General features: G+C 42.4%; 3 protein-coding genes and 1 long non-coding RNA gene across 13 annotated transcripts; 1 reads left to right on the forward strand and 3 right to left on the reverse strand.

Moving 5' to 3' along the window:
• Positions 1-5,797: 5,797 nt before the first annotated feature.
• Positions 5,798-38,608, reverse strand: LOC309607182 (uncharacterized protein; the record flags this gene model as incomplete). 8 transcript variants are annotated; one of them, XM_082345459.1, is made up of 5 exons in its annotated part: positions 5,798-14,896; positions 16,244-16,325; positions 25,207-25,586; positions 28,140-28,338; positions 38,361-38,608. In XM_082345459.1, 3 exons carry the CDS (start codon positions 38,606-38,608, stop codon positions 25,449-25,451), a joined length of 585 nt encoding a protein of 194 aa, XP_082201585.1. In that variant the 3' UTR covers positions 5,798-14,896; positions 16,244-16,325; positions 25,207-25,448. The 8 variants fall into 8 exon arrangements, 3 of the variants coding, with proteins under 3 accessions (XP_082201585.1, XP_082201586.1, XP_082201587.1); XR_014232299.1 differs by lacking the exons at positions 16,244-16,325; positions 25,207-25,586 and having other exon boundaries at positions 5,798-10,991; positions 14,724-14,896; positions 28,140-28,361; positions 38,361-38,501; XM_082345460.1 differs by lacking the exon at positions 25,207-25,586.
• Positions 38,609-38,673: 65 nt separating this feature from the next.
• Positions 38,674-470,772, forward strand: ATXN1 (ataxin 1). 3 transcript variants are annotated; one of them, XM_082345422.1, is made up of 12 exons: positions 38,674-38,811; positions 39,658-39,807; positions 48,104-48,218; positions 134,671-134,797; positions 137,054-137,175; positions 192,113-192,241; positions 246,095-246,152; positions 285,367-285,495; positions 410,794-412,849; positions 427,042-427,564; positions 433,703-433,804; positions 470,169-470,772. In XM_082345422.1, exons 9-12 carry the CDS (start codon positions 410,954-410,956, stop codon positions 470,231-470,233), a joined length of 2,586 nt encoding a protein of 861 aa, XP_082201548.1. In that variant the 5' UTR covers positions 38,674-38,811; positions 39,658-39,807; positions 48,104-48,218; positions 134,671-134,797; positions 137,054-137,175; positions 192,113-192,241; positions 246,095-246,152; positions 285,367-285,495; positions 410,794-410,953; the 3' UTR covers positions 470,234-470,772. The 3 variants fall into 3 exon arrangements, with proteins under 3 accessions (XP_082201548.1, XP_082201549.1, XP_082201550.1); XM_082345423.1 differs by lacking the exons at positions 134,671-134,797; positions 470,169-470,772 and having other exon boundaries at positions 433,703-434,736; XM_082345424.1 differs by lacking the exons at positions 134,671-134,797; positions 433,703-433,804; positions 470,169-470,772 and having other exon boundaries at positions 427,042-431,989.
• Positions 294,111-333,804, reverse strand: LOC309607735. The gene is made up of 2 exons (XR_014232517.1): positions 314,710-333,804; positions 294,111-314,381 (listed from the first exon to the last, which is right to left on the reverse strand). It is a non-coding gene; the product is annotated as an uncharacterized lncRNA (long non-coding RNA).
• GMPR (guanosine monophosphate reductase) lies at positions 437,595-480,022 on the reverse strand. Its single transcript, XM_082345436.1, has 9 exons — positions 479,777-480,022; positions 473,073-473,192; positions 470,781-470,864; positions 467,576-467,749; positions 458,126-458,207; positions 453,850-453,956; positions 445,613-445,655; positions 443,260-443,419; positions 437,595-438,026 (listed from the first exon to the last, which is right to left on the reverse strand). The coding sequence occupies exons 1-9, from the start codon at positions 479,861-479,863 to the stop codon at positions 437,846-437,848; spliced, it is 1,038 nt and encodes a 345-aa protein (XP_082201562.1). The 5' UTR covers positions 479,864-480,022; the 3' UTR covers positions 437,595-437,845.
• Between the last annotated feature and the right edge of the window lie 26,129 nt (positions 480,023-506,151).

A 506,151-nucleotide genomic window follows, 5' to 3' on the forward strand; every position in this document is an offset into this window, starting at 1 on the left:
TGGAGGGGAGGATCAAACCCTAGGCTGAGAATAGCCTTTTGGATTCAGGAATAGAGCCAAGTGCTGAGAAAGAGACAAGAATCTGCAATGGAAGACAGAGTTAGGAGGCCACGTGTCTGTTTGTGTCCTAACCTGGAAAGCAGTCATAATGATGGAGACAGGGCTCTGTAGGCAGCTTAACCAGATGGAATGGAGAAGGCTAATGTGATTGGGTAGATATGTTCCTATTTTTTTCCCAAAAGAACAATAAAGTGGCTTCTGTTTTAGTTTTACAGTCCAAGTAAAATATTGCAAGCTTTGTGATGTTGTTGTTCGTTGTTAACTAATATTCATTAACTTATTAAACACCTGGATGCACGTGGTGCTGTGTGATGTGTCACTCCAAAGAGTTTGGCAGCCCTAAAGGAATCTGTAGAAGCAAACCAAAAGCGAAGGCTGTTCACTGGAGTGCCACATCTTCCTCCTCCTTTCCCCCGTGAAGTTTTGTAAATGTTTCTATTTAGAACAGCTGTTTTAGCTTTCACTAGATTAGCCACAAGAATCATGAATATAAAGAGGAAGAGAAGAAGGGTAAGGAAGGGGTGAAGGCTTGGACCCCAGGACAAACCGTGGGATGCTTGAGCATCTCACATAGTGTACCCATCCTATGTGCCGGTGAAGAGACCACCCACCTACTGCTGAAAACTCCTTAGCTTCTATTTTCCTTCTGTCCTGAAGTTTTTCAAAATTTTGAGGAAAGATGATGGGGCCAGAGGTTTGCAGACGGCCTGCTGCAGTCCCCTCTGGGGTCCAGGCTGTTTGGCCTGCTCGCTGACTCTACCCTCCACCCCATCCTACACATCACCTATTTAAAGAACCACACCGAACTGAGTGATAGTAAAAGGAAATCTTGTAAGACAGATATAAAAGGAAAAAATTGTCATTGAAGATCATAGTGATTGGATAAGAGCAGGACTTGGGAAGGAACATCACATCAGCTCTAGGGGAAGGCTTCAATTCAGATGAAAACACTGTGATTAGGAAGAAACTGATTCTCACTGAATATCTGGGGTGCAAATTTTGTGAAGCCTTCCAAAGAAATAGACGAACAGACTGGAAGCATGTTTGGGGAAATGACTGTGATTAGATTTTGCTTTATCATCTTCTGTACAGGGAAGCTCATTAGTAAGCAGACAATGTTATCGTTGTTAAATTTTCCCTGGGTTGTACAAGAACAATATCTCCTGATACGGAGCTCGCAGGAATATGCATAAGGGCAGGTAGGAATCTATACCCAGTGCATAGAAATAAGAAAAACACAGTGGTGCAAGGTCTCATTCACAAAGAGAAGCAGGTAATAGTGTACAAATATCAATTCATGCTTGGTAGGGACTTCACATTTGCTGGTAACAGAGCTATGGTTTAGCGAGGAATTCTCTTTAGTTCCGTGATTGTCAATGGGGAGAACCGATCTATACGTTACAAATATCTAAACGGCATCATCGTGGGAAGGATGTTCATTTCATCTGGGAGAGAATAAAAAATAAACGTTAAGCCTGGTCACCAGGTACCAGAGCTGCAAGAAAGTGATTTTCCTCTTTTGATTCTATGCTGAGTTCTGCTGGCACCCTCCATCAAGATGAAATTAACAACACACTACTCAGAGGGAACTTAGCATCTAAAAAAAGCTCACATTGTGCTTTAAACCTTCTATTACAAAATAATAGAAGTCATGAGGTTCAAGTTTGTTTCTGCAGTTTTCTCTGAAACATCTGTGTGACTTTTATATGGGGGATGAATGTGTATTCCACGTGGATCTTTGTCAACTGAAAATGCGGTTGAAGAGCTAGCGGTTTAATACTTAAGGCTCACTCCCCACTCCTCCAGCCCTATCACACATACATGCTTTCCTCCTTGCAAGCCCTCCAGAAATGTTCTTTAAAAATAAGAAACCCCTTTTATGTTCACATTCATTGTCATTATTATTATTTACTGTGTCTGAACAGTGTGACTCATTCCAGCTAAAAGCCCCCAGGAGAATAGAGGAGGAAGGCTAAGAAGCAAATTCCATTCAATAAATTACTATTGAGTTCTTACTATATTTGGCGTTATGAGGCCAGGATCCCTGAAGAGCATGCAATCCAGCAGACTACGTAGGGCAGATATACTAATAACTGTAAATCGGCAGAGCAGGGGAAGTGTCTTACCAAAGTTGCTAAAAACCTGGAGGAGTGGGTAGATCGCCATTTGAAAAGGCTCGGCAGAGGTTTCGGAGGGAAGGTGGTAAAGGGGGGAAAAGGCTGTGTAAGCCAGATGCCAGCTGGGACTTCCGTGCCGTTAAGCTCTAGGTTGGACAGGCCTGAATCCCCACTCCAGGCCTCCTGGAAAATCCAGCCCTTGCACCCCCCATGTGCCCATTGTCTGCTCCACTGGGAATCATTCACCATTCATTCATTCCCTCCACCGAAACCCCACCTCTTTTCTTGATTTCCACTAAAAACCACTTACACAAGCCTTTCTGAGATGCCATTGTTACTGAAGGGTTTGGAGAGACAGGTTACAGCCCAATGATGCATACATCTTAACAGTGAACATTAGTCATCCCTGTTTTTAAAAATCCTTCAGGAGCCCTGCCATGTTGCTCATTCATTCTCCCTTTTGCTGCCTCTCTTTTGCTGGGGTGGGGGGGAGCAAAAAAATCCAAATTCCATTCATTTTCTTAAACACAGAATTTCATCCTATATTGTAGGTTACACTCTTCCTTTACCCTGGGAACTGGAACCTACTTTTCCTAACAAATGACCCACTGACGTATTATTTTCTTAAAGACTGTTTTGCTCCAAGATAAATTCTGGTTGGTATCACTTTATTTTTAACATGCGACAATGATCATTTTTCAAGGCAGTGCTGGAAGATGAGGATATTTCATAGGGTCATAGATTAGAAGACCTAGATGAATTCCTAGAGATTTTTCAAATACCCATTCCTCATTTTACAAATAAGAAAACTGAGACTCAGCCCTGCTCAAGCCCGTGGACTTATTGGAGGAGAACTCTGCCAGTTTAGTGCTTTTTCCCCGATAGTGAAGACTTCCGGATGAAGCTATACGGTTGGAAAACAAGGCATTTATTATAGCAGGTGTTGCTAGGAATGTTGCTGGGTGGCAGAAGTACTCAGTCTTCACTAAGATGTGAATATAGTAAAAGTAGCTTTTTGATTTCCTTGTAAGTGACCTCGCAAGCCACCTACCCTACCCACACCCCCCACACCCCCCCGGCCAATAGGAACAACCTAGACTTTTCAAATAACAATATCTCCCTTAAGGTCATAACAGTATTTTTGATTGGTTTGGAGCCTGGAATTTTTTTTTTTTTTAATTTTACTTATTTATTTATTTATGGCTGTGTTGGGTCTTCGTTTCTGTGCGAGGGCTTTCTCTAGTTGCGGAAAGTGGGGGCCACTCTTCATTGCGGTGCACGGGGCCTCTCACGATCGCGGCCTCTCTTGTTGCGGAGCACAGGCTCCAGATGCGCAGGCTCAGCAATTGTGGCTCACAGGCCTAGTTGCTCCGCGGCATGTGGGATCCTCCCAGACCAGGGCACGAACCCGTGTCCCCTGCATTGGCAGGCAGGTTCTCAACCATTGCGCCACCAGGGAAGCCCTGGAGCCTGGAATATTGAGCCAAATTGCTAGGTTAAAAATCTCACCTCTGGCATGTATTCTCTAGGTAACCTTGGCAAGTTTCTTTATGCCTCAGTTATGTCATCTGTAAAATGGGGGATAATAATAGAGCTGCTTCCTATGGTTATACAGAGGCTAATATCTAAAAGTGATTACAGTAGTGCTTTGGGCATAATACATGCTACATAAATATAAGCTACTTAATATTATTCAATGAATTTTTCTTTTTAGTACTTTTCCTATGTGAAGAACTCACTGTAATTATTATAAATGAATATGTTAAAATTGTGCTTTCAAATGTCAAGAGTAAAAGCATGACCTCTAAATAGAAGGACATTTCAATGTACTTCTCAGGAGTTAAATAAAAGATACTAAAAAACATAAACAAACAAACAAGCAAAAAACAATATCTCAGTCTCTTCCAGTTTGGTTGCCTTGAAGTTTAAACACTGTCAGTTCAAATTTCAACTCCCCATCAGTGTGGGCTGACTAGACACTACAAGCAAATACTCAGTCTTAGGAAAGGCCTGTCAGGTTCTTATGGCAGAAGAGGAGGGTCCTTTGGACTGTTGCTCTTCTGGAACATGGTAAAACTGAGCTGACCACAAAGGTGCGGCTAGTTCAGTCTGGCCTTCTGAGGGTGATATGCTGGCACCTACCCTCTAGAGCACATGGCCCTTGGCTGAAAACTTCAGCCATGTGGCCTCTTTGTCCCAAACTTAGGCCTTTGAGACCTTTGAGACATTCAGATAATATGGTGAATACAAAGGTCCGTGGGATCAAGGGCTGTTTCCCTGGAGCAGAGTGTCAAGATTACTGCAGGTCTTGAAGAGAACTCCAGCCTTGGACTCAGAGCCCTGTACCATTTGGATAACAGTGATAGCTTGGAGGCAGTGGCAGAGGGTGTGTAAGAGATGAATCCCAGGCAGAACTTCTGGCTCTACCCCAAGTCCAGCCATAGACATGGTGATTCAGTTATCTGTTGGAGTGATCTACCCGCTATCTAACTTTTAAAACTATTTTCATTTTGAGATAACTGTAGATTCACATGCAATTGTAAGAAATAATGCAGAGATCTTATGTCACCTTCACCCAATTCACTCCTATAGTAACATCTTGCAAAGGAGCAGCACACTGCTACAGTCAAGGTACAGGATATTCCCATCAGCACAAGGATGGCTCATGCTGGCCTTTTATAGCCACACCAGCTTCTCTCCTACCTCCATTCCCTGCTCAACCCCGCAACCACTAATCAGTTCTCCATTTCTGTAATTTTGTCATTTAAAATATATCATACAAATGGAATCATACAGTACGTAAACTTTTGGAATTGACTCTTTTAACTCAGCATAATTCTTTGGACATTCATCCAGGTCACTGCCTATATCAATAGTTTGTTCTTATTATTGCTGAGCAGTATTCCATGATACGGATGTAGTGTGGTTTGTTTAACCATTCACCCATTCAAGGACAGTCAAGTTGTTTCCAGGTTTTGGCTATTGCAAATAAAGTTATTATAAACATTCATGGACAGAGTTTGGTGTGCGCATAAGTTTTCATTTCTCTGGAATGAATGCTGAAGTGCGCAGTGTCTGGGTCATACGGTAGTTGCACATTTATTTTTTAAAGCAACTGCAAACTTTTCCAGCATGGCTGCACTATTTGGGGTTACCAAATGTAGGAGTGATCCAATTTCTCTACGTCTTCACCAGCATTTGGTGGTGTCACTATTTTTTATTTTAGTCATTCTGATGTGTAGTGATATCTCATGGCTTTTATTTGCATTTGCCTAATGGCTAATGATGTTGAACATATTTTTCATGTGCTTATTTGCCATCTGTATGGCCTCTTTGATGAAATGTCTTTACCCATTTTCTAATTGGATTATTTGTTATTTTTACTGTTGAGTTTTCCAAGTTCTTTATATATTCTAGATACGAGTCCTTTGCTGGATATGTGGTTTGCAAATATTTTCTCACAAGTCTGTATCATGTTTTTTTATCCTTCTAACAGGGTCTTTCCAAACTTTTAAATTTTGATGAAGTCTAATTTATCAGTTTTTCCTTTTATGAGTCATACTTTGGCATCAAGTCTAAGAGTTATTTGTCTAGCCCTGGATTCCAAAGATATTCTCCTGTTTGTTTTTGTTTTTGTTTTTTCTGAAAGTATATAGGTTTCTGTTTTATTTGGTTATATTGTATTTTCATTTTGAGTTAATTATTGTGTAAGGTCAAGGTTCAATTTATTTGTCTATAAATGTCCAGCCATTCTAGCACTATTTATTGTAAAAGTCATGGAGGTTCCTGCAGAGTTGGAATCTAAACTGTATAGCACTTAGTGAAGTGATTACATCTAAGGACCTCCAGAAGCATGGAACATCTGGGTGTGCCCTGTGTCCAAACATGTGTGCACACAGTTCTTCTTTGCATATGAGGATGGTTAGGTAGGCGATGCCAGCGTTAATACTCAGGACCCCGAGATACAGAAGGAAATCATGCATGTGATCAGAACTCAGGTTTACACAAACTGAGGGGGCCCCAGCCCCTATGACATCCCCCACTCTCCAGGATCCATCTACCCTCATAAAAGGGCTCAGGAACAGCAGGTGAGGCTACCCCAAGAAATCAAGGATCCATTACCAAGGGGCAGGAAAATGATAGAAGAGGCGGCCTCCATGGTGGATATTGACCCAGGAACCACTCCACATTTGGACGGCCCAGATTGACTCCCCACCCCTGATTTTCCCAGTTGACTTAACCCTGTTTGTAAATAAAACAATAAAACTACTTTATGTTCTTTAGTTGTGGGGCAGCAAGAAAAAATGGAAAAGAGAAGTGGCTTCTCAGGACAGCTTCACCAAAGTGCCAGTGAATCCAATCCAACTGTTTGGAGTGAGAAAAATAATTCATCAAGTAGTTAAGCATCCTTTCCAAAGTCTTGCAGAAACCTTGCACTTTTCTGCTCTTGGCACTTACCAACATTCCAGTTTCTTAACCCTGGAGTCTCGGTCTTCTCCTCTCCTTTCTCCTCCTCCCCTTCTTCTTCTTCCTTTTATTCCTTCTCCTTCTTCATCTTTCCTCCACTGACTCACTTTTGTACCACTGTAAAAACTCAATTGGGCAAGTGTGTGCATCTATCTCTAGGTTTTCTGGCCTACTGATACAGTGGATTATATTGATTAATTCCCAAATATTCATTGAATAAGACTTGCATCCCTGGACTAAACTCTACTTAGCTATGGTGTATAATTCTTTGTCTATACTGTTGAATTCTATTTGCTAATATTTTGTTAAATATTTTTGTGTCATTATTCACAAGAAATATTGGTCTGCAGTTTTCTTACTTTGTACCATCTTTGTTTGGTATGAGGATAATATTAGCTTCATAAAATGAGCTGCAAGTGATCTCTCCTTTTCTTTTCCTCTAAGAGATTGTGTAGAATTGGTATTAACTCTTCCTTAAATGTTTTGCAGAATTATTCCAGTAAAACCCTCTGGGCTAGGAGATCTCTTTTGGAGGAATTTTTAAAAATTACAAATTCAGTTTCCTTAATGGAAAAGGAAATTATCTGTTTCATATTTGGTGAGTCGTTGTAGCTTGTGCTTTTGAAGAATTGGTCCATTTCATCTGTGTTGTCAAATTTATGTAAGTTTTTTTTTATAGTATTCCCTTATTATCTTTTTGATGTTTGTAGTGATATCTTTTATTTCATTCCTGATATTGGTCATTTGTGTCTTCTTTTTCTTTGTCAGTCTTGGTAGAAGTCTGTCAATTTTATCGATCTTTTTGAAGAGCCAGGGTTTGTGTCATTGATTTTCTCTATTGTCTTTCCTGTTTTCATTTTCATTGATTTCTGCTCTCGTCCTCATTGTTTCCTTTCTTCTGCTTGCTTTGGGTTTATTTGCTCCTCTTTTTCTACGTTATTGTGGTGGGATCTTAGATTATTGATTTAGGACTTTGCCCCTTTTCTAATGTATGCCTTTGGTGCTACAAATGTCCCTCTCAGCCCTACTTTTAACAGCATCCACAATTTTGCTATCCTGAATTTTAATTTTCATTCAGTTTGATGTATTAATTTCTCTTGAGATTTTTTCTTTGGCCCTTGAATTATTTAGAACTATGATGTTTAGTTTGCAAATGCTGGGAGATTTTTTTCGATTATCTTTCAATTATCAAGTTCTAGTTTAATTCCACTGTGGTTAAAGAACATATACTGTATGATTTCAATTCTTTTAAACTTGCTGAAGGTTTTTTTTTTTTCATGGCCCAGGATATGGTTTATGTTGACATGCATTCAATGGACACTTGAAAAGAATGTGTATTCTATCGTTGTTGGATGCAGTGTTCAGTAAATGCTAGTTAGATCTTATTATTTGATGGTATTGTTGAGTTCTTATATATCCTTGCTGATTTTCTGCCTGCCTGTTTTACCAGTTGTTGAGAAAAGGGTTTGAAGTCTCCAAATATAATTGTGGATAAGTCTAAATATCTTTTCGTTTATACCCAATTTTGCTTGGTACATAGACATTTTGGATTCCTATATAATGTCCCTCTCTGTCTCTGGTAGTTTTCTGTGTTCTAAAGTATGCATTATCCGATGTTAATATACCATCCCTGCTTTCTTTTGATTAACATTTCCATGATATATCTTTTCTGCTCACTTTACTTTCAACCCGCCTAGAGTTATGTTTGAAGTGAACTTATCTCATAGACAGCATATAATCAGGTCATTTAAAAAGATCCTCTCTTCCAATCTCTATTTAGACCATTTACATTTAATGTAATTATTGATATATTCAGACTTAAGTCTGCCATTTCATTTTTGTTTTCTATTTGTTCTCTTTATTTCTTTTTTTTTTTTAAATGTTGAGTTTCTTTAGGAGTTTTTGTTTAAATTCCTGTACTTTTTTAAAAAAAATTATTTATTTATTATTTATGGCTGTGTTGGGTCTTTGTTTCTGTGCGAGGGCTTTCTCTAGTTGTGGTAAGTGGGGGGCCACTCTTCATCGCGGTGCGCGGGCCTCTCATTATCGCGGCCTCTCTTGTTGCGGAGCACAGGCTCCAGACGCGCAGGCTCAGTAATTGTGGCTCACGGGCCTAGTTGCTCTGCGGCATATGGGATCTTCCCAGACCAGGGCTCGAACCCGTGTCCCCTGCACTGGCAGACAGATTCTCAACCACTGTGCCACCAGGGAAGCCCTTGTTTTCTTTTTTCTGCCTTCCTGTTGGTTATTTTAGAATTCCATTTTGATTTACTTATAGTGTTTTTGAAGCTTGCTGTATAGCTTTTTAAGTGGTTGTTCTAGGTATTATGCTATATATACATAACTTATTACAGTCTATTGGTGTCATCATTTTGCCAGTTCCAAGTAAAGTATAGAAACCTTACCTCCCTTTACATCCCTTTACTCTCCCCCTTTAAAAATATAATTTTCTGGCACTTCCCTGGTGGTCCAGTGGTTATGACTCTGCGCTGCCACTGCAGGGGGCGTCAGTTCGATCCCTGGTTGGGGAACTAAGATCCCACGTGCCGTGCAGCGCAGCGGAAAGATAAAAAAACAACAACAAGAACAAATATATATCTATATAGAACAAGTTGGGAAGAAATATTTATAACATATATAATAAAAGTTAAAAAAATATATATATAAAATTTTATTTCCTCTACACATATTTAGAACCAGACAATATTATAACTTTTGCTTCTCCGATCAAACATAATTCAGAAAACTCAAGAGTAGAAGGAAAATCTATTATATTTACCCATATTTTTGCTTACTGGCTCGCTCTTTCTTCCTGATGTTTAGAGAACTTCCTTTAGCCATTCTTTCAGGATTGGTCTGCTGGTGACAAATTCTTTTAGTTTTCCTTCATCTGAGAGTGTCTTGATTTCACCTTCATGCCTGAAGGATACTTCTCCTGGATATAGGATTTTTTCTTTTGGCACTTAAAAATATTGTGATACATGATTTCTGATGAGAAATCCACTGTCATTTGAATTGTTTTTCCCCTATAGGTATGGTGTTTCTCTTTTGCTGTTTTTCAAGATTTTTTTCTTCGTCTTTTGTTTTTAGGAGTTTGACTATCATGTGCCTTAGGGTGGATTACTTTGGATTTATCCTGTTTGGGATTCGCTTAGCTTTTTGAATCTATAGGTTTATATCTTTTATCAAACTTGGGAAGTTTTCAGCCATTATTTTTGGTAGTACTTTCTTCAGTCCTCCCTCTCCTCTCCTGTCTTTCCAGAGACATTCTGATGACATGGATGTTAAACCTTTTATTATATAGAACAGGTCCCTGAGGCTCTGTTCATTTTTTATTTCAGCATGTTTTCTTTCTGTTATTTAGATTGGTAATTTCTATTCTATCTTCCAGTTTACTGATTCTTTCCTCTGCCCTCTCTACTCTTCAGCTCATCTACTGAGTCTTTTGCTTTGGTTATTATATCTTTCTCTTCTAAAATTTCCATTTGTTTCTTCCTATATCTTCTTTTTGTTTGCTGAGATTTTCTTTTTTTAATGTGTTTTTGTAATTTCTCATATAAGCATTTTTATCATGCTTTAAAATCTTTGTCAAATAATTCTAACGTATCTCCCACGTAGCTGTTGCCATCTTTTGATTGTTTTCTTTCATTCAGTTTGAGACCGTCCTGGTTCTTGGCATGACGGTGTAGTGGGTTGAATAATGTTCCCCATAAATTCATTTTCACCTGGAACCTCAGAATGTAACCTTATGTGGAAATAGGGTCTTTGCAGATGTAATTAGTTAAGGTGAGGTCATAGTGTATTAGGGTGGGCCCTAAATTCAATGACTAGTGTCCTTATAAGAAGAGAACACACAGACACACACATAAGGAAAATAGCCATGTGATGAGAGAGGCAGAGATTGAAGTGATGCAGCTACAAGGAATGGAAGGGGCCATCAGAAACTAGAAAAGGGCAAGGAAGGATTCTTCGCTGGAGACTTCAGAGGGAACATGTTCTTGCTGACATCCTGATTTCTGGCTTCTAGCTTCCAGAACTGTGAGTGAATAAATTTCTGTTGTTTAAGCTATCGAATTTGTGATTCTTTGTTATGGCAGTCCTAGGGACCTAATACAGTTGGTATGACAAGTAATTTTTATTGAAACCTGGATATTTGGGATATATGTTTTGAGACTTTGGATCTTATTTCAACCTTCTGTTTTAGCTGGCTTCCTCTGACACTGCTCTTGCTGGGGATGGAGCGGTAGACACTGCTTCATTACTGCCAGGTGAGGGTAGAAGTTCAGGTCCCACTTGGCCTCTGTTGACAGTCAAGGGAGGATGCTCTTCATTACTCCTAGGCGTTCTCTGACACCACCCCAGTGGAGAGAGGGAAGAATGCCTTGTTACTTCAGGGTGAGAGTATTAGTCTGTGCTCCCTATCTGGTCTCAACTAATACCGGAGCTAGAGAGTAGGGGTGTCAGGAGGAGGAACTACCACCCAGCAAGGATGAAATTCCAGCAAAGGGGTTAGGATGTCTTGTTACAGCCTGGTGATTGTGGAAGTCTAGGCCCCCAATTCAGCCTTTGCTGGTGAAGGTGGGGTCGGTTTTTTTTCTGTAATGTTTGATGCTGGTAAAGCTCTTATTGTCTAAAAGTTTTCTATCTTTCTAGACTGCCTTTTTCCTGTCCTTAGAGAAAGCAGACCTTTGTTGGGGCCCTTTTTGTCTGTGTTTGTGGATTGCCACCTTCTTCCACTCTGAGTCTGCAATATATGAGGCGAAAGGAAAACCCAGGGAACTCACCACTGTGTCATCTCCCCACTCTCAAGATTCCTAGCTGGTCTGCTTTCTTTGCTTCACCTTTCAGTCTTTCTACATTTGTTTTGTATATAACATCCAGGATTTTTTACTTATATGTAGCAGGAAGAATGGGGAAAATATGTCTACTCCATATCCCTAGAAGTAGAAATCCTCTGAGCTCCTAACTTTTTATTTCCTTGACCTCCTCAACTTCCTTCCCATTGTCCTTCATTCTCATTCACTGGCAAAACCCAAACTTTGTAACAGCCTAATTCTCGGCCTCCTTCTATGTTTAGGCAGCTAAGTATGAAGAAGAAAAATTGCACAGTGGAGGGAATTGGTGCACCAAAATTCCATGGTATAAAATTTCCAATTGCCCCCATGCTGCCAGCCATGCCTACTGTGTTTATCGTCAGCCCTCTGTTTCTCTCTCCCATTCCTCACACAAGTAACTGAAGCCACCTCCTCCATCCCCTTTCCTAACATCTCACCACCTACCTCACTCTCACCTGCTACCTCATGAAGAAAATGGAAGCCATCAGGTAGGACTGACTCTGCACCTACAATCTTGCACACATCTGCATTCATTCTTACTTCTCTCCCATGATGGAGGATGAAGCCCCTCCTTCTAAAGCCAGTCTCGGCATCTGAGCTATGTAGCCCATCATGGCCTGCACACTCAGTAACCTTGCTCATCAATTATTGCCTCTCTTCTAGTATGTCCTCAACGTCATCCCTCCTAAAAAGCTTATCTTATATCATTAAAATAATCCCCCTTGCTTCCTTCCCTTCTCATTACCTATCCACTTCTCTTCCCCATTTCAAAGCAAGCATTCTTAAATGTGCTTTCTATACTAGCTGTCTATACTTCCTGACATCTCGTTCTCTCCTCAATCAACTGTGGTATCATATCTGCCCTCACAATGTTGAAACAATTCTTGCCAATGTCTCCAAAGGCATTTATCACTGAAGCCAGCGGATACCTTTCAACCTTACCTTACTTGACATCTTTATAATATTTGCACAATTGAACATTATCTTTTTTTTAAAAAAAAAACCTCCCTTCTCTTGGCCTCTTCTGTTTTCCCTTAATCTCTCTGGCTACTCTCTTTGGTCTCTACCAAGTTTCCCCTTTCTCTGCCAGTGTTCCCTTTCTTAGGCTTCTCTCTTTACACAGTAAGTCTGGACACTCATCCGACCCTTGGCACCTCACTATCCTTATTCCCTACATCTAATACATCACCGCATCCTTCATTCAACTTCCTTTGTGTATTACTCAGCTTGGGCTGCCATAACAAAATACCACAGACCGGCTAGCTTAAACACAGAAATTTATTTTCCCACAGTTCTGAAGGTTAGAAGTCCAAAATCAAAGCATGTTCAGTTTCTGGTGAGGACTCTCTTCCAGGCTTGTAGAGGACTGCCTTCTTAATTTGCCCTCACATGGTGAAGAGAGAATGCAAGCTTTCTGGTGTTTCTTCTTATAAGGGCACTAATCCCATCATGGAGGGGGGCACCCTCATGACCTCATCTAAACCTAATTATCTCCCAAAGTCCCCATCTCCAAATACCATCACATTGGGCTTTAGGGGAAGAGGGGTACACAAGTCAGTCCATAGCACATTGCTCTTAAATTCTTTTGCCTTTTCCATCTCTACTGCCATTTTTTCTTACCTAGATTATTTCAATAGTTTCCCAGCTGGACTCTCTGCCTACATTATCCCACTCAAAGCTGTTCCCCATTCTGTAGCTGGACTGTTATATCTGAGGCAGAAATCAGGCCTCATAAGTCCCCTGCAAAAAATACTTCAGTCATTTTTGATAGACTTTCTATAAAGTCTACACATCTTACTATAGCATGGAAATCCCTCCATGTTTGGGCTCCTGCTTATCTATCTGACCCGTCTCTCTTCCCACCCCCTTGTACTCAGTGATACCTCCATAGTACAATACTTAGGGTTTGCTAGACACACCATGATTATTAACATTTCCTCATTCTCGGGACTCAACTCAGATGTCACCTCCTCTAACAAGCCCTCCATGACCCTTAGGCTGGATGAGGTGCTTTATCTAAGTAGCTCACTGTGATTCTTTCTTTCATAGCACTTAGCCCACTTCGTTATAGTTGTGTTTTACTTGTCGGTCTCCCCCACTTGGCTATAAGCTCCTTGAGGGCAGTAGCTGGTCCTAACTCCTCACTCTATTCCAAGTACAGGTGCAATTCTGAGCACAAGTAGATGTTTCATGTTTGCTTCTTAGGTGCAACTTCTGTTTTTATTGATGAAAAAACTAACAAGAGAACACATAAGCTATCACTCCACCAAAGCCAAGCTAGCAAGAAGCCCAGAAACCAAGGAATGTCACTATCAATGAGTCAGCTGTCAGAGTCTCCAGGCCTAGCACTGATACTATAGAAAAAGGTGACCTTAATCAAATTATTTCGCTTCTTTGGGCCTTCATCTGTAAAATGAAAGGGTTGGGCTAAATCACCTCCTAAGTTTCCTTCTAATGCTAATGTTTTATAATTCCATGTAAGGAGACCATAAGTGTCTGGTTGGAATGTCTCAGAAATCACCAACCTGGGATATTTCTTACTCTACCGTAAAGAAATCTGAGGATAGCCTGGGTTTATAAAGAACCCAGGCAATCAGGGTTTCTCTTCACTACCCATTCATTTCTTTTATTAATTCAACATTTATTGAGCACCTAATCTGTACCAAGCATATAATGCTTTTCAGTTTAGAAATTTCATAAGTGCTGATAAACAATAGAGTAAAAAGGACAGAATTCTCTGTGAGGACAATTTGACATATAATTTTCCAAATTTCAGACAGAAACACAGTGACTTCGTAGGGGAAAACACTACAGAAGGTTCTATAAGAACTCCATTCAATTGCATTTAGAAATGGTTATGTAACTGTTACATTGAACAAGTGTGACTCATAGGATGTAATCAATCATAAAGCAACACTTCAAATTTATTCCACAGAGTTAGCACTTTCTCTGCTTTTGGGTGAAATTTAGATCAAATTTTCATTCTTCTAGTCACTTCCAGGCAGTATATCCTTTGGTCAGTAATTAACGTGTCTGGATTCATATCACAGTAAAAACGTCAACAGGTTTCTCCCATCCCCATCTCAGCCTCCTACAAAGAGCTACAACTGGGTTAGGAGAGCAACCCATGTGCCCTTTCTTTTCTGATCCCTGCCCCTTGCAGTTCTCAGAAGGTGACTGCACACTTCTCTGCAGTTAGAATACTGGGAGGAAGATGAGGAGAGGGGAGCAAGAAAGTTCTTACTTGCCTGGTAGGGGTGTGAAGAGCTAGTATCAGAGTTCTTTGCCTGGTGGTGGTGTGAAGAGCTAGTATCAGAGTTCTCTGGCCTTGACAGATATACCAAGTTGCCTCTCTTGTTGGTTTGTATGAGTTTTCTGGAGATGCTCCAGGGTAGGGCTTCTCTCACCTGGATTTCCCTGCAGATGAATGGATACATCTTAATATGGCTGATCACTTACTCTTTCCTGGGACCCCAGGAATCTGGTACCAGCTCCATATTTTTGTTCATCTGGTTATCCATCCAAATGACCCTCTTAGAAAGGATGCAAGATAACCCCATGTCTGCTTTCTCTTGTGAGTGGCCCACATCTGATTCAACGGAACCACTCACATTTTATTTGCCCCCAGAGATTTAGAAAGGTTGGCTGGGGGGAGGACACCCAGCACACAGACTACTCTATACAAAACAACCCTCACCTCGAATCTCTAGTTTTCATTTTTAATGTGCTTTGTATTTATTATACGTAAAGGGTTGAAAAGCCATGTAATCAGATTTTGACAACCTGTGTTGCAAATTTTGCAAAATGGAGGTCTTATACCTCACTTTAAAATGTGAAATCAGTGTCTTAGTGGTTTACCTGAAACTTTCATTCTTTTACAGTTCTACCTGCCTTGTGATGCCAGAATGACCAGTTTCTAATCCCATCTTTGGTCTACACTTGCCATGTCACCGTGACAAGTAGCCTTTTCCTCCCCTAGTTTCATCATCTAAGGGAAAGTTAATAGCAAGTCTTTATGTAATTTAAAGTACTTACTTGCATAATCTGGAGATTCCTAGGGCTGCCACAACAAAATACCGTACACTGGGTGGTTTAAACAAGTGAAATTTATATCTGACAGTTCTAGAGGCTAGAAGTCCAAAATCAAAGTGTCAGCAAGGCTACATCCCCCCAAAGGCTCTGAGATTAGAATCTGTACTGAGCCTCTCTCCTAGCTTCTGATGGTTACTGGCAATCTTTGGCTTACAGCTGCATCACTCCAGTTTCTCCGTCTTCATTTGATGATCTTCCTGTACATCCATGTCTCTGTAGGACTTTCTTATAAGAACACCAGTCATTGGATTTAGGGCCCACCCTAATCCAATATGACATCATCTTAATTTGACTACATCTGCAAAGACCCTATTTCCAAATAAGGTCATATTCGCAGGTTCTGAGTGATCATGGATCTGGGGGGGGGGGGACGGGGGTAACACTATACAACCCAGTACAGGTACTGGATATTTTCTATAGAAAGGCTTAATATCAGTGCAAATATGATGTTGCATGTTTTTTTTTCCCCCCCCAAATAATGTTTTTAAAACTAGGGAGATTACATCAATTTTGGAAAGGCCTATGGAAATGGGTACCTCTGGGTTGCACTGGAGTACACTGCATAGCGGTAGTCATAATCATAGAGGAATATGACAAAGGAGGCAAACAAACAGCTTAATAAGCATGGGTATGTATCGTATGAGAGAATCAAAGCAAGCTAATAATAGCTACCCTAGAGATGAGCTAGCAGATGCTTTTTCCACAGCTGAATCCTCAGAGGGATGATGTAGTATTTGTTGATTTTGCCATGTGACTTGTAAAAACAAAAGAGATACAAAGAAGACAAATGACATTGTAATTTTGAGTGGTTTGACCATAACTGCACATACTAAAGTTATCATAGCACTGGTAATGATGTGTTGTTCTATATACTCATCACTTTTTAAGCCTCTGCAACATTTTAGACAGTTTTCCTGAGAGTATTTTCCCCTGGTATCAGGTTTCCACTTTTCCAAAAGTTTGAATGGTTTGTTGGAACCCTGTTCAAATAATGACATAACATCAGGCATAAAACTGAAAGCAACTAAAGGAGAGTTTTCATGTTATCCATCAAAATTGGGGTTTTTATACTAACTTCAAATACAGTTTCTTCATAATTTATCAATAAAGTCTATCCTGAGAAAATCTGGACCTTCAGAAAAGTGCAATGAATAGGTCTATTTCCTATCCATATCTCTTGCTAATCTTGAGTAACTTCTCCCTGGACCTTTGATTTTGCTTGGCCAAGACTGCTTTTTGGAAAATCATATATTTACCCATCTCTGCTCATTCAATGAGGATTGTCATGCAACTTTGGAAACTTGGAGTGACTTCATTAAATAGCATGTATTTCTTATTCAAAACGATTTGAGACATTTTTAATTACTACTTTTCCTTCTACTTTACATGGAACTTCTTTTCTGACTGTGGCAAATGCCACCACGTGCCTACCTTTGTATGTACAAACAGAGTCAGTGGATACTTATCCATTCTTTCGCTGCAGACGATTGGTGCCAAATTTAAATCTTCCTTTGGGTAATTGTTTTCTCTGTGTCTTACTGTGTTATCACCTCTTTACTGCAATTTGTATTTTCTTTTGTAAGACATTTGGATTCTTATGAAAGTGTTACGTATGTAAATAACGGAAACAACACCCACACCATTACTTAGTTCCTGTGGGCGCTGCCACACTTTTTTGTTTTCTTTCTTCTTTTTCGTCTTCTTCTTCTTTTTTCTTTTTTTAATCTATTCTTTTAAGAATAGTTCTTCGGAATAGAAATGATGCAACAGTCTAAAAGATATAGTCAGTGGTCTATTAATTAGTGGAGAGTAATGTTTATATAAAAATTGGCCTCTATAACTGACGGCCAACCTGATTGTTGTGAATGTCATACCATTTTGTGCTGGCTTAAAACACGGTAGCAGATGTGATAGAGTTTGTATAATGTTCCACCATAAATTGAGCATGGCAGGACGTATAACACCATCAGTCAAAGTGAAATGGTTATATGGTAACCAGAGAAATTATTGAGCTTCTATATGGATTGGCCTGTTTTGATAAAGTAAGTCAGGCCACAGAGATTTTTCTCCACCTTGGAAAAAGGACCGAAAAGTACCAGTTATGCAAAACCACTGGGCCTGTTTGTAGTCAGTAGTCGTCAAGGACTTTTAGGATATCTTTTACCTGAAGGGCTCCAAGGGCAATGCTTGGAATCTCAAGGTCTACACACAAGCAGTGCCATGAAGTCCCAGTGTTACAGAAGTTAAGAGAGAGAAGGGGCTGAGGCCTGCTTCCCTCATTCTCTGCTGGCCTCCTTCTCTTTTGTAGGAGACATTTGTGTGCAAGGCAGGTTGGGACCACATCAGCTCAGGCCATGGGAAGGGGGAAGAAGCCAAGATCCAGTGTGACAGAGGGGACAGAGCGTTTGTCTTCAGAAGCTGGCCCATCCCCAGGAGGCAGTAAGGCAGACCAGTGTGCAGCGGTCAAAGGGCATGACTAACACAGATTGAGCCAGACTATTAGGAGATCTGAGTGCATCCTCTCTGCCAGCAGTTCTGGAAGAAGTCCTGGTGACAATAGTCAAAATCAGGCTCAGTTCCAGGTGATTGGTCCAGTCACAGCAGGTCCCCAGCAGAAGCTGAGAAGGGAGTAGAAAAGCACATCCTGCTTCCCAGAGGAATGGGCAGAGCAAGAATTTGGCAAAGCACGAGGACCCGAGCTGAGGAAGCTGGGGTCTAGGGCCAGGATCCAATCCCTGCTGAGAACTGGCATGCGTAGCAGAGAAACTGAGGCCAACTGGAGTCCCAAGGCTTTGGCCAAAGTGGTAAGAGAACTCTGAGACTCAGCATCTACAGGAGGAACCAGATTTCCAGGTCTCCAGGCAACCAAACCAGTTTTGTCTATTAATAGGTCTAAGGCTGATGACACCAATCAGGACTGGCTCAGACTGGTTGGGGGCGACTAAGAGCTTCTGGAACTGTAATGTGCATAAGAATTACCTGGGGATCTTGTTAAAATGAAGATTCTGATTGGGTGAATCTGAATGGGGCCAATATTCTGAATTTCTAATAAGATCCCAAGTGATGCTGCTGGTTTTCTAGAAAAGCAAAACTCAGAGAATCCACACTTGCTGTCATGTGCTCCCCCCACCACCCCTACTGGTCTCCACCCATTTCACCTGCCCAATCAGCCGTCCCTCCTCCCCAGCCCTCTTCCTAGTCATATCTGGCCATCTTCTTTTCCTTTTCTTTTCCCCGTCTTCCCAACCCCTTTGTCCTGCTGCACTTCTCTGTCAAGACCATCAACAGAAAAAGAGTTCCTGTTTAGATACTAGAAGGGGCAAAATAGCAAAAGCCAGAAACATTTTCCCCATTGTCAGCACACAACTAAATGCTTTTATGTTTGATAGAAATAATTAGTCCAGATTAATCTCTTTTTCAGTCTCATAAAGAGCATGAAGAATATGTGACCTTTCCCTCCTAATATAATCCAACAGTTAAGAAATTTCTTCTAAATGCTCGCTTTGACAACGCATATACTAAAGTTGGAACAGTGCAGAGAAGATGATCACAGCCCCTGTGCAAAAATGACGCACAAATTTCTGAAGCTTTCCATATTTAAAAAAAGACATTAAAATAGACATAAATTAATGGAGAAATATACTGTGTTTGTGAAAGAGAGGAACCAATATAGTAAAATCTTCAATTCTACTCAAATTAATCTATAAAAAGAATGCAAATCCAATAAAAATCCCAACAGAGTTTTAGTAAAACCTAATTCTTAAATTCAAATAAAAGAGCAAATGGCCAAGAATAGCTCAGAAAAATTTGAAGATAAAGAATAGAGTGGGGAAAAGAAAGAAAACTACAGGCCAATATCACTGATGAACATAGATGCAAAAATCCTCAACAAAATACTAGCAAACAGACTCTAACAGCACATTAAAAGGATCATAGACCATGATCAAGTGGGGTTTATCCCAGGAATGCAAGGATTCTTCAATAAACGCAAATCAATCAGTGTGGTAAACCATATTAACAAATTGAAGGAGAAAAACCATATGATCATCTCAATAGATGCAGAAAAAGCTTTCGACAAAATTCAACACCCATTTATGATAAAAACCCTCCAGAAAGTAGGCAAAGAGGGAACTTAACTCAACATAATAAAGACCATATACGACAAACCCACAGCCAACATCGTTCTCAATGGTGAAAAACTGAAACCATTTCCTCTAAGACCAGGAACAAGACAAGGTTGTCCACTCTCACCACTATTATTCAACATAGTTTCGGAAGTTATAGCCACAGCAATCAGAGAAGAAAAAGAAATAAGATGAATCCAAACTGGAAAAGAAGTAAAGCTGTAACTGTTTGCAGATGACATGATACTCTACACAGAGAATGCTAAAGATGCTACCATAAAACTACTAGAGCTAACCAATGAATTTGGTAAAGTAGCAGGATACAAAATTAATGCACAGAAATCTCTTGCATTCCTATACACTAATGATGACAAATCTGAAAGAGAAATTAAGGAAACACTCTCATTTACCATTGCAACCAAAAGAATAAAATACCTAGGAATAAACCTACCTAAGGAGACCAAAGACCTGTATGCAGAAAACTGTAAGACACTGATGAAAGAAATTAAAGGTGATACAAACAGATGGAGAGATATACCATGTTCTTGGATTGGAAGAATCAACATTGTGAAAATGACTATACTACCCAAAGCAATCTACAGATTCAGTGCAATCCCTATCAAACTACCAATGGCATCTTTCACAGAACTAGAACAAAAAATTTTACAATTTGTATGGAAACACAAAAGACCCCGAATAGCCAAAGCAATCTTGAGAAAGAAAAACGGAGCCGGAGGAATCAGGCTTCCTGACTTCAGACTACACTACAAAGCTACAGTAATCAAGACAGTATGGTACTGGCACAAAAACAGAAATATAGATCAATGGAACAGGATAGAAAGCCCAGAGAGAAACCCATGCACATATGGTTACCTTATTTTTGATAAAGGTGGCAAGAATATACAATGGAGAAAAGACAGCCTCTTCAATAAGTGGTGCTGGGAAAACTGGACAGCTGCATGTAAAAGAATGAAATTAGAACACTCCCTAACACCATACACAAAAATAAACTCAAAATGGATTAAAGACCTAAATGTAAGGCCAGACACTATAAAACTCTTAGAGGAAACATAGGCAGAACACTCTATGACATAAATCACAGCAAGATCCTTTTTGACCCACCTCCTAGAGAAATGGAAATAAAAACAAAGATAAACAAATGGGACCTAATGAAACTTAAAAGCTTTTGCACAGCAAAGGAAACCATAAACAAGACGAAAAGACAACCCTCAGAATGGGAGAAAATATTTGTAAATGAAGCAACTGATAAAGGATTAATCTCCAAAATTTACAAGCAGCTCATGCAGCTCAATATCTAAAAAACAAACAACCCGATCCTCAAATGGGCAGAAGACCTAAATAGACATTTCTCCAGAGAAGATATACAGATTGCCAACAAACACATGAAAGTATGCTCAACATCACTAATCATTAGAGAAATGCAAATCAAAACTACAATGAGGTATCACCTCATACCAGTAAGATGGCCATCATCAAAAACTCTAGAAACAGTAAATGCTGGAGAGGGTGTAGAGAAAAGGGAACCTTCTTGCACTGTTGTTGGGAATGTAATTTGATGCAGCCACTATGGAGAACAGTATGGAAGTTCCTTAAAAAACTAAAAATAGAACTACCATACGACCCAGCAATCCCACTACTGGGCATATACCCTGAGAAAACCATAATTCAAAAAGAGTCATGTACCACAATATTCATTGCAGCTCTATATTCAGGACATGGAAGCAACCTAAGTGTCCATCAACAGTTGAATGGATAAAGAAGATGTGGCACACATATACAATGGAATATTACTCAGTCATAGAAAGAAATGAAATTGAGTTATTTGTAGTGAGGTGGATGGACCTAGAGTCTGTCATACAGAGTGAAGTAAGTCAGAAGGAGAAAAACAAATACCGTATGCTAACACATATATATGGCATCTAAAAAAAAAAAAAAAAAAGGTTCTGAAGAACCTAGGGGCAGGACAGGAATAAAGATGCAGACGTAGAGAATGGATTTGAGGACACGGGGAGTGGGAAGGGTAAGCTGGGACGAGGAGAGTGGCATGGACATATATACACTACCAAATGTAAAATAGATAGCTAGTGGGAAGCAGCTGCATAGCACAGGGAGATCAGCTCGGTGCTTTGTGACCACCTAGAGGGGTGGGATAGGGAGGGTGGGAAGGAGATGTAAGACGTAGGGGATATGGGGATATATGTCTACATATAGCTGATTCACTTTGTTATACAGCAAAACCCAACACAACATTTTAAAGCAATTGTACTCCAATAAAGATGTTAAAAAAAGAAAAAAAAAGAATAGAGTGGGGAAAAAAGAAAAAGAGTAGACTGTGGGAGGGGAGTTCTCACTCTAGAAAAGCTCAAGACTTAATATGTAGTCAGAGTTATTAAAATGGTGTAACAGGGCTTCCCTGGTGGCGCAGTGGTTGAGAATCTGCCTGCCAATGCAGGGGACACGGGTTTGAGCCCTGGTCTGGGAAGATCCCACATGCCGCGGAGCAACTGGGCCCGTGAGCCACAACTACTGAGCCTGAGCGTCTGGAGCCTCTGCTCCGCAACAAGAGAGGCCGCGATAGTGAGAGGCCCACGCACCGCGATGAAGAGTGGCCCCCACTCGCCACAACTGGAGAAAGCCCTCACACAGAAACGAAGACCCAACACAGCCAAAAATAAAAATAATAAATAAATAATAAATTAAAAATTAAAAAAAAAAGGTGTAACAATAGATATTCTATTTAATGTGATCATAAGTGATTTTGATTTTCTTATTTGTGCTTTTTTCCTACACCAAATATGTGCTAGTTTTGTGATTAAAAAAAATAAACCTTAAAAAATAAATGCTTTGAAAAAAGGGAAATATCTTCTGAAAGATAAAAAATCAGAATGGTGTCACATATTTATTTTATGTCCCTACTCCCTAAAAATATATCTATACAAAATATAGATATATATATATATCCGTATGTGGTATACACTGAATGTGTTTCCACTTGCAGCCCTAAGGGGTCGCCAGTTCCTGGCTTACACTAAAAAATAATCATATAATGTGAGGCTAGTTACTTAAACCCTCTCAGAAGTTTTCTGATCTATAAAGCGGTGATATTAATAGCTCCCCCAGTTCAACTCGGAGGATTTGTTGTTGGAATTGTATGAAATATGTGAAACTGCTTAATGAGATATTAAACAAGATACAAATGCAAACTGCTATTACTAGTAAGTATTTGAAATTAAGCAGTTGTAGATTTTAGAGTTTTGAACCATCTTGTGTTGGTTTGACTGGACTCTTTGAAGCCATTTGTGTTCCAACAGGTGAAATAAGTGAGTTGGGAAAGCATAGTTTAAATCACAACTCCTCTCCCCACGCCACATCTCATTTCACAACTGTTTTTCATCCATTCAATGACTATATTTATTGGGTGCCAATATGTACTAGAGACTGGAGTCACGATGGTGAAACAGACACTGTCCTTGCATGCATGAAGCTTACAGATTAGCAGAGTATTTGTGGACAAGAAAATAGGCACTTTCAAAATAAGGTGTGACCAGTGCTGTGATGTGGTAAGTCCAGGGTGCCATGGGGCTCTCGTGGGGTCACCGCCCAGGCTTGGATGGTCATAGAAGGTTTCTTCAACCATGTCATGATGAAGAGGATGAAATATGCAGATGATTTAAAAGGTAAAAACAGTGGAGGATGCTTGCTGATAGGGCGAGGGGGAAGGGCAGCATGTTCCAGGCAGAGGGAAGAAAACTTTACTGCCCCCAGGGCAAGAAAAGCAAAAGAACTACTTTCTGGTTTTTAAAAAAGCACCCTGATCATTTTTTGATCGATTTCAATACTTTATAATGTTTCCTAGGCCAGGCGCAGCATGACGAGTAATAGAATACATTTTAGGGTGACCCCCTCCTCCCGCCAAGCCTCCGGACCACTCCCCTACTAGCCTTTCCCCTCATTGCCTGGCCTTTCCTTTTGAAAAGATAGCACTGAAGAGGTGGAGAGAGGCTTTTCTCTTTTGAAGCAGCAGCATTGTTAACAGAGAAGGAAAAGTCTCCCATGAGCTATGGCAAAATCCTGCAGATTGGTTTATGAATCACTGTAGCTTAGGTTAAAGCCACCTAATTTCCTGAAAGCCACCCCATGGCTTTAGCCTTCCAGAGGGGCATAAAGCTTGTATGATATTTACTTTTAGTTAAACTTAAACGGGAATTGAAAAAACAAAAAACAAAAAACCCAAAGAGTTTCTTCTGGGAGATCCTATTATTAAAGAAAAAAAATTAAAGGCTACAAAGCAATGTGGATAAGATGTATATATTGCATTAAAGAAGGTCTGGGAATATACATATCAAGGTGTTAAAGTGATAACTATCTCTGAGTAATTGGATTTCATGCGATTTTTATACCCTTTTTATTGTGAAATATGACACATGTTAGGGAAAGTGCATGGTATATAAAAGTATAATTTAATAAATTTTTATTAAGTGAACCCTCGCTTAACCACTACTCAGATCAATACACAGAATATGGCCCAGGGGCCCTCCATCTGCCCCTTCCCACTCACAACCCACTCTCTCCCCGCTGCCCTTACTTTTATAATAACCTCTTTTTTTTTCTTTTCTTTAGTTTTACCACCTAAGTGTATATTGATGCTTATATGTATTTATCTTTTCCTGTTTTTTGAACTTTAAGTAAATGGGAACATAATGATTTTTTAATCTCTATCTTTGAACATTAGCTTTCGGTCTTTTAACATTAGGTTTCTAAGTTTCATCCATGCTAAGGGTATTGTGGTTCATTCATTTTCAATGCTGTATGGTATTCCAAGGTTAGATATTCCACACTTTATCCACTGTACTGCTGATGGACAGTTTGGCTTGTTTTCGGTTTGGGGCTATCATGAATAGAGTTGCTATTCTTTTGGTGCTCACATGCACATATTTCTATTGGATATATACCCAGGAGTGGGAATCTGGGTTACCAGATATGCATATCTTTAATAGATAATGCCAGAGAGTTAACCAAACACTGCAGTAGCAATGAACACTTCCTATAACAGTGTAGGAGTGTCCCCATTGCCCTACACTGAAGTTTTGCGCATATTTTTCTCTAGCTCATCTGAATTTTCTATTTTTCTCTGTAATAAATATCCATTGGTTTAATTAGGCAAAATGCTTTTCTAATATTTCTTAAATTTGTCTTTCCCAATAGGGATATTATTTTTAAACTTTTAAATTGAAGTAAATCATTCTTACAGAAAAAAGGCACAGATCACAGATGTATGGCTTAATGGATTATCACAAAGAGAACCCACCTCTGTATCCACCACCCAGGTCAAGAAATAGAATTTTCTGGCACCCTAGAAGCCATCTTCATGCCCCCTTCTGGCACAATCCTTTCCCTCCTCATCAAAGGTAAACTATATATTTAGTTCTAACACAATAGATTACTCTTGTGTGGTTTTGAAATTTATAGAAATGGAACGATACAGCATACCTTATTTTGTGTGTAGCCTCTTTTATTTTCCAATATTGTGAGATTCATCTGCGTTGGTATGCGTAGCAGTAATTCGTTCATTTTTTTCTTTTCTTGCCGCAAGGAAGAAATACTGACCTAAGAGAGCTGACCTACTCAGCACTTTTTCAACTCATGGACTGTATTGACCCATGCCACATGTGGATTAGAACACTTTACAGTCATTTGTATTTTTGTTTCTGCACAAATAATAAGCTTTTGGGTTAGAGATGCTGCAGGGAGAATGAATGTGGTACCGACGCCCCGCCCCCGACCCAGCTGCCCTCTGATTTCCGTAAAAATGGCTCCACTTGGAATTGTCTCTCATTGATAATGGATGTTTTCTTTGCCTTCTTCTCCATCTAAAACACAAAACAGTATCACATCCCCAGGCTGCGTACTTTTATGTAAAACAGAGCTGTCACAGGATTTTACTGGAAAGTTGATTTATTTCTGAGGATCATGAGAGTCCAAGGATAAAACTGGCATCTGGCCACAGGGAGAGCCCTTGACCTAGAAGCAGAGACAGCTTCAAAGCTGTGTTGGTATATAATGGAACAGGGCACTTTTAACATGAATCACAGCCTCAAAACTTTCTAGGGGAAAAAGAAATCCTAAAACTGTCCTCCAAAAGGAAAGGTAAAATCAATAGCTTAGATTTTTTACTCTTTCAGATAAGCAATGCTAAACCCTTCTACACAAAACAGTTGTTGAAATCTAGCTTTTTTTTTTTTTTTTTTAAAGAACAAAGAGTCAACTGAGTTTGAACTCTTAAAGCAGAATCTTGATATCAATCTATTTTCTTAAAGCAGCCAAACAGGCTTTCAGATGGTAACTCTCTGAAAGGCTGCATGTGAACGTGTAGTAAATGTAATTTTTCTTCTTCTTTTTTTTTTCTTTAGGCCTTGAGATGTAATTATTAAAGCTGCAAATGTCCCTAGTGATATTAGCTAGATAATCAAATTTGGATCACAGGAATGAAATAACCTAATGTGTGCCTTCATTACTGCTCTCCTCCAAAGAATTCACTTAATTCTACCCACCCCCACCCACAAATCTGTAACTAGACAATGGAGATAGTAAAATTAGCCAGAGGAGTCAAAATGGTCAAATTGATTCTCAAAGCAAAGAATGCCATGTTTAAACACAACAGGTAAAAATTTCTCCACCACAAAAATAGAGAAGAACATTGATGAAATCACAAGCAGAAACAACAAATCAAAATGCTGAACAGAACTGCCAAAGTTAGGAGACCTTATTGCTAAAGTAGCTATGAAGCTTACCGATTAACTTTCTTAAAAAAAAAAAAAAAAAAACAGGAAAAAATAACATTTCTTAAATAGCTGATTGAGAATAGTTTTTATTAGTAAACATATGTACCCACTGGAAAAATTATCTATGAATGTATAGGTCATTTGAACAAGAATATAATCAGTCTTGTAGAAACTTAAACTAAGCAAATCAAGATTTTATCAAACTGAGCAGTTCTTAAGTGTTTTTGTACCCTTTCTTTCACTAAAAAGATAAAAATCCCCTTTCGTTCCCACCCACCCTTCTCTTGAATCGAGGCTAGGAGAAATTCTTCAACTAGAAAGGCTCAGGGTAGGAAGTTATTGCATAAGACTCCCTGTTCTCTTTTGCCAATGCTTTTTAATCCCTATGTACCAATCTTCCCTGCTATTTCATGACAGGAGGATCCCAGCTGTGCCAGATTGTGTGATAGCTATATAATCTAGACACAATCCACAGGGGTTTAGAACAGAAATTAACAAATATAGTTAAGCTTGAAACCTTAGCTATAAAGAATATCTACCAGTTTCCCAAACATTCATAGACCAGTCAGAGATTCCATCATCTTGCTTTATAAAAACCCAAGAGTGAAGATTACTATGAGAAAGGTCTTCTAGAATTGGATCTTGCTTATCACAGAAATGTCCACCTTCTGTGGGTGCTAAAGCAGAACAAACATTGAACTGAGAAATAGATGTCTTGGGTTCCAGTACTGAATCTGCCATCAACCAGTTGTATAAACTCTGCCAATTTCCTGCAACTCTTTGGCGGAGATTCCTGTCTATAAAATGAAAAAAAAAAAAAAAAAAAAAAAAAAAAAAGAACTAGATTCTGTAAGGATCCTTCCAGGTCTAGTAGTTGCGTAAGTGATATTTCTAGACCACAATTAAGTAACAGACCACCCTCTCCCCATTATTCCACATCCACTTGGATTCATCAACACTTTTTCTTTCTTGCTGATGCACTGGGAGACGGTGTTGGGACTGGGAACCTAACTCATCTCCTGGTACCCATCTCAGGTCACGTCTTAGATGCGGAGTCAACTGAATATGCTTTAGCATCCTATCTCCTTAGGTTCCTCTTAGAGCAATCCATTATCATATTTGGTCCTTTTTCTGGCATTGGAATTCCCATGATATTCTATGGAAACATTATGCCAAAATGAAAAGTATGAGAATGGCTAAGTATAGAGCTCCAGGCTGCCATATATGTTTGTGATGCTCCCTGGAAAATTTAGAATCCATAAATAAATGGATCACACTCCTTTTAACCTTTGAGAGTTACCACGTGGATCATGTCAACGTTTAATACTTGTAACTAGAGCTCGGAGGACAATTTGAAATAGTACGTTTTAAGACATCATCAATGAGACCTGACATGTGAGAGAATCTTCCTGCACTAAGAACTACAGCGGATGCCACATGGAGGAGCTGCAAACTGGGAGCAAATCCACTCCATCCTACTATGAGCCCTTCCTGTTTTGTCAGCCAGCACGGTTTCCTAAATCTCAAATTGCAGCCGAACTGTTCTGCAATTCCATGGCTAGCTATTTTGGGAGCCTAACACAGCAGGACAAATGTGTACAAGTCCACACAGTATGACAGAAGAATTAAAAATGTATTTACCATCTGTTGGTAGTTTCCTTGTGGGGCTCTTTTCTTTTCCTCTCCTGAAGCCACGAATCGGGTCTTCTTACTTCCTGCTGTCTTCAGAGAGCAGAGTTCTGTCTTCAGATCTTTGGAAATGCAGGGCTTTTTTTCCCCCTCCTTTAAATTTCCCAGACTGTTGAACTCTTGAAGTATTTCCACTTCCAGGATCGTTTCCCTCAAATATAAAGTGGAGTGAGTCTGTGAAGAGGTGGTAGTGTTTTATACTTTTTTGTGTGGCCAGGTTACTTTCAGATCCTACACCTGAGTTCTGGTCACAGTGGCCTCTGGGAAGTTCAAGGGTGGAACAAGAGAAGTCAAACACAGGTCAACTGAAAGGAAATTAAGTCCTTCAGTTAGGCATGGGAATTCATGTGGGCCCTTTACAATCTATTTAGACCTTACTATGATGGGACGTGCCAGATTTGAGTCACAATTTCTAATAGGAAAGGGTCCTCGGAATGTGACCATGGACTTCAAGTGAGAGTCATTCCAGCCATGTAGCAGTGTGGATAAAAAATCATAAGCTGGAGTATAGTTTTGTTAGTTGGGTAACCAGTTAGGTTGCTCTGAAGCCCCTTGGTTTATGTAGGAATATTCAATCCTCAATAAGAATCACTAGCTTTAATTTCTGGGATACATGTATTATTCACTCAAAAATAAAATCTAATAGAGATTAGTATTAAAAATGTTGCTTTAGGGGCTTCCCTGGTGGCGCAGTGGTTGAGAATCTGCTTGCCAATGCAGGGGACACGGGTTCGAGCCCTGGTCTGGGAAGATCCCACATGCCGCGGAGCAAGTAGGCCCGTGAGCCACAATTACTGAGCCTGCGCGTCTGGAGCCTGTGCTCCGCAACAAGAGAGGCCGCGACAGTGAGAGGCCCGCGCACCGCAATGAAGAGTGGCCCCTGCTCACTGCAACCAGAGAAAGCCCTCGCACGGAAACGAAGACCCAACACAGCCATAAATAAATAAGTAAATAAATAAATAATTGGGAAAAAAAAAAGTTGCTTTAGCCAAAATATTACAATGCAGTGTTATGACTCCACCTGGCCTATTTCATTCAGGTAATGACTTGTTAAAAATTCTCAGGCTACGTAGGTGGATAACTTCACCTTGAAACCAGTGCTGGGTGACCTTGGACCTTGGGCAGGTCCTTTAAACTCCAAGCCTCAGTTTGACCATCTAAGAAATGGGAAGCATGATCTTCACCTCACTGGATTGTGGTGGGGATTTAGATGAAACGACATCTGCAAAACCCTTACCACGCTGCCTGGCATAGAATAAGAGCTTGATAAATGGTAGCTTTTAAAAGTTATGATTATTGGAAGCTGTAGCTGTGCTACTTTCTGTTTGTTCTCAAACCTTGCTGTCACGTTTGTACATGATTTTCAATTCTGGTTTCAAATTTTGTTTTTACAAGTTCTTCACAAATCTGAGTCTGAATGTGAAATTCAGCTCATTCCAACTCAGTCTTAATAGGTATACCAGATATAATTAAGTCAAAGATCAAGTAAATAGAATATATACCATAGTGTGGACAAGATGCATTGGTTTTGGATTAGCTTCTAATGAGGGAATTGTTGTGTGGGAGCTTCAGGCTTTGCACATAGTAGGTCCTGAAAAGTATTACTGATTCATTAATTCATGTAATGGTTGATGAATCTTTAGTGGGTATCTGTCATGTGCCAAGGACTGTTCTAGATGTTTGGGGTTTATCAGTGAATAAGACAGACACAACCTCTGCTCTCCTGACAATAAACAAACTAAAGGAAATGACTCTGAATGTTCTGCTGATGGAATAATAGAGCAGAGCCAGGTGGATCAGGAAAGTCAGGGGGTACAGTTTTAAGTAGGGTGGTCAGAGCAGGCTTCACTGGGAGGTTTTTTGTTTGTTTGTTTGTTTTTTAAGAAAAAAAGACTGAAGAAGGCCGAGGGAGTGAGCCATGTGGATATTCAGGGAGAAGCATTCCAAGTGAGGGATCAGCAAGTAGAAAGGCCCTGAGGCAAGGAAGCACCTGGCTTGTTTGGGGCTGGAGCTGTAGGAGGGAGGGGAGAGAGGACGGACATGGCATCTGGAAGACAGAGGGCATCTGGAAGACAGAGGGCACCTTGACTGTGTGGGGCCTTGCAGGCCATGGGAGGATTTTGATTTTGACTCCAAGTCGAAGAGAGACATCAGATGCTTTGGAGCAGAGCTGTGGCATCACCTCATGCAGATGCTCAACTATGGCCTGAGCCGGACACGGTGGAAGCAGAGAGATGAGTTAGGAGGTCAGTGCAATCATCCTGATGAAGGGTGGTGGTGGTTCATCTCCAGCGGTAGCAGCCCAAAAGGTGAGAAATGGTCAGATTCTGGATACAGAAGGGAGAGCCAACTGGATTTTGGGGCAGATTGGATGTGGGGTGTGAAAGACAGAGAGGAGTCCAGATGCTTTTTGGCCTGAGCGGTTGGAAGGATGGAGCTGCCATTTCCTGAGACGTGTGTGCAAGAACCGTATGGTCCGTCTCTCGGTGACTGTTAGAGAAGAGATACCTCGGGATTCTGGGCTTAAATGTAAGGCCTCCCTCCACCTGCTGGGGAAAACCTCGTAAAACCAATGAGCTTCCAGTTTTGCTTTTGAAAGATGAGACTCAGAAAGACTGAGGTATTCACAAGCAGTTTTTATAAGACTCGAATGAACAGTTTAAAAAAAAAAGCAGCAGTTTTTTGCGTTGTATTTCCTCCTCCGTGCCAAACAATTGATTTGGCTTTTTTAGTCTTTTTCTCACCCCACTCCACACATTGAAATGCCACTTCTGAAGAGGAGAGCTGCAGGTGCATGCTGGCACCAGTAGAAGGAGCCGAGGAGCCCTGGGAAGACCTTTGAGCTGAGGCCCAGTCTGGGAGGACACCACCCTCTCTCAGACCTGCAGCAACGTCTGTGCCTCTGGGCCAGAGGCCAGATGTTTCTGGGAGGATGGGGAGGTGGTTCTAGAACTCTCTTGACAACTTTCCTATTCCACTGAAACTTTTGTATGTTGGTACTGTCATGGCTAACATGACTCCAGGCCTCACGTGGAGAACTGACCAGTGGGGGGAGCCACAGAAATGGAGCAAGAAAAGGAAAACAGTTACATGGGAAATCGTAAGTGGAGGTCAAATGGGTTTGGGAGTAACAGGAAATATTAGATAAGAGACGCTCTCTCTTAGGATAATCTCCATCTGTGCTTATGGCCCTGATTTTTTTCTGTCAGAGTTAAAAAATATATATTGTATAAATAAAAAGAATAAGAAAATAGCACTTCTGTGACTCACACATTGGGCAGAGCTGCAAACTCTTGTGATAATCAGGGAAGACTTCGCAGAAGTGTTGGTGCTTGAGCTGGATCCGGGAAGGTGGGGAAAGATCCCCATGCAAAGAAGGGCTTCCCAGGTAGAGAGAAAGTATATGCAAAAGCACAGTGTTATCTAGGTGATCCACTACTCTTTACCGTCTTAAGTAGGGTGAAAAGTCTCTAAAAGCAAGGCCCCGATTGTCTACTTAATCTGTATTACTCAGAAACGGTATTAAAGAAATGAAGGGGCAAGAATGTTTCTGGTTTTAATATTAAATGCACAAATCAGCACACAGTAACCTGAAAGAACATTAGGAGCATCTCTAAGGCGGAGTTCATTCTTGGACACATTTGCCAAAGCACAAATACGGAAACCCCACCCTCAGCCAGATCTGAAGAAATCAAAAGGCTGATGTGGTATAAATTCCTCTGCCCTGATTGCATAAAGGAGATCTGCCAACATTTTTGTCTCTGATATATTCCTTTCTGCACAAAGAGCTGAACTGGGTTCTTAAAAACCTGATCGTGAACTGCGATAGGCAATTCTGAATCCCTACCAGCATCTAGGAAAATTAACTCCTCACTGATCTTCCTAGATAAGCACCCAAGCTCCCCACTTCTGAGATCTGCATCGGGATCTGCCTAGGTTTCTGTCACAGAGCAACTCCCTTTTTTGGCATAAGAATGTACAGGGTGCCTGTAAAGTTCACACTGGGTCATCTAAGCCTCTTTAAATGCAGGATGATTCATTGCTGGGGGTGGGGGAGAGAGGAGAGTGAGGGGGAAGGAAGTGCTGAGCGGAGAGGCGGAGCAAAGTCATTATGAAATTGACTGCAGAAAAGCTCCGGCTGGGAGTGCTGGGGTCACATGTTCTTACTATTGGTATTTCAGCTACAACTTTTAAACCAGAGATGGGGGAGGGGTTGGAAGGCATCACCTTGTAACTTGATTGGCTTTCAGAGGAGATGCAGCCGATGATACCTGGCACATTGATTAGAATTACAATGGAGGATTAATTTCTCTTTTTATCTGACAAAGAAGAAAAGCTCTCCCATGACAGTACGGTTAGCAGCATAAGAATCTGGCTGTAGTGGTATGAGTGAACAATTTGTCTTCTCCTACTTGATTTACTCACATTCTAGCTGACAGGGTCTTCCATTCTGTGCATTCATTTTGTACTTAAAAAGGGATTGTTTGTAATTTACAGTTGAAGTCTGAGTGCTATTATTCTGCTCTGTCAGAAAGCATCTGTGACAGGAGCTATCACTTCATGTCTGTGCCACGGCACAAAGCAAATCCGGATCTTCAGTCATCAGTCTTGAGAGCTCCCCAAAGTTGCCCAGCAGTTATACTGTGGAGAGGCCTGACGGACAGGGGTTCTGCAAATACCAAACTGCCTGACAACCCCTGCTGAAATCCCGACACGGACAGTCTCCTCTAGTTGTTTATGTCAAAAAGCGAAGTTTGCCAATGCATTTTTCTCTGACTCTTCCTCTTTGGGGTAAACTTGGTAAATTCCTCATAAAACAGTTTTCTTAAACCCTGACCCTCATTTGGATCAGCTTTTCCTAGCCGATATTGACTCACGAAAAATAAAGTAACTGTGAGAGCTTATAGCTATGTATTTTAATGTCATGAAGTTAGAATAACGATTTGATGGGGTTTTTTAGCCTGTTGTTGCCCCTGATCTTAGTTTGAAGGCACCCTAAGCTTTACCCTCACAACCCATCAACTGCCACTATCTTAAGTGTAAACAATGGTGGCTTTGGGCTTTGCTTTTAATTTGGAAAATGTATTTCTTTTGAGGAAACAAAATGCCAAGTTGTTAATGAAATGCTTTTAATAGATTTCCAAATGCTCCTGGCCAACACCAAGCAAAGTTCAACTCACTCATTCCAAGCCTTAAAATGTTGTTCATTTTCTTTTCATGTAAGAAGAACTATGTTCTATAGATGATTAAGACCATAAACTCTTGTTATTTCATAGGTTATTGCATTACATTCAATGTCGGACATAGTTACATTCGTGAAAATGTGTCTAGGTCTTGCTTGCAAAATAACAGCGGTTAAAAATCATCTTGTTTCCTTTTGATGTGTCCTGTTATACTAAATATATTAGAAACTGTTTAACAAAAAAACAGATTTCCTTTTGGTGGCTTTGATTTGTTTTCTAGTGAAGTAGCAATAGTATACTTTGCATTATCCATGCCCAAAGCCATCTGTCATTAAAAGGTATCACCCCCAACCATTCAGCCATAACCAGCTGTAACTTCAGAAGGCTTGTGCTTTCTAAAACAGAGAGCAAGTTTTCCATTAGCTTTCCAGGGTGGCAAAGTATTTGAGGACTCCCCCACCCCACCTCGAGAGACTGAATCTAACAAAGTTTTAGTCTTACAGATAAGCCTAACAGATTTTCGTTTTCCAGGCCCACATCAGGTCTACCAAGGAGATTATGCCTTCACCAATAGCTTACTCTCAGAGATCATTTTAACAGGGGGTAAGGTCCATGTTCTATACTGCAAGGCGGAAACCTCAGGAAGGTAGAAAAGTAACTAAGTTACTACTACACTATTGCAAAGAGCCATGCCTAAGGTCTCCAATTATGGGTTCTTAGAACTAATTCCTTCACCTTCTCAGCCCCATTGTCTATACCAGTGCTGTCCATTAGAAATATAATGGACACATGTCATTTTAAATTTTATAGTAGCCACATTAAAAAGTAAAAAGAAACAGGTAAATTAATTTTAACAAGATTTTTATTTAACCTAATATATGCAGAATATTTTCATTTTAATATTTAATATATATATATATATGTGCATATGTATGTGTGTGTGTGTGTGTGTGTGTGTGTGTGTGTATGTTCTAAGTCTTTAGAATCCAAGGTATATTTTACAATTACAACCCATCTCAAGTGCTTAATAGCCATATTGGACAGTACAGACCTATACTAAAGCATTTGTTTTTGTTTTAATTGTAGACAGAATCTTATTTAAAATTGCCTAATGTGTGTACTGTTAAGTCATAAACTGTTGGCAGATGTTTAAATGCAATGATTTTAATTTCACTCTTGACTATTGGTGATGTCACTTTCATTACCCAGAAGCCTGGGCTGCCTACAGTTCGGTGGAGGGTCAAGAAAGCTGATTCAGAAGGATTAAAGGATTCCTTAAAGGATTCATGTCCTTTAAGAGTCTCTGTGCCTCGAACAGAGCCCAGTGACTTCAGTTTGGGTGTGGCGAGCTGACCTCAGAGTCTATTGTGTGAGTGGTTTTCACTTCTGTTTTTAGTTTATTTTGCTTTTCTGGTCTCTCCAGCTTTATTTGGAAGTACAATCTAAGGAAAGTATATTGGTTTTGCAGGCACACTATGATTTGCTCAGATTTTTAAATGACATATGTGGGCTAACACCCTCCTTATAATACCATGGTTAAAGGTCTGTCAGTGTTTGCTTTAAAAATTCAACTTTGGGGTATTTATTACACAGCCATAACAAATTGCTCCAGGCCAAAATTTGGCAAATCTTTCTTTGGCATAGGAGGAAATTCTTTTTAACAATTTTTTAAGAAGATATAAAATTAAATGTTTACCATTTAAATTTACTCACGTGATTTTTTGGGGGGGGATAGACAAGGCATTCAGACAAAACATGTTGTAACTTTACATTTTGTTTGTTTTACAAATTTGCAGTATTAATATTAGCTTTATAAATAAATTTTGCTGATGATTTACACAGTTGCCCTCCCACCACCCAAATTTTTAATGATCCTAATATTTGATTCTCATATTTGGAAGTCTGATCAATATACTGATTCTGAGAGGTACTGGATCAATCAACTATGAATCTTTAAGTTTCATCATGGTAAAAACAGACATTTTTCAAAAGGTAAGATTTGTTTTGCTGTGAACTCACTGCAGATGGAAATGTCTTACTCATCTTTATATTCTCAGGGCCTAGTTATTGTAAATGCACAATGAATGGCTGGTGGTAAATAAGTGATAAACACATAAAAAACATAGCTCAAGAATGAAGACTGTCTCTATTCATAAGTCTCATTTAAATATTCACTTATTAAATACTCACTATCTAATAACTTGGAAAAATCTTTGAAACTGTAAAGAACATGCCACTGGATCTTTAACCTCTATGATTTCCCTCATTTCTGAACAACTCAATGGATTATTGTTATTATTGAATGACCCAATGCTATGCAGGCACGAGCCAGTTCCAAAACTTTTTTGAGGCTGAGCTTTATCCTGTCTTATCCACCTCCCAGGAGCATTTGAAGATGCAGTGTGGAAGGACTGTAAAAAGTATGAAAAGCTACATAGGTACAATTGAAATGTAAATCCTCCCCACTGCAAACATGAAAGATAAACCCCTAAAATTACTGTGAAAGTAAACATGGTGAGAAGTACCTATACTTTTACCAACGTATTTGACTCCAAATGAAGTGAACTTATCTGATGTAGTATTGGGTTAACTGACCCCAAGGTTTTTAGATAAACAGGAGTGACTCTCACTTGCCTTACTCTGTGTTGTGTTTCTTTATTTTTCATTGCAGAAAAGCTAAGGCATCTTTTTCAAGTATGACTACTGAGGTCCACTTTCTTTTAAGAATTCAAGCCTAAAACTCTAAATAATTGTATCTATATTCTATTTAACTTCCAATCCATTCAGTCATTTAGTTGTTACAAGCTGCTGAGCCTTTGTCTTTGCTTGTCTTTGTTTTGCTTTGAACTCTGTAAGAGGCTACTTCCAATGAAGACATATACTACATTTAAAAAGCCCTTACAATTTGGAGGGCCCGTACACTTGCTTTATTAAGTACTCTTGTGCTCCCTCTGCTGCCATGAAGAAAAGTTTCATGTTCAAGACCCTGGTATATTCCTTACAGAGTGTTCTCTTGGCAATGATGATGCAGATTTGTGCATAAATCCGGGCCCTTCTGAAATGCAGTACTATTTGACCAAACCGTAAAATGTAATAATTTTTCATTTTAAAAGTGCAAATTAATAAAAGGGGAAGGGAATAAAAAAGAATAAATAGAAGAATTAAGTTCTGCATCTGTGGCCAAATTCATCTAGACAGAGCCCTGTAGTATAGACAGTGTTCTTCCTACTATAATGCACTCAGGAATCACTGGAGGGTGCGGGGGGCGGGGGGGGGTGGTGGTGGTAGGGAGCTGGTTGAAAGACACATCGGGATTCCGTAGGTCTGGGGTGGAACTCTCATTCTGAATGTCTAAAAAGCTTCCAGATGCTGCTGGTGCTGCTTTGAAGACCACGCTTTTAGAAGCAAGATGTGATATGTAATTGTATGATGTAAAATATACTTGATAGGCCATTTTAAACCTTCAAAAGTAGACATTACCAAAACAGTGAAATAGATATAAGAGTGTTTAAGCAATGCAGAACCCAGATTAGGAGGATGGCTCAGCCGGCCTTATTTCTCAATTTCCTTTAATTTCAAAGTTCGACTTACACTTGCCTGAATACAGTATCAGGTTTATGACCAGGAGCATAGTACTACATCTTTGCTTACTGGCTTCTTGAAAACCCTGCTCTTCTTTCATTGAGTTGTTTGGGGTTTTTTTGCATGAGAAAGTATTGTTTTTAAAGAATCAGGGCCAGTTATTTGTGACTGTACATTTAAAGTTTTGCCATCTGAAACTACAACATTTCAGTACTAAAGGTAATGAAACTGTATCATAAGTATTATGTTTATGTTGGACCTTGCAGGAAGAAATAGTTACAAATTTTAATGGCAGTTTCTGCCTTTAACCTTAATGGCTAAGTAAGTAAATGACACAGTTCTTATTAATTGTTCTTACTGTTTGGGTAATAAACGTATTTAGCTTCCTTGAGGGAACATTTAAATTAATTGACTAACTCTAATCTGAGTTATGTGTTTTAATGTGTTGAAGGTTGTTAAAATAAATTAACTGCATCAGTTTAATAATGAAAATATTGCTCTTTTTTTTAACCCCAAATTCTCTAAATGTAAAATGTCTAAAAATAGGGTGGAGGTGGATGGGACAGTCTGCAGATTAGGAGTTGGAATGAAAACATCTCAGTTAAGCCAAAAACATGGCAACCAGTATTTTCTGTTATAAAAATATTTTAGATGAATTAATTTTTTTATGAAAGCTGTCTGAAACTGAAATGAAGAGCAGAAGTTCTCTGTTTATTCACAGGCCAGTAATAATAATACCTGCCTCAAAAAGCATACGTCTTTCTCGTGCAGAGCTAGCAGCTCCTGCTCCTTTCAGAAACCGGCACTGCCAAGGGGGGAAAGATGTATTACTACCCGGTTACGTTCTGAGATATTAACCTTCACCTTGATAATGCTCGTCAACGAACACTACGCCAGGCAGAGCCTTTTCAGGAAACTGATTTTAATTGTCCACTAGAGGCTGTAATGAGACCAACAATGTCACTTTAGACCAACCTGGGGCTTAAACTGTAACCATCATTGATTTTTAAGTGAAAAAAAAAAAAAAAAGTTGTAGAAACGAGTAAACAGTAGTAGTAGTTCTTTAAAAATAGCTATGTATATGTGCATGGTATTTCAAAATATGAGAAAAAAAATGATTTCCGGGGCTCTACACCTTCCTAGCTAGGGTGCTGATTTTTATTTCTGCAGCACCTTGGCTCTACAATACAGTTGTTTAAAAGCTGACACATTTCTCTTGGTGATTCTGTATCCTGCTTCAGTTGGTGACTAACCGTTAAGTCATAAGTAAATTCAGCCAAAAGGTTTCTCAAATACAGCTTCCAGTCAAATGGAGGCTTCCAGAGAAAAACTTACATTGGAAGGATCGTATTTCTAGACAGTTGGTTCCAAGCACCTGAAAGAGGTCAAATGCTGCCCCGACACCTACCGGTCTTCCAGAATTATCTGCAGCCAGGAGAACGCCGCACTGAGCTCCCTGTAGCATGGCTGTGCCTTCTCTTCCTCCAGGTGCCACACCTGTTGGCCAGGTACCACCCCTCCAAAGAAGAGTCCTTCCCTTCCAGCTAACGCCTGGCGGTGGTACCCACGGAGGGACGGGGTGGCGAGGAGTAGAGAACCGCACTTAAATTTGAGTCCAGAGGAAGTTCTCCAGCGCGGATTCACGAGAACTGCCATCTGATGCTCGGTTTGCTTTCTCTATCTCCTACACTGGTTGCCTCATTTCCGATGAAATTAATGATCCCGAATTAGCGGCGAGAGGAGTGCGCGGATCGTCTACCCAGGGTAAAGCTGGGTAGTTCCATACCCAAAGCAGATTTCCGGACCTGCAGAAAGAGAAAGGAGAGCAGGGAGGTCACCAGCTTTCGTAGGCAGGAAAGGTGAGGGTGCACGTGCAGACAGGGGGACCCTTAAAACTTTCCTGAGTTGCACGCCAAGGCAATCCCCGCGGCTCGGTGGGCTGGCTTCCGGAACGCTGGGGCTAAACCGGTTTGAGGGTTAACATGCGTGAAGATCGGAGTCAGCCCTCTTAGACGCTTGTCGGCGCGCCCAGGACGAAGGGGACGTCGGGATCAGAATTGGCCCACCTCCTCTCCCACTTGGGGTATTTCATGGGCTCCGACTTGCAGCTCGACAGCCCTCGGAGAGTCCTCCAGGGTCCCTGAGTTGCACCCTGCTGTCGCTCTGTCCCCTCCAACTAGATGCAGGGACCCGGGAAGGCGCGCGAGGACCTACCGGTCACCGCTAAAATTACCTCATCGCTTCAGCTCCCCGCCCCTTTCCCAAACCTGAAAGCACTGTCCCCTCCAGCCCCGGTCACCCCTCCCGCCCCGCGGCCCTCGATCCCGAGCCGGTCTTGGGGAAACGCGCCCGCCTCCCCGGGGGCCTCCGAGCCCGGGCTGCGCGCACCGAAGGGTTAAGGGCGCGGACCGGCCGCCGCGCTGTGCGCTCGCTGTGCTCAGAGCTGCTCGCCCCGCCGCCCGCCGGAGGGTGCCCCCCCCCGCCCCCCCGAAGTCGGATCCCAGAGCTGCGGCGGCGGCAGCCAACTGCTCCATATTTGGCTTCTATTACACATTTACATACTGGAGCGAGCTAGCGAGCGAGCGCGAGAGAGCGCGAGGGAGGGCGGGCGGAGGGAGGAGGGAGGGGAGAGGAGCGGGGGGAGGAGGAGGAGGAGGAGGAGGAGGAGAGAGCAGAGTATACCGCAGACATCATTTCTACTACAGTGGCGGAGCCGTACAGGACCTGTTTCACTGCAGGGGGATCCAAAACAAGCCCCGTGGAGCAGCAGCCAGAGCTACAGCAGCCGCAAGACACTGTTTCTCTCCCTCTGCCCCCCCTTCCCCACGCAACCCCAGATCCATTTACACTTTACAGTAAGTGGCTATTTTTTTTTCTCCTCCGATTCTTTCTCTCCCCCCTCCCCCATCTCCTTCTCCCATGATTTAGATTGAGATCCCCCCCTACCCCCGCTCTCCCTAGAGGGGCAAAAGCAACAACCAGCAAACAAACCCCAAACCCCATTCGGCGGCACGGAAAACAGCTGGAAGAGGAGCGAAGGAAATCGACGCGTTGTGTTGTGGTGTGGTGTGTGTTTGTGTGTGTGTGTGTGTACATACACCCTTCCCCGGCTCCAGCTTCCCGGGCCGACATCCCCGCTCTGGGAGCAGGGACAACTAGCAGGAGGGCTGCAGGGGCTGGGTGGGCGCCCGCCAGGCGAGGGGGCGCGCCCGGGCTGGGGGCACGGGCGGGCGGGGAGAGCGGCGGCGGCGCCCCGCTACGGCGGCTGCCGGTCCGGCCGCGAGTGCGGAGAGCCATGTCCTCCTCCCTGGAGGTGGCGCAGGGGGAGGCGGAGGCCGGGGGTCGCGCTGCCCCCTTCTCCCGCCGCCCCCTTCTCATTCCTCTCCCCGAAGAGGGCGGCGAGAGTGAGCGGGTCTGGAGAAGGGCTGGGCTTGCCCGCGGGGGCCGCCTGGCCTCGGAGCCCCGTGGTGGGGGGTCTCCCCGCGGAGGCCGGCCTGGCCGGGCGTGCGGCTGCGGACCGGGAAGGGTCTGCGCCCGCGGCCGCGCCGGGACTTCGCGCGCGTGGCCGGCCGCAGAGCGGTGGGAGAGCGGGGGACGCTGAGGGGTGGGTGCTGGGGGAGCGGGTGTGCGGTGCCGGGAGCGCGGCCGGAGTGGCGGTGGCGGCCCTGGCTGCAGCTGCCGCCGCCGCCGCCGCCGCCCTGTTGGTACGGCAGCTTCCTGATCATGTGCAGCCGTCGCAGCGGCCCGGAGCCGGGAGCCCGCGAGCGCCCCAGCCCGGGCCGGCGCCCCCGCCAGCGCCCGCGGCCGGAGCCGAGGAGCCGTGGCAGGCGCTGCCCTGCCCGCGCCGGAGTGAACGGCTGTACGGCTGCTGGGAGGGTGAATGAAGCCGGGAGGAGGGGAAGGAGGAGGAGGTGGCGGCGGCGGCGGAGGCGCTGCGGGGACTGGGATGCGCCCTGGAGCCCCGCTGCTTGCTCACTCTGGGCCGGGCCGGGCCGGAGGCTCCGCCACTCCTGCCACCGCAGCCGCCACCTCCTACGTGGTTCCAGCGCTGCGCGCAGGCCGGTCCCGCAGGGGGCGGGGCGGGGCAGGGGGCCGGCCGGGCTGAGCAAGAGGTGAGGCGGTGGCGGAGCGCGGCGCGAGTGTGAGTGAGTGCGTGCGATTGTGAGTGTGTGCGCGCGCGCGCGCGGGGGAGGGGGCGGCCGAGGCCGTCGCGGTGGGGAGGGGGCCCCCTCTGTGGCCACTTGGCTGACTCCGCACCGCCCCGACCCCTTCTCGGCCACCCCCCCGCCTTCAGGCCGCCTTCCTGAACTCCGCGGCTGCTGCTTTCATTTTATTTCAGACCACGTAGGGGGCTGACTGGAAGCGATGAAACAATTCAGGTTTTCGAGGCAGATTGAGCAAGAACCTTAGCGGGGGGTGGAAGTAGGGTGGGGGTGGAGATCCTGCCAGAAAACAAACAAAAAAATCAGTTTCCAAGGACTGTGGGGTTTGGTTCAATCCCGTGGCTGCTCTGTTTTGTTTTGCTTTCTTAGTATATAATCCTACAGATAAGAGGGTAATATAAATACTTCGGGAGATTGGGAAATTGCTGAAGAGTAGTAAGGGGGGAAAAAAAAAAAGTCAGTCGGAAGCTGGTTATATAATGCGCGATGTGGCTAACGAGAACGGCAAGCTATTTTTATTTTGTTTACCGTATGCTGTGCAGTAGGGACTCCTACAAACTGGTTCTGTCCCCGAAGAGATTCTTAGTTTCCCTGTGAGATCCACAGGATACAATTAGCAAAATGAGAAGACCCTATTAAACCCACAGAATAAAAATTAATGGCTTAGAGTGGCATACTCCGTGCACATCCTGGTGCATGCACGGGAATGTGTGTATGCAAATAAGTTCTTTGCCCATCTTGTAGTCACATCTCATTGACATTTGTGTTTTATAATGCAGGCTGTTCTTAATATTTAAACATCATCGTTACATAGCGCTCACAGCAGTGGGTAGTTACTTGATGGTTATTTTTAGGCACAGCTAGTTACTTTTTCGACAGTGTTAGCTAAGCTATTTCTTTTGGGTTTCTGAGGAGCCCTGCAGTTCCTAGAAGCCCCTGTCTTAAGCCCACCGGGTGGTTTATTTGGTGGGTGAAGGTAGTTTGACACTAAAGCTTTTTTTGTAATGCAGTGTTTGCCTGAAGAAACCACCAGAGAGAAGGATGAGAAAATCCTGCAAATGAACTCTTGGAAAGGGACTGCACCATAACGGTTAATGCTTTGGCATTTAATCTCCTCTGATTGCCCTCTGTGCCTGCATCAGTCAATATTTTAGCAGCTCCACAGATAACCGGGCTTGAGTGCCACCTTCTACATAAAGCAGAGGTTGAAGGACTCCCCTGAACCTTCTGCCTGCCTGCCTTTCTCATCTCGTAGATACCTGTCAGCGGGTGTAGGTTTTCGGTGTACTTACTCCAACTCTGATCACTCATGTAATTAGATCAGGCTGCCATGGCAACAGACAGTGTTCCTCCGTCCATTCAGGTGGGTTTGTCTTGTGCCTGGACTACTCCCAAGTGTTTCATGCACAGTATTTGTGCTGCCCCAGCCAGATGAGAGACTTTACTATTTCAGCTGCACCTTCTTTCTGTCATTTTTGGACGGGAGACACTGAATGATGCTTCTAGTTACTCAACTTTTATAAAGGAGACCAACAAGCTGTGCTTACTGGGTGCAGTATGTAAATGCATCTCCCCAGACAGTGAGAGGAGCCTGACCGTCCTGCTGGTGTTTATTGTGAACAGATCAACAAGTATTTGGTACTTGTTAGAAACCTTTCAGAGCTGACTAAAGCAACATTTCTTTTGCAGGCTGTCTGGTGCCTTTGGCCTTGCAGGCACTTAACCCTTTCAAGTGCAGAAGAAGTCATCCTTTAGAACTCAAGTTGCCAGTAGTCACAACTGGGTTTTCTTTTTTTTTTTTTTCAAATTTTTATTTATTTATTTATTTAAATTTTATTTATTTATTTATGGCTTGTGTTGGGTCTTCGTTTCTGTGCGAGGGCTTTCTCTAGTTGCGGCAAGTGGGGGCCACTCCTCATCGCGGTGCGCGGGCCTCTCACCATCGCGGCCTCTCCTGTTGCGGAGCACAGGCTCCAGACGTGCAGGCTCAGCAATGGTGGCTCACGGGCCCAGTCGCTCCGCGGCATGTGGGATCCTCCCAGACCGGGGCTCGAACCCGTGTTCCCTGCATTGGCAGGCAGATTCTCAACCACTGCGCCACCAGGGAAGCCCACAACTGGGTTTTCTAAAGGATTTATTCAGCGGAAGTAATTTATTCCAGAAGGATATCCCCATTGTCAGATTTGAAAACTGGACGGCCGTCATAATAGCAAAAAAATGCTACTGACAGTAGGCAGTCATTCTGAATGTATTCATTCTTAACTTGGATTTCTTGGCCATGATCCTTACCTTTGTGGTAGTAGGTTAAAAGGTTTTTGTCTAAGGTAAGGGATGATGCAGGCCTATAGCTGGTAGAAATGTATGGTGCTTTTGCACAATAACTTGTACTCTATTTGGGAATATAATTTCATGGGCATTTAATAATTTAGAGAGCAGCATTCTGCTGTTTGCATTAGGGGACCACCTTATTAAGCCTGCTGAGCAAAGAAAAATAACACTGTTCGGAAACAAAAAAGGAAAGAAAAGTAGCTTTGGTTGCTGAAGCTCTGTGTTGCTCAGGCAATTCAAATAAGGGAGAGTATTTTAATAACTCTGATATTTGAAAGAAAAAATAATTGAGAATAATGACGTCTTGATGTCATTGTGACCCTGCCAGTCAGTTTACAGTTTTACAGCCCCATAGCTAAATTGGTAAATCCTTTTTTTTCCCTCTGGGGCTAAGATTGAGAGGGCTACTCAGTGCTCCTCACAGGGGGTTTATGAATTTCTACCATTCTGTGAGTTTATGCAGTTGGTAACGTGATTGTGACCTGCTCAGATCAAGCGTTGCTGTGTTTAAAACGGGCCATTATTTCTAGGAGGTAAATAGATGGGGGAGGCAAGGATATAAAATAAAGCGCAGAAGTTTAAGTTTTACACAACACCTTGGAGGTCCTGGATTACCTTTTACAATGTACAGAAAATCGCTTCACTTGCAGCCAAACGTGAACATGTATTTTTCAGTGTACAAATAAATTCATCCTAAAATAAGTATGAAAAATGTGCTTGATTGGGAACTGTGAAAGTCAATATTTTCCCTTCTGGATTTCGTTTGAAGAGGGTTTGGTAAACAGAAGTGATACTTCATTAGAAATATTATATCTAGGCTTTCCGGCCTCTGAATTGCCCTATACTCTTGGAGAAGAATTCAAGGACAACTCTTTAGTCATCAAATTATACATGAAATGTCTGTAACTGGCCTTACGTTTCAACAGACCTAACTCAGTTGTCTGGGAGTCCCGGGAAAGGCCAGCCTTAAGAGATTATTAAAATATCAATAAGCATGTTTCTGTGACTCCTGGTTTTGTTGTCATTACAGAGTTTGATTCACATTCCTTTTGTATAAATGTGCCTTTATTTTTTTTCCATTCTGAAATGTCAAGTGGATTTTCTGTTTGCACTTACCTTGAATGACAGTTTTTGATGACTAACGCATGGTAACACTGGCTCATTTTGTTTCCTATAAGAAGTTAGTCAATAAACATGTTTTTACTAAAAGCCTGAAATTTAGTGAAGGTAGGAGTGAATGTTAATTCTTTCATTTATAGTTGTCTGCAAGTAACACATAGTTTAGACTATGAAAAGCTTAAATACTTGTGTAAGATGACATAGTACAGCAAGGCAGAATATTATTTTTATAGGGGAGACATGATTTGATTTCCATTGCTTTATATCTTTTGATATGTGCAGCTTAACTGCTTCAAACAACAGATTTAGTTCTGCTCATACTTCCAAGCTTATCAGAAGCAGGCTCTCCTTATTTTGTGAAAAGCACTGAAAATAAGAAATCATAGAAATCCCAATAGAGATAATAATTTCTGTTCTAGGGCATTCCACACAGGACTGCCCCTTTTTAAAGAATTTTGTAGTCCTCAATTATGCTGTTCAAATTTTAGTTTCATTCAATTCAGTTTAATAAAATACGCATTCAGAATTTAAGAGGTGGTGTAATAATGAGTATACTCCATGCCAGTGTTGGAGAATATTTTCGGATGTTGGCCGAAAGAGTTGTAATTGGATCAAGGTTTTAAAAATATGTAAATACTTAAAATTGCAGGAGTAATAAAAAGGTTTAGGTAACTAATCTTTATTGGTGGAAATAGTTTTCAGAAATCTCTTTCCTGTTTTATAATTTATGTATCTTTGTCTTTATCAGTGTAGTAATATATTTTATAATCCTTATAAATCTGAAGTTTTCAGGCCAATGTACTATAAATATGTGTACTACCTATTACCATTTCAAATGTACTAAAACACATTTTAGAACTATTAAAGACAAAAAAGCAACAAGCATTATATTCTCTTTGACATATTTGATGTGAGCAGAACTGATTCATTGATTTTTTTATAGCTTTTAATGCATCCCATTTGTGGAGTAATGAAAATGCAATGGTAATGGCAATAATGTAAGCAAAAATTGTATCCTAAACCTGAAAATTACTTTTCAGAAAATTCATTGTAGTGTAATCACAGTTTGAGGCTTTCGGGGGGGAGAGGTTCCCCTGATGATGGTGTTTGGATTCAGGCTAAGAGGAACTCCTTTTTTTCTATTTATGTGCTCTTTAATGGACACGTTTTGAATGAGTTATTTAGCAGAAGTTTTTAGTGATCATTGTCATAGCTGCTAACCTGTAAACATTTATGCTTCTAACATTCAAAGAAAATGTATTTTTTCTGTCACCGCGTATGGCAAATTTTCTTTTATTGCACCCTTAACTTTGGCCTACTCTCCCCGAAGTATTTATATTATATCCTGTATCCTTATTATTTATATATTATCACCTCTTTACTGACTGTCACATCAGTATTACTTAGGCCATCTTTCTGTCTTCCACCATTAATAGTATTGTGTTATGTTGCCCTGCTGTGCTTTTTAAATATTAAGGGTTCCATTTTTAGCAGATACATAAAACAGTCTATAGGCTATTTTCTGGTATGTTGTTTGTATGTTTTTGCAATACAGAGTCCACTCTGCCTTGCTTTATCCTTGTGTTTCTTCCCTCCAGTGGAACACAGCAAGTTATGTTAACTCTTTGAGTTAGTCTAACTGGTGTAGCTTTTGAAATAAGTAGGCATACCAACGTGAGAGTAAATTAATATTTTACAGCATTTGCATCATGTTTGACTGTTCTCTGCACTTCAGCAGAATAGAAGGAGACTGTAATTTGGACTCTATAAAAGCTTATCTGCCAGGTGATAGGTAAATAGGATGGTGTGCACATACATCAATACACAAGGCAACACTCTCAACTGTTAGCTCATAAAGCAAGCACTTTGCAAATCCCCGGTACCTGCACCTTGTTTGAAAATGATGATCAAGTATTTTGATGCTTCATTTGAAATGTTACTAGATAAAATCAAGATTACTACCCCCTCCCGGGCCCTTAAAACAAGTACTGTGTAAGAATAAATAGAATATTGTGAGCTTCTATTTAACTTGGCCACTATTTATATTTGTAACTCAGCAAGCTTCTTAGTGAAGGACAGTGTCTTCCAAGGACTTCAGAGACGTTACAGTCTAGAACAGCTTGCTTCTTTCTCTGTCTACACTTACTGATTACATGTGGGGAAACCAAGGCCTAGAAAACTTCCTTCTTCTGCATATCAGTCCCAGGCATGCAATAGATGCTTAAATAAATACTTGGTGAATGGATTAGCTAGAAGTAAGAATACTTTGGCTATTATTCATTACTTCGCAAAGTGTTGGAAAGCAATCGAAATTATTTTCCTTTCCAGCTGGGCTGTGCTCTTAAAAATAGTGAGTGTGTATGGATGAAAATAATCATGAGATGTGTTGCCATGTACCCAAGGATAATTGGCTCACTTACCTGTTTACAGATTATTCACATTGGAGATCATATTCATAGCTCCAGAATAGTTTTTTTTCTGACACCCAATATAATCCTGGGCCTTCTCCTTCCTACTGTTACCTGGCGTGGGCTTAGGAAACCCAAACTAAATTTAAAACCAGCCTAAACAAATATGCAGATCAGCTCCAGGAATCAAAGGCTGAAAAAAATCAGTCCAGCAATGACTAGTTTGGGGATTAGTTTATAATAACTGTGCTACTGATTTTATTTAATGTGGAGAGTTGGGAACTACCAGTATTTAAAAACATGATTTAAATAGATAGTGCTGGAAACTATGTTAGCAGATCGAGCCCTCAACTTCTTCCATTTCTATGCATAGGTCTTTACCTCACAAAACCTACTACAAGCACCAGTCTCCCTGGTGGAAAGGTATATGGAAGATTCATTCATTCTCTCTTTCATTCATCCATTCACACATTCACTCATTCATCATACAGTGGGTAATTTTTACTTAAACATGCTCAAGATATTGTGGCAGAATAAAAATCAAGTAGACATACATTCAGTAATTAAATCATTTAAAGTTTAGTGGAAAAGAAAGTCTAGTGAGTATATGCATACTTAAAATTTTTTTTTTCTGCATTTGATTCTTTCTTCTATCCCATTAGACTGGTATGCTAATAACTGCTCTGTTTCATGATTGTGCCTCAAAGTTGCATGTTGATAGTAAGATATGCCTCGTGAAAGTTAGACTCTGGCTCAATTACTATTCAGTCCATGCCCATTTTCACCTGATAGTCCTGTGATTACCAGCATGTGTTTATGAGGAAATTGGCTAGAATCATTAGAGAAAAGAATGACAGTAGCTGTCTCAAATGGGGAGACCAAGCTCTTAATTTGATTGAAGGGATGACCTTTCTGTGTGTTGGCCTCCCTCTGAGCCCTGTTGAATAAAACCAGACCTGCCTTTTGAGCTGGCTGGTGGTAGCTGTGTAATTCTCATAAAACAATGCAAAATTTGATGTTCTTAAAGTTTAGATTTCAGTGCATGGGCACTTTCAGGTGGAATTATGTTTTAAAGCCGTTCGTTCTGTTTCTCATTTTGGATTTCCTCTTCTGCACCCCCTGGACCATTGCAGGAGGATCGTGCAGCAGATCACCAGGGTGGTCCATTCAAGCTGCAGATTTGTCTGTCATCTTCGGACAGCAGGCTCGTCCTCCACAGCCACTGCAGGAGAGTGCGTCACCCATCAGGTGAGAGTTTTGCGATGCTCTCTAGTTTCCATCTGAGGATAAAGTCTGACCTGGGAAAATCGCCTACTAGCCGTACTTTAGCACTTTGTAGACTGTTCAAGATAATTGTTCTTTGCAAACTGTATTGTGTGGGAAATTGAGAAATCGCCAAGAGAGGTTTCTTTAAAGCTCGGATTAGAGTATTTCTCTTTTTGATTTATTTGGTTTATGAAGTAGTCTACCTCTGACTTTGTGGATGGTCGATTATCGTGTGTGTTGGGCTGGAACCTGCTCATTTTAATTGTCACCTGTTCTTCAAGCTGGTGAGAATGTTTTGCTACCAAATGGTTGTCTTAAGTCACGTTTTAGGTTATTGTGGTGGTATGACCCTTGTGTAGGGAGACGGGGTCGTTTGTTCGGTAGCAACCCATATTTGTTGGATCTCGAATTTCTCTGTGTCTGTTTGGATTTTACAACTTCCTGATTTCTGTACAGTAAATTTTTCTCATCTGGAGAGTCATGCAGACCCAGGGTGGATGCAGGATTGATGACTCATGGTTCTCTGTTAAAGGGAAGACAAGAGGAGAGTGCCTACATGAAATCAGGAGACCATGGAAGTTAGTTAGAAGTTGGGGCAATAAGGGCTTGGGAACACTGGTATTCGCAACCGGAGGAGATTGTGAAATAGATCCCTTCTCTCTGTTTGCCTTGGGAGTAGTCCTGCTCCAAGCTGTGGAAATAGACTAGTTCAGAGGTTCCCGAGCCTGGCTGGGCACCAGAATCACCGGGACAGGTTAAAAAAAATAGAATAGGGGCTCCACCCTAGATCTACTGAATCAAAATGAACCTTAATGGTCTCTTGGAGTCATACTGATGTTCCACAGCTTTGGCAAAGGCTGGATCAGGTGGTCTCTGGGCAGCTCTTCCTGAGTCATGTTGGATTTCCTTCCTTGGTGAGATGCACAGTCCACTTTTACCAAACCTCACATACAAAACTCTGGATTTTCAGCTGATGTTTAAGAGGTGAATACTTGCTTTATCAAAATGTTCATTTTGAAACTGATTCAGTAGATTTCTTTAAATAAAGAACCGCCCCCCACCAACCCCGGGCTTCTAAGATCCAGTTTTTAACTTCCATATAAATTCCATGGTATTTGAGATAAGAGCGCAGGGCTCTGGAACCAGCCTGTCTGAATTTAAAATCTAGAGCTGCCACTGTGAACTTGGGCAGCCCTGTAACCTTCCTATTCCTCAGTTTCTTCTGTGTAAGATGGAGATAATGTTAGACGTTTCTCTAGGGCTGCTGTGAGGATGGAATGCCGTAATATTTGTACACTGGGCAGAATAGTACCTGGTATATGGTTTATGATCCATGAACCTGTGCTGTCACTGTGAACCTGTGACTTGTCTTGACAGGGTGATTGTAATGTTCTTATTTGGTTATGGTTGCTTCTCAACTATACATGACTCGGAATAAGTAAATATCCCTGTACCTTGGTCTTTGGACCAACATTGTAGATATTTGCAGCCCTGCAAAGCCAACGGGCCTTTTATTTATTTTTCTGAACTTTGTGTTAGTCTACCTTGATTCCTGATGCAGGTTGCCTATGTATTGTTTTTATACTGTAGGATGAACTGCTGAGTTGCAGGCATAAGTGACGTCACTTGTGGTCTGAGTAAAAACACACACATACCTGAATGCCGGAAGTACTGTGCCTCAGAAAGGGGGGTCAGTAAAGTCCTACTGGGGGGCAAGGCAGGGGAGAGAGGAAGTTATCATACACATTCTATCCTTGTGAAATATGGAACTGAGTACTTTACATTTTATGGGCTGTGGGTTGGGGAAAGCGTCTTTCAAAGGAGATAGAACAACTCTAGAATTCTGTGCAGAGTTAAGTCTCATAAGGCCTACAAGTGTCAGCTCCGTTGAAAGGGGTGCGATGTCTTATTGCTAATTTCTCTGTTAGGGGTATTATCCATTTTAGGCAGAAAATCCTCACCTTGAAGTTTTGGGGGAAGTGGCTTAATTGCATATGTGGTTAACACATATGCAATTTTTTTTAACCTGTGGTGTTTAAAGAGAATCATGTGTTAAAACAGGAATGTCTCAAGAATTTATTGTGAAAAAAACGGGCAGCAAACAGTCCTATCTCTTGGTCAGTATGTGTAGCTTATTGAGAAGAGATCCAGGTTTTTATAGTACATAGTACAGTATATTAAGTGTCATAGGAATACTCATATTACTGACAAAGCAGTGCAGAGTCACCTTGAGTTTTAAGCAGCTGACATTTCCTAGGATCGCATTTAAAGGAAGCTTATAAGCATTAGCTAAATGTTTTGCATAAATAATGGCCTCATTACAGTCCTCACAATTGATGGCTAAATGTAAGCAAGGAAACAGTATCATTCATGTTGTACTCTGGTATACTCATTAAGGTTTTTTCTTTTTTAAGAAAAATAAAACCTAGATTACAGTTATTTCTGGTTCTAGCTATTTTATTAATACAATACAGCTATAGCAGTTTATGACCTACCTCATTTACAGGCACGGTCTATGTAAAGAAATGATTCATTCATTTATTCACTGTGTATTTTTTTTTTTTTTTACTACTGCACAGAGTGAGTAAGAGCTACTAGGAGGAGGTTATATTCTTCGTGGTCAAGTAGGGGGAAGAAGAAATGCTCTGAAATAACTAATGCAAGGCAGAATGGGGTGGGTTGTACTTACTGGGGCAGGTTCTAACACAGAAGGAATTCAGAATGATGCTGAGTAGGATGATGGGGAAAGACCTGGAGGAGGAGGGACAATTTGAGTTGAACTCTGAAGACTGGTTAGCATTTCTGTGGGAAGAGATGGATAGAGTGTGAGGATGACTGTTTCAGTGCCAGGGCCATAACAAGCAAGTGCATGGTATGTAATTGATGAGGTCATCGTGGCAGAAGCCCAGGTGCTGGTGGACATCTGAGTTGCTGGGGTCCGGCAGACAGTAGAGTGTGGGAATAAGATTACTGAGAGATCTGGTCTGGAGATAAATTTGGAGGAGCCGTTGGCATGAAAGTGATCCTCGAGATTGGGCTTTGGGTTCTTGTGCCTGGCAGGAAGTTTGACAGGCAGGCGGGATGAGTATATTTCAGTGATGACGTCAGCCAGAGTGGAATATGTAGAGGGAAGTAAGAGACAGTGGAGGCAGCAGAAATGGAGCATTGCTGTGGCACAGCCTTTGTATGTTTCCTGTTTAAGACCTGGGGTGAAGGGAGGGAGGATGGAGAAATTGGGATGATGCACAGGGTGGGTAATGGGGGGGGGGGCGTCTTCCCTAGACACTCAGGCACCTTGGAAACTCAGGGCTGAGCTTTAGCTCAATGAAATCTTATTGAAACCTTTATTCTTTAAGACCTTTAAAAAAATAAAAACTTGAGCTAATTTTAGCCAGATCTAACGTGTGTGTATGAAAATGAATGCTGCTTTTGAAATTCAGCGCATGCAGTATCTCTTTTCATTTAAACAAATGATCCCTCTATTTTCCTCTAAACAGTTTTATTAAGAAGATTTTCAGTGAAGCCCTGGACACACTGACAACGATTCCAGCTTTGCCTTTGATCTTTTCCACCGTGGATTTATTTATCTCATGTGATATGCGTAAATCACATTGTGCCACCTACTTGACTCTGGAGCAATTGTTCATTTGTGGCAATTCATTTATTGTACTTTGATAAATCACATTAATATGGGCGTGTTTCATAACTTTAGTGTGGACTCCTAAATGTTATTTGAGTGTGTGTGTGTTTGTGTGTATATGTGTGTGTGTATATATACATATATATATATTTCCAGCTACTAGTCACAGCTTTCTGGACAATTTGGCTTTTCATTTATACTTTATAGAAAATGTAGAGTTAGTGAGCCCTGGCTCTGGGGAGAAAGACTGCATAGCTCAAAGCGAAGGAGAAAGCTGGACATTATCTGGTTATATTGCCATTATTGGGGAGTCAGTCTTAATATAATGAAGGAATATTTGAGGATTATTTAAGATTTTTTTTTAACCTGAGTTATTTTGATGGGCTGTCTGTAGTCCCCTAAATGGCCCAGAATGAGGCTGTGACTTACCTACCTTTCATAAAAGACAAGAAGGTTAGGACAGGAGTGACAGGAATGGAGAAAACAACTCAACAACTCCAGGGGGCAGACCATGCTGTCTGCAAAGATTCAGTGAGCATATAATATGTGAGAGGCATTATGCCAACAAGACCCTAAAGGAAATATGGAGATGATCAGATGATCAATAGTCCACACTTTCTGTGTATTAACTCTTTTAATCCTCACTGCAATCCTTTGGGGTAGGCACTGCTATTATCTGCATTTCACAGGTGAGGAAACTGAAGCACAGAGAGGTTAAATCACTTGCCCAAGACTGCTCAGCTGTTAAGTGGTAGAGTCATGCTGGGACCCCAGCCTGTATTCTTTTTTTTTTTTTTTTAATTTATTTAATTTATTTATTTTTTATTTTTGGCTGCGTTGGGTCTTCGTTGCTGTGCGCGGGCTTTCTCTAGTTGTGGCGAGCGGGGGCTACTCTTCGTTGTGGTGTGCGGGCTTCTCATCGCGGTGGCTTCTCTTGTTGTGGAGCATGGGCTCTAGGCGTGCAGGCTTCGGTAGTTGTGGCACGTGGGCTCAGTAGTTGTGGCACGCGGGCTTCAGTAGTTGTGGCACACGGGCTTAGTTGCTCCGTGGCACGTGGAATCTTACTGGACCAGGGCTCAAAGCCGTGTTCCTGGCATTGGCAGGCGGATTCTTAACCACTGCGCCACCAGGGAAGCCCCCCGCCTTTTAAAAAATTTTATTTATTTATTTTTGGCTGCGTTGGCTCTTCATTGCTGCACGTGGGCTTTCTCTAGTTGCGGCGAGCGGGGGCTACTCTTCGTTGCGGTGCGTGGGCTTCTCATTGTGATGGCTTCTCTTGTTGCGGAGCACGGGCTGTAGGTGCACCGGCTTCAGTAGTTGTGGCTCGCAGGCTTAGTTACTCTGCGGCATGTGGGATCTTCCCGGACCAAGGCTCGAACCCGTGTCCCCTGCATTGACATGCGGATTCTTAACCACTGTGCCATCAGGGAATCCCCCAGTCTGTATTCTTTTTTTTTTTTTTTTTTTTCAATCTGTATTCTTAACTGCTGCCATGCATTGTCTCTCAAGCCCTCAGCTCCTTCTGTAAGGCAAGGTGTGCCCAGGAGTAGTATTTAAGGACCCACAGCAGAGGTGCGGCCGGCTCTCAGAGGTCAGGATCAGAGAAGGTTCATGGACGATGAGCCCTCCTTTTCCAGGCGCGCCTGTCTGTTCAGGGTCACATACAGGCTGTCTTTGCTGTGTTGTTTCCCTTTCTTTCACTCTTTGTCCTCCTCCCTGAGATTCCTACGTACTTTCAATAATTATTAATTGAAGAAAATGATGACCATGGCATATGCTTATCTGTGTTTCAGGGGATTGGCTTAAGTTGGGCTCCAAATGTTTGGTGTCCAGTGATGAACTTTTGACTCTTGAAAGCGAGGTGATGAACTTTTGACTCTTGAAAGCGTTTTACTGGGTCAGTGCTCAGTTTGCAAGGTTTGGCAGATAGGAACTATTTCTCTCTGCAGTTTGATAGATGGTGGGTGGCACCCAATCCAACTCAAAGAACAAAACATGGGGTGAAAGGAGGTCACACTTAAGTCAGGGAGGCCATCGGGAAGCTCAGAGCTTGTATCCCCTCCCCTCCTCCCCCCCCCCCACCTCTGCCCCTCCTGTCCCTTCACCTCTGGTCCCTGCCCCTCCCAGGCTCATTTTCTCACCTTCACTGGACCAGTGATGAGTCTTGACCAACTCATGTCAAAAGGATAGAGAAGAAAGATCACTTTTCTCTTAGGCTGCCCAGGGAGAACTAAGAGTTTCTTTCTTACAGTTGAAGAATGTAAGTGATGATCATTTTGTAACGTGTAGAACCATCAAATCACTCTGTTGTGCCCTTGGATCTAACAGAGTGTTGTAGGTCAATTATACTTCCATAAAAGAAAGAAAATTACCAAGGATGTTTTTTAAAAAAATGTCTTCAGAGGCAAATCTTGCTTTATAGACACACAGAACAAGAGGATTTGGGATTTACCCTCTGTGCACACGTGGATGGCAGCCCCAGCCTTCATCCGAGCTGTGATCATATGTGATGCATTTTATTTACAGATTAGGAGGCTCTGACTCTGACATATGACTAACGGGGAAGCTCCTCCCTTGCAGCAGTTGTATGTCATCTGCTTCAGAGAACTAATTGCTTGGCAATTCCCCTTTGGTAATTCCCTCTTTATTTTCTGATGAGTTACTTAACAGTGACGGGCTTGTTGAGCGGAGCGTTGAGTTTAATGTGTGCTCCAGAAACTCCACTGTAGGCCTGGGGGATATGTTTTTCGAATTCTGTTTAGCTTTACTGAAGGAACACTGAAACCATTATATGGCCTGTTAATATTTCACTCAATACGAGGTTAAACGCTGAGCGGTGTGCAATTTTCCAAAAGAAATCAAATCCAGGCTTCTTTTTTTCAGTGTGCCCCTGTGCATTCGAAAATTATTAAAAAGGAATTTAATATTCATAGAATGTTTAATCCTTTTTTTCAAAATAAGATTTCAAATGGAGTAGCTTTCCAGGACACCACAGCGTGAGTGGGGTGTGGTAGAAAGCTGTTGGGCGGGTTTTGGGGAGACCGAGTTTCTTTTAACTGCCTTGCTGCAAGGTGAGGTGGACCACCCGCTCTACCTTGCTGGGCCTCAGTTTCTCCATTTACAGGAAAGAAAGCGGGTGAAAGAAGTGATCACTCAGGCCTCTTCTATCTCTAACACGGCACAGTTCCGTGAATAGATTTTATTGTAATTCTTCCTCTCGGTTCCCCCCACCCTCCCCCAGAGACCTTTGCTCTGTCAAACATCATTTGCTGTTGTTTGACTTGGTTCGGTTTTGTATTTAATTAGAATTTACATTTTCAGCTATTATTGTGTCATTATTTATAAAGTAAGTCATCAGGGGTGCCTAAAATCATTTATCACCCCATCTCTATTAGTTCCGTACCTTACCGCTTCCTCAGCTCCTTTTTCCTCTTCTTGCTACCATGCCCCAAACAACATCCATTTCTGGAGTGGCTGTGTTATCACTGGAAGGAATCTTTCTGCTAATTATGGAATAATTTTTTGTAAGGAGAGTGCAGAAGCTCTGCTCTTTGCAGTAGCATCGAGGGTCACATTCTGCTTTTAATTTACAAGTAGAAATTCTTTGGATGTCGTTTGGTTTTACCTGCAGGTGCAGATTTGAGGCTCGAGGTAATTCCTTTTTTCTTCCGCATCAACTTTCCCAGTTGGTGTGCATAGCATTACTTTGTCCTTTTGGTTCATTTGTAAACCGTTCTGTAAACCGTTCATACTGATGTCTCTTGACTCATTGAGTACTGTTTTTCGGCAGCCAGTGCAAATAGAAGAGGTGATGTTTAAGCGTGTTTCGTTTTGTTGTTTTGTTTGTTTCATAGGCAGAGAGGAAGGGAGGAGGCAATAGGGGTGTTAAAAGTGAGGGCTTTGAAGACAGGGAGGTTAAGGTTTGAATTCTGGCCCTGGCTCCTTAGTTGTGTGTCCCAGGCCACATTTCTTAAATCTGTGATCCTCAGTTTTCTCATCTGTAAAATGGGGATGGTGACAAGGTCTATCTTACAGGATTGCTGGAAGGATCAAATGAGCATTCACTGTATATTGCCTGTGGTAGGATCTCAGTACATAATTTAAAGAAAAGAAAGGAGAGGAAAGTATAGAATTTAAGGGCTGGAAAAAAAAAACAAGAACTAAGGAAAGAGTTGTATCTTTGGGGGTACTCAGGGTAGGAGGAGCCCTTCACAGCCCTTTGTGGGCAGGTTTGAATTCCAGACGGACCATTGAAACTTGGGAGAGCCTGGACCGCCTTCCCTGTTCTGGGTGTGATGTTCTACTGAAGGTCGACCTGCTCCACAGAAGAGGGTGTTAGTTGCTGTGCAATGGATAGAAATATTACATTTTAAACATCTTTTGTCTATTCTTTACTACAATAAGAGAAAACCAATGAAAGCAAAAGTTCCCTTTGATTCCACCATCCCAGTCCATAAGTTACTATTAGGTGTTGTGTTTTAGTTCTTGACAATTTAACATATATTTTCACTTTTGCTTTTTCCATTTAGCATAAACATTCTGATTTGCAACCTAGACTGTACAGTTATCCTTTGCAAGGATTATATAATATACCATCAAGTTGTTTTCTCTTAATTTAGGTTTTGTATTATTTGTGGACATTGGAGTTGGTTCTAATTGTTTACTATTATAAAACTGCAGTGATTACCTTTGTACACTTAAGTATTTTCTTAGGATACAATCACATCAGAAGGCTTATTCCTAGATGGAGGGGCCTTGCTCTGAACTGCTTTCTAAAAGACAACATTTACATTGTTACTGATGATATATGACTATGTCTTGCTTCAACCTGATTAATTGCGGGACTTACTCTTTTTTGGCTAATTTAATAGGCTTCTTGGTTTTAAAATTTGCATTCCTTTGATCCCTCTCAGTCGCAGAACATTTCCATCTGTGTTTACTTACTGATTTTCTTTTATACAATTAGCAAGCGGGAGTCTTGATAATTTCTCATCTGTGCCTATGAGCTCTTTGTGTGCTCTAGAAATTGATCTTTCTTAAAGTCATATGTACTGCAGCTGTTTCCCCAGTCCGATTGTTTTTTATTTGGATTCTCTGACTTTTTGTTGTATGCAAGTCCAAGATTTTCGATGATGTCTCTTTTCTTCTGTGATCATACCCAGGGCCAGCCTGGAAGGAAGAAGGGAGATGACTGCAGCTCACATTCTGCACCCGGCCGGCCAGCGGCTCGGCTTGGCTGGAATACTTCTCATTCTCAACTGCTCACCGCTCCCTGTTGAAACCCTAGTGCTTTTCTACTGCCCGAGGGCCCCTTTCTACGCTCCTTCCCACCTGCTCCGCACTCCTGGACCTTGATCCATCCTGGGCCAGTCTCCTAGATGTCTCGTCTCCTCTGCCCACCTTTGGGGCTCTCCGCCCTGTGTTGCTGACCCCGTTTCTCTCGGGGAGCCCTGCCGTGGGGGCCGTCCTGGGGGCCTGGCAGCCTCCCTCACGTGGGCCTGGAGAGATCAGTCAGCAGTTCCAGGCTTGGCGAGGTTGAACCCTTCTTCGAGGATCCTGGGTTGGGCTCTTCACACCTTCCGCTCACTTAGTCCGACAGGCCACCTGCTGAGGAGTGAGCTTCGCGGGTTTGATTTTCGTGCAGGTTAGACTGAGGGGCCCACTGCTGCCCGGCTTCCCTTGCTATTGTAGCTCTTCCCTGGAGAGAGCTCTGCGGGCAGGAGGGCGGGAGCACTTTCCCGGGTATGGAGCTCTGGGGGAGTCTGGTCTCCAGGCCTGAACTGGGACCAGTGGCCCCGCTGGGTTGCAGTGATTTAGGGTGTGCTGTCCCTCCTCAGTGGCCTTTCTCAATGGGCACTTGTTCTGGTCCAACCCGTTTTCCTCTCTGAGGCCAAAATGAACATTTCTTACTCTTAGACATCTGTCTGCATCTCTGTTTCACCTCCTTGGTTTTTCATTGAAGTTCTGAATCCTTAACCTGGCCCAGCAGCTTTGGGGTCCCTTGCTTATCTCCCCGGCACTGTCACTCATCTGTTGCCCCTTCTTTGCTTCAGTCATTTAGCATTTCCTCCTTCGAAGTGCCCTGTCCTTTCTTATTATGTTCCAGCTTTTGGTCGTGCTGTTTCCCCTTCCTTGACATCCAACTACCCACCTCTATCTGTGTGGCTAACTTTGCCGCATCCTTAGAATCTTGGTTTAGAGTCCTTTGCTCAGGCAGCCGAGGAACTAGTCATGTGCTGCCTGTCGGGGATTCCCAGAGCCCCCTGCTGTTCTTCTCGGCGGTGGGGGGGGGGGTTGTAACATTTTGTACCTCTTTCCCCAGCTCAGTGACAGCAGGGACAGCAAGGACTGTTTCCCCCACCCCCACCCCCAACCATTCTTGGCATTTGGCATCCAGTAGGGCTGCAATAAATGTAAGCATTTCCCCTACAATGTGGGTTTGTATGATGCAGATTGGATGCAATTTCATCTCTTTATATAGACGATGACTTACAGGATTGGAGCCAGCCCTGGGGCCTAGTGGACCACAGTGGTGGAAAAAGCTGTGGCATCTGTTGAATACCTTTGTGCATCAAAGAATGGGTGATAAAGGTGTGGCCAAAATTTATAAGAGGGCTCTCTGCTCAGGAGAAAGAAACGCCTAGTGATGAATTTTCTGGAACAAAAGCTATATGGAATAGATTGCTGGATTTGCTCAGTGATATTTAAATTTTATAGTACTACACTTATAACCACACCAAACACTATCATCATTGAGCTTCAACACAGGAAAAAAATGTCTAAAACTGTCTTTCTTTGCAATGAAAAAATTCCTGTTGTATTTCGATGATGTGAGAGGATTCTTAGAAACACCGCTAACCTGTGGGATGAATGAGTGGATTTGAGGTTCACCTCCTTAACACCTGTCCTCTGCTTTGATCAGTCTCCCTTACATGCTCTTGTGACCCTGCTCTCCGATTCAGGTGAAAGTTCTTGGTGGGATAATTTTCCCAAGGAGATCATTTTATCTGGAAGAGAGTAGTTCTGGAGTCTTAAGCAAGGTTGGTCAAGTGGAGGTAAAGCACGCCATGGACCAGGGAGCCCTGAAACCCTCCTCTGCGTGACCCCACCCAGGAGGAATGGGGCTGGTGGGGTCTGACCGTGGTGTCCCTGCCCCTTTGAGTTGGCGGGGACAACCTCCTGTCTCTTGCACATGAGTTCGTCTAGAAGTTGCCCTGTTGGTGGTGGGTGAAAATACCTTTTCCAGGGGGAGGGTGTCCATTGGTGATCACTGATGTGAGGGTCTGCATGCTTCTGATGGAGGTTCTGACAGGTATGGAAAAGGGTCTGACATTAGAACCGAGGCCTGGGCCCATCGTCCACTGCAGCGCCCCAAAGCCCTTTCTACCTTGCTCTGTTCTGGCAAGTTCCAAATGGGGGCAGAAAGGACTCTGGATGAATTTTGTTTTGATTGTTCTTCCCCTTTTCAAGGCTCCATGCTGTAATCCAGACCATTGAGAAGTATGACACCAAGTTGTAGCTTTTTTGGGGAGACAAGCTTTTTATAAGGAGCTGGGAAAAGAATGTTTCCCTTTGGCTGCTGACTCTGGTGCCTGATCTGACACTTTTCATAAGATTAGCAGTTTTGTTCCTTTTGTAAGTGGTTGTAGGCCCATAAGACAAGTTGTCTATTATTTGTTGACAGGAGAAAAGATTATCTAGTTTTTATTTAGAAATCTTCTTCCATAAAACCTTGTTTTCTGTTGCATTTGAAAGAAATACAGTGATAGCATCTAAGCCCAAATTTTGATGTTTTACTTTGGCTTTTCCTGTTCTGCTGAAGCCTCTGTAACCCTTTGTACCGCTCTCTACTCTTCAGAAGGAACAGGTTATATATTTTTTTCCATCTCAGAGTCATCCAAATGAACAGGACTGTTTTAATAGTTTGTGTAAACAGATGCAAAAAAAGGGGGAAGACTACTTTCTTTCTTTTTTTTTTTCCCCTCCCAGCAAGATTTAGATCCATTTTGGTCATCCTAGAGATTAGAATAGGCCAATGTGAGTAAGAAGCAATGTGAAATGAAAAAAAATATTTTTGCATGTGTCCTTGAAACATGTGTCTTACCCAGGAGTATTGAGCCTTCTCCAAACAAAACTCTGGAAGTCACAGTTCATAGCATCTTTAAGCCCTGGAGAGAGGGTTATTAATCTATGAAAATGAACAAACACTAGCTGTTTGCTATTCTGCTGTGCAGAGAACATTCAGTGACCTGACTAATCTGAGTTTCTTTCTCTAAGTGCTGCACTTTTTACTCTTTACCCTGAAGTCTCAGGAAACAATTTCCTTAAAAAAATTTTTTTAAACTTTTCCATTTTAAATGTGCAGGGTCTTCAAAGACTTCACTGGGATGAAAGTCCTGTGTTTTCCTGTTGCTCTTATAGGACTAGTCACAACTACCCTTTTCTCTTGGTGGTGTTTTGCAGTCTGGGCCTCTGATTTAGTAAACATAGCCCTAAGGACCACAGTCATCTGGACCATGTGCAGTGGCTAGTGTGTCATGGGTCCATCTCAGCTGATAATAGCATATCACAGGAGTCAGAGTGCCTTGTATGACTGGTTGCCCTAGGCAGTCCTAATGATCCCTAGAGCAGAGAATATCCTCTTCCTTTTCTAGAGGAGGAAACAAAACCTAAGAGGTTGACAGATTTGCTAGGTTTCAGGGCTAAAACACACATGGCTTGTGCTGTCACCCGGGCCTTCCGACTTGCATGAAGTTCAGTGCTTTCTCCATCACCTTGTGAAGCCAAGATCCCCCAGGCCTTATGCAGTTGTGTCTCTGAAGCTGTAGACTGAAAAGACAGAACTTTGCTTCATCGAAGGGGCCTAATAGAGCAGTTTTGAGATGGAGCTGGAAAGATGGAGAAAGACAAGAGTACAGCCCCTTGAATGTACACCATCCCCTCTTACCTCTTATAAATTTTGACGTTAGTTTTTGTAGTGCCTAAGCTTGAACTTGACGGATAGGTAGAGAGTGTTTTTTCTTCTGCAGCCACTACACCTTTAAAGTTAAGCTTCTCGAGCTATATATATTTCCTTTAATGCATCAGTGTCAGCAAAGTTAAAAACATCAGGAAATTGTATTGATCTCATCCATGGAATCTTGAAAACTGATGCCATCTTCTCTGGGAAGTTCTTTCCTATGTGGGTGGGAAGGCATTACAGTCAGGTCACTTGCATATTGGTAGGTCCCTCCTGTCTTTCTGCTGGATGCTACAGAAGAGGGTAGAGGAAGCTCACGCAGCCCCCCGTGAATCAGATGTATGCCTCCTGGTCTGGAGAGAGCCAGTGCGAGACACTGAGTTGCTTTCATGATGGGTATCTGCTGTCCTAGGACATCTAGCAGTTAATCTTTTAGTAAAAATCACCATCCATCTCTTGATGCCAGAAGCATGTATAGTAAGTGTTATGAAGCCTTTTCTGTCTTTGCAGAAGTAATTGGTGCTGACAGCCGTGCTGTTGGTTTCAGAAATACTTGGAATCTGATTCTCTTTGAGACTCACAGAAGCTAGATTTTATATGTGGAATCCTCCTCAGTGATTCTGCAAACCAGACAAAGGCCATCTCTCTTGTAGGCCTCCTCCCCGCAATCTCTTTACAGCTTTTTCCTAGGAGTCAAGGCGCTATAGCCTGGCTGGGGAGTTTTGCTTGGTGACGGAGTAGCTAAGAATGTTTCTCTCTAACAGGTCACAGAGAGTGCTGGTGGACATCTCTCCTTGCCCCAAGATCTTCGGTGGAAGTCCACGGGACTTGGTGTCTGTGCCGTTCAAAGTATATATGAACTCTCCAGGAGGCATAATGCGTCACCATTTAATTCTGGGCCACCCTAAAGGATGACACCCAGCTTCAGAGACCACTTCTTGGACATCATCCCTGAGATCCAGTGTTTTAGCTCCCCATTGTCTGAAATCCGTTTCTGACCGAGTTTGAGCTGCCTTATAGGCTTAGGCATTCAATGGCCAGGACCATGTTGCAGCTACACACCTTTTGTCCCTTTCAGAGCAGCAGCTCGCTCTGAAGCTCTTGTTGAGTCTTTTACACAGATATGCTAGAAAACAGGCACCAACCCATTCTTTCCATCTTGGCATTTGCCCACAAGCCTGGTCCTGGGATGACCTGGAGCAGAGAGGCAGTGGAGGATAAATTCATCTTGTACAGACTTGTTCCTGCTAGTTCTAGCCTGTCTCTCGCCACAGATCTAGCTTTTAAATCCTCAAGTGATTGGTTTTGCGTAGGAATGTGTGGATTGTTGGATCGCAGTAATTTTCTCCCTGGATTTCTAGTGTTTATATAAGCAGATGTATATAAAAAAGGTTCTATCATTGGTGTAAACAGCAGGGCCTATTTTTAATAGTTACAGGTGCTTAAAGGTGGTGCAAAATAAAAATGTAAGTTTTTTTTTTTTTTTTTTTTTATTGCAAGTTGCAACACAACCAAAAGTCTATATTAATGTTTTGCCAGGAAAGGGTCAACACGGAAAATTTGCAACAAAGACAAACTAGAATAGAACCAGTGCAAACAGAAGCTGACAAATATATGCCCCATGTTGGGAGTTCAGCCCCTGGAATGTTATGTAGGACAAAAGGAATGGAAGAGGTATTTCAGTAACATTTTGTTCTGTGTCAAAAACCTTGTGAAATATAAATCTGCTGTGTATTGGAGAATGGATACAGCAGTTGATTCAGGTTGAATAGCTTTCATTTAACTAGAGTATCCCACAGAAAGCCGTTCTTGTTCTGACAACCATAGTTTTGTTTTTCTTGACTTAAAGAAAATTGAATTCATGTTTACATATTTTATAGGATTGTTTTATGGACAGAGACCCAGGTCAAATCCCATCCCAGCACAGTGGCTGTTGTTATAGCAAATAGAAACATTTCTAAATGAAATAAAAACCATTTCTAAGCCATGGCCTGTGGCCCATAGTAATCATACTACATTGGTGTTATGAAACCGTTTGCAACTATCAGTAATTCAGTCGTAGATGTGCTTTTTTTCTAATTCTGTTTTTTAAAAAATATTCTAGTCTCTTGCCAACACACATACCCATGCATATACTTCACTGATTTGCATAGTAGAGAAGGAAGAATATGAATATGTATAATAGGAGTCAACTTTATTTTGGACTTTCTGGAACAGATCACTTTTTTTTCCTCCACATGATGGCTCCCTGAATTGCTTCCAATTATTGAACTTTCATAATTGCCCACAACTCTGTCTGTGTCCTTCTAAGGGTCTTGCCATGTCAACCAACCCAGCCAAAAGCTAGTAGCCAGTGATAGGGGTTTAAGAAGCTGAACTTCAGAATACCCCTGCAAAGGGTATTCTGTTATTCTCCATTTCTACACTTCTCAAGAAGAAATTAGGTGCTTGTTGTTTAGTTTTTTCAGTTTCCAGATCATTCTGGCATTGATCTTGGACTCATTTGCAAACTATTACTCCTGAAACATTTTGGCTCTCTGTGGCCTATGGTTCAGTAGAATCTGAGGTTTTCCAGGTACATCAAAGACTTAAATTTTAGGGAAATTGATCAAAAGAAAACTTCTCTAGGAATAAATGTCTTTTAGGTTTTAGCCCTATACTACCTTCAAGGTTCTTAACTGGATGCCTTATATTTTATTTCCCTTCTGTATTTATACTAATTTGCTACTTGGGTTTACTGTTTTCTGTTTGGAAACAGCTTTTGAAAAGTAACACAGAGCTTAAAAATATAAAACAGTTCCAACCTGCTCCATTCTTACCTTGACTCTCTTTTCTGCCTTATTGCTAGACCACTGCTTCTCTTTCTACTTCTCTTCTGGGATTTTATCTTGCTCAGCGATTCTAGTGTGTGATTCTGAATTCTATGGTTTGAGTTTCCTGACCAACTTCTCCTTGCATCTGAGTCTATTTCCTGTGCGTAAAGCTTTGGCATTCCATTCTCCGATCCCAGTCAAAAGTGAAACTTTTAGTGCTAATAAGATTAGTCCTTGTGACACTATTAATTCTTTACTCTCCATTTCTCACTCCATTGTTATTTCTCAAAGACCAACATTTCTTTGTCATTAAGAACGTCATTAGGAGATGGTAACTACACTTAATGTGATCATTTCACAGTGTGTACAAATCTTGAACCGTGATGTTGTACACCTGAAACTAATGTAATGTTTTATGTCAGTGATACCTCAATTTAAAAAAAAAAAGAGGAGAAAGAAAAAAAAAGAACTTCATTTTGGTGTCACTTCCTTAAGACCTCCTGGATTTTCGTTTTACTGATACACTCCACAGCTTCAAACTGCAGGAACCATCAACAGGTCTTTGACAAATTAGTTGTCCCTACACATGGTTTACAATATTACACTTGCTGTTTAAAAATAATTAAGCTTCTCTCAGTGTTCTTTGCTGTGGGTCAGGAACTTTACTTGCTTTGCCATCCAACACAGAAGTTAATCACAAATGGGTCCTCTGAACCAAATAATTAAAAATAGAGCAAAGTTTCTGAACCAGGCGGTTGGCAGAAAAGTCTGTACTTCCATCTGTGCATGGTTAGGAAAATATTTCATGATACTGAAATAGCATCAAGCCTTGCTCTCTTTTGTGTGAGAGTGTATCTGTGTGACTGCATGTCATTCAGTGCTCTGAATGTTTGTTTGACAGTTAGCTAATCTTATATATATATATGTCACTGGCAAAGAAACAGGAAAGCAAATCCAGGTGTTCTGTGCATACATTCTTTATTTGCTGGTTTCTGTGAAGGGAGAATGGTCTTGCTTTTGCTTTTCTGTTTAGTGAAAGTTTTCTCTAAGCACGTGCTTCAGAAACTTAAACAGCATTACATTTTGACTTGAAAATCTTTATGTCTTTTGATTCTCTGTCTATGAATAACCTTTGCTAATAACTTTTAGGAGCTGTTCTTAGGTGAAATGCTGATGGATCTATTTCAGTTTGGAATGTGGACGATTAGGAGTTTCTGCTCTCCGGAAGGAGACGTATGCCTGGAATATATATCAAACTCATAAACACTGTATGACAGAGGTACAGACATGCAAGTGACTGATTTTGAGAGAAATTTAATCCTTCAATTTGGATTTTCCTTTGTTTTCACCAGTAATCAGTAACTTATCAAATATGTTCAGTTTTGGCCAGTTCTAAACCTATGCAATGACTTTAAAAGTATATTTTCTATTTATAAGGTTCTAATTGCTATATAAAATAAAGATTATTCCCCTCTGGTATTTCTCTATTGCAACTATCTCTCTTTATCCCTGGAAAAGTCTTAGTTTTTGGTTGATTTTCTTTCTCCCAGGAGAGCCACTGTATTAAATAACAACTAATGCTCAATAAATACACCAAAGGGAGATTAAGGAATTACTAAGAGAAAAAAAAAAAAGGAAATGTCTTAATTTTCTTCCTTTGGCTCTGAAACATACGTATTTCTCAGAGTCACCAGTTTCTTTATGCTTCCGGACACTTAGAGCCTAGGCATACTCTTAATACTGTGATAATAGAATTAAATACTGAAATTAAGAGCTGTGGATGGACCATGCTCACATAAATTGAAATTAAGGAAGGAGGAATATCTTCAATAAATGTCATTATTAATGTAGCAGCTAATTCTTGAGTTCAGCTATGAAGATCAACTAAAGTTGATGATAGTCTGATTATTTAGGCAGTTTGTCATTTATGAAATTTAAAACTTCATAGTTTGATTATTGAGGTACTTTGTCATTCATGAAACTCAAAATTTAATAGTTTGATCATTTGGGCAGTTTGTCATTCATGATGTTTAAGAGACCCTACACATCTTTCTGTCCAACCTCCTGAATTTACATTCAACTTAATTTTGTTCATTTCTTGCAAACCTACTATGTGCAAGGCACAATGCCCAGAGGGAACACTGAAGCTGAATAAATTGTGGCCGGTGGCTTCAAACAAATCAATCTTTGATTTCCTTTTCAATATTATTGGGGGAATAGCTTTTATTTATTTTTATTTATTTATTTTTAAATTTTATTTTTGGCTGTGTTGGGTCTTCATTGCCGTGCGCAGGCTTTCCTTAGTTGCAGCGAGCGGGGGCTGCTCTTCGTTGCGGTGCGTGGGCTTCTCACTGTGGTGGCCTCTCTTGTTGTGGCTCACGGGCCCTAGAGCGCGGGCTCAGTAGTTGTGGCGCACGGGCTTAGCTGCTCCGTGGCATGTGGGGTCTTCCCGGACCAGGGCTCGAACCCGTGTCCCCTGCATTGGCAGACGGATTCTTAACCACTGCGCCACCAAGGAAGCCCGGGATAGCTTTTAAAAAGAGACACATGGATTTTGCTAATTGTTATTATTTGCTAATGTAAGATATTAGGATTTAACTTATTTTCTGCACTCTGAATACTCATAAGGGCGAACGGTAGATGTCCTATTTTTTTTTTTTTTTTGGCCGTACTGTGTGGCATGAGGGATCTTAGTTCCCCGACCAGGGATCGAACCCCTGCCCCCTGCACTGGGAGCATGGAGTCTTAACCACTGGACCGCCAGGGAAGTCCTGAATGGTAGATGTCTTTAGACTTTAAAGTTAGTGCTGGATTGATCTTCTCTTATACGAGACAGCTGACATTGCTGATATTAATTAGACTCCCCGGAAAGGGTGCCTGGGTACTCAAGTTCTTCACACTTTGCTTGTGGGAGTGTTAAATTTGTTTCTCTCATTCATTTCGGCATCTTCTGGACAACAGTATATGGCCTTTCAGTTTAAAAAACTGCATTTGATTGTTGATATCTTTATTCAATAAATCATTTGGTTGGCGAATATTGATTTACCAGATTCATGATCCAAAACACGAGAAACAGCGCACGCACTAAAGAAAGGTCATTGTGCAGAGAACCTATCGTTTTAATAATAGTAACGGCTAGCTGGCATGTTGAGGATTTAGGGTATGTCAGTGGCTGTGCTGATCACTTAATCTTCACAGTAAACCTAGTTGGTAGTTATTATCTCCACTCAACAGATAAGGTAACTGGGTTAGTAGCTTGCCCAAGGTCACACAACTCATACGTGGGAGGACTGGGATTCAACTCATACCATTTTCACTTCACACCCTATGCTCTTAACTAATTATACTTTATCGCTTACCACCCATGCCATCATGAGACTTGCAAAATTGCTTTCATGAATGTGAGGTATATACAAAAGCATAGTTGCAAACCAAGATAAACTATAAAGAATAAGGATTCAGTGAGCGCTCAACTAACTCTCCACCCAGATTTCATAATGACCATGAATTCGATGTCCTCTCTGTGGGGTCCTCCCCCATCACGTCACCCTTCTTCCCACCTCAGAAGTAGCCACTAAAGAAAAATGATGTTTGAAAACATCTTTAACACAAGTGCACAAAAACGTATCCCCAGCCAGATGCTTATTTTGTTTTCCCTCGTTTTTCTCGTCTCTCCTCGCTGCTCGGTCATCTCTCTGACTTCTTCCTTCTTTTTCTCGCCATTGTGGGGCATGAAGAGGAACTGAGTCAGATCTGCATAAAAAGGTTAGGGAGAGTGTCCTCTGCTGTGATGTGCAGGCCAAAGTGCCATGACTAGGATGGGGGATTTTGTGGTGGGGTGATAGTTTCTTTCTCTCAAAGGACGCATCCGCTCCCAAGCAAAGCGTGCTCTGGAGGGATGCTAACAGACAGATCTGAGGGGGTGATTTAATGTGGCTGGGCTGACACATCTCTAAAAAGCTTGTCGGGTTATAAGTCACAAATATTAGCCATACAGACATGTGGTTCCTGAATAGTGTGACTCTTAAAATAGCGATACGTTTTTGGTAACCAATGTGAGGGCACTTCATAACACAATCAAAAGCCATTGAGTAGAACATGTTAAGATAGTGTAACCTTGTTGTCCCCTAATGCTTGAATGCTGTCTTTCAGCAAGTAGTAATACCTTGTACAATATGTAAAAATCAAAATGGGTTCGGGCCTGGTGGGAATAATATAATTCTTTCATCAGTTGGAAAGTACATTCTAATAATTAACTACATTAAAAAAATAAGCAAAGGAGGTTTTTGGTTTTTGTTTGTAAATCGTACTCTGTTGCATGAAATTTTTTCCAAGGGTCATACAATTCTGTAGGAGAAGGTGGCAATTTAATGCACTCTTAGCTATTAAGGGCTTAGAGCTAGGTTACTTATAAGTTACTCCCATGTCATTACAAAAATATGTAATGAATTTAAAAGATTAAAAATAATCACATCTAGTTGAACATAAAAGTGCTTATAAAGGCATATGTGTGTATCTGTATGTAGTCATTTGCACATACACATTTATATATGTATGTCTTGTATTAATATTTTTCTGGTGTTGCATGCGTTTGTAGGTATAGATATAGCATGCTCTCTTTACAGAACTAATGTTAGGGGACCCTTTTATGAACCAACTATATGATTTGGAGCTTTATCAAATGTGATTTTTTCAAAGGTCACAATTTTGGCCTGTAATGAAAAGCAGTATAGTATTGAGGTTAAAGTGTGTGTATGTGTCTGTCTGTCTATATCTTCTCCCTCTCATCTTTTTGCTTAGAGAAAAATCTATGCTCAAAGATACCAATGTGCCTACTAATAACTTCAAATATGAAAAAAAGAGCTACATATGACACTTCTTTGCAGTTTTGTACATTGTCTCAAAAACATGCTGTAAAAATATGGAAACTAGAAAAATCTTGGCAAATGTAGCCTAAGAGTGTAGCTGATTTAAAAGCTGCATTTGAGTATTCTAAGTACGGTTCTGTGACAGCTATTACTATAGGAATTGGCACAGCTAAGAAAATTTACACTTTAATACTTTAGAGCAAATAATTGCTTAGGATGCTTTAAATAGCACAGGAAATGTGTAGAGTGTTTACTTGACATTTGTTATATTGAACACTAATACTGAAACAGATTCTTTGACCACAGAGAATGCCAGTGTAGGTGGGATGGGGGTAGACGGGAGAGAGAGACAGACAAAAAACAGCCAGCATGATTAGATAAAAATAAAATGGCAAATGAGCTTTTTCATGATAGAGCTATAGCAGAAAAATAAAATGCCCATTTGTTCGATCAAGTTGTCTTGGAGTGTGGTAGCAGAAAGCAAAGTAAACAACTCCCTGGGGTTAGGTTTCTCCTGGTTTTAAGGTCCTGAAGTATGCTCAAGGCTCTCTTCAAAGCCTTCCAGCCCTTGGCTACTCTGGTTTAATTTTTAAGGTCCTGAAAGCGAGAGGAATGACCTCCCTTTTTATAAAACAGAAAGAAAAAAAAAATCCCTCTTGTTATCTGTTTAATCTGCACACGCTTGTGAGTGTTTTTTTACGATAGCTCTGGCGCCCTCATTTCTCAGTGCAGCTCAGTACTTGTGATGTTTTTCCCCCCCGAATGCATCTTGCACTCCCAGAGCCTTCTTTTCACCCTTGCCAGGCACAGTTCATGCGATTCTTACCCTAGGACGGGGTCTAGTGCAGTTGAGTGCTGCCCTAAATGCAGAGCATTTCTTTTCGTACCAACTGCATACCATGCAGTGTGATTCAGCTGCATTTAATGGGAAGAAAATAGGATATACTTTAGGCTGCTAAATCCTGTCCCATTCATATATATTTGAGTCAATTGTACAGTGTCTTAAAGGGAGTTTTAAATGCCTATGTTAAAAACGAATTGGTATGTGTGATAGGTCCAAGAATGTGAAATTGTGCAATGTTAATGAAATTTGTTAAAAGCTGCTTCCTTCTAGCTTGTCAACATGAGCCGCTGTAAAATACCCCAAGGGAATTTTGAAAACGGCAATCAAGAGTCAAAACTTCACAGTGCAGTGTGGCCCGGCACCCAGAACACTCTGTGGTGGAGAGGCTGTATTTATGGCTTTTCCACTGACTGGAGAGTTGACCTTGAATAAATCATGTTTAACTTCTCTGTGCTTCAGTTAGCTTTTGAAAGACATGTGTGGTTGTGTACAGCCAGTGGGAAGGCAATAACTGAAGTTCCCAACAAAAGGAGAACTTGAAGGAAAATTTTATTATAAAAGAGCCGTGGGCACGAATGCAGGCCTTATGTAGGGTACTATAAATAAGTCTTGGTACACATGGCTCCTAAGAAATGTAGAGTGTTTTATTCTAATACTTTTCCTGTATTTTGTAGAATTAAAAAAAAAAAAATATATATATATATATTGTTTTACCTTTTAATTTCAGAAAGCTTTGTGTTCAGACATTTTTTTTCTATAAGTGCCACCTTATATAAACGGATTTTTTTTTCTTTAGAATGTTACAATTTCAATTGTAATCGAGCAGTAACAAATTTCATTTAATATACAAAGACATTTATTTTTATTTTTAAAAGGGCATTCCAAGTTGTTATTTATTTTAAAAAGTTTATTTCTTTTTAGTCTGTTGCTACCCCTGCAGTGATCTCAGTGGTTTTTCATTCATCCGGGGAGTAAGGAAGAAGAATGTCCAACATTTAATACGCCTGAAACACTAGCAAGCACAAAACACTTAAGTACCCATGTGACTTATGGTCAGTGGGCCTGCTTCCCCTTCCTAGTGTGTCAGCAGTCAGCTGGAAGGACTGGAATCCATAGGCGAAAGTAAGATACAACCATGGGGATTGAGACTCAAAGGAGGGCTTTTTAGTTTGTGGTGCCCAGAGCCGCACATCATTGTAGGAAGTTGTCGGGTCTCAGTAAACCAGTGGCTGATAGGTCCCCCTAACCCACATCTCCCTGGTCAAGCCCTGGCAGTTAATTGCCTCATTTAAGTTACATTGTTGTAAAAGGGACATAAGTACTGCAGGTCTAGATGCTGCAATTTGAACAAAAGGTTATGAGCTTTCCATGTTACTGAGAGCCTAACTCTGGAGTCTCAGGTGGAGTTGTGCTGTGTGTAAATATAAGCCTCCAGCTCTGAGCTTAAAGAAAACATTTCAGAGAAAGCCAGAGAAAAAGCTTATAGATTTAGCACCATATCCATGACTCACTTTCTCTTTGCTCTTTCCGTACAGCTGTTACTCATTTTACCTCGAACCCCACAAGAAGGCTCCTTGTGATGTTTTCCCTTTGACTGCTTTGCCAAAAATATAAATACATGCCTTGGGAGAATAAGGGTGAGAGAGAGAAGAGACAGAGGTCACAATTTTTTAAAAAATTTATTTTATTTTTGGCTGCGTTGGGTCTTCGTTGCTGCGCGCGGGCTTCAGTAGTTGTGGCTCGCAGAGCACAGGCTCAGTAGTTGTGGCGCACGGGCTTAGTTGCCCCGCGGCACGTGGGATCTTCCTGGACCAGGGCTCAAACCCGTGTCCCCTGCATTGGCAGGCGGATTCTTAACCACTGCGCCACCAGGGAAGCCCAAGGTCACAATTTTTAATCCTGGTTCTGCTGATAACAAGCTCCATGACCAGATACTTTGTACAAAAAAGGAGGATGGTTTTGAAATTTGTTCTCAGTTGCCAGATGGCAGCCATCTCTCTGTAGAAGGGCTTGCCTCAGATGTCCACTGTGTTTGGATTGCTGAGGTACCACTTGGATCAGCTCTCCTGGGCTTTTGGAAGTAGCCCTGGAGGTGGTGACAGCAGCCTTAAGAATCCTTAGCAATTGGGACTGAATTACCAGGAGAACAGGAAGGGATAAAGGCTATGTGGTAGGGAACAGGGTGCCAAGCTCTTCTGAAGCTGCTATTGAAACTTGGCCTGTTATGCCTGTGTGTTCAGTTATCGTTGGATATCCCAGGATTTTCTATCTCCTGTGATACGAATACCAGCCCTGCCATTTACTAGCTTGGTCAAGTCACTTAATGCCCCCGTTTCTTCATCTGAAAAGTGGGGATTATAATGAACACGAGGATTAAATAAATCAATATATGTAAGACACTCAGAAGAGCACTTGGTACCTGGGAAATGCTGTTGATGTGTACTGTTGTCATGTTATTGTTCTCCTTTGGGGTTTTCTAATTTATCTGTGTAGTGTTTAGGGCAGAGCGCCAGGCATGTGGGAGGTGGTGGTGGTGGGGTTGGTGAGAGGGTGACCGAGCGTGGTAGAGAGTGTGGACATCATCTGGTGTCCACCCCAGGTCTCAGCCTTTGCCTGGGCATATCATGTTTATTTCTGACCACCAGGCTTGGCTCAGATTCTTCCCTCACCCCTCTGCCTTCACGCCCACATTCTGCCCCGCCGTGAACGTCCAGCATGAGCCTCCCCTCCTCCAGGACGGAAAGGTTTCCCCAGCTGTTTCAGCCTAAACCAGTCTCCTTCCCCACTTCCCTCAGTTCCTGTGTACTTGTCTGCACAGCTCGTTTTATCATGTCATTATTGCTTCATTCCGTTTCTTAGAGGTCTTGCTTCTCAGTCAGCCTCCATGTGACTGGGGGCTCTTGCCGCCTCTCAGGGTCCAGGGCAGTGAGGCAGAAAGAGCAAGGATCAGGGAGGAAAGGAACCTGCTTCCCTCTCTCTCATAAACTCAGCATGCTCACAGCATTTGATCTCTCTAATCCTCAGAGCTTTGCAGGTAAAATGAGGGTCTGGACTAAGTGACCTGTGAATTTTCCCTTGCGGCTTCATCGTTTGAGAGTACTGCAGATGTGCATAAATCTGTGTGGAAGGAGTGAACGAATGTCCACTCTCCAGTTGCTCAGGACAGCTTTAGTTATTTTTGTGCCCAGTAGCATCTCTGCTTGGTGAATGGAAGAAACGGTCTGTGTGATGAAGGTTTCACTTTCATTGGACAGAAATTTTGTTCGTTTTGATCCTTTCATGGTCTGAATTCGTGTCCACATCTGAGTTTATATTAGTAATTTGCCAGTGAAAAAAGATTTTCTGTGCTAAAAAGTAATACAAATTATATCACAGACAAAATGTTGAGTACATTAGAAAGGAAAAGAGTACACAAGAAAGCACTTTAGAAGTCCCTGTTTGCATGCATTGCTATTTTATCTATTATAATATAAATATAAAGCTCTCATAGTGTATTCACTTAATAATTTATTGCTCATTTTGAAGTTTTTCTGTAAGTACTTAAGAGATTTAAAACTTTTTTTTTATTGAAGTTTAGTTAATGTACAGTATTATATGTTACAGGTGTACAATATAGTGATTTCACAATTTTTAAAGGTTATACTCTATTTATAGTTATTATAAAATATTGGCTGTATTTCCCGTGTTGTGCAATATATCCTTATAGCTTATTTTATAAATAATAGTTTGTACCTCTTAAACCCCTACTCCTATATTGCCCCTTCCCCCGTCCTCCTCCCCACTGTTAACCACTAGTTTGTTTTCTCTATCTGTGAGTCTGCTTCTTTGAAACTATATCTCTTTTTCAAAGTTTATAATTTGGGCTTATTTTCTTATTCATGTTAGGCATCTTATCTGAATGCAATTTACCGAGCACGTATTATTATTTTTGGTATGTTAGGAGAATTGATATATATATATATATATATATATATACACACACACACACACACAGTAGCTGAAATTTCTAGCATCAAGTCTTAATAGTTTGGAATTATTTATGCATTTCATTTATTCCTCTTCCCTAATCATCTACATCTGGATCAAAAATTGATTGTTCCTTTATCATATTTAAGGCATCTGTTTACTTTATGATTTTATGAATATTTGAAAATTTTGAACTTACTGATCTTAATTTACTAGGGCAAGAGAGAGGGAGGGAGAGATAAAAAGAGACGGAATGGAATTTGGCCGTTTATTTATGGCTGTAACCGTCTTTGTACATGAGAGAAGTGACTTCATAATTGAGGAGCCTTTTGGTCATAAATCACTATGTTTTCAAATGAATTACTCTCTGGAAAAAAATAGCCTTTGAAATATTATGTCATACAAGTTCAGACCAAGGAGGGAGTAAGCTGACTATCTAATTAGGCTCCATATGGCTTGAACTCTTGGGAGAGCCACCTGAAACAGGACCCTGTTAAGAAATTATTCTGTGTCATACATAATCGTGATCAAGAGGTCTTGGTAATTTGCATTGAAAAATGATATTTGGCATCATCCTCAAAGATGAGTTCTGTGACCTTAGATGTTTTCTGATTCAGCTTAGCAGTGACACTAAGATTTATACTGAAACCTCTTCGAATATTACTGGGAACACCCCACCCCCAACTTTTTATAGTTCACTGAGTGTGAGGAGCTCCTTCCTAGTATTTCATCTTAATCCAGTGATTGGCTTCCATGTTATAACCGAAAGGAAAATGTCTCTGGGTGTGGTGGGGAAGGGGAACTTGCAGGGCACGGGGTCAAGAGGGTAGAGAAATGTCAGCTGCTTTTATTTAGCAAATATTTACCAATCATTCCTGCCCCCTGTGCATTTGCTCCTTGTGCACTGGGGTCTGAATTGATCCAAAAGGTCTGCATTTAAGGAGTCTTTCCTCATAGAAATGCTTAGGCTTCCCTTGGATGCTTTGTCCTCTTTTTTTAAAAATGGTGCAGAAGAATGCTGGCCTGAGTGTAGTCCGTTTGTATGGAGATGACTCTCTCCCTTATCTGGGCATACGTTTTGTTGGAGGAGAGAAGGTGGGAGTAGGTAGTAACCAAATATGTACCCTGAGTGCAAGTGATAATTGACCTCACTGATTAGAGAGAGGAGGGAAACATAGTTTATAAGTCTTCTTCATAGGATATTTCAAGTTAGATGTTTTTCTGAATTTGGTTTCTGATTTGAAAACTGGACCGAGCTGTTTTTTGTTTCATCCGAACAAGTTTACCGTGAATTGAGGGGTAGAGTGTTTCTTAAGCCTCAGATCTTTAGGCAGCGAGTCATTTCCATGTTGTTGAGACATTTTCTAGCCTTTATTGCCGCGTGTAGCTCATGCTTTTCTCTGGATGTTTTGACTCCTTAAGAAACTCGCAATAACAAATTAACAATCACACTCCTCTGGAATGAAAACACGCAGTAGTGGAGTAATAAATAGCAGTTCTGGAAACCTGAGTAAACAGAAAACTCTGCTTTCTTGCTTAAGAAGGCTCTAGAGAAGGCGTCCAGCGTCCAACAGATACAAAGCAAGATACACCATGTAAAGCAAAAAGACATGAATGTGCTTTTCATTTTAATTGTCCAAGGGATTGTGGGGTGGAAACCGTAGATGCACTTTCATTCTTTAAAACTTACTAAGTAAATTATTTTCAGTCTTCTGACCTTCCTTCCCTCAAATGGATCATAACTGATCAACAGGTTTGACTTGTTAAAATGAGCTGTATTTGTTTGGGAACCCCACGGTGGCCTGGGGCTTCTCCACCTCCTGTCTTTCTCTGGTATAACTGGGAATAGCCCTGGGCCTTGACCTTGGTGGGAAAGATGTGAATCAGCACAGTGCTAAGACGGAATGCTGCCCAGGTACTGCTCGGCCATGTACAACCCTGGTCTGTCTCATCGAGTGGCCCATCGGAATTTTTCTATCACAGTGAGATTATAGTCAGCTCCAGGGGCTATTTCCATCCACCCTCTTCATGGAGTTGCTTGCTCTGGTGGTGGTGGATGGAGTAAAAGTATACCCTCCCAAGGATCATTACTGACCAGGGTTCTTGGCCTTCCCTATCAACAGGAGTTGATAAGAGGCCAGACAAGAAATTCAGGTGAGGCTTTTCTGGGGCCTCTGCTGCAGTAGAAGGGAGCAAAAACAAGTAACAGGTTCCCTTGCTCACTCCCCAAGGAGGGGTGAGCTGGTTCCTTCTATGGGGTGAGGGTAGGGATGGGTCCAGGGGTCAGGCTGGAGGGGTAGCTTAGGTGGTTTGCTTGCCCCTTTGGTGGTGCTGTGTGCAGGGGGCATGCCCAGTACCCTGCTTTTGCTCCCAATACCCTGCTTTTGCTCCCGGCTCCTCAGAAGTGGCAGTTGGCTTTTTGTATCTTGTTGTCTGTAATTTGCCCCAACTGCACACGCACAGAGCTATTTTTAGTCCTATATAGTTTCTTTGTATTTTGTTGCTCAAGGAGAGGTTAGTCCAGGTGCAAACACTGCAACAAAGGGTTCCAGGTCCCAGGTCTTAGCCTATCTCAGGGTGAACACTTGATTTGATTAGAGGCCATTGGCATGGAAGATGTTACAGCTCCTTTATGACCATAAGTGCTTGGAGGAGAACATTGATGCCCACAGAATCTGAATGTCTGGGGACTTTGGATTTCCCATTAATCAAAAAGACACCTTAAAGAACCTGCTCAGATTTCATGAATTTTCTCTAGATTCCTGCTGAGGAATTGGAGGTAAGTTTTTGTGGTTTTTTTTCCTCCTTGCCTGTTTCAGTGTGTCATGAAACGTGCCCATATTTAGCCTGTCCAGTTGAAAAATGGAATGCCATCCACTTTGTACTTAGGACAGTGAAGTTCTTCCCACACCTGGCTGGAGAAGCTGATTTGGCTCACCTTCCAGTCTGAGGCATGTGAGTCAGACAGAGGCAAAGATTTAAATGTTATTAACATGAGAAAAATCTTTTGAATGTGAAGTCATCATGGTTGAGGTTACTTTGAACATTCCTCATCGTCTCTTTTATGATTTGTACCGAAATCAACACGCTTTAGTTTTATGCTAAAAAACACTGTGGATGGAGTGAAAATGGACATGAATTTGAAATTACATGATAGCCAGAAACTTTCATATTATAGAAATATTACACTGTGATAAATATTTTGTTAAGTTCCTTGGCTCACGGGCTATTTTTTAATGGCTTTGGCGTTCAGGAATTTTGAAAGTCAGATTCTTTGTAATTTAAATTTCCTTCTAAGCAAGGAAGTACACTATGTTATTAATTTTTAAAAAATATATACTTAGAAGTTCAGATTGTGTAATTATCTTAATGCTCCATAGCCCCTTTTCTGACTAAACATTGGAACTTATGCTGTTGAATGCAGGGAATTTGTCCAGAAAAGCTTAAGGAAATTTAGCCTACACAGGGAAATCTGCTAGATTTATAAATAAAAGGTTTAACTAAAGGGATGATACATAACAATTTTTATCTCATCTATAAAAGATTGCATTTGAGTTTTGTCTCTTAGCCCTTCTTTTAGGATTAGGTAATAATCGTAGCTTGTTTTTTGGTAGTTGATTTATAGTAATAAGTTTTGTGCAATCCGACTGGGGGTAATTGAACTCATTTTAAGTGCGTAAGGATAGACTGCCTTTTAAAGGATCACAAAAAGGCGTCTTTTTTATAAAGTGAAAATGTCCCCAGAGATGGCCCACCTGAGATCTTGAAGTATGAAAGAAAGATAATAATAGTATGTCACTCTGTCTCTTGAAGGAATGGCCTCTTCTATTGGAAAATAACTTTAAAGAATTCAAAGTTTAGAATTTTTAGTTGAAATGATTTATAAATCATGGCACTGGCTTTTAATCCTTGGTAGAATTCTTCTTTATTTCTAAGAAGCCTGCATAAATGTTTATATGAACATAACCTTAAGTATTTAAAATGTAGCATACCGACCTTATTTAAAGACAACTTTATGCATGACAGTGCACATTTAAAGTTCCTGGATAAAAATTCTTTGTACCTTTTTTGGAAGAAAAATCTTACATAGTTTAAAATTTTTTTTTTCCTTTTAACTCTTAACTGTAACTAAGCTTTTGAGCAGAGTAGGAAACTAGTATTGTTACTCACACTTATTGCCATATTGTTGCTCACACTTACTGCTAGTGTTGTTACTCACAGAGCAGGGGAAGCAACACTATATGTTCAACTCTAGCAAGTTAGATGCATTAACTTACTCATTTAAAGAACTTGAGTGACAAAACCTTAATTTTAGAAAATATTAAACCTAAATTATAGAAAATATTAATAGTGCTTAGCAAAGCTGGTATAGAATCAGGTTTGGTTACTATAATGACTCACATGCTTTATAATTTGACATATTTTCTCTGTTTAAGCTTAAGTTTTTTCCTATTATTTTGGATTTTTAAAATTATTATTTACTGTGGGTTTGGCACTCATACAAGGGGAGAGAAATACAGGTGGGTGATCAGGGGAGGAGGCTGGGCGAGGCGCCCGTGGGCTGACACTGCAGTGAGATGGTGGGGAGTCTGCATTTCTGGTCACTGGACTTTCTCAGAACACCCCACGGCTCCCCAGTAACTGTATTTACATGATGTTATACGAATATGTGTTTTTCTGGGGCGAGGGTTGTAGCTTTCACCAGATCCTCAAAGAATTCTCTGTCCCTCCAAAGTTCTATAAGAACCACTAATGTAAAATTGAAAGGTCCGGATATCTTCGAGGGTAAGATGTTAAGTATGAGTTACGGAAAAAAGCAAGCCATGGGTTACCTTTTTTACACAATTAAAAATGACCATGACAACCATAAATTTGTTTTCTGTGTCTGTGAGTAGATAAAATAGATGAACAGCAAGGACCTACTGTATAGCACAGGGAACTATAGTCAATATCTTGTAATAACCTATAATGGAAAAGAATCTGAAAAAGAATATATATATGTATGTATCACTTTGCTGTACACCTGAAACTAACCTAACATTGTAAATCAACTACACTTTAATTAAAAAAATGACCGTGACATGGCCACGAATGAACTACGTTAGGTTGGCATTGCAAACCCACCTGGTACATGTTTAAAACACAGTGTGTTTATTTTGAGATAATGAAAAAATAACATCTTGTGGTTTGTTGCATCCCCATTTTGAGATGACGAGGTGCTGTAACCTTGTTCATGGTAGCTCCTGATTTTTTTCCGTGTTAGAAATTGCTCAGTGGGGGACAAATGAGGCGCCTTTGGGAAAGGTGCGAGTGATTGAGTGAAGAGGGTAGTCACTATCTTTCGAGACCTGTCTTCTGGTTTATGTTTGTGTTAAGAAGTATGCAGAGCAGGAGGCCTTGAACAGTTTGGAAGTGGGGAGCTGGTTACATTGGAGTGTCCCGCACACATGGCGCCCCCCTTTACATTTGCACAGTTTACAGTTTACAAAACTGTACACTTGGCTCTGCGCTTGATAAGGGCAGACATTCCTTGTCTGGGTCTGGCTGTGTCACCATGCTGGCGCAACATCTGGCCTGCACAGTATCCGAAGAAATATTTTGTTGAATAAATGACCTCAGTTGGTTCTCAGGGCCGTCCTGTGGGTACAGACACAGCAAGTTTCAGCATTCCATTCTCTAGGCTCAAAGAGGGCAATTATTTACCTAAGGTCACATGGCTGGTAGCTGAAGGATCTAGGCCTCTCCTTTATGCTGTGCTTGATCTTGACTCTAGTAATAAAAGTGGAAAAGCCACACTTCATCAACTGCGTTTTGATAGAAGAGAGTGGGTGAGTGGTTGTAACCCTCAGAGAGTCTCAAAAATCATGGTAGCCTGTTGGACTTGTAACAGAGAGAAAATCTTAAGTATCTCTTGATGGTGCTATCAAGTCAGGTTTTTAATTTAGCCGAAGAAAAGAAAAATAATTTATTCCTTTTTATGCAACTAGATATTTATTGACCGTTTCCTCTGTGCCAAGCATAATGTGTGCACTGGGTATATAACCGAACAAATGCAGTGTGAGCCCCTGCCCTTGGAGAGCTTACCTTCTTGTAGGGGACACAGATTACTAGTAAATCCGTAAGCGTACTCTGTATTTCAGACAAAAATCAGAGCAGGGTACGTTAGGGGAAAGAGAGTGATGGTGGCTGCAAGAGGATGATTTTATTTGGGGAAGTCAGGGAAAGCCTTTCATAAGATGTGACATTTGTGCAGAGACCTCAGTGATGTGTAGGAGTGCTGGGGGGTGAGATGGAAATCAGCAGAAGAGCACTGCAGGTGGAGAGAATGGCTCAGCAAACGCCCTGAGGTCAGGAAGAGCCTTTAAGTCTGGAGTGAAAGGCAAGAGGACTTACATTTTATTCTACATGTGATAGGAGACTGAATTAGTTTCCTAGGGCTGCCCTAGCAAATTACCACAAACTTGATGGCTTAAAACAACAGAAATTTGTTGTCTCACAATTCTAGAGGGCAGAAGTCTGAAATCAAGCTGTCACACACTGTCTCTCTGAAGGCGCCAGGGGAGAATCTTTCCTTGTATCTTCCAACTTCTGGTGACCAGACATTCCTTGGCTTGTGGCAGTATCACTCCAGTCTCTGCCTCTGTGTTCACATGACCTTCTCCTCTGTGTCTGTGTCTTGTCCTCTTCTGTCGCTTGTAAGGACACTGGTCGTTGGTTTTAGGGCCCACACAGGTAATCAAGGATGATCTCATCTCGAGATCCTTAAGTACGTCTGCAGAAACCCTTTTTCCACAAAAGGTCATAGTCGCAGGCTCTGGGACATGAACACATCTTTTGGGGGCCCACCGTTCAACCCATTACAGGAACCACGGATGACATTTAAGCAGAGGGAGTGATGGCATCTCTGTTGTTTTAAAAAGATGGCTCGGGTGCTGTGGGAGAATGGTTGTAGGTGGATGAAGAATCAACTAGGGAGACGGGTGAGGGGGCTATTGCAGAGGCCCAGATGAGATAGGGTAGCGGGGGAGATGGAGAGCAATGGGTGGATTTCAGTTCTGCATCACAGGGGAGCAGAGGGGACTTGCTTGATGGATTAGAAGTAACGAGGAAAGAAAAGAGAAAATCCAGGATGATGGTGCCCTTCACGGAGAAGGGGAAGACTGGTTCAGGAAGAGGCTGGGGCAGTGGTGGTGCCCTCCAGAGTTCTGTTTTGGGTACGTAAACCGTGAGAGGTGGAGATGCTGGGCGTTTGTTAACTTACATGTATGGGTCTGCAGCTCAATACAGCTATACGTTTGAGCTTTGTCGGTCTATAGATGGGTATTATTGAAGGACACCCCTCTCCAGGAGGAGGATTGTCATGGAGTGGAGACCATGATTGAGTCCACTAGGATGAAGATCTCTGAGCTGATGACCACCAGTTTCAATCTCTCAGCCCAGCTCCCGGCATTTATGTCAGTGTCTGAGGGAGGGAGGGCAAGTCGGGTGCGGGTCATCAGGAGAGCCTGGCTCAGTTATCCTAGGCTGTCACAAAGGCTGTTGTGTGCTTAAGTTTTTTTCATTATTATCATCATTTTTTTTGAATTCTTTCATTCTAAGCCCGACAAGCCTGACTGGCAGATGCACTGTCTGATTTTTCTAGTTTTAGATTATATGCTTTTTCTTCAAGCCATCTTCGTCTGTTAACCTACATTCATTTTTAATTTTAATGCTCCAATCAATAATTATTTCGCTTGACAGTTTTTGACAGTCTGCTGCTCCGTTTAGCTGTTCAGCATGAATTTAAAAGGTGATTTCTCAATCTGCACAAGTGAAGTAAACTTGCTCTTTCATCCTCTACTTTGGGGGGTATATAGAAAGATACGCATGTTCACTCTGCCCTGGGGAGTTTTTAATATAGAAATACTTAATAGTTTTCTGTATAAAAAGAATGAGGACTACAGAGCATTAACATTTTCTGTTATGTAGCGTTTTGCTTATGTTATAAAGTTACTTGAAAGGCCGGATTTCTGTTAATTGGAATTGATATTGTGAGGTCAGCCCTGCAACTGTTTTTTGAATACTCATTTTGTGCAAGGCACTATGTTAAATGTGAAGGGAAATTAATACACTGTCCCCAGGAAGTACAATGGTCAGGGAAAGAAAGCCACTTCCAAAATTTTGATGGGTAGAAATACTTAGAAAATGCCAATTTTATCTTGCTGCATAGCTGCGCTTAGGCTAAGTGGCATTCCTACTTGGAAATTCCAAGTGAAAAGCTAGGCTCCAGAGTTCATGGTCATCTTTGTGTCTACATTATACACACACATAGGTGAGCATGTTGTAGTCAAGGGCAAATGTAGCTGAAGACCAAACAGAGGGAGGGAGTGTTCTTTCCTACTAGAATCACAGTGTTCAAATTCTTGGCAGCTCAGGTGGTGTCCGCTATAGCTGTTAGTTTACATTTTGATAATTTACCAACAAGCATATAATATTTAATTCTTACTTGGATTGTGCCTCTGAACACAGCATTGCCAGTGAAACACACTGCAAATGTGAAAGTAAGAGTTTTCCTTGGGAACTCACTTATTCCATCGGCTCTTCTGTGAGTGTGAGCATGACCTGTAGGTTAGAAGTTCTGGAACAGAAGGAGGAAACTGGATCATGTCACAGTGAACAGGAAAGGAGGTGCTTAATACTCCTGCGCCTTTGCAGTGAGCTCTGATTTTCCTCCTTGGTCTGGGGCCGTTTGGCCTCGCATATCCTGGCATGATTTAGGGAAGCAGGCCCTGACCTTCTGGTGCCCTCTGTTTCATTTTACTCCAGGCATATTACTAGGCAAAATTCATTGTCATATTTTTGTGGCTAAAACTTTTCCGACTTCAGTACTGAGCCTTTGTTTTTCAGCTTAGCGCAGGGCACAAGAGCTAGCATTTTCTGGACATCACTGACCCTTTACCACAATTGAGATTTTTAAATAAACCTTACATAAACTTCATCACACTTTATGGTGACAGCTGTGCCAGTCACTGATTAGGACCGTGAGTACTGGGCTGTTGCTTGTTTTGACTGAGCTCCGGTTTTTAGATTATTTACTTAGATCTGCTGCCGATTTTCATTGTTCACGTACATAGGGATGCAGACATAAACTCTGCCCTGAAGCAGCCAGTGCTTTGGCTTTAGTGTCCCATAAGGACTGCAGAAACCAGTTGAAAGTGGGCAGAGCTGGAAGTGGTATGTCAGCCAGGGCGTCAGAGAGGGCTGGCTGGATCCCCACACGCTTGCCACCCTTAGCCCCTCAGCCCAGAGGTGGCTTCAGGTCTGTGTCCGGGGCTTGCTGGCATGGTAATTCACAGTGAAACACATCACAAATGTACCCTCAGGTCCCCACGACCAGCGCATGCTCTGTGTCAAGCTACCGTGGAATGTAAATCATAGTTGGGAGCTACTCTATTGATTCACCTTGAGAAATTGCTGCTCTCTCTCGATGGCAGGTAGCAGTAGGGGTTATACTACTGCTACCTGCATCTCCCACGTCTCCTCAAGAAACGTTTTATAGGGAGTTAGGTATAATTGCTTGGTGAGCAAGGAATAGAACAAGGAAGTGGGTTCAGTAGCACCAGTCTAACATAGTCTACTTCTCTGTTCATCTCAGGAGAAGGATATTTTTCTAGTGGGACCAAAAACCCTTCAGTCGTTGGCTGTAGTCATCTCACTAGGGTGGTCTAGCCAGTGAAGCCACTTTCTTCCCCCCAACAGCCTTGACACTGCCCACGTTTGCTTTAGGGACTATATTTCCCTGGCCGAGCCAGCCCATGCCCCCTCCTGAAGACACAATCTTTTCTTAAATATATGAATGTAATTCACAGGTACTGGCTGGGGCAGGGGGCAGTGGTGGTGGTATGTTGCTTTCTTCATTGACTTTGTATGTGCATATTCTAAGCCATTAAGTCTAGTTCTTACCATAAACCTTTGACTTGGCCATCTCTTTTCCCTGTTTCCAAGTTCCTGGGGGGGAGTGGTGGTGTATATCTTGTTATACTCCTTGTGGTATTCATTATAAGACCCTCGGAGACGTTGCAATAAAACATCCCATGAATTATATCTTCAGATCAAGCACTGGGAACTTCACAGCAACATGGAGGCATCTGCCCAGTGCAGGAGTAGGCAAACTATGGCCTGTGGCCCATATCTGGCCTGCTGCCTGTTTTTGTAAAGTTTTATTGGAACACAGCCATGTCCATTCATTTATCTAATGTCTGCGGGTGGTTTTGCAGTATAACTACAGACCTGAGTTGAGTAGCTATGAAAGGGATGGTAAGCCAACACAAAGCCTGAAATATTTACTATTGGGTGCACTTCTGAAAATGTTTGCCAACCTTGATCTGTAGAATTTGCAAGTCACAGAATTGCAACAGGGGAGAACTAGAAGTCCCACTCCTCCCACCCAAATTCGGTGAACAAATGGAGGCTTAGAGAAAGAATGAGACTTGCGCAAAGGTCACAGAGCTTCTTAGTGGGAGAGCCAGAAACTGAACTCAGATTTTCCAATTCCTAGTGTGAGTACTCGCCTCCTACTTTTGGAGGTGGAACATCGGGAGTTTTACGGTTTACAGATGGTCAACCCTTGCAACACACTGAAATAGAGCTTCTTTAGTGGCAGGAGCTACTTGCCAAACTGATTTCCCCAGGTAAAATCACCAGCCAGGCTGGCATCGATATTCATTTAACAGCACCTACCCGATGCTAAGAGTGGAGGGAAGGGCTAAGGAAACCGATGAATAAATGCCATCCTTACCCTCCGGAAATTTGGATGAGAGGAAGACTCAGATTTTTTTTTTTTTTTTTTTAACATCTTTATTGGGGTGTAAGTGCTTTACAATGGTGTGTTAGTTTCTGCTGTATAACAAAGTCAATCAGCTATACGTATGCATATATCCCCATATCCCCTCCCTCTTGTGTCTCCCTCCCACCCTGTCTATGCCACCTCTCTAGGTGGTCACAGAGCACTGAGCTGATCTCCCTGTGCTATGCGGCTGCTTCCCACTAGCTACCTATTTTACATTTGGTAGTGTATATATGTCCATGCCACTCTCTCACTTCGTCCCAGCTTACCCTTCCCACTCCCCGTGTCCTCAAGTCCATTCTCTATGTCTGCGTCTTTATTCCTGTCCTGCCCCTAGGTTCGTATGGAGGTTCCTTAAAAAACTAAAAGTAGAACTACCATATGACCCGATATACCCTGAGAAAACCATAATTCAGTCATGTACCATAATGTTCATTGCAGCACTATTTACAAGAGTCAGATATTTGCACATCCTTTTATTTGCAGTGTGTTTAAATGTCATCATGGGGCTGTGATCACGTAAAAGGAAAGATGTGTTAATTCGGCCTTGGCGGGGTGTGGGTAAGGGTGTTGGCAGAGGTGGCTCCACAGAGTTGGAGAAGTTTGAGCTGTGTCTCAAAAGAGAGTTCTTCAGGCAGAGGCTTGCAATGGATGTGGCTTGAGGGCCTCAAGGTGTGCAGTCCAATAGTGTGGGACACACTTGTCTGCCACAGCCAGAGGTAGGGTGTAAGGGTATGTGGCGAGGCGGGGACAGGAAACAGAGTTGGAAATGTAGGTTGGGCCCAAATAGTGGAGCCCATGGCATTTCATGATGAAGACTTTAGTTTACATTCTGGGGGTTTCTAACCTGTAGATTTCAGAACACATGGGAGACCACGGTTCTTATAAAAGAGAGCCTACCCATCCATATGCGCAATAAGCATTGTGTGTAGATTTAGTAATTAATATCACTAACAGAAATCAGAGCTTCGTCCCAAATATATGTAGCTGGCTGATGTGATGATTCATCAACCCAAAATTCATTTAAAGTGTTACTAAATTAATAGTATCTTTTTGATTGCTGTGTATTTCTTGATTAACAGATATTAAGAGTTAAATATCTATTGCTCAAAGTATGCAAAATTTTGGATTAAAAAATAATATTGGGAACTACTGCTGTTGATGATAGAGAGACATGCAATTTTTTGAGTTAACAAATGAATGGTATAGGTTCTGGAGACATGCTGCTCTAAAGCTTATTAGCTGTGTGACTTGGACCAAGTTATTTAACCTCTCCAAGCCTTGGAGTCCTAATCTCTAATAGTAGCATGATAACGTTTGCCTCTTACAGTTGTCATAAAGATATAACAATGTATGAAAAGCGTGTAGCATAGCGTCAATCCCATGAGATGCGCCCAGTATCGTCACCTATTTTTATTATTTTTGGTGGTATATGCAGTGTGTCTTAGATCTGACCCAGTGTGGAGGATGAGTTCAAAGGGGAGAGTTGTAAGACCTTTTGTTACCCAAGTGAGTAATAATGGGGGCCTGGAATGGGCAGAGTGTGGGCGTATGGAGAGTATGGGAGAGTGTATGTCCACTGCAGGTAATAATGTTGAAAATGAAAGAACCCAACTTCCGTTCACGCCCAAAGCGGTGGACTAGGTAGAGACTGCAGTTTAGTGAAACCTGTTCCTGTGATTTCCTGGCACTGTGTGGTGTGAATTATCTGGCAAGTTCCATGGCTCTTAATTCCTGGAATTGATCTAGGTAAGAATTCACCTAGGATAAATTTTTTTATTAGTTTAATGCCTTAATAACCCCTCTTTGAAACATGTTAAAACTAGAATTAGAATATAAGTATTCTGTTTCATGATTATGTAGTATATAACTCTGCAGTTTAGCCTATACCCATCATAGAGCTTTCAAAGAAATGTATACAAGACAGTATGTGACATAATCCAAATTTTTAAAAAATTAAGTAATACTTACATATTATTAATTATTGGTATGTCTGTGCTTAGGAAAAAATCAGGATAAATATTAAGTGTCGTCTGAGAGATTTGTATTTCCTTCTTTGTCATTTCTGTATATTCCAAAGTAAATATAGGTATTTAAAAAAATTTTTATTTTATTTTAGAGTACAGTTGATTAACAGTGTTGTGTTAGTTTCAGGCGTACAGCAAAGTGATTCAGTTGTACATATACATGTATCTGTTGTTTTTCAAATCCTTTCCCCTTTAGGTTATTACAGAATATTGAGCAGAGTTCCCTGGGCTATACAATAGGTCCTTGTTGGTTATCTATTTTATACGTAGCAGTATGTACATGTCAATATGTATTTTTAAAAAGTACTAAAAAGGAAAACTTTAAAAAGAACTGGATCAGAAAGGCTGAAGGGAATTTGCCATCCCCCTCTTTTTGGGAAGCTGTTTACAAATGTTGGTGGTAGTGGGTGCCCTCCCAAGTGTGTTTCATTTCAGTCAGATGGTGTTCTTCTAAATCTGGTGATATGGGGGCCAGCTCATAAAGGTGGGTGGAAGTGAGAAATTAGAGTAGCAGTAGTGCGTGCTGATGGGGCCAGTCAGAATTTGACTGTTACACTTTACTGAATTATTTTTAATATTAGAGTCCGGGCTAAGACATGGGATTCCTGTTATTTACCATCCTTATCCTTTCTCAATGTGCAAATTCTCACACACATGGGTGCTGGCACACGTGCGTGGGCATGCAGTGTAGGGGTGCCAGGCCCTCAGCAGGGGCAGCAAGAACACTGATCTAGAGATCAGGAAATGGGGCGCTCTGGTCTCAGCTCTGGTACTTAGTTTGTAATAGACTTAAGGCATTAACCTCCCCGAGCCCAGCCTTTTCATCTGGGAATGAGGGATAATCATAACAGTTTTGACTACCTCACAGGGTTCTTTTGGAAATGCATTTTGAACAGATTATAAACCCCCGTACGCACGAGAGTTGTTTTTAATGCTGGCTTGGCCACTCTTCAACATTGTGGTCACGGGCAAGTGACCTAAGCTCTCTGGACCCCGGTACTGCAAAACTAGGGCAATTGAATCTAACTTTTTGTCCATCTGACACAGCGGAGAGATAGGGGGTTCAGAAACAGTGGGTCAGAGGAGCATACCCTGGGGCAGTGGTTCTTAAACTGAACTGGCATCAGAATTACCTGGAGGGCTTGTGAAACCACAGATTCCTGGGCCCCAAGGTTTCTGATTTAATCTGTTGAGGCCTGAGAATATGCATTTCTAACAAATTCCATACTGATGCTGTGGTCCTAGGGACCACCCTTTAAGGGTGAGGGCGGGTAGTAGGATGGTGGGAGAACTGTATGCATTATGAAAAAGCAACCAATTGAATTTAATATTTAATCCCACCCTCCATACATACACACCCAAATCGCCTAAACTAGATGTTTTCTGAGATTCTTTCCTTCTCCTGAATATTTGGTTCTCTCTTGATACCTCAGCCAGTAGAAACAAGAAGAGACTTCGGGATTAAGCAGGTCTCACACAAGCAGCCTAAATAACATTGACAAATCGTTATTCTGTGGCATCAGCTCGAATCCAGAGATGCTTATTCACATATGTATGCGTACCAGAGGCCAGTGATGTCTTTTGGCTCTGTTCTCCTTTTTAAAAATTCAGTGAGTAAGCTGATTTTGTAGGAAAGTCTCAGAAAGCAATTCCTGTAAAGCCAGCATTGGTAAATTGAAATTGAGGAAGCAGTGCTGATTAATGCAATCTTATTGAAGCTTAATCGTGTAGAGGTCCCCCTAGATTCAGAGTTTGGACAGAAACCCTCCTACTCGTCCCTTATAGCTCCGCGGTATGGTAAAGTTCAGTTTGCTCACATGGTGTCTCCTTTTTCAGCCAGGGTTAATTCTTTTACTGGAGGGGATGAGTAAGAGAGAGAGTTGGCATTAATTGCTTCATCAACTGCTCTTGTGAGTCATCTCCTGCTTGTCTTATTAATTCAACTGGAAGGAGGAGAAATGTTATCTCTGGTTCCAAGGCCAGCTTCAGTTAACTAGGATACTCCCTCAGAGGGACTCGTGCTCGTAGTTTCATTCACTTATTAAAGGAATGAATAGATTGTGAATCTCATTATCCTAGCATGTGTATATGTAAATATATAAATAGGAACATGTGACCTCTTGATGTTTATCAGTGATCAGATGCCACAGGCAGGATGTTAGCCGTGGATTATATTGAAGGTAATTGATTTAAAAAAAGAAAAGAAAGGGATGTGTTCAGGTTCATACCTTCCCCGAATTCCCCTCTCCTTGTTTCCCATTTGATTAACAGAGGTGTTGAGGGAAGAAGGGGACAATTTCTAAATAAAATTGCCTTTAGTTCTTTTTGGAGTTAAACACAGTAGCTGGATTATTTTGCAACACAATTGTATGTCTGTTATTTTCTACTACTTACGTTCAGCTCACTCGTGTCTTCCTGTTTGGCTTGTACCTCCCCCTTCTGACTCAGTCTTGATTTCTCTTCTCACTCGACCAGACCACTGTTCTTCCTCTGCCTTTGGCTTTTTCTTACTTGGTCTCCCTTGCACGGCCTTTTTCACTGAAGCATGTCTCATTTCGCTTTTCCCTGATGAAGAATATGTTTTATTCCCAGGCAGACACTCTAGATGGAAAGCACATCTTTCTCTTAACTAATAAATTCATTTTTATTCAGGAAGAGTTTACATACAGTGAAATGCACACATCTTAAATGTACATTTCAATGAATTTTGATAACCGGATACGTCTGTGTATCCAGCACCCTACTTGAGATGTAGGGCATGTCCATCACCCCAGAGAGAGTCTTTATTTCTCCTGCCTGTTAATTCCCATCCCCCCATACTCAACCACTACTCTGATTTCTTTCACCATGGATGCGTTTGGCCTGTTCTTGAACTTCATACAAACGGAATCATTCAGTAGGTACTTTTTTGTATCTGCCTCCTTTTGTTTAACTATCCTTTTTGAGATTCACCCAGCTGTTGCATGTATCAGTTCACTGTTTTAAAAAAAAATCTGACTAGTAGTCCACTGTGTGTGTGTCTGTACTACAGTTTATTCATTTACTTGTTCATGGACATTTGGGTTGTTTCCACGTTTTGACCATTATGAAGAAAGCAGCTGTAAATACTCTTGTTCAAGTCTTTTTGTGGACATATATTTTCATTTCTCTTTGGAGTGGAATTGCTGGGACATAGGGTAGGTGTGTAACTTTATAAGAACCTGACTGTTTTCTAAAGTGGTTGTAGCATTTTATGCTCCCTCCACGAGTGTATGAAAGTTCCAGTTACTCCACATCCTCACCAGCATTTGGTCCCCTCATTCTTTTTAATTTTAGCTGTTCTAGTGGTTCAGTGAAGTAGTATCACATGGTTTTAATTGCATTTCCTGATGGCTAATGATGTCGCGCATCTTTTCATGTGCTTTTTGGCCATTTGTATATCTTCTTCTTTGTAGTTTCTGTTCAAGTTCCTTGACAATTTTTAAAATTGGGCTGGTTGCCTTTTTTTGATGTATGAGATCTTTCTATATTCTGAAATAGAAGTTTTTTGCCAGATATATGTATTACAACATTTTTTCCCCCAGTGTTTTGGCTTATCTTTTTATTTTTTTTTTTAACTGTGTTTTTGGGTAAGCAGTTTTTAATTCTAATGAAAGTCTAACTTATTTTTTTAAAATAAATATTTTTTTCTGTGTCTTTATGGAGCTTTTGCTTACCCTCTGGTTACTGAGATGTTCTCCTAAGTTTTCTCCCAGAAGCTTTTTAGGTTAGCCTTAATATTTAAATCTTTGACCCATCTCAAATTAGTTTTAATATATGGTGTGAGGTAGAGGTCAAGGTTCAATTTTTTTCATAGATTTATTGAAATCTATGAAATAATGATTGAAAAGATTTTCTTCCCTCATCAGATTGCCTTAGTGTATTTGTCAAAAATCAGTTGACTATATTTATTCTGTTTCAAGACTCTGTTTTATTCCATTGGTCTGCATGCTAAACTTATGTCAATGCCATACTGACTCGATTAAAATAGCTTCATGGTAAGTCAGGTGTTGTGAGTTCTCTAACTTTATTCTTCTTTTTCAAGATTGTTTTGGGTGTTCCAGATCCTTTAGAGCTCCATACACATTTTAGAATTGACTTGTAATTCTTTAAAAAGCCTTTTAGAAGTTTGTTTGTATTGCACTGAATTATGAGGGATCAATTTAAGGAAAATAAATATATTAACAATATTGAGACTTCCAGTTCAAAAACATAGTGTATCTCTCTGTCCTTTTGTTTATTAATTTGTTTCAGTAATGGCTCCCTACTTTTGGTGCAGAGGCATTGCATGTCTTTTGTAAAATGTAACTGTATTTTATGGGGTTTTTTTGATACTGCCATACATTTAATTTTTTAGAACTTCGTTTTCAAGTTGTTTGATGTTTAGATAAGGAAATACAATTGATTTTTGTGTATTGACCTTGTCTGTGGACTGCTAACTTCACTTATTAGTGAGGGTAGATAACCATGCCTTGTCCCTTACCTTATGGGGAAAGAATTCACTCTTTTACCGTTAAGTATGATGTTAACTATAACTTTTTCATAGTTGCTCTTTATTGGATTGGGGAAGTTTCCTTCTATTTCTAGTTTTCTTAGAGATGTTTGTTTGTTTTTATCAGCAATGGATTTTGAATTTTGTACAGTTCTCTTTCTGCCTCTAATAGATATCATATAGTTTTCTTCCTCTATCTGGTAAATTACATTGATTGATTTTAAACTTTAAAGCAACCTTGAGTTCCTGGGGTAAAAACAAGTTATCATTATGTATTATTCTTTTTACCTATTACTGAATTTTTTTTTTTTTTGCTGATATTTTATTAAGTATTTTTACAACTATGCCCATTAAGAATTGTCTTTAATTTTCTTCCCTTGTGTAGTATCTGCTGGCTTTTGGTATTGGCGTTATGCTGCTCTTACAAAATGTGTGACGGAGTGTTCCTGTTTGTACAATTTTCTGAAAGAACTTATGTAAAATATTATTTCTTTTAAAAATAATTGGTGAAATTCAATAGTTGAAAACATTTGGGCCTGGAGTTTTCTTTGTGCAAAGATTCTAAAAGTATTTAATCTAATTAAAAAATATCATACAGCAAAATGTTCTTTTTTGGTTACTTTTCTAAGTTTTAACACGTGTGTAGCATTGCATAACTGTCACCATAATCAGGATACAGAACAGTTCTATCACTGTGTGCAGAGGATTTTGCTAATGAATTCAATTTTTCTTAACAGATAGACTATTCAGATTTTTTTGTTTATTTTTGGTTATGTTTTGGTAAATTATGTTTCCATTTTTTTAAGGAATTGTTCATTTCATCTAAGATGCCAAAGTTATTGGCATATAGTTGTTTGTAATATTTATTATCTGTTTATTATCTGTAGGATCTGTAGCAATATCCCCTTTTCCATTTTTAATATTATTATTTTGTTTTCTCTTCTTGTTTTTGTGATTAGTCTTGCTATGAGTTAAAGAACAAACTGTTGCTGATTTTCTGTTTCACTGATTTCTGCTCTTATGTTTATTCTTTCTTTCTTAGTTCTTACTTTGGGTATAATTTGCTCTCCTTTTTATAGATCATTGATTTGAAATTTTTATTCTTTTCTTTTCCTAGGTGCACAGGTGCATACATTTCTAGGATTATATCTTCCTAATGAATTATATCTTCGTAATGAATACCCTTTAATTTTTATGAAATTGTTCTTTAACTCTGGTAATTCTCCTTGTCTACAAGTCTGTGATATGGGTATGGCCATAACAGCTGTAACCTATTCAGACTGCAGCCAAGGATTTGGGGTGAATCCTCATGTTTCAGCTGCACCACACAGATTTTGATATATAATACTTTTATTGTTACTTAACTCAGTATTTGGTTATTTCTATTTTATTTCCTCCCCAGGTTGTTTAATAGTTAAGTATTTTAATTCCCAGAAATATGGGGGATTTTTAAGCTTTCCTTTTTTTCTTGATTGCTAAATACATTTTTGATTTACCTGTTTTTTGCCATAGTTGTTGCCTTAAAATTTTGAGGCCATTTTGTTACATGCATATATTTTCATGATCATAAAATCTTTATTGATTTTTCCTTTTGCTGGTATATAATATCCCTCATGGTCATTTGTAATGCTTTTACCTTATATTCCATTTGTCTGATATTAAAAGTACTATCCTAGATTTTGTTTTTATTTTCTTTTTTATAATCCCTTATTTTAATTTGTTTTATACTTTCACTTTTAAATGGGTTGCTGTTTTTTTCCCCCTACGTATTGTGTATAGTTTAAATACAATACTAGTCTCTGCTATTTAGTTAGTGACTTTACACCCAATTTTACTTATTTTAAGTATTTTTATTAAGACTTTTCAGTCCTGCTTAATGTTTTCTAATGCCATTTCTTTTTGCTTCTTTTTTTTAAAACTGCTTTCCTTCCTTTGGATAGATTGAATTTTCTTTTGCTGGTTTTAGAAGAATACATTTTATTTTATTCTTATAGCGTCTAGCTCTATCTTAACGTAAACTTAGTTTTCTCTAAGACTTATCAATAACTTCCCTGTTCCCCAGATCACTCCCTACTTTATAACCATTAGATCTTTCCTGTCTCAGTCTGCTATTTTCCCCCTCCTGAGACTTAACTACCTTCTTTCCTCCAAGAGTTTCCCTAAATACTTAGGTTAGTTAACGGGCATAACGCTGAGATGATTCAACCTCCAGCCCGTGCAACTTCCCCATCTTGTTTGGAACCGGAAGTAACTGACACTTTCAGAAAGTTCATTGTTCTGGCAAAGTGGAGGATTGAATTGAAGGGGGTGACACTGGAGACAGAGATACCCCCTGGGGTCTACTGCACTAGTCCCGGAGAGTTTCAGAGGTTGCAAGTGAAGACAGTGGCCGTCAGAGTGGGAGGATTGTGGAACAGTCAGTAGGTCTTGACACATATGAGAGAAAGAGAAGGTGATGGTGCTAAGCGTGAATGGCAGATATATTAAATTACTTTATTTTTTTTTTTACCCTATCACCTTCTTGAATTCTAGTTGCATGATTTTTTTATCAGGGTTTTGTTGGCGGGGTTAAATGAGGCAAAACCTAAAAGACAAGGCATATATCCTGGTATAGAAGTGATAATTTAGAAAAAAATTGAAGAATTTAAAAAATGCTAACTTCCACATTTCTGTCTAAGATGACCGACTGTATGAATGGGCATAGGGAGGCTCAGGTGACCTAGAAGGAACAAGTGTTTTGCTTTTTTGGTTTGGGTTTTTGCTCTTTTTTTTTTTTTTTTTCCTGCAGGGGGAAATGTAATTATGTTATTTCTTGTTATTTTAAATTTGGGTCACCAATGGGACATCTGGGTAGCAGATAATTGACTATATAAGCCTAGAGCTGATACGAGAGAGGGATTTGAGAGTAGTCAGTAGAACTATAGGGGATTGGGCTTCCCTGGTGGCGCAGTGGTTGAGAATCTGCCTGCCAATGCAGGGGACACGTGTTCGAGCCCTGGTCTGGGAAGACCCCACATGCCGCGGAGCAACTAGGCCCATGAGCCACAATTACTGAGCCTGCGTGTCTGGAGCCTGTGCTCCGCAACAAGAGAGGCCGCGATAATGAGAGGCCCGTGCACCGCGATGAAGAGTGGCCCCCGCTTGCCGCAACTAGAGAAAGCCCTCGCACAGAAACGAAGACCCAACACAGCCATAAATAAATAAACAAACAAATAAATAAATACATACATACATACTAACATCAACATCATTTAAAAAAAAAAAAAAACTATAGGGGATCTTCCAGGAGGAGGTGATAGGGTCGGAAAGAGTAGAGATCCTTGAAAAAAAAACATTGATAGCATGGCTTTGGAGGATGGAAGATCCATCAGAGAAAATCAGGGGGACTGCGTTCTTAACCCAGTTCTGACACTAACTCTTTACTTAACCTTTTGAAAAGCACTTAATCCTTTCAGGGGCTTCTCTTTCTTTTGAGCCCTTTCCTCTCTCTCCCTCCCTCCCCTCCATTCTTCATTAATTCAACAAATATTTCTTGAATCCCTATTATATGTCAAATTCTGCTCTAGGTCCTGAGGTTAAAGCATCAGATAAGATATGGGCTTTGGCCTCTGGTGCTGAGAGCAGGCAACAAATTCAACGATTTTTCTATGTTAAGCATTGTGATGCATGTATGTTACAGAACCACAGAGAAGGGACATCTAAATCAGATTCAGGGGGGGAAAGAGGGAGTCCGAGAAGGCTTTCGGGACACGTGTCCATCAAACTAAGCTTTTCAGAATGCGAAGTAGTTTAGACAAGTAACCTAGACAGCATGTACAAAAAGGGACAAAAAAGTGCAGAATGGTATACAGGTGGGCTGAAGGAGCAGCTGAAGCGAGGCTGGCCTGACAGCATTGGAGAGGTTCAAGGTCTAGAGCAGGAGGGGACCTGGTGTGCCAAACCCAAGAGATTTGGGTTTTATCTGGAATGGAATGCAGACCCACCGAAAGACTTGAAACAGGGATGTGAAAAATCAGGTGTGTGTTTTAGAAATCCCATTCTTCTCGTGCTGGGCATTTGGTGTGATAAGGGACCAGGTGGTGAGCAGGGAGCCCAGAGGAGAAATAGTTATAGAAACTCAGGTGACAGAGGAATGTTTACTCAACAACCATGAAGCACCTGCTCCAAGGTCATCCCTGGCCTGTGTGCTGGGGATCCCGCCTGGACCTGGGCAGACAGGTCCCTGGTTCTCAGGGAGCTTGTAGTGACGATGGAAAGAGTGGGCAGATTGGAGAGGCGGCGGCATCCAGAGGATTTGGTGACTCATGAGACGTTGGAGGTGAGAGAGGGCGGAGCTTCTGGTTGGAATAACTGGATGGATTACCACTCTCTCCGGTGGGGGACCCAGCAGAGCTCAGCAGGGCCTCCAGGTAAACGTGTCCGGCACATAGTTGTATAAACAGGTCTAGACCTCCAGAGGGGCCTCTGCAGCTTACTTGGTTACTAAATGAAAGATGTGAACTAGGTGTTTAACATACTTGATTTTGTTCGGTTCCATGATTCAATTTCAGTCTGTCTATTACAGTTGCTTCACTAAGAACCAGACTTCTTTACATATCTCCCGTAACTTAGTATGGGGCTGGGCAAAACGGAAGGTTTCTTAGTTGCTTTAGGTAGATCTGGGATCCAGTACCATTGATTTCATTACTCACCCTTCTGTCCCTTTACCTTTCTAGTCCTGGAGTGAGCTCACTACCTCGATTTTGGCTTGTTATGTAAATTGCTGTGGGCAGTGGTCATGATATTCATGAGTGCTCCAGCTTGTAGGGATTTGAGGATGATTTGGTCTAATCTGTGCATTTGACAGACAAGAGAAGAAGAAGCCTGGGGAGGTTGCGAGGCTTCCAAAGTACGAGTAGGGCTGGGATTAGGTCTCTTAATTCACTGGTCTCTTTGGCATTGCCTGCTCCCCCTGCCCCCTTTTCTTAGTTCACACTGGAGTGCTTACAGAGCAAGGCAGAAATGTTTTTAGGTGTATATTTGTGCAGAAGTTTGGAAATGACTAAGCCTGTGTATGTAACTTTGAGACTTTTGTAAAGCTTGTCAAGAAGAACTGGATTACTCTAGCTCTGATGCAGGGAGACGGTGTCCTCGGGTGTCACCCTTGGATTCAAGCAGCTCTCTTTGCCTGCTCGCCTGCTTTGGGGTGTCCTCCAAAGGCTCCCTGTAAGGCATCGTTTGACCCCAGGTAGAGAATCACATTGCACCGCCACTTCAAAGAAAAAGTAAAAAAGTGCAGAAACTACCGCCCTGAGTGTGGGAAGCACTTCTTGTTGGTAAGAGTTTCAAGTGTTAGAGAAGGGATGTGTTGAAAGGACATTTACTTTCATCAGCTCAGAGCATCTGTTTTTTATTCTTTAAAAAGAAGCAACACCTCAAATTATGGCAGTCCCTAGGCAAGTAAGCACTTGAGATTTTGATCTGTACCGATTCTTCGATGGAGTGCCTTGCAGAAGCTTGAAGTAGTGATTTGTAGCACTTGACTGATTCTGTAGAATGACAGCCAGTTTTGGTGGGGAAGGGGAGAGAGAGGCAGAGATGGCTAAGCAACTGCTCTGTAAAACGGCAAATAAGCCATTTCTCTCAGACGTGGGTAGAAGTGGAAACTGGGCTTAGCAGACCCTGGATACCAAATTAAAGGAGATAGGAAATGAAAATTCAACTCCGTGTTTTTTTATTTTTAACTCAGTGCCCACCTCCAAAACATTCATGCAGTGTAGGCTCCATTGTAATTTTTCCCCTTTTTTATACAGATTTATATTTTTTTATTGAGGCAAAACATACATAGCATAAAACTTGCCATGTTAACCATTTTTAATGTGCAGAATTCAGTGACATCAAGTGCATGCACAATGTTGTATGTCACCCCTATCCTATCGTTGTAATTTTTATTTTAGGCTAAAGTTTCCCAAATGAAGCAGATTGAGAAGTAGGGAAGCATCACCCTTAACCCCACGGTGCAGCATAACCACTGTTAGAATTAAGATGTTCATCTCCGCCTCTTTTTTTCTCATTCATATGGTTTTGTTCAAGCTTAGTTGCAATTTTGTTCGTAGAGGGTATAAAGAGAATTTTAGAGTTGTTAGGAAATTTAAAGATGGTTCACTCAATTCCCCCCATTTTTTTTAGTTAGGAAACGAGTGGCTACAGAGGACAATGGCTTGCCTAGCTGGGCAGTGGCCGAGCTGGGTCTGGTGTCCAGGTGCTCTGTCCCCTGAATCCCCTGCCTTGGCCTGGTTTGTCTTTAGTTTCAAAATTATTATAAAAAATTCATTTGTGGTTTATTTTTAGGGTAATCTTTCTCTCTCTCTCTCTCTCCTTTCTTTGTGTGGTTTCTGTGTCTGGATTTTTTTTAAATGGCGTCTTCAAACAGGAATTTGTTTTAAACAAGAAAATCACAACATTCATGCCATTCCCAGGGCTTATCACCCATGACCGAGACACTGACATCCACTCCCTTCTTGCCTCTGTTCAGAAATCGCTGTATCCAGGATGTTACCTCCTTTTTTGTTTTTTCCCCATTTTGTTTTGCTGATTGCAGTAAAATCAAAGTTTAAAGGTGATAGTCATTTTCCCAAGCTGAGATTTTTTTTAGCCGGTTTCTTTTCCTTATTAAGATCTGTTTTCCACTTTGAATTGGGTGAAAACTCGGGAAGCAGAGCCTTGCAGCTAAAAACAGAGTGTCTGCTGACCACTTTACCCCCTCAGGGCTGGCCTGCCTGTATGATCCCTTTCAATCCTCTCCAACTTCTAAATTCCTATCAGGGAGTAGTTTGGGCCTCCTCCTGCCCACGTTGGAGGTCTGTGGGAGGTGGTTAGGGAGCTGGAGGAGAGAAGCTGGGGTATATTGTTTGGGTCGGCCATGGCAACCGCAGCAGTAAAAGGAACAGGACTAGTTTTGTGCTGCTCTGTAAATGGCCAGGATTCAGCCATTATCTCTCGACTTCTGCTTGGCACCAGACAATCTGATCTCCTGGTAAGCTTAAACTTGGCTCTCCTCTCCTGCCCTTCTTTGATCACATCCTCAGCCAGGAATGGACGTGGGGAGGGAGTCCAGAACACGGTGAGATGTGTACCCAGCAGAAACATAATGACCACAGAGGCAGAACAGGGAGTGTTTTCTCGTCTGTACCCCAGATACAGAGAAGTCCATTCCCAGAGCCTTGCCAGCACTTCCTCTTAAAGGGTGGGGCACCTCCAAAGAGCCTGTGCAAATTCCCAGCTGGACCAGCAGGAGGGAGCAGCCATAGGGAAAGTCAGGGGAGACCCCAGCATGTGTATAGTTAGGGAAGCCGAAATGCACGACCTGCCTGCCACATGTGTTTCATGAACATGTAATTGGAGAAAAGAGTGAGAATCACAGAGTAAGTCTGCATCGCTTAATAATAGCTTATTTTTCCTTGACTCAGAATAGCTTTTCTTTTCATTCAGCAGATCATTTTAGGTGTCATTCAGTGTATTTTAAGCAGTGTGTTTCATCCTGAGCAGATGAAGAATTTTTACTTTTTTTCAACTCCATACCGTGTTGCTTCCTCTTCCTCGGAAGTGTACACGTGTATGTTTTTTAACGCTGATGAGCAAAATCTAGGTGGTCAAGTCCTAAAGTCTGAATGTGTTTCTGCTAAGGGGCACCCTGGATTCTTATTCAAAATCAGGCAAGTCTGACATTTCACTTGGGGAAGTCTAAGGAAGTTGGTGAGGGCTTCTGTTAATAAAAACAAGTGTCTCTTTTTCTGCTTATCACCTTTCAGTATCTGTTCGGCTGGCTCACGCAGTGTGGTCTGGCTTAGCTCTCCCTGGAAGTCACATTGTGTTTTAGAGCTCTCTTTTACTATGACCCACAAACAGTCTTCAGACTTCACTCTAAGGAGCCAAAGGTAAAAACCATGAATAAACAGTGCAACAACATCTCCCGTTTCTGACTTCAGCCCTCCCTGAAAGCCACTTGGAATCTGCCTCTGAATTCACTTAGATGTGTTCGTTTTTCTTCTGCTTTCCTATCCTCACCTACTCCTAACCTACTGTGTTCCACTCCCCTTTTATTTTTATTCATTTCATAGTCTCTGACAGGGAAGTAGTTACTCAATTTGTCAAAGGCTGGGTGGTGAGGTCACAGCTTCTGAGATTAGCCTGTAATTTGTAACAGTTTCAGATGGTTGACAGCAAGATTTTGCTTGCTTATTTCTGCACTGTTTTTTTTTTGGTCTTTTCAATGCAGTTTAGGAGTAATAGAGAAGTTTCTTTCTGCCGGGGAGCTACTGAACCCTGGGACACAACAGATCAGCAAACACAGATGAACTTCAGCAGGCTCGTAACATTTCTTGTCCAGTGGTGAACTGAACATTGCACAGAAGAGAACGAAAATGGGGCTTTTTCTGGAAGTCAAGATCAGATATTAATTTCTGGACAGACTTGGTTTGCATGGGTTAAATTTTTAAAAATTCTTATCTGGTTGTGTTTTCTTGACCTATCTGAGCTTCTCTGCCTTTTAAAAACCTTTAGCTTCATTGAAAAGGCAGGCCATGTTAAACACTGTATTTTATTTTACTGAATTGGAAGGACAGTCATAGAATCAGAATTTTAGGGCTGAAAGGGCCTTATCCTAACCTCATGTTCTGATTTCACAGATGAGAAATCTGAGGCGTAGTGAGGTTAAATGACCAACCCTATAACACACAGCTTGTGTGTATTTAAACTGGGACTGAAAAAACCAGCTCTCCAGAGACACCTAGATGAGTGTTTTTTCTTCATTGGGCACAGTTTTTTAGCTTCAGTTAGGATTTTTTTTTTTTAATTGAGATTAGTTTTAAAATGGGTTGGCCTTGAATATTTATTATTTTAACTTAATTGAAATATATGTACTTACCATATAATGGGGAAAGTGTATATACATATGTTGAACAGGTTTTAATGATTGCAGGTGTGCCATAGCTACTAGGTGTTTTAATCCTCTCTAGAAAAAGGTTTATTTGTTTAAGAAAAGCCCAGTATAGACTTGGAACACTGAAGCATCACCTCCTAGGTACTGGGAGTGAGAGTGGGAGGGGTAGTGAGTGGTGGTCCTGTAGGCAGCTCAAACACATTTTTGTTCTAGCCTCCCACATGTTAGCACAGTAATTTATCCGTGAAGTCCTTCTTCAGTGGGACTCACTAAGGATAGAGTGACGTGTTGAAACTTGAAGGTTCTAGGCGCTGCTTGAAGAAATAATGAACATAGTCAATTTGCAGTGCAGGTGAAAAGTTAATCACTGAGAGGTGGAACTGGTTGCCACTTTTTTGTTTGCTGGTTGGTTTTTTTCTCTTTCATCATTCTTTAAAATTTTTTAAATTGAGGTATAGTTGATGTACAATATTGTATAATTTTCAGGTGTACAACATAGTGAATTTTTAAAGGTTGTACTCCAAAAGGTTATACTTTTTTTCCCCCCTCGTTACCTCTGTGGCATCATCTCTTGCTGTGCCTTTGGAATGGATGATTGGGATGGGCAAGTCCGCTCTCCTGGTGCTCCTGGCAATCGAGAAGCATTGTGGGTGAGATGTGCGTGCAGGGTGGCCCTCCAAACTCAGGAAGGGACCTCATTCTCTTCCTTGGGCAAAGCTTCCCAGGGCCTGGTGGGTTGCTTCCTAGTGGGTGGGGCTGTTTGGTGAGAACGGTACCCATTGGCTATCAGGACTTGATTATTATTTATTTGTACTTAGGTGTTGTGAGGAGACTTAGTTTATGTTGTTTAATCCATGCTTAGCTTTGTTAGAGGTGGGTTAAAAATTCAGAAGGAAGCAATGTTTGGTCCCTTTGGGGAGGCACAGGTTGGTCGTTTCTCTAGAGAGGGCAGCACCACATGAGTAAATTAAAAACATTTGAAGCTGACTAAACAATCTGGTGTCACAGGACCACTAGCCTACAGATCATGTGGCCAAGGTCCCAACAAAAAGTGAGGTACAGAAGAAAACAAATCAGTCCTAGGCTCATTCCTTTACTAACTGAAAAACCTATAGCGAATTATGGAATATTTTGGAACCTCAGTTTTCTTCACCTGTAAAATGGGTATAATAATTCCTGACTCATTTGTGCCTTGTGAGGATGAAATCTGCTGACATCTGTGAACACCTACACAGTATCTGTACTATCAGTGGTGGAGATCTGTAAATACAGGGTTTTTTCCCCACTCTTTTTACTTACTATCTCTCTACCTTGGTTCATCAACTGTAAAAAGAAGATGCTTCATTAGATGATAATTAGGCTCTATTTTGGCTCTTAAAAAAAAATAAAAAGCCAGTAAATTATCCTCTTGATAACAACCAGAAAAAAAAAAAAAAAAAAAAAGAGGATTAAGCCCAGTGACAGTTTTGTCTCTTTTATGAGGGATTTGGGGAGTGGTGGGCAACTACAGGGAAAAAAATTATAGAAAAAAAGAATTTTAAACTAATATATAGCACAGGGAACTCTACTCAATACTCTGTAATGGCCTATATGGGAATAGACTCGAAAAAAGAGTGGATATATGTATACCAGATTCACTTTGCTGTATACCTGAAACTAACACAACATTGTAAATCAACTATACCCCAATAAAAATTTAAAAAAATAAAGAATTTTAAAAAGGGAAAAAAAATTAGGCTTAGCTTTCCAGAGATCACCGCCCCCCCCAAATTTAAGTGCAAAGAAGCAGCTAATAAAAGCTCTAAAGTGCTTTTAGTACAGAAACAGAATGGAAGAAGTGTTGTGAAAGAGATGAATAAACAGCTGTATTCTAAATAACATCTCAATAACTGGGATTTGAAGGGAATAGAAGGCCTGAGAAGGATCTTCAAGGAGTCCAAGGGTGAAAAAGTAAACATATTTAAGGAAGTGGAGATTGTAACAATTTGGTAATAATGGATTTACTTGCTCTTAGAATTACTTTGTGCTTAATACTTAATAATACAGTCTTCCCTTGGGGGATTGGTTCCAGGACCCCTCAAGAGTACCAAAATCTGAGGATGCTCAAATCCTATCAATCTGCTATTGCTTGAATCCGTGGATATGGAACCGGTGGATACGGAGGCTTGGACCATACGCTAATAATATGCTAAGGAATTCTCCTGATTTATAACCTAAAGTAAAATTATCTAATGTATGTGCTGCAATTGAAATCCACTTAAAATGCATCGGCAGGTGTAATGGCTCTCCATTCTCCACCCTGCTGGGGTGTTTCCACTTGAAAATGGTGGTGTTGGCACTATTTAAGTGCAGGGCAGCGTCCTAGAGGATTAAAGAAGCCTTGCCAGAATTTTCCTAAAACTCTTACTGATGGAAGTATCATACCCACATAACAAGGATGTTTAAGAGAGAGATGAGCTGAGAAAGTACTGCACTAAAAGTGTCCCTAGTTTTTTCCTCTCTTTAGCTTTTAGAGTCAAAACTACCTTTTTCTTGAAAATGAGAAGGGGAGAAAACCCTTTCTCCATTATTCCTGTGAGAGATGTTTCAAAACTCTCTGGGTCCACCTAAACCTAGGGGCTTTATGACAGCTGGACCTCTGACCAATATAGGTCCGAAAGTAAATTTATTTCTTTCCTTCAAATGTTCCTCTCCACAAGAGAAGGCAAGCCTATTACTTCTTTAGAGTTTCTTAATGATTATTCACTTTTGTTCTTACTTCATATTTCTCTAGTAAAGATTTAAATATTTAATTTTGTGTACTCCTGGAATTAACTGCTTTCAGATAGACTATTGACTCAGAATATTTAAATACATCAAGTGCTGACTTTGTTAGAAGGAAAAAAAAAAAAAAAACCTCAACATTTTCGGGCAGAAATCAAGGTGAAATGCAGAAGTTTCCTAAATAGAGTACAGTAGAATGAACAGTATTTAACTTTTTTTCTTAGAGATTTATTGTCATTTCTCTGAAGTTATTACACTGATAAAGTAGAGTCATGCATGAGGCCCTGGAAGCTCATAATTCTTCTTGATGCCGTGGCCTCTGTCTTATCCACTTTTCTTGGTTGTCATGTCTTAAAGTTCCTTTCATTTGCCTATATCTGATCTGTTGTAAACTTAAGGGAAACCAGATAAGAAAGCTTATAAAATTACTGGGCTGGATTGTATACCCTAATCCTAACCCCTGACTCTTTCCAGCTATTCAGTTTGGCCCAAGGCAGTCCTGGCCACGTTCTGGGTGGTACAGGCTGTTAGTGTGCATGACATTTAAAAAAATTAGCTACAGCCCAAATGGGCATTGGATAAAATAATAAAAATAAATACAGTCACTTCTCTTGCTTAAGCCATTTACGATTCAAGACAAAGCTACTATTAAGACATCTTATAGGACTTCACCGTGTACTGCAAGGTATACAGGGAGGCCTGTTAGGTATAGACCAGGAGCTTCAGAAGCAATCTCAGTGCCAGCGGGGCCCAGAGCTCTGGATTTGTCCCACATGCCTGGCTGGGCATGGGGTACGTAGGTAAACACCTGAGAAACTGGTGACTTAGAGAAACCCACGGCATTTCTCTCCAGCCCCTGTGATCCCAGGAAGCAGAGGAGAGGTGGTGATCTGAATAGTATGAGTTTGCTAGCACTGCCACTTCTGCTTCTAGTCAGCTCCTTTTAGCTGCGGGAGGAGCAGCTGTGGATCTTTATGTACACACCAACATACTTACTCGGCTCATAAGATAGGTAAGAAGACACAGTGATAATTTATACCTTGTGGGGTTTTTCTTAGGCGTATTTTCCCCATAAGTAAAAACAGTAGTTTATAAATGGATCCTTTTCAGAAAGATTATAAGTCTGACTTTTGGAACTCAGAATATATCTCTCGTAGAAACGGTGTATGTGATAGCTGGGTCCCAGGTGAGTCCACAGAGTCCCATGATGGCCCTAGGACCAGGGCCGTCACAGTCTCCACGGAGCCGTGGTGCCTAGGAGCCCCTTCAGCTGGCGGTACGTGGTTATAAAGAGTGGCCATCATGGTTTGTAGGACAACAGTGAAAAGGGTGAGTAGAAGCAGGTCATTATTTAGCTGATAAAATGAGTGAAACTAGCAGAGGGCGTGAGGGGAAGTGAACTCACTTACTGAAGTGGGTCCAGAGGGCCCAACTAAGAACAGGAAGGAAGTTAAAGGTAAGGAGAGTTGGACTCCACTTGGGGAATAACGTTCTAACATCAGGACTGCCTGAAAGTAGAACAAGCTGATTGAAGAGGTAATGAGACCTCCATCAGTGGAGATGTTCAAGCAGAGATGGGAGGACCTCCGTAATTCTCCAGAATCCTCCAGAAGGGAGCCATCTGTTGAACAGAGGGTTTTAATGGATGACTATTCCTTTTTCTCCTAACGCTGAAATACAGTATTTAAGATACATTTGTGTCCCAATTTTTAATTGGAAAAGATAACAGCATTGAAGTTACTTTAACAAAGGCAAATAGCCATACCCCGATACAGTATAACTTTTTGTTTTGTACGTTATGTTCCTCGTTAGCATACACATAATTTCCGTAAAACGGGACAAAATGAACAAACAAAATGTTATTTTCCTACTCTGAGGAGCGTAATATTCATTATGACTCATCTGTTTTTACACTTCTAAGTACTGAGAATACTGAGATATTTAATGGTATATTTTTATGTTATTCCTTGTTCAGATGTTTAAATTCCTTATTAACAAAGCCAAAATTATATTCGAAACATGGGAATCTTACATAGTTTATAAATTTTTCATTGTTTCAAGATTTCGACTTCAATATTTCTGCACATTAGTGGTCCTTGAGGGTTATGCAGGGCAAAGTTCTTTTGACTTGTATAATTATCATGCTGGATTCCTGGTTTTTCTTAGGTCAGGGTGGGGTGTATTTTAGAGTAAACTCTGATAAAGGGTTATTGGGGGTTGGATGGTGAGCAGAGACTTCCAGTGAGCAGAGAACCTGTGACTTACTCTCTGTGCTTTTCCTAGCTCATCAATTTTCAAAGAATTTGAATATAATTAAATACATTTCATAATGAAGTAGGCTGAACATAATTTAATCTTTCCCTGAAGGTACTTCAGAGTCTTGGAGTGCTCTGGGGTCATGGTGAACATCAATTACCTTCTCACGGTGGGTGTGCAGGAGACAGTTAATAGAGTTCCGTTTGATCGAGTCCTGAATGACCAGGACATTTGTTCTATTATTATAGGGAGTCCAGTGTGAAGACTTTGGAACTAGTGCTTAATGTTAAATTCTCAGGCAGGAGAGAATGTGATAAAGATGACCTCTTTGGTTTTGAGAGGCTGAAAGTTGATAATAATAATTCACATGGAGCAGGAAAGAATGTGATAAAGATGACCTCTTTGGTTTTGAGAGGCTGAAAGTTGATAATTCACATGGACGTGGTAGTATAGAGCACTTTCTCGTTTCCTTTAAAGCACTGTCACATACCTTGTCGTTCATTAATTGTTTTATTTATTTATTTATTCATTCATTCATTTATTCATGGCTGTGTGGGGTCTTCGTTTCTGTGCGAGGGCTTTCTCCAGTTTCGGCAAGTGGGGGCCACTCTTCATCGCGGTGCGCGGGCCTCTCATTATCGCGGCCTCTCCTGTTGCGGAGCACAGGCTCCAGACGTGCAGGCTCAGTAATTGTGGCTCATGGGCCTAGTTGCTCCGCGGCATGTGGATCTTCCCAGACCAGGGCTCGAACCCGTGCCCCCTGCATTCGCAGGCAGATTCTCAACCACTGCACCACCAGGGAAGCCCCCATTAGTTGTTTTTTATGACAGATGAAGCGCAGAAGGTTTAAGTGACTTGGGAAAGGTCACATGGTGTATATATATAGGTGGCTGAGACCACTTGACTCCAAATTCAGTGTTCTTTTTAGCATTCCCAACGATACTAAACCTTGGCACGCACTGAGTCTTGAGTCCTTACCGTGTTCTCTGCGCTGCATGTGAATTACCTCATTTAATCCTCACAACAGCCCTAAGAGCTGGTAGATAACAGTTCTTTTGGTACTGCTGTGATTCCCATGTTTAGAGATGAGGACACAGAGGCACAGAGGGGTCAGGGAGTAGAGCTAGTGCGTGGCAGAGCTGAAATGTGAACCCAGGAGCTTGGGTCCAAAGCCTAGCTCTCAGCATCATGCCCCCCCGACTGCTCAGTGTACAGATACACCGCCATTGAGTAAATCAAGAGCAATGCATCTAGAGGTATCTTCCTATCTATAAAGACCTATGCTGGCTCTGGGATCATTATGACTGAGGTTTTGAACCCAAATCTGCCACGTTATTTAGCCTCTGAGTCTCCGTTTCCTCAACTCTAAAGCAAAAATGTAGAATAGTCACTGTCTTTGAAAGAATGGGATGAGATATATGTAAAGCACCCACTGTAGTGCTTACTTAATAGCTTTTATTTTTTAAAGTGGTGCTGCTTTTGTTACTATTATTATTGTGCATTCATAATGGCTAAAATCGTATTAAAATTTTTTAAAGAATAAGCTATTTGTTTTTACTTCCCATTGTGTGAACGTGTGTGTATTAATTGTATCTAATTGTCTTTCTCGAATTCTTAAAAATAGGCAAATCTTGTAATTACATTTGTTAATATTATTATACCTACCTATACTTAATTTATAAGTTTATTTCATTAGAGAGCTAGCAAGTTGTCTGAGGACCCAAAGTAATTGTCCAAATTATTTGTCAGATAGTTTATTTGTGGCTGTGATAGAGCTGCTAAAGTACAGGTTCGAATTTAAAAGCAGAGAGAAATGTTGATTTCAGTGGTTGCAAACAGGTCAATTATATAAATATATAGAGCTCATTAGAAAATACACAATGATCATCTTTATTCTGTCTGAACACCCAGTGCCTAAAGCTTCTATTTCTACTCTATTTCAACTACATTTGCATGTTTGTTTGTTTTTTTTAATTATTTGTTCAGGGTATCTTCTCAGTGAATGTTTATTTACCACCCTTTAATTAACGTGTTTTCTTGGTGTTGTGCTTCGGGCTGTAAACTCTTTATAACACAGCAACCGTGTTGGCTTAACTAATGGTACCTACTTAATAAATGGAAGTGATGGTAACTGCTTCATAGGTGCTTTACATTTTTAACTTTTTATAAATACCAAAAAAATCCTATCTTTTCAGATTTGTTTACATTTCAAATAGGTGTTTTTTCATTTTTCCTTAGAGAAAATGATAATACTGCATATGCATTTCCAAACTATGCACATTTCTTCTTCTTTCCTCTTAGGAGTTTCTATTCATTCTTTCAGTAAATTTTACAGAGTACTTGCTCTGGGCTGCGTATTCCCGAGGTTCAGGGAGTATAGTAGTGAACAAGACAGACCAGGTCCCTACCCTCAGGAGCTTTGCCATGAGACCTAGTGATGACTGTGATGAAAGGAGCAAGTCATGATTTGGGACCTTGTTCCAAAGGAATATTTCTGTGACACATTCCATGAGATCCTGGCCAGAAATCGTCCTCGTCACTACAGACTGCCTGAAGCTTGTAGCACATTATTTCATCATGCACTTAAATGCAAGGAAAGGCACAAGTGGTATTTGCAAGCACTGAAATAAGTTGTCTTTTGGCTCTTTTCTTATTGTCTCTCTTCTCATCTCCCCCTTTTGCTTCGTCTCATTCTCCATTTTCAGAGCTTAGTCATTATCTCCTAGTCCTTTCCTAAAATGTAATCAGGTGACCTCAGGGCAGGAGGCATGGGTTGTCTAAACGGCACCGGCATGATTTATGAAGGGGCTTGGATGGGAAAGAGTTTGTCACGCTGCGTAATCAGGTCTGACTTTAGGCAGCGCTAACCTAATTTGTGTCCAGTAGAATATGTCTGGGCAAGCCACTCTCCCTCTTGGTACCTCCATTTTCTTGTTATTAGTGTAAGAAGTCGCAGTAGAGTGATTTTCTGAGGTCCCTGCCAATGCTGCAATTCTGTGATTCAGATATTCCTGAAAAGTTGAGTGTACTTTTTTTTCAATAAGTGGAAATATATTTTCCAACGAGCCTGGAAATCTATTTTGCAATTATCCTCTCCCCGGGTTTATAACTTATTATCAATGTGTTGTGGCTTACACAGTGTGTAACGCTGTGACTGCTCTACGCCCATCAAGAGGTTAATTACCTGTAAAGAATAAGGAGCTGCTGAAGACCTGTCAGACATTCAGGAGAACTTTGGCGTTAATCTCTTCGGTAATGTGAATAAATAAATGTCCTTCATGTATCTAGTTTCCACGTGAAGGCATAAGAGCAGTGGGCCGTATAGACTGGAGAAGGTCAAGTTCCTGATGGCGTTGAGTACTGAAGGTCATGATCTATCGGGATTGTCTCTTCTTCCGAGAGCCTCTCCAATCAGAGCACAAATAATACTTCCAAAAAACAACTTATTCTCCGTGGACCTGAATAGTACCATTAAAAAATTTTTTTTTAATTTTTAATTTTTTAATTTTTAATTTTTAAAGTAGAAGTATAGTTGATTTGCAGTATTTCAGGTGTACAGCAAAGTGATTCAGTTATATGTAAATATATAGTTATATATATTCTTTTTCAGATTCTTTTTCATTGTAGGTTATTACAAGATATTGAATATAGTTCCCTGTGCTATACAGTAGGTCTTAAATAGTACCATTTTTGATTTTTTGTTTCGTCGTGTTCTCCTATAATGACTAAAAACTCCAAATGAGGAAACAAATGAGAACATTTGTTGAAAAACATTCTAATGGCCAACACAGTTCATCTTCTTTCCCATTCTTTTCTGTCTGGAATAGAACAGCCCCAGGCCTTTAAACTTGCTTTCCTATGACTTAAGCAGACTCAAGCATTTTAGCCCCATAATACTGCCTGACTCACAGGCTCTGTCCTGAAGAGTATTGTCTTGATTTGCTCTAAAATATACCAGACAGGAAATTCCTGCTGCATATAGGAAAGGTCATGTGTTTACAGACACACACACACACACACCACCAAGTATATTGCCATGCTTCCGTTCAGTAAAACACGGAGAGAAAGGAAAGAGCTTTCTAACCAGCTTTTGATGTTTGTCAGGAATATCATTAGTGGGAATCTCAAGATATTAAATTTAATTTTATGAAATAGTTTATTGGTAGTTCTAGAATGGCGCTGCTTTTTAGGTAGCACCGTTTGTCATTGCACAGGACACCAAGTGTCACTGAGAATATTCTGTGGAAAGTGGGCATATAAGGAATTCCCTTTTCCCTCCATTACCCTTATTATATTTTTCAGTTTGCTATATTATGTTGAGTGAGGATGGCTGTATTACGTCAACAGCATGTTACAACTTGTCAAAAGTTACTCAGCCTTCAATGTTAACCTGCTTCAGTGTTAAGCAGGTACTTACTTAACCATTTATGAATTTCCTTGGTGCCCTATGGAGAAGGCCTAAGTTAGAAGTTTTGCCTGTCACTGAGACAGAGGCCTCAAACAGGGAAGCCTTGAACTCTTAACTGAATTGGTATTCTAGTACTGTACCAACTTACCTCTGGAGTTAAGCTTAGAGCCCTCTTTACACTTATTCTTTCTGCGACTTCAGAGCTATTTCAAGAATTTTTTCTTTATTCACTTGTACCAAGTGTGTTTTCTCAGTTTATAGGGAGGGATGGACTCCCAAGAGACAGACATTGCGTTAGTCCATTTTTTTTTTTAAGCAAGAAGGTTTTTTAAGTAAAGCCACTAAATGATATGTCTCATGTTCATGGAAATTCATCAAAATTGTTTTGACCTAGTGTCCACTATCTGACTGCTTTTTACTTTAGGTAATCATTGTGATGGAGTGTACACAAATCCCTGGAGTTTGAAAATAAACTTAAGAGCTAATGTTATTAGTAAGTTCTCAACTCTTAGTGATATAGGAACTCAGTGACATATAATCCACAAGAGGTCCCTGGAGGAAGTGAGTTTTCATGGGAATGTCACATACCTTTGCTATCTGAAGCATGATGGTGTTAAAGGTGGCCAAATGAAAGGACAATTTCTCTATGCCTTATATTGTGTTTGGTGAGGATTTCTGGCAGAGGATTTTTTTTTTTTTTTTTAGCCTCCTGGTTGCTATGGCAATACTGATTTTATAGAGCTTTGGTGACCTCTACAAGTACCAAATAAAGTTAGGTATGATAAAGGAAGCCATATGTGTCCTAAATACAGATATAGAGATTGAATTTCTATGCATCTTTTCCTTCATTACCCATGGTACTTGTTATCTCTGTGTGTGTGTGTGTGTGTGTGTGTGTGTGTGTGTTTGTGTGTGTGTGTGTGTGTTTCTTCTTTTATCCAGGCTGCTTGGGGGAAAAAAAAAAAAAATGCTGATTCATAGTATCATTGTCTTTTGTTTTCCCAGGGAAATTCTGGGTTTGTTTCTAAGTTCATTTTTCTACAACCCTGAGTTTAATATCTCCAGATAAATCTTTTTTTTTCCCTCTTACAGACACCAGGCACTTTGCTTTGTTTATGTTAATAGATGTCAGGTTCCTCTCAAAGAATTAGAAGAAATGCCAGTAATTTCATAGGGCTCTTGAGTATGATTTTTTTCCTTGTTTCTTTATATATTGCACTTTGTGGACTTCACCTTTCAGGTGTCTGAAGGTGATATGAGAAGACTCTAAGATTTTACTGGTAGTATCAGATAATCTTGTCACCACTGATATATACTAACATATCTGTGAAGTAAACTCTTGTGGTTATTTCCTTATCACAAAAGTAGAAAGTTTAATTTTGGAGATGAAGCAGTTTTTCAGATGTATTAAATAGATTTTGTTACAGTGAGGTGAGAGGTACTTTCAGTGGAACATTTCTCATGTACTAGCCAGTAGATGGCTTGGCTTCCTGGTTGTAATTACATGCCAAAGGTCTGGTGGTTATTATTTTAGAAGCTGAGTTCATCGTGGATTCCCCCGAGCACGTAGAGTAACGCACCCTGATTGTCCACATTAAGATTGTAATTCCATCCAAGGTTTATAGTGTCATCATAGAAACTAGATGGAATTACAACCCCAGGAACATTTTGGAAGACTGCATTATTTATTGACATACTTTAGAAAGTTAAATAATTTTGTAAATATCCTGAAAGGTAATGGGACTTAGAAACATAATCCTGGCCACATAGAAGATTCTCAGTAAATATTTGTTGTTTATTTGATTGACTTCATTTACATCTTTAAATAAACTGTGTTTTTTAAAAAAAAAGGCTGGGGAGGTTGTCCTTAAGTATTTGTAGGGCTTAAAAAGAAATCTTGCCTTAAAAGTCTCATAAGGTTTTCTGCTTGTTATTGATAGAAAAATTGGCTCCCCATATGAATTTATATTATTTAATCTTTTTTGTTTCTAGCCTGGAGTGTAATACTGAGTGGGTCTAGTGGCAGAGAATCTTTATTTCGGGCAAGTTTGGCTATCCTAAGTAATTCTTCCTCAATAAACATCTCTTTCCAGCATAATCCTCAAAAACCTGTGTGTCTCATACCTTTGAGGTGGACCCCTATGAGGGGAATAATTACACAATCAGAAACTCTGGTTGTCTGTTGGAATATTGAATGGGTGCCTTTCTGATTGGTCTTAATTAGGGCAAGAACTATGAAGATAATTCACTAATTCATGGTGTGTTACCAGATTGGAAATGGCCTCTGTTTTTCATGCTTCTGGATATACTACTTCAGAAGAATATATGGTTGGAAGTTCAGAAGGACACATTAAGTATTTCAGAATCTGTTATGGTTTTTAAGTTTTAGACTCTGTGTTGTTTACTGTAGGATGATTATATATAATCTCTGTAACAAGGTATTACTGGAAACATTATTGCCTGCGCCATCATGCCCTGCAAGATACAGTATCAAGAAGCTAAAAGTCAATATGTTTTGAGTAATTTTTTTGAATTTGCATTTTTGTGAATTTGCAGGCATGTATGGAAGAGTCTTCAAAAATACAGAAATTTCAATTAAGGAAATTTGGTATTATGCTATTCTTTTAATTATCCAAAATATTTAGAATTTGTATACAATTAATCACCTGTTACTTAAAATTTTTGTTCCTGGAGCTATTCCATTTTTAAAAGTTTGCATATAGAACAGAGAAATATTTAGAAATAAATATACAGGTAGAGCTAAAGTCACTATCTCTGCTCTCAAAAGAATTTATTGAAAAAGAAAATATCTCACTTTGTGAAATTATATTTTTGTTTAAGGGCTTGGTAACACTTGGAGAGTGTTTCAGCTTTTAACAATTTAAAGATTGAGCAATGACTGGTTTCTCTGTTTTCCTGATTTGTTGCCATGTAGTAAACTGTAACTTCTTTTTTATCACCGGTAAGCATTTTGTCAGCTGTTTAAGTTAGAGGCCGATTTAACTAAGTCTGACTCCTTGATGCATCTCACCACTGGCAAAAAGCAGTATTCTCTTCTTCAGCTTGTAACAGGGAGAACTGCTGGGTTTTCTATAAGAAGTCGACTTTAAAAGTGGTGGTTTTTTGGCATGTGGTGTGGGTGCAGCAGCAGTCCTGTGCCTGCCTTTCAGAATGTGCAGAGATGCGTCCGGGTCTGTGGGTGGGGGAACCACCTCTGTGCCCTCACTCGTTACTCATTCAATTGTTCCTCACCAGTAAAGGGAAAACCCAGAGCCCGTACCCGACTCGTTCTGAATAACGGGGGTGGGGAATGGTGGGCCGGAGACGCCACGGTCATTTGGCAAAAGCCTTCATTTTAGAATAGCTTAGCAAAATGCAGCTTTATTACTTTACTCTCAGTACGTATTCCAAGCTAATATGTAAACGGCACTAGTGATCAGAATGGAGTACCATAGTGAACAAAATTTCCCATGCTCTTACAAGTTCACCTGATATGACAGTGAAAGCTTTTAACTTTTTTCCCGCATAAAAAGAATTCCTGGAGCCAGAAGCTGAAGGGTGTGTGTGTGTGTGTGTGTGTGTGGTGTGGTGTGTGTGTGTGTGTGTGTGTGTGTGTGTGTGTGTGTTGTTTGTAGAAGTTAGCAAATATGTTAGTCCCTTGACCGTTTCCTCGGTTTTCTGAAAGAAAGTTTCATTCACCGTGCTTCTGATTTCTTCCCCGTGAAGTCTCTATCACCTTTAGACTATGAAGGTGAATTAATGAAGAATCCTTTATTCTTTTAGAAAACACTCCTAAGAAGGTGACACTTAACTTGCATATAAGACTCTAAAAATGTAGAGGTTATGTAATAAATTCAAAGAAATTGAATTATGTATTCATTAAGAAGACATTATCCTTATTAGCAGAGACTAAATGATTACGGTTTTACAGAATACTAAATACTTAGGAAGTACAGGAAAAGAATGTCATTGGCCTGGCACACCAGGGACTAGGTTGGAGTCTCAGGCCTGTCATTAACCGTTGTGTGGCCTTTGTCAAATACCCTAGCCTCTCTGGGCCTTAGGAAAATGAGGAAGTTGGATTACATCAGTGGTTTTCAAATGTGGCTTCAGAAACCCCTGGAGAGTTCTAGGCCTCCCACCAGCCTCTACTGAATGAGCTAAAGACTTGGGGGCGGGGGGCAGGTTGAGGCCCAGGGATCTCTGTATTATAATAGAGTTTCAGTTCATGAAACCACGAAATCAAATGATCTTTAAGACCACCTCCAGCTCTTATGTTTCAATGCCTATAAAAAGTAGCCCTTGATCAGTTGGCCATGATCCAATAAGGAATTGAGCCTCCAATAAGGGAAACTTTAAAATGGGAAGGGGGGATGGATTTGATCATTTCTGAGGGCTACTGCTTTCCCACTGTCAGGAGAGTCTAAGATCGTCCCAAAGGAATAGAGATGAGAGCTGAGAAAGGTGATTTCTCCTTACCATCTCCCCAGTGAAGAGAAACTCGGAGATAAGAGAGAAATAAGTCCCTGGAGTTGAAGATACTCCTAGATGTCCCCGTGCCTTCAAGCCGTCAACCATGGACTAATTTGTCGGCCCTGTGGTCAGCATCTGAGCTAACAGACACATGATGAAAAAGTGGCCATATTCTGTCATCGTGCCAGACCAAGGAGGGGCCAGGAGAAGAAGTGTGGCACGAACCAGGCCCCTGCCAGGGGCGCTGACAGCTCCTTGGCCCCCAGAGGCACAGCCTCTGCCCCTGCAGCCTGGGCACAGATAACATCTCTGGGAGATGGGAACGGGGAGCAGGGGAGGAAAGGAAAGTCGCAGGGATCCTGAAGTGGTAGTATCCATAGTGGCGGCAGAACAGTTTGCCAAGAAGAAAACTCTGGCACTAAGTGCCAAGCATGTTTGTACTAGAACGGGGTTCAGACATTCAAACAGAACTCTGTCTGTTTGCAAGGACTCATGTGAAAGGTTTGTTTGTCCTGAGCTGAAAGCCAGGAGTCTGTCATAAGCGCTCTCAGGTCGTCTTCAAGCCCCTCAAATCTAATCTCCAAAAAAGGGGAGACAGAGGGCTCGGGTCTTCAGTTCTCTAAGGAGGAGTGAGACATTTTTCTTCCGGACGTCTCTGCCTGTGAGTATTAAGGAGAGCTCTGTGTCCAAAGTTCCTGCAGGAGGGTTAACAGAGGCGGGAAGTTGAAATAACCTTAAAGGCAGTGAAGCTGAGAAACTGCCCTCTTCATCCTCACAGCCACGGTTAGTTTTGGAAGGCTGTCCGTGGAGAGACTCAGGGCCGTTCATTTAGAATACAGCTGTGTTGGAGGCCTCTGGAGTGTTGGCCCATTGGGTACCGTATCTCTTCCACACCTTGTCCCGGTCCCAGGTGAAGAAAGCTGCATCTTGCTTGAAGCTAGACCGACGAATGGATATCTAGATTTGCACTCTGAACACACGAGCAAGTGGTTGGTGACATTACAAAAGGAGTCCTTTTTGGTAAATAACCTGAGTTTTTTTTTTTTTTTTTTTTTGAAAAGGCCAGATGGAAGAAAGCAAAGGTTGCCTTTTCTTTTCGCTTATGTTTTGGAAACCTGGATCTCATCAACTTTCTGATTGGTTTTGGCTGTCAAGGCTCCTTATGCCAGAGCCACTGCAAGCCAGGTTTCTGAGGTTCCTCCTGACCCATGTTGGCAGCCTCTTAAAAATGTCATTCCAAGTTCAGCTAAAATATATAACTCAACCAATAAATACATATAAAGTATATGAATAGAAGGAGGAAAGTGTGGATTAACGGACTAAAAAGTATTAGTCTTGCCATGAAAAATACTATAAAACACTCTTAGGAAGGTTCTTCCTTATGTTTTTACTTGTCCAGCAAATGTAGAGGCGCTGACCCACTTCTCGTGGTCCATAGTTTCCCGTTTCTCTGCCGGGAGGTTGCAAATTTTCTTGGAAAAGACTCCACTCATGTTTGTCGTCAGTTTATCCTAGGCAGTGCGTGTGGAAGCGATTCAGCATCCTGATAAAATAAATTAAGTGCTCCTTTTACATGCTCCTTTCTTTTTCTTCCATGAGCGTTCTCTGTTGCTTTGGATGAGAAATCCTCGAATATCAAATTACATAATTTTTGCTGATGTTGAAAATAAAAAGTGAGAACAAATAGTCGAAAGGAGGAGGGAAATGCTTCACGTGAGACTCGATATTCACTGTGTTTGGATACAGATTTGGGCAGGTGTGGGGGGCACTCTGAAGGGGAACCAGCTGCTTCCAAGAATGAGGTCAAGACTCAGTAGTTCTGTGCCTTTGGTGGCCGCATTACATCAAGGCTCTTGCGGACGTTACCGCAAAGGGGGACAGGTGACATCGAGTACCATTTTCTGGGACTTGTTTGTTGTACAGGGAGCTCTCATTTTCAGGTCTCGGCTGTGTTCAGAAGAGTAAACGTCGGAACTTTCATCATGCATCTTTTTTTCTCCCAGCTTTTGTTATCTGCCACGTGTATATTTCATTTGGCCTTGAAGTGCACGGTTCTTAAAATTGCTGACAAATAATCTCCATTTCACATTTTGCTGGCACCGTGGTCTCACTGTAAATGCTCCTGGTATGTTCTTGGGAAGTTGCATAATTGCAGCTACTCGAGTTGACTGTGCAATATGCTCAATGACTAATGGCCTAATCAGGACTTGAAAAATATATAAACAGTTCAACAGAAGCCATTGATTCACTGAGCTCTTTTCAGCCAGACAAGGGTGAGCTAATGGGAATGGGAAAGATAGAGGTGTGCAGCCGAGTCTCGGGGTATTGAAGTCAGAGCGTGCCCGCAAATCCCACAAATCCCATGCAGCGTTGCTCATTGGTGACTCATCCTTGTTCACATGCATGAGTCTGGAGGGCCCCAGGGTCGTTCTGATTGCCTCTTATGTGGTGTTCCTTAGTGTGCATGTTATACCTGCAACAACTTTGTGCCTTTTCTCTAAATACTGCTGACTGTGGCAGCTCTGGAGAGGCTGCCGGTCTCACGTGTCGTCTGTGGCATCACCCTGGGATTCTTAGGATAGAATTACAGTGGAGACTGTTCAAGCCTGACTGCCGGGCTTACCTGAGCACATGGTTGATTGACATGTTCTGTCATCCTCAGTGGCACCTTTCCTTCCAAAATGTGCAGCTGAGATGCACAGAGATAAGAGACTTTCAAAGGGACTGAGTAGCCCCCCAAAAGGATCCCCAGGTCTCTACTTGGAGCACAGAAAAGTCCAGGAGGAGTAATAACAGTCATCACTGTCACGTCCCCTTTCCTTCAGAATTTATTAGCTAGCCCCTAAATTCTGTGCCTCCCCCCAGCATAACCTTTTCCCATACAAAATTTTCTCTTAGCTCCACCACTAATTTAATTTTTCAGTTTTTTGATGACATCCTTCAATCTCTAGAAGCTAGTCTCTCACTGATGTAATAATTCAAATCATTCCTAATTTTTTTTGATGGAATTTTGTGTTTTCTGAAATAATGGACTGTTTCCTTAAGCACACGCTGGTTAATTCATAAAGGGGAAAAAAAAAAAAAAAAAAAAAGAGCCCTTTCACACTTCCCGTGTCCCACATTCATGGTAATGCTTGCCCTTCTTTCTGGCTGTTTAAGAATTAAATGGCCAGTGGGCTTCTTTATGTGTAATAGTGAATAACACTCATCAGTAGTGAATAACACTCATAATGTTTTACTTGAAAGTTTTAAAGCTGCTGGAGTGTAGGTACAATGGATGAGAATTTATTTTGGAGTTCAGGACATTGTAGATTTGGGAACGAAAAGGAAGAAAGGGAAGGGGTAAAACAAGATGTCTGGGGACTAAGGGGCCTTCCTGGGGCTCCTAAAAGCAGTAGCCTTGTCCCAAGGCTGCCTGCAGCTCTGCCCGCTCACCCTCCTCACAGGTCAGTTCTGGGGCTGCTGTCTCACCACAAATCCGGGGTACAGAACCAGGAAGCAGGACAGCATCCCCACTTACTTAAGTCCTACACATTCTGTTAGAGTTTTATTATCTGTACCGGATGTGGGAGACCAGGGGTAAAATACTCCAAAAGAGTGGAGAAGCAAGGGAAAAAAAAAAGAGGTATGAAGGGATTTGGAAAACGTTCGGCACTTATTTGGCTATGTGTTTAATTTTTTAAAATAGCAACCAGATTAAATATTTTTTGAAGAAATCACTTTTAAAGTTACTCTTCATACCACCATGTTAAGAACTCAAGATGTGAAGCCACAGTTTTTTAAACTACAACAATAAATTTATTAATAGGCGTTAGAGTTTTAAAAGAAGCTTCCTATTACAACAGAATGAATTAAAACCTGCTGGAAAGCACTACCAGTTTAGCATGCTTCAGCTAAACCTTCCATTTCACTCTAGGGATGTAATACTTATATTAAGAGAGGAATGGTTTGAATGTTCAGACATTATTGTGTGACCCTCCAATGAGTCTAACTCAGCGATTCCCAGACTTTGTATACGTGAAGGTTGCTGTCAAGAGTTGTCTACACAAAATCATGTTTGTAGTGTCTTATGGGAAAGTTAAGGGATTTTCAAAGTGAATTTGAATGATATATGACCTTTGTTTAATGTTTGAACTTAACCACTGACATAAAAACTCACTCTACTATTTTTTTCCTCCCTCCCTCCTTTCCTTACCTCCCTTCCTTACTTTTTTCTTTCTTTTCTTTTTCCCTCCCCTTTCGGTAGATTAAATTCCACAGATTTTTTTTCTGTGAAATTAAAATAGTGGTGTCAATTTATATTCAAATCAGAATATTACTAGCATGCTGAATATTCAGATCTCTTAGAGAAAATAAATGATGAAAATATGCTGTAAAAGTCTATCTGAATTCCCCATCTTTTGTTCCTACTCAGCTTTCTGTCTTCAGTTTCTCATTTTTAGCTGGAAAAGTGTACCAGCCAAAAGACAGCCAGGTCCTTTGTGCAGCAAAGCATATCAAACCATCTGCAGATTAAAAAAAGTAACATTTTGGTGTAAAAACCACCTTCTGATGTAAGACAGAATGAAAATGATAGTGATTGATATACTAGAGTACATGGCATTGTTATTCAGAATTTGAAAATAAGATTTTCCTATAAATAACTCAAGGTATTCCATAGTTGGTTAAGACTTATGTGCTACAAACATGTGCATTTTCTCAAAAATCAAGAGAAATTAAAGTAGTACCCAAGAAGTTAGATTTTGAAGTAAAAATGTCAGGGAAAATCCTGAAAGTAATTTAAACATTGGCATTGTACGGATTTCACTTATATCTGTCATAGAAGAGTAATTTACCCTGCATTTTTGCCATGTGACATCAACCCCATTAATTTATTTCTGTCATTTCTGACTGGCAAAATTAAAGTAATTCAGTCCTATAAAGAAGCCTTTTTTTCTGCCGTTGTTAAAATTAAGTGGCACAAATGAAAGCTACATCTGATTGATTGCCAGAATTTAGAAAAAAACCAAACAAACAACATTTTGGCTGGAGCAGGTCTTTTAGGCAAACAGCCATGGATGAAAGTTGCACGAAAAAGAAAAAAAACAACCTCACATAAGTTCATCATGTGCCAGACACTTTCAGACAACCACCGATTTTTTTAAAATTTCATAGACAATTTGAAGTGCATGGTAGATACAGAAAACAGGGTGTGATGGTTGAGGAAAACAATGAATTAAGAGCAGTAATAGAAAATTGTAAACAATTTTATCTGAATTTCATCAATTGCCTTTTGCCTGCATTCACACTTTGTTATCTAGTGGAAAAACGAATGTAGGTGAACATTTAGCTTCTTAAAAAAAGGAATTAGCTGCTTGAAAGGACAAATGTCCATGTTGAGTTTTACCTGAAGGGTAGCCCTCAAAACACTCCTTTGAAAACATATCAGCCTTCACTGGTATGAATGAAGCAGGATGCAAGTAAAATGGGTAGAATAAACAGGATTTGGAGAAAAATCCTAGTATACAGGGTTAAAAAAAATTGTTTTTTAGTGTAATTAACTTGACCATTCTAGTACTGTTTAGACATTTAAAGAAAATACATCAAAAATAAGTTTGTGATAAAGCATTGTTATAGTAAAATCTTCTTCACATGTTAGATCCTAGTCCTAGGACGGATTTGTCTAGAAGCTGCACTGCACTATGAATAAACACATTTTGTGGCTTTTGATCTTACGTATTGCAAAATAATCTCCAGGTAGTATATAAAAAATTTTCCCCCCAATATTGTTTTTTCCCCATAGCTAGCCATCTGTGAAAAAGCTACTAGAAACCACTCCAGACCTAATGATGAGGGTATAGAGGGAAAATAAGCCAAGAGCTGAGAAATAATTTCATCTCAAATGTTATAATCAAACATCTCAAATATTATATGACTTTTAAAAATAAGTGTTGTGGGCTAAGCGTTTTGTGACTCCCTGTCTTCTTACCTAGGTGGGGTTTTCAAATAGCGCTTATTCTGGGGAGGGGGATTTAAAAATAGAAGACTCCTTCCCCCAGTCCGCATATAAAACCTGTGTTCCAACTTGGAGCCCTTCACTTGCCAAGTTCATCGCTTGTCATCTCCCAGGGCTCATCCACAGTCTCCTGATTCACGCCTTATTATTTGTTTACAGGTTTGTCTCCTGGACTAAGGTTGGGGAGCTTTTTTAGGACAAGGGCAAACTCCTGTTCCTTTGTACATTTCCCGTGGTGCTTTATTACCTGTGGCCACTCAGACATTATTCATTGATTTAAAAAAAAATTGTTAGCTAATAAGTGAAAATAAAATAAAAGAGCCAAATGAGTTAAAAGCTCAGATCTGAAAAGTTAACAAAATCGTGTAGGGGGTACAGCAAACACGGGATAAAATGAACATGCTATGCTAGATCTTGTGGTGGAATAGAAGAAAATCAGTGATTGATGCTGGTGTAAAACTTGTCTTTGTCAGCTGAACATTCCAGAGTAGAGGCCAGTGTTGTAGTTAAATCTGTTCCAGAGAGGTTTCCAACCAAAAAGAATCATACTGAAATTCTTTGGTCATCATGAGCCATCCACAACAGAAAATATAATTTGTGAGTTGGGAATTAGGGTAGGAAACCCAAGTTTATATCCTTTTTTATAAGAAAAAAATATCCATTCTGCCGCTTGTACTGCTTTCTTCTTTTATGGCTCTGGCACACTCCTTGCCATTGTTTATTATTATTTGTTATTATTGATTGTTTTATTATCCCACCACTACATGGAGAGTGCAAGGACCATATTTTATTCATACATGTCCTTGGGGCCTAGCACAAAGTAGGCGCTCAGCAAATGCTGAATGTAGAAATAAGATGTTTCAATTTCCCTAGCAGCAAAAAAGATATATAAAACCAGTGCTAAGACTAACAAGAGTTGGTTTCACATGCTGGTAATTGTGGGTTTAGAAATGAGGAGCTACTTTATACATTATTTTTATAAAAGTGTGTTGTAAACCTGAGTAACTTTCAAAGTAAAAATTACAGTTATGAGGTATTAAATCTGGCAGGGACTAAAATCCTGTAACTCAGTCCTTTTAAGAGCATTGCCCTGCTCTTCTCCACAAGCCAGATAAAAGTGGTGAGTATAGGTTAGTAAATATTCTTTTAGAAATCTTAGCTTGTCTGTATTTTCACCAGATTGCAAACTCACCCAGCCTTCCTACTTTAGTTCCAAAGGTGGTGTCACTGCCAGCCTGATGAGGGTAGCTAGGTTGGAGACACAGTCTCCGTGCTGTTACCTGTCTTGATGTTTTCATTCATAATGCAATACTTTGGAATTTGGTATTTGGGAGACAATATGTAATGGTGTCCAAGTTTCTTTCCTCCCCACCCCACCCTGTCATCGTCTTCCCTGGCAGTGCCCTGCACCCAATTTTATTTAATTAATTAATGTATTTATTTATTTAATTTTTAATTAAAATTTAAAAATTTTTATATTATAGTTGGTTAACAACATTGTGTTAGTTTCAGGTTTACAGCAAAATGATTCAGTTATACATATGCATGTACCTATTCTTCTTCTAATTCTTTTCCCATTTAGGTTATTACAGAGTATTGAGCAGAGTTCTCTGGACTATACAGTAGGCCCTTGTTGGTTATCTGTTTTAAATATAGCAGTGTGTACATGTCAATCCCAAACTCCCATAGCATAGAAGATTCATCTTCACCTCCCCCTGAAAACTCTTTCCTTTCCCTTTCCCCCTTCAGGTGTCATAAATGCTTGAATTGCAAATCTTCAAAACAAATTGAAAATGTGTAACACTTTCCAAAAAGGTAAAAGAGAAAATTTGAGTCTGTGGCTGGCAGTGTTGACTGCCAAAAGGCCAGTATCGTTACCTAAAATGAGGAGAATCCAAAAGGAGCATGGTGTTTGGTTCAGGACCTTGGCCCTTAGTTCTTCAGGGTAATGTGATATTGTTTTCAGACTTTATAAGAATATTGTTCACTTGGAGAAAGGCCATTGAGAGAAAAATGTAAAATTCTAAAGTCTTAGAATTAATTAATATGGCAATAGTTATGGAGGGTTAACGTACAGAGGTTGCAGTTAAGTTGATCTGTTAAAATGCTACTGGTTATTTGTAGGTACCAAGGATCTATATGCTAATATTCCCTGGAAGAGCATTCTGTAAAGTCACCAATCTCTGCAATTCGGATCCCCGCCTCCATCTAGACTAGACTGATGGTGATCCTATGAATTTAATATCCAATCTTCGAAGCTGTATATTTTTGTTTAAGATTTCAGTAAGAATAGGAGCTGTGTTTTCCATTTATGGTTTTGCTATTTTGAAATTGATGTGGAAAGTCTGAGCGGAGTTACGAACTACATAAGACAGGATCTTTTAACATCTTGGTTTAAGTCATTTTCTTAGAGAGAACTTGTTGAGGAAATTCTCTATTTCTCTAGTGGACTGATATTCTTTTTCTGAGATGGTGGCTATTTCCTGGGGTCTGATTCCCAAACATCTGTTCTGTCATCAGAGTCAAGCTAAGTCAGTCATCTGCATATTTGATTTATACTGTGTTAAACCTTGTGATTGAAAGGATTTTTATTAATCGTGCCGAGGTAATAAATTGCAGAGAGCTTTAGAGAGTTCTTTTTAACAGTGAAATAGCAAGCATTGGCCTTTATAGCGGCGGAATGGATTGTGAGCTCATTGGCAGGCTTGGGTTGTGGGTCATTGTGGACCGGCCATGTTTCCATGGCCTTTGGCCGGGAGTAAGTGTAGTGGGGCCATTAAAAGAGGCCTGTGGTTGAGTTTTGACTTAGCGCTGCTTTACAGTGCCAAACAGACTGAATTCATGGGAAACTTTAGTTTGAATGAGACTAGCTGCCATGTAAGTGAAATATATGCACATGATGGAGGCTTCCCCTTGCATGGGAGAAACTGATGGAGAGGAGGAGAGAGCACAGAGCACCAGCTAAACTGACATATGCCTTAGACCAGTGGGTATCAGCCTGGGACCATTTTCAGCCCCCAGGGGACACTTGGCAGGGTCTGGAGACATGTTTGATTGTCATAACTGGGAGGGGGGGTAGTTTCTGCTGGCGTCTAGTGGATAGAGGCCCGGGCTGCTGCTGAGTGTCCTACAATGCATAGAACAGTGCCCACAACAAAAGAATTCTCTGGCCCTAAATGTCAGTAGTGCTGGAGTTGAGAAACCCTGACTTAGAGCCTCTCCTTTTTGTAATTTCCAAGGTGATAAGCCAGGCTGTCTTTGTGGAAGGTGAGCAGATAGGTTGCAGGTCTGAGTGGGAAGAGCAAGATAAGGAGAGAGATGGTAAGAGAAGTGGCAGTGTTGTTGGAAACTCTTTGGGCCATATCTCATTTGTCTGCAAATGAACGTTTGGGATTCTGTCTTTTTACCTGTTTGGGAAGGCTGAAAAGGATGTGGGCCACTGTACTGTGGCCTTTGTGTTAGAGGTAATCCGAGTGTTTATTTCCTTTTCTTCAAAGAACCTGTATGAGTTTTCTAGGGCTGCTGTAACAAATGACCACAAACTTGGGGACTTAAAACAACACAGATTTATTATCTCCTAGTTCTATAGGTCAGGCATCCAACCCAGGTCTCACGAGGCTGAAATCAAGGTGTCAGCAGGGCTCCAGGGAGAATCCACATCCTTGCCTTTTCTAGTTCCTAGAGGCGCTTGTGGGCCCTCCCTCCCTTCTCAAAGCCAGCAACAGTGCTTCTCCCTGTCCCCTTCCCCTGCAGTCACCTCTCCCTTGACTCACTTCTGCCAGCCTTTTCTACTCTTAAGGACCCTTTGGTTACATTGGGCCCCCCTGTATAATCCAGGAGACCCTCCTCGTCTCAAGGTTCTTAATTGAATCACTTCCGTGAAATCCCTTTTTCCGTGGAAGGTAACATTCACAGGTTGTAGGGATTAGGATGGGGACATCTTTGGGGGTGGGGGGTGCATTATTCTGCCTACACAGAACCCAAAGCATCTACCAGTGCCACTTTTGCTGACTTGAGCTAGACATTGAGAAAGAAGGTTTATAAAAATGGTTTGAAATAATCCTCTTTTCAGGGGTATAATTTCAGTGTTTTAGAAGCAATTTTTCTTTCATTTGGTGTGGTGTGACTACACTCCACTGGAAGGCATTTGCAGAATGTTGAAAGTAATTATTTAAAGTGGCAAAGATACATTCCAATAGAAGAGAAACCAAGAGGGAAACAGGCAGCGGAGGAAACTCCAGACAAAGGGTTTGAAAACTTGAATGTGCAGCTAATACTCACTTGGGGGTAAGGGGCGGACTTGTTGAAAATTCAGATTCCTGGGCCCTAAGAGCCTGGCTAAGTGGGTTAGGGGTGGGGCCCCGGGGACTGTATTTTTAATGTGCACTCTCCTGTGATACATTTAACATAAAAGGTTCTTGGATCACACTTTGAGAAACGAAATGTAAATAACTATTTTAAAACAAATATATATCTTAATAATTTAGTGTAAAATGAAACTATTGCATAGTACTGATATTGAAAGAATAAATAAGTATGTTAAGTATATGAAATTCTTGACATTCTTGTCATTTCAGTTACATTTGTGGGAATGAGATTTGTTTCTGGCATATTCGAATCCTTATTGTATCAAGCCATATTTATATTCAAAGTATATAATGATTTTGACCCTTGATTGTTCTTGTTAAGACTGTCATCTTCTCTGTGTGATTAATTGTTGTGTTGATATAAGTATGATTTTGGCTTACTAATATTCGAGAACTAATGACTCGGGAATTCACTGACTCCATCCTATATGTAATAGTTGTATATCTATCCTATATATACTAGTTTGCATCTGCTCATCCCAAACTCCCAATCCTCCCCTCCCGCACCCCACCCCCTTGGCAACCACAGTCTGTTCTCTATGCCTGTGAGTCTGTTTCTGTTTTGTAGATATGTTCATTTGTGTTATATATTAGACTCCACATATAAGTGATATCATATGGTATTTGTCTTTCTCTTTCTGACTTGCTTTGCTTAGCGTGATAATCTCTAGGTCCATGCATGTTGCTGCAAATGGCATTATTTTGTTCTTTTTTATGGCTGAGTAATATTCCATTGTGTATATATATCACATCTTTAGCCATTCATCTGTTGATGGACATTTAGGTTGTTTCCATGTCTTGGCTATTGTAAATAGTGCTGCTATAAATATAGGAGTGCATGTAACATTTATGAAATTCTTAACAGAATAGTTGCTCAATAAATGCTAACTCTAGCAACAAATTGATTAGAAGCTTTTTCTAGGACTTTCCATTTTAGGAGAAGAAACTTAAGAGTTCAGAATTCCTATCCATTCAGTCCTTAAGGCCCACCTTTGCTATGGCGTCTTCCCTGATACCTCTCCTACATAAAGTGATTTCCTTTCTGAAGTTCCATGGCTCTCCTCTTATTCTCTCACTTTATTGCAAAGAGGTTGTGCCATTTGTGTACATACTTCTCTTCCCAGACGGAGACTAATCTTCCCAAGGGCATGATCCATCGTATCAAATACTTTATACTCCAGACAAGCACCTGGCAGAATTTCTTTCCAAAGCACATATTTAATGCATATGTTGGTGAATTGACTACGATTTAGACAATCTATGGCATCACCTTACAATTTGTCAGGTATTGTCTCTCACTTGTTTAGAAATTGAAAACGTGGTGATGACTTCTGTAAAATCAAATTTGAGAATAGTATTTGCTAAGCTTTGTATGTGAATGATGTCACAATCTCAAAAATTAGCTAGAGTAAGTCTATTTTAATGAAGATGGTTTGTTATCTAGATGACATATTCCACATGTAACATCCAAATGAACTGTAGCATTGAGCCGTTGGCATGTGATTTTGGTGAGCAGAAGCAGTTATTATACATCACTTGGTAAGATTCATATTCATATCTTGTCAGTTTACAGTGAGCCAGAGATTGAAAATAACATTTGTTTCTGTTTTAGTAACTGCTTTAAAAAATATCTCAAATCACTTTATTTTCTTTAGTTTGACTGCTAGTAGTGTTTTTAATATGTGGCCTTTCAAGAAGTAATGAAATGCATCAATGCAACTTGGCAATGCATAACAGGACATCCTTCTAGGATTATTTTTAATGATTAAAAGTCAAGTTGAATTTTTTTTTAAAGACCCAAAATACAGATGAGCCAAGTAAACCCAGAAAGAAATATGTGAATGAAATGTTGGTTCTTGGCCCTTTGCATATTCTCCACATCTATTTTCTCCAGATCCCTTCTTTCTTGCCCATTCACAACAAAAGGGGAAGGGTGATGGGAATCTCAGAGTATGTTCTATTGATGTATTTTTTTGCATTCCCCTTTCTCTTCACTGATAGTTTGAAGAGTACTGTAGTTGTCCATGGTTTGAGGGGGTACAGCCATTAGATCTGTGTTTTCTAGAGGCAGCTTTTGTGGCAGTCTGGAAAGTTGACTGGAGGACCATGAGAGCAGTTGGAAATCTTGGTGGGCGGGCAGGAGGGGTGGGTGAGAGCAGAGGAAGCAATGCTGGAGGGACAGAAGGGGAAGGATTCAAGTAGTGTAACCAGGAAGTAGAATGGTTAGAATTTGGTACAGCTCACTTGAGGAATAAGGGGGAAGGCAGAGGTATGGATGCTGGTTGTTCCTAGTTTGGGCAACTCAGTGATGTCGAGGTACTAGGAATAGGCTTAATGGATCCATAAAAGTGATGGGTCCCCAGACTCTCTCCTATCACCCAACATTGCTTGCCTGCTTTTCTTCATGACCCTTTAGCTTACCTCTTCTTGGTTGGGGACCATGGCTAATGGCATCTTCAGCTTCCCTTGGGTGGTCTGGGGTATTGGGTGCTTAGAAGTGAGAACAGGTGGATGTGGGCACCACTGATGTAAATGTGGAGGTGAAAGAGCAGTATTAATCTAGAGCTGTCCTAGTGTCTAGTATGAAAGGCAGGACAAAAATGTTTGCCAAACTAAGAATACTCACTTCAGATTTCAATGGAAGAAGTTTGGTATTTACCAGGTATGAACGTTAGCCCTTCACTAAGTAATGCCTGATTCAGAGAACTTTCTTTTGTGGTACAGCACACTGAAGGGGTTCTACCAAGATAGAAAAAAGAGAACAGTGCTTCCTAAACTATAATCACTTAAATGTTGCCATAAGTAAATATTTTAAATATACGAAAATGGCAACATCAGGAAATATGACTAAGAAGTCAAGATGTGACACACCCTTTTGCCCGCACCTTTGTAGCTGTTGAAAATTTCCACCAAGAATGATATATGCAAAGAAGGTTAAGGTCAGGCTGTGAAGTTTCAGAGGGAGGCCAACATTTTCATGGCCTTTAATTTTACAAAATTAAAATCTAGTGATGGAGCTTACAGATGGGAATCCAGTATTTAAGTTAGGTAATCTGTCATCGTAATTAGATAAGAGCAGTTACACGGTGGCTTTCCTTTCTTAACTTCTGTACAGAAGTTTGGCATGGCAACAAAACAAAACAAAACAAAACAGGTCTGCTCCTAACCACGTTGCTTGCAAATACATAAGCCTTGAACTTATTTGGTTTGTCTGAGAGAAAGAGGAGTTTGGGAGGAGAATGAAATATCTCATGAGTTGGACATAGTTTTGAAGGACTTTTGTTCTTATCACTTGATATTAGATTGTGTCATTTTATACAAAGTTATGTAGCATAATTTTAAAGAGTACAATGCCAAGAGAATGAGCTGGATTCTTCTGTATCGTGTAGTCTTTGATCCACAGACTTTTTAATATTAAAATAAATATTTTAATATTCATTAAAAAGCTCCATGGCAGTTTGTGGCACTCATATTGAAAACAGAGATATACAGCACACTTCAGTGAGGCATGGGACTACCAGGTAGGGTGTCATTAAGAATGGCTGAGCATTTAGAAAGCACAGACACAGTCAGTGGTTTTCTAGGTTGTACCCCAAATCCATCCTTTTAAATTTTTTTTAATTTTTTTTTTTTTGCCAAGGGTTAGTATATACTGTCTTACTTTCTTCTAAAATCAATTCACATTAGGATGGAATGTCACAGATAAACTGGCATGGAGCTTCTCAGTGAATGCCATTGATTGTATTGTACTATAGACTATTACTCTCTTTCAACATATCTAAAACTTCTGGTTGAATGACACTGCTAATTTGTTTAATTGTGGGACTGAAGAGAAATATGTTTAAAAATAAAATTGACATAAAAATACATCCTTATGTTCTTCAGTGTTCATCCAAGTGAAGAAAAACAGGAGCAAACATAATATTTTGTGTTCAGCGATGTGGGAAGTGTTGTAGGAGATTCTCCAGAAGGTCTCGAGAACACTCACTCACCAGCTCCCATTAGTTGTTAAAGATGAGACTCACACAGATAAAGCCATGTCACCCACAGTCAGCGAGTGCACAGGAGACCCGTATTGATGGGGGTCCCTGCCAGAGGCACTTTGAGGAAAGGAAGAGCTGGACTAGTTCTGGGAGGAGAGATGTCTTGAGCTGGGCCTTGGAAGATGATTAAGACTAACCTAGGAAGGTATTCAGTATGTTCTGAATGATTCTGGGTTAGCAGAAGAAAGGCCATTGATGTGAGAGAAATAATGGGCAGAGACATATAGTGACCCGAGGGAACTAAGGGTTTAGAAAGCATTTGAAAAGGATAATCCTACCTCCCTTGCCTTACTTGGCTGCCTTAGAGATGACAGGCATTTCATTGCCCGTGTTTAATAAATGTGCTTTCAGAGGAATGGAGAGGGAATATGAGCTGAGTGTATCTTGGGTTTTGTTTACAGAATGTCATTAGCAGTGCTCCATCCTCATGACCTTTTAAGCATCAAAAGATTGGACTTGACATCATCTTGCATATGCGGCTTTTGAGTGAGACTTCATTTTCCATGGATGATCGTTCTGCTTTGGGAGGCAGAAGAATCTTGCTGCTTTGTACATTTATCGGGGTGGGCTCTGAGCCGATTCATCGAGCACCTGTTCGCTTTGCAACAGGAAACGGATGAGAGTGATGCATGATTTGGGGGATAACTGCCAGAGGAAGAATCTGGATTACTGAAGTTCAGTAAACGGTTAATTGGAAATGAAGCAGCATAGTGAGGGCTTAAGAGAGACAGACCCTTTGGTGTCAGACAGATAGAAGTTGAAGTCCTGAACCTGTCACTTAGTTGTTTAGCCCTTTGAATACGTTATTTAGCCCCATTCAACTTCATTTCTTCGTTTATTAAAAATAGGAAAGTGTCAGCCATCTAGGACGGTTGTAAGGCTTAAAGAGATAATTTGAAAGCTAAACACTGAAATATTAGCTATTATTATTATTACATGTGTACATTGACACCCAAAGATAACCAGTGTTGTACAGTAGTTCTTTTTAGGTGTTAAAGAGATAATGGTTCATCACTACATAGTTACTTCATTAACTGATTTCATGAAACAGGCCTTTCTGAATCCCTTTCAGGGTACTTTAAAAAGTTCATTGTCTTCAGTTAAGACAAATCCTTCCTAGATTATTAAGGCCTAGGTTGGAAGAAAGTGTTTGCCAAAGAAGTCTAAAATGTACACCTTTCACAGATTCCTACCTGGGAGAATCCAAGTAACCAAATCTTTTCTTCACTGCTAATCCTGTCCTACGTATCCCTTCATGGTTTCTGTCATGGCCGTGGCCAGCCTGGGTTAACAGGCCTTGTTGAGGCTCACAGAAGCCAAGGGCAGCAAGGAAACGAAGTTCTGTGCTTTTCTGCTGGGAGGGATCTGCAGAGCTTAGACGGTCACCTTAGTCAGCAGTTCTCACTTTGAGAACCTCCAAGACCTTTTTGGGTGGGCAAGAGGGAGGACACCTACAAGGTCAAAACTATTTTTATAGTAGTACTGGGTATTCATTTCTGTTCTCTCACAAGTGTATGGTGGGGCTTTTCAGACACTGCGTGTTGTGTGACGATGTTGTATAATGAACATGGGTCGAAAATCTGCGTTAAGTCAGTGGTCACTTCCAGTGACCAGTGTTTGATGTTACAAAATCACGCATGGGAGAAGATCCATCCAGAATTCAAGTCAAACCAATGAATTTTAATAGAACAGAACACAGAGAGTTCATTGATAAGTTTCAGATTCCGCTTTGCTACCACCCTTTAAGAAACTAGCCCTTGTCGAGTTTTGGTGTAGCATGAAAGAAGAATTTCCACCATTAGCTGAAAATGAAGCCCAGCTTTTCTCCCTGTGCTGCAGCCAAACAACATATCGCAGCAAATTGAATTCAGAGGCACATTTGAGAATTTAACTGTTTTCTGTTAAGTCAGACATTAAAGAGATGTGCAGAAACGTAAATCAGTGCCACTCTTCTCATTAACTTTTTGTTCTGAAAAAAATATGGTTATTTTGCTATTTTATGTAACATGCAATGGGTATATTGTTACTTAAGCTAAGTGAATTAATACATATTTTCAAATTCAGTTTTCATTTCTAATATAACTATCATTAAATGTAATCTATGTAATTGAAAGGGCTTTGGGGTCCTCAGTGCATTTTAGGAGTGTAAAGGGAACTTTGGGACTAAAAACTTAGAGAACCACTGGCCTAGTGTATTGTTCACCAGGGTGTATACTGGTCAGTGCATGTCTACGGATCGCTTATTTCTTCTGGAAAAAGGTATTCTGTGTTCAAATGTATTTTGAGCCAAGCTGCATGCTTTCTCCCCTCTTAGAGATTTACCATACATATTAATACACCAAAGTCCCTCAATTTGGGTGTTTCCCAAATTTATTCCAACCTTTTTTTCTCCTTTTTATTTTTAGGGTAACATAATGCTCCACAATGGCATCTATCAGCCCATTAAACCACACTGGCTAATATATGATATATGTTACCTTCTCCCCATTTTTCAAAAATAAAAAGCAATTTTTATCAGGTACTTTCCTTGAAATTCATACTTTATTTAGAGGAAGGCCCATGGAAATTTACCACCTCATGTGATTGCCTCTCTTTTCCTCTCTTTTTAAAAAGAAAACTACTCATACTTTGTTGTATTGTACTATTTTGCTTATAATCTTTGAAGCTGTTTTTAACTTCTGTTTCCAAACTCATATGTTTTAAAACTCTATTTTAAACATTTTTCTGTGTTAATTAGGACACATCTGTTCCTTGTGTCCTAAGACAAAGTAATCTCATCCGCACACAAATTGTCCAAATTGCACGTTAAGTCCCAGCAGCCTAGCTGTGGAGCTATTACTACTGTTTGGTATTTTTAAATGGCAAAGGATACCTTTGGTGATGCACCACATGCCTTTATAAAACACAGTCAGTTTTTGTAACAGAAAGATTTGTAAATGGCAGTGGGTTTTGTATTTTTTTTTTATGACTCTTCCTTTCCAGTTCTTTGGCTTCCATTGGTTTTGGGCACAATCCTAACAGTTAAAACAAAAGAAAAATATTCCATAGTGTGGTTGGGGAACATGTTGCTGGCTGCTACTTGATGGGCGTTTCCCTCCTAAAAAATAAGAATGATGGATTAACCAGCAACAGCCCTTTCCGACGACAGTGCCATTCTAAATTTGCATTGAAGCAGACGTGCAGAGATCATTTCTTTCTCTTTCTGTATTTCACATGTCTGTGTCAGGGTAAGAATGGAAAAGTCTTAATTTGTTATAATAATTAAAGGGACAACAGCCTTTGTATTTTATACAGTTCAAGAGCTTTTGTTTTTTTATATTCCGGTCTTGCCAGTTCCTACTTAAAAACTTAATATTGTTGGCATCCTTAGTGACTTTCTGTTGTGAACTGAAAATTGATTTTCCCTTATTATTTAAAAAATTCAAGCAGAATTTACTGTGACTGTCTTATTCAGTATCTTGTTTGTTTCCCCACCACTTAGTAGTTTGAGGGAGAACTCTTTACACGTGCAAAAGAACCACATTCAGTCTATAGGAATATATTAGAGCGTTAGCAAACTGTGCTGGAAATGCTTTGATAATTAAATCAGCCAGGTTAACCAGACAAATTAACCAGACTGAGGTTACTCTTCACACAGCAAGAGGCTGCTTTTCCGTCTTCTTTGACAGTTGAGTATGGATTGTAGTGTATTTGGGATATCAAAAATTGAAGAATTGTAAAACTATGGGGCAGCTTAAGAAATGTGGTAAAAATGCATATGGGCCATTGATTGTATGAACTAAGTTGTGTTAGCACTTTTTGCAGTAGAAAGTCAAATATCAGGTATGCACATTCAAAGTAGGAGAATAGGTTATTCTAGAAGGGTCTTTTTAAAAAATTTTTTTATACATCTTTATTGGAGTATAATTGCTTTACAATGGTGTGTTAGTTTCTGCTTTATAACAAAGTGAATCAGCTATACATATACATATATCCCCATATCCCCTCCCTCTTGCGTCTCCCTCCCACCCTCCCTATCCCACCCCTCTAGGTGGTCACAAAGCACCGAGCTGATCTCCCTGTGCTATGCGGCTGCTTCCCATTAGCTATCTGTTGTACTCTAGACGGGTCTTGACATGCGGTCATTAAGAGCTGAAGCGCTGGAGTCAGATGATCTGAGTTTGTTTCTTACCTCCATCCCATACGTGTGGTGTTGGGCAAGTGATGTAACTTCTGTGTGACTCAGTTTCTCCAACTGTAAAAAGTCATCTAAAATTTCTAGACAGTGCCTTGCACATCGTAACTGTATTAGTTATCTATTGCTATGTAACAAATTACCCTAAAACTTGGTGACTTAAAACAGCAAATACTTACGATCTCACCATGAGTAAGAATCAGGGCACCCCTTAGATGGGCATCTCTGGCTCAAGGCCTTTCGTGAGGTTACGGTCAAGCCGTTAGCCCAGGCTACAGTCTCATCTGAAGGATGGGGGCAGGGTGTGTGCACTTGGGATCTGCTTCCAAGTTCACTTACACAGATGGCAGCAGGCCACGTGGGCCCCTTCGCAGGATGGCATCACAGTCTGGCAGTTGTCTTCCCCCAGAGTGAGTGATCCAGGAGAGAATGCGAGAGGTCACGATGGAAGCCATAGTCTTTTTGGAGCATTTCATCTTGGAAATGATGTTCCATTACCTCTGCCCCACTCTGTTTGCTAGAAGCACTCAATCCAGTCCATACTCATGGGGAGAGGATTATACAAGGGCATGAATATCAAGAGGTAGGATCACAGGGAACCATCTTGGAGGCTGCCTATAACAGTAACTCATGCTTTCACTTGTATCTTCTATCCACATGTCAGTGAATTCCAGTGTATCCATCCACGGGTCTACCTGATACCTCACGAGGATGTCTAATAGGCATCTTAAGCTTAATATGGAGAAATGGGCCTCCCCAACACCTGCTTTTCCCAGTTTTTTCCATCTTGGTGAATGGCAGCTCCATTCTTAGAGATGATTGGGTCAAAAATTTGGAAAGATCCTTTACTCTTTTCTTTCTCTTATACCATGTGTCAACTTGACCTTCAAAATAAATCCAGAATCTCACCAGTTCTCATAACCTCCTCCCCCAGTATCACCACGTTGGTCCATGTATTGTCTCACCTGAATTTTTGCAGTAGCCTAAGTGGGCTCTGTTTTCAACCTTGTCCCATTATAATCTATTCTTTTTTTTTTTTTTTTTTTTTTTTAATTAATTTTATTTTTGGCTGTGTTGGGTCTTCGTTTCTGTGCGGGGGCTTTCTCCAGTTGTGGCAAGTGGGGGCCACTCTTCATCGCGGTGCGCGGGCCTCTCACTGTCACGGCCTCTCTTGCCGTGGAGCACAGGCTCCAGATGCGCAAGCTCAGTAGGTGTGGCTCACGGGCCTAGTTGCTCCGCAGCATGTGGGATCTTCCCAGACCAGGGCTCGAACCCGTGTCCCCTGCATTGGCAGGCGGACTCCCAACCACTGCGCCACCAGGGAAGCCCATAATCTATTCTTCACACAACAGACAGAAAGATCCCTTAAAACATAAGGCAGGGCTTCCCTGGTGGCGCAGTGGTTGAGAATCTGCCTGCCAATGCAGGGGACACGGGTTCGAGCCCTGGTCTGGGAAGATCCCACATGCCGCGGAGCAACTAGGCCCGTGAGCCACAACTACTGAGCCTGCGCGTCTGGAGCCTGTGCTCTGCCACAAGAGAGGCCGCGATAATGAGAGGCCCGCGCACCGCGATGAAGAGTGGCCCCCGCTTGCCGCAACTAGAGAAAGCCCTCGCACAGAAACGAAGACCCAACACAGCCATAAATAAATAAATAAATAAATAAACCCAAAGTTTAAAAAATCAAAACAAACGAACAAAATAAGGCAGATCATTATCTTGCTCATTCAGGATTCTCTAGTGTCTTCCCATTTTACTTAAAGTAGAAAGCCAAAGTCTTTACAATGGCCTACAAGGCCTTTTGTGGTTATAACATTATTTTTTTGTATCTTATTGTATAAAATGATATAAATATGTATAATAAATGCTGTATAAATGTATGTCTGTGTAAACACATATTAATATGTTTAATTTATCTAGAATTTATTTTCTGAATGGTGTAGGGGAGGGATCTGACTCTTTCCACATGGAAAGCTAACTTGCCCAGCACTATTTATGGATTAGAACACTAATTCCCCACTGAGGGGTTATTCCACCATGAACCCATTACTCTCTTTCTATGCAATCTGTGTCTAATTGTTGGATTTTAGGATAAAAATGAATTTTAATAAATCATATAAGATAAAATTGTGTTTGTAGAGATTTTATTTGATATGGTATACTCAGTTGCATATAAAACCAACTTGAATTATCACTGAGAATTCATTATGGAGAATACTTACTTATGTCCCTTTATTTGATAGATAAGGAACTAATTCTACTTAGGAGATTGTGACTTAAATTTAAAAATCCACTTAGCTGCAAAACTAAGATTAAAAAAAAAAAAATCTCACGGCTTTTAGACCACAGCTTTTGATTTACATTGATATAGTGTACTTTGCTGCTGCTTCTGCTTATAACTGTTCAGAAAATTATCACAAAAATACTTATCAAATTTTAAAATCCTGTACAGATGTCATCTGGAGTGAAATCCTTGTTTACGTAGCCAACTTTTAGTGTTCCGGCATATCAATGAATGCTCTAGGCCTCTGGCATTCTCTTCTCCTTTCTGGACTTTTGGTCTTATCTCTGTTTTAACTTCAGCTGGCAAACAAGAATGTGCAGGCAAAGGAGATTAAACTCAAGCCAGTTTGTTTGGTGGGCGATTAGCATCACTGCTGAAAAGTTTGCCGAAGGAGGGAAATATACTGCAGTTCTTGCTTAAAAGGAGGTGTGTAGAATTTTCAGTGGTTTTCTTTTGATAAAAATTGTTTCATGCCTGTTGCACTATGTGTAATTGAGGGTCAGCTATAAATCACAAAATGAATCACTTTCACATTCTTCACATCTACAGAGGTAAGAATGGAGAATCTTGTCACTTAGATGAGTCCTTTTTTTTTTCTCCTCTGCAAATAGTCTAAGCCTTACTCCTCTGGACACCTGTCTTTGGCAGCCAGTAAAGGGCCCTGAGCTAATAATAGAGGCATTCTGCTTCTCCCAGATCAATTGGCTCTACTTGGTGACCAGAATATAGTCCAGAAATAAATTTCTTTCTTTAGGGCAAGAATAAAACAGAAAAAGAGAGAAAGAGTACCATGAGAAAGTATTGTGCTTTTGGTAAACCTTTCAAACCAACACATAACATTACATTCCATGACATTATGCCCGTTAAGAGTCGGTGGGCATGAGTGATTAAACCCAGAGTCTAGTCAAGGCACAGATTAACTCGCTCTGTGATTTTAAGAGGTTCCTCACCCTCTCTGGGCCAGCAGCTTTATTTGCAGAAGAATCTTGGACTAGGTGACAAAGACATTTCCAATTCTAAAATACCAGGACATAAAGCTGGAAACAAATAAGAGAATTGCAGCAGTTTATTTTTAGTAAAAGAAGATTGATACCAGCCAGTAACTCTCAGTGGGCTGGCTTAAATCCTTCTCTCTCCAAATTCTGTTTTTACCAAAATGGTAAGCTAACGACAGTTTGTCATGCTTTGAACTTCCTGGCTCAGTGTTGATTTGTATCAATATGTTACTGTTACACATTTGAGTGGGAGCTGAGTTACATTTCATGAAAACTGCTCAGAAAACTAATAAAATCGTTAGAACCTCACTTTCGGTGGGTATTGATAGCATCAAGAAAATAAAAAAGCCTTTGCCATTTTCAGGCAGTCGCTCTTCCAGCTAGACTGAAAATATAACGGCCTTACACTCAACTCACTTGTTTAAACATTAACCAAGAGCGGCTTTCTTCTCCTCAAAATCTCTAAGTGCCTACGTGAATTTAACCAGTAATACACAACCCCCCCCCCAAAAAAAGTCCTTTTAAAAAACGTTGTGTATTCTATAAAGTAATAGCTTCAGAAGGCTTTCAAGGAATTGATTATTCACACAGCAACCTAGTGAGGCACAGAAAGTATATCCTCTCTCTTACAATTGGGTCATTTGATGATGAGCTCTTTGGCGATTGCCTCGGGACCTTTGGAGAGTCATAGAGGGTTTACAGTTACAAGTAGGATGCAGTCACCATAGTTAGAGAACTGGGTGACAACCTTCCAATGGGCTTTCCGAATAGATGCGGAAGAGCTCAGAAAAGGCTCAAAGAGGATGCAAACGTCTTTTGAAGACCGTTTCCAGGCTCTCAAATGGCCATTGTCAAAGAACAAACAGTGGGGTGGATTTGACTAAGCATCAGAAGAGGCTAGAACAACACCCTGTGACAAGTGAGCCTTGGAAGCTCACAGGGCAGAAGAGAACTTTTCAGAGCGACCTTGTCACACACAGTTCTAATGTGTGGGCTTTATCAGCTGCTCTGAGTGGGGGTAAAGAGGCATGCATATTTTACCCATTCATTTCATATTCAGTGTGTAAAGTAAATGCCGCTTTCCAGCTTGGGTGGAGAAGGTATTTATCAAGATATGTCAAGAGTCAGAATGAAAACCCATCAATTACCTATTTGTAGTGCAAAATGGAAAATGTCCTGTCTCTCTCTCACACTTTGCCTTTTCTGTTCAATCCTAGTAGCCTTCATTTAAAAATATTACTGTTAGCTCATTCAGTCTGAGTCTTTCATGGGCAGAATTAGATGAATTTTAATTTGAAACATAACTTTCTCCACTTTCTGCCCTCGAGAACTGCACATCAGTATCTCTGTTTTAACGTAATGAATCCTTCTTTATTTACTTATTTCAGTTAGTAAACTTGAAACTTTGCAAGCACATTACCAGTGGTAGATGTCATAAAATGCAGCGCCTATCGAGCAGGCGCTTTGTTCTTTTTTCTTCCTCCCTCCCTCCCCATCACCAGTATTTTAGGGCTCCATATGGAGATCAATTGTGCGATAGCTTCATTCTGCTAATTAACATGCTTGTTTGAGGTTATAAAATATACATCTGAGAAAGGCCAGGGATTTCCCCCTGAATATCAACGAATTGCTTGAAGTGGCATTTATTTTTCATTCTGACTTGGTGTTGTGTTTTGTTTTACTGCAGCATTCTGGAGCAAAATGAAAGAGTTTATTTTGAGGCCTCCAAAGTAGTGCTGCTACACACCATGAACAAGAAAGAGAAGACCTCAGCCTGCACGAATGGTCTTGAAATGCGAATGGTCTTGGGTAAGTCATCCGAAGGACTTGGCATTCATTAGCTGTAAATTTCATCCATCATCATTTATTTGGTGTCCCAGGCCATCTTATTCAAGTTCATGGTTATTTCTCTACAACCCAAGCAACAGGATGTTGAGGAAATGTTGACCCAGTGCTGCAGAGCCAAGAGAGCAATGACACTGACTTAGTGTGTTCCTTTCTGAAATTTGCAGAATAGCAGGATTTGAGCAGAATGCATTTGTAGTTAGGAAAGACCAAAAAGAAAAAAAAAAACTCAAACAACTAAACAAACAACAAACTTTATCTTCCATATATTCCATTTCAGTGGAGAGCATAAGGAATTAATCATACAAGAGATAGTAGATTCAATCTAGTGGCATGTTTGTTATCCTATAAGTGAAGTATTGGGATAAGCAAGGTGAGAGGCATGGGGAGTTTCCAGATCCTGTTCAACAGGGTCTGTTGAGAACCTTTTAACTAAACATGGTACCCTGAATGACAATCTTGGGGGTGGAATGCAAATGCTCCGAACTATAAATAAATAGTAAATAAATTCCAAACTCTACAGCAAAATAATGTGGACTTCCAAGGAAGTTTCATCAGTCTAGTTCAATGTATTTCTTGGAAACAAGAGACCTCAGATGGAAGCCCAGTTCTGCTCACATATCCTGGTGACCTTGGACAATGTATCCACCCTCTTGAAATGAGTCACCTGTAAAAACACCACTACCTTAATGATGTCCGAGGTTGCTTGCAAATTTAAAATTCCACAGCTCACTCTAGTGAAGTTAATTAAATAATACTACCCTTTGATTCTTGCTCATCTGAATTTATTGTGTGCCCTTGGCAAGTCATCATTCGCAGGGGGCTCCCCGGACCAGCCAGTGTGAAGAAAAGGTGGCAGGCACCTGGGGTCCTCCTTCCTTCTGGCACTGATCTTGTGAGTCAGCCCTTTGGTCAAGCAGGCCTTGCAGTATCTGGTTCATAAATTATTCCCTTGCAGCATTACAGAAAACATGGCGCAGTGTTCTATGAATGTAATATTCGAATAAACGAGATAGGTTTCTTTTGAATTATTGTCTTCTATTTCTCTGTTGGGGATCTCACTTCTTGTTTCTCTGTGCTTGCAGTCACTGTGTTATGGGTTATCTGCCAGTCCTTTAACCCTGTGGAGCCCCAAACTTTGTTTTACGTTGAACGGAATTTATTATTTCCCTTTCTTACTGAATGTCCCCTTTCTGAAGCAGAGCTGCAAATGACACTTTAAATGATGCTCAGATGTCACTCTTGTTAGCAGCTGGCTGTCTGCCTCAGAGCAGTGCATTATTTGGGTTTCATAACAGCATTTTTTTTCTCTTAACAAATGTTAAATTACGAAGTGCAGGAAACCACATGAATGCGGCAGGATGAAAATGCACACGGTGTTATCTGGAGATGCCAGTTTTATGATTCTCCTGGTGACAGTCTCTTCCCTGCAATCAACATAGGAAGCCTCTCTACCTGTTTGGTGACAGCGTTGTAGCTCCTGTCTCCATCTGCCTTCTTGCCATGTCCTGCTGAATTGGGAGTTTGGGTTAAGACGACTGCATGGGACTGTCTCTTTCTATCCAAGTCCTGCCTGACCACCAAGCCCAGCTCACGTTCACAAAGTCTGCCCTGAACGCTCAGGACTTACTGACTGGCCTCTCCTTATGAGCTCCTATAACAATTAGAGCCTGCATCTTAAAAAAAACAAAAAACAAAACAAACCAGAAAACCAAACTCTATGGCTGTGCATTGCTTTGTGAGTTGCAGGCTTGAGGGCAGGAGTCAGATCATAGCCTAGTGGTTCTCAAAGGTGGTCTAAGCCCCAGCACCTCCCCCATCAGAATCACCTGGACGTGTGTATTAAAGCTGCAGATTTAGCAACCCCAGGCTCGATGAGTCAGAATTTCTGGGGATGCTGAGCCCAAGAAACTCACTACAGATAGCTCTTGCGCACTGAGGTTTGTGAGCAAGTGTCTCAGGCTACTTCTTCATCCTCCTCTTTGCCTCGTTGCCCGCAGCAGAGGGTCCAGATCTGAGCACATAGTAGGTGCCCAGGAAATGTTTGCTTGTTGATCTATGCAGCATCAAACCATGATAGTTGTAATATCTCTTCAATCTCCTGACCTTTTCGGATATGAAGTCAGCATATTCTCTGAACCCTGAGAAACCCCTTTTTGTCTAAATGTGTGAAGCGTTCCTCTAGGTCAGAGGCTCCTTTGGAAACCTTTTTATGTCTCTATCTCTGTCACCAGTTGACTCTTGACTGTCCCTGGTAATGGCAGTAACCCTAAGGCTAGTAGAGCAGGAATATCAGCTGTGGGAGCTGGGCTTGATGGAGCCCACGGGACGGGCAAAGGCTCTGAGGATGGGCGCGGTGCTGTGCTAACCTAGATGCTCTATCCTGGGCTCCCAAAGCCACACCTGCTGCCCTTGGCAGTTCGTTTTGAATGGTGTTTCTTTCAGCTGTTAGGGCTAGCAGGTTGTCAGTTTGGGTGGCAGGAGAGCGGTCCCATTGCTGGAAGGGATAAAGTTAAGCTGCAGTGGACACACATCAAAGCACCCACAGTGGCGGCAGCGGATTCAGGATTTGAATCTAATGTTCACAGGTAACCATGGTGACACTTGGCTGCCTCCTTCCCTCCTCCACTTGCTTGAGCAAGGGCTTGCCTGGGCTTGGATGATCCAGAAGAGATGTACAGGGTGGTGTTTGCTTCTGGTGCAACTCCTGAAGGGCCTTGCTGGAGGATCTCGAACTGGTAGAACGTCTGACAGTTCGAGTTGGAAACCAAACAGAAGAACTCACAACCAGCCTACGAGGGAACAAGTAGGGGAATCAGGAAATTTATTAGCTGCTAGGATAACCACTACCAAATGCATTAAACCCTTTTTTTGCAGCTTGTTTTGACTCTTGCTTTGCCACAGTTTTTCTTAGCAAAGTTGTACCAAAGCTGAATAAAGTGTGTGTTCCCAGGTACATTCAAGCACAGTGACGGGAAAGCATCTTCTTGTCGGTCTCTGTCTAATCTCGACTACGGGAGGTGTGGTTAGCAGAAAGGTATACCAGAGTGGATTGGGATTGGGCTTTTTCTCAGATTCTCAGCTAAGGGAGGAAGAAAAAAACATGGGTTTCCAAAGCAACGTTAAGGGCAAAAGAGGCATTTTAATATGTGCTTCATGGAGAGCTGACTAGATTTTCATCTGCTTGGCTTCTTCCAGATATAAGTTGTTGATGTAAGTATCTTCGAGCCCTTGTTAAAGGCTTTCAGGTGAAGGAATAACTAGGGAGAAGAAAATTAAAGGCATGAGAAAGCATGTGATTTTCGCAAAATACCAGATGCTGGCATTGCTGTTTGGGAGGTCTTTATTTCCTTTTAAGTAGCCATCCGTGGTTGGAAAAGAGAAAAACTGTTTTTAAAAGAGCATTTGTCTAGTTAGAAACGATGTCACTTGTGTTGTTTACCGTGAGGCAGCCTTGAGAATTGCGGGGTTTCCAAACGGCCACCTGAATCATGGGCCCTGCTTTTGGAAGGCAGGTAGAAGAAAAGGGCCAGCCTAGTACCCTCCTTGAATGCCATCGTCGGAAAGCTCTTTAAATGCTTTCTAGCTCAGAGGAGTTAGGTACCCTTCACGTCCCTGAGCCACTGTTCTGTAAAGCAGTACCAAGCATGCCTTCTGTGAAATGTGTTATAACTCACTCTTCTCCTGATACCATCACGGGCTAATAATTACATCAGTCCTTCAGAGCAGCTGTGTGGTTTGGTATAACTGTGAGTGAAACCACACCGGTTCAGGAAATGCAGTGAATTGTCTTCTAATAGACATCATCAAAGCCGATGTTGATTGACTTGGAAGGTACCCTTCCTTGGTGAGAATTTGAGAGCTTCGAAGGGAGGTGTTTGCACTGCCTCAAAAGAAAGTAGAATTAAACGGCCATATTTACACACTGTTGGAGTGAAAACGGAAACTCGCCCGCGTTCATTCCTGCACACGCTCTCCCTGAAGGCATCATCCCCTCGTGGCATCATTACCAGCTCTGCTCGAATGACTCACGTTGCTCTCCCTTCCTCCTCAGAGTTTAAGGTCATTGGCTTCCAACTTCCTCCCCGACGGCTCCAATTTGAATATTCCAAAGGTGTCTTCAACTTGAGTCTAAACCTGTACTTGTCACTCTCCTGTCTCCCTTTATGGATTCTTTGTTTAGAGAAACAGGATCACCAACCAGCTAGTCACTGATGCTGGTCACCTCCTCCTCTTCCTGTACTTCATCCCTTGACCACATACTGCGGTTTTGCCTCTTAAATCTGGTACAGTCTACCCCTTCTCCCCGTCTCCTCGCCCTTGTTCTCTTTCAGGCTGTTGGCATCATTTGCCTGGACCATTGCAGCCACTTCCAAAAGAGTATTCTTATCTTAAATCTTTCCTTTCTGTGTTGCATTCATCCTACTATTTTAAGAATTACCTTCTTAAAGAAAGGATCTGATTGAATTATTCCTGAAAAACCCTGACAGTATGCAGAAGTATGGAAGAGTGTTTCTAATACACTATTAAGTATAAAATTCATAATTCAAAATTGTCTAGACACATTGGTTACAAAGTAATGGTGAAAATGGGTGCCTGTCAACAAAGACTAGGAGTAAATAAAGCAAAAATGAAGATGTTTACAGTATGAGGGCGATTGGTACTTCTTCTTTTAAAAATGATACTCTTGGTGTTTTCCGGAGTAATGAATGAATATGATGAAATGAAAGGAAACATTTAAAGGATTTTGTTAGCTTTTCCTTCCCTTTAAGATAAAATGTGAATTTTGTTGCATAACATTCGCGACCTCCTAGGAACTCATTATCAGCTTAGCGTTTAAATCTCATCTGCCATCCCTCCCATCTCTCCACACAACGCTTCCTTCAGTTCTGAACATACTATGTATTTTAATAATCATGCCTTTCTTCATGTTGATTCTTCTGCATGAAATTCTGTTTCTCTACCCAGTGGACTCCTCATTCATTGAGGCCTAATGGAAATGTCCCCTCTTCCTCTACATGTGCTAGAAGTCTTTGTTTCTGTACTGTCTCTGTGGATGGCTCATGAGGGTGGAGATTGGTTTATTTTAAACCTTGTATTCCAAGTCTTAAACTCATTCCTGCATATAGTATAGCTTAATACATATTTATGGAAGGTGAACAGAAAGGAAAGACTTCATTTATAGATATACAAGCAATCCTTCAGGTGAGATGTAACATTTTTCAGATAAGCTCGGTGCTAATTAGCTTGTTGTAAAAATTATAAAAAGTACATGTTTTTGGTTAAATAATTTTTACAAAAGTCATTGAATTCAGCATCAGACCATTTTCGCTAAACTGCTAGGGTGGATCTTTGGTGTTTGAAAATTCGAACATCAGGGAAGATCACGTCAGCTTCTCAGTAGCCATATTTGTGAAGTTACTAGAAATTGCTTTTTTTAACTGTTTTATGTCATGAAAAATCATATCGGCCAAATCAGAAATCCAAAGAAATAACACATCCAGTGCTGGCAACATCATATGAATATGTGGTATTTTTTTCCTAAGGGACTTTAAAAAGCCAAGACTGGATAACAGGAAGGGATTGATGTAACATTTTCAATTCCGAAAGTCTATTCTACTCTAGAAATACACTTGTTACTATTTTTTCATTTCTAAGAATTCTATTTGGTTAAAATATCAAAGGAGAAAAAAATATCTTGGCTTAAATAAAATGAAAAGTCAACTTCAAAATTAATTTGGCATCCCTGAAAGTTCCTTTTCAAAGGGTGGAGTAGGATGGTTTTTTAGTATCACATGTTAAAAATGCCACTAAAAATCATCATTCGCACTTGTTTGCAAGGAATTCAGAATGGGATTTGATGGGGATGAATGTATGAGGCGTGTTACACATCTTTTTAAAGAATATTTTGTCCTCAGGGTAAGATTGTTTAATACTGTATATTATTTTATAACATTATGTATAATTTTTCCTATTAATGTTAGATGATAGATGATATAATTGCATAAAAGTGCAAGAGGATCTATAGACAAATGGTTAGAACTAATGAGTTATTCAGCAAGATTGAGGTTTGGCAGTTTTTTTGCATGATATTCTTACCCAATTTTCAGTTTTCTTGCCTATAAAATTATGCCAAAAGTTGAGCCATCATTAGATGACCAGATTAAGAAATTGGTCAGTCAACAACATTGAGCACTGACGAGATGTGTTATATACCACATCACTTCTCAGCCTTTCATGTTAGTTGATCCTTGTCTGTTTGCCACAGTGAAGAACATTTGCCAAATGTTCTTCTTTTCCTGTCCTGAGCATTGCATTCATGTAAAAGCCCAACCCTTCGGCTGTCTAGAAGATGTGTCCAGTAATAGACCAGGGCTTGCGTGAATGCATGCAGACTCGCCATTCACTGTTAGTTATTCTCTGGTGCACCGTCCACGGGGCTGCAGCGTTGCCCTGTGACTGCTGCAGTTCATTTACCAGGAGGTACCGACTGTCGAATTGCCCATTTGTGAGAGCCAGTACTCGAAAGCATCCTAAATACCTGGTGACAAAAACTCCAGCAGGCAGTAGACCACTGCAGTTTTCATTACAGCTTCAGGTGCTACCCAGGGTAGTAGGTGCTTATGTTGAACTGCCCTCTGCAGACCATGTATATGGGTCCATATACTGGGTCCATATGGGGTGATACTGTGGCTGTAGTTTCCTGAGGTTGTTTAGCATTGGCGAGCACAGGCAGATGTGTCTGTAAGCTATAGTAGCCTCAATTAGGAAGTCTCTTCCTGAGACTTTAAGGATCTACAGAACAGGATGCCTTGATGGATCTGAAGTTTTAAAATCCAGCCCCGAAAGAACTGATTACAGTCATCAAATTTTTTTTTAAAGCATTTAACTGTATTACCCACAAATTCATATTTATTTCACACTCCATAAATTAGTTAACAGTGTGTCCATAGACTTTTTTTTCTTTCTTTTTTTGGCTGCACCTTGCAGCTTGTGGGATCCTAGTCCCCGACCAGGGATTGAACCCGCCCCCCCTGCATTTGAATCACAGAGTCTTAACCACTGGACTGCCAGGGAAGTCTCATAGATTTTTAAAAATAGTACATAATAAATTGCTACAATGCTGTTGGGAAACAATGTAATGCAGTGTAAGAGTGTAGGTTCTTGAGGCAAACTTCCTGGGTTTGCATACACATCTGCCCCTTACTAGCTGTGTAATGTTCAGCAAGTAACTTAACCTCTTGGGTCTTGGTTTATCCATCCATGGAATAGGGAAAATAAAGCAGCGTCTTTCAGAGTTGTGAGAACAAAATGAGTTAATGCACATAAAGCTGTAACAAAATGTTAGCTGTTATTATCATGTCACTTTCATGGTATTCACTTAGAGGGTTCCTGAGTTTGTAATAAAATTTTTCCAGCCTTCGCCTTCCTTCAAACTGAGTTTATGAATTTACGCTCAATTAGGGAAGGGGAAACTGTGCGTGAGCCCAGTTAGGGAAGGTGAGGAAACGCCGTGGGAACACAGAGGAGTGAGAGACTTGGTCTCGTTGGGGGTGGTGAGGACCTGTAGGAGGCGTTTTGGGCTAGACGTGGAAGCGAGGCTAGGGTCCCAAATGGCAGAGGCGGGGAGCGGGGCGTTCCAGACAGGATGGAGAGTGACAGAGGTGAGAAGGGAGGGGCTGTGTGTGCTGGAGGAACCCTGGGGACTGGTTTGGTCCAGTGTAAGGTGTGTGAGGTGGAATAATGAGAGCTTGGGAGGAAAGACATTGATTTAATAATGATGAGGATAATAATAATTAATGTGAATTACTAATTGAATAGCCAGCTACCTCACACCAGCTTCTGAGATTGGTGCTTTACATAAATTAGCTCTGATTGCAATTCACCGCAATGTAGTTATCCCCATTTTACAGATGAACAATTGAATTAATCTCATATAAAGGGTTGGAATTTTTTCTTAATTGGTGGAGAGCCATTGAAGGTTTTGGCACAGAAAAGGGTCGTGATCAGACTTAGCAGTGATTTACTTATCTGCTGTTAGACTCTTAAGTTCCCCGAAATTAAAGACCCATCTTACACATCCCTGTGTTCCCCACGAGCAATAATAACACTAGACCTTCAACCTGGTGGATAGTCCGTAAATACTGGTGGAGTCTCTTTTAAAAGCTTCCTCGACAAAACTTGGGGGACACTTTTTATACATTTTACCTTTTAAAGAGAAAACGAATTTAAGAATACTTAATAAATCAGTTTCTTTGTGTCTGTACCTGTTTCATCTCATCTGATCCTCACCAAAAATTTTAAAGACAATGAGTATGACTTTTCCATTCAAGTTGTATGTCATTATAATGCGTGAGGTTATTGGTGCTGAAGAGTATCACACAGCTTGTAGGAATAAAGCTAGGATTCAAACCCTGGACTCTCCCACACCCCTTGCCTGTACTCTGCCATCACCCCCTCCCTCTGTCGAGCCACTTATGATTTCCAGTCTCTACTAGGTTTGTCTCTTCCACTGCTTTAAAGGGCACTTTGTTAGCACTCTGCTGCTTTCAGAGAAACTAAAGCCCTACAAGAACCTAATCTATTTTGTTGGAGTTGATGGGAAAGAAATTATTTTCAACTGTCCTCAGAACCAGTATCCTTCTAAATGACACTGCTGGCAGCTGGTCATTTCTAGGAGCCCATCAAATTAGCCACTTGTGTAAGAGCCTGGTGTCCTGTGTTGGGTTAGTGTGTAGAGTGAACTTGTCCTTCACAGTAAAATAGAGTTTGGGAGTGAGTACATTGCAAGAGCCTTAAATGCTTTGCTTCTTCCACCTGATTGAAACCAAATTTATGATACTAAAAACACTTAGCAACTGGCCCAGAGCAGCGTTTGCTTCCAAATGCTGCCTGGAATTTGGAGTGACATTTAGTGAAAGGGAAAGTTCAATTCCGACTATCAAAGGTAATGGCCAGTGAACCTACAAGCACATATTATGCAAATTCAACCTAAATCTGTATTTATTAACTTGACAAATTTTGGAGCGGTTATCTGCTCTATGAAATTGAGTAAGATCCTGCAAAATATCAGATCATCTGCTTAATGCATTTAAATCAGGACTTCTGAACGTTTGGCACCCATGCTGGTGCCGACGTTCAGAGGTTTAAGCTCAGCTGCAGCTGTACCCCCTTTGCAGGAGTGGACGTCTATTTCCTGGTGAGCATCCACACTGGTCTCACCCCTTTCCTTGCCTGTACTACTCTCATCCACTTGCGAGAGTCAGTGAACCAGCACTACTCTGTCTTGGGGACCCAGCCATCAATCCAGCACGTGTCCTGAATTTTATTTTTAAATATATATATATGTATATATTTAATTGCAGTAAGTATATATAGCGTAAAATTGGCCACTTTAAACAATTTTAAGTGTACAATTCAGTGGTATTAAGTACATTCACAATATTATGCAACTATCACCACTGTCCATTTCCAGAGCTTTCTCATCTTCCCAAACAGAAACTCTGTACCTGTTAACCACTAACCCCCTGTTCCTCCCTCTCCCCAGGTCCTAGTAACCTCTACTCTACTTTCTACCTCTGTGAGTTTGCCTACTTTGGGTACCACTTATATCTGGAATCATACAATATTTGTCCCTTTGTGTCTGACCCTTAATTTGATTTTTAGCACAGTGTTTCAGATATTCTTTTTGTGTGTATTTATTTTCAATGCTATATTGTATCAATAATCATCAATAAGATATAATTATTCTAATTTCAGAAACTAGATCCTATAAGAATATGGGTAAATAGAAAATATGGAAAAAATGTTTTTCTCATTAGTAACTGAAGAAAATAACATCTCTAAGACAAAAATCAAACTCCTGTTAGTTTCACATTCCCTCTTTGGCACAGATTCTTCCTCACGTTGGTTTTAGACCCTCTTGGGCCCGAATCCTTTGCAGAATTTCTGCAGGCAGGCTTGCATTTCCGTAATGCCTACTAAGAAGAGTTCAGAATGTTTTAGATTCCATCTTTTGACTGACTTGCCTTTTCTTCTTCTTTTGGGCGATTTTTAAATTACTCATTCTGTCTACCTGCCTCTGTCCAACAACAGGCAGAAACACGTGACGGCTACTCTTGGAAAAATCGGTGAATCGTAGCCCTCTACTTGCGGTGATATTACGCAAAGCAGAAGTATTCCTTTCTGCATAGAAGCAGAACCAGTGTCATTTTACTGCAGCAATGAAATTGTAGTAGAGATGAACATAATTCATCTTCTATTTACATCTTTAATGAGCCACAATTAAAAGTAGTGAGTTGACGTGTCAGAGCGATTGGTTTATTTTCAGATTTCTATTCTAGCCGCGGCTGCTGATCTAAGCGGTACTCCACTGGCACCCTGGAGCTCGGAGAGCCTTAAGAAAGAAAGCCCGGAAGGGGCTAATCCACTTCCTGAAAGTTAATGAAACAATAATGACTTTCTGCTGGCCTAAGGTATACATTTGCTTCTAATCCCAGAGGCCTGTGATTCTCGAATCTTCTTTCAGGGTACATCTTTTTCTTCTGGTGCAGGGGCTCTGTGGATTGATTTCAAGTTGAGGTGCTCAGAGATTTTTCTCTCTTCTCATTTTCTCCGGCCGTAAGTAAGATACAGTGGAGGGCTCTCCCTGCACTGGGTTCCTGGCGCGCGGCAGCGCGTGTTGTAAGCGGCCCTTTCACCAGCCGTGCCTGAGCCCAAGCCTAAGCTCATTGATTTCAGGGGCACCGTTCCTCCCCGTGTCATCCACATTTCATTGTAACCACTGAGTTTAGTTACATGGTGACACTGATCTGAGATACCCTCTCAGGAACCTTTAGATGGGTTTCCAGAGAATAGGCATCACTGCATAATCAATTACTGTGGATGACAGGTTTTCCTGCCACGGTAGTAAAGACACATACTGGAATGCTCATCTAAAACATACTGTTTAAACATTTCTGCTGTGGCCACCTGAACTCAGCAAAAATGTGTGCAGAAGTATTTATGATACACTTGATGTTGAAGAGGACTGTAATGAACTATGTAGAGCCTGGCCATTTACAAGTGTCCCCACCCTTGTGATGGTCGCATATACGCCGAGTGTATTACGGACCAGGCACAGTGGTCTTGAAGCTAATGCCACTTCAGCTTCAAAGCCTCTCACTTGTACAGGCCCCTTCTAAGGCCCGGTATCTAATTTTATGAACTGTTTTTTTAAAGACCCATTCCTCCCCCTATTCACCCCTCCATCCCTTGCCTAACTTTATAAGCTTCAGACCCCGCAAACTAGATCCACCTCTGATTAGGAATATATATAAATGTGCTTATGTGTATATTAAATATATTCATTTCTCCTTCATACTAATGTATGAAATTCCTCTGAATCTGTCAGTCCACAAAATAGGAAAATTAAGAGGCTGGGCATAGCCTTTCAAACCTTCACCAGTTGTTTCCTAGGAAATTTATATCTTGGACACTTAGCGAATAATGATATGTTTAACTGATAGGAACTGTTTCCTAAATTCCCCAAACTGATGACTAACAATTATGATTCACATATTCCTGGGAATCTCTCTTCCCCTGGCTTGCCATTTGCCTGGAGCATGTACAGTGTATCAGAGTTTCTTAGGAGTTTAGTAAAATTGAACTATATCGCTTTTTTCTTGTTCCCCACGCCACCTAAAGAAAAATTAACTTAATGGCTATTTTGTGAAACATTTTTTCCTAGCTTGACACGGTTACTTGAAGGTAAATTATTTTCCCTATTAAGCAGTTACTTGTTCCAGGTAACTTTGATTGGAGAAGCAGCTGTTGATTTCTAATGTGCTAAATTAGTTTCTTCCTTTTCCAAAGAGTTCTTTTATTGTTCCCAGTCTGTTGTTAGGAGTAAAAGCTAATTTACTTTAGATTATTTTTGTAATGCACCTGGCATTCAAGGTATGACATTGCCTGCTGAATTAGCACTGTTATGACCTGGGGAGGAAAAGACCCCAAGAAAATATACCCATTTTTTAAAAAAAGAATAAAGTATCTGTCTATAAAAAGGGTTTTAAATTAATCGTGATATTATTTATTAGCCATTTAACTTTCTTATTAGTCAAGAATCTTAGGGAGATATGGTGTCATAGACTATTAAGGGTGACTGACAGTTGGTGTGGGCAGAAGGTCGCTATGTGTGATACGGAGCAAAGTGACCGCAGAGTAGAAAGAGCCAAGTATATTTTGTCCTCCCAGAGCAGGGAGGCCTGTTCCAATGGCCTGCTTGACAACAAAACTTACCTTGATGACTTAGCAGCCACAGTGAAGGGCTGGGAAGGGGGAGAAGCAAGCAGGCAGGATGCTGCAGAGTTGGAAACTAGATTGCTTTGGGAGGAGGGGACTGGTCACACAATCCAGGTCTCAGTTCCTGCAATGCCACTACTTTTGTGACCTTTGGAAAATTACTAACCTCTCCAGAACAGTTTCCTCTTCTATAAGAGGAGGGCAGTAGTAGCCTGGATAATCCTTGGAAGTTCCCTTTGCCTGGGACATTCTGTATCTGAAGATTAAGAGACATCTGACTTACAGGGGAAATGAAAATGGTAAGAACGGAAGTGGAACAGGTGGAAGGAAGGCAGGAGTGTAGAGGTGGTCTAGAACACAGGTTGGAAATACCCCCGGTGTAAATTCAGGGGGATGTCTCTCTCCATGGGCAGGTGGCTTTTATTGGGTGAACTGAGCACTGCCCGAGGTTAGAGTTGAGACCTGGGGTAACTAACTTGCACCTGAAAACACCCTTCAAGGAACCGTATTTTCCTTGCATGGCCTGAGCTCCTTGCCCTTCCCCCAGCCCAGGAGGCTTAGGTTTGTCTTAGTGCTCAGTGCTGGGCTGTCTTCCTTGCTATCTTCTCACCTTTTCTTCAGTCACATCTTCAAGATGCTTCTGGAGATGTTCATAGGCCACAGTAGATTTTCTTTCTTGTTCTGAAGCCCTCTTACAATTCATTTCTCTGCAGGTTCAGACGTATTTATTTATCTTACCACTTTCCTGCTTAAAGAATCAGATACAATTGTATTTGCTTTTGCCTGAACTCACACATATGAATGAGCTTTTGTAATCAGCAGTGTAGGTTGAGTCTGAAATACCTGAGTCCTCGCCAAGTTGCTTCATAGTTGTTTAGTTAACACTTACTGAACTTCTGTCACATCCTTAGTTTCAGGGCCCTGTGTAAGAATAGCTCCTTCTGTCAAGAGTTTAGTAATCAAGTGATGGAGACCAATACAAATGTAAGCACCAGTAACAGAGTAACAGTAATAATAGTCATGCTGTTGAAAGCAGTAGACATTTTCTGAGTACTTACCACGTACCGGAATACTGAATACTGTGCTAAGCTCTTTGCGTGCCCTAAGTGCGTATGTCCACGTACACACACACACATTAAAAATAAATGTTTAATTCTCACAGCATAGGGATTCTTGTTATCTGCCTTCTACAGATGAGGAAACTGAGGCCCAGAAAGGAGAAGTAACTTGCCCAAAGTTACACATTAGTCATGAGTTGGATTAACATTATCACTATAGAGACATCTCTGTCAATGGGAAATAAGAGCTAAGTCTACTGTTTGCGTGGATGCCAGAACTACACAGGGTTCGCTTGGATGGGATTAAGGGAGAAGATGGTTTAAACTGTGTTTTATAGGAAGAAAGAGTCATGGTGGTGTGAAGTGGAGGACAAAGGGGCATTTCAAGCTGGAGATGATTGCTCGTGAGGATTGGACCTACAGAAGCTGGGCAACAAATAGGTTTGCTTAGTTGGAGTGAAGAACATCCTTCCCTGTGATGGCAGCTGGGTGATCAGAATCCAATGAGTGAAGAGTTATTTTGTGAGCTGTGGTGTAGGCACTGCCGGAATTAGTAGCAGGTCAACACCTTATAAAGTCTCTCCAGAGAGTAAAGACATGTTTCTAACCGAAATGTGTTAGTCTGCAAAGCGAAGTGCAAGCATTAATGTCCTACCCTTAGGAGATTTCTCCTGGGGTTCTCTGTACCAGATGACATGAGCTTCACACCCTGGCTTTGAGCTGTCACCATTTTTGCTTCAGTTTCCATTGATTAGCTCCGAGTCTTAGGTCTAATCGCTTGAAGCTGCTCAGGATACTTGCTCCAACCCCCCGGACAGCGTGGGACATTTGCCTTTTCCGACATGTCCGTCTCGCCCTGGCAGCCGCGTTACACACTCTAGTGAGGCAGGTGCCTCTCGGGGAAGGGTGTGTCACAGCATCTGTTGGCAAACACAGAACACATTGGCAACCCCTTGAGGGCTCCGGATGGTAGGCATCGGGTAAGGGATTTAAACTTGGGTGACCTGGATTTGTGGGTGCTTGGGGAAAAAAATTAAAATGAGGAATTGTAGGTGTAGTAGGTCCTGTTTGTTTCCAAGGTTTTTCCCTCCAAAACTGGAAAAAGAGAGAAAAAAAAAAAAAACATTGGGAGGGATTTCCTCAGGCTTGTCAATGGCTGGTTTGTTTGTCTAATTAATTAATTAACTAATTACTTTGTTTATAATCTTCCTTGTTTGGAAAAGGTTTATGGCAGTGCCTTAAATCTCTAAATCTATCAAACAAGAAAATCTTATGAAGTGGCCAAGTTAGCTAGCCATGCCTCTTTTTAAATGTTTCTTTATAACAAAATGACCGTCTATCAATGAGAGATTCTAAAAATGAGTACTTAATGTACTGACAATTCTCATCTATTTTCCACTTTTAAAAAAATATGCTTTTCCTTTAGCCTTCAGATTGTCTAGCAATTTCACATCTTCTGGTTTCTGTAGAGGTTGGTGTTTGTGAAACTCTAGTGCTGACCTGGTAACTCTCGGTTTTTGTTTTTCTTAAAGCCCCTCCCGCCTTTCGGAGCGCTGTGAGTGCAGCGCTGGTGGGAGACACCACCTCTGACTGTGGGACTCTTACTGCCTCCCCAGCCCCCCAGCCCCGGGCTTCATTATCTAGTCTTGGTCTGCTTTGTTGCTTGGTTCCCTGGAAGCTTAAGTGGTTCTGGGTCATTGACAAAAATCTTGCCCGTAGGAATTCAGTTCAGAAGAAATTCAGGAGAGCAGAGACTCAGTGTCTTCCTCCTGCCCACCAATCTCATGGAAATAATAGTGTAACCTAGCATTTACCTCCTGCCTTAACTTATCAGGCGTGTTGCCACGTGCATCCTCTTAACAGCTGTCTGTGTGCCTGTGGCAGTATTCACAGAGGAGCAAATTTTGCAGGCCACCCTTACGGGGGGTGACAGGACCGACTCAATCCCTCCCCCACTGCCCAGGAGGGATGTCTTCAGCCTGTGGGACACAGGCCAGGGGCCGGGGCTTATGTGAGGAGGCAGTGGGGGAAGAACAGTGATTAGGGGAAGTACACTCTTGGGCGACCAAAGAAAGCAGAAAAGGAAGGAACTTTACCCTTTCCTGGGCACCCCACTAGGAGCATTACCTATAACCTCCTATTTAAACCTCAAAACCACCCCAGGAGATGAGCGTTACTGCTTTTGTTTTACAGATGTTTCAAGACAAAGGTTAAGTAATAAGATTAATCGCTACTGTGTGAGATATACAACAAGGATTTGAAACCAGCTCTGTCTGACGTTAGACTCACACTCTATTTTCAAGCATTAGAGGTTTTCATCTCTTCCTCTTTCCTCCTGATGTCAATTTTTAGTTATTTGATGGCGAATTCCTCAAAGGATGTATAGGGGAAATGAGTAAAGGTAGCTGAAACAAAACTGTTATTGATTGACCATTCTAATGAAGGTGTATGGCTGAGATGGGAGTTTTACAATCAATCACCTTGGGATTTCGGAGCACTGATTTTAATAATTGAGAACTAAGGAAGGGAGAGTCCTATAAAAATGTGGATCATGAAACCAAGAATCTGACTGAGGAGTGGTGAGGAGGGAATCCAGTTGACTTCAGAGATTGATGGAAGGTCCAGTGAGACCTCCAGGGTAGATGTAGGACAGATGATTTAGCTTTGGACTGATTTGGGATTTCGACTTGTGACACCGGTGTGATTTGAATACTTTGCACCATTTCAAGAGCTGGCCAGAGTGTGGCACCGATATCCAGGGGTCTCAGGTGGCAAATGTGGGTGCCACTGAGTGGGAGCAGATAGTGATATTTACACACAGGGGTGGCCAGATGTACCCATCTTTCCAGACCCATCTCTACCTACACAGGCGCTGTATACCTTCTGAAGCATTATGGTCATGATACTGCCAGAGTTTGGACCATTTGATGTTCAGGGCGGTGGAAAGAAGCATGGGCTTGGGGTCCATGAGGGGGACGAGAATTCAAATCCAGCCTCCATTTGTTAATAACCATGAGACCCCGGGGCAAGCGACTTCATTCTCTCAACAATGAACCTGGGATAATAATCATGCCTCATAGGACTTCTACATGTAAAGTAGTCAACACATAAATGTGTCTAATTATTATTATCATCTAAGAGTATATATTATTATTATCTAAGAGCAACTAAGGGCACAGGTGGTCTTTTTTATTGAGATCGTAAAAGCTATGGTATACCAATGAAAGGGTCCCTCATAATTCAGTGAGAGAAATCCTTGACATTTCTGCTACTGCAAAAATGCAAATGACTGCTTGGGGCATTTCAGGCGGACATATAAGTCATTGCCATTAATTGCCATTTACATAATGAAACCTCTCTAATGTTATTTCTATTAAAAGCCATACTTCTAAGTATCAGTCTGACCGTTTTGTATTTAGAATCATTCTATGAACAGATCCCTTTTATTGGCTTGTCTTCTTAATATCTTCTGACATGTATCATGTCCTTACTTCCTATTCTAGTGTTTCTGATTTCATAAACTATTAGAATGTTAGTTTTCTACCTAAGAAGCTCATTTTTAATAATGCATTATTTTAATGTCAGAACTTGGGAGGTATGATCATTGCTTATTTTCTCTGGTGCAGATTAACAGATGAGCATATAGTGCTCTGCTCAGCATGGTACTTGGAGATATAGGCTCTCTATACCTTTATGCATTGAAGGTGATTGCTTCTATCAGCTTTTCTCTAACAAATCCCCTGTGAGTCAACCTATACAGTACTTCATCATATGTTTGTGTGTACATTTAGCCCACACTGTCCTGTACTCACTTAGGCCCTTGGATTTCTTTATCTGTATGTGAGATATATTGTTAAGTGATAACACTGATTCTTTAAATCGTCCTCACAACTTCAGCTTAACGACAGAATGGCTTGTGTCCTCCTTTGGGAAGAACTCCTCTTGGGGGCATATGTGGTTTTCTCCTGTTTGCCTCTGACCCCCAGCAGGAGAGTCACAAAATACAGAGGGGCCCAAATGCTTACTGAAGGAATGAATGAGTGAGAGAGACCTGGTGTTTGCCCGTAGTTGGAAGGAAGTTGCCCCAGTAAGAGGAGTTCTAAGACCCAGTCTAGGTCCGTGATTCTATCAGTATGGACACGTCTTATCGGACAGGAACATGGAAGACACCCTCCCAGGAAACATTCTCACCCTCACCTTGATAATATCTAATAAATGGTCAGGATTTTTTAAAAAATCGCTTTTTCCACTAGAGGTTATAGAGGCTCTAAGCAGGCAACATTGATAAACATTTTTTAAAAACTGGGTTTTTATTTTAAAGAAAATCTTCCTGCTTGTCTGTTTTTGAAATATGGCTTTACTAATTAGTACTCTTTTTATTGCCTCATCAGAGGCAGCTTCAGAGAAACAGGGATTTTGATAAGAACATGAGGGTGTCTCATGGACTCTAGCAAAGGGTGGGGCAGCTGGGCCTTAGGTACTGGAAGACAAAACAAAACAAAGAAGCCAAAACCCAAAATCAACAACCCATGGTGTATCTGGGGTTTGAATCATATAGTATGAACAGGACTGCTCCCACCTGGGTGTTTAGGCAATTTCCAGAAAAACAGATGCTGAACAGACAAGTCCAGTGTGTGTCTGTACTGAGGCTGTACCAAGGGTGTGTGATTGTGTCTTTATCTTTACTTGTACTGCTGTTGAAGATTTTGTGATCATTAGTGCCAATGTTGCTGGAGGAGAAAAATCATTTAAGATGTCTGTCGTTCTGTTGTGGTAATTTCTGTTTGCAGGGCTCATTAACATCTTCGCTCAGAATGATCAGTTCTTTTCTGGTTAGAATATGCTAACATCACCCTATGTGTGGAGCCATTCGTCAGCCTTTTCTTGTTTCTTCTTCACCTCTCTTCAGCTTGCTTCCACGAGTTGATCTTCCCCAGATGCTGGGTGGTCCAGTGGAGCTGAGTGGCAGTGTCTGTCCCTTTTGTGATAGGAGATTTGCTGGGAGAGGATCTTGTACTTGGATGTTGGGTGATGTTGATGCAGTGGTTCAAGAAGCAGATGGAAAGTGATCGAAGAGCCTCCTGTACTGGCTGAATGTCATGAAGGAAAAGTAGACACACCTCCCTGTGGTTTCTGGCATATCCTAGAAGGCTGCCTTGAGTTCATCACACGGCTTCATACAGTTCTAGGTCACCAAAACTTAGAGCTTGTGTGATCTCAACTGCTACCTTAAAAGGAGGAAACAGACCTGAAGAAGGAAAATGGCTTGACCGAGAGTTCAGACTGGAACCAGAAATGTGTAGATGGGCTCCTGGTTCCCGTCCTAGCACTCTCTTTCTGCTACTTCACATTGTCTTTCCAAAATGACTGTTTACAGGGCAATAGCTCTGTCCCTAGCAGGTACTCGGCATCTCTAATCGTCTGCCAGGGCTGCCATAACAAAGTACCACAGACTGGGTGGCTTAAACAACAGACATTTATTTTCTCACAGTTCTAGAGGCTGGAAGTTCGAGATCAAGGTTTCAGCAGGGTTGTTTTTCCTGAGGCCTCTCTCCTTGGCCTGTAGATGGCCATCTTCTCCCTGTGTCTTCCCATGGTTTTCCCTCCCTGTCTGTGTGTTCTAATCTCCTCTAATGACACCAATTATATTGGACTAGGACCCCACCCATGTGACCTCATTTTGCCTTAATTATCTCTTTAAAGGCCCTCTCTCCAAATACAGTCCCATTCTGAGGAACTGGGAGTTAGGACTTAAACCTAGCAAATTGGCGGTGAGGGGTGGGAGGGTTGGGGGGCAGGGGGGTGCACGACACAGTTCAGCCCGTAACGGTATCTGTAAATGGACTTGATTTATTCCTTGAATTCATAATGGATTGATTATGGGTTATATTCATCACCCAGTCTTTAAATGACCATTTCAACAGGCTTTTCAGAGGTCAATTTTACCATAATATGCAGCCAGCGAATTTAAAATGCTAATGTCATAAATGTTTTTAATTACTCACTCTGCACCAGGCATTGTGCACACAAGACTCGCTCCCTGCCTTTTTTGAGGTTAGGGTCTGTCAGGGAAGGCAGATTGCATTCAAATCTTCCCTGGGGACGAGTTTGTGTTAGGGTCGGCTGGTCATTTGCCTTTCAGTGGGTATTGGAGAATTCGTGTGTCTGGGTCGCTAGTTCTAAGAAGGAAAGCATCAGGAGGTATCACTGTGTTCATTCCAAATATGTTTTCGTGGCCAGAATGCTCACTCAGTAACTGGATTACTTCTGTGTGCTCAGTGCATTTTTTTTTTTTTTGGAGAGGGAAAAGCTGCTATTTTTACCACCTAGTAGTGTTCTGAAGGCTCCATGATAAAACGGTTCTACACTGAACCCCATCTGTCTCTCTCCTGGGCCACGTCTTAGTCATATTTTTGTCCTGAATGTCTGGTAGAATGCCTGGCATTTAGTAGGTCTTCAGTAACTATTTGCTGAATAAATGTGTATAAATTGAAAAATCGCCTACTATTACTAGCTTTCTGCACGTGACACATGCCTTGCCTCTCCAGAAAGATTGTGGGCTTCTGAGCAGGAACACCGTGAGTCACACACTGTTTGTCTGACTCAGTGCCTTGTAATTGACAGGTAGGCTATGGTAAATCCTGAAGCCCCTTGAGAGTGGCTAGTCATCCCTGCGTCAGGGACCATGGAAGATTCTTAGAGCAAAGATGGAAAAAACGGATACACGTTACTGCACAGACATACATTAAAAATATAATCTGTGCAAGATAGACTGACAGACATAGAAAACAAACCTACAGTTACCAAAGGGGAAAGCGGGGTAAGGAATAAATTTGGAATTTGGGATTGACAGATACACACTACTATATATATAAAAGAGATAAACAAGGACTTACTGTATAGCACAGGGAACTATAGTGAATATCTTGTAATAACCTATAATGGAAAAGAATCTGAAAAAGAATATATATAATATATATATATATAATATATATAACTGAATACATATATGTATAACTGAATCGCTTTGCTATACACCTGAAACATTGTAAATCAACTATATACTTCAATAAAAAAATTAAAATTTAATTAAAAAATCATCTCAAGGAAAAAAAATGTAATCTCTGCAATTTATGCTCTTTTAGATTTATGGACAGAAATTAACACTCATTCCTTGCCCCCTGGGGGTAGACAGGATTCTCTTCTCCACTTCTGCTGTTATCACAGCTGTCTTCATTATAGAATCCCAGAGAAGTGAATTAAGGTGAACTTTGAAAGAAGGAAGAGATGTAGCTCACTTGATGGATGTGGGAGTGGGAGTGGGAGTGGGAAGGTTGTTCTAGGCATAAAGATGGCATCAAAAAAGGCTGGGCTGTTTTTCCATTTCCAGTCATCGTTGACAGTTTTTATCGTTTAACATTTTTCAAAGTGTCCTCTGAACCTCAGTGCTGTTCAAAAACAAGTATTGCATGGTAGAGATTATGTCAGACAATAAGAGATGCATTATATGATCAGTGGCAGAAACAAAGGTTGAAGCTGCAGTGTGATGAGAATTTAAACATACAGAAAGTCAAAAAATTCAGGAGTTAAACTGCAGGCATGACTCAGTCCCCTCGGGCATATGGTAGTAGCATTTTCTGAATCGTGGCGTATTTTGTTAAATTTAAGCCCTTGTTTTTGCAAAGTTGTCGTGTCAAGGTTGTAATGTGAGCAGTAACTTTAGACTCGATTTTTTTAAACCTTCTTCTTACCCACAGTATATGCTGCTGTACATTTGTGCACTGGAATTTGGTATTGCGTATGAAAATAAAAAAAGTGATGCAGTGCTCAATCTGTGGTGCACAATCTCTGTGACTTTATGCAAAAAGAACTCATATCTTTGCTTGAACATGACCTGATACTGAAACAAACACAGCCACCTCCACTTCTGAGATATATATATATATATATATATATATATATATATATATATGGTAAAATACACACAACATAAAATTTACCATCTTAACCATTTTAGAGTGTAAAGTTCATTGGCATAAAGTACGTTCACAGTGTTGTGCAACCATCACCACCATCCATCTCCAGAACTCTTTCCGTTTTGCAAAACCGAAACTCTGTACCCTTTAAACAATAACTCCCTATTCCCTCCTCCCCCAGCCCCTGGCAACCACCATTCTACTTCCTGTCTCTATGAACTTGACTGCTCTAGGTACCTCATATAAGTGGAATCATACAGTATTTGTCCTTTTGTGACTGGCTTATTTCACGTAGCTGATACACTTTTAGCAACAGCTTTATTAAGATATAATTCACATGCCATAAATTCATCCCTTAATTCTATGGCTTTTAGTGTATTCATAACTGATATATTTTTGAAGAGAGTAAATTCAATACTTTTTTCCTTAAGGCACACATGTTTTTTGTCTGGCAAGTCCAGTTATAAAAATGCCATGAAATAAAGGCAACTTTCTTTAATAAAGGGTTAGCAACAAATATCTAGATTATGCTTAGTTTGGTTCAGATTAATTCAGATACCCAAAATATTTTTGTAAGCATGTTGGCGTTAATTGAAACATCTTCATTTTGCATCTTGGCGCCAGCAATATGTGATTATTTATTATTGTTCTTGTGGGGATATTGTTTGCTTGCAAAGTTGATTGTGATGAGTTAGCCAGAAATTCAACAGAACTGAAATTTCTTTAAGTCTGGATTTGTTCAAAGACCAGTTTTGAATTGACTGAGGCTATAGATGGAACTGGCACTTGAGTTATTTGAGGTCTGGAATCCCCTGTGGCAAAGAGGATATTTTGGTCTAAGTTAGAAAAATGACATTTCATGCTTATCTACTTCTGGTGGGAGTGTTAATTGGTACAAACATTTAGGAAAACAGTTAAGCATTATCCAGTAAAGATGAGTATATATACCCGATGACTAGGCTGTTTTCAGTTTTAAATCTCTTCCCTAGGAAATCTTCTGTATACATGTACCAGAAAACGTGTATGCTGTCCATCACAGGTTTTCTGATATTAATAATGGTTTACAGAATAAACCCAAACCACCCAAATGTTCATCAAAGTAGAATCGATAAGTAAATTATAATATAATCAAATAATAGAATAGAATAGAATAATAGAATACCGTGCAGCAGGGAAAATGAAATGATCTAAAACTTGGTGGAGCAATACAAATAAATCTCGACAACCTGATATTAAGCAAAAAAAAAAAAAAAAGTTAGGTTGCAGAAAAATTCTTACAATTTGAGTGAATCTGTTTGTAAAGTTTCAAAAATATCCATAACTAAACAAGTAAAGTAGAATTTCATCCTGAGACAGTTGAGAAAAAGCTAAAAGCCTAGAAAGACATGTATTAAAACTCTTTCCCTCTGTCAGAGAGTATATGTGGAAATGAAAGCTAGCAGCATTTTCTGCCATTTAAATGCTCCTACGAAATTTCTAAGTACCCTGCATGGTAACTCTTTAAAATACCACATACACGCTACACTAGCAGACTAAAAACCCAACAGGAAGATGGCTGGGTAAAAAACAAATCATGCATAAAGAATATTTTTATTTAAAAAATTTTACATTCCTGAAATAGAATTTTCAGAGAGAAGCTTTTCTAGAATGAAGTCAGATTAAAGGATAGAAGTAAAAATAGAGCTGCAATTTTTAATAACTGAATATTAGTCTAGATTCTAATCAGTACTTCCCGTGTTCAATACTAATTTTGTCACTCTATTCCTTTAGTTAACATGGGCTGAGCCTGTTCTCACATCCCTTGTACTCTGTTGTTGGGTTATCGTTATGATCGTCACCATCATCACCACCATCACCATCGTCACCGTCATCGCTATCATCATCACCATCATCATCTGCAGCACATGCTTTTTTGAGCCCTGAGCTAAAAAGCTTCTTACAAATATCCCATTGAATGCAAGGTTCTTCCTGCCTCAGGGTCTTTGCCTTACTGGTCCCTCTACTTGATTTCTTCCCCCTCCTGATGACTCACTCTCTCTCTCTTGACTGAGGTGTCTGCTCAGGTGTCACTTTAACTGAAGTTACACCCCCATCACCTTCCATCCCTGTAGCTGCGTTAATTTTTCCTTATTGCACTTACATATATTTCTTTGATTCTCTTCTTCCACTAAAATCTAAGAAAGACTTAGAGTCTATATAAGTGGAGGCTATGGCTGTTTCTCACACTCTTGTCGCTCTAGCATTTGGCACTGGGCCTGGCACATCTAGAAGCTCAATAATTATGCACTGAGTGAGTGAATGACTGAATCATTTCAGTAATTCTTTGAGATAGATATTGCTACTACCATTCTCCAGATTTAAAAAAGTGGAGGTTCAGACAGCTTAAACTTCCTGCCCCTATTCATTCAGCTGGTGAGCGGTGAGGGCTGGAATTTAAAGCCAGAGTGTCTGACACCAGAGCCAGTTCTAACGGCTCCACTCTTCCGCCTTCTGTCATCTGTCACTGATTCTGATGTGACTTTTTTTTTGCATAGAGCATCTTTCCTTCTTTTCAGATGAATGACCCTGAATGCATCTTCATAACAAATAATTATGTCCCCTTTTAGGACTATTTTTGTTTTGCATGTGCAAAGATCCCCCCCTCCCCATTTTCAGCCAATTTTGGGTTTTTTTTGGTCGTCTTGCCTTCTCCAGCTAACATCCTATGCCCCGTTCAGCACCATTGTCTAGGCTCAGTGACCACAGTGGTTGTGTGAGAGCAGTAGATGAGACTTCGAGTGGGAATGATTCATAGATAACCCAGTGAGCTGTGTTATCTCCCAAATGCATGTGTCATTAGACCGTTTCTGATGGCATCTAATGACCTTGTCTTGAACATGTGCTGCCTTGTAATCTGCACTCATTTGTCACTTTTCTACCCCTGCTAGATTTACTGAAATAACACAGATGGAGAAAGCGAAATAAATATTATGGACGCCTGGAATGCTTTATTTATTCTTTTAATTTTCTTTGGCTTGTTTTGGGATACAGGAGCCGGCTTTGAAGTTACGAATAAAACAACTAATGTTCGACGGTGTCACCCTTTTTAATAGAACCCCAGATCTTGATGGGCGCTCCGGAGAGTCCTCATTTGGTCACTGAGGAGAATGTGCGGTCCTAGAACCTAGGTTGGTGGGGGTCCTAGAACCTGGGTGTCCCGACTCCATGTCTGGGGCTCCTTCCCCAGTGCTTTACTCACCCAGCTGTAAAGCCATGTGTGCCACGGAACAATAAAAGCCTTTTCTTGGATCACATGTTGGCCAGTTGGCTATCAACAGCTTCTGTTCTCCTAGGGTATCTGGCTTCTTTATCAAAGCCATCTCTTTCTGACCTTGGTTGACCATAGTGGCCTGTTGGCAGAGCTCAAATGATCTCCATTAAGGCTGCATATTAGTTGTTGCCCAAAACTTCTCAGGATTCTAGGACATGAGGACCTTAATCTTGGGGTGTGTGTGTGTATGTGTGTGTGTGTGTTTGAGAGAGAGAGAGGGAGAGAGAGAAAAGGGGAAAGGGAGTAAATATGAATATTTAACAATTTGGAGACTATACAACCTTTGAAGACTTCTAGTTTTCCCCTGGCGTAGGAATAAATTCAAAGTTTCTTCTATTGTAAAAGTGTTTTTGAAGGGGGGGAGTGTGTAATTGTTGTTCTAAAACCAAAATAACATTGGGTTGGCCAAAAAGTGCCTTCGGTTTTTAAGTAAAAATAAAAGACACATTTTTCATTTTCACCGAGAACTTTATTGAACAACGTATTCACCGTTTTGTTCCACTACCTTCTGCCATTTTTCAGGCAACTTCATAATTCCATCTTCCCAAAACTTTTAATATTTCTGAGCAAGGGACTGTTCCAGGTGCCTTTTACAGTCTTCCAGGGAATTGAAATTTTTTCCATTAAGAGAATTTTGTAAAGACCGAAATAAATGGAAATTCGAAGGTGCAGTGTCTGGTGAATACAGCGGATGAATCAGAACTTCCCAGCCAAGCTCTAACAGTTTTTGCCTGGTCATCAAAGAAACGTGCAGTCTTGTGTTATCCTGATGGAAGATTATGCATTTTCTGTTTTCTATTTCTGGACGCTTTTCTTCAAGTGCTGCTTTCAGTTGGTCTAATTGGGAGCAGTACTTGTTGGAATTAATCGTTTGGTTTTCCAAATGGAGCTCATAATAGAGGACTCCCTTCCAATCCCACCATGTACACAACATCACCTTCTTTGGATGAAGACTGGCCTTTGGTGTGGTTGGTGGTGGTTCATTTCGCCTGCCCCACAGTCTCTTCCGTTCCACCTTGTTGTACAGTATCCACTTTTCATCACCCATCATAATTGTTTTAAAAACTGAACGTTTTCATTACGTTTAAGTAGAGAATCGCATGCGGAAATACAGTCAAGAAGGTTTTTTTGGCTTAGCTTATGTGGAACCCAAACATCAAAGCGATGAACATAAAACCAAGCTGGTGCAAATGATTTTCAGCACTTGATTTGGATATTCTGAGTATGTCGGCTATCTCCTGCGTGGTATAACATTGATTGTTCTCAGTTAATGTCTTGATTTGATCGCTATTGGCTTACTTGTCTACCTGACCGTGGAGCATCGTCCAGTGAGAAATATCCAGCATGAAACTTCGAAAACCACTTTTGACACTTTCTATCAGTCACAGCACCTTCTCCATACACTACACAAAGCTTTTTTCGCATTTCGGTTGCATTTTTACCTTTCTTGAAATAATAAAGCGTAATATGCCGAAAATGTTGCTTTTTTTCCTGCCATCTTCAATATTAAAATGGCTACACAAAAATTCGAAATTTTGATATATCTTTTTTTAAGTGCACGCTGATATGACAGCTGTCAGATACAATCTAACAAAATGGTTTTGAATGAAGTTAAAGACAACTAAGTGCTACTAGAGCCATCTTATGGAAGAAAACGAATGAACCTTTTGGCCAACCCAATACTAATATTCATTGAGCATTTATTATGTTCCAGATACTGTACTAAGTGGGCTATGGACACTGCTCCATCTCTTGTTCCCCTGATCACAGAAGTGAAGTATATTCATTTAGAAAGAAAAAAGACTGGAAATACAGAAGAGAATGAAGGGCAAATCACCCACAAGATAACCATGGACATTTTTAGTGTTTCTAGACATTATACATTTTTCAACAAAGGGATCACACTGATTGGACTGTTTGTGAGCCATCTTTATCACTGGTCCATATATTATGAACATGTTGCATTGCCATTTCAATCCCACATAGCATGATTTTGTTGGCTGTATCATTTCATATTTCTTATAGATACTGTAATTTACATAAGTAACCTAATGTGCTGAACATTTAATTCTCCAGATTTTTTGCTATTGTTAGTAAGGCTGTGCTGGATTTTCTTGAACGTCTATCTTTTTTGGACATTTCTGATTGTTTCCTTAGGATTCCTTTCTAGAACTAGGACTGTTGGCCCAAACAGTAAGAGTCTTTATACAATTTTTGATATATATTATTCAAGTACTGTATTGTAGCATTCAACAACCGGGAAAAAGAGTGTCCATGTGTCTGCACTCTTGGACGACACTAAGTATTATCATTAAAAAACAGAAACAAAGAAAAACCTTGCCGGGCGCTCTCATCTTCTGAGATCGCCCACACTCTGTCTGTGGAGTGTGTTTCTCTCTAAATAAATCCACTTCTTACCTAAAAAAAAAAAAAGAAAAACCTTGCCAATTTGATAAGTTAAAAATTACATCTTGGTTTTTTTTACTATTTGATATCATTGATTTTTTTTTAAAAATTGGGGTATAGTTGCTTTACAATGTTGTGTTAGTTTTTGCTGTACAACAAAGTGAATCAGCTATATGTATACATATATCCCCTCCCTCTTGGACCTCCCTCCCTGCCCCCATCCCAACCACCTAGGTCACCACTGAGCACCGAGCTGAGCTCCCTGCGCTATACAGCAGGTTCCCACTAGCTATCTATTTTACACCTGGTAGTGTATATATGTCAATCCCAGTCTCCCAGTTCATCCCCCCCTTCCCACGCCCCGTGTCCACACATCCGTTCTCTACGTCTGCGCCTCTATTCCTGCCCTGCAAATAGGTTCATCTGTACCATTTTTCTAGATTCCACATATATGCGTTAATATATGATATTTGTTTTTCTCTTTCTGACTTACTTCACTCTGTATGACAGACTCTAGGTCCATCCACATCTCTACAAATGAGCCAATTTCATTCCTTTCTATGGCTGAGTAATACTCCATTGTATAAATGTACCACATCTTCTTTATCCATTTGTCTGTCGATGGACATTTAGGTTGCTTCCATGTCCTGGCTATTGTAAATAGTGCTGCAGTGAACATTGGGGTGCATGTGTCTTTTTGAATTATGGTTTTCTCAGGGTACATGCCCAGTAGTGGGATTGCTGGATCGTATGGTAGTTCTATTTTTAGTTTTTTAAGGAACCTTCATACTGGTCTCCATAGTGGCTGTATCAATTTACATTCCCACCAACAGTGCAGGAGGGTTCCCTTTTCTCCACACCCTCTCCAGCATTTATTGTTTGTAGATGTTTTGATGATGCCCATTCTGACCCGTGTGAGGTGATACCTCATTGTAGTTTTGATCTGCATTTCTCTAATAATTAGTGATGTTGAACACCTTTTCATGTGCCTCTTGTTTTAATTTGCTTTTCTTTTTTTTTTTTTTTTGGTGTGGTTTTGAATGAGGTTGGACATTTATTCTTATGTTTTCTGTTTTTTATATTTCTTTTTAAACTATGTTCTTTGCTTATTTTTGTGTTAGGACATATATCTTGAACTCATTATATGTATGCTCATTTTATATATATATAAAATGTGTATATGTATATATATACATTTTGTATTAAGGCTATTAACTCTTCCTCAATGATGTTACAAGTATTTTCTCACTTTGATATTTTCCTTTGAATTTTATTTATGGTGATTTTGATGTACAAATATTCAAAATGTTTGTGTAGTGAAATGTGTTAATGATTTTTTTTTGGCTTTTATACCTTAGAAAAGCATTCCATTCACTAGGATCAGATAAATAATCATCTATAATTTCTTCTAGTCTTTTATTTCCCCATAGTTTATATTTAGAGTTTACTTTGATGTGTGATCTCAGACATGAGAATCAAATGAACTTGTGTCAAATAATTTATCAGTTCTTCTCATGCCATTTATTTCATACTCTTTTCCCCACTGATAGGAAACGCCACCTTTATCATGTACTAAATACTTTTATAAACTTGAGTATATTTTTGAGCTTTATATTCTGTTCTCTTGATCTTTGTGATTTTGCACATTAGGTATGGTTCTATAGTTTTAATAGTTTTTAACATAAGCAATCTTAGATTCTTCCATATAATTTTTTTGCCCAAAATAAATCTCTCAGCTATTTTTAGACTATTCATTTATTCTTCCATGTGAACATAAGACTAATTTGGTCAGATTTTAAAACATTTTTTCAAAATAAATTTTAGTTGTCATAGATTACATGTTAAACTGGAGAGAAATCAAGTCTTTACACCCCTACTACTTTTGATCCATGTATTTACATAGTCTTATTCAAGACTTTCATTGTCCCTTCGTTTACATTCCTGTTTTCATAGGATATGAGTTCTTAAGTTTTCCTTAGAGATTTTACAGTGTTGGTTATAATTGTGCATTTGATCTTTTATTTCCCTTATATTTTTAGCTTATTGCTGGTTTATAGAAAAACTGTGTGTGTGTGTGTGTGTGTGTGTGTGTATGTCTGCATGCATGCACACATGTGAATCTTCTAATAACTGGCCATCTTATTGACCTCACTAAGTTCTAGAAGTCTTGCGGCTAACTCCCTTAGATGTTCTGATTAGGCAATAATAGCATTTCTAATAATGAAAATATTGTCTCCTACATTTTAATGCTTTTAGCTTTCATTTCTTCTAAAACATTCTAATGCCATGTCAAAGATTTTAATTTTTCTAGAAAATCTGCCACTTCTATATTTAAAATTTTATTAACAGAGAGTCAGATGTTACACATTCTTAAAATTGAAAATATCCTCAATATTTTTAGTTTTATCCTACTTCTCATTTTTTAATTTGGTTTCATTGTTCTTTCTTTGGAGCAGTCGTTTAGTTAACAGTAAATCTGTTTTACTTAGGGATATTTTTAAGGACCGTCTTTTGAAATCTGTTCTGTTTAAAATTTTGAACTTGTTTCTGTCATTATTTTTGTGTTTTTTACCTTCATTTTGCTTTCCCTAGGTTCATTTCCCTTTTCTAATTTCTTGAGTTGATTGTTCTTTTATTTTGAGCTTTTTTTCTTTTTTAAAAATTTTTAAAGTCTTTGTTGAACTTGTTACAATATTGCTTCTGCTTTGGCTTTTTGGCCACGAGGCATGTGGGATCTTAGCTCCCAGGATGGAACCCGCACCCCCTGCATTGGAAGGTGAAGTCTCAACCACTGGACCACCAAGGAAGTCCCAAGTTTTTCTTCATGATGAAAATATTTCAAGTCTTTGCCTCTGAGCATTGGTTGCCTACACTTTGATACATCATGTTCTCTTTATCTTTATTGTCTCAATTTGCAATTACATAATTTAGTGTTTCTCAGACTCTAAACCTCTTTAGAAGAATATTTTTTAAATGTATATGTTTATTTGAATTGTTTATGCTTTTGTTTATTACTGTGGAGTTTTTTACTGCATTGTGGTCACAGAATATCAAGACGTTGTAAAGTTTCTTTGACGTCCTGACACGTGCTTAGTTTTTGTTAGTGTTCCATGAGTCCCAGTACAGAAGGTGCATGCTCTAATTACCAGGTTTATCTAGTCATCAGATGAGCCTTATTTATTATTTTACCCTACTTCTCTGTATCTTTATTAAATTTTCATCTGCTTACTTTTCCAAGGACTAAAAGCAGTGGGGTAGTTCAACAACTCTACTGCGTGTCTTTCACTCTCTGCTTATTTTCCTTTATATAGTTCCAAGCTATGTTATCTTGGCACATACAATTTTAACTTTTCTTTAGAATGTACCCCTTGTCAGGAAAAATGACATTCCTGTTTAACGCTTTCAATGTTTATTCTGATTTTATATTAACATTGTAACTCTTGCTATTTTTATTTTTATTTTTTTAAATAAATTTTATTTATTTATTTATTTATTTTTGGCTCTGTTGGGTCTTCGTTGCTGCGCGTGGGCTTTCTCTAGTTGGGGCGAGCAGGGGGCTATTCTTTGTTGCAGTGTGCGGGCTTCTCATTGTGGTGGATTCTCTTGTTGTGGAGCACAGGCCCTAGGTGTGCAGGCTTCAGTAGTTGTGGCTCGTGGGCTCAGTAGCTGTGGCTCACAAGCTCTAGAGCACAGGCTCAGTAGTTGTGGCACACGGGCTTAGTTGCTCTGTGGCATGTGGGATCTTCCCGGACCAGGGCTCGAACCCATGTCCCCTGCATTGGCAGGCGGATTCTTAACCACTGTGCTACCAAGGAAGCCCAGTAACTCTCTCTTTTAAATGTTCAAGTTTCCTGGTATTCCTTTGCCCCAGTCCTTTTTCTTTTAACTTTTTTTTGGCCGTGCCACCCAGCATGTGGGATCTTATTTCCCCGACCAGGGATCAAACCCATGCCCCCTGCAATAGAAGCATGGAGTCTTAACCACTGGACGGCCAGGAAAGTCCCTTGGTGCTTTCTGTTGCTTTTTTTTTAGAAATATTTATTTATTATTTATTTTATTCATTTATTTTGGCTGCACTGGGTTTTAGTTGCAGCACACGGACTTCTTAGTTGCAGCATATGGGCTTCTTAGATGCGGCATGTGGACTTCTTAGTTGTGGCATGCATGTGGGATCTAGTTCTCTGACCAGGGATCGAACCTGGGCCCCCTGCATCGGGAGTGAGGAGTCTTACCCACTGGACCACTGGGGAAGTCCCTCTTTTAACTTTCATAGGTTTCTTGCAGACAGCATAGAGGTCATACTTAATTTATGACTCTACCTGAGATTTTTAAAAGGAGAATTAAAACCTATCTTCCATGTTGATATACTTGTTTGAATTTTTGTCATCTTTTTATTATTTTTGCTTTTATGATTCCTTGATGTCTCCATCATTTTCCACTTTGTGTGATATGGTTTATTCTCTAACAATTTTCAAGTTATACACTGTTTAACTTACTAGGTATTTTCTTAAATTTGAAAATATAACCTATATTTCTGAATGAACAATGTCAAGAAGTTTGCTGACCATACCTCCTCCTTGTGTAAGATGAGATTAACACATTTTCATTCGCCTTTGTGATTCTCCTTTCCTTTTCCATGATAGATAGATATATATTTGATGCATTTTATTATTTTGAAATATTATGCAGATTTTCTTATAAGAATTATCTAGATCACCTACGATCTGTTTTCTAGCTGTATTTAGTGTTTGTAGTTTATATGGTTTGGTTACATATCATAAACTATTTCAAAGCACCTTTTGCTTTATTTTTTTTTAATTAAATTTCTTGGTTGACTAGAAACTTCTTCAAATAATGTTTTTATGAAGTACATTTTCTTATTAATCCTTTACATCCCAGAATGCCTTGTTCATGTTTTAGCTCTCACACCTCAACAGAAAACTTTAGTTTAGAATTCTTGTATCAAATCCCTTTTCCATCAGAACTGTACAGTTGTTGTTTTATTTCTTCCATTGTCAAACAGAAGTCTGAAGTGAGCCTTATTTTTCTCAGTGACCTGGGTACTTCTATTTTTTCCCTTCCTCATTTGATACGATCTTACTTTGACTTCAAAATTCAAAAGTTTCACCAGAAGGTAAACAGAGGACAGTTTTCATTAATTTATGTATGTATATATATGTGTGTAAATGTCAGTTTTCATTAATTTTTTTTCTTGTACAGAGTGAGGTTTTTTTTTTTTTGGTCTGTGAATTTCTTTAGGTCAGTTCAGAAAAGTTTTCTTACATCTTTAATGATTGCTTCTGTGGTGTTTGCTCTGATTCCTTCAGGAACCACAGATACCTGTAGCCTGGCTTCCTACTCTGTCTTCAGTATCCGTTACCATTTATCTTATTTTGTTATCCTTTTTGTCTTTTTGCTGTCCATTTTGGTATAGTGTTTTTAAGTTTGTTCTTCACTGATATGATTTTCCAGAGTGTTGTCTTTCCTTTCCATTAGTCCTAATGTACTTTTAAATTATACTTTTGAAAAATGAGCATTGAAGAAATTCCTAATTTTTTTGTAATTCACTTTCTTTTTGGTTTCGTCCACTTGTCTTATCCTTCATGTCTTGTTACAGAGTCTGTATTTTCTTCTTCTTCCCCTTCTTCCTCCTCTTCTTCTTCTTTTTGCCAGCACAAATCAGATCTTCTCTGAAACTTATTTTCTATTTCCAGTAGTAAATCTTTTTCAAAATTATCTTCTTCCTTCATTTCTTGGATTTTTAAAAAAAATTCTTGGATATTTTGTCACCAAGTTTCCTTTTTGTTGTTGGGGGGGCGGGCATGCCTTGTGGCTTGCAGGATCTTAGTTTCCCAACCAGGGATTGAACCTGGGCCCCCTGCAGGGAAGCACGGAGTCCTAACCACGGGACTGCCAGGGAGTTTCCGCCAAGTCTTTATAGGCCTGAGGTTGCCTATTCCTGGTATACTCATCATTGAATTGTGAAAGGTCTAGCCCAGCCTGGAATTTGTTCTTAAATGATCTCTGTACCTTCTGGAAAAGAATAGATTCCTTCTCTCCATCTGAAGCTGGAGGCTTGGTTCTTTTCCATTTACCAGGCCTGGTGTGTGTTCCAGCAGCTGTACAGATGGGGAGGGAGCTGGAGCTGTGGCAGTGTCTCTTGGGGTTCCTCTTTGCATGGTTTGTGCTTTGTGTTGGGTGAAACCACTGTACATGAGACAGTTTTCTAATCCTGGATTTCTCCCTGACCCTGACTTCACTCCAAGCCCCCTGTGTAATGGTGAATGATTCCTTCTCATGTCAGAGCCCTGCTGTATAGGGAGACATCTCACAATACACTGGATAACCACAGGCATGGCGGTGCTTATGCCTGGTTCTCCTATACCCTTGTGCCTTCTGAGTGCCAGTGACCTGGAGCCCAGAGAGTATCTTTATTTCCTAGCCAGCCCTCACCTCCTGCTTTCCCTCATCCAGTTTAGCACTAGTACTCACTATTTTTCCATCAGGATCTCTTGTTTTCTTCTCATGACACTACACCACTGTTTCAAGAAGGAGAATCACAAGTCGCACCTCTGGATCAGCCATTTATGTTATGCGTTCTGTGGTCTATCTAGCAAAAATGTCTGAATGGTGATGGCTTATGTCTGATGCCCTTCTCTGTTTTCCAGCACTGGGCATATTTCCCCCTATATTTGCATTCTTTTGTTACTAATATTGAGATTGATGATGTGCTCTAAAGGCAGAGAGAGTGGGGTGGACAGGGGGAGATTTCTTGAAGAAAATCTGATATTCAGAGGTCTAAATTTCCAAAGCACAAATGGAGATGACTGAATTTTACCAAACATTGATGGGGTTCTTTGAAATAATGAACTCCCTCAGGACACTCAGCGCATACAGTAAGGTCTAAAAGTTAGGCTTACACGTAAGTACATCGTCAGACATGCAGTCTTTGTGTATACTAAGCTACACCTGTATCCTTTATCCTGTAATGGTCCTCACGAGGCTCAGGCCGCGTGGTCCAATTAGATGCAGAACACCTGAGTAGCAACCGTCACTTCATCTTCAGTGATGCTGATGATTCCAAGAGGTGCCCGTTTCACCTTGTGCACTTTTCCTGGCAGGGAGTGGCAGCTGGGTTCTGTTTTTTCAGCCGAGCAGATGATTGCTTCACCCCAGAAGCTTCAGTGATCCTTGAAGTCCCTCTCCTAGAAGGAAGAGCAAGAATGCCAACGTGTTATAAAGAAACAACAATAGTGACACGTCTTTGAATAAGAGTGAAAAAAATAGTTTTCTCCACATCTGAACCACAATATAGTCAGAAGCAACAAAAGTGAAGTGAAGTACACACGGGCAGAGGATGGGCCGGGGCTTAATGGATCCAGAGGAGCCTTATTTATTGGCTTGGGTTTTCTCGCCTTTCGCTGGTCCAGCTTCAGTTATTGGCAACAGAGGTGACTCAGGAAAGAAAAACCCTGGAGAGAGAGAGAGTGTGTGAGAGAGAGAAGACAGAGGTAGAGCTGGTTTGCTTGCTTGCTTGCCAGAACATCTAGGTCACAGACAGTTCTAGAACAGAGGGAACGCACTATTGCTGGGAGTGTGGGAACAGACCTGGACTAATGTTCAGGCAGCAGACAGAATCAGAGGCTTCTACTGAAATGTCACTGTGCATGTAGCAGTGTCAGCTGGGGATTTGTTGATAGCGTAAGACACAGACTCCTGACTTTTTTCCCTGAGACTTTAATCTCTCATTTACTGATAGAATTTTATGTGGGGAGGAGACGTGATAAGAAGACAGACGTAGAATCTTGTGGGCTCACCATGGGTTGAGGGGCCTTTCTCTGTAGACGGGGCAGTGCCTTACTCTTCTGCAGCCTTGACGTTTCAGACCAGTTCATGGATCCCCAGAAGGACATGTTGTGAGCTGCCTTCCTGTAGTTAACCACGTTAAGATGTGTGATCGATTTTTTAGAGGACTTTCAATGTGAAAATGAGCAAGGATTCCCATCAGGGCTCAAGAAGGCATAATTTGGGGATACCCTTAAACTGTGGTATCTTTGTTTTCTGCAAGGACATTTTAATGGAAAGCAAGAGGAGGTTCCTGATGATTGATCAAGGTTGCCTGTGTTTTGACATTTCACATGCCAGATGGAAACAGACTTGGCTTTTGCAACTCTCCTTCGAGTTTCCATGCTGACATTCTAGTTTGAAGTTATCCATGAATATAACACTGACACTTCGGAACAAGCTTTACAAGGTTATCTGTGAAATAACATATACCTGGCCTTGGTCATCCAGTTACCCACCCAGTATGTTCAAAGGTGAGACTTTCTTAGTGGCACCAGGCAAGGAGACTATAGTAAAGAAATACTGATAGAATGTTGAATATTGATTGAGCACATGTGCTGTGCTAGATGTTCTTAATATATAGTTTCATCTAATCTCACAACTCTTTGAATAAGTACCATTATTGCCCATTTTATGGCTGGGGGAATATAGGCTTGGAAAGTTTCTATAACTTGTCCTTGACCACACAGCTAGTAAGCTTTGCGGCTCATCCTGGGGTCTTTGACTGGATAACCTACGTTTTTCCTGCTGTCCCACGCTGACTCTCCTCTTGATTTTCTTAACAGAGAGAGACTGTAAATTCTTCTAACGATCACATCATCCAGAAGTGTCTTAACTGAAAGCTCCAACATCTCTATTCTGAGCTTATCCCATTCCCCCAAGCATCCTACCTCTTTTCCAAGCTCCTTTGAATAATTCTGAATTGTGAGCAAATGGTGTTGCAGAATGTGGGGAAAGGGATTGTGTCCCTGCCGTGTTGTCCAGGTGCACAGCATTTTAAGGATAGCCCTGGAGCGGGGCAGGGATCACGAGAAGCTCTTGTATCCCCTGCTCTAAGCAAGTCCTCCTGTGGCCTTGGGAAAGCCATACCCTCTCTAAGCCCCGGCTGCTTCATCTCCGTTTCATCTTAAAAGAAAGGGTTAGAGTCAGGGATGTCCCTAAGGTTCATTCCAGCTCCCAGAAGCTGCAGTTACATGCATCAAAAAATCGGAAGCCTGAGCATATAAAACAGAATTTAGTATTGTCATAAAATGTAACTTACACAAGTGAGTTGATCGAGTACACAGTTCATGATACATTTCACTGATATTGTGCTGCATGGTCACTGGGCATTAGTGGAAGCAGTTCACGTACATGACTCTAATCTGTATTACTTTTACACAATTAAAATAATATTGATCATTTTTCACTCCTTGATTTGCTTTCTGATGTCTATAATTAGTGCAGTTTTCTTTCTCCAGATACAGTATATAATATGATACGTACATGTGCATGGATGTAATCCACCTGGTATCACATATACCCGTCCTGGGTCCCACCTGTAACAGCTGGGCCTCCCCGTATCCACCTCTTCCCAAACCCAAGGGTGCAGCATTTTCTTGACCCTGCTCTTCTTTCTCTCTTTATTGAGGGGTCCTTGGGAAGCGCTTGCAACTGCTCCCCATTGTCTTCTTGCCATGTTCAGACCTGGTCAAAGGGCCTTGACCAGTCTCCCTTCTGCAAGGTCTTATCCCAGCAGAGGACCAGACAAGGAGACCCCTGGTTTGTGGATTCGGCTTCCGTAGCCCTTCCCACCAGGTCCTGCTGCTCCTAAATGAGACTGTGCTTCCAGACGCTGAGCTGGAAAACCCTTGCAGAGACGCATCCCTCTTGCCGCCGACGTGGTGACTGAGACTGAGAGCTCCCGGGGTGCTTCCTCCTAGCATCTGCTGCATTGCCTTCCGTGAATCTCGCCTTGGGGTGCCCTCCCTGCCCCGACCTCTGCCCCCGTCCGGTTATTTCTCTCCCTTCACTGCAGCTTCCAGGCCAGTCTCTGCCCGGCGGCCTGTTTGCCCTACTCAGCGTCCATGCCTCCCCTGTTTCTGGTCGAAGCCTCCCGGTTCTTTTGTGGTTTCGTCCTCTCCTGACTCTCCAAACCTCGCCAAAATGGTGATATTTGATTTGTAAAATTTAGCTCAGACCTCCTCAAGAAGCCTGAGCCAAACCCAGTGCTTTGCAGGCCCCCCCCCGCCCCGACTCCCATTCACGGTGCTGGGGCCTCTCTCTCGGCTGGGTCATCACCTCATCTCGAAACGTGCCTTTCCTCGTGGGGAATTTGTTTTAAATCAGGCTCTGGCTGCCAGGGGCTCAAGGCTGTGTGAACTCAACTGGGGGGGCTCTTGGAGGTCTCCCCATGAAAAATCCATTACAGGCAGACCTCAGAGATTCTGCGGGTTCGGTCCCAGACTTCCCCAATAAAGCGAGTATTGCAGTAAAGCCAGTCACACGAATTTTTGGGTTTCCCAGTGCGTGTTGAATTTATGTCTACACTGCTACAGGGTAGAGGGTGGGGACTGGGAAGGGGGTGGTACAGTGAGGAATGGCACGGTATCTCGAGGCTTCCGGGACCAGGGGGATGGGGAGGAGAGCAGTGGGAAAGGGCTGAGATGCTCTCAGGCAGGAAAAGAGCCCGATAAAAGAACAGTAGCAGAGAAGGACTAACCCCAGGCCTGCCTTTAGGGGGCGCCCGGCTCCATGGCCTGAGGCCAGAAGCTTTGAGAAACCGGTAAGAATCAGGCTCCTGAGTTCCCAGGGATTCTGGCCCTTAGCAGATGTGGCTGGATCAACCCGGGGCTGCATTTAGCTGCACTTGGGAACCACTGTGTCCTTTCCGAGGATAGTTTAGCCTTTAGGATAGCAATGTGCCAGCTACTTTATATTCATTGACTCATAATTGTTATTATATTCTGTGATAATAATTCCTATTTTATACATGAGTAACTGAGGCTGAGTTACAGAGTTTTTGCCCACGGTCAGAGTGGCGTATGAACCCCGCCTGCGATTTCAGTGGATTTCCATCTTTACGGCAGGCCTGCACATGAAACAAAATAAGCTTTTAAAAATAGGGGAGTTACCTTATCCTGTCTCCCAGTTCAGAAGGTTGGCTGCTAGCTGATGCTGGAATTTAAAGGCAAGTAAAGCTTTTGATTCCTCAATTTAAAAATGAAAAGGTTTAAACGAATATTTTTTAGGAGGCAAAACAACGAATGACGTATATTCGTATTGAAACAATACGACGTCTCACTGGTGTTACCGTCCACAGTGTCGGCAGTGTCGGGGTGGAAAAGGGGCGGAAAAGGCTACGGACAGAGCAGAAACCCCTGGGGCCTAAGGGGAGGCACCTTAGGGGAAGAGAGGGGATGGATCCTGTGACAGACTTTACCTAGTTTACGATTTGAGTCTGTTTCACCTTCCTCTGGGATCAGAAAAATAGATACTGGGGCACGTGCTTTGCTGCTTATGCTTAGCTCACCAAGGATAGCTTAGCATGGGGGTAATATTCATTCCCTTGGCATGAATTTTGAAAACTTCAAGATTTACGATTTGAGAACCCTCCCTCTGAAATGCATGAGAATTTTCTCATAGAAACAGATTCTGCTTGCCAAATAGATTCCACTTGCAAAAAATCTTGTTACATTTCTCCTCTGAGTTATTGAAACAAATAGATTTTAAGTGTATAGCTGGCTCACGGATTGCATCCTGTTACCAGGTCAGAATGGAAAAAAGATGGGTGTTACCAATGTTCCTGGAAGAATAAACTTGAAGCCCCCTGGGGAAACTCCAGGTTCCACCTCTCCTCCAGTATCCTGCAGGCTCATTTTTTTCTCACTCTTGGTATAGTATCAATTCTAGCACTGAGTAATTTACTCTAGGTGTCTCATTAGAGTGAAGACATTAATATTAAGAATTTCCTCTTTAATTTTAGCGTTTTGATGGGGCTTTTCCTTTTTGTGTGTGTGTGACTACCTGTAATAATTTCAGGAACAAGCCCGGCTTTGTTATGCTTCCTTCACGTTACCTCACCTGGCCTAGATAACATGCATTCCCAATTGTATTAAGAGTTTGCAGTGAGGCAGCTAAGCAACAGGCCCTAACAGCTGGGTCATTTTCTAAGAATCAAAGGACATGAGTTCGGTTTCCAGGTCTGGCTTTGGCCTGGTTGGTGAGAGCCAACATTTAACCTGTCTCAGCCTGTGCGCTTGGGGATGATTAAAATTGCTTTGCCTGATTCATAACTTAGAGGCGATTAAACTTGTATTTTGAGGCCTTTTCTCTTTCACTCATTTATTCAAACAAGCATTTATCATTGGATGAATGGTGACTTTGACTTAAAAACACTATACAGACATAAAACACTGGCAGCTTGTAGATAGGTTTTTTTATTTGCTCTCCTAAAGGAATTTCATTACCAAATCCTCGTGCATCTTGAACCTCAAGAAGAATAATCCTTGCCTTTGTTGGAGTTTTAAATTTAGACTAATCAGACAATCGTGAAGCATTCTGTTCAAAGCATTCCTTTTAGTCTACCCACTTATTATACTCTGCTCTTAAGAAGAGATGAATGTGATTAGCGTCGAACGTTCAGTTGGTGTTTTTGCATATCTAATACCAGGGAGAAATTTTCAAAAAGTTGTGCCTGCTGTTTAATATTATTCTATAGTCAACTTTTAATTATCTCTGCTGATGGAATGTAATCAGTGATGTGTATACTCCAAAATCATTTCCTTTGGCTTTGGGAAGCACTGTATGTATGAAGCTTTTATTTACCTTCCATAATGGTTTTGCTCAACTAGTATTAAAATGATGCCAGATTCTTTGCGCACACAACTCATCAAAGGATGGAGGGAGGGAATGGTCCAAAAGTATATTGGGGGTTAGGGAAAGGTTAACTGGAATTTTCACATTTGTAATAGATAATACACAGAATGAATCAACCCAGAGTTATTCATCTTGATTATTAGATAGAAAATAATGGCCAATAATTCACTACAGTTGCATAAAGAAAAACACAATAAACCACTTAACAAGATTTCCATGCACGTATATTGTTGTTTCCCACTTCTATATTTTGAAATTTTCTAAAAGTGAATCTGCTGAAGTCACACTCCAGTAACCACTACAGCAGTAAACACTGTCAGTTTAGTGACCTCTAAAATGTGGACTGCAGATTACCAATTCTCCAAGGAGGCCTTTTGGGGAAACAGAAGGGCTGGTATCCTGACCTATTAATGTTTCTAAATAATGTCCCTGTTACTTGTATTAGCTGTTACTGTTTATTGTTAAAAATCCCTCTCTCCTTCTTATTTGTTCAGGTTAAGCTTATTTTTATGGGAAGCAATTATAGAAGGAAATTTGGGGAAGGTTTATCTTCTGCGTAGCAGCATTTTAGATTTCGAAACTCTTCTCAGCCTAAAAATATACTTCTGCCTCAGCCCGCTCTAGAGCCCCTCCCCTCCTACCATTTTTAGCCCTCTCTGTTTGGTCCATTCACCTGAGAGACTGGTGAGATTGCTTGGCTCATGCCTTGGAAGTCAAGGATGGCTGGTTCTCCAGGGTGAGCCAAGGGGTGATCCCTAAGTGTGGAGATACTGATGCCTAGGAAAAGAAAACCATCTCTGGCTACACACTTTGGTTTGGGGCCTGTCCTCGGTAAGTTGGTAGGAAAGTCTCCAGCCCCATTGACCTGGCCTGTGGGTCAGTGGGGTCTGATTGACATCATTGGGCTTCAGCAAGTTGGAAGCTACATTTAATCTCTGCTGCTGGCTTGCCTGCCTGCCACCCGCTCATAGCTTCACCTAACCCACGCCCTTGCAGGTGACCCTGTAGGACAGCTGTTCAGATGTTCCCCAATGCTTCCTTTCCCCAGCTGGACACCAAGCATGGGAGAGCCTTGGGAGGGGCTAGGCATGGCTCTTTGGCGAAGGCCAGTTGCTAAGTTCACAGCTTGCCAGCCCGTCTACATTGCAGATAAATGTCAGCCTGCAGCCACCGTGTGCTCTTGAGCAGAAGCTGATCTCAGCACATTTGTGAAACAGATTCTGTCACTGGGTCCCAGGTGGCCCTTTCTCCTACCACCCCCATCTCCATCTCTGCTGTCCTCCTCATCATTTCCACATTAGGAAGCCAGCGTCCTCATGTTGTCCTCACTTGTTCCCCTATTATGACCTCTTCTGTAAAAAAGCAGAGGAAAACTAGTGTCTGAATGTCTGCTATGAGTGGGCCACATACTTTTATGTCCATAATTGAACTTCAACTTTGCACCAACCTTCTGAGACAGGTGTTTGTCTCATTTCACAGCTGATGAACTTGAGAGTCAAGCCAATAAATAACTTCCCCACAGTTACAGAGCTGGAAAGTGGTAAAGCTCAGCTTTAATTCAAAACCTGTTCTCCTTCCATATATGTTTGTGTGTGTGTTTCTTTTTTTGGATGTCTGGATATTCCACTTCCAAGACAGCATATTATTCTGAAATTTAAAGAGAGAGAGAGAGGGAATCTTTAAACCAAAGGAAAGACTCTAATTATGGAATTTCAGGTATCCATGACTTTTTGGAGGGCTGTGATTTTAAAGCCACACCCCTCTGGCAACCAGCCCCTGCAAGGTGTGACAAGCTCTGTAACATGCATCAAAGCATCGTTCTTAATTGACTGCTGCTTTTAGTTAATCCTAGACTGCTCCCTTGCTTCTATTTCCAGCACAGTTTAGAACTCAACTGTTTCTCTTTGCTGTCCCTTGGCCAGGGATGTGTGCTTTCCTGGTTTTCTAATAAAACTTTAACCCATGTTGGGAGCAAAATAGTTTACTTCCAGCCGCCTCTCTCAAAATGAATTTGGCAACACTGCATTTAGGAATATGCTTTGCCTACATTGAAAATAGCTTTATGTTGCTTATCTGGGGGCCCACAGTGACCTTGAACATGAGAGACATTCTTCCCCAAGGAATGTTTTCCTGCCCTGCTGCCTTGGTTGTAACTAACAGAAGGGGCGGTACACAATGCCAGCAGGGTTAAGGGGCTTGGGTGAGCACATCTGTCTTCTACCGTGGAGACACTCACCGCTGACGAAGCTCCCTTACAAAGCCCAAAGGCATTTTCCTCCTTCCACCGGAGGTGTTTATAACCTCTAATTTGCTCTCCATGGCTCTTGTAGAAAGGAGTAGGAGCTCAAACCGCTGCCACGGAGCCGCCATGGGCTGGTGTCCCAGGGCGATGGCACTCCCCTGTGGGTGCTGGGATGCGGATGGGGAGGAGGAAGGACTGGGGTTGGAGCAGCAGCCCCTGGGTCCCGCCCTCCGCCCTGCTCCCTGGAGGTGTGTGCCTGGGTCAAGGGGACAGCCAATCAGGGAGCTGGAAGGGGCCGCTTGGCAGTAAGTGGAGGAGAGGAGATGAACTCGTGGGCGGGTGGTCCAGCGTCAGAACAGGTCCTTTGCAAGATCTTATACTAAAAGCTTAGCTTTTTTGTTCTCCGTGCCTGCCAGTGAAGAACATAGCCCTGGCGGAAGATTTGTCCTCATACCTGTTTTGCCTTGGGAAAGCGCTGCCCTTTGTGCTGCTGTAGTGTTTGATGCGACCTCCACCTGGTGCTTTGAGCATGACCTCATTCCCCATAGGAATTTAAAGGGCCTGGGGGGGGGGGGGGCGGACGACGACGACGGACTGGACTAATTAGTCCCTCCTTAAGCACTTACAACGAAGTACAATAATTCTCCTGAAAAGATCATCTAGTCGTTGAATAGAAAGCCAGACACACTTTGAAGGTAACATCGGAATACAAAGTCATTTTAAATAAAAGCTTTTTGTAGTTGTGGCAGAGGACTGTGTTTTAATAGGATCTTTACATATCAGTGTTACAAAGGGATTCTGTAAAATGTGATGATTTTAGTACCTTTTTTTTTTAGACTTTTTTTTTTTGATGTGGACCATTTCGAAATTCTCTATTCAATGTGTTAACAATATTGCTTCTGTTTTATGTTTTGGTTTTTTGGCCACGAGGCATGTGGGATCTTAGCTCCCCCACCAGGGATGGAGCCCACACCCCCCTGCATTGGAAGGTGGTCTTAACCACTGGACCGCCAGGGAAGTCCCTGATTTTAGTATTTTTGCCGCTATTGAAAGCTGCTCATAATCTGGAATTGCACCTGAGGTTACGGACACATTTTGTTTTCCTCATCCTATTTGTGGGCATCTAGCACCAGATACTAAATATCAAAACTTTGTTTACCCCGCTCTTAGTAGAAAGTCAATGGGAGAGGAAGGAAGGAAGGGCTGATCAAGAAGGAAAGGCTGTTCTCTGAACACTACCTGGCTAGGTTCCAGATCTCTGGCCTAAACAAAGAGGGTATGACTGGTATGATTAAAATAAGGCCCCTTGGCCCTGCTTAATTAAAACAGTGTGGGAGTCTAATGAGAAGCATAATACCTCACTGATAGACAAGAAAAAATCTCAAATCGGTGACTTAAGGCATTAATACCATTTGCTTGTTTGTTTGACTTTTTATCACATCTAGATGTTCAGAGACACCCATTGTATAGGTGAAGGTGCCCAACGCCACCTTCTCCCCTCACTGTCTGCTTTTCACAGGTCTGTCTGCTTTTCGGGGTTAACCAGTAAGAAAGAGACCAGAGTGGAGAAGGGATGCAAAAACATGGTCAAGATAATTTAAAATTCAGAGAGTGGTTGCTACCAATAATAAATGGCCGTGGGGAAGAAAGGTGAAACTGTTGACAACAGTATTGGGTGAAGCTGACCGGGTTTCACAGACTGTTGCCCTGTTCTGTTAACAGGAACAGAACACAGACTCTGTTCCTGTCAGTGTTGCCCTGTTCTGTTAACAGGAACAGAACACAGACTCTGTTCCTGTCAGTCAAGAAGGCAGACTAGTTACCGTTACTCTCCTGATTAACTTCAGGGTCTGCTCTGGTGCCGTCCTGCCCTTGTTACCATTGTACCAGGAAGAGGTTCTGTTCATTGTATTCTTTGCCCCTTCTCATGCCCTTTGTTTGCTAAATCTACACTCAGACCCAGCCAGGTCTGTAGATACCTGGGGGAAAGATGTAGAACTGGATGATTTGGACCTCACACTTGCAGAACAGTAGCCTCCAGCTTTGACCTTGATCTTTTGGGAGGGAAGAAGCCTTTTTCCTCTAAACCTAAGCCTGGCAAAACCTAATTACAAAGGTTTTAAAAAATTTTTTGCTGTTTTAAAATAAAAGCTCATAAAGCTTTTCTTCATCTACTTCAGTTATTTATCCCTCTGTTTCTCTCTTTTTTTTTCTTCCACGTCTTTATTGGAGTCTAAATGCTTTACAATGTTGTGTTAGTTTCTGGTGTACAATAAAGTGAATCAGCTATATGTATACATATATCCCCATATCCCCTCCCTCTTGTGTCTCCCTCCCACCCTCCCTATCCCACCCCTCTAGGTGGTCACAAAGCACCAAGCTGATCTCCCTGTGCTATATAGCTGCTTCCCACTAGCCATCCATTTTACATTTGGTAGTGTATATGCCAGTGCTGCTCTCTCACTTCATCCCAGCTTTCCCTTCCCCCTTCCCGTGCCCTGAAGTCTGTTCTCCATGTCTACGTCTTTATTCCTGTCCTGCCACTAGGTTCATCAGTACCACTTTTTAAAATTCCATATATATGCATTAGCATACGGTATTCGTTTTTCTCTTTCTGACTTACTTCACTCTGTGTGACAGATTCTAGGTCCATCCACCTCACTACAAATAACCCAATTTCGTTCCTTCTTATGGCTGAGTAATATTCCATTGTATATATGTGCCACATCTTTATCCATTCATCTGTCAGTGGACACTTAGGTTGCTTCGATGTCCTGGCTATTGTAAATAGTGCTGCAGTGAACATTGTGGTACATGGCTCTTTTTGAATTATGGTTTTCTCAGGGTATATGCCCAGTAGTGGGATTGCTGGGTCATATGGTAATTCTATTTTTAGTTTTTTAAGGAACCTCTGTACTGTTCTCCATAGTGGCTGTATCAATTTACATTCCCACCAACAGTGTAGGAGGGTTCCCTTTTCTCCACACCCTCTCCGGCATTTATTGTTTGTAGATTTTTTTGATGATGGCCCTTCTGACCGGTGTGAGGTGATAACCTCATTGTGGTTTTTATTTGCATTTCTCTAATGATTAGTGATGTTGAGCATCTTTTCATTCATTTGTTGGCCATCTGTGTATCTTCTTTGGAGAAATGTCTATTTAGGTCTTCTGCCCATTTTTGGATTGGGTTGTTTGTTTTTGTGATATTGAGCTGCATGAGCTGCAGTATTTTGAGATTAATCCTTTGTCAGTTGCATCATTTGCAAATATTTTCTCCCATTCTGAGGGTTGTCTTTTCGTCTTATTTATGGTTTCCTTTGCTGTGTAAAAGCTTTGAAGTTTCATTAGGTCCCATTTGTTTATTTTTGTTTTTATTTCCCTTACTCTAGGAGGTGGGTCAAAAAGTATCTTGCTGTGACTTATGCCATAGAGTGTTCTGCCTATGTTATCCTCTAAGGGTTTTATAGTATCCGGCCTTACATTTAGGTCTTTAATCCGTTTTGAGTTTATTTTTGTGTATGGTGTTAGGGTGTGTTCTAATTTCATTCTTCTGCATGTAGCTGTCCATTTTTCCCAGCACCACTTATTGAAGAGGACTTCTCTTCTCCAGTGTATATTCTTGTGTCCTTTGTCAAAGATAAGGTGACCATATGTGCGTGGGTTTATCTCTGGGCTTTCTATCTTGTTCCATTGATCTGTATTTCTGTTTTTGTGCCAGTACCATACTGTCTTGATTACTGTAGCTTTGTAGTGTAGTCTGAAGTCATGGAGCCTGATTCCTCCAGCTCTGTTTTTCTTTCCCAAGATTGCTTTTGCTACTCGGGGTCTTTTGTATTTCTATACAAATTGTAAAATTTCTTGTTCTGGTTCTGTGAAAAATGCCATTGGTTATTTGATACAGATTGCATTGAACCTGTAGATTGCTTTGGGTAGTATAGTAATTTTCGCAATATTGATTCTTCCAATCCAGGAGCATGGTATATCTCTTTATCTGTTTATGCTATCTTTGTTTTCTTTCATCAGTGTTTTATAGTTTTCTGAGTACAGATCCTCTGTTTCTCTCTTAATATTGAAGGAAACTAAAGAATTCTCTCAATTTGCCATACTTTTGTGTAGCTTAAGTTTGTACATGACTTCCTGTTCCAAGTGGGCAGTTTTGGTCCCTGGGACCCTTAGTATTCTAGATCATTCTTTGACACCTTTGGTAGCCGCCTTGCTTAAGAATTGAATGATTGGGGGCTTCCCTGGTGGCGCAGTCATTGAGAATCCACCTGCCAATGCAGGGGACATGGGTTCGAGCCCTGGTCTGGGAAGATCCCACATGCCACGGAGCAACTGGGCCCGTGAGCCACAACTACTGAGCCTGCGCGTCCGGAGCCTGTGCTCGGCAACAAGATGGGCCACGACAGTGAGAGGCCCGCGCACCGTGATGAAGAGTGACCCCCACTTGCCGCAACTAGAGAAAGCCCTCGCACAGAAACGAAGACCCAACACAGCCAAAAATAAATAAATAACTAAATTAATTTAAAAAAAAAGAATTGAATGATTGGGAAATAAAGCCATGTGGAGCCTTCAAATCATTCATCCTCAGTCTAGTCTAAGTGACTAGTTAATGCCCCATTTGAAGGTGGAAAAGTAAACATATCTTAGGAAGTAGTTCTCATTTGCTTTGTTTAGTGAGGAACAAAATATAAACTCACCAGTGTGAGAGAGAGGTATATGATGTTTATTTCTTTATGAATATTCATAACTTGGGCCAATAAAATAAGAACACCAGCTTTAGATCACCATAGCTCTCCTTGATTTTAAAATGTCTTCACAGTTTAAAAAATGATGGGGTGTACTGCTGGTAGGAGTGTAGATTGGCATAGCCATTTTGGAAAACAATATGGCAGCATTGTGTAAGAGTGAATATTCATATACCATGACCCAGTCAATCCATTCCTAGGCAGTACCCCAGAGAAACTTTGCTTATGTGTATTGTTTCTACTGGAAACAGCATTGTTTCTAGTAAAATAATTAAATAAAATGAACACTAGAAACTAAAAATTTTAAAAATCCATTAGCAGAACACTGAAAAATTCACACATAAAAATTTTAAAAATCCATTAGCAGAACACTGAAAATTTCACACATAAAAATTTTAAAAATCCATTAGCAGAATACTGAAAAATTCACACAAGGAATATTATACAGCAGTGAAAATGAACAACCCACAGCTGCTACCAACAGCATAGTTAAATCTTAGAAGCAACATTGTGTGCAAAAAAACTAGCCACAGAAGTCTACATATAATAAGATAGAATTATTTATAAAGTTCAGAATCAAGCAAAATTAAATGATATATTTTAGGGAATGATACAAAGTTCAGGATTGTGGTTAGTGCTGGAGAAGAGGTGGGGGAGAGCTTAGGGAAGTAGCAGACAGGTATATGCATCGTTACTGGTAATGTCTTAAATGAGATGGTACGTTTATGGGTGTTCATTTTATTGCTATGCTTCATAGATTATATACCTGTTGGGTGCATCCTTTTGTAGATTTCAAATTTTGCATAATACAAAAAATATTTTTGGGTTAAAAATTTTTTTCCAGCTTTATTGAGGTACATTCAGCTCTACGGAAGTTTAGGGTGTACAGCATAATGATTTGACTTTACATGTATTGTGAAATGATTACCACAATGTTTAGTTAACATTCATCATTTCGTATACATACAAAAAAGAAAAAGAAAGAATTATTTTTTCCTTGTGATGAAAACTCTTAGGATTTACTCTCTTAAAAACTTTCATCTATATCATACAGTTGTGTTAAGTATAGTCATCATGTTGTACATTATTACATTTGTAAAATACAAATATTTTAAGGTGATAGTATAAACCAGAATTTCCCCTTGTTGCTCCCATATTCTACCTATTTCCTATCATAGTCCCTTTTTTTAAAAAGTAATTTTATTTATTTATTTATTTATTTTTTTTAAATTTATTTATTTATTTATTTTTGGCTGTGTTGGGTCTTCGTTTCTGTGCGAGGGCTTTCTCTAGTTGTGGCAAGCGGGGGCCACTCTTCATCGCGGTGCGCGGGCCTCTCACTATCGTGGCCTCTCCTGTTGCGGAGCACAGGCTCCAGACGCGCAGGCTCAGTAATTGTGGCTCACGGGCCCAGTTGCTCTGCGGCATGTGGGATCTTCCCAGACCAGGGCTCGAACCCGTGTCCCCTGCATTGGCAGGCAGATTCTCAACCACTGCGCCACCAGGGAAGCCCTATTTTATTAATTAATTTATTTTTTGGCTGTGTTGGGTCTTCGTTGCTGCGCGCGGGCTTTCTCTAGTTGTGGCGACCGGGGGCTGCTCTTCGTTGCGGTGCGTGGGCTTCTCATTGCGGTGGCTGCTCTTGTTGCGGAGCCTGGGCTTTTCACACGTGGGCTTCAGTGGTTGTGGAGTGCGGGCTCAGTAGTTGTGGCTCGCAGTCTCTAAAGCGCAGGATCAGTAGTTGTGGTGCACGGGCTTAGTTGCTCTGCGGCACGTGGGATCTTCCTGGACCAGGGTTCTAACCCGTGTCCCCTGCATTGGCAGGTGGATTCTCAACCAGTGCACCACCAGGGAAGTCCCTATAGTCCCTTTTCATAGTCCCCAGTGTCTTGACATTACACACGAGTGTTTAAAAGATGTGGTACGACAGGGAAATCCTTGGGGTCCTTTGGGTGGCTGAGGATATAGGATGAAGCTGACAATAACCCCGAAGTGGGATGAGATAGGAGACACAGAAGCCCTCTACTCCTCTTCCTACGTAATGCCTAGAGAATCTTGGGTCATGGAGAAAAGAGAGCCCATTAAGTAAGGTTTGGCGTGATCTTCTGGAAACTCCATATTTATTGTCCCAATGGTGATGAACAGTTCCGAATGTGGACGATCAGCTTGGATAGCTTATTAGGAGAAACTTGTTCTTTTGCTGCCCACTGTTCTTTTCTGAGCAGAACGTGGCCTTGAGTGAGGAGGGATTTGGCATGTGTATAATGATGTCATAGGTGACACAGCCAGGCAAATTATCACAGAGGCTCAGTCTTGAAAAATTAAAAGGCGATATGTGAGAGATTGGTCCATGCGGGAATAAGAATGACAATGAAAGTGGAAAACGTGTGCCAGGACTGGTGTGGTGTTCCTCTGGGTACCAAAGTTCTTTCCTGCTCAGATGCATCGTCACTAAAGTGCTGGCCGGTCTTGGAAGGGGAGGGCAGACGTCTCCAGGGGGTCCTCGGCTTACTCTTGAGCAACTGCATAGAGTAATGTGTGGCGTGTGGTGGAGGTTGAGTCTTCCTCTGGATTTCTATTGAAGGAGTGTGTGGAATCAATACCCAACTGCACGTTTGTCCTGAGAACACCCAGAGGCCACTGTGTGGCTTGGTATTTTTCAGACTAATTCTCCAAGAGGAAAATGTGCAGAATGTCTGTTTTCTAAAATAGTTTCAACATCTTTTATGCAATGCTGATGCATCTGGAAGTGAAAATGCTAAGAGTTTCATTTCACTAAAAATGGATTTTTTTTCTTTAACCTTTAACTTTAGATCACAAGTAGCAACATTTTCACCATAGTCTTAAGGGTATCAAAATGTGTGTGTTCGTTGACACATCGAACCAGTCTTTACTAAGAATATTAATGTGCAAAGGAATGTGCAGTTTGTTATGAAAAATGCAGAGACCTGATAATGACTCTTAGGATCTCACAGTGTAGAGAGGGAAATGGGTCATTCATTACATGACAGGACAAATAACAGTATATGTGGAAGCATGTCACAGAGGAGGTGACATCTGAGCTGAATCTTAAAGGAAGAGTAACATTTGAATTAGTAAGAAGGGCATTCCCAGTTGAGGGACCAGCATAAATAAAGAGGAATTTTGCCTTGTAAATTTCTAAGATTTCACCAGATTTTATGACACAAACACAAGAATCATGATAATGAAATTAATAGGAAATTCAGAGAAATATTATCTAAGTAAATTAAAACTTTTTTTTTTTTTTTTGCTAAATTTGTTTGTCCTACGTTTTCATCTTAATTATGTTGCAAAGCACAATAGATTTGCATTATGTTAAACTGGTTAATAGTTGTGCCCAATGAATAGAATTATAATTCAGTTTAAAAGTAGTTTAATATCCTACTGGTAAAACAGTTAAGAATTTAGCATTTAAGTAAATATAGATAATTTAGAGTTTAGATAAATTTAGATAAAATAGAAGTTTGGGGTTAACAGATACACACTACTATATATAAAACAGGTAAACAACAAGGACCTACTGTATAGCCCAGGGAACTATATTTAATATCTTGTAATAACCTATAATGGAAAAGAATCTGAAAAAGAATATATATATACGCACACACATATGTATACGTATAGATGAATCACTTTTCTGTATACCTGAAACTAACACAACATTGTAAATCCATTATGCTTCAATAAAAAAAAGAAAAAAAGAAGTTAGCATTTTTATATTTCCCCTTTGTAACTCTATTACTTCTCAGAAAATGGTTAAGCCCCAATTAGAAATCTAACTTGCTTTGGGTTTTATCATTTATCACAGAGATAAAGATGAATTGAGAATAGAAATCTCAAAATGCAATAATGATAGTACCTTATATTTCAGTAGCACACAGTATATATAAAATTGTTCAGTATTTGTTATTTAAATTCAGCAAGTGTGCAACAGAAAGAGCAATATAAGACTAAATTATAAGTTTGCTTTGCAGAATAAACTATTGCCAGTATATTCTGCTCAACTGTGTAATGGTGGCATTTGTAAACAGTTCATTCTTACATTATTTTTCCTAAAAAACCTGTTGCAGAATTATCTTGCTTCTTTCCCCCTCTTTACAGAGTCTGTTAAATTTTAGCAATTCTAAATCAGAATAGCATCTAATAGACAACACGTGGAATGTGTTGGCTGATAATTCAAACGTTTTTATGGCATATTCATTAGACAAATACATAATATTTATATTTATAAAGTCTGTCCAGTAATTAAAAGAAATGGATGAATATGTATCACTATCTTGTTTTTTTATCAAAAGAAATTCACAATAAGTGTTTCTAATTATTTCAGCTAAACGTTTATAGCGCTTGAATGATAATATTTGTTGTTTCTATCGTTTAGATTTTATAGATAATTTTTGGACAGAAATGCTTCTTTCCTGTTGAAGTGTCTGTGCCTTTACACATACATTGCAGATTACTGAAACAATAATTTGCCCTTCAGCTGTAGTGAATAAAACTCTCCTTTATCCTTAGTTTGCTGAGGACCTCTCTGATCACCTTTCTACGGCCTTACAGAGATGCTAATGCTAATTAATGTTTTAATAGGAAAAAATGTTGGCAAATAAAACTGTTAAATTTGAAGCATGAATTATAAATTCACCTTGGTTGCCCTAATGATAATGTTTATAGAGTGCTTCCAGTATGCTGAACTCTGTACTAAATATTTTACTTATGGAGACTTCCCTGGCGGTCCAGTGGTTAAGACTCTGCACTCCCACTGCAGGGGCCACGGGTTTGATCCCTGGTTGGGGAACTAAGATCTCGCTTGCCGTGCAGCCAAAAAAAAAAAAATTTTTTTTTTTACTTATATATACTTTTATATATATATAATATATATACTTATATATATTATTATGTGTATGATAATATATACACTTATATATTATTTGAATATAAATATTTTACATATATATGCTTATATATTATTTTATGCATATGGTAATATATATACATATATATTATTTAATTTTCCCAATTACTGTGTGAGGTGGGTGTTATTATGCCCATTTTACAGATGAATTTGTAACCATTATGCCTCACAACATTTAATAATAATTTAAATATACTATATTAATAATATATTGATATTTTAAATATGCAACTCTGGAGCTTTACACATATTTCATATATCTGTAAACTTTCTTTTGTTCATTCAACAGATATTTATTTACTGACTATTTATGTTCCAGGCTGCTATGCTAAACTCTGGGGAGAGTGGGATGAGGCGGTACCCACCCCCTCTTGCCTTTAAGGGACTTAACAATGTACTGGGAGAGATGAACTTGCCTAAGACACAAGTAGAAGAAAATATGATAATTGCTTTAATAGGAGTAGGTACAGGGTATTGTAGAAAAATGGGAGAAGGGGACCTCAGCTCCCCAGAAGGTTTAAGAGAGGTCTTCACAGACAATCAGCCCTAGCTCTGAAACTTGAAGCGTGAATCTGAGTTTGAAAAGATGATCAGAGGGAAAAGTGCAGAGGGAAAAGAATAGACCAGGGTGTGGGCAGGAGCTGGAACCAGGCAGGCTTGGTCAGGGAGCTACAGGGATTCAGAGGGGCTGAGTGTCAAGTGCAGCTGGAGGAGGGCCATCGTGGCTGAGGTCAGATCACAGGAGGCTGGCCTGCTGTTCTCAGGAGGGCGGACCTTGTCCTCTGTGTGTTGAAAAGCCATCAGCAGATTGATGCAACAAACACTCATTAAATTATGAGAAGGGATGTCCTTCTCCCCGCCCTCCCTCCTCTTCTCATTTATTCATTCAACAGATTTTTAGTGAGTGCCTATAACATGCCCAGCATTGTGTTGAACAATGAGGATAAAAGCATGAGCAAGAACTTGACACAGTTCTGCCTTCCTGGAACTTACTAATTAGTGGGGGAAACAAGCATTCATCGTGGATTTAGCAAAAAAAAAAAAAAGTAAAATTACAAAGGTGACCAGTGTAACAAGGGAGAGAGTGATTCTGTAAAAGCATGTAGTAGGGGGTAGTGACCTGGCCGAGGAGGTCAGGAAGGGCTCCCTTGAGGAGAAGAGGACTGAGCTGAAGGAGGAAAGAGTACAAGGTCATTTGATGAAGAAGGTGGGTGATTCGGGGAGAAGTCTCAGCAAGGAGGAGATCACGTGCAAAGGGTCTGAGGCCTAGAAGAGCTAGGTACTTTTCAGGAATGAAAAGTAAGGCAGAGGAGCTGCATGGAGGCTGGAAAAGAATGCAAGGGCCGCATCACCCTGGGCCCTGGGAGCCATGGTCAGAATCCAAGCTCTGTAGAAAGCCACTGCAGTGCTTTGGGCAGGTGCTGAGGATGGGCTGTAGGAGAAGGGGCTGTAGGGTGGCAGGGGAGGAAGCAGGGAGACTAAATGCGAGGCCAGCAGAATAGTCCAGATGAGTCGGGATGGTGGGCAGCCTGGAGCAGAGGTGGTGGTCGGGAGAGAAGGGGAAGGGTGTGTGCTGGTGGCAGACTCAATGACTGGATGGTTGGGAATGGGGCATAGTTTGGAAAGGACGATGTCAGGGTGATGTCGGTGCCATCGCTGAGCTAGGGAAACATGGGAGGGGGCAGAACCCCCTCTGCTTGGATTTCCAGAAAATGTCAGGAGAGGTGGAGAAAGACAGCAAAAGGAATTGAGATTGGAGGTTGGCCTTGAAGAATGAGTAGGCATTTTCTAGTTGGCAAGGAGGGGAAAGGCTTGCTAATCAGAGGGCATGGCAGGTTCAGAGGCACAGAGGCATAACCAGAATAGTGCAAACAAATAATGGCATACGTACGCAGGTACAAAAGGGACATTAATGTGTGACCCATAAATAACTGTTGATTTCTTGATACGCCCATGTCTATTTTGTACGCAGTCATCCTAAGACCTATAGTAGGTAGAGTTTGTAAATAGGTTAAAATGTTTAAGTGTTTTTTTTATTCCATGGACATAATATATAGAAATTCCTCTCTTTACTTCCATATTTTAAAGTAAGGATTCACATATGGCTCTTGATTTTATTATCTGCCTTCTTTCTAATGAAATTTAGCCATTTGGGTAGGACTTCGACTTCAGGTTTTTCCTTAGTGTTTTGGCATCTGGATTTGGGATTAATCGACATTTTAAATTTACTGAAATAACTATAAATTTACTCCTGATGGAAATATGATCATGTTGATTTCAATTTAGCTTGGAAACTAAAATCAAAGGACAATCAAATCCAAAAAGAGTTAGTAATGCTAAGACGTAGGTGACATATTGACTCTGGGGAAAAATAAGGTGACATTGAATTAATATTTAACTTTTTTATAATAAGTACAAGAGTGTTGATAATCAGATCAATTTTGGAGACGTGATATAGCACTGGAATTATGAGCATAGCTTGCGTGAAAGATAGTGGCTTAAATACTGCCTTTAACATCTGCTAGCCCTACAAATGCCCAGTTTTCTTGTCAATAACAGAGATAATAATGATTACTAGCTACCTCACAGGGTGCGGTGGAGTGGAGTATTGTATGGAAAGCATTTGCACAGTGCCAGGAACATAGTCAGTGTTCAATAAATGTCCGTGATGACTTTGGGTATCAGTGATACTGTGCTTCACCTGGGTCATCAACAGAGGGGCACGTACAGTTTCTAAAGTGAAAGTCAGGCTGTTATGGTAAATACATGTACCAAACTTGCTTACCTTTGTGGCTAGAAAGAATCTTAGAAAGCGTCAGATTCAGTAATGTTTCCAACATTTTCTGTGGAAGAACTAACTGTTTTTCATTTCTCAGAAGTTTTGGGATCAATAGGCAGAGAAGGAGGGGAAGGAATAGGGTTATTTTGATGGTGTTATTCCTAAGGTCAGGAGATGGGCTGGGAAGCAACCCCCCTTGGCAGGCAGAGCCCTCTCATCCTCAGAGATGAGGACCTGCTATGTGTCTGCTTGCTGAGTTTTTGGTATTCTGAATTGTCGCGTGTGTGTTGTCTCTGTGTGTGTGTGTGTGTGTGTGTGTACATGTGTGTGAGTGTGAGAGAGAGAGAGAGAGATAGGGAGGGAGAGAGATTATGCAAATATGTTTTTCTTTTCTGAGAATTCAGCTAATGTGAACGAAGACCACAGAAAACTGCCTAACTCAGTGGGAATATTGTTTTTGTAATTACAGGTCTAGGCTTTTTATATTGAGTTTCTCTACTGTCTCCCCTTCTGCTCAAGCAAAATCTGTGTGAAAAGATCTGCTGGGAAGGAGCTGACTGCTTATGATTCTCCATTGTGATGAAAGCACGTGGTACAGGTAAATATCTCCGAAATCTTTAACTGAAAATAACTATCATTTGATTGTAAAATCTCCAAGATAGTGGTGGGGATGTTTACATGTCTGTTCACACACACACACACGCACACACAGACAAAACATAAACATACATCTGTAGATTCACGTGTCCTCCATCTGTTTATTCTCTCCATCTCTTTATAAAAATGGAACCCTTGCTTTTTTGTGGGAAAGAAATTAGCTTCTATTCATTTTGAGCTCACTGACTTGGATGGTGACAAGGCATTAATAAGAAAGAGATAACTCTGATCATTGTATTTATAAATTCAGCTGGAGAGACGACCATCAGATGGTAGTGGTGAACAATGCAACACGTGCTATCACCTAACCTTTTTCTTCCTCTTAACAATGCAATAATGAACATCTTTTCATTACAAGTTATTTACCTACAAATATATAGCATACCACTGAATACATATCCTAAAATACATTTAATTGATCTTCTCTAGTTGGACATTTAAGTTGTTTCTAATTTTTTTTTTTTTTTTTTTTTTTTTTTGCTTTTATGCTACCAAGAATGTTCTTATGGCTTCATGTTAGTTGCCATTATTAATGGTTTGCTGGGGATAGTTCCTTAGCAGTAAATTGCTGAATTTAAGAGTTTTCAAGTTTTAAGACTCTTGATACTTGTTGCCAAATTACTTTCCAATAAAGTCAGGCCAGTTTATATTTCCAGAGGCGCAGTATATGACAGACTTACTTCCATACAGTTTTGCCAGCGCTGAGAATTTTGAAAACAAAGAGTCTTTGCCAGTTGATTCTGAGAAATGGTGCCTCTGTGTGTCCCTTTTTTGGGGGTGGTGGTTGTGAGGGAGGGGGCATTTATTTGTAAATAATACTATTTTGAAGAACCTTTCTTCTGTAGACAGTAGCATGCTTGAAACTTACCAATAGTAAACATTTGAGAAATAATACTAAATCAAGAAGCATGGAAGGGTCCTAGACAACCATGAGATCACATACTTTTTCAATGGAAAACATAATTTTTTATTTTTTAATAAGAATAAAAAGGTATTTAATAAAAAGCAGCCATCATTAAACATGGATCTGAAGTTAATATACATATATGTGTGAATGTATATATATATATGTACATTTGCAGGTGTGTATATATATGTGTGTGTGTGTATATGTATGTATGCATACACATACATATGTGTGTGTCTGTATACATACACATATACCCATCCAACATTGGGAGTAGGATGAAATATAATTATGGTAACCGTATGATTCAGGGGCTGTAGATCACAGTCGATAAGACGGCAGGCTTCAGACTGCCTCGGCTCAAACTCCAGCTCTGCTATTTTCTTGAAGTATGACCTTGGGTAAGTTACTATACAGCTCAAAGTCCAAGTTTATAAAATTTAGATAATACTAGTACCCATCTCATAGGGTGTCTTTACAAGGAGCTATATGTGAGATCATTTAAAAGTCCTATTCCAAAAGAGTATTTAATGCTATGAGAAGATGGTCACGATCAAAGTGAAAAAAGCAAAGTACGACACTAACCATGGTACAATCCCATTCTTGTAAAACTGTTTTTTCCCTTCTTCCTCCTTTGTTTCATCTTCCTCTGGGATCCAAAAAAGGTATAGTATATTTCTGAATGGCTTTTATTAGAATTAATGGAGTAATCCCAGTTCTGGAGAAACTGGCTGACTGAAGTCTGCAGGTCAGAGACCCATTCGCCACAGAGCTATGAAGTCAAAACTGTCTATGACACTGGCCAGTGGGTCCCTTGGAGCAGTCCTTATGTGAGAACAGAGCCTCATCCCCACCCCCGGCTGCCTGACTCCTGAGATACAGCGAGGACCTTGGATAAGGCCAGCTTCCTGGCCCCCTGGAGCTGCACTGAATCTCTAACGGTCCAGCTCCACATATGAGCTGCGCTGCTAGGCTCATCTTGTCCTCCCATTACTAAATAAGCTTCCTTTCACAAGGGTGAGTCCCTCAACCCTTGAACCACATCATAAGGTTGCAATGTAGAAGGAAAAAGAGTCAGAGCGTGATTTGGCATCAAGGAGACAAACCCACGGCGACTTGTCTGGCTTCAGCTAATGCTTTTCACCCGAGACTCTGCAAGTCTTGTGTAGGTACATTTGTTTTGGCCCAAATTTCCAGTCTAATTTGAACAGCTCTGTACTTTTCAGTAAAAGAGGAACATCTGAATTCCCAATTAAGACAGTTAAGCTTAAGAATTCCTCTTTAGTGGACCATAAATTATTCTCCTCATAATGATTACGAGGACGCATAAGAAAATGAAACTTGTGTTTATGCACGTAGATATGTTATTTCAACAAAATTAATAAGTTCACAAAGGGAGAGAGGACAACGAATGTGTCAGCACAGATAGGTCAGCAAAAGAGTGCGTCGTGTTCTGCCAGAGTCCGGCGAGCTGAGGTAGAAAGGCCGAGCATCTCCGTAGTAAGGGCGGTGATAACACTGCCATATGGGATGTTTGGTATTTGGAGAGCGCTTTGATTCCTCCCCGACTACAGAATCAATAGGGACTCAAACAGAGAGGAAGAAAGGATTCTCTAGCTGTGCATGCTGGCTGGTGTGCAGAAGTGCAGACACGTTGATTACTAGGGGCTTACCAGGGTGAAATTCCTCTAGGGAGGCAGAAGCGTGGGGACTATTTAACCACATTTCACAGCAGTTTTGGGTTGTCTCCATAACCAGACCATTGCTGCAATCACGTGGGAAACTTCTCTGCAAGACCAGGCCAAATCATTCTTGAGAACTCAATTCAGAGAGTCCCATAGGGCCTTTGGGGGTGCCTTCTGGCTTTGCCAGTACAGAGTGAGAGCACAGATTTTGAATTGGAAGAAACTGAGAGGATGTCTTTAAATTCTGATCTCATTTAGTCATTCATCTCTCATTTATTCATTCAGCAAACACCTCTTTGGGGGCTACTATGTACTCACACAGTCCTAAGCACTGGAGATATGGAATGGGACAAGGTAGACAAGGGGCCTACCCTGATGGAGCTTTCATTTCTAAGGCAGATACCGTCGGCAGCATCAGAACCTGGTTTGGGTGAACAGGGGAGATGATCTGGACCATTCTAGAAGGAGGTTTAGAGTGCATCTGAAATGAGAGAGTGGAGAAACCAGTGGAGAAAAAGACTTGTTGATCCGGAAGGCGCAGGCAGAAAGAACCAGAGGAGAGGGACTAGCGTTGAGGTTGTGGTTACTGAAAGCAGGACCAGATTGGGACGTGAAGAAGGTACCGAGAGAAGACAAGTGTGAAACTTGACTTGGATGCACAGTTGTCAGAGCCCATAAAAATCATGCAGCCATTGATCTCTCAATTTAGGTAATAGAAGTAAAGCTTGCTATTGATAATCTGTCTTTTAACAAATTGTGAAACGGGTGTTTTATTCTATGACTGTATAAACATGTGAGACAGGAGAGTGGATGGCTCATGGTATAGGGTGGTACTTTCTTTTTTCAACCGCACCCAAAAGAAGAACTGAGGTGGTGGCTTCACCAGAACACATTGACCTTACTCTAACTTTGACTAGTGACATCCCTATTCTTACCTTATCCACCATCCTTCACGTTAGAGAGCAAGATTAGTTCTATGATCAATTTTCCCTTCTGTGGGCAACCACAGTTAACTTTATTTTGTTAACTTTAAACAGATTTAACTTCTGGATCAAAATAGTCTCTCCAGTTGTCACCTCTTGGCCTCTTTAGTATTTTGGTACCCTTCCACTCAGCCTGTTTGTGGGATTGTGGTTCTTCTTACCTTCCTCCCTCCATTCTTGGTTGCTTTTAGTGGTCTCTTAAATAATAAAATCCACTTAGAGATTTATTTTATCTCCTTTGACCTTCAACATGGGTTTGGTAAAGGCTACATTTTTGGCTTTGGCTTTACTATCATTGAGGGACCCTTTTCTTCTGCTTTATTGCTCCCTAGTCAACTGCTTTATTCTGGGGCTCAAACTTCTACCATATATTTTACTCAAATACTTTTCCTTTCTTTGACAAGCCCAGTTCGTTTAGTTTAATTGTCCATCCCACTCCCAACCCATTCCACCCAAGCCCCCAACACACACACTGGGATTTGCAATGTACATTTCCAAAGTTAAGAAAACCCTATTGATATTCATTAAATCTTTAAAATAGAGATCTTCTCCAAAATCATCTTTTAGCATAAATATATTCTTCTCTTTTCCACTCTAGTTCCTTCAGTCTGAAGGTAGTCTGCATAACTCATAGCTAGTTTGGGAGAAGGTATTATTTTGAGACACTTTAATGATGTTTTTCATGGCAAAATGAAAAACGTAGAGACAAAGGCTCCAGGGTACATAGTGTTTTATATGTAGGCATAGCTTTTCAAAACTATTTTGGAGTGTATTCGAGTATCTAAAATAATTTACCAGACTTCTGTATAAAGCATTTTATTCTTTGAAAACTCTTATAAATATAATTTACTGTGTCAGTGTGCAAACATTCACATAGTTCTCTTACCTTTCATGAAATGAGGTAGAATATTTTGTCATCTGACAGTAAAACACATGAGCAAATGGTTGATACCAAAGCCTACTGTTTTATTTTATTTTTTTTCTTTTCCACGTTGGGATGCTGAAGCATAATGCTGCAGAGATTTCCTCCCTCCTGATACACCAATGCTGCTCTCAGTGTTGGCAAACTGTACTAGTCAAAGTGTGAGTGATGACTAGGTGTAGAAATATCAAAGTGTCAGTATTCTGTGGTACTTTTTAAATTACTCTCTTTTTTTCTCTTAGAGTTTATCAAATGAGATGAAGTATTTGAATATGTTTTCTGAATTCTAGAATATTACCTATTATAGCCGTTGGTGGTATAGTATTTAGAGGTTGAAGGGAACGTGAAGATCATTTAGTCCCCTTTTCCCCCAATTCAAGACCCCCTCAAATATCATTAGTGCCTTTCATTTCACCAGGGTTCAGATAGCGAGTCATTGATTGTTCATTGATTATTGAAAGAACCATTATCACTGTAAGATTTAGAAATAGTATATAGAAATTCATGGGAGTAATATACTCTTCTGTTTGAGTTAGCAAGAAACAAAAGATGCATGCCTCTAGATGCCAAGCGGTATCAAGGATTATGTCTTTAGATTAAATGAGAAGTATATCATTGATATTTATTTAGATTTTCACTAAGTGTTTTGAGTAAAATTTGGGAAGGTTGTTTCTATGACTTGGCAATTTACTCTGCCTCCTGTTTTCTCTTTGGAAGTATTCTTTCTTCTCTTCCATTTTTCTTTTCTTTAAAGTGAGGACAACAGGTCACTGTGAAGATTACATACATAATCAACTTTTAGAACATTTCCTGGCCTGGCACATGGTTAAAGCATCTGCTGCTACTAATTCTACTCTGTTGTTTCTCCCTGCTACTTCACACTCTGTTTTTTCTGGTAGAGATTTTTCTTGAGTATCAAAAATAAATCAATATAACCAAACAACACAAGAAACTAAGTACTGATATCATATGCTTTAGAAGCTGGGGTTGTGTTTGGTTCCACTGGTGGAGATGTGATCCTCTGAGTGCATCCATGGCTGAACCCAAGTTCAAGTGGAACGCCCTGGGTCTGGGGATCAGGAGAGCTTTGAACAAGGTACTCACTTTGTGCCTGCAAGTTTTATATCTGTAACATGAGCGGACTACTCTCTGAGGCTTCTTCTGCTTCTAAAAGAGATCATCATCTTACATCCTTGATGTTTTAAGGCTTTGAAGTCCCCATAGAAAAGAACCCATGAAAAGTCCCAGTCACCCTTTCTATTCTCTCCATGCATCTGTGTATATGTGTGGAGTGTTTTTTGGTTTGTTTCCTCCTTCATGTTCAGGTGGAGCTAATGACCTGCCCCTCAAGTGATGATGATAAAACAAAACAAAACACTTCCTTCCTGCACCAAGGCAACCCCCTCCAGATGCTGAACCTCTTAAGCTAGTATTCAGATGGCACAGAGAGAGCATCACTTCACTTGCCACTGAAATACAGCCATCTCTGGAGGGAAATTTGGCAGCTGTGTAATAGTCAAGCTGCAGTACTTATATGACAGTTTGGGGAAAGGAGTGAGACAGAAATAGCAGATTCCAAAATAATCCAATTAAAAGAGCTGGGAAAGCAGAGTTGGGCAACAGGAAGGGAGGATGGGATGCCCTGAAGTTGGATTATCTCTACGGGTTAGACGATGTGGACTTCGGCTCCTGAAGCTCGATGGTGACCACAGTCAGCAATCTCCTACACACACCAGAGAGGGGGCTTGTCTGATAGCCCATTTGGCTATAATCTTGTGAGTTTTCTCTCTCTTTTCCCAGTGATCTAATTATCAGGCTGTGTTGGCACATGAATAGATCTGTCTTTCAGAGCCATCTCCTCGTTTTGCCCCCTGCATAGGATAATGTCATGGTGTAGTATTTATGACATCAGAATATACTACGCTGAGAAGTTGTTATGTTAAAGCACCTTTTAAATGGCTCAGGCGGGATGAACTTGCACATAAGAAAGGACAACCCCTCCCCCCCAAAAAAGAAAGGACAGCCCTACTGTTTAATTCAAAGATCTTGGCAATAACAGTGACTGGGGAGGAAGATTAAAGAAATGTACCTGGTAGACGAATGCAGTTGAATAAAAATGGAGAATTCTTTAAGTTTTCTAGAGTGGAAGTTACCATTGTGATTCATATTAGAGCAAGATCATGGAAGTTGTAGTGGATAAAATTGAAAAATACTAAGCAATGTGCACAACAACAATTTTTTAAAAAGCACAGATGGAAGAGTTGTCAACACAGAAATAATCAGATCATCAGATAATAGGACATCAGATCTCTCAAAAGGGAGATTCCAGGGAATAAAGGAAGCAGATACTAAAGGAACCAGGGCATTTCAGTTTAACCAGAAAAGAGAAAACTTTAAAAATATATATAGGGAAAATTTTAAAATCTATAGTTTCATTTAGAAGCGTATAAAATCTTTAGGTAAGGAGCAGAGTTCCTATAGTCTACTATTATAAAATAGAACCAAAATGAATTCAAGGAAAATTAAATTCGTGTTGTGGAAAAAAAAAAAAAGGAGATTTGGTAACAGAGATTCTGGTTTTGAGTTTCAGTTGTACAATTTATTTGCTTTGTAACCTTGGGGAAATCACTTAAAATCTGAGGTTTTTTTTTTTTTCTAACTCTGTAAAATAGAGATAATTATATCTCACAGGGGTGCTGTGAGGATCACGTGTAGGAATGCATAGAAAATGTATGGTGAATTGTAAGGCCCTCCACATATGTTATTTCTGTAAATATGCACCGTTTTTATGGAGAAGCTCTTAGGGGCAGTGATCACCTGTGTGTGTGAGGATAACTTAGAGGACCAATCACATAGAGGAAAAATCTATTGTGAATAATTTAAAATATATGTGAATTTTTTTTTTCAGCTCCTCGTTTTTCTGGCCCGGAAATTCTTCTATGTTTATGGGATTTTTCCAAAAATTTTCCAGCCAGCTCTGTTAACAGAGTCGTCCACTATCTGTTGAGCTAGAAACCCCATGATTTTACAGTAAATATTGCTTCTGAGTAAACCTTGAATAACAGATTGAAAAAAAGAATGTTGTCTTGTTTTATTTAATAATCCTCATTTCAGGAGGTTTAGGCAGAAATAGGAGGGGTCTGTGCGAGGGACAAGAGTCCAATAAGTAGGATGCTAAATGATGAAGACTTTGCAATGGAAAAGGTGAAGCACGGTAAATCTCTACAGAGTGTGGGCTGGCGTGCTGAAGTTCCCTTTATGCAGCAGCCCATCTGTCTCATTAGCTTCTGTGTTTCTTAATCACAGACTCCATGAAGTGTCTACTTGGCTTTTTTTTTTTTCCATTTTTTTTTTTAAAGTATTTGTTTATTTATTTATTTATGTCTGTGTTGGGTCTTCGTTTCTGTGCGAGGGCTTTCTCTAGTTGCGGCAAGCGGGAGCCACTCTTCATCGCGGTGCGCGGGCCTCTCACTATCGCGGCCTTTCTTGTTGCGGAGCACAGGCTCCAGACGCGCAGGCTCAGTAGTTGTGGCTCACGGGCCCAGTTGCTCCGCGGCATGTGGGATCTTCCCAGACCAGGGCTCGAACCTGTGTCCCCTGCATTGGCAGGCAGACTCTCAACCACTGCGCCACCAGGGAAGCCCAGCTTCTGTGTTTCTTAATCACAGACTCCATGAAGTGTCTACTTGGCTTTTTTTGTTTTTTGTTGTTTGTTTTTAGTATTTTATCTTAATCTCCTACAAAAGTTAATGAAAGGAAATCAGCTGGATTAGGTGCTGTTTGTGGGTATTCCCATGCAAGTCGGGGACTGCAACAAGCTCTATTTATAAGTGGATACTAACGTGGGGGCCAGTCTGTATGCGTATGAGTGTATTTGCATGTTGCACTCATGAATATGTGTGCATTTGTGCAGATATCCACAGATATAGCACATAGGTGCATCTGTTGTATGTACCCTCCCATGGAAAAGACACATTGACATTAATTAGAAAGGGTGATATAAAATAGTGAAAGTAGAATTCCTTTTGGCAGCATTTACTATTAGAATTAAAGTGCTTGGTGTAACATTGTGTGTGCAGGAGAGTTTGCTTATTCCTCCTTTAGAACAGTAGTAGGAGTTAAATATTAACAGATTTAAGTGTCAATAAGGGTCTAAAAATACACATTCTCTATTGTGTGCAGGTCTTGCGATACAGACGTGTCTCTGCTTGCTTGGAATTCAAAATGCTTCGGATAAAGAATATTGCAGAGTGAAATTTGTGGCAGAAAATGTGCCCAATTGTTTGTTTATTATTCCTGAGGGTGTTTGCAGGGCCGAACTAGCACATGTAGAAAAGAACAGCTTTGTTTGGAAAATACAATAGGAGCAGTACAAGAAAATTGAATTAAGTAAAGAAACTTAGGGAGTCCATCTTTGATTGATGATGCTTCTTATTTGCTCTTCATTATTCCCTGTGAAGGAATAAAAACTATGAAATTGGATTTGAAAACTGGATTAAGACAAATGGCTTCTCCGATTTTTTTTTACCTAAACCGTTTGCAAATTTTCTAGTAAAGCACATAGTCACTATATAAAGAGTCTATGTTTACTACATGAAATCTTCCTAAAAAGTGTGCCCTTGAGGTGTTTGATTTTAGGAATTAGTTTAGAAGATGCAGAGGCAGAGTGTACCCGCTAACTGTATGATAGTATTTGTCTCTAGATTTTTTATATGCCCACTATTTTTATAGAGTGAGCAGTGGAGTAAAAAGGGGAACAAAATGCTGTTTTTCTTAAGAAAGTCTTTCCTGCCTGCCTGTCACCCTACGTTTTCTTCTCCAGGTAAAATTTACAATCTTGCCATTTGACCCATCACTGTACAGGTTTCCCTGCTATCCGAAAGTAGAGTGTTCCTGTGAAACCTTTCGTAAGCCGAAATGGCTTAAAGCGAAGAATCAATTACCTTAGGACACATCTTGCTAACGGCTGCACAAAACAAATGGGGAGATAAAGCACAGATGCTCACAGACACAGTTCAAACCTATGGTGTCTTGATGCTGAGATGCTTACTGTAGTTCCAGGAAGGAGCTTGGTGGTGCCACTCTTCTGCTGGGGGTGTGCGCTGCCACTGTAACGGCTGCTGCAAAACCAGTGCTAAAACCATTTCCCCTTTTCACCTGTTTTCATAAAAGCCAAAATCCTCCTCGGATTTCTTTCCATTAGCAAAAATAGGTGCTGATATAGGTCTTTTGTAAAAGCAAAGTGCCATGAAGCGAACTTTTGAAAACTGGAGTAAACTTGTACTCTCCAAATACTTTTATCAAGGACTTCTAGACAGTCACATGAATTTCTATTAACTAGGCTGTTAACATCTTGAAAAAAGGAACTGTTTTATTTGTTGTCACTCTAGCACCTAAGACAAGGCCCTAAACATCATGTGTTTAATGAATGAATCAATGACTCAATCCAGTGAATCAGACACCTACTTTTCAAAAGTGTCAAGGTTCTTTAAAGATCAGGAAGGATTGAGGAATGGCCACAGATTGGAAGAGATGAAAGAGACATGGCAACTAAATGCAAGGTGAAATCCGAGATTGGATCCTGAAACAGAGGAAGACATTAGTGGAAAAACTGGTGACATCCTAGTACATTCTATAGTTTAGTTAGCAGTACTGACCAAGGTTAATTTTCTAGTTTTGATAATTGTTCTTTGGTTATGTAAGATGTTGACTTAAGGGGAAGCTGGATGAAGGGTACAAAGGAACACTCCTGCTTTTGCAACTCTCTGTAAATCTAAAATTATCTTTATGAAAATCTTGTTGAAGGGTGCAATACCAATCCACAAGAAGCAAGTCAGAGCCATACATGGCAGTATACAGCTAAGAACTTGTGATGGAGGGGCCAGCTCTAGGCTGAGTGGGTATTGAGGGGAAGGAGAGATGGCTGGGGATTGAAGTGGCCAGGAAGAGTTTCATTCGAGAAGGAAAACCTGATTTGCAGCTTGAAAGGAGGGCTAGATATGATGGATGGGGCACACTGAGAAGTTGTTCTAGTTGCAGGGACAGCAGGGACAAAGGCACGAGGGAAGGATGCAGGTGACCTTTGTGGCTGAGTGATGTGTGTATTTCTGCTGGAGATCAGTGTGAAAGAAAGTTGGGCAGCTTTGGGGAAGACAGAGGAGAGGATCATTAAGACCTGGCAGAGGAGTTTGAAGTTAATAGGGCAGGTGATGCAGAGTTGCAAGTTCTTGTTCAAGGAAATAACTCAGTGACACGATATATATATATCGTGCAAGGAATGCATATATATATATATGCAGTTGGTGACAGGGTATCCAGGGTGGCTGGAGTTGGGAAAGATGGAGGTCAGAGGGTTAAGAGTTAGAAGTAGGTAATGAGAGCCTATTCATTTGAGGCCTGGGTTGGGAAGGATGGGGGGGTCTGAAAAGGAAGAGGAAGCAACATATCCAAAAGCGTTTGAGGAGGTAGAATCATAGAATGTAGTGATTGAGGAATATGGGAATGGAGGAGGAGGAGTCGATGAAAATCCCTGGGTCAAGCTTACAGACAGGTGGTGCTGATGTCAGTAATTGAAATCCTTCATTCTGCAGATATTTGAGTGCCTACATTGGAGAATTATGTATTGTAGGTGAAGAAGGAGGATTAAATAGAGTATAAACACAATGTCTGCCTACAGTGAGACTTGGAGCAGGAAAGTCCATGGCTTGAGCTGGACTGAATGAATTTATACATGACCAGGTCAGACCCACCGAAGCGATCCCTGTCTTCCAAATAAAAAGAAGGAAGAGGATTACTCTGTTTTTTAATAGCAGCCATGAACAGTGGTAGAGTATTTTTCAAGTTGGCATTTCTCTCTGCTTGATAAAGATGTCAGGCCTACTGTTCAGACTCAATTCACAGAAAACCTCTCTATCAAATCACCATTTTATTGAGGAAAAACCCACACATACTCCTTTAACTCTGCCAAGGTAGAGGTCCCTGGGTCCCAGGGGTCCCAAACATGAAAGCTAAAATACCATAAAAGCACAATGAACTTTATGGAAGAAGAAATAGAAAAGGTAAGCTTGCCTGCTTAATTGAAACTGCTAATCTTCAGGCTCTGTGTCTTTTTCACTTGTTGCTATAATGAGTGGGCTCATAATGAATGCTCTTCCAGTTGGGTTTAGTCATGGCATTCTTCTCTTCTCTTGGGCTTGTCCCTCAATCTGTGTAATTTAGGAAAGAGTTTCGGTAGCGTTCATTTCCTTGTTTTCCTCGGTTATTACACACATGTCCACAGATAGTTCAAAGATGACACTATTTTTGTACCTCTGCAGTAAGCTGGTAGCCTCCAAATCAGCAGTTGTGACCTGTTACCCCTACAGTCGGGAGTTAGTCTTGGGGCTTGGGTAACATCAGGGTAGGGGCATAATCGTCGGTGTCTTTCCCTTGTGCATACTTGGACTTACACATTTGATCATGGCTGGCAGTCATCAGATTTGTGTCTTAAAGGAAGGTCTCTGAAGGTTTCCATTCCTCTCTTAGTCAACATTTCAAGTTATGTTTCTAACATAACCCTTCTTTGATAGCAATCAGGGATTAGGCTAAATACACATTTTATTGACAATAGGCAACTGAAGAGAAGGTTAACCCCTTTTATGATTAACTATAAATGGAAGTTGCTTGATATTCTTGAAAAAACATAAAATTGTGGTTCTGATTCGAGCCCAGAATTGAGTATCACTTTTACAGCACGTAAACTTAATTTTCAAATATCTTTTTAACGATGAGAACTCTCCATGGAATGTGAGTTTGCCTACGGTGGGTTTAAAACATGGTTTAAATGGCAGTGTGTTTCATAATATGAATAGATGTTTTGTGGAGAATGTAAAAAGAAATGACATCTTTTGTAAAGTGGACTTTGGCAATGGCAGAATACTCTGGAAAGTGACTGCGGGGCCCCCTTTGTGGGCCTGCTGTGGAGGCATATATGTTCAAACTGGCAGGATAAAGAAGCTTTTTATGTCCTTTTTAACTAATGTATTGACTTCAGGATTTTTTCGTAGGGAACTTATTTCAAAATTGTAATTGTAGAGACTTCCCTGGCGGTCCAGTGGTTAAGACTTCCCCTTCCAATGCAGGGGTTGCGGATACGATCCCTGGTCGGGTGGCTAGGATCCCACATGCCTCACAGCCAAAAAAAAAAAAAAAAAAGAAGAAGAAAAAAAGGAGAAAAAAACCAAAACATAAAACAGAAGCAATATTGTAACAAATTCAATAAAGACTTTAAAGATGGTCCACATCAAAAAAATCTTTAAAAACATTGTAATCGTAGTCAATGGTTCTATGTAAAGATTCCATAGAAAAATACTTACTTTGTCCAGTGGGTCTTTCCACAGTCCCATAGAGGCCAGTCACTTTTCTTCCCTTCTCAGAGCGCGTGAAGCTTTTGAGTGCATTTACCACAGTGGGTGACTCGTTTTCTTTTGGCAGCAGAAGTGGAAGTCACATGCTGACCTTGGAGCACCATTTTGAACTTATTCTCAAAAAAGTTGCAAGGTAAAGGCAGATGGAATCTCTGCTCTGTAACCCTCAGGCGAGTTCCATAAGGATTGGGAAATCCATCAGGTCATCCTTTGTCAAAGAGGTGGTGCACACACATCAAACAGGTTAATTCATTATTTCTTAAGACGCCACGTGGGAAGTGCATGACCATTCAACCTCGTGGGCCTTTCAGAGATGCAACAAAGAGATGAGGGTGGAAAGTGCCAGAAAATTGCTGCTGGAAGGAGTAAGGATAGAAAGCCAAGTTTTAGGATTAGACAAAATCTGTTTAAATTTATATTATAGTTTTACTGTACCTTATAACAACTCAGTAATGAAATACGGGGGAGATTTACAGAGCAAGAGGTGGGGGATGTTTATAGATTCTTTCTCTTCTCCACTCTCATCTTTCCTTCTTTAGTCTTTTTTCTCCCCTTTCCCATTAAAAGTAAACTGAATGAATGAATATATAAGAGGACGAAGTAGCAAGCTGCTTTTAACAAAATTCAAGTGATGTCACTTCTGTGAATTTTGTCATAAAAATGATACAATCCTAGTTTTCTTATCCAGCAGACATACTTCCGCGACCCTGATCTACTTATGAAATCAGGAAATAATAGGAAAAAACCTTCTCAGCAAAGAGAAAAATGAAAGACCCAAAATCCTGTACTTGACCCTGTAGGTGAGGTCCTGAGATACTCAGAGCCCTGTTGGCTTAGAAGGACACTCAAATGAAGGTTAATGATTTAACAAGTTTACTTATCCAGTTCCCCAAGCCGACTGAAAGGAGTAAGAAGGCTCTCTAGTATTAAATATACAGACCACAGTGAAGGAAGAAGGAAAACTAGAAAAACTAGAAGCATAATAAAATCTCAGCGGGGTGAGGCCATTTAGTTTGGAGACAGACCAGCTTAATGGATTATTCAGGATAGGCGAACATAAAGGACTTTTCCTGAGATGCAACAAAAAGGTGATGGTGCAGAGGGCAAGGATGTCGCAGTAAAAAACAACCCAACCCTCAGGGAGGAACACAATAGAAGTTTCTTTTTCAATCATGTTATAGTTAACTTGGGTTCCACAGTTGGGGGTGGAGGTGTCCACATGGTGGTGATTCCCAGACCCAGAGTCCTTCCATCTCTCGGCTCAGCTGTTCCCTAGGGTCAATGGGAGAACTTCACGATCTTTTGCGGCAATTTGGCCAGCAGTTGGGGGAGAGAGAGAGAGTGAATGTTTTCATTGGAGGTTTGTTAGTGGACGTGGCGCACATCGTTCTCTTTCACCTTCCCTGGACCAGAATTTAGTCCCATGGACATACCTAACTGCAGGTAAAGCTGGGAAATGTCAACCTGTATGTCAGGGAAGCTGGTTTGTTGAAACACAAACCAGCCTCTGCTTCAACTGGATACCTTCCCCAGCCGGGTGTCATCCTCTGCCTCCATCCCAGCTGCACCCTGGGTGTGTACACGGGTGAGTACCCAGTTATTTGCAGGATATCACAATACATGTGTCCTCGGAAAATCAGGATCCCACTGAGTCGATGTATCAGGACTCTGCATCCTTCAAACCCTCTTGATCTGAACGTGCATTCCCTGATGTTATCTTCAATGGGAAGAAGAGCAAACAGTCGTGTGGCTTCACAAGGAAAGGCAAGGACCTTTGTACATGCTGCTCCTAGGAGATGGCACCTCCACCACCATCCCAGGCTTTTGTTTGTGCCTATTGGTCAGGAAACTACTTCTACTTGAGTTTTTTTCACCTGTACGTCCCAGGAGCTGGGTCCTCTTCCTGTTAACATTACTAAATAGCAAAGGAATTCCTGCAGTTACCCCAGTCCTTCCAGATGGCTCACTGTCTGTGTTCTATTCTCAGAGTGTGGTGGTTTTCCCCACTCCACTCTTCCAAGATTATATCTCCCTTGAAAACTCTGAAAACAAGTGTTGATTGAACTGAACTATTTATTGGCCTTTGATTGTCAGATGGCTGGACACAAGAAGAGGAGTTTGGGTAGAGGGGTTGAGGGTTACCTATATAAAATCATTTTCATGCTCTATTACATGGGCTTGGGTGAAGCATTTAGACAGAAGGTGGGTGTGTGTGTGTGGGGAGCACATAAAGAAAGGCAGGCAGATGCCAGAAAGAACTTAAAAGTTCCAGGTAAGGAAGCAGAAACCCTCTTCTCCCCCACCTCCTCCTGATTCTGGTACCTGTTGTTCCCTGCTTAGCATAGAGGCAGCTTGCTTGAGAGCTGTCAGTACTAGAATTTGTCTACATTATGGGCTTAATAGCTCTTGTTTGCCTTCCTATAAGATCAAGCCTTATTTATAACATCGTTTCTCTGAGAAAATGAGTTTGGAGTTCCAAACAACTGACTTAGAAATGAACTTTCTGTACACAATTCATTTATAAGTTGAGGACTGCGTGTACTAGGCATGTAACCCAGAGATAACATTTATCTGCGCTTTATCAGTATGGGCTTGTCAAGTTAACTTGTGTTTACTTTTCTGTGCCTTCATTTTGATAATAGCCTCGCTCTTAAAATTTAATACTGTCTTTATGTGTTGAGAAACATTTCCTTTGGAGGAGCCTCAAATATTCTGTGAATTGGAATAGTGATTTTATTTTATCTCCCAATTTATCTTTAGTAGGATTCATAGCTATGAAAATCTTTTGCTCAGGCAGTCTTTAAATTGTAGAAAAATTGAGAGCTATTTAAAGGAAGTGGGGAAAAAAGGAATTCTCTTCTCATATTACCCTGGGCTGTCAGATATCTTGCAATATAATTACTGTGTTGGTTTGTAAAGGTTAGAGAACTCTGAAGTTTGTAATTCTCTTCTGTGTGTGTTTCATAGATAAAGGGAAAAATCCAACTGATCACAGCAGAATGCCTTGTTAATGTAAAAGTTCTAAGCAGTTTATAGTTTGTCAGTACAGAGACATAATTCATGGATTTTATATTTGCTTTTACAAATAATGTGATGAATCAGTTATTTGCTCCACGGAGCCCATTTGCCGATTACGAACCTTGTTTATTTCTAATCCGTATGTACGTGTAATGTGTGCACAGAAATATTCTTGCTGGCATCGTATTGTGAAGCAAAAAGATGGAACCCTGGCCTTAGAAATGCCCCTTCTTGGGGAACTTACTATCCATATACAAGTAAAAATTTCTGCTGCTAGCAGAGCAGCTGACAGAATATGATCATGAATGTTACTGATGCTGTTCTGTTCAGAGGTAGAATGCTGAGGACTGTGTAAGCTTGTCATAGTTAGATTGTCAGGGTGAAGTGCTTCCATATTAAAAAGAATACATTGTTCCCCGCCTTGAACATGCATGCACCCCTGCAATGTTAAGAAACTGTTTCAGCTATTATTCTGACTTGTACTTGCAGGCTCAGATTTTGATTCTAGCGTAGTTAATATTTAGTGAATAGCAGTCATGTGTAATGATCTTTCCCTTCTGTTTAAAACTGTACTGCAGCCCATGTAAGAAACATTTCCTTTTGGTTTTAAGTTTGTCGTGTCTCTTGATGGTTTTTCTTTACTGTCAAAACTATGAGAATAATTTTGATGTCATGATCTTTCTGCCGTCTCCAGGCTGCAATCCCTTTCCCCCGAGCTGTCCTCATAGATCCCAGATCACCTTTATGGTAAATGTTCATTAATTGACTAATACTTTTGAAAGCATTTTATAGAAATTGAACAGCAAAGCTGTGGTTTAGTACAAAGAAGCCCTTTATGAACGGTAGAGTACTATATAAAAGTGAGGCATTACAATCAAATACTGTCAGGTTTTTACTGAGCATTGGCTGTCAAAACATATAAAAGACATATATATTTTCCCATAAGTACACTGCTGTTAATGTTACAAGAGTAGCTAGAAGTTATTCCAATATTGCAAGAGGATGTTTAGGGGAATTCAAGAGTTCTAAAATGCCAACAGAAATCATTAATTAAGGGGGAACTCTTGAAGCCGCCTTTTTAAGACCCCACGAGAAACATGGTACCATCTGAATTTTTCAACCTTACCCAAGCAAAAGCAGAATAGGGTGCTGTACTTCTTAACATTTAGATGCAAAAACATGAAATGCCAAGTGTAGACTATAAATCATTGTTGAATGGATTTATGTTTTATGCCCAGCTCCAGTTTAGATTTCTAGATACCTAGAGATACATAACAGATTTATTCTTGTTATTCGACTTAAATCTTATATAAACTTCTCTTAATTTGCAATGTCATGAAAAATCCTTTTACTTGCTTCCTAGACACTCCCTCTCGTCCCACTACCCCCGCGCTCCCCACCATCTAGAGTCATGCATGCAGTTACCAGCTCCCATAGCGCTTGGATTCATTTGTAGGTTGTATACACCTAATGGGGTTGGCACCTCTTCGTGGAAATTGGGCCCAATGGGCTACTTTACAGTTTCCTAAAGTGCTTGTCTCAGTAGAAGTTTTATGTCTTATAGCTGGCACACCACTGACCAGAGTAACTTGTTATAAAACATGATGCTTTATCATTTGTTTCGTATATTCAGCCTTGAACATTGAAGCTGAAACATGAAGAGACTAACATTTAAAAAGACTTCATTATGTTTTAAAATGGTTTACATGGAAATTCCTTGAGCAATGCTTCCATATTTGATTCCTGGACTGTTCAAATAATAAAGGCATTTTGTGTGTGTGGACAAAAGCCAGCATTACCCAGAGACCCTCAGAGTCATGTGGAAATATATAATAATCATTATTATTGTTGTGATGGTTATTGTTGCAAAGGAATAAATTGGCCTTCTGATTTTTTAACATCAGTATTCCCTTAAAAACACTTGTGGACATTTATGAAAAAGCTTGGTTTCCTGGAACCAGTAGTATTATGAGGTTACTTTTTAGGTAATTATTGGCATGTTTATCAGATAAGTCAAACAGCAAATGCACTGTGGGGAATGGTTTTTCAGTACTTTCTCCTTGAAGTTTGTTCCCCAAAGAAAACGATGTTGGCTGTTCAGTGGAGTAGTTTGGAGGAAACACTGTTTTTAGGAACTCTGTCCTCGTGGTGTGGAGAAGCCAAAAACCAATGCTTCCGAGCGCCCCCTCGGTATTTTTCAGGAGCTTTAAACTGTGTATAAAAGGCCCATCCACCTTAAAGCTTTTGCCTGTGAAAGATCAAGAAGATATTGATTTTTACCCACTGTACGCCTGGGGAAACAGAATGCAGTAGCCAAGATTGGAAGAAGCAGAGAGAAAGGAGAATAGAAATAACCTCCCTGACACCTACCTGAGAATGTCTCCAGGAGGAGGATCAATATCTTCTGATATTTATAAGGAAAGGAACTGCTGGAATGGTGCATTTCATATGCTCTGCCCATCAGGACCTCTCACCCAGGGAAGACGAAGAGTCTTTACTCAGGAGATGGGAAGCAGGAAGCATTCAGAACCGTGTAGCTAACATTTTTCTTTTTAAACTGTACACAGTGCTTTTTACTGTATTCAGAGAATTGTGCAACTCTCTAACCACAGTAAATTTTAGAACATTTTCATCACCCCCCAAAAGGAACCTTGTATCCATTAGCAGTGAATTCCATTTTCCTCTGACCTTTCACCCCCAGCTCCTGGCAACCACAAATCTGTTTTCTTTACATATAGATTTGACTGTTCTAGAAATTTTATATAAATGGAATCATACAGTATGTGGACTTTTGTGCCTGGCTCCTTTCACTTAGCATATTGTTTTCAAGGTCTGTCCACACTGTAGCTTGTTATCAGTACTCAGCGCTTGTTATGATAATGATATTCCATTGTATGGAGAGGCCACGTTTTGTTTATCCATTCGTGAGTTGATGGTCACTTGAGTTGTTTCTGCTTTTTGGCTGTGATGAATAATGCCGCTATGAACATTCCTGAACAAGCTTTTGTGGGGACGTGTTTTCATTTCTCTGGGTAGCTTACTTTTAAGCAGTTAGGAATTAAGATAATGATTTTTTTTCCTTTTCATACATTTGTTTGCTTCACTACTGTTTCTTCTCTTTTCTTACCTATCTCACTCTCTTAAAAATAATTTTCCTTGAGTACGTAGTTGTGTAAGAGTAAGAACATCAATTAACTTCTACTAATCACAAACCACTAGCCTCTCTTCTTTTTTGAACCTACTTTTTATTTATTTATTTATTTATATTTTATTTTTTTTCTTTTTTCTCTTTTTTTAAAATTTATTTATTTTATTTTTGGCTGTGTTGGGTCTTCGTTGCTGTGCGCAGGCTTTCTCTAGTTGCGGTGAGCGGGCTTCTCATTGTGGTGGCTTCCCTTGTTGCGGAGCACGGGCTCTAGGTGCGCAGGCTTCAGTAGTTGTGGCACGTGGGCTCAGCAGTTGTGGCTCGCGGGCTGTAGAGCACAGGCTCAGTAGTTGTGGCGCACGGGCTTAGTTGCCCCGCGGCACGTGGGATCTTCCCGGACCAGGGCTCGAACCCATGTCCCCTGCATTGGCAGGCGGATTCTTAAACACTGTGCCACCAGGGAAACCCTTCTCTTTTTTTTTGAATTTTATTTTGTTATTTTTTTTATACAGCAGGTTCTTTTTAGTTATCTATTTTATACATATTAGTGTGTATATGTCAATCCCAATCTCCCAATTCATCCCACCATCACCCCCCCCACCCCTCTTTTCCCCCTGGGTGTCCATACGTTTGTTCTCTACATCTGTGTCTCTATTTCTGCTTTGCAAACCACTGGACCTGCTTTTTAAAATTGAAGTGTAGTTGATGTACAATGTTGTGTTAGTTTCTAGTGTACGGCAAAGTAATTCAGTTATACATTCATATATATGTACATATATATTATTTTTCAGATTCTTTTCCATTATAGTTTATTACAAGATACTGAATATAGTTCCCTGTCACCAGCCTCTCTTCTAAGCATCACGCATGTGTTACAGCGTTTCTGCTTTACACATGTGATGGCTAAGGTTTAAAGAGGCTCCATAAAGCCTGAAGTGTTCAGCTTGGCAGCTGGAGGAGCTGGGATTTGGATCCACACCTATATACTCTTAATCGCACTGCTCTCTGTTGCCTCCCTCATGATAATGTTAACCCAGGTCATGTACCTGTTCATCTCTCAGAGAATTCTCTTCTGTTTATGAGCCTTTCTCTGATTTGATTGTGGAAAGTCAGGGACATGGTTCCAAGACTCTTCGTCGTGTGCCCTTGGACCTGGAGTAGCATTTGTGTTCCCCCTGACAAAATGATGATGAAATATTCCCGTTTGTTTGAGTGAGGGTGCATCATCGAAGCCTGGTGCTGGCTGGTGTCAGGTCAGCCTGACTCTTAACTCTCTGCCCTCCCGTTGCTCAGTCTCTCCATCTTGAGATTTGGTCTCTCCTTCACTTCAGCCACCCGCAAACACTGCCACGCCTACTACCTGTGTCTCAACTTGAACCAGTATCCTTTGGACCTTTCTAAACCTTGAAACCTCCAACTCTGCAATTCCCCTCTCTGGTCACAGCCTCCGGGCCCCCTGCTACCCCTCCCTTCCGCTGAGTCCCGCCGTCGCCCTCATTGTTTCAGCTGCCTTCAGGCTCACTGTCTCCATCCCCAGCCCAGGTCTCATGGTTTGTAAGTTTTACTGTGCTTTCCCAATAGTTGTGTCACACAGTCCTTTCCAGACACCACCCCTGGGTGATCCCCGCCACTTACACAGCTTCTCAGAGGTCCCCAAACCCAGTGTGTTGGTCCTGATGTCAATCCTTGCTCTTCAATTTGGGACGGGTCCCCATGGCTTCTTTTCTAGCAGATGCACTGTCACACTTCCCATGGAACCCGTTCCAAACTTTTCCTGTCTCTTCAAAACTTACCATGACTCTCGCTTTCTGTGGAGGAACATTTATTCCTCTTGCTTTTTGAAAATCTCGAGGGACCCCGACATGACCCCTCCACCTCTCTCCTTTTCCCTTGAATTTTGTGCATTGCCCCCGCCGACCCCGCAGTCTTAGACCTACAAGTGGATCTGGTCTGTAGTATCTGATGTACTGCTAGATGTGCTAGATAACCGATGTGCTAGATAACCAAGGCATCATGGATTCAGAGGAATTTTCCCTGAAGCCCAGCTGGCTGGAAAGCCTGAGTTTTATAGAACGTTTCTCAAAATTCTTTCAATTTTATTTCTTCAGCAGTTTCTCTAAGCTGTGTACAAGCCTCACTAATCACTCACCCCATTCTCTCCTCTGTGAACCCAAGAGAAGAGAACATGAAAGGTGTTAATTTTCTAATCTACAAAAGAGGATGTTGGCACTTTTGACTAAACTAAAGTTGGGGTTTACCTGTGAATTTCAGCCACCCCTGCCCTCCATCCTATCCCATGGACAATGGAAAATCAGCTGTAATGGTTTAGGAAGGTCATAAAAGGGGGGAAAGTAAGCCTTGCCAGCTCTTTTGCCATGATAGATGTGCGTCTTCAAGGGAATCCAAAAAGTTCTGCTTGATAGGTGAGGTTAAAAATACACAGGTATGCTGTAATCTCTGTGAGAGGGTTAATATGAAAAGTTTTGAATCCAGGATCCTGTATTTTTGATGACCCATTACCACGGACCAGTCTATTCTGCCTGAGCACCCAGGACTCCTTCCAAGGAGAGTCAGAGAGTAGCCGGGCAGAGCAGCGGGGTCTCCACCCTTTCATCTTTACACCTCCTCCCCTCCACCCCCTTAGAATAAACACTTAAGGGAATGTCTGATGAATTCACTGTAGCGTTTGTCAGGACGTTTTTACAGCCATTTTGTTCTAAATTCAACTGATGGCCAATGGGAGACCTAACAATTCAGTGAGTAGAAATAGGCAAAATTGGTCTTTTTCTTTGTGTCCTGAGGATAAACCTAAACGAACCTGTCTAGTTGGCACATCTCCAGCTGCAGCAGAGGCCAAGTTTAAGTGAATTATGAAGAATGAATTAGACACATGGTCTTGGAGGCAGCTCTGCCCACTCTGGAGGGGTGTGTGTTGGTGGAGGTGGGAGTCTTACCTAAGGCCTGTATGTAGGAAGCCTAGCTGAATGCATCTGTTTTGCGAAAGTTGAATCAGTCTCCTGGGTGATCCCTTGTAAGGGATTTTAAAAAGTTACTAATTTCTTTCTTGACTATACCTATGTTAAAAATAACCAAAAGAACTGTGCAGAATTAGACCACATATTTTGTTCATTTCATATTTCAGTATCCCTGTCATATTTGTTTCTCTTTTCTTTCTTTTAACTAAAAGAATTAACTAATTTGTTTTAAATCACTAAAAGTACAAAAGGGGTACAATAAGCGGTACAAAGAAAAATTAGTCTCTTATTTCTGTTCCTAAGTCACCCAAATTCACTCCTAGTGGCAAGCTTCATTACCATTTTCTTGTGGATCTGTTTAGGGATATTTTATAACTATAAAATATAAACTATAACTATAAAATAGAAATAAAATATAAAACATAAATATATATGTAAATAAAATATAAATATAGGGATAGTTTGTAACTATAAAAACTATAGGAGCAAAAATACGGGGTTTTTTAAACACAATGTTTACACCATACACACTGTTCTGTTTTTTACCTTTTTTCACCTAACCATGTATCCTTGAAAACTTTTCTTGTCAGAACATAGGGAACAGCCTTATTCTTTTTAGTACCTAAATAGTATTCCATTGTAGGGTTTTGCCATAATTTATTCAGCCCCACATTGGTGGACTTTTGCTTGTTTCCAATCGTTTTATACTATGCACAATGCTCCAGTGAATTACTTTCTATAAATAACATTTTCTATATCAGTGAGGCTCTCTGGAGGAGAAATTGCTACAGTAGAATTGTTGGATCAGAAGGAATGTGCCGTTTTAATTTTGGTGAGCCTTGCCAAATTGCCCTCCGTTTTGGCATTTGTACTAATGTGTGCTCCCACTAGCGCTGTGGGCTTGTGCCTTTTCTCCACAGACAGTGTTACTAAACTTCATGATCTTTGCCAGTCTAAGAGGTGCAAACTACTATCTTTTAGTAGCTTTAATATGAGTTTTGCTTGTTAGAGTGATGATCGAACATCTTTTCATATGTTTAAGAGCCATTCTTATTTTCTTTTCTGAGAAATGTGTATTGACTTTCACTGCCCATTTTTTACTGGGTTTTTGGGCCTTTTCCAGCTAATTCATTTTTAGGAGCTCAAAGTAGCTCAAAAAAACTAGTCCTTTTGTCTTGAATTTTTTTATTTTTCCATTTCTTTTTTGACTTCTTATGCTTCTTTCTTGCAGGATTTGTTTTTTAAATTATATAGTCTTACTCATCAGACCTTTTTTTTTTTTTTTTTTGCTTTTAACTTTTTGACATACTTATGCCTTCTCCACTCAAACATTATGTTTTAAAAATTGTCTCATATTTTTTCTTAGTACTTTTAAAATCATAGCATTATTGAGATGTAATTTACATACCATAATTCATCCTTTTCATGTGTACAATTTAGTGGTTTTAGTATAGTTCCAGAATTGCACAACCATCACCACAATCTAATTTCAGAACATTTTCATCACCCCAAAAAGAAACCCCATACCCATTAAGCAGTCACTCTCCATTCCCTCTACCCCAAAGCCCCTGGTAACCACTAATCTTCTTTTTCTGTGGATTCGCCTATTCTGGACATTTCATGTAAATGGAATCATACAATGTGTAGTCCCATGTGACTGGCTTCTTGCACTTAGTGTCAGGTTTTCAAGGTTTATCCTAATACTTTTACATTTTCATTTTTCACGTTTAAATCTTTGGTCGCTCTGGAATTTTAGTGTAGGATGTGAACTAGGGATCTGACTTTATTTCTTCCAGGGGGCCATTCAGTTATTTAAAGTCCTTCTTTCTTCCACTAAAATGCACTGCCAGCTTTGTCATGCACTGAATTCCAGTATGTATTTAGGTCTCTTCCTTTTCTATTGATCTTGCTTTCTACTTGCGTGCCAGTGCATACTGATTTAATTACTGGAACTTAAAAGTATTTTAAATATCTGGTATGCTAGTCTTTCCTTATTTCTCGTTGCATCATTTTTTATGGCTATTCCTTCCTGTTTATTTTTCCATATGAACTTCAGAGTTAGCTTTCTCATGGTATTTTTGGACATCATATCAAGTTTATTGATTACTTTGGGAAGAATTAGTGATTTCTTCTTCAAGGACAAGCAGGGTAGAGCTTTCCAGTTGACATACGTTCTCTGTCCTTCAACAGTGTGAAACTTTTTTCTTTATCTAGATCTTGCATGTTTCTCATCAAATTTATCTCTAGCCATTTTACATTTTTATCGCTATTGTAAAAAGTAGGATGTCTTCTTACTGGTCATCACTTAGGAAGGCTATTGACTTTTGCATATTACTTTTGTTAGTTACCTTATAGAATTCTCTAATTGTCTGTAACAGTTGTTTAGCCAACTCGTTCAGATTTGCAGTCACAGCCTATGCAAATAATGATCATTCTACTGCCTCTTTCCCAATTTTTAGACCTCTTATTTCTTCCTCTTATTCAGTTAAATTGGCTACTTCCACCAGAATGCTTTTAATAGCAATGATGGCGGACAGCCTTGCGGGTCCTCAGTTTAACGGAACACTTCTTATGTTTCCCCATGTACAAGGAGGCCGTCTTTGGGGTTTGGCATGTTTTATGTTCATTGGGCATTTACAGGGCTTTATCATGAGCAGAAAGCCTTTTGGAAATGCTGGATGTGACTGAATGGTTTGCAGAGACAGAAGGCCTGCTCTGCCAGTTCTCCTGCCGTGATAAAATAGTAGACTGATTTTCCTCACTAGAACTGACAGGAGTTTGAGTGGGAAGTCCATGCTTAGAGGAAGAAGGCAGCAATTATACTCGAATCTCATGCTATTTTTCTTTGCCAATCAAGTGAAAAGACTAAGAAGCCATACAAGGAGGTAGCACCAGGAAGATTAAGTAAAGGCTAAAGGGGAAAAGAAAGAAAGGAAGGGAGAACGGATGGAAAGAGAGAAGAGGTAAAAATATATACCACTTTCCTCACTCCCAAAGCAAGCCATGTGATAAACCAAAATACTTCTAGGGTAGTTTTTCCCCCCAAAGTATTATTACCAAAAGAAAGGCACCAAACACTAATTGTCAGCAAATATAGTAGTCTCAGAAAAGGCTTAGAAGAAATAAGGAAGTATTTTACCAGTTGTAAACAAAACAGACTAATAAAGTGTTCCAAATATTGAGAAATCACTGAAGGGAGAAAGAATGCCTGTTGAAACATGTTTACATGTTGATTCTTTTTGATGTTGCCATAAAAAAAGTGTTTTGATCTTTTGCAGAGAAACTGGAGAGGTATTTTATGTGCTAACCCCGAACATGACATTACTCTAGTAGTAATAAATATGAGGACAGGCCGTCCCTTACATTAGCAGAACTAGAAACCAAAACAAAAGATGGTAACAATTGAGGATTTGATGCTTGTTGGAAACATCTACCCTGCAGAATTGGTGCAGTTGTGGTTAAAAACCAAAGAAATTTAGACCAATTCCATAAAGTAGAGAGCTGATAGATGCTGTTTGGGATTCACTACAACATCGTCTCTGTGACATGCAGGAAAGAGAAAGTCCTGGGAAGCGCACAGACTGCCTGGGTTGTGCCCACCCGGTTGATTTTGGACATGCACACCTTCAACTTGCACCTGCTGGTCACATGTCAAAACCATGTGTGTGATTTTCAGATTGCAAGAAACATGGGGGTCTGGGCGGGAATCTTGGGCGAGTCTTCTCACCTTCTTGTGAGTTGGTGTGTTGAGAAGTCAAGAGCAAGGGCTTGGAGCAGAAGCATCTGACTCTGCCACTTGCTGGCTGTGTGAACTTGACCGAGCTACTGAACCTTTCTGAGCTTAGTTTCTCATCTGCAAGTCACGTCTACAATTCGAGAGTCTCGTGTGGATTTATTAAGAGATGTTGTACCCAAAGCACCTAGCATAGCTCAGGGCCTGGTAGAGAGCAATTGCTAAGTAAGTGTTCATAGGTGGGCCAGAGGAAGCAAGGGCGGAGGGAAGGAGGGGGGAATTGCATGCGTCAAGTGCCACGACCCTGATATACAGAGGGTTCTGGGGAAACTCGTAAAGACTATCACATCAGGACCAGGGATGAAGGGGTGTTTATAGGAAAGACTTCTCAGAGGGATGAGTTATGAAGACTAGGCAGGCAAGATGTTCTTGGGAAGTGCTTCTAGGTAGAAAAGGACAGCATTTTCAAAGGCATAGGCTTGAAGGAGTCAAGGAGTCTTAAACCCAGGGAAGTATGGGTAAGAGGGTATGGCTGAGCCCCAGGTTATGGGTGGGGAGTTGTGAGTGAAAGACAGGAGAGGTTTTCAGCCCTGGGATTGAGTAGGGTCCTGTTTGTCATGTTGGATTATGGTTACGATGGTGGTAGATGTAAACCTGAAGGGCCCTATTGCATTTGCATTTTGGAAACATGGCAGCAGCGTCAATGGGGTGGGTTTAGAGACCAGCGAGAGGGAATGAGCTCCGGGCCATGGAAGTGATTCCTTCCACATTCTCTGCAAATCCTGCACAGTGCTGAGTACATAGTAGGTTTTCAGGAAAAACTACTTGATGGACTTGAACAAAAGCGGTTCTTTTGCCAAGATCATCTTTTCTGTGATTCATTTGTTTTATCATTCATAGATTATTCTCCTGTGGATTTGATCATTCCCCCCCCAATTATTTTTGACCCTCGATTAAATTATCTTAAATGACTGTGTGTTGTGGCATAAACTTACCCTAATCTATTTATAATTTATTGTGCAAGCATCTGTCTCATAAAAGATGTCTTCTTATTTAAAGGGCGCTAGCCTAGAACCGCATGAAAATTGCCACTCACGGTGGTACCCCCTCCTCCCCAGAAATGGTTTCTGTGTTCCCAGCCCCAAGCGCTTTTGGCTTTGCCCATACTCTCTTTTAAAGCTTTCTCTGTTTTAAGATTCTTTCAGGCCTCTAGGCGCTTTAGAAGGAGAAAGCTCTAACAGCTTTGGGCTCCTGATTGACTTCAAGCAGAGCAAGCTCAGCGCCTTACTTTGGAGTAAGGACACTCTCCTAATTAAGGTGGCGAAAGCAGTAACTGTGATGGTGGGCCACGGGTAACTATTGATGTGGGCCACGGGCCATGGTTAGTGCTGAATGGAGTGAGAGGTAATTGTACCTATCGTGTACTAGCTGAATAAATAGCAGTTATTCAGAGCATGGATTGTGTTTTCAGTCAGTCATTCAACTAACATTCTTTGAGATCCCACTACGTGCCAAGTAGGGTGCTAAGTACTGAAATACTAAAGTAGGACAAAAGGAAAAGGGTCCCTACCCCATGGTGCTAGGTTATAGTTATTTTAGTACAGTAGATTAAAAAGGAACTAGTCAATTACAATCCATTGTGATAAGCAGCATGAGAGGGAAATACAGGAAGTGGTGGAAGCATCTAGGAGGGGCACCTGACCCCCACTTGGGAGGCCAGGGAAGACTGCCGTGAAGATCCAAAGTTTCCTGAACAGGAAGAGGAGTAAGATAGACCTTGGAGAATTTGGGGTGACAGTTTTTATCTATAAGGAAAAACAACGGGAATATCATGGATTTTATTATGGATTTATTACAGATATTTAATAAATCCATCAAAATAGCCTTTGAGCTGTACCATATTTGGAATATATACTTGGCCGTTGTAGGTCTGTAGGGTCAGGTCTCTTATCAGACCCATAGTTTTCTTTACTGGGTGTCTCAGCACTGCCAATTGACCAAGAAGCACAGATCCTAGAGGTCAGTGGCCTGAAAGAAAGTAGAATCTGAATACTATCTCTGAAGAGTCTACAAGTCAGGATATACATGCAGCTGCCCACAGCAGCTTCTGCAGTTGAAGCCATTTTGCTGTCTGTGGTTTTAGTGATTTAGTATTACATCCTCTGGGATACACGGAGCAACCCCACCCTTAGACAGAAGGGCCCAGGTCAAGTTACTCTCAGTGAGAATTCAGTGTACGATCAAGGTGCTCTGCTGAGTTGAATAGCTCGGGTGTGGACCAGCAGGTACAGAGGCATCGAGGTGACAGCACCCCAGGAGACCATGTTCTGTCCGGATCCTCTGGTCAAGACTGGACAGTAATGATGGTTTCTGTCACAGCCAAGCTGAATGTTGGATGTGGGCCCATGGAGGTAGGCTTGTGAAAAGTGTACCTTTTATAAATTCAGAGGATGGCATGGCAGCCCACCTACACTCTTAATTTTTGCTTTTGGACGCTATGTCCAGAAAAGAGAAGCGAAATTTCTCTGCCTTATAAACTGCACCTTATTCAAAACACACTGTGTGAGTTAATGTGCCACTTCTGCTCTCTGCTAAAGGGAGGGTTTTCACAATATTGTTTCTTTGGCAGCAACAGAGGGAAAGTTTAACAGGAAAACACATTTACTCCTTGTATAGGGACATCTTGAAGGCTCTTTACCCATCTTTGGGGGGAAACTCCCTACCACAGAGCCTCCCAGAAATTCAGGGGCTACTTGCTCCTTAGAAATGGCGTGAGTTGGCTAGAGATGAGCATGAGTTGTTTTGTGTCTAGAAGCATGGAATGCTTAAAATAGTTAGCAATGCAGGATTCATATTCTGTACTCAAATTGTTTCTAGAACCAGCCTCTCCAGGTGCAAGGGAGCAGCTTTGAATGGCAAGAAAGCCATCCTGGCTTGTCACTGAGAGCGTGTGTCCTTGGAGAATGGTTTAGTTCTGCCTCCTGGGTACCCTCACCATGGATGCACATGGCGTGTTCTCACACACGCTCAGATGCATTACTTAGTTAAGAGCTTGGGCACAGAGAGAGATGACGAACAGATTTTTTTTTTTTTTCAATTGAAGGACATTGCTCTTTTCCCCCTGCCTGTTGAATATGACTTCTCTGTTTTCTGTTTATTTTCAGTGTCCCCAAGGGAAAATGTCAATTTTAACTAGAATCATAGACTGTTAGGTCTGGAAGGAGCCGTAGAGTCCTAACATGCCCAGTTGGAAGTGCCAGCAGGACCCATCTAGAGATGCCCAGCAGGCGTTCTGAAAAACACATCTGGATCTCGGAAGAGAGGGCAGGGCTAGGCTTGTGGGTTTGAGAGTCATTCACGTAAAGGCAGTAGACACAGTGCCTCTGGATGAGGTCATTCCCCTGCTCGAACCCTTCTTAAACTACTTCAGATTTTACGGAATCATCTCAATTACTCAGAAAGACCCTTGAGATCCTCCATAATGTGGCCGCCACTTTTCTTTCCCGCCTCTTCTCCCACTGCCATGTCTCTACACACGCCCCTCCAACTGCAGTGGTCCGTTGGCCGTATTGGGACACGTATGTCTGTTACCTCTCTTTTCTAAAACTGTTTGTTCTTCTAGAATTAGCTCAGATTCCCTTCCTTCTGGAAGCCTTCTGTCATGAATTCAGGTGGTGAAAAACCAAAAGGAATCCTGGGTCCTGTGATGAACTAGAAAAAATATTTTTCCTCCTTCACCAGTCACAAGTCTCGTGTGACATGCTTAGAATAGCCTTGTACTCGTTCTCAGGGGCAACAGTGGTCATCTGGAATGGCCTCTCTCATGGCCCAGGGATCCATCCCGACATGCACGACATATACGTGTGCTGCTTCTGCCTGCAGGAAAATATATGGAAATGTATCTAATTTTCTGCTTTTTGTCCTTCATTTACATTATTTTCTTTCCAGATGTTTCCTTTCCAAGGAAGTTGTATTGAATTTTCCTCTTTGTAAAATCATGCCAGTATTTGGGTTAGAATGTAGAGATTCTTACTGCAGCTCCATGGTCAGCTCATTGGTTCATTTAGGCAAATTACATAACCTCTGCCTTCATGTGTCATCTGTAAAATGGGCCTAAGAATAACACACCTCGTTTTTATAAGGATACAAAAACGTAACATTGAAACATTTTGGAAAATGTTTTAAAACGTGGAATATTACATAATGCTGTATTCTTGCTACCATACTGCTTAGAGTCAAAAAGAAAAGAAAACTTTTAGTCCTTCTTGATAATTTAATATAGACTATGTCATATTATGTATCCTATAACATTGCAGAACTTGACATCAGAAGAAATGAATCCATATTTTGGTTCTGATTTACGAGCGGTGAGTCCATTACTGAATTTCTTAACCTTTTTGAGCTTCCCTTTCCTCCTGGGTAAATTGGGAATAATGATGTTATTGCTATCTGTTAGAGTTGTTGAATAATTATGTTCGGCAACTATCATGCTTGAAAAACACTTTTAAAACTGCCGAAGAGCATAGTCAGCAATAACCTTCATGGTTTGTCTGGTCGCCTAATAATTGTGCTGGCTATAGAAAGAGGTCAAAAATATGTCCTGATTCCCTTTTCGGAGATACCTGTTGGCTTGCCCCAAATGTGCGAGGGATAAAAGGAGGAGGAACAAAAGCATGCTGAATACGCAGAAGAGGATGCAGAGTTGGCCGAAGCCTCTGATTGACTTCTCTCCTATCCTGAAGTTGAAAGGGGTCAAACTGATACGCAGATTGCATGCGAGCCGCATGGCCAAAGCGGAGAATGGGTGCAGGAGGGAAGGCAGTGGAAAGAAGCCAAGATAGCATGTTAAAGCCAAGTGATGGTTTGCTAGGGTGTGTCCATGGGCATTGCACGCATATTCCTGAGTGTTCCTTCTCAGCGGTGGTGGGCCTCGTAGGGCACTGGTGACATATTCAGTAGGACAACAGGAACCTCCATGGGAGGTGGCTCAGCTTCCCCAATTACCTCTCTTAAGTTGGGTGGGGATGAAGTGGTGTTATATGTTGAACTGTGTCCCTCCAAAAAGATATTGAAGTCCTCACCCACAGTATCTGTGAGTGTGGCCTTATTTGGAAGTAGGGTCTTTGCAGATGACCAAGTTAAGATGAGGTCATTGTGATGGGCTCCAATCCAATATGACCGGTGTCCTTATAAAAAGAGGAAATTTGGACACCAAGACAGAGATGCTGGGAGAATGCCATATTAAGACTGGAGTTAGTCTGTCACAAGCCAGTGAACGCCAAAGATGGCTTGTAAACCACAAGAAGCTAGGATAGAGAGAGGCACGGGACAGATCCTTCCCTCACAGCCCTCAGAAGGAACCAACCCTGCCTGATCTTGGACTTCTAGCCTTCAGAATGTGAGACCATAAATTTCTGTCGTTTAAGGGCCCCAGTCTGTTGTACTTCGTTATGGTAGCCCCAGGAAACTAACACAGGTGGGTGGGCCGTTTCCCCAGACCCAACTGCTTCTGCATGACACTTGGTCCACAGTTTGGATTTTATGGTGAGGCTACACACGGTATGCATTTGTTGCCAGCCTGTATTAAAAATGACAAGATTTCCTGTGGCTCGGCTTTTGACAGCAAGTGCATTTAAAGTCTAATCTCAAGGTTTGGAGTTGACTTAGAATGGGGTTTCTTAAAAGTTACAATTACCTCACTCCCATTATCTCCTCAAATACAGTACCTTTATGTGTGTTTGAGAAGGGAAAAGGGTGCTCTCGAGTTGTATATTTCAGTCACTCACTCAAAACCCTGCATTCCGTTATTATTTTTCCAGCATTGGGCACTTTCTTGGGAATATTTTGTGTTCTATTGTAAGTCTGCTTTGGTTAGAGTTTTGGCAAGCCCATGACAAAGAAAGGGAATGTTTCTTTTTTCTTTTCAACTTTCCTTGGGCTTGCCTGTTCCTTCTCTAAAAGATGCTGGACCTTCCCTCCCCTCCTCTCCTGGGGCGGGAGTGGGGTAGGGGAAGGACTGCCTCTTTCCTCGCTGGGAAATGTTGGTTCATATTATATGAAACATTTGTTTTTCCTAGAAACTTCCACTGTGTTGAAATCGTTGGTTCTAATTTATATGTGAAAAATAAATAAACTTGTCATGGAAAGGCGCTGAGGGTACAGTTACATAATAATTATGTATGCCCATAACTCATTAACATAGGAGACCTCACCTCACAGTAGTTTTGTAAACTTCCATGGCTTCTAACAACTTTTCCCAAACTCCATGAAAACATATTAAAAGTAACTGTTATAAGTTGAAAGTCCACGATTTTTGTAAGTATGTCATTAGTAATTGTATCTCTTAGTGGCAATTTCATATCCCTACTTAATAGTTGGGGCAATTAAGGTTCAGAAAAACGGCAAAGCTGAGATTAAAATTCAGGATTTCCTGATTTCCAAGCAGTGTACTGCTTGTTTTCTGTGCTAACATTATGGCAGGCCAGGGTTCAGTTAAAACAGCTGGTAGGTGTTATAAGGGCAATAGGGACAGAGGGGCTTGGAGGAGAGACCACTCAGCCTCCAGTGAGAAGACCTGGGTTCCAGGCCGGCCTCTGTCACTGTCTGACAGCATGGCACTGGGGCATTTGGCTTCTCAGGGACCTCAGGACAATGACGGAGCTGAAAAACTCTACACTTCATACTGAAATATTTAGGGATTAAGTGATTTGTCTGGGATTTCTTGAAGATGTAAGCGACCATGGGTTGATGATTCTTGATGCTGGGTAATGAATATCCAGTGTTCTATTGAAAGTCTTTTGTACTGTGACGTTTTCCATAAACAACTTCAGAAAAAATTTTATGCTTCTAAAATGTGTACCTTTGATTCTTCCCATCTCCTCTCCTACCCGACGCTATTGTTTAGTTCACTGATTTCTCCTGAACACAAACTCCTCTGAAAGAAAGCACGCCCTTTCCTTTGGTCTGATCCTAATATGTATATTAATAAAGACTTTCTGACGCCTTCCCTATTTTTTCATTTTTTAACAGATAATACGATGCCTGTGCTTTCGTAATACATTCCAAATCTGCTCTCTGTTCCTCACCAGTGTGAATTGTAGAAAAGAGTACAAAGGATTAGCGTACTTTAAAATAAATCTCGGCTAATTATACATACAACCGCATTCACTGAATGTGAATATTTTCAGGGCTCTCTTTGCTACCAAGTGCTGCTTGCTCATGATGTAAATGAGAACAAATTTAGTTCCATTAAACAAAACACAGCAACTCTTCTCCTATAGCAAAGACTTCTTCAGGTCCTATTTTGGAAGTGGGAACCTAATTCTAGTGTTCCCTTGTTAGCTCTGGGCCTGTGTAAGCTCTGGGCCACAAGGTTGATTACTTGAATATTCTGCAATCTTGCTTTCAGAATTTTAGCAGGCAGACAGGTTGTGATGAAGTGGTTTGTGTTTTACAAGGATCCTTATGAACTCAATGGCATTTGAACTCATGGTGCCAGCAATTTACCAGGCGGCCTGAATTGAGGGGTACATGCCTTGGCTTTTGCAGTTCTTTGAGATATTTTACTATCTATTGCAAAGAAAAAAAAAAGAGAGAGAGAGAGGAGAAGAAGAAGAAGAAGGAGAAGGAGAGGAAGAAGAGAAAGAGGAGGGAGAAGAAGAAAAAAGAAATCTCAAAATGGTATGTTCTTGGCCCATACCATGGTCTCCCCAGAAGCTGCTGGACTCCATCTTGCTATTTTTTAAAGTTACAAGGTCATTTAAGAGGAATTCATTCATCTCCTATTAATCTGGAACATTCATGATCTCTGTAGGTCCAAAGAGAGTGTTTCTTTGGGGTCTATGAAAGTTAAAACAGCATTCAAATCCAACGTGAATTACCAAACTTTTTCCCAAGAAAGCTTCTATGAGTGGCCTCATCTGTTACGTTTAGAAAGTTAAAAATCCCAGGGCATGGAGGGCACATTTTCCACACTCAGAGAAAAATGGTTTCCTTCCAACGGCCTCTTTGTCTCCAGATATCTGGACCCAAAATCCTTGATGCTGTAGCCAGTATATTAAGAAAGGAGGAGGAAGCTGCTTATCTCTCCTGAAAGTCTTTATTTTTCCTAATCTTTTCTCCTCCCTCCACCCTTGCCCTAAATTCCTTTCCATTTTGCCCTTTCAAAAACTCCTCCCTCCTACAAAAGCTAAAAATAATGGTAATGCTTTCCAGTGATCCTCCCTTAATAGTAGCTCAGATGCAGGCTGCAGGCAAAAAGGAAACCCTTCATGGTTGGTCCTGCTCAGAAGTGCATGTTTACAGATCTTGGCTCACCCCGAGATTTTCAGATGAGAATGTCATCTGAGATTTTCACTCTCACTTGAATCCCAGGATCTTTGCCTTAGTGTCAGAACGTGCCAACATGCTTGGAAAATACCTACTAATGCTAGGTGACACCGACCCCATAGCACCACAGAGAGAGGTGCATAGACCCAGGAAGGTAAAGATATACCTGAATCCTCTAACTGTGATTAGGGGAAGTCCCAAATGGTGGTGACAACACTCCAGATTTTAAACCCTCAGATGTTATTTAATAAAGATCACAGACCCGTTCTTATGTTCCCAGGATTGTGCCGACCTGCAGACAAGGGCCCTGAGGAAGGTGGGGAATCTGGTGACCCAGTCCTCCCAGTGGAGTTCCCAGTTGTGTGCGATCTTGCGCCCTAACTTGGCCCGCCGGCCTGGACAGCTGGCTCTGGTTACTGTGGGAACAATGCAAGGAAGGCCGTTGTCACATTCCTCCGGGGCCAAAGGCACAACCTTCCTAACACGCTCAGTCCCTGCTGGCAAAGGGAAAGCCGAGGAGCATGGAAGCAGAGGCTGGGAGTCTGTGACGGATTTTAGAAGTCCGTTAACACCATTGTTTTACTGATTGAGAAGCTGAGACCCAGAGAAGTTGTGTGACTTTCCATTGTCAAGTTGATGGCAGACCCAGGACTGGAGTTCTCTAACTCAAGGTCCAGTGCCCTAATGTTTCTCTGGGCATCTTGTTTCAGACTCATAGTGGAAAGGAATTATTGGTAAAGACATTAAATTTTGTGGTGTTTTCACATCCCGTAACTGAGTCAGGTTCAGGAGTGACCGTCTCTGTTACTTTTGGCCCAAGATGTTAAAGCACCACCAGGACGAGTCTAAGCAGCAAGCAGCATCTTCGGTGGCCCTAGGGGATGTCATTGGCTTCTAGCCCCAAGCCCAGAAGTTAGAGTTAATTTTTAAGAGTTCATCTTTAACTCAAGCAAGAAGCTCTAAAAGCACTCAAGTAGTAATGCTTGAAAACAGCTCAATTCCTCTGAGCTCTGACCACACTTGAACTCTTTCTTTAGAAAATAGCTGAAATTGTAGTGGTTAGGACATAGGAAAACAGAATGACTGGATAAAATTTGTCACATATGCCCTGGTTGGAGGGACATTGAGGAGTTGAATTTATAGGTAATTGAAGATTCTTTTTCTTTCAGCATGCTTTACTTTAAAGAGTCTCACGGGACCTTCCTTTAGCATAGGTGCAAGCCGATAAAAGATTTTCATTTAAGAAGATTTTTACTATTTTAAAAATACAGAGGAGGGGAAAAAAATATGTCTGATCCCAAAGTGCGAAGAATTAGAAACAGCACTTTTACATATAAACTTCTAGATGATGGGATCAATTTTCCTTTCACAGGAAAAGGCACCATAAATCACTTTGCATCAGGAGAAGTGGTGCTCGGGTGACATGCTGCTTCCCCAGCAGAACGAGGGGTGGCCAGAGTGGGACGGAGCGAGCAGAAACTGCTGTGGCCCCGCGTGCTTGGCGTGTCCCATGTGTTTGAATGTCATTCCCAAAAGATCATGTGTGGACATGCCGTATTTTTTTTTTTTAATTTTTATTTATTTATTATTTATTTTTGGCTGTGTTGGGTCTTCGTTTCTGTGCGAGGGCTTTCTCTAGTTGCGGCAAGCGGGAGCCACTCTTCATCGCGGTGCGCGGGCCTCTCACTATCGCGGCCTTTCTTGTTGCGGAGCACAGGCTCCAGACGCGCAGGCTCAGTAGTTGTGGCTCACGGGCCCAGTTGCTCCGCGGCATGTGGGATCTTCCCAGACCAGGGCTCGAACCTGTGTCCCCTGCATTGGCAGGCAGACTCTCAACCACTGCGCCACCAGGGAAGCCCGGACATGCCGTATTTTAATGCCTCTCTTTCTGTAAAGAATTTGTTTTTTATTTCCCAGCGACCTCTTCCAGGTTCTGACACATGACTGTAGCCTTTAAAAAAAAAAAATTGTAAGCTTTTTCCTCCTTGTGAGTTACTGTATTTGGCTGCTGTGAAGGCGCCAGGGCTCACCTAGAATAGGACTTAGCAGAGGCTCCCGAGGTATTTGGGACTGTGGAGGGCTACCATGTTTCCCTCCCACCGAGAGCCCTGACATGAAACAACCAAGAGTCCTGCGAAGAGCCAGGGCAGGTGTAGGGGCGGGGGAGAAGATGAAGCGGCGGCACATCCCTCGCCATGATATTTTCTTTCCGCTTACTGAGGCAGAGTGCTCTCTGCTATTTGAAGGGAGCAATTTAGATTTATATCAAGGAATGAATAAACAGGATGCAGTGATGAAATCTCACCTGGAGCGAATGCAAATCGGGTATGCTAATGATGGCGTGGCCGTGTCACACATTCGAGCAGAAACAGGGAGCCCATCAGAAGCCTGGGTGCTTCTCCCGTCTCCCCCGTTCACCCACTAGATGTTCCAGAGCGATGGAGGCCGTGGGAAAAGGTTATTTTTTTTGTTTTTAACGTGTCTCCACGTTGCACCTCACATTAGAGGGCCTTAAAGCACTTGATGAGGCTTCAAGTAATTCTGAGTGATGCAGTTTTTAGTTTTCCCAGAAGACCTTAAGAGATGGTTTCCACAGATGCATACGTGAATTCAGTCCGATCCTGAGTGTTTTACTGTCTCTCATTGTTTGACATGGCGAGAAAGTCCTTTTGGTTCCGTCTGCGAGTCACCTCCTACTGTCAGAAGTCCCTAGTGGGAGCCATGCCAGTGTCCGGCTTTGGCCAAGTCACCTTACATGAGTGAGAGGCAGTTTGCTTGTTTGTTAAGTGGGAGGCTGGACCCACGGCTTTCCGAGGTCCCCTCCAGCTCAGACATTCTGCCTGCTGAGATTCCGCATGACAGGATGCGACAAGATGCAGGTCCGCCTGCAGCACTGTCCTTGAAAACTTGCTCCCTTCTCCCTGACCAACTTCCCCTCCACCGTGGAGTGAAGTCTGCCATGGAAGAATTCCAGGTCTGCTCGAAGACGTTCAGTCCTCAGGAGCAGCTTGCAAAATCCCTGAGCGTGCTTTGCCTTCTCCTGCTCCGGTTGGTGATGAAAAACCAGGTCACAAGAGGTTGCCCCCTTGCCAGTTACCAGTAGGGGAAACCCCCAGGGCTGCAACAGGAACAGATACAGAACAGCTCCAAAGAAGGAAACAGAAAGAGATGCATGAGAGGCGAAGAATGGGTGACTCGCCCTGTTGAGGGGGAAAGGAAGCGAACCCCGATGCTTAGGAAGGAGAAGGAATGCCATCCTGGGCCTCCTTCCGTGAGTCAGAAGATCTGTGGAACTTGAGGGAAAAGGCGGGTCACGCTCTCTAGGAGTTTCGGGGCCTTTGGGCAGAGTCCCCTCTTCTCCTGTGCTTTGTTCTGGGTCGGATGTCCTGGCAGCACTGCACGAGGCTGTACTGCTTCTCCAAGTGCATTCTGCAAAGCCCTGCAGGCTCCAGAGAGACCCGGCCCGTGCGCTGCACTTGGCCTCTCTCCTTTATCTCTGTTATATTTCGAGGTTATATAGATCTTGTTTTCTTAAAACTGTCGCATGGTTTTTAAAATTTAAAAACCACTGGTAATTTGTGGAAGAGTGCATATTCTAGGCAATCTGACCTTGGACAAGTCGCTTGATTTCCCTGAGCCTCACTTTCCTTATCTGAAAACAAGGTTAATCGTAAGTTCTCCGTCTGTCTCACAGAATGAATGAAGGATTCATCAGAATCAGTGATTTGTCCCTTCATTCCACAAACATACATTGAACACCTCCCCTGTGGAAGGCTCTGCTGGGAGAGAAATTCATAAGTAAATGTTTGGGACAGTTATTCCAAGAAGAGAGACAAAGCACGTGCAGAAAAAGCACAAAGATAACTTCTTGGTGCTGGTGCTGGTGGTGATGGTGTTAACTAGACAGTTTAATATAGTGACTCCAGAGCCTAACTGCTTGGGTTTGAATCCCAACTCCAGCCACATACCAATGTGACTTCAGGCGCCTTATTTAACTTCCTTGTGCCTCAGTGTTCCCATCTGTACAATGGGGATGATAATAGACCCTATGGCATTGGGTTGTGAGCGAGCTAAATTTAGAGCTAATATTTGTAAACTAACTAGAACAATGACTAATACATGGTGAGCAGTCTCCCACATTTATTATTGTTACTGTTATTGATTATTTCACCATGCCTTGTGAACTTGGTGCTGTAAGGCACGTTGTTAAGGGATGTGCCAGGTGTGCTGTTTCTTGGTCCTCAGCATCACCGTCCCTCGTAATCGTATTTCCATTCTTGTCTTCCCTCCTGCCTCGTGAGCTCCCAGAAGATGCATCCTGTGTTCGAGAGGAAAGGCAAGAGAAACATCATGTCAAAGATTGTCTTTTCCCTCTCTTCTTTCTCCCTTTTTTTGAGGTTGGATTGGCGCTCCTCTCGCACCGAACAAAGGCTTTGCCTTACAGAAAGGATCTTTCTGTGTTCCGTGTGTCATCTGCCTTTAAGGGTGTAATTTGTTTCTGATGTGTATGCAGGGCGCTCCCTGGAGAAGGCTTTGTTGACAATGTGCAGAGGCCTCCTGTATTGATCGGTGATATAACGGTTCTATAGTGGGTGAATGAGGTCATTCTCATCGTGTTACTCAAGTCGGTGACCTTGAGGCCGATCGGATGACTAAGCCACATAGGTGGATCCCTGGTTACAGAATGTCCTTGTTTAAAGGTAAATCGGTGTGAGGGTGACATAGTTTTAAGGAAACTACTGCAAGCGAATTACATGCCCCTCGCTGAGAGGCAGTCCATATTAATAAGCTCTCAGGCCACCCAGGCCTTCGTGGGACTGTTGGGGCTGATTTTTCAAGAATTCTTTTATCTGTGCTTCTCTCTTATCTCTTCTCATTAGATTTCAGTTCTCTGTTAAACTGCCATGACAGTGTGTAATACTGTCCATGTGAGGTTCAGAGCAAGATACTTAGTTCTGAGCTAGTTGGCTAGTGTGCTTTTTCTTTCCTTTTCTAAAAATTCAACGTGGGGTGGGACAGAGCAGAAGATGAAAAGATTTTTTAATACAAGAAAAGAGAGGAAGTAAGCATGATGATAAAATCTGCATGCGAAAAACCCTTGTTTAAAAAAGGAGAAGTAAACTCTATAGTTTTAGCTATACATTTAATCTGGATAAACACTTTAGCCTGGCAAATAAGAGTTTCTGTCTGCCAGCATCCCTGTGGTTGCAGACCAGACCTTATGACATTGGAATAGATGCAGGTCTCAAATGAACGGACTTTGAGCATGTAGGCAGGTGCAGGGCAGTGGTGGGGGGAGGTAGTGGGGAGAGGGTAGGTTATAATTCTTGCTTTGGAATCATTGGGTAGCAATTAGCTGTTTTGTTGTGTATGTTTATACAAATGCTTGTATACTACTTATTATGTGCCAATACTGTTCTGAGTGCGTTTTAATGTTTTAATCCTTACAACCATTATTATGCAAATTCAGCATCTGAGAACAATGAAGTTAAATACTTTGTCCAAGGTCATTCAAACCCAGGCATAGGCTCCAGAGTTGGTGCCCTGACCACTTACAGCCTCTCACTGTCAGGGTATCAGGAGCACAGAGAAGGGAATTCCTGTCCCCAGGAGGTATATTTCTTGTGCAGGTAGAAGGAACTTAATTCTTTCAAAGGGTTTCATCAAATGTCCTAATCTGGCAAGTTGCCTTTAAACTCATTGTAATCAGATTGGGAGAATGTGGTGACTCTCAGCATCACTCTTGGGAAGTAAGACTGTTCCCTTCCTGTACCAAACGTCTATTTTTTGCCTGTACCATGATTGTATTCTGATTAGGAAGTCATTGCTAACGTACACACACTCATGCACGAGAGCCCTTTTCTGAGGGTAAGCAGAGAGCTGGCTTTCGCCCTTGGTGGCATCACTTGGCAGAATAGAAATACTTTTTTCCTGTGGCAGTTGGCGAGGCCATCAATTTGCAGAGCAGGAGAGCAGGGAAATGTTCTAGGCAGCTTTAACATTTGCCGGCTCTAATGAATTTGTCAAGCATCTAAACTCAGGACGGTGCACACTTAAAATGATCTGGAATAGACTTCAACTTTCATAGAAGATAGTAACAATCTGGTATTGGAGTCAGAAGAGGCACATTTTCCCTAAACCATTTAATTAACTCCTATCTCTCAAGAAAAACTTCATATGAAACAAACAAAAAGTCCTAAAGTAGCTAAGATCAAGTAAGAATTGAAGGCTGAGTGAGTAAATAACCAAGTTCATGGAAATTATCAAAGAAATAGATATGTTTATTATGAATGCACTATTTAAGATGTTTATTGACCAGAGCAATAAGGATGTGTTTTTGATCTGTGATAAGGACAAGTGTTGAAATCCATCCAAGCCACAAACAACGATTTGGAGGGTCTGTGTGGAATATAAAACTCTGCAGTCTAGAGCTCATATCCTATATGGCTTTTTGCTAATTAATAAACATTGGCCTCATGTCTGTGACTTAATAGCCTAATTGCAGCACGTTGGCAAAAGTGCCGTCTTTCACTGCTGATGGGGGAGGGGGTGGGATTTTCTGTGAAAGAGGTTAAAAGGAGAAATCATGAAACTAAATTTTTTTAATGAGACGCTCCAAAATAATCAGATACATGTGTATTTGGGTCAGATAAGCAATTTCTGAGAAACCTTTTTATGATGATCAACCTCAGCGGTGCAACCCTGAACAATTCACCTTGCCTCTCTGAGCTTCAGTTTCCTCACCAGGGAGGGGAATAATAATAGTCCTACTCGTTTTATTGTGCTGTTGTGAGGATTAGTGAGTTAAAACTTCTAAAGCTCTTAGAACAATTCAACATGAGTTTCAACTTGAATTCCACCAGTTGCTAACTCTGTTACCTTGGGCAAAATAGTTATATCTTTTTCTTCTCCTCATTATCCTCATCTGTAAAATGGGAATGAAAGCATTGATCAGCATTTTGGGGATTAAGCAAAATGATATATGTAAATCACTTAACAGAGTACCTGGCAGAAATTTTTAAAATCATTGTTAACTAAAGTCCATCGTTTATTCAGATTTCCTTAGTTTTTACCTGATGTCCTTTTCCTGTTTCAGGATCCCATCCAGAACACCATGATACATTTAGTTGTCATCTCTCCTGAGGATCCTCTAAAAAATGTGACAGTTTTTCGGACTTGACATGACCTTGACAATTCTGAGGAGTGCTGATCATTTTTGCGGAATGTCCCTCACTTGGGGTTTTTCCTATGTTTTTGTTATGATTAGAAAAACCCTAGCTGAAGGACGTTCAACAAAATGATCCGTACGCCTCAAAATTGGTAAGTTGCCATTTTCATCATGTCATATATATCAGGGGCACATGCTGTCAACGTGACTTACCACTGTCGATGTTGACCTTGATCACCTGGCTGAGGTGATGTTTGTCCTGTTTCTGCACTTCAGAGTGACTCTTTTCACCCACACGGCCCCCTCCCCCCACCTTTCCTACTACACTCTTTGGAAGGAACCACACCTAGGGGCGGGGAGCTGCCTTCCACCTCCTTGAGGGTGTATATCTATTGACACATGAATTATTCCAAGTTCTTCTGCACAGCAGATTTGTCTAGTCTCCCCCATTTATGTATTTACTCAGTCATTTCTTTATATCAGTATAAACTCATGAGTGTTTATTTTATACTTCAGATTATAATCTTATACTATGTTATTTATCTTGTTTCTTAAATTGTTCCAGTTTTGGCCACTGGTAGGTCTTTTGGGAATATTAGGAATATTGTCTCCTGTTTTCCTTTGATATGCCCCCATCATTGTGTTTTTGGTTTTTTTGTTTTGCTTTGTTTTTTTCCTTCCTCCCTTCCTTCCTTCCTTCCTCTCTTCCTTCCTCTTCCTTCCTTTCTTCCTTCCTTCCTTCCTCCCTTCCTCCCTCCCTCCCTCTTTACTTCCTTCTTTCCTCCCTTCTTTCCTCCCTCCCTCTTTCCTTCCTTCCTCTTCTTTTCCTCCTTCCATCCTCCCTCCCTCCCTCTTTCCTTCCCTCCTTCCTTCCTTCACATCCCCTTCACACTCATCTTGAATATTCCCTGCCCCAGTTCTACAATCTGCCATTTCTCCAAAGAGCCCTGGTTCCATTTACTGGGAAACGGTGTTAGAAACTAAGATCTGGGCCCTGGGGCTTGCAGAAATTTCCTGCTCAACAAATAATAGTCTCCCTCCCTGCTGTGGAAGTTAGGTGTGTAGAGTAGTGAGCGCCCTTGTGCCAACAGGTCCTCCTCCATTGCTCATCGGGTCCTAGCTGGTGAGCCTCGCTCACTGGGGCCCACTGGACAGTGTCAGCCCAGCTGGTCAAGTCAGTGGGTTTCATTCAGCTCAATCCAGGTCAGACTCTGTGCTGGGCTAAGCGCTGTGAGACCCATCTCTGCCCTCATGGAACCCAACCCTCTAGAATCCAAGAGGGGACAGTATTATAAAAGTGCCATAGAAAATTAGAACAGAGAAAAGCTAGTGCGATCAAAGAGCATTTGAGGCTTCTTATACATGATTGGGCTTGAGCTAGGTCCATTCCAGATGGGGAGACTGGAAGGAAAGATGTGGAAGTGTGAACAGATGTCTTTTAGTGCATGAGAACAGGCCTGGAATTAAGGAAGGACTTTAGCTTTGGGTTTATTTCAGATACGAAACAGGGTTTGTTGATCTTGGTGGGATGAAGGAAATGGGCTTCAGCCAGGGATGTGTAGGAGCCAGCTTGCACCGGTTCTCATGAGGAATATTGAGAACAAGCTGGCATCATGTTGCTAGCTTGAAGTCGGTCATGGTGGGAGCGTTTACAGAAATCTGCAAACGCTACAAACCAGGGCTCCTCTCTTCCCTCCAGCCGGTTATTAAACATTTCCCTGTTTACCAATGGCTTTAGCTATCTAAAAATCTGGTATATATCCTTGCCCTGAATTTATTTTTTTCCTCCAGCAGTTTTTTTTCCCCATGTACACATTTCCCTTCAGTGCTTTGAATTCTGTGACAGGAACTGTCAAAAAAAAAAAAGGTTACAATAGAGATGTGTGCCCTTGAACGAAAATTGCATTTTACATCATGTTGGCTGAAACTCTGATAGTCAGAAAATGTTGTAGTTAGTTGGGATATTTGGGACTCTCTAATGGCCATTCTGGATAACTGAGTTAGAAAATGACCTAGCATTCCTCCTTGTTTCGGGTGGGAGGAGATCCGTCATCACCTGAGGGTGGTCGTCAATGTCATATATAGGCAACGTGGCTGTAGGACTTTCCTCCTTCCTTATGGTTGGGTCGACTTGAAAGAATCTTCCTTTTTCTTATCAAGAATATGGGAAGAAGTGGTGGCATTTTCCTTCAGCTGAGAAACCATGACTCAGCATCATCCTGCTTGTAGTAGGTAATGCAGCCCTCTATCAGCTTGACTTCTGCAAGGATGTAAGGATACCTGAGTAATCCCTGGAAGAGTGCTATGCAAATACGGACAGTTTTCATGAGGTCACCTCTTGTGCGTGGTCTATGGTATTGAGCGTTGTGCAGAATTAGACTCAGAGAAGCTTACGTTTCAAGAGAGTCAACTAAAAGTGGTCAGACACCTGTGACCAAGGAGAGTGGGGTTAGGGAGGCCAACTTCTCTTATCATAGCTGGAAATTGTAGGTTTGCACCGTCATCCTAAAAGACAGAGTGGCTTTGCCTTACTTACAGGGATTTCTTTTACCTTTCTTTGCTCTTTCCTATGTCCCTCCATCGAATAGATAAACTTTCCTTTTATTCTTACCTGTCATTGACTATACTCCGGATTCACGGTCATATTGAATCTCTGAGGTTGTAGCATTCAGAAGAGAATATTGCAGGTATTCTGGCCATATAACAGATCTTAGGTGCCGAGTTCACTCTGAGTCAGCGTTACCGAAAGTGGGGTCGGGCTATTTGCAGCCACTCAAAAGCCAATAAAGAGTCAAGGTTGGTGGAAAGGAAAGTTTGCTTTATTTCGGAGGCCAGCAACCGGGGTGGGGGGCAGGGGTGGATTCGTGTCCAAAGGCCTACTGTCGACCCTGCCCTTGACAGTCTGTGGGCCAGAGCTTTTAAAGGGGAGTTTCAGGGGTGTGTAAGCAGAAGGAGGGGGCTACATCAGAAACAGCACAGGCAGCTCTGACCGTCATCTTCAAATTGGTCATGGGGTGGTCTGATCAGCGTCATCATGATTGTTTGAAGTACAGTTAATCTTCAGTTCCAGGGTCGGTCTGTTCCATTTCCTTGAGGCCAGTTCTCGGAATGGTGGCAGCTTATGTCATGGCTACAGGCTGGTCGTCATGTAGTTAAACTTCTTCCACCTGGTGGGGTTTCAGTATCTACAAAACAGCTCAAAGGATATGGTTCAGAATATTATCTGTAGCCCTTGAGGAGGAACTAAAGGTCCTTGACTATGCTTAATGACTAAACTGTTATCATTTGGTCCTATTTGACTGTTTGCCTTTGCTTCTGCATTTTCTCACTTCTCCGATTAAACTTATTCTTTGGCTAAAGTTTTTCAACAGAGAAAAGGCAGGCGGAGGACATGGGGGAGGGAAGGACCATTGGGTCCTGCTCTGTTTCAATAGGAGCCCTCATATTCTCTTCTAGTCCAAATGATCCCTAGATGTGGAGGCTGTCAAATTGTAATTTTCAAGCCTGGTCAAAATTCCTCTGCTGCCTCCTGTAAACGAGCCCTCTCATCATGGCTGACTTGGACCTCCTTGGGATAATCTGGTCCAAAGAGATCACCTGAAAATCTCCCTTAAAGGGCCGAGTGATCACGACGAGACTCTTCTTTTTTTAAAATCGTGGTAAAATATACCTAAAATGAAATTTATTATTATTTTATTTTATTTATTTTTTTATACAGCAGATTCTTATTAGTCATCAATTAAAATGTATTATTTTTACGTGTACAGGTCACTGACATTAAGTACATTCATGTTGTTGTGCAGCCATCTGCGCCATCCATCTGCAGAATGCTTTCCATCTTCCCAGACTCAAGCTCTGTACCCGTTAAGCACGAACTCCCCACATTACCCCGCCTCTGAGCCCCAGCAGCCGTTCTACTTTCTGTCTATGAATTTGATGACTCTAGGTACCTCATATAAGTGGAATCATACAGTATTATGTCCCTTTGTGACTGGTGTATTTCATGTAGCATAATGTCCTCAAGGTTCATCCATGTTGTAGCATGCGTCAGAATTTCCTTCTTTTTTAAGGCCACATAATATTCCATTGTGTGTACAGACCACATTTTGTTCATTCACGCTGGAGTGCTTCCCACCTTTTGGTTTTTGTGAATAAGGCTGTTGTGAACGTGGATGTATAAGTGTATGTTCAAGTTCTTGCTTTCAGTTCTGTTGGGTATGTACCCAGAAGTGGGATTGCTGGATCATATGGTAATTCTGTATTTAATTTTTTAAGGGACCATCATACTGTTTTCCACAGTAGCTGTATGTGCATTATTTTATGTTCCCACCAGTAATGCACAAGCGTTGCAGTTTCTCCACATCTTGGCCAGTGAGTGTTGTTTTCTGGTTTTGTTTGTTTGTTTGTTGTTTTTATAATAGCCATCCTAAGAGGTGTGAAGTGGTATCTCATTATGGTTTTGATTTGCCTTTCCTTCATGATTAGTGATGCTAAGCATTGTTTCATATGTTTGTCAGCCATTTGTGTATCTTCTTTGGAGAAACGTCAGTTCAAGTCCTTTGCCTGTTTTTAATCAGGTGGCTTGTTTCTTGCCCTTGCACAGGTGTCTCCCTGCTTGCCTAGATAGGGCACTGCTTCAGGAGACTACTGAGCACTTAGGCAGGGTTCTCTGGGGCAGCCTATTCCCTTTGCGAGTGTGTCATGCAGAGATAAATGCACAGGGACTTGCCACTCTGGAAAACTCCATCTGACGTTGAAAGATTTGCCCTTCCTGCTTATTGTGAAGGAAGTTCAATGGTGAATGCTGCAGAAATAAGCCAGTCACTGTTTTTGGATAGCGTGTGATATTGTCATCTGACTTTTTAATAAGTAAAAATAAAATCTCTTTTGGGGAAAAGGAGGAAACAGAGACTCTGTCTTTTATGTTTCCAGTGTAACGATATTCTAGACCAGGGGTTGACAAACTCTGGCCCATGGGCCATATCCCACCTCCATCTGTTTTTTTTTTTTTTTAAACTTTGGGTTTATTTATTTATTTATTTATTTTATTTATGGCTGTGTTGGGTCTTCGTTTCTGTGCGAGGGCTTTCTCTAGTTGCGGCGAGCGGGGGCCACTCTTCATCGCGGTGCGCGGGCCTCTCATTATCGCGGCCTCTCGTGTTGCGGAGCACAGGCTCCAGACGCACAGGCTCAGTAGTTGTGGCTCACGGGCCTAGTTGCTCCACGGCATGTGGGCTCTTCCCAGACCAGGGCTCGAACCCGTGTCCCCTGCATCGGCAGGCAGATTCTCAACCACTGCGCCACCAGGGAAGCCCCCTCCATCTGTTTTTATAAGTAAAGTTTTATTGGCACACAACCATGCCCATATGTATAGTATTGTCTGTGGCTGCTTTTGTGGTACAATGGCAGAGCTGAGTGGTCTTAACAGATTGTCAGACCCTCAAAGGCTAAAACATTTGCTGTCTGGCCCTTTACCAGAAAAGTTGCTGGCCCTTGACTATTCTGGACATTTAAGAAGTACCATTTTTAAAACATAACATAGTGATGTTGATGGCTGACTGTTCACTCTATACTGGAGCAGTTTGAGAGCTGTAAAGCTCACATAGCTATAAGATAGTATGGCTTTTGAGAATTTACTGAACTCCAACTTTGTGTCCAGAACTGTGTTCTTTAATTAAGCCTTTGTTTTTGATTGGGGCAGTAACTTTCGCATCAGGCATCACCAGGGCTGCTGCCCAACGTGACTGAGATGTTTCTAACACAGGCAGCACTTTTTAAAGTCATAGTATCTGACACTTGCCTTTCCCCTGTGATAGTCCCTGTTTATACTGAACCTTGCTGAAGTAGCTCTGATCTTTAGCTGCAGTGAGAAGAGTTAGACTGCTGGCACATGGCCCTGAAGTGTAGAACACAGAAAACTTGCTGCTTTCACCCTAAAAATAGCATCCTGCTTCTTTTACCCCTCCCTCCAAGCCAGAGGTGCAGCCTTGCTAAGGCAGTGATGGCCAATTTTGGAATTTAGAGGTGCTGTTGGTTTGCTGATTTTGTTCTGCCTTCTCTTGAACCTTTTGGCCGTTCATGCAATGAACTTACAATGATTGCTAGAAGAATGGTGATGGTGTATGGGTACTGACTTTGAAGAGTTTATACAGTGTGTTTTGGCAATTCAAGAATATTAAATTTGAACGATTATATATAAAACCCTTTGAGATCATTGGAAATTCTAGACCTGCACACACACACACATACACTCGTACTCACCCACAAACACAGACACCCAGGAAATCATAAAGCCAGGAGTGACATCTACCTGAAGTGACATCTACATCTACCTGTGTCACTTTCTCACACAGAGTGGCAGGGTAACCATTTTGTACAATCCAAATAGGATCTCAATAATGGATGAATCTGGTGAGACCCAGTAATGGATGAATCTGGTGAAGTGTCACATTTTGCTGTAGATGTAATATTTATCTAAACGCAAAATTGAGTCCTTATCCCACTTTATAGAGTCTTACTGCCCCGACTGTTCTTGAAGTGATAGGCGTTGGTTGTAATAGTGCCAATCTTGAAAACTTTGTAGCCATTTACCTTTACTTTTTGAGAAGGAAAGCTGACTTCTTTTTTTCCCCTGTAATCTAATAATCAGTATTTCTCTTCCAGATCTGGTTCTCTAACCTATAGTGATTTTAATTACTCCCCTTGGAAACCATTCCCAAAATACTCTCTCCTCCTTAAGTTACAGGCCTTAATGTTGAACGTAGTCTGGTGAGAATCCCTTTGCAAATGATTTTCTTCAGTTGATATGAGGACAGTATTTCCTTATTTTTGTATTTGTATGTTTTTACTCCCTATGAACAGATACCTACTGAGTTTCATGGTATCTATTTACAATCATCTTTTCAATTTGTAGACAAGTTTTGGAATTCAGATATTGCCCTTAGAACAACTTGGGGGTCATTCATGCACTCAGTAAGCATGACTTCTTATTTATGGTCCGATGAGAATTCATTAATTTCTGCATATTTTGATTGTCTACTATATATGCCAGGGCTAGATGTTGGGAATACAGAAATAAATGACATAAATTCCTTGCTGTCAGAGCTGGGCCACAACTGAGTGGAGGAGAGATGCATACCCACAAAAATTTACAATGGAATTTGATTGTAGAGATGTGTACAACATGCAATATTAAGTCTGGGGAATTTGTAAGCCTACTTAAGTCTTTCTATTGAGTTAGACTGTGGACAAATGTATCAAATGAGAAACACATCAATAATATTTATTTACTCTGAGGTAGTAAATGGAAAAGTTGAACGAAATAAAGTGCATTTATTATAACCAATGGCACGCACAAGGCCACTGCCCTTGTGCCACTATTGTTCCTGCACATTCTTTGTGTTTGGGTCATTAACGTTGCGTTTAGGTCAGATGAGAGTATGTTCCATCTGCCACGCTTTGATAGCTGAAGTAAAATGCTGATGGAGATTATTTAAGATCATCTCCGTGCTGTTGATTGCATGCTTGTGGCTCATAATCAGAATGATGCGAAGTAATTGTTAGAGCGACTTGCCGAGGCTACATTTTGTGTCATTGCAACTGTCAGCACTTTGGTCCTGCTTCTCTGCCTGAAGAATGCTTGCCCAGCACCTGTTGGATGGCTACAGCATGACCTGTCACTCAATGTTGTGGGTGACTTTTGTTCTAACATCCTCACTTGCTGCCCCTGTATATTTTATAACCTGAAAAAGAAATATCTACTTATTTAGTGGAAGCAAGTGCTGTCTTTTGTGTTTGACAGAATGCTATGTACTGGGACTTCCATGTAGAAATCCACATGCACATTGCCATGGTGCTCATCTCTTTTCTCTTTGGCCTTGAAACCCAGACAAACCTCGCTTCGAATTCTTGCCTTGTCACCTACTGGTTATATGACCTTGGATAGGTCACTTGTCTTGAACCTTGTTTTCGTTATCTGCACAATGGGACTGACAGAACCTGTTTTACAGAGATTTTGTGAGGATTAGAGATAATAGATAAGAACTTGTCGGCATAATTAGCCACCCACTAAGTGTGGTAGGTAATATTAAGGAATCCAGTGCTTACTTAGGATGACATTATACAATGGCAAGACAGAATTTTCCAAAGTCAGTAGTCCAAAAATATATTGTAAGTGTGGAATGGAGAGTATCAGTCCAGTTTTCCTGGCTAGGTCATATTTACCAGAGACACACAATCAGATGGGGACGTTAGAATCTAAACCATCATTTTCCATGGCTGGGTCTGCTCTACAGAATGTGCTCCGGGCCATCCCATGTACATCATCAAAGGATGCAAAGGTCCCTTTGAAAGCAAATTTAAGAATGTGTATCATTAGGTTTCCCTGCATAAAAGAGACGTTATATAGCACACAACACAGCCTGACCATGTGGTTCTCTCTCATGGAGAAAGCAGTGACCACAAGAGAGTGAAGCAAAGCAAAAATTCTGTCCCTGTAAGAAGTTCATGGTTAGATCTAGGAACATCTCACAGACTCCTGAATTGTACCATAAAAAGAGATCTGTTAGAAGTAGCTCAGTCCATATCCCTTGATACAGTAAAGTCCCTAGTGGAAGTTGTTGAAGAGATGCTTTCTCTGATTGCATCCAGTGCTAAAATTTAAGGTCTGAGTTCTTATCTCCCAATGTTCATTCTATTTCTCATGGTCAAAATAGAACCGTAGAAATCTCTTCGAAGAGCATGAGCCCCACCACAAATTGTCACCTTCTTTAAAAATTGCGGAAGCTGGACAAGGCATGAAATTTTGTTGGAAGTTAGCATGTGGGGGAGTTGTCAACTGGTTTCACAAATCAAACTCTATGTTTCTCCACTTTTGTTCTGTCCAGGATTTTCCACTGGTATCTGATTTGGCATTTCTCTGCTGCCACAGTATGTCCTGTCTTTCTTTCTCTGCTGCCCCCTGGCAATGCCCCACCTCCTGCCTGCTTGTAGGAGCAGTGTTGGCAATACTTTAAAGGGTTACATTCATAACTGAAGGAAGAATTCGCTCTAAACATTTTGCCGATTGTGGGGATACATTCACTTCCCCAGCCTCCCCCCAAAAGTAGTATTTTCCTGAAATGATGCTAGTCAGTCACAGTTATAGGTATGGCACAGTTTTCTCAATCAAGGACAACGATGTGCCATACGACTCAGTTAAGCTGCATCACATATGTTTTTACCAAACCAACCGTTCTCTTTGAGAAGGAAGTTAGATTAGAAATGTTGAGACTACATAAGCATTCCAACTCTTGATATCTTCTAAATATGGTAAATTCTGATTTTTTTTAAGTTTTCAAGTTCATATAGCGTGATTACAATTTTTAGGTTCACTCAAGGGTTTACAATTTTCAGTTTACTTTTTTCTCTGTATCATTAAGTCACTCCACCATAATCAGACTGAAAAACAGGGACACTTCTTGAACTTCAGACTTATCATTTCACACTTGAAATATAGGCATTTCTATCCACCAATAGCCCTAGTCTTTAAAATTTTGTCCCCTTTCAGTATACTGGATACTTACTGAATATTGTGATTTGTGATATTATTATTCTGTGGTATATGTACTAGTTTGTATTCTTCTCAGCTACACGCACTCAAACCAAAACAATTTTTTGTTATGACTTCTGGTATTTTTTTTAAAATATTTATTTATTTATTTGTTTGTTTGTTTATTTTGTCTGCGCCGGGTCTTAGTTGTGGCATGCGGGATCTAGTTCCCCAACCAGGGATCCCTGCATTGGGAGCGCAGAGTCTTACCCACTGGACCACCAGGGAAGTCCCCAAGACTTCTGATATTTATACAAGCTGCCTTTCTTCCTTTTTTTTTTTTTAACATCTTTATTGGAGTTTAATTGCTTTACAATGGCATGTTAGTGTCTGCTTTATAACAAAGTGAATCAGCTATATATATACATATATCCCCATATCTCTTCCCTCTTGCATCTCCCTCCCTCCCACCTTCCCTATCCCACCCCTCTAGGTGGTCACAACAAGCTGTCTTTCTGACTCTTAACGAAAATATAGAAGCAAAAGAACCACACACTACCCCAGGTGTAGTCATTTCTCACAAATGTGGGACACTGATAGATTATGTAAATTCAGCAAATATGCATTTAGTGGTTCATTCTTTCAGTGCAATACTCTTGCAGCTCTTAAACAATTATGATGGAGATGGATTTATTCATGTTAAAAGAGGTTTACAATATAACAAGTAAAATATTATTAGACTGCAGAACAATAGGAATGCTATCATAGAATGTTATGAATAAATTGTATGTATGTATATAATTTTATTTATGTAAGTATATGCATAATATACTCTGTACACTTGAGCACAGGAGAGAGCCTGGAGCCGTAGAAGCCAAAACGTTCAAAGTGATTATTAGTGGGACTTTTGCTGATTTGTATTATTTGGGGTTTTTTCCTCCCTTATCTGTATTATCTAAGTGTTCACAGTAAATGGTTTTACTTTGTTCTCATTTTTCTCACCTCATTTTGGTGGGTGGAGAAAGGGAACACAAGCTCCCACATCTTTGATAAATCATGAAATTATAAAAAAGTCGTGCTCTGTCTTGTCGGTTGTCACAGATCTGTAGACGTGTTGTGCCACACGGCGTTAAAGCGTTTTCTTTTTATTGAGTGTCTCCTGCATGCCGAGCACCGCACTCAGAACCTGAAACATGATGTGAAGTCGGTATTATTGCCGCCATCATGCAAATGAGGAAAGGGTTCTGAGAGTTTATGTTACTTGCATTGCACAGCTGGTGGGTGATGGAGCTGAGATTCAGGCTCAGATCTGACTCTAAGATCAGCGTTTGGGGTCTTGGTGAATCTCACTGTAGACTTCTTGTCTGCCTTGAGGATGAAAAGGTTAATGTACGCGAGTGGATTACAAAGCGTTGCTTTCAAAAGAAGGTGCTCAGAGATTTTACCAGCGGGGACCATCTTTCACCGCTTGCGGTGTCTCCCTGCAGTGTTTTCAGTTAGAGTGTAAACTTCTCAAGGCAGAATCACGTGGTCTCGGTAGCCCTTAATTCTCCTCTCACAGGCTGGCGGTCGGGTAGGTGGGCTTCCCCCTGGGACTCTGCAGAAGAAGATTGCCTACAAGATTCTGAGACGCCGGGTCTGGGAATCTCTGGCCAGTGGACACATCCTGAGGAGGAGACTCTGCATACAGCCCTAGAGGCCTCAGTGCTCTTTTCCTTTTAGGGAAAAGGAAGGAAAAGCAGTGGCCTTCTTACAGCTGGAGGCTGAATCCCCCATGCTCTGGGATTGTGTGAAATTTGCCAGTCTCGGGAGCTAGACTAGCACTGCCTCACCCGCTGCTGAACCTGCAAAGGCATCTTTAAAACAGTCTCTGGAAATTTTTAAAAACTTGGATCTTGCGCTTAGTCCCTTATGCGATGCAGATTAAACGGTCTGTGGCTGTCACACTGCCTTATCTCCCTTTGTCTTCCAGGCTTCCTCTTCCAGTGTGCCCATCGTCTCGGTTCTTTCCCACACTTTATCTCAGGCACTGTGGCTTCCTCGCGGGATTACTCCGTCCGCCTGATATGTGGCCCCCGGCGCCTCTGTGCCAGTCCACGTTCCCGTAGGAGCTTGCTTATGGATCCCCTTGGGATCGTGGACTTCAGTGGGGGATGCCTGGAGTTGCGGGTGCCCCATTTTGGGAGAAGGCAAAGTGACATGATGCGATGCTCTGGTTACTATGAAGACATCTTCATTTAGCTCCACTGTGGAGGTGCAGACACGACATTTTTAAAGATCCACCTAAAAAATGATTTCCCAGGCACCACAGTATATGTGGCGTATATATTGTATGGTCAGGCCATTCAAGATGGCTGTTCCCTTGCTCTCTACATCCCGTGCTCGACCAGGCTCGGCTTCACTCACATGACTATCCAATGCTCCTAATTATAGGCCTTAATCAGTAACTGCCTACGTGCTTGCCCCGCCCTAGCTGCTGGTTTCCCTGGTAACCGATGAGCCCACCTGGCCTCAATTCCCCCTATAAATGGTAGCCTCCCTCTCCGCTGAGGAGCTGAGAGTGTCGCCATGTGCTGTGTACCGTCTGCCGTACACAGTGGGGTGTGTCTCCAGGTTCTTTGTGTAGGACCCCCTCGTCCAGTAAGTCAGGTGTCTCTGTCGCCGTCTGTGGGCTCTCCCTTCCGTCTGGAGGCTGGGTAACCACAAGGCTTGCAGGCCTGCGGCGCCACGGCGCTCCTTTGTCAAAGGTTCACACATCTCGAGAGAAGAGAATCATGCGTGTGATTATTTTCTACATATTAATTGTTCAAAGCTCCGTCTTTCAAATTCAAGTAGTCAGCCAAGCAGTGGGCCGTCCACGTTCGTCAGACATGAATTGTGCACCTAGTAAGTACCAGAGGGCCAGGCGCTGGGATTTCTTATCTCTCCGGCCTGCGTACCTGTGCTGATTTATGGGATGGATTTAATGTTTTATTTTTAATCTCTTTCTCTTCCAGTTTTCCAAAGAAATTAGTCCGTTTTCTGGGTGAAGAGAAACCAATCTGTTTTCACAGGGTGAGTAATCCTTTGACTCCTTTATATATATTTTTTACTCACGTTACTTAGTAAGCGCTCGTTCTCTGGGAGTTTTCTGCTACCTGGAACCAAGAGACTCTGTACTCATTACATTTCCTCTTCCCTTTGGAGGGGAGGGTTTCCCCTGGTGTTTTTCTGCCATTTCTTTTGGCTGTTCACAGGTTTTGTCTCTTCTGAGTTGTTACCACCGTTACTATTACCTTGTTCAGCTTGCAGAGGGGATGAGATAGGAAGTTTCTTTCCGCACCCCCCCCACCCCCACCCCAGTGGCTGATGCACAGAAACACGGCCGTGGGCAAGGAGAACCCATTCATTTTGTTCATGTGACACACTGTTTTGTTTTAACACCACGACAGAGAATCATAGGATGTGAGCACTAAATGGGATGTTGTAGCTCATCTAGCAAAGTCCCTATGTACAGATGGGACAGCTGAGGCCCTGAGGGCTTCCCCCAACCCCGGCATCTCAGCCTAGATTATGAGAGAGGCATTTAACTCTCAGTTGCGTGGGGTCATGCCCTCCCCCATCACAACCCCACACAGAGCTGTCCTTTGAATCCCAATACCTTCTGGGGATACAGAGTTATAGGCAGTTCAACCTGATGTAATCCCGATAAACTAATACTAACCTCCCTCTAAGGCAAGTGTCAGGAGTGATGGTTGTTGCTACTTAACTTTCTAATAATCACACTTGGTTACTACCAAGAGAGGTTGATTGCATGGAGGTACCCAGAACGTTTCCATTTTGGACCTCATCTGAGAGGGCCTATTTTTTTGTTTCCTTTGTGCCTTTCCCAAACCACCGCATTTGCAATGCCCCGTCACGTGCTGAGACTCGGTGGTCCACCTGCTTTGCAGCTAGACGCCGAGGTGCACCTGCAGGTGCGTGCTGGCCAACTGCAGAGCGGCACGCCCCCCCACCTCAGGGCTGCCTGCACCTGCAGAGCGAGGCTTAACAGGTTTCTTGCATTGCTGTGCAAATTTGGCCCGCAGTCATAGACTCTCGGAGAAACATTTCTTCACTAAAAAAAAAAAATTACGCTTTGTACATGAGGGCGCAGTTGTGGGGTATTATGGCGAATATACAAATATGGGATCCCAGAAGGTGAACCTACCTGTGGTTCTTTTCGAGATGCCTGTGCCAGACCTGCCTCTGGATCATGTTCATTTAGGTTGATGATCTAGGTGCACTTATTTCCAAAACGTTCCATCTCCTCTAGAGATTGGCCTAAGTGTAGTATTGAGAGCCTGTGTCCATTATTTTATCCCACTTGTCAACTTAATCACTTTATCTTAACAAATGGGGGCTTCTCTTCTGCCCTTACTGGAGTCCTTGTAAAGGAACTTGACTTTCCTGCTTATCAGGGTACAGAGATAGTCTGCTTTCTACCAACGCACCGTATGGAATTTAGAACATGGATTGCTGATTCGCTGAGAGACCGTCTGCCTGCTTATTACTCTAAAATTGATCTCTCCTGTCTCCACATACTCTGTGTGCGTGAATTGTGCATTATTTGAAGTGTGAGCGTGAGGGTTTCCATTTCCTCATCTTATCCAAGAAAAGCCCAGAAAGTTTATCCCCAGAGCACACCAAAGTATAACATGGGACACTGAGGTCTGCTGCTGCCTAGGGAATCACAGGGTCTCTGTGGAACTAAGAGATTGATAAAGACTAAAGCAAGACACAGTTCAGGGCCTTAGGAAAGGGGGAAAGTGCTAAATTCCTTGCCTATTTTGTGCTATTCTTTAAGTAAAGAGTAAACTGGTAGAGAGGGGCGTGAGGTAAGAAATGGTAAAGCGATAAAATAAGGACCACCTGAACTCACGCCAACCACTTGTGGCAACTTCGGTTTCCTGCTGGGTCGTAAGTAGTTTGAAGTCGACAGTCAGGAGGCATCAAATCATTATCCCAAATACTACAAGCTGTTTGCTTTTACCAGTTGGGGGAAAACTAAGCACACACTGAAGCCGTGAGTTTTCGAAAAGCAACTCAGAGGCTGATCCCCATACCTTGGGTTTGTACCACACAGGTCCGCATGCTGCACGCGTGTCCGCCTTGTAAAAACTGTGTCGCTGGGCTCCAGCTCATGGTACGCGGGGTGGCTGGACCCGGGAACAAGGCTGCTGTTGTTTCCGAGCTCGAACAGTGCTCGGCCTCGATGGTGTCCCTTTAAGGGAAATCTAGGGAAATGCTCTTGCCAGCGCTGGGATTTTATTTGCTAGAGGCCAAGTAGCAATGGCATGTGTTGGTCCCATAGCAACATGTCTGTGCAGCCAGAAAAAATATAATGACTATGGCAGCCAGTGTATCCTGGGCAGGTTGAGCACAGCCCCGATGCCTCCTTTTATTTTCCACCTTATCCTGGCCTGCCTTTCCCCTCCTGTAGAGAGTGTGGGCTGCTATCTCTGCTATTAACACTTGCCTCCTGTTCCCACCGAGCTGGGGACTCGAGGAGGAGGAAGGCAGTGTCTGTAGTAAAATTCTGCAGGCCCCCGAGTGTGCCAGCAGAGCTGGCAGAACCTCCCTGCCTCAGCAAAGCCAAGTCAGCGGAGAGTCTGTCCTTTTCATCATCCCTGTGACCAAGCAGCCCTGGCAGGGTGGCTCAGTGGGCAGAGTACTTCCTGTATATGGCGGTCACCTGCTCCTGGCTGGAAAGTGGGCAGGGAAACAGAGCGGTGTGAGATCTAGGGAAACAGAGGACCCGTTTAATGTGCACCACGGGGATTGAGGAGACCCCTCCTGGGGCAGAGTGCAATGCCAGGCACGGTAGGGCTGCACCCAGAAATCAGTGCACATGGCACACCTTCTAGGAGCTTCCACCAGGGAGGCAGTTTCCAATTTCAGTCTCTCCAGTGGTGGGGGGTTGAGGTTTTAACATTTCTCTGATGTTTTCTCATCTCTAAGATCCTCCATGAAACCATTATAATCACTCTTGGTGTCAACAGATGCTTTTTTTCCCCTGAACTCCTGAAACATTTAAAAAATCTTTACCATCTATTTGACATTTGGTTTGTATTTCCTTTTTTAATACATAATGCTTTGTGGGCCTGAACTGTCTTTCTAGGTAGAGGGTAAGGCCTTCAAGGTCAGGAACCATCTATCTTTCTCTTCATCTGTTTTTTATTTTTTTCTCTAATGCTCAGAACTGAGCCCTGTAGATAGTAACCATACGTTAATATTTCTTCATGATAACATTATAGTCTCATCCAGTCTCATAAGGAAGCTTTGAGGCAAGTGTGTAAATATACTATGTTCTTTTAAATTCTTCAGAGAAAAGATAAATTCAAGAAATTCTTTAACTGCTGTTGTTTTAAAAAAACATGTAGATATGAAATCACAAGGTAAGAATATCTAAAGACTTCACATTTCCTCTTCTTCCTCTTTGTGGCTACTGACCATGACCTGTGTACCATAGGGTTTCACAGTGGCACTGAAGTCATCCCCCCGCCTTCTTCTCCCCCAGTATTCACTACTTCAGTTGAATTAGCCTTATTATACCTTTTGGGCCAGGCCTCTCAGCCAAACCCCTAGCCATGTCTTCGGAGCTATTAAGTAAGAGATTGGAAGGATTTTTCATTAAGGTTGACAGGTTTGATAGATTAGGATAGTGGTTCCTAATTTAGTTTTGAGGTCTGTTGGAGGAGGGAAGGTTTTTATTGTATAAAAACCTTTATCTTCAAAGAGTACTCTTCCCTTCCCAAGTCCTGAGCCAACTGAGAACCAAGACAAGTGTAATCATAAGGCAGATGGAGCCAGCGTGCACCTCGGTGACTGATGACAGTTAACTGAGTTAGAAGCTGTATCTTAGAACCAAAAAGAGCTTCCCAACTCATTCTCTAGTCTGGGCCCGATCACAGTCTACCTGCAGGAAAGTTTTGGGTCTGTAGGCCACTGTCTGCGTGAAGAAGGAAGGAAAAAGAGACCCCAGTTCTATGCACCACCCCCACCCCTGTGCTCAACATTTTAACTCTATACCCAGTGGTGGATTAACCCTATCCAGTGGAGTTAGTTTCCCAAGGAGAGGCATGGTCCACGCTGGGTTTAGCCTCGAGCCTGCTACCTCACTCCACATCCTTGGGAAAGAAAAAGGATGACGTAAAAGGCCAGGAGGGCTTCGAGAAAATCCTTCCCATAGAAAACAGAGGAATGGAGTGTGCTGTTGGCCTCTGGCTCTGCTCTCATCTCTCACTCTCCACACTTTGGTCCCCAGTCTCCCTCTGACCATTCTCACCCACTGGGTTTTCTCCGTAGCTCCTTGGTTCGTCTATGTTTACTGGTTTATTGTTAGTCTCCTCTTTTTGAACGTTAGTGAAAGCAGAAACCTCATTAACTGCTGTATCGCAGTACTTAAAGCTATACATGCACATAAGAGGCATTTGATTAAACCTTTGAATACATAAATAAATGTTTTTTGGGGTTTTTTTTTTTGTTTTTTTAAAATTTATTTATTTATTTTTGGCTGTGTTGGGTCTTCGTTTCTGTGCGAGGGCTTTCTCTAGTTGCGGCAAGCGGGGGCCAATCTTCATCGCGGTGCGCAGGCCTCTCACTATCGCGGCCTCTCTTGTTGCGGAGCACTGGCTCCAGACACGCAGGCTCAGTAATTGTGGCTCACGGGCCCAGTTGCTCCGCGGCATGTGGGATCTTCCCAGACCAGGGCTCGAACCCATGTCCCCTGCACCGGCAGGCAGATTCTCAACCACTGCGCCACCAGGGAAACCTAAATAAATGTTTTTATGCCTCTTCTCACATTTAATTGTCTGGATGTCCTTGTGCCCCATCTTGCCTGGCACATTCCCATTCATATCATAACACTCAGTTCATCTGTCAGTTCTCTGTGGAATCTTCCAGCTTCCCTTCTTCCAAGGAGAAGGAGCACGTTTTTGTTTGTAACCAGTTGCCAGGAGTTGTGTGTGTGTGCGTGCATTTCTGTATCTTCTTTGAGTGTGTACACCTGTGTGTGCTCTCTTTCTGGATCTGGTTCTGTAACACTTCAGTTCACTTATTTGTTTATATATTTATCACCTTTACCTGGATTATAAACTCCTTGGGAACTGGGAAACCCCTTATTTGTCCCTGTTTCTGTAATATCTGCCATGTAGTAGGTGCTCAGTAAATGTAAATGATATTAGCCCTCTTTACCACATGCCAGGTACTGCTGTGTTTTAGTGCTTAAAACAACTTTCTAAGTACTTCCGTGTATTAATGTATGTAATCCTCACAACAAGCTTACCAGATACATTTTTAACTCTCACAGATAAGGAAACTGGGGCATAGAGAGTTGAGGTGACTAGCCTGTGGTCTCACAGCTAGTCTGTTTCTATAGCTGTTACTGTCTGCCGATTCTCAGAGAAGGACCGTATAGACGGACGAATGAATGCCTAAATGGGAACCCTAGAAGCCCAGATGCATATCGTTAAACAGGGCCACAGTAAGAAATGATCACCAAGCCAACCTGTGATTAGCCATGGTTGATGTAGGTCCCTGGATGAATCCCTAAAGTTTTATAGTAGCTATTGTGCTTAATTCCTAATTATCCATGCCAGCAGAGTGGTATTAGTTAGTGAAAGTAAATAATTGTCATTATATTTGGGGGATTATTTCTTAATGGGAAAATTGTTAAATCATCAATTACGAGTTACAGTTGCTCTGTGTAAGGCTCACTGCTAAATTTGAGGAGAAATGGGAGGTCAGAGGAAGTGAGTTGGAGGGTGAAAAGGAGAACCCAAGAGTATAAACTAAGGTTGTTGTGTTTAACAGGCTCTTGCTTAGTTGAAGAGGTGCGATGACAGGTAAAGTTAAGGAAATCAAAAGAAGTAAAGGGCAGTCAATATGAGAATGATCACGAGGCATAACTACACATGATTAATTGCCAAATGGTGATAGTAGAGAAAAGGAAAGCCATCGTGTTAGTCAGGATAGGATGGGCCTCATGCTTCAGAGAGTCAATCCTGAACTCTCACTGGCTTAAGCAAGGAGAAGTTTCCTTCTCCCCCATCCAGCGTGCGCTGTGAATCTGGTCCTCCACGCATGGCTCCCCGATGCAGGCTGCGTGGGTCTTTTCATCCTACCATCTAGAGACCTCCCTGTGGTCACAGGGGGAGAGAGAAAACTAGGAGAATTACACCAGCGATGAAATGGCTTCAAAGCTTTGCCCTGGACAGGGCATGTGCCACCTGCTATGTCCTAGACAAGGCATTCAGCCTTTTATACATAAGCTCCCACCTTCCCAATCCTCTCATGCCTTTTTGTATTTCTCCCACCCAGCACACTGTAGGTGCTCCATGAATATCTGTAGGGTGAAGGAATGAGTGAACGTAGCAATGAATTGTCACTCGTGACTGATTGTGTTTATAACAGGAATGCACGTGACAGCCCCCGAACCCAGACTTGGAAAAACTAAGCCTGGCTTGAAGATGTTGATTAAAATGAAAAGAGCATTATTTAAAAAAAAAACAAACAAAAAACAGAGCTGATATTGATTAGCCACGGTGAGTGGAAAATCATGAAGACATAAACAGATTAAATCCAGTCTAGCTGGTGGTTGAGCTCCTGATAAAGCCCAGCCTTTCATGCTTCAGCCCTATCTCGGCCCTGTCACTGTCTGTCCCCAGTGTGAAGTTCATGTGTTACCTGGCGCCAGCTGCCCTTCTAGCCTTGTTCCTCCTGAACCAGGTAGAGATTACTGTCCTCATTTTAAAACAAAGCAACTGAATTAAGGAGAGGTTAACCTGTCCAGGATGCTGCCGTGATTCCAGCCCAGGTGTGTTTGACTGCACCGCACCGTCTCTCCCCCGCGTCGGGCTCTCTCACACGTGCACCTGCTGCCTCCAGTCCTGGGGTCTGGCAGACGGCAGCATCCACCTCCAGATCCATGGAGAAGGGGGTTCCAGCCAGGGGCAAAGCATAGCTGAGCCAAGCATAGCAGCCGAATGTGAAAAATAAGTTGGAAGCTCTGTGTGTGAATCAATATGGAAAGCGGTATGCTCATAGAGAGTGGGGCAGATTGCACTGGAAAGGCAGGGAGGGGTCACAGCACATGTGTCAGACCAAAGAACGGGGCCTCTCAACCACGTCTCTGTGTGTCGTATTTGATCAAGAGAAACCTGAATGCTGGGAGTACCAGTGATCACAGCCACTAACAGATTCCTAGAAAATGGGACTTGTGTCTGGTTTGGGGGGTGGTGGTCGGTGGAGACGGAGGGGCCCTGCCTGTCATTGTTTTAATGTGGGCAGGGCAGTGCTGTGGAGAGGGTCCTGAACTGAGGGTTCGTAATCACTGGAGATCTTTCGGCAAGCTGGTGATGGGACCAACCATGTTTCAGTGAGATTAGCTTTACAACTGTGTTCACGGCCCAGGAGACGGTGGGGAGAAAACCAGAGACGGGGGCCCTGGTTGGGAGGTTATTACAGGCGAAAGGAGATAAGACTTTGAAAACTTGGGAGCATTATGAAGGGACAGGTGTGGTTGACACTACAAGGAAAGAATTGACCAAAACAGGATGATTGTGTGGACGTAAGAAACAAGGGGAGGAGTTGGAGGTAACTGACTTTTTGAGCCCAGGTGGCTATTGAAGGTGTCCTATGTTATATATTTTTTGAGCTTATTTTAGTAACACTGTTGTTCTGTGAGTTGAGACTTCTTGGGTAGAATTGGGGGTAGCCTTAGACCAAGATAAGCCCCCTTTGAGTAACTGAGTATCGTCTTAACCCCAACCTTATCTCTTCCTGCCCTGCTCTCCCCAAGGTTTAGGATCAATTCTTAAATCAGCAGCAAAGTCATCAGGCTGCAATTTCATCTCCGTCCTGGCCCTCTAGTGGAGATAATGGCTTAAACGTGGCCCGTTTAAACGTAGAATTAAATGTTGCAGCATCTAGCCCCTGATGAGAGAGGGCTCACCGGCCACGCTGTGAGAACTGTCTTTCTCTCCTGCTCGTTTGACTCGTTACCAGCCTCAAGCTCCCCATAGCTCTGGGAAACACGTGGCAACATTTTGCTGGTTGGTCAAGTTTTTGCAAGCTGACAATTCATCTGAGCTTCACAAGGCCACTGCACATTGCTTTCTTGGTCATTTTAGTCTGACGGAGAGTGCCAGTTTTGATAGAAAGGAGAAAGAAGGCTGATGCGAGAGAGGGGGAACGTTTTGCATTCCCATTTTACTTTCTGGGACTAGTCGTGTCACATTTCATAGGCGCCTGTCTCTAGTGGCAGAGGACAGTCTAATGAGAGAAGCTAAATTGTATGCAGTTCACACACCTCAACTCTTAGCTCCCAAGAACCAGAGTGGGTGCTGAGTCCCTGGGATTCAGGAGTCCATCAGCCCCAGGTCTCTTTTCCTTGAATATAGGCTGGAGTTGGAGAGATGCTAGCAGGGGAGAAGAAAAATCCTAACCTCCTGCCTTTCTTTTCTGCTTTCTGTGTGGGTCTGGGAAGCTGGCACCTCTGGCCAGAGGTGCAGAAAGTGTGATAGAGGAGGAGGGCTTCAGGTTGCCGTCCCTCTCCCTGGAATGCCCTTGGCCCTTCTGACACTGCCCTTGGTGGGTAGACCTTCCTGCTTGCCCTAGTTGACAAGTGAACTGCTCTTCTCTATGAAAGCTTTGCCCCTTCTCCAATCTGAGCAAGGAGTAGGGCCCTGCTTCGAGTGGGAGACACTTGGCATTCCCTATCATTTCAAGCCCTCTTACCAGCCCATAAAATCACCACAGTTTGTTAGATTGATTCTTAAGATTCCTTTGAAATAGCAAGATGATCGGAAACCTCTATCATGTTGGGATGGGGGAGGGTGTACATTGAAACAGAAAGGCTGAACTATTTATAGATTGTGATGTATTATGTTTCAGGGAGAAGGTGGAAGTCAGCTTTGTTCCCCATCTTGTATAGTTTCAAGAGTAGTTTCTCACTTGTTACTAGAAGACTAAACATTTCGAGTCTCCAGTGATATCTATATTCTTTTGATGTACTTTGCAGAGGAACTCAAGCAGGAACAGGCTTCAGAGTAAGCTAACTAAAGCATTGTGGGCTTTTGATCACTTTCTATTAGCATGAACAGTAATCTCTGTCCTGTCGGATTTTGTTTGGAAGGGCGTTTGCTGTTTAATGAAGATAAACATGTTGCTGGGTATTTAATACGTCTTCTCAACTCAGGGACTGAAAAATTCATACGTGAGATTAGCCCTGTTGCCAGAGAGGGGATTTTCAGTGTCCCAAACATTTCTCTAGCCATTGGCTGAACTTTTGAAATGTGCTTGTGCTAAAAAGAACAGATACTGAACAGATATGTCATTTACAAAGCCTTCTGTTTCAATGTTGAATCCCAGGGGCCTTTCAGCCACGTTGTTTTTATGTAATATTTGGTCAAAGGAAACCTGAGTGTAAGGAGGACACGTGATCACAGCCACTAACAAATTCCTAGAAAGTGATGCGTGTTGTTTGTTGCTGGTTAGATGGTGGCCGTGTGGGGCAGGGGGTCTGAGCCGCTTTTCTTGTCACTGTTTTAATGCATATTCTGCTGTTCCTACTGACTCCGGCTTTGGCTCTTGCTCTGACTTGCAGGAGGGAGAGTGTAACTGCCCTTCTTGGTGTCTGAAAACCTACGGGGAGAAATCTGAGAAGGCAGGTCGCAGGGCCAGCCATAGACTTTGCTCAGCCCATTCTGTTGCTCTTTGCTTGCTGACATATCGGGAGAAAAAAAAAAAGGCTTGGGTTCTAAAGTTGATTCTGTCTTAAGACAAGAGTGCCTTTTAAATGTTTAGAACTTGGAAATGCTGTTTTTAAAATAAATTTAGTATTTGAAAAACAGGTGTCCAAGGAGTACAGATTCCTAATTGAAAGAGAACAGTAAGCAAAGCAGTTGCTTCCCTGTTAACGTAAAGTGCATTCCTTTCCCATAGAGTTGAGGGGAGGATGGGAGATGTGCCTGTTGTCGCATGCAGCTGTCTCCAGGTTCTGTGACCATTGTAGATTCCACGGCTCCACATTAGAGTCACTTGTGTCCTCTGCAGGAGTTATTTAGGGCCACGCAGACAAGTGGTGCTTTCTGAGGAAGGGGGACCGTGTATTAAAACTCTGTAGTAAAACCTTTCCTATCAGCCTGGGTGGCAGAACTTCTGAGGGTGAGAACATTCCTGTCGCCGTGAGGCTGAGTGGAGGGGGTGCCCCGTGTGTTCTGCTGCCAGCTCACACCTGGCTGCCTTGGGGCATCCTGTCCCGCCACTAGACTTACTCTCGAGTCTGCACAGAGATCAGAGGGGCCTGGTGAGGAGAAAGATGGGAGCAAGGTCAGAGCCGCACACTTAGCAGCTCAGGTGCAGGAGGAAGCCAGGCCACCTGGGAGGGTCCTCTGGCGGTGGGTCAGCCACTCAGGCAGCGTGGTGGCCTGAGACTGACCTTCCCACCCCTGCTGGTGCTCCTCAGGGTTGATCCTGTTTGCTCCAAGCCTCCGCAGCCTCAGGTCTCTGTCCCCTGCTCCCTGAAAGCCACTTCTGCAGCGGGTGTATTAATTTGAATTTCTGAGAATCATGAGTGAGCAGTTTGGAGAAGAAGGTAGATGCTCCAGGCTTCTTGTGTGGCTGGGATGGTTGTGAGAGAGAAAGGAAAAGTGAATAAAGGAAGTCAAGGACCTGCAGGCAATGTCATTGTCAACCCCTAGTCCTGCAATAGACTCGAGCTTATTCACTTAGCGTCTCTTGGGTTACAGGACAAAGGAGGTTAGGGATAAGTCCTATCATGGAAGTTGTTAGATGCCTGTCCATTTATGAGGGGGAGTGGACGATAGAGGCGGGTGCCCTGTAAATTCCCATGCACGTTTTCTCCTGTTCAAAGTATGAAGTCAGGATAATTTGATTCGCGTGCGGATGCCCCCTAGTGGCCAGCACGGGGCCCTTGAAGAAGGACGGTCCCGACTGCCACGGCCTCCCATCCCCAAGGAAACGAAACACCCACTTCACAGGAGTTGAGTGTCACATCAAGTCTGTATTTCCTTACTACGCTTTGTCTACCACGTAGGAAAAAAATCCAAAGCATTGTTACAGAACAGAGAAAGAAGTGCTATTGCTACACCAAAGGAGGAGAACTCTTAGGTCTGTAGCACATCTGTATTATAAGTCTACTGGATGTGACAGAAGACTCTTTAAAGCTTTGATGTAAATATTTTCACGGCCAACTGATGCACTAAAGGAGAATTATACTATTGGCAGTAGTGGGCAAGTCCTCTGCTGGCTTCCTACCCTTAAGTAGACAAGTTTTATAAAACTTCAAAATTTTCTCAGCCATTTAGTTGGCCAAGGCAAAATTTGTTTTCCTCACGCAGAAGGTTGATATATATAGTTAACCTTCCGGTTGCTGACTATAGAGCTTTATTATAGTCTTATATACGAAAGCCTTATTCACTCATGATTATCTTCTGAATGAATTGTGTAAATTCTGTTTCTGATGAATTTTTTTTCTAGTCAGTTCAACCAGTCAAGTTTGAAATGAGTGGCTAGTGTGAGCTTGATCAAGTGCATAGGAATCACCTGGGGGTCTTGTTAAAATGCAGTTTCTGACCCTCTAGGGCTGAGGTGAGGCCCAAGATTCTGGATTTCTAAGAAGCTCCCAGGTGATGCCAAAGACCGCACTTAGAGAAACAAAATAATAGTTGAGTAGCAAGGTGGTAGGTGATGCAGTCTGTGTCCTCCAGAATCTTATGAGCTAAACAGGGACTGGAAAAAGTATACAAGTAATTAGGGCATAAGACAGAACATAATGAAATATACAGTGAAAGTAAAAACATGCTTTAGGGAGTTAGAGATGGAAATGATCACTTCTGATTGGGAAGATCTGGAAATTTTTCATGGAGAAGGTGATTTTTGAAATTGGAGTTGAGTTTTGGGTTAGTCTGCAGCAGTGGTGGGTAGGGGTGGTGAAGGCAAATGAGTCAAAAAGCATAGATTCTGGAAAATGAAGAGTATGTCCAAGGAACAAGCAGCAGCCCGTTTGCCTGGCGTGGGGAAGGTATGAGATACAGTTGGAAAAGTAAGTAGAAGTGATACTATGGACTGTCGGGTAGTGTAGGATGAGAACTCTGGACTAAAATCAAGTAGATTTTAGTTTGTTTGTAGATTTTCTGATGATGCCCATTCTAACTGGTGTGAGGTGATAACCGCATTATAGTTTTGTATTTCTCTAATAATTAGTGATGTTGAGCAGCTTTTCATGTGCCTCTTGGCCATCTGTATATCTTCTTTGGAGAAATGTCTATTTAGGTCTTCTGCCCATTTTTTGATTGGGTTGTTTGTTTTTTTAATATTGAGTTGCATGAGTTGTTTATATATTTTGGAGATTAATCCTTTGTCCGTTGATTTGTTTGCAAATATTTTCTCCCATTCTGAGGGTTGTCTTTTTGTCTTGTTTGTAGTTTGCTTTGCAAAAGCTTTTAAGTTTCATTAGGTCCCATTTGTTTATTTTTGTTTTTATTTCCATTACTCTAGGAGGTGGATCAAAAAAGATCTCGCTGTGATTTATGTCAAAGAGTGTTCTTCCTATGTTTTCCTCTAAGAGTTTTATAGTGTCCAGTCTTACATTTAGGTCTTTAATCCATTTTGAGTTTATTTTTGTGTATGGTGTTAGGGAGTGTTCTCATTTCATTCTTTTACATGTAGCTGTCCAGTTTTCCCAGCACCACTTATTGAAGAGACTGTCTTTTCTCCATTGTATACCCTTGCTTCCTTATAGATTAGTTGACCATAGGTGTGTGGGTTTGTCTCTGGGCTTTCTATCCTGTTCCATTGATCTATATTTCTTTTTTTGTGCCAGTACCATATCATATTGTCTTGATTACTGTAGTTTTGTAGTATAGTCTGAAGTCAGGGAGTCTGATTCCTCCAGCTCCGTTTTTTTCCCTCAAGACTGCTTTGGCTATTCGGGGTCTTCTTTTGTGTCTCCATACACATTTTAAGATTTTTTTGTTCTAGTTTTGTTTAAAAAAAAAAAATGCCGCTGGTAATTTGATAGTGATTGCATTGAATTTGTATATTGCTTTGGGTAGTATAGTCATCTTCACAATATTGTTTCTTCCAATCCAAGAACATGATATGTCTCTCCATCTGTTTGTGTCATCTTTGATTTCTTTCATCAGTGTCTTATAGTTTTCTGAGTTACAGGTCTTTTACCTCCCTAGGTAGGTTTATTCCTAGGTATTTTATTCTTTTTGTTGCAGTGGTAAATGGGATTGTTTCCTTAATTTCTCTTTCTGATCTTTCATTTTTAGTGTATAGGAATGCAAGAGATTTCTGTGCATTAATTTTGTATCCTGTAACTTTACCAGATTCATTGATTAGCTCTAGTAGTTTTCTGGTGGCATCTTTAGGATTCTCTTTGTATAGTATCATGTCATCTGCAAACAGTGACAGTTTTACTTCTTCTTTTCCAATTTGTATTCCTTTTATTTCTTTTTCTTCTCTGATTGCCGTGGCTAGGACTTCCAAAACTGTGTTGAATAATAGTGGTGAGAGTGGACATCCTTGTTTTGTTCCTGATCTTAGAGGAAATGCTTTCAGTTTTTCACCATTGAGAATGATGTTTGCTGTGGGTTTGTCGTATATGGCCTTTATTATGTTGAGGTAGGTTCCCTCTATGCCCACTTTCTGGAGAGCTTTTATCATAAATGGGTGTTGAATTTTGTCAAAAGCTTTTTCTGCATCTGTTGAGATGATCATATGGTTTTTATTCTTCAATTTGTTAATATGGTGTATCACATTGACTGATTTGCATATATTGAAGAATCCTTGCATCCCTGGGGATAAATCCAACTTGATCATGGTGTATGATCCTTTTAATGTGTTGTTGGATTCTGTTTGCTAGTATTTTGTTGAGGATTTTTGCATCTATCTTCATCAGTGATATTGGTCTGTAATTTTCTTTTTTTGTAGTATCTTTGTCTGGTTTTGGTATCAGGGTGATGGTGGCTTCATAGAATGAGTTTGGGAGTGTTCCTTCCTCTGCAATTTTTTGGAAGAGTTTGAGAAGGATGGGTGTTAGCTCTTCTCTAAATGTTTGATAGAATTCACCTGTGATGCCATCTGGTCCTGGACTTTTGTTTGTTGGAAGATTTTTTTTTTTTTTTTTTTTTATTTATTTTTGGCTGCGTTGGGTCTTCGTTGCTGCACACAGGCTTTCTCTAGTTGTGGCGAGCAGGGGCTACTCTTCGTTGTGGTGCGCAGGCTTCTCATTGTGGTGTCTTCTCTTGTTGCGGAGCACGAGCTCTAGGCACGCAGGCTTCAGTAGTTGTGGCACGTGGGCTCCGTAGTTGTGGCTCGCGGGCTCTAGAGCGCAGGCTCAGTAGTTGTGTGTGGCATACGGGCTTAGTTGCTCCATGGAATGTGGGATCTTCCTGGACCAGGGCTCGAACCCGTGTCCCCTGCATTGGCAGGCGGATTCTTAACCACTGCGCCACCAGGGAAGTGTTTGTTGGAAGATTTTTAATCACAGTTTCAATTTCATTACTTGTGATTTGTCCATATTTTCTGTTTCTTCCTGGTTCAGTCTTGGAAGGTTATACCTTTCTAAGAATTTGTCCATTTTTTCCAGGTTGTCCATTTTATTGGCATAGAGTTGCTTGTAGTAGTCTCTTAGGATGCTTTGTATTTCTGTGGTGTCCGTTGTAACTTCTCCTTGTTCATTTCTAATTTTATTGATTTGAGTCCTCTCCCTCTTTTTCTTGATGAGTCTGGCTAAAGGCTTATCAATTTTGTTTATCTTCTCAAAGAACCAGCTTTTAGTTTTATTGATCTTTGCTATTGTTTTCTTTGTTTCTATTTCATTTATTTCTGCTCTGATCTTGATGATTTCTTTCCTTCTGCTAACTTTGGGTTTTGTTTGTTCTTCTTTTTCTAGTTCCTTTAGGTGTAAGGTTAGATTGTTTATTTGAGGTTTTTCTTGTTTCTTGAGGTAGGCTCGTATTGCTATAAACTTCCCTCTTAGAACTACTTTTGCTGCATCCCATAGGTTTTGGATCATTGTTTCGTTGTAATTTGTCTCTAGGTATAAGTGTTCTCCAGTTTGTGAGTCACTCACCCAGCAGTTATGGGATTTGATTTTATTGTGATTGCACCCCTCCTACCGCCTCATTGTGGCTTCTCCTTTGTCTTTAGATGTGGGGTATGTTTTTTGGTGAGTTCCAGTGTCTTCCTGTCAATGATTGTTCAGCAGTTAGTCGTGATTCTGGTGCCCTTGTAAGAGGGAGTGAGTGCACGTCCTTCTGCTCTGCCATCTTGAACCAATCTCCATCCTTGTGCTTCGTCTAAAATAGCTTCTTACCCTGCTTTGCTCTTTTCATGCCACTTTTTGCTATCTGACATTATGATTTTTTATTTGTGCCAAGTATGGCAAGTAGGGCCAAGCCTTGCCCTCAAGGAGCTTATAGTCAACTGGTAGAGGTAGACAATAAACATGTAAATGAATAAATATAATGAGAAATGAAGGAAAAATGAGAAAAAATAACAAGGGGGAGGGATGGAGCCACTTTAGCTTGGGTGGGAAGGAAAAGCCTGGCTTAGGAGATGACATTAACCTGAAGATAGGCAGAGCAACTGGCATATGCAAAAGCCTTGAGATGAGAAGTGCTTGGCACATTCAAAGAACCTGAACTTGAACCCATGTGGCTGAAGACCAGGGTGAGTTAGAGGGCTATGAAGTTAGAGTTGGCAAGCCACAGATAGTGAAGAGCCTTGGAACTGACAAGGAGGTTCGATTCTGTCAAGTACCTGGACAGTCACGTGAGGGCTTAAACACGCAGGGTGGGTTAGAGGATGGCAAGAAAGCAGGGAACGGGGAAGGAAAACCTGTAGTTGGCCTGAGAGGAAGTGATAGTGGTTTGGACTTGAATGGTGGTAGCAACATCAGAGAGAGGTAGGTGAGTTCAAGACGCATGTATTCTCAAGGTCAGCTGTGCAGGACTTGTAGTTTTCTGATGTGGATGAAGGATAGGGACGTGGTCACCAGGATAATTCCCAGGTTTCTGGCTTGAGCAAGTAAGGAAATGAATGTGTCACTCACAGAGATGGGGAGAACAGGCACAGAACAGAATTTTGAAAATGTTGAGTTTAAGGTGTACATGAGACATTGTTTTTTTTTTTTTTAATGTGGTGGAATACAGAATTTGCCATCTTAATCATTTTAAGGTGTTAAGTATGTATGTGTTGTGCCACCAATCTCCAGAACTCTTTTCATCTTGTAAAACTGAAACTCCACATTCATTAAATAATAACTTGCCATTCTTCTCCCCCTGGCAAGCACCGTTTAACTTCCTGTCTCTATGAAGTTGACTACTCTCAATATATCATGTAAGTGGATTCTAGATACCATGTAAGTATTTGTCCTTTTGGGACTGACTTATTTTACTTAGCACAACTTTCATAAGGTTCACCCATACTGTAGCGTATGTCAGAATTTCCTTCCTTTTTAAGGCTCAATAATATTCCACTGTACGTATATACATTTTGTTTATTCACACTTGGGTTGCTTTCACCTTTTGGTTTTTGTGAATAATGTTGCTATGAACATGTGTGTACAAATATCTGTTCAAGTTCCTGCTTTCAATTCTTTGGGAAAATACCCAGAAGTACAACTGCTGGATTGTATGGTAATTCTATTTTTAATTTTTTGAGGAGCCATTGTACTGTTTTCCACAATGGCTTCACCATTTCACATTCCTACCAACAGTGCACAAAGGTTCCACTTTCTCCACATCCTTGCCAGTGCTTGTTTTCTGTGTTTTTGGTAGTAGCTATCTTAAGGGGTGTGAGGTGGTGAGACATTCTTTTTAGTAGATATTTCAGGTAGGGTGTTCTGTCTTCAGATCTACAGATCAAGAAGAGGTTTGGGTGTGAGATACAAATTCAAATTTAAGCTATCATCCATCCTTTCAGTGAGTTTTTTTTTGCCAACTTGACTGTAAACATTTTTTTTTTAAATAAATTTATTTATTTATTTTTGGCTGCATTGGGTCTTTGTTGCTGTGTGGGCTTCTCACTGTGGTGGCTTCTCTTGTTGTGGAGCATGGGCTCTAGGCACACAGGCTTCGGTAGTTGTGGCTCACTGGCTTCAGTAGTTGTGGCTCGCGGGCTTTAGAGCGCAGGGTCAGTAGTTCTGGCACTACGGGCTTAGTTGCTCCACGGCATGTGGGATCTTCCCGTATCAGGAATCGAACCCATGTCCCCTGCATTGGCAGGCGGATTCTTAACCACTGCACCACCAGGGAAGCCCGACTGTAAACATTTTAAGAAGTTAGAGATTCAGCTCAAAGAATCAGATTTGTACTTAAACTATTTAGCCTCACAAGCATGTTTTTTTTTTTTTTTTTTTTTTTAATTTATTTATTTTTGACTGTGTTGGGTCTTTGTTGCTGTGCACGGGCTTTCTCTAGTTGCAGCGAGCGGGGGCTACTCTTTGTTGCAGTGTGCGGGCTTCTCATTGTGGTGGCTTCTCTTGTTGCGGAGCACGGGCTCTAGGCACGCGGGCTTCAGTAGTTGTGGCTCGCGGGCTCTAGAGTGCAGGCTCAGTACGTGTGGCGCACGGCCTTAGTTGCACCGCGACATGTGGGATCTTCCCGGACCAGGGCTTGAACCTGTGTCCCCTGCATTGGCAGGTGGATTCTTAACCACTGCGCCACCAGAGAGGCCCACAAGCATGTTTTGAAGTCATAGTAGATGAACTTAAAAACATTCCTTTTTTTTCTACTTTCATATTAGTTTTGTAAACAAAAATGATTTGTTTACAACTTCGTAGTGCTAGTGTCTTTGTCATCTTTTGAACCACTTTATAAGTAATCTGATATAGCATTCCAGGGCAGGTTATCTTGACTTCCATCTAAGTCCTTTGAGATACACATATGTTTTGAATCTGTGTGTGATGCTGTCCCCAAGAATTTTATGCCAAGCAACAAGTACCCATGTCTATATCTATTGATTACATTTTAAATACCTTTCCAGCCAAAACAAATCACATAGCCAAGCTCAGTTAATGTGAACATGGATACAAGGAGGCATGATATATTGGGGACCATTACTATAACAATATGGGTACCAAACAATATTGAGAGAGTTGTTTTCTATCCTTCCAGTGAGTATGTATTTACAAACTATACAACTTAACCACTTAACTGTGTTGCTTTAGAAAGCAATCTTTAAAATGCCTTTTATTTAATGTGACATTCATTCTTTTCAACTGTAAAGTCATACTCCCAAGAATAATTACTAGCTAAATCTGTTTTCTTCCTTTAAAAGAAAAAAACAGCAATGCTGCTAGGTGACTTTGTAAGCATGCAAAAGTAGCTTTGATGGAGATGGTTTCAAGGGAATGTTTTCTATAGAGAGTACTTTGTTGTTTAAAATAATGTTTAAGAGAGCAACAAATAATATGATAAGCTTTCTGTGGACTCAAAAATTAAGGGAACTCAATCTTTTCTGAGGGATACATTTGTGAAAAACCTTCGCCTTATACTCAGGCATCCATTGTCAATTATAAACTTGGCTTTGGAGACTTCAGTGTAAGGAAGTTTCCATACAGTGAAAGTTCTTAAACACTTAAGTAGTGATTGAGCCCATTTCTCATAAAGGTTTGCTAAGAAAAATACTTGTCCTGCCTGTTTGAAGTTCAGTCTTTCCTAGAGGTGTAAGAAACCATTCAAGGTTCATTCTGACTTTGCAAAGCTGACCCATCTGTCCATCCATTTATTTCTTCATTAATTTCAAGCACCTTCTATAGTTTAGAGAATTTCTAAGCACAGTGTAATAGAAAAGCTTTATTTTTATCAGTGTGGTCAACAAAGAGAGGAATAGCGACAAATATTAAACCAAAAAGATTTGTATTGCTATTACCTCAAAAATTGGACAAATCCGTATTAAAAGTTCTTAACCAAATCTCAGAGATTTGATTTAGGAATTCCATTATATTTTAAGACTCAAAGCATGATGATCTGTTTCTGCAGTGATAATTTGGATAAGGAAGAGAGGGTTCTAAAGAAGTAGCCTTAATATATAATATGGGAGGAATATATGTATTTGGTTGCCAGCTGGTCATTTGTCTACCCATCCATCCATCGTTTCATTTATTTTTACCATCAACTTAATACAGTGTTATCAGTAATCACAAGCATGCCCTTCACTCTCTTAGCATAGAAGAGAATTAGGTAAAAATAAGTACTGCAAAAAATTTTTTCCCCTTACCTTTAAGTTACAAGCTTTGTATCCTAATTAGGCCCACTGGGCGGAGTTCCTCACTTTGACTTCCCTAAAACAAATACTGATATTGTTCATTTCACGTCTTTGACCTGGGAATTGCAAAGTGATTTACCAACCGTAACTCATCAATCCTCCCAACACTTCTGAACAAGACATCAACATTCTTGAACTCAGCATAAAAATGGGTTCTTTGTTTTCCAGAGAATCTAAATGGTTTGCTACCATTAAATAAGGAGTGAGGAGAAGAATTAAAGCTAAAATTGTCCTTTTCTAAACTACTGCTTGGTGACCTGACCTACAGAAAATGTCTTATTTTCTGGAAATTAAAAAAGGGGGAGGGGGTGGGCATGCATCAGCTTTGCTCATGTAAAAGTATTAAATAAGACCACACTAGAGAAGAATCATTAGAACCGCCAAATGACCATTTTCCTTAAAACACTTTCTTCATTGGGTTCGTTCTTAATAAAATGATGAACTTGAAAATGATACAGCCTGCTTGCTGTCACCCAAAGGATGAATCACAGCATGGGAACAAATGAAAACAAATCACCAGCTAAAGGGTCCAACCTCTCTGTTACCCTGGTAATAATAGTTCTCATTTTTCCAGGGCTTCCAATGGTCTTCCATTCCTGTGTAACTCAGTTTATAATAAACACTGATGCCAAGAGTTTTCAGTCAGTTCCCTGCCCAAACCACGATGCTCTCAGCCTGGGCGTAGGCACTGTCCCGCAGATGAAGTGAAAAGGAGAATCACAGAAAGAGGATTATTTCTTTTGGGAGGAAAAGGGATCGTGTACTGCTCATTGTGACATCATTCACAGTGCCTGGGTCTGTGGAGGCTTTTGTGAGAAAGCAGAGATTTTTATAATTCACTTAGTCTGGCAAGTGAAGTAAGTAACAATAAAATTCCTTAAATGTCTAAAAGATAGAAGCATAGCAGTTTGTTCTCACTCATCTGAAGTTATCACCGACACCCTAATTTGCTTTCTCCCTGACCGTGCTTTTGGAATGAGGGCCTCGTGACAATGCACACGGGTTGGTTATAGTAAAATATTTCAGGAAATTTAAATACTCTGTAGACAGTCAGCTGCAGTTTTGTTGAGGAACAAAGCCTGCTTTTTCAGCAAATCTGGCTTGTGTTCATATTAAATGCCACCTTCCCCTCTTTTTTTGCAAGGGGGAATCTCCAGATCTCATTGCTGTGTCTAACTTTCTATTTTAGTAGGCTGCTGGTGCCCTTATTCCTTCCGATGAAGCCCACAGGTGTTCTTTACCTTATCAACTTTAGGATTTGGGATGTACAGCCTACCCTAATGATAGAAACTCAAAAATAGGACTGATAGCAGCACCCTAGGCACACCTGATAGGGACCTTTTCCACACTGTTTACTTATTTCTTGGTGAAAACAAAATCTGGTGGTATTGGTGCTGGCTGGTTAAACTTGATACGTGGTAGGCATACTGATGAGTCAAGGTTGACATGTGGGTTGCGATGTGCTTGTTGCCTTCCTTCAGTCAGGGCCGGTTGCCCACCTCATGTGTATCTAGATATCCAAGCTGATCACAGCCGAGAGGGAGAGCTTTAGATTGTGTCTGGCTGAGTTTTGGCCCCTTGCTCAGTGATCTGGGCTCCCCAGAGGGTGTACGTAGTTAGCTGATATGAAGCGGAAGGTAGTAACCGTGATCCAAGTTGGAAAATAGAACGAGAGCTACAAAAGCTGCAAAAGTGGAAGCAGGGGAGCTGAACACAGGAAGAGGTGGGCTCTTCCCCTCAACTGGCCCCAGCCAGCCGTGCAGAGTGGGTGGTGTCTCAGCTCTTCCCCTTGAGGACTCGTGCAGGAAGGAGGTCAGGAATAGCTTAACCCTGTTTGAATGTTAATTTGCCCTGTGTAATTTACACACGGTGAACCTGAGGCCGGAGCAGTGGAGACTTTTAGGGGGTACCAGTTAGCATGGGATCCCAGCCTGGCGTCCGGGTCACCTGCTGGCCTCTACCAGCCACCAGAATGACTTGTCACCCTTTTTAAGTCCCTCTACTTTACTTTGCTTCATAGTCCTCTAAGTGTAAGATCAAAACTGTGATCATGAGATGCAAACATTTTGAACTAGAAATCTAACTGTACAAATACAAAACGTGTACCGGCTTTCTCTAATTTCTCTGATCCACTGATGATAAGATGCTCCATAGATTTAATGATTAGTTTCCTGGGGGAATGAAAGACATGCTATCACTTTTTTTATGTGCTCATGATATACCAGTCCTAAGTTCAGAAATGTTTAAATATGGAACATAAAATCATATGGATATCACATAAAAGCTATGTGTATTAGATACAGGCTCTCTGACACGCATGCATCTGTTTCTTAAAGGCATGCATTCCACGGAGCCCCAAACAGTCCCTGTTAATAGGGATCAGTGAGGGCTTAAGAGAAAAATCCAGAAAACTCATTTCTAGCAACCTATGCTGCTAGCTAGTAGCTAAGCTGGTAGCTAGGAGTTTCACTGACCATATGTCTTGACCACACTTCTCACTAAGGGAGGTCCCAAGTGTGGATGAAAAGGCGTGAGATATACAGCAGGTGGGGCAAAAGGGAAGTGAAGAAGCTGGGTATTCCAAGCCCTAGATCATTAAACTTCATTATTAAGAATTTTTTAAAAATATATTTATGTACAGAATTTCAGTTTTGCAAACTGAAGAGTCTGGAGATGGATGATGGTGGTGGTCACACAGTGTGAATGTACTTAATGCCACTGAACTGTACACTTAAAAAAGGTTAAGATGGTACAATTTATGCTCTGTGTATTCTGCCATAATTTTTTTTTTAATTTTTTTTTTAAAATTTATTTATTTATTTATTTATGGCTGTGTTGGGTCTTCGTTTCTGTGCGAGGGCTTTCTCTAGTTGTGGCAAGCGGGGGCCACTCTTCATCGCGGTGCGCGGGCCTCTCACTATCGTGGCCTCTCTTGTTGCGGAGCACAGGCTCCAGACGCGCAGGCTCAGTAATTATGGCTCACGGGCCCCGTTGCTCCGCGGCATGTGGGATCTTCCCGGACCAGGGCTCGAACCCGTGTCCCCTGCATTGGCAGGCAGATTCTCAACCACTGCGCCACCAGGGAAGCCCTCTGCCATAATTTTTTAAAGTATGTACCTATATATGTCTATGTATACTCATATAAATGTTTTCCACGGGTTGGATGAAAATGGTTCAACCCATGTCACTCATCCATCCATTCATCCATCTTCATTCACTCAACAGACATTTATTAAGCCCCTACTATGTGCTAAATCCTGTGCTAAATTGTATTGTACAATTGAAAATACAATATACTCTGTCCTTGACTTATTTACAAGTTAGTGTACATGAATGCCACATGAACAAGAACTACCACCCATCATGGAGGCAAAAATGAATGTATATACAGAGTTAAGACAGTATCCAGCTATGCAGAGTTGTGGTGTCTTGGCACTTGTCATGTAGGTGAAGGACATGAAGGGCTCACGTGCTGAGGGACAGCTTGGACAAAGCATGGGGAACAAACAGGTGGTGCATAATGCATGCAGTGAACAGTTGACACTCCATTATTGATGACTTGACGATGTGTCATGTGGCTGGTGGAGTGGTGAGCTCATAAGGCTGTGAAATAAAGGAGTGAAGTGTAGAGGGTCCCATATGCCATGTTAAGGACTTCAGACTCCCCAGACCAGTGGCCTAAGGATTTCTCAAAAACTCCTAGATGCCTCCAGAAGTCCTTGGTGGTGATGGGGGGCAGGTAGCGGGTGGAGAAACCAATAGGTCAATGTGAATAGTCTGCTTTATTTATTTTATGTATTAGGTTTCCATTGATACATAAGATTTCATTTGAAGGCACTGTTCTGACTTAAAAAAACACATTTGAAAATCACTGTTGGTGATGAAGAATCACCAAAAGTTATTAGAGTTGGTAACAATTATTTTATGTTTTGAAAAGCAGTATTCAGAGAGATGAACATGTTTTCTCCATTTCTGAACCTCGCAGCACTTTGCACATGATAAATACTCAATAAAATGTTCAGTGGGAATATTTTAGGGATATGACTTGTGTACTGTTGCCATAAGGGTGAATTTAAATAACATATTGCCCAGTAACTCAAAAGGAATTTGTAGAAATATAAACTCACTTTCCCCTCATTCTCTTTTTCCTTATGTAAAATTGTACTGCAATCATTTTTTTTGAGTCTCCTGTCTGTTGTTGAGACATTAGCTTTTATAGTTTGATGCCTTGGACCTGGTTGACAATCTGATTCTGTATGTGGGATTGAATTTGGTGGAAAGTAATAGTTAATTGTATTTTTTAATGCTTACAATGATATTCTGGGCAAGTTTTGTTTCTTTCTGGACGAAAGCCAGAATCCTACTGTTTTTCAATTTGTTTAAATGCAGCAGCTTATACAACATATGTACATGTTCAGTGGAAGATAAAGGATATCATTATTTTTAGCCTATTACAAAGAAAACCACATTTCTCTCTTAAATCTCTTGATAAAAAGTAATTTGAACACAATTTCTGCACAAGTCATTTTCAAGAGATTGGCTGTCAAGTGTATTTTTTTAAAGTAGCACTCTCGTAAGAGCCAATGAGACTGTGCAAATTTAGACATATTCTAAGCCTGGGATATGGTTGAAGATGTCAGTTTTTAAACAGCACTTTGAGAAGTAGTTAGCTTAAAAGTATAGCAATTCAGGGCACACAGAGAATGATTTTGAAGAGTAAAGTCTTGATACACTGGAAAGAAAGTTGACAGATTCACTACAATTAAGAGACAAGCAGCTACAACTCCCACTTGTGAAAACTTTTCTCATCAAACCAACTTCTGACACTGGCCTAAGAAAACCTCCAGCAAATTCTTACTCCTTTCCAGCTCCCAATCTGTTGTATAGAAATTCTCCCAGTTTCCTTACATAGTCATACACAGATACAGAATTAAAGCATTGCAGCCCACTGCCCCTAGTCTTTCAGATCTATGCAAAATGACCAGGCTGAAATCTGTTTTCCTACAGGCCTGGTATGTGTGTATATGTGTGTAGTTGCATGCACATTCATGCATGGACCCACACATTTGTTTGAGTGTACCAGTTAGAAAGAGGAGGAAAAAGTGACTTGAAATTCACTTCCCAGCTTCTCCTACCATAACCAATATGTTTTATCAATTCTTTTTTCTACTTTTCTACTATGGTGGAAAGGCTTGTGAATGTGTCCCGTGCTTTGACAGGCAGGGAGATATCATGTAGATGTTGTAACTTCTCTACTCTAAGAATATGAATATTTAAGTATGGGCATTTTTGCCTGATATCCTTGGGCCTTTCTGTTTCCCACTGATTGAGCTTTGTAATCATATTTAGGCATGAGACTAAATTCACAAGTGAACGAAGTGTTAGTTTCCTCTGTGTTCGTTGTTTTTGTACCACAATAAAGGTGTTTCATGGCCTGTTGCCAGTCTTACCCCATACTGGAGAGAATTACTGTTGCCCCACCATCTCTGAAAACCCTACCCAGCTACAGTTTTGGAGTCATGTCATACCTTCCTGAATTCGGGTGTACCCCTGAGGCCCACCCTTTGTATGGAGACACACACACACACACACACACACACACACACACTCATATTCATTCACACACCCACGTACATGCAACAGAGAGAAAGTACAGTAAATAGCAGGGACAGTGCCCACCATTCTTTGCTGTATGTATTCCCCAGCCCCATCTTGCAAAATGGGTGCTGGACGGAAGATGTACAGTTGCTGTTTCCCCCATGGGCCCCAGTACCAAATTATATGACCACACTCATCACTTTTGGCCACTTTAAAATTACTGAGAGAGACAGCATAAATGATAGACTTTGGGGTTGGAAGAATTACACTGAAATCCCTTCCCTGCCACTTCAAATGCTGTGATCTGGGGCTGTTGCTTAATCTGTCAGAGTGTGATTCCTCAGCAGTCATTGATGATAATAATAATAATAATAAAAATCTCCTTTCCCACGGTTTTTGGGAAGATTAAATGAGAACGACTATAAAGAACTGTTTTTGTTAGTTTTAATCTGAAATTATAAAACTTAAAAAAATGGATGAGTGTCCATCCCTAACTGCCTGCGAGCAGTGGCAGGAAGAGCTGACTCTGAGACCCGGAGGAGTAAGTAGCAACCTCAGATGCCCGACTGCAGGGCGCTGGCTCCCGCCTTGCCTGCACATCAGAATCCTGTTGCCTGGGCTGCACCCCAGACCGATTAAGTGAGCATCTCTGCTGGTGGAGCCCAGGCAGCAGTATTTTTAGAGCTTCCCAGGTGATCTCAATGGGCAGCCAAGTTTGAGAAATGATGATTTAGAGGGATTTGAAAGTCTCCAGTTCTTCTACTGGCTGACCGGATGATACCTAGAATTCTACAACCTATACTTTATTCTTTTTGCTTAAACAAAACAAGGACTTAAGCGTCATGCTAGAAGAATATTATACCTGACTTCCTGTGAGTTAGATTACTAAATTCTCTGCAAAGAGCCAATATTAATAAGCAGGTATTGGGGTGGGAACAAGAACAGAGGTCTCTAGAAAGCTGAGGACAGGAGCACACTAGAGCAGAAGAAACATGGCAACAAATGGAATGAAAATAATGGAAACCCCAGCAATTTCAAGCTACTTGTTGCTTTTGGAAATTAGTCCTTGCAAAAGCACCACCAAGAGCTTGTTGACTTCCCCTAAAGCTCAGGATTATGGCCCTGGTGAGTCAAGGTTCTTGAAAACTTGCTACATTCTCAAAATGTGGGATGAGGAAAACAAGTTTATTCACTTGTATTCACTGTAACCAAAAGTCAGTTAAGTAAATTTGCAAAATGATACATATTTTTGGAAGGAAAAACAACTTTTTAAAAAAGAGAATGAACTAAAATCACTCCGTATTCCAATCTCTGTGACCTCTATTCAACAAGTGGTGCTGGGACAGCTGGAAAAGACACATGGGACACATGCAAAAGAATGAAGTTAGACCCTTCACACCATATGCAAAAAATTAGCTCTTCCATTTAGGTTGTTAATCCATTTAAACTATATAACTGTTAGAATAAAACATAGGAATAGATCTTCATGACATTGGATTTGACAATGGGTTCTTAGATATGATGCTAAAAGCACAAGTAACATAAGAAAGTAAATTGGACTTCATCAAAATTAAAAAAAAAAACTCTTGTGAATCAAAGGGTACTGTCAAGAAAGTCAAAAGACAACCCACAAATGGGAGAAAATATTTGCAAATCATGTATCTGATAAGAGTCTAGTTTCTGGAAGATGTAAAGACCTCTTAGAACTGCACAACCAAAAGACAACTCAATTTTTAAATGACAAAGGACTTGAATAGACATTTCTCCAAAAAAGATGTACAAATGATCAATAAGCACATTGAAAAGATGCTCAACATCTTTAGTGGTTAGGGAAATGCAAATCAAAACCACAGTGAGATACCGCATTATGTCCATCAGGGTGGCCATAATAAAAAGTTAGCAAGATAACAAATATTGGCAAGGATATGGAGAAATTGGAACCCTCATAAATTGCTTTAGAATTGTGTAGCCACTGTGGAAAAGAGTTTGGCATTTCCTCAAAAGGTTAAACACAGAATTACCATGACCCAGCAGTTCCACTCCTAGGTGTATACACAAGAGAATTGAAAACAGTCATTCAAACAAAAACATCTACACGAACGTTCATAGCAGCGTTCTTCATAATGGCCAGAAAGTGGAAACAAACCAAATGTCCATCAACTGATGAATGGATAAACAAACTATGGTATATACGTGCAATTCAGCCAGTATTCAGCCAAAAAAGGAATGAAGTCCTGATCCTGAAAATGTTATGCTCAGTGAAAGGAGCCAGACACAAAAGGCCATGTATTGTATGATTCCTTTTAGATGCAACATCCAGAATAGGCAAATCCATAGACACAGAAAGCAGATCAGTGGTTGCCAGGGGCTGGAAGGAGGAGGGAATGGGGAGTGACTGATGGGTATGGAGTTTCTTTGGGGGATGATGAAAATCTTCTGGAATTAGATAATGGTGATGGTTGTACAACATTGTGCATGTAATAAAAACCACTGAATTGTACGCTTTAAAAATGATTCAAATGGCGAATTTTATGTTATGTGAATCTTACCTCAATTAAAAACTCTCTCTCTGACCCCATCTGTTCTTCAGTTTTTCACTTTTGGTCTTAAACCAACCCCTTAGCCATTACTAAAGGATCTTGTTCTATCATTTATCCTTTGTAATTCCACTCTCATCCTCTACTTTTTCCCCTCCAACGTCAGCTTCTGCAGAGAGTCATCTACACTGGTCTTCACTTCTCACCAGCACCGCATTCATCACTCCTCCTCAGGCTTTGGTCCCCAGCAGAGCCAGGGGAACATGGCAGCCATGTAAAAGGTCCCTCTGCAGATGCCACACCAGAGCCGGAAAGTTCTGCATGTGCCCACCCAGCAGCTCAGGGGCCTCCCGCTTTACCCAAGAGGGCTTCCAGTTTCTAAAATTTGAAATTGGGTTTCAATGGACTCATCCATCACGACATCACAGAATGGAAACTCTTGGGGACAGATGGGAGAACCCGCATAGCCTCTCCTGGCAGGCCCAGGTGACTCCTGCAAGCTCAGTACAGTGAAGGTCACACGTACGAAAATGTAGATTTGTATGAGAAGGTGTAAGGCTGTTACAGAGCCTAAGTCCCTTTCATTCTGGATAATAATCAGCTCTGATAGCCTTGGAGGTTGATCTCTGAGCCTGCAGAGTGGTCTTAAAGTGGAAGGAAGCTGTATTCAACATTCTCTTAATTTCTTTCTTTCCACCCCCTCTTTTTCTGCTAGGGTCAGCAGAAACGGGAATCTTTTTTTTCCCTTTAGATCAGTATTAGTATGATTATACTGGAAGACCTGTATGGGAGGAATGCTGAGATCTGAATTAAAAATAGCATTTTCTGTCCTCCCACGCACAGCACTTGAGTGCTCTGAATGCCTTTTATAAATGCAGACTTTCTGCCTGGCTAGATAAAAGAAGCTGTCACTTCATTTCCATAACGAAGTCATTCCCAGGAGAATTCCATTGTTTTAGCAATAGAATTTTTGTAAAAGGCCTCTTATTTTGCCTGAAAAAGGTAACAAAAATGAACTTTGGAGAGCTTATTCGACAAAACAATTAAGGAGTGAGATTTTTCTCCTCTTTTGATATGTGAGGAGTTCTAAGTGTGAGAATCCCCTGAGCCATGATATTAGGATAAACCCCCTAAACCTGGAAGACGAAGATGGTGGGGAGAAAGTGTGTTATTCGTTCTTCAAGTAGGAATGGGGGTGCACCGTTCCCTACCATGTGGGTTCCAGAGGCATGTGACAAACAGGTGTTGCTGATTCTAAAGAGTTTTAAGTTTATTTTTAAAGTGATGTAGGAAACTTTGAAGATCCTCATAATGTAAGGAATTTCCTTGTGATTTTTAATGAAACGTGATCAGGTATTTTTAATTGAGTTTCAGGACTGCAGGCCAACTGTGGCTGTGTCTTGCTGGGGTCCTGTGCTAGTTGATATTGCCCTTTATTTGACCTTAAAACATTGTTGCAAGTGGCATTGTTACTGAGTCCAAGCTCGTTTGGCTTGCTGCAGGACAGGCCAATAAATTGAGAGACAAGTTGTTGAGGCCAGGAATAGCAACCTTATTCAGAGAGCCTGCAGACCAAGAAGATGGTGGACGGGTGTCCCAAAGAACCATCTTGCCTGAGTTAGAATGCAGGCTTCTTTTCTACTAAAAGGGGAGGGAGTAAAGTCAAACATTTCCTGGTTCTGGTCGGCCTCCTGGATGTGTTAATTTCTTCCTTCCTGCAGTCCTTCACAGGTGGGTGTGGTGAGGATATTTCCCATGAGCTAAACAAAGGTACTTTAGCTTAATGCTCATTACCTGGGAGGCAGGGTTCCCAGGAATGGGCCATTGATGTGTAACTTAAGCTTATAGGCAACATTCCTTTGGTGATTAACTTGTAATAGAATACAGAGTGTCTTCCCTATTAGGGAATAGGAGGTACTTTGTTATACAGCATTACTTGTATGTGGTTCAAGCAGGTATGTGTGCATGTGCCTTCTCCCAGCCTCCCTCCCTGGTGCTACCCACACCCTCCACGCAACAAATCTTTGCTCCAAATACAGTATCAAATCTTTAACTCCATATTCATAAAAAAAGAATAATTGTATTTCTTGGTACTTTCCCGGCACCAAGTAACCCACATCAAAGTCTATCTGCCTTTGGTGTTTCAACAGGTAATCCCTAGATTTAATGCCAAGTGGCATTTCTGTTCCTTGGTCTTTGCAGCTGAGACCATTGAAATCTCAGTTTTAAGCTAGAATAGTTTTATTAAGCCTCCTCCAAAAGAGAAGTTTTAAATAGTGCCTTTGTCTTCTAATGCTTTTGTTCTGATTGCATCAGAAAGTTGTGATATTTAAACAAGGAGGCAGCGACCTGGAATAGTATGAAAAAAAGGATAAAATACAGAGTCATTATATTTTTTGGCTTTCAATTTAATAAAACGTACAAAAAGAAGACAAATGAGGTTGATTTAATGTAATTATGGAAATCCTGTTGATCCAAACATTATGCAAAGTTGGTTAGTTAAACTGTTGCTGATTTTGAATTTGGGGAAATAATTCTGTTTTTCAAAAGATCTTCCAATAGCCTTTAATCACGTAATGATGCTATAACTTCTAAAGCATGGTTGAAGGTCCTGGTTGAAGCTATACTTTTATGTAGAAACATTAAGTAAAAAGGAAGTCATGGCTTTGATAGGATGCTTCCAAAAGTTCTGCTTTTAATACCTTTGGTGAATTCTGTATCTGTCCAAAAGCATTGGGCTGGAGAGTGTATGGGGATTCTGTCTTGTCATTTTATAATGCTTTGACTTACCATTTGGTATTTTGTGAAGTCAGGCCAAACAGAATACTTGAGGATACTATCATACAACTCCTAATATTATGGCAAGAAGAGAATGAGCGGCACATATTCAAATATTTTTCTTAGGATTTTTACTAATTTTGTTATAGAAAGAGAAAAATAGAGCGGACACAGAAAGAAATGTAAAGCCAGGGGGTTCCTCACAGAGGTTACTCAGGAGCCACGACAGCTTATGATTTATAAACGCTTTATAAGCGATCAAGGCATGAAGCACAGGCTCAGTCCCCACCGTCCCCGTTTTTACCAGGCACTTCTGCAACACCCAGACTGACCACTGACCTTCTCCAGCAGGCATGAATAAAACGCTCCTCCCAGGAGAAGGTGTGTGATGGCTCCTGGCAGCCTGAAAGGGACTTGTAACCCAGGGGATGTAGAGCCGCAGTGTGGTCTCTAAGCTTCTTGATCCAGATTGTTCTGTCTCCTGAGCCACAATGCCTTCTGTTGGGCTTCAGCAACCCCCTTTGGAAGCAGAGTATTAGACAGGGCCAGGGAGAAATTGTCAATGAAGGAGCACATGCCATCTTGGTCTTTAAAATCCTAATTTTCCTGGAGACGTCATTCTATGGCTGTTCAGTGCAGATTAGGTATCTCTTGTTTATTTGTTTCCTTTCCTTCTTGATATGCAGACATACTTTTCTCTGGGTGCATAATTGTATTTCTTAGCAAACTTCGCTTTATAGCAGTAAGGAGATAAAACCAGCATACAAATACAGACACCTGCTGCGTCTATATGTGTGTGGATAAAGCCTTACCTTTTGTGATAAGCTGTGCTAATCCTAGGAAACAGTGGCATGGATCAACATGAATTAATTTTTATTTTAACGTTTCATCATAGGATTTTTTTTCTAGCATGTTTATCTCTGATTATGTGTTCTCTCGGCAGATGCTACTTTTAGTTTTCATTACCTAAGCACAAACCAGTGAATATCAGTAGAAAATGTCCCAAGTGCATGCTAGATATTCAGGGACTGCCAGTTTGGAATAAGATTTTACAATGGATAAATCACACAAATTACTGATTTGTTGATTGAAGAGGAATGGCATGATGTGGTGAACAAGTCATATTCTTCAGAATACCCTAGGTTTGGGCTTCATCCCACTGGTCACCTCCCTCTAGCTCCTCTTGAAGTCTTACTGGACATCTATACTTTCAGGAAGTTCTGTGTTGCCGTTCCTGGGAAAGGGGAGTTTTGGGCAACCCCCCCCCCCCCCCCCCCCGCCGATTGCCATGGATGTTCCCTTGTGAGCAGGGTGGAGACACAGGCTCTGGACCTGCTGGGCTGAGCTGATCCAGAGGAGGCATTTCTGAACTCTACAGTTGGCAGCAACCTTGGCTGCTCCTCTTTCTCCCTCAGAAAGAAAATACGAAGAGTCAGCTTTGGACCTGAGTTGGAAAAAAAAAAGGCTCTTATAGAGCATTTCATCAGTTGACTGAGCAGTTTCCATATTGGCTCATGTCATGATTTTTCTCCAAGCCACCAGCAAGGAGCTCACAGAGTAAGGAGACTTGAGGACACGTCAGAGGGAAGAAAGGAAAATACCACATTCTCGGTCAGTTAATCAACAAGTATTCATCAAAGGGTTACCCTTTGCAAAAGCACTGTGGCACTTACAAAGAGAAGACAGACACAGACCCTGCCTTCACAGAGTTCACTACAGTCTGGAGAAATGGTGCCTGTTTGAGGGTAAGGAATAAAATGATTAGTATCCTTGGGAAAAGGAATAAAAACCATAGGAGTTCACATCCAAGAAAAAAGAAAAAGTACTTCTGATTGAGAAAGTTGTAGCACAGGAGGATGAAGGAAAGAGTGATTGGAAAAGGTAGAACTTGAGCTGGTCCTAGTTAGGTACAGCTTGAATTTTTACATAGAGAGTAGAAATGTGAGCTCTTGGAGATGAAGAGATGAGCTCAGTTTGGCTGGTACAACACGCATAAGGGGAGAAGTGGGAAATGAAGTTGGAAAAGCATGTTGGGGCTAGATGGTAAAGGTCTTAAACATAAGATTTTAGGAGATTTTTGGCAAGCTGGAGGAACCCGTGAAGGTGTGGCATGGAGAAGTTGTATAATCTACTTTAGGATCCAACAGGGATGGCTCAGAGGTTTGCAGGGAGAGTATTGAAGGCAAGAGGACCATCAGCAGGCTGCCGTGACAGGCCAGGGTCTGAGCCAGCATGGCAGCGTGGGTGTAGAGTGCATGCGTAATGGGACTTGACAACTGGTAGACTCTGGGAGAAAAGAGGAGAAGACAACTGTGCCATTAGCATGAATCAGAAATAAAAGGAGGACTGGTTTGGGGGGAAAAAAATAGAAGTTTTGAAACAGACATAATTTATTTATACTGCGTATATCCAGCAGCTTATTGGGGGAGAAGCCAGGATACAGATTTAAGAATCATATGCAATACAAGGAAATTATTATAGAAGGAGAAGAGAGTCGAGAACGTCACCTTGGAGAGTACATATCCTAGGGTTAGAAGGAATAACAGGAAGGGGCAAAAGCCAAGAAAGAGGAGCAGCAGTCAGTGATGTAAGGAACATCAGAATAGTACTGTTTCAGAAATCAAGAGTAGTACTGGGGGCTTCCCTGGTGGCGCAGTGGTTGAGAATCTGCCTGCCAGTGCAGGGGACACGGGTTCGAGCCCTGGTCTGGGAAGATCCCACATGCTGCGGAGCGACTAGGCCCGTGAGCCACAATTGCAGTGGTTGAGAATCTGCCTGCCAATGCAGGGGACACGGGTTCGAGCCCTGGTCTGGGGGGATCCCACATGCTGCAGAGCAACTAGGCCCGTGAGCCACAATTACTGAGCCTGCACGTCTGGAGCCTGTGCTCCGCAACGAGAGGCCACGATAGTGAGAGGCCCGCGCACCGCGATGAAGAGTGGCCCCGCTCGCCGCAACTAGAGAAAGCCCTCACACAGAAACGAAGACCCAACACAGCCATAAATAAATAAATAAATAAATAAAATTTTTTTAAAAATTGAAAAAAAAAAGAGTAGTACTGGGACATTTTGGTTGCAAGAGACAAGTAAAACTCAGAGTGATTTAAACAAAACAAAACACAAAAAAAGAATTTATTGTATTACCTATGTATTAGTTTTCTATTGCTGCAGAACAGATTATCATAAACATAGTGATTTAAAACCACCACTTCTGCAGGTCAGAAGTCTAGCCACGGCTTAGCTGGATTCTCCACTCAGGGTTTCCTAAGGCTGAAATCAAGGTGTTAGCTGGGCTGCATTCTCATCTGGGGTTTGCAGTCCTTTTTTAAGCTCCTGCGGTTATTGGCAGAATTTACTTCCTTGTGGTTGTAGGACTGAGGCCCTTATTCTGTTGCTGGCTATGGGATGGGCACCACTCTCAGCTCCTGGTGAGAGCCATGCCCCCTCCCACCCCCAAATGTGTTCTTTCATGTTTTGAATCTCATTCCTGGAAGAGCTTGCCCCTTTGAAGGGCTTGCCTTATTAGGTCAGGCCCACCAAGGCTGGGCTTTCTGTTTTAAGGTCAATTGATTTGGGTTGTTAATTTTATCTGCAAAATCCTTCACAGCAGCAGCACCCAGATTGTGTTTGATTGAAAAACTAGGAGAGGGTGTGTGGGCACCAGGGGACAAGGCAATCTTGGGAGCCACTTTAGAATTTTGTCTATCACAATGTAACTAAAAAATACAGGAATGAATGTAACTTTTGTCATGGCTGGATCCAAGGGACCTCACTGTCATCAGGACTCAGACGTTCTGTCTTTCAGCCTCGTTCCCTGCTGCAGAGCTTCACCCTCATGTGGGCTTTCCTCACAAGGTGGTAAAAAATAGCTCTGAGTAGACCATGCTTCCATGGAGAGGGCATCTCATTCCTCTTAAGTTCCAGCCAGTCTGAGAGAGGCCTTTGATTGGTGTGGCTTTGGTTACATGCCCATCCCTACATCCTGTCATCATGGCAAGAGGGACATGTATTCTGATTCTCCAAGCCTAGATCGTATGCCCATCTTTATTTATTTATTTTTAAAATTTTATTGGAGTATAATTGATTGATTATGTTGTGTTGATTTCTGCTGTACGGCAAAGTTACTCAGTTATACATACATGCTCTTTCTTATATTCTTTTCTATTACGGTTTATCACACGATATTGAATATAGTTCCCTGTGCTGTACAGTAGGACCTTGTTGTTTATCCATCCTATATATAATAGTTTGCATATGCCCATCTTTGGGCCCAAGGCATGAGGTCAGCCCAGCCCAAATAACAAAGAAAATGGGGGAGAGGTCATTCCAGAAAGATGCTGTCCAGGTAAAAATGCTAGTTCACTAAATAAAAAGAAAATTTAAGGAACTACCTTATCAAGTATTATAGGAGAGTCAGTTAGGAAAAGGCCACTACATTTAGAAGACAGGGAGCCATTCCTGACCTTTAAAAGAGAAGGAAGTTTACTTTAAAAAAAAAAAAAAAAAGTGTTGAAATCAAACTCTAAGGGTTTAAGGAGGTACCCGATGAAATACAGTGTTGAATTTATACTACACTTTAACATGTTTTATGGTGAACAGGGGAGCGGTGACAGCCATTTGGGAATGTATTAGGGTCTGGGGAAGATCTTTCAGGGATGGCAATGATTATGTTTTAGGCTGCAAAGAAGTTTCTGGTAGAGGGGGGAAAACGTTGAAGGAGAGACAGAGGGCAGAATTGACCCCAACAGGACTTGGAGCCAGTAGGAGACGGACTAAGAGCCACAGAAAGTTTTCCCAGATTATAAAGTGGTGTGGGCTTTTTGGGTTGTTTGGTCATTTGTCACTTCTTTGGAAGGAATGATACCTGTTTATTCCAACGTACCCATCTTCTAGTGATGAAGTATACTCAAGATCCTTAGCCTCTGTCTGGCCATGTAACTGACAGAAAGACTTTACACTTAGAGCAGTGGTTCCCAAAGCGTGGTGCCTGGACCCAGAAGCCTCAGCATCACCTGGGAACCTGTTAAAAGTGCAGGTTCTTTAGCCTCGCCTCAGACCTCCTAGATCAGAAATGGTGGGGATGGGACCCAGCAACACGGTTTCGCAAGACCTCCAGGTATTTTTTGATGGCGGTTCAGGTTTGAGAGCCACTGGCTCAGCATCCGCGTCTCTCCACCATGTACCACGAGGGTTTCCTTAATGGTGGCTTTTGAAAAGCTAGGAGAATCAAGGATAAAGGCTCCTGGTGAAGGGGGGGAGGGGTTGTAAATCTTGAAGGGAGATGGCAACTGCTCAAAAGCCATTAGTGACCCAAAATATAATGGATTGGAAGAACAGGAGAGAGAAGGGTAAGTTATAACTTAATTGTTCTCGAGTTCATGCAGGGCTTTCATTTGGATGATAGACATATAGGACCTCCAAGTCCCTGGAGGGCAGAAAAGTGAGAAGGGCTTAAATTATAGCTGTGGAGTAGTGCCTCCTTTGGCATAAGGGTTAAGTCGTAGAACTGGTTTAGGATATGGATCATTTAATTTAAGTGCAGGCTCTTCTACTCAACACCACCAGGAGGCTGCAAAAGAAGGGCATGGCAAGGTTTCTTTCATCAAGGAGCTTGTAAACTTTCGGAGCCTTTCAAGACTTACATTGTCCTTTTATACTCCCCTGGATTTATTTAACCGTGCTGAATTGAAAAGAACCTCGGGTCAGAATGCTCGGTAAAGGCTGTAAGTGCTGTGGGCAGTCGGGGAAGGAGAAATTGGCATTGTGTCATTTTCATCTCTGGACGGAGGATGAAACTGTCAGCCTGGCATAATTTCCCAGGTCTCATGGCAGGGTTTTGGACAACTTGGCTTCAGAAAGTTTTTCTTCTTGCTCTTTCTTCCTGAGTTTGCTAAAGCTTGTCAGAACTCCTAAGTCAAAGTGAGGGTTTGGATTTCACGACTTTGAACTTGGAGGATTATTAATATTTTGGGTTATATGAGAAACCAAATATGTAGGAGATACTACATTTTATCCAGTGTCTTAAATGAAAACAGGCTCAAATAGAAGTTTGGCTTATTCATTTCAAACAGACTTTCAAACTTAACTCCATTCACAGGAGAACATGAATGAGCCTGTCTGAGGATGCCTTCATTTTGTAGGATGAAGAAAGCAAATTCCTGATTTTCCTTAGTGGAAAAATTAAGTTGTACCAGCTCTGGGATGGTAGGGAGGGAACAAGAAGACAGTTCAGATGAACACAACATTTCCGTCGCTTTTTATTTCTGTGCATCATGCTGCTTACCTGGGTAAATAAACAGGTACCAAACCAAGAACCAAAAGAGAAGATGCACAGGACACTCTAGAAAGTGAGGAAAAATACCATTTCAGTCCAGGAGAGAACTAATAAAAACATCCTAATAGTCAAGAGGAAGCCAGCAAATTTGGAACCTAATAGAAGGTACTACGAAGTGGGATTTTTTGTTGTTGTTTTGTTTTTTGTTTTTAGAAGTTTACGTGTAATGTGATCTGTTTTTAGCCCTTTTAGGGGAGTGTTTTAAGAGGAAGCTTTTATTTCATTGTGATGGTGGGTTTTTTTTTTTTTTAATTTATTATTTATTATTTATTTTTGGCTGTGTTGGGTCTTCGTTTCTGTGCGAGGGCTTTCTCTAGTTGCGGCAAGCGGGGGCCACTCTTCATCGCGATGCACAGGCCTCTCACTATCGCAGTCTCTCTTGTTGCCGAGCACAGGCTCCAGAAGCGCAGGCTCAGTAGTTGTGGCTTATGGGCCTAGTTGCTCCGCGGCATGTGGGATCTTCCCAGACCAGGGCTCGAACCCGTGTCCCCTGCATTGGCAGGCAGATTCTCAACCACTGTGCCACCAGGGAAGCCCGGTGGGGTTATTTTTGATGCATTAGGAAGCCAGAGTCTTCCTTTTCTGTCACATCAAGTGTAATGCCTGCACTGAATAATGTTCCTCTAGCAGAAATTACTAGTTTGTTGCTCTGATGGCCCAGTAGTTGGAAAGAAGAATCATTTCTTATTTCAAGGTATTGAGAACAGTTCAGTTGCTCATTTCTTGATCAAGGAGACCCAATTGAAAAAAAGGGGAAAAAGATGAAATAACAGAAATTAATTGTACAGGTCTAGTCAGCTCACATCATGCAGAGGCTGTTTCCTCTGCCTGGAAACTTGATGACTGGTTAACTCTCGCTCATCTTTTGCTTCCCTGTTTAAGTGTTAATTTTGTAAGAAAGACCTTCCTTCTAAATGATGTTACCCCATTATGGGGTGATTGCAAATCAGTGTTATTTGTCCTTCTTAATGCCTATCTGCTTTTCGAATTTTATACAAGTATTAAAAATAGTATACTCTGATTCTTTCATATCTGTTCCTCTTGCAGCAGTGAGCTCCTTAAAGGCACAGTCCTTTGTCTGTTTTGTTCACCTTTATGAATATAGAATCTGGTGGATATAGTAAGCGCCAAGTAAAAATGTGTCCAGTGAATGAATGAATAAGAAAGCACTTTGTACACTTGAAACTAATACAATGTTTTATGTCAGTTATACCTCGATTAAAAAAAAAAAGAAAGCACTTTATAAACTGAATTCACTATAAAAGTCATGGTTAATTGTATTAATAGCAGACACCTTTCTCTCTTTCATCCTAATATTTTTCTCTGCATTTTAAAAAATTCTTTATTTTGAGGTCTACTTGTCAGTTTTTTGCCAGTTCCAAATCTAAGATTTGATATTATTCATTCTTGACTTTTTTTTGAGATAAGAGATCACATTTTTCCATCGAAAATATTCCTATATCCACAGTGCTAATTCTGGGATTCCCATTTTTGTTCAATGTACGCTTATGACTTTGAAAGAAAAACATGACTGGTACTTGTGGATGATTTATTTGGGAAGCAAACAAGATTCTAGCGTAGCATTTAAATTCTGTTTCTTGTCATCCCCAAAGCCACTCCTGTAAGCTTCCATACCTCAGGCATGCTCCTCAAAAGTACACAAGTCAAAATACCCTGATAATATTGGCCCAGGAAAAGTTTTTCCTGGCCCTGTCTTACAGGAGGGAAAAAAAAAAATCAAGAAATCCAGGTGTGGAAAATATTAATGAGATATTGAGAGTAAACTTAATCAGGATATGAATAGGTCTTTTCTTTAAAAGCAACAAACAAACAAAAATCACCCTGTCCTTTTCCATCAGGGCTTCAATGTGCCACTTCGGTGGGTGGAAGTGGCAAATGGCCAAGTGGAAAATTTCACAGCCCTGCAAATGTCCAGTGCACTCAACACTGCAGAACAGCAATCCAAGGGAAGGGTGCGGACCAAACCATCATGTTCCTACACATGCCTCTCTCACCAGTTTTCATCTCCTCTGCCTCTTCACTTCCTGATCCAGGCCTTTACTTTTCTTCTCCCTGAGATTCTAGATGCCTCTGTTTCCATCCTCTGCTTCCCTTGGCCCCTTGGTGGAAGAAGAAACATTTGGACCTTTGGGTGCCCCAGGGATGGTTGATTATGGGTGCCTTGCCAAAGCTGGCTTTTATATTCTGGCTCCAAGCTCAGTAACAGGCTTCTGACTACTAATAATCCTTTGTGTCTACGTGGCGCCTTTCTTCTCGGGAACTGTGAGTGCTCTGCCAGAGTGATCTTACTGGTCTTCCCAGCCACCCAGTGAGGTATGAAAATGGCAGAAGGTGATAGCCCTAGCTCCCTCCTTTTTGCAAGAGAGTAAACTCAAGTAGCTTATTTTGAGGCTGTGTTGCAAGTGTGCATCTCAGCTGGGATTGCATCTGAAGTCTCCCAGAATTGGCTTCACCTTGGGGTGGGGATGGGGGTGGGGGAGAGTCTTGGCCGCACCGTGCTGTCTCCTGGGACAAGAGCAAAAATACTGCATTTCCTTTTTAAGCAAAGCGTACTGGAGAATGGTCTTTGGTGAATTATCCATCAGTCTAATTGATCGTGAACTTCATTTGTTGAGATAACAAGGGATTTGACGATGCATTCGCCTTTCTCTTTTTCTTTTGTTCTGTTCCTATGCTAGGTACTTCTCCCTTCCCTGTGAAAGGAAGAAAGAACACGCCTGGGCCCAGGAGCGCTCCAGCTTCTTGTGGGAAGTCTCCATGGTGAAGGACAGGTTGGGGCTACCTGTGAACCGTGCACGGTGAATGTTGTAAGTTAACAAGATTTGCTTCTGCAGGGACTTGCCTTGTAACGAGTTGTGAATCATTGGATCCAGGAGCCAGGGTGCTGAAGTGGTATTAGCATTAGCTCTAGGTGATCCTCCAATTAATTTCTTTTTTTTTTTTTTTTTTTTAAGGGGGGGGGTAGGTTCTGTTTTTATTTGCCATGAACTTGACTTTCTTCAGCTTCTTTGGGGCACTGCTCATTATCTTCTTAGGGATCCAGTGTGGAAGACAGTGACTCTTTCAGTGTAGGAGTGCCCTTTCTCCTGGTGCAGTTAAATAGTATCAAGTTCAGAGCAGCCTCTTTAAACTGGGCTCTGGCAGTTCTTTTAGGTTGGTGGGTAGGGGGTAAACTCTTCCAGGCTAAGGTTTCCCAACCAGGATTTGCACCCTGCAATTATTTTATTTATGTGAAGTTTTTGATTGGAATGAAATGTTTTTCTGGCTTTCAAAAATCTGAGGTATGCAAGTACAGTCAGCTGTTCGGTGCTTCTCTTGCTTAAAATTGGCTGATTTATTGCTTTTTATCAGGCTACTGGGTTGGGGTTTTGAGATTAGTAGTTTTTGTGTGTCAGCTGCTGGTCACCTTTCATGAGGAGGTTTAGGATCCAGTAATTGAAGAGAAGGCACACTATAGGCTTCGAGAAGCTTATCCAGCACAAAACTTACGGGTTTGCCCAGCTCTGCTGCTTTCTGGAAGTTTTACCTCATTGCTAGACTGTGTCATAAAAGAAAAAAAGTTTAGAAGAGTTTTGACCGGGAAAGAGTAAAACTACAGGAAACCCAGGCTGGCCTATGAACATATTACCTTCAAATTTTAGAAAATGAAGCGCCAACTTCGACTTGGTTTTTGTGTGTGTGTGTGTAAATATGTATTTTATATATAGAATATATATATAGACACAATATATATTTATTTGTGTGTATATGTATTATATGTATTATATATGCAAATATGTATTTATATATATATATACATAATACGTATACATATATGTACGTATATGTGTGTGTGTGTATATATATATATAAATAACTTTATATCAAGTTTTCAGCTTCTTAATAATTTGGTCAAGAAACTTTTCCAGGCATATATTACCATATTTTTCAGTTGTGTGAGTTATTTTGAATGAGCAAAATGCAATAATATGAGGGCATATATCAGGGAGAAAAAGCATTGAAAAGAAAGATTTCCACCGAGTTTTTATTTCTTGGTTTTCTAAAAATTTGTATTAAATACACATATTTCTCCATACTTCCTGAGGGTTAAATAGTCATATTAAAATAAGCTTATTGAACTCAAAATCTCCCAGTGCCTCAGAGTAAATGGATGATGGGAAATGCTAGTTTTTTCATGTGCTTTCATTTTGTACATACGATCACATTGGTTCTGGTAGAAAGTATACAGCTCCTGGAATTATTGACCTAAATTCTATTCCTGGTCCTATGGTCAAGGTCAAGTAAGTCTGCAACCTTGGGCAAGTCACTGACCCCCATGAAGTGTTGGTTTATGAGTCTGTATATTGCTCTATGCTACTTGTTTATTGATGTTGCCATCTTGGTGTGGGCCCCCCAGAAGGAGCAGAGCCTTTTGTAACACACTTTAATCCTTACTAAAAAAAATCTCATATTCTAAAGGTTGCTACCACTATTAAGGAATAATCTGGGGGTCCTCTTGGATCTGGATGCTACAGTAGCAGTGTGCTTTTCTTGAAAGTATTTTCCCAGTCAGGCAGCTGGTAGAATGCACTTCTGGTAATGTTTTTTAAAGCATTTTTATCCTAGGAAACAAGTGTCTTATGGAAAAGTGCTTTAGGTTTCAGGTTACATTTAAAAGAACACTGCAGTTACTATAATCAAGATAGCTTTTGTTTCGAATTTGGTGGTGTTTTTTTTTCTTTAAACCATAGCTTTGAACTGCTCATGTGATAACCCTGTCAGATCTCAAACATGAAGTGAGGTTTTCAAAGACGTTCCAAAGTGTAAACCTTAAGATGCCACATGGCCAACTTGGAGTCATTTTAAAATCCTTCTTTAAATGGAGTGGGTTGAGAGAGAGGAAACTTTTTCAAAGGATGTGTGCTTGCACGTAGATGGGGTATGATAGTGGGTAGAAGAACATTTGAGTAATAATCACGGCAGCCATTGGAGTTAGTGGTATCCGCCCTCAGCAGCCCTTGCAGACTGTGCCCCAGACCCACCACCTGTGTAGCTCTCCTCCGCTTGTCCCCATTAACCACCTTTCAAATCCGCCACCGCCTTTCTAGCAGATGGACTTTGCTCCTCAAAGTGTCTCAGCTTGGCTCTAAGGTGCGGTATCTTATACAGAAAGGAGTGGCAAGAAGACTGACCTAGGAGTCGGGAGACCTGGGTTTTACCCATGATGCTGCAGTTGCCTGTATAACCTGGGGACCCCTAAAACCCTGGGGACCCATTTTATCCTGAGTAACATGAGAAAGTTGAGTTTAGTGAGCTCTGGTGATTCTTCTCAGTGTCTAACATTGCTTCAAGTATCAGCCTAGATGAGGCAGACTGGACCTTCATTTTCCCGTTTGGCTTCTAAGGGTCAGTGATTTGGTACAACTTCAATTTACAAGTGCTTTTAAAACATTGAGCACAGTCTTGTGGTTAAAAAAAAAAAAAAAGGAGGGGGGGGCTTCCCTGGTGGCGCAGTGGTTGAGAATCTGCCTGCTAATGCAGGGGACACGGGTTCGAGCCCTGGTCTGGGAAGATCCCACATGCCGCGGAGCAACTAGGCCCGTGAGCCACAATTACTGAGCCTGCGCGTCTGGAGCCTGTGCTCCGCAACAAGAGAGGCCATGACGGTGAGAGGCCCGCGCACCGCGATGAAGAGTGGCCCCCGCTTGCTGCAATTAGAGAAAGCCCTCGCACAGAAACGAAGAACCAACACAGCCAAAAATAAATAAATAAATTAATTAATTAAAAAAAAAGAATTATTATGTCTGTCACCATCCCACTACCCTTTCCAGAGGACCCTCCCAGGGACCATGTGACAATTGAAAGGTGTTTGAGTGCTTTCTGAGAATAGAGTTTTAGTCACTTAAATTTAGGATCCATACTCATTGGTCTTCTTGAAAATTAAATATGAACCACTTTTGAAATTTAACTTTTTAAAATAGTCCACCTCTGTACTCAAATATTAGTATATAGGTAAGGAGGCAGCGATCTGTAATTCTTTCCTAAGCTTCTCTTAAGCTTCCTTAAGTAGGTCTTCTCCATGTTGCCTCTTTAAAGCAGCCTTCCCTGGTCTATATAAAATAGCACCACCCCATCCCTCTCATCCTCTAGCCTACTTTATTTTTCTTTTAAGCACCTTACATATTATACATGCATTTGTTAATCATCCGTCTCCTCAGTTAGACTGTAAGCTCCATGAAAGCAGGGATAACATCATCATCATCATCATTATTCCTGGTGAATCCACAACACCTAAAATGCTGTTTGTCCTGTGGTGGGCATTCAGTAAATATTTGTTGAGCAACTAAGAGCAGAATAAACATATGCCAGGGCTTCTCACGTGTGGGCCTTAAGCCATTGAGAAAAGGACCATAAACATGGTTCTGATGAGAACTGCTTCAATCTGATAGTAGTTTGGTCAGGTAGAGGGAGGCGTGGAGAGACTAGTTCATTGTATTTTCCTTAGAAGTAGATGTTAAATGTTTATGATGTGTATAAGTCAATGTGGGAAAGGAAACCGTTGGTTTAAAAAAAAAAAAAAAAAGGGCTGTATAGAACTATCAATAGAGTTTGGGGATTTTCTGATGCTTGAATTCTACACTGTGTGTATTTCCTCTCCTTTTCCATTTGAGTGGTTTGCTGTGTGGGTTGTTTGTGAGCGGCCTGCCCTGGCATTCTGTGAAGGGTCGGGGTGTTGCCTTATAATCCTATCACTTTATCACTGTTCATGTTTACATCTATTTTCAAAGTGGCAGATGGACTTGGAGTGCCAAGGCTACCTAGAAACTCACCGTTTACTGAATACCATCATTTTCATTTTCTTTTCTTTTTGGTTGATGCACACTTTGGAATAAAAAACAGTGCACCGGTACAGACTGAGTGCACTGAGTGTTTTTCTGGTATGCAGGGAGAAGTTGACAAACACTTCCTTAGGGAGGCGTCATCCTGTGTGGCTTTTGAGAATCACAGGGATCAAGGTTTCTTGAATTTTCTGTGTTTATTGACCCCTTTTCAGAGTAACTGCTCTGAGAGCAGGAGTTACATTATTCCTATGAAGAAATGGAAAGACTCAAATAAACACCTCTGTGCCTATTTAGACAGCATTATGCTGCCTGTATAAGCTTTGAAAAATGGGAGCTGAATTTCTAGTCTCCAGAGTGAGAGAATTACACACACATACTCTAATCAGAGCGATCTGGGAATTTCCCTATGTGTCTGTCAATTTGTACCTTTTAGGTTTGCCATCTGTGATACCAAATTTTTTTTATGATCTCTAGTGCTGTCATAGAAAAAAAAAAACTGAAGTAGATAAGGGGATCAGAGGGAATGGGGGAGATTTTACTATTAGATAAATGAGGGGGGGAAGTCTCATTTTTTTTAATCCTTGCTTGTAATGGCCCTGTCAATGGGCCTGCGTGTTATAAAGGCAAAGAGGCTCTCATATTTCATGCAAGTACTCTGGGTGTTCTTTGTGTAACCTCGAGTCTTCTGGAATTTTCTCTTTCACCCATGTCTTTCCCTTTCCCAGACTTCCTCCACTTGCTTCTTACCGACGGCGTCACTCATTCCTGGCCACTGCTGCCTTGCGGTTGGGTGGGGGGCCTTGCATGAGCCGCCACTTCTGAGAGTTGATGTCAGCCCTACTTCCTGAGCCTCGGCAGAGGGCAGCCCGTCGCGGGCACCCCCGTTCCCCTCGCGTCATCTTCCCCTCGTGCTCAGCCTACTCCCCTCAGCGTCTCGGAGGGGAAGAGGGATATACTTGGAACCCTCAGAAGTTGTGGAAGGACAAATGTTCTTGTATCTTCTACAATATCCGTGTCCTGTGGGGGAAGAGCAGGCGCCTACAGCCTGGTCAGACTGCTTTCTAACTGAGTAGTTGCTGTTACGTAAAAAGGTTTTATGTTCTATTTAAGTTTCAAACTCACTGAATGAATCCTGTGTGTGAAAAGGTGGGTGCGTGCCAAGGTGTGCTCAGGTCTGTTAGAGATGCAGGGATGGGTAGCCTGCATTCACTGCTCGCCGGGATTTTCCTCTCTCCAGTCACTTTGGGAGGGGCAGAGTCGGGTGCTCCGAAAGGGGTGATGAGTAAGATTCTGCAGATTTGGGCTTTCAGGGAAGGAAGGCTTCACAGAGTGAGCGTCTGAATTAGGCCTTGAGACAGAGGCTGGGTTTCAACGCCGCGCGCGCGCGCGCGCGCGCGCGCGTGTGTGTGTGTGTGTGTGTGTGTGTGTGTGTGTGTTGAGAAGGCGAGGGAGGGAGGGAGGGAGAGATGATAAACCTAGTCTTTTCTTTAACTGCTTCTTCATCTGGGCAGATGAGACCTCAGAGCCAGAAATGTCTTTCCATCAGGAATGATGTGCCATGACCACTGACAAAGACATAGAGTGGGGACTTGGAGGACATGGGGACCATTCTTCTTTAGGGTCATTTTATATAAATATTTATAGGCAAAAGCTGAAGCAAGAACTTGGGCCACTTAAAGAAATGGTGCCTCCCCAACCCATGTAAAATGTAGTGTTTTCAGCTGAACTTCGCACAGAAACCACACCCGAAACTAAAAATGTATTGCTCAAGTGGTGTGTCTTTGAAGCGCTTGCTGTGGAAGAATCGGTATACACAGAAAGAAGGAAGGGCAAGGATGACTGGGAGGGAGTGGTGCCCTGGAAGGGGAATCTTAAGCCACGGAAAATTCTTCCAGACAGAGATCAGACATTGATCCGCTCTACCATCTTTGTTATAAGTATAAATGAATATGACTGTATAGAAATGACTGATGTAAGTCTTTTCTCTCCAAGTATATCATATCATAGTATTTAAATTATTTTCATTGTTCCTCTAAAAGATTGTTGTTTCTCCTTTGCTTTCTTAGAGAAAAAGTAAGGCACAGATAGGAACTAAGTGACATTTTGTCATAAAGCCAAAACAAAATCCGATAGTTCTTATCAGCAAATAAATTGTTCTTTGGGACTAATGTATAAAGAGAAACAGATAATTTCATTCTTTTAATTTCCCACGTTTTCACTTTTGTAAAATGATCATTTTTTAAGACCAGAAAATCAATTAACCCCTCCTTCCCTCAACATATATTCACATTAAATTTCCAGTGCTTACTATGTAATAAATTCCGGGAGGGGGACTCTTAGATTGAAAGAATTAACCCATCTTCTCTATGTCCTGAGGATTATGTTAACCTTTTGCAGACACCTGAATAAGAATGTTACATGATTCAAAAAAGTCATTTTCTACAAGCATAAAATGCTTTTTAGGTGAGATAGGTTTCAAACAGCTAATTTTACTATGTTGGGGGATTTTAGTGTTTTCAGTGTCAGTTTTCTTTTTTTTTTTAAATAAATCTATTTATTTTTGGCTGTGTTGGGTCTTCGTTGCTGTGCACGGGCTTTCTCTAGTTGCGGCGAGAGGGGGTACCCTTAGTTGTGGTGAGCGGACTTCTCATTGCAGTGGCTTCTCGTTGCGGAGCACGGGCTCTAGGCGCGCGGGCTTCAGTAGTTGTGGCTCGCGGGCTCTAGAGCACAGGCTCAGTAGTTGTGGTGCGTGGGCTTAGTTGCATCACAGCATGTGGGATCTTCCCGGACCAGGGCTCGAACCCGTGTCCCCTGCATTGGCAGGCAGGTTCTTAACCACTGCGCCACCAGGGAAGTCCAATGTCAGTTTTCTATTTGTGCTTATGTTCTGAAACAACTTCCTTAAGTAGAATCCCCCAAAGTGGAAATATTAATGGGATACAAACGGCAAAACCTCCTTCAGAATCTTTTTGTTTCCAGACCTCAAGTTCCTGTCATGCTTTTTGGACTCTTCGCCATCTTCTTCCACCTGTAAATCTTACTTCTTTCCCAATACCTTTGTCACACACGTCTTGTGACCATCTCCCTTCCGGCCACGACTGTCTAGCACTAGGACTTGTCCACAGTGCAACAGAATTTGCTGCTTGGGACCCCTGCACGGCTACTGGGCTGTGCTACATCTTTCATTCTGTACATCAGCCATCCTTACAGACATCGGGACATCGATGTTTTGCGTATCTGGAAATGAAAATGCTCTTGCTAAAATTGTTTTCTAAAAATTTCCATTAGGTTGTTCTTCATTTCATTTTTCTTTCTTTTTTTCCCTGCAGTCTTTGCAGCTTGCATAGAACTGAAAAATTGTAATTTCTCCAGGGCTAAAATCCAAGACTTTGATAGGCAGTCTTCATGTCTGGGTCTCCTACAAGTTGCTATCCACTGTAAGCATTGTAAACCTTACCCTGCAGAACAAAGAGAACTGGACACAAAGATTGTTCCCTTCTCCTACCATGGCAAGCCCTAGTTTCTCAGTGTCTTTTGTCTTTTCTTCCTTGTTCTCCAAGAAGAGGGAGTATGAGATTAGGATGCAGTTGTTCAGAACAGGGACAGCTATTGCCTGTGCAAACAGATTTTTTTCCCTTCCCTTTCTTTGGCAACCTCAGTTGTTCTACCTGTTTCCGGCTCTCCTGCTTCTGCTATGAACAACCTTCCTCCCCCCACTTTCAGGAGACTAAGAAATATATAAATGTCAGTTGGTTCCTGCATATCTACAGGCTCACATAATTCAGAATAGTCATTCAGCCTGTATCTTCAGTGAGTTTCTTGCCCCTTCTCTGTCACCACCACATCAAGTACAAGTGCAGATTAAAGGATAGTATGTCAAGATGAGAGCTATCCGCTGGGTAATGTTAGTCTGTCATTCCCTTAGCGGAGCAGATTAGCTGCCAATTGGTATCTTGTTGCTGTCATCAGAATTTACAATCCAGGTTGCCCACTCTGCTGGCGATCTATTTCTGAGCCCCAGCAATGATGCCCGTTGTCCTAGCAACCTACTGGCTGGCACTTCCCTAAAGGCAAGCAGAGGAATGGCAGTGGAAGTGGGAGGCCTCCAGAGGGTCAGAAGGGGGGAGGTGGCAGTCACCTTGCTCAAAGAGGATTTTCCATTTCCTTCATCTGGGCAGGCCTCCAGGAAGAGTATGTCAGTATCATGGGAGTGTCACTTACTAAGGATCGTGGACCACATGGTCCTTCTGGTGCAGATAGCATCCCATGGAGAATAACAAACTGATTAATGGATAGTCCAGGCAGAATGTGGGGACTGCTGGGCCAGGATGTTAGGTGATCTGAGAACAGTAGATGGTATCAGTTTTTCTTGTGAATTGGGTTAATGTTCCCGTTGCTTATCAGCACTGGTGTTCAGAGTTGGGGACATGGGTAGATATTTGGGAGGAATCAGAGGTTAAGGGAGGAGGATAAAGGGAAACACCACAGTCAATCTTGGCTCCTTTTCCTGTTGACAGGTGTGGCCTGAAAGCAGTTGAGTGTAACTAGAGTTCTTTGACTGGGCTCTAGTGATTATCGGTGTTCGCAACATTGCAAAGGAACCCCCCTTGTCCTCTTCTCTTTAATTACTCTCCTCTGCCGTTGATGTCAAATTGAATTGGCATTAAATGACTTTTTCCCCCTCTTCTTATTTGGATCCAAAAGAACACAGAAGCCTTCTATCTTAAAGCCCCTAACTTAGTTGGCCTTGCCTAGATTAAGTCTAAAATTGGGCAGTCCACTGACCATGGATATCTTGGGGACTTAACTCCATAGCCATTTCATCAGAGAAGCCCCTAGCCAGTGCCTTTGGCTGACATTTTTTCCTAGGGAGTGCGTCTGTCTCACTTGGCATGGAGATGTCAGGACATTTTTCACAAAAGGTGCTGGGGCGCCAGGGAATCTGGTGAAAGGGATGTCCCCAGAACATTTGAAGCCCACCAGTGACATAAAATATCATCAGTACCTTTCATTGCTAAAAGAATTTTTGTATTTGCAGAGACCTTTTAGTATTTGCTCCGCAGAATGACCAGACTTAGCTGAGATAACAGCATGTACCTGTGTCTTCAGGATGGGGAAGCCGGTTAGGGTGTAACTGAGTATTTCTAGTACTTTCTGTATACTCAAGCAGCGGTGTGCACTCCTATCTAGTACATTTTATATACTCAGCATATATTAATGCCCCCTTTCATACCTAGAATAAGGATAGATAATGAATATCTGGAACTGGAACTAAGAGAAATAATACTTGGACAAAAAAGAAACTCCAAGGGAGTTGTTTGTACTTTCAGAGCATCCTGTGTTTCCAAGATGTTTCTTAAATAAATCAGTTTTGTTTGACAAGCATGTGGTATGCCCAACAGGTCATTATGTTAAGTCGTTGAAATGGTTTAAACTGTGGAAGACATTGTGTGTTTCTAGAACGATAAATATCTCTTAGGTACATTTTGATATGGTGGAGAAGCAGAGTTGATTTTTTTTTTTAAAGGATCATTATGTAACTCTTAATTCAATATTTAATGCTAAGTATTCATTGTTCTTCATGGTACACAGGCAAGGAAATCAATTCTCTCATATTGATATGAATAATAGATACAGACTGTGAATTACATTAAAGTTGGAAGAGTAAAGTCCTTCTCTAGGTTGGTTGCTTTTCTAAAAGAAATCTGGTAAAGCAGATGATAGCCCAGTTAGGACTCATGAGCTTCATGCTTCATACTGTTTTTTTTCACGACCTATCTAGATATACAGTAATTGGAAGCACATCTAGAAGAGAAAGAACCTGTTCTCTCTCCCCGTTGAATTTGTTGTTGTCAGTCACAGAGGTAGGTGTGAATCTAAACGTTAACACCTAAGGAGACAATGGGGGTTCCTTGGGCTTGGTCCAGGAGCCAGAAGCATCGGCTAAGGATGGACGCCTGGGTTTCCTTCTCCTTTCCACCCCTGTGAGACCATGGGCAAGCTACTTTCTTTCTCAGTGCCTCTATTTCCATGTCTTTCGAAGGAAGGTTGTTCTTACTTCCATTTGACAGCGTGAGATTTAAAGGTATTCGTCCAAATAAGGGCTTTTGGACACATCTGTGGGTTCAGATCCTAGACCTGCCACTCATTAGTTGTGTGTCCTTGGGGAAATTGCCCCCCTTCTCTGAGTCTTATTTGCCTCATCTGTAAAATAGGGCTGGTCATACCTATGCTGCAGGATTGTTGAGAGAATTAAATGAGATAATGTGAGTTAAATTTTTTTTTCACACACACACACTTTATTTTATTTTTACAAGAGATAAAATAGACTGACACCAAGCATTGTAAATGGATGACCACAACAAAAGCAACAATGATTGCAATTACCAAACAATGTGAGTTAAATTTTAGCCCAGGGATTGCTCCCTAGTCACTGTGGCAGCTATAATGCTGTTAGGATAATAAATTTCACAAAACAAAATTTATCGTGATGTGTTGCTGAAATGAACAGGTGAACAGTTGCCACTCGCTAGTCTCTTTGTTGTAGAGATGTTTCCTCTGTAATAGGAATTGTCATTAGCTGTCAGTGTCATTGCATCGCCAGCGAAGTCAGTTATGTATTGTCAAAGTCTTCTGCTTCTTTGACATATATGGTAGAGTAATTATGATGGTGAAGGTGGGAGCATTTGTCAGAATTATCCATGTGCATACTCTAAGGGGCCTTGGAAGTTTAGGTGAATTTTTTTGTATTAGTCAAACTGAAAGTTACAGTGAGTTTGCAAGATACAGTCGTCTCATCTATAAAAAGAGTAGGGAGATTCCCAAAGGCTATTGATGAGTGGAACTCTTAAAAAAAAGAAAAACTATAATATTTTGATGTAGTTACCATGTCTAGGTGGTGATAGGTGAAAGTAACCTGGTCTAATTCTTTGAAATTAAAGATAGAAAAAACCAGAAGATAGAGGTATACATTCCTGTGTCTTCTTTCAGCAAGTATTTACTAGGTGTGTGCACTAGGGAAGGCATCCGCAACAGCTAAAAAGAGCTTCCAGTCACTGGGAAAAGAGGTGAGAAAATAGGCAACTCCTTTACACTGTGGCTAGGGCTCTTTTAGTGGTACCCAGAGGATGCCATGGATGGAAACCAGTGTGGCATCTTCTGGGGTCAGAGAACTCTTCATTCCCAGACCTGAAGGACCGACAGGTGTTAACCTGGAAACAAAGTGGGTGTATCAGTTGGCATATATATGTAACAAGCCACCCCAATGTTTAGTGGCTTTAAAACAACAAGCATGTATTATTTCTTATGATTCTGTGAGTCAGCTGGGCTATTCTAGGCTAGGCAGCTTGGCTGTGACTGGTTGGTCCTTGATGGCCTCACTCGTATGTCCAGCTGTAAGGCTGGTTGGGAGAGGGGAGCTTCCAGCTGGTCCCTGCTCCACGTGGTCTCTCATCCTCCAGGAGGCTAGTCTGAGCTTTCATATTGCGATCTCAGGGATCCCGGGAGCGGCAAGAGAGGATAAACTCCAGCACACAAGTGCTTTTTAACCTCTCCTTGCAACATCTTTGCTAATTTCCCTGTGGCTAAAGCAAGTCACCCAATAAGTCCAGATTCAAGGGATGGGGGAAATGCCAGCTTTAGTTGGTCACATGATGGACAGCGTGTGCCAAGCTCAGAGAGGAGAGAGAACATGACATGTTGGAAAAGTGCAAATAGTCCAGAGCCGCTAGAGCAGAGCAGGTGAGAAGTGTCAAGGGAGGGGCCAGATCACCAAGTGTCTTTTCAGAAAGCTCTGCGGAGGAGTTTGCAGTGTATCTTGAAGACAGGAGAGAGTCCTTGAAAGATTTTAAGCAGGATGTTGACATCATCAATTCGTTATGTAAAAACTCGGTTAATGGCAAAAGCCTAAAAGCATTTGTAAGCCTAGGCAATTCAGGAAAGTTTCCAAAGAGACGTCCCAGGGGTCATTGGAGAAAACAAAAACACTACAACTGAGAGGTGGTTCCAGGTTGACATGGGCTTTCTAAACAGCGGAACCAGAAAAGAGGATGGTGAGCGTCCAAGGAAAGGCAGAGGCGCTCAGGTCATGCGCAGTGTCTACGTGAAGTCTGCCGGGAGGGCTCAGCAGAACACATTAAGGGAGTCGGACCCTGCAGGCAGCGTTTATTGCATCACTTCCTGGTGGGGTCCTGCCTGCTCCTGTGTGCTGGGGTTTCTGAACAAATACCTGCTGATGGGCTGATTGAAAGACCCATAAAGATAGTGTCTTTGGCTGATAGGTAATATTACAGCACCACCCCAGCTGAAGACTCTTCTTTGCAACAGGTTTCCCTGTGACACCTCAAAATAGGCAGTGTGTTCCAGGGGCCCTCAGACCCTTTAAAAAAATCCTTCTTTACCCTCGGATGGGATCAGGGCTCACTCGTTAATTTCAAGAAGTGATCTTTTAACTGTGCTATTAAGTGTCACTCTTTAAAAATACTAAAATAGAAATGACTGTTTCATTTCACTAAATTCAGCTCACCGAGACTGAGAACTTGTGGTTTTCACCGGTCCGTTTGGGACCCAGTTTGTTGTCACCGAAACTGCACGATATTGAGTGGGAGTTGGCAGGGTCCTGTTCAGGCTTTGGGGTTCTAACTCTGACGTGCTAAGTGCTATCTTTTATAGATTTAAAAAAATGGGGGCAAGGGACATCTAAATGTGCATTAAGCAGATAATAATTTGCCTTGTTTTCTTTTTAATTTTCCAGCAAAAAATAGGAAGTACAGAAGAGTGTAGATAGGGCGGTGCAGGCTCCTGGGGTGGCTCTTTGCTTTGAGGGACACCTTCCCCGACCGTGAAATTGACAGCAAGTAAAAAATCAAGGGGCTAGAGGAAGACAAGGCGAGGAGGACTGAAAGCCCAGAGCATGGTCCTCTGGGAGCACGTGGGCCAATTTTGTAGCTCAGAGTCCTACATTTTCTCCACTTAGAGAGTTTTAAAACCAACCTCTGGTGAGGATACTTGATGGTATTAGCTCTTCATTTGGTGCTCACTGATACAAGTGTTGGGTTAGCTCTGAAATCAATCGGGGGAACGGGTCTGCCCCTTTGGGGCTAGAGGCTTGGGCCCTGTGCCTGGCAGGGTGATCGCCAGGTACTGCTACTTGGTTGGGGACACATTTTCAGGCAGGAGAGGGTTTGAGAAACCCCGATGCTGGGTCAGAGGCTAAAGGCATTTGTTTGCTGCTGAGAAACAGCAAGCATTTTAGATAATTTTAGCAGAAAGTCTCAAACGGTTATGTGAAGGACGGATCGATGTGTGGAAGGGGACCTCATAATTTAAAATGTCCCTGTGTGGTGAGCTCCATTGTCCTGTGAAATGGAAATGAAAACATGGCGTGTTTGGGAGTTCTCAAGTCTGCTTATTTGCTTTACTAGCAGATTACTGCACAAACACTGACTCATTGCATCTGATCTTGAAAGGAAAATACGGTTTGCTATGTTCCGCCTGGTCTGGTTTCCAGCACAGAGTCTAGAACAGTGGCAGGTGAAGGAGAGAGCCCAGCCGTATAGGTAAAGGAAGGTCCAACTCCCATATTCTTTCTGTACAATAAGAGGTTTTGCATGAAATATTAATCAAAATAATATATGTCTCTTTACAAATACTTATTCAATCTGTCCGAGAACATGTATAGAGGAGGAAAATAGAATCTTATTTTTGAAAAGCGGGTGAAGATGCAGGTGTGTGTATGCTGCCACCTGTGTATTATTTCACTGGGTTTTGTCACCTTCTTTTCTCACCCACCTGTGCTTTTTGTGGTATCTGAAGCAATGTAACCAGGCTAATAAATCCACAAGGGACATGAGTACACAATTAAAATTAACACTGTGATCAAAACCACCTCCTGACAGATTGCCAACAAACACATGAAAGGATGCTCAACATCACTAATCAATAGAGAAATGCAAATCAAAACTACAGTGAGGTAGCACCTCACACCAGTCAGAATGGCCATCATCAAAAAATCTACAAACAATAAATGCTGGAGAGGGTGTGGAGAAAAGGGAACCCTCTTGCACTGTTGGTGGGAACGTAAATTGATACAGCCACTATGGAAAACAGTATGAAGGTTCCTTAAAAAACTAAAAATAGAACCTACCATACGACCCAGCAATCCCACTACTGGGCGTATACCCTGAGAAAACCATAATTCAAAAAGAGTCATGTACAACAATGTTCACTGCAGCACTATTTACAAAAGCCAGGACATGGAAGCAACCTAAATGTCCATCGACAGATGAATGGATAAAGAAGATGTGGCACATATATGCAATGGAATATTACTCAGCCATAAAAAGAAATGAAGTTGAGTTATTTGTAGTGAAGTGGATGGACCTAGAGTCTGTCATACAGAGTGAAGTAAGTCAGAAAGAGAAAACAAATACCATATGCTAACACATAAATATGGAATCTTAAAAAAAAAAAAAAAAGTTCTGAAGAACCTAGGGGCAGGACAGGAATAAAGACATAAAGACGCGGACGTAGAGAATGGACTTGAGGAGACGGGGAGGGGGAAGGGGAAGCTGGGACAAAGTGAGAGAGTGGCATGGACATATATACACTACCAAATGTAAAATAGCTAGTGGGAAGCAGCCACATAGCACAGGGAGATCAGCTCGGTGCTTTGTGACCACATAGAGGGGTGGACTAGGGAGGCTGGGAGGGAGACGCAAGAGGGAGGGGATATGGGGGTATATGTATATGTATAGCTGATTCACTTTGTTATACAGCAGAAATTAACACACCACTGTAAAGCAATTATACTCCAATAAGGATGTTAAAAAAAAAAAAACAACCCACCTCCTGTACTTTTTGAGAAGTTTTAATAGTACGCTGAAGTCTGAGTGAGTGGAACTTTCTTTGAAGCTACCCTTAATCACCTCCATTATTAATGTACAGAGGCGGTCACGTCAGCTAAGGTCTGATGGTGTGGAGACTGTAATGCCTGCTAAGTATTCTGAGGATCTTATAATGAGAGAGAGGCTCTCCCGGTTCAGAATACTGTTGCTTCTCCCCCTTTTTAGGTAAACTCTCCTGATATCACAGTAGATCTCTCTCTGTCTCTCTAACACACACACGCACACACACGCACACACACACATCCCCCATATCCCTGGTGTGCTCTCCTGAAGGCAACCCAGCCACAGAGGAGCAGCATGACTCCAGAAAGCATGGAAACCTTGCATTCAGCTGGCTCTCTAGCCCCAGGTTCTAGGATAAGGGGCATAAAGTCATAGCTTACATTAAAGCCCCTCTGATCCACTCTCTTATCTCTTACACCGCTCGCATATCTATATTCTTTGAACCTAACCTTTTCATTGCAGCTGACTCAGAAATGCAGAGTTCTGAAGCCTGTGTATTTACTTATTCCATCTCAATCTTAGATTTGCTGACCATACTTCAGTTCATGAAACTGGAAACTCCAAATTAGTTTCCATGATGAAATATGTAGCCGCAGTTGAAAATTGTTTAGCAGAAGCCGTGTTGATTTTAGGATCAAACTCCTTCTGAGTTTTGCCTTGTGACTTTTTGTATTGCTGGGAGTCTTTCAGATAGAAGGGAGGGGTCAGGATGGAGAGCAGAGCTAGGCTTCTATGAAAACCTGTGGCAACAGGTCATCAGTGGCATGGAGAGAATTTCCAAGTAGCACAATTTGATTTCACCAGTTCCTGCTGACTTGCTTTTTTCCACTGTCCGGACTTCCTCTCCTCCTTTTGGACCTCATCTTTCCCCTCTCCCAGACGCCTCAAATCAGTTCATGCACCTTGGTTGACCTGTGGAGAAACAGTCTAATAAAGAGATATGAAGCTGATAGGGACCTTGGCCAGGATAGTTGCACTTTGCAAAAGCTCGGGGACCCAAGGATTGAATTTTTTTAATGGTGGAATTGCAGCTGATCCTGGAGGAGATCTTCTGGGTGTCATTTTTTCAAACATACTAGGAAGCAAGCAGCTGCCCATCTAATCAATACATGCTATCTGTTCTGTCGTCTTTGCAATAACTTTCCATATATAATAACTAATAACAATCTTTATAATACTCTAAAAACTTTGCATATCAATTTCAAAGCTATGGTGTACTTCAACTTTCTTTTGTTCCCAGTTTTAAAAATTGTGATAAAATACACACAAAAAAATTTACCATCTTAACTGTACATCTTTAAGTGTATAGTTCAGTGGTATTAAGTACATTCACCTGTTGTGAAACCATCACTGCCATCCCAGAATGCTTTTCATCTTGCAAAATGGAAACTCTATACCATCAAGCACTAACTCTCTATCCTCCCTCCTCCCAGCCCCTGGCAAGTACCATTCTACCTCTGTCTTTATGGATTTGACTACTGTAGGTACCTCAAACAAGTGGAATCATACAGTATGTGTCTTTTTATGACAGGTTGATTTCATTTCTCATACTGCCCTCAAGGTTCATCTGTGTTGGGGCATATGTCAGAATTTTCTCCCTTTTTAAGGCTGGATAATATTCTATTGTATATATAGACCACCCTTTTTTTTAATCCATTCATCCATTGATGGACACTTGTGTTGCTTCCACCAATTGGCTGTTGTGAATGATGCTGCTCTGAACATGGGTGTGCAAATATCTGTTCAAGACACTTCACCAGCTCTCTTTCATGTGCTTGCTGGATACAATTGTTTGAAGACATGCACCTACCCGCTTTGAGCCTTTTTCATGATAGAACTAAGTAGACTTTCTGCCCAGTAGTGTTATTTGAAGTATCTTCTCTGCCATCTCTCACCTGATACCTGAAATGCCACTAATAGCAGTTCAGTCCTCTAGAACTGAGCAAACCTTCCTCTTGTTGTACATTCAAAGCAAATGATCCTGGGACAGAAGCTATAGATAAGATTTTAGCACCTTGGTGTGAATTAGTTTAATCAAATCCTATCTTAGAAGCTTTATCTGTCCCTCTCCCTAGTTCTTAACTGTTGGCTCCCTGTTAGTCTGTTTTAATTTATATTAGACATATATTACTATATTTATAGCCTTGCCTTATTACTACAAGCATCACACTGTATTAAAATTGCTCATTTATATTTTGCATCTCCTGATAGATTAGAAGCTTCTTAAGGACAGGACCCTTGTATAATTTATGCTGGTTTTTCAGGCCCTAGTAAATGTTACACACAGACAGCTCTAAATAAACGTTCATTCATTTATTCATCAGGCATTTATTGAGTGCCCACTCTGTGTCTGCAAGTGAATCTTAAAATTCTGCCTTTCTAGTTTTGGGTGGCCGAAGACCAACTCTGTCCACTGTACAGTTTTGGAAGATTTTAGAAACCTTCAAATCTGCCTTCCTATATTTTTAGGTGCAGAGACTTGATCCAGATGAGTCACTCAACCTCTCAAATAGTTTTCTATCACAAATCTACCCACTATTTTGTGCTTCTGTTCAGAAGCAGCATTAATCTAAGTAAGTGTACATTCTTCCATTCAAAATTAAGACAGCAAGGCAGGAGACTATGTCCCTTTTACCTTCTGGACATGACTTCTAATGTACTGTTTTTCTCCCTTTGCTGCTGAGGAATGATTCAGTGTACATTCTCAAGCAGCACTGAGAACTTCTGGTGGTTCTAAATCTCAGTATCTCCAATATCAGGCATGGACATTTTATAAACGCATGCATTAACTTAGCACATTGTTAATAGTAATCTCCTTAGAAAGGGGGCTGGGGTTTGATTCCTTTGGTTAGTATGCTCTGTGTTGAGTTGTAACTGTGTACCTCACTATATACTCATAGCCCAGGGTTAACACACACTCCCTAACAGTATGTCCCCCTTTATCAGGTAGTGGTTGTTACCTTGTAACTGAGTTTATTTATCCTAAACTAAATGATCAGGCTCTAGCCTCAGAGTGTGTTATTTCTCAGTGATGTTACTTTCAAGGTTAATAGGAGACAAATTATCATTTTGGTTTATATTGTTGTTCCCGCTGTCATTCTGTGATTATTGCTACAGTTCCCTGTTTGGTAGGTAAACAGAGTTAAATATTCAGTGGTCACTAGATTGAAACAGAAATGGGATAGCTTTACCAAGAGCATATCCATGTTTTATAAGGAACAGAAAAAAACAGGAATAAATGGAATCTTCAGACAATCTTTTAGTTTTCTTTTAGAAAATAGTTTGGCTTTTTCCCCTACTAAAATTTGGACAGGGTTGTTAGCAGGTAATAAAGTTTAAAGTCAACTGTTCTTAAAAAGTTTTCCCTTCTGGGTCTCTCATACTCCTACTTTAATGCACTAGAAATGAAAGTTACAGGAAAGATAATTGCAATATGCCTAAAAACTGAACTACAGTAAATAGCTGTAGTGAATTTATGCCCATAGAAAGGGAGAATTCAAAACAGATGGCTTTTGGTTAAAGGTATTTCCTGTAACAGATTTCAAGATGAAACCGTCAGCTTAGGAAAGATGATAAAGATAATCTTTTAAAACACTGGTGCTGGGATACCTGTTTCGCTATACCATTCCTCCCTACCCTGAGGACCACTACCATCACCACTCCCTCCTCTGTATGTAAAGCAACAGTTCTGATGGATAAGAACAGACATCGAAACCCAGCACTGGTGATTGGACCATGCGTCCCTCAGGTTTGTGGATGGGGAACCCATCTCAGCTGAGGAGAAACTGTGAGTCATGCTAATTCCTGGTCACGTTGCTACATTATCTCCATAAATAATTTGCATCATGGGGTATTTCTGCATATCTTGTGCATTTTACTGTTATTTTTAGCCAGGAATTTTTTTTTTTTTTTACAATAACAATTTTTAAAATAGATTAATCAAGAAACCCTCCTCCAGAGTCCAGGAAACAAGTGCTGGGAATATGTGGAGGTCTCTCTCCTTCCCTCTTCACACATTTCTCTCTGCTGCTGCTGTCGCTGCTTCTGACGTTACGTTTTTTAACTTTAGTTCTTTGGAATTTCCATGGCTTTTTTCCCTTAGGCATCAGACATGGCTGTTGATGTAATTTGTATCACGAGAAGCTGCACCACAGTGATCTAAAGCGAGCACTGGCTTTTGTGTAAGGCACTGGCTATTCTACCCTTAACAAGGAGAACGTTATTGGAGGCTTGAGTTATGAGATGGAAAGAGCGTTACCTCTTCCATTTGAAAAAATTAGTCTCTTAGAAGTAATCTCTGCAATAGCTTTTAGAGGAGTTAGGAAACTACAGAGAAGCAACATAAAAAACCTACCGTGTTGCTGTCGCCCGTAAATGTTGGCATTTGAGTGTTTTCTTCCAGAATATTTTCTTTGCATACATGTACAAATAAATGGAGGCAGCTTTACAAAAATGGCATCATAATTGATAGACTCTTCTGAACCTTCTTTTCTCACTTCGGAATCTGTTGTGAACGTCTTTCCTTGTTAATAAATATAGGTCTTTAGAACATCTATGGCTTCTGAGTTTTTCAGTGCATGGATATAAGAGTGAAAATTCTCTGGCTTCACCAATGGTAAGTGCCCTTTCTCCTCCCTCTCATTTTCTCTTTCCTGCTGGGATCCACTGTAGACCTCTTGCTCTGCCCTTAACTATGGTAAGATGAGAAACGTGAGTGAGGAGAAGATCTAGGACCCTACTTGATAGAGAGCTACGCTCTTGGGTTCCCTCCTCCTGGTCAGGACTTTTGAGAAAGTATTACTCTTCCACCTTGGCCTCCTTAACATAGCTCAGCATGTCTTTTCTTGGAAATTTTACTTTCCCTTAGATTCCCAGTATCTTCTGTTGACTTTCCCTCAGGGCTGATGACTGATAGATAACCTCACCTGTAGTGGGGTTCCCTTTCTCTCATGTCTCTTGGCCTAAACCTAACAGAGATGCTTCCTTGTACCTCATTTTGACTCTGTCACGTCCCTTCCCAGTTGTCCAGAGTGACCTCATTCACCTTTCAGATCCCATTTTGAACTCCTAAGTACAGTCCAACACCTCCACTCTTACCTCCAGTTACTTGTCAACTTGTGAGCTTTGTCTTGTGGTCAAGTGCAGTGCTCTGCTGACCACTCTTCCCAGTGGGTTCTACCTCTAAACCTTGCCCGTCACCTCCGTCTGAAACACCATGGCCTCCCAGTTCTTGACTCACAAACCAGTCCCTGCTGGTCTTTCAAAGCCTGACTGGGAGTCATCTTGATGGCATCTTCTCTGATGAATTCCACTGGACCCCAGCCAGTATCTGGAAAGTCATCTGGAGGGAAAAATCTCGAACAGCTGACAGTACAGTTTTGTTTTTTTAATTAACAGACTTTAATTTTTTTCGAGCAGTTTTAGGTTTACAGAAAAGTTGATGGGAAAGTACAGAGAGTTCCCACATTCCCTGCCTTGCCCTTCCCCCAAGCACAGTGTCCCCTGTTATTAACCAATATTGACATATTGTTATTAACTGAAGTCCAAGGTTTACAGTTGAGTTAATTCTTTCTGTTGTACATTGTATGGGTTTTGACAAAGGTATAATGATATACGGTATCATTGGTATCAGTGGTATATGACACTGTACCCACCATTACAGTATCATACAGAATAGTTTCACCACCCTAAAAATCCCATGCTCCACCTATTCAAGGAGCCCAACCCCCTGCCTCCCAACCCCCAAACCCTTCATCTTTCTACTGTCATCCTAGTTTTGCCTTTTGCAGAATGTCAGATAGTTGGACCAATACATACAGTATGTAGTCTTTTTACATTGGCTTCTTTCGCTTAGTAATGTACATTTAAGGATCATCCATATCTTTTCATGGCTTGATAACTCACTTCTTTTTATTGCTGAATAATATTCCGTTGCACGGATGTACTACAGTTGATCCATTCACCTACTGAAGGACATCTTGGTCGCTTCCAAGTTTTGGCAATTATTGATAAAGCTGCTATAAACATCCACATAAAAGTTTTTATATGGACATAAGTTTTCACCTCCTCTGGGTAAATACCATGGAGTGTGATTGCTGGATCACGTGGTAAGAGTATGTTTCATTTTGTAAGAAACTGCCAAACTCTCCACCACAGTGGCTGTACCATTTTGCGTTCCCTTCAGCAATGAATGAGAGTTCCTGTTGCTTCAGGTCCTCACCAGCGTTTAGTGGTGTTAGTGTTCTGGATTTTAGTCATACTGGTAGGTGAGTAGTGGTATCTCGTTGTTTTAACTCGAAGTTCCCTAATGACATGTGATTTGGAGCATCTTTTCCTATACTTATTTTGCCACCTACAGATCTTTTGTAGTAAGGTGTCTGTTCAGGTTTTTTGCCTATTTTTGTAACTGGATTGTCTATTTTCTAATAGTATCATTTTTCCTATAGCTTTATTTTTGTGGTTATTTCTTCGTTAGATCAGGCTGGTTCTTACTGCTTGTTAGATTGTGTGCTACTTGAAGGCATGCTCTCCTCCTTCCTTGATAAACCCCTGTGTCTCCCACAGTGATGTTCACTTCTGAGTCCTCCTGAATGTGAGGTTATCTACCTCTTTCTGTTTCCAGGATGCTTCTTTGTTATAATATCCAAGACAAGAGCAAGAATCAAGAATGTAGCATAACATGGATCACCGTGTTTAGGTCCATTTCTGAATCTGGTGTTAAGTTTCAGAAATTCCTTGGTCCCTTTGCATTAATTCCTAAATTTGACTCTATGCTTTAATGATTTAATAGCATATTTTTAAAATGTTGTTTCTGATGCCTGTTTAGTTTTCCCTACTGACTACAAAAGTCTTTTCTTTTGTTTTAAATAGGGGTATAGTTGCTTTACAATGTTGTGTTAGTTTCTACTGTACAAAGAAATGAATCAGCTATATGTATACATACATCCCCTCCCTCTTGGGCCTCCCTCCCACGTGCCCCCCCCCAATCCCACCCATCTAGGTCACCACAGAGCACCTAGCTGAGCTCCGTGTGCTATACAGCAGGTTCCCACTAGCTGTATTTATGGTAGTATAAATATGTCAATCCCAGTCTCCCAAGTCATCACCCCCCCTCCCGTGTCCACACGTCTGTTTCCTGCATCTGTCCTGCAAATAGGTTCATCTGTACCATTTTTCTAGGTTCCACATACATACGTTAATATACAATGTTTGTTTTTCTCTTTCTGACATACTTCACTCTGTGTGACAGACTCTAGGTCCAACCATGTCTCTGCATATGAGCCAATTTTGTTCCTTTTTTTTTTTTTGAACTTTTTGTTTTATATCGGAGTATAGCTGACTAACAATGTTGTGATAGTTTCAGGTGCACAGCAAAGAGACTCAGCCATACATATGCATGTATCCATTCTCCCCCAAACTCCCCTCCCATCCAGGCCGCCACATAACATTGAGCAGAGTTCCCTGTGCTATACAGTAGGTCCTTGTTGGTTATCCTTTTTAAATACAGCGGTGTGTACATGTCGATCCCGAACTCCCCGACTGTCCCTTCCGCCCATCCTTCCCCCCTGGTAACCATAAGTTCGTTCTCTAAGTCTGTGAGTCTGTTTCTGTTTTGTAAATAGGTTCATTTATATCATTTCTTTTTAGATTCCGCATATAAGGGATATCATACGATATTTCTCTTTGTTTGACTTACTTCACTCAGTATGACGATCTCTAGTTGCATCCATGTTGCTGCAAATGGCATTATTTCATTCTTTTTAATGGCTGAGTAATACTCCAGTATATATATACAGAAATATTTAATTTTTTTTTTCTCTGAAGACTGGAACGTGAGATGGGTACCCCTAAATCTTCCTGTTTTGTTAGCTGAGTTTAATTTTACACTGTTTACAAAACCCGGAAAGGTTTTCCCATAAGGTACAATTCACTAGCAGTTCTGGACATCCCATGTTCATTCCTGCATTTAGTAATTCTCCAAATATTTATTGAATGCCAGCCACAGGCCCTGTACCGGGAGAAGGAAATAGAAGCTTTGGCCTGAAGAAACTCACAGTCTTGACTCTGGTTCTTGGCTCACCAAACACCTTGTTTCTCTTCCACCAAATTCCAAGCTTTCTGTTTGTGGATACAATTGAATGCTGTGTGCAGAATTCTCCCTGCTTGTGGTAAGCAGCTATCTTACTCGTTAACCACATTACAAGCTCATGAGTTAGAGAAAAAAAACAAAGGGATCAGTGAATAGCGTGCTGTCTGGTTTCCTGGGAAGAGGACTGCCCCAGTGATGCTAGGAGAGCCCTTGCCAATGCCACTCCCCACGTGTGCTCGCATTTTCTATACATTCAGCAAACATCTTCAGCATCTTAGAAAGACAAAGAAAGCAAGTCCAAAGATAGAACCCAGGGAGATGACAACTTTTTAACCTTTTAAACAACCACGTTTCAGTTCAGTTTGTTCCTGTTGGCTTTGAGAAGGGGGAAAAGAAAGAGAACTCTTAATTACAAAGGCTACGTTTCTTTCAGCTATACTATTTTCAGTCCTATGTGATTTGAACAGCTGAAGTGGCAAGTGCTTGCTTTTAAATGTGGAGAGAAGGGGCCCCCATTTAATGCTTAGAAAACGTTGACTTCTATTTAAACAAAAGGACAATTCTCCGCACCTTTTTGTACGGCATTAGCCCTTGGCAGAGTCTGCACCTCTCTCCCACCCTTTTTGTTTGTTTGTTTGTTTGTTTGTTTTCTCCTCTTGGATCAGGCGTGTTCACAGACTACCACCAAAGTGGGGCTCAAAGAGGTTAGAATGAGGCCCATGGCTGGATTTCTGGAAGGGCCTCTTCATGACGTTCAGGAACAGGTAGGGCTGCATCTCTCGCCTGGAAAGTCCATTCCCAGATAGAACTTTGATCCCTGTGGCTGCAGCAGGCTGGTCGGCATTCCTACAAGGTCCCAAGAACAGGGCAGACGCTATTTCTTGAACACTGAGTCTGGGGCTAGGTGACTTTCATATGTTATTCCTTGTAAGATGTAGAGGTATCTCGACAAGGTGGATATTGCCATCTCCATGTTGCAGATAAGAGAGGCTAGACAAAACGGAAGTGAGTCAGCTCAAAGTTACCCTACTAATAATAAACATGCTGGTTTTGACCCTAAGTCAGTCTGAGTAATAAAACCCATGCCCTCTCCACCACAGTGCATTCCTTCCCTTGAATCAGAAAGTACCCAATGGGAAAGGTGATGGCAGGGGCCACGGTATCACAGGCAGATGAAACTCTTTCTACCCCCATCCCTCTGTTCTCTGAGAACTGTTCATGTGTGCAAACACGTTGCATCCGTGATGCCTCCAGCCCTTTTCCAGCTTAACTCCAAACATGAAAAAGGAGATTAAATAGACAGTGGAGACATTACTTACATCCAAGTGTTTGCTATCATGTGGGAGGAAAGTTGCCCAAGAACTCTGTTTTTTTCTTTTTCTTTTCTTGCCCGTATTTAGGCAAGAGCTACAGCAATAATCACCCACAGGTACAAATATCATCCACTGCCTTTACTTGACGATTTACAAATATTTTTAGTACTAGCTCTTTTTCTTTTCTTTTTTGCAGTTGAGTCCAAGATATTTATTTTATGGCATTGACTTGATATTTTCCATGGTATAGTATATTACATGCAGTGATGAATCATTTTAAAAAAAAGTATACAATTTAATATAATAAACAGGTCAGCAAACATTATTCTCTTCTTCACTTTCCAAATTCTAAGATATACCCCCCACAGGGCCCTGTTCACTTTATTTTTATTTTTTAGTATCAGTTCCTTTTTCAAACACAATCTTATGTGAAACCTCAATATATAAAACTGATAAAGGAAAAATTTGTTAGATTTCAATGTATAATGCTGACTTATAAAACCCAGAAAAAGAACAAGGAGGCTTTGTGGATGAACACAGAAATTTGAAATCAGTGTTACGGATGACAGCTGTAGGCTTTTCTAACTTCAGTTTCCAATTTATTCCCTTTTGTTGTTGACGACTTTTTTTTTTAATATTGTTGCACAGTATTGAGAAAATCTTGGTTCCCTAAAATAAGGACTTGCAAGTAATGACAGGGTATTGTATTTTTTAAAAACAACTACCTTGCAATCTCAGGATATTTTTTTCCACTTACACTTAGCCACTTAGAACTTACTCACTTAAAAGGAAGAGTAGAAGTGGCTTCTTTCAAAGTTGAAATCATTAACAATATGAAACAATTTGCATTTTTTAATTGGTAAGGCTTCAATTTGGGGAACCAGTGATAGTTTCCTCAGCTAGTCTAAATCTTCCATTAGAGGCAGAAAACACCTGTCAAATTATAACATTAATGAGATTCTCAATGATGTCTTTAAAAAGAGAAAGAGAAGAAGAAACTTACAAGCCTGGGGACCCATCTATGTCTATTCCATTTCAGAAGGCACCACTTACCTTGTTTTGCATGGCGAGTCCAATCTTTGATTTCCATGCTGACATTTTGCTACCATAAGCATGGTTACCTAGGTCACTCTAGTGCCAATATCTCAATTTTGTTACACCATTTTCTACCACACACTTACTTCTTATGCCAAAATTCACTGAAGACAAGAACTCGGGCTGTGTAGTTTGGCCTTAGTAATTGCATGTCATGTACCCATGCTATGCTAGGATGCTTACTTGTGAACTTACATGTAAATGGCCATAGGAAGATCTTAAGTTTATATGTTAAGAAAGGGAAAAACAAGGGTAGAGCTACAACCTTTCTAATTAAAGGACGGCAGTATATGTGCTGCAATGACAGGAGAAACATTTTGAGATATGCAGAAACCTGGTAGTGTGCTGGTCCATGGGTAATCTCCACCACGTCAGAATGGAAATTACCTTTAATTATCAGGATGACTAAATCTCACTTCTGGAGAACTCTGCTATCATCTCCTTTAACCCTCACAATAACAACAACAGCAAAATCCACTAAATATTTAAGATACAGAGACTTACTATCAAAGTGGGATTAAGGAAATGCTTAATGCTAGCAAGAATGCTTTAGAATTCTCTCCACCAGGGATGTTCGAGGCACAGCGGTTTGGACGCCCACACACACACCTGCTACAGACTTTCCCCTCGTGCCTTAGGCTAGCTCAGTGGTTTCTAAACCTCAGTGTTTGAGATAATTATTGCACATGGTGGTATAAACAAAAACCTTCTAGACTATCCTTGATGCACGGTCTAGGCCCTAGACTCTAGGGGACTTCTATTCACTCAGTAATACTTAGTGCCTTCCCTGTGCCAGCATTCTTACGGGTGCTGGGTCAGCACAGTGAACAAAGTCCCTGCCTCTCAGAAGCTTCATTCTACAGTGAAAGATAAACAGCAAACAAACAGGAATATATGCTGCAAGGTCAGCTGTGATGAACGCTCTGATTGAAATGTAAAGTAATCTAAGAAGAATCAGAATCGTGGGGGAAAGAGGGTAGGGCTGCTCCTCAGACAGAGAGAGACAGTATTTGAGCAAGACCCCAATGAAGGGAGCACACTGTGTGATTTGCCAGAGGAGAAGAATTCTGGGTCGGAACAGGATTGTGTCTGGCTTGTGGTACAGAACATGGAGGCCAGGATGCCAGAGCAGAGCAAAAGAGGGCGATGGGCAGGAAATAAGGGAGTATCACACAGCTACAATCAGTCATACATGGCCTTATAAGCCTTGACGTAGGACCAGGACTGTAGATTTCTCCATACATGTGGGGGAAGCCACTGAAACTTTTGAGTGGAAGAGTGTTAGGATCTGCTTGACGCCTTAAAATCTCAAAATCTTAAGGCTGATTTTGATCCCACACACACTTTGTGTTGGGTGGGAACTTTAGAACTAACCCCTGTGTTAAGTGCTAGTCTACTGTATGACACATGGAATGCTTCATTTAATTAGTTGCTAAACAGTGAGAAATTCAATTTAAAAATGCAGATGCTCTGAAGCCCCTTGGTAAAATGCTTGGCGTTTTGAAACAAGTATAAAAGCTACATGCTTCAGGAAAGATTAAATTAGAAAACTTATACAAAGCTTCTAAGACTGCCACTAGCACCTTAGTGATGCTTAGTAAGTGTTGATTCTGTCCCTTTCTACTCTCTATTCTTTGTCCACACGTTTGCTATCGCTGTCTGGTTGTGATTGTTCATCCTGGTAAACTGTTTGCTCACGGAAGAAACCGAGTCATTCAACAAACTGCTAGCTTCTAATGATAAGTACCGTCGTCAGAAGTGCGTTTTTTGTGTTAAGGACAGTGGCCCCGCTTTTTGAAAAACAGCTCTTGTGACTCTAGGGACATTTGTTGAACTGATGATGTAGCTGGATGGGGATCATGTTGGTTTTTTTGTTTTTGTTTTTTTTTTTAGGATTTTGCTCATCTTTTCTGTCGCCAAGCTTGTCGTCCATAAAAGAGGCACATTTCTGTGACTTCATCCAAGTTATATTAGGCTCTTTGCTCTAGTTTATTAACCCCCAGTGCTCAGCAAGCTTTAAAAAGTATGATCTGATACCCTACTCCCATAATAGATGGTTAAAATCACTGGCTTGTTGATATGTGACATGGAGAGGAAATATTTTATTGAAATCAAACAATGTGTGAAGGATATTTTAGGTTACTCTAAGGTTTTTTAGTAGGAAAAAGTTTTGAGATTTAATTGTTTAAAACTCTTTGAAAGTAGAAATAATTTATTTCATGCAAATAAGTAAAGCGAAATGGGGTGTGCAGAAGACCCACCTGCATATATGCAATTTTCAGAGCTTCACACCTAGGAATTGTGCTTCAGAAATCAGGGTTGGGCAGACTTTTACTGCTATTGAGTACCCCAGGTAGACTAACATGCAGAATACGAAATTTAATAAGTACCCCAAAGTGACAGCTGTGGGAAACCACACTTGAGAAACACTGTTGACTTCCTGAAGGAACATTAATCTTGTGTTATAGAAAATATCAAACCTATCCAAAAGTAGAGAGATCATAAAATGGACTCCCATGCCCCATCACCCCACTTCAACAGCCATCAGCACAGTTTCATCTACCCCACCCCTATACCCAGACTGTTTTGAGGCATATTCCCAACATCATACCATCTGGGAATATTTTAGTATTTATATAAACCATTGGGATTCTTTTTCTCATACAAAGCTACAATACCATCATCATACCTAAAACATAATAAACAATAATTCCTTAATATCATCAAATATCCAGTGTTTATATTTCTCTAATTGTCTTACAAATCTTTTTGCTATGTTGTAGGATTTTTTTTTTTTTTTACAGTTTACATGAATCAGGATACAAATAGTCTATTTATGTCCCTTAAACTTCTTCTTTTAAGCTACTGGTTCCATCTCTATCTTTTTTATTTTAGTTTTTTTCTGTTCAAGAAACCAGATCATTTGTCCAGTAGAATATCCACTATCTGGATTTTGATGGTTGTATCCCTGTGGTGGTGTTAGGCACGTTCCTTTGTCTCCTGCACTTCCTGGGAACTGCTAGGAAGTCCTCGAGGCATTGTTTGGTTTGCTTCGCTGTGTTTTGCCTGACAACTTCATAGTTGGTCTTGGCGTATTTCCGTCAGGAGTTCACTGGTTAGTAGTATATCCTTTTGCAATGAGATGTTTGTTTAAATTCATAAATTTACAGGGGATTGCAAAATGGTGCTAGTCTAATTCTGTTATTCTTTGTTCATTTATTAGCAGGAAGCATTGTTCATGAAGAGAAACTTCCCCTCATCTACTATTTGTTTACTCAGTGCTTCAGGTTGTGTACAAAAAGCAACGTAAATACTTGATTCTTTGCCTTTTTTCAACATAAAGTTTTTTCATAATCCCCCCAGTTACCATTTCTTAAAAGCATTACTGTAAGCTCATAAATTTAAATAAGATATATCTGATGTGTTTCAATCCATTATAGTTTTTACCCTTACTGATACTCAAATGGCCTCATTTTTTTTTTTTTTTTTTTTTTTTTTTTTTAATTTTATTTATTTATTTATTTATGGCTGTGTTGGGTCTTCATTTCTATGCGAGGGCTTTCTCTAGTTGTGGCAAGTGGGGGCCACTCTTCATCGCGGTGTGCGGGCCTCTCACTATCGCGGCCTCTCTTGTTGCGGAGCACAGGCTCCAGACGCGCAGGCTCAGCAATTGTGGCTCACAGGCCTAGTCGCTCCGTGGCATGTGGGATCTTCCCAGACCAGGGCTCGAACCCGTGTCCCCTGCATTGGCAGGCAGACTCTCAACCACTGCGCCACCAGGGAAGCCCCAAATGGCCTCATTTTGACTATTGATGGGCAACCTATTCAGTTTGGCTGCTGAGTCCTTTTCATACAGTACTAGTTGTTTTTTGATAGTTGTCTTGCTTTCTAACATGACAGTATGTTCCAGGCTCATCTTGTACATTTCCTGCCTCACACCTGGGATCAGCTTTTTTCCAAGGAAACCTGTTTCCTGTTAGCAAGCAATGGTATTTGGAGACCACAGTCTGGGCTCAGGGGTGCTCATTATGACTGGGTTTGTCATTGTTTCTCAGCCTTTTCAGTGGGCACAGCCAGAGCTAGGAAATTAATCAATTTCTCTCTATATATATATCTATAAATTTATACATAGGGTATGTGTGTGTATGTGTATATATATATATTGTTAAGGTGAAATACATCATGAGTTTATACTGGTGTGTACCACAAAACTCTTCTTGATTTCATTCATCTTACACCAGTATTTCCTTATTTTTCAAGCTGAAAATAGCAGTTCTCAATCACACCAACACAACTTACTCATTTACTTTACCCCACACTACACTCACCATAATTTCTGAATAAAAATGCCAGTGATACTCCGACAGTATGCTTACTAAAAGCTTCTCACTTTTTTTGTTTAGTTTTGTTTTGGTTTTCAGTCCATTGGGCTAGGGATATACAGTTACATTACAATGTGTTGGGATCACTTGGAATAGTTCCTCTCCGTATGCCAGTAACTGGATATACATTTAAGTTCATTTATTTTATTTTATTTGAAGTTTTTAGAAGAGGCTTTTAGAAAATTATTTTTGTTCAATAATTATGTAAAAATTTTTATAAATATTTCTAAAATTGAACCTATAAAACAAGTGAAGTTTTGAAGTCTGTCTTTCCTCTCTGTCCCATCTATTTTCTGCTTTCTCTGTACATAATCATTTTAATGCCTAGCCTTTGTTTTTCAATATAAGTAATTAAATTATTTAGGTAGGTTTTTATTTTTTGCTATAATGGATATATTTATATTCCTTAATATAATACCCTTAATGCCCCCCTTTGAAGGTGTTGCTCCTACTATGAGCAATATTGAAATTCCATATTATTCAGCCATTAAAATGAAGGAAATCTTGCCATTTGTGCCAATGTAGATGGCCCTCGAGGGAATTATGCTAAGTGAAATAAGCCAGAGAAGGACAGATACTGTATGATCTCATGTAATATGTAGAATCTTAAAAACAAACAAACAAAAAACCAAACTCTTAGAAAAAGAGATCAGATTTATGGTTACCAGAGGTGGGAGCTAGCAGGTGGGGGAATTGGATGAAGATGGTCAAAACTTACAAACTTCCATTTATAAGACTGAAGTAAATCCTGGGGATGTAATAGACAATATGATGACTATAGTTAACACTGCTGTGTGGTATACCTGAAAGTTAAGAGGGTAGGTCCCAAGAGTTCTCATCACAAGGAAAAGAGCTATTTTTCTTTTTTCTTTTTTCTTTTTTTTTTTTGGTACCTATATGACATGATGGATGTTAACTAAACCTATTGTGGTACTCATTTCCCAGTATATGGAAGTCAGGTCATTATGCCGAACACCCTAAACTTACACTGTGCTATGTGTTGACTATATCTCAGTAAGCTGGGAAAAAATATTGAAATTCCAGGTAACCCTTTCTTCCTGTTCCCTCTTCTCCCCATAATTTGATTGAGTGTAATATCCTTTTACTCCCACTCAGATGCACATTAGTGAGTTTACTCTTTTCTCTAGTATTCTCCCCTGCCTTTTTTTTTTATCATTGTACACAGACCTTATCAGGGCCTAAAAAGAACACATCAGGCTTCCCTGGTGGCACAGTGGTTGAGAATCCGCCTGCCAATGCAGGGGACATGGGTTTGAGCCCTGGTCTGGGAAGATCCCATATGCCATGGAGCAACTAAGCCCGTGCACCACAACTACTGAGCCTGCGCTCTAGAGCCTGCGAGCCACAACTACTGAATCCCACGCGCCTAGAGCCCGTGCTCTGCAACAAGAGAAGCCACCCAATGAGAAGCCCGTGCACCGCAACGAAGAGTAGCCCCCGCTCGCCGCAACTAGAGAAAGCCTGTGTTCAGCAACGAACACCCTACACAGCCCAAAAAAAATAAAATTAAAAAAAAAAAAGAACACATCAATAAGCACTCCCACCTCTGACTTTGTTTCCTACTCTCTAGTCCCCATTTGTTCTGTCCCAGCCTTAAGGCCTCCCTCCTCTGTCCTCCTACCCCAGGATCTTTGTACCTTCCATTCCTTCAACCTGAAATGCTCTTCCCTAAATCACCACATTGCTTTCTTCTTTGCTTTCCGCAGGCTTTTGCTCAAACATCACTGTCTCTATCAGGCCTTTCTTGACAAACTTTTAAAAATGGCAATCTAGACCACTGTCCTAACCCCCTTTTCTGCTGTGTTTTTTCCACTTAACATTTATCACCATTTAGTAGAAAATATCTCATTTTGAAACTTTTTGCTTATCTCCACGAGACCCAATAATGATTTTTTGTTGTTGTTCTTTCCCAGAGTCTAGTATGGTGCCTGACAGGTAGCTGCTCAATAAATATCGACTCAGTTAAGAGAGTGTCAATAATAATAAAGGACTAGCATTTATTGAACAGCTAATATATGTCAGGCACTGTGCTGAGTGGTTTACATTTATTAGTCCCCCAAGTATGTTATTACTCACCTTTTGCAGGTGAGAAAATTGAACCCCAGAGAAAGTAAGTAACGTACGTTAGATGTCATAGCTGAGTGGAGGGGCCAGAACATCAGCTCTGACAGTCTGTCTTCAGAGCCTGCATCCTTGTCCACGATGCTCTAATGGCTCTGTTAAGAATGGCATTTCTCAGCAGCTCCAGTTTGGACTTTGCCCCCTGCCGGTCCACACTCCCATCTCCTGCTGGGGTTGTCAGTGACTTCCATGTCATTGGATCTTCTTGTGAGTTTTTAAAATAATAGTTCTCCTCTTACTTGATATCTCAACTGCTTTGCCAGTGCGGCTCACGCCCTCCTTTCTAAAACACCTTCTTCCCTTGGCTTCTTTAACACCATTCTTTTCTGATTTCCATCCTGCCTTTCTGGTCCTTCCTCCTCAATGCAGTTTTCAGGTGTCCCTCCTCTACCTGCTCTCTCTCTACCCCTAAGTGTTGGTGTCCCTCACAACTTAGTCCCTAGTAACACTCCACTTCTCAAGTTAAGTTTTTCCCCTAGATGATCTCATCCCAACCCACAGCTTCTTGATGGCCCCAAGACTCCCACATTTATAGCTCCAGGCCAGATTTCTCCTCTAATCTTGGACCTGTACATCCAGCTGCCTGCTCAGCAGCACCACTTGGAAATCACAAAGGCACACCCTAGTATGTTCAAAGCCAAGGTTATAAGCCTCTCCATCCCACCAAACCTCATCTTCCTCCAGCGTGCCCCGTCCCAGTTATTGGCATCTTCTACTTTCCCAAGACAGATGTGGCTAAAAGCCGTCCTTGAGGTACTTCTCTCTCTCTCTTCCTCTACATCTGTCACCAAGTCCTACTGATCCCATCTCTTGAATCCACCCACTTCTCTCCATTTCCACTGCCACCATGCTAGTCCCCTCATCTCTCTCTAGGAGCCCCAATTTCCTGGCCTTCTTATACCACTTTCAACTGTTCCCCATCATCCTATACTTTTCTCTGAGAGCTGTTTTCACATACAAGCATATGTATTTGTGTAATTATGTCGTTAATGTGTTTTCTCCCCAAATAGAATGTAATCTCTCCAAGAGTAGGGACAACTCCTGTTTTCCTCATTCAGTCCTTAGTTCCTAGTAGCATAGTGCCTGGCATATAGGAGACACTGCGTTAAGTATTTGATTTGTTGAATGAAAAAATAACTGAGATGTATCACGTGTTAGGCTGAGATCAAGGAAGAAGAAAGAATGTTCAGAAGCAGATAGAAAATTACGCTGTGCGGTATAGCATCATAATGAATGGTTATTGATAACACTGACTGAGTCATCAAAGAAAGGTTAAAATTTATTATTCTTTATTTTAAAAGGCAGCTTACCTAGATGTAGCACTATGAAAGAAACAGATCTTAGAAAAATTTCCATTTGCTAAGTAAATTTTTAGAAAATGAAGAGCAATTAAGTTAATTTATGTGCGTTCTTCATTTCCCAATAATGCAGATAAATGTTTACATCTAACTGTGAGCACACTTATAATGCCTTCTCACTTATTTCTGCCAATGGAGGCTGAGGGGGCATAGATCATTGAAATTACAGTGACTAAGGAAAGGGATTTATTGATTTACATGCCATCTCTTTTACTTGATCACAGAAGAATTGCCAGAGAGGCTAAAAAATGGGCAACAGGAAAAAGGAGAAACAGTAAGAATCTTGGATAGTCCTCCACCGGATAATTAAGATTTAACTGGGTCTGTTTTGATGTGTGCACATGTTTCTGTACACGGCAAAGGATGAACCCACAAATATTATAAATGCCAATTTTTGAAGGCTGTTGGAAAATGCAACCCATAGCATATGGTATCAGATTAATTTGGGGTTTCACTTGTCTCCGTCTGATTTGGGCACATTGAATTATGAGATAATAGTTTGGCATCCGTGTTTGCAGTGCTTTTTGTAAGCTTCTCAATTTCACAAAAATTCTCTGAGGTCAAAGGATGTGTGGTGACCCTTTAGCAGATGAGGAAATAGAGGCATAGAGCTAATTACCGGCTTGCCTGAGCTTTGGAAATAACTCATCAGTAGAGCCAGTGAGACCTAGGTCTGTGGACTGTGGCTGAAGCATCACCATTTCTGCCTTTACTTTGAGTGTTTTCTTGCCTGCTTTCTCTTGCATGCTGTTGAATGCAACCTGTTTCATTCTGCTGCCCATCACCATTAAGAGGGAGGAAGGAATTTAAAACAGGATGGATTGATTGTCTTTGACAGTAAGGAGCTGTACAGCTGAATTCCATCAAGACATAAATGTGCCTGTAGCCCCAATGGTATTAAAGCTTTCCAGTGATGTTTTATCACGGCTTCACCTGGGCTCCAGGTGGCAAGGAGATGCTTAACCTGGAAAAACCTCTCTGTTTGTAGTGGCAGATTGCTGTTTTCTGCCCACCTCCAGAATCTCCTAAGAATGTTTGGCTTTTCTTTTCTTAAAGCCAACCATAAAATTTAATTTAAGGTTGAATAGTTGTTTCTCCTGTAGCCCATGTGAAATTTGGGGTATCAGCTAACTGTTTTAAAGTTGCCAGTAAAGAAGTATTCCAAAGGTGTGGACCACCAGTTACTTCTCGGCAGAGCTGTTGAACTAAGGACTAATAGCAGTAGGTACTGTACTCAGCTGCCACATCTGAAGTACAAAAGAGTCTACAATTGATTCCATAAAGTATGTCTATAAGATACTGCTTCCTATTTAGGTGGTTACTTTAAAAATATTTGTAGACATTGCCAAGGTTTCTCCAAACCTTCACCCAGTTCCTAAGTCTGATACACAAGGGAAAATCATCTGGTTCAGAACCCGTCATGTATTTGTTGCACTGATGCTGTAGATAAATGCTACGTGGGAAAGGCCTTCTTTGCACTTCTTCACAGGAGAATATTATTGCTATATATTCTCTCTGAACGGAAAGGTGAGGACTGAGCTCTGTGGTGCCTCAGAAAATATCAAAAGAGTTTTAAAATATTGTTTTGAGGACTCAGAATACATAGAGACTCAGAATGTTTGAATGCCAGCCCAGATGTTGGCAGACTTTGTCGTGAGTAAAATGTGTACTCAGTGACTAGGTTCAAGCCCTTGGTCGTTTATAAGCAAACCTCTCTACTTTTTCTAAATCATTGCAAAAAAAAAAAAAGTAAGTTAAGCAAATTTTGTGGTGGTGCTTATGCATGCACAGACATGCATGAGGCCTCTGCATCTTCCAAACTTGGAAAGCATATTTTAACAGCACAAGTACATCTCTGCGTTTGATCTACATCGGAGCCTCTTTTTTCCTCTTCCTCACATGCTTTTTAATTATATAGTTTAAATGTTTTAGCTATTAAATCTGTTTGGTCTTCAAACTGTAAACATCACAAACAGCTAATAAGCTTTAGGAAAGAAAAGGAAATTGACATTTAGTATAGAGGTTCCACAAAGCCAATGAAAGGCTATGCAAATGAGCTAGAACAGACAGATTTGCATATCCTTGTCGGTTTCATGATGATATTCTCAGCATGAGCCTGGCAGACTCGCCTTTTTACCTCTTGGGATGATGCATGTACTAGTGGCAGAGCGCCCTGCAGGGTCAATTTAACAAATGTAACATTGCGATTTTCCATGAGGTTTCTCAGGATCACTGAGCAAAATGCGGCAATAAGTGGTGACAGAGAAAATCGATTTGTGAAGTAAATGCTTTTGGCGGACGGGGGTAGGGAGGGATATTCTATCCGTCTTTAATGTTGCCAGGGTAGGGTGAACAAGTTTGGGTATTGGTGCCATCAGCATTTTGAAATAAATATATACCCACCAATTCCTCTGCTCTCTTGATAGCCCTACACGCCTACCACCAAAACTTTTGCCCAGAGACTGGACAAATTTTGCAAGCCTCCTTTGGCTGCATCAACACCAGAAAAGCAGGCTGAGGAATCTCCCTGTGCCACCAGCCTGTTAGAATAATAGATAGTAGTAGCGTAATGGCGGAGTTTGTATATTTATTTAATTAAATGTATGTATTGCCAGACATTGATACCTGGAAGCATAATTACATGGTGACCAAGAAGGAGTTGATATTGTCAAGATCGGGATTTGAATTCAGCTCTGGCATCCCTTCCTACCTTGGCTTCTCACACATATGTGAGAGAGAGCTGTGAGCATTAAATGAGAGAGAGAAGGCAAATTGTTACCCTGCCTGGCTCATAGTAAATGCCTAATAGATAGTATCGTTATTTTGAAATGCTTTCCAAATTATAGTCAAGTTTTCCTTTGTAACAAAATTTTTTAAAAAATCAAGGTAGCTTTCTGAAGAAAAAGGAAATGAAATTCACCCCTGAAACGGACTTGAAGGATTTTAGAGGGTCTTTTCCAAGTTGTTATAAAACACCTCCGAAGTAAATTTGCCCATTTCTGCCCACACCAATCCTATAACATTCCAGGAATAAAATCTGCACTTGAGTTTAAAAATAAAACGGTGGAACAAACTGAATTAGAAGTCCTTGGCAGACATCCCCCCCCAGCAGAATGTTCTCTCAATTGGTGGTATCGCAATAAAAAAGAAGATGTATATTTTTTAATCTGCCTTTCTTCCTCTTCTCTTCAGCCAGTCGTATTTCTTTATCTTAAAAACCCAGTATGCTTGGATTTGACCTCACCCCTCCCTCTGATAACTACACTCCCACCCCCACCCCAGATAAACCACATGCACACGGACTTTCCTTCCCAAGAAAGCATGGAGCAGAGACGTTCTCTGATACCGTATATGTGCATATTGGACGGTGCCGAGCAAGGTCAGAGAAACATGAGAGGGCTCTGCTGTCCTCAGTTGCAAAGACTGCCAAGAAAGAAAGAAAGAAAAAAAATCTCAAATGTATTCACATCTCTCCCGCCTCTTTTTTGTTCTGTAAATATTCAAACCCTTTTTAGAGAGGCTTTTGATAATGTGTTATCCCAGCCAACGCCATGAACCTTGGATGTACTGAGTACTCCCAAATCCCATCGGAATGACTCAGTAAAGAGAGTCAGATAAAGTGCGGTTGGCAGGATTGGGTAGAGAATCTTGTTACTATACACACACACACACACACACACACACACACTCTCTCTCTCTCTCTCTCTCTCTCTCTCTCTCTCTCTCTCTCTCTCTCTCTCACCCACCCCTATCATCACCATAGAAATTATGTAAAAACTAGACATCCTCCTCTCCCTCACGCAGGCAGTTGCATCTTTCCCAAAAATGGAAGGGGAAAAAGCTTTCTTTGGCTGAGCCATATGCAAAAAATTATGGAACATCTGTGTAAGTAACAACATACAACAAGACAAATTATTGATGGTAAAAGGCAGAGCCCTTGTTTCAAAAACATGTCTGGAGATAGTGTGTATATACAGAACCTTGCTTTGTGCTAATTACGCATAATAACTGTCAGCTTTGGGGACCGCAGGCTGTGCTCTTTAATAACTCGTGGCCTCTGCAGGGTGTGCCTTTTCTTTTTCTTCTCTTTTTTGTCCTATCTTCCTTCCCTCCTTTATTCTTTTTGGTTCTTGTTGAACGAACTGCATAGCTTTATTTCAGTAGCCGTGATCTGGAAAACTAAATCAGAAACGTGGGTGCTTTGGTGACTCACATGTTGAAATGTACTAGTGGACAGATGCCCCCCGCCCATGACCCCTGATCTGACCATTTCCGTCCAATGGTAGTCCGAGGAGTGCGGGAACGGGGGTCCGAGCAACTCATCAATGGGGGTGGGGTCTGAGCAACTGACTGATCAGTCAGTTTCAGGAATTCTTTTCCTTTCAACATTTAACTCTATTTTTGTGGCGGGTGTTGAGACTGAGAACGATGTCATTCCAGGCGAATTCGGTTGCTTTACTTATTCGGAGACTCATTGTGATTTTGCCTGAGTGGCAAGCCTTTCAGGCACGTGTACTTAAAAACGTGATGGGGTAGTGCCAATGAGAAATTTGGGGAGTCTCCAGTCAATAAAGAAAAAGGAGTTTGGAAGAACAGGGGGATGTCTCTTTATGGGCAAGAGGTAGTAGAGCAGAATATGGGTTTCATAGGAAGAGAGACAGCTCTAACGTGCTGCTCCTCTCCTCAGAAACCCCTAAGCTCCCAGCACATAGCAAAGAGGGAACAAGGGCAGTGACTGGTGGCCAGGGTGACCTCTGCCAGCCTCCCCAGCCCTTCCCCCCTCTGCTCGCCGTCAGTAGCCCCCATTCCGGACCCCCATCATAATTCCAGCATTCCCTGCACGTTCACCTCCAGGTTCCCCTCCTTCTGACCCAGCCCATCAGAGTCCTCCCCAGGCTTCAGGACCCAGCTCACACCCCGTCTCCTCCACAAACCCTTCCAACTGCAAAGCCAGTTAGTCTGTCCATTTTGGGGGCTCCTAGATCCCTCTATTATTTCTACTCCTTCGCTATTTATAATGCTTAGCACAGCCTGCCTGATCGTGTAGTTTGCTGCGTAGCTGTTTTAGCAGAAAAAGCAGCCCAGAATGCTGGTTAGACGTGCAGGCGCTGGCACGAGCCCGCCTGGGTTCAGATCCCCCCTCTACTAGGCCATCTATTTTAGCGCTGTAACTGGGATATGTACTTAACCTCTCTATCTAGTTTCCTCATTTGCAAACGTGGCTTACTAATAGCTCCCTCACAAGGGCGTAGTGAGGGTTGAGTGCATGTACAGCTCTTACAGTACTGCGTCAGCACTTAAATACTGGTAGTAGTAGCCCCGATCGGCCAGTAAACAGAGACCACATTTTGTTCACGCTCTGAGCTCTCACAACCGGACTTTACGTGTAGAAAAGACCCAATCCATACACATCAAGTCAGTTCAGGTGCATCTAGCCACGTACTTGAGTCAGCTAAATCATTCAGAGTGCAGCAAACCCTGCGTCCCACAGACCCATCCCTCCGGTCACTGAAAATCTGTGAGGAATCAAGAGTATTTCAAAACAACCTCAGAGCCCTGTGGAAAACCTCTCCAATCATCTTTAGGCGTCTGCTTTCTCTTTTGGGTGCAGACACTCAGCAGAGCCCGATTATAAGGCATGCATATGTATGCAGCATTATTTTGCAGAAGCTGAGGGAAAGAATGGGCGTTTGTCCTGCCTGAATGTTTCCCCCCCCAGTTTCTAGGGCTCAGTGCTCTGAACACTGAAGGGCACTTTGAAAATGGAGCCCTTGAAGTTCTTCTCAAGCTTTGGATGCATTTACAACAAATCAGGTGGATACAAGTATGAAAAAAATCAGAAATGAGAACCACCCATCCTTAGAGTCTTTAATAACATTGTGTGAGCGTATGTTTATGAATTTGTGTGTGTGCATGTGTGTGTGTTTAACCTTCATGCAAAGAACGAGACGGTATCTCCACTTGGAACCAGCCAACCCTGTATAAGGTTCGTCTCCGTGGTTCCCATCTCAGCTCCACCCCCCAGGAGGCATGTTGTCTGGAGACATTTTTGGTCGTCACAACTTGGGGAGGTGCTACCAACATCTAGTGAGTAGAGACCAGGGATGTTGTCCAGTACCCATAATGCACAGGACAACCCCCCACACAGTGGAATAATCCGGCACAAAATATATCCACAGCACTGAGGTTGAGAAGCCTGGTTTACTTTTTTTGTTTTTTGGCTGCGTGGCTAGTGGAATCTTAGCTCCCAGATCAGGGGTTGAACTCTGGCCCTGGCAGCAAAAGCGCTGAGTCCACCAAGGAATTCCCAAGAAACCTGGTTTACCTTAACCTCAAAAGAACAATAAGAATTCCTGGTGAGGAATGTCTATGACATCTGCCCAGGAGAGAGCCATGGACCTCATGGAATGCCACATGGGGCTCCACCTTTGGACCCAGACTGTGCACTTCCACAAAAACCCCTCCTGCTCTACCTCCCCAGGAAATCCAGTCCACGAGGACAGGCTTTATGGGGAGAGAAGAGCTTGTTCTGACTTTGTCCTTTGCTGGCAGATTATTTCTGGTCCCTTCATCTCAATCCTGCCTTTTTTTTTTTTTTTTTCTTTTTCTAAAATATTTACTTATTTATTTATTTTATTTGGCTGTGCTGGGTCTTAGTTGCGGCACGCAGGATCTTCGTTGTGGCATGCAGGATTTTTTTTTGGCGTGCGCAGGCTTCTCTCTACTTGCAGCATGCAAGTGGGCTAGTTGCAGCATGTGGGCTCCAGACTGCATGTGCTTGGTAGTTAAGACACGTGGACTTAGTTGCCCCATGGCATGTGGGATCTTAGTTCCCCGACCAGGGATCGAACCCATGTCCCCTGCTTTGCAAGGCAGATTCTTAACCACTGGACTGACAGGGAAGTCCCTCGATCCTGCCTTGTATTTGAGTTTTTACTTGCAGTTTCTTAGTTTTGTTGTTCCGTGAGAGGAGATACGTGTAGAAGATGGAGAAGGGTTAAAGAAGCAGGAGGGTGCTGGGTGGGTGGAGGGAGAGGGAATCGCGTGCACAAGAGAGAGATGTACACATGGAGACTCACTTAGTTTAATGGTCCTGGAGTTTTCAGCTAGAGGTTTTGCTGCCAATGTCTCTGCATCCTTCACACACACACACACACCCCCACCCCACCACCACATACAGGCCAGGTGGCTCCTGCTTACATACATGGCTTGGCGCTTTTACTCTTTGGCTAAGACCATTTCACACATGAACAACACAACCTCCTCCCAGAGATTTGTCATCCATCTGCTTGCAGAAGGGCTGTCTGTTTCCCTCTGAAAATTGGTCCAATCAACATTTTCCTTTGGCCAGAGTAGCTTCCCAGCAGCTCCTCCATAAGGTCCGTAATTGCAATTTCTCATTCTCATTTGCCTGGCTGGCTTCACCCTTCTGTCCTCTCTCTGTGTCTCCCCGCCCATCCCGCACTCTCAGCCCTCTCCTTTCCCGTTAAGAAGCCCTGTCAGAATGAATGACAGAATCAGCTTCCTTCCCCCTAAGCGGCTCATTACTCATAACTTTCAAGCCATGTTGCCTTCTGTCCTTCCAAGGTTTGTAGATTCCCCTCCACACACATGATCCCCCTTCCAGAGTGAAGTACTGGATGCATGCCTTGCCTCACACTCTTTCCAAGCTATGCCACTGTAGCAGGACTGTGGGCAAATATGCCACTGAGTCTTTGCTTGTGATCTGCTCCAGCCTGTCTTTTTCCATATGCTTATAGCAGACCATGGTTAATATCAGTCTGTGAGCATCTTGAGGCTAGCCCTGAAGTCTGACTCCAGTGTCAGTGTGCTGAAACGGTGCACACCCCTCATTCTGGAACACAGGGTCAGCTCGCACGGGCAAACTTGGTATGGGACGTGGACCACTGACTCCGCTGTTGCAGCCACATTTGTGGTTGAGTTAGGGAGCGTCTGATGGGCACAGGAGAGACCTTCTCCCAAATGATTTCTCATTCCTAAATTTTGAAAAAGCGAATAGCACACGTAGTGAGGGCTATCGCGAGACCCAAAAAGTAAATCTAATAATAAACTCTTCGGTGTTTACAAGATAAATGTCGAAGCAGAAGCCTTAGGGAGTCAGATTATTAGGGAAAGCTGAAATCTGCTGTTTCGAAGGAAAAGGGAAAAGTCTGAAGGTTGATTAAGAAGGTAGGGAAAATCTGCAGAATCCAGGGGGTGAGAATGATGCTTTTCTGTGACCTATAACTAGACTTTTTGTTGCAGTAAAATATATTCAGAGCATTTCTAGACAGTAAGTTGAGTAATCACTCTTAAAATGCAGCTGTACAAAAAGGCATCTTAAACTAATACACTTGAGCAAGGAATGCAAGTGCCTGATGGGTCACTTTGGGTAAACAGCTTGGCACAGTGAAATGAAGTGGGGTCCCCGTTTTCCCAAATGTGAAGTTTGTGAGTTCAGAGAGGTCCTGAGACAGCACCTGTAGATATTTGTTTTTGCTCTGCTCCATGGAACCCTGAAGTCAAACATATCTGTATGCTTTAAAATATGAAAGAATTAAGGAGATCTAGTAGTTGGTAGCATTTTAGAGGGAAGAAAAGGCAATAGCTAGAGTATTGCTCTGCTTTTGGTTGATTACTTTTATACGTAGTGGGCACATTGTGAAATAGTCTGCAAAGGCACCAGAAACAGCCATTCATAGAAGAGCCCAGGTGCACAATGCAGCAGAGAGCCCCCAGCCCAGACCCAACACCATCAGATGGTTCTGGAAGGTCCTCAGAAGAGATACAGCACCAGGGATAGGGTTGCTTCCAGCTCGACCAGAGCTGCTCTGAATCTTCCCGAAGGTTCTGAATGGCTCCTAAAGCGACATGGAACCACCCACACTCCCGTGGCCCCTAGAACACTTCCCTCCTCTTGACTCCTAACCCCGTCGGAGATCCCAGACGATCCTCTCTATCAAAGCCACACCCAGCAAGATCTTCCAGAGGCTTCCTTAAACATCCCTCTAACCACCATTCTAAGTGGGGAGGGAGGTAATGACAGCAAGGAGAATTCTGGTTTATTCTTCATGAAATGACCACTTTCTCAGGAGGCATGAGCTAATGTGTGCTTGTGCCTGGAACGCGGGGCAGACCCTGGAAGTTACCCAACTTGATACCTGCTGTTAAATAGCCAGGGTTTGCCGATACAGCCCCTGCAGGTCGTAGAGGGGGATGCAGTCAATAGTCAGGCTCCCAGCAGGGTTCAGAAGTCACCTTCCTGCCACTGTGATTTTCCAGACGAGCCGTGTGGATAGTTCCAAATCATGGAATGATGGCGTGTGCGGCCCACTCCTACACACTTGCACACACATGTGTGTATGCCTCTTTCCTGCCTTCATTTGAACCCATACCTCTGCTTTGGCTTCTAGGAGCAATTATATTGTAGCAACAATTACAAAAGGAACTGAAGGTCAGAACCCCTGAGTTCCAGGCTGGTCTCACCACTGGCTTTCAGGACTGTTGATCATACGTGAACAGGTAATAGATCAGAGGCAGCACTCCAATCCTCAGACTTGTGGATTAGCAAGTGAAATATTATTCAGAGATTGATGTGTGATTATGATCAACTCACACATGTTGATTTGATACATTTATATATTGCAGTATGATTGCCACTATAGTGCTAGCTAACACTTCTGTCTCATCACATAATTGTCATTTCTTCTTCATGGTGAGAACAGTTAAGACAGGCAGAGAGTAGAATGGTGGTTACCAGGGGCTTGATGAGGGTGGAATTGGGGAGATGTCGTTTAAGATACAAACCTGCAACTAGAAGATGAATAAGTCCTCAAGACCTAGTGCACAGCACAGTGATTATATAGTCAACAGTACTCTGTTATAAACTTCAAAAATGCTAAGGCAATAATTTTTTAATCACTTCACTGAAAATGAAGTATTTTTCAGTAGGAAACCTTTAACATTCCTAGTTTCCCTCTGCCTTAGAAAAATATGAAAAAACAAAAATAAGATCTCATTGGCCAAGGTTAAAAAATGGAGAGCTCAGGGATAAATACAAGTGAAAGAAGCATCTCTACCCCAACCCCTGCTGTTGCCGTGTGTTCATTTCCGGTAGCATGTGCCCACCTGAGGAGGCTTTCTTGGAAGGACAAGATTCACAACCGGCTCTCTACAATGAGAAGTAAAGGTGTGCCTGGTTGAGTGAATTCCATTTCTGATTTGCTTGGCGACGGGCAGGACCTCTTACTATTGCTGCTGCTCATTTTTTATAATTTACATAAATCCAAATATTTTACTCTTTGAAAGCTTAATTAAATTTTATTAAGTAACTTTTTAACATTGAAGTGTAGTTGATTTGCAGTATTATGTTAGTTTCAGGTGTACAGCATAGTGATTCATTAGGGTTTTTTGCAGATTATATTTCATTATAAGTTATTACAGGATGTTGGGTATAATTCCCTGTGCTGTGTAGTAAATCCTTGCTGCTTATCTATTTATAGTAGTTTTTATCTGTTAATCCCATACTCCTAATTTATCTCTCCCCCACTCCCTTTCCCCTTTGGTAACCAGAAGTTTGTTTTCTGTATCTGTGAGTCTGTTTCTGTTTTGCATATAGATTCGTTTGCATTATTTTTTAGATTTCCACAATACAAGCGACGTCATATAGTATTTGTCTTTCTCTGTCTGACTTACTTCACCAAGCATAATATTCTCCAGGTCCATCCACCTTGCTGCAAATGGCAATATTTCATTCTTTTTTTATTGTTGCCCCTCAATTTGTTAGGGAGATTTCACTGTAGAATTAGGAATAGGATTCACTGACGTAGAATTGCCAGGTGGAGGGACTCAAAACCCCTCTCTGCTAAGTCTCCCTCCAAGAAGGGGGGATCTTTTCAAGTCAAAGAGTAAGAACCTCAGCAAACAAGGTTATAGGTGTCTCGGAGCTTCCATTCATTGAAGGCAAAAGTTTTGAAGGTGTCAGAAGGGGAGGGAGAACAGGAGCTATGGTGACACCAGTGGGTGGAGGAGAGGGGTGTGATCTGGACTTTGCTTGTTCCCACTTACTATGCACGGCCCCCTCCAGCTCACCCACGCTGTGAGCTCACGGAAGCCCCTCTGTTGGCAGAAACATTCGCTCAGCGCGTTGCCAAAGGACTGTGCGTCTGATACGTCTTGATGCAGAGTCTCCCTGCCTCCCGTCTCCAACTGTGTGGCCTCTCTAAGGAGAATCCTTGCTAGGAGCTGAGACAGCTCTGCTCCAACTTGGAACGAGTAGGAATATGGCTCCACCGTTCTTTCTTGCACACAGAGGCAAAAAGCAAACCCCCGTGTCCTTCAGAAGTTGAATAGCCTATGTAAACACTGTCTTTGCAACAGGCGCTAAGATTCAAATATTAGAAGAAATAAATGTACAATAGCCATGAAGTGGGCTTAAAAGTCAATCTTGGCTAAACTTCGTGTTCTCTCTGTTTATTTCCATAGAAAATCATGAGTTTGGGACTTAATTGTGGTTGGTTTGCATTTGTCCTAGTGTGGTTGTCCTGATCGCTGCCTTGGTATGCAGGAATGTGTGTGTATGTGTGCACACTCAACGCCCGTCCCCGGCACACGTATGAAGCTTTGCGTTGTGTCTGCCCTGGCCTTCCCCTCGGGCCTGCATATAACCTTATAAAGTAGGAGGCAGCCCAGTGTTTAACTCTGTAGCTTTTCACGTTCAAAATATTTTTGAAAAGTGCCCATTCAGAAGAAAAGGAAAGACTCCAACCCTCACAAGTCTGAAGATTTATACATTACTTTCCATCCTCTGATCTCAGAGCTGTACTAATCCATTCTTTAAACATTACTTATTTTAGTCATTGTTTCTCCAAGGAGAGGTGGGCAAAAGTAACTGTTAGTGCAATAACTGATTTTGCTTCTTTTCTTTTTTCTTCTGTGTCCTTGCCACTGTTAAAGTGACACCACTGACTGCTCTGTGGGGGCCGTGTGCTGTGTTCGTTTTCGTGTGAATAATCGCACCCTTAGATGCATGTGGACTTCTGTTCTCTCACTGTATTAGATAAAAACCTTTAAAACAGGAAGGCCTGAAACACCGGTTGGTAAACAGCTCATGCTACCCTGGCAACTTGAGTTGCATGAACCTAATACAAAACTGTCCCCTCTCCTAATGTGCTTCTACTGAATTCCAACTGGGAACCTTATGGTTTCCTGTGCAAGTCAAAAAGAGGACCGCTGATACCCAGCCAGAGCGTTTTTTATGCCACAAGCCCGTAAATGTGCGTATATCACATGTAAATCAGGGTCACACAGGGTGACAATCCGCTCTGCGGCTAATGAGAAATTATGCAAAATTAGATGGATTATGTACACATTTTCAGTTTTTGTCTCTTCACAGTTGAAATCTTTAATTAAAATACGCAGAAGAGAGGCGTAGTCTGTAACTGTTAGATATTACATGCTCTGGTTGTAAGGTAATAGCCTTCCAAGTTATTTTTATGGCTCATTCTATCCAGTGGCAGCTTAGAAAGTCATCTTTCAGCTTCCCAAAAGGAATGTCTGTTTTCTCACTCTCTAATAATGCCTTCAGGTCTGAGAGTAAGGACTTGCACACTGAATACAAATTAGGCAATGTCAGGGTACTACGAAATGTGGATTGTTTGGGACTGAGTTTTATCCACTTGGGGCAGAGTAACAAGACCATTTATGGGTGGCCACCTCCATGCACGCTGTGTAGACATGCTCAGAACACCAGCGTTAACTCTAAGACTGTCTTCCTAATACTCTAGGTGGTCTAATAGCTGAGCTGTTGTTAAATAAAACCATGCAGGTCTTTCAAATCATGCCCCGTTCATCCTCCACCTCTTAAGTGATGCAGACAATAAATGCATTTTAATATTTATTTAGAAAGTTGGCATCCTGGAACTGTTTCACAAGATAGCTCATTTGTTTGAAGGTCCCCAGGGACAGTGGCAGTTATACCACCATTATCTCTAGCCACCTTCACACCACAGAAACAAAATGCAGCGTAGAACACTCCAACTCAACGTTTATGGAGAACCTTGATGCGGTTGTAATTTTCACTTGATTCAAGTTACTTAGTGAGGATTTACATAATTTGCATTAATGTGTGACTTTCTATCATTTTAAGAGTGCATTTATGTTCCAACAGAGTATTTGCGGGCTCTATCCTCAGAGGCAGTCATGTGGTTGTGTGTACGTGCGTGTGTGTTGTATAAAAAGTTACTGTCCCCCCCCAAGCCGTCCTCCGTCCTTGCATCTCTCTGCAGCAGAATAAATCTGCTCTGATCATGGCCAAGTAGGCCAAAGAATGAGGGCTCACCCTTTAGGAGCTCGGTAGATATGAGCATGAGCAGTTACTGGTCTGTCACCATCCCCACACACGTCCGCTGCCCTCCGCTGGGGTAGAAGAGTGGACTTTGCCCAACGCTGGCAGACGGCCACGAGATTCCTTCGGATGTGTCACCGGCTTTTTCCCTCCCAGCCTAACCTTGCTTGCCCCTAGCACCTCAACCCCTAGCAGCCTTGGAAATCTGCTCACCACACACGTCCAGCTGTGCTTCCTTCGTATACCTTTCTCCTCAAGGCTCCCCTTGCACCCTTGGTTGTCATATTTGCTGATTTCTCCAAAGAATGAGGTCCACCTTGGACCTCACTCCTCTGAGAATGGCACCCCTGAGGCCCAGGTCCTCTCCCATGCACACCACTACACCCCACCGTGAAGGAGAGTATCCCTTTTTATTGCAAGTCATTTGGACGTTTTGATTCATTCATTCTAAATATTATTTTTAAAAATTCTAGTGGTGATCATTTTGTAATGTGTAAAAATATTGAATCACTATGTTGTACACCTGAAGCTAATACAAGTCAATTATACTTCAATGAAAAAGATAAAAATTTATAAAATATACTTATAAAAATTGGATTATTACTGGGCAAGTGAGCAGATAGTAATGGAATGATCATAAGAATAGGCTTGGTTATTAATTACAGAGATAATGACTACAATAGATAACATTTATTGATCATTTCTTTTTTTTAACATCTTTATTGGAGTATAATTGCTTTACAATGGTGTGTTAGTTTCTGTTTTATAACAAAGTGAATCAGCTATACATATACATATATCCCCATATCTCCTCCCTCTTTCGTCTCCCTCCCACCCTCCCTATCCCACCCCTCTAGGTGGTCACAAAGCACTGAGCTGATCTCCCTGTGCTATGCGGCTGCTTCCCACTAGCTATTTTACATTTGGTAGTATATGGAAGTCCATTCCACTCTCTCACTTCGTCCCAGCTTACCCTTCCCCCTCCCTGTGTCCTCAAGTCCATTCTCTACATCTGCGTCTTTATTCCCGTCCTGCCCCTAGGTTCTTCATAACCTTTTTTTTTTTTTTTAGATTCATATATATGTATTAGCATACGGTATTTATTTTTCTCTTTCTGACTTACTTCACTCTCTATGACAGACTCTAGGTCCATCCACCTCACTACAAATAACTCAATTTTGTTTCTTTTTATGGCTGAGTAATATTCCACTGTATATATGTGCCACATCTTCTTTATCCATTCATCTGTCAGTGGGCACTTAGGTTGCTTCCATGTCCTGGCTATTGTAAATAGAGCTGCAATGAACACTGTGGTACATGACTCTTTTTGAATTATGGTTTTCTCAGGGTATATGCCCAGTAGTGGGATTGCTGGGTAGTATGGTAGTTCTATTTTCAGTTTTTTAAGGAACCTCCATCCTGTTCTCCATAGTGGCTGTATCAATTTACATTCCCACCAACAGTACAAGAGGGTTCCCTTTTCTCCACACCCTCTCCAGCATTTATTGTTTGTAGATTTTTTGATGATGGCCATTCTGACTGGTGTGAGGTGATACCTCATTGTAGGTTTTTTTTTTTATGTTTTTATTGGAGTATAATTGCTTTACAGTGGTGTGTTAGTTTCTGCTTTATAACAAAGTGAATCAGTTATACATATATGTATATCCCCGTATCTCTTCCCTCTTGCATCTCCCTCCCTCCCTCCCTCCCTGCTCCCTATCCCACCCTTCTAACTGGTCACAAAGCACCGAGCTGATCTCCCTGTGCTATGTGACTGCTTCCCACTAGCTATCTATTTTACATTTGGTACTGTATATATGTCCATATATACACTACCACTCTCTCACTTTGTCCCAGCTTACCCTTCCCCCTTCCCCGTGTCCTCAAGTCCATTCTCTAGTAGGTCTGCATCTTTATTCCCATCCTGCCCCTACGTTCTTCATGGCCATTTTTTTTTCTTAGATTCCGTATATATGTGTTAGCATACGGTATTTGTTTTTCTCTTTCTGACTTACTTCACTCTCTATGACAGACTCTAGGTCCATCCACCTCACTACAAATAACTCAATTTCATTTCTTTTTATGGCTGAGTAATATTTCATTGTATATATTGCCACATCTTCTTAGCAGAAGACCTAAATAGACATTTCTCCAAAGAAGATATACAGATTGCCAACAAACACATGGAAGAATGCTCAACATCATTAATCATTAGAGAAATGCAAATCAAAACTACAATGCGATATCATCTCACACCGGTCAGAATGGCCATCATCAAAAAATCTACAAACAGTAAATGCTGGAGAGGGTGTGGAGAAAAGGGAACCCTCATACACTGTTGGTGGGAATGTAAATTGATACAGCCACTACGGAGAACAGTATGGAGGTTCCTTAAAAAACTAAAAATAGAACTGCCATATGACCCAGCAATCCCACTACTGAGCATATACCCTGAGAAAACCATAATTCAAAAAGAGTCATGTACCACAGTGTTCATTGCAGTTCTATTTACAATAGCCAGGACACGGAAGCAACCTGAGTGTCCTCATTGTAGTTTTGATTTGCGTTTCTGTAATGATTAGTGCTGTTGAGCATCCTTTCATGTGTTTGTTGGCAATCTGTATATCTTCTTTGGAGAAATGTCTATTTAGGTCTTCTGCCCATTTTTGGATTGGGTTGTTTGTTTTTTTTGATATTGAGCTGCATGAACTGCTTGTAAATTTTGGAGATTAATCCTTTGTTAGTTGCTTCATTTGCAAATATTTTCTCCCATTCGGAGGGTCGTCTTTTCATCTTGTTTATGGTTTCCTTTGCTGTGCAAAGGCTTTTAAGTTTCATTAGGTCCCACTTGTTTATTTTTGTTCTTATTTCCATTTCTCTAGGAGGTGGGTCAAGAAGGATCTTGCTGTGATTTATGTCATAGAGTGTTTTGCCTATGTTTTCCTCTAGGAGTTTTATAGTGTCTGGCCTTACATTTAGGTCTTTAATCCATTTTGAGTTTATTTTTGTATATGGTGTTAGGGAGTCTTCTAATTTCATTCTTTTACATGTAGCTGTCCAGTTTTCCCAGCATCACTTATTGAAGAGGCTGTCTTTTCTCCATTGTATATTCTTGCCTCCTTTATCAAATATAAGGTGACCATATGTGTGTGGATTTCTCTCTGGACTTTCTATCCTGTTCCATTGATCTATATTTCTGTTTTTGTGCCAGTACCAGACTGTCTTGATTACTGTAGCTTTGTAGTATAGTCTGAAGTCAGGGAGCCTGATTCCTCCAGCTCCGTTTTTCTTTCTCAAGATGGCTTTGGCTGTTCTGGGTCTTTTGTGTTTCCATACAAAGTGTGAAATTTTTTGTTCTAGTTCTGTGAAAAATGCCAGTGGTAGTTTGATAAGGATTGCATTGAATCTGTAGATTGCTTTGGGTAGTATTGTCATTTTCACAATGTTGATTCTTCCAATCCAAGAATATGGTATATCTCTCCATCTATTTGTATCATCTTTAATTTCTTCCATCAGTGTCTTATAGTTTTCTGCATACAGGTCTTTTGTCTCCTTAGGTAGGTTTATTCCTAGGTATTTTATTCTTTTTGTTGCAATGGTAAATGGGAGTGTTTCCCATTAATTTCTCTTTCAGAGTTGTCATCATTAGTGTATAGGAATGCAAGAGATTTCTGTGCATTAATTTTGTATGCTGCTACTTTACCACATTCATTGATTAGCTCTAGTAGTCTTCTGGTAGAGTCTTTAGGATTCTCTATGTATAGTATCATGTCATCTGCAAACAGTGACAGCTTTACTTCTTCTTTCCTGATTTGGATTCCTTTTATTTCTTTTTCTTCTCTGATTGCTGTGGCTAAAACTTCCAAAATTATGTTGAATAATAGTGGTAAGAGTGGACATCCTTGTCTTGTTCCTGATCTTAGAGGAAATGGTTTCAGTTTTTCACCATTGAGAACAGTGTTGGCTGTGGGTTGTCATATATGGCCTTATTGATCATTTCTTATGTGCCAGGCACTGTGCTAAAATATCTACGAGCATCAGCTCATCAGAAGCTCATGACAGCTGTAAGGTACATGTACTCTTATCCTCATTCAGTAGAAAAGGACATGGAGGCTTAGGGTGGGTAGTAAATGGAGGAGCTAGTTCAGGAAGGCTAACTAGGGAAGCCTCTGTGGACATATCAAGGGTAAAGTCCCAGGCTGGGGACAAACTTGGGGTTCGCACATAGATGATGTGTGGTACATTCCATCCCCTGAAACATCTTGAAATAGGAAAGCATTGACTAAATTCCAGACCGTGACTGATGTCCACATCAGATACATAAGGAACAAACAGAAATTTGTAGCATCATTTCCACTAAGTTGTTAACACCTACAATTTTTAGAGTTTGGAGGATTACATAGTCAAACTATCCCAGTCTCATGAGTGATTCATGCTTCTGTTTCTTCTTTGATTTGACATATACCATGCTCTGTATTGTAGTGGATTTCTGCACTTGCTACTTTATTCCAAAGACTAAGCATTTCTGGAAGTACTCTGCTGGGGGTGGTTGAGGGGGGAGTTCATGTGTCAACAGAGAGACGTACCACTTAGTACGACCCCCCCCCATTTCCATTTTTGTACAACTACAAGAACTTTTCACAGGGAACCAGGGATTCAAAGATTAGAGGATGAAAATAATAGCACAGGGAAAAGTGTCTACTTTGACAATGACAATAATTTGAGAAAGTGTACCTTCTACATAAAAACAGTTCAACAAAGAATTATTCATTAATTTTTCCATTTAATGAACATTTTAAGCACCTGTTATGTGCCAAATATCTTTTGGACAGTGTTCACTTCTCAATCTTTTGCTGTATTAGAGTAATTGGACACACACTCCCATTAATCATCCTAGCTCACTGCTCCTTCTCATCCGTTATTCATTCATTCATTCACACAGTTTTTAACCTCAAGAGCCCTGAGGTTAAAGATGGAATTAATATGGTGGGCTTCTGAGAAGTTGACTTTTAAACCAAGTCTTTAAAGGAAGAATTATATTCTAAACTGGAGAATCATATTCTAAACATGGAAGTCCCATGTTGCTCCAATTTGTCTCTTCTTGATAAAAAGGTAAAACTTAGAAATCCCACACCAGTTGCTGTCAGTCATCCCATGCTAGACTTACGTAGTCCTGCCCTCCTATAATAGTCTGTAAATTGTCAAGAAGTACACATTTATATAAGTTATTGTTACTGAATATAATTTGACTTGAATTGATCATCATTGCTGGTGTAATTTTCAATAACATTGTATAGAGTTTGATAAGTATATGTTCAGTAGAACAATATAATTTGGCTCAGGTCTCAATGTACAGAGTACTATTGCATGGAATGGCAATATCCTTAAAATATGAGATGTTGATAATTTATGATTAGCCTTCTTAGGGACAGAGTCATGGATTTGTTCTTTGAACCCAAATGGCATCAATTGTTTGGTAGCTAGATATAGTATTCATAAAGCGAAAAGCAGGATGGGCCATTAAAAAAAGGTGTAATTCCCTCTATTTGTTAAAGGAGGCATATAATCAAATGCTTTCTATTCTGATTTCCCTTAAGAACTATGGCTTAGAAATTATTGTTGGTGTTTGCCTTGCCTTCATGACAAAAAACTTCCAAAAATCCCAGCAGATGTTATCTATGAAACAAACTGGGGATGGGGCCACTAATATTAGTAAAAATTCAGTCAAGATGGGATGGACCTTTTCCTTTTAACAGACAACCTTTTTTTTTTTTTTAAGTGTATTCTAGAGAATTAACAATTTGGGACGTGTGAAAGGAACACTAAATGTTCAAAAAGATTAAAATATCGGTGGGGTAGTTGCCTGTTGGACCCTAGGATTTATGTCATCATGTATTTCTTTGTTCACTAATGCATTCATTTATTCATTCAATAAATGCTTACTAAAAACCTATACTATACATTGTGCTAAGCCGTATTCTACTGAGTATACAATGATAAATGAAATAGGGTTTCTGCTTTCCAGAAACTAAAGGTCTATGAGAGGGATTCAGCTATGTCCATGACATAATAAAAGGAGAAAGAGGTAGGAACTAAGAAATAAATACATTGGAAATGGGATGGGATTCAGAGAGGGGTCTGAGGTATTGTATGTAGAGTAATTATTTTAAAATTTATGGTGTGCAAGGTAAGTTGGAGATTTGTTTAGAAAACATCTCTTTATTAAATAGAAGTTTATACATTGAGGAGAAGAATAATTATAGTTGACATTTATGGAATACTTAATATGTACCAGGCATTATATTAAGTGCTTTTCGTGAACTGTCTCATTAAATCTCCACAACAACCCTCTAAGGTAGGCATTACTCTTTCTTATATTTTACAGATTGCTCTATTGTATACTCCATGGTTATAGCAAAAGCTTTGTCTGTATTAAAAAGCCATAGGGGTAGAGGGTACAAAGGAAAGTAGATGTGTAATGCAGTGTTAATTATTGGGCCAGTAAAATCTCTCTAATTTAGGTTTTGGGGGAGAAAGTCATTTTACATTAATTTGATGTAAATGATGGGATCCTTCTAAGAAAATAAGTTGTGTTACTTCAGGTACTCCCAGACACATACATTATTGACTAAAGTTTTTTCTCAATTCATAAACACTGCTTTACAGAAACGAGATAATGACCATTTGTTATCAGCACACTAAATGCAAAAATGGATGCTCAAGAAAGCCTGATATTTTTTTCCCACGAATAAATTAAACATTTACCTACAATCCTATTTACATTATTGACTTAGGTACTGATTCTATTTCCCCTCACTGGGCATAATTCTCCTCACTCATTTGAAGGGAGGAAAAAAACAATTTAAAATGTCCTCACCTTATTTTTCCTGCCTTGAGATAATTCTTGCTTCCGGAAGAGATGGGGAGGGGTGCTCTCAGAGCCCCATTATGTTCCATACTTGAAGCAGGAAGGCTCTAGATAACAGCAGGACAGTATTTATTTTGGCTATAACTAAGGCTTTTTTTTTTTCCCATTAATAAAAATGTTACTTTAGTGGTTACCAGTGGGGAGAGGGAAGTGGGGAGGGGTAAGAGAGGGGAGAGGGGTTAAGAGGTACCAACTAGTAGTATAAAATAAATAAGCTACAAGGATATATTGTAAAGCACAGGGAATATAGCCAATATTTTATAATAACTATAAATGGAGTATAACCTTTAAAAATTGTGACTCTCTATATTGTACACCTGAAACTTACATAATATTGTAAATCAACTATACCTCAATTAAAAAATACATAAAATTAAAAAAATTAAAAACATAAGCAAAAATAAAAGCAGTAAGCTGGGGATAAAAAAAAAAAAAAAAAGTGATTTAACTGTACCTTGACTTCATCAAACAGGCAAAGGGTAAATTAAAGTTGTCACATGTGGTGTCCTGGGTCGTCCCCAAGGCTGGAGTAGTGGGCACAACTCACTCATGGATGCTTTTCTCAGCTGCTTCTGCTTTTGCTTCCTACCGAACTCTACTTCCCACCTGCCTGGGGAAAACTAGGACTTAGATGTTGAAATAACTCCTCTGGAACCTACAGTTGTACAATAAAAATATTTGTGCAAAAGAGATATATAATACACTTGAATTGTCACTTAGTGAATTTTATTTCTTTGCATAATGAAAGGTAAATGTTAAAGAAACCCCCCTGCCTGAATCAGTACATTCCATTGGGATGCAAATCAATGAGGCCTTGCGTATCAATATCTAACCTCTGTTGAAGTGATCTCCAAAGTTCGAATTCAGTTTTTACTTTCATTAGAAATTAAGTTTTAAGAGGTACCTTGACAAAGACATAAAAATGAATTATGTATATTAAAATTACATATGCCTATATACCAACTGTTGTTTTGGTGCTTAATATGAATTAATTGGCCATCTTTTTATTCCATATAATCCTTCATATTTTAAAATTATCATTTCTGTTGGAGAAACCAAGGTGTAAGGTAATTTGCCAGGGGACGCAGTTAGTATCCTAGGTAGGAAATTGGGTCCCTCGGAGAGTTGTTATAGAAATGAAATGAGGCTCCTGGTAAAATGTCTGAGATGTAATGACATCATCATTCTAGAACCCAGAGAGCCATACTTTCAGTCCATTGTACTGAACAAAATCCCGCAGATATTTAAATTGTACAACCTTATTAATTTAACTTTAAGGAGCCAGAAAAACGGACTTATCAGGAAATATTCCAATCTACCAATATATTTAGTAAATGGAAGGACAAAGGTCATCATCTCTTTCAGAGGCTGCAAACTGTATGTTATTTTCAACAAGCTGCTACCAGCTTAAGAAGGCAGTTACTGTGCTCGGATAGATAAACACAGACTAACTCAAATCAAGAGGCCCAAGTGAAGAGGTTCTACTGGATTTAGCTCCTTACCATCGTTCAGCTGTGTGTTTTTAAACCAGTTTACACTTCATAAGCTGATAAAGCCTTGAGTACAAGTTTGAACTCCGAGAAGCGGGTTTGAGTAAGTCTAGACATTTGGTTATCTTCTGTCTAGCATTCATTTGTGTCGTGGGCGTCACATTCTGGGGATTAGCGTTTCATTATGCAGAAGCTGTTTTATCTTTGGCTTCCTTATAATAGCTTAGCGTGAATGCTGAGTGGAGAGAGAATGAAGGCCAGGGCTTTAGGAACTTCAGGGATCATACCTAAATGGGTTGGATGGATATGCATTATAACCTCACTCTCTTGATAGTTCAGTTGGTTAGAAGCGTCTTGCCTCCTCATTTAATGCGCAGTATACCAAGGAATTGACCAGGATTGCCTGAACAGTGAGATGATACGGTAGAAATCCATTTCTGGACCAAGTATCCGACACCTGGTATAGATGATAGCCGCGAGTGAGATTATCTGAGCTGTGGAAATCTAAGGGCCTGGGGGACACCTCTGAGTATATAATCACTGCCTGGTCACATTTTAATTAGCTTCTTTAGGCTCCAGAAAGCAGTTCAGTTTTTATCCCCTGAATTAAGCATGTCTTCTATAAACAGTCAGCATTTTATTTTCAAAACTCAAAATGAAACAGTGTTTGATTTTCCTGACTCTCTGATTTTTTTGAGGATGTGTTTCACTTTTAGAATGTATACAGGAATTTGAATTGTTTGCCCAAATAACCATCTCTTTAATATCTATTTCCTTAAGCTACATCCTTCCAAAGGACATCTTGGCTTCAGGCTAATAAGTTCAGTGGCTCATAGAAATCGGCATTGTGTCAGGTGGGCTGCTGTGTCAGTGAAAAAGGCCGGACCAGCAGCATCCGTGCAGGCTTTTTCTTCAGACACCAAAATGTAATGTCACGTGGATTTAAAAAGAAAAAAAATAGTGATTAAGATGCACTGAGGACCAGGGTTACCGATTCAGTCCCAGTATGCACTTGTCAGATTCATTCCTTCATTTATTCTCTCACCCACTGACTCCCATTCATTCAAACATTCATTAAACATTTGTTGCATAAGATACAACTGCTAGATAGGCTTCCATTATTAGGTTCCCATTTTATGGACATGAACCCACAGTACAAGAGGGTCAGACTAAGAATAAGTGGATGTGATAATCCAAGTCTATAACAAAAAGGATGAGTTGGGAGTCTCACCTTCTACAAAATGAACACACTACATTTTGCACCTAAAAGCCAGTTTTTCCTTTCGAAAGGCAGTGTGGTATGTGGTAAGAACAGGAGTTTAAGGACTAGACAGGCCTGGGTTTGAATCCTGCATCTGTAATATGCTAGCTGTGTCATTTTGAGGACGTCCTTTTGAGCTTCGGATGGTCTTTGTGGAGCAATGGTTCCTACTTTGTAGGGCTGTGTGAAGATGAAAGATAAAACACGTGGCATGATCACTGGCACATTTGAACCATTTCAGCAAGTGCTATTTACCTTCCCTTCCATTTCAAGCTGGTTTGGGTAGGAATTGGGAGAATCCTTTTCCCCCTGTGAATAGACAGATACCTCATCACCCCAATACTTGAGAACCGTAGGACTTTCCTTTGCAGACAGCCCCCAGAGGGCAGCACCTTGATGCCAGAAGGTCTGGTTTGGTGCCTGTCCCACTGGGTGGCAGGTACCCAGTTTTCCACCATCACCCCAGAGACTGAGTTTCCCGCTGTGCTGGGTGTTCATCCACTCTGATGACGCCTGTAGCTCCCAAGAGAGACAACAGCCCCACGGAGTGGCCTTGAGAGAAGCAAACTCTCAGCAAGGCTCTCCCCCTTAGGATGCCGTTGTTCCATTGCCAAACTCATGACCTTTGGGGAATTTGGAAATTTACTACTCTGTGGGGGGAGAGAGACAAAGAAATTCAAGATGAAGCTTTATCTAAAGTAAAGGGCTTTTATTATGAGTGTTGAATTGGGTTTGGATTTTGCACACCCTTCAAATTTCTTAGGGTGTGGGTGAGGGCGCCCTAGGAGATTTAATTATTTCCTTGAGAGGTGCCGAAGTTTGTGACACTGAGGCCCATTTTCTTCTGTTGTCCGTGGAGGTGGCGGATGCTGGAAGTTAAATTTCTGAAAGACGGAGACTGTTGCCATAGATAGAATTGTATGGATATTTGAATACAGTTAAGTACTTGGTGGAGTTTGATTTTGTTGTTTTGTTTTTGGAAAGGGAAAACTAAAGTAGTGTACGTATGGGTAGAGAGGAGTGTGGGCAATGGAGTTATAATGCTCTAATGGGCTCCTGAGATAAGGAAGACTGGGTTACAATATTAGTAAACCCTTAGGAGATAAGGACACACAGGAGGCTGCCTAAGGCAGTGTATTAATCTTAATAGTCTCTCACGATTAAGACCCGACTTATTTCAGACTGAATTTCTTACCTTTGAGTGTTTGCATGCAAGGTCTGGTCTGGATGCCTGGGAACATGCACAGCCAAAGGGAAAAAGCTTCTAGAAGGTTTTCTGCTACTTGGCAGAGTTTGTATTCTACAGTTCACAACTCCTGGAATCAATATTTACATTAACTTAGATGGTAACATCTCAGAATTTGCATCCAAGATCCAACAGCATCTTTACTGCCTTGATTTAGCAAACCTGTATTTCATGCATTCAGTCATATGTTCAACTAACATGTAATATCTCCCCAAGCAAGCTCCTGGGCAATAGAGAAATGAATTAAAACGTACAAGTTGACCTCAAGAAGGCTGACCGTCTATCCAGGGAGGTAAGACAATAACTTAAACACAGGGACCACGTGGAATCATGTTATGAATCGAGATTGGATTCTAGTGGGTGGAGAAATTACTTCCTTCTGAGGAAATCAGAGAAAGGCATGAGGTATATCTGAGCCAGGAGTTTGAATGACTAGAAACCGGGTCCCCTCTTTTCACATCATGAACCAGCAACCTCCACACTACAATGACATTCATTTTTCTCCCAGGTCAGTTATGGGCAAGAGTTTTATCATCCTTGAACCACGTCATTGATCTGCACCCTTACTCTCATTCTCTCCTATCCTTACCTTACCCCCTCCCTGACTTCTTAAATCCTGATGCAGTCAGCAAGGGTTGTCTTGTTTTGTTTTTTAACCTTCAAGAAGAATCTGGGTGAGGGTTCCTGGGTTCCTGCTTGTCTTCGTAGGAAAATATCAGGTCCATGTTGCTACGACTGGGTGTAAACTTGCTCCCGTTTGCAGCAATAACCAGATTGTCAAGGGCTTTCACTGAGCATCACCCATGAGTAGGACCCTGAATTTCCCTTTTTTTTTTTTTTTGCATACTTATTAATTTATTACAAGATCTACCATTGACTTTAATTCAATATCCATGTTGAAGTAACATACAGTATTAGTAAGATTAATAGAGACAGCCAGACCTAGAGTCAATAAGACGTGATATTAGACTATGGCTAATATCAGGAAGCATCCTTTAGACTTTCATTTTCTGAGTATTTCACATCTTTTAGCATTGACCATTCTCATTCAAGATGAGCGCTGTTATGCATGAGAGAACACTTAAATTCACTTTGTTCCACAGATGATGTGTTTGACCTGAATATATGTGATTCTGATATACTTGTCATTCACTGGAGGTTTCCAATTTAAAGGACGCTCATGATGAAGCCTTTAATTTGTTTTACTTATTGATTTTTGTCTGTGTCGGGTCTTGGTTGCTGTGCGCGGACTTTCTCTAGTTGCGGCGAGCAGGGGCTGCTCTTCGTTGTGGTGCGCGGGCTTCTCATTGCGGTGGCTTCTCTTGTTGCGAGGCACAGGCTCTAGGCGCGCGGGCTTCAGTAGTTGTGGCATGTGGGCTCAGTAGTTGTGGCGCACGGGCTTAGTTGCTCTGCGGCATGCGGGATCCTTACGGACCAGGGCTCGAACCCGTGTTCCCTGCATTGGCAGGCGTATTCTTAACCACTGCACCACCAGGGAAGCCTTTAAAAAATGAAGAAAACTTAGTAAAAATTAGAAAAATGAGTAAAGCAAAGGATTGCATCATTTTATATCTCTGAATTTTGTGTCTATTAACCCTGCTTAAAGCAGGGGACTTCATGTAGAAGGCATCCCCTTACATGGGTTTAGACAAACCACTGGTTAAACCCTCATCTCCCAAATATTACTACATGAAAAAATGCCAGACAGAGCCTGTGAAGTAACTCTTAGTCAGAAATCCCATTGCAAGATCAGCAAGTCCGTGTCTTCCTGTGCCTCACCTTTGTAAATCAGATTTATTCTTCAAAAGTCATCTCAGCTTCTTCTCCTCCATGAGAGGCCTTTCAGCACTTGTTTGGTTCTCTAATTGGCTTATGGTAGTAGGCCTTGTATCATCCACTGGATTATAAATTCCTTCAGGGAAGAGACCTCAATTAAGCACACAGTGGAGTCGCAGTATTTCAAAATCGAAAGTATAATCAGGGGAGAGGAAGGTGGCCTGGGGTTGTGACTTGACCAGGGTCACAGAAGATAAGAGGCTGAAGCAACACAAGAACCCAGGTCTCCCTGTACCTGCCCCCATGTCATCGTCTATCTCACAGCTGCCATTTGGGTCACGTTCTTCATATGTTTTTGGTAATTTGATACCCATGCTCCATCCTCTCCAGCCAAAGAACATGAATCCAAGCTCAGTTCTTGAAGGGTTCATTGTAAAGCATGCTTTAGAGCCAGCTTAAACCTGCTCTTCTCTTTACTTTTCTCATCCAGCATCAGTCAGCCGAGACATCACTTCCACAGAAGGCCAGCAGGGGGAGTCCACTTGTGTGGAGCTTCTATAAAACCAACTGTATTTTAAAAACCGCAGACCGCGATGTGTGAGGTGAAGGGGCCAAGAAGGGGACCTGGCTTCTGCATGTCTGAGAGCTTTTTAAAATGGTCTTGAAACAACCCTAGACCTCCATCAACTGGCTTTTTAAATTACACAAACTGCAAGTCAGATTCTTAACTAGGTCTAAAAAGTAGGTACACATCACAACTACAATTGCCGTTTTTTTTTTTTTTTTAATTTGCGTTTATTATGGTTGTGCTTTGCATAGAGAAGACAAAAGGAGAGGCAATTCTGCAGAGCAGGCAACCGCTCAGGGTAACCGTCTCCTGCTGATTTGTAAATGTCGGGGCAAAACAGAGTTCGTTTTTTTGGGAAATAAATGTCAAAGCAAGTCAGAGTCATTTATTCCTTAGCAGGAAATATCGATCTGGTGACATTGTTCAATTATAATGACTGTTTCTATTGTGTTAAGTGACTGAGGTATATTTAACCAATTTCTGTGAAGAACGAAGCGCACTGTGTCATTGGATTGGCTAAATGTTAGAAGCCCTGTGTTGTTTTAGCCAGTTCCTTTGTTCCATCACCAATATTTATTAAGCACCTACCATGTGCCAAACATTCTGCTGGCGGCCAGGATAAGAAGTAGGTTTTGGAATTGGACACACTGGGGTTCAAATCCCACTTCCGCTACCTACCTGTGAGAATTTGGACAAGTCAGTTAACCGTATTGTCCTCATTTTCCTTACATTAAGCCATAGAGGTTATTCTGAAAATTACAGAATACGCGTCATGAATTTAGACAGCGCCGATCAGATGGCATGGCCTAAGTTATCATTAACTTTCATGATCGTCCTCCTCCTGTTCTTTCTTATCATAGCCCTCATCCTCATCTTCAGGGTACCTATTTGGTGAAAGAAATGTTTAACTCAGCAGCTTAACATGAACACATTTACCAGCGAACTGGATCTAGAAATGGGGGGCAGGGAGCAAACGTGAAAGCCAGCTTTGGTGATGACATGATTTAAAATAACTAGTGTTTATTTAAAAATTTAAGAGAGACAGTAAGTCACATTTCACAAGGCTATACCATCCTTAAGGGTACATTCGAGGAGTATGCATTAAGGTACCTATAAGACAATACTTTCTTCCTCAAACTCCCAGCCACCCCTCAGCCTGTTCGTCCTCCTGCCTGTTCCTGAGATGTCACCAAGGTTCTCCCAAGCGCCTTCCAGCCCTGTTTCTGCCAGGCTCGTGGTGACCCCCTCCTCCCTCCATCCCTCCCTGTGTTCATGGTATGACCCCAGACACCCTTCTGGAATGTTTCATCAGCTCCTGTTTCTGCCCTTTGATGTCAAAAGGGTTGGTGATTGGTCATTCTTTTACTCTTTTACCAAGCAGAGATAGGGAAATGTGTCCCTTCCCTCCTGAGTGTTAAAAATTCTCTTTTCAGACCATAAAACATGGCAGACTCGCATTCGTTATGACCCCACTGTCCCTTCCCACTGCCTTCCCAAGAGGCTGGGTTGGTAGATGCTCCCACTGTTACATCTCTTTGTATCAACATCACTCTGCCCCCCCTCCAGCATCCCTCCCAGTTACACCTGACCCTCTACTCAGAGTCAGTTCCTTCCTTAGACTGCCAGATGCTGAGAAGGTCCAAGAAATACTGACCTTCAGATACCATGTGTCAGCTACTGTTGGTTTGCTGCCATAAGTCTCATCAAGCAGGCCTCTGTACAGATATAACGTCTCTCCCCCTACGTCACAGGCCACCCAGACTAACCCACATTCACAGTCGGTGTGCAGCAGCTCATACCCTCCAGCTGGGCTTCTAGCTGCACATGATCCGATGATGAGAAACTACTGACCCAGGATTTCAGAGCATAGGTTTCTAGCCTGATTCCTCGACTCCCTAACAGTATTGTGCCCTTGGGCATTTTAGTCATCTCCTTGCTTCTCCCCTTCTTTAACTAAAGTATGGTTTTTACTAAACACCTTGCAGTATCTAACTGAAAGTGACGTATAAGCAAACAAGATATTGTAAATTAAACCATCCTCAGCATCCAAAGGGTGATACAGATACTTTTGAGGAACATGTGTCGACATATTCTTAGGACAGACTGACCATGAGAAGGTCATCTCTTGGTGACCTCCGAGTGCCCCAGGGAGGGGAGTTACTGCCATTCCAGTGTCCACCTAGGCATTGGTTTGCATGCAGTTTCCGACTCCAGTCATTCCATCCATATTATTTTGCATCGTAAAGGCATAGCCTTAGGGGAGAATGTTTTTTTCAAAACATTTTAATAATGTGTTTCTGTCCTTAACCTAAAGTTAAAACTTTAGGTAAGAGTAATGCCTTAGAATGTGATCTTTTAAACTTAAGACATCATTGCTACTTCCTCCGTGACCTTGGCCACGTTTCATCATCTCTCTGAGCCACAGCTTCCCATGGATGACCTCTGACCTCCTCCTGCTGTGAACTTTCACCAATCTAATTCCATATGGCAGATATGAAGGAAGTAGGACATCTAGTAAAGCCTTCAGAGGTTATGAATGCAGTACGTGTGTGTCAAGTTCAAGCTCATTCATCTTCGCTGTACCTTGAAACTAGAGATGGCTCCATTAGTAGCTGACTGGGAGTGAATCACAGTAGGGCTTGCTCAAAGTTTCCTTTAGTTTCTTGAAAAGCTATTTCACTTGGGTTCTTCTGGGTATGATTAACTTAGAGAGAAAAGGAATCCAAAAATTCTAGCCACCTCACCATTCCTCCAAGGGTTCCACTTCTTTAGTGTCCTGTTGTTTTAATTTAATGAAGGCAAATTATAGAGGGTGGAAAGAAAGAGAAAACGAGGCTGTGGGCCATCAACTTCGTCTGCATTTAAAGTAGAAGAAAACATCCCAAACACATTTATCGTCTTTCCCTTCCAAAAATGGGAGAGCACGGGGTAGATGCTTCTTCCTGTGCTAGTTAATGCACTGTCGTTTCATGAAGAAGTGGGGAGCAGGGTTAAAGCCCCAAAGCCCAGATTCCCTTTCCAGCCCTCAGCGCCATCGCCTCTCCCCATTTGCTGCCTCATCTTTCACCTCCAGTAAACTTAACGTCTTCATTGGAGCACTGATTGCTTGAGTGTTCTGTAAAGGACATTAGCAGACTTTGCACATGAGATGCATGAATATTAGCCAAGACGGAGGGACAGGATGTGCTGTAAATGATCTGTGGGAGGAGTGGCGGGCAGGAGTTGTGGTTGAAGACTGGGTCTCCTCCAATCGACCATGGCAACCGGGAGCCTGGTGCTTCAGCTGTCAAAAGGAGAGCTTGGCATAGTTCACCTCTGAGATCGCTTCTCGTGTAGTGCTAACGATTTATGAAACCTAGGCTGTATAAAACAGATTGTTTTATTGCTTCCTGCATGACCAGTCTGTTGCATTTCTGGGCCCAGCTCCCTGAGAGCATTTTGAATTATAGCTCAGGTAATTTCCATCCACAAGGTGCATGATGTCATAGGGGGCACTGGGGAAAATTGAAAGGAGGTAGGCTGGGAAATAAAGGTGTTTCAGGATAAAAAAAAATAAAGGTGTTTCAGGATAAAATAAAAAATATCATGTAGGTCCTAACTCTCACCATATAGTTGTTTATAGCTCACAGCTAAGACTTTTGGCTTTTATTAGTATAATGTAAGTAGACAGCTCCCTAAGAGACTGTCTTTAGTCAGAAGTTGACTACTAAGTTTTGTGTGCCTGCAGTATACTTACTACAGAGCAGATTTATCTGCTGACATGTGACACGCGGGGGAACACTGATGCAAATGCACTTCACACGCGGATCCGACTCTTATTCCAGGGCAAGGGGTTGGAATGTGGATTCCTGTGTCCAGGTCGCATTTGATACTCCGAGAGCTCCAAATGCAAAAGGCTTGCTTTTGAGAAATTAGACAAATACCAGGACATCTTCCAAGCCAAGCGCGGTGGACGAATGTTTTAGATGCTCAATAAATATTGTTAAATGAAGGAAGAAAGTTTCCCAGACTAAGAGCGGGTGACTGGAAAAGTGATTATTATGCATATAAAATAAGAGTGTGCGCTTCTCGGCTGGATGGTCTTTCCAGCCTGTACTGGCAGCCCCTTGCTTGCAGTCACACCCCTGTGGCTGAAAGATGAGCTGCTTGGGAGGGAGCGCTGGCATCTCACGGGATGTGGATCAGAAAACGGCCCTCTTGGAGTGTGTGTACGCGTGCGTATGGGTTGGGGGCTGGAGACACAGCTTGACTACAACCCGAGGATGTGAACCCGAGGACAGGACTGAACTAGGTGGGCTCTACCCTGCTCCAGTGGGCTTGGACTTTAAAGTCAAGTAGGAGGCTGAGCCTGAGAGACCCCCAGCGTGTTGAAATGGCCCTAACCCGATATCGCGCACAGCCTGTGGGATCAGAGCTTGTTGTGTCTAGTTGGGTCTGGCCCCCAGGGAAGAAGTGGGCAAGATGTCCTTTCATCACTGGGGGCTTTGGGAGGGCACGGGTGGAACTAGAAGGTACATTCCTCCCAAAGCATCTTCTGTTGGAAAATGGGAAAGCAAAACATGCCCAGTTTCAACAAGTTTCACTTTCTCTGATCCTTCTTTTGTTATTTTCCTCTGTCTCTTAAATACTGTTGATTAAAAGAGCTCTCCAAGAAAAGATTTCCAGGGAATGCTTTTTAGAGGTCATGTGGAAGCCAAGAATAATTGGCCTCCTCTTTTGGCCAAGAACTCTGAAGTTAAGGAGAGTTTGATTTGCTCCCCCCCGAGTCCCCGCCGTGCACACACTTATGTTCATATCATTAACCGTCAGCTGCTCTGGATCCTTATCAAGGATGGACACACGGACCAGCAAAAGCCAGAATTCGGCTCAATATTAATCCCCTAGATGTGAATGTCTCTTCTAAATTTTAGACTACATAATTTCAACACTTTTTTTCTACCACTAGACGTTTAGAGCTCCCTCCACTGTCACTGTGTTGTCATATTTAAGTTTTTTTGTTTGTTTTTTAAGATCAATACTTCTTTAACCATAGCAGTGAGAGCATTTTATTTTTTTTTACACTTATTTCAAGAGTTGCACGTGAAGCCCAGAAATGTCGCATGGATTCGTAGCACCCGTAGACTGGCCGTTGCTGATACCTGTGCTTCTTTCAGGGCCAGGAAAGTTTGGGGGGCGGGGGGCAGAGGAGGATGAAGAAGTGGTTAGAGGATGGCACTGAGAAAAGGAGCAGCGTGATAAATGTGATGTAAAAGTGGCTTAGCCTGAAGAGCCAATCAGCTCCTCTGCTGTAGGAAATGGCAGAAGCCCGATCTTTCAGCTAGGAAGCCGGGGCCCTGGGATTCCATCCCCTTGCCTGCCATCGTATGAAGCAGCATGAAATGCCTTATGCGTTTGATTCTGCTGTGAAGGCGGTGGCGCATGTCCACAGTTGGATGTGTTCTGCTAGGTTTGGGATCTGGCAGACTTCTACTTCCTGCTAGAGTCCCAGTCTGTCTTTTTTTTTTTAATTTATTTTAAATTTATTTATTTATGGCTGTGTTGGGTCTTCGTTGCTGCGCGCGGGCTTTCTCTAGTTGCAGTGAGCGGGGGCCACTCTTCGTTGCGGTGCGCGGGCTTCTCATTGTGGTGGCTTCTCTTGTTACGGAGCATGGGCTCTAGGCACGCGGGCTTCAGTAGTTGTGGCACGCGGGCTCAGTAGTTGTGGCTCACGGGCTTAGTTGCTCCGCGGCATGTGGGATCTTCCCGGACCAGGGCTTGAACCCGTGTCCCCTGCATTGGCAGGCGGATTCTTAACCACTGCGCCACCAGGGAAGCCCCCCAGTCTTTCTGAGTGTTGTGTGCGCGTTGCAGGGGGCAGGGTGTATTTATATTTGTATGTTTATGTATAGACACACCCGTACAGCTATGTATGTATATGCATATATAATCAACAAGATGTTCAAAATCCAAAACGTTGTTTTAACAGTTATTAAAAATTCCTTATCAACAAATCTGAGTTCAGCCTGGGGTAAAACCACCTCCCTCATTTGGCTGGCGAGAAAATGGTTTTGGGTATTGTAAAACTTTTCTAGAGACGTAAGGTACCATTTGATGCTGGGGGGAGAGAAGATAGTTCTCATGTGTAATTGCATCAAAGCTTAGCAACTTGGAGGCCACGACCTCCACGTGCAGTTGCGTCCTCTTCATTTTCTGCAGTGGGGAGACTCTAGCCCTGGGCTGGCAGGAGCCGGCTCTGACATCAGATGCTCTCTGTTCCTGCTTAATGTCAGTGAGAGCTGGAAGTTAGATAAATGAGAACAGGAGAGGTCTGGGCCCATGGAAATGGTTCTCACTTGAAAGGAGACCCAGCTTTCCTAATTTGTTGCAGCTAAGCCTTGCATGCGTTATAGCCCTGATCCTGGGTGGTGAGGATCTCAGAAGTAATGTGTTCTGTCTCTCTTCTTCTGTCATTCTTAGCTTGTGAGTTGGCGTGTCTGTTGTCACCCAGAACACTGCTATAAGCCAGTTATCTCTAATTTTTAAAAACCAGTTTGGAATTAACAGATACATACTACTATATATAAAATAGATAAACAACAAGGACCTACTGTATAGCACAAGGAACTATATTCAATATCTTGTAATAACCTATAATGGAAAAGAGTATTAGAATATGTATAGTATATGGTATATATAACTGAATCACTTTGCCGTACACCTGAAACACTGTAAATCAACTATACGACAATTTGTAAAAAACAAGTTAGAAAACCCATAAAATCTTCCTGACCAATATGCACTGTCCCTGTTTTATGAAACTACATTAAAAGGGCAAATTAAAAGAAAGGGGAACAGTCTGAAATGTGCTTAGAGAATACTCTAAATTCTAGGGAAGTAAGTGACCAGCAAGTGATAGGCCTAGAAACAAATAATGGGCAACATAGGAAGATCTTATTTTCTTTAATCACATGGATCAACTAGTGATTGAGAAAATGTAGCAGCTGAGATTTCAGAATCAAGAGATCCCTGGGGCAGGGCTGTTGACCCTATAGGGGGAAAAAATACTCAGTTACACTCATGAGATTTAAACATGGTACAGCCGACCCTCGGTATCCATGGAGGATAGGTTCTAGGACCCACCGTGGATACCAAAATCCAGGGATGCTCACGTCCTGTGGTCCACCCTCCAGTATCCACAGGTTCCACATCCGCAGATTCAGCCAACCTCAAATAGTGTATAGGTTAGTCAAATCCAAGGATATAGGGGGCTGGCTGCATATTTGTTGGAAAAAATCTGCGTGTAAGTGGTACCACGCAATTCAAACCCATGTTGTTCAAGGGTCAATTGCACTTCTGTTGCAACTGCTGAGAACTGAACAGTTAAAAGTCAATATTGATTATTTTCCTCTTTAACTAGAGACTCCCAGGGTTTCCACCAGTGGGCACTCCTACTAGAGGCAAAACCTGTAGTGGTTGTTTTTGTTGATGATTTAACCTTTTTTGACACCGTCTCATCTGCTCTAAGATAAAAGTCTCAGCCACAGCTCTCCCTGTTTCCACTCTTTCAAGCTTTGCAACAATACAGCGTCATATCCTAGAAAGCCAGCTTACTCTGGTGGATAAGTAGTTTATACCGGCTCGTAAAGTGTTACACTCTTGTCAGAGTAAGTTCCACATCCTCACCAGCTGCTTGACTTAAGGAGGTAGTAACTGTCCAGATTATGACAACATGTTTTCACATGCCTAGTAAAAGAGAAATTGACCCCCTGTTCACAAAAGTACAATATTAATGAAATAAGCTTCCTGTTTAGCTAACCAGACTTATTGTCCTAATAACTAAGCAGTGATTTCCCGGTCCTTTTTAAACCAATTTTTATGCTTTTATGAGAATCTGGCAAAGGTATTAGAGGGAGAGAATGCAGAAGTTCACGTCGTCCTCAGTGCTTCATCCAAGAATTTTCTTTCCTTCTTCCCTTCTCTGTTTGATATCTTGCTTCTAATGAAACTCAGGGACGAGATTCTAGATTAGATTCTAGTTAGAAAATCAAATTTCTATAAAGTGTGCATCCAGAGAGGAAAATGCATTCGTGTATCCAACGTTAGGCAGATAGATAAATAGATGAATATAGATATTGAGCACCTTGACTTTTCAGATGTTTTTCAAAAATTCTCTTTTGGGGCTTCCCTGGTGGCGCAGTGGTTGAGAAGCTGCCTGCCAATGCAGGGGACGTGGGTTCGAGCCCTGGTCTGGGAAGATGCCACATTCCGCGGAGCAACTGGGCCCGTGAGCCACAACTACTGAGCCTGCGCGTCTGGAGCCTGTGCTCCGCAACAAGAGAGGCCACGATAGTGAGAGGCCCGCGCACCGCAATGAAGAGTGGCCCCTGCTTGCTGCAACTAGAGGAAGCCCTCGCACAGAAACGAAGATCCAACACAGCCCCCAAAAATAAATAAATAATAATTAAAGGTGCTAATAATTAAAAAAAAAAAAAATAGTTGTACTTTTCTTAAAAAAAAAAAATTCTCTTTTGGCTTACCTGATTTCTCTGTAAACTTAATGATTTCGCCTTCTGAGATCTTTCTACAAATGGCATGCTCCTCGACTAGTAAAAGCATAATGAAGATGTAAGAAGTAACGTGGATGAAGCAGGTTTGGAGGGGAAGATGCTGAGTTCTGTTTTGGGCGTTTCTGGGCTTTGTAGAGACAGCCCGCCAGGCGAGATATAAGGAGCTGGGAACGTGAATCTGGAGGTTGGCGACGTGGGCGTCTTCAGTTCAGAGCGGAGCGGTCAAGTTCTGAGTGGACGAGGCACCCAGAGAAAACACAGAGCGAGGAGAGGTGTAAACCAGGGACAGGATTCGTGTTATAGCAGAGGAGGAAACAGCAAGGGAGATGAAGGAAGAGGGGTCAGTGAGCTTGAAAATTCAGTAGAGTCTCTCCCATCAAAACACAAGGAGACAGGTAGCAGGAGGGGACCTGCAGGGACTCAGCCCTAAGGCCCTCACTAAAATCCAGCCCTCCCAGCTGCCCTTGCCAAAGACTCACCCTCCCATCCCTTCCCACAACTTAGAATCACCTTATTGGGAGGAGAAGTGGAAAGATAAACCTAAGGAAAAGAGCGCCCGTGGGAAGCTTGCTCTCTGAGGCCAAGAGCAGAAATCACCCACGCTGACCATTCTCGGGCCTACTTGGGACAGAGACATCAGAGGCAGCCCCAGGCTTGCATGCAAATTCCTGCAGGAAGGAGCATTCCAAAGAGGAAAAGCACCCTCTTCAAAAAAAAAAAAAAAAAAAAGCCATATGGTTTCAAGGGCTTTTAACCTCTCAACTCGGCCCATTGAAACTTCAACCACTGTCCCCAAGGTCTGGAGCCTCCCCTGCCTCTAGGAAAGGGGATGAGAAGGACTTCTTGAATTCATGGAGAGATGTGCACAGTCGCTCTCAGACGTTTTATTCCATTAGTGGTGGTAACAAAGGGGTGGCATAAGGGCACATAAGCACTCTTGTAATTTCCATCAGTCCTCCTTTTTTTTAATGAAGAAAAGTGGTGATTTCTCCATCTTGTGTAAAGAGCTGTGCAAATGTGGCTTCAAAGCAAGTCGATCTAACCCACTCCACGTGGACTGTTCCCCATCGAAGCAGGCCCTTCTTTGCAGACCGTGAGAGCTGCTGCTCGCTTTCGAGGTTGAGTTTTGTGAAATTGATGGGGAACTAATATATGTATGTCAAGTCTTTGTTTTAACATAAGGACATTTTAAAATAACTTTTCTAATCTTTTCAAAAAGGAAAGGACATTTTAACGTCCCCAAAGTAAGAATAATATCTCAGAATGAATCATAGAAATTTAGTGTTATGACAAATTCGCCATACCATATTTTCATTTCTGTGCATTGGCCCTGGTTCTCAGACCAGCATGTGGGCTTAGAGGGTTAGCCAACAAAGATGGCCAAAATATCCCATCCCCAGCAAGGGTAGACCATGACGTTCTTCGAGCCTTTCTCTGACTTGTAATTCTTGAAGCCCCTCGCTAGTGCCAAAATCGAAGACTTTCCCTGCCCCCTTTCTCTTCTAGACTGTGAGCTCTTTGGGGACAAGGACAGTATGGTATTCTTAATAATCTTTAGCACAGAGTCAGGTATGAAAGAGGGGCACCATAAATGTGTGATGAATCAGTGCATGAATGTTCTGAAGTGGGGGTGGGGATTGCCATTGTCGAAAAGATCAAAGAACCGGCAGCTCTCGTGTAAGATGTCCATCCACGTGGTCCCTGAAGAATTCCATGGTTGGGGTGAGACCAAATCGGAATGCCCGTCAGCCAGGTACCCAGAACACCTGTAAAGGCTGAACGCGACTTGAAAACTGGTACCTCGAAGCAATGAAGGTAAGCAGATGGCCCTGTCATCTGGGCCTGGCTGTGTCATCAGAAGAGAAGGGATTTTTGAACGAGGAGAGAAGAAGCAGTGGTGGAGCCCACTCGGGGTTGTCGGGGGTGAGCTGCCTTCTCCTGGAAGGGCCGTCGCATGAAGTGGTGTCTGCAGGGAGCCGAGCGAGCCTCTGCTGGATGGGACATTTTGGAAAAACTGTTGGAGAGCATAGCTGCTTTTACTAGATCTGCTTCATCGGAGGGCAGAGTGGAGAGAGTTAATGCTGAGTGAGCAGGAGAAGGACAGACAGCCCTGTGGGGAAGGACTGGAGGAGGATGGGTGAAAGGGACGCTTCCACAATGCTTCTCAAACTGTGAAGTGTATGGGAGTCCCCTGACGTTCTTGGTGAAATGCACATTCTGGTTCCGTTGTCCTCTGTGGGGCGTGAGGTTCTGCATCTCTAGGAAGCTCGCTGGTGGTGCTGATACTGCTGGTCTGTGGACCACACTATGAGTAGCAAGCATGTAGGTCATGGAAGAGAAGGGTGTTGAGGGGGCCCAGGAGCCAGTTAGAATGTCGATGGAAGATTCTGTGGCTGATCACTTCTGCTTGCTGTGAGAGAGGGAATCTCAGCAGCAGCACTCTTGACACTTGGGGCCGATGAGTCTCTGTTGGAGGTGGGAGGATGGGGGCAGGAGGCTGCCCTGTGCACGGTGGGATGTTCAGTAGCTTATCTGGCCTCTACGCACTGCATGCTTGGTAGCTCCATCCCACCTTCCACTCCCATGTCTGTGACAACAAAGACGTCTCCAGACATTGCCAAGTGTCCCCTGGGGGACAGAATTTTCCCCAGTTGAGATCTAGTGGGTTAGAAGGAGAGTTAGGGGCCCTCCTGTACACATCCACCTCCTGTTTTCTGGGACCACGAGGCAGAAATGACTTAACTCTGATATGCTTAGAAGGCAACGCACTTTTCACTGTTTCAGTCTTCAGAAATGCTGAGAAAGTGTTTGCTTTTAATTTGACAGCCTGATTACTTTAAAGTGTCCTCAGCACAGACCAGCGCCTCAGCCCCATTTCCTTACAGTTTGAGTAAAACAGTAGGGAAATTTCTTTCCAAGAAAATGTTGGCTCAGTAACCTGACATCATTTTAAGTCATCACCACACACCCACCAAAATTGTGAGATAAAATGGAAACTCCATAATCTATTCTCAGGATCCCAGTATTAGCGATTCACTGCGGACCGCTAAGAATTTCTTTGTATCCATCCATGGCCACATTTAACTTTTCTTCCACTGCCTCTAAAATGCTTTCCAGCTCCAAGGTCAGTCAGTTGAGCCTCAAAAATCCTGACAAGGGGACAGATGAGCATGCTTTTTTCCTGTTGTTAGAGTTATTTCTGCTCAACGTGTTGAGAAAACATCTCAAGGTTTTAACCCTGGCTTGGTCTTGGAACAAGAGGCACTTTAACGGGCTAGCACTTCATTTGGCCCTGGGGGGTGAACATGCCCTGTAGGGACCGAGGGCCTATCTTGTACAATCGGTTAAACTTTCTCTTCAAGCCAAAGAAAACTTAGATCCAAACAGGATTTAGTCTCAAGCTAAAACAAAAATGTACATCATGTCAAAAAGCCTTCTCCAAATGCTGCTGTTAATAAGCAATGCTGTGTTTTTACTGGAAAAGCATGTATCTAGCCAGGCATTCTTCACATTTTTCCCAGGATTTAGTCATAAAATCATTTTAGACATATTGCAAGGATAAAATGTGTACATATCTGATAAAGGGCAGTGATTTTTTTTTTCTTTTCTGCTGTATCGCTCCCTAAGAATGGGGAAAAACAAACTATGGGTAAAAACATGTGTATGTATATGTATATATGCCCATGTGTACACATACATGTGTATATAGTTTTCTCCCCCCGATGGAGAATGTACATGTGTGTGTAAAATAAACTATATAAAACAAACTATACACACACACAGATGCATATATATCCATTTTTACCACTGAATGCAAGAACCTGGCTTTTTAATTCACTATTATGATTCGATTTAAATTGGATACCGCAGATCTTTCCCCTGGGTGTGAATAAGTTAGATCCAAAGCATAGAAACATTCCCTTATCATGCTCACATGCCTACAACATCTTTAGGAATTCACGTTGAGTGTGTTTGGATCTGATTTATCTAGGCCATTGCAGTGTGGACATAGTTTCTGTGTGTGGTCAGGAAGGGAACAGGGCTGTTGGGGGTCATTATCTATCCATGTAGACATGGGTGCATCGTCATTGGCTGCATTGCTAACCAAAGGAAGGAGAAAAGTGAACCCAGATGTTAATCATTTGAAAAAAAAAAATTCCCATTTTCGAAACAGACTGACATAAAAAGCAGTAATCTGTGGTAGAAACTAAGGAACACTGACTGGACTTGGATTTCTGGGTTTGAGTCCTGGCTGTGCAACTTACTAGATTGTGACCTTGGATGGGTCACCTGACCTAACATTTCTCATCTGCTAAATGTGGATAATGAAACTCAATATCGAAGTAGTTATGAGGACTCGATGATGAGCTCATCCATCAAACTCTGTGAGCCTGGTGAAGGTCCATACAAATGTCAAGTGGCCTTTTTTTTTCTTGCAGATATGATTCTTGTGTGAATTCTTGGTGATGCACACACAATTACGTTTCTGAGTCAGACTAATTTCTGTCGCAGATCATAGACATAGTAAATCAGTAATAGATTAATCGGAAACTCTGGACTGACAGTGATTTGGTGGTAGGTGGTTTGGTGGTACGCGCCTGTGCCTGTACTGATGGAAAGTCCCTTAGCCCTACTCTTCTTGCCTTCAGAATTCTAGTTCTAGTCTCATTAAGAAAAAGCTGGAATGAATGCCATAGTTGCTGTTAAAAGTTTAGCTACTGGCTTGGGGATGACAGGGATTCTGATTTGTAGCATTTGCTGACTCCTGTGATGTAAATACTCCCACAGTGACCAATTTCACACCATCAATAGGACATCATCCATTGTGAGGCTGGGAACAGATGCGTAGTAACTCACCATTACATAGCATTGGGTTGGCCCAAAAGTTCGTTCGGGTTTTTCCGTAAGATGTTACGGAAAAACCCGAACGAACTTTTGGGCCAACCCAATAGTTCCACTATGCAAGTAGATGGAATTAACCTCAACCATATAGATAATAGTAAAATTGAGTAAAATAATTATGGAGTGATGAGTTTTGAATATAACTTGTTTAATTGTAAGTTTATATAGTTTAATTTTTAATAATTGTGTTTGACACTCGGCTCGCATATTTAGCGATCGGCTGGTACAGGCTGGCTCCAACATACCACTATTTCTCTTTGATTACGTTAAAGCACAAACTTGTACCATGAGTCAGCAAGTTCAGGACCATCCTGGAAAACCAGCATGGAAAATGCAGCCATAAATGGATTTTTATTTCTGTGGACTTTGGATGAGCCAGCTATTCATGGTCCCACATTTTCTACTGTATTTCCCTCTGGCTAACAAAGTGGGTATTGGTTTATGAGAATGGTTTATGGATCTAGTTATTGGGACTTGTATTTGAAAGTTTCAACTTTTTAACTATTTGAAAGACAGTGACGACTTAGAGCAGGATCTCTTTGTTGGTGATTAAGAGAAGAACCTAGAAACTATTCCTAAGGAGAGAATAGTAATTTTTCTTCTTCTTCTAGCTATCCTAAAAGGTCCAGGAGGAAATGGCCATTGGGGAATAAAGGATTAAAATTTTAGCCCATTCATGATGTACATGCTTGGGAAAGGGATCTTCAGGTGACATGTACCTCCTTCTTTAATCAGAAGGTGATGTGATGGAGGCCTCATGTTTGACCAGTCATGTTGTGACTGTGGAGAATTTGAGAAGCCAGGCTAGGAACACAGAGAAAAAATGTTTAAAGGCAGCTTTTATTCAACGCCATCAAAAGGACCTACAAGCCAATGAAACCAGTATTTCAGATACTAAATTATTAACTTACTCCTAGATGTGTTTCAGGAATTGGGTTTATTTTGAAGCCTAAGAAGACCACACAAATGTATAGACCCATGATATTTGGGCCAAGCATAGGTTTAATATGGCAGGAGATGGGGGGTTTAACAGGAAAAGAGGCAATGGTTCCATGTTAGAAATGTATTATATGAAAATGTATTATACTTGCTGTAGATTAATTGCAAAAAAGCATATTTTAAAATTCAGTCCCATCTGAAATATTGCATTTTATTTTCTTGAGCAGGACTTAAAACATTAATGCCATTAGGACCAGGATTTTCAAACACATGGGTCACCTATCATGAATTTAGTAAACATATTTGCAGGCAAATAATGTGGTGGTCAAGTCATGTGTTTTAAGACAAAACAACTCACCATAATTCTCCTGAGAATTTGTAAGTCATATGCTGTTTTTGTGTTGGGGAAATGTGTGATCTTTTAGTAGTTCTAAAAAAAAAAATAGTCTTCATCAAGCAAAAATGTCAACATGTTATTTTGCTTATGAATTCACTCAGATAAACTAAGATTTTGAAGATTCTTGGAAGAAAATGATTCTTATTTCTTTTTGGTGTGTTTACATTAAGGGGGCTTCGATGGTAATGGCTCTCAAATTTCTAGTGGGTCAGCATCACCTGGAGAATTGTTGAAACTCAGATTGCTGGACCCCACCCCTGCTGAGTTTCTGATTCAGTAGGTCCAGAGTGAAACCTGAGACCTGGCATTTCTTTTTTTTTTTTTTTTAATTTATTTTTTATATTATTTTCTTGGGCTGTCTTGGGTCTTAGTTGCGGCACGTGGGATCTTCGTTGCGGCATGTGGGATCTTTCGCTGTGGTGTGCGGGCTCTTTGTTGCAGCGCGCAGGCTTCTTTCTAGTTGCGGTGTGCGGGTTTTCTCTTCTCTAGTTGTGGCGCACAGGCTCCAGGGCACGTGAGCTCTGTAGTTTGCAGCACGCGGGCTCTCTAGTTGAGGCGCGCGAGCTTGGTTAATTGTGGCGCGTGGACTTAGTTGCCCCGTGGCATGTGGGATCTTAGTTCCCTGACTAGGGGTCAAACCCGCGTCCCCTGCATTGGAAGGCGGATTCTTTACCACTGGACCACCAGGGAAGTCCCTCTTTTTTTTTTTTTTTTTTTTTTTAATTCTTTCTTTATATGGCTGCGTCGGGTCTTAGTTGCTACACGCAGGATCTTCGTTTTGCCACGTGCGGGATCTTTAGTTGCAGCATTCAAACTCTTGGTTGCAGCATGTGGGATCTAGTTCCCAGACCAGGGATCAAACTCAGGCCCCCAGGAACTGGGAGCACGGAGTCTTAGCCACTGGACCACCAGGGAAGTCCCGAGAATTGGCATTTCTAACACGCTTCCGGGTGATCATGATCTTCCTGGTCCTGAGGATCACACTTTGAGAACCACTGACTAGTGATTTTAGAGATAAAGAATGGGTTGGGGAAAATGTCTAGCAAATCAGTAAGCATAAAATTAATTTATTATTTATTTAACTATTAATTTGACCATTAATGGTTCGTCAGGCATTCAGAATTCTGAGGAGGAAGGGAGGGAATTAGGCTATTTTAGAAACACTTAATTTATTGTAACTGGCAGTTATCCAGTTTACAGCTGCTACTAAGCTCAATTCTAAGGGACTTTTAAGACTGCCCGTTTCTGCATCCTTGAGTATCAGCTGGGGAGCCCGAGTTCTGTCTTCGCTCTTAGCACCCCTCCCCACATGTCCTGTCTCTGATGGTAGCATTGGAATTTCCCCCCAATTGAACAGACTGGCAGAATAGCCATCTGAAAAGGAGAAGGCAGCAAGGTTTTTGATGATTGCTAGCCAGCATCACTTCTGTTGCCAACCAGGCAGACGAAGCTTTCCGGCATGTTCTTGATCACCTCTGGAAAGAGTTGCATGTTTCCTCTGGGGGATCAGAGAGTTTTCTGCCACTGAGCTCTGCTTCTCCCGCTCCCAGCTTCTTCCTCTAAAATCATCTCGCAAATACCACTAATCCTGGTGACTGGCTGCTGAGTTTTCACTCCAAGAATCAATCCCCGGACAACTGGGAGGAGGAGGCACGAGGCCACCGGAGGGCAGGTGAAAGCATCAGGACGTGACGAAGGGTGCCGACTTCTCCTCTCTGGGCTGCTGAGCCTGGAGGGCAGAGAAGGAACGAATCTGAAAGGGATGCAAGGCCTGGAGGCCTCAGTAAAGCCCCTGTAGCCATCTGCTGCCATGTACACCCTCCTCCTACCATACCTATCGGTCAAGGTCTGGTTCATAGGGCACATTGCTTTTCCAGAGCCTTCCAGAGCCAGCATGCTTGTGAAAACTCTTTCGCCAGGGAAGTTGTCAGACTCTACAGTTCCAGGTAAAAAACCTACACTTAAACAGATACCCTCTGTAAGAAGGAATAAATAACAAATTCATGAGTCATAGTTATACTTAAATTTCCTCTGTCACAGAGAAACTTATTTTTAAAAAGTGGATCCCAAATCTAATTGATCAGAATCCTTTGAGGAATTTTAAAAAATAAAATTCCTTTGCACCAACCCAGAATAGTCACATTCCGTAGGTGCTTGAGGCTGTCTGAGCATCTGTGTTTCCTGCAAGGCGTGGTGCTGATTCTGAACGGTAGCCACGCCCGAGAGTGTGTCGCTGAGCAGTGCTCAGTTTTGATGGTGATAGTGATGCTGCATTATAGGAAATTCAAACAAAAAAGCTTTCTTTAGGAAAGACCGGAATCCATTACTATCATAGTTTTGATCTGGTTCGTGTTCTCTTGTTTTTGAAAGACCTTCATAACGATTATTTTATGTCCCTTACAGTGGTCCTGGGAGGGTAGAGGACAGGACATGTGTTATTGGCACCATTTCATGTCTGAGATGCCACTACAGAGCGGGGCCAGAATGAGACAGGAACCCTGCTGCTTCCTGTCTCATGTGCTTTCCACGATCCCAGCTTTGTTGCTTGCTTTTGCAGGTGTTTGTTTTTGATATCTTGAGTCTGTCATCTTGCTTTTCATGAATGAATTGGCTGCCATTAACATGGATAATCAGGGCATAGGTAGAGGTGGGGAAGCCAAACTGAAAACAGAGCCAGAAGCTAAGGTACACCCAAGGGTCTCGCCGCCTATGTTCTAAACCAGGGAGCAAGGCCAGAGTTCATCTGTTGCAAAGCCAGGCGATTGCAGTTGTGGATATAGGATAAAATCAAGCATCAAAAAGGCAGATAGGTCCGTTAGAGGAAGTTATTTGCAGGCATACCGTACCAGGAAATGTACAAGAAAAATGTATGCACGCGTGCAGCTGAAGTCCAGTGAGGTCCAAGATCCAGGCCACGGAGTGTAATAGAGCTTAGCGAGGAAGGTGATAGGGCAGCAGATATTGAAGACATAGTAGTGAGAACACCAGAGTTCAGAGATAAGGATTTCCATTGCCAACACCTGGGAGGAAAAAACAAGAGTGTGGGGTTATGGGTCAAGGATCTCATACTTAAAGGACTAGCACAGGGGTGGTCCTGAGCCTGCAGGTTGGGACCAGCTGCGAAGAAAGTCCAGGAAGCTCAGGTTAGCCAGACGTTACATATACTTTGTTATATCACCTTGAACAAGCCCCGCTTTCCTTAGCTGCAAGATAAAGACTTGGCAAATTAATAGTCCATATACATGCCTTGCAGTGAGGAAGTCTACCTTTGGCAGATGAATAGCAAGAACGTGGCTTAGTGCAGTGAGTGGATGAGGGAGGTTGGCAGAAGGTGAGTGTGTACAGTACTTCTTAGCACTGATCCTGGGTCAGTGACATTATTGCAAGTGCCACCTCCTTTCGCGGGGAACAGATTGAACGGTTAGTTGCAGCACAGTGAACACACTGGCAGCCCAGTCAGCTACACAGAACGAGTAGTGCGCCATTGCTGCTGATGGGATTCTTCCCAGGGCCGCAGCTGGCAGCATTGCCCGGGGACCTATAGTCCCTTTCACCTTGGTGGCAGGTTCTTTGGTGAGGAGACTCCTTCAGTGGTCAGGGCTCTGCCCCAGCTTCTGGGCATCTACATGCTTCCCTGTGTATACCAGGCTTTGGGTTATTGCCTGATCTCAAAACCAGGATGGTTGTTGAATGGCCGAGTATATGAACTTGGGGGTTAGAGGAACCCGGGTTCACACCTTGGTCTCCTCCACTTATTGCTAAGTTGTGTTTTTCTCTCTGAATGAGTTTACTCATCTGGGAATTAAAAAAACAGTATCCACCAAATTTGTTGTTGTGAAGATTCAGCACCTGGCATGCAGTGGTGTTCAATAAATGTTGTCTATCAATATTACTATTGTAGATATCCTCAGACAGAAGACCCTGACAGAGGATGTCTGATAACCCGATTAGATATTTTATGTAGAGAGAATTAAATACAGAAAGACCCTAGGCCAACGCCATCTATTCTAGAGAATGTTTACAGTGTCAGTGTTTCACAAGGAAGCAGGCAGGACGGTCCTCAGCAACGAACACTCTCTTGATCCTTACAGTGCAGTTAGCACCCCTGGTCTGTCCCTGCCCACTACCTTCTAGTCACGTCCCCAAGTTACTGTAACAATCCAGAATGCCCTCATGCCTTTTCAGATGTCCGTGGGAGGGTATCACCCTCGTTGGTTGAGAATCACTGACAAAGCACAGCCTGAGCTTGACTCTGAACCATTCACAGGAGCATGGCACCACCTCCACCCTGTGGCCAGTGGAGAGGTCTTACATTCTGAGTGTACAAGGGAGGAAGTTCTGGTCTCTCTAAGTTGTCTAGTTTATTCTGTGCCTCCAGAGGGGCTGTGGCTAAGCTTTCTGATGATCTTGCGGAGAAGAGTGGCAGTTCAGTGCAGGGGCGGCGGCGGGGGGGAGGGGAGCAGGAGGGCCTTACTTCTGCTTCACCTGTGTACACACGCTCTGAGCAGGATTCTTGGTTAGTTTAAGTGCTGGTCCTTGACCATCATTGAGCCATGAATCTTTCTAATCAATCTGTAATTCAGGGATTTGCTTGATCCCTTGTTCCAGATGCATTTATTACCCATCTATTATATGTCAGGTGCTATTAAACATGTCATACTTACAATGATTAAGATGTGACCTTTGTCCTTAAGGAAATAGTGGGAAAACAGACATCTGTGGAAACGATGTAAGGGAGTGGTGTTCTGTTCCTATTTGTAGACATTCAGTCTGTCAGCCTAAGGAGTTATGCTAATTGCTCTATATGTACCTCTTTTAGTCATGATGTGCATTTCTTTGTTCCTTTTTATTTTTGTCTCCCACTGTACTCCTTACAAAGGGTATTTCTCCTTCACCAGGGCGCTGATATCCAGGTGGCCTGAGGCAGCAGGTCAGGAAAGCTCAGGGAGCTCCCATTTGCTCTCTTGACTTTCTAGAGGAACACAACATCCCTGCCCATTTGTCGTTTTATCATCCACGTCTCCTTTTATGTAAAAGTTTTAAGTTGAGGACTCAGTCGGATCTGAAAAGGAATGTTTAAGTTCTCAGCATAACTATTCTAACTCTGTGGTGTCTTTGCCAATATGTTAAAATGTTCTCAGCCACCTCCAGTCCTGAACTTGCATTTTTCGCGGTGAGCAGGCTGTCATCCCTCGCCGGCAGTCTACAAAGCAGCCGCAGAAGCAAGGCGAAGACCTTGCTGCACACGTGCGTACAAGCAGGCTGACGTGTCATCTCAGGGAGGGCAGGATGGGAGGGGAGGCATGATGTGTGGGAACTTTGAGGGGCAACCTTTGCTTAATGATTTTTGCATAGATTCCTGAATTATGGCTTCTTTGCCAGAAAAAAAGAAGATCCAATAATGCAAGCTGCTGTAGAGCCTGGGATGTGTCATTGTGTTTGGGGATAATGACTTGTTCTCTGAGAACGAGCATCTGTCTCTACCTAGAAATTCTTCACCTTGTGGAAGATGAATAGCTTTCAGGGTGAAGGAGAGGACAGAGACCCTGCCCAGGAGTAAGATTGGAGCAGTTGTTGGGGGTAATCAGATGAACGGACTGGAATCCTGTATCAGGAGGGAAAATGTGTTAGAGATTAGCAGGTTATCAGAGAAATGTTTGCACTTATTCTCTGAATAAGTTCCAAGCTGTTTCGCTTCTTTCACGAAGGCAAAGTAGTAATTCAGAAAATGCGGATGTGTTGTCAGACGGAGGAAATTATGCTGGTGTGCCTGTTCAAGTTACCAAATCAGCTGATCTGTATTGAGTACCCATTGTGTGTAGAGGATTGGAGAGAGCCTTCGATGCTAAGTTAAAAATTTTTAACTTTATCCTAGGGTCAAAATGGGAAATTAAAGCCCTGAGTTAGAAAGAAGCTGTTACATGATTTCTCCTGCATCCCCTGTGTGAATGGCAGTAGCCAAGCCAGAAGCCCCCATCCTGCTCCTACATGTTCCCACCTTCAACTATTCAGTACCCGTGGTGTGCACTCTGCCTGCACAATCTCTCTCCTCCTGGCTCCTCTTCACCATCCACGCTGCCCCGCACCAGTCTGGACCTCTTGATATCCCAGTGCCCTGGAGCAAGATCCTCCCAACTGTCCTCCCTGCCTGTAGAACTTGGTCCCTTCCCACCATCCTCCACCCTGTGAACCGGAGTGACCTTTTTAATATGAAAATGACCCTGCTTAGCCCTTCGGAGATTTTCCATGGCCTTCAGGAGACATATTGGGTAGGGAAGGGCCCTGCCTACTTCCTTCCTCCCCTCCTGACACTCCATATTGTACCTCCCTCCACGGGCCATGTTCCCTCATGCGACTCCACGTGCCTTTGCACGTGCTCCTTCCTTGGCCTAGAGCTGTTCTCTTTAGTTTCATATATGATAATTTCTGTGTATTCTTCACACTCAATATTGCTGTCTCCTCCAAGAAGTCCACCCTGACTGCCCCCTTGTGGTCTTACTGAGCCGTGCTGTGCTTCCTGCCCACGTAGGATTTTTACTGTCTGTTCTCTTGACAGTGTCTGCATAGTAGGTACTGTGAACTTGGGAACAGGAACTATGTCTTTTTGATCTTCTGTTTCCTGTGTCTGGAACAGAGAGGCAGTCAGTGAGCACTTGCTTCTTCAGTGAATGGATGAAGTCTTGAGGCTGAATAGAAGTGGCAGTGGACATGAAGAGATATCACACATTTATGTTCCTTGCCATCTGTTCTATCTCATAGTCACTCCATCCAAAGGAAGGTCACACACTATTTTTAGAGAACCTTCTGGGGACTCACCCCATGTTCAATTTTTTTTTTTAATCACAAGTCTCTATAGGGGGTCCCTGTCTCAAACAGTCAGTGGGAGAGTATTTTTGAAAGATTTGACTATCTTGGATACATGGAGAAAGTCAGAAAAGGCAGGTGTATCTGAAGCAGCATAGATACAACTTTCTGATAGTGAAAGAGGTGGAATCATCTTGCCATTCAAAAAGTGGTATCGGGGCTTCCCTGGTGGCGCAGCGGTTGAGAATCTGCCTGCCAATGCAGGGGACACGGGTTCGAGCCCTGGTCTGGGAGGATCCCACATGCCGCGGAGCAGCTGGGCCCGTGAGCCACAATTGCTGAGCCTGCGCGTCTGGAGCATGTGCTCCACAGCAGGAGAGGCCGCGATAGTGAGAGGCCCGCGCACCGCGATGAAGAGAGGCCCCCGCTTGCCACAAATAGAGAAAGCCCTCACACAGAAACGAAGACCCAACACAGCAAAAATAAATAAATAAATTAATTAATTTAAAAAAAAAGTTAAAAAAAAGTGGTATCACTTGTATTGTTATATAAATAATAAACATATTTTTATATAAACAATAAAAGTATTGTTATATAAATTGCAGTGGGGCCATGGGTCCCTTGAATTACCTGGAAGTAAAAAATAGAATTTAAGACAGAGTACAGAGAGAATACAGTCCACATACTTCGTGTAACCTTAGCATGACCATTTGAAAATTGTAGGTATAAAGTGGCATTGACCAACTTTCTGTTCACAGATTAGCAAAGTTGCCCCAGGTTTTCCCTTTAAATGGAGAATTCCTTTTTTGACCCAAGTTCATGATAGTAAAGTGAAGTATACTGTAGTTGGCATTGCATTCATAACCTTTCAAAAGCAGGTTACTCTCTTCTGTATATGCTAGCACACTGGCCTTTGCCTTGTTGGCGAAAAGAGAGCCCCAACTCAAATTTCCTTGTGTACCAACCCTGTCGTCCATGGGGGACAGGAATGATGGTATCTTAGCCATCTCTGTCTCCAGGTTACTAGTGAAGTGCCTGGCACTTAGATGTTAAATGACTGTTGTTCAGGCAAAGCTATTAGCGGGATGATCTAATGACCGTAAACAAGAAAGCGTGCGTGGGCAACTTATATTTTAAGAATTATGTTTTAATAAGTGGTGAATTATTGGGGTATAAATCCAGTATTAATTGTCATCAATAATGGATGAAATATATTGAGCATTTACTCTGAGTACTAAGCCTTACTGCCTCTCCCATTAAGTGAAAGACTAAATTTTATAGTTTGGAAAAGGAAAAGGACATAGAATTTAAAAGTGCATTTAGTAGCATAAAGAGCTCAAGTAGAAATAAGTCTGGTGTGACAAAGTATTCCTAAGTAGGCACCCTCCCAGTTCCGCTTGCATTAATACGGAATGTGCCGCGAATAAGAGAAGAACATTACATATCATGAACATCTGCAGTCCCCTCCCTCCCTCCCCATCCGAGGACTAGTTCTCTGCTTGTCTAGCCTGCTCTTCGTTGTGAGGTCAGAAAGGTGAATGATTAAGCTGAGATTAGGCGAAAGTGCCCCTCAAGAGAAGTGCAGTGGCCAGTGGCGGAGGGGCATGAGACCAGCCGGGGGGGGGGGGGGCCTCTTAGAGTAAGGTGAGGTGGGAGGCAACCTAAGGAGCAGTTCCGCGTGCACTGCAGCTTGGGGAAGAGAGGTGTAAAAGGCTTTTTAGGAAGTCTTCCTGTGCCTGGCACCATAGAGTCGCCCCCCCAAACCCCACCCTCCCATCCACCCCTGCTTTCCTTGCCGCCTCAGAAAATGCTGGCCAAGACCCAGAAACTTGACGCCAGCTCTTCCTGGTGTCAGATTTATGTTTCCTTTAAATGGGACACACATCATGGAAAGCCAGCCTCCGTCTCTACATGGGTTACGGTCACAAACATTGAAAGTCAGCGCCTTCCCTGGAGGCCATGGAGGAATGGAAATTGGAAAACTGCTATAAAAGAGGTGTGGATTTTTTAAAATGTACTGTTCTGTAGTTAAACATCTTGTCCTCTCACCCTACCCCACCCTTACCCCCTAGCTTCTTTGCATTATTAATTTTCTCAGCTAATCCTATTCCCAGAAAAAGCAAAAACTTCCAAGGGAATTCTTAGTTCCGCAATGGGTAAAATTACTAATAATAGCCAGTTATCAATGAGTGGAGACTTAATTCAGGCTGTTTGATCTATTTTGAATAAACTTCCGTTCCGTATGACTCAGTGTTTTAAAGCACTGTGTTTAAAACTCAGTGTTTTAAAGTGTAGACACGTATCAACACAGAAATGTCAGTGGCTCTTAGATTGAATATGTTAATAATAATACTCTACATCTGTCTGACCATCAGGAACTTCTCAAACTGGCGGGAGGTTTGGTACCTACCTGAGAAATTGTGGGCTGCTTTGTAATGCCCAGTGTGGATAACCTGGGGGATAGAGTTGTCCATTCTGGAAGAGCGACAGCTCAGGTCACTGTATAATATAATGCGCCTGTCTTTAGCGTTCAGTAAGAATTCTGTGGTTTGGGTGCACAGGCACAATATAAGCTGAGAGGACTTCAGTGGCGCTGTTATTGCATGACAGCTGAATTCCAGTCGCTAGATGATAAAGTCATTCCTTCACACACAAAGGACATCATATGCCTGTATTAGTTTGCCAGAGGTGCTATAACAAAGCACCACAAACTGAGTGGCTTCAACAACAGAAATGTATTCTCTCACAGCCCTGGAGACTAGAAATCCCAAGTCAAGGTGGTGTCAGGGCCATGCTCCCTCTGAAGGTGCTGGGGAAGGATCTGTTTCAGGCCTCTCTGTTCCTTGGCTTATGGCAGCATAACTCCAGACTTCCCCTTTTTATAAGGACACCAGCCACACTGGATCAGGGGCCCACCTCACTCTGGTCTGACCCCCTTTTAACCAATTATACGCGCAACAACCCTAATTCCGAATACAGTCCCATTCTGAGATACTAGGGGTCAGCACTTCAACGTATGAATTTAAGGGGGACACAATTCAACCCCTAACAATGCTCACGAGTGATGGTTTTGAGGGGTCAGGCTGAGTCTAGCGGCCCTTCATTCAGCAGAGTCCCCTTTTAGGGAGAAGGGCGTCAAGCATTCATTGATTGCAGGTAACAAGTCCCTCTCGAGTCTGTGATGTAATCTCACACTCCCCTAAGAGCTATTTATGGCCTACGAGCCTGTGAACGCTGGAATGCGCATGTGCGGAAAAGACAATCCGCCAGACAGGCTTCTACACCCACTTAGAGCGCTCACATGGATCAGTCACCCACCCCGAGCATCGCATTAGATTTGACATCTGAAATGTGTCTGGCATTTTCAGGTAGAGAAGCCTTTAAAAAAAACATCACGTGGATTCCTTACTCTCTCCCTGCAAGAGCCCAAACACAGAGATCCAGATACAGGGACTTGCAGGGCTATCGGACCAGAATCAAGCTTCTGAATAAGCCTGGAATGAGGGCACAGCGTCTGCTGCCTCATAATATTTAAGGACTATTAGGCTTAGCTTTTCGTACTGTTTAGTCCACCTGGCATGCAGTGGGCGCCCATTGAAAGTTTGTGGACAGATGAGAGATGGAGTCTCTGTCCCTTGGGCTTGGATCGTAAAGGTCCCTGCATTTGTCTCCTCCTCCGGCCTCTCTGCTAAGGAGGGGGGAGCCTAATGCCTTGTTCCCAGGGCCCCATGGCACTGTGCACACAATCTGGGCCTATCGGGGTGCTCATGAGTCCGTGATGGACAACTGGATTGCATCCTGAACGAAGTCAGAAATACACGTCCCGCTTGGCAGAAATCCTACAGCTCAACCAATGCATGCCTTCGGAAAGCAGAAACATTCCGCCCCCCACCAGGCGGACATGCACTGTCCGTGCTGGCCCTTCTGTATTTTCTGACTTTGTTCCTTCTTTCTTATTTTCCCTTCCTCCCTCTTTCCTTATTACTTCCTAAGCCAATTATTAAGTATATCCTTTGAAGCCCCATTTTGAGGAGATCTTCAGAGATGACCCATCTTTATCTGCCCATATGCACGTGGGCAGTGAGTTGCTGCTGCCTTCTTTCCTACCAACATCTCGTGGAGGCCTGTGTTAGAGCCTTTTATTAACCTTCACTATACTGACCTCTACATATGCCTGACTCCCAATAAGACGTGGAGTCTCAACTTCATTTTTTTGGTCTTTGTTTCCCTAATATCTACCACAGTGCCTGGCTAGCACAAAGTAGGTGTTTAGTATACGGGCATTGATAAATTGACCAAATGAATGAATGAGTCCCTACTGTGTGCTTGTGGTGCATTATGTCGTGGAGGACACAAAGAAATATATTTGATGGGAGGGCATTCTTCCAAATCACTTACATTGTGAAAGATAAAACATATACTTATTCCAAACAAATAGCATCCTAATAATAGGTTGATAGGAGGGCCCAGTGGTATAATGGAAAGAGCAATGCTCATAGGCTCAGGAGATTCGGAGCCCTGTCTTGGCTCCACAAGTTACATTTTCTATGACCATGGGATGTAACCTCTCTGACCCTCAGTTTACTGATCTGGAAAATGGGCCTAATGCCAATCTTAAAGGATTGCTATGGATATTAGAGGGAATGATGTATGTGACCTTCGTGAGTGGTAAAGTGATATGTAAATTTAAGGTATTTTGTTGTCGTGACACAAAGCGCCATCTGAGTTAGCACAGGCCAGCAGAGAGGTATGGGCAGTAAATAGTCTGAGCTTCTAGGCAGGAGTGGGCAAGTCATGCATAGGCAGAAGAGGAATTGAACCTGAGCTTCCAAGTCTTAAGGCCGTCATGGATGGGCAGAAGGAAGGAGAGTGGCCTGCGTAGCAGCACACAGCGTGCAATGGGCAGGGAGTGCGTGTGTGTGTGTGAGGGGCCAGTGGGGAAGCCTAGTAGCCAGAGCCAAGGGTCCGCGAGATTACCCTCCCCATCAGGGAGCAGGTGGAAGGTGTTTAGGGCTTCACTGTCTCCAAGTGAGCTAAATCGCTTCTCCTTTTCCATATATACACTGTGATTTATGATGATGCTTCCTTTCAGCAGAGCTGTAACTCACCTAGCCCTGGGAAATCCCATACCATTCCCCAAGCCTGCTGCACCGTCTTCTGCCGTCACTCTTTTACATGCATTCCTCCCTGGTTGTGGAAATGCAGTCGTCTCTCTCGTGACTGCTCATCTTCCCAGATTCAGGTATAGATCTTGTCTTCTCTGTTCCCAGCGGCAGCCCCTCTCGCTGCCTGTTCCTGCACAGTCTTTTTTCCTCTCTCCGCTCAGAGCACTGTTCCCCCTGCCCTGGAGTAGCGTTGCTGGCGATGTGCTGGGACAGGTTTTTTTGGTGTCTGTCTCCCCGACACGACTGCAGGCTCCTGGAGAACAGGAAGTGTAACCTGTCCACCTGTGACCCTCCAGCACCTCAGAAGCCAGTATATTCTGACTCCAGTAGGTTCTTGGTGATTGGAGGGACAGTGGGAGGTAGGAAGCTCTTTTCAAACTCTGTACTTAATTTTCAAGAAAGGCAAGTCCTTTGGCTTTAGATCTTTGCCGATAGGAAGAGCAGTATCAGGAAAGGAGCGATTGTGCGAATTGAACGTGATCATGTGGACCAGTCAGCTGACTTGCCCACAAAAGCCTTTTGAGCCGGTGCCTTGTTCAGTCCAGTCCAGTGGAATGGCTTCAAGCTCACTTCATTTGAGGTCGACATATTTTTTGGCTTTTGGCAGAAATAGTGATCATGTTGCTTTTTTTATTTGCAGTTATAAATATGGCCTCTGTTGATTTTATTTATTTAAATATGCAGGGATTTTTATGGTATAATTATTGAGGATACTGGAAATCAATTGATGGGAGCACTCGTGTTAGTGAGTGAATGAATGAATGAATGAATGAAACAATTTTGAAACGAGCTGGCTAGGTCCCTAGCCTAGATGGCAGGTATTTCTGTGTTCGTTTTTCACCTTTCAGGAATGTCTACCATTCCCTGTGCACAGTAACTTCCTTGAGAATGTAACTACAGTATGACCATGCTTTTAAATTGAACAATTCTAAAGACAGGTTATTTTGAGACCAAAAAGTAGAATTTGGTGTCAATATCTGGTTTAAACAAAAAGGGGGGGGGGCGGAATTCAGAGTTTGCCAACAATTATTCAAGTGGTAGAAAACATAATGTGAATGGCATTCTTAAAAAATGTATTTTTGTATCCTTGGTTTTTAAGAAATAAAGGGAAAGTGTGTCTGCAAGAGCTATAGTTTTTAAATTAAAAGGAAGGTAATACACTGGTGTGATCTACTTGTTTACCTTTGAAGAAACTCAGCGTATAGGGGTCTCCCTCCAGCCCCTTCTCATCCACAAGCTCTACGTTGGCTGTTTCCTTCATGTCACTGCAATGTGGGTTATATTTTTTGGAGGGCACACTGTGGTAGGTTTAACCTACAGTCTATTCAGATTCATAAAAAATTGGCTGATCGATAACGAGTTCCGCTGGATTAAGTGAAATCCTGTGGGTAGACAGACTAGTCCAAATACAATCCCCACAGACCCCAAGCGAATATTCCTTTTCATTTCCAATATGCTGTGGGCACGAAGGAAGGATTTAGTCCAAAGTGCCTTGGGGTTTTGTTCCGTCCAGGGTGTAATTTTTTTCTCTTTTGTCTATAGCCATTTCCTTGACATTACTGAAAGGACTTTTTTTTTCCTAATGAAGCATGAAAATTGATTGTATCTTGCCAGGAGGGTTCTTTCTAAGTCTTAAGATATTAAAGATTTCATGAGAACCACATGAAGAATATCTTCCGGAATCATTTACATTTTCCCCTTTTGTAGACTTATGTAACCATGCAGAAAATCTAATAATAAGTGTGCTATTAGCGTTCCATGTGCCGTCCTGCAGGCAGCCGTGCTTTGGAGGCAGGAAACACCAGTGCCCAGGGGTTGTGGAGAGCATTAAATTGCACAGTGTCTGAAGTAAAACCCTGTTGGAAACTCTGTAGCTAATTGGACAGAGAGTCCATTTTGGTCAGGCTTTTTTTTTTTTTCCTTTCCCTAGTCAGTCTTTTCTCTTGTAGCAGAAGGAAACATAGAGGCCGTGGAATATATTCACAAGGGAGTATATTTTCCTAGGCAAGTAGCTTGAACTATTTTGATTCTCGAATCAATGTTGGTCTAACATGAGTGAGACCGACCCATATCAGAACAGGGCACAGATGGCTAAACCGGGGTTAGAGAGAGTCCTTAAATTATTAACAATCATAGGAGGGCAATAAACAGGAAAACAAACAAAGATACAAACATTATCAGGGGAATTTACGCAGCATTTATTTACAAATCACAAGGAGTTCATACTGCCCAGCCTTTCTCAGGATCCAAAATTGATTAAAGGGTTCCTCCCCAGAAACTGCCGTGATCATCAGGGTGAGAGAATGAAGAATAAAGAATTTTTAAATTCTCCTATTTTTGTAACCAGGCACGAGGGACATTTGGTGGGCTGGGGATACACATTAGCATCTGTAGTAGATAAAAGGAATTGCAGAATCGTTGACAGCTGTGTCCTTAGAGACACTTTTCCTGAAGATATTTCCTTTGGACCCTAAGCAACAGGGCTGTAGTTCTTAAAGTTTATTTGTGCTTGGGGAAAAAAAAAAAAAAAGAGTTTTCTGTTGAAGATGGCTTAGGCAGGGGAATCAGAGAAGTTGAACCTGGGCAATAATGTATCCTTTCCAAGTCCTCGTGCCTTCCTGATAATCCAGGAGCTTTCCTTAGTACCCCTTTCTCCTTGGTGTTCTTTTGATGTGGTGTTGGGGTCTGAGCACATCTGGGCTCTGTTTGCTGGGGGCGGGGAACTGTCCTGGCTTGATCAGCCTTTCTCATCCTCTGTCCTCTGTGGCACTTCTGCCACGTCGCCAGGTATGTGGGAGAGTGGGTGCCTTTTCTCTGCCTGCCCAAGAAGTGTTCTCGGGAAGCAGAGTTAGCAGGGCTCACTGCTGCCACGCAGGCGGTCAGGCTGTTTGCATTTCTGCAAAATTCGACAGTTTTCAGGGGTTCTGGCTAATGCTCCGCTCTGCTCTTTGCCTTGGAAAAATAGAAGAAAACATGCAGGTTTCACCAAAGGTATTCTATGTTGAACAGATGTATTTCTTTTCTTTCAGAGTTTCTTCTTCAGCAGTATTCCCGTAATATTTGTGTGCTGGGGTGTCCTCCTTTTATCTCATGCAGCAGCTTATCTCCACGTCAGACAGAGGTGGGAGCTGCTGATCTTTAGGGCACATTTACCTTCCGACCTCACAGCATCCTTTCAACACTGCTAACCCGCGGTAGCGTGCCATTGTTGATGCATCACCATTTATACCTCTTGAGATGTTTTCTCTTTAATTGATGCTCACTTGGACCTATGATATTTCATTAAGGTCCAGAGGTGCTCATTAAAACAAGCATCGAAGAACGTGCTAGAGGTGCCTCATCGCTATGAATCCAAGAAAGGGCTCTGTGGAACTTATTATAGGAGGCATTTATAGATTGTTAAAGGATTAGTGTTGTGCTAAACCATTTTCAGGTTAATCAGTTGTGGGGAACCAGATTTGATGCTTAAGCCGACTTGCACTATGGTTTTATAGTAAGGAAAGTTGTTAAGCTACTGTTTCTTCTAATACACCTTCTACCTTGCTAATTGACTGTACTCTGCAATTTTGCACTTAACCGAATATAATTTTGTCCTCTAATTTTGTTACGTGTGAGCCTTATTTTTTCCAACTGGTCCGTAAACTCCTTTTTAACAGGGACACCGTCTTTTTTCTTTTTTTCCCCTGCCCCCACCCTAAAAGCTTCTGGTGTCTTCTAGGTGCAGAGCAACTTCTAAGGAATTTGTTTATTGAGTGATTGCTACATCGTTCAAATATCATTACGATGTTATCACATGGTTTCCGTCATTGTGGTTCATGTGCAGTGTTGTCTATTTGTAGACAAACACTGATATTACATGTCGCTGTGTAACTAGGTTGTTATCAGCAATAGGAAAAGCGCTACAAAGTTCATATGGACATAGAGGGGAGAAGCAGGCCTAACCTGGGTGTGATGCCATTAACCTCATAAAGAAGTGGCTTCCAAACCGCCTCCCGGAATGGGCTGGATTCATCTACCCAGCAATGTGGGTGGGACTGATCAAAAGGTCTCTTTGTCATTTACCTTTCACTTACCTGTTGTTAATAATTGCCTTTTGCTGGTGCACATCAACATTCCCATGAGGCAGATAGAAAATAAAATAACAGTTGTATAAATGGAAAAACTAAGGCACAAACAAGTAATGTTAGATCCTTTTTAAGTGGTGGCCGGATCATCTGTAAGTAGAATTGTACTGTTGAGCCGTAGTGGATATAAGAATACAAGTGATGGTTGCAGATTTCCAGGACTAGATTGAGCCTTAAACAGAAGTGGCTTAGGTGGCAAGACCAGGACATCCACTTGGACCTCTTGTCCAACATCATATCACATGCCCCCTTCCTGCCATAGAAAGGTCTCATCCCTACCTTCTCCACTCTACCCCAGCCACATTTTCAGAGTCTTGGCTATTAAATACTACCATAAAGGAGTCAATGGGTCGCATACATGGGCCCTCAGCATCTCAGAAATGACAATTACTGCCAGCCATTGCCAAATGGAATCCACTTTCTCCAAATGGGCAGGTTTGGGGCTAAATGTATGATGGACTAAATGGAGTTACTGCATTTCTGTGTTGGAGGGATTTACCTCTTTGCAGTTTCTTCCTAGCTCACCCATGTCTTCCACCTGTGAGTTTCTCTCTTGTTCTCTCTCAACTTCTTTTTCATTCTCTTCTTTCTCTCCATATCTTCTGCTTCTCTTAATTGCCTTTCTCTTCTTTCTCATTGGTATGGCCCTGGGTCTGAGGAGGCCAGGGACATGGGAAGATCCAGGCTCCATGCCAACCTTTCTTCCAAAGCACAGCCTTCTTCTTGGCATTCATTGAGATCCTCAACTTGCTGTTTTTCTGATATTCCTTCCAGTTTTATAAAAGAGAAGTAGGTCCGGTTTGCCAAATGCCTTGACTGGTTGACTTTAAGAAAATGTGATTTAAGAAAATGTGTATCAACAATATTATGTAGAGATAACTGGCTACTGAATCTGGCCTGCCCTGGATTTAATCAAACAGTCATTATATTACAGAAATTTTTGCAATATCACGTGGTCCAGCAGAGAAAGGAGTCAAAGAAATGTGTAAATTTCTGGGACCTCTTTAGACACCTAGGATTAAACCAAATTAAAACACTTCTGTCACTTCAGTTTAAATATTGGTGCTTTGAAGAACAGATCAGCATATTGTATATCTTTTGCTATCATGTTTCCTCTTACCTGACCAGCTGAAATGGGACTAGTGTTCATTAGAAATATTAACATCTGCAAAGATCATAAGTTTTTTTGGTGCAGCAAATCCTCACTTATTCACACATGCTTAGAGAAAGTCAGAAGCATAAAAAGAGTGTAACTCCGTCATTTTTAGTTCCCGTATTAGCCCATATTTAGCATATATAGGTGCTTGAGTGACATTCATTTGTAATTAATGAAATATTTGTGTGCAGTTGGATATTTTTAAAGTGATTATGGTTCCTTCTTGCAAGTGTTATTCTTAGAGTATGGTTTATACCATTCATTTGCTTTGCAAAACCATTCTTTCCAGGTAGTGTGAACGCAGATAGAGCCCAGTTCACTCAAATATGCGGTATTTCCCTGATTTCTGAGACTCTAGAATGTAAGCTCCCAGCATCAGGGACTCTACCTTACCTGCTATCACATCCCCAAGCCTGCCTCTCTGAAAGATTCCAGCTGCTTTGGATTCAATCAGTACTTGCTGATTAAGACTTAGCTCCGTTAATTTGTATGCCAAAATTACTTACCAAGGGCTTTCGACAATTAGTTGCAAACCGTACTGTAAGGTTTTTCCAGTTTTATTTTGTCTTTAACTAGTTTTAAAAAATAGTTGATTCCATCTTGTAATTCGGATTATGATACAGTGTTCAGTGAAAGAAAGTAGAATTTAAAACTATGTATTCAGAATTATTCTAATTCTGTAAATATACATGGGTAAATGTGAGCTTTAAATAATGTATATACATTATATATATTATACATTATGTATACACATTATATATTTTATGCGTATACATGCCAAAAATAATCAAAATGTAAATAATGGATATATCAGGTTGGTGGGGTTATGAGCAATTTTTATATTTTTAAAGTTTCTGTATTTCTAAATATGAGCACATTTTATTTTTAGGTCAGAAAAAACAAAAATATTTTAGTTCTACATTACAAATATTAGTTTTGGTGATAACCTAGACATCTGAAAAAAAACCTGTTATTTCTTCCCTCATGGCTGTCTCAACTTTTCTTAAGACCATCTTTGTGTGCTCGTTCTTTTTAGGACATTACTCAGTTTTTAATGTTTGCTCTTGAAACTTTATAAAACCAATAGGAAAGCAGTTTCAGCAGCTTCTGTTCTTTAATAGAGCTGTACCTTTCAGAGCTTTGATTGTTACTAGTGAAGAAAAGAGCAGACCCAAATGAAAACCAGTTGCATTTAAAAACTATGTCCGGCGGGGGTAGAGGGGTCGGGTAAGTGGTTAACGTGGAAAGAACTGCTCTTCCTGAACTTGACCGTGGAAGCAGCAGCTCTGCTCTTCTCCTTCTGGGTTGCCTGGAGCATATCGTTTAACCTTCTGCATCCGTTCTCTCTTCTGGACATTATAGTATTCATAATACCCACCTCGTGCAGGTTTCCTGCAAGGAGCAAGTCAGATAATCATGTGAAAGTGCTTTGAATGGCAATCACGACATCGTTATCACGACTGACATTATTTCCCCGTCTAAAAAGGTAGAAGAGGTGAGATGCAGCTGGTTTCTTTATCTTGGCACAGAAGTCAGGGAAATCCAGGTTTTTTCTGCTCTGCCCTCCAGCATGACGAGTCAGAAGGTAAATATCAATATTGCTCTTCATAACTAATAGCCTCATAGTTCATGACAGGTGATTTCTTGGTTTCCGTTATTTCAGAGACCATAATACACAGCAGTCATCCTTCGCAGAAGTAGGGAAAACTCATTTTCCAAAGCAAATAGTCTCCAGTAAAGGATTCCGTCCTGGTGGAATGAAATAAAGAAGGGCAGTTTATCTTTAAGGTAAGCTAGAATTTAAGCAGGCGTTGGAGATGATCAGAGATGCTTGTGGAGGGTGGAGGTTACTGAAGACTTATGCCCTTTTGTACATCTTTAAATGTCTGTAGTTGCTCAGAAGCCAAGAGTGAAACAGTAGATGCACCCAAATGTTAGAGGTTAACCCCACCTATGGGCATTCACCAAGTAAGTAAAATTGATCACGCAGTGCAAGATTATGACTGCTACTCCATGGCGCATGCCTTTTATTTGCAAGGATGCACATTGTTCTTCCAAACTTTGGGGCCATATCTAGGGGACAAAAGTACTCTGTTGGATATTGGGTTTATTTGTCCTTGGGAGTAGGCAGAGATATTACTGGAGGTGGAGCAGAATAGGGGAAACCACATATTGCCCATCCCTCTGTTACAATTTTTGTTTTGAATATTTTGAAATAAGAGGAGTTTTAGAAGACTACGTAGACAATTTGAAGTTACTGTAACATCAAGGGGGAAAGCTTCCTTCTATTTTTAATGACCATAGAGTGATTTGTAGAAGTGAAGATTGTAGGCTGGGGGTATGCGGCTTCCCCAGGTAAAAGCAGTTAGTTTATTTTTTCTCATTAATTGAATCTAGTGAGTTTTGTCAGTTTAGTAATATCCGTTAGTTTCAGAGGGTTATTCTGTAAAAGCACCCGGGACTGTGTTTTACAGCTACAGTATATTGATTGTCTTGCACGCATATTGAAATAAAGATCCTTTTTTTTTAATTTTCAAAAAGACTTTATTGTTTCACTTTGTGTCAGATGCATAAAAAGCAGTCAAGCTTATGGAGTCCAGCACAGTAGCTACATAAACCCCTTGGTCCCAACAAATATTCACATTCTTATTCCGCAAAGGAGCTAGTGATTCAACACTAATCTGAGGCTGTGGGCCTCATGGATGCCATTAAAGACAGAATTTTTAGGGCCTGTCCTAATATTCTTCCACATTAGGGAAGCCTCTCATCTCCAGCATAAACTGTACTTTATTTATTAACATCTTTATTGCAGTATAATTGCTTTACAATGGTGTGTTAGTTTCTGCTGTATAACAAAGTGAATCAGCTATACATAAACATGTATCCCCATATCTCCTCCCTCTTGCGTCTCCCTCCCACCCTCCCTATCCCACCCCTCTAGGTAGACACAGAGCACCGAGCTGATCTCCCTGTGCTATGCGGCTGCTTCCCACTAGCTATCTATTTTACATTTGGTAGTGCATATATGTCCATGCCACTCTCTTACTTTGTCCCAGCTTACCCTTCCCCCTCCCCGGGTCCTCAAGTCCATTCTCTATGTCTGCATCTGAAATGAAGATACTTTTTTAACATTTCAGATACTGACTCATCCCCCAAATTTGAAAATCTTCATTTAGCCCTCTCTAAAACATCAGTGCAAATTAATACAGTTTTATAGATTTATGTACTAAGATGCAGATTAAGACATGTGCCAGTTAACATAACAGGAAAGAAAAACTTATCAAGTCTATTCATTCCTATGCCTCTTTACATTTTTTTTTTAATTTAATTTATTTATTTTTGGCTGCATTGGGTCTTCATTGATGCATGCGGGCTCTCTCTAGTTGTGGAGAGTGGGGGCTACTCTTCGTTGCAGTGTGTGGGCTTCTCATTGCAGTGGCTTCTCTTGTTGCGGAGCACGGGCTCTAGGCGCGCAGGCTTCAGTAATTGTGGCAGGTGGGCTCAGTAATTGTGGCACACAGGCTCAGTAGTTGTGGCACACGGGCTTAGTTGCACCACGGCATGTGGGATCTTCCCGGACCAGGGCTCGAACCCATGTCCCATGCATTGGCAGGCGGATTCTTAACCACTGTGCCACCAGGGAAGCCCTCTCTTTACATTTTGTATTGTTTAATATCTTATTCCTTGAGTATGTGTGATTTGGGATTAGATGTGCCAATTGGAAAACCTTGGAGGTTCAGAAATTCAGAGACATGTGAAATGTAAAACTACTTTAATTTAACAGATACTGATGGGCATATAAAATAGAACTTCCATCATCTATCTTTAGAAGTAGAAGATTAAACAGAAGTGTAATTAATTTGCCAACACTGCTTCCCTGATTGAGACATTTATCAATGTTGATCTTTAATCATTAGTTTCCTTATCTGTAAAATGAAGTCTATTATGACCTCTAAGGTCTATTTGTAACAGGATTAGGTGCAGTTCCATGCCATCCCCCCAACACACACACACAAAGGCTAAGAAAATTAGACATGTATTTTTCTCACATAAAAGAGGTTGGGAGGTAGGATTCCAGGACAGATATGGCAGCTAACCAGGCCCGGGGACCCAATCCTATCTTTTCTGTTTTGCCATCCTTTGTGTATCTCTCATGTACAAAATGGCTGCTTAAGCTCCAGCCTTTACATTAGCATTCCAGGAAGAAGGAAGGGAAAAGAAAGGCCACCTTTTCAAAGATACTTGCAAGAGGTATCATACCACATTTTTGTTTACTTCATGTCAGCTAGAATTGAGTCTCAGTACACCTAGCTGCAAGGGATGATGAAGATAAGCCTTTCAGCTGGGCAGAGATATGTCCATTCAAAATCAAGGTTTCTACTTCTAAGAAAAGTGAGGAGAATGAATATTGGGATAAGCAATGATTAGCCACAAGTTTTGAGCTCAGAAGGGCATGATTTCACATTTCTGGGAAAATTTGACCTATGCAATCAAATTTTAGTGTATACCAAGTGTATAAAATCAGGCAACTTGAACTATATGCCTTCATTTGCTTTGCCCCATTTTTTTAGACCTGAGATTGTGTTTTCAAGCCTAGATCAGAATCCTTCGGTTGATTTGTGTGTGTGCATCAGAAACGAAATCTTTCCTGCTAGGTGCGATGTATATAAACACAGTCACTCAGCAATTTAGAGCTGCCCAATCTCTCCCCCCACCTCCCTCCCCAGGGTCAACATACACGATGTTATCCCACATTGTCAACACTTCACATGATTAATAGTCACAAGGAAATGTATGCTTTCCATGAGAGTTGCGTGTACCTGCTAAGGTTACTAATAATTGCAACACTGTTGTGTTATGCTACATGGCTTGTCTGTTAAAACAGGCATGGCGGCTGAGGAGGGCAGGAAGATTCCCCCAGGATAACTGAGAGAGAAAGTCACTAAGAGTTACAACTCTCTGGTTTGGACTGTATGCGTAAGATCATTCTTGAAAGTCAAAGCGAAAAAAGAAATCACACGTTTGTACTTTTTAAAGTCAGTCCTCCATTTTAGTAGCTAATTAAAACCAGGACTCTTCTATTCTGAGCCAGAATCTCCACAGGATGTTTGTGAATATATTACACGTAGGATGCTTGGAGGTTTGGGTCTGTTTTATTCAGTGCATTTATATTTTTAAGTGTCTCTGAGATTCTTTATCAACCCACAACATCCAGGAGTCGCTTTTGTTATATTCTAAGTCTGTTTGTGCTCCTGATTATAGCTAAGAGGTCAGCTCATAGGATGCCAGAGCCCGAGTTTAGCTAGGTGGAGGGTTCTGAATTAATGTGGTATTGCTGTGTGGTGTAATGTTGTTTCCTAGGAAACTGCCAGTATCTGGCTAGCCTCCAGGAAGACATGTGGTCAGGCAGGTGGAGGTGGTGTTAGAATTGTCATTATTGCTGTTGTTGGTGGGTTTTTTTTATAGATCTTTATTGAAGTATAATTGCTTCACAATACTGTGTTAGTTTCTGTCGTATACCAAAGTGAATCAGCCATATATATACATACGTCCCCATATCCCCTCCCTCCCATCCTCCCTATCCCACCCCGCTAGGTCATCACAAAGCACCGAGTTGATCTCCCTGTGCTATGCTGCTGCTTCCCACTAGCTATTTTACATTCAGTAGTGTATATATATATGTCGATGCTACTGTTTTAAACAGCAGACATGTCATGAAAACTCACCGCAAAGGTCCCCTTTCCATATCAACAAGGCTTCATAGGGAATAAAAGGTAGACATCTGAGTTGTTTTTTTTTTTTTTAATGTTGCTATTGGTCTGACCAAGATTTAGCTACAAAAATAAACACAGTCCCTGATGCTGAGAAGAGGTCAGAATGAGTTGTAAGTCAGGGGAACAAATAAGTAAGCAGACAATATTTTTTTTCACTTTGGTGTAGATGGGGATGGTGCATATGGGGGACTCTGAAAGGACCCATCATAGGCAGGTATGTAAGTGGAGATGATTAATATCTAGACTCAGACAGAAGTAATTCTACACCAGTGTGGAGAAGCAGCAGGAAGTTTCTACAGCAGGAGGAAGGGAAGGAAAAGAAAAGGTAATTACTAAATTATGAGATCATTTCAGGTTTTTTGGATGCAGTAGGATTTCCATTGTCTCACCTAAACGCTGCTTGTAAACAGTTTGCAAGTTTGAATGTACTCTGACTGTAGTCAGTGCTATGAATTGATTAGAATTGGAAAACCGATGAGAAATAAAATACTTTGTCAAGAGGTTTTCCAATTATGTTGTAATTTTCTTCCAGTAACAGATCTAGAGAGGTTAAGCCCCTGCAGTGTCATTTTGATGTTTCTCTAGTATAAAGCAGAAGGAAGAATAAGCACTTTGAAAACCAATAGTGCAGTGTTAGTCCTCCTTGTTAATACTGTTTTTAAAAACTCCGTGCTGATTTACGACACACCTGTGTTTTCGTTCCACGACATGTACACCCCTAGCTTCACACCATCGTGCTGGGAAGATTTGGGCAGTAATCATCAGTCGTGCCCTCTGTCCCACTTCCTGATGGGAAGCTCTTTGAAGGACACAAGGCACCAGGTCATATTCTACTTCATATCCCATGACCCTATTGTTCTTCCCGGCCCATACAGTGTTTGTTGAATGATCTCAGTGAATGGATCCCTTTCTAATGAATAGTGGGGTATAAGTAGAAGATTACACTCATGAACAGCATGGTATTCATGCGGTGCCACACTTTCTATTGGGCTATTGGGGGATAACCATCCCTTTGTCTTACAACCTAAAAATATCCAGAACTTTGACATGAAATCATTTCAAAAATGGTGCCCTCCCTCCCCTTCATCAAATACAAGGAATTCAACTTGGGGAGTTATTTTTTGTAAATAAGGTACTTTTGATAGTCTGACTTCAGTTTTATCAGCTGCCCAAGGGCCATTGTTGAGTGTAATTAAAATACCAGGAGGTCTTCAGTCATCATTCGAGGTCCACCTTTAATAGACTCTAGGTGGTGGATTTAGTAAACTGAACAGTTTTAAGCTCTAAGCTCGGAAATTAAAGCCATCTCCTGCTGCCAAATGCATTGTCTCATAATCAAAACGATTTCTAGGGCCTGCTTGATGTAGATGCCCCGAGAAACTCCCACTGACGTGGCCATATCAGGTTGTTACTGTATTTCACAGTCACTTAATAGAAAGATTTCACCAGATGTCATGACCCCAATATTTATCCGTTAACTCTTGTTCTGGTACTTATCTCAGCAGGCCCCCCAATTACATCATGTCACCCTTTGCCTGGGGAGAAATGAAAAGTTTACAAACTCACTCCTGCCTCCACTCCCCACCCCAAGTGAATCCAATAAACAATCTAGACTGGAGAGAGGAGTGGCTAAGAGGAGGGGAAAATGGGTAAAATTTGAGAATGCAGTGAAAACCAGCTAGTTTTAAATGGTGGAGATGGAAACATACCGCCCGGTTTTGCTCCACTTTAAAAATCTCAGAAGGAACTCAATTCTCTGTGTGGAGGAGAAACTTTGCCTTCTTCTGGGTTAGACTGACCGTGCTGAATAGATCAATTCACATCAAAGAGCATTAATTTTTGCTAATTTAAACCCTGGCTTAAGTCCCATTTCAAACTTTATTTACTCTTAGTGGAACCTTGAATTGACCCCGAATTTTGTTTCGTATCTTTCAGTGGCACGTGGGGCACCAGAATAGCCCAGTCAGCAAATATTATTAAATGCTCAGGATTATTATGAGACATGATACTTAGCACATCATGGAATTGATTTGTGTAACAAATATTTAGCGTGTGCCTATCCAGTATGTGTCAGGCACTGTGCCAGGGCATTAGGGTTGGGGAAAAGAAAGACATCTGCTTGCCCACAGGGATCTTAAGAATCTTGAGGTTTTCTATGTCTTTCCACTTGTAATTCTGAAGCTGAATGGCCAACCAACATCTAATAAGCATCCATTTTTCCAGAAAAACTCTGGTAAGGATGAAATAATGTAGTAAGGGTGATGAGAAAAATAGGCAGGGGTGGGACGGAAATGGGGGAGATACAGTTACAAAGGAATTACACACATATATGTTACATAGTTCTGTACTTGTACCTATGAATCATCTCATTTAATCAAATATTATAATGGCAACTAGGGGAGTGCTTACGTAAATGAAACTTTCCATATAAAACACTGGCATGTAGTGAGTGCTTTATACATATTAGCTATTAGTCCTACTTCTTGTTAATACATTGTAGACACTCAATAAAGGCTTGTTAGTGAATGAATAGGGGATGAAATTAAGTGCTAGAATTTAAGCCTGTCCATAAACTGAGTATAATATCTATATGAGTAGAGAACCTTGTATAGTATGAGTGAGAGTAAGATTTTCACGTTATATCCTGACAAAAGTGATCTGAAATCTTAGTTTAACTGCATAGGCTTCAGACATGTTTCTCTATCCAACATCACCCTCCATTTAAAAAAAAAAAAAAAAAAAAAGACAGCAACATCTCTAAGATCCTGCTGCTGGCAGGAAGAGGCAAGGAAAGTGTCCTTCTGTTTCACTCCAGAAGGGAAAGGTGATAATAGGAGAGGGACCAGGCAGGAGTGAAGTGATGATGGTGGTGATGGAGGCCAAGGCAGTGGGAGGGGAGGGTGGGCACCAGGACCAGGATGAGAGAGTGTGAGCCTGTGAAGACAGGGCTAACAGGTGGACCCTTGAGTGACTTCCCGGGAATGTCTCCCGATGGCAGCGCTATCCTTTATCTGAAGTGCCCAGACTAGAGCTAGCTTCTTGCTTTAGGGGCGTAATGCCCCAGATGTTTACAAATAGTTTTGAGAGCTGGGCCTCGGATCCTCAGGAGATCTAGTTGCGTTGTTTCTCCATCATCACAAGCTGATTAATGATGGGGGACGGGTAGGCAAGAACGGCCTCCGTTGCCTTCAGTTTGTGCATTGGTTTGAAGCAAGCTTTAGCAGTTCTGCAGGGCATGAGGTACTGAAAGTCGGCAGGAAGGCTGACTTGGCCAGTGTATTACAGGGAACTAAGGGCATCCACAAGTCAGACCAGGAAGGTGCAGGGTTAAAGGAAGCCATTGAATTTTCTAGAGTCGCCCAAATTCACCAGGTAATTATGCAATGTGATACTGTTTTCTTATGGCTGTGGGTACACAGCCTCAGTAAGGTGAAACACTTTAAGTGAATGATCCCTAGGAGTCCAGAAACATTGATCCTTTAGGATCAGAAGATCCTCACTCAAGTATGGCCTCACAGGAAATTCCAATATAAGGATTCGTGCAATGAGTTCAAACTGGACAACTGAATTGTGGGTCTGACATTAAGACAACAGGAGGAATAGAGGAGGAGAAATTTGGGAAGAGAGAGAACAGTGGAATCTTCTGGGAGTAAAATTTATTCCTGAACATTAAAAAAAAATCTACAAGTTAAAGTCAAGAGTCATCTTGTTTATACCCTAAATGCTGTAATGTCCTTTTCATTAATTTGTTTATACAAGTTTTAGGGGCCAGTTACATTTTTTAGCCTACAATCCACATTTACTCCCAGAGTGCTGCCCTTGAGACAATCCATCAGAAATTTCCTCAAGGCTCTGGAAAAGGGGTTAAAAGGCTTAATTTAAAAGGTGGGTGTGTATGTGCAAACTACGTTTGTTTTACAGAGATCTTAAATGCTGTAGAAATAATTAGCCATGTGCACGAACCAGAATAATTAATACCAAATGGTGCAGTATCCTTTCTGAATCCTATTTCAGAACAGAACTTGAGTGAAACATTAAGTTCTATCTCCTCTCTTTTTCCCCCATGTTACTCCGGATTTTATAATCATGACTAGTACCCTCTTGGCTATGAAGTTAATGTCCCTGTATAGAGCCATCTTCCTAACTTTTCTTGCCTCTCGGATGCTTCATGGCTTTGGGTATTACACTGCTTGCTTTCCATAGGGGCCCAGAGAAATATTAACTATTGATCATTTTAATTACCTAAAATAAATGCCTGTTGTAAATGCACAACAACATTGAAGAAGCTGCTAGCTTCATGCGGCCTGGTCCCTGGGAGTCATTTATCTTAGAATAGGTAAAGGCATTCTCACATGCTGGCTTCAAACTTCTTACCTTGGTGGGTTGGTCCATCACAAATTGACAGGGCTCTTCCAGAATCCAGTTTTCGACTTTAGGGAAGGACTCCAGTGATGTGTTGGGATGATGGAGACAGGACTGTGTGTGCCTGTGTGTGTGTATCGCAAAGGGGGTGGTCCTCCACTGTCTCTCTTCAAATGTAAACCTGCGCGATCATGTTACTAATAACGATTTGCATTACCTCTCACCGAGTTTACCATCAGAGGAGTTGAGATTGGCTAAAGGGCTCCCATGAATGAGCCCTAGGCTTAAAAATCCGTTAAAGAGGGAGCAAACCACAAGAACAGTATTTTCCAAGAGGTTTACTTCCCTTGAATTGAAACCTAATCATGTTCCCTGGCTCCCAGGGCACTTGTACAAAGCCCATCTGTTTATTCAAGCACTTGCTTGATGATGTGGGAGGCTCAGCCAGTATAATCCCAGGCATGAGGTTTCCAAATGCTGAATATGTTATTCAAGGACATTATTTCCCATTGACACACATAAATTTAAAATAAGATAATCAATAATGCAAATGTAGCCATTGAATATAGGACCTGGAGAGCACATTCAAGATGTCACCTAGTACATATATCCATTCTCCTCCTTTAAAGCAGGACTATAAAACTGTTCTTTTGAAGTCATCTGTGGTCATACAGTTTAATCCAATGGTCGTTAACCCGGATTCTGAGTCAGTATCTTTTAGAAGCTCACCAGTGCTTCTAATGTTCAGTGTGGACCGAGAACCACTGGTCTAATCAATGGCCTTTCTTAGTTCATGTCTTACTCAGTTTCTCAGCTCCATTTAATGGAGTTAACGTCTTAGTTTTCTTCCACCTTCTTGACCACTTTTTCTCTGTTGAGGAAAGTGGTGAATCTTGGTGAATCTCTCAGAGATTCTTGGTGTATCTCTCTCAGCCTCAGCTTCCCTCTTGGGATAGTAATTAGTACTGCTTCTGAAATCCTGGTCCCCTCACCTGCTCTCTGCCCTCCCAGGTGAGTGGCCTGTGTCTGTCTTGGAGCCTTGTAAAGCTGAATGAGTCTTAAACCGATGATCCTCTCCTCCTCCAGAGTAACATCCTTCCTATTTCATTCATCCGATAGCATCGTACCCTTCTTATTCCCGCTTAAGCGCTCTGGATTCCTTTGGCTTAATTTAGTCAATCGCTAAGCCTTGCTAATTCTTCTCACCTCTCTTCCACATTCACCGTTGCTCCTTTAGCCTAGACCCCAGGAACCTTCTGCCTAGGGAGATGGGCATGGAGTGAAAAGTGTAATGGAGTAGGAGTTGGAGGGACTGAATTCTTGTCCTGATTCTGCATTTCATTAAAACACACAACAAGGTTATATGACCTTGGTAATACCCATGATGTCTCTGGGTGTCAGTTTTGCCACCTATAAGATAAGTGTATAAATGGAATAACTATAAAAAAAATATACACCTATGTGGAATTTGTATAAATTCCATATTGATTGGGGTTTCTTGGCTTTAGGCTGAAACTAGCATTTAAGGATGCTGATGAAAAAGATAAAAAGAGACGGTATTATATGCCATTTCACAGTCGCACACAACCCTTTATATTAGTCGATTCCATGATTCCTGCTCTCTGAATCTAGACCTCTGGAATATCAACACTAAATGCATATATTTTTGGTTTTTTTAGTGTGCTTCCTGAATATGGTCAAAATTTTGTTTCCTTAAATTTATCTTCTCTAAAATGTTTGACAAATACTTAATTTACAAACTAGCTTGCTGTCTTTGAGCTACTGTTAGAAGAGAAACCTGCTCCAAAAGAAGTTTGTACATAGTTAGTATGCTAGGATTTAAAAAAAATCAGATAATCTAGGGTAATCTGCATAAGTTATGTGCTTTCCCCCAAAGCATGGCAAGCAGCTTTCTTGGTCTCCTGATGATTCTTTAGTTTCAGAACAGTTCACACTGTTCTCGGTAGTTTTTTACAAAATGAGAAACTGAGGCCTTGTTATGTAATCCACCTCTCTGCCAAAGAAAATTGAAAAGTGCTATGGGGAAAATACCAACAATTATCTGGGCCTTGACTACAGAGTCTGAAAAAGGTATTCATTGAAGGGCAAAATATATCACTATTCCCAGAACACTGCCAACAGCAAAGAGATGATGCTGGGAATTAAATACAGCCCTGTTTCAGTTCACCTTAGCTTTGAAACTCAATGAGAGAGAACAGTGGAACCTTTTTTTCCACTGAAGGCCAAGTTAGGTCAGAAAAACATGTATGTTGAAACTTCTAAGTCAAGAGGATGAGGAAGGAAGAGGTAAAAAATCCATGACCTGTGCCATTTGTTTGGTCCCCGATTCTTTTGTCCAAAGAGTGGACACTGTGGGCAAGAAACATAGGAGGAGGAGGGGAATCACTTCTTGGGTGTCTCCGTGTGTCCAGAGATAAGCAATCTAGCCATTTGCTTCATTTGCTCTGTCTAAGTGGCATAGATGTAAGCACGAGGAAGTTTCGAGGCAGCGTGCCTGTTAGTTTGGTGTGGTGATGGTTGGACCTCTCAGGAAGGAGAAACAGAGGGGGTCCCAAGGAAGGAGTGGGCCTCATCAGTGGCACACCCAGAGTCAGCCCTTCATCTGCTATTTCTAAGGAGTGGTGTTTGGAGCTTGGGGTGCTTATAGTCACAGGAGAAGGCAAGAGGGGGTAGCTCTAGTGGTCAGTCTAAAGGATGGGTGAGGACTCATGGAGCAGAGAGGGAAAGGCCATGCCCTTCTCATAAGCTGAGGTTCCTCTTTGCCACCAAGCTCATCCATCAGGGTTGAAGCTGCTCTTTTTGGTTCCTTAACTTAGAAGAGGCTGCTAGGAGAGCAGCAGATGCGTCACCTGTCACTAAGGGTAGGTGTTCCCAGCACTGGGGAGTGTGGAAGGCGGCAGCGAAGCGCCACTGCGGTTGTCCACGCGGTTGAATTACCACTGCTTGGTGCCCTGATACAGGGACTTCGTGTCAAGGTCATGTAGAAGGACAGTGGCATCCGTGGACAGCACAGTGGACTGGATTCTGCTCTCAGCCACCCGAAGCAAGCCTGGATCAGGCCAAGGGAAAAGGCTGTGGACCTGCCTTCTCTTTTCTGCAGCCAGTTAGAGGCAGCGACGCTATACACAACAGAGGTCTTTGCTGAAGGGAGGGAGGAAGGAGGAAAGCCGTGCACAGGGGGATTTGGAGACTCAGGGTGTGCTGAAGTCAGATGCGTTACAGGACAGAGGAGCGTGCGGCTGGCAGGGTGTGGCCACGGAGGCTGTGCTGTCGTAGCTGCACAGAGCTCCCTGCTTATCAGAACTGCGGGGGCCTGACGTGGATGAGTACTTCTTGTCCCGTCACAGGCCAGACGGCGTCGGGCCCCAGCCAGCCAGGCTTCCCTCCTGACCTAGAGGCTGGCCTTTGAGCAACTCAGGGCTTCTCGCAGCGCTCTGCCCCCCCCAGAATCATAGGAAATTATCCTCTAAACATCTCAAAAAAAAAAAAAAAAAAAACCCGCTAGATTTTGTTTACTGGGAAAAGCATGGTTTAATAAAAGCAAATTCCATATAGGCTGACAAATAAATTTGGAGCTCAGTACATTCATAGATTGTTCTGGAACCCAGCATTTCATTTGTGTTTTTCTATAGTTGGAACGTCTGTAGGCTTTAGAAACGGCATGCGTCTGGCTTTATTGTGGAGGCCCTGCTGTATGTCAGGTACCGGGGTGGCGGGTACGTTAATGAACGTGAACTTAGGGTCTAAGTGGTGATTCTCAACCTAGGATGAAATTTTGGATGCCTGGTCCCACCCTAGGCTTTATGACATGGTGGGCTTGGGATGTAGCCTGACCAGCAGGATTTTTTAAAAAATTTCCCCGGGGCTTCCCTGGTGGCGCAGTGGTTGAGAGTCTGCCTGCCAATGCAGGGGACACGGGTTCGAGCCTTGGTCTGGGAGGATCCCACATGCCGCGGAGCAACTAGGCCCGTGAGCCACAATTACTGAGCCTGCGCGTCTGGAGCCTGTGCTCTGCAACAAGAGAGGCCGCGATAGTGAGAGGCCCGCGCACCGTGATGAAGAGTGGCCCCCGCTTGCCACAGCTGGAGAAAGCCCTTGCACAGAAACGAAGACCCAACACAGCCATAAGTAAAATAAATAAATAAAAATTTGAAAAAAAAAAAAAAAAATTTCCCCAGATGTTTCTAATGTGCCGCCGGTGGGTCTGGTATCGTAGTTTCCCAAACTTCGCTGCTGATCAGAACCACCGGAGGAGTTTTTAAAAATATAGATTCTTGGGTCCCAGCACAGATCTGCTGAATCTTGGAAAACTACAGGGAATGTGTATTTTTAGAGTCACAAGTGTTTCTGATAACCGGCTCAGGGAGCCCTCACTGTAATGTATTCATGTACAATTGTGATCTAGAAACGTAATGCTTAGAACAGTTTTAATTTCTTTTTTCTCATAGACAAAGCCATTTTTTACTCATTTGGATAATGGCCAAGCGTGTTTGTGGTTGTTTTTAATGAGACTTTCACAACGTTCTGAAGCTACCAACCCCCCAACAGCTCTCCCCGTTCTCTGAGCTCTTTTCCCTGCCACGTTTCTGTCAGGGAACTTGTTTTCTGCCTTGTTAAAATAATCCCTTTTGAGGGGTCTGTTTTCTTAGATCCCCACATCTAGACACACCTACCGCCCTCCTCTGTTACTGAATCTGACTGTAACTTTCCCATCAGGCTTCTGTTGAACCACAGAGCCAGTCTTCGGGATGTGTCTGGCTATGGTCATTTATGGTCATCTAAAGATCTCCCACCATCCTGAGCTGCATTCACCACGAAGTGGTTCTGGCAGTCAGTGTGGGCAAGCTTGTAAATTCATGCATTTAATTAAACATCTTCCACACTGTCCTTGAGGAGAATTTCAAATCAGCTGTGAAACAGAAAACAAAACCCATCGGACTAAAGCGTTATTAACTCCTACCTGACTGTGGCTTGGGGAAGACTCCCAGGCTGATCCCTTTCTGATCGCCTGTTGAGAGCTTTCTGTGAAGTTCTCAGGAGCTAACACTTTGTATATTTTACTAACTAGGTTTATGATGGGTTCATTTTATCATTTACCTTGGAATTATTATTGATCGACTCAGTCACTGCTTTCCTGCTGGTTTTCACCAGGCTACCCACAACCCCATGAGGTAACCAGAGCGAAATGGAAGCAAACTGTAGATTTTTCAAACCTACAGAGCAGAGAAAGATCCCAATTTTTGAGACATGTTCTTGTGAAAAAAAAATGAGTGTATCAGACAGGGAGATCATATGTCTGAAAATCAAAGGGGTGCATTTTTTCTACTTAATACTAAGACATTTCTAATGGGAGCCTCTTTTATTTATATTTTTGCTTATTTTAGGAAAAGCCTAACTAACTTATTTTAAGAAATTATCTCATAGCGAAATAAAAGCCTTTTTTTTTTTTTTTCCCCATTTCCCAATCTAAAGTACACTCCATGAGAGACCAGGAAAGTAGTGGTCCTCAGCACACATCTGGGACTGTCTGTAGCCCACATCGTGAAATCAGGGGGTGCTGATGGATAGGAGCTGAAAACACTGAAATGACGCCTAGTTTCCCTTCACTCTGTTGGAATTACATTGTAAGGAAAGTGTATTGATCCTACATACTTCAGTCTGAAGCAGAACTTTAAAAAAAAATCAATCGGGAAAAATAATAGATTTCCTAGAAAAAGAACACCAGCAAAACTCAAAATGAAAATGCTTTGTGGCAAATAAGGCAAATACTGAATATGTTGACAGAATTCTCAGAGTATTCTGACCATTTCCATCATCTTCTCATAATTATAAAGGAAAAGAAGTTACTATGGATATAGTTCCTACTGAATACGAGGAACATTTCTTAGCTAACGTATTGCGTGCATACCCTGTGCTTGGGCACTGCACTAAGTGCTTAATATACTTAATCTCATTTAATAGTCACCGTAACCCTGCAGGGTAGATACTGTTATTATTATCACTTTAAGATGAGGATGCAGAGCCCTGGGTAAAGTAACTTGCTGGGACTCAAGGCCCCCCACCCTATACTCTCCTATTAGGTATAACGTAGATTATCTCCCAGAAGCCAAAGGCAAAGTCTAGTCCTTTTTGGGGGGGGGGGGCGGGGGACAAGGCCAAATTCCTTACTCTGTGGTGGTGAGGCTTTTTTCCCTAATGGTTGAGACATTTTGAGGAAAGATCGATACCTCTAGGGGAGTACTGGTGGTTAAGTGGTAAGGAGTCATCAAAATCAATGCTGCTTTAGACCTGGGAAGATGGTGCAAATCAATGGCCCCAGTATGGAAGCAGAGTGGATGCTGGTTTGAGAGGGATGATAAGGGGACCATGTACGTGAAGGTTCCTGACAGGCAGTTGGAGCTGACGTTCAGGAAAAAGAACATATTCGGATTTTTTGTGATAGACATTGCACTTTCTCCCCATACATCGTCTTATTTCATCGCACAGCAATCTTTTGAAATCATTATCATCATCATTCACATGTTATAGACGAGGAGACAGAGGCTCAGAGAGGTGAACTATCTTTCGAGGCCACAGTGCTAGTGAAGAAAATGAGCTTTGTTGTCAACAGGGCACCGACTTACTTTTTTGCATTTCCGTTTGTCCATTAAACATTTTATTTCCTGTTATAGATTATGGTCATTCGATGCCTGCAGCCTCCAGCAGCATTATTTGTTGCCTTTCATTTGCTATTAGGGTCTTAAATAAAATAGCTGGCCATTTTTTGTGCGTTTATAATGTTGCAGAGATTCTCATTAGGGCATGGGTATTCCGAAGAGGTTAAATAGGAAAAGGATTGATTTAATTTGTGATTAGTAATTGTGTCTAAAATGGGTACCATGCTCCATGTTAAAATAAGCCAGAAGGCTTCTGTTGATACTGTGGGAAGACACAACAGATAATACAAACAACTCCAAATTTAAAACATGAGCGCATTTGAATTTTATTTTGGAATGTAGATGTGATTGATCATTTGTTCTGCAAGCAAGACTTTAGTCCAGTTAGGGGGAAAAAATATCAATGCACTAGTATGGATTATTTTCTAGAAGTTTTAGAGACTTAGTAAACTTTCTGAGCTGCTGAGACTTCAAATTCCTCGTTAGCGGAGGTGAAGCAAGGAACCTTTTAGAGACTGTTGTACCCAGTGTCTTCACTACAGTTGACTGGCACATGTGTTGCATGAAGTAACCCAGGAAAGAACTCAAGGGAGGCAAGTGTGTGGGTTTTTTTTTTTTTTTAACCTCAGAGGCAGTTATTATGTTTATTATACTGGGCAGCAAACAAACCTGCCCTTAGCTCTGGAGGAAGAGATCTTCTAAGGCTAGAACCTATACAAACATCCTTAAAAAGATAATCCAGGAAGTGGGGGGGGGGGGGACAAATTAGGAGTATGGAATTAACAGATACAAACTACTATACGTAAAATAGATAAACAACAAGGATTTACTGTATAGCACAGGGAATTATACCCAATATCTTATAATAACCTATAATGGAATATTATCTGCAAAAAAGCGGAATCACTATGCTGTACACCTGAAACTAACACAATCGTGTAACTTAGCTATACTTCAATTAAAAGAAAAAGACAGCCTAGAACAGAGAGAGTCAGTGCCTCTACTTACAAGATATGCAGCAACAAGAAAGACCCATAGAGAGTTGCCTCCCTGAAAATGACATACACATTCATTGCCGATTACACAGGTACTAATATCCACTAAGAGCCCTAAGGCACTGCTTGTTTTGTAATGGGTCAGGGAGTTGCTTGGAGTCGCAGGGTCTTCCAAGTGTGTGTTTTTAATACAGGTGAAAATATGACCCAAGTGAAGGAAGTGGGGAGGAGGGCCCTTCTCAGGAGAGAATCGTAACGTCAGCGGCCAATATTTATAGGTCGTGCGGCGGGCCAGGCCCTGGTCTATGTTCTTTGAAGGTATGAACTCCCAAGAAGCCTACATGGGCTGAGTACTGGTATTATTCTCACCGTAGAGATAGGGAAACTGAGGCACGGCTGGTGGGCGAAGGAGCCAGGATTCCAACTCTGGCAACCAGAATCCCAATCCTGTGCCCTCAGCAACCTTAAGGGGAGGTCATTTGATGCCTGGAAGCGGTTCATTGCCCTGGGTAACTTTCTATGAGGTTCTCCAGCCTGCTTGCTGGGCACTGCGTTGTCGCATGCTGTTCCCTAACAATCCCATGAAATAGAGCTTATTATTATCTCTATTTTCTTAAAGAGGAAACTGAAGATTAGAAAGTTGAACACCTCCCCTAAAGTCACCAATCACCAAATGCCAAAATCCACAAGTCTCTCCCAGGTCTCTGTGACATCAAAGTCAACCATCTGTCGATTGCCCAGCAGTAAGAGCTATGGCATAAAATGTGGGCTGTCTCTAAGTGCATAGAATAAGCAAAGCCTGTCTTCTCCTTAGTCTTTGACCAGCTTTTCATCATAGCCTCCCTTCATGGCATAGGCAAGAAGACCTGCCTGGAGGGGGATTCCCTTCTTCCCAGACCCTAAATTAAATAAAAGAATCTAAAACCATCCCTGACATTTCCTGCTGAATGCTGTCTACTTGACAGTGTGCCACATTCGGAGGGCAGCGGCATCCTTCCAGGGAGAGTGTAAAATGTTCTTATTGAATGAATACCTGATTAAGTTAATGGTGCTGAGCCAGGGTGAGGAGGAGCAATTTGGCAGCCAAATTTCTGGCAGCTCATTCAATGTCCTTAATGTTCCACCAGCTTCGTGCTGGGCTGCCTGTGAGCCCCGGGAGGGGCCGTGGTAATTAACTCAGCGTTTTGATTGAAAACAGCTGCAGGTAGCAAGTCATCCCATTGTCCGTTTTGCTGGTGATTGGAAACGACTCGGGGCATCTTGGGCTCCACTGCGCAGCCTCCCTCTGGAGAAAAAAATAGAGGTAGAGTGTAGGTTTCCCACTTGCTCTGCTTTTCAAAATGAACCATTCATCTTTTGAGGGTCAGAACTCAGCCACCCATTCAGTGAGTATGAGTCATACCCCTAATTTTAAAACAAACATTTGTTTCAGAGAGAATTCTTATCTTGGCTGATCTTATAAGCTCATCTCTCTGTTCTTTCTATGCTTGATTTAGGCTGGTTTCAGTAAAATTGTTGTCTTTGTAAATACGTATTCCTTCCAGTAAATCCAAAGATGATCAGCAGCATTTCCTTGGGATTAATGCGAGGACAATCTGGACATAGTTTTGGATAATGGGATGTGGATTTTTAGAGGTTAAAGATGTGTAGCCCACATCTTTAAAAACATCTCATAGGGTGTGCTTTTACTTCCTGCTACGGGAAGTATCCGGGGTTCATAATCTCACATGAGGATCTGTGCTAGAAATGGAATCTCTAAGTGCAGATGCTTTTCAGATACACAGTATTTTATGTCTCTCTGTCATGAGTTCCACTTTTGATCCAACACTGTACGATCATGTCCAAAAATTTAGAAGAAGATCCAGAAACACTTCGCCTTTTAGTAGCCAACTTCTAAGGGAGACAGAATAGCAACAGACAGACACAGGATGAGAACCGTCAAACGACAAAGAAAGGACAGCAGCCCTAGAATCCCACAGGGTTATGAAATTCAGTCTGTATCCAGCACAGGGAGTTTACAGTCTAATGAGAAAGAGGCATGAAAATAAGTATAGAATACAATGAACACATTATATAAGTGCTGGTAAGCCTCAGAGAAGGAAGGGCTGTGCAACATTGCAGTGGTCTTGAGTGGCTTTGTCAAGATGTTAGGAGTGATTACAAAAGAAAGTCGCAGTCAGGGGGGCCATTGTGGGCAAAGGCATGGAGCCGGCGGCAGTGTTAGCTTAGGTGGGGATTGCAGACAGTTACAGGATGGTGTGTATGTGATAAGACAGAGCATGGTCTTAAGGAGCACAGAGGAGAGGGCATGGGGTTGGGGTGGGGAGAACCTAAAATAAGTGACCTGGGGGGCTTCCCTGGCGGTCCACTAGTTAAGACTACACCTTCCAGTGCAGAGGGTGTGGGTTCTGTCCCTGGTCGGGGAGCTAAGATCCCACATGCCTTGTGGCCAAAAAACCAAAGACATTAAAAAAAACAAACAAAAAAAACAAACCCAGAAGCAATATTGTAACAAATTCAATAAAGACTTAAAAAAAAAAAAAAAGATCCACAGCAAAAAGAAAAAAAGACATGGAAGATAGGTTAGAGCCATGGTTCTCAAAGTATGGTCCCCAGACAGGCAGCCTCCACGTCATCTGGGAAGTCTGGGTAGGAGAACCTCTGGATTAGAAAACAAGCAGCAAGGGGCTTTGTGCAGGGGTGATGGCTGGAGTGGAGAGTGTTCAGATAGAGCTGAGGGAATCCACATACCCAAAGGCCTTGAGCCAAGTGTGTTTGAGCTGGAACGGGACACAGCTGCACCCATCTGTTTATGGATGATCTGGGGCGCCTTTCATGCTGCGCCGGCAGAGTGGAGCCCTTCCGAGAGACCGTACAGCCCGCAGAGCTGAAAATATCTACCGCGCAGCCCTTCCTCAAAGTTTACTGACCCCTGATTTAGCAGGTGGGACTGACATTACCTGGTGATGGAGCCAAGGGGAGAACACATGGGCAGCGATATTGGCCAGCCTTCTGTGTTGAGTGGGCAGGGATGGGATAGTTTGAGGGTGGGGTGCTGCCTTCAGTGGATGTTTCTTAACTTTTTTTCAAGTATAGTTGATTTACAATGTTGTGTTAACTTTGTATACAGCAAAGTGATTCAGTTGTACATATATATATGTTCTTTTTCAGGTTCTTTTCCATTATGGTTTATCATAGGATATTGAATCTAATTCTGTGTGCTCTACAGTAGGACCTTGTTGTTTATCCGTTCTATATATACTAGTTTGCATCTGCTCGTCCCAAACTCCCAATCCATCCCTCCCCCACCCCACCCCACCCCCCTTGGCAACCACAAGTCTGTTCTCCATGTCTGAGTCTGTTTCTGTTTTGTAGATAAGTTCATCTGTGTCATATTTTAGATTCCACATATAAGTGATATCATATGGTATTTGTCTTTTCTTTTTCTGACTGACTTCACTTAGTATGATAATCTCTAGGTCTATCCATGTTGCTGCAAATGGCATTATTTCATTCTTTTTTATGACTAAGTAATATTCCATTGTATATATGTACCACATCTTCTTTATCCATGCATCTGTTAATGGACATTTAGGTTGTTTCCATGTTTTGGCTGTTGTAAATAGTACTGCAGTGAACGTTGGGGTGCATGTATCTTTTCAAATTACAGTGTTTCCAGATACATGCCCAGGAGTGGGATTGCCCGCTCATATGGTAGTTCTATTTTTAGTTTTTTGAGGAACCTCCATACTGTTCTCCCTAGTGGCCGCACCAAGTTACATTGCCACCAACAGTGCAGGAGGGTTCCCTTTTCTCCACACCCTCTCCCGATGCTTCTTAACTTCTTATGGCTCCCAGTTCTCATTGTGAATGTGAGAAAATGCACACAAGTTTAAGGGCTTAGAGACACCCCAAAGTCCAGCCATGGAAAGCGGGCTAACTCTAGCAGGTATTTGGGGGGATCCACGTAGCTCCAAGCAGAACTTTGGGAGAGGGGGCACTGTGAAGTTTAAAAACAAAATTGCAGTTGGTTTGCAAACTTGTAAAATCATGATATGTAATTTAAGTTTTTTTTAATTGAGATAAAATATATATAACATACAATTTACCATTTTAACCATTTTTAAGTCTGTATTTCCGTGGCATTAGGTACATTTACATTTTTGTGCAATCATCACCACTATCCACCTGCAGAACTTTTTCATCATCCCAAACTAATTATATACACACTCAACAGTAACTCCCCATTACCCCTCCCCCCAGCCCCTGGTAACCTCTGTTTACTTTCTGTCTCTGTGAATTTGCCTGCTCTAGGTGTACCACACACAAGTGGAATCGTATAGTATTTGTCATTTTGTGTCTGGCTTCTTCCACTTAGCATAATGTTTAGTAAAGATTTATCCAGCTTTTAGCCCATATCAGAATTTCATTCCATGGCAAGGCTGAATCACAGTCCTTTTGTATGGACGTACCCTATTTTCTTTATCCCTTTCTCTGTTGAGGAACACAGCAAAACCAGCTTGGACTATCCCAGGATGCACACAGCATCCTCTGTGATCTGGAGGAAGTACTTCCTCAAAACTCTGGAGAGGGACTTCCCTGGTGGCGCAGCGGTTAAGAATCTGCCTGCCAATGCAGGGGACACGGGTTCGAGCCCTGGTCCAGGAAGATCTCACATGCCGTGGAGCAAGTAAGCACATGCGCCACAGCTGCTGAGCCTGCACTCTAGAGCCCAAGAGCGAGAACTGCTGAGCCCACGTGCCGCAATTACTGAAGCCCGCGTCCCTAGAGCCCGTGCTCCGGAACAAGAGAAGCCACCGCAGTGAGAAGCCCGCGCACCACAATGAAGAGTAGCCCCCGCTCGCTGCAACTAGAGAAAGTCCGTGCACAGCAACGAAGACCCAATGCAGCCAAAAATAAATAAATAAAAAATAAATTTGTTTAAAAAAAAAAAAAAACTGAGGACATTTAAAAAAAAAACAGAAACTCTGGAGAGCCAGATGATGGAGCCCAGCCCTGTATTTGGTCTGTTGGGATGTTAAGCATCCTTGGGGCCTTGGGAGATGTCTAGTAAGTCAGTTCCACACAGCAGACTGAGAATATTGAGACACCAGCAAGTAGCTGATGGGTTGCCCCCATTGCTCCAACACCTAGAACTCTGTACGCAGAAAAGTGACACATTCAGTGCTGCTTACATGTGTGTGCCACTGGGTAATTGCCACAGGGAGACTTTCCCTATGTCCAGATCAGATTGTACCAGGCAGTGTTTTCCTCCCTCATTCTGTTCCATTCATCTGCCTGGCCACAGGCCACTGTTTTGAAATGTAGAGATTTGGATTTATCTGGTCCTTGGTGCATGATACATTCTTTTCCCTGAACCCCGATGAACTTCATTTATTATGCTTATTTTATTACTTGATCTATTTAAGTGTATAATCATCACGCGCTATAAAAAGGAGTTTATGAGCCAATTACAAAGTTAGAGAACAGTTCCCACAAGACTGCCCTCACTTCTCACACCACTTACAGGTTCTGGGGTGGGGGGAGTCCCCCAAACCACCCTCAGATTCATCCATTGACTAGAAGCACTCACAGAGCTCCCTGAAAGCTGCTATACTCACAGTTACAGTTTACTACAGAGAAAGGATACAGATTAAAATCAACCGAGGAAGAGGCATATAGGGCAGAGGTCTGGAGGGGTCCAAACACGGGGCTTCCAGGTGTCCTCTCCTCGTGGGGTCGTGGAGGGCGTTACCTTCTCCCAGTCCTGCAGTGTGACAGTACACACACAGTACTGCCACCCATCGAGGCTCCTCCGAGCCCCGGTGTCTAGAGATTTTATTGGAGCTCAGTCTCTTAACACCCACGTGGCTGATCTTTTATCCTCAGCTCCTCCCGGAGGTTGGCTGCGTACCTTTAGTCTTTAATTCCTCCAGAGGTTGGCACTGATATCGCATGGGGCCCAAAGCCCCCGTCATAAATTATATTTTAGACTGGTGGTCAAAGCCCCCAGGCAAACAGACACACTTCTATAGGCAGGACCTCCCAGTAGCCAGAGACAAAGGCCAGACGTCTGTTTGGGTAAGGTTAATCCTGCACTATATACCAGCAGATCTACTGCATAATCTGAGAACTGGAACCCAGGTGTTTGTATCAGATAAATCAAGGTTTTCATCTTATTTCTGCCATTTATGAGCCATGTATCCTTAGGGGAGTCCCTTAACACGCTAAGCCTCAGTATGCTGGTCTTTACAATGGGGTGATAATACACCGGTTGTTGCTTGTATGGAAAGCATTGCTATCTATAGTCTACACGAAGAAAGCCCCAGTGGCTTCTGTCATACCTGCTTTGCTGGGTCCCAGGAGGTCTCAGGGCCTTTGTAGCCAAGAGGGTGGTAGAGTTGTATAGTGTCCCAGAGACTGGGAGACGACCACAGAAGGGACCCCAACATGGAACTCCCAGGAGGAATGACTTGTTAGTTGAAGATTATCCAGAACCTTTCCACTTTCCTTCCACCCGGCCGCATCAAGGGCAACAAATGCCTCAAGACTGCCTCAGTTCCAGAAAGGCATTTTTCTGACTTGATGGAGATTTTCGTGTTCTCTGTTTATAAACTTGGGCCATCTAATCTCCTGGAACCCCAGCACCCTGGTAGTTGATAGAATCTGACTAAGCCTCCTCCAGCTACCACTGGCCCCTTGCTGTGTGGTGTGTAGCAGAGCTTATGAGAGTGTGTGTGTGAGAAGACAGCTGGCAGCCTTCCCTGTGGGATGTGGAAAGAAGATTCTGCATTTCCCCACCATGCCTTTGGGGAATTACTCATCTAAGTGTTGTGGAAGAGCAGGCAGAGTGGAACCAGGAACCATTACACTTAACCCTTACAGAGACACGCCAAGCTCGAGTTTAGCATCTCACCTTTCTGTTGATTCTACTTGTACCTGTTGAGTGGCTTTCATGCTTTTGGGTGTGAATGGGGGCCTGTGCATTGGGAGCTATTATAACTATAATCCCTTGTACCAGCTGAAGAAAGAAAATAAATTCTCAAACATCCATGGCTTTTGCTTTTGTGTAAATCACAGGTGTGAGAAAAAACCCAGATGCTGGAAAGGATTGAGAGTTTGAAGGTATTGTGTTGATTTGATCGTGGAACCAGGAGAGATTGGTGATACATCAGTGTGGGTGAAAACAAAGGGATTCAGGAAGAAGCATTTGCTGAGTTACAATTAGGATGGTGAGCATTTATTGAGTGTGTGCATTATACCAGGCACTGTGCATACTAATTCCTCCCCATTTAAAAAAAATTTATTTATTTATTTATTTATATTTATTTATTTTATTTATTTATTTTTTTTTTGGCTGTGTTGGGTCTTCGTTTCTGTGCGAGGGCCTTCTCTAGTTGCGGCGAGCGGGGGCCACTCTTCATCACGGTGCGCGGGCCTCTCACTATCGCGGCCTCTCTTGTTGCGGAGCACAGGATCCAGTCGCGCAGGCTCAGTAGTTGTGGCTCACGGGCCCAGCCGCTCCTCGGCATGTGGGATCCTCCCAGACCAGGGCTTGAACCCGTGTCCCCTGCATTGGCAGGCAGATTCTCACCCATTGTGCCACCAGGGAAGCCCCCTCCCCCTTTTATAGGCAGAGATATTACTCATAAGATTACACACTGTTGAGACACTTACTGTCTAAACTGGACACATGTATAATTTGGAGTAAAATAAAAATTACAAGAAAGAAAAAGATTCCATAGGCAGTAGGAGTGAGGCCAGGGTTGTTGTTTTGTTTTCTTTTTTAATTTTTAATTTTCATACAATTTGTAAAGGTTACTTTCCATTTACGGTTACTACAAAATATTGGCTCTATTTCCCGTGTTGTACAAGACATCCTTGAGCCTATCTTACACCCAAAAGTTTGCACCTCCCACTCCCCCACCCCTGTGTTGCCTCTCTCTCCTTTCCACTGGTAACCACCAGTTTGTTCTCTGTATCTGTGAGCCTGCTTCTTTTATGTTGTATTCACTAGTTTGTTGTATTTTTAGATTCCACGTATAAGCAGTATCATTCTGTATTTATCTTTCTCTGTCTTACTTCACTTAGCATAATGCCCTCCCAGTCTGTCCATGTTGCTGCAAATGGCAAAGTTTCATCCTTTTTCAGGGCCAAGTAGTATTCCATTGTATAAATATACCACATCTTCTTTATCCATTCATCTGTTGATGGACACTTAGGTTGCTTCCATATCTTGGCTATTGTAAATAACGCTGCTATGAACATTGGGGTGCGAATATCTTTCCAAATGAGTGTTTTGGGGTTTTTTTCAGATATATGCCCAAGAATGGGATTGTTGGATCATATGGTAGTTCTATTTTTAGTTTTTTGAGAAACCTGCATACTGTTTTCCACAATGGCTGCACCAATTTACGTTCCCACCAACAGTGTAGGAGGATTCCCTTTTCTCCACGTCCCCGCCATCCTCGACAACATTTGTTATTTGTAGATGAAGCCAGGCTTTGAACTTGTCCTTTACCTACACCCCAGCCTATTCTTTCTACTACTCTCTGTGTCCTCCTCCTATTAGTAGTAGTAAGAATATTAATTTGTTACCTTCCTATCAGTAATAATAATGTTTTATCCTGATATTCCAACGATGCCCATGGAAGTGAGTGCTGGATGACTTCTGAAGTGAGATTTCTCACTGTTGTGCTAAGAACATTTGATCAAGAGTCAAAAATGACAGATCCTTGTCTCCTAACCCCAATTCTAACCATGTTACTGTGGCCAGTTCTTTGCATCTCGTCACAGCAGTCCCTCTGTCCTTAAAACAGTTCACTCTGGAGCAGGGTGAGAACTGCTGTGGGGTCGTGGAAAGCACCTATGGTTCCCAGCCTTCAGCCAGAGTGGTGGGTAAACAGAGATTCCCGTGTCCCGGGGTAGCTAATCTGGCACACACAACACTTGAGAGCAGAAAGGCATTTGCTTACGTATTGAACCAGGGAAGGTCTTGACAGAAAAGCATTTCCAGCTTTTCTTAAAAACTCAAACTCGACGTCTCTTGGACAATTCATTTGGGACTGGTTTCGATCCAGATGGTTATCCCTTCAAGTGATTATTTTTCCATCTTGAGCCTTTCCAGGAGTTTCAGCACGGGCAGGCTGCCAGGGGACACTGGCTGCTCAGATGCCGCGGCGACATCCCACGTGAGCCAGGGACAGCCCAGCCCAGCCCAGCTGTGGGCCTCACCCCTCTGCCCACCTCTCTCAGGCCTGATCTCCTCCGGACACAGAAGTGGGCCACATCCCCATGCAGTGGACCCACCCAGAGGACAGATCTCCCTGTTTTTCCAGAGGTGGCAAAACCCACTAGAAACACCCCCCGGTGTCACAGTCATCACGTGGATGAGATACGGTAACGGCAGAAGCCAGGAACCAAGGAAGAGCTTCGCCCAGGCTTGAGGAAGCCTGTCGCTCTATTATGCTGACAGTAGAAGCAGATGACGGAGCCCGACTTAGGGAGGAGGGAGACGGGGGTTAGCTCCACGCCAGGCAGAGGAGTTCAGTGGAGGAAGGGCAGCAGAGCGGCTGAGCGTCTTGAAGAGTCTCCTCCAGCGTCTGTCCATCAAGGAGATGGAGGTTTAATCAGAACAGTTTGTTGCCCTCAGAGCTTCCCTGAGCCAGGGAGCGCCCAAATGCAACTGTATTCTTACAGATGGATTTAAATTTTTTAAATTATTACATTACATTTAGTCACTGTATTCATTGCCCCCAAATCTATAGATGAACAGGGCCCCCCAGAATTATTATTCTTGGTGCTAATAATATAAAGAGAGGGACTGTTCTCTCCTGCCTGTCCTCATTCCACTAACATCTCAGCTGTAGATGGTCATGGCCAGATCCCTGCCTTCCCAGCCCTGTGTGGCGTGCGTCACTTCACTGACCGAAGGGTCCTGCACCCTGGTGCAGACTTGAACTTGCTTTGGGTGACCCTAGAGGGAGAGAGCGCTTGTTTACACAGCGTGATAGTATCCACGGTTCTCCACCTCTGACTCTGTGGGATTTTTCCCTCTGGGGTTTCAGCGCTGCTGTGCCCTGGACCACCACTAGGTGGGCTCATTGATCTTGGTGCTGGGTGATGTGCTGGGGGGGTCCCGGCTGGCAAGCCTGGGAAGTATGAAGATCTCTCTCTCACTTCCTTAATCAGCTCCGCCTCTAACACGGTACGCCACGCCCCCTGCGGTCCCTGATTAGTGCTAGGTGGAGTGCAGCGGTGCCCTGTACGTTTTCTCCCCCTCTCATGCCTATGATTCTGTTTCTCTTGCACATGGGACCATCACTTCGTGTCTCCAAACTCTGCCTCAACACTGGGGATGACACGGGGATCCCTACCTCATGAGGCAGCCCAGCTCATTTTAACAGTTCTGATTACTTTCTCATTTCTACTGTATACAGTCGTCGCTCAATATTTGCAGGGGATTGGTTCCAGGAGCCCCCGATGCTCGAGCTCCATGGTCGACATTCCATGTAGGTGGTTCTGCATCCTCAAATTCAGCCAGCTGCAGATGATGTAGTACTGCGGTATTTATTGAAACAAAAATCCCCATAAAAGTGGACCTGTGCAGTTCAAACCCGTGTTGTTCAAGAGTCAACTGTATATCAATGTAATTTGTAGGTCATTTCTGCTCTCCTGCCTTCCACGGAGGGCCCATTATAGATCTGAGCATTGCACCTCTGCTCTGGCTTTTTTCTGTCCCCCAGGCCACACATCTTCAGTTGCCTCAGCTGTTACTTACCTGTCTTGGGTCCAGACCTCCCACTAAACCCATCGCTCCACCCTGGGCATGCCCGCCAGTGTCCCCTTGCCTCAGGACTTTGCGGCTTTACCAGTGCCGTATGCTCCTGCAGGATTCATTCCGTTATTGGGAATACTGTGCTTTTTAAAATGAAGCTTATAGTTAGGCCAGCTTTTAGGCACCGTACCCAGCTCTTGGTTCATATTGAATGGATGGTCAAACAGAAAATTCCTGGGCTCTTTGATGTGAACTATTCTTAAGCCAGATTGCTCCAACCCTGCTATTAGGCTAATTGAGCTATTGAAACCAAGGGCAGGGCATGTATATTTATTCTCGTTCATCTTTATTTTTTTGGTTTTGTGCCATCACTTCCAGCTTCTCGGGATATGTTTGAATATTAATTGCAGTAATATATTAAGCATCCCTTCCAGCCTTCTGTTACCTCTAAATATGATAACCAAAACAGTAATAAAATGATGAACAGAATAGAACTGAAAATAGAGTTCTGGCGTACCATTTGCCCCATGCTGACACTGAATAATTAAGGTCCACTGTACATACTAGAAACAAGGTAAGTGTTTGATGAATGAATATGTGATCCACTTCCTTTGGTGCATTCTTGTTCAGTCAACCATGAAGGTATCTAATTACGCTATCATCCAACCCACCCTTCTCCATCCCAGAAACCTCAAGGATGTCAGAGTTGGGCCTATTTTTAATATTTAACCTAAATGAAGTTCCTTCTACCCTTCCACTACACAGATCTTCCTGTGTAATAATTTAGTAAAGCAAGAGATTTGCATGTCAGGACTTCAAGAATCCTTGCCATGTCCTAGTGACCTCTCCCATCAGGTCCAGGTGTTCTGTCTTTTAAATGGTCATATGGTTTTTCCAGAACTGGCACAAGCTCACCAGGCTGCATTTCCTCCTCTTTAAAACCGAAACCACGTCTCTGCTGTGCATGGACATACATGCCAGACAGTCATGGGTTTCACTCAAACTGAGGAACTCGCAGGATGGGAGGGTGCTGGGCAGAGCAACCTAGTTTATTGCCCTGACCTTGGAATGCATTTTTAGGACTGTATGTATCAGATTCTAGGAGTGTCTTCCATTCAGAGCAGTTGGTTGTTATTTACAGGACTTGGAATCAGTGGGGGATCATCTCATTTTCCTAACACTTCGGAAGCAATCTGAATCCACGTTAATGGGTGGGGGACTCTGGAGATTTTTGAATGATATCAAAGATATAAATATCTTCCTTTATTAAAGTCTGTTTTTTTTCTCCTGGAGATGATTGAATTATACATAAAATGTACAGTAACAGCCTTTTTAAAGTGTATTTCCTTATAGTTCTTGAAGATGGAAAGAACCAGAAGAAAAGGAGCATCTGTTACTTAGAACTGTATTGGGTCTAGGTGACCCCACAATAAACAGCTGAATTCTCCCTAAATATTAGCTGCTTATCTCCAAGGCTCCGTGGATTCTGTTTGCTCACAGCACCTAGTTTGGTTTCCCAGCACCTACTCCATTCAGAAGAGCCTGGAGATGTTTACTTTACTTAGAAGCTTATGCAGACAAGCTGAGCTTCTCACACCTTGCTGTGCATATGAATCATCTGGAGTTGCTGTTAAAATGCAGACTCTGAAATCAGGAGGTTTGGGTGGGGCCTGAGATTCTGCTTTTCTAAAGCTGCTGGGGGAGCTGGTCGGAGGACCACACTTGGAATAGCAAGGTCTTATTGCCACTGAGCTAAATTTTAAGATACCGATGAGGAGAGAGATACAAATGTAGATATAAAGATGCTTAAGATGAATGTATTCAGAACAGTGATTAGCAGGCAAATTGTATGTAGTAAACCCTAAATAAATTTGTCTTGATCCATCTATTAATTCCCTGTTCACTTTCCCTTTCCTAATAATAATGTTGAAACCTATGATCTGCATGTGTGGCTCTTCGGTAACTTAGCAGTTATACAGTGGTGTGTGGCCCCGTGTCTCTGTTGTGACAGGTACATCCGGAAGTGAACTCCTCGTGGGCCCAGCTGAACCACTGGTGCGTTTCAGCACTGAAAAGGCAATGAGGGACATGGAGACCATGTGTCTGCAGCTAGAAAGAGACCCTAAAAGCAGGCATCCACTCTCCTTTTTTCTTCTCTTCTTTCTAGTCTCTTTCTCTCTCCCTTCCTTTTCCCTGCTGTACTTTGCACCTTCATAATTTACCTCTCTGTTCTTTTAATTTATGAACTATCATCCAATGTACCAGGGACATGGTGGCATCCTATGGCGCCCTCTCGTGGTTCACTGAAAATACAGCAAGATACAGTCCCTACCCTCACGATGATTTCCCCTGATCAGAGATACAGACAGTACAGAGAGCTAACGAAACACAGAGAAAGGGACACATGCCCCAGAATTAAAGAGACCCGACTCCTCCAAGCTGCACTGGTAAATAGGAGACAAGGTCCACCTAAATGTAGGAGGAGGAAGTGTTGAAATTTGTATCAGTTTGGCCCCAGGTCGCTCCAGTTAATCTTTGTATCCTTGATTTATCATTTGTATTATCTGGAAAAGATGTTTGTCAATGGACAACTTTTCAGAAGAGTACATTTGAATTTGTGTGGTAAGGCCGATATGTCCTAGTTGGTCCATTAGCAGAAGACCAGCCATGGAATCTATACTGAGATCTTTAGGGCCAACTAAGTCAGCCAGTGTCTTTCAAAAAACAACACAGTGTAAATAAACCAAGGCACTGCTGAGAACCAAGCCAGCATTCAAATTCACTAAAGCTGAGTTCTTTTTTTAAAAGTACCTTCAGAGGGGTTTTCTAGGTTTGTGTATGGTGCATTCGGTTGTACAGCAGTTTTACATTTGCATTGCTAATGGACCTCTTTCTGAATGCGTTTGACATTTTACTTGGCTTTGAAAGGACTTTTATGCTGCTATTTTTTCTTCCCTAGAGCTGCCTTGGGCTAATTAACCTATTGCCTTACTGGCTGGGCCTACTATATGCAAATATTCTCATTCCGGATTCTGACATACTATTCTTGCATGAACTTCCCTAGTGAAATCCTGTGGGGTTTTATTGGATCAGTGCTGCTGTGGAGCCAGCAGGGGGCGCATGGAACAGTTCACTTTGAGTCCATCTCCTAAGTGACTTGCCTTTGCTAGTCTGTGTGGGAACAGAGCTTATGCAGTTCTTTCTTAGAGTGACTTAAAACCTAGAGATAAAAGATCAGTATCAGTACTTTTTAAGCAGTCAAAAGGGGCAACTGTTTCAGTTTTTGTAGTTTAATTTTATTCTATCATTGTTTTGAAAATAGCACTGTCATCTTAATCTATTTGCACATATTGGGTGTAAATTACGTGCCATGCATTTCGTAAGAGAAGGCTATACAGAATGCAGTTATCTGGGCCTTACAAAGCCCTAGGTCGGGGAGGGTAGTGCTGAAAACTGCTGCCTTAACTGTGTCTGTTTTAACATCAGACTATAGAGAAGTGGGTCTGCATAGGAGAAATGCTAAAAACCCAGGGCCTAGAGTTCCCAGAGCCTGATCCAAGGCTTCCCAGGATCACAGCGCGTGACATGGCTCACGGCTGCAGCTGCTGCCTGTAGGCGGCCCTCACAACTGCCGCCTGTAAGCCTGGTCCCTGTTGGTTCCATTGATGATCTGCCTCTTGCCAGGTGGGCATCTGTCTGCCTGCACAGTCATGGTAACAGAGTTCGGTGGTTCCTGAAAGGCTGAGATTAGGTGTCCATGAAAAGTGGCTCCAGGCTCACTACTTGTATGTCCAGGTTGAAACATTCAGGCCTGATGGGTCCAGCAGAGGTTTCATCTCTAGGGTTAAGGGTGGATTGACCCTTTATGGAGCGTGTGGAGAGAAAATTCAGAGACCACTTGGAAAGGAAGTAAGAGGCAGAGATAAAGCAAGCATAAAGTCACCCTCATTGAGGACACCCTCAATGCATCAGCCTGATTATTACATTTTTTTAAAACCATAACCATGTTCCTATTTTAACTGTCAAACAGATTCCTTTTGGCTTTCTGTTACCATGTGAGTAGCTGTACTGGGGGTTGTTTGGAAACTTGTAGAGAACATGATTATTTGGGGCTCCCTCTGCTGAGTTGGCCTGTGTATAGCGTCTGTGCACGTGCGTGCATGCACGTGTTAGGGAAGAGACAATTGTTGTAGATCCAGTATGGACCCAGAGTCAGTGGAATCTTTGAGTAGCGCCTTTGGCAGATGAGCACTCAGAGGTAAGGTATGAAGTCCGCTGAGGATTTCCGTTCCTAACCTTGCCCTCCCAGTGCCTGGCTCAGAGGGTCGGTCTGGCTGACCTTCACCGGTGTCATCCTCCTTGTGGGCATCATTTGATTGCCCAGCAAGGTAAAGATAGAGCTGAGGAGTGGGAGCGGCATTTCTGGAAGCGAAACTAAGAAATGCATTGTCTACCTTCTGAAAAGAAAAAAAGAGAGAGGGTATTAAGAGAGGTGTCTTAGGAGACCTGCTGAATCCATAAAAAAGGAGGTTTTGACTTGCTCCATGTTGTAATGATCTTCCTGATGTCCTAACCAGCGTGGCCAGCGTTTTACCTGCTCTAATGTTGGGGCGGGCGGGGGCGGGCGGGTGGTGGTTGGAATTCACGTTGACCCCAGAAGCTTAGTCTTCATCTCGAGGAGGACATTCTTTTCCAGTGCTGATGTTCTGATCGCCTCTCTCCTCCCTCTCCTCTTCCCCTTGTCCCCACCCTCTTCCTCTTCCCAGATTCCAGGGCGGCTGCTGGCAGATCGCACCCACAGGGAGATGATTCCTCATGAAGAGCCTGGATCCCCTACAGAAATCAAATGTGACTTTCCGTTTATCAGACTGAAAGCAGAGCCAGCCAGAGAGTGAAACGGTCACCGTGGAGGGGGGACGGCGAAAAATGAAATCCAACCAAGAGCGTAGTAACGAATGCCTGCCTCCCAAGAAGCGCGAGATCCCCGCCACCAGCCGGCCCTCGGAGGACAAGGCCACGGCTGTGCCCAGCGACAACCACCGCGCGGAGGGCGTGGCATGGCTCCCGGGCCACGCGGGCGGCCGGGGGCACGCGGGCGGGCGGCTCGGGCCGGCGGGGCCCCCGGCGGAGCTCGGTTTACAGCAGGGAATAGGTTTACACAAAGCGCTGTCCGCGGGGCTGGACTACTCCCCGCCCAGCGCGCCCCGGTCCGTCCCGGCGACCACGACGATGCCCGCGTACCCGCCCCCGCAGTCCGGGGCCCCGGTGTCGCCCGTGCAGTACGCCCACCTGCCGCACACCTTACAGTTCATCGGCTCTTCCCAGTACGGCGGGCCCTACGCCGGCTTCATCCCTTCTCAGCTGATCTCCCCCACGGCCAGCCCCGTCACCAGCGCGGTGGCCTCGGCTGCGGGGGCCGCCACTCCATCCCAGCGCTCCCAGCTGGAGGCCTATTCTACCCTGCTGGCCAACATGGGCGGCCTGAGCCAAGCCTCGGGGCACAAGGCTGAGCAGCAGCAGCAGCACTTGGGCAGGACCGCGGGGCTCCTGCCCCCCGGGTCCCCACCACCCACCCAGCAGAACCAGTACATGCACATCTCCAGCTCGCCGCAGAGCGCCGCGCGCCCGGCCTCCCCGCCGGCCATCCCCGTCCACCTGCACCCGCACCAGACGATGATCCCGCACACGCTCACCCTGGGGCCCTCCCCGCAGGTCGTCGTGCAGTACACCGACTCCGGCAGCCACTTCGTCACCCGCGAGGCCACCAAGAAAGCCGAGAGCAGCCGGCTGCAGCAGGGCGTGCAGGCCAAGGAGATCCTGAACGGGGAGATGGAGAAGGGCCGCAGGTACGGGGCGCCCACCGCGGCCGACCTGGGCCTGGTGAAGGCGGGCGGCAAGGCCGTTCCCCACCCGTACGAGTCCAGGCACGTGGTGGTCCACCCCAGCCCCGCCGACTACGGCGGCCGCGACTCCTCCGGGGTGCGGGCCTCTGTGATGGTCCTGCCCAACAGCAGCACCCCCGCCGCCGACCTGGAGGTGCAGCAGGTCACCCACCGAGAGGCCTCCCCGTCCGCCCTCAACGACAAGAGCGGCCTGCACCTAGGGAAGCCCGGGCACCGCTCCTACGCGCTGTCCCCCCAGCAGGCCCTGGGCCCCGAAGGCGTGAAAGCCGCCGCCGTCGCCACGCTGTCCCCCCACACGGTCATTCAGACCACACACAGTGCTTCGGAGCCCCTCCCGGTTGGGCTGCCGGCCACAGCCTTCTACGCAGGGACTCAGCCGCCCGTCATCGGCTACCTGAGCAGCCAGCAGCAAGCGATCACCTACGCCGGCGGCCTGCCCCCGCACCTGGTCCTCCCCGGCACCCAGCCCCTGCTCATCCCTGTGGGCAGTGCTGACATGGAGGGGTCGGGTGCGGCCCCGGCCATCGTCACGTCGTCGCCCCAGTTTGCTGCAGTGCCTCACACGTTCGTCACCACCGCCCTTCCCAAGAGCGAGAACTTCAGCCCCGAGGCCCTGGGCACCCAGGCCGCCTACCCAGCCATGGTGCAGGCCCAGATCCACCTGCCCGTGGTGCAGTCGGTGGCAACCCCTGCAGCCGCGCCCCCTACGCTGCCTCCCTACTTCATGAAAGGCTCCATCATCCAGCTGGCCAACGGGGAGCTGAAGAAAGTGGAGGACTTAAAGACGGAAGACTTCATCCAGAGCGCAGAGATCAGCAACGACCTGAAGATCGACTCCAGCACGGTGGAGAGGATCGAGGACGGCCACAACCCGGGCGTCGCCGTGATACAGTTCGCTGTCGGGGATCACCGAGCACAGGTAACGTTCATCCAGGTCACACAGGTAGGGGGACACCCCGCCGCACCACCTTCATCGCTTCCCGGCACACTGAATTTCTTCCAAGAGGCAGACCTGTCAGTGGCTGTGGGGGATGATTGAGGGTTTTCATTTATACCTAGAAGTTAGACTCATCACATTTCCCAACCACGTTCTCTAAGAGAATTAAGCCCTAGTACACCAAAGCACCTGCTGTTTGTAATGAATTTACTTCTCTGTGTCTAGAGGGGGGCTGGTCAGGTACCATTCTCGGGACAATTAAGAAGATCGCCACTCAAGTTATTTTTTTGTTCTGTGGTTTAGATGAGGAACGCTGAATAAGAAAAGTCATCTGTTCCCCTCCCCCCACCCCCCTTTCTTTTGGTCAGGAAAAGACAGTGCTGGTTCAGGTGAGAACGTTAAATGCCCAGAGTGGCCACACCCCATTGCACGTCTTTGTTTTAAAATGTAGGTTTTGTTATTATTTAGGTATGGTGAGGCCAACAGATGAGAATACAACTGCCATTGAAAAGATAGTTTGTTATACTCAGATGCCAAGAGGAGGGTTTGTGCCGTGCCATGCAGGGCCACATGGGGAAGCACCAGGGTCAGTCAGGAGGCACTGGGAGTGAGGAGAAAACATGGGCAAGAGCCTTGATTGTGGTTTCAGTGGGAAGGAGTGGGTGAGGCAGGGTAGGCAGACTTAGGATTGGCCAGTTGGAATCATTTCAGCAGGCTCTGGGCATAGGGGCTGTCCCTGGGTGTCTGGTACCTGGCCCTGGGGTGATAAGGGCTGGTGGATAGTGGCCCAGAGAGTGAAAGCTCCATAGAGGAGGTGGCTGGGATGTGGGTGTTTGCTCTGCATATGAAGGACATTCTTCCAGGCAGGTGAGCTGTCAGCTATCTCTAGGAATGAGCTAACCCAGGGAGGCACAGTCCCTCCAGAGTCAACAAGGCCCCAAGATGTCAAAGCATCAGATATAGAGAATAAAAGGTGTGGTTAATATAGTCTGCAAAGTCAGGGCTACCCCAGGTGAGCTCCTGGACTTCTGTTAAATAGGAACCCCAAGGACCAGATGTAGCCAAGCTGAGTCATGTTAAAACTGGAACTATGATTAGCTCTCTTAATTTCTATGGGTTCCTTCAGTCCACTCTTTTCCAGTTTCTTAAATCACTTGAATGCATTTATTCTGCCCATTTGTATGAAATAGCAGTTTCACTGCCTAGCTTGCTTGGAGTCAATCAGGTTTGGCCCCCAGGCCAGGAACTGCCCTGGTGGGTGGTAGAGACTCACTCCCTCTGGGAATGGTTTCACTGAGGACTTTGAAACACTCAGATGTGACAGCACCTCCTTCAGGTTGAAATGAGTTGAAAAATGGTCATGGCATAGTTGGTATTTGGGACATTCAAAGAAAATAAACAAACCAGTTAATGGTTTGAATTGTTTTTAGTATATTTAAAAACAAAAGATCAAGTGAGGTAGGGGAGCCCGATTTTCCAAAGCATTTTCCAGAACTGCTTGTGAACGTCTGGATGTGGGATCTTGCACAATATCAGGGGACCTGTGTTGCCAGGAGCTTTTAGCCCCGAAGACTTTTCTTTTTTTATGATGAGATGTTGCTGTAGCCTTTGGTAAGGCCCAAGAAAGATTTCTCAGAGTTCTGATTAAAAAAAAAAAAAAAATATATATATATATATATATATAGCAAAAATCAGAATATTTGGAAAAGGGCATCATTATTTAGAACTCACTACCCATCTGTAGTTTCTGCTCACTCCCGCTGTCCTACATGGCTTAGGGGCGGATGGATACTCGTTGAAAGAACAAGCTGTCTTTAGCAAAGTTGTCTTTTAACAGACCCCAGGTGAAGCCTGGAAAATAAACAAGAAGGAGAAGTAAACATGTTTTTTCACGGTCCTTTTAATCCTTAACGCAATGCTGTGAAGAGAGGTAGGCACGGAAAGAGGGGTGATTTTGAAAATGCTGCTGTCTCCGGCCTAGCATCTCTTTCAGTAAAGAACAGCTCTGAGCTGAGGACTCATCTCCAAGGCCCCGGCAGCCTCCGCAGTCATCAGGAGCGTCACAGACCTCTAGGTTTCACATCGACCCGACCCGGCAGTTCTTAGAGAGGAAGCATCTCTCTGTGTTTGCCCCCGCTCGATCCTTTGCAGAGTGAACGCTTAAACGATGGTGAAATTGGCTTCCGTGTGTGAAGTCTCATTTCCTTCCCGTCGCCAGACCACCAGTCTCCTTGCTGACAGCCAAGGTGCAAATTAGAAGGCAGCGTGTTTGTCAGGGCCTGCTCACAGGTCTGTGGCTTCGGCTCCAAAGGGTGGCTGGAGTTTCAGGCTGTAGAAACACAAGTGCGGGGCCCCGACACCACCGGTGATTTGTCACTTTACCCTGAAGCCTATCAGAAACAGGCTGACATCATCACAGCTAAAATACTCCACCAGCTGTGTTTACCACAAGTGACAGGAGCACAGTCAGGAGGGAATCAGAGGAAGCGAGAGGGGGAGAGGGAAGGGAGAGAGAAAACGAAGGTCTGGATTTAATTTACACTCCGAGGGCTGAGGACTTCCCTCCATCCTCAGCGGCACTCGGTGGGGTTTTCTCCCCTGGTCTGTCTGCTCAGTGGATTAGAAATCACTAACACTTGCACCCACAGGGAGATTTAGAAACATGCGAAGTGTTGCACTTAATTAGCAAACTCACAAATTGGATTGGGGAAGTTGTGGAAGGAAGGGGTGGTTTGCTAGAGGACAGATGGCTTTGTGACCCCAGGCATAAATCCTGCATGGAAGCAGGACCACAGGGATGCTTGACTTCATAACCAACCACGGGCATCCCTGGTCAATGTAGTATGGTTGGTGGGGAGAAGCCACGAGCCTGGGGTCTGGTTGGCTGCAAGAAAAGTGGTCTTACCTCTCAGAGCTGGGGGTTTTCTCATCGCTAAAATGGGCGAATGATTCCTTATACAAGATCATATCTTGGGCCTCCTCTCATTTTTGTAATCCCTTGCTTTCCTGCCGTGCAGAACAGCCCTTGTAAAATGTACTAGCATCCACTAAGCGAAAACCAAAGGGGGGACATAAAGGGAAACTTCCCTGACTTCATGCTTATAATCAGCGCATAGACCTCGTTGGAAGGAAAGCCATCCTGATAGAGCCAAGGGAGTTTTCATTGAGGGGATTATTTTCAGGAGCCAAATTCCTAATTATTATTGTGTGAAAGACACCTCCAGGGTGGTCTCCAGCTAAAGCTCCAGATGAGGCAGTGTAGGAGAAAAATGCTTTTGCGTGTTCGTCACCATCCGTGTGGTTTTGTCCTACCCAGTGCAGTATCTCTCGGCCCAGGCAAAGCGTCCTTGCATCCCAGTTCCCCCACGCCGGTGCCGTGGGAGGACAAAAGGGGCATCCCAGGCCTTGTCTGTTAGCCTGTGTGCACCACATGAAGTCTCTTCGTAGCCACCCGTGGTCTCCTTAGTCTGTGGCGAGTCCCAGAAGGGATCCCCAGGTGATAGCATCAACGTGGGAGTCAGTGTGATTCGGCTGGAGGATGGAGCATGGTCTGCTTGGGTGGGAAGCAGGTGAGCTGGTCAGAAAATGCAGGAACTGGAGCCGCAAAGACCCAAGGCTGAATCTATACTCCACCACTCTGGAGCTTGTGCAAACCGTGTATAGATTAGTGCACACATACTTCACGGAACAAATTACATATGAGCCTTCCATTCGGTTTACGTCGTAGTGCAAAGAAAGAAGGTTGTCAGAAGAATGAAAGGAAATAATGTTCGAAGGAACCAGCATAGTAGGTAACGCGTAGTAGGCCCTCGCCAATGTTAGTTTCCCTTCCCTGCTTCCACTTGGGTGACTTTGGCCCTGAGAAGAGAAAGGTTAGCTTCATGAAAAATGAATAAAAGGCTTCCTTCTCTCCAAAGAGTTTATATGGAAGGAGAGACGGTTTAGAAAAGTCTAGAAAGAAGGCTGACCTTTTCCAGCGAGTGCAGTGAGCCATTTTGCGCTGCCTCTGTTCCTGTGGCATGTTCCCCTGAGCGGCCCAGGAGCACCCATCCTGCTGCTTCTCTGCGGAAGGCCCCGTGACCTCATGCTAGCTTGTGTGCCTGTCACACAACCTGTGTTTTCCTGAGCGTGAGCCAGACTGGAGGGGGTCCAGTCCTGCGCATCAGTAAGAGGACCGATGCAGAAACAGGCTCGTGCCCCTTTCTTTTGCAGAGAGGATCTAAGCATCGTGCCCACTGGGGGACCCCCTGCCTGGGATGGCCCCCCCCCGCCTCGGGGGAGCCCTGGGCTTCCATCTGGCAAACAGTGTTCTGTCTGTGAGCAGCTACCCAACCCGTCCATCTCATTCTTCCCAGGCTCAACTTTTCTGAAGAGTACACAACATTTTGTCAGAATTGTAGTGCATTTTATCTGTGAGTTGCTCTGGGGTGCCACTTGTCGTTGACTGCGTTTTTCCTGAGTGCTGGCCTCCGTCTGTTACTAGGGCTGTCTGTCGCGTCCCAGATTCAGGAACGTGACTGCTTCCTTTTACCTCCTTGGTGGCTGCTTAGTATTCCGTGCCATTTTCTTCTCCCGACTGTGTGTGTGTGTGTGTGTGTGTGTGTGTGTGTGTGTGTGTGCGCGCGCGTGTGCGTTTGCGCGCGCGCACGCACACTTTTACAGCGTGTCATAACGACGTGATCACTGCATGTCTACTGATGGCTTTTCTTTCATTCCACTGTTTTTTATTTTGACTGCTGCGTTCTGTGAGCCGTCAGTGGCAGCATGATGCCTTTAATGGATTAGTTGGTGCCTAAAAATAGCCAGAGCCCTCACCCAAGCCGCACAGAAGCCTGTATAGTCCCTTAGCAGCCAAGGCGAACCAACTTGCCAAACATTTTACATGTAGGGCTTGGTGGACATGAGCCCTAATGAATCAGAAAATAGGTAGCGGCTTCCCTCAAAGCAAAGCTCATTACCGGGCCTGGGGTCCAGTGATTGGTGAGAATACGTTCAGTTCTAATGCCAGAAAGGCTCCAGCAGAGAAACGGTACCGAACACATTTTTGTTTGTGTGTCTGTGTTCCCTCCCCCTCCCCACAAAAGAAGAAAAATGCTCTCCTTTAGCCTGTGCGTGATGTTGAGTGCCCCCAGCTTGGGGATCTTACGTGTGTTGTTTTATTTATTTATTTATTTAAAGGCATAGAGGAATTTTTTTTTTTTTTTTTTTTTTTTTTTTTGGCTGTGTTGGGTCTTCGTTGCTGCGCGCGGGCTTTCTCTAGTTGCAGCGAGCGGGGGCTACTCTTCGTTGCAGTGGCTTCTCCTGTTGCAGAGCACAGGCTCTAGGTGTGCGGGCTCTAGAGCACAGGCTCAGTAGTTGTGGCACACGGGCTTAGTTGCTCCGTGGCATGTGGGATCTTCCCGGACCAGGGCTGGAACCCGTGTCCCCTGCATTGGCAGGTGGGTTCTTAACCACTGCGCCACCAGGGAAGCCATTACGTGTGTTACTGAAGCAGATTCTCTTGGACCATTGTTGTTCATAGCTTTTTTAAAAAATAGACTTTATTGTTGAAATTAGTTTCAGGTTTACAAAAAATTGAGCAGAAAGTACAGAGAGTTCCCAGACGCCTGAAGTTTCCCCTGTTATTAAAATCTTGCATTTTTGTGGTATACTTGTGACAATTGATGAGCTAAATTGATACATGGTTATTAACTAAAATCCATACTTCACATTAGGGTTTACTCTGTGCTGTACATTCTGTGGGTTTTCATAAATGTGTAATGTCACGCATCCAGCCTCCCAGCGTCCTAGGAACTAGTTTCCCCACCCTGAAAATCCTTCGTGCTTCACCTACTGGTACTTCACCCCACACCCCTGGCAACCACAGATCTGTTTCCATCTCTGTAGTTCTGCCTTTTCCGGAATGTCATGCAGTTGGACTCCTATAGTCCGTAGCCTTTTCAGACTGGCTTCTTTCACTTGGCAACATGCGTTTAAGGTGCTGCTGTGTCTTTTTGTGGCTTTGAGAGCTCATTTCTTTTTAGCACTAAATAATATGCCGTAGTTCTTTCAGGCACGCATTTTAAGACCCCAGGGGAGGAGGGCAAGTGGGATAGACCCGTGTGCCCCAGACCTGCCCTGGTCACCTGCTGCTCGGGTCCCGTGGAGGCCCTGGGAGCCAGGAGACAGTGCGAGAAGAACCTAGCTCATCTGTCACGTGGGGTTTGTGTTTGGAGGTGTCTCTGCGCGGGGATGTGGGTTTAATGAGACAGCTTCCACCAAAGACTGAGTCAGGCTTAGCACGAATGTGATGAAATGTTTTAAATAGAACACTCGCAGACGCTCTTACACTCAATTGAAGAGGTGTGACTCTTTTTATTAATGATCTTTCAACGTCGAAGTAAATGGGGCTCTCCGTCAGCCCCTCCGTCTTTGCTCCAGGGTTCTCTGATTTTCTTGACGTGGGGAGTGTGGTTGTGCAAACTGGCCTTCGAGGAAAGCAGACTGGCTTTTCTCTGCAGGTGAAACAGGACCAAGAACTTCACTTGCAGACAAAGTTAGGGATTCCCAGTGTAATCATTTCACCAAAAGCAAGACGTCATCACTGAAACCCAGCTTCTGAGCGATGCCCTTGCTCCCAGATGCAGGCAGAATTTCTACTTTTGTGATAGGCTCAAGCAGAAACGTTTTGTAAAACAGATGCCCTTCGCATTTGTGAAAACAGGGATTCTTGTGAAGGAAAATGGAGACAAATTTAAGCAACAGACGTTTTGTTTTCTTTATATCTTGCTTTTGGTGATACGTACATATGTGTGTAAATAGACATAGCACCAATCTACCATTGAAAAGTACAACCAAACAGCATAAATATGCGTATATGCATGCATTGTTTAGATACAGTAGTCTTTAACTAAGTAGGGAAAGGAATTTTGCTGAACACAGGAAGGTGACATGGAATAAATAATGATCAGCCCAGAAGTGAGGATGTGTTGCCTCCCTGTCTTGGTTTCTTCATCCCGAATAGAAGTTGGAGGTGATCGTTGTAGAGGAGTTGGTTTAGCGGGGCTGGAGAGAGGGAGGGGAGGGCAGGTTTCTCTTCGGAGCAGTGGTGAGCGATGGGCGTGCCTGCAGCAGCAAGAGGGGGCGGGAAAAGGGCACAGGAGGATGGGAGGTGATCACCCCTAAAAAAAGAGAGGTGCTGGATACAAGACGTCCAGAGATGAAAGGCAGAGGGGCCTCAAGCTGACACCAGGACAAAGGCTATTCATGCTCCCATTTCATCTTCCAGACTGCTTAAAGTGTTTGGAAAAGGAGATATTTATGGGATGAAAAAAAATGGACTGTGTCGAGCTGCCAGGAGTTATGTAACATGCTTTGGCTTTATACGGTACTGCCCCCATGAGTTTATTTTCATTGGAGTTTAATCAGAGTCTGTCTGAACCCCGACAAGATCATAAAGTGAATTAATGGTTATTAGCGTGGCTGAAAGAGCAAAAAGGAACCTCAAGATTGGAGAGAAAGTAACTGAAGTGTGATTCAGTGAAATCAGGGTGAGCTCAGCATCTGACAGGGGAACATGGAGTGAGGCAGCTATGCCTCAGCCAGGAAAGCTGTCTGTTGGGGGCTGAGCAGCAAGACCCAGGGAAGGTGCAGCTCCTCTCCCTGGGGAGGACTGTAAGCCCAATTTAGTCCTGGCTGGTGGAAGCAAGGCCAGGCAGAGCCTCTCCAGCGTCTAAACATTGACCTCTGTTGGCCAGTAGTGCCATTGCAGCGTTTTTGACATGTGGAAGGCAAACACAGAACTAGTCTTTCCGATTTGTAGTGAGCACCTGTTACATGCCAGGAAGTATTCTATACCCTGGGGATAGAACAATGAGCAAAGCAGGCAATATCTCAGCCCCCATGGAACATATAGTCTTATGGGAGTTTATGGGAAGAGGTGAAACAGACAAATATGGAAGTAAACAAAGTAATGCATCGAAAGATAATAAGTGCTATGGGAAAAAAATAAAGCAGCCTAGAGCGGGGGGGGGGGGCAGGGAATAAGGATGGAGGGTAGTTATTTTAAACAGGTGGTCGGTGAGGCTGTCTCTGAGAAGGAGAACGGGAGGACACAGGGCAGAATGGACTCCACATGGAGGGAATAGCAGATGCACAGACCCAGAGGCACGAGTGTTTTGGAGTGAAAGGACCAACGGGGAGACCAGTGTCACTGCAGTGCAGGGAGGAGGGGGTGGGATGCAGACCACGCCAGGCTTATTCACGGAGGCTTTTTCTCCCCGTGAGAAGCTGGCTTGGCCAGGACTGTGGAGGTGGAAGCATGAGAAATGGTCTTATTCTAGCTGTAGTTGGAAGAGAGAACCGATAGGATTTGCTTGTGATTTGGATGTGTGTGGTCTGGGAGGAGGAGTCGAGTAAAGTATGATGCCCAGGCCGTTGACTTGAACACTGGAATAATGGGGACTGCCCCTGGAGGTGGGGAGGAACCCAGGAGGCGCCAGTGGGCAGGGGCATATCAGGAGGTCTGTTTGGGACACGTTAAGTTTGAGTTGCCCATAGATATCCAAGTGGATATCACCAGGTAACATGGTTGCCAGTATCCACATATGCCCTGGTGAAGTTACTTGTTTTGCATACATGTTCTGGCTCTTCACTGAAGGCAAGTACTAGGTTTTAAACAGTAAGTCCCTAACACAAACAGTAAGTACCTAACACTTCGCAGGTGCTGTTACATTTTGAACTTTATTAAAACTGCAAAACCTCAAGTGTGAACACTTAATAATATTTCTCAGCACCAGAGGGAGACCCACATGGACCTCAAATTCAACGAATTCAGACTCATTTCTGGTTTAAAGTGACATCATGTCACAAAATCCTACCATCTCTGTTTCACCTCCAAAATAGTACCCGTTGGCATTGACGGCATGTTTTGAGGCAGATAATGTTCCTCTCCAAGGGAGTTTCAAGAGGACAGACCCAACCATAAACGTTCTCACTGAAAAATCTGTTGGTATGATTTGTTCATTAACCGTTAATGATCAGTTAACCTTTAAGAATGTTTATGTCCTTCTGACAAACCTAAATACGAAATTGAAATAGATTTATTATGACTTACTTTCGTGTGCTTATTTGAGATGTGTGCAACAAGAGTTTAACTTTTACCAATGAAAGGGCAAAAACTTACTTTAGTTCACATATATGCAGACCAAAAAAAAAAAGTGCATTATCTGGATAATTCAGGCTACATAATTAGGGTGGGAAGAATATTCGAGAGGATAAATATTAGCGAGGGTAAATAATTAGGAGAAAAATAACATGTGGCCTGAGCCATCCAGCCCACTGCTTACAATGATCAGATTTATCTGAATCTTTTGCTCCTGATTTGTGTGGACCCAGCTGAGGGGGTGGCATTCTTTTCCCAGGATGGCAGATCACTTTTGGGAGAAGACAAAGCCAGAATTTAGGAGGAAGGGACCAAAGGCAAGCCTTTGAAGTGACAGAGAAAATTTCCCCAAAGTTCTCTAGGTTAAAATCAATCCCATTATCATTGGCTCTTTTCAGCGCACCTCTCATGTATTCTCTCTCCTCATCACTTTTCTTTCATGCATTTTTAGGTAGGCTGTTCAAGTTATCGACCATCTCACAGCATTTAATTCTAAGACCTGCCTTCATAGTTTGGGGAATAATGAAGGGCTTTCAAAATGCCCCAAAATATGGTGTATGTAATGGGGGGAGCATGTGCATCTATATCACAGCTTACGGAATCATCATTAATGTTACTTGTCACAAAGGCTTTGAAGCCATTTCTTCTTAGTGAGTCTGCAGATACTTGGCAACGTGTAAAAGTCTTCGAATAGATTTGTATACAGGAGAAGTTATTTTCAGAACATGAATATTGGCTGCTCTGAGGAATGTGTATAATATGGCTCACACAGCAAGAACCTGTTTGTTAGTAGGTGTTGGGCTGTCTGTCCGTGAGACTCTGCCCAGGAGCAGGGGTTCATCTAGGAAATGCAGACGAACAGTGGCCACTTGAAGTAGGAATTGTTCCCTCTGCTCAGTGTATGATGTTAATGGCTTTAAGAGGTTTGGGACAGGATTTATGGAGCCAGCCCCAGGTTGGTCCTCCCACTTGGAACTCAGTTGGCATCCCCATCCGATACTATTACTTGTAAGTATATTTGTACGTATGTACATGCAAGTATATATGTGTGATGTGAATGTAGTTCTGTAATTGAATATCAGCCTCATGACATTTACATAGAGAGACTTGATTTGCATAGTAGATGTAATAAGGCTGATGGTCTTTCACAATTTTTTGTATCATGAAAAAAATCCATGACCTCAGGTCATTGGATCCTATTTATTTCAAGTAACATTCCCCACTTTTGGAGTAGTGGAAATGTTAAGTTCGTGTCTTCTGATGGTATTATAATACCTTTGTTCACAGGGGCAGAGATCAGGAACATAGGAAAAAGAAAATGGGTTTGGGGGCCAAAGAGACGGGGATTAAATTCCAATTCCATCGGTATATAGTCATGACGTTAAGCAAGTGATTTAATCTCTCTGAAACTATAGTTCCTTATTTGTAAAATTAGAACAACGGTATTTTTCTCACTTAGTATACTGTATCGAACAAAATGCTTTTTGTAAAGTGTGTATCTGAATGTTTGACAGATAGTAGAAACTCAAAAATTTTTAGTTCTCTTTACATTATTAAGATAACCCAGAACAATGAAATTTTCCCCTGATAACATGCACATTTATATGGGCTTATGCTCACACACGCACTATAGTAATAGGCTTCCATATAAATTCATTCTAGTTGTTTTTTCTAAAAACACTTAGGTCTTCTATGGAGCAAATAAAGTATACCATTCAAAAAGTGTGTCTAAAACTGAATTAATCATAGTTATCAAAAAAAGATAAAGAGGTTAAGTAGAAAAGCCACAATCCATGTAAATTACACGGAAATTCACTACATTTAAAGTGGGATATTTTAATTATTTATGTTTCTGTATGTGTGCCTGTGTATGAAATTCAACAGAACATTTTCAACATTCTTGTATTTAGTCAATACAGTCAGCTCTCCATATCTGTGGATTCCACATCTGCGGATTCAACCAACCACAAATTGAAAATATTTATGGGCAAAAAATTCTAGAAAGTTCCAAAAAGCAAAACTTGAATTTCCCCAAACTTGAATAGTTCCCAGGCAACTATTTACATAGCATTTACATTGTATTTTAAGTAATGTAGATGATTTTAATGTATACAGAGTATGTGCATAGGTTATATGCAAATACTGTGCCATTTTATATAATGGACTTGAGCATCCTTGGATTATGGTATACTTGGGGAGTCCTAGAACAAATCTCCTGTGGATACTGAGGGACAACCATATTATTTTAATTTGCTCACACATCTACCATTTTCATTGTTCTTCATTCCTCCCTGCATCTGCAAACTTCCATCTAGATTCATTTTTCCTCTACCTGAAGAACTCTTTAGTATTTTCTTTAATGCAGATCTGTTGATGGTGAGTTCTCTCAATTATTATTTATCTGAAAAACTGTCTTTATTTTGCCTTCATTCTTGAGGGATCTTTTTGCTCAGTGTAGAATTCTTGGTTGGCAGTTCTTCAATACTTTAAAGATATTCCATTGTCTTCTAGCTTCTATTATTTTTTATTGAGAAGTCAACTATAAATTTAACTGTTGCTTATTTGGAGGTAATGTATATTTTGTTCTGGGGGCTTTTAAGATTTTCTTTTCCTGACCTTGATTTACAGCAGTTAAACTATGACCTGCTGAGGTGAGAATTTCCTTTTATTTTTCCTGCTTGGGGTTTAGACCTTCTTGAATCTGTGGTTTATTGTCACTTATCAGTATCAGAAAATTCTTAGCCATTACCTTCTCTCTCTCCTCCTTGTAGGATTCAAATTATGTGTCTGTTAGGTCTTCTCAATGAGTCTTCTATGTCTCATACCCTTTCCTCTGTATTAGCCATCCTTTTGTCTCTGTGTTTTATTCTGTATAGTTTCTTCTAAATCTCTAATTTAAAAACCCAGTTCACTAATTCTCTCTTAAACCATGTTTATTCTGTGGGAAAATCCATTGCATTCTTGATTTTAGTGGATGTATTTTTTTTCATTCTAGAATTTCCATGAATCTTTTAAAAAAATAGATTCTAGTTCTCTATCAGAATCCTCAACTTTGTCTTTAATCTCCTTAAATATTGTAAACATAGTCATTTTAAAGTCTATATCTGGTGACTCTATATCAGAAGCCCCTGTGGGTCTGTTTATAGTATCTGTTGTTTCTGCTGGTTTTTATTCATCTCATCTGCTCATGGACCTCCTCCCCCTTTTTTAATTGAACGTCTTTTATTTGAAAATTTGTGGAAATAATTCAAGACCTTAATTTAATTTTAGGGATGAATGAGATGATTAAAATCTGAGCTTCAGACATTGAGAGGAACTGTCTGCTTCTGCTTCACCTTACTTCTAGAATTCAGTGCTTTGAGGGAGCACCCTCCTGTGGCTTACCCTGAATTCCATTCCCTGCCCCCTGAAACCCACCTCCCATGCTCTTGAGATTACCCAATGCCCACTTGAACTGCCCCACTTTGGAATGTACAGATACCCTTAGGGGGAAATAGCATCAAACACCAGGTTCAAATCTCTGGCCAACACCCTTTCCTGATCCTGACCCAATGACTTTTTTTTACTGTCATATTATGGTCTACTGCCATAAGAAAAACATATTTCTTTTACATTTTGTCCAGAGTTTTTTTTTTGTTTAGAGTATTTAGTTGTCCTCATCAGGAAGGTTGGTGCAAATTAACTGGTCTACTACATCTACAAAAGCCATTGAAAACTGTTTAAAACTACTTCTTCTCTTTTTCTTTTTTATATAGCATAAAGTTGAAGAAATTAAATTTCTATGAAAATTAAACTGTTCAAACCTCAAGTGCATTTCAACTTGATTTAATGGCAGTAGTAATACTTGCACTGGAAGTTTGCAAATCCCTACACAGACCACCTCCTTGCCTTTGTTCACATATCCCTACTTCCAGGAATGTCTTCTCCTTGCAATCATTCCTCTCCTCCAGTCCCATTGTTTTTCAAAACTCAGCACAGTGTATCCTCATCCCAAAAGACTTCCTTACTCACCTCTTCCATGCCTTTTCTCTGCCCTCCAACAGCTTAATCCCATGCAAAGTATTAGAGCCCCGCTCTGTGACCACACTCGCCACATTCATTGGCAGTTATTGTTCCTGTGCCTCTTCTGCCCATTGAATTGTGAACTCCTTTGTGACCAAGACTATTGTTTTCAATTTATTGAAATTCATCACAGTGAATGGCACATAGTAGCCTAGAGAAAACAGCAGGTATTGAAAGGATACTGGGCTTCCCCTGCTTTTGATATTTGTTTTTCAAACAAAAGAGAGACTGATTTGAGTACCTGGGGCTTGCCCATGTAGATGGGCCAAGCACTTGAGCTGTCTGTATTCATTTCACCCTCAAACCCCTCCAAATCCTGCCCATCCATGGGGTCCTGGGAAAGCCCTCCCTGCTTTCTCCAGCCCTCACTGATTCTGCTCCCCCTAAATTCCTAGAGTATGCATTCATTTATCCAGTAAATATTAAGTTTCAGCCATGTGCCAGGTACTCTTTTAGGGGCCAGGGACACAGTGATGAGCACATAAGTGCCTGCCTTATGGGGCTTAAATACAATCTAACTCTGATCCGTATTCAGCCCTGTTATACATGAGAATAGCATCTGTCCAGTGAGCTAATAAAACACAAGAATATACCTTGGGCTTGAGTCACGTGCAGCGCCTAGCCCAGTGCCGAACACTAAGTAGGTGTTCCATCATCCTTGGGGGTCCACTGACTTGTTTTAATGGAGACCAGCTGTAGAGCTGATACACAGTAAAACGATATTTTGAATACTGAATGGACTTCTACCGGCTTCTACCCAACATCTATATATGGTAAGTACAGGTACAGCAGAAAGTTAAGAGCCTCATTTGCATCTGTTGGTGGAGGAGCTTTGGGGAACTGAGTCTTATTTTTTTCCATTCACCTATGCGTATGTATGTCTGTGTTCGTGTAATGTATACAATAAAACAATAAAATGTCTTCATTTCTTCCTTCTCTTCCCTCTCCCTGTCTCTCACTGTTCCCACAGGTCAGCGTGGAAGTTTTGGTAGAGTATCCTTTTTTTGTGTTTGGACAGGGCTGGTCATCCTGTTGCCCGGAGAGAACCAGCCAGCTCTTTGATTTGCCGTGTTCTAAACTCTCCGTTGGGGACGTCTGTATCTCGCTCACCCTCAAGAACCTGAAGAATGGCTCTGTTAAAAAGGGCCAGGCCGTAGATCCCACCAGTGTCCTGCTGAAGCACTCAAAGACCGACGGCCTCGCGGGCAGTAGACACAGGTACGCCGAGCAGGAAAACGGGATCAATCAGGGAAGTGCCCAGATGCTCTCTGAGAATGGCGAACTGAAGTTTCCAGAAAAAATAGGATTGCCTGCCGTGCCCTTGCTCACCAAAATAGAACCCAGCAAGCCCGCGGCCACGAGGAAGAGGAGGTGGTCGGCGCCGGAGAGCCGCAAACTGGAGAAGTCGGAAGACGAGCCACCTTTGACTCTTCCTAAGCCTTCTCTCATTTCTCAGGAGGTTAAGATTTGCATTGAAGGCCGCTCTAATGTAGGCAAGTAGAGGCCGTGTGGGGAAAGGAAATCTGGCCCTCCTTTATCATTTGTATCCAGATTACTGTACTGTAGGCTAAATAACACAGTATTTACATGTTATCCTCTTACTTTAGGGTTCTGTTATAACCTTGTCCTTAGAGTTACAGCGGGGGTTGGGCAGGAGATGGTGCATATGCTTTTTCCACGCGTGTCTCTCAGCGGGTGGGCAGGCAGGGGCTGGGGCAGGTCCAGCCCGGGCTCTGGGCGGGCGTCCTGGTGGAAATGAACGTGGCCCCATGGTGCCTGCCTTTTCTAGCAGTGCAGATGCACCCATGGGGTGCCGACTTCTCCCAGTTTCGGGACGACGGGCTGCAGGGGGTGCGTGCGTGCGTGCGTGCAAGTGAGGGTGCCCGGGTGCCACGGCAGGTGAGGGTCTCTTTCTCTCTGCCTCCCTCTCTCTTGCTCTCAGCACGGGATTGGAGGTCCAGGGGAACGTCCTCATGAGGTTCTCACGTGCAAAATCAGCATCAGGACCCCAGGTTCAGGGCATCCCAGAGAGGCCGTCAGACAGCAGATGGAAGACTAACCGTGTAAAAGAACATTTTTTTTTTTCCTCCAACATATTTTACAATAAAAGCGACTTTTAATCATAGAGATATATATTCCCCCCATGGGGCCTGACTGCACTGATATTTTTTTAAAGAGCAACTGCCACCCGTGGGATTTCGTTTCTGCTTTACTAGTGCAGTGATGTCTCCAGGGCATCGTGGTGGGCAGGGCAGCCCCTGATGCCATCGCTCCGCACCTGGGAGGTGGTGGGCAGCAGGGGTGGCGGAGAGTGAAACCCACCCTGGTCTCTGTGCAGTGTTAGGAAAACCAATCAGGTTAATTGCATTGACTTCACTCCCAAGAGATAGACACAAACTGCCCTTCAAGAGAGCCGCGGAAGCTCTTCGCATTGGGTTTGCAAATCTTCTGTCTTTTAACTCTAGTACTGTTTATAGTTCATGACTATGGACAACTCGGGTGCCACTTTTTTCAGATTCCAGTGGGACGTGAGGAATTAGATTTTGAAGATGAGCATATATATTACTATCTCTAAGCACTTAAAATGCTGTTCACACTTTATTACCAAGCATCTTGGTCTCTCATTCAACAAGTACTGTATCTCACTTTAAACTCTTTGGGAAGAAAAACTAAGTTGCTTTCTTTTTTTTCAACACTGTAACTACATTTCAGCTCTGCAGAGTTTCTCACGGAGCAAGATGTTGAAAGTTTCAATGTGGTTTAATGGGATGAATGTGAATTTTGAACTAGTATGTGACAATGAATGACCACCAAGTACAGCCTGACAGGAGGCACTCTTCACTTTGATGTTTGAGAAGGAATTAAAAGCATATGCAGAGCTGGCAGAGGAACTGAGAGGAAAGGGATGGAAAAAAGAATACTCACTTTTGTCCAGTGTTTTTCTTTTTAAGACGAACTTTTAAAGAACCTTGCGATTTGCACATCTTGAGTTTATAATTTGTGTGATATTCCTGCAGTTTTTATCCAATAACATTGTGGGAAAGGTTTGGGGGACTGAACGAGCATAAATAAATGTAGCAAAATTACTTTCTAACCTGCGTAAACTCTAGGCCATTTTATAAGGTTATGTTCCTTTCAGAATTCATTTTGGTCTTCTTACCGCATCTGTCACATAAAACCAGGTCTTAGCAGGACAACTCTGAGAATTTTCTTCAGATTCATTGAGAGAGTTTTCCATAAAGACATTTATGTATGTGAGCAAGTTTTTTTTAAAAAAAGAAAACGATTACTTTATTGTTGTTGTTACTGATGTTATTTTCAGAATGACTTTTATTTTTCCATCTGAAATCAAATCAAGATTTAATGTTTGGTACAAACCCAGAAAGGGTATTTCACAGTTGAAACCTTTTATTCCCAGAGATCTGAAATATTGTTTGTGGGTTTTGCGTGTGCATTTTAAAGTGCTTTAAAAAAAAAAAAAAAAAGTTTTATAAGGAGGGAGAAATTTTTAAATATTCTTACTTGGAATGGCTGCAACTTACCTGATTTTTTTTTTTTTTTTTACCATTGAGAATAGTACTTTTTCCATTTCACAAATTAAAAAAAAATTCTAATGTCAACCCACATTTTGGCTATCTAGTATTCACATTTAGCTCTCAGCAGAACTAATGATTTTTACAAACCATTTTCTGGGGTGTACCAAAAACATTGGAATAGGTTTAGAATAGCTAGATCCAGCCCTTGACTTTCTTTGATTTTCATTCCCCTCTCAGCATGCTAGCAGAGAGCTGGGCGAGTCCTTTCTTGCAGTCACATTGCTTATTTAGTGCTGTATTTTTTTTAAATGTCTCTGTTCAGAGAACTTGCTTAATCTTCCATATATTCTGCTCAGGGCACTTGCAATTATCAGGCTTTGTTTTTCTTTTTGTTTTGATGGTAAGAGGAATATGGGGCTGCCATTATAGACTTCGTCCTCATCAGTACCACTCATTACAGCAACTCACGTGGACTCAGAGAAACACCCACCACCTTTTGGCTTCTTTCGAGTATGGAACTAACTGGATCCACACCTCCAACACTAAAATGGGAAAACATAACATGGTTTGGAGCAATAGGGACATCATCATCGTTTTTGTGCTTCTATTTCAGGTATAGGAATTATCAAATAATTGGTTCTTTCTAAACATGGTCCCATTTCACTTTCTTGCTTTTTTAGCATGTGCAATACCTTCCGTGCCAATAGAGTCTGATCAGCGTGCTCTAGAGAAAGCTCAGACCCTTTTGGCTTTTTCCTTACTCGGTCCCTCTTTCCTGTTCTGGCCAGAGAAGGGCTGGAAGGAAGGAGCCAGGAAGGGGAGGGCCTCCTGCTGCGCGTTTGCCCTGCTGCGGATGCCGAATCCTGGGGCAGGGAGCTTGCTTTCGGGAGCCCTGTCTGTCGCCTTGTTGCAGAAAGAGCAAGCAAAGGAGGTGGAAGGGGAGAACGGCTCTTCCCCCATCACCACGAGGAATAGTGAATGTGCAGTGCAGACAGGAGGGAGACAGAGTCCTTTCTGAGGCACACTCTGGAGCAGTGTAGTGCCAGGATCAACCCATGCTCCGCGATCTTTTCCGCCAGTGGGCAGGTCTGTGTCCTTGAGACTTCGAGCCGAGCCTCTGGGTGTGGGCAGGAAGCGTGGCCCGCCGTGTGCGCGCCTTCCAAGCATCCGGCCGGTGGCTGTGGAGGGGGCCACCTGCGAACAATGGTCACCACTCCTTTGTGGCAGCTCTCTCTCTCCACATAGGAAGAACATCCAGAGGACAAGGGCCTCCTCTTGTTTGCAGACAGTGGCGAGCCCCAAGGCTCCCAGAGCAGCCTTTGTCACTGCGCCTGCGTAGCCGACCTAACAATGACAGGCATAGAAACCCTTCCGTGCCGTGCAGCTTACGAGGATCAGCGTGTGCCTCTGTACTGTGTCCACTTTGCAATAGTTACTGAACCCGTCTTTTCGTTCTCCTTTCTTTCCTGTTTTCCATTTTGAAACTAATAATAACAGCAGGCCTTTTGCGTTTACAGTGGAACACAATCACCAAGAAATTAGGGCGAAAAGAAAAAAAATAACAACCAACAAACAAGAACCTCTCTTTATAGGGATTTCTAAATATATAAAATGACTGTTCCTTCCTTAGAATGTTTTAACTTAAGAATTATTTCAGTTTGTCTGGGCCACATTGGGGGTGAGGTGGGGATACAGAGATGGGTGCCACTTACCTCAAATCTTTTAACGTGGAAATCCAAAATTGCTTTTTCATTTGGACGTTCAGGATAATTTTCTATGTTGGTCAATTTTTTGTCTTTTCCAACTCACCCAGTTTGTTTTGAGATTTTTTTTTTTTCATTGCTGTCGTCCATCCCATTTCTCACTCTGAATCATGACCCTTTGTGTTTTCTGTTCGGTGAGTGTGTTGGGTTTTGTCCCCCACCGGGAAGTGGCGGCACCCCTCCTTCTCCCCTCTAAGGAACTCTGCGGAACCTTTCACACCTCTAACTCAGGGACGGGGCTGGCGTGTGTGTGTGGTACACTGATGTGTCCAGAAGCAGCACTTTGACTGTTCTGGAGTAGGGTTGTACAACTTCAAGGAATGTTTGGATTTCCTGCATCTTGTGGATTTCTCCTTAGATACTGCATAGATTGCAATATAATGCTGCATGTTCAAGATGAACAGTAGCTCCTAGTAATCATAAAATCCACTCTTTGCACATAGTTTGATCTTTACTGAAATACGTTGCCAAAATTTATTTTTGTTGTGGTGTAGTTTTGGAATTTTTGTTTGTTTTTTTTTAAGGAAACAATTGATAATACCCTTTAACATCTGTGACTACTAAGGAAACCTATTTCATAGAGAGAGAAAAAAATCTCAAATGCTTTTGAAGACACTAATGCCATGCTATTTCAGATCTGGGTGAAGAAGCAGAGCTCCGTGGACTGAAGGCCAGGCTTTTTGAGCTGTGTTGGTTGTCATGGCTACTGTTTCATGAACTGCAAGCAGCTCAACAAACCATGGTCTGTTTTCTCCTAAAACCCTTTGCACTTCCTATCTCCTAGTCACCCGTGATGATCCCAGGTGAAAAAAGGGCCAGTGGTCTCTGTGGCCCAATCCAGCTTCTTCGGGGTGATGTGAAAGCAAAGGGAATTATGCTTTTTGGTTTTTAAAGTGAAGTGGAGGTCTCTGCTTCCACCTTGTTTTCAACCCAGAATGTCTGAAATAGAGAATTTTAAGAACACATCCAGTAATAACTATACAGAGAATATACTTTTTTATAAAGCACATGCATATGCCATTGTGTTGGGTTGGTTTCCTCTTTTTTTCCATGGACAGTGTTGTGTTTCTGTTGATAGGGAAACTCCAAACTGTTTGCACACCTCTACTCCGGAGCTGAGATTTCTTTTACATAGATGACCTCGCTTCAAATATGTTACCTTACTGATAGGATCTTTTCTTGTAGCACTATACCTTGTGGGATTTTTTTTTTTTTTTTTTTAATGTACACCTAATTTGAGAAGCTGAAGAAAAAAAACTTCGAAGCACTCACTTTGAGGAGTACAGGTAATGTTTTTAAAAATTGCACAAAAGAAAAATGAATGTCGAAATGATTCATTCAGTGTTTGAAAGATATGGATCTGTTGAAACAATGAGTTTCATACCTTGTTTGTAAAAAAAGAAGAAAAAAAGCATAAAGGTTGAAAGTTACTTGTTTTTTTGTATATAGAAATGTGTCATGTCTAAATGATCAGATTTGTATGGTTATGGCCTGGAAGAATTACTACGTAAAAGGCTCTTCAACTATACCTATGCTTCCTCTATGTTTCTGTTACATAGAACCCTCTTCTGAGGGAGAGTAACTCTGTATTCTGCAATTTGAGAATACTCTTCATTCCTATGCCGAAAGTACTTCTCTGAGCTCCCTTCTTAAACTCTTAAGCCATTGCAACTCCTTTTTCTTCAGAGATGATGATTGACATTTTCAGCACTTCCTGTTCCAATAAACCCAAAGAATATAATTCTGAACAAGAAGTGTTTGTAACAAGGGATCCTAGCTACCAAGAAAACAGGACTCATTACGAGGACACACACAAAAAACATTCAGCCTTCTTTCCCCCCAGCACCTCAGTTTAATGGGGGGTGGGGTAAAACAAGGATTTCAGTTGAAATGCCTCATTTTACTTTGGTTTTGATTTTTCTTTACTATTTAAGAGGCCAAAATAAATGTGGAGCAACTTCTCAGAAGTCATATACTCTGTCCAGAAATCAAGCTAGCCAGCAGAAACTGGACAGCTGGGGGGATATTGAGCAAATCCCCCTCCAATTCTTAAATTCAGAATCTCAGCCCTTCCCTTACTTACATGCAATGTTTCTGGTAGCTGACATTTACCTGTACGGTGGCGGGAGGGAACAGCGGCTTCAGTTTTTCATATCCTCATGACTCGCATACAAATGGTTCAGCTGTATTAAAATTAAGTGCTTTGGGCCAATAGGTAGTATCTATACCGTAACCGTCTCTTAAGAATTTCTGTCACTTTTCTTATCTGAAAGGACTCCAGTCTTCCACTGCAGATAATTGGAGATTTCACCCAAGTTTTCTTTCCCTTTAGTTTGTTCGTTTGCTGTTGGGATGGCCGATGAGCCAGTCTCCTTTTCCATGGCCAGTCTGAAGGCCCCCTTTGGAAGCGCTGTTTACAGTCATCCTTGCCGAGGTAACATTCTGTCCTCTGGAATAGCAAATATCTGAGCGGTTACCAAGCTGGGTGTGTAGGTTTCCTCTGCTTCTTACACGAATCACCTACTCTTAAATCATCCGGTCCAGGAGTGGGGTGAATTCTTTAGTCAGTGAACATTAAACTTGATACCTGTGCATTCAGTTCTGTGAATAACTGCCCTTTTGGCCTTTCGGGGAGGTTTCTTCCTCCTCAGCCTTCACTGCTCCCCGTAAACCCAAATCAGTGTCAGCTGAAAGGCTCCAGTTGAGCCCAGCCAGTATTCGTGGTGGCCTTCGGTTAAGACGAGAGTCCTAATTTCTAGCCAGTGGGGTCCTGGTCCCAGAGCCATCTCTGAGAGTCGCACTGTTGTATTTTTTAATGTCAGCTCACGACCCACCAACCTCCCAATCATACGCCTCCCACCGGCCAAGGGAAAAGAGACACTAGAACTCTGAGGGCACTATCAGACTGACATGGCCAGTACAGAGGAGAACGAGGGAAGGAATGATGTTTTGCACCTTATTGAAAAGAAAATTTTAAGTGCATACATAGTTAAGAGCTTTTATTGTGACAGGAGAACTTTTTTCCATATGCGTGCATACTCTCTGTAATTCCAGTGTAAAATATTGTACTTGCACTAGCTTTTTTAAAACAAATATTAAAAAAAAAAATGGAAGAATTCATATTCTATTTTCTAATCGTGGTGTGTCTATTTGTAGGATACACTCGAGTCTGTTTATTGAATTTTATGGTCCCTTTCTTTGATGGTGCTTGCAGGTTTTCTAGGTAGAAATTATTTCATTATTATAATAAAACAATGTTTGATTCAAAATTTGAACAAAATTGTTTTAAATAAATTGTCTGTATACCAGTACAAGTTTATTGTTTCAGTATACTCGTACTAATAAAATAACAGTGCCAATTGCAAATGTGTCTTTGCCTTGTGTCAGGTCCTCGGAGAAAGATGAGGCTATGGTCGTAATTCCTCCCTCTTAATCTGCTGTCATCACTGGGTAGGTTCGTGGTGGGGAGGGTGACGTAAGGCATTGCCTTTCCTACTGATTTTGGGGGTGGGGAGAGGGTTGGTCTTGCTTGAGATGACATTCGGAGATAAAAGGCATGTTTCAACATCTGATGTCTTGGCTTGTTCCGTTCAGGTTTATTTCTCCTATCTGAACATTGCTGTTTGCAAGAGATAACTGTTTCTCAGCAGTCTTTCTTTGGCATCTTTGTTGGCTCGTATAGCATTATCCATTCATTTCTGTACAATTTTGCTGTACACCGGTTAGTTGTCTGAAAGTGGAAAGTTCATTCATGCTTCCTGTAGTTCATGCCTGTTTGTTAGAAACTCAGAGGTTTGCACGGTGCCGAGTCTCAGCTAGATGAGGCGCAGCAGTTACCCCAGAAACTAATTCCTCCAGGGCCCAAGCAGGTGAAGCCCTCTGCCCGCATCTGCACGCGTGGCTAGCAAATCCTTCCAGCCCTAAGGTTCTGCAGAGCTGGAAGAGAGCTCTCGGCATTAAATCCAGAGTTGTCGCTTAGCCCAGGCAGGGACGGGTAACTCCTTTCCTGTTACTGCCTTCTTGCTTCACGGATGGGGACATCTCACCAGGACTCTCCTTTAGGACTTAAGAGTTGTTGAGGTTCCGACGCATTGTGAATGCTAGTGTGTGAGAGAGAGAACATTGGTGTGTAAACTAGCAGTGATGAGCTGAGCCTTGTAACCCAGACAAGAAGGCTGCCCAAGTCCTCGTCCCCCAGAGCATTCTGGGCAGACGTGGGCAAGTCTGGCGAAGCAGTCTGAACCGCTGCCTTCCCTGCTGTTTGTTTTAATATTAGATGCTAAAGGTCCTGACACGTTTGGGGTCCAGTAGCTGTGAGACTTACCTGAAGCAGTCAAACTGATGATTAGAGAAAAGCCTTTGCTTCACATGCTGCAATGAGGCAGACCTTGAAGCCGCCAGCAGCACGGCAGGAGCCCACAGGTGGAGGCGCCTAAGGTGAATGGCATCTAGTCACGGGCACCCACCCCCGCACAGGAAGCCCTGCAGTCAGCAGGGTCTGAGGGCCGCTCCAGGGCAGGATCGCCCATGCCCACGGCTACTAGAGGCAAGAGACGAACTTGCAGAGGGTGAGGGGGCCTTAGAAGTGAAACCTCTGCTTCACAATGATCCTGATGAGCTTTTGGCTTCTGCAGTCACTCACGTTTTTGCTCCCCTAAAAACCAGGTGAGCGAGGGACCTGCCTTCCCGCCTTCGTGGAAACAGAGCAGGTAGTCGTCTGCAAAATCTTTGCACAAGATGGATCAAGCAGGTGCACATCACCGTGGAGAGGACCGCCCAAAGGGATGCCGTCGCGTGCTCCACCCTGATGGGAGAAGGTGACCCCCAAGCCAAGACCAGGAGTATGGAGAAGGATGCCATTCTGGAAGTTTCCTTCTTACTTACTGCTGGTCCATTTTAATGGATTTAAGACTTCTCCACTTCTCTCCCTTATTTTGCAAACAAAGAATCTCTTACAGCTAACACGCTCAAGGGCTCAAGTGTAAAACACGTCTTCCACAGGAACAGCATGGGGCTCATACCTCAGACAAGCAGACAGAAGAGGTGGGGTGCCTCCAGCAATGCCCCACATCTTGCTTGATGTTCCGCATCCTTTAGACCCTCGTCTCAAATGTGTAGCCATTCGTGTTTCTACAAGTATAAGAAGTATTCTGAATGGATTTAGGAGCAAAAAGCATTACAACGGAGTTCAAGTTGCTGGATCTTTAAAGGTATTCTTCTAGGACTAAACTCGGACCTGTAAGTTCCTGGAGTGCCATGGTTTGGTTGGATTCCTCATACGGTGTCGGTCACCATGGACATCAGGCAATTAATTCGCTCTTACGCAGTAGGAATGTGTGGCTCCTTTCTGCTCCAGGGCTGTCACTTGTCTTTTCAAAGAAAATTTAACTCCTGTATCTGCTTCTTTAGCCTCGTTTAAAAGGAGATAAAGTAAAACATCCTGGGCTGCATATACTTCCCAGTCCTAATATTCAGATAATGCTTCAAAAGAAGTGGCTGGTCATCATTAACTCATCCGTGTTCACTGTTTAGACAAGTGTCACAGTGGACTGCTGTGGGATTCCCGCCAAGGCCACAGGTCCTTTCTCCAAGGAAGTACCATTGTCACCAATGAACAGACCCTTATACAGTAGTGCCCAGTGGTCCTTCCTGGAAACGGTGACAAGGGAACGGTTCTATCTCAGATTTTAAACCTGCTCAAAGTTTTGGTTGTTTTCCAGTGGGACTCTACCTGCCAACTTTTCAGTGGATAACCTTTCAATAAAAGATCCCATGGAACTTCAAAATAATATTCTGTCTTTGAGAGGCCAACCTCACGAGCCAGAACTGAGGAGGAGAGGGAAGAGATGGAGCAAAACAAACCAAATGAAAAACCAGGACAGGGACAGCTTCCTAGAAGCAGCACCAAATGCAGCAATAGAGGACCTGCTCCCAAAAGGCACGTGCAGGGAAGGTGATGGAAACATGTCACCGCACCTTGGGGGCACCTGCCGGAAACCAATTCTTCAGGTTCACCTGTCAACTGCTTTTGTTCTTTTCCAGCAACCGAAAGCTGGATGGAGGGGATGCCGGTTCCTCTAGCTGCGGTTCCCCCCAATCCTCCCCTCCCGCCCTCCCCTCCCCAGGTACCTTGACCGCTAAAAGCCAAGCGTGGGAAGAAGGCAGAAAAACCCCCAGCTCCCCCGACCACTTGGTCCTGCAAATGCAGACTCCAGCACTCAGGCAAGTCTTCATAGCATTATATTAAAGTGAAACCATTTTCTTAAAAAAAAAAAAGAAAAGAAAAAGGCGTGAGTGTTACTTTTAACAAGGAGGTTACACGTTCCGGGCAGCTAAGCTCCAAGCGCTGACCCAGGAAGTGCCTTGCTTCTGGGATCAGCCAGAAACTCTGCCGTCACAGGAGGAGGGGGATGGGAAAGCAGGCGTGTGCGGACGCTTCCGGCGGCTGGAGGTCGTCTCGTCCTTGATCTCGAGGTTAGCTGAACACGGTGTTGTGCTGCTGGGTCACCCGGATGAACGTCGCCCTCCTGCTGAGCTCTTTGAGTTTGGCGGCCCCTACATAGGTGCAGGTAGACCTCAGTCCCCCGAGAATGTCCAGAATAGTGTTCTCGACATCCCCTTTGTAAGGCACTTCCACGGTCTTGCCCTCAGAGGCTCTGGAAGAAAAAGGGAGGTTTTTCTTTCAATCTGGTTCTTTTCCCTTAAGAAGCCGGCCCGAAGGATTCCCCGCTGTCGCCCAAGGCACTCGGGCAGCGACACGCCACACCCTCCAACGCCACGCCCGCATCGGCCACGCTGCACACACCACGCAGGTCAGGCCAGCATCTCACATGAACGAACTCTTCACACCCAAGATGCACGACCTCGCTGCTGGCTGCCCAGAGCCCGTCAGCAACACCGGAAGAGTCACAGACCCGGACCATCACCCCGGAGGGCGACGTCCTCCCCAGCAGTGTGCACCACTCCGTCCCCATCGAAAACCGGCCCCGCCTCTCCAGTCTCTGTTAATGTGTACACCCACCTCCAGCTGACCCAGAGCCCCAGAATACCTACGGGACAGCGGAACAGACCTCCTGCCCACTGCCCACCAGCGTCTCTCCTGCTTGCTCTCCCTGATCAACAACGGAACAAGCCCAGAGCGTCCCTCCCCCACCCCTGCCAGCTCTCCAATCAGCGTCAGACAGAGCACCTTCACAGGGCACCTTCACAGAGGACAAGCCGGAGAGGAGGAGGAAGGGATGGAGAAAAGGGACAAGTCAAGCACCGCGAGGTGACGTGGAAACCTCCGCTAGTAAGGTTAGTGGCTCCACTCACACGGCCTGTCGTTCCAGGGCCCTTGTTGGGTGCCCCTGCCCCCCGGCCCCAGCTCACCTCCCTGCGTCTGCACAAACCACTATGCCTGTTGTCCCGGGCGTGGCGCGGGGCCCCTGAAAGGTGGAACCAGAGCAGAACTAAGGACCTTCTCAGCACCGGAGGCTGCAGGGCTTTGGTTAGCATCTTTCGAGTTTTCAGGGGGACGTTAAGAAATTCAGAAGAGCTGGCACGTGGCACCAACACTAAAGCACATCTAGCTGCCCTTGCTGAGTGAGTCCTCGTCCTCCTCTTCACAAGGCCACCGAGCAACACCGCTTGATTCCACGTCACGTCCCCTTACGGCAAGATGGAGATACAATCCAGACTTGCTTTAGGAGGGGCATTACAAGAAGGAACTCTCCAATCCATGCAAAACTCTAGCCTCCATCTAAGGGTCAGGCCATCTGGAAATTTTAACGATTAACCAAATTCTGGAACTTTCTTTAGCTGGTCTCTTCAACTGAAAAAGTAGCATCTCTTGATCAAAAAGTTATTACCTAGAATTTCAGAAGGGTAGTAACTCTTGAGCATTGAAATCGACACCTGCAAGACTACCCTCGGGTGAAATCTAGCAACTTACACCATCCAGCAGACCAAGGGCTGGCCTAGTTAGTGGCTGGTTTACAGCACCGAGTTCACGAAGCCGGCCACTGGCCACACCCAAGATGACTGGCACCACTGCACTCTGTGACCAGAGACCAACATGCGCACGTGTGCCTGAAATGATGGCCATTTCATTTTTTAAAAGAGGTTTCCATGGCCTTCCATCCTCCAGTTCCTCAGCATTGCTTCTTCGCTAAGTGGTGATGGCACCTTTTACAAGTCACTTATCGTTGATGCCCAAGTCTTGTCATCTGTAAAATGAAGGGCCCTGATCTGTCTCCCAAGGACAGCAAGAGAACTAAGTGGGTAATGAGTGGGAAAGAACTAGTAAAGCATAAATAACTCTGCCTTAATTAAATACAACATCAAAGAAGGAGAACCATTCTCAGGAGGAGACCAGGTGATGGGAGGGAGGGAGACAAACCTACAGAGAGAGAGAACACAGATGCAGCCTCCAGGGCTCAGGCTGCCTCTGGATTAAGGTTCTAACTCCTTCAGCACTTTCCTTCCTTGGCTAAGATTCGAATCCACTTCTGGAACTGAGTCTTGATACTCCCAAATCTTCTGTTTTCTTTTTTGTTTAAACCCTGCTGAAATCACAGGAGAGGATTTTTTTTTTTTTTCCCAGCTCCTTGGCTTCTGTTCATGCTCTAGTCTGGTCTGGCCTTCCCTACCTACTTTTCTTAGAACCCAAAACAGATGCAACGGCTAGAGGGCAAAAAATGTCCTCCAGGTAAAGCATCTGGCTGTCACGGAATCGCAACGGCTCCACTTCCAGACCAGCACATAGGAGACAGGCGTGGGCCCTTGAACGGTGACACTGGTCGCTGGCAAAGCATTAAGCTTCTTGGCCAGAGGTCCAGGTCGGATGTGAGACAGTAAACCCCTCCCCTTCTCTCCCACGACACACTGTACAGCCTCCTCCATCAGTCGCCACACGGGAGAGAGAGGCCGTCGGAGGCTGTGTGGGAGGGGCGTGTCCCTCTTGTTTGGACTGTCTGCAGTTTCCAGAATGAAGGTGTAAATGTCCCCTGCTCCTCATTCCCACCCTGCTGTTCGCATACTACAACATCATTGATACTGAGATTCCCCCCAAAAGAGGAGGAGGACTGAAGTCAGCCTACCAGTACCCAAGGAACAGAGCTTTGGTGGGGGGGGGGACCCCACCCCTTCTGCCCTCCTGCCCACCTGAAAATCTCAGTGGGGTTGAGATGTGTACCTCTAGGTTGGCTCCAACCTGACACAATACATCTGAATCCCACATCTTCATTGTAAGCTTTTGGGTGTGGAATAAGTGGTAGGAAATGGAGGGTATCAGCCCATGGCAGGGGGCCTGAGTCTCCATCCTAAGGATGCAGGGCCTCCTGTCCTGTGCACATGGCACAGCTTGTCATCAGTGCAAACTCTGATGAGAAGCAATGACAGACTCTATGGAGCAGGGCGAGTCAGTGGGTATATTCTGTCACAACGTTCCTAAAACACATGTGCACACAATTAAAATGGAAGTGGAGCAGATAAGCAGACGTGAGCATCCCTTCTGCACAGTAACATAATTAAATGCCTAAAAATACTGCCTGTGTCAACTGTTTGAGCCCAGAGGCAGGGAAGAGTCCTGTGGGAGCTACTGCAGGTGACACACAGCACTCTTCCCAAAAGGCCTGACCTCTGTGAGGTGGTCTCGCCCACCCCTGTATCATATGCAGTGGGAGACCCATCCTTCTGCCTGCCACTTATAGCCTGACTCATCTCAGGCTCCACATCAGCTCTATCAGGACAAGGCTGTGATATCAGGACAAGGCCTGGAAATCTGGAGGGTCCCCTCCAGGACTGGTTGAACAAGAGTCATACCTACTCACACATACCCCTAGTTCCATTTCCAACTTATCCCCAAATACTTCTGCTCTGCACTGCCTTTCCGGGGCCCCAAACACTGCAAAGGCTGGTTGGATAAAAATTATAGCTACTTTGAAAGGGCAAGATATCTTTTCTAATCAAAGATGACACAAACAGATGGAAAGATATACCATATTCTTGGATTGGAAAAATAAATATTGTCAAAATTACTACACTACCCAAGGTAATTTACATATTCAGTGCAATCCCTGTCAAATTACTAATAGCATTTTTCACAGAAGTAGGACAAAAAAATCTTAAAATTTGTATGGAGACACAAAATAACCAAAGCAATCTCGAGAAAGAAGAAGTTGGAGGAATCAGGCTCCCTGACTTCAGACTACACTACAGAGCTACAGTCATCAAAACAGTATAGTACTGGCACAAAGATAGAAATATAGATCAATGGAACAGGATAGAAAGCCCAGAATAAACCCACGCACCTATGGTCAACTAATCTATGACAAAGGAGGCAACGATATACAATGGAGAAAAGACAGCCTCCTCACTAAGTGGTGCTGGGAAAGCTGGACAGCTACATGTAAAAAAATGAAATTAGAACATTCTTTAGCACCATACACAAAAATAAAATGGATTAAAGGCCTAAATGTAAGACCGGATACTATAAAACTCTTAGAGGAAAACATAGGCAGAACACTCTGACATAAATCACAGCAAGATCCTTTTTGACCCACCTCCTAGAGTAATGGAAATAAAAACAAAAATAAACAAATGGGACCTAATGAAACTTAAAAGCTTTTGCACAGCAAAAGAAACCATAAACAAAACGAAAAGACAGCCCACAGGATGGGAGAAAATATGCAAACTATGCAACCAACAAGGGATTAATCTTCAAAATTTACAAACAGCTCATGTGGCTCAATATCAAAAAAAAACAACCCAATCAAAAAATGGGCAGAAGACCTAAACAGACATTTCTCCAAAGAAGACATACAGATGGCCAAGAGGCACATGAAAAGATTCTCAACATCGCTAATTATTAGAGAAACGCAAATCAAAACTACAATGAGATATTACCTCACACCAGTCAGAATGGCCATCATCAAAAAGTCTACAAACAATAAATGCTGAGAGGGTATGGAAGAAAGGGAACCCTCCTACACTGTTGGTGGGAATGTACATTGGTACAGCCACTATGGAGTACAGTATGGAGGTTCCTTAAGAAACTAAAAATAGAGCTACCATATGATCAAGCAATCCCACTCCTGGGCATATATCCAGAGGAAAACATGGTTCAAAAGGATATATGCACTCCCAATGTTCATTGCAGCACTGTTTACAATAGCCAAGACATGGAAGCAACCTAAATGTCCATATACTCCATAAAGAAGATGTGGAGTATCTATATACAATAGAATATTACTCAGCCATTAAAAAGAATGAAATAATGCCATCTGCAGCAACATGGATGGACCTAGAGATTATCATACTAAGTGAAGTCAGTCAGACAGAGAAAGACAAATGATATATCATGCAGAATCTAAAAAAAAAAAAAAAATGATACAAATGAACTTATTTACAGAACAAACAGACTCGCAGACTTAAAGAATGAACTTATGGTTACCAGGAAGGAAGGGTCGGGGTAGGGATAGATTGGGAGTTTGGGATTGACATGTACACACTGCTATATTTAAAACACATAACCAACAAAGACCTACTGTATAGCACAGGGAACTATACTCAATATTTTGTAATAATCTATAAGGAGAAAGAATCTGAAAAAAAATAGATGAATATGTATATATAACTGAATCACTTTGCTGTACACCTGAAACTAACACAACATTGTAAATCAACTGTACTTAAGTAAAAAAAAAAATTTAAGCCATACAGTTATTTCTTTAATTGAACATCTTAATTAAGAAATATATATGTGTTCTAGCTCCTTCCTATGGTACTATAATATAAACAGACTCATATTCTTTGAGACCCACTTCCACCCCATTTCTGTAAGAAGCCGGGGAACGCAACCTCACTGGTGACGGCGCTGCCCACCCCCGCTCCACCCACCCTCCATACCTGTACTCCGCAACCCCTCCCGCATGTTTCTTCATCGCTGTCTCTGAGCTCATCCCATAGAACAGCTTGAGCTTCTGTCCATTCCTCTCGATCACCTCTCCAGCACACTCAGTATGGCCCGAAAACATCCCTCCCAGCATGACAAAATCTGCTCCGGCTCCTGCACTCCGAAGTGGGGACGAAAAGAAGCAGCAGAGAAAAGAGCTCAGAGAAAATCGGCTCCGGAAAGATGCAAGTGCTACCAACCCACCCTCCGTCCTCCTGGCTATGGTCAGAGAAAAGCTCAACCTCCCCACTTTGGAAAAAAGTTAAGAAGGGCAGATGGGCACTGGATGCTCCAAGCAACAAGTCAGCCTGCTGAAGCTTGGTGGCTAATACAGTGGACAATCCTTAATGGTTATTGATGACTTCCTATCTATGACCACCTTCCACAGCTCTAACTCTCTGAAAATCAAAGACACATTAATAATTGGGCAGCACCTCAGCATACTGTCCAATCTCATATGTAATACAATAACTCCTCTGCCATGTCCCCATCAGGCATCTGGTCTACCTGAAGCTCTCAGCACTCTCACACAGTGTAGATATGAAGGGACCTCAGAACAGACAGAACCTCCTGCACTAGAGCTTGGGCATGAAGGAGAGAAACCTGTAAGTACGTATATATGTATACGTACATCATACACATATACACACATATATATGTGTATACATCCTGTAAAACTCTACCCGCACCTCTGTTGTGATAAACATTTGACTTCCAGAGTAAACAATACCCCATATTAATCACCAAATGACATGAAACTTCCAGGATAGGTACACAGGAGACTGGGGTGTTGAAACTGCCTTTGTAGGTTACGTTGGATCAGGACCAGGGATAGTTGGAACGGGGTGGGGGGGGGTAACTCACTGCTGTGTCCTCAGTGTTTATTATAGCACATGGCACATGGCAGGTGTGGAGTAACTAGTTGTTAGCAAAGTAAAAGGCATACGTGGAAGAAACAGAAATAGTCACTATTCCCCATCCTCAGTGAGTCCTATTGAGGGTTTACATTCAGAATAGGAGGACATCAGCGTACAGATGCGTTAAGTAATCACGATGAAGGACAAGGAGGAGCAGACACAGGATCCCCTGAAAGGTGACCTTGACTGCTTCCATCTGGTCACTTAAATATTTACAAGAGGACTTTGGGGTGTGCATCAGGCGTTCCAGTCCCTTCCGTCCAGCATTACGGAAGGCAGGGGCTGCAGGGCTGGCCCCTGGGCCTGGCAATCAGGCAGCCAAGGCACAGGACCTCTCTACTTGGCAGCAAGCTTTGCAGACTCTTCCCTGCAGGGTCCCTAACACAACTGCTGGCTCCTTGACCCCCCTGCCGTGATTATACGGGGGCGGAGGACAACTGGTGTCTGGCCAGGCCTCCGGAAAACCACAACCCCAGGAGCAGATGTAAACAGCAGGAACACAGAGCACAGATCCACTCAAACCATGCTTTGAAGTGGCTTCCAATTATTTTCCTTTCTGAACACTCTCGTGTCCCTTCCTAACCAGCATTTTGCCCCAACCTGGTCCCTCTCCCTCCACAGGCGTGGCTGCGTTTCCTGGGGGAGCGCGGGGAGGGAAAGCTGCCGGAGCGGGAGTCCAGACACCACTTGGGCAGGGTGCACCGTGGGCACTATTAGAAGGGAGCCCGAGACAGAACACCCATCAGTATTAAGTACACGCAGCACAAAAATCAACAGTAGGGATGTCCCTGGCAGCACGCAGGGTCCCCCGTCACAGGTGGGATTCCCCAGCTGTGTGGCAGCGCTCACTCCTGCCCGCAGTTGGCGAGGGTTCAGCGGCAGGCACAGAGCACGGCACGCAGAGACGCTGGGCCTCCCGGTGCCTCCCCAAGGAAACAGCTGGCTCCTGCGGGATCACGGCCGGACGCCGCCGCCCCCTGCTGGGACACGGGCTCCTCGGCCTCCGGGGAGTAACTGCGGCTAGGGCTCCCGTCCCTCCCTCGGGATTCCCCCAGGTTAGGCTCCAAAGACCCCCTCGCTGAAGTTTTCGCTGTCTCAGACCCGACACAGTCCTCTTCCACGGGTACCCTGAGCCTTCTCAGTGGCGACTTCTGGGCTGCGACTTCGCCCACTCCTGGCCCGCAGGGTAACACCCCTCCATCCACCCCTGGGCACTCGGCCTGCTCTGCCACCCACCGGAACCAAACTGCTGCCAGGATTTGGGCCAATTAGGGGCTGAAATCCGGGGAGAGGAAGCCCAGGATTGGCCCTGAACTTCCTAACGTGTCTGCCACCTCCTTGCGGCACCCCTGCGGGGAGCTCCCTCCCCTCACCCTCTGCGGCCTCTTACCAAAGGCTTTGGCGACATCTCCTGGACACGTGCAGCCTCCGTCCTTCAAAAAGGAAAGAGCAAAGAGAGGCCGTCAGTGGGACCCCGGCCCGGCCGTCCCCCTCCCTCCCCTGGGGGGATTCGGTGGCATCTGCTGGTCCAGCCCCCTCCTCCCACCCCTGCCTGCAGCCAAGCACACAACCCTCAGGGCCAAGGCCCGACGCGCCCCTCAACACCACACCTTCTGTCCCCCAGGCCCCGTCAGTCCTGTCTCAGGTCTGCACACCCACTGCCTGTCCCCACCCCGACCGAGCCCGGGCACCTGCACGCCGCCTGGGATGCAGAAGCAGGAACTGCTGAGCGGGCAGGGCGCAGGGGCTGGACCTCATCCTCCGCCAGCCCCTGCACAACACGCCCGGCCACTGGCCAGCCACATAAGCATCATTCAGTGGTCACCTTTCCCCCGCTGCCCGGCGTGAAGCGAGGTTTATTTAGCACAAAAGCGGAAGTATTTCATGAGCCAGAGAGGACACTGAATTCGCTGCTTTATACCTCCAGCCACTCCACGTGTCTCTTAGTCACCTTCCTGTAAGGTATCCAGTTACCTCCAAGTCAAACATGCCCTCCTGACACCCACTCGACCCGCACAGTGCCCTACGCTGGTTCAGTGCCTGGCAGGGTTGCCTGACACCTAGGGCTGCCCCGCACAGTTTGGCCGTGGGGCTTATGTTTCAACACCAGGGACCCAGTACAAAGCTACTAGGACACACACCCGTTGTGTCTTCTTACAAGCACAAGAGGCACAAAATAACCAGGCTGCTACGTCCTATTGGCAATGGGGCCTGTGTGAGGTCCGAGGAGGAAGAGGCCAGAGAGGTGGCCTGGGGTAGCAGCCTGCCTGGCAGGGAGAGGCACGGAGCAGAGGCACCGAAGCCGGGTCAGTGCTCGGGGCTGGCGTGACGTGACAGAGCCCAGAGCGGGTCTCGGAGGGAAGTGCCTGTCCCCAGGAGGGGGGACACACTTTGGGAAGGACACAGAAGACCCAGGCCACCCGGGCTACCTTGTGTGATGATGGCAGGAAGGTGCGCGCGCCCCTGGAGTTGGAGGGCGTCTCCGTGGAACTGGGACAGACCACTGTACAAATAGCGTCTCCAGCTGAGGACGTGGGTCTCTGTGACTCAATCCTTCTTTTCCGATATGCTTTTAGGCCTGTCCCTCCAGGAGCTAGACCTCAAATACTGCTTTCCTTGCTTCTTTGCAATTCTGATCAAAAGGCAGGTGTGAAGGCTCAATCTCTGGCTTTTATGAATATTTACTGACGGCAATTATCTCCTCCTTGATCAAGTGCGTTATTCACATGTGGCTTCCCTGACCCCGGAGGGCCACGGGTTCATGAGCAATTATTTCAGAGGCAGTCTCTCCATATAAGGTATCTGGCCAAGGCCCTTCATGTGAAGACAGTCAAGGCTCTGTGTATCCTGTTGGTGCTTCAAATCCCCAGCATATTTACTTTCTCTTTCAAAGGTGCAACCCCTCTATGCCCTTCATTTGACCTGCCATTATTTTTAAAGTGCTTTATCTTTTTATCAAAACCAGTTCTCCACAATAGCGTTTCAAACTTGTAACCTCAAAAGATTAAATAAACTCATGCTCCCAATAAAAAAGTCCCTAACATGATCTGACTTTTAAAAAAGTGTACTCAGGTGCACACACACGCACAAAAGTGTGTCCTTAAGTCTTTTGCTCACTCACTAGTGAGTGATTAGCTCGTGACTGCTAGGGTGGCTCGTGCTGGCTTCTGAAAATGCCACACTCATGTGGTCAGTGATGAGGGCTGACTCAGAAAGCCTGTGCTCTTGGGACCCCAAGAAAATGAGGTCTTCTCCTCCCAGGATGGGCCAAGATGTCCACAGTTAATAGGACTTTGTGATGTGCCACAGAGAGGAAGCCATACATAGGGCCTTGTCTGTTCATTGTGCTGTGGTGGGATTTATGAAACAGATAATGCAGAGCAAACAAGCAGGACTGCAATTTAACCCAATGCAACCCAACGTCACATAACGCTTTACGGCAAAGGAGTCTGCTCCCTACTACCATTTATAGGTAATTTCCAGAAGTGGTTAAAGCATCCTTTCATGTTCCCAGGAGGCAGAGCAGTATGGGGAAACCTTTGCAATCTGAGACACGTTTACTTTCATACATGAACATGCATAGCTGCACAGAGTTTTTAAAAAACAACATGCAAATATTCGAAGGGTTACTTGTTTTCCAAGAGTGTTAACATATTTTAGTAGAAAAGGCATCACATGACATGAGTGGCAATTCGATCTGTGAACTGTCAGCATGACCTCTTCTTAAAAATACTTGCCCAGCCCTAAAAGAAGGGGCAGTGAAAAGTCAGCATGCAGTGGGCAGAGGGAATTGGAATCAAGCACCAGCTATGAACAAGGGATTGTTACAAACTTCATTTTTCTATTAAAACACCACAAGAATCTGAAGCTGATATTTTATAGGTGGGGAAAGACAAAGAGGGAGACTCAGAAAGGCTGAGTGACTTGCCCAAGGTCACACAGCTATAATAATGGAAGAATGAGACTAGAACCCTACTTAAGAGTAAACTCTAAAAACGTCTAGCAGCATACATATAAAAACATTAGCAGTGGTCACCTTACGATGGCATTTCTATAGAAGCAAAAATAAAGAGATGGGACCTAACCACACTTACAAGCTTTTGCACAGCGAAGAAAACCATAAACAAAACAAAAAGACAACCTACGGACTGGGAAAGAATATTTGCAAATGATGCAACCAACAAGGGCTTAATTTTCAAAATATACAAACAGCTCATACAACTCCATAATAAAAAAAAACAAACAACCCAATCAAAAAAATGGGCAAAAGACCTAAATAAACATTTCTCCAAAGAAGACATACAGATGGCCAACAGGCACATGAAAAGATGCTCATCATCACTAATTATCAGAGGAATCCAAATCAAAACTACAATGAGGTATCACCTCACACAGGTCAGAATGGCCACCATCAAAAAGTCTACAAATAACGAATGCTGGAGAGGGTGTGGAGGAAAGGCAACCCTCCTACACTGCTGGTGGGAATGTAAATTGGTGCAGCCACTAGAGAAAACACTATGGCAGTTCCTTTAAAAACTAAAAATAGTTACCATATGATCCAGAAATTCCACTCCTGGGCATATATGCAGACAAAACTCTAATTTGAAAAGATACATGCACCCCTATGTTCACAGCAGCACTATTCACAATAGCCAAGACATGGAAACAACCTAAATGTCTGTCGACACATGAATGGATAAAAAAAGATATGGTACACATACACAATGGAATACTACTAAGCCATAAAAAAGAATGAAATAATGCCATTCTCAGCAACATGGATGGACCTAGAGATTATCATACTAAATAAAGTAAGTCAGAAAGAGAAAGACAAATACCATATGATATCACTTATATGTGGAATCTAAAATATGACACAAATGAACTTATCCATGAAATAGACTCAAAGATACAGAGAACAGACTTACGGTTGCCAAGAAGGAGGGGGTTGAAGGGGGAATGGACTGGGAGTTTGGGATTAATTAGCAGATGCAAACTATTATGTATAAATGGATAAACAACAAGGTCCTACGGTACAGCACAGGAAACTATATTCAACACCCTGTGATAAACCATAATAAAAAAGAATATATGTATGTATAACTGAATCACATTGCTATACAGCAGAAATTAACACAACATTGTAAATCAACTATAGTAAAATAAATTTTTTGAAAAGGATGGCATTTCTAGTAATCTTTATTTCCTTTATCTTTGTATTTCTCACTTTTTCTAGGCTAAACCTTTTTGGATGGGGAATTCTTCAAGCCTCAAAATAAATTATTTGAATGACTTTGTTTAGGTCTTTCCAAATAATGGTCTGTTTCCTAAACAACTACATTAAATCAACAAAATAAGAAATTTGCCAATCAATCTTTCCTTCTTTGCAGAGGGTCAGTGAGTGGATGAGAGCCCTACTGACTGGGTGTAGACAAGGAGGGGGTCCGGGGTAACTTTGAATCAGCTTGACCTCTATCATTCCCTCCTCAAACTAGAGAAGCACGCTCTCTAGGTCTTTATCAAATGCATTGGTTAAAATTTTGGCCTTGAGTAAAGAGACAATAGTGATCCCAGCCAACCTCATCACAGGACCTTTTTTTAGGTCCTGTGAAGCACTACAAAGTCCAAGCCATTCTGGGTATCAGTGGACGATGAACTCATCTGGTTGTTCCAATCCCTCCCCTTCCTAAGGGTTCACTGGGTCCTGACTCTGATCCCTTCACTTGAAGACATTCTTGGGGACCCTGTGGGGAAAAGATGAGCTATAAGCACAGGTTAAGCTGAAGTCCCCCAAAGCAGTGTGATGGGAAAGGAGCAGACCCGGGATGCTGGGCCAACCCCGCATTCTTGGTGACTTCAGCTAGCCCTTCACCCTCTGAGTCTCCACACTTTCTAAATGAGGGCGGTCAAGGGAAGGAGTGGAACACAGGAGATGAACAGACCTCAGTTTGAGAGCTGGCTCTGCCCCCCACCAGCAGTGTGATGCTGAACAAGTTACTTAAGGTCTCAAAGCTTCAGTCTCCTCACTGGGTGTGACAGTTAATTTTAGGCATCAATGGGGCCATGGAGTGACATTTGGTCAAAAAATTGTCCTGGGTGTTTCTGTGAGGGTGTTTTGGGGATGAGAGTAACACATGAATCAGTAGACTGAGTAAAGCAGACTGCCCTCCCTAATGTGGGTGGGCCTCACCTAATCACTTGAATAATTGAATAGAACAAAAAAGCTGAGATTTTCCCAAGTGAGAGAATTCTTCCTGACTGACTGCCTTAGAAGTGGGACCCTGGACGCTGACTCCAATGGAAACACTGGCTCTCTCTGGTTCCCAGGCCTTCAGACTCAGACTGGAATCACACCATCAGCTCTCCTAGGTCTCCAGCTTGCCAACCCACCTTGCAGATCTTGAGACTTCTCAGCCCCATCATCGCATGAACCAATTCCTTATAATAAATCTATATCTACACACACGCACACACACACCCCATTGGTTCTGTTTCTCTAGAGAACCCTAATACACCTGTCCAATGAAGAGAACAGCTACCTAATACCTAGTTTGTTCCAAGGATTAGAGATTATAGGTGTACCGTGCCCAAAAGACAGTAGATGCTCAATACATGTCAGCCATTACTTCCTCTAATGATGTTTCCACCTTTAAAATGCTCTCCTTTGTGTCATGTCCCTAGCAGATGACAAGACAAAATGAACTGGTCACACCTTAATCTTCACTTACCCAGGAGGTGTCCTGGATTTCTCAGTCTTCTGCCTCTCAGAAGCCCACGTGAACCACAATAAATAGAAACCTAGTTCAAGTCCAGCCTCTCGGGTGTAACCAACCCCCTGCTGTGGCTTCCTTCTGAACTTCAGTAGCACAGACATGCTAATTCAGCAACGAAAGTGTAAAATGAGACAGCTGGAAGGAAACTGGACAAAGTGGCAGGATCCAAACAGTTGATGGGTTTCCAGTGGGTTTAGGACTCTTGGCAAGTGGGAGAAACCTGCTTGTGAAACTCCATTAGACAAAGGGACAGTGAGAAAAACAGCTGCTTTGAACCCCAAGACACTCAGCTGCTGGTCAGAAGGAATGAGCTGAAGTCAAGGGTGCAGAACCTATATAAGTCTGTGAACTTCACGGGGTCTGCAGTACGGATTGAACTTCTAACCCCATCTAGGAAAGCTCTGGCCATCAATGCAAAAATAAGAACCTTGGAGCACTGGTATCACCAGCCTGGGCTGTCACTGCTCCTAACTGAGAAATTCACAGAAGCTGTTCCCTGGGTGCCAGCAGACAGCTCTGGCTCTGGCACACGGACCCGACCTGTGTGTACCGACCCTCGACTCTAGAAGCCAGTGGTTCTCAAATTTGGGAGAACATCTGAATTACCTAGAGGGCTTGTTAAAAGATTCCTGGGCCTCACCTTCAGAGTTTGATTCAGTAGGTCTGAGACGGGGCCCAAGAACTTCTAACAAGTTCTCAGTTGATACTGATACTCCAGGTCTGGGCACACACTTAGAGAACTGCTGACATAAGCTATAAAATGATGGTGGGTAAGGAGGTCCCAAGTTGATTTTCAGAGTCACTTGTGGTGCAAGCAGAGCCTCCACCCCTACTCCCCAAATGGTCCTATAAACTAAGCAACTGTGAAATTTCTAGAAAGACACAAGTATGGGATCTCAGAATAAGTTCATACTAAAACTTCATTAATTTGACCTCCACTGATTTAGAAATGGTGGCCACTCAAGGAAGATATATAAGGTCTAAATTGTTATTAAGACTCTTCATGGTGAATGGAGACTTATAACTAATTACACATGGTGCTCTGGAGGGCAAACTATGAAGAGTCTAATTCAACAGGATGGGGTCCAGGAATGTCTATGGTGAAGTGTCTCCCTGGTGAATGTCATGCAGCCAGCCCAAGACGAGGCTACGGTGAGCATTTGAGAACCATATTGGAGGACAGTGCTGTTTGGTGACTCCAGTGAGTTCAATCACCACACTCCGTAAAGGTAGGATGGCTCTATGTCAGCCTTTTACACAGGAGTTGTTCAATAAATGGGTCTTAATTTGTTCACTGGAGCAAAAGCTTAAAGGAAAGGATATTAAATGGAAGGTCTTAGATGCTCTGTCAGCATCCAGTAAATCTTCGGTCATTTATTCAGGCTTCTAGCACACAGTAGATGCTCAATGAATATGTGCTGACTGAATGGATGGATGGAAAGTCTGGATGAAGAACTCGAAAGAGCACAGCAAGTGCACGCTGGACCACGAGGCAAAGAACTAGATCTTCGTTTTGGTTGTAACAAGTCACGTGCGGGGAAGCAATGGCTGCAGGGCTCAAATGCCATAGTAAAACTCAAATGAGATGGTGTGCACATAGGGATTTTTAAAGAGTATTATTATACCCTCAAAGCAGGTCCAGAAATCAAATCTCACCAGCTGAAATGCTGAGCCAAAATCAACAAGAGATCATTCCACCAGGATATGTAATTTACTACATCTGGATTTTTTTCAAAATAACCTGTCAATTATTTAATGTGGGAGCTTGGCTTAGCAACTGGACAAGTGAAAAGGTCTGAAGATTTAATTTACTATATTCAATGTAGTTCATTGTTACAGCACCACTAAAAATACACCACTACTTCAGAATTTCAATATATATATTAAATATACATAATTTACTTATATATAATATATATGTATGTATGTATCACCCACATAGGTGGAAGCCATAACTCTGTCCAAGTCCATCCAGTTATATCTGACGTGTTCTGTCCTACTCTGAGCATCTCATCTAGAAGGGGAGAGACGTGGTAACTATGTGAATGATGGTCATGTCGATAAAGGTGGAGTAGAATAATAGATAAATTGAGGATTAACTTGACATTCATTCAATCCTTGATATTTAGTGGCTGAGGACTGAGGTGCTGACTTCCAGAAGCTTCATGATCATTGACTCTGCTTTCTGCTCACCTCCTTCCCATACATTTCTCCACCCACAAAAATCTAACTTCTGCCCCCAACATCCTACTGAATGTGCTCTCACTATGGTAACCGGTGGTGACAGCATCTGACACCACTGCAGATGTGATTAGCGAAAATGAGGTCACCCTGGAGTAGAATGGGCCTCTAATCCAAAATGACGGATGTTCTTATAAAAAGGAGTAATTTGGACACAAAGGCAAACATGCACACAGGGAGGACGCCATGTAAAAACTGGAGCTCTGGTGCCATAAGCCAAGGAACTACCAGAAGCTTGGGAGGCCTGGAACAGAGCCTTCCCTGGAGGCTTCATGGCCTGCTGACGCCTTAATCTTGGACTTCTGGCCTCCAGGATTGTGAGACAATATATTTCTCTTGTTTGAGCCACCCAGTCTGGGGTGACGGCAGCCCTAGCAAGCTAACACGTGGCCCTCTCATTTTCTCAAAGCTCCCCACGTATCCCCCCGTCATGCTACCCACCACCTCGAGCTGAATCCATAGGGAGTAGGGTCGATTGTCACCAAATGCTGTGTCCGTGTGCCTGGCTCACTCCTGAGCCCACAGGATGCCAACAAGGTGAAGGGCAGCCAGGGAGCAGAGGCCTTCCTCAGATGCTCCCAGACCCTTCTGCCAGCCCCACTTGGACACTTACCGAGATGATGTGCCCCTTCAGGCCGTGGGCCGAGTCTGCACACTCGATCACAGCACTCAGCTGGGGGTAGCCCACTCCCGTCTTGGTGCGGGTGGTGCACACAGAACCTGGATGGAAGAAGAGGGAGACCCCAAAGAGAGATGGTTATGAATGAGCAGAACGGGATACAAAACGAGCCTCCATCACCGTCACACAGCCCTGCCCCAATTTTCTGGGGGTGAACTTTCCACAGTGGCGGGAGGGGAGCCATGGGGCTGCCCCACAGCTCAATGGAGGTGGCCACCATCTGGCCTCGGATCCCTTCAGGGCCTCATCACCGTCATCTGCTAATGCCCAGGACACTCCACCCTACACCGTCACTGTCACTCTCTTCTGTGACATCAGCTCCCACTTACTGACCCTCCATCCTTAAACTCCATTCTTTCCCACCTTCCTTCACTTTCCACACAACCACAAGGGACCTGCAGATGCCTCCCATGACCTTGAGCCTCCTTGACCTTGAACCTTTGTCAAATTACTAACTTCTCTAAGCCTCGGTGCCTCGCTTGTAAAATGAAAATAAAAGCACTGACCTCATAGGGCTGTGAGGAAGATTAAATGACAAGAGGGATGAAAATTGCCCAGCCTGCAGTAAGCGCCTGAGAAAAGGGAGCCGGCGCTCAGGGCATTCCTGCAGCCTCCCTCTGCCTCGGCTCCGTCCTCTCCACGCCCCAGCCTCCTGGTCCTCACCCTCTCGTGGTCCATCTCCCACCCAGTCCCGGCAGGACTCGGAGGTCAGCTTCCACTGCAGAACTCACACCAGCCACCTCGATGCTGTCATCCCCTAGACCTCTGCCCTCCCCACAGTCAACTCCAGTCCTGGCTGACTGCCTGCAGAGTATTAGCCCAGGGAGGTCCACTCCGAGTCACGCCAAGAGCACGGGCCTCTCCAGCACAGGTCCCCTTGCTCAAGCCTCCCCCTCCCTCCCAGCAGGCGAGCACCCACTCCGAGACCACTTGGATCAAGCTCTGGACCATCTCCCCTGCTCTGCCCCTTCTCTCCTCCCGCCCCTTCTCAGCAGGCTCCAGGCACGCTGCCCTTTCAGTTCCTCCCACCTCGGGGATCCTCCGTACACGCTGTTCTCTCTGTGGAGCGCTCCCCTCTGCACCAACCCCCTGGTCCAGCCAACCCTTTCTCATCTTTCAGGCTTCATCTTAAATGTCACTGCCGCAGGGAAGTTGTTCATCACAGCCCTCATTTCAAAAACAGCATTTAAATCATTATTTGCTAAGAACCGAGGATCTGTTTTCTCTGCTGGAGGGTAAGTTAGCTCCATGGATATTCAGTGTGGTCAATCCAGCGCTGAGAACAGAGCCCTGAACATAATAAGGGCACTATAAATAGTCACAGAAAGAACGCGTGAACTCAAGAATGAATGAGTCACCCACGTCCCTGTCTCTACCGCTTCACCACTCACTCACTCAGTCCCTCCTGCAGGTCTGCTGGTGTCGCCTATGGGGCGCCCTGGGGCCGGTGTAAAAGCTGGGCGTGAACTCCTCCCTCCCACCAGACCCTCGGGCGAGGCTCCCCACCACCACCAGTGGCTTCTCAGCTTCCCACAGACCTCTCCCGGGGGGAGGGGGGGTCTTTAGGGACAGGACTAGAGAACCGCGGCTACACCCTGAGGCTCCAGCAGGGAAACCAGGACTGGGGAGCCACCTTCTCCAGCATCCAGCTGCGGGGCAGGACCGCCTCTTCCTGGCCATCCTCACAACACGGGCCACTCACTACCCTGGGCCAATGACCTTCTCTCCTGACCAAGGCACCCCTGTCCCAGGCACACACTATACGAGGTACAACTGGAGTTGTATAACCTCTGGTTCTGGTTCAGAATTCGCTTTTCTCCTTTCCCACTCATCTGCCAGATCCTCAACGGAGGGCAGGGGCTCAGCTGCAGCGGCCTGGAGCTCTGTACAGCTGAGGGACAAGGCGTGGGAGTGGTCTTGATTAAGCCCCAGGTTGAAAGGAGAAACTGGGTACCAGCCCAGAGCATGGGGTGGGGCGAGGGGTGCATTTTTAATGCCTTTTCCCAAGTCCCAGGAGTTGTTCCGTAATGAACCTTTTCTAATGCTGTCATCTAGACAGTACCCAGTGTTTTTATGCTGAAGAATTCGTGAAATGTAAACATCATCTCCAATAATTTTACAGAAGTGGCTCCAATACATCAGGCTCAAAGAAAGCCTCTTACTCCTTTCAGTCACGCCTGTTCTAAACAGGCAGCCTGGGAGGCACACAGCGACAGTGGAAGGACAATAAATCTTCGGGGGAAAGAGACTGTATATGTAGAGGACGTTTGGGAAGGAAACGAGGGCGGCTGAATGCTCAAGATTACATCAGGAACGGCTCTGAGGGCCGAGAAGACCACTTACACACCTCACATCCTGTACAGCACCCACCCAGCACGATGGCAGCTAGGAGACACTCAATACACTTGATTAAATAGGTGACTGGTGCGTGCTCTGCTTTGGGGGAAAAGAGCCTTCCCGGTCTATTATCAGCCTATTCGACTCTATTTACAAGCCTAATCTATTAACAGCCCATTCTAAGCGGGCAGAGTGCCCTGTAAGCAAGAACTGGGCTTTATCCTCTCTGACTTTTCAATAATGACAGACAGCCAGTAAAGACCAAAGTGACCTTTCCTCTTGCTCAGAAGGTTACAAATTGGCTTAGGTGAGTGGCAATATTAAAAGCCCAATCTTGAAAACCTCCCTGTGTGTTAAAAGCTCGGGGCCTTTCACAAGCGAACAGGGCTCCCCTTCCCCAAGAGTCTCCTCATGTCCACCCTAGCTCCTCAAGGCTGACAACGGTGCCAGGTCACAACACGACGACGTCTTCTGCATCCCGGCAGTGCTCTCCCAAAGACTCTTCTCATATTGGTTTATTATTTGCTTCCTTTTTTGGTAGTGTCTTCTGGGTGGACGATATCTATAAAAAAAAATCTTTGCTATTTTTTATTCCCAAATGAAAATGTGTATCTCCGGACTTCCCTGGCAGTCCAATGGTTAGGGCTCCACACTTCCACTCCAGGGGGCATGGCTTCAATCCCTGGTCAGGGAACTAAGATCGTGCATGCCGCACAGCGCGGCCAAAAATAAATACACAAGATATAGGTTTCTTTAAAAAAAAAAAAAACGGCGCTTTCCTGGTGGCGCAGTGGTTGAGAGTCTGCCTGCTAATGCAGGGGACACGGGTTCGAGCCCTGGTCTGGGAAGATCCCACATGCCGCGGAGCAACTAGGCCCGTGAGCCACAACTACTGAGCCTGCGCGTGTGGAGCCTGTGCTCCACAACAAGAGAGGCCGCGAAAGTGATAGGCCCGTGCACCGCGATGAGGAGTGGCCCCCGCTCGCCGCAACTAGAGAAAGCCCTCGCACAGAAACGAAGACCCAACACAGCCAATAAATAAATAAATAAATAAATAAATAAATAAATAAATAAATAAATAAATAAATAAATAAATAAAGGTGCTAATAATTAAAAAAGAAAAAAAATGTGTATCTCCTTCTTTCCTTCTCTTCGATTTTAGTGTTTGGTTAATAAAGGATGTGCAAGGAGGAATTTTAAAATGTGACAATGAAGACATTAAAAACACAGAAGCTCATGCTCCTGTCTGGCCAAAGGGGAAGGCCAGCATCAAGTGGCCCCAAGAGAAAATGGAACCGCCCAGTATAGGACAGAAAGGTTCCTCCTCGTTCCTCAGTTCAAAATGCCAATGGCGATCCTGGGAGAGAAGGCCCGGCAGGATGCTGCAAAATCTGAGATGCATATGTACCAGGCGAGGAGCCAAAGCTGAGAACTGCCTAAGCCACAGGTCAAGTTCGACTGTGACCTCACAGCTGCATGCCTATTTGCGATGTTTGGGGTCCCTCAAACATTCACATAAACTTGTCCCCATGGATTCTCCACCCTTCACCTTCCTCTTCAAGGTGAATGGGATCATTCACGAGACCTCATTCTTTTCTTCCACGTTAATGTTCTGAAACCAAGAGCTCATTCGAATCACATTCAAGTTCATTCAGAACTTCCCCAGAGGCATCAGAAAGCAGCTCAATGATATTTCTGTTCAGGAGGCTCTTCTGATCAGAAGCTCAATGATACTTCCAAAAGAAATGTGCTTTAAACTTGTGGATGGATCATTCATGGGGTACCTTTTGGGCATCTCCGGTCCCTCCAAGCCCCAGATCACAATTCTGCCCCCACCCCACACACCCCATGCTGTGCTCCCAGCAAGTCTTACCTGGTCCAACGCCCACTTTGATTATATCTGCTCCTGAAAGAATAAGCTCTTCCACCATCTCTCCCGTCACCACGTTCCCTGCCTGGGACAGAAAGCATACAGCTCGAGATCATGAACTACTCCTGGTGGAACAAAGGTAAGTGATGGAGGAACCCCACACCTGAAGATAAGGGGGAGCATGTTCTGAAGCCACCAGGCAGCCGGGGGACAAAAGAAAAAATGGGGGAAAACAATGGGCCAATCCCTGAATCGACATTCAGTCTGAAATTGGTGGGCTAGAGTATTCTCCAGGTTTCCTTTCTTCTCTATTAACAAGCACACAGAATTGGACACCCGGGGCTACCTCTGGGTGAGCTGACAGCATGAGGAACTACAGAATTACATGACTTCAGAACTCCAAGAGACCTTAGACTATCTAGGTCAGGGCTTGTTGAACATATCAGTGATGGACAAAACAAAATCTTACAGAGAACCCAAATACATAAAATAAGCAATGAAACACTCTCTCTGCTGATTAAAATCTTTATTGTTCACAGCCTGTAAAACCCCTGAGGAATTTCTATGGAACCCAGGATTAGAGAACTACTGGTCATCTCACAGTTGGGAAAATACCTGGGTATCCCACTCTAGGGTCAGTGGTTCCCACCGAGATATGAAAGGGCAGACAAACCCAACAGCACTGGAACGTACATCATTTGCAGAACAACATGAAGCTGTGGTCCTAATAAACACATAAGCCAGGAAGTGGCAGAATCTAAAAACCAGAAGGATGCATCTGGTTTGAAAATAGTATATGTTCTTTCACGGCAGGAGTCTGGGAACACAAAAATAGCCCTTTTTGTTACAACTCACTGCCCTGTGGATCCTTCAGCTGGTACATAGGATACTTGGCAAGATGCCTGTTTAAATTTTCACAACTATGCAAAGTCTTATTTTGGGAAATGCATCCCTAACTTGTGCGACTGATTCTTTGGCATTGAAGCCCCAAGTGTCTTTTCGCTGAATTGATTCCCAGAGGGAATATTTCTTTCTCCACCTAGACAAAGTGACTTTTAACTTTGTATAAAAGGATCTTTGGAAAAGGACAATGAGAAGGGCTCAAAGTTACTTTAATTCCAACAGCATCTGATAATGGAAAATGACAGATAGCCCAGAAAAAGGATGGGAACATACGAGAATATAGTACATGATAAAGATGGCCTTACATGTCATTGAGGAAAGAACAGAATTTCAATAGACAGAGCTGGGGAAAGGGATCTTTTGGAAAAAGATACAGATTATTACTCATACTTTTCACCAAAATAAGCTTCAAATGGATTAATGAGTTAAATTAAAAGTTGTCTCCCAGATTTAGAAGAAAACTTTGAATACTTGTAATAAGCATAAAACAAAAAACATATAAAGATAGATCCATCTATACGAAAATTAAAAACCTGTGTACATATAAACACACACACTCATACATATAATCAACAAAACTAATAAGCAACCTGGTGGAGAAAAATACCTGCAATTATGACAAAGAGTTACTAACATTACAAGAGCTCTTCCAAATCTACAAGAAAAATGCTACCACCTCACAGAATAACTGCCAAAGGACACGAACAAACTAATGAAAGAAATAAAAGTGGCCAAAAACATAGGGAAAGTGTTCAACCTCACTAGTAATCAAATTTAAATGAAGATACCAGCGAGGTACCACTTTTCACTTAAATTATCAATGATTATAAAGACTAAACACTGAAGAGAAAACAGACACTCATTCTCTGCCGGTGGAATGTCTACTCCAGAACAAGTTTTCCCAGAAAGCAATTTGTCCATGTAGAGAAATGCAAAAGTATGTATATCCTTTGATCCAATAACTTCCGAGATTTTCTCTCAAGGCAGTAATCACAAATGAGGTCAAAGATTTAACTACAAAGATGTATTATTTGTAACAGTGCAAACCTGCAAATATAGTCCCCAAAATGGGAATGGTTCGACAATCTATGACCCATCCATGTGATGTTTGCAAGATTGGTTTGATGCCATGGGAAAATGCTTAAATGCTTTCAGTATAATGTTAGGGGAAACAGAAAGTAATAGTAAGATCTCAATTTTGTTAGACAAGCATAGGTGTAGATGAAAACATACACCAGAATGCTAACAAATTACGTCTAGGTGAAGAAATATTCTGACTGTTATTAATCATTCTTCTTTACAATTTCCTGGATTTGACAGTAGAAATTGCATTACTTTTATAATTAAATGTGATTTTTTTTTTTAGGGTGTTTTTCCTTAAGCACAGGACCAGCATGAACTCTGAACCTGAGAAAGAACTTAGTAGGGGGCTTCCCTGGTGGCTCAGAGGTTGAGAGTCCTCCTGCCAATGCAGGGAACACAGGTTCGAGCCCTGGCCCGGGGAAGATCCCACATGCCGCAGAGCAACTAAGCCCATGCGCCACAACTACTGAGCCTGTGCTCTAGAGCCCGCGAGCCACAACTACTGAAGCCTGCGTGCCACAACTACTGAAGCCCACGTGCCTAGAGCCCATGATCCCCAACAAGAGAAGCCACCGCAATGAGAAGCCCGCGTACCGCAACGAAGAGTAGCCCCTGCTCACCGCAACTAGAGAAAGCCCGCGCGCAGCAACGAAGACCCAGCGCAGCCAAAAATAAATAAATAAATAAATTTAAAAAGAAAAAAAGAACTTAGGAACCCAAGAAACAAGATGCCCTCATTCTTTCTCCCTGGTTGACTTGCTAAAAATTCAAAATATATTTTAAAAATAAAAATTAGAGTTAATTTAAAAAATAAAAATAAGTTAAAATAAAACACTTAAAAGAAGCTACTCTAAGCTCCGTACAAGGTTTCATTTTCATTGTGGATTCCACCCCCCCAAACCTGATGCCTCCTACAAACCATTTGATTTTAAAAGGGCCTACTTTACACCAAATAAATTAATTCAAATCAGCTCAGGATGAACATACCAGGTACAACCATATGAGGTCAAAGTAGGTTTAAAAGCATGGAGGAAGCTGATGCTATTTTAAGAGCCCAGAAGCTCCCCCAGGTGTCCCCGTGTCCCCTGAACCGCCTGCGGGATCCTGAACCAGTGGTCAGACGCAGTCACGGCAGAGAGGGCTGAGCGTGGAAAAACCCAGAGTGATTACGAAAGGCTTCCAGCCTGAGGACCACACAACAAGAATGCAGATGACCAGGAGAGGACGGTGAGTGTCCACTCGCAGGAACAAAATCTGTCTGTTCAAGTTTGAAACCAAGAAAGGCAAAAATGAGGGCAGAAAGGAAAAGACAACTTCAGAAATGAGAGAGGCCAGGGGAGCGCCGTCGGGCTCCGGGGAAAGCCCAGCCCATGGCCCAGGCAGCCTGCGGGCTCAGGGTGGCGGAAGTTGGCAGGGGCTGATTAGCAAGGAGTCGGCTTATCTTGGCTGAAGCAGCTCCTGTGGGCAGCGGATACCGGAGGCTCAGAACGTGACCGCACGTGGCAGCAGGTCCTGCTCGGCCATGACCGGGCAGCCAGGACAAAACAGAAGCTACAGACCCTCAGCTGGGCCCCAAAGCAGGCAAGTGGAGATTTCCGCTAGGAAACCCCTCTTCCCGGGGAGGCCAAGCCCTGTCCAGGCGTCCCTCTGGCTCCTCCATGTCCAGGACAGGTATGAGGGTCCAAGGAAAAGGCATAAAAAGGGACAAAACAAACCTTTCAAGTACTTCTGTAGCATTTTAAAAAGTCCTCTGGGCAAGAACCAGCCCCAAGTCCTCCAGCTTTCCTTTAGACCCAGACATCTATGGCAAAATAAGTTCAGAAAGCCCTGGGGTTGAACGATGGCCCTCCCACTCGCCATGAAATTTTAAGAAAATAGCTTCAGGGACTTCCCTGGTGGCACAGTGGTTAAGAATCCGCCTGCCAATGCAGGAGACACGGGTTCGAGCCCTGGTCCGGGCAGATCCCACATGCCGCGGAGCAACTAAGTCCGTGTGCCACAACTACTGAGCCTGTGCTCTAGAGCCCGCAAGCCACAACTACTGAGCCCACGTGCCACAACTACTGAAGCCCGCACGCCTAGAGCCTGTGGTCCACAACAAGAGAAGCCACTGCAATGAGAAGCCAGCGCACCGCAAGAAAGAGTAGACCCCGCTCAATGCAACTAGAGAAAGCCCGCGCACAGCAACGAAGACCCAATGCAGCCAATAAATAAATAAATTAATTAATTAATTAAAAAAAAAATAGCTTCAACTCTGAGTCTGCATATATCCTGCTATAAAGCAGGACTGATCAGACCCACCCATCGTTGTCACGGTAAGGTTTATAAAGAAAGTTCAATATCCATCTCCAGAACTTTTTCATCACCCTAAACTGAAATTTCATAACCATGAAACAATAACTTCTCTACCCACTTTCTACCGGCTCCTCTGAGGCCTTTTGCCAAGAAAAATCCTTTCTGCAGAATGATCTAAGGCAGAGGTCAGCAGGCTGGATCTGGCCTGGGGGCCAACACCTAATAGAAGGTGCTGGAACATTAATGCCAGAGCCTTCTCCCATGCCCACGAAGGTGTCCCTTTACTTACCCGTGAAACCAGGGACTAGGAGATGCTATCAGGGCAATAACCACCTTTCACGGCACAAGAAACTGAGTTCACTGTATGACTCTCAGAGACAAACATCAGCTGAATCTCTGAGGCCTGTCATAGCTTCTGCCGCAGTTTCAGTTCACACCAGTTGCAGAAAGAGGGTGAAAACAAAATCCAGGTAACTCGGCCTGAGAGGGCCCTTATGCTTCAAGGAGGTACGTTCAGCTGCCCATGGCCGACACCCGTGAGGAACACTGAAGGGCGTCCGCCTCTCGGGAAGAGGCACAGAGCGGGCAGGGCCTCCACGGGGCTCAGAACCTTGTCTGACCATGACAGCTGGAGAAAGAACCCAGGCAGGTGCCTGAGCCGCTGGCCACACGTGGAAATGCCAAGGACGTGCCAGTGGCTACCTGGGGATCGGCCAATGGTGGCTGACTTGGCATTCCCCAGGAGAGCAGAGCTAGTCTCATCTGAACAGATTAGGTGTCACGGGCCTATGTCCTCAGGACCAGATCAGAAAGAGCTACCAGGGACTTCCCTGGCAGTCCAGTGTTTAAGATTTCGCCTTCCAATGCAGGGGGTGTGGGTTCGAACCCTGGTCGGGGAGCTAAGATCCCACATGCCTCGCAGCCAAAAAACCAAAATATAAAAACAGAAGCAATATTGTAACAAATTCAATAAGGACTTTAAAAACGGTCCACATCAAAAAAATCTTTAAAAAAAAAAAAAAGAGCAAGCCACCAGCACAAAGGCACTTCCCAGACCCAATGTAGGGACCTCTGCATCCCAATGAGCCTGAGCTGGCAGGTGGCCGGGCCGCAGCACGGTATAAAGGAGAGATGCCAGGCCCCAGGGACAGGCGCTGAACCCCAGGCCCACCTCTCACTGGCTGCGTGACCCTCAAAAATTTCTTGACCCGAGATGAAGTTTCCCGTCAATTAAAGTACAACAGGCGCCTTTATCTTACACAAGGACGAGTTATTATTAAAAGAGAAGTGCCTGGTCCACGCTAGTGCCTTTTTTCCACAGTACCTGGAATACACCCAAGAACACATTCCCTTTCCTCTATGAAAGCCACCAGGCAAAGGCCCAGAGGACTTGTCACACTCTTCTCACACCCAGCATCTTCACAGGACCCTTTTCTGCCAATGACATTGTCTAAAAATCCCCGCTTCCCCCCTCTCGACCTGTGGCAGTGCTTGCCTTAGATGAAAGACAAGAAAAAAGGGTCCACGTAAATCCAGAATGTGCCGGGCACCAGAAGCAACAAGCCCCCCCCCGATGCAGACACCCAGGAATCGCCAGCCTCTACCAACAACACTTCTGAGCTGCGCTTCGGTTCACTGCAGTGTAACCATCACAATAGCACTCAGCACCCATGTTATATACCTTTCAGTTTCCAAACACTGGACAAATGCATCCTCCCAACGCCTCCAAGAGCCATGAGAGAAATTATCTTCCTAAAAACCAAGGACATACGAGTACCAGAGGTTTCCAAGTGAATCACAGATCTCAGGGGTCAGTGCAGGCAAAGCACGGCTGAGGAAGACACACCTACCTCGCCGAAGCCTCCTGCTCACGGCTGGGGAAACCAACACGAACAATGAGAACATATTCCCTGGGCAGCCGGCAGGCGCTACAGAGGCACCTGCCATTGGTGGCTGTCCGGGGGTCCTTGGGAACTCTGCGTCAATCTCCCCCTCCCTGCCTCACTCCCCACAGGCCCTGCACTGGCCACGATGCCCTTTCCCTGCCCCGCCTGTCTCCCTGGGGCTGGAACCCAGGCTCCCCGGCTCCACGACGAGCAGCTCACTCAGCCCTGTGCACAGCCAGCTGTGAGCTAAAACTCAACAGCCAACTGGGTGGACCATGCAATGGAAGCTCTGGGGCTCCAGGGGATTTCTGCTATCACTACCCTTGTTTAAACAAGTGGGACACATTTTCTCCCGCTTCTTAAAACAAAAACCCCCCAACCCACTCCGACTCTTCTTCTCCGTCAGCCTTCCACCTCCGGCTCCGTTCCCAGAGCACGTGCCCTCAACGGTACTCACCACGACACACCACTGTGTGACTGAACACCACACCCTTAACAAAACATCAGCCCATCTGATCCCCCCAAAAGTGCTCCAATCATTTTTATCCTCAACCTCCTTTTCACAGGGGAGGAGAATGAGATTCAGAAGGTAGGCGATGTCCCCAGCATGGTTCGGCTCATGTGGCCACACAAACTTCAGGGGCACTCAGCGATGTTAACGGTGGGACAACCAGCAGCAAAGCGGAGCGAGAGGTCGAGGGCAAGGGAGGCGTCTGGGAAGCGGGATTAAGATTCCTTCCAGGAACAGTGTACTACCGCCCAGCTTCCACGAAACGACATGGGTACATCTCAATGTACTACAGAGCCAAAGAAGACCCAGAAGATTTTCTGGGTAGGATCGCCATTTATATAAGGTTCAAAAATAGGCAAAATTAAAGTGTTGTTTAGGAATGCATCAGTAGATGGCAAAACTGGGGACACAGAAGGAAGGAAAGGAGCACCAGGCAGGGGGTGGTGCTGAGGTGGGATTTCGTCTGAGGTGGGAGCAGGGGCTGCTGAGGACAGGTGTGCTGAAGGGCTGCTTCTTTTATGACTATTTATTAAACATCCATGTTTTAAGCACTTGTCTGTATGTATGTCATATTTCACAACTGAATATGTGAATTATCAAAGACAAAAAAGTGGAGCCACTAAGTTCCTTCATTAAATAAGTGTCATTTCTGATTCCTAACCCTTTCACTCACTCCTATACCCTCAAATGCCAACAGGTGTAAAGGGCAGCTTCCCCACTTTATTGCTCCCCTGTATCTCCAGAGCAATTAGAACACTGGAGGTGAACTGGAAAGATCTGGAAAGACCCAGATCCCACCACCTCAGATCAGAAGCAATGTCAACAGCAACCCCTGCTCACCAGAAGGAATCAAGAAAGGATGGCTCTCCTGCTCAAATATTTGTCCTGCTCTTTTTACCATCCCAGTCATCACTGCACAGTTTATGTTTAATACCAAATGCCTGTAGGGTTACCAGGTCCCATCTGAGGGCAGGGGGCTTCTGCCCTCCCAGGAGCCCAGCTTTCTCGTCTCTCAGTTTCCACAGATGATTAAGGGCAGCAGAGTCAGCTGGGGCCTCGTGACTAGATACATATGCATCATTGGAACGTGATAGAAGGTAACTTCATCACCCAACAGCACGAGCCCGAAGAAGATCAACCTCCCCACCCCAGAACTGGGAAGCAGGCCTAGTAGAAGGAGGGAGCTTCATCACTAAAGTTAACAAGGACAGAGCATGTTAACAGGTCTCCAGAGCCTCGACTTTGAATTCTGACCAACCTGACCTCAAATCCCAGCTCTGTCGCTCAACGTGGGTATGACCCTGTGAAAATCCCACAGTCAAAGAATCAGGAATTAGGATTTCTCCTCTGTGGTAAACTTGGGACAACAGTTTCTACTTTTTACAGAGATGTTGTAAAGAAGAGAAAGAACAAAGGTAAGCCTCCTGAATCACGGGTATTCAGCAAACAGTGTTCCTATTATCAAAAACACGACAACACTGGCAGCACTGTTATGGGGGGGGTGTGTGTGAAATGAATCTTGCTGTTTCCCACCCAACTCAGACACGGTACAGCTGGTTGACCTTGGGACAATTCTTGAAGCTTTCTTCTCACATGACTGGAAAGCATAAAAATACTTTAAAATTTTTGAAAATCCTTAACAGATGATTCAACTCCATCAGCAGAACTACTAATTCCTGTCTCCCAACTTCCTTAAAATGATGAAATGTGAGGAGAAATTAAATTAAAAATTTGTAAAAGGAAGACACGGAGAACAGACTTGTGATTGCCCAGGGGGAGGGGGAGGGGGAATTGGGGAGGGATGAATTGGGAGTTTGGGATTAGCAGATGCAAACTTTATATACAGAATGGATAAACAACAAGATCCTACTGTATAGCACAGGGAACTATACTCAATATCCTGTGGTAAACCATAATGGAAAATATGAAAAAGAATATCTGTATATATAACTGAATCACTTTGCTGTACAGCAGAAATTAATACATTGTAAATCAACTATACTTCAGTAAAACAAATTTTAAAAAAGAAGAGAAAACTGGGTTCAAAAAAATTTGTAGAAGGAGAGTTAGGTAAATTATCTAGGGGTCAATCAATAATTGCCATGTTAATTAAGACTAGTAAAGACACACAATTACAATATAGATTTTCCAAAAGCCCAAATTTAACCCTAAAGCTTCTAGTTCATTTTTCTGTAAATCTATGTTTCCCAGCAATGAGAGATACACATTCTAACTAGCGAAGGTGTTAAAAATTAGGAAAATGCCCCCCAAAAGGCAGGAAAAGTCAAAAATAAAGATGTTAGATAAAACAAGACACCAACTGATTTGCAAATAACTGTTGACTATTCTGAAGTGTTCACATTGTGGATTTCAACTCTTACAGCAGAGTTTTCTACTGGCAAGGAGACTGGGGCAGAGATGACATAAATACGTTAAACAGAAAGACAGTTATGTTTTCATTTTTAAAAATATACCCTTTGTTAAGCAATGACACAGACCTTGGTTTAACAGTCTCACATGGTAAGAAACACTTGATGATATTTAGCAGAGACAAAGAGCCAACACCCTATGGGATTGATCTGGATTTTATATATTTTTTTAGAGCAGAGCCAGTTTTCAGATCTTCATAGCTGCTGCCTCTCCTTTTCCTGCTGATTCTCAACTAGTCTGCTAAGAAGAAGCACCAAAAGCTCCGAAGAGAACACAGCTCCCCGGACACCTCACACACGTCTTCTCTGCTTCCCCATTCGGAGGAGGTCATCCCACCATACCTACCATGATGGTGTGTTCTGGAAATCTGGCCCGGACGAGCTTCACGAATTCCACAAAATGTTCCGAGTATCCATTGGCCACATCCAGGCAAATAAACTTAACCTGTGGCACAGCTTCCAGGATGCTGCTCATTTTTTCCAGATCATTCTTCCCACTGCCCGAACTCACGGCTATATGCTGTACCAAACAAACCAAGAGGCGTAAGACACGAACAGTAACCTGCCTCCATTCACGCGCCTGCTCTGGGCACAGTGCCCTGACCCTCTGAGGTTCACCCTGATCAAACAGACACACAGTGGACCGGCTCAAGAAACATGCGGCAGCAGAGGTAAAGGAGATTCACTTCTTCAGCTACCTAAACTGACTCTGCTGTCTTTCCCACCATTAAACTGCACATATCCTGAGCCCTGGACCTCAGCCACAGAATCTCGTGCCTGGCTCTTGTTTCATTTCTTCAAGCTCTCCACGTGGAACTCGGAACTGTGGAGTCACTGGTGCAAATTCTCCTCCAGGAGGAGAGGAGAGGTAAAGGGAGCAAGGGTGGCCGGTCTGCTCAGGTTCCTCATGCCAAAGCCGTGGCCATCACCCTGAGCATCTCGCTTAGGGGGCAGGAAGAAGGAGGGAAAGATGTCTAAAACCCCTCTGATAAAACTCCTTCCTGTTTTCCTTTTCACTCCCGAAGCAACATTATCACAACATGCAAATCGTAACCTGCACGGGTTCCTGCAAGTCTTAGCGTCTCCATTCTAGAGGCAAAATGTCCCAAAGTGTGAGAATGAACGAGCCCCGAAAGGATCCTTCCCATCTGCACTGGGACGTGTTTACATCTGAAGCCAGCACAGCCTCGTCCGTGACACCCTCTCCCCCAACCTGCTCAGCACTGGTGCTCTCCAACCCACCCCTCTGCTCCTCTCAAAATCTGCTCTTTGGATTTTAGTAATTTATGCCTCAACAAAACTAACCCATGGGATTGTGGCCAGAGTCGGCATCTCACCTTTTATGAGATATTTATATTTTATAAATTTATATAATGTTTATATTCTAACTCATATCTCTAAACTATAAGCCACAGACGAGGGACATATCTTAAAATCCTTTATTTCCCCCAAATCACAACAATGTAGCTACAACCGAGATACTGAATGTAAGCGGACTGGTAATGTGATACATATTCACCCCAATTTTCACTCCTCCTGTGCCCCAAATCCACACGTTCTTTCCCTCCCACGGAGTTCTGCTACCATTTTTATTTTCTCCTTCATTTCTGTTAAAGTTTAGCAGGTGAAACTCAAGATTGGTTAGTTTCTCTCAGTGCCACCGAGTTTGTACCATGTTCCCTTCTTAATGAGCTCTAATTTGGTGGGAGTGGGGCAGTAAGTGAAATGACCACACTTGGTAATGAAAAAGCCAAGGTTCTGATGAATAATGCACTGCTGCAAACTCATGCTCCCCAAACTTCATCCAGAGAAGAGGGGAACAAGGTGAAACAGAGATAATCCATTAGAATAAAATATGGCAAAAAGGAAGGACCCACTAGTGAGCCAGAACTATTTTATCTCTGAAACCACTTTCTCCCCAGTCAAAATCCACACATAGTCAAGGCACAGGAAAAAAAAAAAAAAGAAGCCAGTGTAACTTCAAAGCAGTACAATATGAAGTCATTTTCCAATCACAGATGATCTCACCATGTAGAAAAGCATCTAAATGCAGAGATTCCCCTATGGCATTGACGTAGAACCATTCAAGTGTGCCAGGATCAAAGTCTGGTGTGTTCTACTGGGGCTTTTGTTATTTTCAAACTGCTTTTTTTTTTCAGTGTTACTGAGATATAGTCAAAAACAATTCAACTTTGAAAGTGCACAATTCAATGGTTTTAGTATTTTCGGAGTTGTGCAACCGTCACCACAATCAATTTTAGAACATTCCATCACCCCAAAAAGAAATTCCCACACCCTTTAGCCCTCACCCTCAAACCTCTCATCCCACAGCCTTAGGCAAACACTAATCTACTTTCTGTCTCTGTCTCTACAGGTTTGCTTATTCTGGACATTTCATGTAAACATAATCATGTACACAGCCTTTTGTGTCTGGCTTTTTCACTTGGTAAAGTGTTTAAGATTCATCCATGTTGTAGCATGAATCAATATTTCATTCCCTTTCACTGCTGAATATGCTATTGTATGGATATACCAGATTTCGTTAATTCATTCATCAGTTGATGGACATTTGGGTTGTTTCCACCTTTTGGCCATCATGAATAATGCTACTGTGAACATTTGTGTACAAGGTTTTGTGTGAACATATAGTTCTATATCTGTTGGGTCTATACTAGGAACAGAATTGCTAAGTAATATGGGAACTCTTATGTTGAACCTTCTGAGGAACTGCCGAACTGTTTTCCAAAGCAGCTGCACCATTTTACATTCCCACCAGCAATGTAGGAGGATTTCAATTTCTCCACATCCACGCCAACACTTTTTATTATCTGTCTTTTTGATTAAAGCCATCCTGGAGGGCATACTGTTTATTCCGCTCCATTATATTCAGCTCCAATTATAACAACTTGCTATAATTAGGTGTCTTTTCTGGTCAAAAGGCACGTTTAGAATGGACCCCTTGCCCGGAAGGAAACACTGCCAGGTCCTCTGCAAGTTCTCATGATAGAACACTTCACTTCTCAAGGGAAAAAAGATATTCCTTGCAGGTAAATCCTAATGTTTTTTAAAAAGAATACAGTACAGGCTTCCTGGGCAAATTCCTGGCAATGATCAACAGCTGGGGGACCACTATTGCCTTCCCCCAGTTTCTCCTTGGGACTCTGTGTGTCTATCTGCTGCCAATTCAAATCCTTTTGACAACCCTAAAGATTTTCTTCCGAGTAGCATGGACATATACACACTACCAAATGTAAAATAGATAGCTAGTGGCCACATAGCACAGGGAGATCAGCTCGGCGCTTTGTGACCACCTAGAGGGGTGGAATAGGGAGGGTGGGAGGGAGATGAACGAGGGAGGAGATATGGGGATATATGTATATGTATAGCTGATTCACTTTGTTATAAAACAGAAACTAACACAGCACTGTAAAGCAATTATGCTCCAATAAAGATGTTAAAAAAAATAAAATAAATAAAACAAAAATGGAAAAAAAAAAAAGATTCTCTTCCCCCTGCAACAAATGTAATTTATAACCAGGGTGGAGCCATACCTGCAGGCATTCTGGGTGATTAGCGACAAAGAGCTTCCAGTCATCCAGGGTGTAATGCTTGTGAATTGCTGTAAGCATGGAGTGCTAGGAAATAAAACAGCACCATTAGGACGAGAAGTCAAGGGAGTTCCACGCCCCCTTCCTCCATATGGCGAGGGTGAACCACCAATACAAAAGCATCCGGTGTTCCAGCCCTTCATGCTTAATTTGCTTTGAATATGCTCCTAGGAGGCCCAAACAGATGAAAGTGTAACTAGGGAAATCACAAAACCGTGTTTTCCACTCTAATCTGATCAGACAACACAGCATTCAAGATTTAGGAGGCAACGCCAGGAGGCAGGCGGGTGGAATAAGGGAGAGTTCTCAGAGCCCTGGGAAGCCCACACTTGACTGAGGCCAAGAGCAGCGCAGAGGGCTGGTCCCCTGCTCATGAGCAGGGCAGCCTGAAGGCAAAGTTATGCTTAGTCAACCCAAAAGAACCTCAGCTTCTACCTGAAAGCTTTTCTTTGGGTTCACAATCTAAACATTTCCTGCTAAAAGCTAAACCCATCAGGCAGCTGGTATTCTTGAGGGAGGGAAGTACATAAATCATAATCCTAAATCTATGACTATCAACCCAGCAAGCGTTTACCGAATACCTACTTTGTGCAAGCGATTCGCATACATTATTTCATGTACTTCTCAGAACTTTGTATAGCAATAGTAGCTTCGTGGGCAGAGATGGGGCTTAAGAAACTTAAGTTTAAGAAATTTAACAATCCCTTGGCCATAAAGGGGGCAAAGGCCAGAATCAAACTCAAATCTGAAGGCAGAACCCAGGCTCCTCCTCCTGTATCAGGGCCTCGCTCCTAACTTCTCTCAGTCCCCTCTCCTAAAATTCTACGACTTTATTAATGCAAGACACTAACTCAGTGTATCTTAGAAATGGCAGATTCGTAGGACCCGCACATGATTAGCTATTTCAGTGCACACTGTCTCATTCATGGGGAGTCTTTCCTGTGCAAATGGGAAGAGCACAGCAACTTCTCCGTTCTTCATGGACTAAGTAATCTGATATGTGAATTCATCAGGGCTATTTATTGCTCCCTGATTCCATGCATTTTTACACAAACACATAATTCATTAGTAGCAACAGCTGATCACAGCAGAGGCAGGAAAAGATAGGGAGCAAAATATACAAATTCCTTTTGCAATTAATTTATTAGCCTCTGGCCCAAAGCTCGTTGGGGGCTAAGGGCGGACAGACGAGGCAACTGATCCTGGACTCAGACAGACCACCCCCCACTCCATTTTGTGACTTCATAATTTGTTAGAAAATCTTCCTTCTAATCAAGGGCTAATAATGAATCCCAGCACCTCCTGAGGTTAGACATGCTGTCCACAGCAAGAAGCTCTTTCAACTAATTGGATTTATCTTTTCACTTGGCAGGCATTAGCTACAGAAATAGATGCACATACTCTGTGCATCAGAAGCAGACATTTCACGTCTATGATGAATAAATGCACTGAACCTCGGACACAAATGCAGACACAGATGTGTGAGATGACGATTTTGCCCATAAATAACTTTGTTTTTATTTTTCTAAAGCCAGGGCACTAGCTACCCCCTTCACAGGAAATGAGACAGCAGCTGGCTCAAGGGACCCTGAGCTTGTACTAGTATCTGTCGGTGTAAGTTGGGAGACAAATCCCTTATTCTGGAGTCAGTCTGGGTTTGAAATCTTGGCTCAGTGACTACCTGCCTAAATGCCTTGAGCCAAGTGACCGCTCCTCTCCTTCTCTGCCTCGGTTTCCTCATCTGTATAAGGAACCCACCTGTGTGAGCTGTGACCACATCATACACATTACAATCAGTGCTTGGCACCTAAGTTTTCTCCATAATGATGTAATAAATGCTACAGAACAGACGAAGAGGTTCTGTCTTCATTTTAAAGGTGCTGTCACTCTTCTATTAATACAACGCTCATCTAACTGTATAATATGGCACAATGTCCAACTTCTTTTTGTGTCTCTAATTTCCAAAAGGATCACGAGCATTTTCAAGAGAGAAATGGATGCAGATCTAGACCATCTCCCTGAAGGCAAAGTCCAGACTCCATCCACCTTCTGATGGAAGAGAGAAAAAGAAGTGCCTGTAGCAACAATCAGACTCAGAACCAAATAGTTCGGCCACAGCAAATGACCTGAAGTGTCTCACTTTTCTCCTCTTCCCTGTGTCTTGAGCAAGTCGAGGGTGGGCTACTGACCACCTGTCCAGTGTGCTTCTCAGAGGGAAAAAGCCCACCGTCCTACCTGTGACATCACCACTGCCATCTCAAACGTCCCCACGGTGTCCATGTTGGCCACAATGATGGGAATCCCTGAGTAGGTCTGCTTCGAGTTCCGAAATGTGAAGGTTCGCTCAAGATCCACCTATTGCAAAAGGGAAAAGAAGTGCTTGGCTCTTTATGTGATTTGGGTAGAACTTCTAGAGTTTGGAGCAAGTGGAAAGGACACAAAGGAAGTGTATGTCCCTCGGTCCCTGGATTCTCTTAGGGGTTGGGCCAGGGGTTCCAAAGACAGGTGAGTCCCTGAGGAAATTGAGTCATGGGTTGTTATTCAGGTGCAAAAGCTGAACCGGGCTCCTTACAATCCTCAAGCACCAGTACAAGGCACTGCATGTTCTGCCATCAAGCCCAGCCTCCAAATCAAAAGCTCCCTGCTTCAACAGCCTCTCCCATCCCCCTGCCACCTTCTGTCCCCAGCCTGGTTCACCCTAGCCCGAAACACCCACATACAAGTCACCTTTCCCCACTTCCAAGCACTGGAGGGACAGTTCCCCTTCTGGGAAAATCCACTCCACTCTTCCCTGCCAACCGAGGCCCTCTCTTTAATTCTCACCTTCCGAGAGAACCAGGCAATCCAAATTCACCCTGCAGTCAGCTGCAACCCATAAATCCCTTAGCCCTTCAACCTTCTCAGCTATTTTGTGACTATCAGCATCTTTCAAAGAGCCAGGAGGAAGGACATTGCAGCCACGTCTGTGCACGTAACCACTTGTTCCTTTGACTTGCAAACAACTCCAATTCTACCATAACTCCAACCTCAGGGTATTTATGACTAACTCCAGCGACAGGAATCCAGAACGAGAGCTAGGCCAGGAAGGTGGGCTCAGCAAAAGCAGTGGGTAGGGCCAGGCGCTGGCCAAGAGCTAGCAGAATTGAAATCACTTCAACCCAGGGCAGATCCCAGGCTTGTATGTGCACAGATGCAATGCTCATCCTTCCCCTGCTCTGCTCTTATCCCAAGCCCCCCACCCCACCCCCCGGCAGGCTCCACTTCCCAGGCTGGTTTCTGGCTGGGTTTGGGCAATGGGGTCACTGGTGGGACACGGGAAGACAGTGGGGGAGATGGTCCTGGGTGAAGTCAGAGTAGTTCTCCCAGACCCCCCCCTCTGCCTTGGCCTGCACGGTCTTGGTTCCAGCTCACAGAGTGATCCCAGGCCTTGGGATCCTCCCCTTCGGGAGTGGGTTGTCTGCTGCCAATCTCTGGGGTCCCTCAGTGTTCCATCCGGCATCTCAGCTGTGTCACAATGCCTTATATTAAATTTCCTGTTTTAAATATGCAGCAATGTTCGTTTCCTCAGCGGGACCCTGAGGGATACAGCCCCTCCTGGAAAGGGGCACTTCCCCAAAGAGAACCGGCAGGACAAACACAGGTGTAAATCTTAAGCTTCTGCAAGAATTTGGACCTACATTAATCCTGGTTGACTGAGGACAGCGGCAGCAATCATTTCCTATCAGTATTTATCTAGAGGCTTCTCCTGTTTTTTCACTGGAGGTAACTTTCACCTTGCCATCAACATGTCAAAACGCCAGGGGACACCTCAGGTCCTTTTCACACCTCCTGCTCCTCCACACCCAGAAGGCTTCCTGGGCTAACGAGGTCATAAATATGGCGGCACCGGCCTTAAACAGCAATCGGTGAGGCGAAATGAGATGCTGTCACTGCGGGAGCACTTGTGGAAGGCAGCTCAACCCTTTCCCCACTTCCTTCACTACCATCCTTGGTTCTACTTCAGTGAAGCAAGTTCGATCTGCATCCTGAAAGATAACTGAAGGGATCTATTAATTGCACCCTTCTGGGCTGCTAATGGCGTGCTGACATTTTGGCTTTGCAGGCTTAAAACAATCGGAATTCCTTGGTCTCAAATTACTTATACTCCTTCCAAGAAGCCTGGGGAGGGCTGCTACACTCTGCACCCTGCTGAGCTCACAGTGGGTTTTTCTTGGCGCTCCAAAACAGTTCTCCATGGAAAAGGTCAGCCTTGGCAATGAACTCTTCCCCTCATTTCTACTCTCCTGCATACGGCGGAATCTATGCGATCCTTAATTCTAGGAACGAGAAATAAAATACCTTCCCCGACCTTATCCACACAGACAGAAGGACACAGACACACACACACCCGAGACGACCAGTTGTTCACGGAGAGAAATATTTTAAATATTCTAGCCACCAGAAACAAAACTTGGCACTTAATCTGCCACAGCTGGTCCATGCACCAAATATAGCACCTCCAAACTCTCTCTGCTAAGCCTGGTTTGAAAGGGCACATAAAGTAATAAGCCACCCCTCCCCCACCTCAATAATACATGTTTCTGCTGTTCTTTAAACATACCTTCATCATAGTCTTGCAGCCCAACATCTGGGGGCCCCAAAATACAAATAGAGGCCCACCTGCCACGTTTCTAAACATCTCAACGTTATGAGCAACATGTAAGAAGCTGCTACACAAAATTTGTTCTATCCTCGTACCTTTACAACACAATTTCATTAATGACCTGGAAAGCACCAGAACATGGTGCCATGGGAGCCAGCCCTGGCCCGTCTCTTCCCACGCACATCCTACTGGGCACACACGGACACCCCAATCTGCACACTAAGCTCCATGCACACACGTCCATCCCCACCAACAGCGGTCACCTGGCCACTCTCTGAGGTTAGAGGCGAGCATATCGGCAGCAAGGCTAGCCCTTGGGAAACACACCTGGGGAAGAGGCCCCCCGTGCAGGCCTTGGAATCAGCTCGAAATCATTTGGGCCGGAAATCCAGGATCCTGAGTATCTGGAGCATAGCCTAGAGGGAAAGGCCCAGCCCTTAGCTCTGTCCAGTGAGGAGGGGACAGGGGAGCAGAAGTGGAGCCCGGGGCAGGGGCCTCTTTTCCTTAAATCTATGGCTGGTGCTGTTAAAGCAATTCTCTTATTAGATTATTCATTGTCTGTCTCACCTGTAGACTGTAAGTCGAAGCGTAGGGGCAATGCCTTTCATCTCTGTGGTCCTAGTGGCTCAAAAAGGGTGGAATAAATTAACGTCTGGCTAAGGGGTAAGGACCCCAGCCTTTCAGGGCAATGCATGGTGGGCCCCAGCCCGGCCCTCTGAACATGCTCGGTCCCCTGGAAGTTTCACCATCAGGTGTCAGGATTCAGAGATGCGCAAGCAGCCACACACTACCAGAGAGCCACGGGGTTCCACAAATGCAAAGGCTCCGGTGGCCAGTCTGTGTGCACACCAGAATCACGGTGGGATGACTCCCAAGATACACATGCTCAGGCCACCCCAAACTTAATAAATCAGAACCTTTGTGTTGGAGACCATATGTGTATTTTGGAGTGTCTCCTTAGGTGATTCTGATGCATTAAGAGCAAGCCTCATCAAACCCTCCGATGTTACAGAGCAAAATTTACACAAGCTGTTATGGTTTGAACTGTCTCCCCAAAAAGGTATTGAAATACCAACCATCAGTACCTGTGCATGTGACCTTACTTGGAGATCGGGTCTTTGTGGATAATCAAGGTAAGATGAGGTCATTAGGGTGGGCCCCATTCCAGTATGACTGGTGTTCTTATAAAAAGGGGAAATTTGGACAGAGACACACAGAAAGGGAGAATGCTGACTGAACAGGAAGGCAGAGATCAGAATGACGCATCTACAAGCCAAGGAACACCAAGGTTATGTGTAAACAACCCGAAGGCAGGAGAGAGGCGTGGAAGATTCTTCTCCCTCACAGCCCTCAGAAGGAACTGCAAGACAATAAATTTCTGTTGTGTAAGTCACTCAGTCTGCAATACTTTGTTACGGCAGCCCCAGGAAAATAATACAGAGCCCAGGTAATAAAATAACTAGCTCAGAGCTTGGAAGAACCCAGGCCTCCTTTCTCCCAGCCGATATTCTCTCTACTCTGCCATGGTCTCATTCCCCTCGGGCCAGCCTGCCATCCACTGAAGCTGGACCAGAACTCCCCAGAACTGGTCCATTTCTCACTGGACTACTGGTGAAAAAACGACTATGGAGTCTTAAGGAGACTGATAGCTCGTCAGGTCATGTCTTCTCTGTCTCAGGACAAGTAAGTGGCCAATTTTCCTCCACTGTCTGACTTCCAAAGTTATGGTTGTGTTAAGTTTGTGGTTTTTAAAAAAATCTTCCTAGCTTAAGGGCTAGGGTGGGACACTGGAACAAGAAATGGGTCCCGAGGAAGAAAATGCTCAGGGAGTCAAGGGATGATGTCACCTCCCCAGTGTGTCAAAGAAAGACAAAGTTCTTGCCCAATCGACAAACATGTCACTTCCTCTGAAAAGATTACCCAAATGCTCCCACGCAGCCCTGTGGCCCTTTATTCTTGTGGCCCAAAGCCTTGTGAACACGTGAGCGTGGGCAATGGATGCACAGTGAGGAGACTGCCGATCTGTTACAACCACAGGAAGGCCACCTGGGCCACCTCCACCTGTAGCCTTCGCCTCTGGGAGCTGACCTCAAATTCATTTTATGTGACACTTGTGGAAATGCCCTTGCAGGAGCACTACACTTCTGAGTGGAAGGGCACTCTGCCTTTCTCTCCCTTTCCTGCTCACTGCCTGATGGTCCAGCAGCAGGCCCAGCTCTTAGCAAAACTGCTGCAGTGATAAATCTTGTCAGTTGTCATAACTCTCCCTTCCCAGCCAGACTCTGCTTTCACAGGGTATGCTTTCTCTCCCGGCTCCAGTGTTTTCTCTCCTGGCACCACTCAGATCTGCTCTCTGGTTAGGCTCAAAGTCCGGTCATTTACCATTTAGTTTCAAATTTACACCCAGGTATCCTCCTGCCTGGGGGCATACATTTAGGATTCTATCTGGTCGTACAACACAAAGTTTTCATCTGCTTACAAGAAATTTCAGGCATCCACAAGCAAACTGAGAAAACCCTGAGAGGGGATTAGAGGTCCACCTAGATCCCTCAACATCACTGAAGCAGGCAGCCAGGTGATAGGGGGTGGCCAGCAGGCAGCTAAACCGTGACGGGAACCAAATGGAAAGGCAACGCCAGTTAACTCAGGTTTCCAGGCAGGGAACTGGCAAACGGGGAAATACGAAAACACTTCTCAAGGACACAGAGATCTCACTGCTATGTGTACATGCAGACTGCAAGGTGTCATGGGAAGCCGGGACATTAACACTTTCAATCAGCCCAAATTACGAAACCAAATGATGCACGACAACGTCATACGATTCCCTGGGAAAGAGTAATTCATTGTATTACATAAATCCTGAGTTTTACCTTCACAAGAGGTTTCCTGCTTCAGAAAATACACATAATATATCCTTGTTTTAAACATATAACTTTTCTTAAAATAAGTTTCTCTCTACTAAGTGAATTGTGAATATTTAGACTATTGAGGCCAACAAATTACTAGTCTGCCCAGAATCCCCACATCTCATCTTGGCCTGGACTCAGGTACCAGCTACTGCTTAGACTTCAGGAGGAGACCAAGGCCTGCCATCCCAGCTGTTTATTGTTCTAAGCGGCTGCCTAGCTCTTTAGCACCCGAACAGACACAATAGAGGACAGGAACCGAGTTGAGCAATCCCCGGGGTTTAAGGGTTAATCATTCCTCGCCTCTTCCAGTCCTGGCTCCAGCTGCCAACCCTCCTGCTTGAGAAGGTGAGTTGGGAGGGCCTGGTCATTGGCTAAAGCAGCAGCAGGCTTCCTTAATTCAAACAAGCCCTCAGCTGGCAGCACCAGGCACTGCAGTTAGGAGTCAGGCGGGGGCACCGGCAGGCAGCCCAGGGCCTCGCAAGGAGATTTATTTATGGTCCTGGGAGCGGGGCGGATGAAGCAGTACGCTGGCTCAGCCTCCTGCTGTTTACTTCTGCAGCCCCCGCTTCCAGACCCAGCAGTTTCCTCACCTTAGGCTCCGGCTCTCAGCCCGCCACGCAAAGCCACGATCACCGGGATACACGACTCCGGGGGACTCTGTGTGCAACTAGTTTATCCTTCACGGCTTGACCTTCCTCCTGCCCCCCTCCCTAGCTAGCTATGTCCAGGCTGGTCTCCACCTGTTCCTCAGGCTTTGCTCTCATTAAGGCAGGACCAGCAAAAACGCCTCCACCCCTACTCCCGCACCCCAGTGCTCCCAGCTTCCCAAACGCTGGGCTGGACTGAAGCGGTCCAGTAAGTGGGTGCCATCAGGCACAGGTCCGCGGCCCCACTCCCAGAAATCCACTAAAACGCAGAAAGTAAACCCTGAACTTTTGCCCCGGCGTCTCCCTGTTTTGCAGACGTTTTTAAAAAATTCCATTGCTGGACCTGTTACTAAAGCAGCCAGAGTTCCCCGCACTGAGAGACACTGCCCCAAAATCTCCTCTCCCTTTATACTTCGTCTCTGCTCTGTGTACCACCCCCCCGCCATCCTCTCTAAGTCAGTTGGCCCCTTGGTCTTCGCTCCTCTGGGGTCTAGTTCTATAGTCTGCTTCCCCTCGCCCACCCGACCGGACGGATTTAGAATTTTAGGCCGGAGTCGGACCCCTTAAAGACACCTCCTGTCCTGGCAGGGAACCAGCTGCCTTTCCCCTTCTACAGTGGTGAGGAGGGCAAAGGGGGTCAGCGTCCCATCCATCTCCAGACACACAGAAAAGCTGGCAAGGCTGGCACATCCCAGCGCCTTGCACCCGCCTTCCCCGCGCCACCCGGGCAAAAGATCCCACCTCGGCTCGGCTCTTGAGGCTGCTTCGCTTGGGTCGGAGCAGGACATCCTTGAAGTCCAGCTTGAGGTCGGCATCTATGCGGGGCATGGCGCCGGCGGCGCGCTCGGACCGGCGCGCCGGGAGCCCGCAGCTCCTCCCTGCGGCACGGGCTGGGGGGCGGGAGCAGCCGGGACTTGCGGGGGCGTGGGGAAAGGGGGCGGGGAGGCGGGCACGCGGGGCTTGCTGTGCCGGGGCGGGTGCTCGGCCGGGCGTGCACGCCGCGCCCTTAAGGCCTGCGGACACCTGCAGCCGCACTCGGCCCGCCCCCGCGCCCTGGGGGCTCCGCCCCGGCCCCGCTCCCCCCGCCGCCGCCCGCTCCGCCCCCCGCCCCGGCCGGGGCCCCGGGGACGGGGGAGGGGGAGGACCGACGAGTTGGGGACAGACCAGACAGATGCTAAGAAGCCCGCTTGTGTGACATTTTTAACCACCGCTCGCCCGTGTTGACGGCCTTGTTCATCGCGATGACCGAAGTGGCGGGGATTGGGGAGGAGGGGGAATGCACACCGTCTTGTCTGTCACCGACGTCCTCTATAGGGAGACTGGGCATGTGACCGCCTTACCCGAGGAAAAGTCGTCCCCTTGAGAGGCTTCGCTTCTCCTTTCTCTGATTTCAAGCCCCGTGCGCCCGTCAGGTGCTGAGTCACACCTCTCCTGTGCCAAAAACTAAGAAATCCCTGGGAAGTTGGATCGAATTAGGAAAAGAGAGTGGGCAGGTGAATCTATTTAGCAGCAGTGGGCTTGTTGAGGCCATTTTTGAATTCCCTTTGGATTTCAGGGGTTGGTTTGTTTGTATAAAAGCGTGATGTCTGTAGTCAGCGCAGATCCTGGGATTCGAGGGACCCGAGTCCCTCTGAGAGTTATGGGTGATGTCAGTTTACTTTTAACTCACTTGTTGACCACCCGGAGCCGTCATTATGCATTAGGAACATGCTTAAGTGCTCGGCCTGCACCTGTTCCTTCACTCCACAACAACCCAAATGAAGAAGCCGGTTTGCAGATAAGGCAAATGAGGACCGTATAAAGGAAATAACTTGGCCAAGGTCTCAGTAAAGTTAAATATAAATCTCTCAGCCCTTAAAACTTACTACAACGTTAGCTAAAGCTGCTTTTGTCCTGGGACCTCTCTCTGCCTGGGTTCAAAACCTGACCCCACCACTTTCTAGCTGGATGACCTTGGGGGGGTCACTTAATTTCTCTAAACCTCAGTTTTCTCATAAGTTAAAAGGTGAAGAAAAACGTTTAATGCTAACCTCTCCCAGGTTTTTGGGAGAATTAAATTGTGTGTGTGTGTCTCCCATAGTTAATCAATAAGTGGTAGCTATTTATTTGGGGTCACACGTTACATTATGTGCTTTATGCTTTATATCCTCAAACTAGATTGCTAACTGCACAAAGGCAGGGATCACCTTTCATTTTCTTCAGTTGTCTGTAGGCTCGACCTGTTCTCAATGAACTCATATTTGGTACGGCTGACCATAAAGACACATCAAAATATTCATTTAATGCAAATTCTGCAAATGATAAAATTCTTAGCCATCCCTCTTGCTCTCATCCTCTTTGTCCCACAGGAAGTTCTTGAAGTTCATGAAAGGAAACGAAGGTTATCTGGGAGAGAATGAAAGTTGCCACAATTAGTTGAGCAGACGAAATATTTATGACCCTTATTGAATCGTTGTGAGGCCGCCAGCTGGGCCGCTTATTTTCAAAGTAATGAAAGGGAACTTAATTCTGATCTTAAGTTCCTAATTAAAAACAAAATAAAAGTAAAATATAATTATTCTATGGTATGGTTATTTAAAAATGATTCTCCCAAGAGGGAAAAGAAACTAACCTTATTAAACATCTGCCTAGGGTTAAAGTTACAGGGGTGAATGTGGGCTTTATAGTCGTTATTACCTACGATGTCTTAAAGCAGCAGTCCCCAACCTTTTTGGCACCAGGGACTGGTTTCATGGAAGACAATTTTTCCATGGACGTAGGTGGAGGGGGGGATGGTTCAGGCAGTAATGTGAGTGATGGGAAGCAACGTGAAGCAGCAGATGAAGCTTCGCTCGCTTGCCCGCCGCTCACCTCCTGCTGTGCGGCCCAGTTCCTAACAGGCCACAGACCGGTACTGGTCCGCTGCCCTGTCTTAAAGGAAAAGTCTCCTTAGGGTGACATTGCTTGTTTACCGGGATGGTACTTCTCCTCTTGGTTTCTTGCCCACTCCCTTTCTATTAGGATAGAGACAGAAGCTCACTTTGCACATTTCATTTCCTTTCCTTCTGGAATGTTCCATCATACCTGCCCTCTTCCCAGGCACAAAATCATGTTCCAGGGGTCTCAGCTAAGAACTTAGAAGGGTAGAGGGGAAATTATTTTTTCTCTCCTACAATTTGTTAATTTAAGTTACAATCTTACCTAGTCTGTATGCAGTGTTGAAATAGTCACAAGAACATAAGGCTCAACCTATTTATAATTTACATTATTTAGATTTATGAGTTATTTAGACACATGGGAAGATTTTACTTAAGTCAAATAATTGAAGCACTAAACGGAAAATGAATATATTAAATTTAAATATGCAGTGTAACGTTTATAGAAATTTAATTACATTTATGAACAGGACTAAGGCTTCTTTATGGTAAAATTTGCTAAACTTAGAATAAAATGATTAGGAACCTAAATTTGAAAACTTAAAGAATTTGAGGTTTTAAAAGTGTAACTTTTTTTTTTTTTTTTTGGATTTTAGCAGTTGTATTCATTTCTATTGCTATGTAACAAATTACCAAAAAAATTAGCAGTCTTAAAAACACAGTTTCTATAGGTCAGAAGTTTGGGCCTGGCTTACTCGGGTTCTTTGCTTCAAGGTTTTATCAGACTGCAATGCAGGTGTTAGCTGGAACTGTGATCTCATCAGAACCTCAACTGGGGAAAGACACGCTTTCAAGCTCTCTCAGATTGTTGTGAGAATACATTTCCTGCAGCTGCAGAACTGAGGATTTCAGATTCTTGCTAGAGGCCTCGCTCCACTCCTAGAGGCTGCTTACAGATCCTTGCCATATAGGATTCTCCAACATGTCCACATATTTCCTGAAAGCATGCTTCTTCAGAGCTGGCAGTAGAGAGAATTTGAGTTTGCTAGCCAGATGGAGTCCTGTTTAACAAAATGTAATCACTAGAGTAATGTTGCATCACTTTGCCATATTCTGTTGAGTAGAAGCAAGTCATAGGTCCCACCCACACTCAACAGGAGGGAATTATAAAAGGGCATGAGCTCCAGGAGGTGGCGATCGTGGAGGCAACCCTAGGGCCTGTCTGTCACACCAGTTTTTCTACTAATTTTTTTTTTTCTGTTCCAGGATTCAAATCAGGATTTCAAACGTCATTTCATTTAGTAGTCAGCACCAAGGGCATCCTTAGACTCTTCCAATCTGTGACAGTTTCTCAGACTTTCCTTATCATTCATGACCTCGACACTTTTGAAGAGAGTTGGTCATGTATTTTGTCCCTCAATTTGGATTTGCCTGATGTTTTCTTAATGTAAGACTTGGGTTATGGGGGGTGGGTGTAGGGGGAGGGGGATGCCACAGAGGTGAAGCACTCTTCTCATTGTATCATATCAGGGGTTCATAATATTAATGTGACTTATTACTGGCGATGTGAACCTTGATGACTTGGGTAAGGTGTGTCTGTCAGGTTTCTCCACTGTAAAGTGACCATTTTCACCTGTCCATGCTCTATTCACTGGAAGCGAGTTACTAAGCCAGCCCACACTCATGTGGAGGGGATTTAGCTCCACCTCTTGGAGGGAAGAGTGTCAAAGAATTTGCTGATGTATGTTAATACCACCGAGCAATAAATACCACCGAGTAAATAAATTTAGGGAGATATTTTGAGGCTGTACAACTATGCTATTTCTCACCCTATTTCTCACTGAAATTTCTTCTATTAATTTTAGCATTCATGACTGATAATTTTTTATCATTTGCTTTTTCCCTCCTCTACTAATATGAAAGTTATATTCTGTTTCTATTTTTTTTATTCAGTTCCTAGAAATTATAACATGTGTGTTTAGCTTATTAATTTCTTTAATAAACTTAATTTTAAATTATCAAAATCTTTACCCCTGTCCCCCAATAATACAAGGAGCTCAGAACACTTTAAGTCCATTCATCACATTCCTGACTTACATGCTATTTTTGTATGGTATTTTGAGTCTCTCTGTCATTTATTTATTTTTACCCCAGTAGATCAGTAGATAATATCATTGCTGCTGCTGCTGTTGTTGTTGTTTTTAAATCACCATCTAATTACTTTTACCTTTATGTTACCACTTTATCCTTCTTGCAACTCAGTCCTGCTAGGTGGGATGGCTCTCTTATTCTGAAGAATATTCTTTAGAAAAATTTTTAGTGAGGTTTTGCTTGTGACTAACTCTCAGTTTTTATTTATATGAACATGTCTTTATTTTGTCCTCATTTTTAAATAATATTTTTCCCAGGTATAGAATTCTAGGTTGGTAGTCATTTTCGTCAGCACACTGAAAATCTTTCTCCAATGCTTTTGGTCTCCATTATTGCTGAAAAGAAGTCAGTTGTAAATCTAACTGTACTTCCTTTAATGGAGGTAGTACTGCATTGAGGCTACAACTTCTCAAGCATTTCCCCCTCTTTCCTTTTTTTGACTATTCTGCTCAATAGTCAAACAGCCCTCTTTGCACTCAGCTGAGAAGTGGGGAGAGGTTGGGACTTGAGTGTAGATCCTCCTCATCCTAACCCTGAAGATTTAGTCCTGTGGGGTCCCCATTTAGTGTGGGCAGGGTCTTCTAACAGACCCTCTTCCTTGCATGGGACCTGAGACCTGACTGCTCTTTTTCTCCTGACACAGATGCTGAATTGAAGTAGAGGTGAGGGGTGTCAGCAGATGCTCCCAGGGAACATGAGAGGCTGATGCTCAATTAATGTGCTTACCTCTCCAGGTACTGACTTTTGGGCAAAAACTGGCCCATGAGCTTCCAAGTGTGTTCAGTTCTACGGTGTTGAACAAGCTTCAAGTTGTTGTTATTTTAAGTCCAGTATTTTTCATTATATTTAGAAGGAGGGTTGATCTGTATGACCTAGTCCATCATTAACCAGCAAATAGAACTTGACAATAGTCACTTAATCACTAAGGTTTATGGATTAACAGTGACTGGACCAGCTGAGTCACTTATTAGACACAAGTTTGAAGGAAAGTCACATTTGGTAAAGTATGGCTACTGGTCCTTTCCATTTCTTGAGTCATTACTCTCTACTTGCCCCTACACTAAACCCTTGAGGGTTGTCTCCTTTGATTATCAAAACACAGCTATGAAGTACAGCCTATTTTTATTCCAATTTAACAGATAAAGAAACAAAGTGAAACAGAGCTGTTCAAACTAGGATCTGCCTGACTACAGACTTCCTCTAGGCAAGCCCTCTTACCTATAGTGCATCCCAAAGCAAAACAAAAGTCTATGTCAAATTGGATAGAGACTCCTCTAATTAAAAATATATCTTGGAGACATTACTTCATACCTATTAGGATGGCTATTATTTTAAAAATGGAAAATGCTGGAGAAGAGGTAGAGAAATTGGAACACATGTCTTGCTGGTGGGAATGTAAAATGGTACAGTTTGTGGAAAATAGTTGGGCAGTTCCTCAAAAAGCTAAACACAGAATTACTGTATGATCTGAGTATATACCCCAAAGCACTGAAAGTAGGGACTCAGACACTTGAACATCAATGTTCATAGTAGCATTATTCACAGTAGCCAAAAGATGGAAACACTTCACATGTCCATGGATAGATAAATGGATAAACAAAATGTGGTATATTCATGCAATGAAATAGTATCCAGCCTTTAAAAAGGAAGTAAATTCTGGTACATTCTTTAACATAAATGAACCTTAAATACATTATGCCAAGTGAAATAAGCCCAGTCACAAAAGGACAAATATTGTAAGATTCCACTTATATGAGGAACCTAGAATAGGCAAATTCACAGACACTGAAAGTAGAATAGAGGTTACTAGGGGCTGAGAGGAGGGGAGACTGGGGAGTTAGTGTTTGATGGGTACAGAGTTTCTGACTGGGGTGATGAAAATTTCCTGGAGATGGAAAGAAATGATGGTTGTATGACATTATAAATGTTCATAATGTTGCCGAATTGTATATTTTAAAATGGTTAAAGTGGTAAATTTTGTTATGTGTATTTTACCACAGTAAAAAATGTCATGAAAAAATAAATGAAGTAAATCATGTGTATTTTTTTAAAAGTATCTTCTTGATATAATACATTTCATCCCTGCCTCACCCCCCCCCACCATATTCCACCTTAATTCAGTTCTTCTAAAGCAATGTCATTTGGGGGTACACAAGAACATGGTCCTAATCCTATAACCATTTACTGAGAAATGGTCTATGTAGGTTTTCCAAGTTCCCATTGGAACTCAGTTAATGTATACTCTATTCTCAATGGATTTGAAATAGCACACCAAAAAAAAAAAAAAAAAAAAAAGAAGTCTGCACAAAAGGATATATAGATCGTGGAATTAAGGAGAAAGGAAAATCATATTAGGAGAATAATAAAAGCCAGAGGTAAACTGATCACATACAAATGCATCACATGTTCCTAAAGCTAAAAAAGACCTCCAAATTTTGACCAACCTCCTAGAGTAATGGAAATAAAAACAAAAATTTAGAAAAAGGGACCTAGTGAAACTTAAAAGATTTTGCACAGCAAAGGAAACCATAAACAAGACAAAAAGACACCCCTCAGAATGGGAGAAAATATTTGCAAATGAAGCAACTGACAAAGGATTAATCTCAAAATATACAAGGGACTCATGCAGCTCAATATCAAAAAAAAAACAACCCCATCCAAAAATGGGTGGAAGACCTAAATAGACATTTCTCCAAAGTAGATATACAGATGGCCAACAAACATATGAAAATATGCCCAATGTCACTAATCATTAGGGAAATGCAAATCAAAACCACAATGAGGTATCACCTCACACCTGTCAGAATGGGCATCATCAAAAAATCTACAAACAATAAATGCTGGAGAGGGTGTGGAGAAAAGGGAACCCTCCTGCACTGTTGGTGGGAATGTAAATTGATAGAGCCACTATGGAGAACAGTATGGAGGTTCCTTAAAAAACTAAAAATAGAACTACCATATGACCCAGCAATCCTACTACTGGGCATATACCCTGAGAAAACCATAATTCAAAAAGAGACATGTACCACAATGTACAGTGCAGCACTATTTACAATAGCCAGGACATGGAAGCAACCTAAGTGTCCATCAACAGATGAATGGATAAAGAAGATGTGGCTCATATATACAATGGAACATTACTCACCCATAAAAAGGAATTGAGTTATTTGTAATGAGGTGGATGGACCTAGAGTCTGTCATACAGAGTGAAGTAAGTCAGGAAGAGAAAAACAAATACCGTATGCTAAGCACATATATGTAATCTAAAAAAATGGTACTGGTGAACCTAGTGGCAGGGCAGGAATAAAGACGCAGACGTAGAGAACGAACTCGAGGACACAGCGGGGGAAAGGGAAGCTGGGATGAAGTGAGAGAGTAGCATTGACATATATACACTACCAAATGTAAAATGGATGGCTAGTGGGAAGCTGCTGCATAGCACAGGGAGATCAGCTCGATGCACTGTGACGACCTAGAGAGGTGGGATAGGGAGGGTGGGAGGGAGGCTCAAGAGGGAAGGGATGTGGGGATATATGTATACATATAGCTGATTCACTTTGTTGTACAGCAGAAACTAACACAACATTGTAAAGCAAATATACTCCAATAAAAATTAATTAAAAAAAAAAAAGAATGAAGCGTGCCTACACAATTCAGTGGCCATAAATATGAAAACAAAGTCCTGGATTCTTCCTGTCCCTGAAGTGAGATTTAAAAGGCATTTCTCTCATGGGTCTTTGTTAAGAGAACACTGTGGATGGAAACATGAGGAATTTCGCATGGTTTTTTTCTTATGACCTTTATCTGTATAGGTAAATCCACAGCATAATCCAGGGACAGCAATTCTGTAGGTAAAAGGCCCTATTATATAACTCAAATATTTCTTGAGTCACTAAGCTGTTTCCATAAATGGGACAAATTATCAACCTGTCCTCGAAGATTTCATCCAGGGACCAGGGTAGAAACTAGTGACTAAGAAAGAGCCAGTGCTATTTACAGGGCTTGCAAACTTGCTTTCTCACCTAAACCTGACCTGTCTGGTTTAACTAGCACAGTGTTTTTGTTTTGCTTTTTTTTCCCCTTTCATTTTTGTAATTGCAAGTGCATGCTATTAGCAGATGATATATTTTCCAGTTCAGGGCAGATCCCACCAGTTCCCACCATATTACCCCCAGCCTGATTTACATATTTATTTTGCTTGCCTGACCTCTGCAGACATTTATTTGTAACTTCGGAATGACTTCACACCTGTTAATTATTGCTGTGTAATAAACATACCCCTGCCTTTTATTGTTATTACTCAGCTGGTTAGGATTATTGTACTCCATCACCTTGAGCATTTCACTGAGGTTTGTGTGATACAAAAGCCAACTAGTGAATCAATGGCCTTTTTGCATGACGTTTGGTTTGAGAATTTTACTTAAGCGTTACAGACCTTAGGATCTTCTCATATGAGACATGCTTTTCTTTTTCTCATTGACCATTACTATAAGAGGTTGAGCCTAAATCAAAGTGTCCAACTTTTCCCCCGTGGCCTCTGTCCTCATTAACTATGCATTTGCGACGATGATGACAATCTCGTTGCACACCTATTGACTCACTGGATTCGTAGAGCACCGCTCTCCAATGCCTCCAAGAAACTTTAAACAAAAGAGCGATCTAATTTGATTTCTACTTCTAGAATGTGTCTCTGGGGTTTGTAACAGAACCCAGGAGCACCAGAGAGCTATTTTAGGCAGAACCATGCTTTGGAGAGAGAGCAAACAGAATGACAAAGGTCCTAAGTACGTGACACGTGTTTGGTACACTATGTCAAATATTTTAGAATCTTCAAGTAAAAGGTGCTGTTAAGTCCCTTGGTGATAACTTTCGGCTGAGTTGCAGGGAGACTGGATTACTCCATTAGCTCAATTTTCTTCAATGTTGTGTTCTATGCTATACCCGGACTCTTCTCATTTTTAAAACATTGTTTAGTGTTCTTGCTAGCTTTGATGAAAGGAGAAAATCACCTACTCTACTTTCTTTTTTTTTTTTTTTGAATTTTTGAATTTTATTTATTTTTTTATACAGCAGGTTATTAGTCATCAATTTTATACACATCAGTGTATACACGTCAATCCCAATCGCCCAGTTCAGCACACCACCACCCCCCACCACCCCCGCAGCTTTCCCCCCTTGGTGTCCATACTTTTGTTCTCTACATCTGTGTCTCAACTTCTGTCCTGCAAACCGGTTCATCTGTACCATTTTTCTAGGTTCCACATATATGTGTTAATATACGATATTTGTTTTTCTCTTTCTGACTTACATTACTCTGTATGACAGTCTCTAGATCCATCCACATCCCAACAAATGACCCAATTTCGTTCCTTTTTATGGCTGAGTAACATTCCATTGTATATATGTACCACATCTTCTTGATCCATTCATCTGTCGATGGGCATTTAGGTTGCTTCCATGACCTGGCTATTGTAAATAGTGCTGCAATGAACATTGGGGTGCATGTGTCTTTTTGAATTATGGTTTTCTCTGGGTATATGCCCAGTAGTGGGATTGCTAGGTCATATGGTAATTCTATTTTTAGTTTTTTAAGGAACCTCCATACTGTTCTCCATAGTGGCTGTATCAATTTACATTCCCAACAACAGTGCAAGAGGATTCCCTTTTCTCCACACCCTCTCCAGCATTTATTGTTTGTAGATTTTCTGATGATGCCCATTCTAACCAGTGTGAGGTGATACCTCATTGTAGTTTTGATTTGCATTTCTCTAATAATTAGTGATGTTGAGCAGCTTTTCATGTGCCTCTTGGCCATTGCTATGTCTTTTTTGGAGAAATGTCTGTTTAGGTCTTCTGCCCATTTGTGGATTGGGTTGTTTGTTTTATTAATATTGAGCTGCATGAAAATATTTGCAAATATTTTCTCCCATTCTGAGGGTTGTCTTTTCGTCTTGTTTATGGTTTCCTTTGTTGTGCAAAAGCTTTGAAGTTTCATTAGACCCCATTTGTTTATTTTTGCTTTTATTTCCATTACCCTAGGAGGTGGATCAAAAAAGATCTTGCTGTGATTTATGTCAAAGAGTGTTCTTCCTATGTTTTCCTCTAAGAGTTTTATAGTGTCTGGTCTTACATTTAGGTCTCTAATCCATTTTGAGTTTATTTTTGTGTATGGTGTTAGGGAGTGTTCTAATTTCATTCTTTTACATGTAGCTCTCCAGTTTTCCCAGCACCACTTATTGAAGAGACTGTCTTTTCTCCATTGTATATCCTTGCCTTCTTTGTCATAGATTAGTTGACCAAAGGTGCGTGGGTTTATCTCTGGGCTTTCTATCCTGTTCCATTGATCTGTTTCTGTTTTTGTGCCAGTACCATATTGTCTTGATTACTGTAGCTTTGTAGTATAGTCTGAAGTCAGGGAGTCTGATTCCTCCAGCTCCGTTTTCTTCCCTCAAGATTGCTTTGGCTATTTGGGGTCTTCTGTGTCTCCATACAAATTTTAAGATTCTTTGTTCTAGTTCTGTAAAAAATGCCATTGGTAATTTGATAGGGATTGCATTGAATCTGTAGATTGCTTTGGGTAGTATACTCATTTTCACAATATTGATTCTTCCAATCCAAGAACATGGTATCTCTCTCCATCTGTTGGTATCATCTTTAATTTCTTTCATCAGTGTCTTATAGTTTTCTGCATACAGGTCTTTTGTCTCCCTAGGTAGGTTTATTCCTAGGTATTTTATTCTTTTTGTTGCAGTGGTAAATGGGAGTGTTTCCTTAATTTCTCTTTCAGATTTTTCATCATTAGGGTATAGGAACGCAAGAGATTTCTGTGCATTACTTTTGTATCCTTCAACTTTACCGAATTCATTGATTAGCTCTAGTAGTTTTCTGGTGGCATCTTTAGGATTCTCTATGTATAGTATCATGTCATCTGCAAACAGTGACACTTTTACTTCTTCTTTTCCAATTTGTATTCTTTTATTTCTTTTTCTTCTCTGATTGCCGTGGCTAGGACTTCCAAAACAATGTTGAATAATAGTGGTGAGAGTGGACATCCTTGTCTTGTTCCTGATCTTAGAAGAAATGCTTTCAGTTTTTCACCATTGAGAATGATGTTTGCTGTGGGTTTGTCATATATGGCCTTTATTATGTTGAGGTAGGTTCCCTCTATGCCCACTTTCTGGAGAGTTTTTATCATAAATGGGTGTTGAATTTTGTCAAAAGCTTTTTCTGCATCTATTGAGATGATCATATGGTTTTTATTCTTCAGTTTGTTAATATGGTGTATCACATTGATTAATTTGTGTATATTGAAGAATCCTTGCATCCCTGGGATAAATCCCACTTGATCATGGTGCATGATCCTTTTAATGTGTTGTTGGATTCTGTTTGCTAGTATTTTGTTGAGGAGTTTTGCATCTATATTCATCAGTGATATTGGACTGTAATTTTCTTTTTTTGTAGTATCTTTGTCTGATTTTGGTATCAAGATGATGATGGCCTCACAGAATGAGTTTGGGAGTGTTCCTTCCTCTGCAAGTTTTTGGAAGAGTTTGAGAAAGATAGGTGTTAGCTTTTCTCTAAATGTTTGATAGAATTCACCTGTGAAGCCATCTGGTCCTGGACTTTTGTTTGTTGGAAGATTTTTAATCACAGTTTCAATTTCATTGCTTGTGATTGCTCTGTTCATATTTTCCATTTCTTCCTGGTTCAGTCTTGGACAGTTATACCTTTCTAAGAATTTGTCCATTTCTTCCAGGTTGTCCATTTTATTGGCATAGAGTTGCTTGTAGTAGTCTCTTAGGATGCTTTGTTTTTCTGTGGTGTCTGTTGTAACTTCTCCTTTTTCATTTCTAATTTTATTGATTTGAGTCCTCTCCCTCTTTTTCTTGATGAGTCTGGCTAATGGTTTAAGAATTTTGTTTATCTTCTCAAAGAACCAGCTTTTAGTTTTATTGATCTTTGCTGTTGTTTTCTTTGTTTCTATTTCATTTATTTCTGCTCTGATCTTGATGATTTCTTTCCTTCTGCTAACTTTGGGTTTTGTTTGTTCTTCTTTCTCTAGTTCCTTTAGGTGTAAGGTTAGATTGTTTGAGATTTTTCTTGTTTCTTGAGGGAGGTTTGTATAGCTATAAACTTCCCTCTTAGAACTGCTTTTGCTGCATCCCATAGGTTTTGGATCATCGTGTTTTCATTGTCATTTGTCTCTAGGTATTTTTTGATTTCCTCTTTGATTTCTTCAGTGATCTCTTGGTTATTTAGTAACGTATTGTTTACCTTCCATGTGTTTGTGTTTTTTACGTTTTTTTCCCTGTAATTCATTTCTAATCTCATAGTGTTGTGGTCAGAAAAGATGCTTGATATGATTTCAATTTTCTTAAATTTACTGAGGCTTGATTTGTGACCCAAGATGTGATCTATCCTGGAGAATGTTCCTTGCGCACTTTAGAAGAAAGTGTAATCTGCTGTTTTTGGATGGAATCTCCTATAAATATCAATTAAATCTATCTGGTCTATTGTGTCATTTAAAGCTTCTGTTTCTTCATTTATTTCATTTTGGATGATCTGTGCATTGGTGTAAGTGAGGTGTTAAAGTCCCCCACTATTATTGTGTTACTGTCGATTTCCTCTTTTATAGCTGTTATCAGTTGCCTTATGTATTGAGGTGCTCCTATGTTGGGTGCATATATATTTATAATTGTTATTTCTTCTTCTTGGATTGATCCCTTGATCATATGTAGTGTCCTTCCTTGTCTCTTGTAACATTCTTTATTTTAAGGTCTATTTTATCTGATATGAGTATTGCTACTCCAGCTTTCTTTTGATTTCCATTTGCATGGAGTATCTTTTTCCATCCTCTCACTTTCAGTCTGTATGTGTCCCTAGGTCTGAAGTGGGTCTCTTGTAGACAGCATATATATGGGTCTTATTTTTGTATCCATTCATCAAGCCTGTGTCTTTTGGTTGGAGCATTTAATCCATTCACGTTTAAGGTAATTATTGATATGTATGTTCCTATGACCATTTCTTAATTGCTTTGGGTTTGTTTTTGTAGGTCCTTTTCTTGTCTTGTGTTTCCCACTTAGAGAAATTCCTTTAGCGTTTGTTGTAGAGCTGGTTTGGTCGTGCTGAATTCTCTTAGCTTTTGCTTGTCTGTAAAGCTTTTGATTTCTCCATCGAATCTGAATGAGATCCTTGCCGGGTCAAGTAATATTGGTTGTAGGGTCTTCCCTTTCATCCCTCTAAGTATATCATGCCACTCCCTTCTGGCTTGTAGAGTTTCTGCTGAGAAATCAGCTGTTAACCTTATGGGAGTTCCCTTGTATGTTATTTGTCGTTTTTCCCTTGCTGCTTTCAATAATTTTTCTTTGTCCTTAATTTTTGCCAATTTGATTACTATGTGTCTCGGCGTGTTTCTCCTTGGGTTTATCCTGTATGGGACTCGCTGTGCTTCCTGGACTTGGGTGGCTATTTCCTTTCCCGTGTTAGGGAATTTTTCGATTATAATCTCTTCCAATATTTTCTCTGGTCCTTTCTCTGTCTCTTCTCCTTCTGGGACCCCTATAATGCGAATGTTGTTGCATTTGTTGTTGTCCCAGAGGTCTCTTAGGCTGTCCTCATTTCTTTTCATTCTTTTTTCCTTATTCTGTTCTGCAGCAGTGAATTCACCACTCTGTGTTCCAGGTCACTTATCCGTTCTTCTGCCTCAGTTATTCTGCTATTGATTCCTTCTAGTGTAGTTTTCATTTCAGTTATTGTATTGCTCATCTCTGTTCGTTTGTTCTTTAATTCTTCTAGATCTTTGTTAAACATTTCTTGCACCTTCTCGATGTTTTCCTCCATTCTTTTTCCGAGCCCTGGATCATCTTCACTATCATTATTCTGAATTCTTTTTCTGGAAGGTTGCCTCTCTCCACTTCATTTAGTTGTTTTTCTGGCGTTTTATCTTGTTCTTTTATCTGGTACATAGCCCTCTGCCTTTTCATCTTGTCTATCTTTCTATGAATGTGGTTTTTATTCCACAGGCTGCAGGATTGTAGTTCTTCTTGCTTCTGCTATCTGCCCTCTGGTGGATGACCACATACTCTACTTTCTAACATCTGCTATCAGCTGGCTACCAGGACTGCTGCATTCTTGCTTTCAGTGACTAGGTGGCCTGGGACACCAGTAGAAAGAGTTAAGCTTCTCCTACAGCTGAGAAGCCAATAATGATAACTAATTTGCATTTTATTCCCTTGAGGTTATGGAAATTTGGAGAAAAAAAGGAGAGAGAGCAAGCAAGAGGGAGCATTTCAACACTGTGTTCTCATAGCACCCTCCCCCATCATGCTTTTGATTTATTATAATTTTTAAAGGGAAGGGGTCCTCTTGTGAGAGCAGAGCACCATAAGAAATCAAGCACTGAACTATTCTCAGCTCCCCAAGAAGCAGATGTTTTTTTCTTCCAATACCAGAGGGGGCAAACTCAAATCAAATCTGGTCTCCTGGCTCTTCACATACCCCTTTGAGTATCTAAATAATTAGCTTCTCTAGACTTTCTAAACCAAGAGCTTTCTTCCCTGTGTTCTTCTTGTCCTTTCAGGGCTGCAGTTGTTAAATAAGGTTGCAAGAAAAACAGCCCAAAACTCAGGCCAAAAAAAAGCTAAATATCCACATAGTATCTGGCTTCTGCAGATGTTTAATGAGACCATGATGTTCCCTCCTCCTGCACGAATGAATGAAGACCTCAGCGCTCAGCTCAGGCTGGTGTACGTGCAGAATGTACAAAACAAGGTGACGGCCACTCTTCTTTTTTTTCTACTTGGCTGTTGACCCTTAGCCCATTTTCTTCATGAGCCGCCTTTATTTTTGCTTCTACTGATTCATAAAATCTCTTTTCCCCTACCTATTACGCCTCAAGTACTAAAAATATCCCATTTGTTAAGAATCAGTAAGATCTCTAAAAAATCAAAATCTCTCTTCTCCTGGACATATTGAATTATTGTGTATTATTGTGTGTGTTCATGTAGCTAATGTAATATTGGACAGAAAGTAGTTTGGCATGGAACAGCCCTGAGCAGTGCTAACTCAAGTTTCTCGTTCTTCATCAAAACTGAATTCAATTTATACCAGGGGTAGCCAGGGCAGGCAGGAAATATAAATGAGTTACTGGTTCTGGTACAAGCCGTCATTTCTTGGCCACTTCTCTTAAGCTTGGAGAAGAATAGGAATAAGGTTGAGGGGATTCTAGGGTCACTGTCAGCGTTTTTGGACAACTCACGCCTTTGAAGAGAGTGGAAACAGGAAGACAAAAAAAAGCATTTACCCACAGATCAAGTGGTTCTTGTGTGGGAACAATTTTGCTTTCCCTGGGGATATTTGGCAACGTCTAGAGACATTTGTGGTTGTCACAGCTAGGAAGGTGCGATGCTAGTGCATCTAGTAGACAGAGGCCAGGGATGCTGCTTAGTATCCTACAATGCATAGGACGGCCACCACCAAAAAAATTATCCGACCTAAAATTTCAAAAGTGCCAAGGTTTAGACAACCCTGCCCTAGATAGATAAGAATTGTCACCTTCAATTTGTTTTCAAGTATCCCTCCAAAACTACTTATTCCCTTGCATATTTTTAATTGGAATCTAACACTCTTAATTGTAAGTTTAGTTGCAAAAGATGTAATTCCTAGCTTATTTCAAGTGAAAACATTATATCATTTTTAAACATATCAAATGAAAACTAACACCAGGATTACTTAGCGTTTATCATCATTTAGTTGAAAAATACATGGAAAAAACTCTACTTTTAGAGTTGAAATTTCATATTGTTCCTTTTTGTCCTTGAATTCCTATTTCCATTCCATATCACCCTCAGGAATTTATCCTAGTGTAATCCATTTCAAGCTTTATGAATTGAATTGCATTGGGATAAAACACTTTTCCTGATCACCCCATCACACTTCTCTGCCACAAAAATCATAGAAATCAAAATTTATACTTTATTATTTCCTGTGATCATAATGATCTAATCATTCACATTTTCTTTTGGGTTGAACTATGACTTTTATTTGACACAATTGATCAGAACAACTTAAATAAATTATGTATATAAATAATTATTAAGCATCAAAAGTAACATTTCATTAAGAAGTACTTTTTATTAAAACTATCCGTCTGGACATTTCTCCAAAGAAGACATACAGATGTCCAACAGGCACATGAAAAGATGCTCAACATCGTTAATTATTAGAGAAATGCAAATCAAAACTACAATGAGATACTACCGCATACCAGTCCGAATGGCCATCATCAAAAAGTCTACAAACAATTAATGCCAGAGAAGGTATGGAGAAAAGGGAACCCTCCTAGACTGTTGGTAGAAATGTAAGTTGGTGCAGCCACTATGGAAAACAGTATGGAAGTTCCTCAAAAAGCTAAAAGCAGAGTTGCCATATGATCCAGCAATCCCATTCCTGGGCATATATCCAGAAAAAAACTGTAATTCAAAAAGATACATGCACCCCTATGTTCATAACGGCACTATTCACAATAGCCAAGACACAGAAACAACCTAAATGTCCATCGACAGACGACTGGATAAAAAAGATGTGATACACACACACACACAATGCAATACTACTCAATCATAAAAAAGAATGAAATAATGCCATTTGCAGCAACATGGATGGACCTGGAGATTATCATACTAAGTGAAGTAAGCCAGAGATAGAAAGAAAAATACCATATGATATGCTTTATATGTGAAATCTAAAATATAACACACAAAACAGAAATGGACTCACAGACATAGAGAACAGACTTGTGGTTGCCAAGGTGGGGTGGTGAGGGGGGATGGAGTGGGAGTTTGGGATTAGCAGGTGCAAACTAGTATGTATAGAATGGATATCAACCACGTCCTACTGTATAGCACAGGGAACTATATTCAATATCCTGTGATAAATCATAATGGAAAAGAATATTTAAAAAAAGAATGTTTATATATGTATAACTGAATCACTTTGCTGTACAGCAGAACACAGCATTGTAAATCAACTATACTTCAGTAAAAAAAAACTATTCATCTGGAGGGGCTGGATTATATTCAGGTACTTAACACAGCACAAGTGTATCTCTTGCTCATACGACTGTTCCATTCAGCAAGAGGCATTGCTCATGGTCGTTACTCTGGGACCCAGCCTTTTGGAGGCTTCATCTCAACATGTGTTTCCATGATCACTGGGCAGGAAACAGGAAACGTGGCAAATAGTGCAAAAGCTCTAAAGTCTGCCTGTAAGTGATACACGTCCATGCCATTCACACTTCATTAGCAGTGCAAGTCACGTGGCCACACCTCACTTCATAGGGGGGTGGGGAAGTACAAACCTTTCACATAGCCGAAAGTAAAGAACTAGAATTCATGTGAAGCCCTACATAGATATAGGACTCCCCTCCCACTCCCCTATTAATTCTTGTACCTGTTCATGACTACTGTTTATTGCTAGAATGAGACAGAGTTCAGCATCAATTCCATTCCTATTATTGTGTTTGTCTTTGTAGATAGAAGTTATGAGAAACTTTGGTCATGTAAGTAGATGGGAATGAAGGAGTTTTGTTATAGCAATGTCACCCATTTCTTTGATCCCCTCTGTGTTAAATGCTAAAAATCTAACAGTAATCTATCACAAACATTAACTTATAACAATGATCTACCAGCTGATACCTTGATTATGTCCTTCTTTATTTTTCTTGAAAGCACAACTTAGAAACCAAAGTTGCCAAAGGATCTGTACCCTTTTCCAACACTCACACGAATATTTCAAAGAGCACCCGGAGGTTTTATACCCCAGGACAACGCCACACAGTGAAGATCAGGTTGAGTGGAAGGATGCCTTTCTTTTGGGAAGGAGGGAACCTCAATTGTACAATTGTGCAAGGGCAGGGGTGAAAAGGGAACTTGACCCTCCATCACTGGTGGATGGAAGTTGAACACAAGGATGGAAACTGATTCTGTCTTCAAACCACTCCTGTCTGCATATGCCTTGGAATGCCGTTGAGTGACCCAGGGGTCCAAGTACCCCGGTGTGAAGTGTGCTGCATTAAAATTCACTTCTCCAAACCATGAGAGTGTAAATTTCCTCCCACTGTTTCATGCACTATCATACTGTATATTTGAAGTTCTTAATTTTTCTTTCGTTCATTCAACACATATTGATCAGAAGGACCAGAAATTTAGTGATGTGTGGTTTAGGGGATCCAGATTCTTATGTGGCCTTTTTCTAACATGCTTTCTAACAAACCATGTAACAATGAGAATAACACTCCACCTTTTGGGGCCACAAATTTTATCATCTCTAAATTAAGGGCTAAGTTACATATTCCCTAAGACCCCTTTTTGCTTTAACGTTGAATCCCTTATTCTTTTCCCCTTTGTCTTAGTCAGTTCAGGCTGTCATGACAAAATACCACAGCCTGGGTGGCTTAGACAACAAACATTTATTTCTCACAGTTCTGGAGGCTGGAAGTCTAAGATCAAGGTGCTGGGAGATTCAGTTCTTGAAAAGGACTCTCTTCCTGGCTTGTACACAGCCATCTTCTCCTTGTAACCTCACATGGCACAGAGAGAGAGCTCTGGTCTCTTCCTCCTCTTATAAGGGCACTTATACCATCATCAGAGTCCCATCCTCATGACCTCAACTAAATCTAATCACTTCCCAAAGGCCCCACCTCCAAATACCATCACATTGGATGTTAAGGCTTCCAGACACGAATTCTGGGGGGACACATTCAGTCCATAACAGTCCTTAATGATTTTTCACAGTAACTGAAACAGGAAACCCTCCAAAAATGCACATCTATTTCAAAACTCAATGATTTCATTCCTCTCTGCTCCATCACTGGGCACCTGGTGATGAATGTCTTAATGATGACGGCAGGGCTGCTTACAATAAGAAGAGTCTGAAAGTCTTAAGCGCAGGAGAAGGGCTTCCATAATCTGCAGACCAGATAATTAGCCTCTAAAGAATCGAAAGTTGAAAGTAACTATTTTAAATCCCCCAGCACCAAAGCAGTGAGTTTTGCACCATCCACTGCTACTTTTGGGTATTGCTGTCACTTCTTTGCACAGCCATCTTCAAATTTTTTGATGGATTCTATGTTGACATGCTGTTGATGTCTGCCAACACCTCATGTTCACAGTCATTGTAATAAATGAAGTTCAGCTGACTTGAGTAATACTTAATGGATTAAAAAAAAATTTCCACAATTCCTCCACAGAGATATAATTATTTTTAATTTTTACATTTGTAATTTGTATCTTACATAGGGTCAATAATTTCATGTTGGTCTATTTCTACACTAATTACCATTTATTGTGTATATACTCTAAATACACAATATAGTATGCCTTGTGCATTGCACCTGTAATCTGATTTTTCCTTGTGCAGACCACTGAGCTAGGCAGTGACCTCCCTTGGAGAGCGTGACAGGTGGAGAGTGTGACAGGTTGAACTATGTCTCCCAAAAATTCATATGTTGAAATCCTAACCTCCAGTATCTCAGAATGTGACCTTATTAGGGAATAAGGTCATTGCAGATGTAATTAGTTAAGAAAAGTTATACTGGAGTAGGGTGGGTCCCTAATCCAATAGGACTGGAGTCCTTGTAAGATGGCCATGTGAAGACAGAGACATAGGGAGAATGCCATGTGAAGATGGAGGATTATAGCGATGCATTTATGAGCCAAGGAATGTCAGGATGGCCAGCAGAGGAAGAGATGAGGAAGGATTCCTCCTCTCCAGAACTGTGAGACAATATATTTTGTTCTTTCAAGCTACCCAGTTTGTGGTACTCTGTTATGGCAGCCCAGGGAACTAATACAGAGAACTTCAGTGACTTACCCAACGCCAGTAATGAGTAGATGGCAAGTTAGGGTTTGGATGGAGGTCACCAATTCTGAAGTCCAAGTTTTTAATCAGCACCCCTCACTGTCGCCTTGAGAACAGTTTCTGCTTTACATTATACAAAAGAACTTTCCCACTTTTACATATCCTTCATAATTACCTCTTATTACTCATGTCTGGTAGTAGTGTAAAACAATTTACCAAACTATCACTTTATGGATAGTAGCCCAGAGGGAGTCATACATATTAAATATAGATGTACATTTTTTAGCACCTTTGAGAGTGTTTTTGTGCACAGGGAGACTATTCAGAGATTTACTTTGTTTTTTAAAGTCAATATTTAATGTATTAAAATTACAGATTATAAAATCTAATTTTAAACTTTAAAATTCAGTTGACTCATTATTCTATTTATAAGTCAAATTAAAAAAATTTTTTTTTACAGAGGCCTATCAAGAAAAAAAGACCCCAGGGACTTCCCTGGTGGTCCAGTGGTTAAGACTCTGCCTTTCCAGTGCAGGGGGTACAGGTCTGATTCCTGGTCGGGGAACTAAGATCACACGTGCCACATGGTGTAGCCAAAAAAATAATAATAATTTAAAAAAAGAAAAAGTTTGATCCTCACTTAAAAAAAAAAAGAAAAAAAGATCTCAGCCTTAGAATTTTGAAACTTTGCCATTTCTAAAAACTCTATCACAGGAAGGAGGAAGAGCACTGGGGACTCGTATGCCTCAGTTCCTTAATCACCCAAGTTACAGGCTTTCTCTTGCATCTGCATCCCCATGACTACCTTTGAGCTCTTCCAAGGCTGCCCTGTGGTCAGCAGGGGAGGAGGACCAGGGAAGAAGAGAGATATGATGTTGCTTAGTAGATGGGGCCAAAGTGGAACTTTAGACCAAAGGTAACAAATTTCACAAAGGCTGTTTGAAAGGGGTGCTAAAGATCAACAGTTGAGGGCTTCCCTGGTGGCGCAGTGGTTGAGAATCTGCCTGCCAGTGCAGGGGACACGGGTTCGAGCCCTGGTCTGGGAGGATCCCACATGCCGCGGAGCAGCTGGGCCCGTGAGCCACAATTGCTGAGCCTGCGCGTCTGGAGCCTGTGCTCCGCAACAAGAGAGGCCGCGATAGTGAGAGGCCCGCACACCGCGATGAAGAGTGGCCCCCGCTCGCCGCAACTAGGGAAAGCCCTCGCACAGAAACGAAGACCCAACACAGCCAAAAATAAATAAATAATTACAATTAAAAAAAAAAAAAAAAGATCAACAGTTGAGAAAGGTTACTGCATTTGTCCAGCTAGACTTTTAGGATATATAAAAGGGTCATGATCTTTTCCTGGAGGAGGAAAGTGTTAAGGATCTCTCTGTTAGCTGCAATTTTAATATTTAGACTATGAAATGTGGAGTTCGTGAAGAGGGAGGGGGTCCATCTCCTCATCATATTTCCCCCTTCTGTGGATGTACGAGGGCAAACATGTACACCTATACTTTATTAGGCTATGATAGGCTCTTACACTGGTGGCTTCAACCTACTCTCTCCTCTTGGCATCCCCGCCCTTGGGTTTTCCCTTCCCCCTGACCCTGGGCTAGCCCTGGAAATTGTTTTAACCTATAGAATGCTACAGAAGTGATGCTGTGTCCAACTCCAGATTTAAGCCTAAGGAGATCTAGCAGCTTCCATTCTGTCCTCTTGGGAGTGCTGACCCACCGTTAAGAAGTCCAGCTACCCTGCTGGCGAGACCAGGGGGAGAGGTCACGTGAAAAAAGAAAAGTCCGGAGAGTTAATGGAGAGAGAGAAGCCCAGCCTTCGCAGCTGAGTCCTGCTCCCGTCTGAGCCACTAGCTGAATGCAGCCATGTGAGTGACCACTGGCGAGACAGCAGAAGGATGGCCCTGCTGAGCCCAGCCCAAACTGCAGAATCATGAGCAAATAAACTGGTTCTTGTTTTAAGCCACTAAGTTATGGGGGTGGTTTGTTGCTCAGTGATGGATAGTTGGCACTGGCTGTAAATGTGCCTCTCAAGGATTAGAACTGTTCACCTTTATTGTAAGAGACCATTATGGGTTGAATTGTTTCTCCCCAGAAGACATGTTGAAGTCCCAACTCCCAGAACCTGTGACTTGTTTTCCTTGGAAATAAGGATGTTGCTGATGTAATCAGGTTAAGGTGAGGTCATTAGGGAGGGCCCTAATCCAGTATAGCCGGCCAACTTAGAAGAAGAAGAGAGAGACACATAGGGAGGATGCCAGGTGAAGGTGGAGGTAGAGATTGGAGTGATGCATCTACAAGCCAAAGAATGCCAAGTGTTGATGGCTGTCCTCAGACACTAGGAGTGAAGCATGAAACAGGTCCTCCTTCAGAGCCCTCAGAAGGAACCGACCCTGCCGACAACTTGATTTGGGCCTTCTAGCCTCCAGCACTGTGAGAGAATCCATTTCTGCTGTTTCCATCCACCCTGTTTGTGGCACTTTGCTGTGGCAGCCCTAGCAAATGAATACAGAGAGTCTTGAAGACAATAGACAATAGAAAGTCTTGAAGACAATAGCGAAAAGAGGGGAAGGAGGGCGAGGCCAGCACACAGGGCCCTAAGCCTGTGCACCTCCTTCAAGTCTGCACCTGAGGTGCCTAGCTCACCTCACCCTGGTCCCTAGCAACGTATGATGAAGTAAAGATGATAAGAATCCTAACTAACATTAGCTCCGAGGTTTTCTAGTTTATTCCAGCTGTCCTGAAGTTACTTCTTCTGTATCTCCGTGGAGTTTCTTCCATGTTCACCGTGGACTCCCCTGTCAGTCAAAGATGGAACAGGATCAACTCTCTTGTAGGCTGAAGCCACCACAGGGTGGTGAAAGCTGTCTCCTCTGAGTGACTTCAGGGCTGTCAGGGCCAACTTCGCTGCCGGTAGTTAACAGGTGGCCAGGGTTTGCTGTCTCTGGGTCTCAATTTGCATCACGGGCCAGACTTGCAATGAGATGTCGCTATTCCCAAGGGTAGTGAAATGAACACATAGTCATCAGGGGTGATGAAGAAAAACTGCCTGGGTGAGAGGCAGTTATTTTTCCTCCTAATGTTCTTTTACAGAGAATCAGACTTCTGGCAGGAATAAATATGTTGGGGCACCCACACCCACTCTTTACAAACCCTGGAGGATAAGTGAGTTTTGGTAATGACAGCACTGTGTCCTCCAGGTACTAGAGGAAGAGCTGGACTCTGGATCTCCTCATGATATTTGCATGTATTTTGAGCCATTTGGTCAGTTGAATTGTGGCTCCCTGGCTTGTAGATGCATCACTCATGATCATTGGAAGGGCCTCAGGCCATTTAAAACAAATTTACTTAACATTGGCTTTGAGGTTTCGTTTTCTTTCTTTCTACTTTGCCAGAGCTCTGAGGGTGGTACAAATTACATGGTTGCCATTTGCATACATGTTGGAAAACTTGTTCTTTAGAATGAGGATCTTGGGCTGAAACTATGTTAAGAGAAATTTCCTAGCAAGGAAATTCCCTAGTGAGACTATTTCTGGAGCGATTTTTTGCTGTAATAATAGGATTGCCATCCTGCAGGGGAGAGCCTCGGGCCATCCAGAGACTAGAAGTATTACAACTAAGTCATGGGAATATCGCGTTGACCAAGGAAGTTTAAAAGAGTCAGTTGCCAGGTTGTGGGGGGGGCGGCAGGTTTGATAACGTCACCACTGGGTGCTGTGCGGGATGGCACTGGGTTCCCTGAACGACACCGCGTACAAACAGGGCAAAGCACACGATGAGAAGCTGCTAGATTAGAAAAGCCAGACACAAGCAAGCATTTTTTTAATCTGTTCCCTTGTCCCCTCTGTGCCCAAGCATGCTGCTGAGTGTTATGCATTGTCTTCGTAGGGGCCATGGAAAACCCATCTGGCTGTACCTAGAATTTGTGACCGGATGGAGGAAGCAGCCCGCTGAAGCGCGGGCAGCCTTTTCTATCACAGCCCCCTTTTGTGAACTAGAGGTAGGGAGGGGCTGGATGAGGACATGGCAAAGGTGCCAAGATCCAGGGCTGATGTTCTGTTGGGGAAGTGCCTTTAGCAGCTGCATCACCCTAAGCTTTTCCCTTTTAAGTCAGCAGTGACCTGATTTATCAATACCAAACAAAACCTTCCGGAGAACTAAGTAATTGTTACAAATCCAATAAACTAAAGTAAACCCAAAGTTCTCTTAGAAGTTTCAATACTGAGAACGACTTTCACCTTAAAATCGTATGTTTAAGTCGATTGCACAAATACGCATTTCAAATTGTAGTGAAAAGGCTATCTTACCGGCAAAATACCAAATATGCAGACACATTCTTAACATAAGGGTATTGACACTGGTGTTCTGATTCTCTTAAGCATTTCTGTACTTAATTCTGAATTTTTAATTCCCCCCAGGCTGAAAAACACTTATTCGTTTAAGGAAGGTGGTCACCCTACCAGTTCACCAACATTCTCTGCTGAGGGAGACTTACAGCTGAAGGCTGCCTGGATTCTCATTTGTGACCCTAATGGAACGTGCTTGGTTCTTGCTATTCCTTTATGATTCCATGACAACAAGAGAGCAGTGGTCTCCCTGGATTTAAATTATGCACCTGACCTAATTCTTCTCTACTCCAGCAGGAGCAGACGGGAGGCCCCAGCTCCCACCTCACTGATAAACTTTAGATGTGTGAATGTTTTTTTCTTGTAACCCTGGAGACCTTTGAACGTGATGGGTTCCTATCACGTTCGAAGGTCTCCAGGCCTCATGGAACCTTCCATTCTTTCATATTTAAAAAAGACATGACATAACCCTTTCAGATATTGAACATTATAGATAATTAAATTTTGTATTTTTAGATGATTTTCAGTGACTGAAGGTTATTACTTATGAAGCTGGTCAACTGATATTCTCTTTCAGTCAGTCAGTGCTTTTCAATTTTTAATTTTCTACATTCTGTATTCTTCATTGATTTAATAAATGAGCCAACAACAGCAATAACAAGGCTCAATAAAGATGCATTCTATTCACCTGCTTTTACAGATTAAAAAAAAAACCTGTTAATTCTCACTTTTTGCATCTCACTATGGACCCCATGGCTTTCCAGATTTAATGTATATCAGAGGGCACAGTCATTAATCTCTTTTTGAGGCTTAAATCGTGTCAGCTTTGGCAAGTGAGACCTTTTCACATGACTTTTTCAACTTGTTTTGTTGCCTAACGTATGATCTCATTTCTGCCCAACTTTTAAAATCTTTGAACTTGATGGAATCCTGAAAAGTTTTTTATAAACTTCTTGCCTCTTGAGATCATGGCACTCTTACAGATATTACAGTGGTAGCGAATTGAATTTTGGATTTCTCTCATGGCTTTATCTGATCGAAGAGTTCCAGTTTTCAAGGTCATTCTGCTGACAGGACACACCTCGGTTTGAAACCCAGCATTACCACTTGTCAGCCATTCCTGGGCAAGTTTTGCCTCCATTCTGAGCCTGTTTGCTCATGTAAACATGCAGATAATATTGATACTCGTTTTAAGAGGTTTAATGAGAGGATTAAGTAAGATAATGTATATATAGTCTTTATCACTGTGCTTGGAACATATAATTTAATAAATGGTAGCTGTGATGTTATTGTTAATATTATTTTATGTAAAAATGAACTCAGATGAATTAATGAGTAATGTCAAAATGTGTGTTCATGTTAAAGACTAAACATATATCACAACCTAACGGTCCATCAAAAGAGGAATGGATGAAGAAGATGTGGTGTATACATACAATGGAATACTACTCAGCCATAAAAAAGAAGGAAATAACGCCCTTTGCAGCAACACGGATAGACCTAGAGATTACCATACTAAGTGAAGTCAGTCAGACAGAGAAAGGCAAATACCATATGATATCGCTTATATGTGGAATCTAAAAAAAATGATACAAATGAACTTACTTACAAAACAGAAATAGACTCACAAACATAGAAAACAAACAAAACAGAAATAGACCCACAAACATAGAAAACAAACATAGACTCACAAACAGAAAACAAACAAACTCACAAACATAGTAGGGGAGGGATAAGTTAGGAGTTTGGGATTAAAATATACACACTACTACATATATAGTAGATAACCAACAAGGACCTACTGTATAGCACAGGGAACTATACTCAATATCTTGTAATTTCCTATATTGGAAGAGAATATAAAAAAGTATACATATATATATATAACTGAATCATTTTGCTGTATAC

Source organism: Balaenoptera borealis (assembly GCF_965194805.1).
Source record: "Balaenoptera borealis genome assembly, chromosome: 12".
Classification (NCBI taxonomy): domain Eukaryota; kingdom Metazoa; phylum Chordata; class Mammalia; order Artiodactyla; family Balaenopteridae; genus Balaenoptera; species Balaenoptera borealis.

Coding starts and splice junctions, on each gene's coding strand:
- ATXN1 (XM_082345422.1), top strand. CDS start 410,954: ATGAAATCCAACCAAGAGCGTAGTAACGAATGCCTGCCTCCCAAGAAG. Junction 412,850..427,041: donor TCGGGGATCACCGAGCACAG/GTAACGTTCATC, acceptor CTGTTCCCACAG/GTCAGCGTGGAAGTTTTGGT. Junction 433,805..470,168: donor TTACAGTCATCCTTGCCGAG/GTAACATTCTGT, acceptor TCTGGTCAAAAG/GCACGTTTAGAATGGACCCC.
- GMPR (XM_082345436.1), bottom strand. CDS start 479,863: ATGCCCCGCATAGATGCCGACCTCAAGCTGGACTTCAAGGATGTCCTG. Junction 458,208..467,575: donor TTCCAGAACACACCATCATG/GTAGGTATGGTG, acceptor TTTCTGTCCCAG/GCAGGGAACGTGGTGACGGG. Junction 443,420..445,612: donor AGATGTCGCCAAAGCCTTTG/GTAAGAGGCCGC, acceptor TTCGGAGTGCAG/GAGCCGGAGCAGATTTTGTC.